Consider the following 576,716-nt stretch of genomic DNA (forward strand, 5'->3'; position numbering starts at 1 on the left):
AACTGTGGAATTTGTAATTTTGTATACTTTGTGTTAAAGTGAAACCTTCAAATCCCTCTGACCCAAAGCCCCATTCCCACCCCCAACTCCCCACTTCCCAGCCCCCACCCCCCTGCATTAAGGACAGGAAGCTGCAGAGCAGCTCTGGTGAGGCAAGAAGGACGCAGGGAAAGATGAAACAGTACGTGGATGCCCTGGGTCTTTGCTTGGTTGATCCAAATCCCCGGACGCTAACAAACGTTCCAGCCAATGAGAGCGTTCCTACAGTCCATTTCTGCCGGCAAGGGGCGGGACTCCCTCCTGCCTTTCGGTTGGACCCAGAGTGGGCGTGGCTCACGCGCCTGCCTGTTTACTGCCTGGCGCGCCCACCCGGCTCTGTGTTGCCCAGACAACCGTGGCTGGGTCGCCGCAAGCTCGGTTGGAGACGTTCGCTGCACTGAGGACCCTGTACCTGTCGGGAGATCGTTCGCAGTGACTCATTTCCCCAGGAATACATCGGAACAGTAGGGAGAGTAAGGTTCTGTGGCCTTTTCACCCGAATTCCTTGGTGGGCGCTCGGGTGCCTGACGGGCTGCGTCGCCCTGCGACCCCCTCTCGGGCCTCAGCGCGCGCCCCGCGGCCGGATCCAGGTGGGGAAGGGACTTCGCATATCCTCAGAAAACCACCGGGCGAACCACGAGCCCTCGAACTGCAGGTTCCGCTTCCCCCGTGGGCTGTTCAGTTTGCATCAGTGCCTTTATTTGCTGCCATTTATAATTACCTTAACGGGGCGGGGGTCTTTGAAGGAGATCCGCGCAGCGGGGTGTTGCGAGGCTGCGGCCAGGGAACAGCCCGAGCCGAGGGAACAGGCCCTCTGTGTTCTTTGCAGAGCCATGGACAGCAAGAAGATTCCCCTGCAGGTAGGTCTCAAGAGGCGCTTGCTTCCAGCACTTGGTTGAGGTTGAGGACCGAGGAGTACTGTGTGGAGCGGGAAGGGCTGTATAAAAGTGGTGTTCTGTTAGCCAGCTGTACGTGATAGACAGTGTACCCTTCTGATTTAAAGGGAAAAACCTTACCTCGCATCCCTAGTGATGACAAATATTTTGTGCACTTTAATATAAATAAACATAAAATTAGGTATAAACTCTTTATGCTTATAGGATTTATGCAACTATAAAACCCAAACATGAATAAAAAAGAAAAAAAACAGGAAAAGATGAATCAGTATAATCTGGTGTGACGTATGTTTTGTTGAAATGTAATTGCAGTTTGCTGTGAGAATATCCGTTCCTTTGCCTTTGGGCATGGGTCTGTAACTGTGCTCCCTGGGGACTGTGCTTCCACAGCTGCTCTTTTCAGTCATCTGCTTATTCAACAAATGTTTTGATATTTTATGTGCAGCAGATTCGTTCCATAGAGTGCCTTACTTCAGTTCAACCTGGAACAAGTGAATCCATAAGCCAGTGTCTGCTCTTTTTTTTCAAAGCCCTTAACAATATGTAGTGGTTGCTTTTAAAGCAATGATTAATATAGGGAGGGGGATGAGAGAATGGGTAAAATAGGTGTAGGGGATAAAGAGGTACAAACTTCAAATTATAAAATAAATTAGTCACAGGAATGGAAGTACAATGTAGAGAATATAACCAATAATATTGTAATATCTTGGTATGGTAACGGGGTAACTACACTTACCACAGTGTTCAGTAATGTATATAATGATTGAATCACTATGTTGTACATCTGAAACGTAATATGGGCCCATGTAGAAGGAAATTTTAAAATGTCTCATAGTCCGTTTGGCCCATCAGGCACCTCCTGGAGAGCAGAGTGGCAGTGGTCTTGATATGCCTGATTTATCTTTCATTGTCCTCTGTGACACCAGCACTTTAGTTGGGAATTTCAAAAGTCTGTGATTACAAACAGTAGAAAATAATGCCATTCTAAAAATGGTGGGTACTGGAGGGGTAAGGGAGGGAAGGGCTTGACTGAAGTCGGAGTACCTGCTGTTGTTCTTGACTCTTCTCTCAGCCAGCTCTGGGCCTTTGGATAAATCACATAACCTCTCTGGCCATGGCTTGCCATCTGTAGAAAGAGGATTTTGGATGAATTATCCCTAAGGACCTTCCAACATTGATGTTCTAAGTATCCTAGAGTCATGAAATTTTTCATATGCCTATATTCTGTCTGTAAATTCGAAGCAGCTGGTCCTACCACTTGTTGCTGTATGAACAATTTCCTCAACCTCTCTGAGCCTCCATATCCTTTATGTAAATAGGAGGGATAATGCATAACCTGCAGAGTTGTGACGAGACTCCTTTAGACATTTCTAGGCTGATCTGGATGCTGTCTGGGTTGGCTGTAAGATTTGTGCCCCATGTGATTATCTTTATGTGTAGCTATGCCCTATATCCTCTTTGGGGGTAATAACATTTTCCAGCAATTTTTTAAAAGTATGTATTTCAGCAATTAAAAAAAATGCATGTTTCTCCATAGCTCTGAGTTCCATGCAGTACCCAAGTAAGAGTTCCCCTTAGCTGCAGGAGGAAGGGTTGCGGTGCGCACTGAGGCAGCCGTAAGCATTGCCTCTCTACCAGGTCTGCACCTTGGAAGCAGTGCTCCAGAGTCGGCCAACCTGCAAACCCTGATCCCTCTCTGGGTAAGATGATTTAGGCTTCCTTCTGTGACTGGAACAGAATTGCAGGATAGCAAGAGATAGTCTGGTCAAAAGGTGCCACACATTCCCCGTTTATTCCCTACCAAATGTAGGTCTTAGTGAAGTCCAAGTATTTCCCATACCGATCTGCTCGCGCCCTGCTCCTGGGAGTGAGATTCTAAACCTCTCCAGAGTCCTGGCCCCACTGCTGGTGTGGTTCACTTCATGACAGAGGCGCAGCTTAGAGAGTTACCACTGATGGACAGCTGAGCCTCTGGAAGTGACTGTTAAGAGGGAGACGGGGTGCTCTTCTGAACCTTCTGTCACTTTCCTTAGGACAATAGTTGTGGGCCCCGGATGATATCAGTCCAACTCTCATTTCATTTAAGGCACCAAGAAGAAGACTTTTTGTTTCTTCTTCTTTTTTTTTTTCTCCATAAAAACAATAAAGTACAGGAGCATGATTTCTTTAAAAAGATCTTTAATAGAGGATTTGCAGATGTAATAAGTTTCCAGCCTTTTAAAGGAACAAAGACCTTAGCATCCCTGTATTAAGAATGAATGTGGGGCAGGGCGTGTGGCGCATGGGAGGGACGGGGGCTGGCCCGGGCGAGCGCGAGGGCCCGAGCGGGGCGGCCCGCCGGCCGGGCTGCGCGGCCCGCTGTCGCGTGCTCGGGTGCCGTGGCCGCCTCCACCTCGGAGGAGCGCTTGGGCTGGCCGGGAGGGCCCCGGGAGACCGCTAAAAATGTGTACTTCAGCAAAGAGCGACACTACGTTGGACGCATAGTGGGTTCCAGTTCATTCTCTCCTCCAACAGTTTTGGGTTTCACTTAACATCTGGAAGGCATTTTTTACCATCTGTGAAAACTTCCCTATAATTCATTTTTCCTCACTCCAGTATTAAGAATTATACCAAATTGAAAAAATATGAATGAATATCCTAAAAAAAGAAAAAGGAAGACTTTACACCCTTCTCGTTATTCAGATTCCTCTGGAATAAGCAGAATTGCAGATGGATTCAGTGGAATTTTTTCTGACCATTGTTACAGTGTTTGTTCTATGAGACAACCAGATTTAAAGTATTTTGACAACAAAGATGATGATTCTGATACAGAAACATCAAATGACTTGCCAAAATTTACGGATGGAATCAAGGCCCGAAACAGAAATCAGAACTACCTGGTTCCCAGTCCTGTGCTTAGAATCCTAGAGCACTCTGCATTTTCTACAGAAAAATCTGCTGATATTGAAATTTGTGATGAAGAGTGTGATTCACTTGAATCAGTCAACCAGCAAACTCAGGAGGAGAGTCCTATAGAAGTCCACACTGCTGAAGATGTTCCAATTGCTGTAGAAGTGCATGTCATTTCTGAAGATTATGATATAGAGACAGAAAACAATTCTTCTGAGAGTCTCCAAGACCAAATTGATGAGAATCCACCAGCTAAACTTTGCAAAATTCTTGACAAGAACCAAGCTTTGAATGTGACTGCCCAGCAGAAATGGCCTTTACTGAGAGCTAATAGCAGTGGCCTCTATAAATGTGAACTCTGTGAGTTCAACAGCAAGTATTTTTCTGATTTAAAGCAGCATATGATCCTGAAGCATAAGCGAACTGATTCAAATGTGTGTCGAGTATGCAAGGAAACTTTCTCTACCAACATGCTTCTAATCGAACATGCCAAATTGCATGAAGAGGATCCCTACATTTGTAAATACTGCGATTATAAGACAGTAATTTTTGAGAATCTCAGCCAGCACATTGCAGACACTCATTTTAGTGATCACCTTTGTTGGTGTGAACAGTGTGATGTACAGTTCTCCTCAAGCAGTGAACTCTACCTACATTTCTAGGAACACAGCTGTGATGAACAGTACTTGTGTCAGTTCTGTGAACATGAAACAAATGATCCAGAAGACTTGCATAGCCATGTGGTAAATGAACATGCATGTAAATTAATAGAATTAAGTGATAAGTATAACAATGGAGAACATGGACAGTACAGTCTCTTAAGCAAAATTACGTTTGACAAGTGTAAAAATTTCTTTGTATGTCAAGTATGTGGTTTTCGGAGTAGACTTCATACAAATGTTAACAGGCATGTTGCTATTGAACATACTAAGATTTTTCCTCATGTTTGTGATGACTGTTGCAAAGGTTTTTCAAGTATGCTAGAATATTGCAAACATTTAAATTCACATTTATCTGAAGGGATTTACTTATGCCAGTACTGTGAATATTCAACAGGACAGATTGAAGATCTTAAAATTCATCTAGATTTCAAACATTCAGCTGACTTACCTCATAAATGCAATGACTGCTTGATGAGGTTTGGAAATGAAAGGGAATTAATAAGTCATCTTCCAGTCCATGAGACAACTTGATTATTCTCTTTAAATGACATAATGTAAAGTAATAAATTTAACTTTTTTTGGGAAAAAAAAAAAAAGAATGAATGTACTTGTTATGGTCTTTTAATTTATGTATTTTCAAAGTAGCTCCTCACAAAAATGTATTAATTACAAAGTGAAAGGGAATAAATTCACAGTGCAGAAGCCTGACAGACCACCTTAATTAAGTGATCAAAGTGAACCTCATCAGTCATGGGCAGATTGAAATTGTGTGTCACCTGGTAAGATGCAATGAGAAAGCTCTTCCACTTACCTGACACTCTAACCAGTTCCAACCAGTCCCAGCCAATCCAAAGATGTACAGCCTGCATCAAACTAGGAGAAAACGTCAGTCACACTCAATCTGAGGGACGGTCTACAAAATATCCCTCCTGTAGTTTCAGAAGTGTCAAGGCCATGAAAATCAAAGAAAGATGGAAAGAACTGTTTTAGACCAAGAGAGACTGAAGAGCCTTGGCAAATAAATCCAGCACATGATCCTGAATAGATCCTTTGCTATTCAGGACATTATTGAGATGATTGGTAAAACCAGGATGGGGTCTGTGGATTAAATAGTAATAATATATCAATGTTTATTTCCTGATTTTAATAGTTGTATTGTGGTTATGTAGTATAATGGGATGTTAGGTTGATAATTTATTTTCAAATAATTCAAGCAAAAGTTCTTTATACTGTACTTGCACATTTTCTGTAAATTTGAAATTATTTCAAATGAAAACATTATGTAAAAATATACACTAATAATAAGGTACTGTGTATGACAGTATGCATTTCTTTTTGAATTCCATTTCTAATATAAACCAGAATTCTTTGTAGATAAGATAAAAATGTGAATAAATGACAATAAATTACTTCTGACATGGATGTTTGGATATATTTAACAAAAGATGTGCAAAAGATATACACTGAAAACTACAAAACATTGAGGAAGCTTTAATAAATGATGACAAATATATTCATGGACTGGAAGACTCAGTGTTGTTAAGATTTCAAAAATTTCCCCCAAATTGAACCATATATTCAATGCAATCCCAGTTAAGATCTCTGCAGAATTTTTGCAGAAATGGACAAGCCTGTTCTAAAATATATTTGGAAATGCAAAGAACCTTGAATAGTTGAACAGTATTGAAAAAAGGACAAATATGGAAGCCCCATACTGCCTGATTCCAAGACTTATTATAAAGCCATAGTAATCAAAATAGTGTGGTACTGGCATAAGAAGAGACCAATAGGTCAATAAAACAGAAGAGTCCAAGAGGAGCCCAGACTTATGCAAAGGTGCTGAAGCAGTTTGATGGGGAAATAAATCTTTTCAATAAATGTTACAGAACAACAGTACTTCTACATGGAAAAAAATTAACCCCAGCTCCCCCTTCACAATATAGACAAAAATTAATTACAGATGAGATTGGCTTGCAGACTTAAATGTGAAAGCTTAAATTATAAAGCTTCCAGAAGAAAATAGGAAATACCTTGTGACTTTGAGGAAACATTGCTTAGAAGAACATAGAAAGCACTAACCATGAAGCTAAAATTCAATAAATTACACTTCATCAATATTAAAAACTTCTGTCCCATAAAAGACATTGTTAAGGAAATGAATAGGCAAACTACAGACATGACACATATTTATAGTACATATATCTGACAAAGATTTTGTACTTCCCCTCAATATTATGTATATATACATATATATATATCTACTGCACATCTAATAATAAAAGGCCAACAATCTAATGAAAATGGACAGATCAATGGGTATTTCTCAAAGAAGATAACCCAAATGACTGATAAGCATTTTATTAATAATGCTAAACACCATCAGTCATCAAGGAAATGAAATTAAAGCCACAATGAGATACCATTACATCACCATTAGTGTGGCTAAAATTCAGAAGACTGACATCACCAAAGTTTGGTGATAATATGGAGCAACTGAATCTCTTTGCTGATGGAATTTTAACATGGTACAGCCACTTTAGGAGAAGCACTAGCAGGGTCTTATTAAACTAAACATACATTTATCCTATGTCCCACCAATTCCACTTCTAGGTATTTACTTACCAAGGACAAATGGAAACACAAGCACACAAAGATTTAACAAGAATGTTCATAAGTCTTTATTCAGCATACTCCCAAACTGGAAGTAACCCAAACATCTATCAAGCAAATTATGATATAGTCCTACCGTGGAATATGCTCAAGAATAAAAATGAACAAAGTATTGACACATGAAAACACAGATGAATCCCAAACATGTGCTGAGTGAAAGAAGCCAGCACAAAGTAACACGTGCTGTATTATTCCCTTTATATGATGTTTTAGAAGACAGGACAAATCTGTTGTGTTGGAAAGCAGATGAGTGTTTCCTGGGGTGAGTGAGCCCTGGTGAGTGGCTGGCAGGAGATCCAGAGGGACTTCCGGGGTGGTGGAAATGGCCTGCATTGTGATACGGGTTCGGGCACCTGGGTGTATGCGTTTGCCAAAACTCACTGAAAGGTAACACTTTAGTTTTGTGTGTTTCGCAGTATGTAAATTATATCTTAAAACATAGAAAGACAAAAAACAGATGAATTCTTCTCTGTATTCATAAATATGGATAAATGTCAAAACTCAACATTGAGTGAAAAAAATGCAGAAGGATATCTATAGGATGATACTATTTATGTACATTTTATGAATACAAGACAATTTTATATGTCGTTTTCAGATGAGTAACAAGTAAAAATTATTTTTTAAAAAATGACAGATTTTTGTATGATGGTAGTTATTCCTGGGGATAGAGGCAGGAAGAGAGAAAGAGAAAAGAAAATTGGGCAAAGAGGTCAGGTTGACCTTTGTAACTGTTTCATTGAGGTGCTTGGAGGGAGGGAGAGATCTGGAGCCAATCATGACCTTGAGGCCCCTCGGCGCCCTCAGTTACACAGCATTTGTTTCTCTTTGCTGGTAGGTCAGCATCAGCACCCAAGAACTGTGGGAGGAGATGCTCAGTGCTAAAGGACTCACTGGTAACTGAAGATCATTTTTTACAGCCAGCCTTTTCAAAATTGCTAAATGACACATTGGTGCAATGAGCACTGTTTTCCTCTAACCTTGAGTTTCATAGATAAAGAACCAGGTAATTTCAGTGTGTGTGTGTGTGTGTGTACACATATATATACAAACACACATATATATATGTGACTTGAACATCTGTTAGTAAGCTCAGCCCAGGAAACCAGGGAGTGTTTTTAAAACAGGGTTCCCTGTTTAAGTTGATTGTCACACTGAAGGGTTGTTTGGTGTTAAGAAGCCCAAGCCTCTTCTAATTACCTGAGGCACAGAGGGGAATGTACTGGAAGGAATATGGCATCTTTTGGAGCTCAGGGGCTGGGAGGAGAGCCAGGCATCCCAGGGACTGGAACCAGGGACCGCACAGTCCTCAGGACACAGCACAGCCGCTGTCCCTGGGCCTCATAGTCCCTAGCCACCTCATATCGGTTTTCTATTGCCATTCAACAATTTACTCCAGAACTCAGTGGTTTAAAACAGCATTTACTATTCCCCTGTTTCCGTGGGTGCAGAATGCAGGTGTCCCTTAGCTGGATGTCCTGGCTCAGGGGCTCACACAGGTTGCAGTTAAGGAATCAGAAGGAAATGTCAGAGCTCAGCTGGCGTCAGATTTGTTTCCAAGCTCTGTCATGTGCTTTGGCATAACTTAGAAGGTCACTTCCAAGTTCATTCATATGGCTATTGGCAGGACTCTGGTCCTTGCTGGCCAGAAAAACCAATTTCTTGCCGTCAGTCTCTCTATAGGCTACTCACAACATGGTGATTTTCCTCCCGAGAACAGGGCTGAGAGACAGACATACAGACAGGGGGAGGGACAGAGAGGGAGAGAAATGAAAGCCATAGCCTTTTTGTAACCTCATCCAAAAGTGACATCCCATCACTCTTGCCCTGTTCTGTTTCTTAGAAGCCAGTCGCTAGGTCCAGCCTGCATGCCAGGGCAGGGGGTCACAAAGGCCTAAGGCCCCGGGGGCAGGGATCATTGGCGGTGTCTTAGAGGCTGCCTATCATACCCCACTCCCCAGGACTGCTTTCCCTTCTTCATTTACTCTGGATCTCTCTGGCTCTGTTTCTGTGTCTGCTCAGGCCTCCTCTCTGTAAACAGACCTGCTCAGTCAGCTTTCTGCTCTTTTCTTTCTCCATTGCTACCTTCCCACAATGACTTCAGCTTTCAAACCCCTCCACCTTCCCTCTCTCATGACTCAATTCGTCTTTCCAGCCCTTTCACCCACTGAACATGTCCTCAGCCCCAACCTGCTTCCTGAACATGTCACGTGTTGTCCCAGTTTTTCACTGTCATCCCTGTCATTCCTACTGCCTGGGAAAACTCACAGCCCTTCTCATTCTCGGGCTCAGCTCTAAAGCCATGCCTTGCATGCAGTCTTCCCTGAAGCTCTGTGTGCTCGCTTCCCCCAAGGAATCTTTAGGGCTTGGGGGTAGGACTCAGTGTCACACCCCAGAGCACACCCAGCTTGGGTGACCCCTGTGTGGGGTGCGCTCTTGTGGCTTTCCCCAGACTCTGAACACAGGGCACTGTCTTCATGCACATCTGCAGCCAACTTGTCCAGGCCTGGGCCCTACTGGGTGCTAAATAAATGCTGGTTGCACTGATCCAGTAGTGTGGGTGTGAGTCTTGCCACACTCTACTACTGCTTGGGGAATTACGAAGCTTTTCTGATGGTGCCAAGTCTTAAATATTTTGTCCACGTGTTGTGTTTGTGCAACTAAAACATGGCTCCAGGGCAGAGCTACAACTTCTCTGTCTTTAACAGCAGTAGAAGACTACTGCCTTGTCATTTGGGGGTAATTTGCCACGTTCCAGTTACCATAGGTGAACAAAGCTCACATCTTGTTGAGGATGGACTCACCAAGTCCGCTGTAAGCGGTGCCAGGGAGTTTGTTCACTGCAGGCAGCAGGGGCTTGTCTGCCCCTTCTCACTCCTCCCTCTTCCTAGAGCCTGCAGGAATTTGCTTCCAAAGTCAACCACTCTCTTGAAAGTCTTGCCTTGTGCTGGCTCACATCCACCTACCTTCAAACATGTAAAAAAAAAAAATTCAGGTGTATGCATTGTACATACCCTTCCCTCTAGGTGTCTACTCTGTTTGCTTCCTGACCTTCAGAGTCAAACTCTCCCTATGGTTTCTCTCTGGTACCCACTCTGCATGGCCTTGTGAAGTGTGCCTGTGTCCCCACCACTCCGTGGAGAGCCAGGGGTGCAAGAGGAGTGGAAGCCATTACAAAGGATTAGGCTGAACTAGCCGTAGAAATCCTGCTTAAGAGATTGGTTGCTAATTGGGCCCCATTTTTTTCCCACTGGGGCTCTGACCTGCCCTCTTCGGTGGGCCTGGAGACAGGGTTCTCTAAGTCCTCAAGGACTCTCTTCTGGCCTGACCCAGTGCCCTTCTTCTCCATTACTGGGTGTACTGAATCTCCAAACCCCTCAACTGTGAAGCTGTTGCTCTCAAGGAAGCCCAGAGCTTGGCACCCCCCGCCCGTATGCCAAGGAGGCCCGAATCCCGCCTTCCTGCCCCTGTTGGTATCTGGCTGCCTTTGGGCCCCATGCCTGAGGTTGACCAGTTGGTACTGGAAACCCTGTGTGACTAGAATCTAGTCCACTTTTCTCCCTCCCCACAAGTGATCTCTCCCTGCCTCCACCCAGTTCTTTCTGCCTGCCGAGCTCAGCGATGGAGGCCTTTCCACACCCACGTCCCCGCGTCGTCCCCTTCCTTTCCAGGGTCTCATGGATTCTTCTGTTCCTTCCCTCCCATCCCACTGTCACCCCGTCTGGCTTCCTCATCTCTCCCCATACCCAGCTTGTCTCTGATGCTCTCTCTGCAGAACCACGCTGCTTGGCTGAACTAATCAGTACTCCTGGATTGTGCTTCCTGCCACTTTCCTGCAGCCAGCTGAAAGAGCGTGGGCTCTTGCTTCAGATGCGCCTGGATTCAAAACTTGGTTCTACTGCTTGAGAATTTTAAGTGTTTTACTTTGGGTTGGTTACTTCACCTCTTTGTGCTTCATTTTCCTCATCTCTGTGGTAAGGTAATGATTCCCATCCTGTTTTTTTTTTTTTTTGAGAGAAAAGCAAAGTGCAGATGCCCTCTTGCAGCTCAATAAATAACAGCTCCCTTGCCTTTCTAAAATTTTCTGTGAATCCCCACTGCCTAGCAAATCAGGGGGGAATGCCTCAAACCCACATTCCATGCTCCTCCATGTTGCCCGCCACCACTTGCTGTAGCCCAACCGCAGGCAGGACTGGTCCCGGCCCACCCAGCGGCCCCCAATCCCCACCTGTGCCTGGTCACCACTGCTTCCCACCACAGCCTCCCTGTCTGCCCAGCTGAGCCTGGCATTTTCTACAACACCCAGTGCAAGTAGCCCTTCCACCGGGAGGCGTTCCTTCTCTGATGAGTACAGTACCAAGTTAACACAGTGCTTCCAGGATCTATGCTAATTTTAGTAGTAATTTATATTTTGCTTTATTAATAGTTTTCACATCATGTGAAAATTGTGAAATGTGAATCTTCAAAAAGTAAAAGCACAAATTGCATGCTGTTAAAATTGGCAGGCTTGGTAGTTCATAAACAGTGTCTACACTATCTCCCTGTGACCGGGCCAGAAATGCCCACCTGTGTGGATGAGGCTTGAGCCTTGTGAGTGCTGATGTCTTTGGGAAGACATCCTCTTCTAAAATGTGGCCCCTGGTACATCACAATCTGGCACTGGCCGTGTCAGGCTGGGTGGGCCCTGCGTGTATCCGGTGCACGTGTTGGTATAGCTTGCTCAGCTTTCCTGCAGGCCTGTGGGCCCATGCAACAGGGCCTCATGCCCAGTCCTGGTACACTCCATAGACTGGGACCAAAGAAGAAAAACATACCCAAGTTTCCATCTAGGTCTCTAGAACAATGCTGATTTTATAAAATCAATAAAACTTTCCTTTACCCAAAGCAAGTGGTTTTTAATTCATCAGCAGAAAAAGTCAAAGCTGTGTTTATTATCAAAGTAGCTAAGACTTGCTTGTATGTTGACAGGTCACCTACAGCGACCTCTTCTTTTTGGAATAGGTAGTTTCAGTCTAATTGAAATATTTATTGAGGGCCCCCCTCTGTGCTAGGTCTGACCCTGAATGTAGCTTGGAAACTCTTTAAGGTAAAGGATCCATGTTAAGAAAATGATTTTCCACCATACTTACTTCATTACATTTAGAATTCAGAACATTCAAAAGTACGAGGGCAAGCTGTGTTTCCATGCCTGCTCATACTGATGGGATGGATAATAAAGCCCTTTAACTGTTAAATCCCCCTGCAAACGGATGTCCACTGGGGAGGGGTCAGAATATGCAGGAGCATGTCTGCCTGTCATGATGTGTGCTGTGCCCACTGACCGTTCCTGCTTCTTGGTTCCACACAGTTGTCGACGTCTATCAGGGCTGGTGTGGCCCCTGTAAGCCCGTGGTGAGCCTTTTCCAGAAGATGAGGATGGAGGCTGGCCTGGACCTTCTGCATTTTGCATTGGTAAGATCCTCCCTTAGCAGAGTATCACATAACATTGTAAAATAATTAAAAATTTGAAGACAGGAACAGGAAGTGTGAGCTGCCTTTCTCAGAGTATTGAAAAGGTGTCAGCCATGGGTGTTTTGTTGCTGATAAGGCATGATGCTAATTTATGGTTTCTCTAGAGATGGAGCTTCCTACCCCTGCCCACACCTCCCTCCTTGACAGTCTCTCGCAGCTCCGGCAGCCTCCAGGGCTGCGCACAGGGAAGGAATACATGTCCCTCTAACCAGAGGCTCCTTCCTGGCTTACAGACCCTGGGAACTTGGAGTTTCACTTTCAGGGCACAGGGTAGCAAGATTTCTTCTGCTCCATAATGGGGATCTTCTAACAAACATTTACTTGGATTAATGGATGGAAATGGGGAACTTCCAGAGAAGTGTGCAAGAGACGCTCAGTATTTTCTGCATGGATTTGGGGTTCATAGACTGAACGCAGGAGAAAATATACCTTCCTGCTGGCTAATCTCTCAAGGACTTCGCACGTCCTCAGATGGGAGTCAGTTTTGGCATTTCTGGAGAGAGCATGGAGGAAACCCCGGGATGGGGAGTCATCATGTCTGTTAAGGGTGTGTCAGCCACTGCAGGCCAAGTCTGGGGACCCCTTGCTCCTGGGACTGCCAGCTAGGGCAGCAGGTGGGTGGTAGACAGCGAGGCTCCCTTGACCTGGAGCAGTAGCTGGGTGGGGAGCAGAAGAAACCATTGTTTCCTCCCTATTTTATTCTTCAAAGAAGTATACGTTGTCAACAACTTTCACCAGTATGTTGACAGGACAGCTGTTCTGATTCTGATGAAAAGACATTAAAAGGAGTAACGAGAGCAAGTGGGCTTCACCTGGGGAGGACAGTCAGGGTGTGGGGGGGGGCACGTGTATGAGTGTGTGTGTGTATGTTTAGGGTGTGTGCTGTGTGTGTGGTGTATATGTGAGTATGTATCGGGTGTGTATGTATTGGGTGTGGTGTGTGTGTATATTATGTGATGTGGTGTGTGCGCATATGGGGTATGTGCTGGGGACCATCCCGTGTAGCTCTCCTGCCATCAGGCCCCTGCGTCCGCTGCGCCCAGGGTCCTGCTGACAGTCTGTTCTCTTTAGGCAGAAGCAGATTGTCTGGATGTCCTGGAAAAATACCGAGGAAGGTGTGAGCCAACCTTTCTGTTTTATGCAGTAAGTACATCTTCAGAATCAGAACTAATCAATGGTTGCAAATCACTGTGGTTCATGTAGAGGCACCTCACTGACATCAGTTCTCCCTGGCAGTCACCGAGAGGCTGCACTGACCCAAACCAGTGAGGTGTTTTCTCTGTGACCATATCAGTTATTTTGGTTGAGGACACATGTCCTCGAGCATGGTAACGCAGGCCCCTGCCTGGGCTGGTGGCCATAGGCTGTGCTCACAGGCAGTGGGGCGGGTGCCACAGTGCCGCCGGCCATGGGGCTTGTGCCCTCCTGTGTGGCCGGATGTGGGAAAGTCTGGAAGTTACTCAGACGGGCGCTCTGCGGGCTCAGGAACACCCTTGACTGCATGTGCACTCTCAGAGAAGAGCTTCAAGATTTCTATCCTCTGCTCCACAGAGGGGAGCTCTCAGTCAGCCTCAACAGCCCTCTGAGGTAGACAGGCTCTGCGTTCACCTTTACTCAACTTAAGACGTGAAGATATGTTTACAGGAAGTCGGAAATGCAAGGGACTTACTGAGGGGAGCCAAGTGGGTCAGTGTTTTGCAAATATAATTAGATGTCTCTGGGTGTGACAGCCAGCTGTGGCCCCACACCTCTTAGGGCCACAGCCACACCTGGCTTCCTAGGTGTGGGTCCCCCGCAGGGCCCTGAAGGCAGTTTGATCCTGAACCCGCTGCCTGGTCACACAGTCAGGGAGACAGCGGGCCGCCCACCCAGGTCTCCTGGCAGCCTGGCTGGGTTGTTGGATTTGGAAACCTTTGGGCTCCTGCCATCAGCACCACAAGGAGGACAGATTTGAGGCTTATGGTAAAATGTTACTCGAGCCTTGACTTCTAGTAGGGAGACCAAAGCTATGTGATGAAACATGTATGGGAAGACATGGGGAGGAGCCGGGATAGACATCCCATGGCCAGGGTTTGGGGGTGTCGGAGTGTCATTACAGAACTGGGATCACCACCACAGCAAGTGGTGGGCCTGCCTGAGCCCATAGTGATTAAAGCATCAATCATAACCGGCTGTGTGGGACCGTGTGCAAAGCCGGCAGGCTCTGGCACAGTCTCTCCCCCTCTGGTGGTTCACAGAGCGGTGGGTTGGGAATGCAGGAGGACCCACTCCATGGGGCCTTGTGTGAGTAACGTGCATGGAGACCGCTGAAAAAGTTAAGCAGGAAACCCAGCGTCACCTGAGAGACCATGCCTGCCGACGGGGTGAAGTGTCCCGAGCACCCAGAGCTGGGACTTGAGCCATGCCCTGCATGCCAGGTGTCATGGTCTTAGCCTGCTGTCACTGTTTCTCTGATGGGACCACCCCTCTCCCCACTTGACTCCCCATTCATCAGGGGTGGCAACTATGTCTTTTCATGTTCAGTGTCTATATTCTTTACTGCTGTCTTGGCTCTTGGCATACTGAATGTTCAGTAGGTATTTGTTGAATGAATGAGCCATATAGAGGCCACACTTAGTCACTCACAACCTTGTGTGCCCTGTTCCACCCCTAAGTTTTGAAAGAAGTGGATGGAGGCTATGGGCCTGGGGTTGAGGGTCAGCGACCTTGGGCACACTCTTAAACAAAGCTCTGGGACACTCTCGCCATCTCTTGATAAATAGTTGGGGAGAGGAGCTCCTGTGGTCTGAGCAGCACATGTCTTCTGTATCCCAGGGAGGAGAACTAGTGGCATTGGTTAGAGGAGCAAATGCCCTGTTGCTGCAGGAAACCATCCTAGACCAGCTGGAGGCAGAAAAGAAGGTGTTGGCTGAAGGCCAAGAATGGAAAGTGGTAAGGGGAGTCACTTCTCCAGGCCCCAAACCCTCAGCCCGGCTCCAGGCAACGTCAGCAGTTCCCTCCCATCCCCCCGCTAGTTCTCCTGGAGCGCTCGGGGGAAAGCTTCATTGAATGACCACCCCGGGGTCCCCCAGGGCTCAGGGGGCAGCCCAAAGCCCAGGGACTTGCATGCATTTTGAAACCTTCTTCTAAAAAAGTCCTCTCTTCATCCAGAACTCTCTAACTTCTTTTATCCATTTCTCTTTCATCCCCCACTTCAACTCTTAACAGGGGTTTCTGGAATCCTGACAATGAATTCAGAAATGAAAATAAAGTTATGGAATTGAGGAGTCAGCCTTGGGGTGAAACTCTCCTGGTGACCTACCCTCACCTCCCATTCCTGAAAGTTTTCCTTGGGATCCAAGAGAATTCATTAATTTAGAAATTAATCTCTGTCATTAGTGTGAGAAATGGGATCAGCATAATTTGTGATTTCCATACAATAATTCCATGGTAACACTTTTTCTTGAGTAACTGGCTGCCATTGAAAATCGACACACCTTGGGTAAAGAGAGGTTATTTCTTGGCACTTTGAGCATCTGCCAGATGAGTGTGAACATTGTTCAATTCTAGTTTTCATATTCAATCCCAAATGGCAAAGCCCTGATTTTATAGAATGGGTTAAAATCAAATCATGTTTTTCCCCCCCAAAATTGGCAATTTTCCCCCAAGCAAGAAAATCATAAATCCTTGTGCCCCCTGCAGGGGAAAATGAAGTCTACTACTTCCCTGCATTATGTAGCCAATCATATAAAATTTACTTGCATTTCAGTTCTTCTTTTGTTTTCTTGCCAACTATTTCATCTTTGTTTTTCCTTAGTTTCTACTTGATGCTTGTGAAAACAGGCAGAATCTAAACCTTAAGATAGCACAGACTCCCTTGTCCTTGAAAGCTTCCCCTACATCATCCAGCAACTAAACAGGATTTTGTAAAGTTTCCAAGATCGAGCATCTTGACCCCCTTTCTTGGCTCTGCAATTTGGATCTTTAGTTTTGTGGCTCCTGTAGATTTCTGAAGGTCTATGTGGTAATTTGAATTAGCGCTAACTATTTTCTGTTGGTGGCCCATTCGTGCTAGATTAGAGATGAGGCTCTGTCTGGGGAAGATGGGTGCTGTTCCCATGGAAAGGATGATGGTGAAGATGAGGACGTGGGTGAGTACAGAACCAAGCAAGGCCAAAAGGCAAAGCCAACTTGGATTTATGAGTTTTGTTTTTTTTAATACGAGTCATCAGTTCATTAAGCAATCTGAACTCTGGTAAGATTGACCATAAAATGTTGGCTTCCAATCATCTGGCTTTGAATTCACTGTCAGATCCCCCTTCTGCCCTTTTATGGCACCTTTCAGTTTTCTGATCATGTTCAAATATAACAAGTGTGACAGTTTCATGCCGATTACCCGGCATCAGGAAAAGCTCCACTTAATAAAATGGAGGATAGTAACACTAATAATTTCAAGTAATGATGCTAGTGTTTCCTAGTCCGTATTTGAGCCACAGAACTCAAGTTTCTTTTCTTCACCTTTTTTCTGAGTCAACTGTACTGAACACTGTCCCTCCCCACAGCCCGGTACCCTCTTCCCTTATTCCCCAATTTTCAGCTCATGGACTTCACACTCCTGCCTTCCGGAGCCCTTAACTTCCAGCTGCTCTTCCCACAGTCGGATCAGTTAGAAAGGCTGCTTCTGGGAAGGCGGCTGTCCACACTAACAGACTCCAGGGGGAGCCACGATTAGGCTCTGCAAATGAGTTGCAAAGAGAAGGAAGATCTTTATTACTGCGTGAGGCAGAAAGTCTGTTTACTTGTGTGTGGATCATCAAAACTGTTTGAGTTAATTCTAACAAGGAAAGAGGCAGTTTGGGAGTGCAAGAAAACTTCAAATGTGAAAAGAAAATCAGCAATTTGGCTTCTGCCAGAGACACTTGCTGCATGCTTCTTGGATTATTTTCTTTCTCTGCCCTCCACTGTTACGTCCTCCCAAAACAAGTCTCAGAAAACAGTGCAAAAGCCTGCCCTTCCCCTTCCCCTTCCTTTCCTGGCCAGCCAAGCTTCCCGAGCTTCATCCACACTCCTTGGCTGCTCCTCCCCTTCTGTCCGGGTCTACCTGCTGCAGCCTGGCCTCTGTGCCAGCAGCAACCTGAACTGGCGCTCATCTGCCGGCAGGGGTGTGGGGGCGTGTAAATTTGTTCAGTAAGACTTTCAGGACTTCACTTTCCTTATCTTTAAAGTAGAGGGGTTATATAATTTCTAATATTCTGTAAAATCTTACCAAGGTAACAAAGAAAAATATATAATAGGTGTGGTATGACTTGCTACTGTCCACAGAATTTTTTGAAGTTTCCTAATTTGAGGGTACTCTGCAATGACACATCAAAAAATGCTAAAAAGCTTGGGCAGAAATAGTAAGAGGGACTTTGCATCCATGACAAAAAGTATAGAAAACATGTCATTTTTCTAGTTTTTTTTTTTTTATGGAAAGGAACATATTAGTGAAAATAGAAAATGAGCTTTTCAGTAGTGTGGTAATGCAATGATTTTTTAAAAAGTGAAATTGGACAAAATAAAAAATGAAAGGAAAGGAAATTATTGGGAATAAGCCTTCCAACAAAATAAAGCTGAATTATAAAATCTATTATTTTTCAGATAATAACATTCAACTAAGCAATAATTATTCCAGGTAAAATGAAAGTTGCCAGTATAGTGATGATTTTTTAAATGAAATTACTCTTATTCTGAAACTAAATATTTGAGATTTCTCTGAAGACAACAATAACTCACTACTTTATGCAATAATTCTGGAAAGCTTTACTTGGAATTAATATTTATAAAATATATTTTAAAATTTCCCTTTCTTATTTTTCTAACTTTCCTTATTTATTTCTTTGTTATATGCATTTACCATGTTCATTTTTTGGTCTATTTGTTTTCTTTTCTGACAAGCCATCTTGCTTTTGAAAACATAAATCTTATAATCGAGTATTTAGGTAACAGGCAATGTCATGGAGCCAGGAAAAAACGTCATTTTGGGAAAAGAAAGTTACTACATTTAGCTTCCCAGAAAGGAAGGGTAGAGCCAGATAGAAGTTAGATGGTTAAAAGTGTTATAAAGAAAACTTTCTGGAACTGTTAAGGGGAGCTTGCAATTAGAACTACCACCATCTGCAGGGAGACCTCCTTGTCAGCATCCCTCCCCATGAGGCTGCTGCCTCACAAACTGTACCCGTGTCATTAACCCTTGACCAGGTAAAATGTTGCTGCTGCCTCTTCATGCTACTGCTGATCCTCCATCCTCATTGCCGTGAATGGAAAAAAAAGTTTGATGTTTTTCCTGTGCTGTCTAGAAGATTTTAAAGCTACTTTTAATCAATGAAATGATTGCAGACTCATCCTCATACTGTTCTTTCTCTCCAAATTATGCAAACACCGCTTTTGAGGAAATAACAGTTCAGTTGTCCATAAGCAACTGGAGTTCTTCTCTTTGAGTGCTGGTCTTAGACAAAACATTTCCTGAAATACTGCAAGAGTTTAAGTGTAGTACCAGTTATAAAGAGCACAACTGCTTGCTCTCTAAATGAGTGTCAGATACGACATGTTCTGGAAATGACACAGATTTCACTACATCCTTTCCACGTGAACAGTGGCCACTCACGGTTTACCAAGTAACTCTGAAAGCTTTGGCCACCTCAGATGACCTTGCACACTAGGCAGCATTGTTTGGGGATAGTTGTAAATAAATGTGCTTTGCATGTATATCCAGAGAAAAGGAGTTCTCACCACTTCAGCAAACTGGCTTCAGTTTGGCACAGGAAGGAACAGCAGTGGTCTAAAACACAATGGGAACAAAGGTACTTTGGCTTGATCCTGTCCTTTCTTGCTAACTTCTTGTAATTATAGTCTGATACTGCTTCTAGGTTCCTTTGGCTTAAAGTTTGGGATTTTCTTCAATCCCTACTAGAATAAAAGTCTGCTTATATTTTTTCCCAACACTAACAAGGATTAGATCAAATACCTAATCATCTTTAATTCAGTAATGATTTGGCAAGGGGAGAAATTGAGCACATGGGCTTGTACGCTTCTGAACTAACAGAGTGTGGGTGGAGTCTCTTTGGCCTCTCCCAGCTTATGTATTCACTGTGAGTTTCTTCTCAATAGATTCTGAAATTGAAATTGATGGTGGACTCTCTTGGTTCAGTAAATCACCTACCTGAGGATGCTTGGTGAGAGATGTGGAGCCTGGAGAAATCTTCCATCAGAAAACTTTGTCTTTGCTCATTTCCAGTTAAACTTGTGGTACCACTTTGGGAGAACATTGTGGAGGCGGTAAGATTCCATTTCCTCTTCTGAGGTGCCTCTTGGATTTCATTTTGTCCCTTCCTTTGGAATTAGACAGCAGTTGTGCCGAGACTTTGACCCAAACACACATTCTCCAGATGCTGAGCATTTTACTTGGACTGGGAGCAGGTATATGTTTGCCCAGAATCTGTTGTTGAGATGATGGTCTGTACTTGAAACTGGAGATTAATGTCAGAGTCCTTCCCGCAGTCTGCAGGACCAGTGGGGGAATAAAAGGGAAATGTGTGGGGACTCCCCTTTCCCGGTAGCTAAAGGTAAGCCTTTCTGAGTGAAATTCAACTGGCATTTGGATAATATATTAAGAATTATTATTTAGCTTCTGTGATCATATTATTTTACTATATTATTAATTTGTATACTTTGAAATATTCCTCATTATATACACATATATTCATAATTTTAGTTTAAAAATCTATAAAATTAGTTTAGCATTAAAGTTATTTTTTATGTAATGAAGGATATCAAAATTATGAAAATATTAATAAGTATACTACTTTTTGTAACTTTATGTCAAAGCATATCTATGTTTGGCATAGAATTTTCAGTTTTGTATTTTGGTAACCTTTGGCTCACTATTGTAGCTTTTACAGGTGCAGGGTGATCCTGAAATACAAAAACTAAATTGAGAAATAAGCTTTCATTGGTTAATGCACAATTTGTACTTATGTGCCATCTCACTGAGAAAATCAGATGAGATGTTCCATTTCTGACATACGATATGGCATTAAAACTAACTGGCTAAGGGAAACATAGTCCCATACAACAGGGGAAATTTCAATGTATGCCTATGGAATCAAAATATCTGTTTGTTTCCTGGGATACGTTACTTCCTGAGAAGTATAGAAGGATTATAGCTACAGTGAGCCAACATTTGGAAGATATAGGTATTCATCTCCAGGACTTACTCATCACAGGATATCCTCCCTGTTGACCAATGAGTCACAGTTACAGAACTTGACATTCTCTCTTGTCAATATGATTTCAAAATAACCTTATGTTTGTCAAAATATTTCAAAATGTGGGAGTTCAGGTTACACAAGACCAGATGGAAGGTAGACTCTATGAACGTTTAAGGTGATAACCTTTTCATTTACACCTAAGCCCGGAATAAGAGATAAGTACATTATTAGTCTAGGTAAGAATTTATAAATATATGATATGTACATATAGCTTATCATTTAGTAGATTGTAACCCAAAAATTAAATTGTAACTTCTTGGAGTATCATGGAAAGAATTATGGAATTAACCTTGGCCAAACTAGGTTTAACTCAGAGCTATAACAGTTATTATATTCTTTGGGAAAAGTATTTATTTTTATTATTATTTGATTGAACTATAGCTGACAGAAAATATATTAGTTTCAAGTATACAATATAGTGATTCAATAGTTATATACCTTATTAAATCCTCAACCAAAGTGTCCATCAATAGATGAATGGTTAAACATGTGGTAAATATACACAATAGAATATTTTTCAGCTATAAAAAAGAAAGAAATCCTGCCATGTGTGACAACACAGATGGACCTCAAGGGTATTATGTTAAGTGAAATAAGCCAGGTGGTGAAAGACAAATACCAAATAATTTCACTTATATGTGGAGTCTAAAAACAAAAGAAAATTATTTTTATGATCTTATATCCTGCTTCTGTAAAATGAAGACAATTGTGTCTATTTCCCCTAATTATAATTCATTCTGGTGGAGCCATTATTCTAATAGCTATTAATATAAGCCAGCTATTAAGAGAATAAGTAAAGCAATTTTATTTTCCAGGAAATGATAAAGCTGGTAATAAGTACAAGAAGGTTATCAGTTAATAAATGAAAATTGTAAAGGCATCTATATGTAGTGAGGCGAGACTATATTTTTTGTGAACTTTTATGTCAATTTGGGCTCATAGATAGTCAGACACACTAAGGTTAGCTTGTGATAGTGTATTTTTTATCAGCTTGAATGTAAATAAGATTTGATTTTAAGTGTATTCACTGGCTTTCTGTAGGAGGAAATGCTTAATAGAGTGTGATTCCTTCTTACAATATCAACTATGAAAATATATGAGTGTTCTGCAGGACTTGCCATGCACAGAAAATTAGTTTAAGAATGTTCCTTAGCCAACTTACATGACTGTTACTGTTTTTATTGTATTACTTAGAACTTCTGGACTGTGGCATCACTTAAGAATGGGGACTAGTTGCTGCTTTTACAGGGGCTACAATGGCATCTTAACAATATTAAGTATTCTAGTAAATAAACATGGTATATCTCTTCATTTATTTAGGTACTTTCAGATTATTTTCATCAGTATTTAAAAATCTTCCATAGAGTTTCAATATATAGATCCTGAACCCATTGTTAAATTTATACTGAATTATTTAACTGCTATTGTAATGATACTTTTTCAAATTCCAAACTGATTGCTTAATGCTTGAATATGGAAAGCTGACTTTTGTATGTAGACTTTGTAGTCTCTGTTCTTACTAAACTCACTTATTATTCTGAGAAAATGTTTTACATATTTTTTCAGTTTTCTACATAGACAATGATATTATCTGTGAATGGAGACAGTTTCACTTTTTCCTTTAAAATCTGACATCCTTGATTTATTTTTTTTGTCTTACTTCTTTAGCAATGGCTAAAACTTCAAGCACAATGATGGATAGGAATTGTGAGGGAGGGCATCTTCGCCAAGTACCCAATCTTCGAGGGAAAGCATTTGGTCTTTCACCACTAAGTTAGCTGCATAGATTTATAGATGTATTTTATCAGAATAAGGATGTTCCCTTTAATTTCTTAATTAATGAATGTTTTTATCATTAACTGATACTGAATTGTGTCAAGTAAATTTTCTGTACCGATTTAATCACCTGTTTTTTCTTTATCATTCATTAATATAATGAATTATATTGATCTTCCGTGTTGAGCCAGGCTTATAGTTTTGGAGTAAACCTGCTTTGTCAAGATATATTATCTTTTATATTTTGTTGAATTGCATATAATAATATTTTATTTAGAAATCTATGTATGTTTCTGAGAGCTGTTGGTCTCTAGTTTACTAGGTTTTTGTATTATCTTTGGTTTTTGTATTAGGATAATGTTGACTGCATAAGCTGAGTTTGGAAGTGTTTCCTCTTGTTATGGGTTGAACTGTGTCTTCCCCAAATTCATACATTGAAGGTCTAATTTACAGTACTTCAGAATGTGGTCTTATTTGGAGATAAGATTTTTACAGAGGTAATCAAGTTAAAGTGAGGCCAAGTGGGTTGGTGGGGTCCTAAGCTGATATGACAGTTATATCATATTTGGATATGGGATATACACACAGAGGTAAGAGAACGTGAAGATCCACACTGTGTGACTGTGAAGATAGCCATCTACAACCCAATTCATACATTGAAGGTCTAATTTACAGTACTTCAGAATGTGGCCTTATTTGGAGATAAGATTTTTACAGAGGTACTCAAGTTAAAGTGAGGCCAAGTGGGTTGGTGGGAACCTAAGCTGATATGACAGGTATCCTTATAAAAAGGGGATATTTGGATATGGGATATACACACAGAGGTAAGAGAACATGAAGATCCACACTGTGTGACTGTGAAGATAGCCATCTGTTACCCAAAGAGTGAGAGGCCTGGAACAGATTCTTCCCTCAGAGCTCTCACCAGGAACCAATCCTGCCGGTATGATGGTTTCAAATTTCTGTCCTCAGTACTATGCAACAATGAATTTCTGTTGGTTAAGCCACCCAGGTTATGTTACTTTCATGGCAGCCCTGGCAAGTAAATAGGTTTCTCTATTTCCTAGAAGATACTGTATAGCAGTTTTTCCTCTGAAATCAGAAATGAGGCAAGATTGCCTACCATCACTATTTGTATTCAACATTTCACTGGGGGTGCTAGCTAGAAAGTGTAGTAAGTCTAGAATACGAAATAAAAGAAATAAAAATTAAAGAAAAAATAACACTTTTTTCATGATATGATTATTTACATAAAAATTCAAAATAAAAATAATATTGTGATGATGTAATGTAATAATTTAAAGCCAGTAATAAAAATTTATTTTTCTTACATTTTTCTTACAAGGAAAAAAGAGCTACCATTTTGATAGCTGCAAGAAATATAAGGTATTCAGAAATAAATCTAACAAAGAAATCTAGCACAGAACTCTATGGGAAAAGTAACTAAACATTACTGAAAAACATTAAAAAATCCTAAATGAAGAGATATACCATGCTCATGAATTGGAAGACCTAATATAACTCAGTATAATTCAAAAAATTTGTCAGTATAACTCAAAAAATTATAATTTCAATGAAATTGCTGGAATTATTTCAGCAATCATAATGAAATTTAACAGTCTGGTTCCAAATTTAAATGGAAGACAAGAATTAAGCAAGGACAAGATAAAGTTAAGTAGTCAAGAACAATGTTGGGAAATGTCCCTGAGATAGTAAAATAAAATAAAGCTGTATTAATTAAAATAGTGTGGTATTGTTTCAAGGTTAGACATAAAGACTCATGGAAAAAGAATTACGAGTATAGAAGCATTGCCATTCGTATATGAAATTTAAGACAATGTATACATAAGAGATAAGTGACAAAAAATTTAATGAATGATACAGAGCTAATATATTTATATTGAAAAAAATTGGTCCCATGACTTATGCTGTACATGAAACCCAATTCCAGATGAATTAACTTGTATAAGTGAAAGTCATAACTTCTAGAAATAATTATAGCAGAATATTTCTAGGTCATCTAGGTGGATTTCTTAGACAAGACATAAAATGCACAAAGCAATAAAGAAAATATTGAAACTTTTTTAAAAGATAGATAAAATTAAAAAGGTGAGAAAAAGGATAGGGAAGATGGCGGCGTGAGTAGAGCAGCGGAAATCTCCTCCCAAAACCACATATATCTATGAAAATATAACAAAGACAACCCTTCCTAGAATAAAGACCAGAGGACACAGGACAATATCCAGACCACATCCGCACCTGAGAGAACCGAGCGCCTCGCGAAGGGGGTAAGATACAAGCCCCAGCCCCGCGGGAGCCGAGCGCCCCTCCCCCCAGCTCCCGGCGGGAGAAGAGCAGGCAGAGCGGGAGGGAGACGGAGCCCAGGGCTGCCGAACACCCAGCCCCCGCCATCCGGGCCAGAGTGCAGGGCCCTCGATACTGGGAAAACAGGGCAGCAAGAACAGTGAGCAGGCACTGGAGGCTGGGCGACAGAGGGCATAAGAAAAGCGCACGACCATTTTTTTTTTTTTGCTTTTTTGCTGCTTTGTTTTGGCGAGCGCTTTTTGGAAGTCTTAAAGGGACAGGGACCCCAATACTAGGGAAACAGGGCAGAAAGACCGGTGAGCAGAGGCCTGAGGCTGGCACCGGAGAATAAAGAAAAACGAACGACCACCTTTTTTTTTTTTTAATTAAAAAAAATTTTTTTTTTTTTTAATTAAAAAAATTTTTCTTCTTCTTTTTTTTTGTGGTCGTTGTTTTGTTTTGGCGGGTGCTTTTTGGAAGTCTTAAAGGGGCAGGGCGGGACACTTAATCCACAGGTAGGGAATCCGGGATCTCTGGGCACCCTAACCCCTGGGCTGCAGGGAGCAGGGAGGCCCCTTACGGAGATAAATAGCCTCCCAGCCGCTCCTGCTCCAACGCGACTCCACCATTTTGGAGTAGCTGCCCGAGCCAGGCCACGCCCACAGCAACAGCGGAGATTAACTCCACAGCAGCCGGGCAGGAAGCAGAAGCCCTGTCTGCGCGCAGCTGCGCAGCACAAGCCACTAGAGGCCGCTGTTCTCCCAGGAGAGGAGGGCCACAAACCAACAAGAAAGGAAGTCCTTCCAGCCGTCACTCGTCCCAGTTCTGCAGACTATTCCTATCACCATGAAAAGGCAAAGCTACAGGCAGACAAAGATCACAGAGACAACACCAGAGAAGGAGACAGACCTAACCAGTCTTCCTGACAAAGAATTCAAAATAAGAATCATAAACATGCCGACAGAGATGCAGAGAAATACGCAAGAAAAATGGGATGAAGTCCGGAAAGAGATCACAGATGCCAGAAAGGAGATCGCAGAAATGAAACAAACTCTGGAAGGGTTTATAAGCAGAATGGATAGAATGCAAGAGGCCATTGATGGAATTGAAATCAGAGAACAGGAACGCATAGAAGCTGACATAGAGAGAGACAAAAGGATCTCCAGGAATGAAACAATATTAAGAGAACTGTGTGACTAATCTAAAAGGAACAATATCCGTATTATAGGGGTCCCAGAAGAAGAAGAGAGAGGAAAAGAGATGGAAAGTATCTTAGAAGAAATAATTGCTGAAAACTTCCCCACACTGGGGGAGGAAGTAATCAAACAGACCACGGAAATACACAGAACCCCCAACAGAAAGGATCCAAGAAGGGCAACACCAAGACACATAATAATTAAAATGGCAAAGATCAAGGACAAGGAAAGAGTGTTAAAGACAGCTAGAGAGAAAAAGGTCACCTATAAAGGGAAACCCATCAGGCTAACGTCAGATTTCTCAACAGAAACCCTACAGGCCAGAAGAGAATGGCATGATATATTTAATACAATGAAACAGAAGGGCCTTGAACCAAGGATACTGTATCCAGCACGACTATCATTCAAATATGACGGTGGGATTAAACAATTCCCAGACAAACAAAAGCTGAGGGAATTTGCTTTCCACAAACCACCTCTACAGAACATCTTACAGGGACTGCTCTAGATGGGAGCACTCCTAGAAGGAGCACAGCACAAAACACCCAACATATGAAGAAACGAGGAGGAGGAACAAGAAGGGAGAGAAGAAAAGAATCTCCAGACAGTGTATATAACAGCTCAATAAGCGAGCTAAGTTAGGCAGTAAGATACTAAAGAGGCTAACCTTGAACCTTTGGTAACCACGAATTTAAAGCCTGCAATGGCAATAAGTACATATCTTTCAATAGTCACCCTAAATGTTAATGGGTTGAATGCACCAATCAAAAGACACAGAGTAACAGAATGGATAAAAAAGCAAGACCCATCTATATGCTGCTTACAAGAAACTCACCTCAAACCCAAAGACATGTACAGACTAAAAGTCAAGGGATGGAAAAACATATTTCAAGCAAATAACAGTGAGAAGAAAGCAGGGGTTGCAGTACTAATATCAGACAAAATAGACTTCAAAACAAAGAAAGTAACAAGAGATAAAGAAGGACACTACATAATGATAAAGGGCTCAGTCAAACAAGAGGATATAACCATTCTAAATATATATGCACCCAACACAGGAGCACCAGCATATGTGAAACAAATACTAACAGAACTAAAGGGGGATATAGACTGCAATGCATTCATTCTAGGAGACTTCAACACACCACTCACCCCAAAGGACAGATCCACTGGGCAGAAAATAAGTAAGGACACGGAAGCACTGAACAACACAGTAGAGCAGATGGACCTAATAGACATCTATAGAACTCTACATCCAAAAGCAGCGGGATATACATTCTTCTCAAGTGCACATGGAACATTCTCCAGAATAGACCACATACTAGGCCACAAAAAGAGCCTCAGAAAATTCCAAAAGATTGAAATCCTACCAACCAACTTTTCAGACCACAAAGGCATAAAACTAGAAATAAACTGTACAAAGAAAGCAAAGAGGCTCACAAACACATGGAGGCTTAACAACACGCTCCTAAATAATCAATGGATCAATGACCAAATCAAAATGGAGATCCAGCAATATATGGAAACAAATGACAACAACAACACTAAGCCCCAACTTCTGTGGGACACAGCAAAAGCAGTCTTAAGAGGAAAGTATATAGCAATCCAAGCATATTTAAAAAAGGAAGAAAAGTCCCAAATGAATGGTCTAATGTCACAATTACCGAAATTGGAAAAAGAAAAACAAATGAGGCCTAAGGTCAGCAGAAGGAGGGACATAATAAAGATCAGAGAAGAAATAAATAAAATTGAGAAGAATAAAACAATAGCAAAAATCAATGAAATCAAGAGCTGGTTCTTCGAAAAAAAAAACAAAATAGATAAGCCTCTAGCCAGACTTATTAAGAGGAAAAGAGAGTCAACATAAATCAACAGTATCAGAAATGAGAAAGGAAAAATCACGACGCACCCCAAAGAAATACAAAGAATTATTAGAGAATACTATGAAAACCTATATGCTAACAAGCTGGGAAACCTAGGAGAAATGGACAACTTCCTAGAAAAATACAACCTTCCAAGACTGACCCAGAAAGAAACAGAAAATCTAAACAGACCAATTACCAGCAACGAAATTGAAGTGGTAATCAAAAAACTACCAAAGAACAAAACCCCCGGGCCAGATGGATTTACCTCGGAATTTTATCAGACATACAGGGAAGACATAGTACCCATTCTCCTTAAAGTTTTCCAAAAAATAGAGAAGGAGGGGATACTCCCAAACTCATTCTATGAAGCTAACATCACCCTAATACCAAAACCAGGCAAAGACCCCACCAAAAAAGAAAACTACAGACCAATATCCCTGATGAACATAGACGCAAAAATACTCAACAAAATATTAGCAAACCGAATTCAAAAATACATCAAAAGGATCGTACACCATGACCAAGTGGGATTCATCCCAGGGATGCAAGGATGGTACAACATTCGAAAGTCCATCAACATCATCCACCACATCAACAAAAAGAAAGACAAAAACCACATGATCATCTCCATAGATGCTGAAAAAGCATTTGACAAAGTTCAACATCCATTCATGTTAAAAACTCTCAGCAAAATGGGAATAGAGGGCAAGTACCTCAACATAATAAAGGCCATCTATGATAAACCCACAGCCAACATTATATTGAACAGCGAGAAGCTGAAAGCATTTCCTCTGAGATCGGGAACTAGACAGGGATGGCCACTCTCTCCACTGTTATTTAACATAGTACTGGAGGTCCTAGCCATGGCAATCAGACAAAACAAAAAAATACAAGGAATCCAGATTGGTAAAGAAGTTAAACTGTCACTATTTGCAGATGACATGATACTGTACATAAAAAACCCTAAAGACTCCACCCCAAAACTACTAGAACTGATATCGGAATACAGCAAAGTTGCAGGATACAAAATCAACACACAGAAATGTGTGGCTCTCCTATATACTAACAATGAACCAACAGAAAGAGAAATCAGGAAATCAACTCCATTCACAATTGCATCAAAAAAAATAAAATACCTAGGAATAAACCTAACCAAAGAAGTGAAAGACTTATTCTCTGAAAACTACAAGTCACTCTTAAGAGAAATTAAAGGGGACACTAACAGATGGAAACTCATCCCATGCTCGTGGCTAGGAAGAATTAATATTGTCAAAATGGTCATCCTGCCCAAAGCAATATACGGATTTGATGCAATCCCTATGAAACTACCAGCAACATTCTTCAATGAACTGGAACAAATAATTCAAAAATTCATATGGAACCACCAAAGACCCTGAATAGCCAAAGCAATCCTGAGAAAGAAGAATAAAGTAGGGGGGATCTCACTCCCCAACTTCAAGCTCTACTATAAAGCCATAGTAATCAAGACAATTTGGTACTGGCACAAGAACAGAACCACAGACCAATGGAACAGACTAGACAATCCAGACATTAACCCAGACATATATGGTCAATTAATATTTGATAAAGGAGCCATGGACATACAATGGCGAAATGACAGTCTCTTCAACAGGTGGTGCTGGCAAAACTGGACAGCTACATGTAGGAGAATGAAACTGGACCATTGTCTAACCCCATATACAAAAGTAAACTCAAAATGGATCAAAGACCTGAATGTAAGTCATGAAACCAATAAACTCTTGGAAGAAAACATAGGCAAAAACCTCTTAGAAATAAACATGAGTGACCTCTTCTTGAACATATCTCCCCGGGCAAGGAAAACAACAGCAAAAATGAACAAGTGGAAATCTATTAAGCTGAAAAGCTTCTGTACAGCAAAAGACACCATCAATAGAACAAAAAGGAACCCTACAGTATGGGAGAATATATTGGAAAATGACAGATCCGATAAAGGCTTGATGTCCAGAATATATGAAGAGCTCACACGCCTCAACAAACAAAAAACAAATAACCCAATTAAAAAATGGGCAGAGGAACTGAACAGACAGTTCTCCAAAAAAGAAATACAGATGGCCAACAGACACATGAAAAGATGCTCCACATCGCTAATTATCAGAGAAATGCAAATTAAAACTACAATGAGGTATCACCTCACACCAGTAAGGATGGCTGCCGTCCAAAAGACAAACAACAACAAATGTTGGCGAGGCTGTGGAGAAAGGGGAACCCTCCTACACTGCTGGTGGGAATGTAAACTTGTTCAACCATTGTGGAAAGCAGTATGGAGGTTCATCAAAATGCTCAAAACAGACATACCATTTGATCCAGGAATTGCACTCCTAGGAATTTACCCTAAGAATGCAGCAATCAAGTTTGAGAAAGACCAATGCACCCCTATGTTTATCGCAGCACTATTTACAATAGCCAAGAATTGGAAGCAACCTAAATGTCCATCAATAGATGAATGGATACAGAAGATGTGGTACATATACACAATGGAATACTACTCAGCCATAAGAAAAGGGCAAATCCTACCATTTGCAGCAAAATGGATGGAGCTGGAGGGTATTATGCTCAGTGAAACAAGCCAAGCAGAGAAAGAGAAATACCAAGTGATTTCACTCATCTGTGGAATATAAGAACAAAGGAAAAACTGAAGGAACAAAACAGCAGCAGAAATACAGAACTCAAGAATGGACTAACAGGTACCAAAGGGAAAGGGACTGGGGAGGATGGGTGGGTAGGGAGGGATAAGGGGGGGAAGAAGAAGGGGAGTATTAAGATTAGCATGCATGGGGGGGTGGGAGAAAGGGGAGGGCTGTACAACACAGAGAAGGCAAGTAGTGATTCTACAACATTTTGCTATGCTGATGGACAGTGACTGTAAAGGGGTTTATAGGGGGGACCTGGTATAGGGGAGAGCCTAGTAAACATAATATTCATAATATCATAATTCTCCCAAGTGGTAAAGATACCTCAAGACAAATGCTGGGCATAGAAGCCACAGGGCATAAATATGCAAAGAAGTAAAAAGCTAACCTTTTCAAACAACAAGGCTTCTCTCTCACTTACCAACTTTACATTTCCCTGTATGGCCCCGGAAGATGACTGGTTAGCCAGAGACGGGTAAGATTCCTCAAGGGAGGAACAACCTAAGACAGGCACAGTCGCAGGGGGGGCATCAGGTGAGAAATTGGGGATCAACAGAGGTGAGGCTTAGAACCTCACCCCCCCGTTCTGAGAAAAATCTTCTGCATCCGTGGATGTTTTATTGCCCTTGTCTAGCTTGGATTAACACATAGTCTACAGGCACACACCTGATCATCTACATTTGCTCTCTTACAACACTAAACTATGTTTTCTACCTTTATCTTGCATCTACCTACCACTTCAGCATTTTATTAAAAATAATAATAATAAAGAGAGAAATGTGGTATCCACATATAAATCAAGTATAAAAATCAAATGAGTATTCATATTTGAACTGACTGTTTATAGTTCATAATGCATGAGCAAAACCGAAAGTTTCTGTGATGACTGCCCTTGTAATGTTCACCATGTAACTTATTCACTATGTAAGAATTTGTTCGTTATGCTTCAGAAGATTGGAGACTGACGAAAATTAGGCTTGGGGTGGATTAATGATTGTGCATTAAGCATTGACTCACCTATACAGAATTTTATTGTTGTTAACAACCATTTGATCAATAAATATGAGAGATGCCCTCACAAAAAAAAAAAAAAAAAGTACACACTTCCAATTGTAAAATAAATAAGTAACCGGGATGTAATGTATAGCATAAGGAATATAGTCAGAATATGGTAACAACTTGGTATGGTGATAGCTGGTACCTAGAATTATCATGTATATAAATGTCGAATCACTGTGTTGTACACCTGAAACTAATGTAATGTAATACTGTGTGTCAACTACCCTTCAATAAAAAAATAATTATCTACAAAAAAAAAGATAGGGGAGTAAGAATCCACAGAACCGGTTGGTAACACCTTCTTTGCAATTTTGCTATTGATGATGTGACTCTTACACTTCATTTTGGAGTGTGGGGTAATTGGCCCCTCAGCTGAAATTGAGTCAGAAAGAGTCCTCTTTTAACATCACGTTAGAAATACTAAAATATTATGTCTTTCCATTGCTATTAGGATTAAATGCTAACTCCTTAATATCTTCTATGGAGCACTGCATGATGTGGTCCTTGCCTACCTCTTCCAGCCTGTCTCATGCCACTCTTTCCTGGGCTTAGCCACACTGGTTTTGCAGGTCCTCAGATTCTCTAAGCTCTTTCCCACCTCAGAACCATCTTACATGCCTAGAATGTTCTTTCTCCTACCATTCTTTGTCTTCTCATTTTTCAGGTCTCAGTTTAAATATCTCATCATGAAAGACTTTTCTGAAATAACTCCCCACCCCCACTCCATTATTCTCACTCATACATACTATTTTATTACAGCATTTATCACAAGTTATTTAATTGTGTGTTTACTAATTTGTAGCTGTATGTCCAGAGACTGCTTAACAATTTACCAAAGTATTTCCATTTTCCTCCTGAGAATACAATACAAACTACATTCCCCAGTCTCTCTTGCAATTACATGCTGCCATGTGACTAAGTTCTGCCCAGTGGAATGTAGGCAGAAAAAGACTACTTCCAGACATAAAGCCTTCCACGTTTGACTCAATTACAGTTATAAACCTCATTTAGGAAACCCTGGTGTACAGGGTTCTGCCACTTATTGATTGTGTAAGTTTGAAAGAATTGCTTAATATCCCTGTGCCTCAGTTTCCTCATCTGTAAAATGGAAGACTAATATCTACATCATTGAATGATGAGGTTTAAATAAATGAGTACATGAAAGTGCTTAGACTAGAACAATGCCTAGTACCTGATAAGTGTTTGATAAATGCTATTATGGAATAATGGTAATAATATCAGTAAATATACAGCATAACAGACATACAGTTTGCAAAATTTAAATTAATGTGGTAGAGGAAACAGACATTTTTCACATTATAAGGGAATTTTAAAAGTTTTAGGATTAACAAAGCAGGTCTTGACTATGTGAGCTATAACAGAGAAATTTAGAATTAAAGTATTAGAAACTCCTGCCAATTAAAGATCAATCAAAAATGAAAGTAAAGGAATTCTGAAGATATAATAAAGCCATTCAGATTTGATTAACAGTGAACATCAGTTTATACACAATTTTTCAGGAATACATCTACAGTGTAAGTCAAAGCACATCTGTATTCTCAACAGCAAATGCCACTCTCATCAGCAAGGACAGACGGGAACTACTTCCTCCTGCCCTTGTCCCTTCTAGACCACATAACCACCATATTTCCTCTCTGCTAACAACTTCCATCTGGAGGCAGCACCATGGCTCTAGCCCACGCTTATATTAGCACAAGGCCAATTTTTTGGCCCCCAAAAAAGTTTCCACAAATGGAGGTGCCTGATTAGCTAAGATATGGATTAAGCAATCAAGGCTGCACTGAAAATAAAGCCAAAAATGAAAGAAAATCACTGGATAATTTTGACAAAACTTGCTTTTAAATCAGTTGTTTGAACATTTACCCAGTTTCCTTTCCTATATTGTCATTAGAAAACGTTTTTCTTTTATTATTTATCATCCACGTTACTGTTCTGTTCTATTGCTTCATAGTAAAACCATCAGGGTGAAGGTTTTGCTACAATCACCCTTGACCAACCTGACATGTCAAGCGTGTAATCATCTTGTTCCCATGCAGCAACCTCTCATCTTTTCTTAGCTGGTATTTTGAAGCATACCAAAGAAAAGAAATGACCCTGGGTGTCTCAACATACCTTAAGTCTTGGCCCTCATCTCCCAAATCAACCACTTAAAAAAAAAAACTTCCTATAAAGATAGCTGTAAGGATTTAAAGGAGAATTTTAAATGAATCAAGTTAAATATGGCGTTAAAAGTATCACGGTAATAGGCCTACTGCATATTCCTATTATAATTCTTTTCAGATGGAAATGAAAAGATACGAAGTTGGATATTATTTAGAACATTTTGTATTATACACGGACTCACTTTTCACAACAGATCTTCCCTATTTAGAAGAACTTTAGTAAAACAGTGTTAAACCTTTAAAAAATTATCTTAATCAATTCTACTGAAACTAGAATATTCCTTCTTTGAAAGATTATATGAATAAAAATTATGCTTTCCAACTGGGGAATTATATTTGATTGCATTAGTTATGATAGTGACAGTAATAGTCTATGGGCTATTTATTTGAAATATATTACCTATAGCAGATTTAATCTGGAAAGTCCTTGAGTTTAAGCATTCAAAGTACGTGGATGGGCACTTTTTTTTGTTGTTCAAGATTAAGATCTTTTGTGCTATTTTAAGAGTCTCCTTGGTTAAAGATTTTGAATGCATAAAAAAATCTATATCCCTCAGATGTTTGCTAACCAAGAAGGTCAGTTTAAGGTTACAAGAGGCATTTCTCCAAACTCAGCAGACTGAGAACATAAATATACTTAAGTAATACAGGAAATAGCATTAAATATAAGTAACCTGGACACACATCATTATCATAGTGCAAAATTCAAGATGTCCCCAGTGCACTTCACATTTCCATCACTGGCATCAGTTAAAGTGCATTGAATATGTATAGTTCCAGAACATAGTGTAAATATATTTCTTTGTAACAAGAGAATATTTTCTGTATCAGTCTTAATCTGTTTTTTCTCCTGAAATCTGTAAATTTGCCTGAAATACTACCATCCTCTCTATCATGGAGATTTATAATTTGGAGTCCTTTTTTTTTTACACTTCTCCCTATCCCACCACCATAGGCAATAGGTTGCCAGGGCTTATTGATCCTAGTTTTACAATAACCTCTCTTGAGTCTCCTCTAATGCCCCTCTAGTATCCTCAGAGCCTCATAACCTATTGTCTGCCCTGCTGTAAGAGCTAGCCTTCTATCCGGCTCCTGTATTAGCCTCTCCCTAGCCCGTTATATCTTAAATACTCCTGTCAGATCAATGTTCCTATGAACAATCTTGATTTTTCATTCTTTGTTCAAATGCTTCACAATCTACAAAATAAAGTCCAGAATACCCAGCCTAGCATCTAAAACCAGGTTCTGGCCACAATCTATGTTTCAGACATGGTTTTCCTCTACTCCTTTTCATGGCTGCTTTTTCCTTTGTTCTAGTGCAGATTCTTCTCCTCCCTAACTTCATGCTTTCCTGCTCGCTGCCTTGGCTCCTGTCAGAAATGATCTTTCCTTTCTTCTCTGCATTTGTAGATTCTACACTTCCTTTAAGGCTCGAGGTCTAGCTCAATGCCACATCCTCCATGAAGCCTTCTCTTAATGTCTCATCTGGAAGTAACTGCTTCCTCCTCTGAAGTACTCTGATAGTTACGTAAATGTATTTTTCTCAACTTTCTTCTGCTTTATTTTCCCTACCCTCGACTCCCTGAGAAGATCCAACTCTTACTGCTTTTATGTCTTCTAATTAAATAGCTGCATACTAGTCAACTAAATAAATAATAAAGAAATATGTACGTTATATTCAATTTAAGGCATTTACACAGATAGTTTTATGTAAGACATGATCTAATGCATAGAAAAACACTGGACCTGACACTGTAGATAAACACCAGCAAAAAAAGAAGAAAGAACATGAAAAGAAATACATATTTTTAACTACATAACAACATAAAATAACCTTTTCTAAGAAATATCACTTCAAAGTATTCTGATATATTTTATTGCAAAACTTGTGAGTAGTTTTTAATAAACAAACATGCCTGATACCTTCATTTCTATGTTCTTTATTATTAAAACTATCTGCTGATCATTTGAAATTCCATCAATTCTGCTATAAGCTGCTAATAGGAAGACCCAGGCTGATAAAGGCTGTCTTCATCTTCCAAGGAATCTTGACATGGGCATCCAGCCATCCGATGGGGGAGGAATGAAAGGATCACATGCAGGCTTTTCCAGACCAGGCCTGGAAGTTGTACACATTTTATTGGCTGGAACTCAGTTTTGCAGCAACACTTAATTGTAAGGGAGACTGGAAAATATAATCTAACTATATACTCTGGAGGGAAAGAAAACAGGTTTGGTGATGACCTAGCACTCCATGCCATGGTCCACACATTTGGTCATCAAATATCCATTTCATCCTTCTTCCCTAGTGCTATACTCTCTCCATTCCATTTTCCAACCCCTTCTAGAGATATGGACTTTGTAGATACCTTATTTGCCTTCTGAATTATCGTAGGCAACTCTTGTACTCAATGTCTGGTTGTAGATTTCCATTTCCTGCTCCTAATGATAGTTTGCTTGTTGTCTACTGCCTGCTTGCCTAATTTTAGATTTTGACAATAGCACCCTACCTCTGTGACAATTTCTTCAATTAAGGCAACACTAGCTTATTGTGGCAAACATACATCCAAAGGTCACATTACAATTCAATGTAATTGTTCCTGGGGGGGAATAGAGGAGTAAGGGAGTAACACTTTGCCACATAGTTAACCTAGAGACCCAGGCTTATAAAGCCTCTGTCATCTCAATGTGTAACTTTAAAAGTTTCCTAGACATCAAATTCCAACCAGCAGATATGGGAAGAGAGGGAAGAACATGCATGGGAGCTTTTTATGGTCCAGGCCTGGAATTGGTGCCATCATTTCAGTTCACATTTCATTGGGCAATGGAATTTAAGTAAAATTGGGTTGTACATCATCCAGGAAGTGTTCCTGAAAGGAAGAGAATACCTTTCTTCCTTCTGGGCTCACCTCTCTTCTTTCCATCTTCTCGCTGGCTGGAACTGAGAAATGGTGCGTGGAGCTCAAGTGGTCATTTTAGGCTGTAGGGTGAAAACGACATGTTAAGGATGATGGAGTAACAGAGTTTAGGTACCTGATGATTGTGGAGCTCCATACCAGCACTGGACTGTTTACCCCCTGACTTTATTTAATTAGGAGAGAAATGAGCTTCTGTCACATTTCATACAATTCAATCAGCAAAAAACAAAAAAGAAAGAAAAAACAATCCAGTTAATTCTGTCACATTTAAGCCACTGTTGTTTGAGTTTTATTTGCAGCTGAATCCTAACTTTAACTTACATAATTATTCTCTAATTGTTTCATATGGTTATTTTTTTCTTTTGCCCACTCCTTTCGGTTGGAGACTTATAAGAGGGTGCTATAAGAACTGTCAAATCTCTGACACAAGATGTTTTAGCACATGTCTAACACCTTTATCATTTTATCTGAGAGGTAAAACACTTAAGATGGTCCATAAATTCAGATCATTTCAAGAAACGTGTATTGAATACACACTAATACCAGGTACTGGGCTGGACATAAGACATACAAAGATGATTAGCAAGCCATCCCTGCCTTTGAGGAACTTTATTATAGGTATTGGGGTAGATTCTAAGATCTGCTGCCTCAGCGTCCATTCCATCAAGTTGGAAAGCTAAAAATTACGTCCTTCAGAATCCCTTGCCATTCAAATTCTACGTGCAAATAAGGTCTGCCAAAAAGATGCACTTACGAAAATAGCAGGTGAAATTGAATTGAGGGTCATCTTTCTGGTGCTGTGACCACTTCAAGTAAGGTGTGATGACATGTTCCTGGCACCCAGCCTCTTCATGTGGGAGAAAGCATTTTCAAATCATGTATTGGATAAGGAGTTAATATCCAAAATATATAAAGAATTCATACAACTCAAGTAGCAAAAAACAGAAAAGAAAGAAAGAAAAAACAATCCAGTTAAAAAATGAGCAGAGGAACTGAATCAACATTTAATCAAAGAAGACATACAAATGGCCAACAGGTACATGAAAAGGGATACTCAACACCACTGATCATCAGAGAAATGCAAATCAAAACCACAAAGAGATATTACCTCACACCTATAAGAATGGCTATTATCAAAAAGCTTAAGAAGTAACAAGTGTGGGGAGGATGTGGAGAAAAGGGAACCCTTGTGGGCACTATTGGTAGGATTGTAAATTGGTGCAGCCACTATAGAAAACAGTATGGAGATTCCTTTAAAAATTAAAAACAGAACTTTTACATGATCCAGCAATCCTACTTCTGGGTGTATATCCAATGGAAAAAGTCACCATTTTAAAGAGATATCTGTGCCCCCATATTCATTGCAACATTATCTACAATAGCTAACTCATGGAAACAACCTAAGTGTCCACTGACAGATGGATGGATAAATAAAATGTGACACATATGCAATGAAATATTATTCAGCCACAAAGAGGCATCCTGACATTTGCAACAACATGGATGGATCTTGAGGGCATTATGCTAAGCAAACTAAGAGAAAGACAAATACTGTGTGATCTCACTTATATGTGGATTCTTCAAAAACCAAACTCATAGATACAGAACAGATTGGTGGTTGCCAGAGGCAGGGAGTAGGGGGTGGTACAATGGGTGAAGGGGGATCAAAAGGTACAAACTACCTGTTATAAGATAATTAAGTTCTGGGGATGTAATGTACAGCATGGTGATTATAGTAAAAAAATACATAGTATATATTGGAAAATTGCTAAGAAAGTAGATCTCTTAGCAATTATAACTTCTCATCACAAGAAAAAAATTGTAACTGAGGTGATTAATGTTAACTAAATTTATTATGGTCATCATTTTGTCATATATACCTATGTATATATGACATATATATATATCTATATATATATGATTCATATATACATATGTATCAAATCATATTTTACATTAGTCCAAAGGTACAGCTTAGACTCATACAATGTCATATGTCATTTGTACCTCAATTAAAACTGGGGAAAAAATGTTTACTGTAGGAGTGGGCAGTAATTCTCCATGTGCTGACTCAGTGATCTGGGTTCTTCAGTCTGTAGCTACTACATCTTAACCCAAGGTTCCCTCCATGACTTGCAACAGGGAAGAAAAAGTTTAGAGAATTGCTCAAAGGGTTTTCATTATCTCATCTTGGCAAGGACTTCTCACATTTTAGGAGCTAGAGCTAGTCACATGGCCCCACATGACTATAAGAGGATCAGGAAATAGAAACCCCCATATGCCCAGGAAATAAAGGAGGACCAGGTATTAGTGAACACTAGGAATAGTTGCCACAAATGATGTGACCTTTAATTCAGTAGTCTGTTGACTCCACCCCTCCTATAACGGGTTTCAGAAGCACTGAATTGCTTGAGTGATATCCCTTAGTTTTTTTAAATATCTAGAGTGGTTTTGGCTCCTAAAGTGAACCCTGCTTAAATCAGGTGTGCGCCTGGTAGCTTCTTGTCTCTTTACCTCCATCCACTCTCTGCTCTTCTGTGTCCCAGGAGGCCATCCTCTGTGAACTGCATCATCACATCCCTCTGCCCTCTGGCTTTGGTTTTAGATCATGGGAGGGACCAGCAGAAAGTGACTTGACAGCAGAAAGCAGGAGGTGAAAGAGGTCAGGATATTTATCCCCCCTCTTCTGCACTCCCCACTAGACTGTGGGTCCTGACCCTGCCCTCAGTTCTTTAAGGAGTCCTTTCATAAACTTTCTTTATTTAAACACTTGGAGTATGATGTCTAATTTTTGCCTGGACCTTGACTCATACAAGGTGTTTAATAATCAAACCGTGGGTCTAAAAACGAGTACTAGCCTCTCTCCCTTCCTCCAGCTTTACTGTACTTGGAGAGCTTTATAAAATGCAAATCAGAATATGTCATTCCTGTTTTAAAACTTCATTGGCTCTCTACAGCCCCTTCACCACACCCCAGTCTAAGCTGCAGCCAGACTGAACTACTCTCAGTTCCTCTTGCAACATGGCCTCTCTTCCTCGGAGACTTTGCACACGCACCACCTTCTTGCTGGAAACCGCTTCCCACCCCCACTCTCATCATTCAGACATCAGCTCAAGAGTCATTTACCTAGAGAGCCTTCCATCTTAAGCCTTTTTATCCTCGTTAGATGTTATTATATGCTACCACAGCAGCCTCTACTCACCATGCTATACAGACAGAACTCAACGTTACATAGTACTGCAACTGCCTGCTTACTTAATCTGTGTCATCCAATACACAGTAATATAGAACAGGGACTGCATTTTAGATCCCTAGAACCTATTAACGTGCGTGGCACAAATTAGGCTCTCAATAAATCTTGGATAGTACCTAAATGTCATTGAAAAAGCTTGAACTCTCCTCCTGTAGCAACTGCCCTCTCTTCATTCACTGACAAAAGTCAGAAAAAAATAACTTTTAGTCACCCACTCCTCATTACTACCTTCCATTCACTTCCCAGGTGATTTTAATCTAATGTTGCCACCACCTTCTATGGTGATTTCTCTTGCCAAGATTACCAATGACCTCCTGGATTTTCAATTTAATAGCTTCTTTTCAGTCCAAATCCTCCAGAACTGTTCTGCAGCACTTTCTAGAAACTCCCTCCTCTGCACTCCACGGATCATGAAGATCTCTCTCTCACTGTCTCTCTCTAATTGATCCATGTTAACTTTGCACATCCATGTTAACTTCCATTATTGATAAGCCTGTGTGTCCTATCCACTTGTATCTCTAGTCTCCAGCATAGTGCCTGGCACACTGTAGTCTTCAACTCATTATCTCTTCCATTCCAAACCCGCTCTCCTCCTGATTCCAAAGTTCAGTCAATGGAATTAACATCCATCTAGTCGTACAAGTTACAAACCTTAAAATCCCCCTAGCTCTTCCCACTGCCTCTCCTGCCTGGTCCTGCTGGGGAACCAGCTTTATTATCGTATTATTCGGCCATAAAAAGGCATCCTGCCATTTGCAACAACTACCAACCCCCCAACCCAAATTCCTAAGATCTGCCTCTAAGTCTTTATTTCCAGGTCTTCCACCTGGAACACCTCCCTCCCACTTTGTCTCAAATCCTATTCATTCTCTGAAATTCAGAATACTGGTTAACTAATTAATTGCTTCCTCTTTTGAGTTCTAGACAAACTGCTTTTTCATTCTGAACAAACACACCTTGATGCTAGGGTTTTTTGTTTTTGTTTTTTTAATGTGATTTACTTATGTCTCCATCACTAGGTTGTAAAATTCTTGAGGTTTCTTTTGTTTTTAACATTGTAATGATTGAAAAATACTTTTATAGGACTGCACGAATAAATGAGTGACCTGGGAAGGAGAACCTCTTCAATTACACCCTCTCAGAGATTACTGCGAGGGAATCTGTGTTAAAAGGACAGTAACTCGGTTTGAAACATAAACATTATATAACCAAGTAAGCAACATACATTGTAACAACAAAGACAGCCTATAGAAAGCAGGTAATTGATATGCATCTGTGGAGACTATGTTTAGGCTTTTCAGTGCTCAGTATGGACAGCCAACTTTTATAAAGGAAGGTTTTATTTTATCTTCTGTACTCTTTTATTCTGGGTGACAGAAACTAAAGTATAAACAAGAGAAAATGCCTGTAGCAGTACAGAGCCTGGGCATTTGGTAGGCCCTCAACACATGTTAATCCCTTTCCTTTTTCCTACTTTGTCCTCATTTTACTTTAGAAGGCTCATGAATTTACAGTACCCAAGGGAAATTTTAGTTTTAGGATTTCAATTTGATGAAAACGTTTTGGCGATTCTGATTCTCCCTATTATTAACCCATGACTCTCAAACCCAAGGGAAAAAAAATATCACTGGAGGGGGAGGGAAGGAGGGCGCGGAGCAAAACCTGAAAGAAAAGCCGAGAGGAAGCTGTATAAGGAAGCTCCCTTTTGGTTAGGTTTGTCTTTCTTTAACCCGAGAGAAGCGTGACGCGCTTACTGCCGTCGCGGGGCAGTTTCCCGGCGAAGCGCCCGCCGGTCCGAATTTCCTCGCCCGCCCTCCCGCTTCAGCCCCGCGGCGCGCTGCCGGCTGCCGCCGCTGGGGGCGCCTCGGGCTCCGTGGCGCTGAGGCAGCGATCGCTCTGCAAGCTTCACCTCGCCGGCTCTCGGACGGGCGGCGGCGGCGGCGGCGGCTGCGAGCTGAGCACCGAAAGGGCGCCAGCCACCCAGGTGAGCTGCAGCACGACCGCTCCCCGCGGACGGGCGGGGTCCGCGCCGCCGCGCTCCGGCCCGGGCTGCTGCGAGAGGCGGCGGCGGCCCCGGCCGGTCTGCGGCGCCCCCCGACCGCGCCCCCGCGCGCAGCTCGCGGCCCCGGCCGTGGAGTCGAGCGGGCCCAGGGTTCTGGCGAACTGAGGCGGCGGCGCCGGCCTGTGCGCCCCTTGGGACCGCCCCCGCACCCCGCTCGCCGGCGTCTGGCTCTCACGTTGATGAAGAAGAAGTTTAAGGTGGACTTTGAGCTCGAGGAACTCTCCTCGGTGACCTTCGTCAACGGGGTCCTCTTCTGCAAGATGCGGCTGCTGGACGGCGGCAGCTTCACCGCCGAGTTCCCCAGGTAACGCGCCCTCCGCGCCGCCAACTCCTCCGAGCCGCTGCGCTCGAGTCCGCCCCGCGGGGGCTTGTTTGGTGGGCTGCATCTCTTTCTTGGCCCATTTGCTCCAGCAGCGTGGCCAGCCTCATGAGCTGCTCTTTAGAGAATCAGTCTGAAACCAGGCAGGAATTTGTTGATCTGCAGAAAGTGCTTCGCAAATGGGTCCACGTCGGCTGGGATGGGCTTCCTTGCTCTCCTAATTCTAAATGGTTCCTGGTATCTGCGCTTCCCTCCTAATTTCTCTAGGCATGGAAGCAATGGCCAGAAGGGAAAGGATGCTTCTGGTTTCTCTTAAGACGTTTCGATTTGTTTGTGAAATGCAAAGTGGAACTTGAGTTGTTGTTAAAACAAAAGCAAAAATAACCCAAACTGCTCGAGTACCGAGAGTGCCCGCTCTGAACTGAAGCCTGTGCTAGCCTAACTCCTCCCTTGTTGGTTCCTCGGGGAGTGGAGAGCCCAGGATGCAGCCGGGGTCGGCCTGGTCATGTGTTCCTTGGCCCACGGGACAGCAGTCTGTGCCTCGTCTGAGAGCTGCATCTCCAGTTACGCGCTCTCCCTCGCTGAATTGCCAATCTTAAAGAGGCCGCTAGTGGCTCTCCGCGTGGAGGACTTAGAACTAGAAAGAGAGCCCAAACCATGCCCTCATTTTGAAGTGAGCCTCTGGACACTCTCAGGGAGGGAGAGTCCTTGGCAGATTATAGATTGAAGGCAGGAGTGGTAGCGTTCCTTGAGCCATCTCAGGGCTATTTTAGGTTAACAGATTTACCCTAAGGTAAGTGTTCCATAAGAAAATGGAAAATTTACAGATTTTTTTAAATGAACCTTTAAATTCCTGAGATCAGTAGAAAAGGTTAATAGTTGATACTTATTTTCCTAAATTTACCGTACATAGACTTTACTTTGACCCTAAAAATATTCATTCTGCTTTCCTTTTACCTGTCATCCCTATTAATAATGTAAAGGAAATAATGTCAATGGGTTGTGAACTTGGGGCCATAAAATTGTCTGTGGTGGCAATATTGAAGTCTATGAAATCCAGAAACATAAATGTCAAATAGGCCAAAGGATGTATGAAACACTGTTAATTCTCAGCATTAAAAAACAGTCAGCCAAGGATGGTTTTTAAAATTAAACTGAGATGACAAATTTATGGTTATTCAGCTAATTAACTGTACTATAATCATTTTTAACACACCACTAAGAGAACAGTGTAACTTAGAATGGTGCAATCAATATTGTACCGCCGCTTAAGATGCTGAAAATCCAAAGTCAATTCTTGAATATCCTGTAGGTTCAAGTGAGAGTCTTAACCCTGAGTCTTACCGTGTTTTGCTGCAGGGTCCCACCCCCTTATCTGACAGACCAGCTCTTCTGGGCCAGTGGTGACACCTGGTGGTCAGGGTACTTCCTACTACGTCCTTTCTCCCTCAGATTATTGATTTGGTTTTGCTACTCACTGGTCAGTTATTCCAGTGTTGGAGGCAGTCATTTATTCTGCAAATATATATAGGCTGGGCCCTTTAAATATATTATCTTATAAATTCTCACAGCAGTCTGTGAGGTAGGGATTCCCATTTTGTGGATGAGTAAACTGAGATTCAGAAATCATAACTTTCCCAAGGTCCCCACATCTGAAGAGTGAAATGCCATGATCCTGATATAGGTCTTATTTCAAACAGATTGATGTCAGATAAAGTGGGGGAAATTGTGTGCTCTGTTGAAAAGGGAGCTTCCTAACGGTTTTAACAAGAAGTGTGTATAATCTGATTTGTTATTTGTGAGAGTTGGAAAGGAAAACTCAGAGTATCTGGGGTTAAACTTACCCCTTTCTCTTCCAACTAAAATTTGAATTCAATTAAAGCCAGTAAAGTTAAGAATAGTGCTCTGTATGACCAAACAACTGAAAAAGAAAAGCAGATCTCTATAGTTAGGAGGGAAATTATTCATAAGAAGAAGCTTATGACTTTTTAGGTAGAGGTAGCTTGTAGAAAGCTAAGTGCAAAGGTTTGGAATGAGGCAGATCAGAACCTAAATCCCAGCTCTCCCCTGGTAAACTTGGGTGGGTTCTTAGTCTCTCAAAGCTTCCAGCTATAAAATAGAAATCATCACTGGCATATGGGGTTGTTGTGAGGTTTTGGTAAGATGATGAACCTAAAACAACTACCGCAGTGCTGTGGCACCAATTGACATTTAAAGAAAAGACAAAGAGCTTGTTTCCTTTAGTTGTTAATACTTAATTCCTTTGACAGCTATGAGAGTGTTGAAAAAGATACCTCATTCTACAAGAAAAAAAGGAAAACCCAAAATATCTAAAGGATGTGAATTATTTAAAAATTGCAAAACTTCTAATTCTTGGATGTCAGTCTAGGCAGTACATCTCTAATTAAATGCTAAATATTAATTTTTTCAAAAGCCACTTTATGTGCCTCTTATAAATCAAATGTAGTTACTACTGTAACATTCCCCCCATAAAAATGAACTACATAGAAAAGGGTAAACATAACAGGCCTTAGACTACTTTCCTTAGAAAGGCCTGCTTACATGCTTTTGCTGGCATCTGGAAACTTGAATGGTCAGTAGTTCTCTACACTGATAATAAAACTTAAGAGTGGCTCAGCTGTGCCTAGACTACCAACAGTGTTGTTTATGTTGACTACTTTCTGAGAGTCTAGAATTTTGGTTTATGCTAGGCAGAGGGTGCCTACATGACCAGCCCTTTAAAAAAAAACCTCCCAGGTACTGCATATCTAATGAGCTTCCTTGATAGAAAGCATGTGTTATCACAATTTGATGCTAGAGAAATTGTGTTCTGGGAGACTCCACTGGTTCTCTGGAATTTTCCCCATGCACCTTTTCCCTGGCTGATACGCCTTTGTATCCTTTCACTGTAATAAATCCTATACATGAGTACAGCTAGGTGCTGAGTCCTCTGAGTCCTCCTAAAAAAATCACTGAACCTGGGGGTGGCCTTGGGGATCCCTAATGCATGAGCCTACATAAGATAATAATTCATTTTGTTAGAGAAAAGCCTTAGAGGTATAAGCAAATTATAAATATATTGGGCTTTGTACAAAAACTAAAGATGTAGATCATTCATTGTTTACTAAATATTAATTGAACATTTACCATATTTCTAGCTCTCTCTCAAGGACTATGAGAAGCACAACAAATATAAAGGCCCATAAGGGAATTACCTCCTCTTAGTACAATTAGATCATTAGATGTGTAATCACGTGAGTAGGAGACAGTACAATTTAGTGCCTAATCAATGGGGCAGACAATATGTGAGTGTTGTTGAAATTCTGAAGGTAGAGAGTTTATTTACAGCTGTAATGGTTACTGAAAACTCTATTAGCTTTTCAGTTGAGCATGCTGGAAGGATGCATTTTCATTGACAAGGAAGTAAGGGTGGGTGGACAGTTTGAGTAAGTCATGAATAGGAGTTGGTGATCAATTGGCCTGATTGCAAAGAGAGTTCACATTGGACAGAAGTGGAAGATAAAGACTGAATGCCATTAAAAAGAGTTTGCTTTTCACTGCCCATAGAATGAAAATTAATTTAAGATTCTTGCACTAAGTTGTAATGTGACTAAAGTGGAATTTAAGCTGGCAGGCAGGCTGATGCTCTTTGGATTCAAATGGGAGTAGATTAGAAATGGGGAGAGAAATTAGGACTCTACTAAAATAACCCAGGCAGGAGCTAATAAGAACTTGAACTTGGAGATTTCTCATGTAAGTGACTGATGAAATGGTAATGCTATGACAGATGCCTTGCTCATATGACAGTGAAGTCAAGATGAATTGTTTTATTTTGTCCTGTTACAGGGAATATAATATGTCATGGGCAGAGGGTATGAGGACGTAAACTGTATGTTTAACATACTACACTGAGACAAAATGTGAGTGTAACAGTGAGTCTGATAAGCAGGTGGAGATGTATTTATTATGGATTTCTTATATTTTGGTCTATTGAAAATAAGCCTGCTTACTGAACTTTTCATCTAGAATTTCCTTGCATCATTGTGCCTTTTTAAATGTTACTAGTGAAAATTAATTTTAAAAGGATCCAGTTTCTCCTGGGAAGATGTGTCCATTAAAGAGGTTAGAAAAAAATAAAAAGACTAAAAGGTAATCTCTGTATAGTAATATTTGTAATAAATATTAAAATGGTCAGATTTTATATACCATAGTTAATAAAACATTCAGAAAATACATTGTACCATTATAGTAATCATATAAAACTGAAGCCAAATTATTGCCTAATAAAGTGTTTTGAAGACCTTTCCAAAAGACATTACTTAAATCTTCAGAGCACTCTTCCCTTGTGAAATCATTTAAATCACTTTTGAGGTTTATTAAGACTGTCAGAGCAGATTTAACACCTGGTCTGCTTTAATAAAGTAATAGTAAGAAAAAATTTTTCCTGTATTTTTGAGGATTCCCAAGTTTGTCTCATTTTGTTCATTCTTTTTTGTGCTCATAGCTAAATACTTTTCTAAGTTACACATGAGCTTATGATAAAAAAACATGTGAATTAAGGGAGTGTCCAGGAAGTTAATGAGCACATCTGTGTATTGGATCTTTTACTTTGTAAACAAGCTAAAGGGATTTCTTGTCTTTGGCCAGAGTATGTCTTCATGTTTTGAAGATTTTAGTTCACTGCGCACTGTGCACTTCTTTTTAGGAATTCTTTTCCATAACTCAAAAGTAATAAGATTAACATGGAAAACATAGAAAGTAGAAAAGAAAAAGAACAAAAAAAGCATAAAAATGAAACAACTGGAGGTAAACACTATTATTAATATTTAAAATATTGTACTTATCTGTTTTTTTCACAAACCATTATTCAATTGTAAAACTATTTTTAATTGATGTCTGCCATTCCATTGCATGTTATTTCCATGATTTATTGAACCAAGCCCCTTTCAAGGTAGTCCTCTTTGCTTTCTTTTTAAAATACTTTTATAAGCACACTACAGTGGTCATCATTATAGCCAAATTTTGTGTGCATCCATTATTATTTAGGATTAACACTAGAAATGGAATTATTGAATGAAAAGGCATATGTATTTTTAAAGCTTAAATAGCAAATACAAAAAATAACCAATATTAGAAAATGTTGTTTGACCACATGGCACAGAATTTTTTTTGAGGTATAAGTAACATACAATATTGTATTAGTTTCAGGTGTACAACATAATGATTTAGCATTTGTATATGTTGCAAAATGGTCACTACAGTAAGTCTGATTACCATCTGTCACCTTACAAATAACAATGTTAGGACTATATTCCCCATGCTGTACATTATATCCCCATGAGATTTATTTTATGACTGGGAACTTGTACTTCTTAATCCCCTTCACCCATTTGCTGACCTCTCCAGATCCCCTCCCCTCTGGCAACCACCAGTCTGTTCTCTCTATCTGTGGGCCCAGATTTTGTTTTATTTTGTTTGTTTTATTTTTTAGGTTCCACATATAAGTGAGATCATGTGATATTTGTCATTCTGGGATTCATTTCACTTAGCATAAGGCCCTCAAGGGCAATCATTATATTGCAAATAGCAAGATAAAATTCTTTTTCATAGCTGAGTAGTATTCCATTGTATTTCAGAAGGAACTGATACATCTGTGGCTGTAGATTGGTGTGTCCTTGGGAAGAGGGGAGTTCAGGATCTTCCTACACTGCCATTTTGGACCCCTCTTCTCCTTATGGCACAGAATTCCTTATGCCCTGACCAGAAATGGGGTCCTCTACTCACATTATTATTATAGCTATCATAATGGTAGCTGATATTTATTGAGCACTTTCCCCATGGACCAGGAATTTTTCTAAACTTTTTAAACCTCAAAATAATCCTTGGAGAAAGGTACTGTTACTGCAACTGTTACTACTGTCATTCCCGAGGAGAGAGAAAAAAATGGTACTGAAACAGCTCAAAGTGGCAGAACTGTGGAGGCAGTCTGGCTCCACAGTACGTTCTTGATAACTAAACTCTGCTATGTCTCAAATTTTATGTTGCATGTTCTCTCGTTTTTATGTTTTAACAAAATAGTAGAAAATATATATGTAGTATGACTTTTTCTGAATAACAGGCTGTAGCCCCACGCCAAAGTGGGTTTCAGCTCTGGATTCACTGAGACTGAATAATGACAATGGAATGTTAGGGGTAAAAAGAGACTCATTCCAAGCTTTATTCTCATGGTGGTAGGTCAAGTGTTGGAACCCCATCTGCACCCAGTAGTCTGCAGGTAAACAAGTCTCTGTCTCTGCCTCCGGCTCAGCCTCTGCCCCAAGCGCTGCCTCCACTCCAGGCTCTGTCTCCACTTCTCCCAGCCTCTTCTCTCTTCTCTCCTGCTCTCTTGCTCTCTTGTTCTCCTCTCCAGGCTCTGCTCTCCTCTGCCTTAGCACCTGGCAGAGCTCTTTTTATAGTAACAATGGCAATAATGGCTTATCGCCAATGGGTATGCAAGCATATGCCTATGCAGTAGGAATGGACATGATGGTGTGCATTGTCAAGAATCATAGGATCGTGCACCAAATACAGCGAACTTTAGAGCATGTATATGTAAAAAAGTGAATGGAAAGAAGAAATTAGGAACAAGATTAAAATGATTTTAAAAACCAACAAATAATGAACATAGGGAAAGACCATCCAATAGACATAATTAGATTTCTCGTAGAAGAAAAACCAATGGACAATTACTAAAAAACTATAAAAACAGGTCCCTGAAGTTTAAAAAAATAATTTGAAACTAAGTATTGATAAGGTTAATAACATAGCTGGGGAAAAAATCAGACCAGAATAACCACCACTGACATACAATATGCTAAAAATCATTAGACTTTAAAGAAAGAAAAATCTCTTGTACATTAAGGAAAAAAGACAAATAACTTACAGGAAGAAGAAAACTCAAATATGTTCAGATATTTTACAGCAGTTTTTAGGCCAAAAGAATACACACACACACACACACAAAATATATACATGTATATATTGATATGTATGTTGCAGTTGCAGTGATTTTTATGCAGTTAACATCATTTATGAGTTATGTTGGTAGCATTGTATCCCCTGATGTGATAACTTGAGAAGGGCATTTCACCTCTATTGACTTCCTTCCAAAAGCCCATAATCCAGACTGATTATGAGAAAACATACTATAAATCCAAATTGATACAAAATACATAACCAGTACTCCTCAAAACTGTCAAGGTCTTGAAAAACAAAGATTGAGGAACTATCACAGACCAGAGGAGACTGAATAGACATGACAAACACAATATGACATCCTGGATTAGATCCTGGAATAGAAAAAGGACATTATTGGGGAAAAAAAGTGAAATTTGAATAAAATCTGGGGTTTGGTTAAGTAATAATCTAATATTGGTTTCTTAGTTTTAATAAATGTATTATGGATACATAAAACGTTAACAGAGGAAAATGGCTGAGATAGAATAGGATTTCTCTCTACTATCTTTGTAACTTTCTGAAAATCTAAAATTATTTCAAATAAAAAGTTTATTATTTAAAATGGAAAGTAGGGAGAGCACACACAAGAGTTTAAAAATTATTTTCAGTAACCACTTAAGATTTTAAAAGTCTTTGGCTCAATCCACTTAGCATTTCACACTTGTCTGTCTGTATTCCTCAAAAAGTTCAACTTTTAATGAATTTCATTAATACTCTGCTAAAATATACTGATGTAAATAAAGTTCAGTTTATTGTACAATCCACTTTTGAAACCAACATGAACTCTTTGAAGGAGTTTTTAATGGGCTCGTCTGTTATGCTTATTCATGGATTTCAGTAAATTTTATGTGCACAAATGATGCCAGAGTTCACATTGCCACTAGTAATAATGCCTAAACTGTAGAAGATGGGACACGATTTTATGTATTTTCTAGTTATCCTGTTTTTATTAACTTCTAGCTTAATTCCACTGTAATCAGAGAATATTGTCTACATGGTTCCTATCATTTTAAATTTGTAAGAATTCCTTTATGACCAAGAATACTTTTTAATGTTTCATGTTTTGATTGTTCTGGGTTCAGTATACATAAACTAAATCATTTTCAATAATTATGTTGTTGAAATCTCTACTTATTAATTTTTGTCTGTTTTTCTATCAGTTACTGGAAAAAAAAATGAGTTAAAAACTTCCCCTGTGGATCCTGAACTTCAGAAAGTCCCTAAATCTCCCCATGAGATTTGGAAATTTAGATAATAAACCAAAAAAAATCTATGGACAACATAATATGTGGCAAAATTTGAGCCAGAATATAAAGTATCCACACAAACCTCCAAGCACTAATGGTGGGAACAACCCACCAACACAGCTCCAGGGCCTGTGCAACATCAGTGTGTGTGTGGGAGGAAACATACGGAAGCAATGGGGCATTTGATAGTCTAGGAACTTACCAACAGACATTCCCTAGAAATCTTAGTAACAAATTTGGAAAGCAGTTGAAACTGCCAGGGACTTCCATATCTTATTAGTAGGTGAGTATAAGCTGTCCGCAAGCAGATCTGAAGGGGTTGGCGTAGTCTGCGTCCTGCTACCCCTCAACACTAACCAATTAAAGCCTCTTCCAAGACAGGGCTCCCTACTGAAAAAACCTGCTGGAGAATCCAAATTGAGCAGGATGGGGGAAAGGAGGATGCAGATTACATGGTTAGAGCAAAATGGGATATTTCACAAAACAACAGAAGAGGGAGCTCGAGAGCCATAAATAGGCTAAGAATTACATCATTGCACATAGGCAGTGGGTAGATGAGGATCCTGGCCATGGAACTTCCTCCCCAATGAAGGGACAGAGCAGCTCCGTCACCCCAAAACATTTCCTCTTGTTTCCCCGAGCCCCTGACACCTACTCATCTGTCTTCTATCTCTGGGAGTTTACCTTTCTTAGGATTTCATATAAGTGGAGTCATGTAGTAAGTAGCCATTAAATCCTTTTCTATTTTAAACTTTTTCCACTTTTCAGGCTGTATTTCCCCTATGAAATTATATTCTTTGTTCTCCCTTGTGTCCATTCTGGTCTAGTCTTCATTTTTGAAATGATGTTTTGTTTTGTGTTTGCTGAATTACTGTCCAGGTGTTACTAATTTTTTAGGTTTTATAATTCTGGTTTATGTTGCTCTTTCACATTGCAGATCATTGTTTTAATAACTTGGGTAATTTTTAATTGTCAGGATGAGCTTTCCTTTGCTTTTTCTTATGTTTATTCTTACATTTTTTCTGAGTGATATTTAACTCCATTTGTTTTCTGATGCTCATTTTTACATGAAATGAGGTGCTTTAACTTACATAGAGCATTGTAAAATTATTGGTGTTCAATGCCTTTTCAACTGTGAGTATAAAATAAAGCCATATTAGTAATTCAGTTGTCCTGATACCTTTTATACTTATGTGAAGTTATATTTACACAATCAGATCCTTACTGTATATTTGGAGATAGTTGATAACAGTTGAGGCTACAACCGTGTATGTGTTTTATTGATAGTAAAATTAAGAAAGGGAGTGTTACTTATTATATTTTCTTGTCCTTACATTCTTACCTGTAAAATCTTTTATACCAGAATCATTTAGATTATAAATTATACAAATGTTACCATACTAAATTTCATTTCTCTCAAGCAATATTTGTAATCTATAGGAATGTTTAGAATAGATTAGAGGATGGATCGTTTTAAACAATACCTCCCTGCTAGCTAATTTTAGATAGAATCTACTCATGTTTTAAATGACAAGTCATATTTATAAAAATATTTATACACAGTCGTATAGGAATGAGTTTAGGGATATTCACATACATAGTTTCATTTAGCTTTTATTTACACATTTAAAGCATATATTATGGTATAATTTTGAGTATCTTTCAAGAATTGACAAACTCATTTCTTTTTGTAGGTAAAAAGGATTCACTACATCTGAGAACATGCCTCCCTTTCACTTGACTTAGACCAAGAGGAGAAAAGTTGCTCTCAATCTATTAAGAAAGAAAGTTGTAGTCCCTGGCTTTATAAACTTGTAATTACTGTTAATTAGCCTGTCTTATGAACTGATATTGCACTTCATTTAGTATAAATGAGTGAATTTATATGCCCAGGTTGGTTCAGTGTACTTTCTAAGGAATATACTATAAAATAATATCTTAACTCCAAAATAACACATGGTTCTTTCCAAAACAAACCAACTTTCTGGAATGATCTATTTTTAATTGAAGGATCATGGTGATCTTCTTTCTATTTTTACAGGGAATTGACATTGGAGGTAGTTTAACAATTCAGGATGAATTCACAGAAGATGAAAAGGAGTCCGGACAGTGGTGGCAGCAGCTTTCCGCTGGAGGCGTCGCGGGCGCCGTCTCGTGAACCAGTACCGCCCCTTTGGACCGCCTCAAAGTCATGATGCAGGTGAACTTCATGATCTTGTGTCTAAGTTTGCCCTAAACATTTTTGAGCAATAGGAAATAAGATGCTTTGAAAAAAATTTTTTTAACTTCTCAGAATGGTCTTTCATACTTTTAAAAAAGTCTCTACTTTATTGGTATTACCCTAAATTCAGTCCATGTAAGTATTTCAGTGTTTTACCAAATCTTAAATTGTTGGTATATGTGTGTGATGAACTTTGAATCTTTGGTGGTCTGTGTTTAATTAGAAAAATGTTTAATTCAAATGTTTAATTAGAAAAAAGTCTTTCTAAATGGGCAACTCACCAACTATAATAGTGTTTGGAGTTAAAACTAGGAGAAGCCAATGATGAGAAGGGCCTAGACAAGAGGTGGAGTAGAGATTACGATAGACAAAATGTTCTGTCTTTGAGCCGCCTCACAAATTGAGGGAGAGAAAAGAAAGTAATTTTCTAAGGCTGAACTTCAGCTGTAGATGTATAGAAAAGAAAGGGCCAGTCCACATAGTTCAAGAAGTTAAGTGTAGGTGTCTGGAAATGTTCAAAACCTAAACATCAAGTAGTTGAGACTCATTCTCTCAAATTTGCAATAAATTTGCAGTTTGGAATAAACCACTGTAGTAGACAGAATAATGGCTTCCCCAACCACGTCCATATCCTAATCCTTGGAAGTTTGAATGTTTATATTACTTGGGAAAAGAGAATTAAAGTTGAGGGTGGAATTAAGGTTCCTAATCAGTTTACCTAAAATAGGGAAATTATTCTGGAATACCTGGAGGGTTTCAGTACAATCACAAGGGTCCCTAAAAGATGAAAGAGAAAGCCAGAAGAATCACTGTCCGAGTGGTTAATATGAGAAAGACTAGAGCAGCCACTGTTGGCTTTGATGATGGAAAGGAGTCACAAGCCAAACGAAGGCCCTTTATAGAAACTGGAAAAGGCAAGAAAACATTCTCCCTTAGAGCCTCCAATGAGGAATGCAGCCATGCCAACACTTTGCTTTTAGCCCAGTGAGACCCATTTCAGACTTCTGACCTATAGAAATCTAAAATAAAAAAAAAACATGGTGCCTTTCCTGAGTCAAAGGTCTTAATGCAAAACGAGTATGAGCCTCTAGATCTCCAAAGAGCAGTCTAAGGTCCCAGGTGGGTAGGGAGCTGGGTGCCAGCCACGAGAAACACAGAGATTCTGTCCCACTTTCCAGCTGGACCTTGGTGTGTGTCTGGGACGATCTTCTCTTACTCTGGCAATGACACATGTCCCTCAGGTCATTGACATTAAGTGTAAGGGAAGAAGAGATCAGCTGTATGGAACAAATAATTAGGAAACTTGACCCCAGGCTCTCCTAGACCATTTCTGCTGCAGCTTTTGTCACATATCTGTCTGGAATGAGCCCTCTCCTGTTCTCTCTCCACTCCATGTAGAACGGCTTTTAATTTCTTACCTCAGACCTTACCTACCTCTTCCACGTTGTCTTTTTTGAACCCTCACAGGAAGGATTGACAACCTGTTCTTTTTAGGTCCCCTCCAAAAGTGGTAGACTTCTCACATAGTATCAGTAGCAAGCTGCTGCTGCTCGTACATGGCAGACACAAATCTCATTTTCTCAATGATGTGTGCAAGAGATGTCAAGCTCTTTATCTTCAGTCAAAATTTCTCATTTTAAATAAATCCATCTCTGTGTTTTGTTATGCACAGTTCCAGAATTTCTACTTTTTAAACAATTCTGTTATGTGTATGTCTTTGTATTGCTGAGCTAGTCATAGAAATGTCTAAAACTGATTCTGATATTATCTGGATTCCTATTGGATCTGTTTTTATTGTCTGTCTTCCCTTTGGATTTTTATCATGGGGTGTTAGCTCCTTGTGTGTCTGGGAATACTTTTAATTTCTCTTTGAGTGTCTGACACTGTACTTGAAAAATTAGAAAAAAAATGGAGACTTCCTCTTCACTTTCATTCTGATAAATTACTGAATAGCCTTAATCCTTTTATAAGGATTGAGAGTAAATTGAATGTGATTCTCAGTACTTTTAACAGTCAATTTCATTATAGGTCAAATTTATTCATACAGTTTAACCCCTCGGAGTTCCAAACCAAACACTGAGGGTGTCCAGCAGGACTGCACCTTCTTTACAAAATATGGACTTTAAGTTTTGTCTCTGTACACCCATGAGTAATGCAGAAAGATCTGCTCAGCTTCCCAATCTCTCAAAATGAGCTCAAACAGAATGAGTAGACACCTTTAGAGAAAAAACAGCAAATTCCAGAGTTTACTACTGGTTTTCTTCTTTGCCTGGACATTAGCTCTACAATTCGTCAACAATATGTTGACTCTGTGATGCCTTCAGGTGGATTTTACAACTATTATGGGGAGGGTGTGTGGGGCGAGTGAGCGGGCTAAAGAGACACAAAAATCTTATAATATAAGCTGGTCACAGGAATGGAAGTGCAGCATATAGTCGATGGTTCTGTAACATCTTTCTATGTTGATAGATAGTAACTACACTAGTTGGAGGTTTAATAATGTGTGTAACAGGCAAATAACTGTATTGTATAGTTTAAACCAGCATAGTCTTGTGTATCAACTACAGTTCAATTAGAAAATACAATTAAAAATAAATAAATAAAAATAAAAAATAAATGAAAAAAAGTGTATTCCTTTTCTAATTGCCACACAAACGTTGGTTTTATTACTTGGTTTGCTATTCGTGGAAGTAGAAGGCCCACTTAATTCATTAACGCATCAAAGTTATAGGCTCAGAAAAATTATATTCAGCAGGGAGCGAAGCTGAAACCCTCTATTTGGGTAAAGATACCTTCCATTTAGAGGTATAGTATGTGTGGTATTAAATTGAGAATTTTATAAAGCCTACTTGAAACATATACAGATAATCCATTTTAGAAACAAAGTATCTACTAACATGAGAATTTCTAATTTTGTTCAAATAATGGCATTAACTACAGATATTTACTGCAGCCTTTAACATGAAATACTGATTTCTTCAACAGAGGGAGCAAATGACTGCAAATACAAGTCTTCAGTGTACTTTACACTTAAACACCTGTGTACTCTATTCACAATATGACCTTTTTACATAAGAAAATTCTTCAAATATTTGGGCATATTTGAGTCTACTATATAGCTGAGATTCTTGATTCTATTTCATGTATTGAAAATGCAGATGATTTCTTAGTTATATGAATTACCGTTATAGGGTCCCACATTGCACTGGCTCACCTTTTTAATTTTTTTTTTTTTTTTTTTTAAATAATTATTTTTTATTGAAGGGTAGTTGACACGCAGTATTACATTACATGAGTTTCAAGTGTACAACACAGTGGTAGAACATTTATATACATAATTCTAGGTTCCAGCTATCACCCTACCAGGCTGTTACAATATCTTGACTATATTCCTTATGCTATACATTACATCCCGGTTACTAATTTATTTTACCATTGGAAGTCTGTCCTTTTTTTTTTTTTTTTTTTTTTTTTTTGGTGAGGGCATCTCTCATATTTATTGATCAAATGGTTGTTAACGACAATAAAATTCTGTATAGGGGAGTCAATGCTCAATGCACAATCATTAATCCACCCCAAGGCTAATTTTTGTCAGTCTCCAATCTTCTGAGGCATAACAAACAAGTTCTTACATGGAGAACAAATTCTTACATAGTGAATAAGTTCTTACATGGTGAACAGTACAAGGGCAGTCATCACAGAAACTTTCGGTTTTGCTCATGCATTATGAACTCTAAACAGTCAGTTCAAATATGAATACTCATTTGGTTTTTATACTTGGTTTATATGTGGATACCACATTTCTCTCTTTATTATTATTATTTTTAATAAAATGCTGAAGTGGTAGGTAGATACAAGATAAAGGTAGAAAACATAGTTTAGTGTTGTAAGAGAGCACATGTAGATGATCAGGTGTGTGCCCGTAGACTATGTGTTAATCCAAGCTAGACCAGGGCAATAAAACATCCACGTATGCAGAAGATTTCTCTCAGAACGGGGGGGTGAGGTTCTAAGCCTCACCTCTGTTGATCCCCAATTTCTCACCTGATGGCCCCCCTGCGACTGTGCCTGTCTTAGGTTGTTCCTCCCTTGAGGAATCTTACCCGTCTCTGGCTAACCAGTCATCTTCCGGGGCCATACAGGGAGATGTGAAGTTGGTAAGTGAGAGAGAAGCCTTATTGTTTGAAAAAGTTAGCTTTTTACTTCTTTGCATATTTATGCCCTGTGGCTTCTATGCCCAGCATTTGTCTTGAGGTATCTTTACCACTTGGAAGAATTATGATACTCGGTAAATTTGATATGAGGCACGAATTCTATTTAAGGGTTGTAATTAGGAAGGAAGAAGAAAAGCTATAGAAGTAGCAGGCGGAAGAAAACATGGGAAGATTGATTATTACTTTGATATATCTTCTTGTAGAGTAACTTCAGCATGTATAGGTTTTAAGCTACTACTTAAATTGCACACACACATTAACATAATAGGAGTATAGTTACATAACCAAAGCATATCTGTAATTACCAGCCATCTCCAGTGAAACCAAGAAAACCAGTTAGGCACCTTAGGCATTTGTGAAAACTTATCTATGATATGGTGGATATTGTCCAACTGAACTTGAACTGTCTGAGAGAAATCAGACAAATTAAAACAACCCATTCCTGGGGACTGTTCACATGCCATATGTTCTTTTAACAGTAAATAGTTTGTAGTTGTAAGACTTTGGAGCGCTACAATTTGCACTTCTCCAAATTCTTGGTTGAGTTCCAACAGTATAGATCCAGTCAAATTTGTTGTTTTACTGTATGCACAGGCCAGCTTAGATATCTCCTTCCTCATTCCCATGGCAAGTCCAGGAACTGGTGGGATGAGTGCATCTACAGCTGTAGCAGTGCGTGGATCTTTGTTGGGGTTTTTTGATGATCATCTTCTGGCATGAGTCTTCCAGAGAGTGCAGATGTTGGAAGTTCTTTTTCATATCGTATCTTAATTCATTTTCAGGGTAGCCCAATTAGGCTTTGATCCTCTGTATAGACACAAACAGACCCTTTGCCTACACTTTTATATGCCCTTTATACCCTTGTGTAGAACTCGTTGGAGGTTACCACACAGGAACTGCCCCTTTTTTTTTTTTTTTTTTTTTTTGCTATCACTAATCTACACTTACATGACGAATATTATGTTTACTAGGCTCTCCCCTATACCAGGTCTCCCCTATAAACCCCTTTACAGTCACTGTCCATCAGCATAGCAAAATGTTGTAGAATCACTACTTGCCTTCTCTGTGTTGTACAGCCCTCCCTTTTCTCCTACCCCCCCATGCATGTTAATCTTAATACCCCCCTACTTCTCCCCCCCCACTTCTCCCTCCCTACCCACCCACCCTCCCCAGTCCCTTTCCCTTTGGTACCTGTTAGTCCATTCTTGAGTTGTGTGATTCTGGTGCTGTTTTGTTCCTTCAGTTTTTCCTTTGTTCTTATATTCCACAGATGAGTGAAATCATTTGGTATTTCTCTTTCTCCGCTTGGCTTGTTTCACTGAGCATAATACCCTCCAGCTCCATCCATGTTGCTGCAAATGGTTGGATTTGCCCTTTTCTTATGGCTGAGTAGTATTCCATTGTGTATATGTACCACATCTTCTTTATCCATTCATCTATCGATGGACATTTAGGTTGCTTCCAATTCTTGGCTATTGTAAATAGTGCTGCAATAAACATAGGGGTGCATCTGTCTTTCTCAAACTTGATTGCTGCGTTCTTAGGGTAAATTCCTAGGAGTGGAATTCCTGGGTCAAATGGTAAGTCTGTTTTGAGCATTTTGATGTACCTCCATACTGCTTTCCACAATGGTTGAACTAACTTACATTCCCACCAGCAGTGTAGGAGGGTTCCCCTTTCTCCACAGCCTCGCCAACATTTGTTGTTGTTTGTCTTTTGGATGGCAGCCATCCTTACTGGTGTGAGGTGATACCTCATTGTAGTTTTAATTTGCATTTCTCTGATAATTAGCGATGTGGAGCATCTTTTCATGTGTCTGTTGGCCATCTGTATTTCTTTTTTGGAGAACTGTCTGTTCAGTTCCTCTGCCCATTTTTTAATTGGGTTATTTGTTTTTTGTTTGTTGAGGCGTGAGAGCTCCTTATATATTCTGGACGTCAAGCCTTTATCGGATGTGTCATTTTCAAATATATTCTCCCATACTGTAGGGATCCTTCTTGTTCTATTGATGGTGTCTTTTGCTGTACAGAAGCTTTTCAGCTTAATATAGTCCCACTTACTCATTTTTGCTGTTGTTTTCCTTGCCCGGGGAGTTATGTTCAAGAAGAGGTCACTCATGTTTATGTCTAAGAGGTTTTTGCCTATGTTTTCTTCCAAGAGTTTAATGGTTTCATGGCTTACATTCAGGTCTTTGATCCATTTTGAGTTTACTTTTGTATATGGGGTTAGACAATGGTCCAGTTTCATTCTCCTACATGTAGCTGTCCAGTTTTGCCAGCACCACCTGTTGAAGAGACTGTCATTTCGCCATTGTATGTCCATGGCTCCTTTATCAAATATTAATTGACCATATATGTCTGGGTTAATGTCTGGATTCTCTAGTCTGTTCCATTGGTCTGTGGCTCTGCTCTTGTGCCAGTACCAAATTGTCTTGATTACTGTGGCTTTATAGTAGAACTTGAAGTTGGGGAGTGAGATCCCCCCTACTTTATTCTTCTTTCTCAGGATTGCTTTAGCTATTCGGGGTCTTTGGTGTTTCCATATGAATTTTTGAATTATTTGTTCCAGTTCATTGAAGAATGTTGCTGGTAGTTTCATAGGGATTGCATCAAATCTGTATATTGCTTTGGGCAGGATGGCCATTTTGACGATATTAATTCTTCCTAGCCACGAGCATGGGATGAGTTTCCATCTGTTAGTGTCCCCTTTAATTTCTCTTAAGAGTGACTTGTAGTTTTCAGAGTATAAGTCTTTCACTTCTTTGGTTAGGTTTATTCCTAGGTATTTTATTTTTTTTGATGCAATTGTGAATGGAGTTGTTTTCCTGATTTCTCTTTCTGTTGGTTCATTGTTAGTATATAGGAAAGCCACAGATTTCTGTGTGTTGATTTTGTATCCTGCAACTTTGCTGTATTCCGATATCAGTTCTAGTAGTTTTGGGGTGGAGTCTTTAGGGTTTTTTATGTACAGTATCATGTCATCTGCAAATAGTGACAGTTTAACTTCTTCTTTACCAATCTGGATTCCTTGTATTTCTTTATTTTGTCTGATTGCCGTAGCTAGGACCTCCAGTACTATGTTAAATAACAGTGGAGAGAGTGGGCATCCCTGTCTAGTTCCCGATCTCAGCGGAAATGCTTTCAGCTTCTCGCTGTTCAATATAATGTTGGCTGTGGGTTTATCATAGATGGCCTTTATTATGTTGAGGTACTTGCCCTCTATTCCCATTTTGCTGAGAGTTTTTAACATGAATGGATGTTGAACTTTGTCAAATGCTTTTTCAGCATCTATGGAGATGATCATGTGGTTTTTGTCTTTCTTTTTGTTGATGTGGTGGATGATGTTGATGGACTTTCGAATGTTGTACCATCCTTGCATCCCTGGGATGAATCCCACTTGGTCATGGTGTATGATCCTTTTGATGTATTTTTGAATTCGGTTTGCTAATATTTTGTTGAGTATTTTTGCATCTACGTTCATCAGGGATATTGGTCTGTAGTTTTCTTTTTTGGTGGGGTCTTTGCCTGGTTTTGGTATTAGGGTGATGTTGGCTTCATAGAATGAGTTTGGGAGTATCCCCTCCTCCTCTATTTTTTGGAAAACTTTAAAGAGAATGGGTATTATGTCTTCCCTGTATGTCTGATAAAATTCCGAGGTAAATCCATCTGGCCCGGGGGTTTTGTTCTTTGGTAGTTTTTTGATTACCACTTCAATTTCGTTGCTGTTAATTGGTCTGTTTAGATTTTCTGTTTCTTCCTGGGTCAATCTTGGAAGGTTATATTTTTCTAGGAAGTTGTCCATTTCTCCTAGGTTTCCCAGCTTGTTAGCATATAGGTTTTCATAGTATTCTCCAATAATTCTTTGCATTTCCGTGGGGTCCGTCGTGATTTTTCCTTTCTCGTTTCTGATACTGTTGATTTGTGTTGACTCTCTTTTCTTCTTAATAAGTCTGGCTAGAGGCTTATCTATTTTGTTTATTTTCTCGAAGAACCAGCTCTTGGTTTCATTGATTTTTGCTATTGTTTTATTCTTCTCAATTTTATTTATTTCTTCTCTGATCTTTATTATGTCCCTCCTTCTGCTGACCTTAGGCCTCATCTGTTCTTCTTTTTCCAATTTTGATAATTGTGACATTAGACCATTCATTTGGGATTGCTCTTCCTTTTTTAAATATGCTTGGATTGCTATATACTTTCCTCTTAAGACTGCTTTTGCTGTGTCCCACAGAAGTTGGGGCTTAGTGTTGTTGTTGTCATTTGTTTCCATATATTGCTGGATCTCCATTTTGATTTGGTCATTGATCCATTGATTATTTAGGAGCGTGTTGTTAAGCCTCCATGTGTTTGTGAGCCTCTTTGCTTTCTTTGTACAGTTTATTTCTAGTTTTATGCCTTTGTGGTCTGAAAAGTTGGTTGGTAGGATTTCAATCTTTTGGAATTTTCTGAGGCTCTTTTTGTGGCCTAGTATGTGGTCTATTCTGGAGAATGTTCCATGTGCACTTGAGAAGAATGTGTATCCTGTTGCTTTTGGATGTAGAGTTCTGTAGATGTCTATTGGGTCCATCTGCTCTACTGTGTTGTTCAGTGCTTCCGTGTCCTTACTTATTTTCTGCCCGGTGGATCTATCCTTTGGGTTGAGTGGTGTGTTGAAGTCTCCTAGAATGAATGCATTGCAGTCTATTTCCCCCTTTAGTTCTGTTAGTATTTGTTTCACATATGCTGGTGCTCCTGTGTTGGGTGCATATATATTTAGAATGGTTATATCCTCTTGTTCGACTGAGCCCTTTATCATTATATAGTGTCCTTCTTTATCTCTTGTTACTTTCTTTGTTTTGAAGTCTATTTTGTCTGATATTAGTACTGCAACCCTTGCTTTCTTCTCACTGTTTGCCTGAAATATGTTTTTCCATCCCTTGACTTTTAGTCTGTACATGTCTTTGGGTTTGAGGTGAGTTTCTTGTAAGCAGCATATAGATGGGTCTTGCTTTTTTATCCATTCTATTACTCTGTGTCTTTTGATTGGTGCATTCAGCCCATTAACATTTAGGGTGACTATTGAAAGATATGTACTTATTGCCATTGCAGGCTTTAAATTCGTGGTTACCAAAGGTTCAAGGTTAGCCTCTTTCGTATCTTACTGCCTAACTTAGCTCGCTTATTTAGCTGTTATATACACTGTCTGGAGATTCTTTTCTTCTCTCCCTTCTTGTTCCTCCTCCTCCATTCTTCATGCATTGGGTGTTTTGTTCTGTGCTCTTTCTAGGAGTGCTCCCATCTAGAGCAGTCCCTGTAAGATGTCCTGTAGAGGTGGTTTGTGGGAAGCAAATTCCCTCAGCTTTTGTTTGTCTGGGAATTGTTTAATCCCACCATCATATTTGAATGATAGTCCTGCTGGATACAGTATCCTTGGTTCAAGGCCCTTCTGTTTCATTGCGTTAAATATATCATGCCATCCTCTTCTGGCCTGTAGGGTTTCTGTCGAGAAGTCTGATGTTAGCCTGATGGGTTTTCCTTTATAGGTGACCTTTTTCTCTCTAGCTGCCTTTAAAACTCTTTCCTTGTTCTTGATCTTTGCCATTTTAAGTATTATGTGTCTTGGTGTTGTCCTCCTTGGATCCTTTCTGTTGGGGGTTCTGTGTATTTCCGTAGTCTAGTTTTCAGCAATTATTTCTTCCAAGATACTTTCCATCCCTTTTCCTCTCTCTTCTTCTTCTGGTACCCCTATAATACAGATATTGTTCCTTTTGGATTGGTCACACAGTTCTCTTAATATTGTTTCATTCCTGTAGATCCTTTTATCTCTCTCTATGTCAGCTTCTATGCGTTCCTGTTCTCTGGTTTCAATTCCGTCAATGGCCTCTTGCATCCTATCCATTCTGCTTATAAACCCTTCCAGAGTTTGTTTCATTTCTGTAATCTCCTTTTTGGCATCTGTGATCTCCCTCCGAACTTCATCCCATCTCTCTTGCGTATTTCTCTGCATCTCTGTCAGTATGTTTATGATTTTTATTTTGAATTCTTTGTCAGGAAGACTGGTTAGGTCTGTCTCCTTCTCTGGTGTTGTCTCTGTGATCTTTGTCTGCCTGTAGCTTTGCCTTTTCATGGTGATAGGAATAGTCTGCAGAACTGGGACGAGTGACGGCTGGAAGGACTTCCTTTCTTGTTGGTTTGTGGCCCTCCTCTCCTGGGAGAACAGCGGCCTCTAGTGGCTTGTGCTGCGCAGCTGCGCGCAGACAGGGTTTCTGCTTCCTGCCCGGCTGCTATGGAGTTAATCTCCGCTGTTGCTGTGGGCGTGGCCTGGCTCGGCATCTGCTCCAAAGTGGTGGAGTCGGTTGGACGGGGAGCGGCCAGGAGGGTATGTATCTCTGTAAGGGGCCTCTGTGCTCCCTGCAGCCCAGTGGATTAGGGTGCCCAGAGATCCCCGGATTCCCTACCTCTGGATTAAGTATCCCGCCCTGCCCCTTTAAGACTTCCAAAAAGCACCCGCCAAAACAAAACAACGACCACAAAAAAATAAAAATTAAAAAATAAAAAAAATAAAAAAGTTTTTCTTTATTCTCCAGCGCCAGCCTCAGGCATCTGCTCACTGGTCTTGCTGCCCTGTTTCCCTAGTATTGGGGTCCCTATCCCTTTAAGACTTCCAAAAAGTGCTCGCCAAAACAAAACAGCAAAAAAAAAGAAAAAAAAATGGCTGCTCGCTTTTCTTATGTCCTCTGGTGCCAGGCCTCCGGTACCCTCTCATCGTTCTTGCTTCCCTGTTTCCCTAGTATCCAGGGCCCCGCGCATGCACTGTGTCTGCGCTCTCGTCCGGATGGTGGGGGCTGGGTGTTCAGCAGTCCCGGGCTCACTCTCCCTCCTGCTCTGCCTACTCTTCTCCCACCGGGAGCTGGGGGGAGGGGCGCTCGGGTCCCGCCAGGCTGGGGCTTGTATCTTACCCCCTTCGCGAGGCCCTGGGTTCTCGCAGGTGTGGATGTGGTCTGGATGTTGTCCTGTGTCCTCTGGTCTTAATTCTAGGAAGAGTTTTGTCTTTGTTATATTTTCATAGATATATGTGGTTTTGGGAGGAGATTTCCGCTGCTGTACTCACGCCGCCATCTTGGCTCCTCCCCTCCCCTGTCTTTAAGTTCCCACTTGAAACAAGCAGGCTGAATGAGTATCAGCCTTGGTTGGTAAATAACTGAGAGTTTTTCGCTACCATAATCTGAAGTGAGTTGCCAAGCATTTTGCCTCTTTTCAGTGGTGAGTGTACAAGACAGCAACTTCCTGTCACTTTGGAGAGACTATATCCCCATTAGTTCCTGACTTCTGAACACCTAGAAACTTCACTAAAGGGACAAGTCCCTAAATTTCCATGAGGTTTATATGTATTCTTTGTCACACAAGTGACTCCCCAAGACATGTATGGCATTTGCTGTTTCCTGATCACCAGATGTATAAGCTTGCTGACACAGTGTTGTGCTAGTATGATGTCCTGTGCATAGAGAGACAGTGGAGAGCATTGTAGACTGGCTGTGCAGGGATCAGGAGGGTTCCCTGGACTTGGAGAAAGACAGTGATGGTATATGCTTTCCTTGGAACTGGTAGAGAAGGAAAACAGACTCACAGTACTACCTGCTAGTTGCCGGAAGCTGTTGCTAATTCCTCCATTAAAGAGATCATATCTGGGAGAGCAGCTGCCATTGGAGTGGCCACCTGAACAAGTTTAGGAGAATTCCACTGTCTTCTTCAAACATCCATCTATCCTCTACATGGGTCAAATAGCCAATATACCCTTTTACAAAATATAACACAGCTGGGCACTGGTTAAAATGGTAAGGTCAGATTTTAATCGGTAGTATACTGTTGTGATAAGGAAGAGAGCCCAGTATGAACGGAGTGCAACTCTGATTTGTGCAGAGGAGCCTGGATGTTTTAAGGGGAGGATGGAATTACAGAGAGGAGCAAATGGGAGCTCAGTCGAGTAAGGAAGTGGAAAATGGCAAAGGGTTGGTCAGCATGAGTGCATTTAGGCCCGCTGAGTCTGCCAGCTTGCAATCATGGCAATTAGGATTTTATTCTTCCACAGGCTGGGAGGTAGAGAACCTGCTCTTCCTAATGATTACTTTCCAAAGGAGTGGTTTTTAGGTCCTTGAGGAAGACACTCCTGAGTTGTAGGAGATATATATATATATATATATATCTCAAAGGGCTGAGGAAAGATGCATTCTTATAAGCCCTTTTCAGTAAATGTCCTAAGGAATAAACCTTAGGTTTCTCTGAGAAACCTGGCTAATGTTTGGTCAAGGAGAGAATCTTTGTCACCTTAAGACTGAATTTTTCAGATCTTTGATCATGGAACTAATCTTTGTGATCCTCTGGGATGTGCTACTACTTTGGTTTCATTCTTTCAGTAGGCAGGAGCAATTTCAAGTATTTCTTCATGGTCCCGACCTCCGCTATATCTTTGAATTGATGAGACAAGGAGCCAATGTAAGAACACTGTTAGTGGCCATGTATGTCTACTTTGACTATTCACTGAGAGAAACTGGGGAAATAAAATAAATAAACTGGAGACTTTCAGATCCACTGGGCTTGCTTGAACATGCAGTCAGTCTAAACACCATTTCATAGTTGGTATCCTTAAGCCTCCACTTGGCTTGATGGCCATGGTTGCTTTGGACGCCCTGTGAATTAGCAGCATTTTAGAATCAAGGCCTAGTTTTCCCCTTCCAAAGCCTGGGTGTTCCTCTTTCTCTGATACAAAACCATCCTAACCCAAGGTCTTAGTTTCTTGAGGTGCTGGGAGGCAGACTTACAGTACATGTCTGTAACGGTGTTACATGCGCCTTGCTTAGGGCACCCTGACTTTCCTTTAGTCAAGGGGTCTCAGTCTGTGAGGTAATTTAGCTTTGGAAATTGGATGAGAAGCTGTAACAATGTAGATGAAGTTAGACCTCAGTTACTCTACCATTTCAGTGTTTGGGACATCATTATCACTTAGTTGCTGCTGAAGATGTTTGAGACTATGTTTCAACAGTGCTGCTCATTTCAGTGATTACATAAGCCTTGTATTTGATATTTAATCACAGCTACATGGTCAACACTTTAGGATTTTATCATCCCCATCAGAAGGTCCATGTCAATGTCAGAATATTCCTTCTGGACAGCAGATGACCACTATAACAGGTATTCTTACTAAGACAGTAGGGTTTCCCTCACTAATACATTTCTCACAGTCTTGGTAGAGAGAGTATCCTCTGTACTTTGCTGAAATTCACAGGATGGGTGGGGGATTATGGGTTATAATGAATTGAGATTCAATATTATTATTTCCCAAGGCCTTTAGATTTCTTCCTCTGCAATACCAGGGAAATTCAGCATCTAATCTTCCTTAAATGTGTACATGATTGAGGCTGGTTTCTGTTGCTTGTCCTAGAGGAGGCTTAGTAAAATTTGGGAGTTTAGGGTATTCAGAATCTATACAAATGTGTGTAATACAGTAATCAGAATATCATTTACATCTGAAAGTTAGACCAAGCTTTACCTTTCAACTGAGATACCCGGTAGGACTGCGATTCCACCTTGCCTTGCAATTCCACAATTCCAAGATCAAACTTTAGTTCTCTTTACAGAGATGTAAGAGAAGGTGTATAAAGTATCTGCTTTCCTGACTGTGATTTGAGTCAAAAAACTAAAGCCATGAGAATGTACTCTTTCTTTCAGTAACCTTTCAAGTGGAGTCAGTGCTTGGACTCATCATTTGCTCCGTAACATTTTATTGCACAGCTACATGGTCTCTCAAAGCTCTCTTAATGGGGACTATTATAGGTGCTAGATTGAATAAATGCTTTGCCATTACATTTCATGCCTTTATAGGTCCCATTTTGCACTGGCAATGAGAGCATTACTTTCTTTAAATCTAACCAGTCATTCTCATTCCATCACACGTCTTAAATATTCTCCTTTCCATTCTAGACTATACTTTCTATCAATCATTGTTTTATTAGAATATAGACACTACTGTCAGTATCTCAGTAGAATTAGATTAAGAATATGGAATTTGAGATATGCAGTCTTTAGAGCATGGAGGTGAAGGGAAGCCACCAATAATTCCAGCTGTATGCATCACTGAAGTGGTACTTCTCAAGACAACCAGAGGCATGGAAAGCCACTTTTGTTAACGTCCATATGGATGCTTCCAGTGGCCCAGAGAAAACAATAATTTTTCCTTCATTTCTGATCTCTAGATCTTCTAAGAGTGCCTCTCTAGGGCATAATTTAATCTGGCAAGAACTCTGGGAAATGTTATTTCCTTGACTTCTCTTTCAAGAGCAACGTCTGGATGATTCAGTATTGAAAATAGACAATTTTGCTTATTCCTTTTGTATGTGTCTTGTCTTCTTATAATGGAAAAGAGGTTGACTTCACTCTTTAATTGATCACCTAGGATCATAGTCAGTGGGGCCAATTTAAGATTGGAAAATAAGTCTTTTTGATTCTTGGAATCCCAACATTATAAGTTCCTTATGATTTGGTCTACACTCACCTCTTAAGGTCCCTTTTCTTTCTGGCATTCCTCAGTGACTTGACTTTGTAGCTTTACTAAATGGCCGGCATTTCTCTCATTGCAATAGGCGTTTCCCCATGTCTGTTCCTTTGGCTTAGAGTGAGATTCCCCCCTTTGTTTGGCCAAACTCTACTCTTTTTTCAATATTCATATCAGAGGTCACCTACTAGTTGAAGACTTCACCCTCAGTCTCACATGCAGGTGGCTAGTTTATCTCCCTATTGACTTTGCCAAAGTTCTTTGTACATGTCTATGAGACATGCATAGTCATGTTTTAAAACTGCTTATATATCCATTTTTCCTACTCGCTGAGCTTACTTAGAGTAGGGAACTTATTCTGTTTCTTTGCACTAGAAATAGGAAGCATAGAATCTGCCAAGTTGTAATACCTCAATAATTCATTAAATATTTTTTACCTGAAACAACTATTGTGGTAAAGATTCTCAATCTCCTGTTTTCTAACCGTGTCATTCAGAGTCGCCTGTGACAGTCTGATATAGCCCATTGGGAGCACATATGCATACTTCTACATTTATAAACAACATTCGCATTTGATAGTTACAACCTGGTGTCTGTGTTTTCTTTCCCTTTCTCTCTTCTTTTAGGCCCTGTTTGTTGAACAATTGGGTATCAACCATTTCATGAATATTACAATGTTCTTTTTTGAGCTTTCAAGAAGTCCCACCCACATCTGATGAAAATGTCACTGTGATGAAGACAACTTTCAGTGACATTCCTGTCCATATAAATGTGCCAAAATAAAAGTCAAAGACACCAAGAAGGGGCTTATTTTATGTGCATGGTGGAGTTTGGTGTTTGGGGAGTGCTGGTATGCACCCAAGGTCAAAAATTTTAATTTATCACATAGCATACATTTTATTAACATTTCAAGAAGACAGACCTGTTAAACATTATCATAGATAACAGAATATTTTAGCTGTTTGTAATTTATTTCTTTATACTATGTTAGTTTAAAGGAGTTATTTTAAATCTCTCTGAAATGGAATAATCAATACTAAAATCTACAGCAAATCCCAGGTAAGAGGAAAAAGTTTCATGAGCCTAGACATTTATTATTAAATTTGTTAATTGCAGAAATGATGAAATGTAGTGAAAACCAAAACGAAGTTGGATAGTGAATGAGAATAGTGGGGAAATGGTGATGGTGATTCCAGTCTTTCAATAAGCTTAGACATGATAGAAATGAGAAGATGCTACATGGAAAAAAAACACACAGTTGAGGAAGGTCTTTCATTTTCACTTTATATAAAATATATACATTTCAACTTATTTTATGTATTTTCTATATTTATATAAATATATAATATTTTATTATATATAATTTTACTTTATGTACAAATACTTTATATATATTTTATATTTATATATGGGAGGTGTATGACCAGGTTTATAAGCTGAAAGTAAAGATGGTGGTTAATAAAAGTATGTTGGAGAAATGTAGGTAGGGGGAACTGGAGGGTGGGATGCAGTTTGCGGGACCCAGAGCATATGGGGGGGGAACACGACTCAGTACAAAGGGGAAGTACTGGCAACATCCAGAAGGAGGAACATAACTTTCTCTGTGACAAAAGGAAAAGAGGTATTGATGGGTATTGATGTAGATTGTAAATGTAAATTGGGGCAGTAAAGGGTGTGATCCCATCTACCATTTTCTATGAAATCAAGCAGTAAATTCATCAGCTGGCAATAAAGTGATATTTCTAAGAGAAAATTGGGCCATGCCATGCCTACATTAGTTTCCATGAGTCCCTGCTGCCCAAAGCACTTCTTTAAAAGACTTTTCATCGAAGTATTACTGAAGAGTGGGAGTATGCTTGCCAGGGTAAAGGAAGTAAAAACGAATAGGCCTTGAAATAAAATACTATTTGCCTGATGCTTTCTATTTTATTATTCAAAAAACCCCAAAATTTGTGTTCCAATCCAAAATATAAGCATGACTTTTTATAGTAAATGTTAATTAAAAGTTTAAAACTTAGTGTGTATTTGGTATTTTGTTAGTATTCAGCACTCAACTTTGGAAACATTGCAAGACAATATTTACTCTTCGTAGCTCACATAATACAACCTTTACAACAACCTCATACTCTGATATTTACCCTTTAGCACTTCATGATTTCTTTTTTTCCCCCATTAAATTCTACTGTATCTTTTTACAATTTTCTTTTTTGCAAAAGGGAGCACTCACCTAAGCCCACTAGCAAACATCCCCACCCCATACACACATCTAACAAAAATGCCCAGAAAACATATTCCTTCTTGTCTGCCTAGCAAATATGAATATATGAATCAGGTTTCAGCTCTCCCTACTTCCTCTTTACTCTCAACTTCCTCTGGCAGTTTTGATGAAGTCTAATACTATTTCCGTATAGTACTGTCTATACTCCATTAAAGCAACTAATACTTTGTATTACAGCCATTTGTTTATATGCCTGCCCCTCCCTGCCCCCATCTCTAGTAGTGGGTAACTTCCTGAAAGTCAGGGAGTTAATATTTATGTATGTTTTTTCCACACTGAATACCTTCCAAATGAAGAGAGAAAAGATTAATCTTGAAGAGAAGGAAGCTGATTTAAACTACCCAGGGTGAAAATGTGGGGAAGGACAAGGAAGCCGACAATGTGCATGATACAATGATCACTGTGCAGAAGGATATTGGCCTATAGTTGTGATAAATTAGTAGACATGTTTTCCCCAGAACATTTCAGTGAAGAACAAGGTCTAGTTATAGGCTTTCTGCTGAAGGAAACACCCATCAGTTCATTTTTCAGTCTGATTTTATTTCCTTTTGTTTCAGCTTTGTTTAATTACAACTTTCTGTCAAGACTGTTGAAAGATTCAATGCTGTTGTCATTTCAACCAAGTAAGAGCGCTGTGGGCTTGTTTGGGTTTTGACTAGGTGTCTGGTATAGTAAGAGTCTCAGCTATCTCGGTCATTCCTTGGTTATGCCAAGTATGTTTCAAATGATATTGAGGGGATGAGAATAGAGAAAGACATTGAGCTTGACCAAAAAGAGTGAGAGAGAGAAGAGTTGCATATTCAGGTAAAGTAGGGATCAAAAACAGGAAATCAAGAAATTGTTAGAATAAAATTAAACTACTGCATCTTATGGGCCAATGACCTTTGCTGGATTTCTAGCCAACTCTTCATTAGCAGAGTCAGTAAGAAGGAGGACTTCAGAGTCAGAATGAAGTTCAAAGCCTAGTTCTAGAATTAATTGAATGACTTTGTGCTAGTTAAGTATCATGTAAGCTTAGCTTTCTCATGTAAAGTGGGAGTCATGTAATATTTTCTGTTTTGTAGGGCTGTTTTAAGGATTAGGTGATAAAATTCATCTGAAACAATTAGCATATTGTATTTCATGGTATAAACCTTCATTAAAAGCAGCTAGTCACTAAATAACATATAGGAATACAGGCAAAATCTATTCTCTAAAAGCATTCAAGGACAGTAATAAATAGAAAATAAACCAATAGGATGAAAAGACAGAAGAAACAGTGAAACAAAACTTAGTGATTGCCTGCCAACTTGATCATTAGATTAAGTTGGAATAGAATAATTCCGATTTGTATGCTATTTATTGGTTACTAATAAAGTATAATGATTATAGAGAGAATAACATTATGGGAGTTTAACTAGGGGAAAGTATCAACCTGGGTCTTCTTTTTCTTTGTCTTAGGCCTGCTCCAGGTTTTGCATTTACCTGTGTAAATTGACATTTAAAAAAAGTAGAGAAGGAAAAGTTTTCATATCGAACATTATCATAATGATGGATCTTTTGATTCATAATGACCCAAAATATCAGGTTTGCTAAATAAAAATTTTACTTTTGATTTTAGGATCAGAGCATATACATTCACACATTTTTTATAAATTAAATTTTAATTAAACTCACAATTAAATAATTGATTTAAAGAATGTTGCTATTCTACCCACAGCTATAGACTAGCACCTAAATATCACTTTCCAAATAAATTTGAAGATGTGTAATGCAGTAAGGTGGTTATTATGCCAAGATGTTCTTAACAAATACGGTATAGATCCTGAAAGAACTGGTATTTCTGGAGACAGTGCTGGAGGGAATTTGGCTGTAGCAGTGACTCAACAGGTATGTTGCTAATAATTTTCATTTCCAAAAATATCCTACACTTAAATATTTTTTTCAAATTATGTTATTATATGAATATATTAGAAATTAGAGATAAAGATCAATATTAGAGAAGATTTATATACATAATGCTTCTATTCTTGCCTCCTGATAGATTTTTTTAATGAAATGATAAAATCCTTTTTCTATATCATGGGTTTAAACATATTAAATATGGTCAGTGAAGTACCATACTGGTTTTTTTTTTGAAGGAACTACATCATTATTTAAATAAGTTTGCATCACAATTTTGCTCTCTGTGCACCTATACAGATTCTCTAGGTTATAAAGGATGACTAATTGGCTGGTGGTCCTCATTGCTAAAGACCAGAATCGAGTCAGCTGTTGCTGAGTGAGAAACTAGTTGATGGCGTCACAGCTGATTTTGCTATTTTCTTTGAAGGAGAGTTCAAAATACCTTTTACATATATTCTTTTCCAAGGACATCATTCTTCTCCTTTTCTTCCAGGCATTTAGAGAAGAAATTGCACCAATCAACTTAAAAGTTAAAACAGTAAATGATTTATCCAGTCAGCTATCTCCACTTGACCTACATCCATCTCTAAAGATGTCTCGCCAGCTAGATGACCTTAATAGCGATGGAAACTTTTGCAGGTACCTTTTTCCTCTCTATGGTCCAGGTATACACCTTGGTTAGTCTTTAAATCCCACTCTATTCTTCTGCCACACACCATCATTTTCTCTTTCTTTTTTTTTTTTTTTTAAGGGGAGTTCTTCAGATGATAATTTCCCTGAGGGCTGAGTGCAGGTTAGTGTTACTGTACGAGCAGTGGGAGCCAGTAAAATGGCTCCCAGTCCAACAGGGAAAATGCAGACACATTCAGCTAACTAGCTACAGGGCTTTTTTAATTTTTATTTATTTATTTTTAAAGAATCATATTTATTTGTCAAACAAATTACAAGGTATCACGTTGCCTAATACTAGACTCCCCCCTTCACCAAGTCACCCCAGCAAACCCCACTACAGTCACTGTCCATCAGCGCACCAAGCTGCCATAGAATCACCACTTGTCTTCTCTGTGTTGCACAGCCCTCCCTATGCACCCCCCACATTATACATGCTAATCCTAAGGCCCACTTTCTTTTTCACCGGCCTTATCCCTCCCTTCCCAACCATCCTCCCCAGTCCCTTTCCCTTTGGAAACTGTTAGTCCACTCTTGGGTTCTGTGATTCTGCTGCTCTTTTAAACCTTCAGTTTTTCTTCGTTCTTATACTCCACATATGAGTGAAATCATTTGGTACTTGTCTTTCTCTGCCTGGCTTATTTCACTGAGCATAATACCCTCTAGCTCCATCCATGTTGTTGCAAATGGTAGGATTTGTTTTCTTCTTATGGCTGAATAATATTCCATTGTGTATATGTACCACATCTTCTTTATCCATTTATCTACGGATGGACATTTAGGTTGCTTCCGTTTCTTGGCTATTGTAAATAGTGCTGCGATAAACGTAGGGGTGCATCTGTCTTTTTCAAACTGGGCTGCTTCATTCTTAGGGTAAATTCCTAGAAGTGAAATTCCTGGGTCAAATGGTATTTCTATTTTGAGCTTTTTGAGGAACCTCCATACTGCTTTCCACAATGGTTGAAGTAATTTATATTCCCACCAGCAGTGTAGGAGGGTTCCCCTTTTTCCACAACCTCACCAACATTTGTTGTTGTTTGTCTTTAGGATCATGGTGATCCTTACTGGTGTGAGGTGATATCTCATTGTGGTTTTATTTTGCATTTCTCTGATGACTAGTGATGTGGAGCATCTTTTCATGTGTCTGTTGGCCATCTGAATTTCTTCTTTGGAGAACTGTCTGTTCAGCTTCTCTGCCCATTTTTTAATTGGATTATTTGCTTTTTGTTTGTTGAGGTGTGTTAGCTCTTTATATATTTTGGATGTCAACCCTTTATCAGATCTGTCATTTATGAATATATTCTCTCATACTGTAGGGTACCTTTTTGCTCTATTGATGGTGTCCTTTGCTGTACAGAAGCTTTTCAGCTTGATATAGTCCCACTTGTTCATTTTTGCTTTTGTTTCCCTTGCCCAGGGAGATATGTTCATGAAGAAATCGCTCATGTTTATGTCCAAGAGATTTTTGCCTGTGTTTTTTTCTAAGAGTTTTATGGTTTCATGACTTACATTCAGGTCTTTGATCCATTTTGAATTTACTTTTGTGTATAGGGTTAGACAGTGATCCAGTTTCATTCTCTTACATGTAGATGTCCAGTTTTGCCAGCACCATCTGTTAAAGAGACTGTTATTTTATGTCCATGGCTCCTTTATCATGTATTAATTGACCATATATGTTTGGGTTAATGTCTGGAGTCTCTATTTCTGTTCCACTGGTCTGTGGCTCTGTTCTTGTGCCAGTACCAAACTGTCTTGATTACTGTGGCTTTGTAGTAGAGCTTGAAGTTGGGGACCGAGATCCCCCCCCACTTTATTCTTCCTTCTCAGGACTGCTTTGGCTATTTGGGGTCTTTGGTGTTTCCATATGATTTTTGTACTATTTGTTATAGTTTGTTGAAGAATGCAGTTGGTAATTTGATAGGGATTGCATTGAATCTGTATGTTGCTTTGGGCAGGATGGCCACTTTGATGATATTAATTCTTCCTAGCCAAGAGCTTGGGATGAGTTTCCATTTGTTAGTATCCTCTTTAATTTCTCTTAAGAGTGTCTTATAGTTTTCAGGGTATAGGTCTTTCACTTCCTTGGTTAGATTTATTCCTAAGTATTTCATTCTTTTTGATGCAATTGTGAATGGAATTGTTTTCCTGATTTTTCTTTCTTTTAGTTCATTGTTAGTGTATAGGAAAGCCACATATTTCTGTGTATTAATTTTGTATCCTGCAACTTTGCTGTATTCCGATATCAGTTCTAGTAGTTTTGGAGTGGAGTCTTTAGGGTTTTTGATGTACAATATCATGTCATCTTCAAATAGTGACAGTTTAACTACTTCTTTACCAATTTGGATTCCTTGTATTTCTTTGTTTTGTCTAATTGCCATGGCTAGGACCTCCAGTAATATTTGAATAACAGTGGGGAGAGTGGGCATCCCTGTCTTGTACCCAATTTCAGAGGAAAAGCTTTCAGTTTCTCACTGTTCAGTATGATGTTGGCTGTGGGTTTATCATATATGGCCTTTCTTATGCTGAGGAACTTGCCCTCTATACCCATTTTGTTGAGAGTTTTTATCATGAATGGATGTTGAATTTTGTCGAATGCTTTTTCAGCATCTGTGGAGATGATCATGTGGTTTTTGTCCTTTTTGTTGATGTGGTGGATGATGATGATGGATTTTCGAATGTTGTACCATCCTTGCATCCCTGGGATGAATCCCACTTGGTCATGGTGTATGATCCTTTTGATGTATTTTTTAATTTGGTTTGCTAATATTTTGTTGAATATTTTTGCATCTATGTTCATCAGGGATATTGGTCTGTAATTTTCTTTTTTGGTGGGGTCTTTGCCTGGTTTTGGTATTAGGGTGATGTTGGCTTCATAGAATGAGTTTGGGAGTATTCCCTCCTCTTCTATTTTTTGGAAAACTTTAAGGAGAATGGGTATTATATCTTCTCTGTATGTCTGATAAAATTCCAAAGTCTGATAAAAATCCATCTGGCCTGGGGATTTTGTTCTTTGGTAGTTTTTTGATTACCACTTCAATTTCTTTGCTGGTAATTGGTTTGTTTAGATTTTGTGTTTCTTCCTTGGTCAGTCTTGGAAGGTTGTCTTTTTCTAGGAAGTTGTCCATTTCTTCTAGGTTTTCCAGCTTCTTGACATATAGTCTTTCATAGTAGTCTCTAATAATTCTTTGTATTTCTGTTGGGTCTGTCATGATGTTTCCTTTCTCGTTTCTGATTCTGTTGATGTGTGTTGACTCTTTTTTTCTCTTAATAAGTCTGACTAGAGGCTTATCTGTTTTGTTTATTTTCTCAAAGAACCAGCTCTTGGTTTCATTCATTTTTTTCTATTGTTTTATTCTTCTCAATTTTATTTATTTCTTCTCTGATCTTTATTAGTCCCTCCTTCTGCTGACTTTAGGCTTCATTTGTTCTTCTTTTTCCAATTTCCATAATTGTGACATTAGACCATTCATTTGGGATTGTTCTTCCTTCTTTAAATATGCCTGGATTGGTATATACTTTCCTCTTAAGACTGCTTTCGCTACGTCCTTGGGGCTTTGTGTTGTTGATGTCATTTGTTTCCATATATTGCTTGATGTCTATTTTAATTTGGTCATTGATCCATTGATAATTTAGGAGCATGTTGTTAAGCCTCCATGTTTTTGTGGGCCTTTTTGCTTTCTTTGTACAATTTATTTCTAGTTTTATACCTTTGTGGTCTGAAAAGTTGGTTGGTAGAATTTCAATCTTTTTGAATTTACTGAGGCTCTCTTTGTGGCCTGGTATGTGGTCTATTCTGGAGAATGTTCCATGTGCACTTGAGAACAATGTGTATCCTGTTGCTTTTGGATGTAGAGTTCTATAGATGTCTATTAGGTCCATCTCTTCTAGTGTGTTGTTCAGTGCCTCTGTGTCCTTACTTATTTTTTTAATTAATTAATTAATTAATTTTGTTATCATTAATCTACAATTACATGAAGAATATTATATTTACTAGGGTCCCCCCTTCACCAAATCCCACACGAACCCCATTACAGTACTGTCCATCAGCGTAGTAAGATGCTGTAGAATCACTACTTGTCTTCTCTGTGTTGCACAGCCCTCCACATGCCCCCCCCCCGACATTATACATGCTAATCGTAATGTCCCCTTTCTTTTTCCCCACCCTTATCCCTTCCTTCCCTCCCTTTCTCCCCAGTCCCTTTCCCTTTGGTAAACTGTTAGTCCATTCTTAGGTTTTATGATTCTGCTGCTGTTTTGTTCCTTCAGTCTTTCTTTGTTCCTATAGTCTTTGGGTTTGAAGTGAGTCTCTTGTAAGCAGCATGGAGATATTTCTTGCTTTTTTATCCATTCTATTATTCTGTGTCTTTTTATTGGTGCATTCAGTCCATTTACATTTAGGGTGATTATTGAAAGATAGGTACTTATTGCCATTGCAGGCTTTAGATTTGTGGTTGCCAAAGGTTCAAGGTTAGCTTCTTTAGTATCTTTCTGTCTAACTTAACTCACTTACTGAGCTATTTTAAACACTGTCTAGTCATTCTTTATTTTTATCCCTTCTTATTCCTCCTCCTCCATTCTTTACATGTTGGTTGTTTTATTCTGTGCTCTTTTGTGCTTCCTTTAACTGCTTTTGTGGATGGTTGATTTTATTTTTTGTCTTTAGTTAGTATTTTGGTTGGTCTGCTTTCTTTGCTGTGATTTTATTTTCTCTGAAGACATCTATTTAATCTTAGGAGTGCTCCCATCTAGAGCAGTCCCTCTAAAATACCTAGAGGTGGTTTGTGGGAGGCAAGTTCCCTCAACTTTTGCTTGTCTGGGAATTGTTTAATCCCTCCTTCATATTTAAATGATAGTCGTGCTGGATACAGTATTCTTTGTTCAAGGCCCTTCTCTTTCATTGAATTAAATATATCATGCTATTCTCTTCTGGCCTGTAAGGTTTCTGTTGAGAAGTCTGATGATGGCCCGATGGGTTTTCCTTCGTAGGTGACCTTTTTCCTCTCTCTAGCTGCCTTTAAAACCAAACTCTGTCCTTGTCCTTGATCTTTGCCATTTTAATTATTATGTGTCTTGGTGTTGTCCTCCTTGGTTCCTTTCTGTGGGGAGTTCTGTACACTTCCATGGTCTGATTGACTATTTCCTCCCCCAGTTTGGGGAAATTTTCAGCAATTATATTTTCAAATACACTTTCTATCCCTTTTTCTCTCTCTTCTTCTGGTACCCCTATACTGCAGATATTGTTCCTTTTGGATTGGTCACACAGTTCTCTTAATATTGTTTCATTCCTAGGGATCCTTTTATCTCTCTCTGCATCAGCTTCTATGCGTTCCTGTTCTCTGGTTTCTATTCCATCAATGGCCTCTTGCATCTTATCCATTCTGTTTATAAATCCTTCCAGAGATTGTTTCGTTTCTGTAATGTCCTTCCATACATCATCCCTTAGCTCTTGCATATTTCTCTGCAGCTCCATCAGCATGGTTATGAGCTTTATTTTTAATTCTTTTTCAGGAAGATTGGTTAGGTCTATCTGCTTCTCAGGATTTGCCTCTGTGATCTTGGTCTGTATCAATTTCTTCTGCCTTTTCATGCCATAGATACATTTTTGGGGAGCTGGCACGTGTGTTGGGTAAGAGAAAGTCCCTTCTTGTCAGTTTGTGGCCTTCCTCTCCTGGGAGAACAGCGGCCTCTAGCGGCTTGTGCTGGGCAGCTGCGTGCAGACGGGGCTTCTGATCTTGCCCAGCTGCTATGGAGTTTATTTAGCTCCACAGTTGCTGTGGGCGTGGCCTGCCTCAGGCTGCTGCTCCAATATGGCGGAGCTGCGTTGGAGGGGGAACAGGTGGGAGACTGTTTATTGCGGTGAGGGGCCTCCGAGCTGCATTGCGGGGGTTCAGGTACCAGAGTTCCCCGGGATATGCAGCTGCTGGGCTAAGTGTCTCAGGGCTCTTCTGTCCAGCTGTGGGGTCCCTGTCCCTTTAAGACTTTCAAAAAGCACTCGCTTTTCTTTGTCCCAGGGAGCCGGCTGCGGGGACCCACTCACAAGTCTTACTGTCCTGTTTCCCTAGTTTCCAGCACCCATGCACGCACTGTGTCTGCGCTCTGGTGCAGATGGCTAGGGCTGGGTGTTCAGCAGTCCTGGGCTCCCTCTCCTTCCCTGCCTCCGACTCCTCTTCTCCCGCTGGGAGCTGGGGTGAGGGGCACTCAGGTCCCGCCGGGCTGCGGCTTGTATCTTACCCCCTTTGCGAGGTGCTGGTTTCTCGTGGGTGTGGATGTAGTCTGGCTGTTGTCCTGTGTCTTCTGGTCTCTCTTTTAGGACTAGTTGTATTTGTTGTATTTTCAAAAATATATATGGTTTTGGGAGGAGATTTCCGCTGCCCTACTCACGCTGCCATCTTGGTTCTCTCTGTCCTTACTTATTTTCTGTCTGGTGGATCTGTTCTTTGGAGTGAAAGGTGTGTTGAAGTCTCCTGAAATGAATGCATTGTATTCTATTTCCTCCTTTAGTTCTGTTAGCATTTGTTTCACATATGCTGGTGCTCCTGTTTTGGGTGCATATATATTTATAATGGTTATATCCTCTTGTTGGACTGAGCCCTTTATCATTATGTAATGTCCTTCTTTATCTCTTGTTACTTTCTTTGTTTGAATTCTATTTTGTCTGATACCAGTACTGCAACACCTGCTTTTTTCTCCCTGTTGTTTGCAAGAAATATCTTTTTCCGTCCCTTGACTTTTAGTCTGTGCATGTCTTTGGGTTTGAGGTGAGTCTCTTGTAAGCAGCATATAGAAGGGTCTTGTTTTTTTATCCGTTCAGTGACTCTATGTCTCTTGATTGGTGCATTCAGTCCATTTACATTGAGGGTGATTATCAATAGGTATGTACTTATTGCCATTTCAGGCTTTAGATTCATGGTTACCAAAGGTTCAAGGTTACTTTCCTTACTATCTAAGAGTCTAACTTAATTCACTCAGTATGCTGTTACAAACACAATCTAAAGGTTCTTTTCTGTTTCTCCTTCTTTTTCTTCCTCCTCCATTCTTTAAATATTAGGTATCATATTCTGTACTTTTTATCTATCCCTTGTTTGACTTCGGGGATAGTTAATTTAATTTTGCATTTGCTTAGTAATTAGCTGTCCTACTTCCTTTACTGTGGTTTTATTACCTCTGGTGACAGGTATTCAACCTAAGGAAGACTTCCATCTATAGCAGTTCCTCCAAAATAGACTGTAGAGATGGTTTGTGGGAGATAAATTCTCTCAGCTTTTGCTTATCTGGAAATTGTTTAATCCCTCCTTCAAATTTAAATGATAATCTTGCCGGATAAAGTAATCTTGGTTCCAGACCCTTCTGCTTCATGGCATTAAATACATCATGACACTCCCTTCTGGCCTGTAAGGTTTCTGCTGAGAAGTCTGATGTTAGCCTGATGGGCTTTCCTTTGTTTGTGATCTTATTTCTCTCTCTGGCTGATTTTAATAGTCTATCCTTATCCTTGATCTTTGCCAATTTTATTACTATATGTCTTGGTGTTGTCTTCCTTGGGTCCCTTGTGTTGGGAGATCTGTGGATCTCCATGGCCTGAGAGACTATCTCCTTCCCCAGACTGGGGAAGTTTTCAGCAACTACCTCCTCAAAGACACTTTCTATCCCTTTCTCTCTCTTTCTTCTTCTTCTGGTATCCCTATAATGCAAATAGTGTTCCTTTTGGATTGGTCATACAGTTCTCTAAATATTCTTTCATTCTTAGAGATCCTTTTTTCTCTCTGTGTCTCTGCTTCTTTGTATTCCTCTTCTCTAGTTTCTATTTCATTTATCATCTCCTCCACTGTATCCAACCTGCTTTTAATACCCTCCATCATGCTCTTCAGTGATTGGATCTCTGACCTGAATTCATTCCTGAGTTCTTGGATATCTTTCCGTATGTCCATTAGCATGTTGATTATTTTTATTTTGATCTCCCTTTCAGAAGACTCATAAGGTCCATGTCATTTAAGTCTTTCTCCGAAGTTATATTAATTTTACTCTGGACCAGGTTCCTTTGGCGTTTCATATTTGTATATGGCGCCCTCTAGTGTCCAGAAGCTCTATTCTGGAGCTGCTCAGCCCCTGAAGCAATGTCCGGGGTTGCAGGGGTGTGGTATTGGTGCTTGGCGGGAGGAAAGAGCTGTTCCCCGCTTCCCAACTGCTGTGCCTGTCTCCAGTGCCGGAACCAGTGGGCCGAGCACACAGGTATAAGCTTTTGTCTTGGAGCAGCAGGATATGGATTCCTGCTTTCCACAAGCGGCCAGAATCCCAGTCTCCCCAGGAACTCCGCCTGTCCCAGTGTTCCAACTGCGTAATCAGAAGAGTATGGTGAAAGCACCATGGTAGGTTTGTGAACCCAGCGCAGATCTCCGGAGCTAGGTATTCAGCAGTCCCAAGCTTTCCACTCCCTCCCTGCTCCGTTTCTCTTCCTTCCGCCAGTGAGCTGGGGTGGGAGAGGGGCTCAGGTCCTGCGGAGCCACAGCTCTGGTACGTTACCCCGTGCTGAGGTCTGCTCTTTTCTCCAGGTGTGTGCAGTCTGGCGCCATCCTCTTTCCTGTTGCTCTCTCAGGATTAGTTGCGCCAGCTATATTTTCTAATTGTGTCCAGTTTTAGGAGGAAGCCTCTGTGTCTCCTCTCATGCCGCCATCTTTAATCCCTCCATTTTCTCTTTCTTTCACCATACTGTTTTGTTATATTAGGGAATGTATTTGTGAAAACAATCAATGACACCAATCACCATAACTTGAAAACTAGATTATTCCAGTATTCTTTTAGTGGAGTATACTAAACTTGCCTGGAAGTTGGTGTTATCATAATAATCAAATTGTGTATAGAGAAAAATATTAGTGGTTTCATAGATAGTGTTTACTTACAGAAGGAATTATACTTTTCATATCTTAATTATCATACTATTTCTATGACATTTGGCTAAAACTGATACTATTAGCTATCAATTTAAAGTGATACATAAATATAATTACTCTAATAGCTTATGAGTAAAATTGTTTTTGATACCAGTTATCGGATCCAATAAACCAAGCAGTAATGTTTCTGTATGAAAAAAATTCTTATATATATGCAAATGAATAATTTAATAACTAACTCTAATAAATATTGCACATAAATTTATTGTGTAATCAAATAAGCCACGCTGTTGATTTTATTTTTCATTTTTATACACATTTCAAAGTATATAAATTTGGCTCTCGATAGCATTAGGATTACCTTCTCATGATTTCCTGCCAAAGGAAAAATATAAATGTGTGATTTGTTCTAAATATACTACTTTAGAATAAATATCTGCTACTTCCCAGAAATTGAGATCTACATTATCTACTCACCATTGATTGCTATGAGAATAATCTTGATGCAGTACAGAGAACACACCAGAAGATATGTATTTTTGGAGCTTAAGTAATGTCCTGCTGTAATCTTGGACAAGCCACCTAATCTCTTGAAGCATCAATTTCTTCTTAACTGTGTTGCATAATGAGTCCTTCCTTTTCTATAGTTCAGGCTTGTATAATGGTGAATTAATAAATTCTGACTCATAATTATTAACAATATGAGCAAAGTACCTTATAATATTCTGCGAAGTATCAAAAAGTTAGTAAGATATGAGAAATAGGCCAAATTTTTTTTTAAGATTTAAAAAAAAACACAAAAAATAACTCCACACTCAATGTCCTCTTTGCCCTAGAGGCATATGCCAATTAAACAGGAACTCTTCAACCAAAATGAGCTGAGTTGAAGTCAAATTCTAGGGCCCACCAAATACAGGGCTATTCATGAACTACTTGTAACTTTAAGTGAGGTGCTGAAGAGATACACTCTCAGGGTCAGGATGAACTCAAGTAAAACAAATCTCATGTGTTTTTAGAGCCTTGCTTCATGTCAACCGAATGGTCATGGGAAATCTCAGTCCTAGAACTTCAGTTAGGGTGGTATGAGTGTGCTTGACAGAAATTTCCCTGGAGAAATATAGGATCATCATGGACTTTAAATTATTCCTGCAAATAATTTTGAAATTGAGTATCCAGTGCAGAATAAAATATATCCAAGCAAACAAACATAAAACTGTTTAGGAAAGCAAGCTGAATCAACAATCAAAATAGTAAGACTCCACAAAATTCAGATACTACAGTTACCATCCACAGAATGTAAAATAATTATTTTACCTTTTCCATTTATTTCACACCCAAAATTGCAAATTTCATAGAGGAGTAGAGTTCTGTAAAACACATTCTAAAACTAAAAAATTATCAAAATCAAAACCTTCATGAATTGCTTATTTGATTTTATACAGCAGAAGAGATCATTTATAAGCTGAAAAATGGGTCCTATTGACTCATGTGTGACTTTGCAAATGAAGCATGGACAGTCAGAAAGACAGAAAATATAGGAAAAGAAATTCAACAGATATAGTCTGAGAATCCAATAGGCTTTTAAATGTTATACCAGATACAGAAGGGAGAGAATGTGAGAAAGGAATATTTAAAAATATACTAGTAGAGTGGTTTACAGAAATGATGAAAGATACCAAGCTACAGATAAAAGAACCCCACATATAATTTTTGAAAAGTTTAAAAATAATAAATAGCTTGAAAGAAATCTACATGTTAGCATAGCAAAGCAGAAGTGTAGTCAACCAACAAAACAAAATGAAGCAACAGAAATGGAGAAAATCTTAAAGCGATCAGAGAAAATAAGAGTACCTTCACAGAAGTATGTGTCATACTGACAACTTACTTCTCAATAGTGAGACTATACATTCTAAGTCAGTGGAAGGATATTATCAAAATGCAGCTCAAAAGTGTTTGTCAACCTAATTCTATGAACACAAAAATACTATTTAAGAATAAAGAAGAAAGAGAGATATATTCAGATACTCTAATTTTTATTAGAGTTAATAACTAACTCTGGAAGTTGGTGTTATCAGAATAATCAAATTGCCTATAGAGAAAAATATTAGCAGGTTCATAGATAGTGTTTACTTACAGAAGGAATTATACTTTTCATATCTTCAGAATGAAGACAGCTTGTTATTAATGGAACACACTAAAAGATACTTTGACATCAGACAAAATAAAAATGCATGTGAACGTTTAAGATGCAAGAGGAAGCAAAGAGCAAGAATGTGGCAATAGGTGGGTAAATCTTAATAAACTTGGATATTTTGAAATAGGAAGATAAGTGGCATTAAAATGTAAGAAAACAAACCATAAGTTAAGAAGAGAGAAGAGGATAGGTTCTAATTCTCATAAGCTCTTTTTATGTTCTAAGAAGTAAAGACTTAGAATTGGCCTTTGATAAGTTCATTAGTCTTTGAGAACTTAAGAACACATATTGTAATTATTAAGGTAATTAAAGACTAGGAACAGAGTATAACTTATTAACTATTATAGGAAAGAATTAGAATAATTGAAAGATCAACCAATCTGAAGTCAAAAAGGAGGATGCATGAAATAAGGTGGTACAGTGAAACCCATTATTTCAGCAATTACAGTAAATACTAGTGATCTAAATGATCTGCTTGCAGGACCAAGACTGTCAGATTAAAACATAAGCAGAAAATTTTAAAGTAAATGGATGGAAAATGTACATTCTGAAATAATATCTAGAAGAATTGCTAGGTAAAGAAGGTCACATCATTACAAAAAGGGTTTAAGTCACCGGGAAAATAAAACAACTCTAAAACTGTATGGATTTACTAACATGGCCTTAAATATATAAATAAAATATTAATAGAACTACTGGGGAAAACACAAAAGTTCATAGCCACAGGGAGAGATTTAAAACTACCTTTCTGAAACTAAGAGAACAGAAAAAAAATAGAAAGGTATAGAGGACCTGGAATAACAATGCATTTAACTCAAGAGACCTCTAAAGAAGAGGGAAATAAGCAAAAAAAATTTTAATTGACCAAGTGTTGCCCCAAAGAGCAAGTCTCAAAAAAAATCACAGAATTTAAGTCACACATTTGGACTCACCACGATGCAAGAATGTAGGAAGTCAATAAGAAAAAGACAAATAAAATATTCTCCTTTGTGTAGAAATATAAAAAATTCCTTAGAGACCTCTGGTCTTTGTTTAAAAAAATATATACATTTTATATGTTCTCCACACTTAAACAACAATATTTATAGGAAATTGTATTTCCTCAAAAGCATACATTAGGTAAGAAGGAAGGCTGAAATAAGCATCTAACTCAAGAAATCCTCCCAAAAAACTAGATGGCAGATAATAACAATGACAACAGAAACTGTGATATTCAAAAGATATGAATAAAAACCAAAAATTTAATTCTTTGAAAGGACCAGTAAAATTTTAAATCTCTGGAAAGACCAACGAGGATAAATGCAAGTTAGGTACAAGTAACTAAAGTCAGGATTGAGAAAGGGAAAACGTGGAGACCCTCCGACAGGAGAATGAGCTTTGATGAGTTAAGAAAGAACACTGCGATTCTCGAAAAGGATATTTTGAAAAACCTTGAACATAAAACATTTAATAATATTTAAATTGAATAGGTAAATTCCAAGAAACGTAACTTGCAAAACAAACACAGTAAGAAATGAAAATCTGAACCATTTTAAAACTATTAAAAAATTAAATTAGTAATAAATAATAGTCCTGGTAGGAAACTACACAGACAATTTACATCAAACACTCAAGAAGAAACATTCCTCAAAAAGCACAAAAATATGCCAGAGAATTGGAAGTGTACACCCTCCAATTAGTTTCAGAGAAGCATAATCTTTATGACTGATCTGGGAGGAACAGTTTCAGGAAGGAAAACATAGGACAATCACCTTCAGAAAACCAAGATTACCATAATGAATAAATATTAGAAAAATATTATATATACCATGGTAAATATACATATATTTATTACCATTACACTATATATGTTAATATATGTAAGATGTATGCCACACACATAATATATAGTACATATGTGTTGTGTTATATACACTACATATATGTTATATATACTACACATTGATGTTACATATTAACTACATATAAACATATATGTAGTTGTGTGTATATGTGTGTGTATATAAAAATATACATTTATATATACCATGGTATGTATATATACACCATGACCAAGTTGGAAATAATATAAAGAAAACTATTTTATAAAAGTAAGTGAATTTCACCATAGTAAGAGATGAAGGAAGTAAATCATATACCATCTCACTAGATGCAGGAAAAGCATTCAGTAAAAGTCACAATAGCAATTATTGATTAGCTGGTAATAGGTGGAACATCTGTAGCCAGATAAATTATGTCAATTAAGGATGTGTACAAGTGCTATAATTTTAAAGAAATACACAACATTGAATGCCATAAAATGGAGGATGGTGGTTACTGGGAAGATGGGTATGTGATCGATTCAGGGCAAAGGGAGAACTCCTGACTCTTAAGCATATTTATTGTATCTTATATTTCTGTCTTATGAAGTTATAGACTTGATTTTATCTGTATTATATTTAATTATAAAAGACAGGGTTCTTTTTAAAGTATTTACAGGTTCAAAGATTTCAGCTATCTGTAAAGTTGAATTTATTGGTCAAATATAAAACTTTTTTTATTTCTTCTTAATCTAAAATCAGCAACTTGTTAGCAACCCATTTAACAATTACCATACCTCTACTAATGTAAACAGCATTCTTCATGGTGGATACTGAGCTAAATGGAACGTGGTCCTTACTTGAGACAAAACACTGAATTGATTACTTAAGCTCAGAAATTATTTTTACATAAAACAATCTAGTAATGAACTTCTATCTTACTAATTAGCTCTAATTACTAACTGTGCTTAAAGTGCAATAAAATAAACATTGCAGCCATTTGTATTGCTGGTGTGTGTGTATAAAATATTATATTTATACCAAAGGAAAGAATCTCAGAGCACTCTCCTTTCTTCACCTCCATATAGTTTTCAGATGTGGACTTCAATTTGGACATTACACTTCATTCTGAGACATCAGAGTACATATGGCTTCAATAATTACTATCTAGGACCTACACCAAATATTCAGTCTATAACATATATCATGGAGAATGAAGCATAGTGGCTATATGTTATATAATGTTTGATAATTATGGGGAAGTACTGAAGAATGCAGCTCAGGGATAGTATGGTAGCTCTTCACAGCTACCAGAAATCAAGGCTTCTGTACCTTCCTGCTCAGCTTTTTGTCAGGCAGGAGGTATTGGTTGGGGGATGCAGGAATCACAAATTTTCATTTCTGTTTTTATCAAAAACTGGAAATAATCCAACTATTCATTACCTGGTGAATACATAACCAAATTTTGTTGTATCTGTGTGTGGAGAAAATGGAAGTTCATACAGCCAGGATCCTCACCTGACCCTAAACTACTTGATGATGTAACTGGCCTACTGTTAGGCTACTGCTCCCACACCCACAGGCAATGAGCTATTACTGACCGAGTCACTATATAGAGAGCTCCACTCAGTGCTCTGCAGGGAGGCAAAGATGGAGATGGATTACAGACCTGCAGATTGCTGGATGCAGGTGTGATTCCAGGGCTCAACATACTGCCCTGAGAATAAAGCCGGTTATAAGCCTTTTTACTCCAAGAACATTCTGTTGTCATTTCTTGGTCTCACTGAATCCATAGTGAACTTGCCTGGGGCTGAAATACTCAGGCAAAACACTATACAATGGAGTTGAAAATCATTCACACACTACTGAATGATGTGAAGGAATGGCATGACATGTACTTTGATAGAGATACAGCTGTAAATGTACGGCACATGGATCAGGGTTCAGCTTGTTTTGGTTCTCTCTTCAGTGAGACATACATGCTAACTCACATCATAAGCTCCATCGTACTTATAATGTTTCCTAAGCTAAACAGCTTGCATATTGAGGGAATTACAAAGAAAGGTGATGACATCAGCTATTTCTTTTGCCTTGCACCAGCATTCAAAGTCATGGCACTTAGGTTTGCAACATCACATAGCTGAAAATCCTGACTGTGGAAAGAAGTTCCTCAAGAATTTTTGTGCTTCTTGACCTACAGCTATGTGGGCCAGTCCATGAAGGAAGCAGCCAATTTGTGTACTTCCTACTCAATTATTCTCTCCTGCTTCCCCTCACACAACAACTGGTGGCCCTGCCAGGTTGAGGCACTGCATTGTCATACCAACAATTGCCTTGTTTCAAACGGCTTATGTTCTCGTATCATGATTTATGTCAGTGTTGTCCTTGTGTCTTTCTGCAGCAATAAATACTGCTTTAATTAAATCCCTTTGGTCGGTCCATCAACAGCTAATGAAAGTCCATTTGATAAATAGATTACTTGGAGTCAAGCTTTTTTTCCCAGGTGGGCTGAGAAGATTGAAGGGAGTAAATGCAACCACTTTCATAATAGTTTTCTCTCCCTGTGAGATCTTTCACAGTATCCACAATGATATTTCAGTTTTGCCAGCAGATTTCTGAGTTCTTGGAAAGAATGACAGGTAGTAATTGAAAAGCTGAGGTGAATTTGGTGAGAATCACACACTGTCAAATCACAACCATTTTCTAAGAAAGTTGAGAAAAAGCCTTACTTTGGTATCGGAAATATATTTAAATCTTAACACTTAATTGGGTCACAGAAAATACCCTAGATTTTGGTTATTTAAATTCTAAAAGTATTTCCAGGTTTGGAAATAGTCACAGCTGCCAGATTGGAAGTCATACGCATCTCCTGCCCAGGTAAAAGTTTGAATATGAGTGAAACTGAATAGCAGAAAACGTCAAGAATTTGGTTCACCAACAGGCTCTTATGTTAGTATCTTTAAGATTGTTCTGTGTGGTGTTCTGATGTGGCATTATTTTTATTCCCTTTATCTGTTCTCTGGTACACAGATCCATGTAAGGAAAAATGTTCTTAGCCTCGCAAACAACATTCTTTCCTAACATACTTGCCCTACACAGCATGCTTCTCTATATTCAGTATTTGTGCGTAGATAAGGAGGAAGACTTTTACCATCAAGTCACCCATGGAAGCCTGACTTGCTTGACTTACATAGTGTTTATTACCTAAAAGACAGAGTGTGATCCAGGTGGACAGTGGAGAATAAAATGAATAAAAACTTTTTCAGATCCATGTAAAAGCTGCACTCCTTTAATTTATAGAATTTCACTTAAAATGCATGATCACTTTTCTCCATTTTTTAATGGAATAATAAGCCATCATCAGTCAAGGAGAAGAAGTTTTGCTTCTCACTACTCAGTATGGTTTCATTCTACTCCACTTTTTGCAGTGTACAATCTTGGCTTTTTCTATGTTGTTAACCAATTTGTAGGAGCAGTTCATAGGATTCATGCATCAAATTGCTGCACTTCGTATTTCCATCCAGCAGTTTAGGCAGCACCAAGGGGTAAAATTTTTAATGGGAGGTCAGTTAAGTCAGTTCTATCTGCGTATGAATTTTGATTGTGTTCCCTTTCTCATTGTAATGTTAATAATAATAATACATGCAGTGATAAAAAAGTAATTATAACATTGCCATTTTTTGAGACCTCCTAGATGCTAAGAACTGTGCTTGGTTATTTGTATTCCCTAGTAGGTTAATTCAAACAACAACCTATTAAATATGAATTAACATGCTTTTATTATGCATGAAGATATTGTATGAACAATAATCAAAGAACCTTCTGTTTGATCATAAAGCTAGTAATTATGCCAGTTTCAGTGACCTCATCTTTAAAATAGTAAGCACAATATAGACTTACTGTATTTTTTAAAGAATAAATAACTTTATTACATAGGCTGTCATTGAACAGAAGGGGGCTTATTTAGCTTTCTGTTTCTTACACAGAATCGCAGCTTTTTGGTCTCTAGCACATGGTAGGCTTTTGACTACATTGGAATTAAACTGGCCTGAAAGAGATGAATATAAATGCATTCTGCCAGGATCCCAGCTGAAGACTACTCCTCTCAGCACCCATTCTCCATGTTGCTTTTGAATTTCTCTTTTGCTCCTTGGGATTCTGTAAGTGAAACAAACATAGAGATTGGTTTGATATAGTTCAGTAGGGCTTCCAGCTCAGGCAGTGAATGTCATCAAGAAGACAGCCCGCTCAAAACTGTAATATTTTGAAGAGAAATACACACACACACGCGCGCGCGCGCACACACACACACACACACACACACAGAATCCTGAACAAGCTTCCCCTATGGTGTTCTTTTGGAAGGAGAACATAACAGCTGCAGGAGAGTGGCAGAAGTTGATCAGGACTCTTATCCTCTCTCTTATGAAATAAAATTTTAATAATCAGGAGCAAAGGGCACCAAAACAGTTGCCCTTCAGGCAATTGTGCAGACACATGCCGATGTAATAAGGGAACAGAAAAAGGCAGTGATAACAACAATCACCTTTGCCCTGGGGAGGAGCAGCATTTATATCAGAATATTGCCATTAAGAAAATAATCTTTTTTTCAGCTTTACTGAGGCATAATTGGCAAGTGCAATTTTAAGATTTTTAAATATGCAATGTGATGATTTGATGTACATATGCATTATGAAAGGACACCCCCTGGGTTAATTAACTCATCCATCACCTCACTTATTTTATACACCCCTTTTTTGGTGAGAAAATTAAAGTTCCACTCTCAGCAAATTTCAATTATACAAAAGAGTATTGTCAACTATAGTCACAATGTTATACTTTAGGTCCTCAGACCTTATTCATCTTATAACTGAAAGTTTGTACCCTTTTACTAACCTCTTCCTATTTTCCCCAATCTCTGGCAACCACTCTTCTACTCTGTTTCTGTGAGTTTTTTAAAAAACAGATTCCACATATGCAGTGATGCCGTACAGTATCTGTGTGGCTTATTTCACTCGGCATAATACCCTCCAGATTCATTCATGTTATTGCAAATAACAAGATTTACTTCTTTTTCTAAGGCTAAATAATATGCCATATATATGTGTGTGTGTGTGTGTGTGTGTGTGTGTGTGTGTGTGTGTGTGTGTGTATATATAGTTTCCATACTTTGGCCATTGTGAATAATGCTGCAATAAAAATGGGAGTACAGATATCTTCACATTGGTACATTGGTTTTGGCAATATTGTTTTTGGATTTGACACTGAAAGCAAATGAAATAAAAGAAATAATAAACAAGTGGGGTTACATCAAACTGAATAGCTTCTGCACAGCAAAAACCATCAACAAAGGGCAAAATATGGAATGGGAGAAAATATTTGCAAACCACATATCCAATAAGACTTTAATATCCAAAATATACAAGGAACTCATAAAACTTGATAGCCAAACCACAAATAATGCTATTTAAACATGGACAAGGGATCTAAATAGATATTTTCCCAAATAGATATTTTCCCAAAGAAGATATACAGATGGCCAACAGGCATGCGAGAAAGTGCTCAACATCACTAATCGTCAGGGAAATGCAAATCCAAACCACAGTGACGTATCACCTCACACTGTGAGGGTGGCTAGTATCAGGAAGACAAGGAGGAAGAAGTGTTGGTGAGGATGTGGAGAGGGATCCCTTGTACACTGTTGGTGGGAATATAAACTGGTGCAGCCACTATGGAAAACAGTATCTAGTTCCCTCAGTAAAAGCAAAGAAAAGAATTGATGCTGAAATTTAATTTCACATGTCTATTTTTATCTAAGAAAAGTTTGGTTTTTGATAAAATTATAGCCCACGATTTCTATTACTCATATGTATTACTGTGACTTGGTACTAATCTTTAATGTTCTTTAAATTAAAGCATATTTTAAAGAAACTATGCTGAACAAGGCAAAAATAGAATGAAGAGTGAAACAATAGGGAGAAATGTGATAGGTGATCTTCAGACATATTCCTCTGGGCCTTATACTGCCATTTATTCCTGTCCACTGCCTTCTCCCTACTATCAAATAATACAGCAGAGTATATGTTTTTTTTTTTTCTTTAAATGCTGAGTTAATTGCCAGGCAGAGTACACACAACCAGACAAGAAATTCAGTGAGTCATTTCCAGAGGAGAAAAAGCGGAGACTTTTAAGTACTAAAAAGTGAAGGGGTATGGTCCACAATGGCTATGGTAATGAAAAATTGAAAACTAGCCCTTCACGTAGTATTCATGATTCCATATGTCTATATACAATTGGTTTAAAGTAAGTCCGATTGGTCATTAGTCAGGAAAAACTCTTCACTTAGATTCAGTTCAGGGTTAAAATTCATGGTTCTTTAAGTTTTGATTCTCTCCTGGGCACATACAACTGTTTTTGTTTTTGTTTTTTTCTTTATACCATCTACATACAGCTGTTTTTGTTTTTGTTTTTTTCTTTATACCATCTACTTTCTATGCAGGAATTCCCTTGACAACACAGAAAAAGGTTGTTATGCAAATTCTTTTTCTTGCTTTTCTAGAAGTAAAATAGTTACAAAGAAAAAAAATCTTAAAGTCAGCAAATTAGCTTAAGTGTACACTTAGGATATCTTCGTATCTGTTGATTCAGTGGAGTTACTTAACAAAATATCAATCGAGGTTACATATTAACCAAGATAGAGAATTTGAAAGAGCAAGGAATCTTATATAAAGCTGAGAAATGCACTTTAAAAATTGTACCTACAATCTACTTCAGTCCCTTTTAATTACAAGGTCCTTTGTCTTTAGTCTACCAAAAATGGACTTTTCTAAGACTTCACTCAGTTATCCTTGTAACAGTTTTCCATTGTTCACTCCAAAGTATGCCAATCACTACATAGCTCTTAAGATATCAGTTTGCATATAATCAGTTGGTTTTTATTAACACATGATAAAGACATAGAATTAAAAATATATCAAAACTTTTTTTAGTAATCCTTTTGCTTTCCTCTTTCCTAGGGAAAATGAGCTTCTATTATAATTTCTAAAGTGAGAATTAACATACTCTTTTCCAAGTTGATGTTCCACAAATATTTGTCCAGTGACTATGTGAAGATACAACAATGCTGGCAAATTTTGACAGAACTTGCCAGAATGTGAGTTTTCTCTGTTATACAGTACACCCTGGAACTTGAACTCTTATTAGCAACACTAATCCTGGACCCAGGCAACCTGATGTGTTAATGAGGAAACTGGCTAAGATGTTAGATAACAGTTCTGGGTGGAGCTAGCTCAGTCTCTCTTTAGTTTCAGTTATTGAAATAAAGTGTAACACCGTCCTTGCTGAAGAAACAAAATAGTTACAATATGACGAAAAAATCCTTTTTCTTTCTGACATTGGCAATCCTCATAGCATATTATATTTATATACCCCTTCCAGATAATGTAGAGAAACCCTGGAAAATAATGCTGCTTGATATTGTTATGAGAACACCATCACATTTGGTAAGTAGAAATATTTATTAACCAAGAGGCAAGTTTTCTAGGATTCCAATTTTTTGTTTTGTTCTTTTTCAAGTTCTGTGTGCCTTTGACTTATTGTCAAATTCTGCTGACTTCTTTATTGTATCTTTGAATGATCTCAAAAGACCACTAGCAAGATGAACAAGAAGACATTCAATTTGTATTTCTAAAATGATCCATTTTAGTAGCAGTAAAGTAAAAAAAAAAATGTATGATAATTTTTTGGTTACTTTTTGCACTTATGTGCGATTTTAAAATTTCATACAGAACTCTGAAGTCATATGTTTGAGCTACACTGTAGTTAACTATGACATTGAAGCACTAATATTGGAAAGAGTGTACACAATATACATGAAGTAGGTTCATACTGACTAAGAAAGATGACTAATAAAAGTCCCACACATATAGACAAAAGACTTGGTTACCATAGAGAAGAGGGGAGAGGAAGGGTGAAATTGTTGAAGGGGAAAAAGAAGTACAAACTGCAGATTGTAAAATGAGTTAGACATAGGAATGAAATTACAACACAATATAACCAATAATATTGTAATATCTTGGTATAGTAATATCTTGGCATCTAGTAATGTGTATAATTATTGAGTCACTACGTTGTACCTCTGAAACCAATATAATGCTGGGTATCTTTATATACAGTAGCTTTATTCCAATTAAAAAAAAATGAGAGCTGTGGTTAATGGCAATAGAAGAATGCCTCTCTATTATCTCCATTATGACTACTTCATTGGGAAACTGGCCCAGTTTATTTCCTCTAACTCTCTCACTATAAAATTAACCTTTTCCCTCTCTCTCTCTACATATAAATGTTTAAACAGTAATTGGCAAAGATTACTAGGTGGTAGAAATTGGAAGTTGCCAGAGTGCTGACAGAAAGAAATCTTTGACCTCAACATGCACATTTCCAGAAATGGAGAGCTCACTACCTTTTTATGTAGCTCCCTCCATTTTTTCAAAATAGTTTTAAGTAGATTTCCTTTTTTTAAAATAGCCATACATTCATAGAGCTCAAAAATCAAAACAAGATGAAAACTGAGACATTCTGCTCCCTTCCCTTGCCTTCATCCATCCTGTTTCAGCCCAGTCCTCTGCAGAACACCAGTTTTATTAGCTTCCTGTGATTCATCCTGGGGATTCTTTATACGAAATAATACCAATGATAATGAATTCAAGCAATGAAAATATGTATTATCCCTCTCTCATTCTTTCCTAAGAAACAATATAACAAATATTCTACTGTGGTCTTTGCATTTCTCATTTAATGATATACCCTATAATATTTCCATATCTTCACATATAAATCTCCCTCATTCTTTGACATACTGCAAGGGATTCATATATGTGTATAAATCAGAGTTTATTAATCAGACCCATTTAGGTGGAAACTTGTTCTTTTTAGTGTTTGTTATTACAAACAGTAAAATAAAAATACATGAATAATATTTGGAGGCTGGGTTTTGTCTATAATAAATCCCCGAGGTAGAATTGTTGGACCAATTGTAATTGTGCTAATTATTGCAAAATTGCTCTGTAACAATATTCCACTCCTACCAAAAAAGTCATGGGAATATCTGTGTCCTGTCAGCCTCTTAATGAAGTGTGTTGCAGTGTTCTGAATTTGGTTTTCCACTGTAATTGGTAAATTGCATCATACTACAATTTTATTTTTGTGTTTCTCTTATAAAGAGTAAGTTTTAGAATGTTTTCTGTTTGGATTTACATTTCTTTGAACAATTTGAAAAGCTCCTTTGTCCTCATTTTTAATTGGGTTTGCTGTTTTTTATTTCTTTCTGTACTAGAGAGATTAGGCCTTTGTGAAAGGAAGTGCATTCTTCATTTCCAGTTAGTCTTTTGTCTTTAATACAATAAATTGGCACTGATAAAATATTTTTTATTATTCTTCATTTTTTAAAAATTCTAATTTATCAATATTTAAGTTGTATCTTTGGCCACTCAAGAAGTCTAGAAAACTATCACACCCTACCACAAACCCAAATCCTGGAACTTTTTTCTTGTATTTAAAGGTTCACTTGCTTTAAAGGAATGCTCACCTAGTCAGGAAATGTCTGTGATTTATAAACTTTCACCTGTGATAAAAGTCCCAAAAGTTTTTCCAATTAAAAACTTTCGGAATTTAGATAGTAACCAAAATCTAGGTTTTGTGAGACTCTAGTTCATGCTGGTGATTAATTGTTTCCAGTAGAAAATTAAGGCTCTTCTCAAGACCTTAGAAAAAGTGTGGATTTATATGAGTCTCGCCAAATTAATCTCAGCTTCTCAGTAAATGTCTTTGATTTCTTTCAAGAATTTTGGAATCTGCTCACAAATGTGGAATACCAAGTTCTGATATATCTGAAATTATAGACACTAATTCTAATTGAAGAGAGAGGCAACAGGTTTTATGTGTCCCATCTAGAAAAAATAGCCTGGCTGAAAGAAGTACCATTTATTAAATGTATGTCATTGGATGTGGGAGAATAAAAAGGCCACCTAATAACCTACTTATATTGCTGTAGAAAAGCACAAAACCTGCCAAGCCAGAGTAAATGTGCTATAAATCAATTCAGTGCATCACTACAATCATTCAAATGCAGTACAGTTTATTGACATCACATCCTAGTATTTCTCACTAGCAGGACAACCAGTCATATGGAGGAAAGCAAGAGAGATACGGACTGGGGAGGGGACAATTCATCTGCTAACTTCATGATGGGACACTAAAGCTTTATGTCAGGGGGCCCTCAGACTCTAAAAGGCTCAGCAAGCAGAAACTTTCCTTCCTACAATTAGTCTCTTAAGCTGAGTCATACTGCCTCTTCTGTGTGCCAAGTCTGGGATGTTTTCACAAGGCTAGGGAAATATTAGATGTCTTTACGTTTTTAATTGCCAGCTCCATTGCTGTTTTTATAGGTGCACTGGTATTCATGATATGGGCTAGCTTATATGCTCCATACAGAAAAATCATAATAGCACCTATTTCAACCAAGATGTATGTGTCAGAGCTGGCTACATAGTTTGTGGAGTCCAATGCAAAATAAAAATACAAAATCCCTTATCCAAAAGGCAGGAAAAAATTACATTTAAAGATTTTTTACTATAAAGCTTTTTCTTTTAAAAGCATTTTTATTACTTGGGAAATAAAATAGGGGTAATAGTGGTGCATGAATAACAACATGAAGTTACAAAAGTAAATTACAAAAATACATGTTGATGTAATTTTATTTAATGCAATGCATAATAATTTATTGATATAAATGATAGGTGGTGTTTCGTTTGATTGTAACATCTGGCTTTTCTATAAATTTGTTTATTAGGTCATCAAAATCTATACTTTTAGCAACTTAATTTTCAGTTCCTATCATTGAGAGTGAAATCGGTTGGTCTTGGCAAATACAAAATTGCAATTAATTTTTTATTTTGAGAGGGATCATTCTGCCAATGCAACTGTTAGTACAGCTGTGTAAAATATTTTATAGGCTGTGACAACATTGGAATACATTTCAAGATATGTATTTCATTACATCTAGAACTGATGATTCTTGTGCAATAATTTTTCTAAAGAGATTCAACTTTTCATACAAGTGAGTTTCATCTAAATCTGAATTTAATTTTACATGCACATTTATATAATTAAATTTTAAGATTTCTTCTGACATGGAAAACTTGTGGAGGTTGTACAAGAAATTGAAAGTGACTTCATGGTTTGCTTATCTGCAGTTGATCTTTGAATAAAATGTGGGTTAGGGACAAGAAATCCCATGCAGTCAAAAATCTGAATATAGCTTTAACTCTCTAAAAACGTAACTACTAATACCCTATTGATCAGAAGCCTTATCAATAACATAAACAGTCCATTAACATATTCTATTATATTAAATGTATTATATACAATATTCTTAGAATAAAGTAAGCTAGAGAAAAGAAAATGTTTTTTCAAATTATCACAAATCTCCAAAAACTTTCTGATATGTTTCTTAAAAAGCAAAGCTGCATCAGAGGAAGTGCACAGTTCAAACCCATGTTGCTCAAGGGTTAACTATAATTCAAAATGCCTACTTATGAATTCTATTGCTTTCTCTTCAATTAAAAAGAAATTAATTTTAAAGGTGTCTTCCTCATTAATAATTAGTTCATCCGAAGCTTCATATGAAGATAGTAGCCTCTTTGAACAAATACAGGAATCTTCAAATTTATTTCCTATTCCTAAACCTATGGATATTTGCCCTGCAAAGTTGCAGCAGTTTTAAAACCAGAGACTAAATTATTTGAGGAATTCTAATAATTTCTGCTATGCTCTATTGCAGTGTCTGTGTGTACACTTTCATTTTGCAATAATTTGTTGCCACTTTAACTGGTTGAGCATCCACTGTTCCTCTCCCAGAGCTCAGGTAAGAGATTTAATACTTGTGGCATCTGAGGATGAATGGAGCAAGCCAGCTTCCCATGACAATCCTTATGCTGCCCTTGCAAAGCCTGTGTTTCTCCCAGTTCCCAGCCCCAGGCAATTTCTCCAGCCCCACAGTGCCCTGCTCTGCCCCATCTGTGCACTTGCACACACACTGGGTGGCCAGGCCAATCAATCTGAGCACACACTGTCTGCTGTCCACTGTGGCTGTGGGCCTGTGCATTTAAAGTGACGTTCTTTCACTTATTTCTGATATTGGTAAATTGCATCTTCTCTTCTTTTTTCTGAGTAGTCTGAGTTTGATCAATTTTATGGTTTCTTTCCAATAATCAGTCTTTAGTTTTATCTAGCTTCCATTTTATTGATTTTTGTTTTTTTCTTTATTCTTTCCTTCCCCCATACTTTGGGTTTAATTTCCATTTATATTTTGAAGCTCTTAATAGAGGAAGCTTAGATCATATACCTTAGATCTTTTATCTTTTCTAATATATGCATTTAAAGCTATAACTTTCCCTCAAATCAGTGTTTAAGCTGCACTAACCAAATTTTGATGTGCCCTGTTTTCATTTTCATTTGGTTTAAAAAGTTTTCCAATTTCCTCAAGTGATCTCTTCCTTGACCAATGAATTATTTAGGAGTATGCAGTTGAACTTCCAAATATTAGGGTATTTCCCATAAATCATTGATTCTGATTTTATTTTAATTATGTTATGGGCAGAGAACATACTCTGTATGATTTCAATCCATTCTAATTTTTTTTTTCCCCAAATTTGTCATGTGGTACATCTTGGTGAAAGTTGTACACGCAGTTGAAAAGAATGTGTATTCTGCTGTCATTGTATGGAATGTTATCAGTGTATCAATTAGTTCTGCTGGGAAATAGCATTTTTCAAATTTTCTGTATTCTTGTAGTTATTCTGTATATTTGTTCTATCAATTAATGAGACAGGAATGTTGATCGCCAACTAATAATTTTGGATATTTCTATTTCTCCTTTTAGTTTTTTCAGTTCTTGCTTCCTGTATCATGGAATTCTATGACTGTGCATACACATTAAATGTGTCTTCCTGTGTCTTTTTGGAGAACTGACTTTTTGTTATTATGAAATATCTGCATTTATTCCTGTTTATATGCTTTTTTTTCAGAAACTTCTATGAATATATTTCCCTTCCTTAACATCATTGTATCATCTTTTTTACCATCATTTTAATAAAATTTGGAGAAACAAGGAGAGGTTAAAACAGTGTTTATTCTACCATCTTGTCCTATAAACCATTCATTTTGAATTACATATACTTGAAAATGAATATTTTTGTTCCTTGGAGCCCTAATTATTCTAGGCCTTTCATGAAACAGCTGAAGTGTTGTAGTCATGAAGTCTTCTGTCTACTTTGTCTATTGAATTGTTGCTCTATTTTTTATTTTTACGTTTTTAAAAAATATATTCTAGACAATGGTATATTCTTATTTAAATGTACTGCAAGTATCATTATCCACATTGTACCTTGTCTTCAAATCACCTTAAGATATTTTGATTAGTACAAAGTCTGAATCTTAACCAACGTGAATTTATCATTAATTCCTTCATAGTTTCTGAATTTATTTGTTAATATGTTTGTGTATGTTTTAGTAAATTCTTCCTAAGGACTCTTTCCTCTCATTCATCCTTGCAGACTCAGGACATATAAGGATAGCAAATGGCCTGTACTTCTTCATTACCACATTTTTTTGTTTTTCTCCAGGTTAAGCTCATTTAATCTGCCTGAAAGGCCTTCTGCTCAATTAATCATCCAAACACTATTTTCCTTTGAAGTCTCAGGTGAACTGCAAATTAAACACTCTTTTCCTTCCCCAACATCTTTACAATTATCTCATAGATTTTTGTCCTTATTTATAGTTAAGACATTATTTTATAACTTACATCTTTCATTTGGCTCTGATATTTTTGGATGAGGAGTTTTTGAGGATGAGGAGTACTTAGCACAGAATTATATATTCCACAATGACATTCCTATTGTCTGAATGCATAAGCAAGGACTAGTCTTATTAATGGTAATGAATCATATGGTAATATAGCATCTGGATTTCTATATCTTCTGGTGCCATCATGACTGATTTTTCTGGAATGTAATTAATACTCTTTGGGCCATGTTCAATATTAATATGTACTTTTTTGTCCAAAAACATTTTTGGCACTTAGAATGTGTGTTTGTATTGTAGGCCCAGTTTGCTGAAATGCTGGGACTAAACCACTTTGTGGATTCCATGATTTTCTTTTTAAGCTTTCAAGACGTTCCACCAACATCAGATGAAAATGTAAGCATGACAGATACAACATTTAACAACACTCCTGTCCGTATTTATGTGCCAAAACGGAAGCCAGAATCACTAAGAAAGGGACTATTTTATATCCATGGTGGTGGTTGGTGTTTTGGGAGTAATGGTAAGTGCAATATACTGGAAAATTCACCTTACATGATGTAATTGACTATTCTCATTTCATGATCTATAAATTAAATATCATGCTCCTACTTCTGAAATTCATATCATTAAAGCAACGTAAATTAATGGAGTTTTTGAAATCTCAGTGTAAATAAGTTTATTAACACTTGAAATTTAAAAATGTTTATTTAAAAAATTATGGGTTTCTGACCCTACCACTCCCTGAAGAATTTACAGATTTTCTGGCATGAAGATTACGCTCCTTAAGCAAAGTAAAAATCACTTTGTATTTCTAACTTGCCAACAAAATTGCTGAAATTATCTTATTTTTCCCTCAAGAATCAAATAATTCTTTTCCAAATATGCTTTTCTAATGTGTCTAGATAGAGGTGGAAAGACTATGAAATTTCCATTTACTGAACTTAAGTATTAAGGTACAGTCTACTTTCTTTACATTGTCTCCTGCTTGACAGTACAGAACTAAATAATGGGTTGTCTCTTTTCCTTTTTATTTCTTTTCTCAAACAATATTTCTATCCCTTTCCCAGAAAAAAATGCACTTCAGAAAAATACTTCAGTGTAATTAAAAGCAGAAAAGCTGTCCAAGACTCAGATTCTGGAGTACTGGGAGTGTCGGCTACGAGGGAAGGCAGGCCACTTCTCTCTCCTGGATCTGGGTCCTCCGGAGAAGAAGGCAGCCGGAGGAGGTCCCAGCAGTCCTTCTAAGAGGGGCCCCGGTTGCCTAGGCCCAAGGGGGTTCTGATTGCCACTGTTCTAGGTTGGGTGATTTAGAGAGGGCTGGCTTGAAATTATTTTAAAATGGTGAAGGAAGAAGTGACTTAGTCAAGTGACTAAGAATATTCAGAGATACAAGGGAAACCAAGAGAGAAGAAAATATTAAGAAAGAGGGTGGAGGTAGCAGTACCAAGTGGTGGAGTGATCCTGAAATAGTGTTAAAAAAATGCCTCATACATTTGAAGACTCATTGATTGTGTGAGGACAGAAATTATAGAATGGTAGGATGTTCACGCAGCTCTGATGGGTGGAGAGTGATAGGGAGATGGGGAAATTAAAGCAGTGTTTTCAAGAAGCTTCATGGAGGAAAGAAAATGAGGTAATGAGGTAAAAGGAGTCAGACAGAAAGGAAATACAAATATGATAGTATGTACTTTTTATTTCAGTGTGTGAGGGTTGTAAATATGTATACAAGCTGAATTAAAAAAAACAAAACAGTAAATAGCAGTATTTGAAGAACTGGGTTTGATGACTAGGGCTGCAAGGTCCCAGATGCAGTGGTAGGGAGCTAGAGGGATTGCCAACAAGTGGAAGGGGAAGTCTTACCTATGAGAAGGAAGAGAAAGAGGACTTCAGTAGAGAAATTGTATGTTGGCAGTGAGGATGTAAAAAGCAATTGAGAAGGTACTGCTCAGTGACATCTATGAATAAGAGTTGTTGTCAGCTACTGTTGATAAAATGGTGTTTCTGATTTTTTTAAACCACAGTTTGTCTTTCAAATGGGCCCTACTACTCAAAGCTTTTTTGCTCTTCAAACTGTTTTCCTAAAGCTGTCCCTAAATAAGAACCAACCCCAAACATACACACACACATACACACACACACACAGTTTTCCTAGAAAAACATCTATACACACACTTTTCTTGGAGAAACATCTGTGCAGTCTCTAGTCTACTCAAATCCTTTTAAAATTCTTCCCAGATCCCCCAAACAGGTCATAAGGGATCTCACCTGTATCTCAACACTGCTCTCTACTCACCTCAATTAAGGGAGCTATTTTTTGTATTTCTGTTGTTGATCTCTATCTCTGCCCCAGCCCCCATAAAGGTGAGCTCCTTAAAGTCAGAGAACATGTCTCTTCAAATTTGTATTCCCATACTCTAACTACATGGCAATCACATAACAGGATAGCTAAACCAAGACAGTTTGGAATAGACTGTTCAGAAATTTGGTAAATGGAAAGGAAAGCTGATCAAGGGCAAGTAAAAGGATCACTGAGAGGAATAATTCATATTCTACTGAGATCTATGTCCAATGATCAACATGAACCTAAAATTAGCTTTTTTTCTTTATGCAGTAGCTCAAGATAGATGAAAGAAATACAGGGTAATCCCGTTAACCTTTATTCTTAACAGTAGCTTTTTCAATTCTCATTAATATTTCAGTATATTTTTCTTTTATTTCAGCTTTTCCTGCTTGTGACTTTCTCTCAAGATGGACAGCAAACAGGCTTGATGCAGTTGTCGTATCAACCAAGTAAGAGCTTTGTTGGTTTGATTTTAGGCCAGATGCTTCACATACTGATATTCACTCAACCATATTGAGCATTTTATTATGTTAAAAATCAATCTCTATCACTGATGACACTGAGTATGGACAAAGAAACCTAATGTCAGGGGCTATCCAGCCCAGAGTCAGAGAGAAAAGATGTATACATACAGGACAAGGAGGAACAAAGGTCAGAGAGTCAACAAGTTGTTCAAGTGAAATTAACCTATAGTATCAAATCTTGACTACCACCTCTGGATTTTTTTTCCCCATTAGTTAGCAGAGTATTAAGGATGAGGACTTTAGGAGCAGGTCCACTATGGTGGCATAGGAAAATCCTGAATCATCTCCTCCCAAGGACACACCAAATTTACAGCTACATATGGGTCATTTCCCTCTGAAAAAGATCTGAAAGCTAAGTGAACTGTCTTCCATGACAAAGGACAAAAAGACCCCATCAAGACTGGTAGGAGAGACGGAGATACCAGCCTCACAAAAAAACCTGGGTTTGCCTGCCCTCTGTGCTCTCCCGCTGCCTGGCTAAAGCTAGGGGGTGCATGCAAACCAAAGTCAACCAAGAAAGAAGGCAAAACTGAAAAAAAATAAAGGACTTTTATTTGGGGGTCTCAGAATTGCAATTCAGGGAGCAAAATTCTGGAATCACCAAAAAGTGTCCCTTTCACTGGGGAGAGCAAGGAAGGGGCTTTTATGAGAAACAAGTGGGGGTAATTACATGATTTAGATAAAGAAGAGACAAAAAACTGTTAGTTTGGTGCTAACCAGTTGAACCACTTGTGATTACCCTCTGATCAATTGCATTGGTTTTATTAAACGAAACTATTCTTGATTTGTATTAGTTAACTATTCTGTTATCATAAAGTTCACAGCAATAGTTTTATGGCCCGAATGCTAGTTGTTCTGTTGGATTTGATGAGTAACTGCTTGTAAAACAGTTACCAATTCTGGCCAAGTTCAAGAGTTCATTAGTTAAAAAGGAAAATCAAACTTCAAAACAGTCTCTCATATCCAGAAGTTGCATACAATTTCCTATCACATGGGGGACTCTCCTTGATCACCTGGCCCTGGTGGCCACATGCACTGGAGTTCCAGAGCTCCCAGGACTGTAACAATCAGAAAGACACTTCTTGGAAGGCCACTATCCCCAGGGCACTGCACAGACAGCAGAATGAAACACAATCCCAGTCTTCCTGTGAAAAAGGCTTATTTACTTAGTCTGGAGTTTTGGCCTAAGGGATAGGCTTCAGGTTTCTCATACATCTAGAGGCTAAGGAGGTGCTCCCAGGGAATGTAAGCAGAGAGACACCATCCTTGGTCTCACTACAGCTCAAGACTCCACAAAAGGAGCTTATACACTCCTTGTAGCCCCATTTTTGCAACTGTCATCTAGAGTAGACTTCCAGATCTCCTGGTCTGGAGGCCAGCAGGGATTATGACTGCTGCCCCACAGGACTATATATATTTGCATACTTTAAAAGCTGCTGCCTGAGCATCTGGCTTCCAGTTAGCCTGAATCTAAGTGCAAAAATGAGATCGCTTCCTTTATGTCACTAGCAGGTCTGGCACATCCTCAACAATGGGACATATCAAGAATAAGTCAGGTGGCTAGGCAATGACTAAGGTTCAAGAGACACCTGAAAGTAAGAAAAAGCTTGATTAGAAGGAGCCAAAGAAAATGAAAACTCTAATTGGAAAAGATATCTGCACTCTTATGTTCATTGCAGCACTATTTACAATAGCTGAGATATGGAAAAAACTGTCCATCATTGGATGAATGGATAAAGAGGATGTGAGATTATATATATGCAGTGGAATACTACTCAACCATAACAAGAATGAAATCTTGCCATTTGCAACAATGTAGATGGACCTTAAGGGTATTATGCTACATGAAGTAAATCAAGACAGAGAAAGACAAATACTGTTTTATTAGCTTATATTGGAATCTCATAAACAGAACAAAACAAACTCAGACCCATAGATACAGAGAAATGACTGGCAGTTTTTATAGATGAGGGGGTTAGGGGGAAGCAAAAATGGGTGAAGGGGATCAAGAAGTACAAATTTCCAGTTATAAAATAAATAAGTTAGGAGGATGGATTGTATAGGATGGGGGAATATAGTTAGTAATATTGAATTCACTTTGTAAGGTGAAAGATAATAACTAGACTGCACTAGTGACAATTTCACAATGTATACAAATGTTGGATCACTATGTGTTCCAACCTGGAACACCTGAAACAAATATAATATTGCCCATCAGTTATACCTCAACAAACAAGCAAACAAACAAACAAACAAAAAAGGGTGATAGCTTTGGAGCCAGTTGACTGGGATAAAATATAGGCTCTGAAAACTGGTAACTGTGACATTTTAAAAGATATGTAACTTCTAATAAAAAGCTGCACATTTCAGCATTAATATGGGATTAAGTGTTGTAATACATTTACAGTGCTTGGAATGGTGCTTAGCATCTGGTAATCCACTGATGAAAGCAACTATTACCTAAATTAGCTGTAGAAGTTAAGATAGAACACATTTCAAATTACAGTCTAGAGCACAATTGAGGAAGAATAGAAAAAAGCCTGTGAATTTTCTATAGAACACACTGTCTGTGACAACCTTTTTAAACTTATACCGAAGAAAAAGCAGAATTTATGGACTAATAGAGTGATGGTTATATGTCAAATGGGAATATTTTGGTAAGGTTGGAAAAGTAATTTTGGGGATGTGAATAAGTAATAATAACTGATTACTGAAAAAGATGAGCAATGGACACAAAAATCATTCTTAAAAAGTTTTAGCTAGGAAGAGATGGCAGCTAAGCAGTAGTTCCCTAAGATTGAACCATATTTAGCATACAAAATTTTTATTTTGTTTATAAAGATTACAATGTTTAGTCATTGCCAGTCAGATTTCATGATTAGGAAAAATATCTTCCGATTAATAGAAAATACCCAAATATTATGTTGGTAAAAACAAAATTTCACTGTTAATTTTGGATTGGGAGTACCTGCCTTGCTTAGTACATAAGTAAAAAATTTTAAATTAAGGAAACACTGTTTTTCCATTAACAGCCATAACTAGCCCCAAAGTATCATTTCCCAGTTCAATTTGAAGATGTATACACTGCTTTAAAATGGTTTTTAGACCCGAAGGTTCTTAAAAGCTACTGTGTAGATCCTGGGAGAGTTAGTATTTCTGGGGAAAGCGTTGGTGGTAATTTAGCTGCAGCAGTGACTCAGCAGGTAAGACTGATTATTTTCATATGTTATGTTTTCTTTTATCTTTTGTTTAATAATATTTGGTACAGTCATTTAACTTATAAGATACCAATAATTTTTCTTTCACTTATTTAGGGAATATTGAGAAGAATAATTTCATACTTTAATGCTTCTTTTTTTATATAATATGCTCATACAATTTCCTATATACTATACTGGGCTTTTGAATAAAGGGAAGTCAATAAATATAGCAATAACTATAATCAGGAAGTCAGAATATTGTATATAATCAATATATTCAGAATATTGTGTATTGTAATATAGTATAGTATATGTATGTATTTTCCAGGACTAAATATAGCTTATTACTAAGAGAAGGTACCCTGATCCTAGGTTTCAAGTGATTCCTAAGAATACTTTTTTTTATTTGAACAATCAGTAGAAAGTTGATGGTAACCAGGAACACAGCCAAAGAGGGAAATAGGAATTAGGTAATAGAAACACCCAGATTCAGATCTTCTTATTGTTACAAAAATGTTCAAATAGAATATGTTTAACATAAAAAAAATACATTTTAGTACTTGTATGTTTTGGAAGAAGGAACTCTAAAAGTGATATGAGAGATTTAAAAAATAAAGAAATAAAACTTCAAAATTTGAAAACATTAACCATAAAAATTAAATGCTCAATTTAGTTTTTTTTATAATTTTATATTTTTAGAGCAGTTTTAGGCTGAGAGCAAAATTAAGAAAAAGGTAAGAAATTTCCAATATAGCCTCAGTCTCCTTACTTGCAAAGCCTCCCCCATTATTAACATTCCCACCAGATTGGTACATTTGTCACAGTTGACAAACTTACATTGGCACATCCTGATCACCCTAAGTCCACAGTTTACATTAGAGTTCATATTTTGTGTTGCCACAAAACTGTTTGTGAGTATACTGACTGCAATACAACAATACAGCAGATTGGAAAAAGGTCATAAAAATGATTTAATATAATATTGAACAGACAGTTTGAAAGATAGAAAATAAAAAAATATAGACACCAAGTATATGGTGAACAAGACTAAAATGAATATATCCTTCATGTCTGAGAATAAAATGACATTTTTTGACAAAATTCAAGAAAATTCACAAGCATACTGACACTTTGGATTATGGAGAAGATATTTCAAGGAGAAAGACATTAATCCCAGATGGAAGATCAAAGAGGCAGGAAGAAATAAAGAGCAAGAAAAAAAAGTGGTAAATATATTGATAAACCAGAATATGAATATTGGCTATATATAACAATAATAATTACGTCAATGAGCTTTAAAATTAGAAAGAAATATACAAAGTGATAATAGCCAATACATCCAGGAACTAGTAAAAATATTCAAGTATTTTAACAACTTTCTATATTGTCCAAGAAGACAAGGTATAATAATATTAGACATTGATAAATTAATGGATTTTATTGTAGTCCTTAGTGTAACCTATAAAAAAATTCTTAAAAGATAGACAAATTAAAATATATCACAGGAAAATGGAGTAAAACAATATACCAAAATAATGTGAGAGGAAAAAAAATCATAGAACAGGTGAGTCAAATAGAAAGCACAATAATAGATTGTAAATTTAAACCAAATATGTTAAACAATCTTAGAGGCAAAAACTATTACTAGAGTTAATGTACAACATTCTTATTATTAATTCCATTCACCTGAAAGATGAAAAATAACATCAATTTATATACACCTAATAACATAGTCTCAAATACATAAAGCAAACGATAGAAATAAAGGAAAAATCAATAAATTAATAGCAAAAGTGGAAGAATTTTACTAATCTCTTTCAATAATTTTTAGAAAACATAACTAACAAATTTGAAATAATGAAATAAAATAATAGAATCTATATTCTTTTCAAATATACAAAACATTAAAAACAATTCTACATACAGGTATTATAAACCAAGTATCGGTCAATATCAAAGGACCGAAACCATATAGATCCCTGCTTTTCATATTATAATCTGTGGATTAGCAGCATTAGCCTTGTTAGAAATGTAAAATCATGGGTCTTAACCACAGACTTCCGGAATTAACCATATGCATACTATAAGAATTCCACATGATTTGTATGCACAATGAAATTTGAGAAGTCAAATTATTTTGGTTATGTTCTCTGTCCACAGTTTCCATTACATTTTGAATTAACAACAAAATATAACTGGAAAACTGCACATGTTTTGAAATTAACATATTCATTTCTTATTAATCCAAGTGTGAAAGAAATCAATGGAAATTTGAAATATTTTGAACTACATTATAATGAAAATGTTACATATTATGCTCTATGAAATACATATATATCAATATCCAGAGAAAAATATAATCTTAATATACAAAAATAACTGAAGTGAACAAATAACCATCCATTTCTTGACATTAAGAGAAAAACATGGTGTCTGAAAAGTAGAGGTAAAGATGAGAGAGAAAAGAGGGGAAAACATTAAAAAATGAAACTAAATAAACAATAGGATCAACAAAATCAGTAAAATTAATTTCTTGAAAAAGTAATAAAATTGATTTTTCTCTGCTAAGACTAAGAAAAAAGGGAGATAATAATAAAACTATATAAGGAATGAACAAAGGGTTATAAATATCTTGCAGGTATTAAAAACACAAAAATATACTTTGAGACATTTACTGCAATACATTTAAATTTAGACAAAATGGAACGATTCATTGAAAAACATACCAACGCAAGAAGAAATAGAAAATAAGGATTATCTTATTACGATGAAGTAATTTAAATACTTTTAATATATTCACACACATATACACTCCAGGATCAAACAGTTTCAAACACAAATTCTAACAACTATTTAAAAAAAGATCTCTACTCTTAAAAAGAAAATTCCAAAAAGTAGCAAAAGTTGCATTTTGAGAAGCTAACATACCTTGATTTTCAACCTGACAAGGTCAGTTTGAGAAGTCAAAATAGCATTCACATTTATGAACATTGAAGCATAATCCTAAGCTAAGATACTATCAAACAAAACTGAGCAACATTAAAAGGTAATATATCACAATCACCTTCAGTTTATTCTACTGGAGTGTTGTAGATTTAACATTAGAACAACTATTAATACACTCCAAATTTAATTGTTTAAAGGAGAAAATCATGAGTTTTTACAGATAATATTCAATATTGATAAAAATGAAACAAATTATTGAACAAGGAATAGAAGCAAAGTTCTTAAATTTGAAAAAGTATGTAAACAAAAACACAGGAAACATCACATTTAATGGTTAGTTAAAAGCTTTCTCTGTGAAACTGGCTACACACTACCACTACTTCTGTTCAAAACAAAATTGTACCACAAGTTCCTGCCAGGGCTCTCACTGATAACAGCAATACCATTTTTCAGTGGGTTAATTTGTTTGTCTCTTCTGGATTATGCTAGTGCTTCAGATGTATACAAGATAAAGTTGGTAGTGTTTGGGAAAAGACAGCCTTTTCAAAGTCTGAAAATGGTAACTAAATTTATTCAAACATTATATGAAAAAAAAAAAGCGAGGTTATTAGATACATGTTTGCTGACCAGTACATTTTGTCCCAGTAGCAAAAGCACACTGCAGGAAAATTACCTTGGATAAAAACTGTCAAATTCTGTTGTTCCTGGGAGAAAAAAAGAGATAGACTTAGAAAAGACTGAGCAGTGCTCAAAAAATTAAAAATTAATAGTTACACATTATTTAGATTTATCCAAGATCATCTAACATCTCACTATCAGAGCTAAGGAAACAGCAGTCCCTCATATCTCGATGCTTGTTGACATACTAAGATAGTTAAAATATTTCTTAATAATGAGAAAGAGGATCACATCTATGCAATGCCTCCTATTGGAAGTCTGGTTACATTAAGTATGAAATTCACATTACAATAAAAGATCCTCTTTTATATTTTACGAATTGAGTGGTACTTGTTCTTTGATTTGGAAAATTAAAACATTCAACTTATGAACATCTAGTACTAAAAATTATTTAATATTAAGACCTTTATCAAGATGTGTATTATGTTATATTTTTAAGGATTTTACATTTAATAATACATTTTGTATTGTGGTTATTATTTTTTTTTAAGTGAAAATGATTTATTTAAAGCAACATATTCTAATTTTTTTCAGCTCTTAGAAGACCCAGATGTCAAGAGCAAACCCAAGATACAGTCTCTAATATATCCTGCCCTTCAGAATTTTGATACAGATTCACCATCATATTGAGAAAATTCACATTCTCCAATTCTGTCCAAATCAGTAATGGTCAGGCTCTGGAGTGAATATTTTACTATGGATAGGTCACTCGAGAAAGCAATGCTTTCCAACCAACACATTCCTCTGGAATCAAGTCATCTGTTCAAGTTTGTTAACTGGAGTTCCTTGCTCCCTGAGAAGTTCAAGAAAGGACATGTTTATAAGAAACCGACTTACAGTAGTTCAGAGCTCACTAAAAAATATCCAGGGCTCTTAGATGTGAGAGCTTCACCTTTGCTGGCTGATGACAGCAAGTTGCGTGGTTTACCCCTGACCTATGTTATCACCTGCCAATATGATGTCTTAAGAGATGATGGACTTATGTACGTTACTCGACTTGAGAATTCTGGAGTTAGAGTGACCCATAACCATATAGAAGGTGTATTCCATGGAACAATGTCTTTTCTGCATGTTAAAATCGGTTATAGAACAGCAAATCAGTATATTAGTTGGCTACAGGAAAACCTGCAGTAAAAATCTAATCAATATGGAAAACACAAGACCCAGTTAATCCAAGAGCTTTCAGACAATTTTGACAGCTAAACTGTAGAGAAATTTAAACAAACCAATTCTTATTGTCTTATTTTGACAGTTATCTCCATTATCAAATGCTTACCTCAACTAGTATAATTATTATTTGTCAGCATAGAAAAATGTTACAGAATTATTGACTATATTCTCTATGTTGCACTTTCATCCCTGTGTCTAATTTATATCGTGATCGAGATTTTGTGCTTTTTTATCTTCTTACTTTTTTTTTTTTTTAAGTGTGAAGGACCAAATCCTGTGTTACCTAATGGCCATATTAGAAAATCCAAAAACAGTTTAGACATAAAATGCACCTTGATAGTTTTATTCTGAATTTGAGAGCTTTATATGGGAAAGATACAGTTAAGAGGTACAACAGTTATTAGAGGAGACAAGGTATTAATCATAAGATTCCAAATACAAATATTTAAAGTAAATAATATATAAACATATAGCAATAAACAATGGTAGTTAAAGGAATCTTTTCAAAAAGGATTTAAGTATGTCATAAGCACAAAATTAACAAAACAATTTAGTGACAAAATGAACTTCTATTACTCTGCATAAAATAATCAAGTCATTTTACAATTGTAATTTTACTCCTTTGATACATTATTCGTATTACAGTTTGAAGTAAAAGATTTTTTCAATCTGTTTTTCCTCTGTTTACTTGAGATTGATAGTTTCTGTCCTGTTTTCAAAATAATTATTATTTCCTTCTATAGTGTTTGATCTTTTTTTTTATTGTTACACTGAAGTTTTCATTTCACTTGTTTTACTTCTCACTCAGCTTTAGAATTTCCACTTGGTTCTTTTTTATATTTTTCCCTTCTCTCCTCCTTATTTTTGTCTTTTTGATTAAATCCCTGACCTTATTAATAATGGCTGTTTTAAAATAAATATCTGTTAATTCATTCTTGAGTCTATTTCTTTTGATAAAAGTTTGTTGTTATGGGTAACATTTTTAAAACATGTTTAGTAATCATAGTTAGATGCTTAATATTATGAATGTTATAGAGTTAACTATTGGAATTCTGTTGGTTTCCTTTAAAGAGTGTTGAATTTTTGTTTAGCAATAGTCAAGTTACTTAGTGGTCAGTTTGTTTCCATCAGGTTTGGTTTAAGATTTGTTAAATATTTAACTTTTATTAAATATTAAATATTTAAATATAATATTTAAATAAAAAGCTTAACTTTGTTAAGCTGGGTCTAGTGTGGCTTTTCTTCATATGTGACTCCGCTGGGCACTCTCCTAAAAGCCCCAGGTGATCAACAAGGACTCTACTCTGGATGGTTAGGTCTCAAACATCTCAGCCCTGTATGATTTCCTGGAGTTCTACAGTTTCACAGTGCATGGTAGTTCTTTCTCCACCTTGTGGTGTTTCTCCTTGAGGATATGCAGCTCAGAATGCAGCCAACACTCAGAAACCCCATTCAGGTTTGTGGAGATGTTTCTCTGCGAATCTCCTTCCTATCAGGTGTTCTACCCTGTAAACTTGTCAGTGATCGGTGTCCTATACTGTCCGTGGTACAATGTCTGAAGACTTTTCTTTCATATATAGTCCTATTTTCTACTTGTTTATGACAAGATGCCAAACATTATTTTTTGTTTTAAGATTTAAGTACTTCAGCACATTGCTTAGAGCATAGAAAAAAATGCTAAAAATTACTAGCTATTCACAATCATAATTTTAATAGTATTATCACTTCCTGTGTTATAATTGTAGGAAAAAAATAGTAGTGATACAGAACAAAGGGGAATGTAAGATATAGGAAAGCAGAGATAATGTTTATCTTGCTTCATAAATGCTCTCAATAGTTTAAAATATATATTTTTCTCCTTTATACCAAAATACATTATTTGGACCGTATGTTAGATGTTCAGTATTTTCCCAGTAAACTGTCCATAAAATTAAAATACTTGCACCCAGATTTTGCTCAGTAAATGTTTACTTACTGACTGCTCAGTAGTGTGATAAAGCTGTTAAATTTGGTAGAACTTGGAAGTTCTTACATTTTTCCTTGATTCACTGTGTAAATTGCACTTTGTATTTTAACTAAAGACAAACTAAATGACAACTGATTTTGCTAACTCATAACTGATCAGTGGAATCTGTGTTCAGGAATTTAGATAACACTTCATAATGGGGCTTAAGAACATTGGCTATTAAATAGCACAATTTAAATATTTCAGAAAAGTGTATTTATCATGTTGCCAAAGTAAAAAGAATAGTAGAGTGACTTTGTGATGTGGAAATTTCCATTGCTTCTGATCGTGGGAGTCTATTACTTCCATGTACCACTCCTGGATATTATCAAGGTGCTATAGAGAAAATGATGCATTTGACAACACATATGAAATCTGTAATACTGTTGGAAGTTTAGTATTCTACTGACTCTAGATGTAAGTGTGTAACAGTTTGAGCAAGAGAAAAAACTGACCTGGGATTTTTTTTTTAGTATCTTCTGTGTAAGGAATTTCACTCTCAAACTCTGCTGTTTCTAAAACCTCTTATATTTTTGAATAATCAGAAATGTAGAAACTTACAGGTTGAAAATGGAAGATGCATGCAAGTAGTTTACTTTAAGTATTAAATAGCAGCAATACCTGCTGAGAACATCAAATAATTTCAGTATATAAATGCTTCCAGAAAAAAGAATGTTTAAACTATGAAGTATTTGAAAGTAGGAACTTTGGGAATTACAAATTGAGCACACTGTAGTTTGTTTTAGATTTAATGAGGTGATCTGTATTCAGACATGCAAATAATATTGTTTACGAGCTAACCAGTAAATGCCCAAGTAAAAATTTAACAGGCAGGATTTGTTATAGAAGAGTGAGGTGATGTGGTGTCAGGGCAGCTGACTGGCTGCCCACAGGAGCTGGAGCACCCTCAAGTTCTGTGACTTTTCCTCACCTATAAATAAATAAAGCCATGCCTCATTTCCTATTTTCAATTCTCCCTGCAGTTAATTGCTTCCCTGTAGTAATGCAATGTGAAGGACACTTGTAGTGGCGCTATGCATTCTCTACAGGAGCAGAAAAGCATTGGTAGTAAAATTAAAACATGATAGATTGATAGATAACTCTGGGACTGATGGTTAAATATTTCCAATGATTTTTTTATAGGTAATGAGACCTTATACAATGATGGTAAATCGACTACTCAGTTTCTGGCTGCATTGAGGCTTGTTAAGAAATAATGGCATGAGCAACTTAAAGTATCTTTCTTTGGTGCAGTTGTGGGAGGATTGGCACTTCTGAAAAGGATTTTTCAGAAAAATGTCCTTATATTGGGAGAATTTGAGGCTTCTTGGCTTGAAGGCTTTTTCAAAAAGACTACTTTTCTCATCTATGCTCTCTTACTGCATTTGCCACCAACTCTCCTAATCCTTTTTGCTGTTCTGACTCAAAAATCCATTGGTTGGCCTTGGAAACACACTGCTGTTCGAATTTCTAAATTCCTTACTAGCCACACCTGTGTATAGCAGCTCTAACATTAAAAGCAGCATAATGGCTGAGGCATTGTTTCTCAACTTTGAGTTCTCTGAAACTCATTTTTTTATAGGTAATGAGGCCTTATACAATTATAATTACTCAGAGAGGTTTTGTAGAATAAAATGAGCGCTCTGTCAATTGGGAAGGATTTTTCCTCTGTATTATTTGAGAATTAAAATCAGTATCAAAATTGCTCACAGAGCACAGTCAGAATAGAGTTCATGCTCTGAGCAGATCTGTTCATTAAGCTCAAGTTGTCTTTTCCATTGCATGCCACTACAAGAACACTAGACCAAGAATCTGTAAAACTCTGGCACCCACTCAGCCACTGAAGGTACAGGCCAGTATTTTTAAAGTTCTTGGTGTATATTTATTATACTGCTTAGTAGAATCCAGAAACTTCTGAGATTATAAAATCAATTTAAAACATTTTACTCTACTCAATGAACCTATTAAAACTACAGTTTCCTTATACAAAAGCTTCCTCTCTTTAACATCATTATTGCAGACACTGAAAATTTTAATACTGTCAGAATTTTAAAAATTATTATTTAAAAGTAAAACTTAAATTCAGTGATTTATGTTTTAAGAGAAGAAACAGCATTGACATGGCTAAGTTCGATTAGAGCCCCAGAGGACAGCCTAAATGCTACGGTCTGAATGGTTGTTGCCCAAAATTCATATGTTGAAATCCTAATGCCTAATGTGACAGAATTAGGAGGTGGGGGCCTTTGGAAGGTGATACGGTCCTGAGGGCAGAGCCCTCCCGAGGACATTAACACCCTTATGAAAGAGGTCCGAGGAGCTCCCTTGTGCCTCCCACCATGTGAGGATAGGGTGAATGAAGTCTGTAACCTGGAAAGGGCCCTCACCTGACCGTGCCCACACCCTGACCTCTGACTTTCAGCCTCCAAAACTGTAAGAAATATTTTTCTGTTGTTTGAAATCCACCCAGGCTTTGGTATTTTTTAGAGCATTCTAAAAGAACTAAAATGCTGTTAGCATAAATTACTTGTGTGATGAATGTGACACTTATTTTAATATTACTGGGCAAGTTAATTTTGAAAAATTAAGTAAATGTTGAGGATTTGCCTAACACCTGTCAATATTAACATTCAAAATTGAGACCTGTACGTATGCAATTTGTTGGAACTTTTTGTGAACTGTTTTGAGTGTTTGTGCTACTGAACTAAGGCAAAACAAACTTCGGCGTTTTGGCGGGATAAAATGATGGAAGGCGGGCCACTGCACTGAGTCCCCATAGTTCACCCAGCGGCAGGAGAGAAGCAGGTGGGGCACCTGCGCAGCGCTGGAGAAGCCGACTGTGTGTACAGCTGCCCGTGTGTGGGGAAGGTGTGACATCCTTATGACTGGAGTAATCAGCCTCCTAAAGCTGGCTGGGAATGGGCCAAGCATTTATATCTCTCTCCCCTCCTCCAAAGCCTGCGTGACGTTCTACTCCTCTAGCTGCAAGTGCAAATTTAGGCCACTCATACCCATAAAAGTATTAATTACTGGGAGGCCACTGGACTCTCTGTCCCCTTGTCACCTCTCTCCTCTCAGAATTTACACAGGGTTGGTTGCTCTGGGGCAGGCTGTATGACTTGAGCAGGTCTCAACCTCTCCCATCTGAAAAATCTGAATACGAGTGCCACTTGTTGGGCTGTGGTATAGATTAAATGAGCACAGGCATGGAAGGTACACTACCTTGCAAAAAATAAAAGCTGAGTAAATATGGTTATTACTTTCATATCCATAAATACTATGTATCATCATTGGCTATTTGTGTTTTTATTGACTGATGTGAGACTTGGCAATATGGAAAAAATGAGTAACTAATAGTGATCCCAAGCACAACTTGGGGTGCTCAACCCAGGAGTTATATAGACACTGGAATAGAAATGGGCTTGGACAAGGATATGGATATGGGTTAGATGGGATATATATGATAAATACAGTTGAAAATAGCACAATACATAAAGGTTATCTGTAAATTTAGATAGGTGTTATATATTTGTCGCTACTGATTTGTGAGTTAATATTTTTATTAAGATATAATTGACCACATATAACATTGTAGAAGTTTAAGCTGTACAATGTGTTGATGTGATACTGTTATATATTGTAATGTGCTTACCACCATAGCATTAGCTAATACCTCTATCATGTTACATAATTTTCATTTCTTCTCTGTGGTGGGAACAATTAAGATCTAATTTCTTAGCAATTTGGAGTTTGTAATACAGTATTGCTGACCATGCTGTACAACCACTGTGCTCTGAGTTGTTTTCAAAAGTAAGAAATCTGTAATTTTAATGCAATGTAGATTATGATTAATGTAACTATAGATTGTTTTTATTCATCAACTGATATCAACATTTTTGTAAATTGCTTACTGCTGCCATTGTCTCAATCTTCCAGTTATGAAAAACCTATTAATTTTAAGAAAACCTAATAAAAACTAGTCTTATATATATACATAATACATATACACATGTATATATTCAGATATTTACAAAAATATATGTACCAAAATATGTATGCATATTAAATAAAGACATATATAGTATTAACTCCAAGATACTCTAATAACTATATAAAATTTATTATTTATAAACATATTTAATAACATTTTAATAAATACAATTATTTTTTCCCAATTTTATTGAGCACCAATGACATCAGTGTATAAATTTAAGGCATACAGTATTATGGCTTAACTTACATATATTGTGAAATGTTTACCACAATAAGTTCAGCTAACATCTATCATCTCATATAGATACAATAAAAAGAAGAGAGAAAAAAATTCCCCCTAGTGATGAGAACTCTTAGGATTTACTCTCTTAACAGCTGTCTGAAATCTCATACAGCAGTGTTAACTATGATCATCATGTATATTACATCCTTAGTACTTATTTATCTTATAACTGGAAGTTTGTAACTTTTGACCACCTTCCTCCAGTTTCCCCTCCTTCTACCCTCTGCCTCTGGCAACCACAAATCTAATGATGATCTGACCTCTTTTTCTATGAGTTTGGGTTCTGTGTATGTGTGATTTTTGTTTTTGTTTTTAGATTCCACATATAACTGAGATATATTGTATTTGTCTTTCTCTGTCTGAGTTATTTCACATAGCATAATGGCTTCAAAGTCCATCCATGTTGTGGCCAGTGGTAAGATTTCCTCATTTTTTATGGCTGAATAATATTCCTTTTATTACATCTCTTTTTTCAAGTTAATGTTAGTGATTATATTAAAGTCTGACTATTGGTCCACATCATAATGTTGCTGATTTGGAACCAAATTATTCTGAATAAAGCTATATTAAGTTAAATGCTATAGAAAAAAATAGAAAAGATATTTTAATATCTAAATAAAAAATCACAAATTTATTGACTGTTTAAAATATCAGATTATATGATCTGGGTATCAAGATCAAACTCCAGATCCAGTCTTATTATACTACCCTTAAATTTCTTGATGTAGATTCACTATCTTATCAAGAAAATTCACATATTCCAGTTCTGTTCACACCACTCATGGTCAGGTCAAGGAGCAAACATGTCACTACAGATGGAGCACTTGAGAAATCCATGCTTTCCCACCAGCACATACCTCTAGACTCAAGTCACCTGTTCAGTGCGTCTTTCGGATTCATAAGGGCATTATTGCAAAAGTTATTTCTTTTCAATGATGCCTCAACAACTTCTCCCTCTCTACTGTATCACTCCCAATAATGTAAAAATATATTTCTTTTTCACATCTTTAAAAACAAAGCAAACAAAAAACAACACAAGTCTCTTGACATCATTTTCCTCTCCAGCTTACTCCTAAATTTCTCTATTTTCATTTATAACAATGCTCTCGGGAAGTTTCCTGTACTTGCTGCCTCTATTTCCTCTCACTTTATTCTCTCCTATTTACTCCAGTAAGTCCTTTCTTCATGAACCACCAAAATTATCTTGTCAAAGTTAACAGTGACCTTTATGTTGCTAAATTCAAGGGTGGCTTCTCAGGCCTCATCTTACCTGATTAAGTCAGTCACCCTTTCCCTGGAACTTTCTTCACTTGACTCCAGGTCATCAAATGCTCTTGAATCCCCTCCTAACTCTTGGCCACTTGTTCTGTCTTAATTGCTGTGTTTATCTCTGCTCTCTTCTTCCTGGAGTGCTTCCAGTCTCAGGACTTGGACTTTTTCTCTTTTTGCACTCACTTCTCTGGCGATGGTCCTTAGTCTCAAGGTGTAAATGGGCTGCGTGCTGACATCCCAAGTCACCTCTTGACCCGGATTTGCCTCAATTACATGTTACTGTATATCCAGCAGCCTGCTTGCAACACTTGGACGCAAATGTTTGATCTTCTACATGAAATAATTACCACTCACAGATTATGTCCTTTTAGTAAATGGAAACTCCAACATTCCTTCTGTTTGCTTAGGTCAAAAGAACATGAAGGTCAAACTTGATTCCTTTCTTCCTATCATATATCAATGTATTATCAAATCCTTTTGATTGTATCTTCACAATATTTGGAGAATTCAACCATTTCTTAACTCCTCCATCATTAATACCCTGTATGATATGTCATCATTTTTCACTTTCATTATTCTCATAGCATCCTAATTGGTGTCTCTGGCTTTATTTTATTCCCTTAGATACTACTCTTAACATACCAGAAAGGATGATCTTTTTAAAAAGGACAGAACATTTCACTCCTCTGCTCAAAATCCCCAAAGGTTTCTCATCTCAGACAAATTGTAAAATAAGTCATTAGACTGTAAACTAGTTCTTACAATGGCCTACTATGTCTTACATGCGATCTAGGCTGCGATTTATCTCTAAGGCCATATTACACTTGCTTGCTTTCAATGCCCTAACAGTTCTGGCCTCTTTTCTGTTTCTCAAATTCCAATCTCAGGGACTTTGCTATTCCTTTGCTTTCAACAACCCCCCTCAGATATTCACCTTAAATGTTATTTCTCATGGAGGCCTTTTGTCATCACTCTATTTAAAAGTTATATCCCATCCATCCTGTACCTACTACAGACATCTGTCCTGTAGCTACCACCTTATCTGTTTTCTCCTCAAACAAGTCAAGCTTAATCCCACCTGTTTGATTGCTTCATAGAATGTATCACTCTCTGAGATGATCTTGTGCCTTTATTCACTCAGATTAGCATCATTGGTTGTTATTATTTGTACTTCTTGCCATTTATTTACAAGAGAATAATTAACACATAGTTATACCAGCTTCTTCAGATTAGTCGGCAACTAGAAGCAGAGAATGTCAGCTCTATTAACTCATTTACCTTTTCTCATCAATATATGCATTTGCAAATGAGAAAATCAAACATGTAATTCAACTAACAGACAAAATTGTTAACAAAGATACCACTGTTAGAAATTTCCCTAAGTTTTCTCTCACAAATTGGCCACAATAACAAGCAAGTTCTGCAATAGTGACTGGATTGTTACTCTAATATGTCAAAAATTGGGAACAGTGCTGGAAATTGGAATCCTGGTCACCAGTTTTAGTATACTCTGGTATTATGGTCTCCATTCATTTGAAACCAGTGTCCATTAGTTCTCTTACCTATTTCAACAGAGTAAGAAAGGAAATTTTAAAAGCAATGAAGCTTTGTGCAAGGGATTGAATGTGTGTCACATTCTACTTCCTTAGTGCTTATTTCATGTATCCTAACATTTCGGAAGGGGCAGAGAGAATTATTCTATATTGTTAGAGAAAAAATAGAGTAAGCCTGTCTGATAACCATCCACTTCTAATGAAAAGGAAGTATTTCCAGGTTACTTCCAAGGAATTTTCTCAATGGTCTTCTATAACAAAGAGTTAAACATTCTTTGGACATAACAGGATTTTGCCAGTCTTACTCTGCCAGTTTTTATTGTTTCTTTGGAAATTTCCAGACATTTCTTTCTACTCAAGTAGTAGTAGATATCCCTAATCCCAGTTCTAGTTTTCTTTAAAATAATTTCATAGAGCCAGATACTTTATTTGTGTTGAAGGAGCCCATAAGATAGAACGGTAGTTCTCAAGCTTTTGAGAGTATCAGAATCACCCAGAGAGCTTGCAGAAATAATTGGACTCTACCCCAGACTTTCTGGCTCAGTAGGTCTGAACTGAGACCCAAAAGTTTACATTTCTAACAAGTACCTGAGTGGTACTGATGGTCCTGGTGCAATCATCTTGTCAGAGATGATCAATTTCGATGCTTCTTTAAAGGTAGTATGAATTGAAAATCATCTGAGTTTTTTTAAGAAAAATATGATAGGATATTCTGGAATACCATCAACCAGAGCTTTTCTTCTTCCAGAAGCACCTCAAGTGATTCCAAAGAACGTTTGAAAGAAAAACCAATCTGGTGACAGAGAAGGAGAAACAGAAAAGCCACTTCAGTTGATAATTACAAATAAGGATTTTGCTATTCAGTAGAGAGAGAAGAGCCATATTGCCTGGAGATCTCTTTAGTAGATTTGACACTTGCCCTCAATTTTGAAGAACCAACGAATTTGCATTTCTAAAAAGTTCTTTAGTGATGGTGATGTTCCTGGTCCAAGAATCACATCAGTGAATATTGATTTCAATGTATCTTTGAATTCAATGTGAATAAGAATAATCTGAGAGGGTTTAAAGAAGAAGTACGGGGTATCATCATCCAGAATCTTTCCTTCCTCCAGAAGGTCCTCGACTGATTTCAAACAAAGAGCATTTTCATATATAATCAATCTGGTGACAGAGAAAGACAAATATATTAACTACTTGAGTTGTTGACTACCCGTAAGGATTTAGTTGTTCAGTGGAAAGAGGGGAGGAGGCATATTCCAGGGGAAACCTTCAGATTTGACAGCCCTGGATATTGCAGAGCAGGAGGTGCCAGGGAAGAGGGCAGTTTGTGGGAAGGCATTCCAAGCAGAAATAAACAGTACTTTGGAGAGCCGCAGCATTTCATGGTTTGACATCTTCCCTGGAGAGTAGAATGGCAGGGAAGTTTCACTGGAGAAGTGATGTCATGAGGGGCCTGGGCTGCTAAGTGTCACTCTGAAAGGCATGGGGAGCCACGAAAGGTTACTGTCACTGTGGTACATGATATATTCTTCATGATCATGGTGTGGTGGATAGACTGCCGTGGAGCTAGATGGAAACCACTAGATGGAAATCTTCCATAGCCCCTATGATTATACAGTACTGAGGTGCACCTCCTGTGCATTTGTCAGTTTCTTGAAATCAGAGATTGTTCTAAGGGGTATGTTTAAGGCTCTGAAGAAGATGAGGTATGTTCATAAGAAGAATGAGTGTTTCATTTTAGCACTGTTTTCTGTCAGTGATATCTGTTGACTCCATTTGGAGATTGTATCTCTCTCTCAAGTAAATATCTCCAGTAAAGATCTCCCTCACAAGTAAACCTCATTTTAAATACTTGACTCTTCATGAGACAAACATACACACTCCATTTTTTCTCTTGACAACATTATGTCATGCTTCTCTTCCAAGCTGAGACTTCAAATTCTCAAAAAGCCTTGACCTTCCATAAATCCACCCAAGATGGCTCACCCTCTAGGGAGCCCCACTCCCTGCCAATGATATGAACCAGCAAGCCTGGAGCATCTCTTACATCCAAGATCTGGAGAGACATGTTCTGACTAGTGCTAGATGAGCCTGGCATACCAGTATGAGTTTGTTATCCAAAAAGAAACTTAATGTTCTTTTTAATTCTAAACTACTAAAGCTAAAAGTTATATTCTTCTGATGTTGGCAGTCTCCTAAATGATGCTGCTTGATTATTTAATCAAACCACTTCCCTAAAATGTGGCTGATTCTATGCAACAATCATTATTTTCTCAGCTTTTGTCTAGGGTTTTAAAAATTCTCTATCTGTAAAAACTTGAAACCTAGAAAATGTATTTCCTATTTTCCAAGCCCTTCTCCCTAACTTGTGGGAGGTGGGGATCAGTTCAGCACCAGGATGTGTGGGTTGGCCTTTCTACTATTAACAGTTCAAATTTCAGTAACTATCTGCTCTCGCCTTCCCTTTATCCCTAGTTTAAGATGCATGGTGTCTATTTAGAGATCTAACTACGATTTCATAACTTTCAAAATCTTTATTCTATTAATGTAATGTCATATTTAAGCATATGTTTTTTTAAATCTCAAAACACTGGCACTGAGATTAAACTGTAACTATTTCGAGTGTAAGAGGCATTATTCCTGGGCCAGAGTTCAATCACTTGAATATATTTAAATATGTAGATTGTTAGATAACTCCCACTTTTTTTTTATGGTGGCAAAAGTCCTATTTTATTTCTGGAGCAAGGGAGTGTATCCAGTAGTGTGGGCAGAGCTGCCATGATAACCCCCACATTTTCTTTTTTTTGCTATCATTAATGTATAATAACATGAGCAACATTATGGTTACTAGACTCCCCCCATTATCAAGTCCCCCCCACAACCCCATTACAGTCACTGTCCATCAGCGTAGTAAGATGTTATAGAATCACTACTTGTCTTCTCTGTGCTATACTGCCTTCCCCGTGTCCCTCCTTGCCATATTATGTGGGCTAATCGTAATGTCCCTTATTCTCCCTTATCCCTCCCTTCCCACCCACCCTCCCCAGTCCCTTTCCCTTTGATAACTGTTAGTCCATTCTTAGGTTCTGTGAATCTGCTGCTGTTTTGTTCCTTCATTTTTTCCTTTGTTCTTATACTCTACAGATGAGTGAAATCATTTGGTACTTGTCTTTCTCTGCCTGGCTTATTTCACTGAGCATAATACCCTCCAGCTCCATCCATGTTGTTGCAAATGGTAGGATTATTTTTCTTCTTATGGCTGAATAATATTCTATTGTGTATATGTACCATGTCTTCTTTATCCATTCATCTACTGATGGACACTTAGGTTGTTTCCATTTCTTGGCTATTGTAAATAGTGCTGCGATAAACATAGGGGTGCATCTGTCTTTTTCAAACTGGGCTGCTGCATTCTTAAGGTAAATTCCTAGGAGTGGAATTCCTGTGCCAAATGGTATTTCTATTTTAGTTTTTTGAGGAACCTCCATACTGCTTTCCACAATGGTTGAACTAATTTACATTCTCACCAGCAGTGTAGGAAGGTTCCCTTTTCTCCACATCCTCACCAACATTTGTTCTTTTGTCTTTTGGATGGTGGCTATCCTAACTGGTGTGAGGTGATATCTCATTATGGTTTTCACTTGCATTTCTCTGATTATTAGCCATGTAGAGCATTTTTTCATGTGCCTGTTGGCCATCTGAATTTCTTCTTTGGAGAAGTGTTTTTTAATTGGAGTATTTGCTTTGTGTTTGTTGAGGTGGATGAACTCTTTATATATTTTGGATGTCAACCCTTTATTGGATATGTCATTTATGAATATATTCTCCCATACTGTAGGATGCCTTTTTGTTCTATTGATGGTGTCTTTTGCTGTACAGAAGCTTTTCAGCTTGATATAGTCCCACTTGTTTATTTTTGCTTTTGTTTCCCTTGCCCGGGGAGATATATTTATGAAGAAGTCGTTCATGTTTATGTCCAAGAGATTTTTGCCTGTTTTTTTCTAAGAGCTTTATGGTTTCATGACTTAAATTCAGGTCTTTGATCCATTTGAGTTTACTTTTGTGTGTGGGGTTAGACAATAATCTAGTTTCATTCTCTTACATGTACCTGTCCAGTTTTGCCAACACCAGCTGTTGAAGAGGCTGTCATTTCCCCATTTATACAATGGGGAATCCATAGCTCCTTTATCATATATTAATTGACCATATATGTTTAGGTTAATATCTGGCATCTCTGTTCTGTTCCATTGGTCTGTGGGTCTGTTCTTGTGCCAGTACCAAATTGTCTTTATTACTGTGGCTTTGTAGTAGAGCTTGAAGTTGGGAAGTGAGATCCTCCCCACCTTATACTTCCTTCTCAGGATTGCTTTGGCTATTCAGGGTCTTTTGTGGTTGCATATGTATTTTAGAACTATTTGTTCCAATTCTTTGAAGAATGCTGTTGGTATTTTGATAGGGATTTCATTGAATCTGTAGATTTCTTTAGGTAGGTTGGCCATTTGTACAATATTCATTCTTCCTACCCAAGAGCATGGGTTGAATTTCCATTTGTTAGTGTCCTCTTTAATTTCTCTTAAAAGTGTCATAGTTTTCAGGGTATAATTTCCTTTGTTGGGTTTATTCCTAGGTATTTTATTCTTTTTGATGCAATTGTGAATGGAATGGTTTTCCTGATTTCTCTTTCTGCTAGTCCATCATTAGTGTGTAGGAATGTAACAGATTTCTGTGTATTAATTTTGTATCCTGCAACTTTGCTGAACTCAGATATTAGTTCTAGTAGTTTTGGAGTGGAGTCTTCAGGGTTTTTTATGTATAATATCATGTCATCTGCAAATAGTGACAGTTTGACATCTTTCTTACCAATCTGGATGCCATTTATTTATTTGTTTTGTCTGATTGCTGTGGCTAGGACCTCCAGTACTATGTTGCATAAAAGTGGGGAGACTGGGTATTCTTGTCTTGTTCCCGATATTAGAGGAAAAGCTTTCAGCTTCTCGCTGTTCAGTATGATGTTGGCTGTGGGTTTGTCATATATGGCCTTTATTATGTTGAGGTACTTGCCCTCTATACCTATTTTATTGAGAGTTTTTATCGTGAATGGATGTTCAATTTTGTCGAATGCTTTTTCAGCATCTATGGAGATGATCATGTGGTTTTTGTCCTTCTTTTTGTTGATGTGGTGGATGATGTTGATGGATTTTTGAATGTTGTACCATCCTTCCATCCCTGAGATGACTCTCACTTGATCATAGTGTTTGATCCTCTTGATGTATTTTTCAATTCAATTTGCTAATATTTTGTTGAGTATTTTTGCATCGACGTTTATCAGGGATATTGGTCTGTAGTTTTCTTTTTTGGTGGGGTCTTTGCCTGGTTTTGGTATTAGGGTGATGTTAGCTTCATAGAATGAGTTTGGGAGTATCCCCTCCTTCTCTATTTTTTGGAAAACTTTAAGGAGAATGGGTATTATGTCTTCCCTGTATGTCTGATAAAATTCCGAGGTAAATCCATCTGGCCCGAGGGTTTTGTTCTTGGGTAGTTTTTGGATTACCGCTTCAATTTCGTTGCTGGTAATTGGTCTGTTTAGATTTTCTGTTTCTTTCTGGGTCAGTCTTGGGAGGTTGTATTTTTCGAGGAAGTTGTCCGTTTCTCCTAGGTTTCCCAGCTTGTTAGCATATAGGTTTTCATAGTATTCTCTAATAATTCTTTGTATTTCTGTGGGGTCCGTCGTGATTTTTCCTTTCTCGTTTCTGATTCTGTTGATGTGTGTTACTCTTTTTTTCTCTTAATAAGTCTGGCTAGAGGCTTATCTATTTTGTTTATTTTCTCAAAGAACCAGCTCTTGGTTTCATTGATTTTTTCTATTGTTTTATTCTTCTCAATTTTATTTATTTCTTCTCTGATCTTTATTACATCCCTCTGTCTGCTGACCTTAGGCCTCATTTGTTCTTCTTTTTCCAATTTTGATAATTGTGACATTAGACTATTCATTTGGGATTGTTCTTCCTTCTTTAAATATGCCTGGATTGCTATATACTTTCCTCTTAAGACTGCTTTTGCTGCGTCCCAGAGAAGTTGGGGCTTTGTGTTGTTGTTGTCATTTGTTTCCATATATTGCTGGATCTCCATTTTAATTTGGTCGTTGATCCATTGATTATTTAGGAGCATGTTGTTAAGCCTCCGTGTGTTTGTGAGCCTTTTTGCTTTCTTTGTACAATTTTTTTCTAATTTTATACCTTTATGGTCTGAAAAGTTGGTTGGTAGGATTTCAATCTTTTGGAATTTACTGAGGCTCTTTTTGTGGCCTAGTATGTGGTCTATTCTGGAGAATGTTCCATGTGCACTTGAGAAGAATGTGTATCCTGTTGCTTTTGGATGTAGAGTTCTGTAGATGTCTATTAGGTCCGTCTGTTCTAGTGTGTTGTTCAGTGCCTCTGTGTCCTTACTTATTTTCTGTCTGGTGGATCTGTCTTTTGGAGTGAGTGGTGTGTTAAAGTCTCCCAAAATGAATGCATTGTGTTCTATTTCCTCCTTTAATTCTGTTAGTGTTTGTTTCACATATATTGGTGCTCCTTTATTGGGTGCATATATGTTTATAATGGTTATATCCTCTTGTTGGACTGAGCCCTTTATCATTATGTAATGTCCTTCTTTATCTCTTGTTACTTTCTTTATTTTGAAGTCTATTTTGTCTGATACTAGTATTGCAACACCTGCTTTTTTCTCTCTGTTGTTTGCATGAAATATCTTTTTCCATCCCTTAACTTTTAATCTGCGCATGTCTTTGGGTTTGAGGTGAGTCTCTTGTAAGCAGCATGTAGATGAGTCTTGCTTTTTTTCCATTCTATTACTCTGTGTCTTTTGATTGGTGCATTCAGTCCATTAACATTTAGGGTGAATATTGAAAGATATGTACTTATTGCCATTGCAGGCTTTAGATTCGTGGTTACCAAAGGTTCAAGGTTAGCTTGTTTACTACCTTACTGTCTAACTTTACTCGCTTATTGAGCTATTATAAACACAGTCTGATGATTATTTCTCTCCCTTCTTATTCCTCCTCCTCCTCCATTCTTCATATGTTGGGTGTTTTGTTCTGTGCTCTTTTTAGGAGTGCTCCCATCGAGCAGTCCCTCTAAGATACCCTGTAGAGGTGGTTTGTGGGAGGCAAATTCCCTCAACTTTTGCTTGTCTGGGAATTGTTTAATCCCTCCTTCATATTTAAATGATAATCATGCTGGATACAGTATCCTTGGTTCAAGGCCCTTCTGTTTCCTTGCATTAAATATATCATGCCATTCTCTTCTGGCCTGTAAGGTTTCTGTTGAGAAGTCTGATGATAGCCTGATGGGTTTTCCTTCGTAGGTGACCTTTTTTCTCTCTCTGGCTGCCTTTAATACTCTGTCCTTGTCCTTGATCTTTGCCATTTTAATTATTATGTGTCTTGGTGTTTGGGTCCCATCTCTCGAGAGTTCTGTGTGCCTCTGTAGCCTGAGCAACTATTTCCTCCCCTAGTTTGGGGAAGTTCTCAGCAATTATTTCTTCAAAGACACTTTCTATCCCCTTTTCTCTCTCTTCTTCTTCTGGTATCCCTATAATGCGGATATTGTTCCTTTTGGATTGGTCACACAGTTCTCTTAATATTGTTTCATTCCTGGAGATCCTTTTATCTCTCTCTGCATCAGCTTCTATGTGTTCCTGTTCTCTGGTTTCTATTCCATCAATGGCCTTCTGCATCTTATCCATTCTGCTTATAAATCCTTCCAGAGTTTGTTTCACTTCTGTAATCTCTCTCCAGACATCTATAATCTCCCTCCGGACTTCATCCCTTAGCTCTTGCATATTTCTCTGCAGCTCTGTCAGCATGTTTATGATTTTTATTTTGAATTCTTTTTCAGGGAGACTGGTTAGGTCTGTCTCTGCAGCTCCTCTCTCAGGTGTTGTCTGAACTATCTTGGACTGGACTAAATTTTTTTGCCTTTTCATGGTGATAGCAGTGGCTGTAGGCAGGTTGTGGGTATGTCGGTTGGGAGAAGAAAGTCCTTTCCTGCTTGCTGAATGACTTGCCCTTCTCTGCTGCTGGTGTCAGTTACCCGCACTCCTGGAGCAGCCACCGGGTTAGTCCCCTAAGCTGCTGTGGGCGGGGTGTCCGTCAGAGCAGCACAGAGCCCTGCGGGGAGTGGCAGGCATGCCAGGTACGCTCCTCCATGGTAGTGGCGCCCCTGCCAGGCATTTGTGTGCCAGCAGCAGCCTTTGGGTCTGGCCCGGGCAGCTGTGCATTGGGTTGGGATTCTGGTCGGCTGCTGGGAGTCTGCCTGCTCCCTCTGGCTCCACTGCAGGTGCGCGCGTGGCTCTCCCGCGCAGACCTCTCCCGTACTCCTCTGGCTCCACTGCCGCTGGTGTGCTCGAGCTGTACCCGGGCTGTTCGGTTGCTTCCGCTGCAGGCTCACACAAGCCTCTCCTGGTCTCCTCTGGCGCCATTGGCGCATGCAATCTGCTCCCAGTCCCTTCTGGCGCCGCCACCCCCGGCACGCGCTCCCACTCTCCTGCTACTGGGCTGGTATGTCGGGGTCTGCGCCAGTTGGAGGAATGACTGGCAGGCTGCTTAGTGCCGTGAGGGGCTTCAGAGCTGCACTGTCTCCCCAGGGTTTAGGGTGCCTAAGGTTCCCCAGGATTCCCAGCTGCTGGCTAAGTGTGCTGGGACGACTTCGTCCAGCTATGGGGTCCCTGTCTCTTTAAGACTTCCAGACAGCACTCGCTTTTCTTTTGTCTCGGGGGCGCCAGTTGTGGGGACCTGCCCACAGGTTTTGCTTTTCCGTTTCTCTAATATCCAGCACCCTGTGCACCTTGTGTCTGCGCTCTGGGTGCGGATTTCTAGAGCTGGTTGTTTAGCAATCCTGGGCTTTCACTCCCTCCCCGTTCCAACTGCTTTCTTCCCACCGGGTTCTGGGGTGGGGGAGCGTTCGGGTCCTGCCTGGCCGCGGCTTGTATCTTACCCCCTTCGTGTGATGCTGAGTTCTCACAGATGTAGATGTATCCTGGCTGTTGTACTGCATCCACTGGTGTCTCTTTTAGGAATAGTTGTATTTATTGTATTTTCATAAATATATATGTTTTGGGGAGGAGATTTCCTCTGAACTACTCATGCCGCCATCTTCCCGTGATCCTCCATAATGTATAATTTTAACACAGTTTTTTCTATCTCTTAGAAGAAAATAAGAGATAAAATGGGACTTTCAAATGAGTTTTGATTTTTATATGCAATTTTCCAGTATTGTGCAAAGAAACTCTAAAATTGCTCTCATAGGAGAGAGCAAGATAAAATTCAGTAAAAAGAAAATAAATAAAACAAGGTCCATTCAGTTTAAAAAAAACTTTTCACTAGAATAAAACAGCCACAGACTTGAGGATTATTTTCTTTCTTTTGTTCTTTGCCCCCTTGTGTTCTCTAGAAAGCATTTACCAGCACAAGGTAAAATTGCAGTTATGTAGTGGTCTTACTATATATATGTGTGTGTGTGTGTGTGTGTGTGTGTGTGTGTGTGTGTGTATCCAATAAGATCAACTTTTAATATCTCTTTTAAAGTGGCTTAGAAAAATGTCTAAGCTTTCATCAGTTGAGTATACAAAATATATTTTAAACTAGAAATAAATGGTAGAAAAGCTAGAAATAAAATATTTAAAGAATAGATGTTAGAAAAAAATCTAGCATCTTTGAACAAAGGACAATAGTTCTTTTAATTTCTAAACTTCTAAGAGTGAAAGTACTTTATAAACTATATGTTTCAAGAATTTTAATGTTTCTATTTTTATGAACTTTGTAGAAATTGGATCTCTGAAGCAATTTTCAAAAAATGCTATATGAAGCAGTTTGACTGGGGGCTACTTTGTATTCATTCCATGTTCCTTGAATAGATTTTGAAACATTTCTTTATCATTTCTTACAAAATAAACTGGGTTGTTAATTACCTGAGAGAAGAAGTGGCCCATTAATTAGTATGGAATCTTCTTGGCCTTAGAAATGCTCTGGTGGAGATGTGGACTCCATTGCTGATGATCTCATCATACCTATATTTGCCTAAACTTTAAATACTAATGTTTGTAGGTTGTAAAAGGTCCAGTGAGATCTTGTAAAAGATCCAGTGACATATTCTGGTAACTAATAGATCAACACTGATTTTGTCTTATAAGTTCTTAAATTTTAAATATTTAAACAGGTAATTCCTAGACTACAATATCATTAATCAATATATTTGATGTAATTTTTCATTACTTATTTCATCTCTTTCATTTTACATTTTGTATTACACAGAGTTCTTCCATGAATTAGGGGATTTGATTTTGTTTTGTTTTCTTTTCTGTTGGGCAATTGATTTTTAGCTTTCCATGTTTGAATAGGTGAGTGGATTCTTAAAGGAAATGAATAAGAGAAAGAACACAAACATTGTAATAAATCACAATGCCATTTTCCCAAGTGGTGTCCCAGACTTAGATATGAATATGACATTTAAATATAGTACATAGTTTCAAAATTGAAAGCAGTGAAAACCAGGTGGGCACAAACCATGTTACATGTACACACACACATGCATTGTTTCTGCCTGAAACTCATTGGTGACCCTGGAAAAGGTCCCCTCACCTCTCTCGATTTAGCTTTTACACCTATATAATGATAATGTAAGAGCTGTTCCATATTTTTCAAACTGATGTCTACAGATGTATTTTGAAGTGTTGACAAGTCCTCCAGGAGAATTTTTAAGGATTTTGTTTTCATAATTATGATAATTTAGCCATACTTGCAAATTGTGTATTGTGGGTAAAACTGCAATATTTCCAAAATCTCTTGCTGGGTTTTTGGGTCTTTTAGGCTACTGACGAATGTTTATCCAGCACTTGGCACAAATTCTGAAGCCCTTATACTGGTTGGTTTGAAAGAACATCAGGTGGGACTGGGATGAGACATGTGCAGCTGCTTTTACTGCTGCTAAGCAAGCAGTCAGGGCCATACAGGCCTTGAGTGTAATGGACTCATCAAGGCCCTGCGAGCTAAATGTTCATGTAACTGAAGATGGTTATGCGGCCTTTGGCAGTGGCTTGAATGGACATGCCAACCTATTGGATTCTTGTCACAACTATGGAAAGGAGCAGAGATCTGGTACACCTTGACAGAGAAGCAACTCGCTGCTGTGTACCATGCCTTGCTGGCTACAGAGCCCATTACTGAAACAGCTCTGAAGAAGGTAATAATTACCTATCAAATTGCAGGGTGGGTGCAAGACTGGACCCAAAGGCCATGGAGAAGCATGGAGCAACTGGCTACACTGGTCAAATGGGGTACATATTTACAGTAGCATAGTGCCCTACCCACTAGCCCCTTAAGTGGGGAACTCCAGTGCTTATTGGGGCCAGTGACATAAGCCAGTGGAAAGCAGGAAGAACGTGCTTTTTAGCCATTGGTAACCAAGAGTCATTATCAGGAAGGAAAAGCCCCTATACCTGAAGATACTTGGTATACAGACAGCTCCAGTCATGGATGGCTCCTGAAGTGGAGGGCTGTGACTTTCCATCCTAAAACTGAGACAATATGGATGGAGGATGGAGAGGGGAAGAGCAGCCAATGGGCTGAGCTGCAGGCAGTATGGCTCTTGATCACCCAGGAGCCCTTTCATTTAGTTGTCTGCACTGACAGCTGGGCCGTCTATTGGGGCTTGACCCTGTGGCTACTGACATGGTACCATGCCAACTGGATGGTTGGTCACTGGTCCCTCTGGGGACAAGAGTCGTGGCAAGACCTATGGGCAACTGGTCAGACTAAGACAGTTACCATGTATCATGTGACTCTTTGGCATCCCCAGGGAATGATGAAGCAGACACATTGGCCCAGATGTGCTGGCTAGAAGGAAAGCCTGCCTCTGATGTGGCCCATACATCAGCGTTTGTTGCATGTGGGGTAAAAGACAATGTTGGCTGTAGCCTGTTGGTGGGGCTTTGAAGAAGTCAGTAGACTCTGGAAGGAGTGCCTTGTGTGCTCTAAGATGGACTTACACCTCGTCCTGCAGCAACATGAGACAATAGTAAAGGGGCTGATACCCCTTGTCAGGTGGCAGATACACTACAATGGGCCTCTGCCCATATCAGAAGGATATCGGTATGCCATGACTTGTGTGGACATGCAGTGGACACCATTTTTTAAGAAAAGAATACATCATAAGCAAAACAATTTAAGATAAAATACACCAGACTTGAAATTATCTTCTTTTTCTCATGCTAAGAAATCTGGTTTTCAAAAACATAGGGAATGATATATTTACAATATAACATAATTTTCTCACTTGCTTTTTTCCAGTGTACATACAAGTCTCAGAATATCAGTATCAATACTACTACAAATAATATGATTTCTAAAATTGTTTTAAGGTATGTATTTTTTATTTTGCAGTTGTTTTGTCCTTATCATGATGTATCATCTATTACTATATTTGAAAGTCAGTTTTTAATCCCTACTGCAACGTCTAAAGTTCAGTATTACCACTCCCTTCTCAATGAGGCGGCAAAGTACCAGTGGGGTCTAACATACTGCCCAAGGGAAGGATATGGAAGTTCGATTCCACCCAACATGATTCCAAAGGGCTCCATCCTGCTCTCATAATAAGCAACAGGGAAGGGAACTTAACTTCAAGCAAAGAGGGACTCAGCCTGACATATCGGGGAGAGGAGTAAATGGATGCTATTTACAACTACTTGAAAATTTTTCATAAGGAAGAGGAATTAGATTTAGTCTGTCATGGCTTACAGGAAGAACTTGTCCAGTGGTTAGAAGGGAACTGAGTTAATGTTCAGTTGCAGACAGAGTAACTTTCTATCCTTTGTCTGAAAACTGGATGGCTTGCCTTCAGAAGTAATGTGTTCCCCATCACTGGCTATGCCCTGTGTTTTAGACATGCTTAGAGTGTTCATGTCTTAGATGGGCCTGAATGGCCTCTGGGCTCCCTCCTACCTATAATTTTGTGCATCTAGGCTTTCCCTGCCACCTGGCATTACTTTCTTTGGGGATGGCTTGCTCTCTGTTTGCTCTCTTTCTCTCCTGGGAAAACCTGTGCCAGATGTTCATTCCCGCCGGTGGATGAACTGGCTGTCCCCCCAAGCAAATGAGCACACATGGACTTGTGAGGTGGCTCTCCCTCCTGAGCTCACTCACACCACCCCGCGCTGCTTCTCCTTTCAGCAACTTTGTACCATGTTTCTATATGGCATCACCTTTTAGGGAGAGTTATTTGCAGTTATGAGAGTTTAGAACTCTAACCTGAAGCAAACACAAAGATGGTGTGAGATTTTAGGCATGAGTTAATTTCTTGTTTTATTTTCCCAACACCACAGAATTTACAACAGGTTAACATTTAGACAATTTATTATACGTAAATCTAGTTCTGAATAGAGAATTCCTTTTCACAGTTACCTTAATAAGACTTGGTGGTATTTCTTACCATTTTTCCTTATCATCATTCCTTAGCACTCTGTTATGAATAGCCTGTGCTTCATCAAGTTAAAGGTTTAGATGTTACACTTCATTAAAAATAGTAAAAGAAAAATAGAGTTCTCATTCTTTCGTAGTGTGATTCCAGAGGCCAAGGTCCTGATGGCCACTTGAAGATGGTGCATAGTCCCATAGACCCTGGTGGCCAGGACAACCATCATCACGATATTGGTCATGTGAAGGGCTAGTGCTGCTAAGGCTTTCTGTTTTACTCTTTAATATTCATCCTTTGCCCAAAAATAATGTTGAATAATAATCTGCTGACAAAATCTTTCTTCTTGATTTTCTTTGCTACATTAACTTTTCAAGGTCATAACAAATGACTTTCTCAGGACCCCGAATTTCCTGGATTTGTTTACTTGGGCAACTGAACAGGTTATTTCTACACATATTAAAAAGTCTCAGTAATTAAACCTGTCTCAATTGACAGTGCCAAAGATTATGAATGAAATTGATATGGAATATAAACAATGTGAATATATAAACACATTTCTACCATCTGTGCTCCTAGATAAAGCAATGCCTCAGGCAATGCTATTCAAAGTGGAATACAAATGAAATTTGAATTATATGATGTCTTAGCAACAGATTTTCCTTCTCTGGAAATGCTTTAGTCCAATATTAAAATTAGTTTTCATTCTTTAAAAACCAAACAGACTGCCATAGGCAGCAGTGTATAATTCTAGATGGGAATAAGACATTGCCTCACGATTTGTGATTTATCTTGAATAAACACACACACACACACACACACTCACAGATACATGCCCTCGTGAAAAGTCAGTAAGTGCTGTTTTCCTTTTTCTTGGTTTAAGTTTTAAGATATCACACATCTTAATTTCTACATCACTACATAAATCCAAACTGTTTACCTTAAAAGTAAAACAGCCAGTTGTTTAACAGCAAGATGGATTTATTCAGAAATAGCTGAGGATTGCAATTCACAAGATGCAAGCTATGGCAAAGCAAAGGCAAGTCCAGAGACCAAAGGAGAGGAATGTTACTTTATGGATGAGAGGAGGAAGCTGAGAGAGCCTGCTTTGAAGGAAAGTCCATTGCAGGAAAGCAAGCGTTCAGGGTGGGACGCTTTCTCATTGGCTGAGTTATGGTATTTTGTTACAGGCAGAGTTTGTTGCTGGGCAAGGAGAAATTTTTCCTTCCTCTACTAAAGTAGTAAACTAGGCTTCTTCCTGTTAGGAATACAAGGTACTTGCCTTCCTTTTGAGTCTGCAATTGACAGGTGTGTTAGAGCATGAGAGCTCCCCCTGCGGGTCTCCTGGCTCCATTTTTAAATGAGGCTTCCTTTATTTAGTTCCACAAAATTAAATCACCTTTTTTACATCCGTTAAAAATTCTAGCTTTAGGTACCACTCCAAGAGAATAGCTAATAATGGATCACAGACACGGGGTTCAGATTCAACACAGAAAGAGTTAAATAGCAATTTCAAGGAAAGCTGAGGGGCAGAGGAACTTAGTAAAGTTTAGAAATCAAAGGCAAAAGACTTGATTACGACAGGGAGAATTGTCACCTCTGTAAGTATGCCAGCAGTCAGAGAACAGCAAGAGGCCAGACAGCGCCTATGCAAGGTCAGAGGATAGTAACTTCAAATCTTCGTGTGGTCGGGATACATACACACAGAATACAGCCAAGGGGGAGTCATTAAACCTCTCTCAGGCTCATATTCCTCATATTAAATAGGGATAATAACACATCTTTGTGGTTCATTATGAAAATTGGGTGAGTAAATGAGTTTTAAGTGCCAGGCACATCATAGAACCTCATTTCATGGTTGTTTTTTCTTACCAAGATCAAACAGAAGCAAAATGAGTCTAAATTGGGGTAGTAACTTATACTTCAGCAAGTTAGTGTGGAATATTTTACAGTCTCCAGATTATTCACAACTACTTCTGGTCAACTCAAACAACAGAGTTGCTCAGAGTACATTGTATTTTCTAGGAGAAGAATTCCAGCAGTGAGGCCTGGCGGGTCGTGGTGGTTATGAAGGGAATGGATATTCCAAGAGTGAGGCTAGTTTATTCTGCACATTGTTTTTACTAACTGATGGGCTGTTCACAACTCCACAAAGCAATGCTGTTAGTTATAAGGGAGGTGCTAAGTGTAACCGACATGTTCAAAGTCAAGTTAAAGGCAGAGCTGGAATTGAAAGAGTGTGTTACACCATCTCAAGGTGTGTTACACCATCTCCAGCATGAATAACTATAAACTATGATCCATTTTTATAAAATAACAAATCCATAACATTTTGGAATGACTTTACAGTAATAATCACTCAACTCCAAAAACAATATCAATAACAACCAAAGGAAACATGTTTCATTAAAATATGAATTATTACTTTAAAACGTAAAATATGAAAAACTGGAAATTACTTGGCACTTAAAAGAACTAAAAAAACTGAATGTTTTCTAACTGCAAAAGAAGACTCTCTGCAATAAGGCTGCATCTGCACTTTTGTTCATCTCTTGATAAAATTTTAATTCAGATATCAAGATTTCTGAGTTTTAAGGGAAGTCTGAGTCTGAAAGGGGTTAATGGCTTTGCTGGTAAGAAATTCTTTGTCACTTGTAGTTCAGTGACCTTTCCAGAGCAGCTCTAGATACAACTCCTGATATCTACTGACTTGATCAGAGTGAGGCCTTTGCAGCTCTGAGGCAGCCCTGACTTCCACTTATAGATAGAAAATTACAGCTTTGGCTAAGGCCCTGGCTCGGCTCGGCACAGCCCTAGCCTGAGACCTAGACCCAGGCACAGGCCCAGGCAGCCCTGGCCCCGGATCCAGGCCTGGCTCCTGAGCTCCAGTCTCTTCTTTGATCTATTGCATTAGGATTCACATCTATACTAAGGCCAACTGTTTTCAAGAGAAGAATGGAATGGGTGTGGAACAAAGGTGTAATTGAACTACTTATATTTATTTTTTTTTAAGTCCAGTGAAATAAGGCAACCTTGATTTCTGATAAAGTTTGGAGGAAGGTACACTGGTATCTTTTTGTTCTCTATTTTTTTCTACATTCAAAAACTTCATAATTTCATTTTCCTTACAGGTGTTTTAATATTTTACTCAACTTGCCTCCTGACTCTTCATAAGCTGTGGTGGTTTTGTGAGCCTGGCCACCCAGACTATGTAGATGATGTCACTCCAGTGGCACTGATTATTTATTGCACGGTGCTCTGGGGTCAGTGGAGGGAGGAGGGTGGCTGAAAGCTCCCATTCTTAGACACGACACACACCTCCGAGGTCTAGTCCTGGGTCCTGTGAGGCTGTCCCTCACGACCGCAGGGTGAACTTCTGTCTCTTCTGACTTGAGCAAACTACCTTTATATTGTCCTGCATTCTTCCTCTCGGGGTTGCTAATCTCAAAGCTTGGTGGTCTTTGCATTCTAGAAATTTTCTTCCTAAAAATCCTTTATTTATCATAATTTGGGCTGTTGTACTAGTAAGACTTGGTTTTCAATATTCCTGTTTATACCATAAGGATTGTTTCAACCACGTAGGAACTATTGAAAATTTACTTTCAACTCTCTCTATTCCCTTTTCTGCAATCAATGCCCAGATTCTATTAATGGGACATCAGGGCCATTTGGGAAGGCAATGGCAGTTTCAGATATCATCCCTAGTATTTACTTTCCACTTTTCTCCCTCTCTGCCCTCTTCAAATAGTATTTATTTAGTCTACTTAAACGCTTTCTTGGAATTTGTAAATAATTGTCCTTGTTCAGAATCCATTTCTTCAAAACAGCCCATGACTACACAAGACTTTATGAATAATTGAAAGATTTCTCACCTCCCTCTGCTGGAGGTCACTGTGTATTTATGAGAAGGCCTAAGACATTTTTCTCTCTTTTGAGCAAATAGTGAACTGCAGATTGTTTTCATGCCTTTTCTGTAGGGGATGACAAACTACTTTTTGGAGGGGTTCAGTACACACTGGTGTACGTTGAAAGGCAGATGTGTCTACTCCTTTACTTCACTTTTTCTTAGCCTGTGAGATCTGCTGCCATTTGTTCATCAGCCTCTAGCCTGCTTACCCCCGTGGCCATAGCGTTCATATTCCCCTCTGCCTTCCCTCTGCCATATTGAAGGTCACTTCACATCCTGCTTATCCCACCTATAAGATTTGTCTAAATTCCCAGTCAGTTCTGTTGTGCCTCTTCTCAAGGACACAGAACACTTCTGAAAAATGTTCTGTGCTAGTGCAAAATTGTGAGAGACTTGGCACAGGGTATCTGTGGCCATGTCTGATGAAACGTCTCTGATTCTACTCTTCTGTCACTAGACAGTGATGACTTTGGCTGGGAACATGTACTCTGGGAGGATTTATCTTCCAGTCTCGCAGTCCCTCAGGCTCCATAGAAAACTTGTCTCCTCTGATTCAAGGTCCCTGCCAAGTCTACCTGTGGTCTGCATGTGCCCCGGCCAGAGCTTGGATGGGCTAAGGGTAGGGTATAAAGCTCCACTTCAGTCACCCTTGTTTTCCAAAATCCAGCCCCTTCCTCTCAGATACCACTCTTCCCACTCACTTCCTAAACTTCATTCCCTTTTGTGTGGGAAATTACTCTTATGTCAACATGCAATTTTTTTTTGCCTACTTATCATCAAGGTTCCAAAGTCAGAAGTCTCCTGAGGCTTAGCCTTTTGTAGCTCAAAAATCCTTTGTGATCTCAAAAAGCTTGGCTCTTATAAGGCTTGGCTTTCAAAAGATGCCTGGCTCATAGGAATTTTAACATATCTCTTCAGAATTCAATTGATTTCCTCTTTCTCAGCTACATATCTGTACCCAGCTCCAAATGCTGACTCTCCCCTCCTTCATAAAGGATGAAAGCCACTTACATCTAGGTCAGCAACCAGACAGTATAGGAGAAAAAAACAATTTTCTCCAAATTGTATCCCACAACAAGAGGAATAAAGTGAAGATTTGGGTACTTCATAGCTGCTTTAAAAGTATTATTTTCACCCATCCCACACTAAATAAGAGTTCTGCATTATTCCTAAGATCTCCAGTGCTTACAGTAATAGTCAAATGTCCATCTCTTTCCTGTAGAACTTTTTCCCCAGAAAACTGGAATTTTTTTTTTAAACGAGGTGTCCATATATCCTAATCACAATTCCTAAGCTTATAAACAAAGAAATTAAAAGCATCAATCAGGAAGAAAAAAAGCACCAATGCACATTTAAACTCCACAACTAAAAGAAGCATAGTAACTTCAAATCCTAACTCCTAGTTTGTGTGATCCATGGGTTAGCTGACTGCTACAAAGGCCACTGCACATGAAAAGTATGGTCTCAAGACGGGGTCTGCTTCTTCTGTCTGCCAAGATCATGTGTTTGTCAGTTTTTACTGCTCTCATCTACAGTATTCTAAACCATGTGGGTGTAGTTGTCCATTTATTGTAGTGTTACTCACCCCAAACCACCAAAATATCTGCTCATCTTACTGCCCTGGGAATTGTCTTCCCCTTGAAGTCCTAGGCCCCTGGCTCAGGATGGCATATACACTTCATTTTACTTTTCTTGTGTATGTGGGCTTCTGTACATATGAAATTAAATATTTTCTCCTGTTAGTCTGTCTCACTCTAATTCTTAGATCAGAGGGAACAACTTTTGAAGGGTAGAGGAAAATTTTTCCTCCCCATCATAGGTATCCCATTTTCTGAGTTCTTCCTTCCTACTTTTGATGTTTATACCTTGGAGAACTAGACATTGGAGGTATAATCACATGAGAAATCATCCTTTCCACTCTGCCCCACTCACCTTTAATAAATCTGTTCAAGTCATGTGACTAGAGACTCGGCTCCCAGAGAAACTCCTAACTGGGCAATGAGCACGTAACACCATCTCCTGGACCACAGCAGATAAAATTAGGTTTAAATATCTCATCCAATCAGTTTCTCTCTCAAAGGAAATTCTTAGAGTAGAAGACCAAACAAGACAGCTACATGTAGGAGAATGAAACTGGACCATTGTCTAACCCCATATACAAAAGTAAACTCAAAATGGATCAAAGACCTGAATGTAAGTCATGAAACCATTAAACTCTTGGAAGAAAACATAGGCAAAAACCTCTTAGACATAAACATGAGTGACCTCTTCGTGAACATATTTCCCCGGGCAAGGAAAACAACAGCAAAAATGAGTAAGTGGGACTATATTAAGCTGAAAAGCTTCTGTACAGCAAAAGACACCATCAATAGAACAAAAAGGAACCCTACAGTATGGGAGAATATATTTGAAAATGACACATCCGATAAAGGCTTGACGTCCAGAATATATAAAGAGCTCACACGCCTCAACAAAAAAAAACAAATAACCCAATTAAAAAATGGGCAGAGGAACTGAACAGTTCTCCAAAAAAGAAATACAGATGGCCAACAGACACATGAAAAGATGCTCCACATCGCTAATTATCAGAGAAATGCAAATTAAAACTACAATGAGGTATCACCTCACACCAGTAAGGATGGCTGCCATCCAAAAGACAAACAACAACAAATGTTGGCGAGGCTGTGGAGAAAGGGGAACCCTCCTACACTGCTGGTGGGAATGTAAGTTAGTTCAACCATTGTGGAAAGCAGTACGGAGGTACATCAAAATGCTCAAAACAGACTTACCATTTGACCCAGGAATTGCACTCCTAGGAATTTACCCTAAGAATGCAGCAATCAAGTTTGAGAAAGATCAGTGCACCCCTATGTTTATCGCAGCACTATTTACAATAGCCAAGAATTGGAAGCAACCTAAATGTCCATCGATAGATGAATGGATAAAGAAGATGTGGTACATATACACAATGGAATACTACTCAGCCATAAGAAAAGGGCAAATCCAATCATTTGCAGCAACATGGATGGAGCTGGAGGGTATTTTGCTCAGTGAAACAAGCCAAGCGGAGAAAGAGAAATACCAAATGATTTCACTCATCTGTGGAATATAAGAACAAAGGAAAAACTGAAGGAACAAAACAGCACCAGAATCACACAACTCAAGAATGGACTAACAGGTACCAAAGGGAAAGGGACTGGGGAGGGTGGGTGGGTAGGGAGGGAGAAGTGGGGGGCGAGAAGTAGGGGGGTATTAAGATTAGCATGCATGGGGGGGTAGGAGAAAAGGGAGGGCTGTACAACACAGAGAAGGCAAGTAGGGATTCTACAACATTTTGCTATGCTGATGGACAGTGACTGTAAAGGGGTTTATAGGGGGGACCTGGTATAGGGGAGAGCCTAGTAAACATAATATTCGTCATCTAAGTGTAGATTAGTGATACCAAAAAAAAAAAGGGCAGTTCCTGTGTGGTGACCTCCAATGAGTTCTACACAAGAGTATGGAGGGCATATAAAGGTGTAGGCAAAGGGTCTGTTTGTGTTTATACAGAGGATCAAAGCCTAATTGGGCTACCCCGAAAATGAACTAAGATACGATATGAAAAAGAACTTCCAACATCAGCACTCTCTGGAAGACTCATGCCAGAAGATGATCATCAAAAAACCCCAACAAAGATCCACGCACTGCTACAGCTGTAGATGCACTCATCCCACCAGTTCCTGGACTTGCCATGGGAATGAAGAAGGAGATATCTAAGCTGGCCTGTGCATACAGTAAAACAACAAGTTTGACTGGATCTATACTGTTGGAACTCAACCAAGAATTAGGAGAAGTGCAAATTGTAGCACTCCAAAATCTTTCAACTACAGACTATTTACTGTTAAAAGAACATAAGGGATGTGAACATTCCCCAGGAATGGGTTGTTTTAATTTGTCTGATTTCTCTCAGACTGTTCAAGTTCAGTTGGACAATATCCACCATATCATAGATAAGTTTTCACAAATGCCTAAGGTGCCTAACTGGTTTTCTTGGTTTCACTGGAGATGGCTGGTAATTACAGGTATGCTTTGGTTGAGTAACTATACTCCTATTATGTTAATGTGTGTGCGCAATTTAAGTGGTAGCTTAAAACCTATGCATGCTGGGGTTACTCTGCAAGAAGTTATGTCAAGGAGATGGTCAATCTTCCCAGGTTTTCTGCCGCCTGCTACTTCTATAGCTTTTCTTCTTCCTTCCTAATTACAACCCTTAAATAGAATTCGTGCCTCATATCAGATTTGCCGAGTATCATAATTCTTCCAAGTGGTAAGGGTGCCTTGGGACAAATGCTGGGCATAGAAGCTACAGGGCATGGATATGCAAAGAAATAAAAAGCTAACCATTTCAAACAATAGGGCTTCTCTCTCACTTACCAACTTTACATTTCCCTGTATGGCCCCGGAAGATGACTGGTTAGCCAGAGACGGGTAAGATTCCTCAAGGGAGGAACAACCTAAGACAGGCACAGTCGCAGGGGGGGGCATCAGGTGAGAAATTGGGGATCAACAGAGGTGAGGCTTAGAACCTCACCCCCCCGTTCTGAAAGAAATCTTCTGCATACGTGGATGTTTTATTGCCCTTGTCTAGCTTGGATTGACACATAGTCTACAGGCACACACTTGATCATCTACATTTGCTCTCTTACAACACTAAACTATGTTTTCTACCTTTATTTTGTATCTACCTACCACTTCAGCATTTTATTAAAAATGATAATAATGGAGAGAGAAATGTGGTATCCACATATAAATCAAGTACAGAAATTAAATGAGTATTCATATTTGAACTGACTGTTTATAGTTCATAATGCATGAGCAAAACCGAAGGTTTCTGTGGTGACTGCCCTTGTACTGTTCACCATGTAGGAACTTATTCACTATGTAAGAATTTGTTCTCCATGTAAGAGCTTGTTTGTTATGCCTCAGAAGATTGGAGACTGACGAAAATTAGGCTTGGGGTGGATTAATGATTGTGCATTGAGCATTGACTCCCCTGTACAGAATTTTATTGTTGTTAACGACCATTTGATCAATAAATATGAGAGATGCCCTCACAAAAAAAAAAAAAATGTATACACTTCCAATGGTAAAATAATGGGTGACCGGGATGTAATGAATATAGTCAAGATATTGTAACAGCTTGGTATGGTGATAGCTGGTACCTAAAATTGTCATGTATATAAATGTTGAATCACTATGTTGTACACCTGAAACTAATGTAATGTGGTACTGTGTGTCAACTACCCTTCAATAAAAAAATAATTATCTACAAAAAAAAAAGAAGACCAAACAAGGATAATGGTCACATACTTAAAATGTTTGTTGTGTAATCAGTAAAGAAGACAATGTCTACAGGGTACAGCCCAGTAAGAGAGTTCTTAGGAGACCAGTCATATGCCCTGGAACTTCAAATGCACATGTGACCATAATGGCTTAAGCTGTTTCTTATCCAGAAGATTGAGTAGATGAAATGCTTGCTGAGTTAGTCCAGATCAGTGAAGATTAGGAATAAGCAACCCCAGTGTAGTGTTCCTTAGCCCGGCAAGGACATGGGAGTTTCTCATCAGTCAAGGGACATTAGGTTTGACGGATTTCACCAGTCTCCAATCCAGAGGGCCATCATTTAGGTAAGAAGACCCCAGAAGCAAGTTGGAGTTGTGAAGCAGTTACAAAAGTCTACTGGCAAGCACCCCACACCAGACAACTCTAAGTGAGGACACTCATTATAGATCCCGAAGGACTCCTACTTGTGGCCATAAAGGTCACTCTTAGGGGACTTGCCACCCATAGACATCAAAGACCAGGGACTGGAGCAAGATAAGTTATGCAAAAAGATTGCTGCTTCTTTCTTCTAATCTCGTCTCTCCACAGTCTGATTTTGGAGGAATCTGAACCAGAAGAGGGGCATGTGTAGTCATAAAAAAGGCAAGGCTTTGAATTAGAATGTTCAGTGAAATTTTGATTTCGGTTGGCCCACACTTTTTAATATTAAAAAGTGATTGTGGTCATTGTGATACTATGTTCTAATAACAGAATGTGGCTATACCTACCCATGTGATTATTGAGACTCACAGATGGCAGAAGTCACAAAGATATCATTTCCTACGTGTCCCAGCTAATGTTTCCAAATTAAGAAGAGCCTGAAAGCTGAGTTTAAACAATGTGGGCTTCAGTGGCTCCTTAGAATGCATGAATAGAAGAACAATAGGGAAGTTACCTGGTAGGAATGTGTTATACTCTAAGAGAGGGATAGAGCTATTGGAAATGGGTACAGCATAGAACATAATTATGAAACGCTTGACTCTTTAAGGAATATGATTAAAAAGCCATCAGACCATATTAAAGACCTTGTAACCATGACAGAACTGAGTTTTGGAATCCAAATGAGCCTTGAGAAATCTAGAAAGATTAAAACTAGGTATTGAATGTCATATACTAAACAAATTATCTACATCTGACCAGTACACCTTGATGCTGGCATGCCCTGGGCTTTCCAACAGAGACAGTGGTTCTGACTGCTAGATTTAAAGAATGGCTATCATGAAGCTGAAGGAAGTGAGAATTTAGTATTTGTCCAGAGGAAATTCTTTACAGTCTGAAACAATGTATCAGGATTTCTCCAGATACCATCTACCTACTAGTAACTGGTATGGGATGGCATTTGAAGGCGTTGGAATGTTTAGGTAATATGATTGCATTTGGAAAGACTTTGGGGGGGGAAAACTGTATCCTTAGAGAGTTAGACTGTCTCAAGGAGGCAGAGTAGAAAATATTTCCAAGGAAGTATTAGTTCTGCTGAGCCTATGCCTCTGTTAATTATATAGCAGATGCAGTTTCTCATCAGGGGAAAGTCTCTCCTTACCTGCTGGCCTCCTCCCAGTAGATTTAGAGAAGCAAAGATGTTTTGGAAGTTCAGCTGGTACTTAAGGCCATCAATCAAAAATTACACCTGGATCCTGTGTCGCTTACTGATCTGACTTGTGAGCGTTTGGTCAGCACTCCCATCTGTAGTCTTATCCCCTTGGCAGCTGTGGGAGAGGGCTGACCCTGCCACCTCCAGGGAAATTTGGAGCAAATACTCTCAACCCTAGACCAGTGGCTCTTAGCCTTGGCTGATTATGAGAACCACCTGTGAGATTTTTTAAAATGCAGAAATTATGATTTAAGTAATCTGTTTTCCTTATAAAATCTCCCCAGTTGACTTCTATTTTGCCAGGGTTGAGAATCTCTGTCTCAACCAAAATATATCCATTTGAAATGTACTAATCTCAGTAAGTATTATACTTAAGCATTTTGATGTTGGCTCAAGTCCTATATTTGGTATTATATTTTTAAAAATTAATTAACTGCAGAAAGAAAACTCTGGCATTTGCTAGTCGATGGCTAAAAGCTCAATCCCCAATTCATAAACTAGACAGTTTAGCACTGAAGTGGGCTACATGGTTAAATTTAAGGCATACATATTTGGAGGATCTGTTCAAGAGCAGACTGGTAACAACATTCTCACTTCCCAATTCTTTCCCGACAGATGGGATGGGATAATCCTGTGAGGTCAGCAAGCCATAGGGGCATGATTTAATCACTCGTTACTGGTCAGGGTCCAGCCAGAGAAGACAAACAGTCAGGAAGGTTCCACCCTCAGACCACTGACACCCTCAGTTTGGTGTAGAAATTGGATGGGACTCTCAATGCTGGGGTGGCAGAGACATGTTTGATAATCCAGGCCTTCCACCAGAGATGTACCAACAGCAGCTGAGGTTTTGTGTTGCTGTGCCCTGGCTGACCTCAAAGCCAGCAGTGGACGATGGTCTGGAGAGACAGAAGGAAAGACCCAGAGACAGAGATTGAGGCAGAGGTTTATTGGGGAAACTTAAGTACAGGGAGGCCAGGAGTGGCTGACTAGACAAAGTATGTACCACTGGGATCCACATGTATCCAGCTTTTATAGTACAGCAACTAGCCTAGTGACTACCTGGGGCCCCTCCCCTCCCAGCAAGACCACTGTCCCAAGGAGACAAGGCCTCTGGACATTCTTGGTTACCAAGGAGATGCCCCCAGTTGGCCACCCCCCAGGATCAATGACCTTGGCTCACCAAACAACACCTTTTGCTACAACTTTTGCGTGGTGGGAATATACAGGTAGGATGGGAACTCTTGTGTTTCCAAGGTAATGAAGAACTAGGGCATTCAGGGTGTCTGCTACAAACCAGCCACCCAGGAGTACCTCATAGGATTCTACAACTTTAAACCTAATCTCTCCCTGGGTGCAGAGAAAGGACTGACAAACAGACCGTTTGGAAAGACGAGTTACAGATGAGAATGGTGGGAGAAATTCAAGCACTCCTCTCAGGGTAGATCTATGTATTTCCCAAAAATGTGAGAATCCTTTCCTGAGAATGGAGAACTTATCATTAATTAATGGCAATGGTACAGCTTTCTAACCCCAGTGCACAGGCTGTGGAAGCAGTTGATGCTGCTTCAGCTTTGCTGCTCCCTCATGCTGAGAGTGACGCATGATGACGTCAGTGCTCCAGGGAGGAAACGCGCCAGGGACAATCAGAGGGCGAGGTTTGGCTCCGCCACGGCAGGAGATATTTACACAAAATGTGACTGGCCTCCAAGAAAAATGTCACCCAGTAAGTCAGCCTATCTGAGAAATGATCTAGCCATCAAGCCTGGTAATCAGTATGCACTGATTTTCTGTCTTTAGTACCAAAAAGACAAAATCTAGACAACTTTTTTTCCAGCTATGCACCAGTTTATAATTGCTACACACAGGAAATTCCAAACTGCAACCCTCCCTTCTCTCCCCTCGGCCTTGTTTCCTTCCAGCCAAAGAGGGTATTTTTTGGAGTCAGTTAATCTGGGAATTTTTGTTACTGGGTGAAGATCTAGATGTCCCTAACATTTCCAAAGGCATCCATATCCAAGAGATTTAATAGATTTTTATTAGTCATATTAGGAACTCTCCAATGGGAAAAAAAGATAATAGGCTTCCAAGTCAAGACATCCAGTGTCACTAATAATGCTTCCACTAGCTTTAGACTCTGTCCTTTAATGGCCCAGTGAAAACCTGATGCCCATCCATGTCTCTTTGTGTACTGCCTGTCCTGCACTGAAGGAGAAGCTGAAACAGTCTTGTCTATTAGCTCTAATATTGATTCACCATAGCAACGAGATAGAAGAAGTTCAAGATGCCTTGTGCAAAGCCCTGCCATGGAATTTAGTTTTTTGAAAAGGCATAAAATAGTTTATGGGGAGAATGTACCCCCATGGAAGGAAGATCAGTTGGGACTCCACCCTGTATATATGATGGAGCCAGAGACTCAGAGCTGAGGGGGAGGAAGTCATATTTAAAAAACTTTTAATAGCCATCCGCCAACCAGGAACCTTCAGAGAAGAAGCTCCACAACCCCCCACCCCTGCCAGCAAGCTCAGGAAACATACAAAACTCATGACAAAACTTTATCGTCACCCATCTTACTTTGGAAAATTGTCTACTTGGGTTCCCCATTTTCTAACTGTGAGCTCCCAAAAAGTGCATGGATTTCTTAATAATTTGCCTATCAGTATAACTCATTACTGGTTCCTACACAAAGAGGGTGCTCAAAATTTTTGTTAAATGGAAATTCTCCTATTGATGAAGGTATTATCCTCACAGAGCTGGGACTATTTAAAAAATTTTAATTTCAGTATCTCCAATTCTGAGTGAAACATCATCATTATAAATGGTGTGGCTGGGCCTTATACTGGGACTCTTTCTAAAGTCTCTGTTTCTGAAAGGCTGAGAACAAAACAGCAGGGGGCAAGAACTTGAGATTTCCTAAGTGAAGCTAAACTCCCTACGCAGACCCTGCATACGCATTGAACCTAAGTTTCTCACCCATCTTGAAAGTAGAAGAATTGAGGTTCAAGAAGTCAGGGAGTTAGAAGCAGCATGGATTTATATGCAGGAGTTAGAAGAAGCACTAATATTTATATGCAGGAGGAGGAGCTTCAAGGAGTATGAGACTTGTTGCTTAGGAACAGACCTGAATCATCTGACTCATGCCTGAGGCAAACAATCTCCTTCCCGGGAGAGGTTCTGTGATGGCCTGTTGCACTTGCACAGAGGTTTGCAGTAACTATGCCCCCCAAAAGTGCTTACTTCTCAGGAGCAAAAACAGATCCTAACTAGGGTTAGTGGCTTATGGTCTTTATCCATGGGATCCTGACCAAGGGGGTTTCTGTCAAGAACACAATCTGACTAGGAAGAGGCTGAGGGAGATGAATAAATTGTCAGCTGAAGGAGAGGCATTGCCCGGCAATAGAGCTGTAGCTGAAGGGGCTCAGTCAGGGCCAGGTTGGTAACTTGTGGGGCCCAGTGAAAAATGAAAATGCAGGGTCTCTTGCTCAAAAAATTATTGAACTTTTCAAGATGGCAATGACAGAGCATTAAACTAAGTCTCACACCCATGAAACTGGCCCTGGATCCAGGAGCACAATTACACAGCTCCCCAAAGCTCTCAAAGCAGCCTCAAGAGAAACAGGTAAATTTAAACTTCTGCCACAGCTGGAGAAAATCAGTGTCAGATTACAGAGATGTCAAGGAAAGGAGCTACTTCTTGCTCCTTACCTCCCTTCGCTCTCCCTCTTTTCAACCTCCCAGGAGTCAGAGGCAGCCTGGTGAGTGGGAAGGTGTGTAGATCCTTGGCAGGGTAAGGGACCTGAATGTTTGTGACTACCTCACTTCTCCCTACTTCAGGCTTCCAGGGGTAAGCAACAAAATGGAGAAGTTAAACTTTACATGAAGTTTGGAATTTTAAGTATTATACAAGATGGACATTGCAGTTATTGAAATGGAGAGTTTTGTGGGGGGAATAAAAGTAACTTGAAAACCTTTTTTAACATCTGAGAAATTATGGGACCTGCCCAAGATTTTATCCAAGGGGGTGATGAAAAAGAAACAGACACAGCAACAGAGCGGGCTTGCAGGGCAGTGATGGGAAAGAATAAATGTCCTTTATGAATGTCACCCAGAATGTTCTGCTTGTTCACCATAAAGGTTACAACTACTTTTATTTACTCAGACTGCTCTGGGTAAATACACACACACAAACACACACACATGTGCATGCCTACATATGTGTGGTACACTTACCTGAACTTAAGGGATTTTTTTTAAGTGAAGAAATTGAACTTGTGACTGATTGAGCTATTCCTCAGAATTACATTCATTGTAAGTGACAGCAAAATAGAGCTGATAAAAAAAGAAACAAAAAGAATGTGTCTGAAACATTTTTGTTGTTCTACTTACAAGAAACTCGTTAGGAATATGACCTGTGGAGGTGGGGGATAATAACTCTAGATCAAGTTAGAAGTACAAAAAAAAAAAAAAAAGACATTTTGGCAAAGTGTTCAATTTTCAAGTCATAATTAATTTATCTGCAGTACACAGGCAAGAAATGTGCTTTTACTGCCCTCAAGTGGTTTCAGTTTATCACTACAACATCTTAGCCATTTCAAAAGAATGTTTCCATCAAACTCACATATTAGAGGCTATTGCACAAAGGAAATCTGGAATAATCTCTAATTCTCAAATATTTTCTGAATAATGAAATGGGCCAAGTAGCTTTATGTAGTTGTGTTGAAATATGTCCAGAAATCTTTAGAGATTTGCAAAATAGCTGGTTTATCTTCTTTTTAAATTTATCTGTAGCATCTTCATGAGGTCTAAGTCAGCTAGCCAGTAGTTAGGTAGAGAGAAAGCTTCAAGACAATTTCATCTTTCAAGTTAAGCATTGAAAACAATTGCATTTCATGCAAATATTCAAGAAGACAGCTTCAACATCAAAGTGCTGTTTGCCTCCTTCCTTTCTACTTTGCAGGAAGCTCACTGGGCCCTCCCTTTAGGCTTGGTCTTTGCAGAACTGGCTGGTTGGTCCACCATTTTGCTGCAATAGCTCCCTCTTGGTTCTTTCAGATGCTGCCAACCTCTTGAGTCTTAGCCTGGCTCTTACCACCTCTCTGGCTTGGGGGTTGCGTGTAGCTTTTGCTCCCAGAGCATTTATTTCCGACCTTGGCAGAGTTATTCCAGGTCTGCTGGTCAGCAGCATTCTCCTCCATAGCCCGCAAGGAACCATGAAAAACGTTTGGATTCCCGCACACAAGACAGCCTGTGTTGATGCAAAGGATTAATCTTGAGTCTTCTTTTGTTGGAAACTTCCTATTCCTCAAATGTTAGCTGCATCAGAATCTCCTGGAAGACTCATTAAAACACAGAGATGTCTGGGCCTCCCCTCCTCAAGTTTCTGATTCAGTAGGTCTGAGATGGGTTCCAAAGACTTGCATTTTTAACAGGTTTCCAGATGATGCTTATGCGACTTTTTCCAGGACCACCCTTTAAGAACCGCGAGCCTAAAGCAGCACTTCCCCGAATTGTTGCAGCTAAGGAGCAGTGCTCTTCAAGTCCAAGTGTTCATAGGATGTTAGTACTCACAGAAAAATGGATAGATTTGTTGCTTAAAATGATTCACAACTTTGTGCTACACATCTTTTTGAGATTTTCAGAGTAGGAAGCCTTCCTCAAATGCAGATACTGTCTGGTTTCATTGCAATGAGCTGATGTGAAAGTTGAGAACAGAGAATGGGCTATGGGGGGTACAGGGTCTGTGGAGAGCATAGGTAGGTCACCAAGGCCACGTTCATACAAACAGAAGCACAAGAAAGATGGGCTCATGGGCTGGACACAGGACCCCCTAGAGCTTCTGCAGGCCTGAGCTGTGGATGGCGATCGTGGCACCTCACTCCTCACCACAGCTCACGGACCTGGACGCTGGCCCCAGGAGAGCCAGTCGGTAGACTGGCCAGTGAGCTATGACTGGTGCCTTGGCTCCAAGCTACAAGGCGGCCAATCTGGTCTTCTCTCCGGAGAATCTCAACTGAGATGAGAAGACTGAAGTCGCGGTCGGGTAGTGTGGGCCGGCGCTGGGAAGGCCTGGCGATCAGGCCTGGGGCAGCCTGGCTGGCGGCATGCTGGATGGTGAAGACAAAGCCCTGGCAAAGCAGCCAATGGAGCAGGAGGAGGATGCAATATCCAGCGGTCAGGGGTCAAGGTCACAGGGAATGGCAGGAAGGGACAAGAGCGGCCACTCTGTGTTGCCTCTGCTCCAGCTGCCCCCTTCCAGGCCACTCTTTAGCTGTTTCTGAGTTTCTGTTCCTCAGAAGGCTTTGATCTCTGCCCCCATTTCCATGCCTGCCTCCCTCCCTCCCTCCATCCCACTTCTCCCAAGTTCGTGTCCCTTGAAAGTCTCTATCCTTCAGCCAGGTTGAGGGGGAGGTCTGGAACCAGAGCAGTGCCTCTGCCGGAGTCCAGGGGCACAGCCACGAGGCCCGGTGAGGGAACCCTGGGAGCTGTGCGCCTGGGCCGCACGGCCCCTGTGGGCGGCCTCCTGAGCACCTCAAACGGGTGATGGACACCCCATCCTTGGCCTACTGCAGCTTCATCACAGAAGGCCTGTACCTTGGCAATCATTAAACCAGATGCAGTGGTCCGTGGAAAGACCGATGAGATTATTATGAAGGTAAGAGAGCCGACACCTGCCCTACAGACTGTCCTCAGGTCCCTTCTGCTGGAAACGCGGGTGGGGCCATCATGCAGGGTGGCCTCGTGGGGAAAGAAGGCTTCTCTGTTTTCCCCAACATCCCATCCAAGTAAATTAAAAGTTTTACATCTAATCAGTACAGATATGCTATGGTTGAGGGTCTCCACTACTTTCACTGTTATCTCTTGCTTATTATCTTTTGATTTTAACACATTTAAATGTGAATTGGGCGTGAGTTACCCTTTCAGAATTTATATTTACATATATTTTACAGATCCAGGAAGCTGGGTTTGACGTTGTAACAGATGAAGAGAGAACAATGACCGAGGCAGAAATGTGACTTTTCTACCAACACAGAGCTGGACAGGTCAGCTCGCCTGCTTCCACGTGTCCTCCACACTCTCATCTCTTTTCTTCCCACATCATAGACTGACATTAGTTTGGGAGGAAATACACTGTTATGAAGAATAAGAATATGAACAGCAAGTGGGCTGTGAATTTGCTCTCAGAGTAATGATTCCAGGCTGCACTGGGTAAGGCTTCTTTGGGTGCAGGGAAGACATTCTGACTCTAACTTAAGTGATGAAATAAAGACTTCATTGGAAGGACACTCCACAGCTCCCAGAATTGAAGAAAGGGAGTTGAAGGAGGTGAACCAGGATTGGAGAGAACCGACAGTTGCGGGGATCTCAGGAGTAAATGGCAGGAACTGTTACTCTAGATAATGCAGATTAAGCCACTTTCCACTGGCTTCTGCTTATGACTCACCTCCTTGGAGAGACGGTCTAGGGACCTAGCCTGGGTCACAGCCCCACCTCTAGCGGGGTTGGTGGGGGTGGACGGGCATCACACTGGGACCTAGTGAAATGGGGGAGGACAGTCCGAGTACTGCGACTTGAGGAGTCGCACCCAGTCACCCACCCCAGTCACCCAGCAGCCACGTCATTTCCATGTACGTGGTCTCTTAAAGGCCCTACCTAACGTATTATAATCTCATGTTTAACCCCAAGTGACCACCGCTCAGTCTCTTCGTCCTGCCTGTAACATACACCTGGGCTCCGGGGTGCGGCTGCTCCTCACCGCCACCCACCTGGCACCCTCCGTGGTGTTGGCAGGTAGCCAGGCGGCTCGCTGAGTCCTCCCACCCTGTGGGCAGGTGGGCCCTGCCCTGGTTCACGATTTTCACTTCCTGTGCTAGGAGGCATTTGAAAAGCTGGTGCATCACATGTGCAGTGGACCAAGCCGCCTCCTGATCCTCACCAGGACTGAGGGCACCGAGGACGTGGTCACTGCCTGGTGAGCCCTCCTGGGGCCCTGTGACCCTGATGCGGCAAGGAAGGAGCAGCCCGACAGGTGATGCCACCAGCTGTGGCCTTTTCATCTGTCTCATGCCTGCATCAAGGAAGCTGAGCACCCTGCTTGGTCAGCCTAGACTCGGATCTGACACACAAAGTTCTCTGGTGGCCATGCAGCTTCCTCTTCGTCCTCTCTCTGGGGAGACCCTGCGCTCTTTGTTCTGTATTCAAGGAGACCCTGACAGCCTCACCCTCTGATCCCGTTCCCCTCCTCTGAGGCTTCCTTGGTCCTGCTCTCTTCCTCTGCCCTCTTCTGAAGGCTATTGCTGGGTCCTGTCCTCACGGCTCCCTCTGCAGCCAGGGGGCCCACAGTGTGGTCCTGGAACCACTGGTAACAATCACCCAGCAAATACAGATTCCAGGGCCCCTCCAAGGCTTGCCAAGTCAGACTGGGTGGGGAGGGGTGCAGAAATCTGCATAGACTCCACTGCCCCCTTCCCCCCTACTCCTCACCCAGGGTGTCCTGGGGCACCCTAGGCACACCGCACTAGGCTGCCTTGAGCTGCTCCTTGTCCCTGTTAGCCTCACAGTGCCAGTGCCAAATCCACTGTGCCTTGTCTTTGAAGCTAAGAGCGGTCCAGCCAACAAGAGAGAAATCAGCAGGAGACTCAGTAACTACAGTTGTCTCCTGTAGCTGCAGGCGGCCAGGAGCATTCGTATGAGGCAGCCTGGGCTAATGGAAGACAGCCCAGGGTTCAGATCTTAGGTTACTGTGCGCCTGGGCAAGTCCCTTCTCTGAGCCTCCGCTCTCTCATCTGTAAAAGGGGGATGTAGGCACCCATCACTAGAGGCCGCAGGGTGTCAGGGTTAAGAGCACAGACCTCAGAGTCTCTCTTCTTCCCCTTAATACTTTCATGGCCTTGGGCCATGCTGTGATCTGTCTATGCTCAATTTCCTCATCTGAAAAATGGACACTGTGATGTGACCTGCCTCCAATGTCAATGTAATGATTAAATGTGTGTGTGTGTGTGTGTGTGTGTGTGTGTGTGTGTGTGTGTGTGTGTGTGTGAAGGACTCGGAGCAGTGCTTGACAGACAGGCAGTCCCAGCAATGTTAGGATCATTTCACGGGGTCACTGAAGGATTGACTATGCGAACCTTTGTCAAGCTCTTGGCAGTCGCCGAGCCCTGGTAGTATCAACAGAATGGCAGCTCCTGGGCTCACAGTGTGACTCTCACGTACTTAAACTGGGGACCGTGACAGTGCCCCTCCCAGGGTTGTGGTGCAAATGAAACAAGATCTTGTATGTCAAGTGTCTGGCAACGTGCCCAGAACATGGCCATGATGGAATACATGTCAGCTACTATTATCCTTGCTGCTGTTCTTGGCATTTCCAACAGAGAGCGAGCCAGGTCACAGAAGGGCAGGGTGCTGATTGGTAGCTGGTGACCATGTTGCCAGAGAGGAAAACATTTTTTTGTAAAAGAAAACAACTTTTTCTTGTACATTTTGTTGATGTTCTCAGTCTCCGCGCTCAGTATGGCACAAAAATGCCCTTTATTGTGGTCCATGGAAGCTGGGACTGAGACGCCACCCGCCGAGAGCCGGCGCTGCTCTTCCCTGGTTTTAAGTTCTCAGGTGGCGTTTTGCAATTCCCTCTGGGTAAGTCACCAAGGCAGGTTTGGGCATTATTAAATGTACAGTAAGTACTGGAGGGACTGATAATAACTATTGATAATCAAGTCTTCAGTCTAGTAAGGTCCTGTTGGGAAAACGAGGGCCAGAGTATAACTTTAGTAGCAGTCCTGACCTGTTTTGTGTTTTCAAGAGTAACAGCATCACTTTTTAATACCTAGTTACAGTTTTTGCTGCATTCTTACTTTGCAGCCATATTTTCATTGTAAAGTTACTTTGCATTTTCCTGTGGAAACCACTAAGAAATTTAACTTTCTAGATGCCTACTTCAAAGCCAGGCAAAGGCCAGATGTCCCTCCCCCACTTCCTCTGGGCTCAGCTTGCCCCAGACGCAGCTTTGGGTGGGGTTGCTGAGCAGCAGTTACACACAGGGGCCCTTTGCCTGGGATCTGCTGTGACTCTCATATTCCTTGGCCCCCATATTTTGGGAAAAGTGTGCTGGGTCATCTCTGTCTCCAGATGGGTGAGAAACCCAAGGGGTCCCAAGTGCACGTGACTTACCCCATTCACAGGCAGAAGAACTAGGCCTAGCCTGCCCTGCTCCTGCCATGGAGTTCCACATGTGAGCCTGAGGTGAGATGGAAGGGGTCAGGGGCATGAATATCATGGGAAAAGCAAAGGATGAGAGGGTGGGATTCGTGGGAGTAGGCTGCATGCATATCTGAAATGGTAATAACCTATGTGTGCCTCAATTTTGGGTTTTAATGAACATGTTTACCAAAGCGTTTGGTATGTTCATGGTCTCCTCAAGATCTGAATCCCACCACAATGGAATGGGTGTTTTGAGGGCAAGGTAAGACAGGATGGGAACTGAGCCATGCTGGCCCTCATTTAATCCTTGCCACTACCCGTGCCAGCTGAGGGACAAATTGAGTGCAATGGAGTTAAAGGAGTTGAGAAATCATGCGAAGGGTAGCTCTCTGTGGGTCAGAGAGACCCAGGCTTACGTGTCCACGTGCATGTTGTGGTTCTTCAAAGCCAGCCCCCTGCTGAATGGGGGCTGAATGGGGGGACCTACCCTCAGAGAGAGCCCCCATTTCCTTATGTGTCTGTGGCCATGGGATACCTTTTGGGGGTGACTGGAAACCTCCAGTGTCAGGCAGGGCAGGTCTGGGGATGGAGTACACTGGCTGCAGAATACTCATTGGAGCTACTGGCAGTGTGTTGGGAGATCCTGAGTCTGACTTCTGGCCTCTGGACGTAATGAGCCAAGGGGATGATTTCCTCAGGGTCTGAGCCCAGACCACACGTTGGGAGCCAGTGTGCTGGCTCCTGTGGGCCTCACTGAAGCAGCCTAGTTGGGGTTGGGGGTGGGCAGGTGTTCTGCCGCTTGTGGTGTCACACCTCCTCGGTGGTTGTGAGAAGAGCATGCTTTCAACTTACCCAGCACTCTCTCTGCTAAGGGGTAAGGGTCAAGGGCACTGGAGACAGACAATCCTGGGTTTGAATCTTGGCTCCACTATTTACCAGCTGAATAGTCTCAGTAAAGCTACTTTGCTTATTTGGGCCTGTTTCCTCATCTGTGAAATGGAGATAATGTGTCAAGTCCCATAATATCACCTCCATGGTTACAGTTTCCTCCCAGGGCTGCGAAGGTTAAAGGGAAGAAAGGATAAAGCTCTTAGCCTGGGGCTTGACACATATTAAGTGCTCAACAGACGGTTACTCTTCTCCTAATTCTTTCATTCCTAATCACTAACACATACTAGGACCTCTTCATTGTCCCTTCCTCCCTGACCCCTGACCTCACTGTGGTGATGTAGTTAGATTCGTTTTTTCTGTTTCTGTGGCTGGTGGGCGGGGCAGAGGACGGCACAGGTCTGTGGCGGGAGACGTAGAGAACACCCGTCATCCCACAGGCCATGAGGCTGAAGGAGCGCTCGGCCCCCAGAGGCGCTCACCCCAGGATGTGGACCGAGATGGCTGTGCTGCTTTCCAGGAGCACGAGAGTCGGGTGAGGCCACGAGATGAAGTCCCAGAGCGCTCAAACCCGGGCACGTAAGGAAACCTCCAGAAATGGAACTGACTTTTTGAGCACCAATACTTTTTGGCTTAGCTATCTTTCATGAATGATTAATAGTGTATACTTTCCTGCTTTATTACACAGTATATCAAACATATATTAGTTTCTTTTTTTTGCTATCTCTGGAATTTTACAAAATAAATAGAATCACTTATTGTACTTTGTTTGCTGTGATAAGGTCTCAGCTCAGGGGATACGAAGTTGCAGTGTTTCCCCATTCATAAATCTACTTTCTGGATTAATTTGAGAGCTTAATTTGGTAGTCTGAGCTTGAAAACAGTGCATAAGACTGGATATAACACTCCCCAGCATACTGACGTGGAGAGCCGTGGATCGGCTTTCAGTCTTCATGCTATGTACCCAGGCCACCTGGGCTGCTCTGTAACCCGCCCTCTGTGGCTCTCCATGACTTGGGGGATGTTCATAAAGCAATGCTTGGGGGGTTACATTGGGAACCAGGGTTCATCTAATTTTCTTGGAGCACCTTTCTCCTATTTTTTTGGTTTCTGATTCTGGCTAAAGCCTAATTTTGAAACCTGAGAGCTTTTGTGGTGGAGCCAGGCTGCCTCCAGCTTTCACTAAATTGCCCGGTTGAGCTGTCTCTCTAAGGTTGTTGCCTTGAAGAGCACAAGAGGTTTTCAGTAGAAAGTAGCTATTATTTCCCCTGTCAGTGTGAACATGCACAGCTACCCCCTTACCACTTTGCTCTTTATTTGTAAATTCACCAAGCCCAGGCACACTCTTTCTTCTCAGAGTGAGGAAAAGGCTGTGTTCTTCTACAGCCCAAGGCAAAAGTCAGAGATTGACGTCTCATATGCTGGCTTTCTCCAGAGGATTTCCTGCTTATGACTTGAAGTTCTTCAAATGGGCAGTGAGCGCCCAGAAGACTGCTCTTCACGGGCACATTACCCTTCCTGCAGCCTGCACAATAGGGCACTGTGCTGGCATTGGGGACAGAAGGATGAGTCAGGCTGCATGCAAGTGGAGCCTGAGGCCTGGGACACTGGCGGGGGCTGTGTTTCCCATGACTGTATTACCTCTGGATGGAAACATGCATGCTTGTTAATGCTTATCGTCTGTGCAGGCCCCCATGAGAAACAGTGTACCCAGTGGAGCCCTCCCGACGGGATCTGTCCCACTCTCTGGGCCCCCACCACACCATGGGGCTGTGCTCTTCCCTTTGTGTGTGGGCCGAGGATGGGGACTCGAGTGGTCTGTGCCCACCCGAGCTGGCACAAGAGAAGCACGAGAGTCCTACACCTGGTCTTCCATGTGACAGGCGTTGCAGCTCCTTGGGGCTGCACCCAGCTAATAGCTATCTGATCTGCCCAGAAGCCAGGATGCCAAGGATCTTCCATCATTGGACGGATGAGAGATCAGAAATGGAGTGACCAGGGCCTTTGAAATCAGGGCAGAGAGGAAGAGTAGGTGGGGGAACGAAGCCGAGTGGGGCTGATGTGTGTTGGTGTCTGTGATGATCTTTGAGCCTTCCCAGGGAGGAGCAGGGGGGCACTGGGTGATGGCGTCAGAGTGGGAGTGATGGACACACCCTTTCTTCTCTTACACAGTAGGCACTTCTCAGAGCCCAGAAGGTTCATGGCAGAAGGAAGGGGGTGGCAAAAGCTCCTGAGAGTGGCTAAAATGTCAGCCCACTCTGAGGACAGAACTCCTTGGTAGAGACTCTGGGCCTGGCTTCCTACCACAGAGGAACTGTGGGATGAGGCTGCAGGATGGGCACTGCTTGGGGCGGTAAGGCCTCTTAGCTCCTGTGTGTGAGCCTGACCTGGCACAGGGCTGGCCCAGCCCCATGAGGTCAAGGGCAGCTTCTTCCTAAGAACTGGCTCTGCATTAAGAGAGAGGAAAAGTGGCTTGGGAGCATGACTCCTGGCAGAGTTCCCTCAGTTGTCCCTGAAGCTAAGTTGTGGACCAAAGCGTCCCTCTGCTGGAAACTGCACAGGCTGTTCTGCCAGCAATGGGGGAAAATCAGTGCGAAGGGGCAGGAACGGGGCAGCACAGTCCCTGTCCCCGGTGGCAAGGTGCTGGGACCCCTCTGTTGGCTCTCCTTCAGGATCTGGGTCAGTCCGCCTTCCCCAGGCCTCGCCTGCAGGAGGGGAATTCCCTCCCCGGCCAACCACCTCACCATCCTGCCGCCATACTCTGGGTCAGGGTCCTGAGCTGTTTGTAGTGAGGCCAAAAGAAGGGAGGGGCTTCTCTACATTTCAGAGATGGGGAAAGGAAGGCAGCGCACAGTAATTGCAGAGCACCGGGCGTCCTTGCCCTGGGACAGCAGCTGTTGTGCACTGTGAAGCTGGCATTTGCCAAACTCTGGGCCTGAGTCCAGAAGGTGGTGGTAGTGCAGAGGGCATATATCACCAGGAAGATCAGAGGACAGAGGGGATGGACACGGCACTGGGGAGGGGGTCCTGGTGTCCGGAGTGGCCACCTGTAAAGGGACTGCTAGCCTTCGGAGGCCAGGAGGAGAGGAGTCCCCAGACTGCTGCAGGTACCACTGGAAGCCAGTTACCTTAGGGCGTCGGCCTCCACGCGGAAATGCAGTCACTTCCAGCCTCTCATGCACCAAGAATCGCAGGTTTCAAAAGTCAGTACACATTATCTTCTAATGTTTCCTAATGTTCCAGCCATTTGGAAAACAGACTCCTTTTTAGAAGTTGCCATTTTTTTTTGGCTTTTATTAGCATGTGTTAAAATCATATTATCCAAACACTACCAGAAGAACATGTCTTGTTCTGCATAAAGTGCTTAAGGAAAAAAAAATGCAACTTATTAAATTGGACATTCTTTTCTAGTTCATCAATTTGGGGTTACAATCAGGGCACAAAAGGAGAAACAGAATGCAGTAGGAGAGTGAGCAGCTCAGCGCGGGCCTTGGGTGCAGACGCAAGACCACGTCCCCTTCCTCCCCCTTCCTGCTGACCGAACACTGCATCTGCATAAAGCAGCAAACAGCTTTGTTTCAATAAATACATTTTCCTTCATTCAGATCAGAAAAGTTAATTATAGTAAAGCACTTTTTCTTTGACCATCTGTTTATAGCCACAGGCAAGATTTATCCACAGAGTTTATGTGGTGAGCTTTCAGCTTTCTAATGCTACCTGGGTTTAAGATTGTCTCAGCAATTCATTATTGGTTTCTTTATATTTATCTGGTACTTTTAATACCAACTCTATAGTGTTTTGTGTTACAAATGCTAACCAAGGATATTTTCTCAGGACTAGAAGTGTCAATGAGTGGGCCCAAAATAAGGCTTTATTTTCAATAAGTTAAACTTGTCTTTAAACTGGCTTATTCACATTAGCACTCTAATGGCTACATAAAACCCAAGTCCCTGTTGTGACAGTTTTAAATCAGTGGTGTTCTGAAAAAATAACAACTTGGAAATCTCTGTGTTTGAATCTTGGGCGGTCATGTTGAAAACAGGAAAAATTGCATTAAATACATTTAAAAAACATTCATTTGCAATCGAACATATTTAAATCTTCCAAGGAAGGTGCAGGTCGGTGACGGGTGGTTGAGATGTGGGCAGCCCCATCAGGAGTGGCTGGTGCGCTCGGGACCCTGTCAGTGGCGTGCCCTCACAGCAAGCTTCTGGGTCGCAGGCCTCACTTCCAGGGAACAGTGCCTTTGAACTTCTTTTAGCAAAGGAAAAAGGCAGGCTGGCTGTACTTTCAAACAGTTAAGAGCAACCTCTGTTGAGTTCACCTTGAAGTTGACCCAGAAGTTGGAGCAGATGCCAAGCTAAGGGTTGCGGAAGAGCTAAGCAGTACTCGCTGTAAAACAGAAGTCATCTTCAGTCCTCCTGGGGAGTCTCTTTCCTTCTCTCAAATGTCAGTGCTCTGGGCTCCATGCAGGAAAGAGCTTAGCCACATCTCTTACTGAAATTTCCATCTCATTTTATAAAAGCACACTGAATAGCAGTCCTGAGTGACTAGTTTATAGCATTTGCTGAGTAAAGCTGAGAGAAAACCAGCTTTCTAAACTATCCTGTTCTTTGCTTCTTTCTACACATAGGTCTGTAGAACGTTCTTTAGTTTCACAGTGATATATGCTGTTTCAGGAAGCACAAGGTGACTGGACTTTGTCTCCAGGAAGTGATGACCTACTTTAGTTTGAGCACAAGGTCCCATCACTGGTTCTAAATCCTGCCAGATATTGCTACACCACTGATGGGCTTTAGGGCAGCTGGGAGGGTCTTGGTGCTCAGTTCATGCTAAGTGTAACTCACCAGAGTCATGGCTGGGCTTTCACTATCAGTAGTTACATTTTCATTTGATGTTTTAAAAAACCTATGGTGACCTTGTTGCCTCACTCCACTCCACCCTGTCCATCTGACTTGGAAGCCTGAGAGCTTATAATTACGCCGAAAAGAGGCTCTGTACCTGCTGATATTGATGGCAGTAAGATGCTAGCTTACTATTTGCACAGCACCATATATTGTGCCTGTTACTCAGGCCAACTATAGCCAACCTTTTCTTTTTCTTTTTTTTCTTTTTTTCTTTTTTTTTTTATAAAGAAAATCTATGTAAGTTGAGGTTCAGAAATGCATATATTTTTTACTTACAAATATTCATCTGACCAAAATTCAACATAACCTTTATGGAACACTTAACAATTGTTTTGTTCTTAAAATAACATTTCATTCAAACTGTATATAATTCAGTAAAGTTTTTTTTATACAGCAAGCAATGCTTAAACCCTGGAAAATCTGTAGAAAAGAGATTTTCACACAAAATAAGAAAAGAAAATTTTCAGGTATCCCTCACACACACGCACACATTCATTCTCACTCACGTGCACACACTCACACACCTGTGTGCAGATACACATTCATTCTCACTCACAAAGTGGCTGCAGCATAGGCAAAAAATTGTAGGTCCAAAGGAAAATGATTGATTGTTCTAATAAAGAGTCCAGGTAGCTCAGAAAAAAAACAAACAAAACACAATAGTCCTCTGAGGAAATTACTACCTCAAAAAATGTTCTCAAGATGAATTTGAGATCTAAGCCTACCAAATTGCTTTTGCAAAACAGCTCCCTGCAGTCCAAGGTGACTTGTGCAAATAGAAGGAATCAAATGAGGCTAGTTCCTGCACGTCCTTTAACAAGGCTGTGGGAGGCTCACAGGTGCCCAGGGCACCCTGTCACGCCAGGTACTGCTGCAGCGCCATCTTTGCCCTGAAACCACAAGGTACCTGTTAGCCATCATCTCAGAGGTGCAATGAAGGCAAAAAACCCAGGGCTCAAACATGGTAGCTGGAGAAGTCTAAAATGGCTGATGTCCCAAGGGAATGAGGTGGCTCTAGCTTGGCCTCTACCACAAAGGCAGAGAGCTGAGGGCAGCAGGTACTTCAGACCCATGCTGGCTATGTCCCTCTTCCTGTGGGTCCCTTAGAAGGACTGCTCTGGCCCTTACGCCGCTGCAGCCCACTGACATTCTAAGTTTTCCTTTGGTACGGCACACAGCTGCAATGGATCTGGGGCTGTTTTCTTTCTCCCACTGCCATGAAGGATTTATCTAGTGTTGCGGGACATTGGGGAGGACACTTAGGTTTCGAGGAAGCTAAGAGGAAAACAGATCCAGGGAGAAGTGTTTAGGTGCTGTTAGAAGTGTTTGGGGAGTGGGGAGGCAAAGTCTGTATGGTATAAGGCTCTCCATGGTTCAAAGGCCTCAGAATGGAGGAGAGTAGTCATACTTGGCCTCGTTCCTCTGATCATGCCCGGTGACCCTGACAGTGTGGGCTATGGGTTTTCACGGGGACTGGGGGAGAAGGCAGCTGGTTGGAAAGGAACAAGTGCAACGTGGGCAGTGAGTGACTTGACTTGATCTTTGTAAAAGGCCTTCCTTTGTGCTAGGACTGAGGAGGCCTCTCCTCCGCCCATCAGGAACATGGCAAATTCCTAAAGAGGCTGTAATTGTGGGAGTCAGGAAGTCAGGTTTTAGCAATAGTCTCCCATTCTAAGCCATGGAAAGAAAAGGCTAAAATTCTCAGTCTACTATTACCAAAGTAGACTGGGCATGGCATGCAGCAAGCTGGGCTTGGGGGCAGTTCCTCTGGTGCAGTACTGGGTATAATCTACAGTTTTAAAAATGGTATACTATGACATATTCTTGCAATTATCTAAGACTCTATAGAGATGATAATTGCAAATAGCCCAGTCCATCAGAAGAGAAAGCTCATTCAGACTGTCTCCAAGTTACAGGCAGGTTGGGTTCTTTACAGTTATTTTCCTACAGAAACAAGTTTATGAATGATACCACAGGCTACACTTAATGACCATCCACCTCATCTCACAAACCTGAGGCCCACTAAGCCTGGGGTACAGAGGGCTGGTTAGCAGTAGTTCCACATCTGTGAGTGTTTGAAAATCTAACTATCACAAAGCCTTAAAGACAGAAGGAACCTGAGAGATGTCCTCTTCAGGTAACAGCCTTAACTGTGCCATGATGGGAATGTCCTTCAAGGACCTTGACTGCTTTCTGTATTACTCTTTAAAATTACCAATTCAGACTCCTGGATCTTCCTACGGAGTGGCTATGTCTGACTGTATTAGACCTCAGAGACTGTGCCCTTCTTATCTTTCTGTTACCTATTGATACTTATGCAGGCTGTCAGATAGATGGAGGCACCTACGTAGGGTAGCTCAGACCTTGATTCTTTTAAAGGAGTTTAAATTTAAAAACTGCTGGAAACTGAGGTGCAAACAGCCAGATTGGTCTGAGCAATATGGTCCAGGCTTTATGCTGGTGAGACCTCCCTTAGTGGTCCAGGTCACCCCACTGAGGACTTTAAGCCCAACTATTTTCATTCTGAACAAACACGGGAAGAAACCCAGGGAACGATCTGGTTCTCAGCCAGAAGAGATGGTGGACAGAGCCTGCCATTTAAGCCAGCGGCTGTCACTGCTGTTGTGAGGTGGAGGCAGAGGTTACAGTCCTCAAGGGACAGCTCAAATCCAGCCCTTGGCATGGGGCTGGTCTGACTTGCATTTGATGGGACTCTCATCTAAGCAGCGCTTTTGGCTGTAGTTATTCGGGAAGTTGCCTTCTTTAGCCTACTGGATGTCAGGCTTCAGGGAGGCAGGGGCCCAGCCTGCTCTGTGGGCTCCCGAATCTGGCACTGCCATTCCCTCCAGGGGCAATTACCAAGTGGGTAATTACATTTGGCCATGTGAATTACTAAGCAATTCCTACCCTTTCTTAAATGAGCAAGCTGACAGCCGTGATGCATTGTGGTGTGTCCTATGGGTGCTATGAGAGCACAGAAGGAGTCCCTGGTAAAGCCTGGGGGTTAGGGTGGAGAATGGATCAGGCAAGACCCTTTGGAGAAGAGATAATCTGACCTGAGTTTTGAAGGACATATGGTCAGGCATTCTCTTCCCTTGCTTTTGGGACATCTTATGGGCCTGGGTCTCTCTGCCTGCCTCACTGCTTGTTCCTTCTGCAATTGTGCCATTTCTCTAAATGTTGGAGGGCCCAGAGGATGGACCTTAGCCCTCCTACCTTCTCTCCTCTTAACCCCTTAGGTAACTTCATCTGGCTCTGTGGCTGTATATACCACCCCACTTTATATCCTCAGCCCCACTCTCCCGAGTTCCTTGGATATTTAATAGCAGCCAAAAGATGGCACAGCCAAAGAAGAACTCTTGATTCTCCCTACCCCAACCCACTTCTTGTATTCCTCATTGTCTTGGTAAATGGCAACATCCTATCCAGTCACTCAGGCTAAAACTCTAGGCATTGTCCTTTCCTCTCTTCAACATCCTACATCGAATCCATCAGCAAATCCTGCTGGCTCTACTTTACATTAAATCCTGAACTGGACCACTTCTCAATACTTCTACCACTACCACCCCTGTCTCTTATCTATACAACTACAAAAGCCTTTAACTGGTGTCTCTGCTTCCATTCTTGCCCTATTACAGAGGACTCTACACAGCCACCATCTTTAAAAATTCCAATCAGATAATGGCTCTTCTGCTCAAAAATCTCCAATGAAAGTCCCTATGAAGCTCTGAGTAAAATCTAACTATGGCCTCCATGGCTCTTCACTTGCTCCGCACTGATGCCCAGAGTCCACTGCTTATCACTCTCCTCCTTTTTTCTTCAGCCCCACTGGTCTTCCTACTGTTTCTTGATCACACCAAGCTCATGCCTGCCTCAGGGCCTTGAACTCACTGTCACCTCTGCCTGGAATGCTGCTCTTCCAGACAGCTGCCTGGTAGATGCTCTCGTTTTACCAAGGTCTTTGGTCAAACATCACATCCTCAGAGGGGACTTTACTGATTAATGTGTATGAAAAGAAACTTTTACTCTTAATTCCCTCACCTTGCTTATTTTTCTGCATAGCACCTTTCATTACCTGCTGTCATAGTGTATATTCATTTGTTTACTGTCTTTTATACTAGAATGTAAGGTCCATGACAGAAAGGACTTTATCAATTTTATTCACCATTATATCTCCAATACCTTAACAGCGCCCAGTAGAATTAGTATTAAAAAAAAAACAACTGATGATTAAATGGGGATTCAGAGGAGAGGAACTTCGAGAGCAAATCACAGAGAACAGAATGTGTAAACGCATGAAGACGTGATGCTTGTAAGGGGGCAGGTGTAGCACAGGGGTTGGGGGGAGGACAGTGGCTGAGAAAGGCAGAGCCAGACCACGAAGTGCTCTGTGCCATGTTCAAGAGCCTGGAGAGTGAGAGTGAGCCGGCCAGTGAAGGCTGCGTCATAAGAAGTGCACACAGCTAGAAAGTACACTTTTGGCTATTTTGAGGTAGAGGGATTTCTGATTCTGACTCTTGCCTCTCCCAGTAAATGGTGAGCTCTTTGAGGACTGGGACTCCTTAGGGGTTGCTGCTAATCCCCAGCAGCCAGGCCAGGCTGGCACAAGGCAAGTGCTCAGTGAGGTTTTGAGCTAATGAATATTTTTACTATTGTCCTTCCTTTCTGCTTTCTAAAAGGCCTCATGCATTTCTATTCTAATAATCACAGCAATGTAAGGGAATGGCTTCTGGATCCTCTCCAGATGCCACTAAGATGATATGGGTTAATGTTAATTCAGAGTAAGATGAAAATCTTTGATAATTTGGTAATTGTTAGTTTATCTCTTACTCAAATGTCACATAGTTGGCTCACAGAAAACTAAAAAGGGAATCCAAGAATCTAAAAAATTTTAAATTTGGCCATATGAATTACTAAGCAATTCCTACCCTTTCTTAAAAGAATCCAACATATCCCAAAGCAAGGCCCTTTTACTTTGATACTCACTTGTCACAAAGGTTTGAATCTGGTGACTGACTCAGTTTATGTAGAATATCTACGATGCCCATGTCTCGTAATTTATCCTGGCGCTCTTGTGAACCTAAGAGATTAAGTGAACAGGTCACTGGGAACATGATCCAGGCAGCTGGTCTCCTTGATGCGCAATCGACAATCCAGAGCCCTATCTCTGGAGCTTCCCTAGTGCCCTTCACCCCACATCCCCTCCGCCCCTCTCCTCCTCCACTCTCCCCCCGCACAGTTGGTTCCCTCACGCTTGGATTCTCCAACAGCATTCTAGCTGGTCTCTCTGCCTCCTGATCCTTCTTCCTGTAGCCTATCCTGCTGCTGGGTTAATTTCTCCATGGATTACAGGGTCAAGGTCAGACTCTTCAGCCTGATACAAAGCCCTCTGCCATTGGGCCCCATTACTTCATTACTCCTTTCTGGACATACCAAGCCAGGCATTTTGTACACCAACAGGTCTTGTTTTCCCACTTCTATTCTCTTCCACTACCCTCTGGCCTCCCAGCATTTTTTGCTGCCTATTGGTTAGCATGTGGCAGTTCCAATTTCATATTGCTCTGCTCTATCTTCCCACTGTACCAGACCAATTAAGTCAGAAGCTCTGGAATGAGCTCCAGGCATAAGTGTTTTTTTTTTTTTAATTCCCCAGCTGATTCCAGTGCACAGCTAAGGCATCAAATAGCTGTAGGAGAGTAGTGGGTGCTTTGAAGGCAGCTTTGTTTCCCTGGCACCTGGATGGTACCTGGCCTCTAGGCCTGTACATTAAATCCAGTTTCTCCTCCTTCCACTCTGTTCTGGACACAAATGCTGAGTGGAGTAATCCTCCTGGAGTATTTCCTCCGCACTGAAGAGCCAACAGTGACTCACTCATGCACTGACCTCTACACCCAGCAAACGAGAATCTCTAGGGGTAGAATTCAGAAATCTCCATTTAAAAAAGTTCCCCAGGTAATTCTTATGCAGCCAAGCCAGCACCCACTACTCTCCTACAGCTGTTTGATGCCTTAGCTGTGCACTGGAATCAGCTGGGGAATTGAAAAAAAAGACACTTATGCCTGGAGCTCACCCCAGAGCTTCTGACTTAATTGGTCTGGTACAAAAATCTCCAGGTAACTCTAAAATGCAGTCAAGGTGGAGAACCTGTAATCCATAGAGGCCTCCTTACAGATGGGCCACTTTTCCAGTCACAGCATATTTCTCATTTCTCACCAATGCACCTTCTTCTTCATTAAGCTTATCTGCCTCTGGTCCTTACATGTGCTTCCTCTGCACACAATGAAAAGCCAATCCTCCCATCCACTCTCACTTCTCTCTTTTTCAAGTGCATCTTACCATCCTCCTCCTTATCTCTCAGGGGAAGGAACTGTCAATTCTCTAGGTTCTGTGCCACCCCCATCCCCAGTAATCTGGTGCAGGGTTGACCCCAAGGTGTGGGCTCGGTGTTAATTGTTCAGCAGATTTAAGCTTGTCTCATGTATTCTCATACCAAGGTGACTCTGCTGGGTGTGTGGGGCCCAGTGGATGGTGCCTCTGCCCAGGATCTCAGGAGCGCCTGCTGTATTCCCTGTGTGAGATTTTCCTTCCCTTAATTTTCTTCAGAACAAATCTCACCAATCTCTTACCTTCCTCTTCATTCCATATGAGGTTTGATACACAAAACATAGCGGCAAGCTGCAGTTTGACATGTGAATGACCCTATTTGATGCAGAAAAGTAAAACAAAATGGAAGAAATCTCATTTGAGATAATTTTTTGGTAATATACCACAGGCAATTCCAATAACCTCAGACTCAAATGTTTTGAGGCGCTACAAAGTTAGCAGTAATGGATGAATGGGCTGGGCTAAAGACAACAGATCATGGCAGTATGGCAAACTGGGGGGTGAAAAGATGTTCACATGCCAATTTTAGAAACCCTCTGGCTGGCCAAACAAAACACCTCGAAGACCAGAGGTGCAGTTTGCAATTTATCACTCAACCCATGCACACAGAAACACTGGCCTAAGAGAATTCTATGCTTTCACTAAATTGGATAGATGTGCATTTGGTATTTATCTTCTCAGCTATTGATGATCTGATTCAAATCGCTCTCATTTCTATAGGAACATCCCTCAGACTTGACTTAGTCTCTATCATTAAGGAACAATTCTAACACACAATTCTTGCTTCTTTTTCTTAACATACTGAAAGTACAATCAGTTTTGCTTAAGTTGGATCATTTACCAATATAGAGTGCTTTCTCTTAAACGAAAGATGACCCAATAGTAAAACAATCATCTTGATCTTATTGGTTAAAAAAAAAAAAGTCCTTACATACTACGTTTAAATAACTTAATGCATATCTGGGAAAATACCAGTGGCACAATATGCTCAACAGTTTCTTGGAGGCTGAGACAGACTTATCCTGCCATGTAGGATCACATCTCAGCTAGGCAGAGACAAAGAAGTGGGCATGGCTTTCATTAGAATTCTATGACTGGGATTCCTTTTTTCTTCTACCTGCCAAGACTTCTAAAGAGGTGTCCAGGAGAATGAAACTGGACCATTGTCTAACCCCATATACAAAAGTAAACTCAAAATGGATCAAAGACCTGAATGTAAGTCATGAAACCATTAAACTCTTGGAAGAAAACATAGGCAAAAACCTCTTAGACATAAACATGAGTGACCTCTTCTTGAACATATCTCCCCGGGCAAGGAAAACAACAGCAAAAATGAGTAAGTGGGACTATATTAAGCTGAAAAGCTTCTGTACAGCAAAAGACACCATCAATAGAACAAAAAGGATCCCTACAGTATGGGAGAATATATTGGAAAATGACACATCTGATAAAGGCTTGACGTCCAGAATATATAAAGAGCTCACACGCCTCAACAAACAAAAAACAAATAACCCAATTAAAAAATGGGCAGAGGAACTGAATAGACAGTTCTCCAAAAAAGAAATACAGATGGCCAACAGACACATGAAAAGATGCTCCACATCGCTAATTATCAGAGAAATGCAAATTAAAACTACAATGAGGTATCACCTCACACCAGTAAGGATGGCTGCCATCCAAAAGACAAACAACAACAAATGTTGGCGAGGCTGTGGAGAAAGGGGAACCCTCCTACACTGCTGGTGGGAATGTAAGTTAGTTCAACCATTGTGGAAAGCAGTATGGAGGTACATCAAAATGCTCAAAACAGACTTACCATTTGACCCAGGAATTCCACTCCTAGGAATTTACCCTAAGAACGCAGCAATCAAGTTTGAGAAAGACAGATGCACCCCTATGTTTATTGCAGCACTATTTACAATAGCCAAGAATTGGAAGCAACCTAAATGTCCATCAATAGATGAATGGATAAAGAAGATGTGGTACATATACACAATGGAATACTACTCAGCCATAAGAAAAGGGCAAATCCAATCATTTGCAGCAACATGGATGGAGCTGGAGGGTATTATGCTCAGTGAAACAAGCCAAGCGGAGAAAGAGAAATACCAAATGATTTCACTTATCTGTGGAATATAAGAACAAAGGAAAAACTGAAGGAACAAAACAGCAGCAGAATCACAGAACTCAAGAATGGACTAACAGGTACCAAAAGGAAAGGGACTGGGGAGGATGGGTGGGTAGGGAGGGATAAGGGGGGGAGAAGTAGGGGGGTATTAAGATTAACATGCATGGGGGGGTAGGAGAAAAGGGAGGGCTGTACAACACAGAGAAGGCAAGTAGTGATTCTACAACATTTTGCTATGCTGATGGACAGTGACTGTAAAGGAGTTTATAGGGGAGACCTGGTATAGGGGAGAGCCTAGTAAACATAATATTTGTCATGTAAGTGTAGATTAGTGATACCAAAAACAAAACAAAACAAAACAAAAAAAGGGCAGTTCCTGTGTGGTAACCTCCAATGAGTTCTACACAAGGGTATAAAGGGCATATAAAAGTGTAGGCAAAGGGTCTGTTTGCGTTTATACAGAGGATCAAAGCCTAATTGGGCTATCCCGAAAATGAACTAAGATACGATATGAAAGAGAACTTCCAACATCAGTACTCTCTGGAAGACTCATGCCAGAAGATGATCATCAAAAAACCCCAACAAAGATCCACGCACTGCTACAGCTGTAGATGCACTCATCCCACCAGCTCCTGGACTTGCCATGGGAATGAAGGAGATATCTAAGCTGGCCTGTGCATACAGTAAAACAACAAATTTGACTGGATCTATACTGTTGGAACTCAACCAAGAATTAGGAGAAGTGCAAATTGTAGCGCTCCAAAATCTTTCAACTACAGACTATGTACTGTTAAAAGAACATAAGGGATGTGAACATTCCCCAGAAATGGGTTGTTTTAATTTGTCTGATTTCTCTCAGACTGTTCAAGTTCAGTTGGACAATATCCACCATATCATAGATAAGTTTTCACAAATGCCTAAGGTGCCTAACTGGTTTTCTTGGTTTCACTGGAGATGGCTGGTAATTACAGATATGCTTTGGTTATGTAACTATACTCCTATTATGTTAATGTGTGTGCGCAATTTAAGTAGTAGCTTAAAACCTATACATGCTGAAGTTACTCTACAAGAAGATATGTCAAAGAAATAATCAATCTTCCCATGTTTTCTGCCGCCTGCTACTTCTATAGCTTTTCTTCTTCCTTCCTAATTACAACCCTTAAATAGAATTCGTGCCTCATACCAAATTTACCGAGTATCATAACTCCTCCAAGTGGTAAAGATACCTCAAGACAAATGCTGGGCATAGAAGCTGCAGGGCATAAATATGCAAAGAAATAAAAAGCTAACCATTTCAAGCAATAAGACCTCTCTCTCACTTACCAACTTTACATTTCCCTGTATGGCCCCGGAAGATGACTGGTTAGCCAGAGACGGGTAAGATTCCTCAAGGGAGGAACAACCTAAGACAGGCACAGTCGCAGGGGGGGCATCAGGTGAGAAATTGGGGATCAACAGAGGTGAGGCTTAGAACCTCACCCCCCCATTCTGAGAGAAATCTTCTGCATACGTGGATGTTTTCTTGCCCTGGTCTAGCTTGGATTAACACATAGTCTACAGGCACACACCTGATCATCTACATTTGCTCTCTTACAACACTAAACTATGTTTTCTACCTTTATCTTGCATCTACCTACCACTTCAGCATTTTATTAAAAATAATAATAAAGAGAGAAATGTGGTATCCACATATAAATCAAGTATAAAAACCAAATGAGTACTCATATTTGAACTGTTTATAGTTCATAATGCATGAGCAAAACCGAAAGTTTCTGTGATGACTGCCCTTGTACTGTTCACTATGTAACTTATTCATTATGTAAGAATTTGTTCTCCATGTAAGAACTTGTTTGTTATGCCTCAGAAGATTGGAGACTGACGAAAATTAGGCTTGGGGTGGATTAATGATTGTGCATTGAGCATTGACTCCCCTATACAGAATTTTATTGTTGTTAACGACCATTTGATCAATAAATATGAGAGATGCCCTCACAAAAAAAAAAAAAAAAAAGGACAGACTTCCAATGGTAAAATAAATAAGTAACCGGGATGTAATGTATAGCATAAGGAATATAGTCAAGATATTGTAACAGCTTGGTAGGGTGATAGCTGGAACCTAGAATTATGTATATAAATGTTTTATCACTGTGTTGTACACTTGAAACTAATGTAATGTAATACTGTGCGTCAACTACCCTTCAATAAAAAATAATTATCTAAAAAAAAAGAAGAGGTGTCCAGTTTGGGCTCCACTGAGACAAAACTGAACAAAACTTATTACCTGCTCCTAGTCTCAGGCCACCAGTGAATATTTGTTTAATAAATGGACTTTTATACAGTATGATAATAAGTAGTATGTATAGCCCTTCCTCCTTCAGCAGAATGTATCTCATTCATTCACTAAGTATTTTTTGAGGAAACACATTGCTGTGATAGAGAAACCTGGAGGGTGGAGGAGTAGGCACCTAATTTAGGTGGAGTGCACAGAAAAGGAGGCAACATTTAAGCAGAGACTTAAAGAATAGGAAGGTGACAGATGGGCAAAAAGCAAGGGGCTGGGGGAGCCAAGAGGAAGGAAAAGTTCCTGGAAAGGTCCAAGGTAGGAAGGAGCTGCATAGCCTGTGCACATTGAGAAGGAAGAGTGGGAATTGTACTAGTTCAGAGAAGGAGGCATGACTACACTGTGAGGGGGGTAAAGACCCTGGATTTCATTTTAAGTTGACAGGAAGGCCTTGAAGGATTTAGGCAGCGGAGAGACAAGATCTGATCTACATTTCTAGATCACCTGAGCTGCAGGGAGTGGTGTGGAGTGCCAAGGTGTCTAGGAGCCTATCACAGTCCATCAGGTATGAGATGCTGTGATGGGGACTAGGGTGAGAACAGCGGTGATAAAAAGAAGTAAACAGAATCTAAATTGGCTTTGGAGGAAGGGCTAAAGGACCTGCTGATAACTGGATTAATGAGGTAAAAAAGCTGGAGAAATCAAGATTAACTCTCAGGTTTGAGCCATGGGGTAGAGAGCAGAGCCATATACTGAAACAGAAAAACCAGAAGATGTGAAATTGAGGTTCAGGAGAAGATGTTTAACAATTTATTTTTAAACATCAACTTCAGGAGACTTCAGTCAGCCACGTGGAGATGTTGAGTAGGCAGGAGGACATGTGAGTCCAGAGTTCAGTGTGACCCTCTTACCTTGCTCCCCTCCCTCCTACTCCCCATTAAGAAAAGAGCCAGTATTTCTAAAGCTGTAGACACCATCAGGGAAGCTTGCTGTCAAGCTTTTGAAGGCCAGCAATGTTTACTGTGGTTGTGCTTGGTATTGCTTGATACCATGGAAGTATAGATATTGTAACACCTAATCTATTTAGCAAAACTGACTACTGGATCAGAGCCAGGAATGGAAAAAAAAGAAAAAAAAAAAAACCCATAGAGATGACAGTAAGGGCCATGGGAGTGGATGAGAATCCTCGAAACCAGTGGCTCTCAACTCTGGCTGCACGTAAGAACTACCTGGGGTACTTAAAAAAACTCCACAGCGCCTAGGCTACACCCTAGACTTACCGAATCAAATCTCAGGAGGAAAGAGACAAGGTGACCACCTCTGGAAGCTCCCTAGGAGATCCCAACATGCAATAAAGGTGGTGAGTCACCAATCTCAGGAGTAGGCAGGAGAGAACAGAAGAGGGTCAAGGACACATGGTGTCATGGAAGTCAAGAGAAAGGAATGTTTCCGGGAAGAGGAAATGGTCAGCTGAGCTGAAGTCTGCTGTGGGTGAGGTAAGATAAAACTATCCTTTGGATTTGGCATCGTGGAGGTATTTAGTGACCTTAACCAGAACAGTTTCAGTTGAGCAGTGGGGGTGGAGGCCAGATGAAGTGGGTTAAAGAGTGAGCTTAGAAGCGAGGAGGGAGATAGCATGTGCAGATGCTTTTAGGGGTCTGCCTTGGAAGAGCAGCAGGGAAACTGGTACCTCAATGGGTATGTGAAGTCAAAACAAATTTTTAAAAGATTAGTGATACTATGTGGATCTGGTATTGGAAAGATAAAGGAGTTCCTGGTTGAAGCAGTAAAGTTTTCCTTCAACAAATATTTACTGAACACATACTAAAATCCAGGCACTGTGCAAGGTGATGGACATACAAGTGTACACAAAACTGATACCTTGCCCTCACAGAAGCAAACAAACCGTATGACTATAGCTGCGCCCAGTGCTCCGAGGTTATAGACAGGATGCGCTAACAAAGAATAATATGCATGGACAAGAGCACATGAGGAAGGGTCAACTGAGCTAAGATCTGAGAGGTGAGGAGGCATGCCACCAAGGAGTGAGAAGAAAAGTACCCCAGGCAGAGGAGCCAGCAATGTGTGAAGGTCCTAAGGCGGGGAAGGACATTCATGGCCTCTTTAAGGAATAGAAAGAGGCCAGCGTAGTGAACGAAGGGCAGAGGGGAATGAGCTGAGTTAGGGATACAAGATGAGCAGGTCATGCTCAACTCACAGACCATCTCAAGGGGGATAAAGATTCCATTTGAGGTTTAACAGGGAGCCACTGAAGATTTTTCCTTCAACTCTCTTAATAAAACAAAAGGTGAGGTCACCACTAAGAATGATGAGGGACATAAAAGGCGAGGTTTACGAATGAGAAGCTAAGAACCTACTTTTGTGGAGAGTGGAGGCACAAGCTGGCAGGAGAATCACAGGAAGATACCAGGCAGTGCTAAGTGCCCATGTGGGTTTTGGAAATTTGAATTTAAAATGAAATCAGTCAGCCTGGATCTGTGTCTGTGTAACTGTAAACTCTACATGCAGGCAAAGAGAAGCCAAGCGCACCCATGGTTAAGGTTTTGCTAGGAGACCCTGACAGAATGAAAATAGGAGGGATGTTTGATTGCCAGATTTTGGCAATGGGCAGTTTCTGATGATGACAAGATCCAGGTGTGGCCATGATCCAGCAGGTGGCTGAGGTGTCTAGAAGGAAGTAGAAGATTGTGTTTGAAAGCCAACAGGTCAAAGGACACGTGCCAGAGGTGCCAGGAGCTAGAGGGTTCATCCAAATAGAACCAAAGCCTTGAAAGGAAAGTAGAGATTGGGGGTGCTGGGAGGAAGGTAAGAGTCCCAAGTCTTCAGTGAATAAGCAGGGCAGGGAGATGACATGGGAGGGAAGTAGGGTGGTGGGTGGTAACACTGCCAAATGGCACAGGCTTCGAGGACTTCCTTTTCTTCAGGAGGGCAGAGCGTTCTGTGAAGCTGTTATAGAGCAGTCTATTCTTTTTTACATCTCTGTACAATTTGTGCTGAGCTAACAGTGCTACAGTCCCTGCTTCTAATGTGCAGTTAGTGCTGAGCAGTGAAAGTGGACGAAGGCCTACCATGTAATACTTGATTTTCTGCAGGATGTCATCATTGGTCATAATAAGTTCTTTTGCTGTTGTCCCATCAGCTATGTTGGCTAGGATGCACAGTGTCTGGAAAAGAAAAAAGGGCCAGTGTTTAGGAACACCCTGAAGTCCCCAGATTCAAGCTCTCTCAAAAACACAAGCAATTTCCCACCTGAAGCACATGGATTCGCATAGGTTCCTCTCTGAATGCCCCACCTGCTTTCTAATCTCCTGACATCAATGCCAACAGAACTAACCACATCTAAGGAGTCTACTGTAGCTGCAGGAGAACACAAACACTTCAGTGGTTCCTTTCCAGGCATAAGCCATCACTGGGCAAAGGCAGCCAGGTCTTTTAGTTCATGCTATCATATCAAAGGGAAACCTAGTTTATTACTATTTTCTTAAATATTTCATTTCTAAGTTAGGTTTTTATTCCTAACCCACAAGGTTTCTTCAAAGAGGTAGTCTCTTTGGTGGAAGTCTCTTTCATAGCTGTTACAACTCCCCCTCAGCCCCTCTAAATCCTCCTTGCTCCCAAGCTCATGACCTTCTGGGTGACCCCTGACCCCTGTCCAGTAGTCACAGGCAATTAGGACCTCTTGACTTTGTCAAACCCTGTCAGAGGAACACAGAGGGGAGCAAGATGTGTTACTGAGCTTACTTCAGGTTAGCTTGACATGGAGGTTGGAGGGATCCTGTGCCACGTGGCAGATCTTGAGGGCAATCACTACACTGGTGCCAGAGAAGGAGGCTGTTCTAGTCAGCTGTTACACCTCACCGCCAGACCCGCAGGAGGCAAGGATTAAAGTAAAGGTGAAAAAGAAAGGACTGTGGTAGGAATACCAGCGTTTACTGAGTGCCTGTAACGTGCATGCAGTCCACAGGGCATCAGTGTGAGACAGGAGTGAGGGGCACTCCCTAACTCTGAAGCCATCACACAATTATACTGCACTGTGGTGTGACTGAGGTAAAAACAACAGAGAAAGCATGACCCTTGCTCGATGCTGCAAGGGTCAGGGAAAGCTTCTTGGATGAATTACACTGGGTCCTGAAGCACATTAAGGAATCACTCAAAGAAAGTAATGAGATGTGGGGATGGGGTCTAAATTCAAATAATTATCTCTAACTTTAACCTTTCTCTTTGCTAGACTTAAGCCTGAAGGTTAAAGCTAAAGGAGAAGATTGCTTTCCTACAGTGGTCCAAATCCTCAGATATCTTAAAAGCTGTCTTATTTTTTCTAGATTAACTAGATTACAGGGAGTAAGTCCTGAAGTTTGACCCCCCAAAAATTTGCTTCTGGGATACAGGAAACATTGAAAATGCAATTTATAATCCAAGGCTTGAGCAGGCACTGGGGGACTATTTATTCTAGGGCACTTAAATCATGACAATGAGAATTATTCTCCCTGGAGTGTTGGAATACACCCTTGCCTCCTCAGGCTGGAACAGCATGTCAGAGTGGGCTATAGTTCTGCTCAGAAGCCCACACAACCTGTACTGTACATACTCCGATGGAGACAAGAAACCAGATCTTAAAGAGATATTTAATTCTTCGGCCAAGCCAATTTAACATGAGCTAAGGAGCAGAGAAAAAAGCTACACACAAACACATACACATTCATGTGAACAATTGGAAATCAATGATATAGAATAGTGACTGGCAATTTATGGCCTGTGGGCCAAATCCAACCCATTACTTGTTTTGGTAAATAAAGTTTCATTGGAAGACAGACACATCTACTTGCTTATGTATTGTCTATAGCTGCTTTCAGGTTATAACAGCACAGTTGAGTAGTTGCTACAGAGAATGTATAACTTAAAATATCTATCTTGTCCTTTGTAGAAACAGTTTGCAATCCCTGCAATAGAGAATAGGAAAATAATAGGGAAGAAAAGTCAATGAGACCAAAAGCTGCTTCTGTGAGATCAAGAAAATTGATAAACCTCTAGCCAGACTGATCAGGGAAAAATAATTAACAATATAAAGACCAAAAGAGCCAGACACTGTGAAGAATACTACAGATTTTAAGAAGATAATAAGAGAATATTATGAACAACTTTATGTTAATACATTTGAAAATGCAGATGAAATGGACAAATTTTTTGAAAAACACGTAATAACCAAGGCTCACTCAAGAACAAGTAGATAACCTGAACAATCTCATTTTTATAAAAGAAATTGAATTTGTAACTAGGACACCCTTTCACAAAACAAACACCAGGTTCAGGTGGCTTCATGGATACATTCTAAAAAACTTAAGAAAGAAAGAATATTTATTCTTCATGAATTCTTGCAGAAAACTGAAGAGGGAACACTTCTACCTCACTCCCTGAGGCAAGCATTACAGCAATATCAAAACCAGACAGACATCACAAGAAAACTATATGCCAGTAACTGTCATGAATAAGATGTGAAACATTCCTTACCACATTTCAGTAAATTGAATCCAACAACATATGTAAGTGATACATGACATTTTAATATGATAGTCTCTCCATTCATTTAGGTCTTGGATTTCTTTCATTTTCAGGGTTTGCAGTTTTCAGCATACAGATCCTACACGTTTTGTGAGATTTATATATAAATACTTAATTTTTTCTGAGCTACTAGAAATGGTACTGTTTTTAAAATTTCAGTTTTATTTGTTCATGCTAGTATTCAAAAATACAAATGATTTTTTGTCCTGTGACCTTGGTTAACACCCCTTGATTAGTTCTAGCTTTTCTGATGAGTTCATGACATTGTCTACACAGACATGCATGTCATCTGGGAATAGTTTCATTTCTTCCTTTCTAATCTGGATGCCTTTTATTTCTTTTTCTTGCCCATTGTACTTGGTAGCAATTTAGTACAGTACTCAACAGGAGTGAGAATGGATATACTTGTATCTTATTCCCAATCTAAGGACAGTGACAGATATGGTCACTATCTTGACTGTAGTGATTGTTTGATGGTTATATACACATGTCAACTTAACACATATAAATACATGCAATTTATTCTGTGTCAATATACCCCAATAAAAAAGAAAGAAAAGAAAAAAGAATTTATCAGATGTGTTTGAGAAGAATTAAATTTAAATAAAAAAGATCAGTTTAAGCCTCCCCAGGATGCCTACTTCTGGACCACCGCCCAAATCTGCATGAAAGAATACCACTGTGTCCTGCCAGAGCACAGTGCTGGTGGGCTTTTCTTCTGCCCTTATCCAAATCTTGCCTCACCTTTCTAACCTTGCTTCATTTTTCAAATTAGTGGAATTCTGTACTGGTGAGCATTCATTTCTATGCTCTCCAGGTAGGACAGTTTATTTTGCACAACATGTCTTCTTCATTGTTATGTTCCTGCAATGGATCTCATCCAACCTAGTTTCAGTGATGCCTATGAGGTTATAGTTTTTCTTTGTTAAGTGTTTGTTCACCAAAAAACAGCCATTTCTGATTGACTTTTAAGAGAAATCACTTAAAACATCCATCTTAAAACTACTTTGTCAAATGTACCCCTTTGCTCACAGATTCAGCCATAGCTCCTAGGTCCTTACCGCCCTCCCGGTGCTCTCTTCTGAAGCCACTCAGTTACTCTGACTCAGGGACACAGAGGTCGAGGATCATGGGCCCCAGCAGTCAGCGATGACTTTGGGCAAGTTTCTCCATACATGTAAGGGTATAGCTTAGTGAATTTTGAAAGTGAACCACACCCATATAGTCAACACCTATGTCAGAAAGTTGAACATTACCATTACTTTAGATCTTGTGTTAATAATTTAAGTTTGTCTTTCTTTTTATGAAAAATATAATATGTGCTACATTAAAAATCCTGTAATAAATCCCAGGAAATACAGACAAATAATTCCCAAACTATTCCCTGACGAATGCACAGACTATCATAAACTTGCCCTACTGAAACACAACAGAAAGTAGGAGTGTGGGATAGGAATAAAGAACAGGGAAGCATAAGAGTAAAAAAATGAAAAACATCTCCAGCATAAGGCATTATTTTATCAGGGAGTTGCATGAATTTCAGTTCAGAGCATGGTGATGGGGGAGGCTAGAGATAATAAACCCTGGAGAGAGGATTCATTCCAGGATGATCAAAGGTGGCTGTCCCTATCGAGACAGGGACAGTGGGTACAGTGCATGCCATGGAGGGTGAAACTTTAGACTCTGGTCAGGTTTTCTTCTATTCCAGAAGGAAGAATTCTTGAGAGAGTTTAAGGGGTAGTAGAGGACCTTTCACCTCAGTCCTTTAATGTTCTCTACAGCATCTCCCATCTCAGGACCCTATCTTTTGCAGTTTTGATTATTTCAGGAGATTCCTAACTAGGATCTTTCTTGGTACTCACACTCAGAAAACAGTCCTCAAAAACAATAACAATGACAACACATACCTGCTCTTTGACCTCAATGTTATGCTCCCCTTCCAGAATAAGGGTGACGGCTTGCATAATTTGCTTTCCATGAGTACTCATTATTTTATCTATATGCTGAAAAACAATGGGAAATCCACAGTTATCTGGGGAAAGGAAAAGATCATGGGAAAGAAGAAGGCTTCTAAAAGTTAAACAGTACACAACTGCTTCAAAGCAAACACCACAGCATATAGACCTAGATGCCGGAGAACAGTGTTCATCACACCATGAAGATGCATTTGCCTTCAATGTTTTTATTTTAATGACTTGAAGAAGAAGAGAGCATACTTGGCCTTATAGAATATAGAGTTATAGTCACTAGAGATTCTCAAGCCCAAAGATACTAAAGAAAAAGAAAGCTAAAAAATGGATGAGAGATGGGGAGAAGGCCGAGACATGAAAAATATGGTACAGACTCACTGATACTACCTTGGGGCACAAATGTACAAAGAAAGTCAGAAAACAAGTAGGGCACAGGGTGAAGAACCACCCATATCTCTCATCTACCTGACGGTGACTGGCACTGCCACTCAGGGAGCATCAGGGAGCAATGACAGGGGCCCCACAGCGAGGCTCAGCCACCAGCTCTGACCTCTCCCTGCTATTCTCCACACTGACTTCTTCAGAGGTCAATCCAGTAAATGTGGGCGGGGTGGGAGCTGTCTATAGAGTAACACTGAGAAGGATTCTCTAAAGGAAACCAAGTGGAGACCCCAGAGCTAAATGGTTTAGGCAGATGAGGAAACCATTCTGGCCCACAGACCAAGTAAGACTAAAGTAACAAGTCAGGGCAGGCTCCCATTCACCATGGAGGAAGGAGACAGAGACAACATAGGCAGGGAGGGAGCAGAGGGCTGGTGGCTGTATGGGAGCAACTCCCAGAATACCTACGAAGGTGTCAGGTTTAGACACCAACTCCTTGCTTCTTTGGGAAGGGGTAGCACTTGAATCACACTTCCAAGCAGGCATTGATGGGAACAGAGAAGGCAGGCAATGCTGTATGATGCATATGCAGGTCTGGAAACCTGGGCGATTTTACTTACAGGCCGAGTAGAGAGGAGATTTCTAAGAAGTCCCAATGTCTTCATCAGCACATTCAAATCTGAATCTGATAATAACCGGAATAGCTGTTCAGTACTCAAGCTTCGTAAAATATCTGCTTTTATTTTTTGTTCAGCCTGAAATGCCATATTCTGAAAGGATTAAAGAAGTTTCAAGAATCATGTCTACATTTTCTTTATTAAGTGATATTTTAGTAGTAACAGATCATTTTCAAAGTCCAAAGAGAATGTGCAGAAAATCCTTAAGTTTAAGTCACATTATTTTTCTGATTCCTGTTAATCACCTGTAATTCTGTCAAGAAGAAGATAACTGTCACTCCTATATATACTCTGAAAGAGGAATTTGACTATTTTCTGACACAGACACTTGAGTGTCTTAAGATTCTCAAATAAATACAAAACTTTCTTTTGTTTAAAATTCAATTTATTTACACAAAACAGAAAACAACACCCAAACAAAAATCAGTTCACTCTCATTTCTCCCACCTTCCCCCTAGCCTAGCCACCAATCTGTTCGCTGTATCTATGAGCTTGGTTACTTTTGAGAATACCCTTTGGGTTGTGAAGTTGCTTTCTGCACACTTTAATAACAAAATGACTACTAACAATTATACTGTGTCATGCATTTTGAGAACAGCTTAAGTATTCCTTGTTATGGATGAAAATAAGTAGTGGGTTTTGTTAACTTTCCTGGTATGAAACACTTACTGTACTGTAATACTATATGAGGGGTTGATATGGCTGGGCTGTATCATATAGGAAGCTCTCAGGGGGTAGGAGGTATATCCAAGCTAGCAGCAACCCCAGATGTCCAGTAAGCTATTTTGCCCTTTTTCTCCTTTATGGACACATTACAGCTTACCCTATAATAATATGTCTGAAGGAAAAAAAGGCAAATTCCAAATAATTCATAAATCAACTACTGGTAGAAAAATCTCTTTTGTAAACTAGGTACTTATTATGATATGTTGTTATTGCCCTCCAGGAACTTATTTTTAATTAAGGAGCTAAGACATAAGAAAGATCAAGTTACCTAATTAGCAAAGCAGCATTGCAGAGCAAAAAGAGCACTGGGGTAAGGGTCAAAAGACCTTGGCCAAAGATAATTCCAAGGTTTTATATTTTGTGGACAGAGAACATAGCAGCTAGTAACAAGGAGATTGATGCAAATAAATAGTTAATATGGATTTGAAGGTGGGGTGATACATTTAATTTTCAACATTAAAATTGTATATGTCAGAGAGCCCTCAAATGAAGCCCCATGGGCTAAGTACTAGATGGGGAACAGGGGACAGTGATATTCGGATATGTATATTTCAAAGCAACTTCTAGTGGTGGGTGAAATCATGAGAGTAGATGAAGTCCCTGAAACTCAAGTGTGAGGGGGACTGGAAACCAGGAACTGAAACTTCGGGGAATATCCCCCAAGGAGGAGGTTGAAAAGGAGCTAAGTAGAAAGTGAGGTTAAAAAAAATTAATTCCTGGGAAAGACTTTCAAGAAAGAGAAATGCTAAAAGCTGGTGCAAAATTAAAGAGAAAAGTAACAGTGAATCTACTGGATTCAGTGCTTTCTTAGAAGATGATTATTTCTATCCCAAAGTTCATGGGAAAAGACAGCAGACAGAGTGCAGAACAGGGACAAGAGTAAGTATGGGGTTGGAACAGATTCAGGACCCATTTCCAACACTCATTAGCTGGGAGGTCTTGGTCTGTCATTTAGATGCCACATCACAATTATAAGGTGGAGATATACCAATATAACTTAAAATAGGAATTAGAGATAACAAATATAAAACACTTAGCTTAGTGTCTGTTACTTAGTAATTAAATTGTAACTACTATTAAGTATGTTTTTAAAAACCCATGTAGGATTACTCTATTTTCAATTTGAACAAATTTTATTTAATAAATCTTAAGGAAAAAATGGTTCTCTGACTTCATCGTTATATAGTTTTATAATTTAGATCATAAATTATTTACTAGAAACTGTTAAGAAATTATTTATGTACCTATCAGTTGTTACCTTGGGTAAATTACTTAATCACTCTGTATTTTAGTTTACTCATCTGTAAACATGAATACTCCCTAGCTTATTTCACAAAGTTGTTTAATAAAGAGTAAAGGAGAGACAGAAGTGTTTTGGAAAGTAGGAAGAGCTCTGTAGAGATATCAATAGGTTTATGATGAGGAAAATCTGTTCGTCTCAAAATCAGATGTCAAATTTCAACACCTGTCCACTTTTCTTAATAATAAACTGAACTGGAGAACTGAGGCACACGATGGCCATGTGACATGCTTATATGAGAATCTGAAAGCTGAATGCTGTGTCTTCTAGGTCCTAGGTCAATAGAAAAATGGACCAAAATAGCAAGGTTTTTTAAAAAGAAAACTCCAGACATTTCAAATATCAGATTCTTTAATTTTAACTTAAATTAAAATGGGTAACAGCTCCAGTCTCTTTGTAAATGATGGCATACATAAAAGAGTGAAACATACCATTAAAGCCCAAATTCCATTCACTCGTAAAGCAGGATTTTCACTTTGGGTTAATCCACAAAGTAGCTCTACAGCTCCTGATTCTAAAATTGGCTGTGATTGGAAAAGGAAAAAAACACAGTTTTAAAGTCAGGTTTGTGAACTGAAAGTATTTTACCCTGGCACTCTGCCTATGGTTTCTTTCCCACTCTTACCCAGTTCCAAGCAGCTTTCACAACACAGGGAGTGAGGGGGCCATAAAAATCACCTTGAGAAGGGCAAATCCGAAAAAAAGTTCCCCATCATTTCCTTTATCTTTGGAGTTCAAAAGACTCAGAAGATATCTTAATGATCGGGACATTTTCCCCACGCCCTTATGATCCCATTATACAGTTTCCCACTCTCATTCTCACCGCCCTCTGAGTCTGTCACTCCTGGCTTCCATGCATGCACACAGCTCATGTACTGTCTACAAGCTGGGACTATGAAGCAATATGGCTGGTTTAGAATGAAATTTAGAGAAGCCAATGATCTTCCTTCCAAATTGTTTATCTTATTCCAAACATGCTTAAGAATTCATCTTTTATGTAAGGTATAGCATAAGGAATATAGTCAAGATATTGTAACAGCCTGGTAGGGTGATAGCTGGAACCTAGAATTATGTATATAAATGTTCTACCACTGTGTTGTACACTTGAAACTCATGTAATGTAATAGTGTGTGTCAACTACCCTTCAATAAAAAATAATTATTAAAAAAAAAAAAAAAAAAGAATTCATCTTTTAGGACTACTTTCAGGACCAGCTATTAATCATACAAGCAAAATAGTCTTGTACTTGTAAAGTCACACCACATTTTACATCTAAAATAGCATGGTTTAGCCTACCACTTACTTTACTTACAATACTTGGCTGAAAATAGGTTTTGATAATTTGTAAAAAACTCAAACCATATAGGACTGATTTACTCCCACCAACAAATGCTTATGAAGCCATCTTTCAAGTGGATTCTAGAAATATCTTAAACAATTCAGACTTATATACCAAGAAAAAGCACCTTTCACGGTGACATTTCTGAAGAAGAAGAGTTTGCATTTCTTTACTTGTACAAGCTGTGGTTGGTTTTTGTTTTATTTCATTTACTTTTTGTTGTGAAATAAGTTCAAACTTATAAAGTAGCAAGAATCATACAAGGAACTTCCATACATACTTTTCCACAGATACAATTTTTAACATTTTGCCATATTTGCTTTATCATTCTCTCTCTTGTTCTATACATCCATAATCACATCATTTATCTTATTCTGAAATATTTGAAAGTAGAGTGCATACATCATGCCCATTTACCCTTAATATTTCAATGTGTTATTTCATAAGAACAAGGATATTCTCTTAGATAACCATAGTTAACAAATTGAGAGAAGCTAATAGTGAAACAATACTTTTATTGATTTACAGTCCATATTCCAATTCTGTCAACTGACCCAATAATGTTCTTACAGCATCTCCTTCCCTTCCAGTTCAGGATCCAGTTTATTTTTAATACAACAAAACAATTATATGAATCATCCTATGCCTGAGCTCATCTACCTCACTTCCTAGTGAGACCATAAATATTCTGAATTTGGACCAAGGTAGCACAAGTGCTGTTCAGGATGATTAATGGTGTTGAATTGACCACAACCAGATCAGCATCAGGGCGAGATCCCCACCTGAGGGCAGAGCAGAAGAGATGGAAGCTCTGGCATGCTCTCTCACCTTTTTCTCCCTTCAGAGTAACTACCAGTCTCTCCCTTTTACACTGAGATTTCTGTTTGTTGAATAACTAACTTCTGAACTTCCACCTTGTTATTAACACCTTCCTAATTATTGTTCAAAAGCTTGCAGGTGTTGCAATATAAAAAAGAAATACAGCAAAAATGGGTCTAGTAAATGCACAATAAAGGTTAGTGTCTAATACTCATGATTGGGCAGATCTGAGCTATTTTAACATGATAAAACTAATCCTATAATGTACGCATCACCACAGCTCCTCTATCAAAGTTTAATTTTCCCTATTATAAAAATAATACATGCATGATCCAATAATTCATAAAATACATAAAAATAAAGGGAAAATATCCCCATTGATTAATAATCCCTCTCTAAACAGCTACCAGCAGCAATAAAAATAATATTTTCCAATGTTTGCAGTTATTTACTTGAACTGACTTATAATCTTGGTTTACAAAATCGAGTCTTAGTTTTTCTTTAGTAAGTACAGTTTGAAAATAGCCTGCTACTTGCGTTACTATTTCTTACATTTGCAGTTGCAGGCAGTTTAGATTGACTGTAAGCTGTAATAGCCTTTAATAAGCTGCGTATGCCTGGCAGAAAAGGGATAATAGGAAATGATAACCATATTTAAGAATGATTTAATTGTCCCTCCCAAACAATTGAGAAATAGGTTTTCAACCCTAATCCTCAAATTTCAGTGGCAACTACTCTGAAAATTACTTGACTAAGCTCTAGGTGGACCAGACAAGGTCTAGGAAGAGAAAATCAATACTAACCTCTTTGCTTGGAGAAAACTCAAGAAGAAGATTACATAGCATGGAAGATGCTACCACTAGGATTTCATCTGGTGCATTTTGTAAAACCTATGGAATTAAATAAAGGGATACTATTAATGGTCTGGAACCATGGAGGTGAGATCATAAGAAATGAGGACAAAAACAATTTATCTTTCAACCTGATTTTTCATGCTAGAAAGATAGGGAAGATCCACTTGATAGCATGTCAAACTTTACCTCATGCTATGATTATGATTGACTAAGGCCCTCACATCTATTTTGCCAGAGAAGCAACAGCCCCACTGACAGGACAGGGGTTGCTGCATAGAAAAGGAGAGACACAAGTCAGGGAAGGGGTGCTCTATGTGAAAAGTTTGAGAACCTTGGGACTGCTTTGGGGCAAGTCAACTCAATGTACTTCAACATATCAGTCCACTTATGAAACCATGAAATTGCCCTACTACACAGGGGAACTGGTTCTCAGGACTGGATCACACAGCCCCGGTTCCAAACCTCATTCCTCTGCTTACTAGATGTGTGAACTTGAACACATGTGTTAATTTCTCTGAGCCTCTGAAGTAAGGAAAACAACACTTCCTTGATAGGGTTATTTAAGATTAAATATGATACAGTCGATAAGAGAACCAGTATAGCATGAGAGTTAACACAGAGTGCCTGAGTGAAATTTCAGCTCAAACTCTAAATAGATATATAAATTCTATGGCTGTAAAGTGCAGATAACAACAGTGCCTGCTTCATAGTGTTCTTGTGAGAATTAATACATGAAAAGGTTTTAGAACAGTAATGGGCACATAGTAATAGCTATGTAAATATGGGCTTTACGAGTAATTTATTGCCCAATAATTGTTGTTACTGGGCACAGTATCAGGTACACAGGAGGGATTCAATAAACTAACTGCCATGGATTCTCACCAAACTCAGAAGACAACAGAGCAGGATGACAAATGTCACCATTAGCCATTATCAGAACCTGTTCTTTCTAGAGTCTAAGGATAGTCACAAATGCCACCACTCAAATGCAATACCCACTTCAAGTAAATCTTTTTATTTTGAGATCAGATCAGAATCAGGCTTATGATCCCTAAAGGAATCCTAGAAGCTCCAGTTATGCAAAACACAAGTAGATTATCACCAAAAAATCCAGCGTTAAATATATTAATCTGCTTTCTTCAGATAAATCAAGTCTAAAGTTCCCAAGAATAAGCAAGAATTATAAAACAGAAGCAGTTCTTCTAAAATACTGTACTTTAACTCTCCTGTGAATTGTTAACTAGTTGGTAATATCAAACCTCATATACTATGCATGCTGATCTCTGTGTCTGCCACAACCCCCTCTAAGACCCTGTTTACCATTCCTTCCCCTTCCCTTGCCATGCCCTTCCTACAACCCTCAGGTGCGCAACACCCTGCCCCTGCTTTAAGGTCGTCCCATTCCAGAAACCTCCTTGGAGCCCTTACAGTCAGATGACTCTCTCTCTTCCTCTGAGCACCAGCTGCCATTGTTGGTGACCTCTCTCAGGACGTTTATAACTGTCCACTATTCAAACTCTTTGTGCAATCATGTCAATCTCCTTTTCTACAGACAAGTTTAAGCCTCTTGAAGGAATAATCTATATATTTATGGTTTAATTCACCATGGCCTGTATCAACCAGAAAGCATTCCACAAAAAAATGGGTGCTCAGTGAATGTGAATTAAAAGAAATCATTCTTTTTCAAACCTAAAAAGTTGCCTTGCTTAATGGGATTCATTTTTTTAAATATTATGTTTTATAGAGATGAATGTGCTTTCCTCAAGTTTTATTTTTCAATCTAGATAACACTTAATGATAAACCAAAACAGAAGAGTCTACAAAATTCTTAAAAGCATTCATTCAGTGCAGTGAAATTCAGAAGTTGAGATCCAACACTGACCAAACAGAATTTCAAAATAAGAAAAATAATCATAAACAAAAATTTTAATTAAAATAAAATGCCTGCTCTTCTGTGGTTTGCTATCCAACAGTTAAAGACATGGAAAAGCAAAAGGGAAACTCAGTAACATGCTAACAGCCTTTGAATGAAGAGAAACTTTAAAGTATCTTTAATAAATCACTGATTTACTTTCAAGCTTTACTACTGTATTTAAAATGCACAACAATGTAGTAATTTGATAGTAGTTATATCCACATATAGCCCAAATGCATAGAATTCTTCAAGATTGCTCACCGAACCTTTGCCCAGGTAAAATTAGTCAGAAAACACATGTTGCTCTATTTTTGACTTGTATGATAGAGGGGTACTGAGCTGACAGCAATCAGAGAAAACGGCTCCAGAGGAAACATTTGGAAGTTATTTCGGGAAACAGGAAGGCACTTAAACAAAAATCTTGAATAGATAGAATCAATAAATCAAAATTAAGCTGCTATGAAAAAGGTGCAGTCTAAAAACAATGAAGAGTGGCTATGGTAAAACCACTTCCCCTAAGAGAGCACTGGTCCTGCTCTTCCACCTGGGGCTCCCACCCAACCCCCCACCACAGTCACCAAGACATCCTTAGGCTTCCTACACACATCATTCATGATGTTCCTGTTCGTGCTGCTCCTCTCTCTGGAAAATCCTCCTGGCCTTCCTTTTGTCCTTGAAGCCCACTTCATATTTTTCCTGCCTGAAGCCTCCCTATTTTTACCACATTGATGCCTCTACTGTGACATGAAGCTTTAAGCTGAGGACAAGAGCTTTTTAATAAAAATTTCTGGTAGCTTTACTGTGCCTGGAGGCTTTTATAATAAGTACTAAAAAAAACAAAACAACCAAAAACTTTTTTTTTTGATGATGTGCAAAGTATATGGTCATGTAAGAAAGGAAAAAAAAAGATGGACCAGAGATCAAGATGACCTGTGACTCTGTAATCCTTCAGGGACATTATTAGCAGCAACCTGATGCACACTCTAAATCTTGATTCAGATTTATTTGACCTAAACCACCTTTTTATTCTTGGTCCTCAAGGAAAGACGTAAGACCAAACATGATGTTTTGGAGTAGAGAAACAGGAGGTAACAGTTGTGTTAAGAAATATCCAGGGGTTGGAAAAGACCTAGAGTAGGTTATATCTGTAAATGACTGATTCCTTTTTATAACTAAAAAATTAAAATCACAAAGACTCTGGACATAAGTCTAAAGTGTAATACTCAACAAGGGGAGGTGTGATGAGTAGCTAAAGTTTTATTTAACAAAAGAAAACCAGCCACATACTTCCCTGTCACACGTTAAGATGCTGACTTCAGAAACAAGACCTTTGGATCTAAAGATGTTTAGAACATCAGCTTTGAGGAGATAAATGTTCAAAATGCTTTACACAGAAATCAGACTTACTCCTAGACCAGGGAGTACTGTTGGCTACCTCAGCTCACTACAGGCCTTAGGAGACCGCTGTTACTTGTTGCTCTCTTCTTACCTTCATTAAAGGTTTCCACACGGCATGATCCTGGAAACTGGTTCGAAGCTGCTGCACAGATCTAGATAAACTGTGCAAACATCTACAAAAAATAATCAAAATTAGCTTCACAAGAAGCTGCAACTTTTACTTTTCAAACATACTGCTTGGTATTTCAGAATTACTAATAAACACTTCAAGTAATCTACAGACATTGCTAATTCAACTACTTCAGGACTTCATGGGATTTTCAGGCTAGCATTTCTGTTAAATAATGTTACACACTGTAGGAATTCACTGGAGAATACTTTTGAGTAACATTTGGATTCTGTGCTTACTCAGTGAAGGTCCGGAGAAGAAATGTTAAACACATGGCAAAGGATTTTTATTCAGACCATTTAAAGCTCATACCTGACGGCAGCTAACCGCACCTTGACACTAGACTCAGACAAGCCAGTCACAATTCGGTCCATCATATTTTCAGTCTCAATGATCTGGAGAAAAAGGTTAATGCTGCATAAATAACAACACAAAGATGACAGACTTCACTGCTTGTAAATGCAAGTATGTTAACATCCATTAGAAGTTTGATGTTATTTCTGACAAAAGTTATTACCTCTGGAACAATCACCTTGTACTGGGGGCAGGCAGTTCATCAGGAAGGTAGGGCTACCCCACCCAGGGCCTGCCATAATCAATGACAGGGGTAAAGTGCAGAGTATGTTTCTTAAATTTTAAAGACACTTAAAACAGTAATTACATGGCATAAATATTGCAGAAGAGTTGCATAAACAGTATTGAGAAAAAGTAAAAAAATATAACTGAGCTAACAGTGGGCAGGTTCCTTCTAGAGTATGTTTCTAGGAAAGTCATGATACACACTCAGCCCTTAGGAAAGGAAATCTTGTGGGTCTCTGACAGAGCCACCCAAAGGCTAGTTTCTTACCAAGCAACTAAAAGTAAGCTAAATATTTAGAAAAGTAACCCTTGCCATCTTTCACTGTAGTACTAAGTACCACAACATGTAATCACTACAAATTAAAACAAGACAGACTACCATTTTCCTTCATTAAGCCATGCATAGATACAAAATAAATCATGTGTAGAAGAAATTTAAGTTTAACTTGTGTGGTCCAATGGAAAAACAGCATATTAGAAATAATGTTAATACAATCACAACACAAATATTAACAAAAACAACTCCTACTTGTTGAGTACTTCTATGTGCCAGGCATTGTGCTAATAATAAGCATGTTACATTATCTGATTTAACACTTCTGCAGGCATTATTGTAATTATTCCTATCGGCATATCAGGACACTGAGGATTCTAGACAATACAGAGCTTGCCTAGGATCACAGCTGAGACTGGAACCCAGGCACCCAACTCCAGAGCCTGTGCTTAGCCATGCTTGTAATTTGGCCCTGGTTAGAGAACTAGTCCCATGCTCATCACGTAGTTCCCACCATGGGCAACACAGTAATGGGAGTCATCACTCTTGCTTGGGAGATTAACTGGCTGGCAGAACATCGGGAAGATCACCTAGGGAGCTTTAGAAGGAAGCCAGGCCAATTAAATTAGACTGAGGGGAGGGGGCAGGCACCTGTCTTTTTTACGCTCCCCAGGCAGAGTACAGTGTGCAGCCAAGGTTGAGGATCACTGACCTAGACTACAATGAGGGGTTAGAAGGCTGACCTCAGAGAAGGAAGGGGTGGGAAATACCAGGATGTTCAAGCCAAACGAGGAGAAGAAAACAGACTTGAAATTAAGTGAAGGGGAGAAGAATATCAGTTATTAAGAACAAGGAACCACACTTCAGTTCATGGGTAGAAATGATAATTTTTATATAGTGATTTGCAGGTTCCAAAGAGGCAGAAGAAAACTTACACATCGATCTACTCCTCACCCCAGACCAAAGCTAGTCTAACCCCTACTTCATTCTCCCTCACCCTAGATACTCTACTTAGTAGACAAATTTTACTTTCTCACTGTCCTCCACCACTCATTCCTGTTTCAGATTCCAAACTGTTGATATTACAGTAAAAAATCACCAAACCTGGCTGCCCAGTCTCTCCATAGGTCATTCTACCTCAGTGGGCCCCTCACTGCTGGTCCACCAGCCTCACACTCCCCTGAACGAGTTTCGCGCATTCCTTAGGATGTTTATTCTACTTCCTACCTCCCTCATGCCCTCAGTCACTCTGCGAGTACTTCATTTTTTGCAGAGACATAGCTTTCTTTTTGTGACAAGATGCCTCAACCACCTTCTTCTCTTTAACACGTCTCCATACTTCTTTCCTTCACTCTTGTTATGTTGAAGTTGGGTACTTCAAGCTCAAAGCCCCTCCATCTTGATCTAGAAACTACCTCCCACCCCTCTTTGTTACATCTTCACTCTGCCCCACTCCACTGGATCCTTTCCCACAGCCAGATCCATGGCCTGCTTCCCACCTCTATTTAAAAGACCAGAAGTACCCAAACTTGAACCTCTTTAAGATCTAGTCCTTTCACTCCTTCCCGTCCTTAAATAGACGTGTGTCTCCAGGCTCTGATGCTCATTTCTCTACATATATGACAATATTGTGACTTCAAAACCAGCTTGATATGGGTAGTTCCCTAGTCTAAAATTCTGTCCTAGACTTCTTCCCATTGTTATTTCTAACTGCCCGCTAAACACAGATGAGTTTGACAATATTTGCTTGAACTTCTAAGTCATTATTTCCCATATCAAGTTTGTCTTCCCTCCCTAAACCTGCTCTTTCACTTTGTGTCTGTTTCTCTCTCTGCTAATGGCATCATTTTGCCAGTCATCCAAACACCACACTTGTGCTAATTTTGACCCCATCTCTTTCTGAATACCCAGTTAAGTAACTGTGTACTCTACCTTATATTCATTTCATCATCCTTCTCACTCCAGTAAACTAGCTAGGACCTTACTACTACTCCCTTGGGGCAATATTAATGTGTTTTCCAAGGTATCTAGATCTTCTGTGCTACAGCAACTGTCCAAGACTGGTTGGTTGTCAGGTTACTACAATCAAGTACTAGTCACTGTTCCTGAACAAAGGCGAAATCAGAATCTTTAGCATGGAAGGGAACTAAAACCTGGGACAAATGTCTCAGGCACTGGATGGCTAGAAGCTAAAGCCTGTATTGAGTATAATTACATTATCAGAGAATAAAATGGTGGTGGCAGGAGTGGGGCTAGGAACAAATGATTACTCTCCAAGAAATACTATTTAGCTCCATATGCTTAGGAAACCTGGGCATGGGCAAGACTTGAAAGAGGCTTCCTGGCCACATCCAACCAAAGATGTAAATCTGCCAAGGGACAGGGCAGATATGGCAATCATACAGGCATGTAGATTTGCTTTGTAATATTGTACAACTCACTTGACCTCCCTGGGACTTCAGTAAAAGAAGGAGAGATGGCAACGATTATTTCACCTCCAACCTTTTGGAATTAGCAGGAAAATAAAAATTGTGTTTGGGCAAAGTTATCATGTTGTTCAGAAGCAACATGGGAAGCAAAATGCAGGTCTAGTTAGACAGGGGGTCAAAATCAGGGAGCAAGCAAGCAAGGGCAAATGGGGCACATCTGCTACTTACAGGCCCACGTGTATTTACTCAGCAAGTATCCTGAGCATCCACTGAGTGGTAGGCATGTTTTTAATGAAGAAACAATGACAAGGAAGAGAGAGCCCTTGTTCCCAGCAAGCTGACAGTGTAGAATAAGCAAGCGCATGAACTATTAATGAGTGAGTGCTACAGCGCTTGGGTCTGTCAGCAAGAGCACTTTAGGAATGACAGAGGCCATGGGGTTTCAGGCAGGTGAAGCTAACTTAGTACCTACAAATGGTTGGTATCTACAAATGTGAGTTTTATTATTGGTTGGGAAATGGCCATTAACGACCTCACCACAGAACATCTGGGCTCAGGCCAGAGGAAAGTGGGAACTTCATTTGTGGCCACGCACCATCACATAAGAGCAGAGCTTTGTGCTTTCTTTTCATTTTTCTCGGGGGGTGGTGGCTGACACTTTGGGGATGGAGGATAGATATAAAGTGGCTGGTAAACCTTTCCCTTGAGTTAGGATATAAAACAGCAGGACGATCTGAAGCTATCTTTCCTTCAGGCACAAGGTGACACTCCTTAGGTCATAGACTATCAGAATGTCTGCAAGGGAGGCCTGGGTTTACAACTGAATTGTATGGAGGGACTTCACTCAGAACTCTGCTAGGGTTCCAGAAAGCACACTACTCGAGTGTCTCGTCCACCCTCTCCATCAAAGTTTCAGTTTGGGAACAAGAAGGGGGAAAATAATGTAGTGTCAGAATGCGAACCTAGGATTCCAATCTAAAAGGTGTCCCGAGAGGCCATGTGTGTGATGAGCAACATGATCAAACTGTGGCTTTGTGGCCTGCAGGGTACTGAGAGCATGTGGGCAGGGATAAAAGGAGCACTGCAGGGAACACCCTGACCAAAATTAGGGTAAAATGGGATTACATGGCAGGGAAAGGCTTGGAGCTGAATCCCAAGAAAACATTTTCAGGTCAGCTGGGAAAGAGCTGGCAGTGGCTGCTGCCACAGCCCTCTAACCCATGTGAATGAAGGTCAAACAGAGCACCACACAGCTTTTCAGACCTGGGTTGGAAAGCCCAGCATAGTAAAACATGTTCTCCTGGTACCTTTCAGTGACCCTAGTACTACCATGTTGCAAAGCTGGTACTGATGGAGAGCCAAGCCCCAGCCCTGGCAGAGGCTGTTAGGTCTTCCCAGGGTGTAAGAGTAATGCCAGTGGAGCTTGAAGTTGGTCTGCCTCCCGGGTCTTGTTTGAGAGTCCTCAGCCATAGCTCAGGAAATGTGCCCTGTGGCTTCACTTGCTGAATCTGCTTAAGAAAAAAGAAAAAATAAAGAGAGTGACAGTGCCCTCTATTACACAGACACTGTGCCTGGCCAGGAGTACTGGTGGTAGATTGAACCCTCAGAGTGGAAGAGCCATCTCTTTTTCTAGGGGCCTGGGTTATAAATTTAACTACAGAATTAAATCACATAAAAAAAAATACTGCATCCTACTGTCCAAGTTTTAGGTCAGTGGACCAGGTGTTCTGCACCTCTCTTTTGGGGTTTTTAGTCTTCATGACTATGTGTTTTTGCTTAGCATTTTGTCTTGGACACTGCAATTCTTGCAGGGGTAGATGAGGACCTACTGGAACAGGATCACTTGGACTGTCACTTGGACAGTAGGTCCCTGTGGCCTGTGGGAGAGAAGGGCATTCAGCCTAGAGGTCATGGGAAAAATGCAGAACCCAAATAATTCTATGATAGAGGTTCATGGCACACATGGGAATGTTAACATGAAGATGGCCATGGCTTATAATGTATATATATATCTGAGCCCTCCATGAGCTCTAGCAGATCCACAACTTGGTTGTGGCCGAGTCATATACCATCCTTTCCTCAAAGTATATGAAGAACTGGAAGAGTCAGAGATTTAAAAAAAGAAAGAAAGACCCAACTATTCTCCTAGTATGACCCAGGATGAAGCATTTTCCAGGTACTAGAAACTTCAGATTGGACTTTGAACTGTGATCAAACCAGGTCAAGAAGAGGATGTGGAAAATGAAATCAGGCAGATTTTAGTGATGTCATCAGACTTCTCAGATAATTCAAAGTGGCTGAACTTGGGAGTCAAGGGAGTTGGATGGTAAAGTGGGCATTTTTTTAACATCAGTTATTTACGTTAATGTGCATAATGGCCAGGCAAATAGAATTTAATTCCAAATGGGCTTTTGTGAAAGGTTCCCAGAAAGAATTCTAACAAGGATAACAAGACAGAACTGGCTAATAAGTGTGCACTTGGAAGACAACTTTGTCAGATGAGGCAGCCATCTAAGGACCTAAGCAGATTAGGTATCAAATCCAGAAAGTCTAGTTAAAACAGCAGGGACTAAGCAACCAAGAAGGGTGTAGCACAAGGATGTCAGGAGGAATGAGCAGGACTGGCAAGGAGAAAAGATACGCAGTAGAGACTGAACCTGTTGGGTGTGGATGGCAATGATTTAGTCTCAGAAGTGTCAGTGTAGATGAGTCCCGGGGCACACATTAATGTCTTTCCTCCCAGGCACCACTTATTTAAGGTCCAGCCTTTCATCTAACCTTTTTTCTTTTAAGGAGATGAGTCCCATTAACTCAAGGTCTGATATCAGTGTAGTCAAGAGACTGATTTTGGAAATGGGGTGGATGCTGTGGAGGAAGGAGAGGGGTTATGAGGTAGCAAGGTAGACACTAGAGTGAGATAAGCATGTACAACCACCTTATCTGGAGGACTGAGTAAAATCAGTAAGAGCCTGGGGGAGGAATCCATTCCTAAAAATGGAAAACCAAACTTTTCCTGAGTTTTAGGAAGTGACCATACTGCTTTTGCCACAGAATAAAGTTAAGGACATGGTGCCATGCACATCATGGAAATGATAGAGCCCTTAATATTTAAAATTCCTGAGTACATCTTTATGCCATGTCTCCTTTGTTAAAACCAAACCAAACCAAACCCAACAGCACACAGTCTTCTACAAATCAGGCCAGGGCAGCTGCTTGCTCCTCCACAGGTTCCAGTAGGAAAGCAATTCCCGCACTTCATCCTTCTGCATGGCATTTATGGCAAGGGACATAACTATCTGAGAGAACTGACGCTGTTAATTTTTTAATTGGATAATGTTAAAATCAGAAGGGGTTTTAGAAATAAAGCCACCCAACTTCTTTAGTTGATCAGTGAGGTCTCTGAAGTTCAGAAAGATTAAGTCACTGGTCAAGGCCTGGTCATTGATCTAGGCAAATGAGGACAGAGCTGGGCCTCCTGCTTTTCTTACTTCCAGCATGAGATCCTTTCTACTTGCTGTTCTTAGGATGAGATTTTCATTTAGCCTTAGTAACCAAACTGAGATCTGACTTTGAAGACTGGGAAAGAAGAGAACTTAAGAAGCTATCAGTGCTGTGGGAACTATAGACTATATACTGGCATCCTAGGCCAATAAACAGTATACAAGGCAAGAGCGGTCATCATTAATAGTCTGAACTGAAAAAGGGGAAAAAAGGTACGATTCACAGGGCTTCCAGGAGAGAAAATTACTACTCAACAAGTCAGCTTGGGTAGGGGATAAAAATGCCCAAGTTCAGAGAGAACATAGGCCTGTGAAGAAAAAGTAAGCCAAGAGAAGACTGTGAAGGAGCACAGGAGGGAGTTCCACTGACTTTTCAATTCAATTCCCTTATGATCTGATCTCCATTCCAGAATCAGGACCTAGATTCAGCAGATACTAACTAAATGGAGCTCATATTCTTCTGTTCTGAGGCCATAAGCCCCCTCTGTTCTTAGTGAGAACTGCAGGCTTTCTCACCTACAGCCTATTCTATGAAGTACCTTTGCCATTGCTCCACTGTAAGATTTTCTGACATTTTCCTCTAGCAAATATTTTTAAAATAAAGGGTAGTTTTTACCAAAGGTTATTTTTTCTAAAAGACATGCAGCCTCTCTTAAGACAGATCACTGATCAACACATTATATTTTGGACTGTCAAAAACATTTTACAAAGCATTTCTTCCTTTCTCTCAGTTTTCCATGGCTATCTGCTCTTACATTCATACCAAATTTCTCTAACTCTATGATTTTGGGAGGCAGGAGGAGGGGAGAAATCGTGTACTTCCTCTCAACAGAGAACAGAAGGACAAAACATCACAGGAGCTGATCTGCAGGGCTTCCTTTTTGTCCTTTCTCTTAAAGCACCGAATTGCGCGTTGATGTCTAACCTCTGGCCTAAGCCTGGGAGCAGTATCATTTCATTTGAGGAGTTAATGACAAAGCATTCCATCCATAAACTTCTATGTTTCAAAGTTCTAAACTTTTCTACATTTTGGAAAAAAGTGAGAGCTCTCCTGGCCTAATTTGTCCTTCCCCTAAAACCAAAAATTTAAACACACTATGTCAGAAATACTTATAATGTCTAAAAATAGGCCAATACTTCCTCTATCAAAACATTTTTCTCTAATATAAGTTCAGTTTTTAAAGTTCAACCATTAGCTTAATGGCAGAATAGAACCTAAATAGTGGCTGAGTTACACCCTTTTATTTTAGCACATAAATAAAACAATTATAATTATTCAAACAACAGAACTAGACACTTCTCCTCCATCTGTTTCCCAGGGATCTGAATGATGCATCATCCCAAGAAATGTGCAACACCCTGGTCCTGCTCAGCCCCTATTCCTCTATATACATAGCTGTGCATGCAACAGTCTTAATTATCTTATAGGTTGTCTGGCTGACTCATAATGTCCAGATGCAAATTTACTCAATAAATACGTGCACAACATCTACTATATGCCAGGTAGTTTCTATGGAGCTTACATACTTGTTATGAATATTACAGCTTCATAAGGTATTAACTATTAAAAGAAAATCCAAGGATTTCAAAATTTTGCCTCAAGCTTGGATCTATTCCATAAGGAAGCTGTCTACAAAATTAAATGATGAAATATTAACTCTAAGGCATCATTAACTCTAGATGCTGCCTTTCTGTAACATTAATTTACAACATAATCTAGACTGCACCCTTAGAAAGACATGTCCGATTGATGCAGAAGGAACAGTGATATGAAAATCCCTCATTCTGAAGGTCAAAACTTTAGAAACAACTGATTTTACTCTTTTGGAAGAAGAAAGTGAGAATGCTTTCAAATAAACTTCTTTGTAGGAGATGGACTCTTCCAGACTCATTCATAAAAGACTATTTCAATTGCAGCCATACCTTAATCATATTTGGGTGCACTGACTATGGCAAAACTGGCTTTCAATGTAGATGAGACATGTTATACATACTTGAAGCCATGGAATGATGACTAAAGAGCTATTTAATGTCTCATCTCCTAACTACTTTAAATTCTGAGGACCCACAAGGTACACACCAGTCTTCTGCTTCATTCCTGGAAAGATAGGAGTTGTATCATAAATGCCAGATGAATAAGTGTCCATAATTAAAGCATCTCTTTACTCACTTTGTACTATATGAAAGAAATATTTTCTGAATCTGATGCTTTGCAACCAGCTAATACGAAAAGTTCTCTTAATTCATAGTATTTTCTTTTTCAACTTTCTCGGACTATCACATATTCTCTTGTGAAATTTCTTGCTACTTCATGCCATTATTTGGTCTAGTAATGGTATTTAACTTTGAATGAGTAAAGTAGTGTTAATAGTTAACAGCACAGCTTTGGAGTCAAAGAGATTGGTATAGGACGTAGATGCTATCACTTATTAGCTGGGTACCTTGGTCAAATTACTAGTTTCTTGATCTGCAACATCTGTCTCGCAAGGTTGTATGAGGTTTAAGGGAGATAACATGCTAATATTTAGCACGGTGCCCAGCACACAGTAAATGCTCAATAAATGGTAGTAGTTATGTTAAATTTGGTTTCCCAGATTCTCTCTCGATATAAGTATCTGAATCACATGATTTTTGCATGCTCCCACACCATCTAACACAATGCTTTATATGCAGCAAAATGAATAGATATTTGCTAGTAAGTGAACTGAATTTTTTTCTCTTTGGCATGGTGAAAAATCTTATTCAGGCAAATTTACTAACCAATACATAGAATCTAATAATTTCCTACCATAATCCAAAGCCATAGTTTTACTATCCAATTTTGGGGTTGGTCATATGCCAAAATCATTCAAACAAGGGAATCAGCATGTAGGACAGTACCCAGTGACAATGTCGTATCATCGCCCCTTGATGATGTCTCTCTTTCAGAAAGTTAGACAACTGACCTCTCCCTTCCCTGGCTTTGGTAAGGCCCCATCTCTTTCTACAGTCTAGCACAAAGAGGCATACAGGAAGTGTAGTTTTCACCAAACTGATTTACGATTGTTTCTATTTAGCTATACAGTATTAGCGCAGGGGAGGCAAACTTTTCTGTAAAGGGCCAGACAGTAAGTATTTTAGGCTTTGTGGGCCATATGGTTGTTCTGCCACTTAACCTGCTGCTGTAGTGCAAAATTGCCATAGGCAACATATAAACAAATCAACATGACTGTATTTCAATAAAACTTTAGGGACATTTTATCAATGATATCTCAATAAAACTGAACAAAAATTAAAAGAAAAAACTTCACAGACACAAATTTGAATTTAATTTACTTTTCACATGTCAGTAAATATTATTTCATTTTTTCCCCCAACCATGTAAAAATGTAAAAACCATTCTTAGCTCACAGGCTACAGAATTATTACATGGGTAGTAAGTACCCACAGGATACAGTTTGCTGACCCCTATACTAATCATTTTAATCATAGGAAAGAGGCTAGCAATGGTCCTGCTTCTTCATCACCAACTCAATTTTCTCAAGATTTACTACTTCACAAATATTATGTCATTCCAAACATTTCATTCATTTCCAGATAGAACATTCTTGAAAATCTAACTAAGTCACTGATTTTAGCTCTACAGATTTAATACACATATTTCAGCCCATTTTTTTGGTTTATAAGACATCTGTCTTACTTAATTATAAACAACGAATAACCAGCCTATACTTTATACTTCAGAAAAAGAACAAGAATTGTAATTCAATGGTTTTGCAAGTACAATACCACAAATAATAGTATAACACTCAATTTTATGTTTCCACCTAATGAAATTCTGAAATAAAAATTTGCTACATGCTTTTATAAATACCTCTATCATGTATATAGCATTATCATTCCCAGGTTTACTTCTTGCAGTATGCTGAAGACCAAGGGTCTCAACACTGTGGGCAAGGGGCAAAACCTGGCCCCTTCATGGTTACTTCCTCAAGAATACTTACCATCATGAATGAAGGTTGTAGAATTCACTTAAAATTCTTTGGTAGATTAGCTTTAAGAAGATAACTAACAATTTAGCCACAGATTAAGTCAAGGAATTCTGAATGAATCTGTTGTTATTCAGGAGTAGAGTCAAGTCCTGAAGGGTGCTACTTCTGTGGGACCGTTGAAAACCTTCAAAATATTCAAGCTGTTTGTTTCGACATGCAGGCTAAGGCTTAGAAATAATTCCTTGCATCTGCCTGGTTTTGTGGCAGAGACAAATACAAAATTTTTGATACTGTACCTTTTAAATGACTATTTAGAATCACTCAACTTTACAAAATATTTAAGAATTTAAATTCATGGTATGATTATACTGTTACCCAGAAGATGAACTACAAGTAAAATCAAGCTATAACAAATGATAAAAATGTTCAAAACAAAATGCCCAGCAAGTTTTTAAGACAGTTGAAAGATATGAAGAAAACTGACCTAAATTTATAAATGTACTTTAAAAATCTTATAACTTTAAAATATAGAACTTACACTTGCTCATGATTTGAATATAAATATTAGGGATATGGTTTCACATGAATAATGACCCTTTGGAGAAATGACGCCTTTGGCAATGATGGACAGTAATACTAAGATAACCAAAGTTAGATAGAATTTGGTCTCCTTACTTTTCTAAGACATCAATTACCTACAATTTTAACCAATTATTGATTTATATTGTATATTCTACTTAACTCCAAGAAAAATGAAATTATATTTGATGCTTCAGAGGGCATGCTATAACAAGTTTTAAAAACTAGTATTTTAAAAATATCTTAAAATATAATTATAAAAGAAGACATTAATGAGATAAATTAAAGAAAGCCTATGCTTCTGAAGTATATTTTCTTACTAGAGTGACTATCTAACAGTTTAAGAAATTTATAGCATAAAATCACTGTCTTCACTGCAAGCCTTTTTAATTTATGCCTCAATGTTGTTCAGCTTTTCTCCTAATACACTTCAATATATTTAATCTTCCAAAGAAGTAATTTAAGATATTCTAATAAATGCTTCTGTTTATTGAGCACCTACAGGCACCAAGATAAATATTTTAAATATATTGTATCTCATCCTCACAATGACCCTGCAGATATAACTTCCTTTTCTAGGAAAAAGAAGTTAGACAGACAAATTCTCATTCTTCTTTGTTTTCCTTATCTTTTCTTATTTTGCTCTGCCTATTCTTCTCAAAGAAAAAATACAAAAAACTGTGCAGTTTAAAAAGAAATATATCCCACTCTTGGCTACCTTCCTCACATATGTCATGTAAAACCACTATGATTAGATGATTCCCCCAACCCCTCCACCAAGCAACAAAAACTTAAGATTTCATATATTCTTCTAGAAAATATAAAATAAAAGCACTTAGAAAACATTAAAAATGTCAAAAAAATATTAAATTATTAATTTACAAATAGATTCAAGGATAGCTCCATTGATAGCACCATGCCTATTTTAATTGGTTACAAGTAATTCTATGAGCCCCTCAGCAAGTTCTTACTGGCCATTCCTTAATTTGCCATTCCTTAATTATAAATGCTGTTTTAAGGCTGTGTTTTATTGCTCTTTATCTCACCTTACTGTTTTTCCTCCTCCCTCCAGGACAGGACAATGTGTACACAAGATAGACAGTTCAATCAATCAGTGTAGAATTAAATTAAATTACCGACCTTAAAAATCTGATAATCATTAATTAGGAAGATAATATTTTACACAGGTGTATAACACTTTACAGAACATGTTGATTCCTGATATTCAAGCTAATTTCTATAAGCTAAAACATACTTTTCCCCTAGAAAAAACTGTTCCAGATTCACACTTGTGAATGCTATATATGTCTATCCACACATTTAGAAAGGACAAAAAACTAAGAAATAATGCTAAAAATTACTTCAAAATAAAAGAAGTAGCATACCATAAAGCATGTTCTCTTTTATCTATATCAAAGTTAGTAGAAAACAAGGCCTTGGGATTGTCTGTCTTGAAAAATGGGAATTTCTTGCAGTTTCTCCATGCTAAGTATAATGAAACCCCTTTGCCTATACGATCAGATGTAGATTTGCCCCATTTAAAATCCCCTCTCATCACATTCCCACAGAATTGTTAGTAAAGTTATGACAGTACTTAATGCAAAGAAGCCCGTACATAATTTGATTAAGAGTCCATAATAATGCAAGCTTGCATTATTCATTCATCTGTTATTCATCCATCCATCTGGCCATTCATTTGTTTTTTACATTCATTCATATTTCAAATATTTATTAAATGCCAACTCTGTGCTCAGAGTGATGTAGATGCTGGGAATACACAGACGAACAAAACGAAGAATCCCTGCCCTCATGGAGCTTACATTCTAGTTCCTCAAAAGGGATTTCCAGCTAAAACATAAGCACCCAAAATCCAAGAGGAAAGCTTTCTGAAGGGTTGTGTTAGTCAGATGCCTCAAAGGAGCAAAGGCTAAATAAGCACTACATTTAACATTTGTGTTGTGTTTTATTTTTATAAAAAATAAAAATAATGTTAAATTTATGAATTTGAGTTTTAATTTATATTTACTGTCTCTAATTTCCTCAATTTACACTTCATATTTCCAATGAATTCTACTAGTTCCTTAAAGAGAATAAAAAAGGGACAATCCTCTTAAATTTCCAATCTGACTGATGATCAATAAATACCAACCAAGTGATGGTCTTCATAGAGCAGCTCTTTGTTATAAAAAATTCAGCTTCACAATTACAGGACTGTTTGCCACTGCAGCCTCTGAATGACTTAGCTACTGACTGGGGTTTTGACTGGGGATGTCAGTACTTGAAATAATATGTGAAGTATTTCAACTTTTTTTTTTTTTTTTTTTACTGTCTCATTAGGTGAACTTACTCTTCTTAGTCAGCATTAATATATGTTGAAGGCTATCATTAGAAACCGGGCTTCTCTGAGGCAGAGATTACAGGTGATTTTTACGTGGCACTGCTGTCAATGCAGTTACTGTGAACGTGCTCTGGACCCTTCTCCACTGAGCCCTCAATTCCTGTGTCTGCCTTTGCTTTCTCTAACCAAATACTTGTATTATTCTAAGTTTAACAAGGTCATGCCACATTTGTTGTTAGGTCAGTGGTTCTAATCTTTTTTGGACTTCTTCTCCTCTTCATGTCACAGCCAGTGGTAATATTTTCCACTCTTACCTGCAAAACTCTTTCTACCCTCCTTTCACTCTGACAGGAAATCAGGAAATTTCTAAGTACACCACAGAGTGATAAAGGATGCAAAGCTAGGAATTAGGGTATCAACTTTGCTTTGCACAGAAGGATACAAAAAGATCCAGCTATATTAAAGAAAATATCACTGTGTATGATTTATGCATTTTCATTTTTATATTTATTCAATAAATATTTATTGAGTGCTTATTAGGTTCCAGGGACTGTTATATAGTTGGTTTCTTTTAATGGGAATGTATCAACACTGCTTCAAAGCAGGAGGGGTAACCTTTGACCTACAGGTCATATTCAGTCTTCAGCTTAATTTTGTCTGGCCCAGAGAGAAGGTACCAAGAAATGAAATCATAGCAGGCCTTTAGGAGTCTTTACAAGTGGTAAGTTAAAGAAAGTCTTAATTCTACTTAGAGAGAAGGCCTGTTTCCTTCTCCTTTACTGCTGTGTATTCCTCTCATTGTCTCTACCTCTTTGTTCTAAATTTCTCTTCTTCATTCTGCCTCATTTCCTTATCTGGCTATAACAGGGCAATGGAATATGTTATTTTCTGTATTGGCTGAATTACATTCCCATTTTCAGTTAAAAAGCAGGCCAACTGAACATTTCCTATTTCTACCCTTAAACAAAAAGCCTTTTTGTTGCTTTTGTTTGGAGGGGGAATAGGCCTACAGTCCTTGAAATTCCTGTCACAGATTCTCCACTCCTTAACTCAGTAAATTGAAATTCTACCTTGGTAAGCAGAAATATAGCATTCAAAAATAAAACAATAATAAACATTGTACTTCAAAAATCTACACAAAGGATTACAATCAAACTTCATGAAGCATAAATGTTAAAGGTAAATGAAAATCTATCCAATTATTTCAATAAAAAAATGGAATAGAAATAAATGCATTCAAAGGAAAATTATCATTTATCATTTTTTATACACTGAAAATAGATTCTTCACTCCTATGAACTGTTTTCATGTAAATTTTATCACAAAATTACTTTATATTTTCCATTTTACAATCTCTCTTCAGTAGTTGCTATGAATTGTAAATTATTCAAATGCTAAATTTCCCAGAAAGTAAATATCTTCCTAAAACTATATAATCCCCATTACATAAGAGTGTCACAATATCTTTTCTTCACCACACAAGAAAAACTATAATAATTATAACTTATTCTTTATTTGTCATGTTTCTACAGAAATTATCAGGATTTGGCCTTACCAGGAAATTTTACACATTATGGATACAAGTTTTCATAGACTACTAATTATCAGACTATTATGTTGCAAGTATTTCTAGAACATGATATCACAAATTAAGTCATCAGTTCCAAAACAATAGTTTATTAACAAGAAGTACAAAGAAGTACAAATGGACATCCTATTTCTCACCCCCACCCCATTATGGTCCAACTATCTATCTGCCTTTCAGTTCAAGGCATGGCTTTCTTGACCTAAGCAAATGGGTAAAATACTTCTCTTTCCAATGGGCCCTAATAACAATTCAAAAACATATCATTATGTATTTAAGTTATACAGACCATGTCAATTTTTAAAAAATATTTTATCTATATGAGTTGCCATAAAAGCCTCTTCCCTTGTAATATACCATGTACCTAAACTGAAAGAAACACATCAGTATAAACATCCATAAACCATGTTTAGACATAGGGAATATCATTATCACTAGTATGTTTGCCTTGAAGTAACAGTTTACAAACAACAGCTTAGGGGTGTCAAAAGGATTTTCATAGGTATTTACTAAAATACCTCAAGTCAAAACATCTTGTTAACTGAACTAAACTTTCAGAAAACATTCAGGTTAGTTATGTTTTTGCACTGATTTTAAATCATAGCTACTCACATATCTAACACTTCTGCTATTATTCCAGTTTTCTTCAAGCATAGTTCCTTTTCAATTTACTTCAATAAGCCTATGGTTATTCCCTAGTTCTGCCTCTATGAGCCCTAAGTACTTCTCTGAATCATGGTTAATTCCAGATACTTAGTGATTTCTCTCACAGGGCTCCTTAAAATACCAATATAGATCGAAGACTTGGTAAATAGACATGTTCAGTAAATAATGCCCAAGTTGTTGCTCTTTCTGCTATTGCTTATCAAGGCAGAACATGTGGTCTGATGTACTGATGTTCCTAAAAGCTGCATGTAAAATTTACTAGAGAAATATATGTGTGTGTGTGTGTGTGTGTGTGTGTGTGTGTGTGTGTGTGTGTGTATGAGTGTGTGTGTGTATACTGGCGGAGTTCATGAGCATGTTTTAAGGCATAATCAAGCTATGGGAGGGAAAGAAGATATGTTCCAACTCAGTCACAAATCAAATATATATATTTGAGTGGTAAGCTCCAGCCTTTTGTTTTGGGGAGGGAGCCAGATTTCTTCAAGCATAGTTCCTTTACCAGCATACTTAACTCACTACTTAGAACTATCCTTATAAAGAATATGAGTTCAGTGTTGGACTAGGTTTTAGTAACAAAAGTGCTATACCAGTGATACATTTTTTGGGAGCTGAAAAATTCAGATGACCACTCACTAAACATAAAATCATTATTCCACAAAGATTTTATTCACATCAAACTTCCACAGTATAAAAAAAAAAATCAGAACATAACTAAGCCACATATCAAAGAACAATATACAATAGAGATTTGAATTCCCAACGGCATTGGAAAGTATTTCCATAAATAACATTTACAATTCTAGTGTTAGATCTTTCAAAGTGTCTGAAACTTCACAGTGCTAGAACTGATTTTTATCAGAACACATGCAAAAATGTGCAACATAATAATCCATATTAATGACACAGAAAAGCATGCCAGTTATTTGTCATTCCAGCATGGCCATGCCACTCTATGTTCTAAAAACAAACGACCCCCCAAATCCGGGTCCCATTCATTCTTCCATTATGCCTTTAGTCACTCTGCTTTATAAATTCAAACAGTCACTGTTAGTGCTCTTCACCACGACTTTCAGGTTGACGTCACTCCCTGCCTGCTGGCTGTCAGGACTGGGGGACGCCCCTCTCCCAGACTCACCTTCTTCCGGATGTCTTCATCATTTGCTCCAAGAGAGGCATAGAGCTTGAATGCAGCCTGGCGGAGTTCATGAGCATGTTTTAAGTCATGATCAAGCTATGGGAGGGAAAGAAGATATGTTCCAACTCAGTCACAAATCAAATTTTCAATAAAACTAATTGAGCAGAGTTGAAGAAAAAAGTGTTTAACAACTATTAACATATCAGTGCTCTTACTGAATTCCTGGTCATTACTGGATTCTGCTTCAATATGACTGAGACCTTATGTTTGTGTCAGTGTGGCCTGGAATACATGCAGTCTGCTTTTGGCTAAAAGTGAACAACATTACATTTGAAACTGGTATGTAAAAAGCTTTACTCCTAAAAATTCAGAGTTCCTAGATGGCTGCTTTAGCGGCACTGATGCTTGCTTCCACCAGGTCTTTGAAATGCTCTCCTCAAAAACAAGGCACCCTCAAGCCTTTCTAGCCCCAGACTATTGCTGATAACTTGAGCAGTGCTGCAACAATGTCTTTAGGAGGTTTTCCCAAATATTAAGAATGCTAATCTAATTTTGGTATTTAAAAAGTTTTTAGAAAAAAGGGAAGCCTTTGTGAAAACCCTTAATGAACAATATAGCATGATAATCATTACTATCTATTACAGTTATTTAAAACTTATGTTCAGAGGCTTTTTTGGATCAATTTATTAAAATTACCTGCTGACATGGAACAATTAATCCTATCTTTCCACATGCATAACTGGCTTTCTAAGTTATCAGTTCCTCCACACACCTGGTTTATCACCAAGCTACCATAAAAATAAAATAGAACAAGTTCTCAGGACACTTCCAATGACTGAATATGAATCAGTAAATACATAAGGCATGATGTAAATAATTTTACAACTGAGAGATATAACATTCATCCGAACAACTACAGCTTTCTCCAAATGAGTTGCCTCGGAAAGGTTCACCCTTATGCAGTGATGTAGGTGTTGTTCACAGCATTCTGAGACCCTCTTTTGAAACTTCCTAAAACTTGTCACCTGTAACAAAGGCATATTAGCTAGAAAACTCTGATGATACATATTCATCAACTAAGAGTTTTAAGTTAATTGTTACTCATTGTGATGTTTGAAAATGGGGACATTCAACTGAGTAACATCATTTGGAGTAACAAAGAAATAACAAAATATCACAGTAAAAACAGGAAGCTATTTGGAATTCTTAATAGTAGTTCCAAAAATATTTTGATCAAAGCAGGCACTGATGGATCATCAGAGGAACATCCCAATAAACTACACTCATTTTGATGTGTAAGTTCTAAAATACCTGTTCTTAAAGTCTTAATTACTTTCTAGTCATAACATTATTAGAATAATGACTTGGACTAATATACCATAAAAATTACACACTTACAAACATGTAAGAATTTCTCACTATGGGTCTAGTACCTACTTTCATGGTCAGGAACAACTGTAAAACCTATCATCAAAAATAAAGATGACAGAACAAATTAATATTCAAGTTTGGCATTAGGGGATAATTTGTTTAAATTATTATTATTCTAGTTTTACTATAATGGAAATAAAATGGGAAACCCTAACAGAAGAGATAATCTTCTACATATCAGTTAAATGATTTACACATGCATAGACTAGAAGTTCTTGAAACTATGTTTTCCTGCTCTTGTATCCATCAAAGCTATCTATTTGCCTTGCTGGAATGGTCAACTAAGGGTGTTCATGAAGCCACAGGTAGGACTTGCTCATGTATCTTTTTACCAGTGAGACACTGTGTCAGTGTGAGCAAGTGGCCGGAGGGAAACCAGACAAGGGGGCTGGTTCAATATAAGTCATCACCTTTACTGGAAAAACAATACTATGAAGAGCAGGCACTAACTGTAGTAACCCAGAGGGCAGTGTACTAATGTACAGATATCAGTAAAGGTTATTTTAGGCCCTTCCTGAGACAGAGAAAAAATATACCCTTAATAGTTTGTTTTATTTTCAATGTTAAATGCCAAATGAACAGTTGCTTGCCAAATGAAGTGTTTAAGTACTCAGAGGCATGGAGAGGTCAAAAGAACAGTTTTGAAAAATTTATCAGCTGAATCACTGGCATCAAAAATACAGTCACATTCACAAAACAGTACTGGTCACTAGTTAGGAAGCAAAGCTATCTCTACCACGACCTTCTTAAATAAACTTTCTTTAATAGAATATTGACCTACTATACTTAGAGAAATGGATATGACAGACTGAGATATGAGGCTGAGAAGGATATGAGGCTGAGAAGAACAAAGTCCAAAGGAATATCCACCTATTCTAAGGAACTTGTATTTTGAGAGAAAGTTAGCACAATTTGGTTCTCAATGGACTCAAACTATAGGTTAAGAGGGGCTTTAGCTGTCACTAGCAGGTCCAAGGCATAATATGAAACTAAAAAAAGGAAAGAGAAGATGACAAATGTTAGAAAACTTGCAAAAGAGGAAAGACAGTGGAGGGGAATAAAATAAAGCCACTCAGTCCCCTGTACCAAAGACTGTCCTTGACTGAAAGAATGAGAATACAGCAACAGAGATTATTCTGGCAACTTGAATAGGATTAGATAATGTTGATATAATGTCAATACACAGCTTAAAAACCCCACTATTTTGAGGTTTTAGCTGGGAATTAGAGATGCAATTTTCTTCCTGTCTGATATCTGCTTAATATAAGGTTTCTGATGATAAACATGAAACAAATTGTACTCAAAAACTCATAAAGGAACATCATCCATATTATCAAAGATAAGATTCCTTTATTTATAAGGGCTTTTAAGCTGTTGTTATCAGTTGGTTCAAAGTTGTGAGCAATAAGAAAATCCTTTAAAAAATCCCTCTCTTGAGCTGCTGAAAATTAAAAGAGAACATACCCTTTTAATATCAGTGATGGCACTCACTGAGCTGGGATATTTGAAGTAATCAGCAAGCATGGCAATGAGGTGATCCGTTATGCTAGCGATTCTCTGTAGCTCGACATCTGGTTCGATCAGATAGGCAAGTGTCTCAGCTCCTTCCACTCTCTCCTCTAGTAATCTCTCCTTACTGCACATTCGAACCAAACAAGGCAATGTCTGGAAAGTAGTGAAATGAATTATTTACTTTTTGGTAAGGCAAAAGCTTGATGGAGAGCATAAAGTGAGTGAATCAACTCAATCATTTTTATTGGGAGTCATATTTGTGATTAAATGTTTCAGTAAAGACTTTCTGAAAATAGAAGGTATTTTGGAATGTAAAAACAAAATTCAGCACATATTAATCATTTCTGTTGGCATGCTAAACTCTAATCATATGATCAAAGCACATTAACACAAACTCTAATTACACTTTTGTGATTGATAAGACTGAAGCTTTATTGTAGACCCTTATAAAAGAAATTTAAGAATCCCTAATAAGTCATTTCTGTTGCTTTGGTCTATGTATTTATTTACCTAAAAGATATCGAGTAGTTTAATCAGGAACAATTTTGCCTTAGAAAAAGTATGCTATATTTTCTTAGTGAGTAATATGGCTGGGAAGACTTTTACTTTTTGTTTTAGGATTAATACCTACAATTGCAAAAATAAAATACAGCTTTAAAAATCAGTGGTCTGACCAATACTCAAATGCTACTAGTTCTCCCATAACAGGAGTGCAATGCATCAATCACCATTCCTAAGTTTTCCCAAGAACACCCTGTGACAACTGACATCTACTGGTCCCATTTTACTTTTGAGGTTCTTCAAAAATCCTAGCACTGGTCTTGGTAATTCATCTACATTAGGTTTTCTGTAAAAATATCCCATGTATTTACCATTTCTAAAGCTGATGATCCACTTTAAAGGATAATGTAGAAGCAGAAACTGAAATGTTACAGTTTAGGAAGACTTCCTCAACTACTACAGTCAACAACAACGTGCTTTGTTCTTTTCTAAGTTCTTATTACATCTTTACAAGAGTTTAGCACTTTATTGCTTACTACTGATTATCTATCAGGCTAGTTCAGGCTTTATAGTACAACCCTAGGCTTCCCAGAGGAAAGCCTTAATTCTATATTTTCCTTGAACAGCTACTAACATTAATCAATACCATAAATTCATGGATCACTGAATTTAATGCTCACAATTACTACTTGAAGAAGATGCCATTAACTTAATTTACCAATAAATAAGGAAAGGAGGAGTAGAGCAGTTAATAAACCAAGGTCACTTGAATGGACCCTTTGCACTCTGTGCAGTGCTATTTCCTTAGGGGGTCCTCAGACCTCATTAAATTAATTGACTCACTACACCAAAGGCTAAAGCAGACATTAGTCTTCTTAATGCTCTTTTATCCTTGGGTTCATTTGTACACTAGTAATGAGAGATCTCATATCTCTTAAAATTCTATTTATACTTGTTTTGTTCTTTATAGCTAATAAGATGTTTTTATAGCTAATAAGATTGTTCTCCTCACAACAACCTTGTGGAATAGATAAACAGGAATTACTGCCTCCATTTTTCACAACTGGGAATCTGAGACAAGAAAAGGATAAAGGATGTGCCCATGGTTACCAAGCCAGTCAGTGGTGAGTAAAAGCAGAGTTGGCTTGAGCCCAATCCAGGTCTTATGACCTTCAGGGGCAGTCTTGCATCTGGGTTCTTCTGAGTTCTAGTTCCTTTGACATACATAATGATAATGATTGTTTTCATGTGTTATTTACTTATCCTTTCTTATTATACCTTTTGATTGTCTGCAATAAGGGTGATATAGTCTTTATCTGCAGAGCTAGTAAACTGCTTGCCTTCAAAAGTGTGTTGCAAGCTTAAAGAAAATCAATGATTAAAATATATTTTCTATTTCACCTGAGTTTTACATATTTTTTAAATTTCTACATCCTAAATACCGTAAGAATGAAGGTGTGACAAGGAAAGACTTTCAAAGAGCATCTAAAACTAATTTCTTTAAAATGACATGGCAACCCACTAAAAAGAAATGTATGGTATTTTAATATTTTATGCTATGCACACAAACTGTAATAAATATATAAAAAGAAATATGAATACAAATATCTATATTCAACACTTATATGACTGGATAATTTTCACATATTTTTAGAGAGAATTAATTAGCTCACCTTTAATACAATACAGTTATCATCTGTCCGAATCGCTCCAGCTCTACACATGTAAGTTAAACTGGAATAAGATGGCAGAAAATAAGTTTTTACTTATGTTTAAAGCTTTAAAAGAGAAACTACTTGCCTTTAAGATTTTACAGGGGAAAAAAGACAACTATTGTTATTTATCTTATGGTAGAAGACTTTGACATTCCCTTATCTCAATCTGTCAATTTAATAATCAAGAACAGCTAACTGACATATAGAAAGCAAGCCAGATAGTCTTTTAAAATACCTACCAAACTGTTTTTAAAATAAATGGCCTAAAGAGTAGATACACTTTGAAGCTCGGTGCAAGGCACACTGGTGTTCCTTATACTTTTTGTAACACATTTTTGTTTGATATTTTCTTTAATATAAAAGAAAAAAAACAAAGATGAAATACGATGTTAACAAAACACCTAAATTTCATATGAGGTAAAGCTAGAATGTTCTAACTCTAACAGCAGAAGCTGCAACTAACTTGTAGCACTTGCAGCTGTCCTTAACACAGAGCTATACATAACAAACTATTCAGAATTTGCCAGCAGTGGCTTTGAGAATTTGATTCTATTGAAAAACAATTTACCTTCACAGTTATATCTGTCTTTGAATTAGAAAAACAATTTACCTTCACAATTATATCTGGCTTTGAATTAGAATAAAATTACTTTCCATTTCCTAAGCAGATACTAAACACTAAGTACTTCAGAAACTTAATTGATTTCCTTTTGAATTAGATTCCTGTAAGCTGGGGAGAGAAACTAAAACAACCCATGTTCTGGCTGCTGCAGAAAGCTATATATATATAAAAAAAAATTAGTAAAATCTTTTACTTATTATATTGTAGAGGACTGAATTCTTTATAGCTGTTATCCTTATCGTTATCACATTGTTTTTTAGAAACCATTTCTATGAGAGCTTTATCTTACAAAGAGGCAAATGCTGTTTTGAAGACAGAAAAGCAAACCAACAAAAAATATAAATACTATAAGCAAATAAAAAACAATTCATGGCACATGAGTAATTCACTGAAAATTTGTCACTCTTGCCAAAACATTAGAAAGCCACAGCTTCTTAAATACTGAAACTAAACAATTAGTTTAGCACAGAAGTCTACACAACTGGTGCTCAATCTGTTAATGTACTGATAACTACAGAACGGACATGTATTCAATGCTTATATGAACCAGGAATTGTGCTAATAAGAACTTTACATAACTGTCTCATAAGTTGTCATTTCTCCAAGAGACTTTTTTTGTTTTGTTTTTCTGAAGATGAAGAAGCACATTCTCTGAAGTCATGCCTTGGTTATCAACTTCAACTAGTTCTTATTCCATCTTTCTATATCTTTATGTTTCCTTGGCTTAATACTTATATCACATCTGTTGGTTAAATCTGATCTAATCTATATTATTTCAACTGAGAAACAAGGAGAATAAGCTGAGAATGTAATACTTTTCTGTAGATAGGCTTAGGTGTTATATGGGTGTTCCTGTTTTGCATGCTATTAGTAGTAAACTGAGTAAAAAACTCACATCCATTTAAGAAAATGTGAGATAACCCCATAACTTCCAAATTTCAAAAACCCCAAACAAGTTGGGGATTAGAAGTGAGCTACTTTCTTCCCAGATTGTCTTGACTTTTACCATTTTGCTGATGTGAGCTGCATCTCAATAGGCTTATCCCTCTGTAGCATCTTCACAAAAATTTGTGGTAACAATTCACCATCAACCAAAACTAGAAATAAAACAAACAACAAGGATTAAGGAATTTTTTAATCTACAAAGCTCATAAATTAATTCACGTAAGTGCCACTGAAAGTTGCAGCCTACCGTTTACCAGGGTCATCGATACCTGGGGGTTTTCAAAAGCTAAAACTGAGAAGCATTTCAGTGCTTGCATTCGAACCTATAAAAATAAATTAAAAATGCATTTATTTTAATTTTTCAAATATGAGTTTTAATATCTCAGAATCTAAACTCTTCTAAAGAAATCACTATTTAAATTTGCCAAAATACTAAAAGACAGCTTCAAGGGAATAAACCTGTATATCTGAAGAGCACAATAAGTTAAAACTAATTATAAAAAGTTAAAATTAATTTTGAAATAACAGAAAAGAAAAAACAGTGAAATAGCAACTAAAATTGAACTAGATAAATCCCTGATCAAATTTAAAAAGAACAATATACAAAATACAATGTTAGTTAGACAAACGGAGCTTAATAACAATTAATTACCAACTGCCTTTCAAACAGGACATTTCTTCTTCCCAAACTACAAACCAAAGGACTGAAGAGAAGCCCCCCTCAAACCCACCCCCTCCAAAAAATGTACTCTTACAATTGTGTATGGGATGGGGTGGGCAGGGTGGGGAAAGGAACAAAGTTAACAATAAAAGTTTGATAAGGTCTACACTAATTTAACTTTAAAAACACCTATGAATTATGTTACTACCCTTCAAACAAGATTACTAGTCTGGGATGACACCAACAGTCCAAACTCTGGGCCACATAAGGATGCATTTTACAATTTGCAGGAGCTCCTATAAGAGCTGTTATTTTTCATTCTTTCTGTTCTGTTTTCACCAGACGATCTAATCCTCACTTTCAAGCCTGAGTCTATGTATGATGTTCTTAGGTGGAACCTGAAGTTGGCAAGATAAGTAGCTGAGGAATGAAGAAGCTGGGTCCCTCACTTGGGCAATGGTCTGCAGCACTAGTAGACGCCCACAGGTGGAACCTAGGATACATTACTGACACTGACAATGGAGCAAAGCTTGACAGAAGAGTAATGTTATCAAAATCTTTTTCCTTCTACAACCTGTAATTCTTTATAATAAATAAGAGAGCCTAGTGAGGGGAAAAAAAAGAAAGAAATGGAAGAAGAACTGAGAGAAATAATGAAGCTAGAGAATGGAGAAGAACAGAGACAATAAATAGCCACCCCAGGAACCGTTTCCTGATATAAGTGCTGACTGGTTTCAGCCTCCACGTGGCACAGGGCAGAGGAAGCAGCTCTCAGTATTTATCTCCTTCCTCTGCATCTGGCTAGTGTCAGGCTGGCTCCCTTCCCCATTCCTGTTCTTGAGAGCTCTTCACCACATTGAACTTTGGATGTCTGAGGTGGGGAAACATATGTATCAGCAGCCTGCAATACGGCTAGGGACCAAAAGAGCAGATGAGGCATTTAACTACATGCCTGATATTATATATATCACGACACCGCTTATCTACACATAAAAATCTGCAAAGAAAATTTGATTAACAAGTCTGAAGACCCTTGTCTTACCTCAAATTACAAAACAGAATACATTTAAATACGATGTATATGTGTATATATCCTGTGAGTTTGAGTCACTGTGGTTAAAAAAAGGTCTCAAATATGAAAACCAGGGTCCTTCCCTAATACTGCAAGCCACTACTCTATAGACTTTAAGGCATCACTTCATGCAGCTTTGGCAATGACATTACCCAGAAAGAGACTATTAATGATCACAGGTGCAAATCAATAGCAACTCATGCCACAACCATATCCTGAAAAAAAAATGGAAAGGCAAAGGTAGTTTTTTTTAAAAAGAGCATTACATAGGTAAAACAATGCCCCATAACATTTTACTGATAAAATAACTTCTTTGGATCACAGTATTATCAAAGAAACAATAAAATATGTGGGCCTCTTTCTAGAGCAAGTCACTAGAAACCAAAAATAAAGTCTACAAAACTGGCCATAATTTTTAACATCTTACTTTGTAAGATACTGAGGTTAGTAGGTGAGCAATATTCTGAACTGCACCATGGTTAAATAAAATTGTTTGATGATCTGGACCCTGTAAGAAAAGAGAATATAACACCACATTAAGAAGAATAATGATTCATTCTAATGAAACATTTCTTTAAATGTAGAAAACCATATTCAGTACAATGCAGAATTCTCAAGTACCCTTCTCTTGCATAAACTCATTTAAAAAAGGCAGGGTAGACATTGTTTTTAGTCGTGCAAGAGGCTGCTGTACCTTACGGCATCCCAGTTCTGTAGAACTGCTGCCTCCTTACCTCCCCCCAAATACAGAAGAGGGCACGGAAGCTATGCTAGCACAGGCCCTTTGCAATTCTTAAAGAGCACATCGTCACAGCAACAGAACCAGTATGAATTTTGCATTTCATGTGCACACCCTTACCCTATGCTCATAGGAGACAGTGATAGTCATTCTTATAACTTATGAACTAGTTGTATATAGTTCTTATAACTATATATATATAACATTCTTATAACTATAGACTGATGAACTAGTTAGGGAAATGCTAAAACTAATTTAATAGCAAGAGGAACTGGACCAGAGCCTAACTTATCTCAACACATTAGGGATGTTTGAGTAATGCATGGTAGAAAACACAACTAAGAAGTGAAGAATGTGCTTTGGTTTCTGTTTCTATCTCATTTCTCTTCTTAAAATTGTCACTTCTTACAGTAGGAAGGTGAAGAAATAGGAAAATTCAGGTATTTTATTTTTCATCAACTCTGTTTTCTACTAATCAATTTACTGAAGCTTTTCAAAGTAGCAGAAGTTAAAGGTTAATTCAAGGCTTTGGATTTTATCCACCCAAAAAATGGGAAGTTCATTAAAGCCAGGACAAGGATATTTCATATTTATCATTATTCAGAAGAGAAAAATGTAGTACTAAAAGACAGGCTACTTGTGTGGGTTCGCTGGACGAAACCAGTTACTAGTCTAGAAAGAGAACTCTCAAACCCAATCTCTCCAACTCATTAGCCAACTAACAACTGTCCTGCAGATGCTCATTCTTTTTTTGAGCAAAATATCTATCATTTGAAGTGGGCAAATTAGCATTCATACTTCTGAATAAAAAATAAAATAGTAAAAATAAAAGCCACATTCTATTTTATAGGTAACAACCCCTATATACTATTCTATTTTATATACTATTAAACACTATGAAAGGGTCCCTAAAAAGACAAACACGGCAATCTCTTACTTTCCATACATTTTCTAACTTCTAATTTCTTATTTTTAATCACTGTGTAATATTTCACAGTTTACTCAGACAAACTGCTATTACAAATTTTAGGCAGTTTCTAATGTTTCACTATTAGAAATAATGTTCCGTTGAACATTATTAAACTTGCATCCTAGTGCAGATCCTTAAAGTTAAGGATAAATTCCCAAAGTACAACTGCTTGATATATTAACTGCTACATATCCATCCAGAATAATGTAAACTTGCTTCTTTAACAACTGAAAACACTGACATTTTCAGGGCCCAGGCTTGAAGTGTGCTGTATTCCTACCTCATCTGTGCATCTGCAATTATAATGACAGGAACTACTTAATTGGGTACTTTCTACATGCTGGACTCTGCACTAAATGCTTTACTTGAATTGTCTCATATGAAAAACAGGAGTCTCTGGCTCATTCATTATAAAGACAGTGATGGATACTAATGGGGGAGCTAAGGAAAAGAAGGGTCTCCTAAGAATATGACCCATTTTTCTTACCACATAACAAGCAGGGAACTAGAATAAACTGATAAGCCTAAATTAGCCTCAGCTGACATATGACATGTCGGCATACTAAGGCTTTTTGCTTTCCTCGTAAGTTTTAACATCCCAATTTAAATGGGCAGTGTTTAGCAGAATAGCTAAGTAGGCTGGGTACTGCCTCTGTCCCTTGAACCTCATTGTTCTTCCATCTCTGTATTGGGCCAATCTATTCCCCTGTTTTGAGGTGATCTAATACTAAAAGATGATTTTATATTCCTTAATACATTTTATATATATATAAACATATACCTAAGTATATTCTTTCCCCCATTTTAACACAAATGGTAGAACACCACATATAAAAAAGCCCCTATGTTATATATATAAAATATTAATATATATATTTATATAGTACTAAAACTTTTATTTCCTTTATAATATATCTCAGAGATCATTTGTGTCAGTACTTAAAGAGCTTTCTTATTTCTTTTTCGGCTTTACTCTACTGTATGAATGTCCCATGCTTTAGCCCTTAGAGTTAGACATTTAGATTGTTTTCATTCATCACTTAAATGAACATCACTTCAGTGAATATCCATATGCATGAATCTTTTTTTTTCCTAAGAGCTGGATCACTTAAGGAATATCTTCACAGATGAAGTTATGCTTATAAATGATGGTGAAAAGATCAAGCACAATGCAATTCTCTGAACATAATCATTCCCCTCTATTTACAAGTCATGATACTTTTTAATCCCTTAAATTCTTTGCCCCCAAAATCACAGCAAATATTTGTTACAAAGAAGCTCTTCCCCCTCTCTGTGGTCATACATACGATTGTGTAAAAACAACTACAAGGAAGGAATTGGTGTTCCTCTCAGGAACCAACCTGAGAGGAGGAGTTATCATTTGATTATTATTAAGTCTCTCTTTAAGCTCTCCAAATCAACCTGCATGAACCAGCAGTTAGGGAGGCAGCATCCATGGGGAGAAAGTGTATGAACCCGTGATCTTAAATTTCAAAAGACAGGTCTCAGACACCTGAGCAACTACTTAAGAAGTGGCAACAATTTAGAAGTTAGAATTCTCATTAATATTATTACTAGTCTTTTTTTGCTCCTTAATAAATCAGGGAGAGAATGTCAGACATAATTATGATTAGCTTATAACAAACACTTCAGTATCTCTCCACTTTTTCTGTCTCCCCTCCCCAAAGAATGTAAATTTATTTAACATTCATACCAGTATATGCAAATATGTGAATGAGTCTTACAATTCTATTATGAATCTTATTTTGGGCCTGTATATAACCTGAATAACATGAAAATAAAAGGTTTTATAATTAATGACAATACAGAGATCATCAGATCAGTTCAAAGATACACGTTGTTAGTGTATAAGTAGGGAAAACAATATTGTATTTTAGGCTATTATTGGGTTTATAAATGCTATAATATTTCCTGAAGTTCCAGTTCTATCTCAGAACACTTAACTTTGGCCATTTAATTACAGTGGCAAATGCTAATTATCAGGCTAAAAGAAAGCTGATAAAGGTAATTTTCTCAGAAAACATCTTTAGTTCTGTTAGTGGCATGAGGGTGCCTATAAATTTTTGCTCAGCTCAAGTTCCTCTCCAGCAAAAGAACTAGTGATTAAATGATATTCTTTTATCTATGATTTCAGCTAAAACAGCACTGAGATATTTCAGATGAGCAAGCCTAAAAGTTCAGAAGTTTCTGATAGATGGCTAATTCTAAAAGCTACCTGGGTAACTTCAGAAATGGTATTATTCATACTTAATTTCTCATAATAGATTGACATGTAGTAGTTATACTTCCAGGTCTAATTTCCAGTGCCCTTTGGGATTATTGTAGTTATGACTAGTAAATGCTGTGCTCTCGAGCACTCAAGTATTGATACTGAAAGATTTTAATGAGACACACAGTTCTGGAGTATCCTCTACCTATCTGTTAGGGCTGGCTATAAGACACTTCATTGTTGGAAAATTCTAGACCCTGTTAGTTCAGCTCATTTTCAGCAAAGGGATAGCAACAACATTGTCAATTTCTCAAAGCCTTTCCTTGCCCACCTCAAAAGATGAAGGGATTGTTTGACATCTCTGGTCCTCTGAGTTGGCTTACATACTACTCAAGCAATCTGGGAAGAAAAACTTAGAAGATTTTTGACACAAATCTTAAAGTCTAAATGCTTTATATAGAACTAAATAGGCTGTGATAATCAGCTAGAATTTGGGAGGTGGTTTAAATTATAATCTATAGATACTTTTTCTGAACGAAGTGATTTAATTTTCACTTATTTGGGGAACTGTTCTAAAATAGCAAAGATCTGGATCTTCCTAGTTTAGCTTGTAGATATTCTCTTCTTTTTCCCTTCTTTCCTGTAGTTCTCCAAGCTCCTCACTTTGTATTTGTGTTATATATGATAGGTAATGCTGGCCTGAAAAACTTACAGAATCATCAGATGATAAACAAATAATTAGAAGTTAGAAAATGTACAGAAAGAATGAAAGATCTCAAATAATCATCCATGTTTATCAAAAGAGAATAGTCAATATAAAATCCATGATGCAAATAAGCAGCACTTCACAGGACTCTTCAGTTTAGGTTTAGGCCCTTTTAATAACAGAAATGTCTCTAAATAAAGGGCAGAGAAGAATATCTCATTTCTTCTTAGATGATATCACTTAAAACAGTTTCCAACAATGTGGAAACTGAGGGTGTGGAGAAAGAGGATCACACACTGCTGGTAGGAGTATAAAGTGGTACAACCTCTATACAAGACAATACATGGTAAAATTACAAAGGCACACACTCTTTGATTCAGCAACTCTTATAAAAGGTCTTACAGATAAAGTATTTGTTGCAGCATTGTTTTATAGTAATGTAAGACTGGAAACAAGCCAAATGCCCAACAATAGAGGACTGATTAAATAAATTACTGGACATCTATACAGTAAAATACTATATGGCTGTTTTAAAAAAAAAGAATATACTGGTAAGTAACAGTCTTCAAGATATGTTGAGTGAAAAATGCAAGGTGTAGAACAGTATATATGGGATGCTACCATCTGTGTCCAAAACAATGGGGGTGGATATAACAGGTTTGCTTACATTACGTAAAGTTATTGTTGGTAGGGTACATAAAGGTGGCACATGTCCTAGGGGAACACAGATTTTACATAGGAGAGAACATTAATCTGGTTCTTACTTTACAGCAGTGCGAGAAGATCTGACAGATGTACTCCTGGGTGTAGCGGGACCTGCTAAGCAGCGCCATGAGGTGCGGTATTACCGTGGCATCCTGGAGTCAAAGGAAGGAAAGCACAGCAACAAGGGCCTTAGGCACTGTGAGCACATCTAACAGCCTATTTCCATGGGCAGGGACCTACGCAAACCTTTTATCTTAATGACGGTAAATCTAGTCTCTTTAAGGAATATGGCAAAACAAAAGTAACATGGCTATCAAAGCTGTCCAGGCTAAGGACAGGGAGAGGGGCTTTAATATTCAGCCTCAGTAATGGAATACAAGAACAGGAAATTCTCAATTTCTCTCCCATAAACAGCCTACATCCTCACAATAAAACAAAGTCATTTCAATAAGACCTGACAAAAATCTGTTCTGAAACCAAGATGTGAGGTAACTAATAAGCTATATAATAGTAAATAGTTTATAAGAAGGAATTGCTGTATAAAAAATAAAACTTGACATGTCATTTTGATCTCTGAGATGTTATGGTAATTATTGGTAACTAGTAACAATCTCCCATGAGGACTACAGTTAACTAATCTGAATCTTCACAAGACAATTTATATGACAGCAACTTCTGACTTGCAGAGCACCCTGTGCCTCTTGCTGATGAGTAGCAACAAACATGCTGGTACAGGAGAAAAGAGAAGAATCCACTCAGCCTGTTGCAGGGCTCTTCAAGTATCTCCTTTTTTCCTGGAGTGCAGAAGGAATTAAAAGTTGAAAAGGGGTTTTGGCCTGAACCACAGATGGAAAATGAGACAGTGCAAGCCTCCTAGTCAAGGCTGTCCTGAGTGCTAGAACTATGCTTCTCAAGTATGAATGTGCATGCAAATTCCCAGGGGATATTCCTTATGTACAGAGTCTGATTCTGTAGGGCTGGTAGAGGACCGAAGATTCTGCATTCTACTAGCTCCCAAATGAGGCCAGTGCTGCTGGTCTACAGACCACATTTTGACAAAAGACAACAGAGGGCAAGGAAAGAAACCTAAAAGAATACCACTGTTGGGATCAACAAAATTCAGGGTATTCCTTAGAAAGAAAGGAATGCTCACGATATGTAAAAGCTAAGTAGAAAAACAGAAGGCTTCTGATTCCTTGCAAGTAGAATCTTTTCCCCTTGCTTGTTATATAACCCTTTGTGTTTTCACAGGCAGTTTAAAAACAAAATGAAAAACTACTCAGAAGTAAGTCAAGTACTAAATACATAGAAAAAGAAGAGAGAAAATGAGAATAGTAAGTATGTGTCTATTTTACAGAGCATGAGGAGGGGAAAGAGTAGTTGCATTGGCAGAGGACAGGGAAGCAGGTAGCAGCTAAGCTAGAACATGCAATGGTGGCAGAGAAAACAGCCTCTATTAGGCTCCTGAAACCACTTCTACCTCCCTTCCTTCCTCAGTTGCTCACTCATCACTCAGTTTTCCTTTTATAACAGCCCCTACCCCATTTCTTTACACCTACTCCTTTCTTCCAATAATGTTATATATCTGCAGTTTATAGCTGATTTAAGCAGTTACATAATGTGCCTAAAGTTAAACAGGATTTCAAACTAGACATCCTGCCCTCTTCCAACTGGACTGCCCTATCTTCATTGTAGTGCCTGAGTTGCTGTGGCAGCTGGCCTCTATACAACCCAACTCACAAACGTCAGTTAATTACACAGAAATACTGCTCTGTCACCCCAACCAACACTTTTCACAGAGTCTCCATTGTCTCTGAGGCATAAAATTGAGATGTTTCACAATTTAGATGTTCTCACTGTGAAAATCATTTCATGTCCCTGGGCCTTAATTTTTCTCATGTAAAAAAAGTTAAGTTGGCATAGACCAGAGTTTTCCAAATTATGCACCATGATCCATCAGTGGGTCATGAAATCATTTTAGAGTTAGGAGCAAGGAGTTAAACACAGCTGGCTAGGATTAATTTCTGCCCCTATTACTGCACTGGGGGTTAGGGAGAAACTTCTAGGGTAAAGAAGCCAAGTGACTAGTTTAATTTCTTTGTAAGCATGACAATAGTACCTTCAGGAAAACAGACTGAAATTTATTAGGAGAAGAGTCTTCTGCAAAAGACTTGGAAGAAGATATCCCTAATTTAGGACTGCTTTGAGTAAACTCACAATTCTTAAAGAGTAGTCCACGGGCCAGCAGCATCTGAATTACCTGGAAACTTGTTAGAAATGCAAATTCTCATGCTGTACCCCAACCTCACTCAATCAGAAACTCTGGAGTAGGGTCCAACAATTTGTGTTTTATAACCCTCCAGGTAATTCTGCTACATGCTCAAATTTGAGAACTACTGTAGTAAACAATCTACAGATTTATGAGGCATGGTCCCCTGAAGAATGCTGCATGAATCCCTGAGGTATAAAATTGAGATGTTTCATAACTGAGAGTCTCTCTGCTGTGTGAGGTGACCCACAAACCTTATGCAATTATGTACATAATTATATACATATATATACCTTATGTAAAGGTGACCCTTCACAGACTTTATGAATCATTACAAGCCAAAAGAGCCTCTGTCTGATGTGCGAAGGATGGACTATGGAGCCTCATGACATCTTCCTTCTCATATATGCTTTGCCTATGCCCCTTGATTGTTTACATTCTTGAAATATTTGCAAAATCTGATTCTGGATATGATCTCTGATTCATGTGCCCAATCTGACGTTCTGATTCTTTGTGTTAGCTCAGAGAATCACAATGAACAAAATGAACAATTTTTATTTTTAATGAAAAATGACAGACTAGAAACTGAAGGGCATCACATTTATGGAATTGTTTTGTAAAGATTGTTTCATGTTCTCTCACACTCACACAAACACACACACAAATTCACACATATGCACAGTGTGGTCATGGAAAATATACCTCTTACTGTGGACTGTGTGGATAAGAGGGTTTGAAAAATATTGGCCTTGGTAATTTTCATTAAGAAAGGCCCATGTAATCAACAGATAAAAACACCCCCTAATAGGGTGAGGACTTGATAACATGGGAGAAAGCTGAACCACTGAGTTGTGTATGTGAAAACATTCTAAGATTGTATATCAATGATACTTTAATAAAAAAAAAGAAAAAAAGAAAAGCAATTATAGGCTATTCTGTTATTAAAACAACAACCCCTAATAACCGCTGAGATTTTTGGAAATCACTGAACAACTTCTAAGATTTTTGGATTCTCTCTCACATACTCTCTGATTCTAGCCTGGCAAATAAGCCTCTAGCATGCTGGTTCTGGTTCACCTCTCCAGTTAAAACTAACATTGATGCCTTTCTCACATTAGAATATTCTGCTCACCATCCTGCATATTCTCTCACACAAATCTTCCATAGAATGATCTCCTCTCCACTTCTCTAAATGTTATCCATTATTCCAGATGCAGGTCAAATTCTAGCTTCTCTAATACAGCCTGTTCTTCCGGATTTAACTTAGAGTGAGTGTATTAAATATACCATCTTACTATGTACATATTATAAAATGGGTCTTACTTAACAAAAAAAGGTTTATAAACTTGAGGTCTGAGATGATCTTTCACTTCTTTACAAAGCCTAGAATGTTTGATATTTTAACAGTACTTATTGAGAATTTTCTATAACATAACAGTTATGAATTTTGAGATACTAAGTAAATTAGAAGTATGTTGTTAGGGAAATGTAACTAATGATTCAAAAACATTTAAAACTCACTGTATACAGTAGCTCCTCTGGAGTGACTGGACTGGTGAAAATGGTGCGCAGGCACCGGAGGCAAGCTTCAATGAACTTCAGGTCTGGGGACAGTAGTCCTATTGATAGAAAATAAATTTGAGACTCATCCTTTCAACCACATTTAAAACACTGCAAACTAATTCTAATTTTTACTTGTACAAAAATGGCTTCCTTACATACCTTGAAGTAAGGCAGGGATAATATGGCAATCTAATAGAGACTTGACGTTGTTTTCCGTACCCATAGCAAGACTTCCCAATACCACTGCACATTCAGTTTTCAGTTCTGTGCCTGAGGTTTCTTGCTGAAGCAAGTACAACAATCTAAAAAGAAGGAACTTGATAAACAGAAGAGACTAAAAAACCTAAACAGAAGTAAATTAGCTTAAAAAAATATGACAATACATCCCACATACTAAAAATATGGTTGGTGAGACGATAGAGGGCTAGGAAATGATCATTTTGTTTACATCAGCTGTTAATTTAATAAAGGAATATTGGAGAGAAAAATCTAGAAGAGATTTTCTTCACTTTGAAAAAAAGAACTATCATGTAATCTCAAGAGTTTATCACAAGTGTAAATCTGAAAGCTGCCCACAAGTGGTCTCTGAGGCAACAGAAGGACCACAGTCCAGGTTATCTGTCACTTTAGGATCTGAAGACTCCCAATGCCAAGACCTGCCAGATCTTAAATTCTGACTTTTTTCTAGAATATCCAGAGCTGTAGTTCAAAGATCAAAAAGGAAAAAAGACCTAACCTATAGGGAATATTTAGAGTACTTATGCAGCTTTTCTAGTAAGGGAAGTGCTCTTCTTTCTCTAATTCCCCCATGTGGGGAATCAGAAGATCCTCCCATTTCCACTCCCACCCAGCCTGCTAAACAACCACTCTCCAAATTCTAATCATCACCACTTACGACTGCCACCCTTATACTCTAAGGTAGAATTTTCTTGCCTCTAAAGCGTGTTTATATATACCAACCACTGACCCCCTAAGAAAGGCTGTTGAGAGCTTTATGGTTATCAAAGTATATACTTAAGTTTGGTTATGATAAAAATAAAACCATTAATCATGTATCAAAAGTTAGAAAAGAAGAAAGAAGAGAAAAACCACATTAAAAAATCTGAATGAAAAATTTACAGCAATTGCACATAAAACTTAGTTCTGAGTAGCAGAGACAAAAAGGAAGTTAACACAACTGTCACAGTCTGCCAAAAGGAAGCTTATTAGGTCATCAGGAGAAATCAAAGTTTCTATGTTGACTTAAAATAACAAATTCTAAAAATTAGAAATTTAAAAAAGCAGGATTAAAAACTAAGCAGTTTTTTTTTTAATTCAAAAAAAGTTTTGAGAATCCTGAGAAATTATTAACCAATTGTAGAAAAACAGCCAGGGCTCGTTCTCTGAGGAGACAGACAACCAGCCTGATTCTTCCCTATTTAACCAACACATCCTTTTACTGCAGTCTATGATTTTCCTCAATTTCCAAGAAGTATTAGTACATTCATTTCATATTCCATTCTTTGGTACTTTAGTTCTCTTTTTTTAAAGAGATGCTTCATATTCTCCAAAGTATTTATGTAAAAAATTAAGAAGCCTTTCAAAAATAGAATAGGCAAAGAAAAAAGCTGATCTTTTAGTTAATGGTTAAGTATGAGAAATACATTAGAAATTTAGCATAAATGGTAGAAAAGGGGATGATAGCAAACATACCTTGGAACAGCTCCTAAAACAATGAGGTTGGCTTTCTGCTTGTTGTTCCCAATTACAGCATTTTTCATGTCTCTGAATTCAAGGGAAGAGAGAAGGGTAAGGGATGTTGAGACATCACAGAAAAAGCAAAGATCAACTCAGTTCATTTTATTATGCAACATCTTGGTACAGAAATTAGTGGCCAAGTCAAAGTTTTGACACTTTTTCACTTGGCGTGCCAGAGAATGGATGGAGAGGGGTGCTTCATGAACCTGGGGGCTGTAGAACAGGAGAGCAGAAGAGTGGGGGAAGTGGGAGATATTCTCAGTACTGGCAAAAAGACTTCCAATAGGGAAAGTTGGGTTCTTTAAAAAATGCCAGCAATCCTTTGAATATAAAGAAATATAGGCCACTTTCTCAGTCACAACCCTGGGAGTGGGGAGTAAAAGCAACCAGCCCACAGAACATATATGATGCTGTTTCAGAGACCATAACTGTTCACTTTCTTCCTTTTTCTGACTTCTTTAGAAGCCAATATGGTTCCATTTTATCTTTTATTGTCTTATTAGCTGTACCTTTTTGAGTTTTATTTTGTTGATTTTTGGTAGCTGCTTTTACAATTTACAATATGCATCTTTTAACTTATCACAGTCAATCTTCAAGGGAGGTTACCCTATTCATGTGTACTGTATAAGCCTGGCAAACATATGCTTCCATTTTCCCATCTGTTCTTTGTGCTGTTAACTATCATACATTGTCCTTTTAAATTAATTGAAACAACATAATATTCTGTTCCTATTTTTATTTAAGCAGTCAATTATCTTTTAAGGAGATTAAAAAAATAAGAAAAAAAATTTTCTATTTCTCATATATTCACCAGTAATTTTTGTTCTAGCTATACTTGGATCTTTACTTCACCAAGAGTAAAACTTTATTCCACAACAAGAGTACCTATATCAATGACCAATTGGTTCACGAACACATGGTTGGTCCTAAAGAACAGGACGTAAGAAATAAATAGCCCAAAATAAACCTAGTACTACTAATAAAATGTTTAATAAGAAACACTCACCCTAATTAGTTAGAACTTCTATCTTAATATAGAACACTATGTGATTCTATATAGCAGTGATTCTCAAACTAGAGAAAAGAACATTATAACTTCTTGGGGCATTTCAGAAGTTTGAGATGTCTGGAAAATTCTCACCATAGTTTTATAAATATAAAACATTGTTTTGCACAGTTTTAAAGAAAAAGTCTATTTTTCAGTATTGTACTTGCTCTGTAAATAAAGGTGGGATTATACTTTTTATTAAGTTGTTTCATTTTGGAAAATTAGATCACTAGTATAGTGGCAGTCACGGTATTTGAGTTATACATAACATGCAACTACATTTGTCCACATTTTGAGCTCTTGCATTCATACTATTTCATTAAGTTTTCTAACACAGTCATACCTAAACATTTAAATATTGAAACATTATAAGTTATCTTCCTTTTTTATCTCTCCTTTATATTATAAGCAGGGAAGGCATTATATTATTTTTGGAGTTATATATACATGTGGAGGTTATATTATGATGGATTCAATTTCAGAGTAGTACATTACAAAATATTTGTTAGGGGAAGTCTGGTCTAATAGCCATTAAGACCATTGCTATAGAGCCTCAAAGTTCTTAGCTCACTCATTTCTTTCATATCCCAAAATAAGTTGGTAAAATAAGTTTTTACCACTGTGATGTAGTGATCGGCTGAAAGCTGATTCTCCACACAAGTTTTTGAGTAGCATTTTCACAAGTCTTGAGCCAAACACTGTACCTGCCTAGTATTCTTACCTTAGTTCAGTGTCTGAGGTAGGATTGTTTTCCAGGGCCTGATCTCCCTATCTCTGTAAACTATCCCTCAGATCTTCCATACGGTTTAAAGGGGATGAATAGGAGTGTTCGTTTATGCATAGAGACTAAGCTGAATGAAGCTCATCAAAATTTTAACCAAGTTCTGACACATGATTATAAAATTATGTGATATCAAAGCCTCATTTAGCAAAGCATAGTTGGTGAGAGACTGTATGTCTAGGCTCCTGCCTCCTTATGGATGCCTGCTGTTTTCTTACAGACTTACTTCCCAATTATCAGCTCATAGACCTAGCAGTTTGTCATTTACTTGCATCTTCTTCCTTTCTATTAATGTGTTTTGCCTATACACATGCAGCATATTAATCTCTCCAGCAGCTATCTACTGAGTCTACTTTGTGCCAGGTACCGTTCTGGATGCTTTCTTAATTCTGGAACTCCCGATCCTAAACATTTTCCCAGATTTCTCCCCATTCTTCCTAAATTAGGAATTTAAGGTAGGAATGAGGTGTCCCCACATTACCTTATAAACACATTCCAAATATCTGAAACCATGCCAAAGTAAATGTTTTTATAGACAAAAGCAAACAAAACACTTCCAAAACCAATTTTCCAATTCTCTTAATGGCTTGCAAAAAGAATATGAAAGAGGCAGCTGGTAGTTACAGAGTAAATGCAGACTAAAGAGAACACAATAAAATGGACTGTCTAAAGAAAACAATTTTATCTATACTAGATAAAAAGGTAGAGATGTTAGTGCCCAGCAAATAAGTTCTATCCAGCTGTTACTAGAAAGGGATACTAGGAGATAATTTCTATGAATGAGTTAAAACCAAAAAGGATAATGATCATCACAGATACCCATTTTTAGTAGATCTAAGTACAGTGTAGGATTCAATTTCAAAACCAGCCACATGAAGCTTCCAGATTTCAGAGTGTAACTATTCTCTCTCTCACCTCCTTATCCCCTCTCTCATACCTTTCCCTGGCTACGTTTACTCACCTTTCAGGCCTGAGCTTAGATGTTAAGGTCACTTCCATCAGGAAGCATGCCATAAAAACTCCTAGGTCTGGGTTAGATGTCTCTTCTAGCTGCCCTCTCTCATAGCATACTCATTACTTTGTTAAGATAGAAGTCTGTCTTCTCTTGAAAGGCAAGAAAGTCAGTCTGACCTGGAAATATCATAGACATCACTAACAATGGACCACAAAACATACCATGCAGAAATCCCTATTTTTGTAAATTGCAAATTCACAACTATCATCCAAGATGGGAGCACAGCAAAACTATGCAAGATTTATATATTGCTTTGAAGTTTACAAAGCATCCCATATCCATTATTTTACTTAATCTTCAGCAAAATCTTGAGTAATATTAACCCCACTTTACAGATGAGGAAGCTAAGATACAGGTTTGGAGCTTTTCTCAGAGCCCCACATTAACTGACAGAGCCAGTCTCAACTGTCTTTTATACCAAGTGTTTTTCCATTACCTCTAGCCTATCAGGCATTCACAACAAACTGATGAAAAAGACAAAATAATTAAGTAAATGCATTTCTGTTTCTTCCACCTGTGTTTCAATTGTACATGTTTATACAAAATGAAAGCATTTCTAATTCTTAGTCAAAGTCATCCCAGTAGATCAAAGGAATGTAATCTCTTGTCTACCAAGTTTTAATGTTGGGGTGGGGGAAATGTTCTATTTGTATAGTACTGAAATTCAACAATTGTTTTAAGCTCAGCACTGTGGTAGACTCTATGAAGGACACAAAAACATCACATAAAGAGATGCCTGATCTGAAGAGTTTATGATCTTGGGGAGACAAAAATAACACTAACAATGTTAGGCAGGGTTTTGAGGCAATGATAGGAACTAAGACGAACCTCAGAAAATGGCCAGGATTTGGGTAAGTGGATGTTGGAGAAAGCAAAAGGAAAAGCCACTCACAGAGGATCGTATTAAAATGAATATGGCATATTTCTGGGGCAGTACCAGAAGCCTGGATTGAAGAAGGTTCCCTGTAAGATGGGAACATTAAGCACAGAAGATAAAGTTAGAAAAGGAATAGGGAGAAGAGACCAACTAAAAGGGGGATGGATTAAGGAGAATCATGTTTGTTTGCTTTTTATGAGAGAAAGGACATGAAGGAATCAGTGACTAAGGAAGATAAACTGAATGTGGAATGGACTGGAATGCAAATAATGCTAGAGTTAAAGAGGTAATAAATGCTATGATAAATATTATCATAGCATTCACTAATCAAATGGTACTGGACTATACCTTTAGTTATCTGACTCTGCCATTAGATTTTTGGATCCTCCAAGACAATGACTGCATTATTCATCCTTATATACTCCCTCACACTTGGCAGGCACTCAATAAATGTTTTTGAAGGAATTACTCAATCCATCCAGGTTATATGAAACTGACTAGGATAACAGCCATAAGAATCACTCATACGGAGGACATTTTGAGGAAGCAGTTGACAAGATGGTATGATAGGTACAAGAAATATGATATGTTACATGTCTTGAGTGACTACTTTAAGTCTGGGTGCCTGAGTACAGAGAACACTAGGAAGGTTGAAGAATATACATCCCTTAGCAAGACAAAGATCTATGTTGACTTCAGACGCACTGAATTACTTGTGAGGTGAGATAAGTATATAGGTAGAAAAGCTAAAAAGTAAGCCTTAGGTCTAAGGATATCTCACTCTTTGAGGATGAGAGAAGAGAAGCCAATATTAAGATATTACCAAAAAAATGCATTTGTACATTTTCAGCTAAAATCTAGCTAGAATCTTAAATTTTCCTATTAATAAGTAGACTCAAGAGGCACCCACTTTTACATGGAGGCTAACCTTTCTACCTCTTTTATTTGCTCTGGAAGATATTAATTTTAATTTTCAGTGTGGTTGAGAAAAAGGGCTCAAATATTTTAAAAAAACATGTACAGTGCTTACCACGGCATATGTCTAAATTTGAGTGTTATGATGGTTATTGAAACCAAGGGAGAAAGTAAACACTCCACTCTGACATTAAAACAGTGGAAAGAGTAAAAAAAGAACAGGGATCTAGACCTGCTGGAGAATCAAAGTTTCAGTTTAAGCTTATTTATTTCTAAATAATCAAAACAGTATAAATTTTAACTGAAGAGCTAGTATAAACTAGAAGTACAAAATTATCTCTAAAACAATTAAAGACTGGAGCCACAAGCGAAATTTAGGTCAACTACATCACTGTCATTTTGAACCAGTATTACTTTTCAATTACCTGAAGAAACTCTTGTTTGGAATACTGTACATTCATTCTTGGTCTAACTGGTATGAACTAACCAAAAAGTACACTGAACACTGAAAATTATGAGTATAAAATTTGACCTACTTCTGAAAACTCCCTGTTCATAAGACATCCATAAAATAAGGAGAAAATACACATTTATGGATAGCTAGAATAAGGCAACCTGGTAAACTTACAAAATTATATGGACTTGAAATTACAAACATATAATTATAAATATTATGGCGCTCTTTTTAGAGAACATAACACCCAGACATCCAAGTATAATAGGCTTTCTATTACCCAGCATGGTTAGGGAATGATATATATTCATTTTCCAATTAAAGTTACCATTGCCATATGTGAACCGACAATTTAAAAAGAATTAGACAATGACGATCTATTAGTCAAACTAAAGTTATTTTTAATGTAAGGTTTTGATCCAAGAGGCACTTGAGAAATTTATAGTAAACTTCATTCCAGTCAACTTAAGCATTTATTGTGTACCTACTACATGAATAAATTGAACAGAACTGAGAATTGGCAATAATTTAGTTGTTTTTCATAAATAATTACTCTGTGGTGTAGATTTTTGGAATGAATGCAGTGTCAGATACAGTCCCAATTTGTATAAATACTAGCTCAGAAATGAGGAGTTACTGTATTTAACTCTTCATTTATCAATATAAGATTGCAAATCACCTTACATTCTCCAAAAACAGAGTGCAATGTAATAAATGCACTAATTAATATATGCCAAAATATTTAATAGCATATTAATACATTTAAAAAATATACGTAATCATTTCAAAGAACACCAAAATGCGTTAGAACATTATGGAATAATATGGCAGCATAGTTAAGTGTTAAGTGGTTTATAAATATGAAAAGATATATATGTGTGTGCATATAGATGTATGTATACATGTATATGCACACAGTTATTCTTGATGTTCAAAGTTAAGACCACATACACATACAAACAGCTTATCTATCTTGTATGGAAAACTATGTCAATCTGATCTAGTAATTTCTGCAGAATCTTACCATTTTTTTAACTAGGCCAAATTGTTTCAGAATATATAGTTTTAAAGAAGTAAGACTTAGAATCATTCCACTTCATTTGTTATTAAGGTCATCTTTGTTTATGTTTACCTACAACACTTTCAAAGTAACTGACAGGATTTAAAAAAAATTATTCTAAAACTCCTTTATTTTAAAATTTCTCAAAAATCAAAGGCTTCATTTTACAGGAACTCAGATCATTAGTTTATGCAAGAAAATGGAACCTGTCTATATTCTACTGAAACTAGAGCTACATAATTTCTGGAATCAGAAAATTAAGTAATCATTACCAAAATAACCTATTTTATCAGTATATTAAAATATTTCATAAGACATTTTTTATACTGCATACTTACCATACCACAATTCTATGGTATCTACACTTGCCTTTACTAGAGTTCACTGGAGAGACTCAGCCTAGTTTTCTATTTCTATTTAACTTTTAAATTACACAGCCAACCACATTTACTTAGATCATCTTTTGCTTTCAATATAGGGAATATCAACATAGGGCCACATAGGAATATCTGCTCTTTCCATAAAGGATCACTAATGTAAAAACAAGACCAGGTGCTCTTATTTAGATATGTTAAAAAAGCACAGTGTTTAAGCAGCTTGACTCACCATCTACAAAAATCTTCAAATGGTTATTCTTTAACTATGAGATTTAACATGGCTGAGCTAATACCATAGTAACGCAGTGAAAAAATATCCTGCAATTGTTTTTTTTTAAGTCATACACAGATGTCTACACTAGAGGAAGCTCAAAATTTGCAATGCAGTATAGTTTCTCTGATACACTTATTCTCTGTTGTAGTTGCAAAGGCTATAGTTTATGACCAATACAGTTGATCTCCCTGTTCTCTCTGCTTATATCCTATTCCATAACTAATAATCTTCTGTAGTTGTGCATTTGAAACTCTGCTCTTTTAGGACAGGATTCTGTATTTAAACCTTTGATACAACAGGACTATTCAAATGTATGCTAAATATTACACTACTAACAAAATAGTTATGCCCAGATAACATCTCATTCTTAAACAATTAAAATTATGAAGTCCTGATGATTAACATTATTTCTCAACAAGGGCATACTCAATGACTAGGTAAAATGGTTCTTTATGATGTGGGTTATCTATGAAGAAGTTCTCTGTATTGGTAGGGCTATGACTCTAACTCAGCTGACTGGATTAGTTGCAGACCATGATGAAATGTCACAATACACCTTTAATTTCCTTGATATTGTTTTACCTGCTAGTATTTTATGTCTTATATGTTCACAATCCTTACTGAGAAAAGTTAATATGGATTGAAAAATTATGAAGTTCTGGTTGCCTTATAGCTAAAGATAGTTGTCAGTTCTTCAATGTCTTTCCAAATGGGTATTTTGAATTCAAAACTGATTACTTCAGCCTCTGTTTTTTCCTTCCCTAAAATTAGTAGGCTACCTTTGGTTGTTTACACTCTGTAGCCATCTTCCTTCTACCTACCTATTTTGGTCTAGCAAGTGTGACTCAGTGGTGGCTGTGTAATGTGCATAAAAAGGAAATAATTGGTCAACTTCTTCCCAAATAACATGTTGGTTCTCCTTTCCTCTATTAATATTGTATTACTCTAGTACTAGACAAGTTACTTAAAAATAAATAAAATGTTAAAAATACAATGAACTTATTCTCTTAACTATGTACAATTAATTTTCAGACAGTGGCAAAGTTCAGGGAAGAATTAAATCAGAAAGAATAAATATGTCTCTCTGGGGACAAGTATGCTTTATTAAATCACATTACACATATGCCTATAAGTTCAGCTCTACTCTGACATAAATTGATAAGATTTTGGGTGATCCATCCCTTTCGAACTATAAACAGATTTTCATATTATAAGTTAGCAATCACATTTACTAGAATGTGTTATCACTTGCACTCTTTGGTCTGAATCGAGAATTTGAGCCCCCCTCTTCCTCTTCAGTTGAATTGTTTTATCTGTTTGATGCTTTTTGAGTTGTCCTTTCTCTTTTTGAAGAGAATAGTCTTATTTTTGAAGCTGTTTTAAATTAGGACCAGTAACAACTAACAAATTAAGTGCTAATTTGTGGGTATCCACAGCATACTAGGCACTGAATTTTATTTCTGACTTAAATCTTGCAACTTGGCAAGATGGGCAGTATTAACTCTCCCTTGATAGATGATGTAGTTGACCCTTAAGGAGATTATGTAACTTACTTGCCCAAGCACACAGCTATGAAAGGACTCCCCTAGGAAATGGAAGAACCAGGATCAACCTATCTCATACTCTTTTCATTGCACCATCCTGCCACAAAAATCTTTCTTATCTGTCTTAGCTGACAGTTAATTTTTTATTTGTGTTAGCTGATAATTTTTAAAGAGGCACCAAGGCTATCAAACTACACCTTAGTTGGTTTATTATAGTACACTCTTGCCAGTGTTTTTTTTTTAATGCCTTACTTAATATTTTATCAACTTTCAAGAAGAAACAGTGTTCTTTGGTAAATGAGGAATTTCTAAGAGTGATGAGTAACAGTCAAATATTAGCACGCATATCAGATACAACTCAAGATATGTCTTTTATGCAGAATCCTTGATTGACAAATTTAGCTTTTGTCCTAAACAACCACAGTAACAGTAATAATAAAAATAATGATAACATTATCTTCTGTCATTCATTGAACACTCAATGATTCTGACATTTTCAACTAAACTATTGGGGAATCTTAAGTGATCTCTAGGATTACTAATATACAAAGCTGGTTGTTTATGGGGACTGTTTGCCTGTCTAAGGAGGAGTGTTAAATTAAACCTATTCCCTCAACTAAATTGTGTGTGCAGCTACAACCCAAATTCATTTATTTAACAGATGGATTTAATACCACATTTCTTGGTAAAACCAAACTAGTCTAGAAGGCAGCTGATCAGATTATTAAAAAGTCTCCTAGTTAAGGGGATAAAGGCAAAGTTAACATAATGAGAAAGCAATAATTTTCATTTCCTGTTTCTGTAAACTGAGAAGATGTGAAGGTAAGGTGTGTTTCCCTTATCTCCTCACCCTCCTTCCCAGCTCAATTTGAATAGTCAAGCAACCTTATCTTTCTCTTACCTCTACTTTACAAATCTACACCCCCATGACATCTATTTTATAACACCTTTATTGGGGAAGGCAGGTGGTGGAGATTAAATAACCACTACAGTCAGCAGAAACCTCTATAAATGAACCATGCTAACCTTGCCGGAGTTGACCAAGAGTTAAACTGAAGGTACTCTTCAGCTGAGAGTACTAAGGGGAAGAGAAGAAAGGGACTTCTTTGTGCCATCACTGCTACCCCAAATGTATCTCATCCTGACCCTTTTCTTTGTCCTCCTTCCCCTGGACACAGGTCAGGCCTAGGAGCCCTTCCTGTTTCCCATCCCTATGAGGACTCTAAGGCTAGACTTTCTTTCTTAGAACTAATGTGTTAGGAGCATGATAATCTGCTCTTAGGAAAGAGAATTCATCTTTCAATCACCTGTAATCTTACCACACTTGTCCCACTTAACTTTTTTTCTTTTTTATTCATTTTGTTATCATTAATCTACAATTACATGAAGAACATTATGTTTACTAGACTCCCTCCTTCAACAAGTCCCCCCAATAAACCCCATTACAGTCACTGTCCATCAGCGTAGTAAGATGCTATAGAATCACTACTTGTCTTCTCTGTGTTGCACATTCCTCCCCATGCCCCCAACACATTATACATGCCAATCATTAAGGCCCCCTTTCTTTTTCCCCGCCCTTATCCCTCCCTTCCCACCCATCCTCCCCAGTCCCTTTCCCTTTGGTAACTGTTAGTCTATTCTTGGGTTCTGTGATTCTGCTGCTGTTTTGTTCCTCCAGTTTTTCTGTGTTCTTATACTCCACATATGAGTGAAATCATTTGGTACTTACCTTTCTCCACCTGGCTTATTTCACTGAGCATAATACCCTCTAGCTCCATCCATGTTGTTGCAAATGGTAGGATTTGTTTTCTTCATATGGCTGAATAATATTCCATTGTGTATATGTACCACATCTTCTTTATCCATTCATCTACTGATGGACACTTAGGTTGCTTCCATTTCTTGGCTATTGTAAATAGTGCTGTGATAAACAGGGGTGCATCTGTCTTTTTCAAACTGGGCTGCTGCATTCTTAGGGTAAATTCCTAGGAGTGGAATTCCTGGGTCAAATGGTATTTCTATTTTGAGCTTTTTGAGGAACCTCCATACTGCTTTCCACAATGGTTGAACTAATTTACATTCCCACCAGCAGTGTAGGAGGGTTCCCCTTTCTCCACAACCTCACCAACATTTGTTGTTGTTTGTCTTTTGGATGGTGGCGATCCTTACTGGTGTAAGGTGATATCTCACTGTGGTTTTAATTTGCATTTCTCTGATGACTAGCGATGTGGAGCATCTTTTCATGTGTCTGTTGGCCATTTGAATTTCTTCTTTGGAGAACTGTCTGTTAATCTCCTCTGCCCATTTTTTAATTGGATTATTTGCATTTTGTTTGTTGAGGTGCGTGAGCTTTTTATATATTTTGGATGTCAATCCTTTATCGGATCTGTCATTTATGAATATATTCTCCCATACTGTAGGGTTCCTTTTCGTTCTATTGATGGTGTTCTTTGCTGTACAGAAGCTTTTCAGCTTGATATAGTCCCACTTGTTCATTTTTGCTTTTGTTTCCCTTGCTAGGGGAGATATGTCCATGAAGAAGTTGCTCATGTTTATGTCCATGAGATTTTTGCCTATGTTTTTTTCTAAGAGCTTTATGGTTTCATGACTTACATTCAGGTCTTTGTAGTTTTCAGGGTATAGGTCTTTCACTTCCTTGGTTAGGTTTATTCCTAGGCATTTTATTCTTTTCCATGCTATTGTGAATGGAATTGTTTTCCTGATTTCTCTTTCTATTAGTTCATTGTTAGTGTATAGGAAAGCCACAGATTTCTGTGTGTTAATTTTGTATCCTGCAACTTTGCCTTATTCCGATATCAGTTCTAGTGGTTTTGGAGTGGAGTATTTAGGGTTTTTTATGTACAATTTCATGTCATCTGCCAATAGTCACAGTTTGACTTCTTCCTTATCAATCTGGATGCCTTGTATTTCTTTATTTTGTCTGATTGCTGTGGCTAGGACCTCCAGTACTATGTTGAATAACAGTGGGGAGAGTGGACATCCCTGTTTTGTTCCTGATCTCAGAGGAAAAGCTTTCAGCTTCTCATTTTTCAGTATGATGTTGGCTGTGGGTTTATCATATATGGCCTTTATTATGTTGAGGTACTTGCCCTCTATACCCATTTTTTTGAGAGTTTTTATCATGAATGGATGTTGAATTTTGTCAAATGCTTTTTCAGCATCTATGGAGATGATCATGTGGGTTTTGTCCTTTTTTATTTATGTGGTGGATGATGTTGATGGATTTTCAAATGTACCATCCTTGCATCCCTGGGATGAATTCCTCTTGATCATGGTGTATGATCCTTTTGATGTATTTTTGAATTCGGTTTGCTAATATTTTGTTGAGTATTTTTGCATCTACGTTCATCAGGGATATTGGTCTTTAATTTTCTATTTTGGTGGGGTCTTTGCCTGGTTTTGGTATTAGAGTGATGTTGGCTTCATAGAATGAGTTTGGGAGTATTCCCTCCTCTTCTATTTTTTGGAAAACTTTAAGGAGAATGGGTATTATGTCTTCTCTGTATGTCTGATAAAATTCCGAGGTAAATTCATCTGGCCTGGGGGTTTTGTTCTTGGGTAGTTTTTTGATTACCGCTTCAATTTCGTTGCTGGTAATTGGTCTGTTTAGATTTTCTGTTTCTTCCATGGTCAGTCTTGTAAGGTTGTATTTTTCTAGGAAGTTGTCCATTTCTTCTAGGTTTCCCAGCTTTTTAGCATATAGGTTTTCATAGTAATCTCTAATAATTCTTGGTATTTCTGTGGGGTCCGTCGTGATGTTTCCTTTCTCATTTCTGATTCTGTTGATATGTGTTGATTCTCTTTTTCTCTTAATAAGTCTGGCTAGAGGCTTATCTATTTTGTATGTTTTCTCAAAGAACCAGCTCTTGGTTTCATTGATTTTTGCTATTGTTTTATTCTTCTCAATTTCATTTATTTCTTCTCTGATCTTTATTATGTCCCTCCTTCTGCTGACTTTAGGCCTCATTTGTTCTTCTTTTTCCAATTTCGATAATTGTGATACATTTGGGTTTGTTCTTCCTTCTTTAAATATGCCTGGATTGCTATTTACTTTCTTCTTAAGTCTGCTTTCGCTGTGTGCCACAGAAGCTGGGGCTTTGTGCTGTTGTCATTTGTTTCCATATATTGCTTGATCTCTATTTTAATTTGATCATTGATCCATTGATTGTTTAGGAATATGCTGTTAAGTGTCCATGTGTTTGTGGGCCTTTTTGCTTTCTTTGTACAATTTAGTTCTAGTTTTTTACCTTTGTAGTCGGAAAAGTTGGTTGGTAGGATTTCAATCTTTTTGAATTTACTGAGGCTCTTTTTGTGGCCCAGTATGTGGTCTATTCTGGAGAATGTTCCATGTGCACTTGTGAGGAATGTGTATCCTGTTGCTTTTGGGTGTAGAATTCTATAGATGTCTATTAGGTTTATCTGTTCTAATATATTGTTTAGTGCCTCTGTGTCCTTACTTATTTTCTCTCTGGTGCATCTATCCTTTGGAGTGAATGGTGTGTTGAAGTCTCCTAAAATGAATGCATTGCATTCTAATTCCTCCTTCAATTCTGTTAGTATTTTTTTCACATATGCTGGTACTCCTGTGTTGGGTGCATATATATTTAGAATGGTTATATCCTCTTGTTGGACTGAGCCCTTTATCATTATGTAATGCCCTTCTTTATCTCTTGTTACTTTCTTTGTTTTGAAGTCTATTTTATCTGATACTAGTACTGCAACACCTGCTTTTTTCTCCCTGTTGTTTGCATGAAATATGTTTTTCCATCCCTTGACTTTTAGTCTGTGCATGTCTTTGGGTTTGAGGTGAGTTTCTTGTAAGCAGCATATAGATGGGTCTTGTTTTTTTTATCCATTCAGTAACTCTATGTCTTTTGATTGGTGCATTCAGTCCATTTACATTTAGGGTGATTATCCATAGGTATGTATTTATTGCCACTGCAGGCTTTAGATTCGTGGTTACCAAATGTTCAAGGTTAATTTCCTTACTAAGAGTCTAACTTAACTCACTTAGTATGCTGTTACAAACACAATCTAAACGTTCTTTTCTGTTTCTTCTCCTTTTTTCTTCCTCCTCCACTCTTTATATATTAGGTCTCATATTCTGCACTTTTTGTCTATCCATTGATTGACTTTGGGGTTATTTATTTTAATTTTGCATTTGCTTAGTAATTAGCTGTTCTACTTTCTTTACTGTGGTTTTATTACCTCTGGTGACAGCTATTCACCCTTAGGAACACTTCCATCTATAGCAGTCCCTCGAAAATAGACTGTAGAGATGTTTTGTGGGAGGTAAATTCTCTCAGCTTTTGCTTATTTGGAAATTGTTTAATCCCTCCTTCAAATTTAAATGATAGTCTTGCCAGCCAGATAAAGTAATCTTGGTTCCAGGCCCTTCTGCTTCATGGCATTAAATATATCATGCCCCTCCCTTCTGGCCTGTAAGGTTTTTGCTGGGAAGTGTGATGTTAGCCTGATGGGCTTCCTTTGTGTGTGATCTTATTTCTGTCTCTGGCTGCTTTTAACAGTCTGTCCTTATACTTGATCTTTTCCATTTTCATTACTATGTGTCTTCGTGTTGTCTTCCTTGGGTCCCTTGTGTTGGGAGATCTGTGGATCTCCATGGCCTGAGAGACTATCTCCTTCCCGAGATTGGGGAAGTTTTCAGCAACTACCTCCTCAAAGACACTTTCTATCCCTTTCTCTCTCTTTCTTCTTCTTCTGGTATCCCTATAATGTGAATATTGTTCTGTTTGGATTGGTCACACAGTTCTCTCAATATACTTTCATTCTTAGAGATCCTTTTTTCTCTCTGTGCCTCAGCTTCTTTGTATTCCTCTTCTCTAGTTTCTATTTCATTTATTGTCTCCTCCACCGTATCCAACCTGCTTTTAATACCCTCCATCGTGCTCTTCAATGATTGGATCTCCAACCTGAGTTCATTTCTGAGTTCTTGGATGTCTTTCCGTACCTCCATTAGCATGTTGATGATTTTTATTTTGAACTCCCTTTCAGGAAGAGTCACGAGGTCCATATCATTTAAATCTTTCTTGGGAGTTGTATTAATAATTTTATTCTGGACCAGGTTTCTTTGGTATTTCATATTCGTATATGGCGCCCTCTAGTGTCCAGAAACTCTATTCTGGAGCTGCTCAGCCCCTGTAGCAATGTCAGGGGTCACAGGGGAGCGGTATTGGTGCCTGGGGGTAGGAAAGAGCTGTTCCCTGCTTCCCGGCTGCTGTGCCTGTCTCCACTGCCTGAATCAGTGGGCCGAGCACACAGATATAAGCTTTTGTCCCAGAGCAGCCAGATATGGATCCCTGCTTTCCACAGTGGCGGGAATCCCAGTCTCCCCAGGAACTCTGCCTGTCCCAGCTTTCCAACCCCGTTATCAGAAGAGTATGATGAAAGCACCATGAAATGTAGGTTTGTGTTCTCAGCCCAGATCTCTGGAGCTAGGTATTCAGCAGTCCCAGGCCTCCACTCCCTCCCCTCTCCGTTTCTCTTCCTCCCGCCAGTGAGCTGGGGTGGGGGAAGAGCTCGGGTCCCTCGGAGCCACAGCTCTGGTATGTTACCCCATTCGGTGAGGTCTACTCTTTTCTCCAGGTGTGTGCAGTCTGGTGCCGTCCTCTTTCCTGTTGCTCTCTCAGGATTAGTTGCACCAACTATATTTTCTAATTGTATCCAGTTTTAGGAGGAAGCCTCTGTCTCTCCTCTCACGCTGCCATCTTTTTTTTCCCACTTAACTTTTTAATGTATAATCACTTCAGGTACATTGCTTAAAAATGTTTCTTCTCATTAAACATGAGGGAATTTGGAGAAAAGAAGCATATGTAGGTTATCAAGAGTTTATTTAAATTTTCTAAGGACTGCTTTCTAAATTCTGACACTTAAAACATCACTAGAAGACTCAAACCCTAGAGACAGTAATGAGTTAACCCAAAACAAAACAAACCTATTGACCTATTCTCCCACCCCTTTCCAATTCTAAAAGATCATTGATCTTATTCTCTTGCTTTTGCTGGGTATTAAAGTCTTAAAAGCATTCTCCAAAAGAAACATTAAAAAAATGTAAAACAAGTATTCTATAAAAAATTAAGCTAACCATGGCAGTTAATCATTCAACAGACAATTTTTTACAGTATATTATTAAAGTCATGAATGTCAAGAGGGGGGTCTTTCTAAAACAGAAGAAAAATGTTCTAACCCTACATTTACAGAGTTATATTTGGCAAATTCAAACACGGAAACAAACAAGACTTTTTGATAGACTCTTAAATACATACTACTTACATGACACCTTGTAGAACTTTCTGGGGATCAGGGTCAAATAGCCTGTCAACATAGTGGCGACTGCTAGCTGTTACTTCCTAGAAAGTGGGGGAAAAATTATGACATCTGAAGCCATGCAAATAACAAATTCACAGCATCACCCACAACACCAAATACCTATACAACCTAACTTAAGGTAGATGCATTAGAATTTCTATGAAATACTATACTAAATCATTCTGAGAAAAGCTTGTGACAAGATAAATAATAAGATGGGGAAGAAAGAAGATACCCAGTTTCCACTAAAAACATAACTTGACAGTGCGACCTTTGTGGTGAGCCTTGCAAGCTTTGCCAACAAACTGGACATAAGTGCTAAGAAGCAAGCTTTTCTTAACTGTTGGATGTCACCTACATATGAATGATAGGAATGTCCCTTATATTTAGTATCCAATAATGGAAGAGAAAAATCTGGCTTCCAGAAGGAAAAAGGTAAGGAGTTCACAAACCCTCTACAACGTGTAGCATAGGTACAAGAGGAAGACCCTTATGATGCAGAGGAACTACACTTCTAGGAAGCAGACATATGTAAAAAATAAAAACTATAAGAGTTGCCATGCTTTCTGTGACGGAAAAAGTTAAGAATTAGAATGACTTACCAGGCTCAACAGACTTATCTAGTTGAAACAGGCTAATGCTAAGTAGCAGGAGGAGTTAGCATAAAGGGCAAGGGGAGACACTTACCTCCTTTATTTGTATTGTGGGGTTTGCTCTGTTATTTCTTGTAGTACTTATTTTTGGAGTTAATGTTGGTTTTTTGTATTTAATTTTAAATACAACATTATTTAAAAGAAGAAACATATATATTTAAGAAACAGAGAAAACGAGTTCTTATCCTTTCTGTTTCTTTCTGTTGCCTGATGGAATATGTTCATGTACTGCCCCCTGTTAGCAATAAATCATTACAGAGAGGAAGGAATACTTTTCTAGTTTACCCAGAACCCCTGCTCAGAAAAGGGGTAATTGCCAAAATACAATGTCAGCTTAAGCTTCTGAGTCACCAAAACAATCTCTGGACAAAAACTACATAAACTCTAATTTCCTGACAATACAGTTAATCCAAAATCAAACCTTATTTTCATATTATGAGTTTACTATCAAAACATCCTCATATGTAATACAAATACCTAGTTCTTTTAGTATATACTCCATTTATAAAAACAGACGGGGCAGTAAAAAAGCAAACCTTATGAAAATTCTTTTGTCCAACAAAGTACCATTAAAGTACCTGCCAACAGAGTCTGGTTTCCTCAAAATACAGAATCACAGAATTAGAAGGACTCTTAATAGTTATCTATCTCAACCCCTTGGTTAACAAATGAGGGATGATCTTTACCCAGATGTCAGATTGCCAAAGGTTAAGTAGAGATGCAAACATCTGTACAAGTATATCAAGAAAGCTATATCAAGAGCAAAATCCAGGGTAAAACTGAAAACAGCATTCTACAGTCCAGACAGGTGGGTTGTTACTCCATTTGAGCACATGTGCTGTCCTGGCTTTCCAATGCGTTAACTTCTTCTGAGTACCTCAGAACCTTAGCCTCCCTCCTATCTAGGGATTAAACTTTGATTTTATTGTTCCCCTCCACATGTTCTCCCACAGCTCTACATCTCTTGCCTCTCACTGTGGTTAAAATAAAAGGTACTTGGGTTTAAGAACTCCACCTTAATCAACACAAACTTTACCCATTAATAGCAACTCTCTTTACTGCTCTGTGCCTGGTTAATTCAATTTAACAAGTATTGAGTACCTATTACATGCAAGGCACTGAATAAGTCATTAAAGATAATTTTTTCTTTAATTTAGTAAGGCATGGTCCCCGTCCTCAAGAATTAATATTGTATTGTAATTGAGCTTACATCTTTATATTCCCTACTAGTATACAAAACAGAAGTATACACACATAAAGGCGACACTGAGGAGGGAAGTTAATGAACAGGGAGAATCAGTGAAGGCTTCTTAGAGGAGATGGTTTTGGAAAATGAGTAAGAACCAACAAGAATGGACAAGGAAAGAAAGAATCAGCATTACAGCCACAGCCACAGGACATGTGAAGCCAACATATGTACACCAAGAACAAGTATACCAGCTGCTGGCACTGAACAAGAAGGGAAGGTAGAGGGGCAACCACAAAATGTAAGACACAAATGGCTAACTAATAGGTGACCCATAATTACAGAATTCATATCGCCTTTTGGTCAAAGTTCTATGCTAGGTGCCAAAGTGAACACAAAAGGATATTATGGCAGAAATTTGCATTAAGGAGCTTCAATTTATAAGAGGGTCAGTCATGTAAACAAAAAAGGAACCTCTGAGCTGCCTAGGTAGTAGCAAGCTGAGGAAATATAATCACTTATTCAATCTTATTTCACTCTGTGCTTTTGCCTAACATTCATTTATTTGTTTGTGTAGGCCAATTCTCATATTCCATTGCTTGCTATAGTAGATAAGGTCACCTCTCCCCTCTCAGCCCTCTTTCCTCTTTCAATAGGCAGCCAGAAACTTAAGAATTTGAGACAAAAAGCAATCGGTTAGTAGATATTAAATAGGTTGGTCAGGGAGAACTTCTCTAAGGTGACATTTGAGCAAAGACTTGAAGAAGGTAAAGGAGTAAGTCATACAGCTTTCTAGGGACAAAGCCTTTTAGGCAAAGAAAACAGCAAATACAAAAAAGGCTCGGAAATGGGAAGTGTCTGCTGTGATCAAAGAACAGGAGGCCACTGTAGTTGCAGCAGAATGAGCAAAGGAGAAAGCAGTAGCAGATGAGGTCAGAGAAGAGGAGCCAGATAGTAAAGAGGTATGTTATCCAATAGGATAGACACTAGCCTAATATGGCTATTGAGAATTTGAAACATGGCTACGGACTGAATTTTTAGTTTTTTAAACTTAATGACTCTTTAAATTTAAAAACCATTATGGACTCAGTTATTAAAAAACTTTTAAGAATGTTCAGAATTACTAGGGTATGTAGATCAGCTTTCAAGTGCAAATTTTATGAAACCTACATACCAATCAAGTATTTCCAAGCAAAATTTGGCATCCAAATTGTGTAAAATACCCATCAAATTTTGAAGACTTGATATAAAAGATAAAATAATTCCATTAATAATTTCTTACACTGTTTACATGTTGAAATAATATTTTGATATATTGGTTTAGATATACTAAAATCAATTTCACCTATTTTCTTTTTACTTTAACAGCATTGTTGCTAGAAAATTTAAAATTACAAATGGGGCTTACATTATTTTTCTACTGGTGCTGGTACAGAACTCTGATGGTCATTGTAAGGATTCTGATTTTTATGGTGTAAATTGGGAAGCCATTTAGGGAGTTTAGGAAAAGAGAGACATGAACTGGCTTGTTTTTAAAGGATCCATCAGTCTGGTTCAATTTTAGGAACAAATATGTAAAGGGGGTAGAGGACGAAAGTGGGGATACTAGGTATGAGGCTACTTCAGTAATCAGGAATGCTGATTATTATTTCAGCAAGATGATGGTAGCCTGAACTAGGACAAGAGTTTTGCAGGTAGTAAGATTCACTCAGACTCCAGATATGTTGAAGTTGAAATGACCATGAAATTAGTTATGCTGTCAAAATCGATGTGGGATATGGAAAAAGAAAGAAGTCAAGGATCACACTCAAAGTTTTGCCTGAATATCTAGAGAGATTGGGTTGCTGGTTAATGAGATGAAGAAAATTGTGTGAAATGCAGGTTTGAAGATTTTATTACCCATTCAAGTTAGAATGTCAAGTAGGCAGTTGGACATATAAGTCTAGAGTTTAGGAGAGGATTGTGGGCTGGAGATACAAATCAGGGAGTTGTCAGCATATAAATGGAATGAGTTCACCAAGGGAGTGACTGTGGCTAAAATAAGGTCTGAAGATTGAACTCTGGAGTGACTGAACAAGCAGCTAATGAAGATGGGAAGAAATCCAAGTAGCTAAATGAGACAATGTTTGAAGGAAGGAATAATCAAATACGCCAAATACTAATGAAGTGTAGCATAAGATGATGAGGAATACCTGACCCCTAGATTTAGGAACATGGAGGTCATCACTGATACTGATAGCAGTATGGGCAAAGTAGTGGAGCCAAAGCCCAGTTGGAAAGGTTTTAAGAGAGAATGGGAAAAGAGGAATTAGAGAAAGTAAATAAAGGAGTTTCATTTCTTTCAAAGAGTTTCACTGTACAGGGGAGTGAAAAAAATATAGTAATAGCTAGAGGGAAAAGTCGAGTCAGGAGAGGTTTTTTTTTTAAAGATGGAATAAATTAAAGCATGCTTATTCATTGATGAAAACTTTTTTTAATAGAGAAGAAAACATGCTGCATTGGGGCATGGGAGAACTTCTGGAACAATGTTCATGAATAACTGAGGGGGAATTGAGTTACTGACCAAGTAGGGCACAGGAAGCACAATACCAGGAGGCAATTAATTAGGTGGATATGTTGGTGATGGCCTGTGCACATTTTCTCTGATTATTTCTATTTTTTGAGAGTAAAAATGGCAGGAATACATGGGGAGTTGGGTGGTTTGAAGAAAGAGGAGAAGGAATGAGACACTGACTGAATGGGCCAGGGAAATGCAGCAGGACTGCCAGGCAGCACTAACCCTTTTGAGGTTCATGATTATGAATTTAAAGTGAGACCAATCAGTACAGCTGTGTTTTTCTCCAGCTACAGTAAAATGTACTGAAATAGGCATGAACAAGAGAGTTGGATTTAACCAGAGTTGGAATTTTAACAGATAAAAATGGCAAAGCTCGAGGAAGGGGTCAGCTGAGTTGAGGTATACACAATTTGTGGTTATAATGATGGACCTATTGAAGGCCACTGAAAAGTGGTAGGATTAACAGACTGTAGGAAATGGAAGGATTGAAGGATTGTTGGCAATGGTAAAAGGAGCAGTTTGGGTTGACAGAAGGTAGTGGCCAGGACATCTGAAATAGAGATTAGGGAGAGATTTTAGTTATTGGTAGGGTCATGGTCTAGGAAATGGCCTTGGGAACAAGTATCTCAAGGTAGGACAGAGGATATTATCATTGGGGAAGTCTGGAGTTTTAGAAAAACTGTCTACATAGATAATGAAGTTTCCATAAATTATCACAGAAGTAGTGCTAGAAAAAGTGACCAAGAGCTAGGACCTAAAATCTTCGAAGAAATGAGGGAAATCAATCAGGGGCTCTATAAGCTGAGTACAACAAGGGAGAGTGTGAAGTTTGGAACCAGAGTGTTTAGGAGAAAGGGAAAGAGAGGGGTCTGAAAAGAGCAATGAGGAGCAAGTCTCCATCTCCACCTGTAGTAGGTGAAACAGGCTGAGGAAATGAGGGAAATGGGAGGGAAAAGGAGCAGCAGCTGAGAAACCCCAAGAGCAACCCCAAGGGCAAAAGCGTCATCAGGTGAAAAGCCCACTTGCAGTCTAAACAGAAAGCAGCACACATTCAGAGAAGAGGCTGAGGATAAGGTAAATCCAGTCAAAGCAGCAGGAAAAAGGCAAGGGATATGGATAGAAAAGTGAAGTGACAGAAATACATGGGCATGAGGAATGACCCTGGAGTCCCAAGCTTCTTGCAGTAGTTAATATTAACAGAGATAAAAAGCTTAATCCTGACAACTTCAAGGGCAAGAGGAGGAAAGAGCCTGTGATACTGAGGGAGGTAGGGATGGAGACAATTTGGGGCCCTTTTTCTTTCTTGCTAACATAGTGAGGATGATGGGGAGGGACAATCTGATCTGGGCATTTCTTATTTTCTCCAGAAATATGAGAAGAACTGAGGTTCCATCTTCTCTGCTGCCCATGGAGGCAAGAAGGTTAGGAGGTTTTCTGATGATCTGCTCCTTCATGATGTGGTTTCACTGTCACTTCAAAAATACCAATATCCTTTAAAATTCCTTTCTGTAGCTTCCAGTAGCTATATACATAGTGGTTCCTCCATCCTCCCAACTGATAGAGTGAATGTGCCGAGCAGCTAGGTCAGCATACAGTCTGTGCCCAAGGAAGAGAGCAAAACTGGGGTCAGACCATGACTTCGGCTTTTGACACAGGGCTTCAAACAAATGATCCAACCAGCCCTCAAAACCTGGTTCTAAAAATAATTCGTTTTATACATTCAAAGCTGCAATTAAGCCACTGCAAATGCATTTATTAAAAACCTGTTATATTTTATGTTTAATAGCACCCTCCTCAAAATTATGTTGTGTGAAAATGTACACTCAATCCCTTCAACAGAAAGCTTGTAGATACCGCATTTGGGATTACCACAGAGTTGATTCTAAGAAGAGCTGAATCTGTGTGTACAAATGGGTACTGACTATTAAAAAAAGAGAAGCTTGAAGCAAATTTCTTCTTTCAGGAAAACAAAAACAGAAACAGGTAATGAATTGCATTTCATTATGGAAGTATTATGTGGAAGCAATTTCCCTTTTATTAGGGTGACCATCTGTGATAGGCAGCCTCTAAAATGCCCCCAGTGATCCCTACCTCCTAGTAAAGCCCAGTGCAATGTCTCCCCCTGAGTGAAGACTGGGTGTAGTTACTTGATTCTAGCAAACAGAATGCAGTGGAGGCAATGGAATGTCAGTTTGGAGTTCTTTCTCTAAGTCTCTGTCACTGTCAAATGCCAGAGGCCATGCTGTGAATTCCCCTATGAAGAGGCCCACATGGCATGGAACTGAGGGAGGCCACTGGCCAAGAGTCAGCAAGGAACTGAGTCCCTCAGTCCAAGAGCCCAAATCCTGCCAATAACCATGTGAGTGAGCTTGGAAACAGATTATCCTGGTTTGGATGATAAATATGAAGGTTTGTTAGTTAGGTATTGTATTTTTATGCAATGGATTACCCCCAAAATTAGCCACTTAAAACAATGTCTTTTTATTTTGTTTTTCTTTTTAATGATTTATTTATTTTTGAAATAGTAACTGTTATAAATAAATGAACACATGAATGAATGCATGGCTGCATGGGAAGAAAGGGGGACATAGCCCTCTAATATCCTAATACATTTCTTATGCAAATTTTACAAGATTTTGGATTGTCTTCATAAGAGTAGAGAGGGATGAATAGCAACTAGTGTCTACTGCTCTTTCCCTGAAAAGGAAACCTCAGAAAAGTAGTCACAATTTCGCTGCTGTATTATATGGATTTGAAATATCCACTTAACTTCCCCTGAGCTTCAGAAAACAATGTTTACTGACTCAGTTTCTATAGGTTAGGAATTCAGGTATGGCTTAGCTGGTGCCTCTGCCCCAAAGTTTCTTGTGAGGCTGCAGTCAGGATGTCAGGAGGAGCCATGCTGAGGCCTGAGAATGTGGGCAGTTGGAGTGCTCCACCACTTCCTGGCTGGGGCAGGCAAGCAAATGGTTATGCAATTCTTCTACTCCCTAGGTAAAGTCTGTGAGTGCAGGTGTCTGCAATCCCTTGTCTGGGGGCTGGCAAGCACAAGTGGTCATGGGATTCTCCTTCCTACTCCCTGCCTAAAGCTGGAGTATGTGCACAGATAATGCACTTTCTCACTGCACTGCTGACGTCCACAGGTATCTGCAGACAGGACATTTTCCCACTGTCTTTCTAAAGCCTATGAGCGTGTGCCACCCACTGTACTTTCCAACTGCCCTGCTAAAGCCAGCTGGCACACAAAATACTCACAGGGGATATCAATTGATCACTTGGCCCTAGTGGAAAAGAGATCTGGTGTTTCCAGAGCTCCACAGGACTGTAACAATCACAGGACAGTTTTTGACAGGCCACCACCTCCAGGGCATGCATGATAGCAGACTGAACAATCCTAGTCTTCCTGTGAAAAAGGCCTATTTACACTAGAGCTTCAGTCTGAGAGACAGTCTTCAGATTTACCACACATCTGAGCCTAAGGTAGCGCACCCAAAGAGACACCATCCTTGCATACCTCCTTTGCCTTACTACTGGTGAGAAGTGAGTTAAAAAGCTGCTGTCTGAGGGTCTGGCTTCCAATCAGCCTGAAACTAGGTGCTAAATGATTCCTCCCTTTGGATCGCTGATAGGTTTTGACATACCCTCAGTAATAGTAGTGGCATATCAAAAATAAATCAGGTGGTTTAGACCATCACAAAAGTTCAAGAGATAATCAAGAGCTGTGGCAAGGTTGAATGGGAAGACCCATCACCTACACAAGGCCACTCCTTCAAGAATGAATCACAGCTGTTTCACCTAATACATACAAAGAAACAGAGTCAAACAAAAGGAGTAAACAGGGAACATATATGAAAGACAAAAACAAGACAATGCCTCAGTAAAAGACCTTAATAATATAGACATAACTAATCTACCTGATAAAGAATTCAAAGAAATGGTCATAGTTAATGGTTACTGAACTCAGGAGAAGAATGGATGAACAAAGTGAGAACTTTAACAAAAGATAAAAAACTTAAGAAAGTACCAAACAGAAGTTACAGAGCTGAAAAATACAATAACTGAACTGAAAAAATACACTACAGGGGTTTAATAGCCTTCTGGATGAAGTAGAAGTACATAAGCGAGCTAGAAGATAAAGCAATAGAACTCACCCAGGGAGAATAGCAAAAAGAAAAAAAAGAATTTAAAAAAGTGGCGATAACTTAAGGGACACTCGGACAACAAGGAGAATGGCATTCACATTATAGGAGCCCCAGAAGAAGAAGAAAGAATGATGCAGAAAACTTATTTGAAGAATAATGTCTAGAAACTTCCCTAACCTGGTAAGGAAAAAGACATCCAGATCCAGGAATCCCAGAGAGTTCCAAATAAAATGAATCCAAAGAGAGCAGCACCAAGACACATTATAATTAAAATGTAAAAAATTAAAGATAGAATGTTAAAAGCAGCAAGAGAAAAAATTATTACATAAAAAGGAAACTCCATTAGGCTATCAGATTTCTCAGCAGAAACTTTAAAAGCCAAAGGGAGTGGCATGTCAAATTCAAAGGGCTGGAAGAAAAAACCCTTAATCAGGAATATTCTACCCAGCAAAGTTATCATTCTGATTTGAAGGAGAGAGTTTTCCAGACAAGCAAAAGCTAAAGGACTTCACCATTACTAAACCATTCTTAAAGAAATATTAAAGGGAGTTCTTTAAGCTGAAAAGAAATGGAACTATTGGAAAAAAAAAAAAGTAAAAATCTCACTGAAAAAGGTAAATATATAGGAGATATAGTGGATTAATCATTTATGAAACAACTTAGAAGGTTTTAAAAAATAAAAGTAGTAAAATTAAAACTACAATAATTAGTTAAGAGAGAGATACATAAAATAAAAAGATGAAAAAAGTGACATCAAAAACATAAAATGCAGTTGGGGTAGTAAAATTTAGAATATTGGAATGTGTTCCAATTTAAGTTGCTACCATCTTAAAATAGACCATTATATACATAGGTTGAGATATATGAACCTCACAGTAACTACAAAGCAAAAACCAAAATCAACATAAAAGAAAATGAGAAAGGAATCTAAGTGTAACACTAAAGTCATCAAACCACAATGGAAGAGAAAGAAAGAAAAGAACAGGGAAGAGCTATAAAAAGAGCCAGAAACATTTTAAAAAATGGTAATAAGTAAAAATCTATTAATAATTACTCTGAATGTAAATGGATTAAATCCTCCAATCAAAAAACAGGCTGGCTAAATGGATTAAAAAAACAGGACACATCTATATACTGCCAACAAGAGACTCACTTCAGAAATAGGCACACACAGAATGAAAGTAAAGAGAGAAAAAATATTCCATGCAAATGGAAATGAAAGGAAAGCTGGTGTAACTATACTCATATCAGAAAATAAGACTTGAAAATAAGGACCATAAGAAAAGACAAAGAGCACTACATAATGATAAAGCAGAGGCAGGGGGATCAACCCAGCAAGAAGATGTAACATTTATAAATATATATGCACCCAAAATAGGGGCACCAAAATATATAAATCAAACATTAACAAATTTAAAGGGAGAAACTGACAGCAATACAGCAATACTAGAGGATTTTTAACACCCCATTTACATCAATCAATAGATCATCCAGACATAAAATACGGAAACACCAACCTTAAATGACACATCAGACCAGATGGACTTAATAGATAAATACAGAACACTCCATTGCAAAGGAGGAGAATATGCATTCTTTCCAAGTGAATGTGGAACAGTCTTCAGGACAGATTATGTTAGCTATAACAGGTCTTAATAAATTCAACAAGATTGAAATCATATCAAGGGTCTTTTCTGACCACAATGGTATGAAACTAGAAATCAACTACAAAAAGAAAACTGGAAAAACTTCAAATATATAGAGATTAAACAACATGTTTACTGGACAACTACTGGATTACTGAAAAAAAATCAAAGATAAATCCAAAGATAACTAGACACAGATGAAAACTGAAATACGGCATACCCAAATCTATGGGACAAGGCAAAAGCAATTCTATCAGGGAAGTTCATAGCAATACAGGCCTACTTCAAGAAACAAAGAGATATCTCAAATAAACCATTTTAGTTTACACATAAAGGAACTAGTAAAAGAACAAACAAAGCTCAACATTAGTAAAAGGAAGGAAACAACAAAGTTCAGAGTGGAAATAAAAAAATGAAATAGAGACTAAAACAACATTAGGAAAGATCAATGAAAATAAGAGCTGGTTCTCTGAAAAGATAAACAAAATTGAAAAACATTTACTCACCAAGAAAAAAATGGGGAGAAGGGTGCTCAAATAAAATCAGAAATGAAAGAACAGTTATAACTGATACCATAGAAATACAAAAGCATAAGAGACTACTATGAACAGTTACACACCAACAAATCGGACAACCTAGAAGAAATGGATAAATACCTCAGAATTAATAAGCTTCCAAGACTGAATCATGAAGAAACAGAAAATATGAATAAAACATTTATTACTAAGGAGATTGACCAAGTAATCAAAAATCTCCCAACAAACAAAAGTCCAGGATAAGACAGCTTCACTGGTGAATTCTGCCAAACATTTGAAGAAGATTTAATATCTATCCTTCCTAAACTCTTCAGAAAAACTGAAGAGGAGGGAAGCCTCCAAACTCATTTTATGAGGCCAGTATTATCCTGATGCCAAAACCAGACAAGGACACCACACAAAAAAAAGAAAATTACAGGCCAATAGCCCTGATGAACACAGATGAAAAAGTCCTCATCAAAATATTAGCAAATCAAATGTAAAAATAAATTTAAAAGATCATACATCATGATCAAGTGGGATTTATTCCAGTGATGCAAGGATGGTTCAACATTAGCATATAAGGGATACGTCCACATTAACAAAAGGATAAAAATCATATGATGATCTCAATAGATGCAGAAAAAGCAACTGACAAAATCAACATCCATTTATGATAAAAACTTTCAACAAAGTGGGTACAGAGGAAGCAAACCCCAATATAATAAAGGCCATATATGACAAGCCCACAATTAACATCATATTCAACAGAAAGTTGAAAGCTTTTCCTGTAATATCATAAAGAAGACAAGGATGCCCATTCTCCCCATTTTTATTCAAGTCCTAGCCACAGCAATTAGGCAAGAAAAACAAATAAAGGCATAGAAATTGAAAAGGAAGATGCAAAACTGTCACTATTTTTAAATAACATGACAGGTATACTTAGAAAATCCTAGACTCCACCAAAAAAATTGTTAGAAATGAATTCAGTAAAGTTGCAGTATACAAAGTTAATATACAAAAACCTGTTGCATATCTACACACTAATGAGCTACCAGAAAGAGAACTCAAGAAAACAATTCTATTTACAATTGCATCAGAAAGAATACCTAGAAATAAATTTAACCAAGGAGGTTCAGGCCTTGTACACTGAAAACTCTAAGACATTGATGAAAGAAAAAGAAAACACAAACAAATGAAAAAAATATTCCATGCTCATAGACTGGAAGAATTAATATTGTTAAAATGTCCATAATACCCAAAGCAATTTACACATTCAATGCAATCCCTATCAAAATATGATGACATTTTTCACAAAACTACAAATGATTCTAAAACTTGTATGGAACCACACAAGACCCCAAGTAGCCAAAACAATCTTGAGAAGGAACAAAGCTGGAGGCATCATACTCCCTAATTTCAAACTATACTACAAAGCCACAGTAATCAAAATAGTCTGGTATTGGCATAAAAACAGACAAAGAGATCAATGGAACAGAATAGAAAGCTCAGAAATGAACACACACATATATGGCCAATTAATTTACAACAAAAGGGACAAGAATATACAATGAGGAAAGGACAGTCTCAAATAAATGGTGTTGGGAAAACTGGACAGCTACAAGCAAAAATGATACTGGACCACTATCCTTTACCATATACAAATATCAACTAGAATGGGTTAAAGACTTGAATGTATACCCTGAAGCCATAAAACTCCTAGAAGAAAACATAGGTGGTAAACTCCTTGACATCAGTCTTAGCTTTGTTTTTTCTTTTTAAATCTGACTCCAAAGAGAAACAAAAGCAAAGCTAAAGAAATGGTACTACATCAAACAAAAAAATCTGCACAGTAGAGGAAACCAACTGCAAAATGAAAAGGCAACCTACTGAATGGGAGAAGACATCTGCAAATGATATATCCAATAAAAGGTTAACATCTAAAATATATTTTAAAATCTCAAACAACTCAAAAATGAAAGAAACAAAACCCCCAAACAATCCAGATAAAATGGGCAGAGGATCTGGATAGACATTTTTCCAAAGAAGACATACAGATGGCCAACAAGCACATAAAAAGATGCACATCATTAAACTGGACAGCTACATGTAAGAGAATGAAACTGGATTATTGTCTAACCACATACAAAAAAGTAAACTCGAAATGGATCAAAGACCTGAATGTAAGTCATGAAACCATAAAATTCTTAGAAAAAAACACGGGCAAAAATCTCTTGGACATAAATATGAGCAACTTCTTCATGAGCATATCTCCCCAGGCAAGGGAAACAAAAGCAAAAATGAACAAGTGGAACTATATCAAACTAAAAAGCTTCTGTACAGCAAAGGACACCATCAGTAGAACAAAAAGACACCCTACAGTATGGGAGAATATATTCATAAATGACATATCCGATAAGGGGTTGACATACAAAGAGCTCACGCACCTCAACAAACAAAAAGCAAATAATCCAATTAAAAAATGAGCAGAGGATCTGAACAGACACTTCTCCAAAGAAGAAATTCAGATGGCCAACAGGCACGTGAAAAGATGCTCCACATCGCTAATCATCAAAGAAATGCAAATTAAAACCACAATGAGATATCACCTCACACCAGTTAGGATGGCCGCCATCCAAAACACAAACAACAACAAATGTTGGCGAGGATGTGGAGAAAGGGGAACCTTCCTACACTGCTGGTGGGAATGTAAAATAGTTCAGCCATTGTGGAAAGCAGTATGGAGGTTCCTCAAAAAACTAAAAATAGAAATACCATTTGACCCAGGAATTCCACTCCTAGGAATTTACCCTAAGAATGCAGCAGCCCAGTTTGAAAAAAGACATATGTACCCCTATGTTTATTGCAGCACTATTTACAATAGCCAAGAAATGGAAACAACCTCAGTGTCCATCAGTAGATGAATGGATAAAGATGTGGTACATATACACAATGGAATTTTATTCAGCCATAAGAAGAAAACTAATCCTACCATTTGCATGGTATGGAGCTAGAGGGTTTTATGCTCAGTGAAATAAGCCAGGCGGAGAAAGACAAGTACCAAATGATTTCACTCATCTGTGGAGTATAAGAACAAAGCAAAAACTGAAGGAAAAAACAGCAGCAGACTCACAGAACCCAAGAATGGACTAACAGTTACCAAAGGGAAAGGGACTGGGGAAGATGTGTGGGAAGGGAGGGATAAGGGGGATAAAGGGGTATTACGATTAGCATACATAATGTGGTGGGGAGGGGGAATACGGGGAAGGCAGTATAACAGAGAAGACAAGTAGTGATTCTGAAGCGTCTTACTATGCTGATAGACAGCGACCATAATGGGGTATGTGGTGGGGACTTGATAATAGGGAGAGTCTAGAAACCATAATATTGGTCATATAATTGTACATTAATAATAGCAAAAAAAAAGATGCACATCATTAATCATCAGGGAAATACAAAGCAAAACCACAATGAGATTTCACCTTACACTTGTCAGAATGGTTAGTATCAAAGAAAAAAGAAATAACGAGTGTTGGCAAGGATGTGGAGAAATGGGAAACCTTGTTAGGGGAATGTAAATTGGTGCAGTCATTATGGAAAATCCTGTGTGAAGGTTCCTTAAAAAACTAAAAATAGACCTACTATATGACCCAGCAATTCCAGTATTGGGTATCCACCTGAAGAAAAGGAAAACATTAATTCAAAAAGATATATGCACCCCAGTGTTCACTGCAGCTTTATTTACAACAAAATATGGAAACTTAAGTGTACACTGATGGATGAGAGGATAGAAGATATAAATACAATGGAATACTATTTAGCCATTAAAAATGAAATTTCGCCATTTGCCACAACATGGATGGACCTCGAGGACATCACGATAAATGAAATAAGTCAGACAGAAGAAGACAAATACTACATGATTTCACTTACATGTGGAATCTAAAAAACAAAACAAAGAAAATCAAACCAAACCCAGACTCACAGAGATCAGACTGATGGTTGCCAGAGGAAAGGAGGATGGTGGGTGGGGGCAAAATGGGTGAAGGGAATTAACAGGCAAAAACTTCCAGTTAAAAATAAGTAAGTCAGCCAGAGACGGGTAAGATTCCTCAAGGGAGGAACAACCTAAGACAGGCACAGTCGCAGGGTGAGAAATTGGGGATCAACAGAGGTGAGGCTTAGAACCTCACCCCCCCGCTCTGAGAGAAATCTTCTGCATACGTGGATGTTTTATTGCCCTGGTCTAGCTTGGATTAACACATAGTCTACAGGCATACACCTGATCATCTACATGTGCTCTCTTACAACACTAAACTATGTTTTCTACCTTTATCTTGTATCTACCTACCACTTCAGCATTTTATTAAAAATAATAATAATAAAGAGAGAAATGTGGTATCCACATATAAATCAAGTATAAAAACCAAATGAGTATTCATATTTGAACTGACTGTTTATAGTTCATAATGCATGAGCAAAACCGAAAGTTTCTGTGATGACTGCCCTTGTACTGTTCACTATGTAACTTATTCATTATGTAAGAATTTGTTCTACATGTAAGAACTTGTTTGTTATGCCTCAGAAGATTGGAGACTGACAAAAATTAGGCTTGGGGTGGAATAATGATTGTGCATTGAGAATTGACTCCCCTATACAGAATTTTATTGTCGTTAACAACCATTTGATCAATAAATATGAGAGATGCCCTCACAAAAAAAAAAAAAAAAAAAAAAAAAAAAGGACAGACTTCCAATGGTAAAATAAATTAGTAACCGGGATGTAATGTAGAGCATAAGGAATATAGTCAAGATATTGTAACAGCCTGGTAGGGTGATAGCTGGAACCTAGAATTATGTATATAAATGTTCTACCACTGTGTTGTACACTTGAAACTCATGTAATGTAATACTGTGTGTCAACTACCCTTCAATAAAAAATAATTATTAAAAAAAAAAAAAAAAAAAAAATAAGTAAGTCATGGGGATGTAATATAATGTACAGGTATTATACAGCAAGAGGAATACAGTCAATACCATTGTATTAACTTTGTAAGGTGACAGGTGGTAACTCGACTTGTGATCATCTGCAATACACAGAATTGTTAGATCACAATGTTGTATACCTGAAACTAATATAATATTGTATGTCAATTATACCTCAAATATGAAAAATAAATAAATAAAACTGCTTTTTGAAAAAAATTATTCAGGAAGGGGTCTGAATGTCCAATCACTAAGTCCTAGACTTGCCGTAAATGGGATTTAACTAAAAAATTAGGACAAGTATTCAAATAAGTTTTGAAACTTAAAGTGAAATGAGTTTATTAGACAATGAAGAGCAACAGTTCAAGTGTTAGGAAAATATCAACCATTTTATTTCATTAAAGTCTTGTTCTTTGTATATTTCATTAAACACAATGTTCTTAATTTCTAACACAGTCAGGCATTGTAAGTGTAACCTTAAAAGTAGACAGAAGATAAAAAGAAAGTTGAAGATACAATTAACTGAAGTACTGAGGTTAGGGATGGAATGGGAGGTGATGTGTAAGCAGTAAGGATGATTAATCTGAAAGACTAGTATTTTGCCTGGTGAAAAAGGAGGGAAAAAAAGATAAGGACTTTAGGTGGAGGGCACATGTGCAAAAGAGAGTCCTGAAGCAATGAGGTTGTGTTTAGAAATGTAATTTAATATTATTATCATAGAAAGAACAAATGACTTGGCATTTGAAGATGGATTTGAGTCCTAGTTCCACCACTACTAGCTTTGTGACTTAGAGCAAAAATAAAAATTTCAGATTATTTCTTCAGTTATAAAGTGTGATTTAGCACACAGCTCAGTGTCTGGACCAAGGCTCCTCTTGCTTATTCAGATTCATATTCATGGTTAAAAAGCCGAGTTATTCAAAGATACCTTTCCTCACCTGATAGCAGCTTTCTTTCAGTTGAGCAAGCTAAGTACTTAAAAAGAAATAAGCATTTGCATGCTGAATTAAAAAATCTAAACTTCCATTATTTGAGATTTTTAAAAACCACCAAAAATATATAAAATTACAATTTGCGCAGTTTTTATCACTATCTTCCATTGTAACTGTAGATATCACCATGGACTCAGAATATAAAATCACAGTTAAGAATATCAAGTTCCAGGAATAATCAATTTATGGTGTTCTCTCTCCTATAAGCAACCCACAAAGAAAAGGCAGACAGATAACAAATATTTTAAAAATACCTGACACTTGTTTACTATGTTATAGTTTATAAGACTTTTTCATATCAATTTTTTCATTTAATTCAGGTGCTCTTTAGAAATTAAAATATTATAATTCTCAATGGGGAATTCTGACTCTCAAGAGATGAATGTTTAAACTAATGATTGCCAATCAAATTAATATATCAATGGTTCCACAAACTACTAGAACTTCAAGATAGAATTGTTCATAATGTTCATCATTCATTAATGTCAGAGAAAATCTTGGTTTTGGAGAGAGACAAAAGAAACACAAAGGAAAAAATATCGGACATTAGGATTCAGTTTAAAACCTATTTCAGGCTGAAATTCAACATGAGAATATTTTTAATTTACCAGGTATTATGCCAGATGCTGGTTATAGAGAGATAAGATAAAGTCCCTTGCCCTCAAGGCGTTTACAGCACAGAAAGGGAACAGAAATGTAAGCAAGTAAGTTACAAGTGTAACCTGTAATACAAGATAAGTGTAACCATAAAAATGGAAACAAGATAAAAAGAAAGTTGAAGATACAATTAACTGAAGTACTGAAGTTAGGGATGGAATGGGAGGTGATGTGCAAGCAGTAAGGATGATTAATCTGAAAGACTAGTATTTTGCTTGGTGAAAAAGGGAGGGAAAAAAAGACAAGGACTTTAGGTGGAGTGCACAACATGCAACATGTGCAAAAGAGAGTCCTGAAGCAATGTGGTGTGTTTAGAAAGGCAATTTAGTATTATTATGATATAAAATGCACTTGAAAATAAAAAACAAAGCTCAACTTGTAGTGTTTAATTCAGTCAACAAATATTTACAGAGCTATGCAGGTACAGTCCCAGGCAATGAATTAAAAAAACCCTGCCCCATCCCCCAAACTCCTATAGAAAGCAATAAGCATAACAAATGATACAGAATATTAGAGGGCTATACATGATACAGGAGAAAATGTTTAATAGCACTTTTCACTGTCCTTATAAGCTGGGGGAGGGAGAAGTGGAGGAAAGAAAGAGGGCGGTTCAACAAGACACACAAACCACTCAGAAAGCCCCATGCCCTCAGCAGTTCTGAACAGGGAGAACACTGCTCTCTAAGATCCTCTGTAAGTCATTGCTTTTGGCTGTCAAGATGACAATAGGTGATACTGATATCTAATGGGCAAGGATTAAGGAGGCCTAGGTGTTCTTCAAGGCCTGGGACATTAGGCCCATATCCCAAAGACTTTCCAGTGTGCAGTCATGTAGGAAAAAAAAAAATCTGAACCTAGATTCTAACTCCATTTTACACATAAAAACAAAATATATTTTGTATCACTTTACTATACAATTAATTTTTCAAGACTGCAATTCCCATATGAATAAAGAAAAGGCTGTAGTTTGTCTCATTAGAAACTATACCAAAAGTAATTCAGTTTTAAAAAGTCACATCAAAAACCGTACCACTTATTGTATTTAAGTAACCATCACATAATACATACATCAGTCTGCAGTGCAGCAGCCACATTCAAAGCCAAACTACAAATATTTGCAAATATATCACTACTTTATTAATTTCTAATACAGTAGTACCTGATATATCCCTCATCTAAGTGATATGAATTTGTTTCCTATTCTTTCTCCCTTAATACAGCTAAGGCATTACACCAACTCTTAAAATAAAAATTCCACGTTAAGCATAGTTATCTATTAATTTCACTTCAGGAGAGCCAAGGAGGCACCACAAAATACATTTTAAGAAGAGGGTGTAGACATTTGCGGAGTATAACAATGAAGCAAAACTGAAGGAACAAACAGCAGCATACTCACAGACTCCAAGAAGGGACTAGCGGTTACCAAAGGGGAGGGAGGGCAGTTAGGGAGGAAGGCAGAAGGGGATTGAGGGGTATCAGGATTGGTGCACAGGGTGTGTGTGGGGTCATGGGGAAGATAGTGTAGCTCAGAGAAGGCAAATACTGAATCTGTGGCATCTTGCTACACTGATGGGCAGTGACTGCAATGGGGTATGGGCGGGGACTTGATAATATGGGTGAATGTAGTAACCACATTGTTTTTTCATGTGAAACCTTCATAAGAGTGTATATCAATAATACCTTAATAAAAAAAAAAGAGGGTATGGAGTCTGATAAGAGTTGGGAACCACTAAATGAAACAGCTCCAGTCAACTGAGAGCTCCCCTTCCCCAATCCCCAAACAATTTAAAATCAAAATTTGATTATCTGATACCGCCAAAATTCTCAGTAAAAAAAAAAAAAAAAAAAAAATGCTTCCTTTTGTCACTTTGACAATTTTCTGAAATGCCAAACAAGTGTACTGTTTGGATTAGCCACAAACTCAGTTATTTATATTTTAAAGCCAGGGACACTTGGTATGTTTGTATTTGTCCCTAAAGAGATTAGGGTTGCCACCATCCAGAATATCAGAAACCAACACTGTGAAATCAGTATTTTACTAAACTTTGCCTTAGTTTCAAATCATATGTCTCCCCCTTTTGTTCTGGCTGTGTACTGGTAAGATAGCTTAAGTCACAAAATCCTAAACACAGCCTTACTGTTGCATGAATAGCTCTGGTGATACATCGTATTTCTCTGCCAGAGTTCATTTCACTATTAAACAAACTAACTGCTAGACAATTATTTCCTAATTTTAAGAGGAAAAAAACTTGCCTCCCCCTGGAACAATATAAAAAAGGATAATATAAACAATGACTGACCTTCCTTGTAGATAGTTATTAACCCTTCTGCCTCATAAGAAAAATTAGAAGAAAATGTCCAAGTACTATTTAAAACCTAGGATTTTGGTGGAGTTTTTGTTGCTGTTTTCTTTACTTTCTGTATTCTGGTAAACTGGTCCCATTGAGCCTCAAACAGATTCTCATTCAATTCTTTCAGATCTATCACATAGTATTTTTGCAACTATCTTTACCCTTAAATTTGTTTTTTTTAAATCATGGGATTCATTCTTCGTATTTCTGGAGACTCATAGCATCCTCCCTTCCTGGGTTAACCTAAGCCCTGCTTTTCTGCAGCCTCTAGGCAACTTTGGAAAGTTTATAAAATGGCACTTCAGGTTGGCTTCCATCAGTGTAGATAACATACTTACGATAACTGAAAGTCCCAGAATGTAATCTGCATTAATTTCACAGTTTCATGAAAATACTTAAATACATAATTTTTAACTTAATCTACTCAGATAAGAGGTAGTCCTGACCCCTTAATAAATAAGACCGAAAATTATATTTTATATTTTAAAACAAATAGTAAATAAATAAGTATTCATAAAGTTTGAAACAAAATTCTAAAATGTAAAGCTGCGCACACATTTTTGAAAATTAGGTGTTCATAAATCTGACTCTGACACTTTATGTAATAGCATATGACAGTGGGCAATCAGCCTCTCCAGTTCTGTTTTCCCCAATTAAAAAATGACAAGGATGAACTAAAGATTATCTGCAGGTTTCTTTCAGGCAGATTTCATAATTTTACATTCAAACAAAGAGGGAATTTTTTTGTTTTTTCTTTTTCATACTAGAAAAACCAAAGCACAGTTAGATTAAAAGGGATATGAAGAATAGCCTTTACATGTCCAATAGTGAGTTTTTAATATACTAAAATATTATTATAACCCTTAATACCAACTGCTATAAATGTGCTATGGTGGTCACAAGAACTGGACTTAGCATTCATGTTTCCTTCTAATCAAGTACTATAATGTTCATCTTTTTAAAATATCGTACAAAGCAAACAGCGTTTTGGGTCTAGATGGACTTTATTTTCTTCTCACTATTGAATTCTAATCACTTACTCTTCAGTGTAGACAGTAATGTCTGAAGACCGAGGACCAAGAAGAGATCCCTCTGGACAGACTAAATGAATAAAGTAAAGATTTCTGGTGCAAAACAGTATCATCTATAAGTCTAAGGGAGCAAGAACCATCTCTGGAACATAGGAGTGACAAATGCAGGAAGGAGTTTTACAAATTTTGAGATATTCCCTGGGTTGGCTATGGTTCATTTAGATGCCTCCCAAGATAGCCCAGGAAATCCCCAGGATGCATTCAAATGCCCACTTCTCAATCCTAACATAACATAGTGAGGCTACTCAGATATGTGTAGTACTGTCCTGGGCCATAAGAATAGTTTAAATTATTATTCAAGACTGAAATCATGTAATGACTTATAGATCCGGGTACCATCTTTCATGGTACACCTAGAAGTGGTATTGTCCAGACAGGCTAGCTGCCTCCTGATAAAAGAAGACCTATTTGCTTCAGATTCTGAGGCAGTAGACACCCATGCCTTGGAGCTATCCATGGTGCTTCACTCAGACTCAACCCACCACTTTGAGCAATTTGTGTATTAGCTTTCCTTTTATTACCTCTCAGAATCTGTCTGACTTGTCACCCACATTGTGGCCTGTGACAATCATGCCAGTATCACAGGCCACTTGCACCCTCCAAGTACTCCACTTTGCCTGTGCCCAAACTAACAAGCGCCTTATGTTGTCCTAGCATGGATCTCCAGCTAACCTATCTTTGTCCCCCAGGCCTGCTACACCATCTGTCACACAAAGCCCTTTCTGTAGATACATCTTGTAGAAGATCACTGACATACTCTGGGCAAAAGATTATGGTTCTTCAGAGCCAAGTCACCCACATGATACCTTACATGAGTTTTAAACCTTATTGTTACAATTTTTGCCATTTATACTGGCAATTTATATGATTTTTAAATTTTGCTACATATGTTTCTGTGACTGACTTTGGGATAAGTAAAAAATAGGAACTGTTAACTCCAAGATTAATTTGTGGGTTTCAGGGACTCCACGAACCCCTTGAAATCATGTGATTCTTTTGGCAGATACATGTTTTTTTGGGAAAAAGTGTGTTGAGATTCTTATCCTTAAAAAGTTAAGACCACTGATCAAGATGCTGGTAACTCCCAAATAATGATCACTCCAGATTTAAGCACTAGACTTTTATATCTGTGGTGTAATAAATATATTTGGTGTTTATCATAGTTCCTGGCAGGGCTCCTAAAACTCTTGGAATTTCCTGGTTATTCCTAAGGAGTTCCTTTTGATCACACTTGTGCTGTTAAGTGAGTAGGCAGGGGCTCCTAGATAGCCTCAGAACGAGACTGGTTCCCAGGAAGACCAATTGATTAGAAGACTGGAACTTTCAGGCCCCGCCTTACCCCACCCCCACAACCTCTGGAAAGGGGAAGAGCTGGGGGCTGGAGAATGAAGCTCTATAAAAACTCTTGAATAAAATTTGATGAGCTTCTAGGTTGGTGAATGCATCCCTGTGCCAGGAGGATGGTACACCCCAGTCCCTCAGGGATAGTTGTTCCTGTATTCAGAAGCATTCTGCATCTTCCCTGGTGTATCTCTTCATATGACTGTTCTTCTGTATCCTTTACATATCCTTTAAAATAAACTGATAAACATAAGTAAATGTTTTCCTGAGCTTTGTAAAGCCATTCTAACAAATGATCAAACCTCTGGTAACCTCTGGCTGGTCAGAGGCACAGGAGAGCAAACTGGACTTGCCACTGGTGTCGGAAGTGGGCAATCTTGCAGGATTGAGCCCTTCACCTGTGGGATCTAACACTGTCTCCAGGTAGATAGTGTCAGAATCGAGTTAAATTATAAGATGCCAAGCTGGGGTCCACAGAGAATTGGAGAATTGTTTGGTGGTGTGGAAAACCCTTGAGAATATTGGACAACTGCCTATTAGACACCTCTAAACTGATGTCCAGAAAACATTTCAAACTCAAAATGCCCAAAATGAAACTCATTTTCTTTCTTACTTCCCTACCATGTTCCTCTCCTAATCCTCACCACCTCAGTACAGGCTTCACAACCTCTTAGTTGTAAAGATAAAAATCCAGTGACTGCAATGGGGTGTGCGTGGGGGGCTTGATAATGTGGGTGAATGTAGTAGCCACAATGTTGCTCATATGAAACCTTTGTAAGATTGTATATCAATGATACACAATTATTGATAAAATAAAATAAATAAAGAATGCTGTCAATCATGCTTGCTCATGATCACGACTCTTTTCTTTTCCTCATTCCCGTCATCCTAGCAGTTACCACTTACAACTTTTTGAAAGCCTAATAAATTCTTAAAACATTCCTGAAGCAAAAAAATAATATATTCTATAATCATTTTCAGGTGGTAAAGCCCTCCAAATATTTAATGATTCTACAGGTTAGGAACTCTTCCCACTGCACCACGACTTTTCATTTTTAATAGAAAGTGTAACACTTTCTCATCATTCCCCCTCCTCAAATAACTGTACTAGGAATATATAAGAGAATGTAGGTAAGTCTTTATTCTTCTGATTTTATGTAATGAAGTCAAAATAGTTTTCCTTTATCAAACTGACAAGTGGGGGCTGTTTCTGCAAAACAACTCTTATTTGAAATCCCCTTCATTCCTGTCTAAAGGGGTCAAAGCACCACTGCTCAGAGAAGATAGCTGTTCTCCAATTTCCAGAAGATAATATGAATTTTGCTTTGTTAATAACTCCCTATCTTTACCCAGAAGCCAATGTGACAGATGGTACTGCAAAACAATTTCCAAATCAGAAATCAAAAATAAAGTAAAAAATCACTGAAATTCCTGGCCCCTGGCACTATTTTGAAATTCTTATTGAGAATGGGAGGAGACAGGAAGGCTAGATCTCCAAATGAAATTGGAAGACCCTACAGGAAGGTGTTTCTACTTCTCAGTAGAGCTTAAAAGACTTCTTGAGTACTCGTTGTCTTAATTCATGCAGCAATCTTTCCTAAAAGAGACCGAAAAATATCAGGGAGCATACAATGAGCATCTCTCCCATTCTCTACACATTGCCAGTGAAGATAAAGAAGTTCATACAGATTACTTTATTTTAGAGCCACTTCCTGACATACCGTCCTTATTGGTCCTTTGTAGAGTGAACTAATGGCAAACTTTAAGATGTGCTAACCAGATTTTACTTTCCATTTATTACTAAAAACCAAAGAGGACAAATACATCCTTGGAGGGTAGGTGGGCTTAATTTTTTTCTAACTACTGTCAGTTGTCCATGTAAGAGAGCAAATCAATATGCAGCTTAAGGCCAACAAATGCTGATAATCATCAAGAACAGAACAAAATTCAGGAGTATCCAGAGTGGGAATACCCTAGACAGTTCTAACAGCTGCTTGTCAAAAAAGCATAAAGGGACTGGGAAAAGACTGTAAAGAAGGCAATTAAAATTAATAAATGCCTTAGCTGTCCAGACCAGCCTACAGTGTGATTCAAAGGCAGTTTATTACCTTGCCTCTCTCAAATCATTACCAAGTGACCAAAAAAAAAAATGCAATCATTCTCTTAACAGGGTCTTTTACAAAGCATAAATTTTCATTTTGATTAAGCCCAATTTTCAATTTTTTTCAAAAATAGGTCATGTTTTTGGTGTTCTCTAAGATTTCTTCACTGAGATTCAGCAGATTTGATTTTATTTCACAGAAGTTTTACTTTATATTTTACAATTAAATCAATGATCCATTTTGAATTAATTTCTGTGTAAGGCTGAGGCTGAGATAAGAGTTCATTTTTTCACCCTATGGTTAAGAGGATGAAAAGCTACAGACTGGGAGCAAAGCACCTATCTGACAAAGGACTCATATCTAGAATATATAAAGAGCTTTCAAAACTCAACAGTCAAAAAACAAACAGTCCAGTTAGAAAGTGGGCAGAAGGACACAAAGAAATATTTCACTGAAATATTTCATTAATATTTCACTAAAATATGGATGGCAAATAAGTAATGAAAATATTTCTGACATTAATCATTACAAAATGCAAATGAAGATGGTGTTGGGCCATCACTACACATCTATTAAAACAGCTAAAATAAAAAAATAATGACAATACCAAATGCTGATGAGGGTGCAGAGAAAGTGGTTCTCTCATATATTACTGGTGGTAATGTAAAATGGTACAGCCACTCTGGGAAAGTTTGTCAGTTTATTTAGAACTAAACATACCTTAATCATACAACCTAGCACCTGCACCCCAGGGTATTTATCTCAACAACACTAAAGTTTGCCCACACAAAAACCTGTATATGATCATTCCTAGTAGGTTACAATAGCCAAATACCAGAAACAACCAAAATGTCTACAAGGGGAATGGTTAAACAAACTCTAGCATATACATACCATGCAATACTACTTAGCAGTAAAACAGAACAAACTATTGATACACACAACAATTAGGATGGATCTCAAGGGCATTATGTTGACTGACAAAAGCCAATCTCAAAAGGTCTTATACTGTTTGACTCCATTTATCTAACATTATAGTAAATGACAAAATTACATGGATGGAGATTAATGGTATCCAGGGGTTAAAGACAGTAAGGGAGGGGGAGTAAGTAGGTGTGACTACAAAGAGGTAGCAGTAGGGAGATCTTTGTGGTGATAGGCTACTTTTGATAGCCTTGACTGTGGTGGTGGTGGTACCACATACATACATGTGATAAAATGATAACAGAATTACACACATAGTTACACCAATAATTAATTTCCTGATTCGATATTGTCCTATATAGTTATATAAAATGTAACCAAAGGGAGAAACTGGGTAAAGTGTACACAGGGATCTATTATCTTTGCAACTTCCCATGAATCTAAAATTATTTCAAATAAAAAATTTTCAAAAATGCAGTCAATGTAAAATCATCCAGAAGTTTAGGAAACATGGAAGAATTGATAAATGTGTTGAAAAGGATGCTGCTCTAATGCCAAAGGCAAACCAAAGAGGGATACGGGTCTTCATGGTACACCCTAGAAAGCTGAAGAGTTTTTCCAACTCTCCAAAATAGATAATTCAAACATTTAATGAGCATCTCATATATGCAAGACATTGTGCTATAAACAGTAGTGGGATTAAGAAGAACAAAAGTTCTCTGAATTAATTTACACTCCAAGAAGATAAAACAGAATAATTATTAAAGGCCACAGGGCCTCTGTGAAGGCAGTTACCTTTGCCTGGAATGCTCTTCTGTTTTACTAGTTAATTCTTACTTAGCCTTGAACTCTCAGTTCTTTGTCACTTCTTCAGGGTATCCCTCTCTAGCTCTCTTAATTGCCCTCCATATTAGATCTGGTTCCCATATTAAATGATCATATAGTACCCTATATTTTTCATTCATAAATGAAAGGTCTGTGCAGTTCACCACTGTATTCCTAAACCCAATGCCATGCCTGGCAAATGACAGAAGTTCAAAATATATTATATGAATAAATCCATTCAAAGCTATAACTCTTATGTACAAACCAGCAGGCAGACAATAAGGGCTACTGGGATATGGGAGAAACCAAGATCACTTCAGCTTGAGAAAGCCAGCTCATATGGAGCAGAAGTTTCATGAGAGAGGAAAAGTATCTTATATGCAGAGCTGAATATGAACGTCAACATTTTGGCAACAGGAATACACTAACGAATTGAAAGGCAAGCAGCAGGTACATGTTCTACAGGAAAATTAATGTGGGGAATGACTTGAACTGAGAGGGTAAGACACTAAAGGCAATAAAAATGATTGTGAGGACACTGTAGTAATGCAGGCACAAAATGATAAGGTCCTGAATGAGCGGGGTGGCCACAGAACAGACAGATGTGAGCAACACTAAGAATGAAGACTTAAGGACTGATTAGATACAGTGACATGAAACAGGGAAGAGTCAAAGATAATTCAAGAGGTTTAACAGTGATCAGGGAAAGATAGTACCATTACTAGAAGTCAGGACTAAGTTCTTCTCTTAGGAGAAGGAATGTGCTTTGTTGGAAGTGATGGGCAACATCTACATGAAAGAAGATGTGACACAAGATGGAAAAAAAGTCAAGGCTGGCAACATAGATATGTGAGTTGATCAGTTAGAATTGTATGAGTTAATTAGATCTCTCGGAGGTAAAAAAGGTATAAAGGGCCTTGAATGGAATTCCTTTGAAACCATTTGACTTGCCGCTTACTTGAATTATGTTTATCAAGCTAAAGAGTGTGAGCTCCCTGAGGGCATATCTGATCTCAACCTTGCATACCCTAAGTACACATTACAAGGTGGTGTACATAATTGGTGCACAATAATAGCCTAGTAAAGGAATCGATTACTTTCTAGATAATTTCTGATTAATATTTCCTGTTCCACCTGTACTTTGTATTTCAAAAAGCGATGCTCTAGGTAGTGCTTTGAAAGGTACAGGCTTCACTTGAAATTAGTATAATCACTGAGTTTAAACAGTTTAAACCATTTAGTCAAAGCTCTGATTTGTTAAGGCTCCAAGATGGAGACCAGACTTTGGGACTGTGAACATCTTTTAAAAAATTAAGCAGCCTATGTGGTGGGGACTTGAGAATGGGGGAAATATCATAACAACAATGTTGCTCATGTGACTGTATATTAATGATACAAATAAATAAATAAATAACCCCCCAACAAGATTGTGAGTAAAGCAAATTCCCTCTATAAGGAGGAGATACTCTTTAGGAAGTCTTTCAATAACATTGAATGGGAAATATTATTTACTGAGAGGATGAAACAAATGAAAATTTTCAATTGTATGTCTATACAAGTTGACAATATACAAAAAGTAAAGAAGCTTCAGATGAAACAAAGAATAAACAAGGTAATTAAAAGGAATTGAGAACAGTTGAGATGCATACTCTTTAAAAAAAGCATAATGAGGTAAGTCCAATATTGGCCTCTCCCACAAAATATTCCTGGGTATTACAGTCAGGGGTGGGGTGGAGTAATGAGCTAATCTGATCCAATACTTAAGTGAACAGTACTTCCCCAGCTGCAGTTTAAAAATAAGAAAAAGAACTAACATGGCTTAGGGGAAAAATTTGTTGACAGGCCCCTAAAATTAAATGATCAAGGTTGCAATACATTACAATGCTCGAAACTTTACTCAGAAAATGTCCTCAGTGCTCCCAGATAGGTGTGTGTGTTTGTGGGAGAAGTCAGGCAAGCGCAAAGAAACCAACTGGGGTCACAGACTCAACCTGACAAGTCGTGTCTAATCCAACTACCCTCTCAATATCCGACTGGCTTCCACAAGTCAAAAAGATGGTCAACCAGTCTCTGCCTGCCGGTTTCCAACAAACAGCAAATGGACCACTCTGGTAAACTGACCTTTCTCAGAGTTGGACAGCTCTAATTTGTTGCAAAACCCTCGAAGTTATCTCCCAGTAACTTTCACCCCTGGTCCTGGTTCTCTCAAGAGCAACACAGTGAAAGGTGAAAGTCATAACTTGGATTTCAGCTGAAAAACAAATTAACTAACTAACTAGTTATCGTTTCCTGGTATGTCAGTACGTTCCCTTCTTTCAAAAATAGGAAAATTTGATCTTTTCCCCCCCACCAACGTTTGACTCCTCTTAAAAGAAAAAGGAATGCCTGGCACAGGTTCCTTTAGACTCTGAGCTACGACGTCCAGAACAGAGCTGAAAAAAGGGGCTTAATACTAGGAGACGTTGCAGCCGATAAGAAATGACCGTTGCCAAGGAGCAAACGGCTCTAACGTGTGGCCCCGTGTTGGCCCGCGACAGAAGCCACAGAGACCTGGCCTGGAGGCTCTGAGGCTGAGCGGCCAAGGAGCCTGCACCTCTTCCTGCCACAGCCGCGGGGGGCTGGGTGGACGCTCCTCCCCGGGCCAGTGGCCAGCCCGGCGCCTCACAGGGGAGAGCGCGCGGCCCCGGAGAAGCGGCATCACTGAGAGGAAGGTTCGGTGAAGCGCCCGGCAGAGCCTAAGCCGAGCCGCCGGGCCGGCCGCCGGCACGCCCAACCAACCTGGCTCGCGGGACGTCGTCTTGAGAACCGGCCCCGGTGGGAGCTCCCGGAGTGGGAGCATCTCCGGCTCGACCGGGGTCCCGTCTATCCCGCCCGCCCCCCTCTCTCAGTCCCGGGTCCAAAGCAGAGCCGGTGGCCTCCCCAAGGGGTGGTGCCCAGGAGGCACGCCGCGTCGGGGGCGGATGCCGCGGGCCGGACCGAGCTCCCGGGCGGGCGGGCGGGTCGCTCACCGAGAGGACGCTCATGCGGATTGGGGTCTCCAAGAGGCACGCCATCTTGAGCCTTCCCACCCGGCTGCGGCCGGCGCCGCGCGGGGGCGAGCACTTTCGACAGCGAACGATTGGGCCAACGACAGGCGCCTCTGCGGAAAGTCAGGCACGTAGAGGAGAACGGACCACGCTCTAGAGAACGCTGAAGTATGGCCAGGGCCCGCAGGAGCAAGGCCGAAGGGAAACCGCGCGAGGAGCCTCCTTACGAATCGTCCTCTCAGAAACAGCAGCTACTGTCAGCCTGCGGTTGGAGGTGGGAGCGGGCAGCAGTTCCCGCATGCGCACAGACGACCTGCCGGCCCCACCTGCCTCCCTGTCGTAGGAGCGGCCCTTACAACGGCGGCTCTGAGCTTACTCTCTTTACCCCCAGCCTTTCCCGTTTCTCTTCGAGGGCGTCCTCCAGGACTGGACTGAACTGTTTCAGAAAGGTGAGGTTTCGCCTCAGAGCTGCGAGCACCTTCTGCTGCCAATCTCTGGAGTCCTCCGGCTCTGCAACAGAGGACAACCACTACGGTCAGCCTGGACGTCCGAAACCTCCACTCCCAAAGCGCCGCCTGCACCCACCTGGTCCACATTCAGCCAGTGGTCCCGGTCTTCAGCCTGAGAGCCCAGGACTGCAGACCCCACCTGAGTGTCCGTCCCTGGGTCAGATGCTGCGGTGTTCCTGCTCCCGGGTACCACTGCCTCAGGCCCCCAGCCCACCTCCGGGATTCTCATCCTGTGCCGTCTGGACCTCTGAGATCCGGGCTCAGACCCACCCCAAGTTACCTGGGGGCTTTCAGGCTTTCTGACTTGCACTTGAGTCCTGCCCCAGATTCTAGGCCCTGCCTACCGCTGGCTGCAGCCTAATCCCGGCCCCACCCGATGTCTGCATCCCACTGCCGTGCCAGGTTCCAACCCGTCCAGAGGCGGAGGCTCAAGGGTGGAGTCTTCCTCTGGCGCTGTAAGCTTCGCAAATTGATTCATTGCCATTTGTGAGCTCGGGTATTCATACTTCGAAAGACGAGTATATAGAGACACATATGTAATTTGAAGTTCACTTTAACGTTCATCATTTCAATACTTATTTGCTCTAAACTTAGCGTCGTTATGATCTCCATTTTACAGATGGAGAAACTGGTGTCAGAACAGGTCTTCTGCTGCTAGTAAGAGTGGTTCACGATTCAGTGCTCAAGTGTGACCTGCTTCAGCATTATTTGCCCCAACCATTAAATCTGGTGTACTGTTAAGAATAGATACTCTAGAGCCAGAACGACTGGGTTTAATCCAAGCTTCACTTACCAGCTGCATTACCTGTGGCAAGTTAAACTCCTTACACTTCTGTTTTTTTTCCTGTAAAATAAGGGTTTATGAGGATGGAGAATGTAAACCTCTTAGAACATGCCTGGAACGTGGAGAGTGTTCTATGGCCTCAATGTCTTCAGCAGTAAAGGAGGAATGATGAGAGCTTAAGAAAAAAGGAACTTTAAAAAAGAAATTAATGAACTAATGATGTTGATGTAACTGCTTTGAGAATGTTATGGTTGGTTGTTGTGGGGATTAAACGTTAGTGTATACAAAGTGCACTGCATAGGGGCTGGAAAACAGTAAATACAAACAGTAAAAGTTACCTATTATTTGTGCCTGGCACGAAGCCTGTGCTCAGTGGATATCTGTTGGGAGAAAAATGCATTCACTTAAAGTTTGCCTCATTTCTTGTCCAGTGATGAAGGCCCTTCGTAAAAATAAGGGTGATATCTAGGGAGTTCTTACTATATAACAGAGATATTAAGTGTTGTCTCTGTGCTAATTTAACCATTCGGCAACCTCTGTTACAAGAAAGAAATGGAAGCACAGAAAGGTTACACAGTCTGTATGTGAAAGTACAGGGATGCGATCCCAGGCATGGCCTTGGGTATCTGGCTTCACAGTGTATTAGGCCCAAATGGCAGATGAAATAAAACTAGTACAAACTAAGAAATGAATTTTGAGAACAAATAAGATTTTCAACAAAACAACTTTGAAAAGCCTTTTAAATCAGGTACCTCTTCTAACATGGAAGTTTGGTTGGCAACACTTTTCACTTCATCCCAAAGGAATTTTTTTAGCTTGTCTATTTCCCCATATAGATTGACCAGCTCTTTTTCTTTCCATTCATTAAACAGCTTCTCAGCTTGTATTTCTCTCTGACGAGTGCTCTCTGCTTCCTGCAAAGTAAAGCAAGAATAATAGAATCATTAATTCCATATTATGTCAAATATGTACTGAGAAACTGCCAGGGACCCTTCCCCATGCAAGGCATTTAGATCCCCTAAAGAGCATCTGTCCCCATTGTTTGGACTTGTAGTGGGACAAGTCTTATATGAACTTAAAGTCCCATGAGGATCATGTCGTTTCTGTCTTTATATTTCTCACAATGCCTGGCATAGTTGGTGCACAATACGTGCATGATGAGGGAATGAATAGTGAATGAATAAATTAAAGAATGAGTGAGGATATTTATGTATCTTCATTCTACAAATAGGTGCTGAGTACCTCCTTTGGGCTGGATTCTGGAGCTTTATCCAGTCTTTGTGCTCAGAAAGCTAATTAACTGTATCATGTAAGAAGTTAAAATTCAGGTGCAAATGCCCTCAGAGGGTGTGAAGAACACAGGAACTGCACTGCCCTGCTCTACTTTTGGCCATACGGGTCTGGCAAAACAATGGACGTTTCCTTTCCAGACTGCCTAAAATCATTTGCTCCTTCCAGGAAGCCGCCGTCCTTGCTCCAACCCTGGCGCTGGAAGCCAGCAGGAACTCAGGCCCAGTGGGATGTACGTGCATCACGGGCTGTGGGCTTGGCCCAGGATGGAGTCTCCCTGACTGTGCTTCTCCCTGCCCACCTGGAGTTGCCACTGCCTCTCAGCATTCCTCCTTGCCTCCAGCTCCCCTTGGGTCCACTTCAGCTCGGCCCGCAGCTCTTCTAACTCCTTCTCCACTGGCTGTTTTACTACCATATCTATGCAAAGAGAGAGTGACCACTTTAACAAAGTCAGTGAAGTGTAGCTCCTCACCTCAATCTGTATCTGATCCTACACACATGAAACCCACCAGCCTCACCTCAGAACCCTAAGAATCCTATTCTATGGTTCCCTGTATTGGCAGAAGGTCTGAAAACTTTGATGTCTTTCAACTTCCCTGAAACCATGGAACAAAAATGAGAAACTTTGTCAGAAGACAATATAGTTCTTGGCTGGCTTTAGCATGAAAGGCATGAGGCATTGGCTCACCTGTATTTCCATTTTCTCCTTCAGGGCCTGGAGCGCCTGGGCCTGCCTGAGTTGCTCCTCAGATTTCTCATCCTGCTGTGACTTGAGGTTGGAATTTATCACACTGTGGGACTGCAGTGCCTGCAATTTCTGAAAAGGCCAGGGTGTAGTTTTATTTAAGTGAAGATCGAATCTTGATGTCTTGAGCAATGTCAGGAGGGCACAGCTTAGCCCAACCACAACCCCCCAGCCTGTCCTCCTTAGGTATCTGCACACCTGCAGATACACAAGTCCGCACGCCCCTCCACTAGGGTTCTCCTGAGTGCTCAGCCCTTGTTCAGGAGAAGCCAGTTCCCGTGTAAGAACAGAATTCAAGAATATAGTTTCAACTGCATGGACTTCTGCTATACTCAAATCCCAGAACTGGCCTGACAGCTGCCCCATTTCTTCCTCAGTCTCAAAAAGGCTGAAAAGAATCAGGCTGTCAGAGGACGGTCCCAGGCAACTGTACTTGAACATTTGTCACTTTTTAAAGTACATGTAGTGATTATTAGATAGAGGGCATTGTTACTAAAACTCTAAGATTTTCTTTGAAAATAGACACGGCTTTTCTTAGGTTGTACTTTTTTGAAACAAACAATTTTTACTTGCAGTAGAAATTAATTTGGGTTGATAAAGTGATAGCAGGGGTATTGGAAGCCAGCTGCCTGAGAATAGAAAAGTCATGAGCATTAATGTAGCAAAAGGCGCCTTAAGAACATATTTTCCTCTCCTTACAGCACTTCGCATTAAGGAAATAGGAAGATGCACAAAGATTTCTATACAGGAATGTTATTGTGTGATTTGTAATAGGTCACTATACATTTTTAAGTAAGCCTTATAATTTATGGAATAATTCAGTTGTGAAGTTATGATAGCTACATCGTGGGATACTATTCAGCCATTAAAAATCATGTTTTCAAAGTGGACTTAATAACATTGGAAAATGTGATGTAATCTTAACTGAAAATAAGCAATACTCAAAACCCCACACTATACAATTATATTTATATCTATATCTATACATACATACAGAAAAACAATGACAGGGAATGAACCAAAATATTAACTGTAAGTGATGATGTCCATGATTTTTATTTTCTCTTTTCTACCTTCCTGTACTTAAGCTTTCTCTATCAAAGGCCTACCTTTTTTTCAATTTTTATACTGTGGTAAAATACATAGAATATAAAATTTACCATCTGAGCCACTTTTTTTTTTGGTATCATTAATCTACAATTACATGAACATTATGTTTACTAGACTCCCCCCATCACCAAGTCCCCCCCCACAAACCCCATTACACAGTCACTGTCCATCAGCTTAGTAAGATGCCGTAGAATCACTACTTGTCTTCTCTGTGTTGCATAGCCCTCCCTGTTCCCCACCCTCCACATTATACATGCTAATAGTAATGCCCCCTTTCTTTCCTCTCCCCTTATCCCCCGCTTCCCACCCATCCTCCCCAGTTCCTTTCCCTTTGGTAACTGTTAGTCCATTCTTGGGTTCTGTGTTTCTGCTGCTGTTTTGTTCCTTCAGTTTTTTCTTTGTTCTTATACTCCACAGATGAGTGAAATCATTTGGTACTTGTCTTTCTCTGCTTGGCTTATTTCACTGAGCAAAATACCCTCTAGCTCCATCCATGTTGTTGCAAATGGTAGGATTTGTTTTCTTCTTATTGAGCCACTTTTAAATATACAGTTCAGTGGCATTAATACCTTGATAATGCTGTGCACCCATCACCACCATCCATCTCCATAACTCTCTGCATCTTATAAAACAGAAACTCCGCCCATAAAACAAGGACTCCCCATTCCCCCTATGCCCAGCCCCTGGGAACCACCATTCTACTTTCTGTGCCCAAGAATTTGATTACTCTAGGCATCCCATGTAAGGGAAATCATGTATTTGCCTTTTTGTGGCTGACTTATTTCACTTAGCATAATATCCTCAAAGTTCACTTATGTTGTAGCATATTGCAGAATTTCCTTCCTCTTTAAGGCTGGACAATATTCACTTGTATGTTTTTACTTCATTTTATTTATCCATTCATCTGTCAATGGACATTTGGGTTGCTTCCACATCTTAGGTACTGTGCATAACACTGCTATGAACATGAGTGTATAAATATCTCTTCAAAGTCAGGTGTTTTTTATTTTTTATTTTTTTAATTTTGGTAAAACCTTCAATTGGCATCCTTCTGATGTCTCAGATTCTTTGAGTACTTCCTTGCTTTCTGGAACAAGATGATCCAGGCTCATTTTGTACTTTCTCTGCCCTGGAATTAACTGCTTCAATAAGCAGACTTACTTTCTTTCAGAGGAGAATGGGATTTAGAAACCAAGGTCTGGCACCTGCTCAGTCTTACCCCCAGATTATGCTCTTTTTAAGCATGTTTCCAGAGTTATCTTTTTTTTTTTTATCTTGCGCAGTGTTGGGTGCCTCTGTCTATGCACTGTCTTAGCTCTGATAGAATCAGGGGATTTCTTTCCCACCACACAGTTTGAAAGCTCCTGCCTATTCAGTGATTGGCCCTTCACATTTGCAAAAATAATTATCTTCATTGTTCACTCAATCCGTTTTCTCCAACAATCTTCCCATTTTTTTTTCCATTCAGAATGGGAAGGTGGTGATGTTTTCTATTTAGTTTGATTCTCCCAGGATTTAAGAATATCAATGAGAATTTTCAAGTTTATTGACTGGTGATGCCTTTGGAAAAGGGGTGTGAGTTGGGAATAGAGTTTGGAGCTAAACCACAATGCCATTCTTCATCCTTATTTATAATGTATTTCCTTCTTTGGCCACTACTTTTTGAATGTTATGGCATTAAAGTTTCATTTTGTGTCAATCACAAAAGACAAAAATTCTAATTGGCTGATATTAAAATTTTGTTGTAAAATATACATGGAAATCACAAGATTCCATTACACACTGAACAAAATGTTTAAAATTCAACCACATAATACAGTGCTGTTGGGCATATAGAATAAATAGAGTGGTCTTATATTACTTAGGAGAGTTTAAACTAGCACAACCAATTTGGAAACTGATACAATCTATTCAATCTAAACATATATCTACTCTGTTATTCAGAGAGTCCATTCCTGGGCATAGTCCAAGGGAAGTAAGTGCTATGTTTACCAAAAGATTTTACAAGAACGTCCTTTATTCATTACAGGCCCACGTTAGAAACAATCCTAACAGCCTTCCTCAGGAAAGCAGATAAGCTATGCTATGTTCACACAGTGGAATACTACACAGCAATGAGATAGAGCATACTATGGCTATGTCCATCCATAGTATAGATTCAAGGATGAATCTCACAAACATTAAATTAGGTGAAATAAGCCAGATACAAAGAGTATATAATATATAATGACATGAATATGAAGTTTAAAAACAAGGAAAGCTGACCTGTAGTGATAGAGGTTAGAATAGTGCTTGTGTCTTGGAAGAAGGGGCTCCGGAGGAAGCACAAGGGAGTCTTTTGGAATGCTGGAAGTATTTTATATCTTGGTATGTGTGGTGGTTATATGAGGGATTACATAGGTAAAAATGCATCAAAATGTGCAGATAAGATTTCACTTGATCATGTTTAAATTTTTTTTATGAGCTCAATTTAAATTTTTTACATGGAGGGTACAAAGGATCCAGAGAAAGACAATTCTTATAGTTTAAAATCATACAGAAAAAGTTAAATTTAGCAACACTGTAAAAAGCATTACAGGAGATCCAATACAGAAAGAAGATAAAACATTAAAAATTGGAAATATTAGATTTCTTTTTCTACCCTCTTGATCAATTTAAAGATCATGAAAATGATACCATCCTTGTACTTTTGAAAGAAACTAGATAGACCACTCTGAGTACAATGTCTTTCAATGGATTTATGGTTTGTGACAATCTTTCCAATGTCTTATTGCCATTGTTCTGTTTACATCTTCTGTTTCATTTTGAGTTTTTTTGGTGTTTGCCCCTAAAGTATTGTTTCTTTTATGTAGTTAAAAAAAAACCAGCAGAAATAGATTATCATTCTCTGTATTATCTTGATTAGATTACATAAATTTGTCAGAGGTGTTTTATTCACTTGCTTGTTTCTGTCCTGGCTACTCATTCTTCAGTTGTCAGTTTCGTCCTTTTCCTTCCTGAACGTTTTCGAGACATTCATCTGCTTTCACTGAGGTTGCAGTCTACTTATGCAAACAACCATTTGGAAGGAAAATGAAGAGTCCCTGGCATCGTTAAAAAAAGTAACTGATAATTTTAGAAACTCTTCAGGCGGATAATTTAAAAATCCTCACTGAGTTTTAATATTATATTTTAAAATTGTATTTTGGGTGTATTTTAAGAAAAACTTTTGATTTCTGATTCACTTCCAGGCAATTCTTTTTGCATTGAGAGGTTCGTCCTGGGGAATTAGCCAATCTCACTTGCTCAATTTGTGTAGCTTGGTTTAATTTTATCAAACTGAACTCCTATTTCTGGGGATTTAAAACAAATTACTTTAGTTTTGATCTTTATCATCTGTCAGACTGCTTAGATTCGGAAAAGCCTGAATCCATTTGAAAGTTCTCCGGCATCCTACTGTTCGTTTGGTTCTTCCCGATCCTTCTCTCGCGATATTTGGAAACCGGAAGCGATTTATATTGCCGCAGACTCAACCAGCCTGTGGCTGCGTTACTGTTGGCGGGAGCAGGGCGAAGTGTCAGGTCCTCGCTGCTCGGCCCGGGCCGGCGCTGGTCCAGCGAGCTGCGGGCAGCTCCCCGCCGCGGGCGGCAGGATGCGGGTGGCTGTGGCCGGCTGCTGCCACGGCGAGCTAGACAGGATCTATGAGACGCTGGCGCTGGCCGAGCGGCGCGGCCCGGGGCCGATAGACCTTTTGCTGTGCTGCGGCGACTTCCAGGCGGTGCGCAACGAGGCCGACCTGCGCTGCATGGCCGTGCCGCCCAAGTACCGCCACATGCAGACCTTCTACAGGTGAGGGGCGCTGATCGGGTCTCGGACCCGGCAGTGCGAGCGTGACTGGCCAGCAGTGGGGAGGGAACCTTGACGGAGGTGACTAGCTGGCTCTTAGTTCCCGTCTTTGTTCACGCTGAGTCTCTAGGAACTGACACTTAGGAAATGTCACTTGTCTTCTTTCCAGTCCCCTCTTACCTGTTTAGGGAGGGATCGCAGGCTGAGGGCAGGATCTGGAGGAAGAAGCTGACGGGTTAAGGACTCTGGCACTAGTTCGTGTAATGATCCAGTTTTTGTTGGATGCCTGCTGTGAGCTAGTCTCTGTTTTAGATTCTGGGGTAATAGCAGTGAAATGACAAAGTCCTTGACCTCACTGAACGTACACTGGCTTGAAACCGCGGTGGCAGCCCTAAATTCTCAAGGGAAAGATGGCAGTTCGTTTCGAAAGCGCTTTTTAACTTTTATGATGAGCTCAGCTTTTCCTTTGAGACCTTATTTTGCTTTTCTGCAATGCCTAATGGTATAGGAATGCCTAGTTGCTTTTCTCTGTGCTTAATTTCTGTTATGCCAACCGACAGCTTTATTCTCATGTTCTAGGTATTATTCCGGAGAGAAGAAGGCCCCAGTTCTCACAGTCTTCATTGGGGGAAACCATGAAGCGTCAAATCATTTGCAAGAGTTACCCTATGGTGGCTGGGTGGCACCAAACATTTATTATTTAGGTATGTGTTCTTGGGTTATTTCTTGGTTTGAAGGGATCTAAGAGCCTGTTAGGATATATAGACCAGCTGGGCAGCATCTGGAGATATATGTTTTGGGAATGTCTCTTAATTTAAATAGTTAATCATGAAAATTTAATTAAAATGATTTAAGTAGGTAATCATGAAAATATGCCCATGCTTCATCTAGTGTTTTAAGCAATGGTTAATATAACTGCAAAGACCTTGTACACTATTTGCAATCCTTGTATTTTTCTTTTCTACTCTTTTTATTTAAAAAAAAAAACTTAAACTTTTTATAATGGAATTTGTTAAACACTCAAAAATAGAGAACAGTATAATGAATCTCTGTACCTGTTAGCCAGCTTCAACAACTATTATCATTTTGCCAATCTTATTTCAACCTACTCCCCCCTAAAGTTTTTTATGTGAGGAGGAGACTGGAGTATTTTGAAGTAAGTCCTGCCCCTCAGATGACTTCACCTGTAAGTACTTAAGTAAATATTTTTAAATGATAAGAATTTGTGAAACTATCACAGCTACAGTACCATTATTATACCTAACTAAAGTAATACTACTGCCTTATTTATTGTCTCATGTTCATGTTCAGATTTCCCTGATGATCTCTCACAAAGATGTCTGTTTTACAGTTGATTTGTTCAAGCTGGATCTAAACAAGGTCCACACATTTCATTTGTCATGATTCTCAAGCCTCTTTGACTGTAACTGCCCTTTTTCTCTCTGTCCTTACCCCCATGCCATTTATTTGTTGAAGAAAGTGGGAAATTTGTCTTGTAGAATTTCCTGCGTTCTTCATTTAGCCAACTGGAATTCTGTGCTTTTTTAAACATGTTCCTTTTATTATCCTCTGCATTGCTTATAATCTGCATTTCGATTTATAGATCTGATTAGGTTCAGTGTTAATCCTTTTAAACTATACAGTCTTGTCTGTAACTGTTCACAGATGTTTGTAATGATGATGCAGTAACTTGAGAAATTTAATTGCTGTATTTCATTACTGATTGATCATCTTTTAACAACTACAGTATGGTGAAAAGGTGAAACTGTCTCAAGATGATCAATCAGAAATGAAAGAGAAACTACACTTCTTTATACCTTACACCTGTTAACTTCCAGATTTGTAACACAAATCAATCATAGGAGTTTTCCCCTATTCCTCTCCCCACCATATTCCATTAGATAGCAAATTATGTCTGTTTCCCTCTTAACACATCCTATCTCATTTGTTCCTTTCTTTATGCTTAGTCTCTTGCCTGATGTACTTCTAGGCCTCCCCTCCCTGGTCTTCCTTATGTATTATTGACACATTACTATGTGAAAGAGTAACCTCATCATGATACTTAATTTCAAGTTATTTTAGGACTATGTGAGATTCTAGGCCTCTAAATTGTTCAGTTAGTAAAGCGGTTACTTTTGCCTATAATAATTTTATTTAACTGTGATTTTTCAGGTTTGGCAGGTGTAGTAAAATACCGAGGCATAAGGATTGGTGGTATCTCTGGTATCTTTAAATCTCACGACTATCGAAAAGGTATTGTTCTGAGAATGGTTTTTAAACAATTGGAACTTTCATGCCCCAGAATAACTTAAGCATCAAGTATAGTTTGACTTTTTCACTGGATTCTTCCATGAACTGACCAATTTATTCTTAAATTATGTTATAAATATTTTGTACATGTAAAAATATAGAGAACATATTACTTGTGCACCTACCATCTAATTTTATCAAGTCTTAGTACTTTCTCATTTTTAGTTTTGATATTTAAGAAATAAAGCAATACAGATACAATTGAAGCTCATTGTTTATCTGTCCTCAATCCCACCATCTCCTTTTATCTCTCCCTTTCCTCACTGTTTTGCTTGGAAGTAGTCACTGTTCTGAATTTGATGTTTATCATTAGCTTGATTATATTATATCATTACTATATTTGTAACAGCTTTAAACCATGTAGTATACAGTGTGTTTTAAACTTCATATAAATGTATCATTTTACTTGTATCTTTCTGCAACTTCTTTGTTTAATGTCTTTGAAAATCCATGTTGATACATGTAACTATTCATTTTAACTTGTGAATCATACTCCATTGTATAAATATACCACACTGTCTTTATTCGTTCCACTGTATCTGAATGAATTATACCTTGATATTAAAGTTAAAGGAGTAGCTTGGATTCACATTGGTTTCAAAGTTTCATGAAGTAAGTTGGCAGCTAAAACATATCCTCACTGTTAAATCACAAGTCTGTTCACTGTTGCTCTGCTCCCTGTGAGTCCAAATTGGTGGCATGGGCATACAAACGTAGGCCATCTCCTACATGGCAGTTGTGGATGCAGATTTGAACTAGTCTTTGGAGGACAATTGGTAATATCTGTGGAAATGATAAAAGTAGTCTGATCCAGGAGTTGAATCTACAGATATATTCTGCAAGTGCAAAATGATGTATGCAAGTTTATTTATTTTAGTCTTGTTTGTAACAGTAAAAGGTAGGAACTAGTTAAATATATCGTTATAATTGTACAATATAATGCTATAAAGCCATTAAAAGAGAGAAAAAGAAGCAATTCTATGTGTAACTGGTAAGTAAAGAACTCCACAATAAGTGAAAAGCCAAGGTATAGAATATATATGAAGCACATTGCCATTTGTGTAAAAAAGGGGAGGATCAAGAAATATGTATATTATACACATAGGTGATATCCCTGGAGTAGAAGGCTAAACCTGATTAATGCTGGTTTCCTGTAGGTAGGGTACTGATGGCAGGAGACAGGAATAGGAGGGGCCCCTCCACTTGCTTTAGCAACTTTATTAATGTCTGTATACCACTTTAAGTATACAGTTAAGTGATTTTAGTACATTTATAGAGTCATGCAACTTTTACTGCCATTCAGATTTAGAGAATTTCTCTATCACCCTTTAAAGTTTTGTGCCTATTTGCCGATAATTCCCTGCTACCACTGTAGCCCGAAGCACCCACTGATCTGTTCTCTCAGGGGAACATTTTCTACGCTATACCTTTTTGATGGCATTTAAAAAATTTAAACTACATGAATAAACAGTTTATCCCCAAATAAAACAGAATTAAAAAAATCATAAGCCCCTCCCATTATTTTATGTTTATACTTTATGATCACATATTAGTAAAAACAACAGCATAGTAAGATGAGTGTTTTTATACAATTTTTAAGAACTGAAAGCATTGATGACAAGCATCAGTTTTGAAGAAGTGTGTTTATGTGTCTGTATTTGTGGTATTTAAGGGAGTTGTATATAACTTACTTCTCTTCTTCAATGTAAGGTCATTTTGAGTGCCCCCCTTATGATCCAGATACAATAAGGAGTATCTATCATGTGAGAAATATTGAAGTTTATAAATTAAAACAGGTATGTAAAATAGAACATTTCAGCAGGTCTGAAAAAAATGTTAAAGCAACTCTGTACCAATATGTGTTCTGATCATTTTGGTGTACTATTACCAAGAAAAGCTTAATTCAGTATTTCTAAAATTTGCATCTTGAGTTGCTTTGAGGTGAGATTTTGTTAATTTTAATGGTCATAAATTTATTTTCGTAATAATAAAACATTTAAGGCATGATTTCATATATTATTACTTAAGGTAAGGCTAAAGAATATATGTGGGAATAGAGTCATACTTTAAAGGAAATGTTAAAATAGTTTAATAATGGTATTAAATAGAAAATAAATAATAATAATAAAGATGCCAGAGGATGTGGGAAATGGTAATGGTGCTGTAGAAACACTGGATTAACAGGAGAGTAGGTGAAACTCAGTTTTGTGTGAGAACCTTTTAAATGCCTGCCACTGATTTAGCGTTTACACACATGGTATTTCATATAATCGCCACTCAAATTCTGTGAGTTAGGTAGGTGTTACTCTAACTTCACATTAAGAATGGGAGGTGAAGGTAGATGAGCAGGTGAATAGCCTGATCAGGGCTTCCCCAGTGGGAGAGCAGCACAGCCTGCCTGGCTGAACTCAGGCCTTCCCACATACAGCCTCTACTGGAGCGTAAGGATGCTTACGGGCTTTCCTCCAATGCCCTTTTCAGCAGTTTACCTTGAATGCTCATTCCCTTTCACCCATTTAACTCCTACCAGTCCTTGAAGACCCAGCTTAGAGACCACTTCCTAACCAGTGTTCTAGTTGAAAAGTCATCACCCTTCTCTGAATTTTCATTGCACTTACTGCCCAGCTAGTGTTTCAGTGTTTAGTCATATGTCTTGTATTTGTACTGTCTTGGACAAACATATTATTTTAATTTACTTTTCCATGTATTTGCTGCTGATTATTTGACGATGCTGGGATGAGTAGAGTATGAAGTATATTTTGTGTCCTTCCCCCGAAGACACTGGCCACCTTAAACACTTATGTAATTATGCAGCAAGCAGAGTTTTTTTGGTGTATACTATGTGAATCCATTAGGAAAAAAATGGAATATATCTTCGGGTTTATTATACTCTTTACATTAGTGGTGTTATGAAATCTGTATCTTTGGATCTTAAAACAGGAGTTTCTTTGCCAAGAGGGAAAAGGACAGTGGTATTGTTTTTTAGAAACCCAGTGCTAAAGACCATAGTTGATTGGCAGTCTAATCAAAATGTGTGTATGTTGACCTGCCTTGCCTCTGAAAATAAGAGAGAGAGAAAAAGCTGTTTCTCTTTGCCTCGATGTGTGAGTAGCTTAAAATTTCTGTGACTTCCTTAAATCAAGTGACCTTAGAATGAATTGCACAGAAATCTAGATCTCTAAGTGGGTAAATGGTTGTGTGGTGCTGGAGAGAAGAGAGGGGATTGCTTTCAGTTAATCTGTTTTTAAGAATGTTCTTTCTTTTCTTTTACTGTTAAAGCTGAAGCAGCCTATGGATATATTTTTATCTCATGATTGGCCAAGAAGTATATATCATTATGGGAATAAGAAGCAACTTCTTAAGATGAAATCTTTTTTTCGACAAGAAGTGGAAAATAACACATTAGGAAGTCCTGCTGCCTCAGAGCTTTTAGAACACTTAAAACCTACTTACTGGTTTTCCGCACACCTTCATGTGAAGTTTGCAGCTTTAATGCAGCATCAGGTAGCAAACAAAATACATATTTCATTTAACACTTATTGAACATCTATGGACTAGGCGTCACAGGCACAGTTGTAAAGTTACCTCTAAAAAAATCAAAGATAATTTCTCTTTTGTGAGTAACTCAGTGTCCATAAGGGAAAGAAACAAGCGAGTAATTATAAAATAGTGTAATAAATTTGTGATAAAAAGTGCTAGGATACAATGGGAGCACCTCAGCACCTACGGACATGATGAGATGGGGACGTGGACAGAGGTGAAGGCACAGAGAAGGTTTTCCAAGGGGTTTGATGGTGCCAGGAAGAAGTAGGTGGTAAGGTGATCTAGGTAGAGGGGCCAGTGTGTGCAGAGGCGAGCGGCCTGATAGCGTGGTACATGTGGGAACTTCAGCTGGTCCTGCGGCTGAGACACTGGGAGAGATGAGGCTGGAACAAGATCCTAGCTGCCTGTGGGTGTGCTCTGGACTGTGGGTTTTAACCAGGAGGTAATGGGAAAAGTTGGGAGTGGTGAAATCAGATTTTCATTTTAGAAAGATGAGTTTGGCAGCAGTTTTACATATGGATTGGACTAATGTAAAATGGGAGGCAGAGGAAGCTATTATATAAGCAAAAGATAAGGTTCCAACGTAAGGTAAAGAGGGAACACACAATGAAGCAGATTGAGAGATTTTGGAAGCAGAATTATCAGGGTTTGGTGACGGGGAGGAAGGAGTCTAGCATGACTCCCAGAGTTTTCCTTGGGGAACTGCATGGATGATGGTGCTGGATGGAAGGTAGAGAATAAATACGTACTTATAATTAGGCTTCTGTGCCAATAAGCAGTTCTTCCTTTTCACCTCCAGTTCTGACTGAACTCTGACTGTCCTATAGAGTATTTCATAGGAAAAACGTTTAGAAAATGCTAGGTCAACAAAGTTAGAGATTTCTTCTCAGAGCCTTGTACAGAAGTTCTGAGAGTCCTCAGTGTGTTAGTGGGCACTGCCTTTCTCCAGGCATGGGGTGTGGTGTGCAGGGCTTCTTAGCTTCCTTGACCACACATTTTCCTGTGGTGGAGGCACACTTTAGTCATGTTCCTCACCACAGTTTGGAAGGTTCTGACTGGGAATGTTTCTCCATAGGCCCTTTCTGTTGCAGACCTCTTCTCACTCCCAGTTTCACTGGGAAAAGGAGGGGTGGGTACTCCTTTCATTTTCCTTTGGGCTGCCGCCAAAGCGATTTTCCTCTTTTAACACCTCAGTCATCTGTTCATACCAGTCCTTTTCCACGTCTGTGTTACATGTACTCTACTCTCTTAGGGCTTGTTTCGCTCCTCTTCCCCTGCTATCTTCTGTCAACTTCAGAGACTTGTCAGTGTCATTTTTTTACTACTTCCAATATGACCTACACAGTGATCCTCCCCCACCCATGTTTCTTCCTGCCAGTTCACTTTTTTTTGAAAAGAGACTTTATGTATACTTATTCACTTTTTTTTTTCAGAACATGAAAAAAATCCTTTAGTAATGAAATACAGAAAACATAGTTTATGTCTTCTTATCACCTTCTTCACATACTCCAGAAGTCTCTACTGTACTTTTGTGAACTTTTCCAAAATCCCCTTGCTGCTATTTCTTTAATTTTTTTTTGGTATCATTAATATAAAATTACATGAGCAACACTGTAGTTACTAGATTCCCCTCATTATCAAGTTCCCACCACATACCCCATTACAGTCACTGTCCATCAGCATAGTAAGATGCTATAGAGTCACTACTCTTCTCTGTGCTATACTGCCTTCCCCATGACCCACCCCACCCATGTTATGTGTGCTAATTGTAATGCCCCTTATTCGCCTTCTCCCTCCCTTCCCACCCATCCTCCCCAGTCCCTTTCCCTTTTGTAACTGTTAGTCCATTCTAGGGTTCTGTGAGTCTGCTGCTGTTTTGTTCCTTCAGTTTTTGCTTTGTTTTTATACTCCACAGATGAGTGAAATCATTTGGTACTTGTCTTTCTCTGCCTGGCTTATTTCACTGAGCATAATACCCTCCAGCTCCATTCATGTTGTTGCAAATGGTAGGATTTGTTTTCTTTTTATGGCTGAATAATATTCCACTGTATATATGTACCACATCTTCTTTATCCATTCATCTACTGATGGACACTTAGGTTGTTTCCATTTCTTGGCTATTGTAAATAGTGCTGCGATAAACATAGGGGTGCATATGTCTTTTTGAAACTGGGCTGCTTCATTCTTAGGGTAAAATCCTAGGAGTGGAATTCCTGGGTCAAATGGTATTTCTATTTTTATTTTTTTGAGGAACCTCCATACTGCTTTCTACAATGGTTGAACTAGTTTACATTCCCACCCACAGTGTAGGAGGGTTCTTTTCTCTGCATCCTTGCCAGCATTTGTTGTTCATAGTGTTTCCTATGTTGGCCATCCTAACTGGCATGAAATGATGTCTCATTGTGGTTTTAATTTGCATTTCCCCGATAATTGGTGATGTGGAGCATCTTTTCATGTGCTGGTTGGCCGTCTGAATTTCTTCTTTGGAGAAGTGTCTTCATATCCTCTGCCCATTTTTTAATAGGGTTATGTGCTTTTGGGTGTTGAGGTGTGTGAGTTCTTTATATATTTTGGATGTTAACCCCTTGTCTGATACGTCACTTACAAATATATTCTCCTATACTGTCGGATGCCTTTTTGTTCTGCTGATGTCCTTTGGTGTACATGATGTAGTCCCATTTGTTCATTTTTACTTTTGTTTCCCTTGACTGAGGAGATGTGTTCAGGAAAAAGTTGCTCCTGTTTATATTCAAGAGATTTTTGCATATGTTTTCTTCTAAGAATTTAATGGCTTCATGTCTTACATTCAGGTCTTTGATCCATTTAGAGTTTACTTTTGTGTATGGGGTTACACAATAATCCAGTTTCATTCTCTTGCATGTAGCTGTCCAGTTTTGCCAACACCAGTTGTTGAAGAGGCTCTCATTTCCCCATTGTATATCCACGGTTCCTTTATCGTATATTAATTGACCATATATGCTTGTGTTTAAATGTGGGCTCTGTAATCTGTTCCATTGGTCTACGGATCTGTTCTTGTGCCAGTACCAAATTGTCTTGATTACTATGGCTTTGTAGTAGAGCTTGAAGTCAGGGAGCATAATCCCCCCCCCCACTTTATTCTTCCTTCTCATGATTGCTTTGGCTTTTCAGGGTGTTTTGTGGTTCCATATGAATTTTAGAACTCTTTGCTCTAGTTTGCTGAAGAAAGCTGTTGGTATTTTGATAGGAATTGCATTGAATCTGTAGATTGCTTTAGGCGGGATCACCGTTTTGACAATATTAATTGTTCCTATTCATGAGCACGGGGTGGGTTTCTATTTATTGGTATCTTCTCTAATTTCTCTCATGAGTGTCTTGTAGTTTTCTCTTTTTGCCCGTTCACTTTTTAAAAAATAACTTTATTGGAATATAATGTACACATCATAAAATTCACCAGTTTAAATGTACAATTCAGTGGTTTTTAGTAAATTTCCAGAGTTGTGGAATCATTTTAGCACATTTCCATCACCCCAAAACAGCCTTTGTGCCTGTTTGCTATCAATCCTTGTTCCCACCCTCAGCCCCCAGCCAATCACTAATCTGTTCTGTTTTTCTGTGGTTTGCCTGATCATTTCATATAAATGGAATCATAAAATATATAGTCTCTGGCATCTGGTTTCTTCTTTCTTTCATGTTGTACTATGTATCGGTATTTCATTCAATTTTTTTCTTGAATAACATTTCATAATTTTGTTAAATGTATGTATCACATCTTCTTTTGGTGTTGTAGCTAAAAAATCTTTGACCCCAGGTTATGAAGATTTTCTCCTATAATATCTGGTAAAAATTGCATAGTTTTAGCTCTGCTAATTTACTTTTGAGTTCTGTTACCTTTAATTTTTGTGTTATGTACTTTGATTTATGTGTGTATATGCTTTGATTTGTCAACTTCGTCATCTCCATCATTAGTTTCTGCTTTGACTTTTGTAAGGAAATCGAAGCCCAGAGAATTTAGGTGTTTTGCCCATCATTGCACAGTGGGTTTAGAATAAACTTGTTTAGGGAAAGTGACAGTTCCTTTGACACAAAACTCAGGGGTATGTGTAATAAAGATTATTTCCATCCTGTTCAACGTATGAATTACTTGTGATGTTTTACATTCTTTCTTAAATCGTGGTTCATGTTGTCTAGGCCAAGGATAAAGGACAGACAGCCAAAGCAACCAAATTCTTAGCCTTGGACAAATGCTTACCACACAGAGACTTTCTTCAGGTAAAAAGAAAATTAAATAACTTTGCAAGAGTCTTATTCCTCCAGTGATTAAAAAAGAACATCAATTTTCCTTTCAGAATTTATTTGTGCTCTTTGTAATTTACGTATTAGAATTCTTTGGGAATATTTAAGTTACATTAATGTTTTTAGGTTACTAAATTCCTATACAATTTTATTGTTATATTGGAATTCTTTTTTTTTTTATTTTACTTTTTTACTTTTTAAAAGTATCGTTGATATACAACCTTATGAAGGTTTCACATGAGCAAGGTTGTGGTTTCAACATTCACCCATATTATCAAGTCCTCACCTCCCCCACCCCCATTGCAGTCACTGTCTAGCAGCATTGTAGGAGGCTATAGAGACATTACTTGTCTTCTCTGTGCTATACTGAAATTCTTAGAATATTAAAAATAGATACGTATTTCTTAAACATTACTTATTTCTTCCTATAGGTAATAGAAATAGAACATGACCCCAGAGCTCCTGATTACTTGGAGTATGATATTGAGTGGCTTACTATTCTCAGGGCTACTAACAGTCTTGTTAATGTGACAGGGCGCCTATGGAATATGCCTGAAAATAATGGCCTGCATGCAAGGTAGGTTTGACCTTGTTTAGGATTTGCCCTCTCCGTTGCATGCACAATTTCTGTCCCCTCCACTTTTTTTTCTTTTTTAAAATCAAGGGACTTATTGTTACATGAGTGTCAGAACAATTCCAGGTTTACTGACTGGTATGGAAATAAAAGTTTTCTATCTAAGGAATACAAGAAAATGGACTATTGGGTACCATCCCAAATAAGCATGTAAGTGAAAGAGTGTACATGCTTGTGTGGTTGGTATTTGGTTCACACATTAAAATAATTTATAACTGTATTTGATTTAGGGTGTGAATTAAGGACAGCTTTTTCTGAGAATTGTTTTTATTTCAAAATGGCTCTTTGCTCAATTAACTATAATTTTTTTAATGGAATTTTGATATATGGTTTATATTTTTATCCTTGTACTTGAAGTTCATAGTTAGATTTCATTATTTATTGTCTGAGGCTGATAAAATATAAAAATCTGTTGTTTTGGACTTTTATAGGTGGGATTATAGTGCAACTGAAGAAACAATGAACGAAGTATTGGAACAATTAAATCATGACCTCAGAGTTCCATGTAACTTTAGTATAACAGCTGCTTGTTATGACCCTGGCAAGCCACAAACACAAATGCAGTTGGTTCATAGGATCAGTCCTCAGACTTCTGAATTTTGTGCCCAGCTTGGCATCACTGACCTTAATGTCAGGCTTCAGAAGGCCAAGGAAGAACAACACTTGTGTGGCGACTCTGAGGAGCAGGAAGATGTGGAGAGTAACGACTCTGTGGAAGACCCTAGTGAATATAACACAGACACATCTGCCCTGTCCTCCGTTAATCCAGATGAAATAATGTTAGATGAAGAAGAGGAAGGGGAAGATAGCACTGTAAGTGCATATAGTGACGTGAATACACCATCGGTAGAACCTTCTTCTGATCAAGCTTCTGACTTTTCTGCAAGTTTCTCTGATGTCAGGATCTTGCCCGGTTCCATGATTGTATCTTCTGATGATACACCGGGTTCCCCAGCTGGCAAAGAGGGGAAACCTGGTGAGGCTGGGGAGTCGAGGGATGGAAAGGACTTACCTGAGGTGCCGTTGAAGAGGTTGAGTGATGAACATGAACCACAGCAAAGAAAGAGAATTAAGAGGAGGAATCAAGCCATCTATGCTGCAGTGGATGATGGTGATGCAGCATAAGGCCATTTACTCGTCTAAATGTTTAATGTAGATACATGATTTTTGAGACCATATTTTTAGAGTTGGATTTTTGACTCAAGATTTAACTTTGTAATAATGAAATTATGTAAGAGAATTTTAGCAAGATATCAACATTGTCTTTAGGCCTTTGTATGATAAGTATTAAAATTTCATATGTTTACGGATTGAGTGCCCTTATTTTGGAAGACATACATTATCCACTTTCATTATTTTCAGCACTTACTGAACACCTAATTTGTACCAGGTACTCTTTTATAAGATGGCACTATAAAGATGAGTAAGACAGGGATTTTTGCCTTCAAGGAGTCACTACCATTATAAATACTTTGGTGTGTAAAATATGGCATATTTATATTTTGTTTTATAAAGTTAAGTCATTTTTGTCTACATAACTATGTATGCTTCCTTTTCATTTGTTATAAATATTTTCCTTAGCTCTTAATGTCTGTCTATTGAAATTGAAGGTGGTAGATAAAAATTTCAGGAAATAAATTACTTTGAATACTAAACATTGGTAAACAAAAAATCTTAGACTTCATTGCTGAAATTAATATAACCCTGTTGACATGTTATATTTCAGCTTTAGCTTTAATTTTAATGTAACTGTGCAGGTCATTTCTGTCACAGTTCAGTTTAGAATTAATTACGCTCAGGGATCAAGGTGCTCAAATGCTGCCCTCATGCTGCATAATGGATTGCTAGCATTAAAATAGTTTTAAAGATCCATGTGGAAAAACTGCACCTCTGTCTCTGTTTAAAATGCCTCGAACACCTGAGGAGATGGTCACCCAACGCTTTGGATCCGGAGTCATGGAATGCAGAGACTCTTCCAGGATCTCATCATCCCACAGCAGCCAAATTCAGGAGCCACGATGCAGCAGTTGGCTTCCATCTTGTCAGCATTTGACTTGGAAAAGTCTAGGACTTCACTGCCTTCCGCTTGTTGTTTACTTTCTTTTTGTGTCGAATGTTGAATTCACTTATTTTAATTCTCTTTATTCACATAAAATACTAAAAGCTACAGATTTCCTGCATCACTGATTTAATTGAATCCCATAAATTCTGACTGTGTTTTCCCAAAAATTCTTAATAAAATAAAAGCAGAAAGTACTTAGACGTAAAATGAATTATAATAGAATTAATAAATGGTAGTTAAAAAAAAAGTCCTCTAGTTTACCCAATCAAGAAAGAAAGTAAGCACAAATGCTACAAACTAAATACAAGGGAGAAATAGCCTTTGAAGCAGGATACTCAATTGAACAAATAAGCCTAGGATTGCTCTGTATAACCTGGTGCAAATAAATTTTCCAAATGGGTGATTAATCTAGGAAAACACAATTTACCGAAATTCATACTGGTAGAGATGAAAAGTGAAAAAATTTTCCTTAGAAGTAATGAAGAAAGTTAGCAAAGGATTACTCTCACAAAAAAAAAACACCTGTCCCAGATGGTTTCAGGGGGAAGCTACCAAACATTTTTAAGGCCAGATAACCCCTAGTGTTGCATAAACTGTTCCAAAATATATATCCAGAAAGTTTACAGTTTCTTTTTATGGAGAAGTATAACATTTACACAAACTAGATCTGGTAAAGATTGCATAATAAAACCGCAAACCAATCTCACATACGAATATTGGCACAAAAGTCCTAAACAAAATACTAGCAAACAATCTATAACACATTTTAAGAAGATATAGCATGAGGGAAACAAAGCTGGTTCAATATCAGTGGCCTGTGTAATTCACATAGAGATCTAAGGACAAACGATTAAGAGGCCTTTAACAAAATTAACCACCAATGTCCAATTTTTTAAAGTAAAATGTAGCATCTTGTTTAAGAGGAAAACACTAAAAGCATTCCCATCAAAGGAAAATCAGTGCAAGGTGAAGGAACAAGACTAGCATATCCACTACTTCCATGATGTTTCAACACTGAAAAGAGCAATGTTTACAACATTTAACATTGGAAAGAGCAAAAAAATCAGAAGAAAACAAATGAGGGGAATTAGAACTGCAAAGGGATCATGTTAAATTTATATATCATATATATACATATATGTATGAATAAATCAGAGAAATGTGAAGAACGGAACCATATAAGCATATAAGATAAAAATATGGGTAAATTTCCTTAAAATCTGGAATTGAGAAAGGCCTTTGTAACTATTTGCAAATCAAGATACAGTAAAACACTGAAACATTTTGATTATATACAAAAACTGATAACTTTGTGGCAAACAAAACACAATGTTAAAAGATAAAAGACAAATGGGAAGAATATATTTGCAACTCATATTACATAGGGCTTATCTTTACGTAATATAAAGAACTCTTTATATAGACCCAGTAATTCTATTTCTAGGAATAGGTCTAAAGATACATCTCCACAAATGGAAGAAAGCCAAAGCACAAAAATATTCACTGGAGCATTACTTGTGATAACAAACTACTGGAAACTATGTAAACTTTCACCAGGAGAAGACTAGTTGAATAAAACACCCCATGGAATAATACACACCTGTTAAAAAAGGACACAAAAACTTGTACATGAATGTTCATAGCAGCATTATTCATGATAGTCAAAAAGTAGAAACCTTAATGTCCATCAACTGATGAATGGATAAAAAAATATATCCGCACAATAGACTTACTCAGTAGTAAGAAGGAATGAAGTACTGATACATGCTATGACATGGATGAAATCTGAAACATTTTGCCAGAAGCCAGACACAAGAAAAACCACATGTATGATTCCCATTTACATGAAATGTCCATAAAAACAAAAAGTAGATTCTTGGTTTCTCAGGGCTGGGGGAAGGGAGTGGAGGGTAATGAGTGACTGCTAATGGGTACAGGGTTTCTTTTGGGGGGTGACAAAAATGTTCTAAAATTAGATAATGGCGAAGGTTATACAACTCTGAATATGCTGTAAATACAAAAATCATTATTGAATTGTATCATTTAAAAGAATGGGACAGTCACATGAACTGATATGGAGTGACTTTCTGGTTATAGTGAGAAAAAAATGAGGTGAAAAGCAGTGTATATTTTCTGTGTAAGAAGAGTTTGCTTCTTTGTCTTGATTTTTTTTCTTCTAGTTTTGAATTTGTAAAACATTTACATGCTTCAGAACTATGTAAAAAAAGTCATAACTATATAAAAAGGTACCCTCAGATGTCTTGCTCCCATTAGAACCCTTTCATCCTGTTCTTCCCTCTCCAATGCCTGTCATTAATTTCTAGTTTATACTAGTGTCTGAAATGGTTGTATCACAGGTGAACATTTAAAGTGGTGGGAGCCCAACACTTTTAAGTTGTGGAGGCCATTGATGTCTGGCTTATAAGCATCAATTCCTCTTTAATAATAGCACCACAGATTTCTTTGGGAATCACCTCTATTGCACTGGGGTTCTGCCCTCACCTAAGGGCAGTCATGGCACTTGTTATACCAATGAGATGCTCCTTTGAAATATGGAGGTTGAGCAGAGAGAGAAAAAGATGAAAATGGTTGGCGCTCATGAGTTGCAGGGGCAGTATCCTGCAAAATTGCCCAGGAGTTTTCACTGTCTATTCTGCGACCTCAGACCTTCTGTTTCCTTAGCCCAGTGTTTCAGCCTTTTCACCTTCTGACTAGGAATCCTCGATTCCCTGTCTCCTATCTCCTTCCAGTAATTCTACTCGTTTAATTTAGTTAGTGTGAGTTTTGGTGCTTGCAACCAGAATACCCATGTAATTGGGATAGGGGAGGAAAAAGCAACATGAGCAAAGTAGGGCCCTCATCTCTTATGATTGTCTTTAATTCTTCCTTATCAGCCTAGGCCTCTCATTTATTCATTCAAGAAATATTTATCTCAAAATATGTCCCAGGCACTTTATCAGACATACAATGGTGAGAAAAACCAGGTCTAATTCCAGTCTTCATGGAGCCTATAATACAGTCAAGGAAATTAATATTAATAAATTAATCACATGAATGATTATGAAATTCTAACTGTATCAATGTGACAAGTGAGAGGAACATATTACTATAACAGCAAATCAAAGGGACATTTGACTTGTAGGTATCATTTAATAATTCTTACTGGAGGTCTTGGACAAAGCTATAAAATAAGAAAAGGGATGCAAAGGTCGGAAAGGAGCCATCATTATATGCAGACCATCTATATTTGGATCACTTATTTAGAAGGGAAAAAGACAAAAAGATTTATACAAACAAAAAGACCAACAAAAGTTTGCCAGATACAAAGAGAACTTTAAAAGTTTCCAAAATAGCAGTATCAGCAAGAAAAAATGATAAAGAACAACATAGCAACAAGAAAAGTGAAAACATTACTGGAAATTAATTTGTCAAAAATGCACAAGACTTCAATAAAGAAAAATTTCAAAATGTATTAAAGGAAATAATTTAATATTTCAATAAATGAGGAAATAGTCCAGGGTTCTGGATGTGATAGCTTAATATTGTAAAGGTGTCAGTTCTTGTCAAATCAACAATTACTAACTACCTCAAAACCCCTGGGGAAAGTTATCAGCTCCAGCCTAGTAATTTAACAAATCTGTAAAGTTAAATTTTAATATAAGTTGCAGTAATGAAATTACAAAGAAGGTTCAAAATCAATTCCTAAGGTATATAACAATATAGTAAAAAGAAAGAACATTGTGAAATATTAATATGACCACTATCTTTATTTTTAATATATAAGATGTAGAGAGGAAAGGCTAGGGGAGAATTCAAAGGATTCCAAAGCATGTCAGCTGCATTCCCTTGCCCATGTTGGGCTTCTCTAATGTATCGACTTAACTGAATCTAAGGCAGGAAGTTCCTGGTGATTTCCTGAGTTCTTCTTGAGGACTTGTATCAAACTTCTGAACTCTCATCTCATCAGAAGTCTGTGCTCATCAGTCATTGTTGGGATACTCAGTCATTTTTCTTTAAATTTTACCTTTTGGGAATTGCTTATATATTCACATAGTACAGAATCCTAATAGTACGAGGTACATATAAGGAAAAATCTCTGTCCTGTCTCCCAGCCACTCAGCTATGCTCCCTAGAGTCAACCACCATCACCAATTGAATTTTTCTCCTCTTTTATGAGAGTGGTGATTCACATACTCTTTTCTTCACCATATTTTTCTCACCTAAAATACATATCTTGGCGATCATTCTATGTTTGTATATAAAATTCCTCGTTTTTTTATGGTTGCATGTTATCTTGTTTTGTGGGTGTATCTTAATTTATTAAACCAGTCCCATATGATAGAGATTGGGTTGTTTCTACTCCTTTAAAAATAAAACAATGAAAATGAAAATATATGTTACTTTGCCCATGTGCAACTAGAGATCCATGATAAATTCCTGGTAATGGAATTGCTGGACACAGGGTGTATTGGTTTATAATTTTGATAAGTATAGCTTAACTGTCCTTTGCTGAGGTTGTACAAATTCACGCTGCCACCACTGATGTGTGGGAGTGATTGTGTGAGGGACCTTTCCCAACACTTTATGTTTTGAAATTTTATAGGCATTTGCTCATCTGAGAGAAGAAAAACAGTATCTCAATATCTTTTAATTATCTTATATGTAAGGTTGAATGTCTTCACATATTTAAATCTATTTGTATTTCTTTTCTTGTGGACTGCCTGGTCACAGCTTTTACTAATTTTCTACTGAGTTAAAGCTGAATTGCTTACCAATTCATAAAAGTTTTATGTAATAGGCAATTTATAACCTTGCTGTTTGATTGTCTCTGATTCACCATGAAGGAGCCTGTAATCACTGGGTCTTTAGGCCTTTTGATAAAATGAAATAGCAAAATCAAATGAAACAGAATCATAACACTCCACAAGACAAATGTGTAATTGCTGAATTATTATAAGGGGAACACCCCTGTAACTAACACCCAGGTCACTCATGTGGCCACCAGAACTTTGCCATTTACCCCAGATATGCCTCCACGCACAGCATTCTGATCTCAGCACCCTCCCTCCTTCCCTCAAAAAGTATCACTTATCCTGTCTTTTGTAATAGTTACTTTCTTGTGTCTATAGTTTTTCACCTGTGGGCAATCCTAGACACTACAGTTTAATCTTGTCCATTCGAAAAATTGCTATGTGTTTAAATGGTCTTTTAATGGAAGATTAGAATTCCCCTCCATTTTACTTCACGTTTTTACAGATAAAGATCGTGGGACGTTTGATGTGTAGTTTTCCACAGCCTAGTTTTTGCTTTTGGTGCAGTTCAACACATTCCTCTATTCTCTGTATTTCCTTGCAAATTGGTGGCTGGAGCCAAATGCTGCCACAGATTTAGGCAAAAATGCTTTGAAAAGACCATAGGTGGTGCTGTGTTCCTTCATCAGGACACACACGATGTGTGTTTTTTTCCTTTTTGGGACATTAGCAACCCTTGATGCCCAATATCTAGACCCATTAATTTATTGGGAGTTGCAAAATAGTAATATTCTAATTTAGAAATTTATTTTTCATTGATTAGTTGGAATACTTTAATATACATTTGCAAGTTGGAGTACTTTTATAGCAATACTATTTTTATAGCCAATAGCCAGCAGTGAAATTCTACATAGGAAATACAGGAAAAATATTTGATTCTTTCTCTTACAAGTTTTCAGATAGTGAATTGAATCCCTATCACAATCCAAAACTGGCCAATCAGTTTTGAAAAAATATGTATCATTATGGACCTGTGTATTTAAACATACTTGAAGAGTTTCAATGAGTTGCACTCTTGCCTTTTAAAGCTAAGAGTGTCCATTTTTGTTCAGTACAAACCCCTTCAGGGTGGTTCCGGAATCATTTTGACATGACCCTAGTAGCTTCCTTGTTATCTAGTATGAAAATATAGTCCAGACTCATTTTTGTAGTTTTGGCTGCTTAGGCATGAAATGAACCATTTCCCCTCACAAGCCTTTGTTTCTCTTGGTGAGACATGGTATTTTAAGACCACAATGTGGGTACAAAGTTTGCTAATACTACAGGATTGGTCATTGTTTCCAGTCCTCTTCAATGGAAGAGCTAGGAAAAATGCATGTGCATACACACACACACACGCATGCACGACAAAAGTACCTCAGAGTTCATACTGATATTTCCAATTCAAATTCAGGACTACAGGATATTTTGCTTAATAACCTCTTCTATATTACTTCATTATCTATCTCTTACATGGAAATCCTGATTTCAAGGTACAAGGGTAGAACAGAATTAGAATCTCTTATAATCAGTCCTTTACTATAATCTATAAAATACACATACAAATTCAGAATAATGCAATTACTGAGAATAGTAATCTTTTCATATGTGCTCTCTATTTTCTCCCCATTTTGGTTTTTGACTGTTGATATGGTTAATTTTAAGTTTCTCCTCTTACTATTTTTTTCCCTATTTCTCCCATCTGTTTTTTGTCCCCCTTTCCTGGCTTCTTTTGGATTAATTCAATATTTTTTATTATTTGATTTTATCTCCTTTGTTGGCTATCAGCTGTAAGTTTTGTTGTGTTATTTTAGTGGATACTTTAGACTAATACGTATCTTTAAGTTAGGACAGTTTACTTCAAGTGATATCATACCACTTCACATAAAGTGTCAGAACCTCACCATAGGATATGTCCATTGCATCCCTCCCAGCCTTTATGCTATTTTGTTACATATTTTACTTTTATGTATGTTATAAATGCTACATTATTTTGATTTGTATTTAAACAGTAAGTTATATTTTAAAGGGACTGGAATAAATCCCTATAGTTAACAATTTTTGGTTTTCTTCATTCCCTTGTACAGGTATGTATTTCCTGCTATAATTTTTCTTTTACCTCAAGGACTTCATTTAATATTTCTTATGGTGCAGATCCTCTAATGAGTAACTCTTTCAGCTTTTGTATAGCTAAAAAAATGATTTTGACTTCAATTTTGAAAGACCATTTTCACTGGGGATAGAATTCTAGTTTGACAGTTGTGGTTATTGAGTGCTTTCAAAAATTGCTTCACTGTCATTTCCTTTATATTGTTTCTGACAAGAAATCTGCTATCATCCTTCTCTCTGTTCCTCTAAGTAATGTGAGTTTTTTTTCTTTTCTCTGACAATTTTAAATATTTTCTCTATACTGTGAGAGCAATTTGATTATGATGTGCCTTGGCGTGCTTTTCTTCATGTTTCTTGTGTTTGGGGCTACTCTTGGATTTATGGCTTTATACTTTCCATCAAACTTGAAAACACTTTGGCTTCTATTTGTTCAACTGTTTTCTCTATCTCCACTCTCTGTCCTCTTCTCTGGGGACTCCAGTCACAAGGATATTAGCTTAAGTTGTCCCACAGTTCACTGATCTTCTGTTCATTTTTAAAGATTCTTTTTTCTCTCTGTATTTCATGTTAGATAGTGTCTATTGTTGTGTCTTCAACATTTCTATTACTATATCAAAAAATTATTCTCTTCTGCAATGTCCAATCCCTGCAATATATTTTTCATCTCTGACATTGTAGTTTTCATCTCTATAAGGTCAACTGAGGTTTTTAAATCCTTCCATGTCTCTTAACTTTTTTGAACATATGTAGTATGTATAATAACTGTTTTAATATATTTTTTGCTAATTCTAATCTGTCAATTCTGGGTTAGTTTCAACTGATTGAGTTTTCTTTTCATTCTTTTCATTTCTTTCATTTCAAATACAATTGTTGGTTGTATTTTCTTGCTTTTTTGCATGCCTGTCAATTTTTGATAGGATGTGAGTCATTGTGAATTTTACTTTGTTGAGTGCCAGATATTTTTGTTTTTTCTATAAAAATTCTTGAGCTTTTCCTGGAAGTCAGTTGAGTTACCCAATTGTTTCAGGTCTTGCTTTTAAGATTTGTTAGACTGTATCAGAGATGTGTTAGTTTAAGGCTGATTTCTTTCCCAGTACTGAGACAAGAGCCTTCTGAGTTCTCTACCAAATATCTTATGAATTATGAGGCTTTCAGTCTTAGTGGTGGTAACAGGCACCATTTTTGGCCCTGTGATACCAGGTATGCTTATCTAGTCCCTTCTGGTGGTTCTTTCCCTCTCAAAGCTGCTCTGATTCCCACTCCACTGGATTCCCAAAGATGACCCTCTGTAGTTCTCCAAAGTGTTTGCTTTGTGAAGCTCTCTCCTCTCCAGTACTTTGCTTACCTTAATCTTCCTGGACTCTCAGTTCTGTCTTTTCTATTTTTCCTTTTTTTAAAATTAAGGTATCACTGATACACAATCTTAGGAAGGTTTCTCAGGAGGAACACTGTGGTTTCAACATTCACCGATATTATCAAGTCCCCCCCAACTCCATTGCAGTCACTGTCCATCAGCATGTAAGATTCAGCTCTGTCCTTTTAATGGAAAGAGTCTGTGGTTCTGCCTGGGCTCCCATACCCTGCATTGTGGCCTAAAATTCTCTTGTCACAGAAACTGGGGCGATCATGGGACTTAAGCTTATTTGTTTGCCATCGCTCAAGGATCACTGTCCTTCACTGTGCTCAGTGTCTTGAAAACCATTGTTTCATGTATTTTGTTTATTTTTTTGTCTCAGGTGAGAGGACAAACCTGTTTCCTTTATTCTGCCTCTCTGGAATTGAATTCCTTTCCTGTACAATTTTGATTCCATTCTTTTCAGTATCGCCTCAGTGTGGGGCCTTGTGTTGGAGAGGAGGTCTGTTCGTTCTGTTTCAGAGCTCACAGAGGCTCAGACTATTCCAGCCCCTTCAGCTTTTACCACAGGCACCTTGCCTTCACCCACTACTTTACTGGACAAACCCCTTCCCTCTCTGTTACAGTGCTGTCCATTTTCCAGTAAACATATTTTGCATACTTTGAGTTCCTCCTGCTCTCAGGCTTATTGCTTCTCTGCACTTTCTTGACACAGAAGCTGGGAACGTGGAGTTTAGGGTCTCCTGGGCATCTGTTGTCATCCACTTGTTTTTGATACTCTGTCACTTAGCTTTGTTGTAAATGTTGCCTGTGGGATTTTGGTTTTATAACATAATTGTTCTGCCTATTTTTATAGGGGGATCTGGAGATATTCAGAAATCATGCCACTGCTGTTGTTATTTTCTAGAATCCTGCTGAAATCTCTCAAGAGAAATTTATGTTCTTATCACCCGATACACTTTCGTACTTTCATTTCCACTAACAATTTGTCATTTTTCCTCCTAAATAATTAAGTTCTTTTTCAAATTCTCTCCTCCAAAAAGCTGTGGCTACTGTTTTCTTTTTTTTCCTTCTCCTCCTCCTCTTCCTTTCCCCTCTTCATTTCTTCCAAGAATATGTTCCATCCTGTCACAACTTTTTACCTGGTTCTTAACTCTTCATTTCTATCAATTTATTTGAGTGGCATGTTTTTCACCATCACTTCTCCAGCTATTTTGTCCTGCCAGTGCAACTGCTCCAAAGGCATGTGGGGAAATCAGAAAATAAATGCCTACCACAGATTTAGACATACTAAAAAAGCCAATGGAATTTTAAAAAGTATAGACATAGGAGCAGGACAGTGACGAGTGGCACAAAAGAGAAAACTCAGAGACAGATACACATGTTTATGGGGAAATACATATGGAAACTTGTATGTATTTATTGCATCAAGATAAGAATATCTCTTACATAGAAGACACCAAAGACAGATTAATCCAGATGACATATTGGGAAAGAATTTGGGAAAAATCACAATGTTTAAAACCAACCTGAGATTAATATCTCAATTCTATAAGGAATTTGTAGATTTATAAGAAAAAGGTAGAGAACACAATAGAAAAACAAGCAATGTGCATGAAAAAGCAATTTACAGAAGAGGAAAACAAACAGCTAACTTATAGGTGAAGAGATGCTCAAAATCATTGAGCAGTGCAAGTGGAAAGCAACAGGGAAACACCTCACAGGAACGTCCGTGTACTTCTGACAGTCTAGCAATTGGTCACCAGTCCAGAACTGGCATGACGGGTACATGAATGGAATAGCTATGGTGGCAAAAAGAGAGGACATGTTTTGGTCCATGTCCCGAGACCGATCTAGCTACTGCTGCCTCTGATTGTTGAACTTGTCAGCACAGAGACCAGCACTGTGCCCCTAGTAGGGCACTCTTTCTTGAGGAGCCCAGTGACTGCTTGGTGCCCAGTTGGTCGACCACATCAGGCCCTGTCCATTGGAAAAGCCACTGGTTCATCCCCATGGAATGAATAGTCCAGGTATGAGTTTGCTTTTCCTGCCTGCAAAGCCTCAGCCACAACAGTCTAGGGTTATGGGATGCTTGATCCACAGGCATAGAATCTCATATAGCAGAGCATTTGACCCTGGGACTCACTGCACAGTGAGTGGAGGTATGGGAGCAGGCCCTTGAGCATGGAACCTGCTGGCTGTGTCACGTACCACCCCATCCAGAGGCAGCTTTCTGGAGCAGCCTTCTCAAGGAGCAGCTGGCATGCTAGCTTAGAGAAGACTCGGAAAGAATAGGGGTGCCATGCTTCAGGATACAGTATATTTATATCAATTCAGAGAGCTGTACGTGGTGCTCTGTTCCCAAATAGGAAGAATTCAGGGGTCCAGGAATCAAGGTTTGCAAATAGCTGTGGCCCAACTGACCACCACTCCTACTGCCTAATTGGAGAATTTTGTGCTTCTGTTCCTGCAACTCTGAGCTCTTCAGTGTTGGAGGTTCTGATCCCAAATAGAGCAGATTCTTGCCAAGTGATACTGTAAGGTCTCACTGAATTGCAAACTGCTGCAGGGCATGTTGGATTTCTTTTGCCCAAGAACCAGCAAGTAAAGGGTCCAGTTTGTCTGGTGGAGGTAAGTGACTCTGATCAGAAGCAAGAGGTCAGGCTGCTTTTACAATAGCAGCAGGGAGGAATGTGGGTGGAACCTCGGAGATGCACTGGGGGCCTCCTGGGCCTCCCCTGCCCTGACAACTGTGAGCAGACAAGGGCAGAGGCTGTGGACTGGGAAAGGGATGACTCTGGAGGGTTCAGGCACTTCAGGGTGATGAGCTGCACAATCCATTAGCTGCCAACACCGGATGAGATGACCTCTGAGGATGAGGGGCGGTCAGAATGGATAAGGGAGGAGGGAGTGGATGAATTGCAGCCCTGAGATCAACTACAGTGACGGGAACTGTACTTCATCTGCCTAATGTCCTTCTTCTTAGTTTCCCCTCAGGAAAAGGCCCGTGGGAACCATGGAGGCACTGCTCCCCATACCTTGCAGACAAGCAGATCTGTAGCTCACGAGGTGCATGGCGGCAGCTGTGTAACTGTGCCTCATGAACCCCCAACCAGAGGAGCACAACAGACCGAAGGCCCTCCATGAAATACACCGAGGCCATGCCCCTCACAGGCTTCTCCCAGCATTGACTGCATGGCGAGAATGCTGAGGTGGGTCCCTCCGGGGGACCCAGGACCCCCAGAGGCTGGCTGGTTTGAGGACTCGCTGAGGTCCCAACCCTTCCTTAGACGGGGCAACGCAGGCGCAGGACTCTTCCACCCAGGCTTCTCTCTGACTTGCCCTGGGAGTTGACAGCTGTCCCAGCCTTACACAGCTCCCCTCCTCTTTTCTCTCACACAGGCATTTCCCCTAATAAAATCCTTGCACAGTTAATCTTGTCTGGTGTCTGCTTCTCAGAGGAGCGGAACTAACATAACTGTATGTGAGCGGTGTACAGAGACAGAAGAGCTAAGAATGACGCCCTGACTGGGGACCTGGGTACTGGGAGCACGGTGATTGTCAGGCATGGAGATCAGGAGACCGGACACCTCTGTTAGGGAGAAAAGACACAAGAGGACAGACCGAGGGCAGTGGAAGGACCAAGGTGGGCAGGCATTGGCCCCAGGCCAGGATGGCAGTTCAGCCTGTACAGGTTCCTGTTGCTGATGAAGTCGTCTTTGGGTGGGTGGTCAGCGAAGGCCTGGTCCCAATTCTCCACATCTTAAGAGGAGCTCCAACCACCCCCATGGCTCAGAGGTAGATATACCCGGAGATCAGAGACACGTAGCCTACCATAGGGCTTCTGTCTTCGTCATCTCAGGCTCCTATAACAAAATACTGCAGATTGCGGGCTTGATAAACAGACAGTTGTTGCTCACAGTTCTGGAGGCTGGAAGTCCAAGGTTAAAGCGCAGAGTGGGCTTCTAGGTTACTTTATTATAATAATACAGTATATGATATACATGACATACAACATATGTGCTAATCAAGTTTTTAATGTTTTCAGTAAGGCTTCTGATCAACAGCAGGCTATTAGTAGTTAAGGTTTGGGGACTCAAATATTATACATGGATTTTCTACTACGTGGGGGTTGGCACCCCTAGCCCCCATGTTGTTCAAGGGTCAACTGTATTTGTTTACTGTCTATCTCTTCCCAGGAGGGACTTTTGTCTTTGATAAGTGCTTAACAGCTGTGACAAAGCTTGGCACATTGTAAGTAAGCCTTCACCTAATATTATTAGAATAATTAGTAAATGGAGGCATGCATGCATGTATGCATTTTAAGATTCTTTTACCAATTTCCCAAAGAGCACATGTATTGATCTATTCTAGTTTCCTAGGTTTTTTTTTTTTTTCCATCAGTTTCTGGCACTTTTAAGACTTAAAGAGAATTCTTTCTTCACAGCCGTATTTGTGGCTAATGTATATACCCTGCTGAAAATGACTCACCAGGTTCATCATGAAACCCCTTCTGGGTTTCTTCTTTACCTTTCCACTGCTTTTAATTTTTCTTTTTTAACAGTTCATGACATCTTTAAAAGCTGCTAACATCTTCCTGTTGATACTGATTGCAGTAACTTTTTTAGGTAATGGCAACTTTTTGGGTGGAGGTACGTTTGGTAAATTTGCAAAATTGGGCTTTGGGCAAATAGATTTTTGAGAAGCTAGCTTGCTTCCTCCTGCTGATCTACATTTATTCTACCTGGGCCTGGCCACCTGCTGTGACACCCCACCCTCTTTTCCTGATGCTGGGGGCTGATTGCACCAGCTCCTGCAGATCAATGCCAGTGCAGAGAGACACTGGCTCCACGTCAGCTCAGATGCATGCTGCCTGGCCATCATATGGAAGTATGGTGGCATCTATACGGACAATGATTTCATTTCCATAAGGCCCATCCCTGAGGGGCACTTCTTGGCTGCACAGTCTTCTTGGTACTCTAGTAACAAGGTGTTTGGATTCCTGTCCCACCACCCTTTCCTGTGGGAGTGCATGGAAAACTTTGTTGAACACTACAATTCAGACATTTGGGTTAACTAGGGTCGCAATTTGATGATGAGGATGTTGAGACTGTGGTGCAAACTCAGAGACTTCCAGGAGGTGAACAACCTCAGGTGTCAGAACTTGTCCTTCCTACATCCCCACAGATTTTACCCCATCTTCTACTGGCAATGGAGGTGCTACTATGGAGTCTGGGACCCAAAACTGAGCTTCAACAACTCCTATGCCCTGCACCTGTGGAACTACATGAATCATGACAAGAAGGTCGTGGGTCAGAGGGAGTAACACAATGGTGGAAAATATCTACCATAAGCACTTTCCCAGGACTTACAGATATCTGATTCAATGCAGAGAGGGGCTGGTGACTGGGAAGCCAGGGCCAGGTAACAAACAGAGCCAATCCTGGGGTGTTGCTAACATGGTGTGGAACTAGACCTTTCTGGAGTGCCATGCTTTCACTTCAGCTCCACTTCTCCAGGGGTGTGGAGCTTGCTCACCTGTCTATCAGTTAGGATTAACTTTCTCTGTCTATAACAGAAAAATCTCAAAGACCATTGGTATATAAAATACAAACATTTATTTCTCTCTCATGTACACAAAATCTGAAGGCAGACAATTCAGGGTGCGTATGGTGACTGCAGTCATCAGGGACCTAGGATTCTTGCATTTCTCTGCGTATCATTAGTGTCCACGTCCCATGGTCCATATGGATGTTTGATCAGCCCATCATGTCTGCATTTCAAGCAAAAGGATGACAGAAGGAGAAAGGGTGTTCCTTTATTTTATGAAGCCCTCCAGCAAGTACCATATAACACTTCTCCTTACATCTCACTGGCCAGACTGTAGCTGCAAGAGAGTCTAGAAAATTTAAGGAGGAAAAGAAAATGGGATAGGCAACTAACAGTTTTTTGCTCACGTTAAATTTATTTCTGTAAGATTAATTCCAGGGTCTTTTATAGAATGGACTGGAAAAGAAAGAGAATTTATATCTAATCCTGACTTTGATATTCATTAATGAATTCAGTCAATAAATATAAAATGAGCCCCTTCTGGGTGCTGAACACTAACTCAGGTACTGAAGAAACAGCTGGATCAAGCAGACAAGTTCCTGGCTTAATCATTTTGGGCTGCAATAACAAAGTGCCACAGACTGGGTGGCTTATTAACAACAGAAATTTCTATCTCACAGTTCCAGAGGCTGGAAATCCAAGGTCATCTTTGGGTCTTAGTGAAGATCCTCTTTCAGGTGGCAGATGGCACTCTTCTTGTTGAATTCTTATATGGCAAAAGGGCAACGGAACTCTCTGGCATCCCATTTACAGGGGAATTAACCCCATTCATGAGAGCTCCACCCTCATGACCTAGTTACCTCCCCAAGGTCCTGCTGACTAATTTCATCACATCGGGGGTTAGGATTTCCACATATGAATTTTGGGGGGACTTAAATATTCAGTCCATAGTAGGTTCCTAGTTCTTACATCCTAATGACTGTCCATATCCCCCTGGCATAGTCTCCTCCCCTCTCCAGGGTGTCTGCTATTCCTCACTCTACCTGCCCTGGCTCATAAAAGCAAACTGCAAGTTCAAAATTTAAAACTGCTACCCCTTGTATGGTCACATAAGAATTCACCTCCTCTTTCCAGAGGGTATGATAATTAATATTTTTTCCACAAATACTCATCAGACAAGATTTTCCAGAACTATCCTTTTGGTAGTTGGTTTATGGGAAAAATAGTTATAGTTTCTCCAAATATAAAATTATGATCCTTTTTCAAAGAACATCCATCCATCTCCTTTCATTCTGATATTTCTCCCTTTGAGAATCACTGCTCTGACAATCTTATAAAATACTCACAAGTCACGTGTTCTTCTCCACTTTATTAATTCCCAGATACTTGCTCTGGATTCTTAGATATCTGACACCTTTAATCCCAAAGTAAGACTTTGAAACCTGCTGGTATTCCCCAGGGCTGCCTTCTGAGTTGTGTCTCCAGAGGCCCTGCTAGTTTACAGCTTTCCTGATTGTCTCCACAGGTGAGAATTCTTAGGGTGGGCCCTCTCAGGGAGGAGTAGGGTCACATACATTGAAAAGCAATCCTCTCACCAGCTTATGTGGAGTTTTTCCACCTGGCTGGGATGCCAGGGCCCCATTCCTCACTTTCACTCTGCTGTTGACTTCCTTAATGAGTTTTTCTCTCAGACTCTGAAATTTAAGAAACCTCCTAGCCTTCTCCTGCTGGGCTCTCAGGATGGGCCCCAGTTGCCTGAGAACCTGAGTAGGGATTCCCTTTGTACCCTGGAAAGGACAGAAGTTCCCCTTTGGAGACAGGGGCTCCCGTTCTTCTCCTTCCCCTAAGCCTCTCCAACCTGCTGCCAGCCTGGAGTCACTGATCAGGGCCAGGAGCTTTCTGGGAGAGGATGAGATGAGTGTCAGAGGAGAGTAAGTAGTGACTTCACACACTGCTACATGTGAGGTGGGTTAGGGTTTGGAAGCCCCATCAAAGCATGCATAGCAAGATGACACAAATTTGCATTAACATCACAGTATATGGGGCTTAGACGGGACATGCTTTTCTACCATCCAACTAAATCTGAGGATGGGAGACCATGGCTTGCTCCTTTTTATACCTCAGGCACTGTCATTTTGCCAGACATATTGTCTTCCATGCTAAAAAGGTTTGAAAAAATAAACTGCAAAAAACAAAAGTCAGATACCTTTCCAAGACCTACTGGAAATTGTTCTAGCTTTTGACAACCAAGCAGAATCCATGACAATTAATTCAAGGTTAGAAATGTTTTAACTAAGTCTGAATATAGGGCCAAAGTTAGATTGAGAAGGAGTTCAAAATAGATTAGTGAACAGACTAAATGAAGCCTTAGTATCTATTTTTTTTTCTAATTGTACTTTATACAAAGAGTATTTTGATGGGGTTCTGGAAAAAGATGGTGGAGTAGGAAGGCAATGCAGAAACCTCCTCCCAAAACACATAAAAGAAGAAAATACAGCAAATACAACTAAGCCAGAAAACAATCTAAACACTGCAGAACAGACCACCTACACATGAGGAAGAAGAGAAGACCACACAGAAAAGAGTAAAGAGGCAGAGCCAAGATCAAGAGCAAGACTCAAGCCCGCATCACAAACCCAGCTTAGAGGTGGGAGAAAGAGAAATGGAGCAGGGAGGGGTTAGGAGCCCAGGAGCACTGCACACCTGGCCGTGGAGATCTGCCCCGTGATCACGAGCCCACACTACATTGGGTTTTGGTGATTGGCAGGGATGGATACCAGGGACAGGGGGAATACTTGGAGGCTGAGACTCCAGCCAGTGTGGAGGACAGGCATGCTCCATCAGTCCTGAGACCCAAAGCAAAGGTAGCAGTTTGAAAGACTTGACCAGTGGGAGGGGTACCAGAGGGGAGAGGGTTGGCTGGAACTCTCTCCTCAGAAAAAAGGCAGGTGGAGGATACTCCCCCAGCCCTTCCTCAGCCCAACAAATCGGGGACTCTTGGAAACCCCAGATGCTCCATTCTCCTTTGCTGGCAACTCAGCCCCAAGGCTCCTCCCTGCACATGCTGCCAGGAGCCAACCCACTCAGTAGCAGTGTCAGAATTTGCTGTATGGCAGGCAGAGAGAGACTCCCCCAGTTTCCTTGGCTCTGTTTCAGCCCAACTGGGGAGGTGCCTGCAAGACCCAGCCCCAAGAGCTCCCTGCAGGTGTCCAAACCCTGTGCTGCGCATCCAGCCCAGGCAGAGCTGCACATCAGCCCACCCACCCCACTTATCCCTGTAGCCCTGCCATTGCTGCAGGCCAGGCAGAGGGTGGCCCCGCCCAGAGCAAGCTCAACAGAGACTCCTAAGCTGATCACAAAAGTGGCAGCTGAAGCAAAATGCCAGCACAGAAAGACACTCCACCCACAGCACGTCAACAGCTGGGGCCCCCACAAAATAGGACTAGGCACCAGAGAGTAAAGAATCTTGAGCTTCTGGGCACCATAAAGCTCTTGCCGTCTTCATAAAGCTATTATTCGATACATCAGGAAGCATAGCAGAGCCATCTAATACAAAGGAAGAAACACACAAACCCTGACAAAATGAGTAGGCAGAGGAATATAATCCAAACAAAACTACAGAACAGAAGCCCAGAAGGAGGGCTAAATGAAACAGAGATCATCAATCTTCTTGATGAAGATTTCAAAATAAAAGTCATAAACATACTCATGGATTTACAGAAAAATATTCAAGATCTCAGGGAGGACCTCAACAAAGAGGAGACCTGAAAAAGAGACACTCAGAGCTGAAGAACATAGTGTCTGAAATGAAAAATACAAAACTAGAGAACAGGAAAACAAAGATACTGAGAAACAGAGAAAAAAGGACGTCTAGGAATAAAAGAGTGATAACACAGCTGTGTGACCAATCCAAATGAAACAATATTTGCATAATAAGGATATCAGGAGAAGAGAAAGACAAAGGGATAGAAAGTCTCTTTAAGGAAATATTTGTTGAAAACTTCCCCAATCTCGGGGAGGAAACAGACACTCAGGTCATGGAAGCACAGAGATCCCCTAACAAAAGGAACAAAAGGAGACAACACCAAGACATATAATAATTAAAATGGCAAAGATCAAGGATAAGGAGAGAGTGTTGAAAGGAGCCAACAAAAGACAAAAAGATTACTTATTAAGGAAATCCCATCAGGCTATCAGCAGACTTCTCATCAGAAACTGTACAGGCCAGAAGTCAATGATATATTTAATGTAATGAAATAGAAGAACCTCCAAACAAGAATCCTCTACCTGGCAAGATTATCATTTAAATCTGAAGCAGGTATTAAACAATTTCCAGACAGACAAAAGTAGAAGAAATTCACCATCACTAAGCCAGCCTTGCAAGATATGTTAAAAGGACTGCTATAGATGGAAATGTCCCTAAGGCTAAATAGCTTTCACCAGTGAAAATAAACCCACAGTGAAGGTAGTAGACCAACAAGTTATTAAGCAAGTATGGAATTAAAACAAAAACAAAATCAATTATACAAAAAAATCAGTCAAGGGATACACAAAAAAATGCAGATTATGACATCTAATATGAAAAAATGGAGGAGGAAGAAGGGGGAAAGTACCTTTATATTGTGTTTCAAATAGAGTAATCAGCAATTTAAGATAGACTACTATATAGTAAGTAAGCCTTCCTTGAACCTTTGGTAACCACAAAACAAAAGCCTACAGTAAACACACACACACACACACACACACACACACACACACACACAAATAAAAAAGTAAATGAATAAATGAGAAATCCAATTACAACATTAAAGAAAACCATCAATAACAAGAGAAGAATGTAAGAAAGGAAAAAACGAACAAGGAGGGGTGAGAAAAAACATCCAGAAAACAATTAATAAAATGGCAATAAGTACATATTGATCAATAATCACCTTAAATGTAAATGGACAGAATGAACCAATAAAAAGACATAGAATGGCAGGATGGATAAAGAAACAAGACCTAGGAGAGGAGGTCTCCGGTGTGGGGCACTTTCAGGCTGGGACGTTGGGACTTGTTGCTCTGTGGGAGGGAACAAGGTGGTGCCTGGCAGGAGGGACTGTGGGGACACGGCACGCAGGGCAGAGGAGGGGGCATGCAAACAGCCCCTGGAGAAGTTGAGTCCAAACTTAGATTAGACTTAAAAATAGTAGAGATTCAAGATGGTGATGTGAGAGGTGAGACAGAGAACTCCTCCTAGAGCTTCTGGGCACTAGAGGGTACCACATAGAAATACGAAATGTCAAAAGAACCTGGTTCAGACCAAAATCTCACAAACCACAGAAAAGGGCCAAATGAAACTGAACTCACCAATCTTCCTGAAAGAGAGTTCAAAATAAAAATCATAAACATGCTTATGGAGGTACAGAAAAATATTCAAGAACTCAGGAATGAATTTAAGATGGAGAATCGGCCATTAAGAAATTCCATATCTGAAATGAAACATACAATGGAGGGATTTAAGCAGATTATATGTAGTAGAAGATATGGTAAATGGAATAGAAATTAGAGAAGAGGAATAAAAAGAAGCTGAGGCACAGAGAGAAAAAAAACCTATTAAGAATGAAAGAATATTGAGAGAACTGTGTGACCAATCCAAACGGAACAATATTTGCATTATACAGGTACCAGAGAAAAAGGGACAGAAAGTGTCACTGAGGAGGTAATTGCTGAAAAGTTCCCCAATCTGGAGAAGGAGATAGTCTCTCAAGCCATGGAGGTGCACAGATCTCCCAACACAAGGGACCCAAGGAAGACAACATCAAGACATATAATAATTAAAATGGCAAAGATCAAGGATAAAGACAGACTTTTAAAAGCAGTTAGAGAGAAAAAGATCATGTACAAAGGAAAACCCATCAGTCTGTCATCAGATTACTCAACAAAAACCTTACAGGCCAGAAAGGAGGGCATGATATATTTAACACAATGAAGCAGAAGGGCCTCGAACCAAGACTACTCTATCCGGCAAGGTTATCATTTAAATTTGAAGGAGGGATTAAACAATTTTCAGATAAGCAAAATCTAAGAGAACTGACCTCCCACAAACCACTTCTACAGTGCATTTTGGAGGGACTGCTATAGATGGAAGTATTCCTAAGGCTAAACAGATGTCACCCAAGGGATAGACAAAGAGTGCAGAATATGATTCATAACATACAAAGAATGGAGGAGGAAGAAAAAGACAATGGAGGGAAAAAAAAGAACCTTTAGGTTGTGTTTGTAATAGCATACGAAGTGAGTTAAATCAGACTGCTAGATAGTAATGGAATTACCCTTGACCCCTTGGTAATCACAAATCTAAAGCCTGCAATGGCAATAAGTACATACCTATCAAAAATCACCCTAAATGTGAATGGTCTGAATGCACCGATCAAAAGACACAGTCACTGAATGGACAAAAAAACAAGACCCATCTACATGCTGCCTACAAGAGACTCACTTCAAACCCAAAGACATACACAGACTAAATGTGAAGGGATGGAAAAAGATATTTCATGCAACAAATAGGGAGAAAAAAGCAGGAGTTGCAGTACTTGTATCAGACAAAATGGAATTCAAAACAAAGAATGTAACAAGAGACAAAGAAGGACATTACATGATGATAAAGGAGTCAGTTCAACAAGACGATATAACCATTATAAATATATATGCACCCAACACATGAGAATCCACATATGTGAAACAAATGCTAACAGAATTGAAAGGGGAAATAGAATGCAACGCATTCATTTTAGGAGACTTCAACACACCACTCGCTCCAAAGGACAGATCAACCAGACAGAAAATAAGTAAAGAGACAGAGGCACTGAGCAATGTATTAGAACCAATGGACCTAACAGACATCTACAGAACACTCCATCCAAAAGCAGCAGGATACACATTCTTCTCAAGTGCATGTGGAACATTTTCAAGAATAGATCATATGCTAGGCCACAAAAAGAACCTCAGTAAATTCAAAAAGATTGAAATTGTACCAACCAGCTTCTCAGATCACAAAGGTATGAAACTAGAAAAAAATTACACAAAGAAAATGAAAAAGCTCAGAAACACATGGAAGCTTAATAACATGCTCCTAAATAATCAATGTATCAATGACCAAATAAAAACAGAGATCAAGCAACACAAGGAGACAAATGACAATAATAATTCAACAGCATAATATCTGTGGGATGCAGCAAAGGCTGTGCTAATAGGGAAATATATTGCAATACAGGCCTACCTCAGGAAAGAAGAACAATCACATATGAACAGTCTAAACTCACAATTAATAAAACTAGAAAAGGAAGAACAAATGAGGCCCAAAGTTAGTAGAGGGAGGGACATAATAAAGATTAAAGCAGAAATAAATAAAATTGAGAAAAATAAAACAATAGAAGGAATCAATGAAAGCAGCAGCTGGTTTTTCAAGAAAATAAACAAAATAGATGAACCCCTAGCCAGACTTATCATGAGAGTCTACACACATAAACAGAATCATCCTCTTTAAAGTTTTCCAAAAAGTAGAAGAGGAGGGAATAGTTCCAAAATCATTCCATGAGGCCAGCATCACTCTAATACCAAAACAAGTCAAAGACACCACAAAAAAATAAAACTACAGACAAATATCTCTGATGAACATAGATGCAAAAATACTCAACAAAATATTAGCAAACCGGATTCAAAAATACATCAAAAAGATCATCCATCATGATCAAGTGGGATTCATCCTAGGGATGCAAGGATGGTACAACATTCGAAAATCCATCAACATCATCCATCACATCAACAAAAAGGACAAAAACCACATGATCATCTCCATAGATGCTAAAAAAGCATTCAACAAAATTCAACATCCATTCATGATAAAAGCTCTCAATAAAATGGGTATAAGAGGGCAAGTATCTCAACATAATAAAGGCCATATATGAAAAACTCACAGCCAACATCATACTTAACAATGAGAAGCTGAAAGCTTTACCTTTAAGATTGGGAACAAGACAAGGATGCCCACTCTCACCACTTTATTCAACATAGTTCTGGAGGTCCTAGCCATGGCAATCAGACAACACAAAGAAATAAAAAGCATCCAGATTGGCAAGGAAGAAGTCAAACTGTCCCTGTTTGCAGATGACATGATATTGTACATAAAAAACCCTAAAGAATCCTCTCCAAAACTACTAGATCTAATATGTGAATTCAGCAAAGTTGAGGGATACAAAATTAATACACAGAAATCTGCAGCATTCCTATACACTAATGATGAACTAGCAGAAAGAGAAATCAGGAAAACAATTTCATCAAAAAGAATAAAATACCTAGGAATAAACCTAACCAAGGATGTGAAAGACTTATACTCTGAAAACTACAAGACACTCATGAGAGAAATTAAAGAAACCAATAAATGGAAACATCCTCTGCTCATGGATAGGAAGAATTAATATTGTCAAAATGGCCATCCTGCCTAAAGCAATCTACAGATTCAGTGCAATCCCTATCAAAATACCAACAGCATTCTTCAATGAACTAGAGCAAATAGTTCTAAAATTCACATAGAACCACAAAAGACCCCAAACAGCCAAAGAAATCCTGAGAAGGAAGAATAAAGCAGGGGGAATTAAGCTCCCTGGCTTCAAGCTCTACTACAAAGCCACAGTAATCAAGACAATTTGGAATTGGCACAAGAACAGACCCACAGACCAATGGAACAGACTACAGAGCCCAGATATAAACCAAAGCAATTAATATATGATAAAGGAGCCATGGATATACAATGGGGAAATGACAGCCTCTTCAACAGCTGGTGTTGGCAAAACTGGACAGCTACATGGAAGAGAATGAAACTGGATTATTGTCTAACCATATACACAAAAGTAAACTCCGAATGGATCAAAGACCTGAATATAAGTCATGAAACCATAGAAGTCTTATAGAAAAAACACAGGCAAAAATCTCCTGAATATAAACATGAGCAACTTCTTCATGAATGTACCTCCCCGGGCAAGGGAAACAAAGGAAAAAAGAAGAAGTGGGACTATATCAAACTGAAAAGTTTCTGTACAACAAAGGACACCATCAGTAGAACAAAAAGACATCCTACCATATGCAAGACTGTATTTGTAAATGAGATATCTGATAAGGGGTTGACATCCAAATTATACAAAGAGTACACACACCTCAACAAACAAAAAGCAAATAATCCAATTAAAAAATGGGCAGAGTAGCTGAATAGACACTTCCCCAAAGAAGAAATTCAGATGGCCAACAGGCACATGAAAAGATGCTCCACATCCCTAATCATCAGACAAATGCAAATTAAAACCACAATGAGATATCACCTCACACCAGTTAGGATGGCCAATATCCAAAAGACAAACAACAAATGTTGGTGAGGATGTGGAGAAAGGGGAACTCTCCAACACTGCTGATGGGAATGTAAATTAGTTCAACCTTTGTGGAAAGCAATATGGAGGTTCCTCAAAAAACTAAAAACAGAAATACTATTTGACCCAGGAATTCCACTGCCTGGAATTTACCCTAAGAATGCAGCAGCCCAGTTTGAAAAAAGACATATGTACCCCTATGTTTATTGCAGCACTATTTACAATAGCCAAGAAATGGAAACAACGTAAGTGTCCATCAGTAGATGAATGGATAAAGAAGATGTGGTACCTATACACAATGGAATATTAGTCAGCCATAAGAAGAAAACAAATCCTACCATTTGCAACAACATGGATGGAGCTAGAGGGTATTATGCTCAGTGAAATAAGCCAGGCGGAGAAAGACAAGTACCAAATGATTTTCACTCATATGTGGAGTATAAGAACAAAGAAAAAACTGAAGGAGTAAAACAGCAGCAGACTCACAGAATCCAAGAATGGACTAACAGTTACCAAAGGGAAAGGGACTGGGGAGGATGGGTGAGAAGGGAGGGATAAGGGGGAAAAAAAGAAAGAGGGCATTATGATTAGCATTTATAATGTAGGGGGGGGAGCATGGGGAGGGCTGTGCAACACAGAGAAGTAGTGATTCTACAGGATTTTACTATACTGATGGACAGTGACTGTAATGGGGTTTGTGGGGGGGGCTTGGTTATGGGGGGAGTCTAGTAAACATAATGTTCCTCATGTAATTGTAAATTAATGATACCAAAATAAAAAAAAAAATATATATATATATATATATATAACTCTTTAAACTCATGGCCATGAAAATACATGAAGTCAATTTAATAAATGGTTCTGAATCCATTAAACTGTTGTTGCAGCCCAAGTCTAAATATATAGATAATGATAAATATGTATATAGATGTAGTTATCATTTACTCTTTGATTGCAGTCTGCCATTAATAGACATGCTGAGTAGTGCCCTGCGCTGTAGTTGCTTCAAATAATTATCTGACTCTTCATCTCTCTTGCAGTGATGCTGAAAAATTAAGGAATTTGTTCTTAAGGCCACTGCATGGACAGCCCTGATTCAAGCAAGAGGGCATTGCAATTGAATGCTAGAGGTAATGAGTGGCAGAGACCAAATCACTATTCAGCTGTCCAGCTCTCATCTCTTTCCCCCCAGTATATTTCAAATATGTCTCAGTCAGGGTCAACAGGGGATTCATGTGCAGAAAAATAAATGAGAAAGCCAAATGGTAATAGTCTAGGCCCTCAGTTCCCCTGGGCTTCAAAACATGGCTCATCCTCCTCTCAGAACTCACCTCTGTCACACACTGACACTATTAAAAGGTCATAAACATACGCAGGAGTTACTTTTAAAATCTCATTATCAAAGGATTTTGCACTTTAGGAATGTCAATCAATTTGTCTAGTAACTAGATAGAAATGTGGGGGAGGGTGCGGGTTGTGGTACATAAACTAAACTAGGCATCTTCTTTAAGTTACTTCTCATTTATTTTTGACACTTCGAAACCCCCACATCACTCTCTTTCAAAGCAATATGGTCCCTCTGAGGCTGAGTTATTTGGTAATTTAAGTATCTTAGCCAATTTTTATGAGTGGAACTTAACCCCTTGACATTGTCAGTACTATAGAGTGGTCCTGCCGAGTAACATAAAGGACTTGTCATAACTCTGGCTCAAATTAGTAGAGCTGTCTAATTAAATCCACCAACAGTTATGGGTTCCAAAAGCCTGAGAGCAAAGTACATGTGCCTCTAATGCTAGTTTTCTATGACTATGCAAAAGCCTCACATGAGATCTCACTATTATTTCAATGAAAATTTTAATTTCTTAATTTTTTTAGGTGACTGTAAGAGCAAGAAAATCATACTTTCAAATATTTGCCTTTATCACCTAAAACTGCAAGCAAACATTCTCGTTACTATCTTTTTCTATGCAAATTTATGGTTTAAAAAGAAATCTTTCTGTTTCTAGGTGATTGCAAACATTTCACTATAAAAATGTTCTGGTTTAAGCAAAATGAATCAAAATGAGGGTTTAGCCAAGAATTTTCAATCCTTCATCAAAAGTTGCACTGTCAAGATTGAAAGAAAGCACTACTAATCTAATTTTCCGTTCTTAGTTCTCGGGCTTTTCTCTCTGAAGTCTGAATGTTTATGTCAGTTTGAGCACTCCTGCAATTAAATGCCTGGGAGGGAGGGTACGATGCATCCATTACAAGTGATGGAATGCCAGCCATGACTTTGATTCAAGAGGAGAGCTTGGAGGGAGGAAAGCCTATGTAGTTTTTGTAAGTAAGAAAAGACAACAACAAAAAAAGTGTAAAGCAATTTTTTGTAACTACACTGATATGTGTATCAGATGGAAAAATGAGAAATGTCTGTTCACATTGGAGCACAGATATATTTGATATTGGCAGTTATTTGTATTATTTTTAATTTCATAAAGTTTCAGATAACAAAGTGTGTTACTTAAAACCAAATTATATATGTGATTTCTCATGGTGCTGAGTTGTTCAAAGGTAGCAACCAAGAAGATAGTGTTAGTCTTTTCTAATTAACAAAAATTTAACAAATCTGGTTGGCAAAGCTTCTCCAATTATCCTACCTGCACTAGGCTTTCCAGCCTGGCCATTTGCTCTAGGTTATAAGATGTCTAAATTAGATTTCTGTCCATAATTTCCTTATCCTCAACAAAGATAGTCAAGCTCATTGTCAGAAATAAACCATGTGGTAGAAATAATTTTAAAAGATTGCTGGGGTAAACATGACTGAGAAGGAACTAGAAAATTTTTCAAGCATTTCTGGGGCATGTACCTATCAACATCAAAAGATGACCCCATCCAAATTTTTAAAAATACCCCTTACTTAATGGTCCTGAAGAATTCTATGGGGAGTCTTGACTAAATCTTTTTATTATTTCCCTCAAAAACGTAGTTCATTTCGTTACTTAGGCTGAATAGCCTGGTATGTGCTAAGTTCCTTTTATAAACTTGTCAGTATTCAATTCGTGTACAGGCAAATAGATGTGATTTCTAGATTTTATCCCCATGCAACTGCAGAATGTGCTATACTTGTGTCCAACACAAAATAAAAACATTGTTGAGAAAGTTATATGTAATTTTTCTTTAGTGGAAGAAACCTCAAGCTGATTTTTAATGAATAGATTGAATTTTTTCCCCCTATACTCAATTTAGCATGAAATCTTATATAGAGTTCTTACTTTTTATTCCCTCCATTCCTCCCTTGCTTGCTTTTTCCCTTCTTCCTCCTATAAATGTTTATTGAGCACTGCTATTCCCAAGTATTCTCCTAAATGCTAGAGATTCAAAAGTTAATAAAAACAGAATAAGCAAATTCAAAAATGAATTCAAAAGTCAGTAAAAAGTAAGAAAATCCCTACCTTGATGGAACTTAAATCCTTGTTGGGGAAACAAACAAAAAACAAGATAAATGGGTAAAATAGGTCCAAAAAAATGAGGAGAAATCAAAAGATAAACAGGAAGCATTACATGAGAAACGAAATTTTAAATTGAATGGCCAAGGAAATCCTGAGTAGATAACTGTGTAAGAACCACAGCATGGGAGTAAAGAGATACATCTGAGAAAAGAGCATACAGGCTGGGGCAACAGCAAGTGTGAAGAGGCCCAAAACATGAGCACACCAGGCTTTCTTCACACAGAGTGAGGGGGTCAGATGGCTGGAACAGAAGGAAAAGGTGGAGGTATAAGAGATAAAGTCAGAGAAATGTCGGTCTTCTAGATCACTGGAGAGACTGCATCTTTCCTTCTGAGGGAGAGAGGAACTACTGGAGGATTTTGATGAGAGAAGTGACATGGTGTGATTTACAAATTAAGGTCAGTCTGGTTGCTTGTTGAAGAAAGAATGAGGGGACAAGGGCAGAAGAAGTAAGGAGTCCAGCAGGGAGGCAGTTACAAAAATCCAGGCAGGAGACAAGGTTTGGATGAGGAAGGAGGCAATGAGGGTGGGTAGAGTGTTTGGACTCTGTGTGAAATCTGAAGATAGAAGTAACAGTATTTGATGCTGGATTGCCCCTTGCAGAGCTTCTTGCAGTACTTCTGCTTTCTGCTAGGTTCTTTTCACCTCACCAAGCTGCTCTATTAAGAAGGACTCAAAAAAAGAAACCTTACATCAGTTCTCTTCCCTCATTTTTCCATTTTGTCCACATCTAGTTTATAGGAAACTCTGTATCCCTTGTTCCAACAAAGTTTTCAAATGCATGAGCAATGCATCTGAAAGCAATTCAAATGTAAGAGAGTTTTCCTCTCAGTTCTGCTAAAAATAGCAACTTTGCCCTCCTTATTGTATTACCATCCCCAACTCCCTGCCCCAGTGCTTACAACATGTCTAGACAAGAAGAGAGAGACACAACAGACTTCCCTCATTCAGAAAACTGACTATACAATATATAATCAGTCTGACAAAATCAAATGTTGCCTTTCTACAAAAATATTTGGCCACTGGCCTATCTTTAGTGTAATTTGAACTATTTTCTAATAGTTATTTCTTATCCTAATGAACACATTGTTAGTTTTCTGGATTGGCTATCTGTAGTTGACAGTTTGTGACATAGTTCAGTCATTTGAAGTATTACTTGAGGCCATGAACCAAAGCAGAACTCATTTTGTCTATCTGAAATAAAATCCATACACCTGACCTAATTTGAAGCAAACCCCCACCAACCAGAAAAGGAAAGTGGATAAAGGATTTATACTTTGATCTATATATTTTTCTCCTATAATTAACTTTTTATAATAGCTATCTACCACTGACCTACAACTTAAATGATTGTAGAATCATGGTTCCAAAAAGTACTTAGAAAATATTAATACCAAAAGAAATACTGGCATATAAAAGGTCAGAGAGTAGTCAGGACACCTGGAAAAACTTAGCTATCTCAACTTTAGCCCACTTTTCTTATTACAGTGTTTCATGATTAATATGTAAAACATACACACACTAATGTTTACTCGGGAAATTGCTCAGAAGATAAAACAGAATTTTGCAACAATAATTAGATGTAGGAGAAAAGACTTCAACAATAATTAAATATGCTCAATTCTAGAAACCAAAAAATGACTGATAATCCAAATATAAAAAGCAAATGAATGATAAATCATGTTTGAACTAGAGATGAATAGTTGTGGGTCATGAAAAAGAAATCGTTTATACTGGAAATCAACAAAGACAAACAGATTGAAGGAGAGGGAAATTTTAAAACCCCATCTCCGAAAATTTAAATAAGTGAAGGAAGAAAAAAATCTGAAAGAGTTGAGAAAAAGAGATATTAGACTGTCCTAGCTCCCTTTTTATATAATTAAAATACATGAATAACTACTATACAATTCATTTTGGTTTTTCTAAACCTTGCTGTTTCTCCAATATTGCATTGCTTTTCTTATTCTCTATTGCCCTATGGTACAACTTAGGTATAAGTGGATCTTATGTGCATGCTCCAGTACTGGCAAAAGGAGCCTATGCGGAGGTATTATTCTACAGTCCACTGTGAGAAGAAGAAAATTTAACAAGTGGGAGATGGGTTGTGAAAATCATAGGAAACAGGATTGAACTGCAGAAAGCATAGGCTGGAAGTTAAAAGATCTGCATCCGTGTCCTGATCTGCATCCATGTCCCAATCTGCTGATTACTACCTGTGTGACTTAGCCTAATTATAGCATCTCTGTTCCCCAGTTTAGCTATTAATAGATTAGGAGAGTGGCATAGATAGAATTTACAGCCCCCTATGACTTTATCTTTCCATGATTTTACTCACTGTAACTTGAGTTAGGCATGCCATATTAGCTTAGCCCATGAAAAACATTCATTTCAACCTTTCTCAATATGAGTTTTAAGTACATACATACATATATATGAATACTTAATACTTTTCCCCATTTCTTAAATTTGCAAAACTTAATGTATTAGACACTTTATTAAAAATAGCCTATTGTAACATGATAATCCGAGAAAACCTTATCTTTCCATTTCTAATTCTCCTTTTTCCTCACCATTATCTGCTTATCTTCCTCTGCCTTGACAGTTTAACTTCTGTGTCAGGTACTTGACCATTTTGCTCCCTCCTCCATTTCCTTTACATACATTATTTTCAAAGTTCTGTCATTATTTTAAAGGTTTGCCTTGCCTGAAGGTTTCAGCCCTGGGCAAGTTCACTATAGATTCACTGAGACTGAGAAATGACAATGGAATGTTCTTGGGGTACAAAGGTTTATACCCAGCTTTATTCTCCTGGCAATAGGGCGAGCACTCGAATCATGTCTGCATCCAACAGCCTGCAGGTCTGTAGTCCTTCTCTGTCTCTGCCTCAGTGCCCCTCTGCCCCTGCAGCAATCACAGTCTCTGTCCCAGGAGTTGCCACTCTCCAGCCTTTGCTCTCCTGCAGCTGAGCAGCAGCCCAGAGCACTGGGGGGAGCTCTTTATATAGAATCAGTAACAATGTATTGCCCACACTTGTGCAGTGAGCAAGCCAACCAGGGTCAGGTGAGAATCCTGGTCACAGGAACTTTCATTTTCTCTACACAGTTCTTTAATGTCTACTTAAGTTCAAAATAATGTTGAAAAAACCCATTAAGTATCAGAAATTCATTGCTTATTTCCCAACTTATAAAATGGCACGGAATTAGCTCTACTTCATCAGGCAGTTTGAAGGCTAAATGTGTAGGCATGAAAAGGAACACAGAACACTCAATAGACACTAGTTTTTCTTATCCTTTAAACAGACAGAAATCCAACTCCAAAATATGGGCTTAGTACCATACCACTGAATTCCTAGAAATTTGGGTAAGAGAGCTCACAGTATTAATGTTCTCAAAGACGATCCCACAGCCTATTAAGGTACAATTCTCTTAACTTTTCATACTATTATAGTTTCCATGATAAATTTTCACTTGACTTTACTCATATAAGGAAGGACCTAAAGTAAAGAGAAACATCTTTTTTGTTTCTGTCCTAATTACTAAAGGTTTCTTCATTACCAACCTGGTCTTTAATAACAAATGAAGACAAGTTTTCAGCTTGTTTGAGCTAATTACCAAGTATTCCTTTATGTGGTTCTTGCCCAGAGGAAAGCAATAATCAGGACACAGAACATTAGTTTTTCCTTGGCAGCCACTGCCAGCCATGCCAGCTACTAACTGACAAGCCTGAGTTGGAGGGGAAAGAGTTTTTACCTCACTAGTTGAGCTCTGCCTCAGGACTTCTTAAAAGCAAGTTCCCACTGTGATTTCTTACAGCAAGTCTGAGATTTAACCAAAATGCTAAAGACTGTCACTTACAGAAGCTATAAAAAAGTCAGCATGCTGGGAATATTCCATTTCATTGCCTGTGAAAGTGACAGTGTTCTGAGTCGCCTACAGTTTACCAATGTTGATAATTAACATTTCAGCTATGGTTAATTAAAAAAAATTGACCAGAAAATGAAAAACTGATTAGCATGATACCAATTGTTTGCCAACCTGCTCATATGGAAAGAAAATTTGGTTGAATCTTTTTGAAATAATGAAAACATTCTAAACCTCCAAAATTGCTCTAGAAGCAACATATGCAAATGAAGGTGTAAGAGTCCACTATGATAATTTGCATTTTATACACTTTCACACAGATGTCCGAAAGGACTCAAAAACATAAATTAAATTTCATGGATCTCCTCTAAGGACACATTATTGTTTATGAAAGCAGAGTGGGAAATCAAGACTTAAATAGGGAGAAAAAAAATTAGGCTGATGGGGAGCATGAGAACTAAAACTCAGTTTCAAGCTCTGATCACTAACCCACATAAATATCTCATCCAATGTTAAAGAGAAAAGAGAAAAAAACAAATTAAATTCATTTGTATGTTCTTTTATCAAATGCAAGCCTACATTCCAAAGCTTGTCATGCTAAAAATTCACAATTTGTAAAACAAAATCAAGCAGAAAAAGAAAACAACTTCTAACAAGTGGGATAACCTTTCTTTAACCTATTTCTCCTGAGTTTTCTTCCAACTGGTATCACTTGAGCCATCATAATCATAAAGCACTAAGCTACGATGATACAATACATACTCTTGAGACTTTGCCATCCATTTATACAGTATGGCGCTCAAATCTGGAAAGTAAAAAACACTTCCATATCAGACTGAGACTAAATGTGAAGTTTGTGCAATTAGTGTTATCATTGTTCAAAAGAGGGAGAGATCCTGTGGCTGACAGCATTTCAGAGAGGGTTTTGTGAAGAGAGAGATAATTAAACTGGCCCCTGAAGAACATGACAAAGTTCCTGTTGAGTAAAACCTAGGGTAGGTGGAAATGAACACTGCATGCTCATAAGACAATAAAAAGAGCAACCCCATAGGTTTGTAAAATCTGCTAAGTAGTTTGGTGCCTGATTATGCCAATAACTTGAATTTTATATTATAAAATATATTTTCCTAATTACCTAATTCTCAAAGAAGTGCAAAACAAATTCCTGCTTTTACCATCCTTTTTTTTCAAATCAAGTAGTCTAAAGTGTCAAATTCTTCCCTTGAATTTTGTATGCAGAACACAGTACTTCAAATCAACTGTTTCACCACCTGTTTGTGGGTTTTATAATAGGTCATGTCATTTCTCAAGTCATACCTCATTCAAGAAAGCCAGGAGAACTCACTGAATCCTAGGTATCCTAAGACATTAAATCCAAAAATATACAAGGACATGTCCATAATGTATATTTTCCTCAGGTTCTAGCCCCAATGAGGCCACAGAACCAGAGACAGCCCTTCAAAGTGAGGTGATTTCACACGTCAATCACTACCTGTATGACCTCATGTAAGGCACTTAACATTTTTAAGCCTCAGTGTCATCCCCTGTAAAATGGGGACACAACAGTCTCTCATTTTTAAGGTTGTTCATTCACTCATTTAAAAAAAATATTTATTGAGCACCTACTCTTTGTTCAAGACTCTCCTAGATGCTGGGGATACCACAGTGAATGAAAAAGCCAATAAGGATGTTTGGGACACTTGTAAACAACAATACTTATAATACATTTGGCAAAATATGTGGAAAATAATGAAAAATCAATAAATGTTAGCTATTAAAATTGTTTTGAATAGTCTGCCACTCACCTTACAAATCTGAGCAAGTCTGTTTACTGTCCTGAACCTGAGTTCTTATTTTTAAAACAATAAAATTAGAACATAGGAATCCTAAAACCCTTTCTAGCTTCCATATGCTGACTCCACAGCTAATAAGCTCTCCTGAGTCTTTTGAGAGATACCAGAAAACAAAAAGGGGTTTTAAGAAAAAGAGGGAAAAAAATCCCTGATTCACAGAAACACACGTTATAAAAGTCAATGCTATAGTTTTCTGTACCTATTTCCTTTTATTTTTTCCCTCCTTTTATTATTTCTCTCCATTATGGCAATCACCAGTTTGTTCTCCTTGTTTGAATCTTTTTTTTCCAGATTCCACATATAAGTGAAATCATATGGTATTTGTTTTTCTCTGTCTTATTTCACTTAGAAAATACCTTAGGTCCATCCATGTTGTAACAAATAGCAAGATTTCACTCTTTTTATGGCTGAGAAATATTTTATTGCATATAATATGTACATCTTCTTTATCCATTCGCCTATGATGTACACTTAGGTTCCTTCCAAATCTTGGTTATTGTAAATAATGCTGCAATAAACACAGGAGTCCATCTATATTTTTGAATTAGTGATTTTGTTGTTGTTGTTGTTGTTTTTCAGTAAATAGCCAGTAAGTGGAATTACTGGATCTCATTGCATTTCTGTTTGTAATTTTCTGAGGAATCTCCATTCTGTTTTCGATACCTGCATGAACTTACATTCCTACCAACAGTTTAGGAGAGGGTTCCCTTTCCTCCATATCCTCACCAACACTTCTTATTCCTTGGTTTTTGATACTAGCCATTATGACAAGTATGAAGAATTATCTCCTTATAGTTTTGATTTGCATTTCCCTGATGATTAGTGATGCTGAACATCTTTACATGTGTCTGTTGGCCAACTGTATGTCTTCTTTGGAAAAATGTTCTCCCTGGAAAAATATCAGGTTCTCTGCCCATTATTGGATTATTTGGGGTTTTCTGGTATTGAGTTGTATGAGTTTTTTTTTATATTCTGGATATTAATCCTTTGTTGGGTCTATCATTTGCAAATATATTCTCCCATTCACTGGGTTGCCTATGTGCTGATGGTTTCTTTTGCTGTGCAGAGCTGTTGAATTTTATGTAGTCTCACTTGTTTATTTTTGCTTTTGTTTTCCTTGCTTGGAAGACATATTCAGAAAAAATTAGTAATACTAATGCTCAAGAGTTTTCTGCCTATGTTTTCTTTAAGGATTTTTGTGGCTATGGGTCTTACATCTCTTCAGAGTTTATTTTTGTGTGCAGTGAAAGACAGTGGTCCAATGACATTCTTCTACATGTAGTTGTCCAGTACTTGCAACACCATTTATTAAAGAGACTGTCATATCCCCATTGTATACTCTCATTCTCCTCTGTCATATATTAATTAACCATATAAGTGTGGGTTTATTTCTGGACTCTAAAGTCTGTTCCACTGATCTATGAGTCTATTTTTGGTCCAGTACCGTACAGTTTTGATTATTATAGCTTTGTCATATAGTTTGAAATCCAGGATTATGATGCCTTCAGCTTTGTCCTTTCTCAAGATTGCTTTGGCTATTCAGGGTCTTTTGTGGTTCTATACAAATTTTAGAATTATTTCCTCTAGTTCTGTGAAAAACACGATTGTTATTCTAAGAGAGATCACACTGACTCTGTAGATTGCTTTGCCATTTTAACAATATTAATTCTTCCTATCCATAACATGGAATATCTTTGCATTTATTTATGTCACTGTTAAGATCTTTCATCAGTGTATTGTAGTTTCTAGTGTATGGGTCTTTTACCTCCTTTGCTAAATTTATCCCTTGGCATTTTGTTCTTTTTGATGCAATTGTAAATGCGATTGCTATTTCTGTACATATTTAAAACAAGTAGCATTCTACTATTAGAATATCCACAAATACTGAGAGTGATAGTGCAAGCAATACTATTACATTTGGTAGGGACTTTTTTGGTTGAGATTTTTTGTTTATGTTTAAAAAATTGGGTGGACAAAGTAAAATTTCTTCAAAGTATCTGTGTAACACATAACCAGACTGTGGGACAGACAGTTGATCCAATTACAGGACCAATCAAAATAGCTGCCAATTTATATATATATAACAAACATTGTCAAATGAATAGTAATGCTGAATTGCCACTTTTGTGGTCTTGCATGGAGACTATCTTCATTTGAAGTCTCAAACACAACTGGACTTTTACCAGAGTGTTCTTTACCTCTGCAGTGGAAGTTTAGCGAGATATGCAGAAAATCTGTTTCAAGTCAACTAGTTCATCGATTTGTCAGTTCGTGAAAATTTGTCACTCAGCATTAGACCCTCAACCTGTAACATGGACATTCATTTATGATGCAAAAAAATGAAGAATCAAGAGGACTTCATGCATGACTCACCTTACTTTTACAATGTGAAGTACGTGTGATAACAAAATAGTAGTAATAATAGCAGGAGCTACCTTTTTCTGAGGGAATATTAAGCTGGGAAATTTACTTATGATTTCATTTAACCCTACAATAACCCAGTGAGCTAGGTATTATGCTTTCTATATTTCAGATGAGGAAATGACTCAGTTCCCAAGGTCACACAGTTAGAAAGCAGTGAATGTAGCCTGAAAACTGTCACTACTTTTTGTTAGTGATGGGTGCCAGATAAGTAGGCTTGAAACTCTTTAGGTACAAAAGCAATTCAAGAGAATATAAGTAAGTCATCCCTGAACTTCTTAGCACAGAGACCTTCATTTTCTGCATTTACATCTCAAAAGACTACATGATCAAGAAATCATTTGCTGTTGCTAGATAAGTGCTTCTTCAAGAAAGAAATTCAGAGCCCACTAAAGAAAAGGAAAAAAAGAAAAAGAAAGAAAATGTACCAGCTCTAATTTTCTCTCTACATTAGACAGCCACAAAGCACACTTCAAGTTCTGGCATTAAAAGCAGACTGCCCAGCATTACTGCAGTCTTCAAGAGCTTGCATCTTAAATGGAACAGTTGCCTCTGACAAGTCAAGATACTTCATAAATTTGTAAAAAGGGAAGGCCTTGCTTTATTTGTGTCCCTATTGTTAATAATTATTAGTAATGTTCTGATACCTGCTGGAATGTACATACTTCTTTTTTTCTGTTTCCCTCACTAGAATTTACCTCTCTTGAAGCAGAGTTTTTAACTTCTTTATTCAGTAACCTCAGTGACTAGAAGAAGGTGGGCATAACAGGTATTCACTATGTATTTGTTAATAAATGAATAAATTAATTAATATGACTGAAAGTGAGTTGAAGAAAAATGCCATCCAGTTTTTTTTTTTTAGGGTGTCTTGAAACTATCATACAACTCAGAAGCTGAATTCCTCTGAACCAGTCATTCCTGTTTATCTGAAAAGTTTATATTTTCAAAATAATATCTAGGACAAGCATAATACTGTTTCACATATTTCATTCATTATAAAATCAGAGGAACAAGGAGTCTGAAAGGATGACTAATATCTAGACTACATCAAGGAAAAAGCTCCTCCAATTCTAAGGATTCCCACTTCAAAGCCTTCCCTTTATAGATTCTTATATAATATATGCTCTACCTGTTATCAAAAACAAGTGGTAACAGCTTAGCACCCAAACAGCTTAAACAATCTCTCAGAAGATTTCTTATTTTTCAGCTCATCCTGTTGCTTTATCCTGAGAACCGTTCTCAGAGCTAATAGAACTCCCTTAAACTACTCCCTAAAGACAGCTACCAAAATGATTTATGTGGAAACCTGCTTATTTGTCAAGGTGCTAAGCTTTACTGGCTAAAGAAACTTAGTCCTTTTCGCATTTGAGGCCTTACTCTAAGGGAAGCTATTTTCCTCTCCACCCCACTCCCATTTCTGCTTCACCCTCATTAATAACTTACAGCTGTTAGAAGTATTAGGAAAGAACTCTCAGCCCTTTATGTACCTCTTTCTCTCCCCCTGCCCATTCTAGGGGTGGGTAGTGACTATGTAAATAAAAGTAATGCTAGCTACTGTACCAAGGAAACCTTTGACTTTCAATGACTTAGCACAACAGAAATTACTATTTCACTCACATAACAGTTCAATGCGATTGGTCCTGGCTGGAATGCAATTCTCCCTCATGATTTAAGGACCTAGACTTCTTCCATGCATGGTTCTACTATTTGTTAGAGTCTTGGAAACCTCTGCATCCAAGCAGCCAATGAGAAAAGGAAGGAGCTGGTGAAGAAAGCACAACATAATCCAGAACTGACATACATCCTTTCCTCTAATATCCCATTAGCAAAAAGAGAGTCATATGACCACATCTGGAGGCCAGGGGCGGCAGGAACACATACCTGGCAGGATATACCTTTCCAGTGAAAACTCCACAATAAGAAAAAGGTACGATTTAAAAAAAATATTTCGCAGATGATGTGGCCCTCTGCCATAGTGACCTATAGACACTGCCTTCCACTGGGGAGGGTAGATTGTTGGGTTACAATCTCTTTGCAGGTGCCACGTCTGTCTTCCTCTTTGAGCTTTGTTCTGAACTACCGACCTCTGGTTTTCTTCTTGTGGTAAGCCCTCCAGGTCAGACTCTTACCTGCAGAGGAGGTCTACAGTCCAGCTGCCCTATCTATGGCTGGGTGAATTAACTCAATTCACAGGGAAGGTGGAATAGGAGGCCCATTTTGGCCTCAAATCAGTCCAAGCTCATTCTATCATCCAGCTTTACCAATGATACACCTGATATTTTTCTAAGTTTCTATTTGACAGATAGATAGACAGACAGACAGATTGCAAACTGGATCAAATTAGTAAGAGAAAAGAGGAAATAGCCCCACAAGGGCCCCATAATAATGATGGGGGATACTCAAATTTACCTTAAGAAATTTTCCTAAAATAATGGCTCGTGTTTGAGCTGGCTGAACTGTATTAAAGAAATTAACTACACACTAAAACTTGTGAACATTTGAGAAAACAAAAATATTAAATCTTAAAGCTTCCAAGTGATCTGAATTCTTGAAATTTAAGTATTTCCCAAGATAAACCTAAAGACTCAAACAGAACAGAAATGTTTAATTGGCAAATACCTTGGTGCCAGCCATTGTTAATCTCCTTGCTGGGTTTTTTGATGGGCTGCTTTCCAAACTTCAAGGATCTGCCTCTCCAGAGTGCATCAGCCCCATACCTATGTGTGGAACCTGCACTCAACTTCTTATGTCATGCTCCAGTATCAAAGTCAGTACTGGGTGGTCTTTCAAAGTGTACTGGGTGGGGGTTCAGGGAGAAAAAGGCAAAGCTCTCTAAAGAAGCATTTGGGTGGCCTGCCACTGAAAACAGAAACAGACTGCAGAGAAAACAGGAAACCAGTATTTCCTGGTAATCCATTTATGCCCAGCCACAGTGTCCGTACACTAAGGCTAACCCCTAGCGGCCCTGGGAGTCGGCCTCAGCTCCCAGGCGGGCTGGCACACAAGCTGCTTTGAAGTGCTATGGAAGAGCTGGCTTGCTCCTACTCAAATATGAATGAAACATTATGTGTGAATTAGAGAAAAATATTTTAAGGCATGTGAGGCCTCTTTTCTCTCCTGGCTATTGTAGAGTCAATGTTCCATTCATGGAAACAGAATCATAAGTAAAACTTTAATGCGATTTTTAACTTCTCTGTCAATATGGAGCTGTTTTTGACATTAACAGTTAGCAGCTATTTTCTCATCTTTTTTCTGCAATAACAATGTTTAAAACCAATTAAAGATGTGAATACAATCCCACTCTATTTTCCTTATGGCAGGAGATTCTTCAATTATAACAGAGATGTCTATACAAATAAGGTTAAATAGAATGTAGTCAGTAACATCAAAGTATGGGTTTATCAAGAACATTAATTAGAAAGATGTACTGATAAGGTGGTTATCTGAACAGTAGTACACTAATGAAGATTAAAATAAAAAGAGGGATACTGTATATTGTCTATATCCCAAACTAACTTTTGTTAAAAATTGTAGATTTTTAATAAAGAATCCAAACAATTCAACAACTGACTAGTTAATTGATTTCATCAAGCTTTCGCATTCAAAGAATGTAGTAGGTTACTGTATGAAAACTTAATACATAATGGAGACCCCTAAATCCCTAAATTTTTCAATAGTGATAATATTTTATATCATCACTTAATGAAGACTCATTTTTGGTTTATAAATGCCTGTGTAATATAGTCAAGTGAAAGAAAGGTCAGGTAAGGCTTGTCTTGATTTTCTAGAACTATTACAGCCTAGTGCTGAGAAAAAAAATAAACATACTCTGGACCACATATTCTAAGTTTAAAAACCATCTCTCTGTTGCAGTCATACACCTCTGGTCAGGGCTTATACAAGAATATTGTTACAACCACCATGTCCCATGCCTCTGGTCCCTTGAAAAACAAGAAAGTGGTGAACTTTGAGGAGCAACAACTCTTCCTTCCTAAACCTTCTCAATGACTGACATGGGGGAGGTAAGATGACTTTAGACTTGGGGTCCCATATCCCATTCCTACAAAACTGGAAGCTAAACCATCTGCCTTACCATCAAAACCTCTGAAAAGAGCAACTGTCTTTGGTTTAAAAGTTACACAGCACCTCAACTGGTACAGTCCCTGTAACTGCTGGTGTTTGGAGGCAGGTGCAGGAGGGAGATGCTATTACTGAGAGAAGTGCTCAGCATCTGGGAATGCGTGAGACGTCAGCCTATCTCCCAGCCTTGCTGTCTGGTAAGATTAAATGAATGTCCTGTGAATCATGTGAAAAGTGGCTGAACCTCAACAGCCTGCCAGTAACTAGGCCAAGAGGACTGACCGCTGGACATGAAGATCCCATCAGCAGGAGCCTTAGAGATGAACAGCCAACTCATGTACAAGGAAGGGAGCTCAAAAGGCTCAAGTCAGCCCCTTCTGTCCTACTCCAGAGGTGATCCAAGGAGAACCCTTCAAAGGGCCTTTGAAAGAATCCACAATGAACCCCAATAAGAGCAGCCATTCGTGTTGGTCACACAGAACCAGAGAACTGTCAGCCGCTGTTTGACAATATCTAACAACCAAAGTAAGAGAGGGCAACCACCTCGGCCAGAGTACCTACGAGGGAGCAGCATCTGCCATTCTCTCGCTGCTACCCACCCTGCCTTCAGAGGAGTAAGTGAGGAAGGCTCAGTGTGAGGGAGCAGAAAATACCTTTCCTCTCAGAATAAGCCACTGGAGCCTCTGGTCTAACCCTCCTGGAGTGGGTGAGGGAATGGAGAAGCCCTGAGATTAAGTTAAGATGAAAACATTAAACTGAATAGTACAAATACCACTGTAAAGGCTAATTCCAATATATAAAGAGCTCTTAAGGTGGGAAAAAAGAAAAATATAAAAATTGAGAAACATAGGCCCTTAAGCACTTGAAAAGACACTCATAAAAGTATAATTGAATTTGATTTCTCATCCATCAGACTGACAAAATATACGAGCAAAACAATACATTCATGAACAAGGGTGTATAGGAAAAGGGGCACTCTAACACATTCCTGGCTCGCTTGCAGAACAGTACCATTTTCTATAGATTAAAATTTGGCAATATCTAAAATGTCTACCTATGCATTTGCCCCCGACTCAGTTCACACTTCTAGGAAATTACCCTGCACCTCCACAAATATTAAACAACTTATGCACTGCCATAATTTGTAATAGCAAAATATTGGAAGCAACCCAAATATACATCCATAGGAGACCAGTTAAATGGACTATATTTCACCTGCACAATCAAATACTGCTCAGCCATAAAAAGTAATGGGGAGACAGAGATGGGACAAAATGAAGGAAGAATGACTCTGAGGGCAGGATCTGGGATGCAGAGGCCAGAGAAAGTGGAGTTAAAGCCACAGACTAAGCAGGCAGGTGGACCCTGTGGGCCCAGAGGACAGGGCATCAAGCCACACAGGATTATTCTCAGGCTCTGAAACCTAACAGAATTTGCCCTGCTGGGTTGTAAACTTGCTGTAGACTATGAAAGTTAAAGTCCTTTATTCCTTCCAGTTTCTCCCTTTCAGAGTAAGACTATCTATCCTAAGCTTGTCCCATCCTTGCACTCTGAAAACAGATAACTAGTTTTCTAGTTTCACAGGACCATAGTCGGAGAGGAATTTGCCCGACAGATTGATTGGCTTAAACAACAAATATTTATTTCCCACAGTCTGGAGGCTGAGAAGTCCAGGGTCAAGGTACCAGCAGATCTGGTGTCTGGTGAGGGCCCTCTTCTGGGCTGCACACTGCCAGCTTCTCATTTTATCCTAATGTGGCAGAAGGGATGATGGAGCTCTAAGGGGTTCCTGTTGTAAGGGCACTAATCCCATTCATGAGCATTCACTCTTATGATCTCATTATTTCCCCAATTCCCCCAACTCCCAATACCATCACACTGGGGGTTAGGATTTCAACACATGAACTTTGGGTGGACACAAATATTCAGTTCACTACAATGGACCATACCCAGAGTCTCACCCACACCTGATTTAGAGTATTTAAACGATGAGATTTAGAAGTTTTTTAGTTGATTATGTATAGATGAGATTTTAGAGTTGATGCTAGAATGGATGAGACATTTGGGGATAGAAGAAGTGAATGTATTTTTCAAATTATAAGGACATGAATTTTGGTGGACCAGAGTACACTACTGTGGGTTGAATGTTGTCACCCGAAAAGTTATGTCCACCTGGAGCCTCAGAATGAAAACTTCTTTGGGAATAGGGTTGTGGAAAATATAATTGGTTAATTTATGATGAGGTGTAATAGATCAGGGCAGGCTCCAAATCCAACACAACTGTTTTCCTTATAAGAAGGCAGACACACCAGAAAGCCATGTGAGGACAATAAAAGTGATTGGCATGATGCCAAGGCAAGGAAGGCTATCCAAAAGCTAGGAAGCTGCAAAAAATGTTTTTCCTCTGGATCCTTCAAAGTGAGCAAGGCCTTTCTGATTCCTTGATTTCTGGCTTCTAGCCTGCAGAACTAGGGAAAAATACATTTTTTAGTGTTAGAACAAAGGATGAGGAATAGCTGTATGAAAAAGTACAGTCCTATCTTCAAGTCAAAAATAGCAAGATGGAAAATAATATATATAGTAATTCTACCACTGATATTAAAAAAAGGAAATTACACACACATGGAAGATAAATCATAAATTAAAAAAAAATGATTACATGTAGAAAATCAGTAAAAATGAGATGGAAGGTACAGGGTTGGAGTGAGTGTGTATGGAAATATTTTTGGTATTACTTTGATATTTGAACCATGTAAATATTTTAAATAGTCAATAAATAGAATTACATCAAAAGAATAAAAATGTCCCAAAATTGACTATAAATAGAAATAGGCAAATCTAATTTTTATCAAATTTATAACTGAACAATGCAAAACATAAATTCATATAATTTTGGGCACAGTATCTGACTTTATATCCCCCCAAAAAATGGCCAATTTAGAAAACTTAAAAATGGACTGGGTATTAAACAATATTATAGAATTATTTTTAACCTGTATTTCCATTAAAATTTTCCCAATTTCCATAACACTTCCAAAAACTGTAATAACAAATCATTTTCTTAGCATGATAATGGAATGTGGTACACTTATTCTTAACAGACGTGTTTTATATATTTTTTGGAAAACAATGCCACGATGCCTACAAGTTATTTTTAAATAGTCAAAAATATATATATATAAACATAGAAAGAGGGAATTATGCACATTTATATGATTAATATGTGTACATGATGAATAAAGATAAAAGATGCATAGTAATAACTCTATTCTTTATACTTTCTATGAGTTTGATAGAGAGTTAGGTAAAAACAGGCTAATCTTTATAACCTGGAATGAGACTATTTAACAAAACAAAGTTACCAAAAAATTCTGGAATCAGGCAGAGATTCATATGGGGGGAAAAAAGATTCTATCAACTGGGCAGTTAGTGGAAAAATAAAACTAATCATATTTGTACCCTCAAAGAGGGAAACTGTTCACTGTATTCATTACCTGTGGAATAACAACCCTTTAAGGGCCTCTTGGCATCAATTTAAAATTTTTACTGAATCATTCCTGTGTTCCTGGGACTAAAGGGTATGTAAGAGCAAAGGCAAAGTCTGGGAATTCTCAAATTAGGCCATATAAAAACAATACCATTTCCCTGTCATATTTATTTCAAACGCACCCAAATTGTTAACTAAGTTTCCTAAACTTTTAAGACATAGGGTATCTGTAGTTCCTTGTAAAAGATGACATTCTTGATGTGGAATCCTTCATTTAGCTATTATACCTTGCCAGGCACCATTAAATAAATGGGAAAAGGTAAAAAATACTACCTAGAAAAATTTATTTCATAAAACTGATTGTCATCAGCTAGAAAAGAAGGTAGAATTTAGAGTTCAAACCAAATAATGAGGATATTCAAACCAATGAGTGGAACTTTGAGGCATTCCACAATACTGGTAAAAAAGGAGAACTACTAAAGAGAATATAATACTGCATGCCTGCATAAATAGAAAAAAATTATTCTTGAGACTTCAAGTAATTGTTGGAAGATTTTAGAATGTTAAAGTAAAACAAACTTCTTAGATGTAAAAACAGAATTTGTAATTTGTACTTTTAGAGCATACACAGAGCATATAGAGCATATATATATCATAGGAATTCTATAAATTATTAATAAGTATCCTGAGACAAGGAGGTGACAATTCTAGTTGATCTCAAGTAGGATAACAATCCTGAGTCACAGTAATACAGAAATGATCAGCAGAAACTAAATAATCCAATTAGCCAAAAAGTCACCCTAGACCAGAACAGATGAAATTCTCGAATTCTGCAAGCTAAGGATTTTCATAAATCCTGAGAAGTGACAGTGAGATATATTTTCTGACCCGACTTTGTTAATATCTAAATCTCTCTATATCTACATAGCTAGCTAGTTAGCTATGTTTTGTTTTAAATAGGCTTCATGTAACAGTATAGTAACATAAATAGGTATCTCATTTCATCACATTTGTTTAATCATTTTAGAACACATATTAGCAATTTCCACTTCAAGATCAATTTATTGTGCTAAGCATCCTGGAAGAGACAACTACCCACCCACATCATTATGTTCCTATTCTGCCTCCACCCTGTCCAATGCCCCTGCCCCAACCTAGTGACTGCTCCATACCCCAGGTGGACAGTTTGTCCACACTGAGAGAATACAAATGAGTTTTCGGTATCTAAATACTGAACCCATATCTACATCCAGTTAAAATACAGTTAATAGGGGCCAGATTTCCCAAACTACCTAAAACACTAGAAGTATGGAAAAAATATTCTTAAAAAAGTTTTCAAGACATTGGATATCAGGCAATGAAAGAATGATCCCAGACCGATGGGAAACAAATGAGGTGAGCCCTACACTCACTCCTTCATACTGCCTGTTGAGTTTCTAGGCTGCAGCACAGCGGGGAGGAACCCAGGCAGAGCACCCTCAAGCTCACCAAGCTGAGCCCACTTAGAACTGGTTCTCTAGGAAAGGCAAGGCAGCTGGAGTTTGCAATGCAAAGTACTGAAGAGGAGAAACAAAGATGGATCTGCAAAAGTCTGTAGCTTAGTACCTCTCAACACAGGGGAGCTTCTTGGATTTATGAGTTTGGGATTTGATAGTACCTAGCAACAGTTAATTAAGCCAGAGGAACTACCAAAGCTAGAGAAACACCTGAAAGAATTAACAGGAGTAATACCATGATTCACAAACCCATCAGCCAGAGTTGAAAACCTCATCATTCATGGGGCATCAAAGTTCACCGAGAACTCAGAATGGCTTTGCCTTAGTAGTGGGGAATATGAACCCCAGCCAACAGATTATCTGGTCTTGCCCAGCCAAGTTTAAAACCAAGGCCTAGAAAGATCAAACTGTTTTTAAGTAACTAAAATATCTTCTAGTAAAAAGCTCAGCAATATTCACAGGACTAAAAAATTATCCAGCCAACAAACAAGGTAAAATTCACAATGAATAGCTGACATGTAATTAAAAATTTCTATTCAATGGAGTAGAAAATTATGACGCATAATGAGGAGAAAAGTCAGTCAACTGAAACTGATACAGAAATAATACAAGTAACAGTATTAGTCCCCAAGACTAAAAAGTTAATATATGTGTATTTCATGTGTTTAAGTAACTCGAGAAAAGACTAAGAATGTTAAGTATAGATATGGAAGATTTTATATATCCCCAATTTAAATTCTAGAAATAAAAACTAAAATATTAGAGATGAAACTACTGAGGATAGGATTAAGGGCATATTATACATAGTGGAATACAATATTAATGAATTTAAACACCTAACAATGCAAACTCTTAAATAAGAACAAAGAACACAAAGAAAAAAACTGGGGTATAAGTTGCATGAGCTGGGAGTCAGATTAGTGGCCTAATATTTGTGTAATTAGTTCCCAAAAGGAGGAGAGGATATCTATTTGAAGAAAAAGTAGGTAAATTTTCCAAATTTATTTAAAACTACAAACTCACAAATCCAAGAAACTCTACAAACCTCAAGCAAAAGAAACATGAAGTAAACTACACCACAATAAATTATAATCAAATTAAAGCCAGTGATAAAAAAACAAAATAACTTAAGAACAATCAGAGAGAAAAAAACACAGCATGTATAGAGAAACAAAGATTTGAATGAGAGGAGACTTAAACGATCAGAAATAATCCAAACCAGAAGACAGGAAAGTGACATCTTAAAAGTACTAGAGAAAAAGGTAAACTGTCAACCTAGATTGGATGCACAGGAAAATAACTTTCAACAAAGATACAATAAAGACTTTTTCAGACACATTAAAGCTATTAGAATTTATTACCAGCAGATCCATGCTATAAAAAATGTTAACAGAAATCCTTCCATAAGAAGGAAATACCAAAATACCAAAACGAAATGTATATCCACACAAAAGAATGAAGAGCACAAGAAATGGCCTAACTACATGGATAATATATTTTTTCAATTTTAGTCTCTTGAAATATAACTGTAGTTACAAAATAACACTATGCTGTTTTATTATACATGTAAAAATAAAATGTGTAACAGGAACCGTGCAAAGACTGGGAAGGGAAAAATGCAATTATACTAAGTAAGTACCTTACACTGTGCATGAAGTGGTATGCTAGAACCTTATACTATGCATGAAGTGGTACACTATCAACTGGAGGCTGACTGGTAAATTTAAGATGAGTAGTATAAAACCTAAAGCAATGTCTAACATGTAAGCTAATAAAGGTCAGAGAGATGAATGAAATCGTAAGGAATAGTAAACCGATCCAAAAGAAAACCAGAAAAAAAAGGTAAAGTTAAAAAACAGAAAATGCGAGAAGTGGAAAACAAATAGCAAGGGTGTAAATTTAAGCCAAACCGTATCAATAAATGCATTAAATATTAACAGCTTATTCTATAACGCAGGTGGGCTTCATTCCATCAGTTGAAGGCCTGAATAGAACAAAAAGACCGTCCCTTTCCAAGAAAACGAGAATTCTTCCTTCCTAACCACCTTTGAACTGTGACATGGGATTTCTCCTGCCTCCAGAGTGGCATGAAACACAGGCTCTGGGTACACACTCCACTCTGAAGATCTTGGACCTTGCCAGCCTCCATAATCACGTGAGTCAATTTCTTATAATAAATATATGTATCAGAAATATTTGTTACCAATACTATATATTTTTTTAAATACACAGCATACATATGTTATTTATTGGCCCTGTTTCTCTGGAGAACCCCTGAAGAACCCTGACTTAATTATGTGTTAGCAGTACTCAGAATACAGTAGTTTAGTTACATTGACAACAAAGTAGTAGATTACTGCAGTGTAAAATGTAAAATATTTCATTTTGTAACAATAAAGTGGGTCAGTCTGTTTAAGAGGCATAATAATCTTAAATATTGATGCTTCTCATACAGAGTTTCCGTATATACAAAAAATAATTGATCGAAATGCAAAGAGAAATAAATTCACACTTGAAGTCTAGATTCAACACCTTTCTATCAATAATAACAGAATAAGCAGCGCTCACCCATACCCTCGGGGCTGGCTGCTCCTCCCCGCGGCACTGAGGTAGCTGGAATTAGTCCCAGGAGACCATCGCGCCAGCAACTCAGTCTTCTCCCTGAAGAACTGCCTCAGGGCCCTGTTACCGCTTTCCAACCCGGGCCGCCTGCCGGAACCCTGCGATAGGGGAGCCCTCCGCCCGACAGGCTCTCGCGACCACCGCGGCCGACGCCCGCCAGGCCCGGCCCAGGCCTGGCTGGGGCGAGGGGCGTGTGTAGTTTCCCAGGAAGTCAAACAAGGCGATCTCTGTGGCTTCTGGTGTGTGGAGCAGAGGGAGCGGCGGTTGGGGCCCAGGGACAGAGTCTGGCTAGGATGCGCTGGGCGCCCGTGCGGCCCACAAGGCGGAGGGGTCAGGTCAGAGGTGGTGACCCCCCGACCACTTCCGGGAGGAAGCTGGTTCTCGCGGGATCTCTGGAAGTCCTCTAGGGCCCTGAGGAGTAAGGAAAGTAACACGCAAGACTTGAAATTAAACCATCTATCAACTTGACCTTAACTTTTGTAGAACAACTCCAAATAACAGTAGCATTTTTTTCCCCCAAGAAAAACAGAACGTATGCCTAGATACACCATACACTGGTCCATAAAATGAGTCTCAATAAATCTTTAAGGGTGGTTTTTTGACCAAAATGAAAAATTAGAAATAAATAACAGATGTATCTGTAAACTCCTAAATATTTGGAAACTGAATATGCACTTCAAAATATCACATGGGCCAAAGAATAAATGTAACAGGGAATAAGAAAGAATTTCAACTGAATGAAAAGACATCAAAATTTGTAGAACACAATTTATGCAGTGATTAGAAGAAAACTTATAGCATGAGATACCTACATTAGAAGAGAAAAAGGGTTCCAGCTCAATTACCTCATACACCTGTGAATAAAGTGAAGGTTCCTGTGGCCAGGATTCTCACCTGGCCCTGGTCAGCTAGCTCACTGCACACGTGTGGGCAATACATCGTTCTTGACATATAAAGAGCCCTGCCCTGTGCTCTGGGTGACACGATGGCATGGCTGCAAGCCTGCAGGGGAGCAGAGATGAGACTGGAGTGGTGGCAGGGCCAAGGAAAAAGACTGAGATGGCTGCCCAAGTGGAGAGGTCCAGAGGCAGAGACCAGCTTAGCTGCATGCAGACTCGCTCTGAGTGGACAGGATTCTAGTAAATGACTGGCCACTGTGGGGATAAAGTTGGGTATAACCCTTTCACCCCATGAACGTTCTACTGTCATTTCTTTGGTCTCATTGAATCCACAGTGAACTTGCCCGGGGCTGAAACCCACTGGCAAGACAACACCTTAAACTAAAAAAAGAAAAGAGCATAAGCCTGAAATAGGCAGAAGAGAGGAAACAACAAAGGTCAGAGTGGAAATCAATGAAAAACAAAAACAATAGAGTAAGTTATAAAGCCAAATCTGATTCTTTGAGAAAATAAAATTGATTAGGCAATAACCAAACTTAAAAGGAAAAATAAAGTTACCAGTATCAGGAATTAGAGCAGTTACGTCATTATAGATGCTACAAATATTAAAAAGGTAATAAGGAACATTATAAGCTACTTTATGCCAATATGTTTGACAACATATGAAATGGACAGATTTCCTGAAAGACAAAATAACGTTGCTTACTTACAAAGAAATAGTGGAATAGACAAAATCTATTAAAGAAATTGAATTTGATTTGTAATTTGAAATCCCATTAATAGCAAACTTAATTCACAGATGACATGATTGTCTATGTAGAAAATCTGATTCAATCTTCAAAAAAATGACTAGAACAATAAATGAGTTCAGACAGTTCCAGCACACAAGATCAGTATATAAAAAGAAATTTTATTTCTATATACTACTAGTGACCATTTAGAACTTTTAATTAGTATTTACAGTAACATCAAGAAATATGAATTATTTATGGCCATATCTAGCTAAATGTACAGGAATATTACCTGAACACAATGATGACAAATAAAAGAAGACCTAAGTGAAGGATATACATGTTCATGGATTAGAAGACAATATGGTTAAAATGTCAGTCCTTCAAAAATATCTTGATAGACAGATTCAATGTGATTTTAATTAAACTTTCAACAGACTTTTCTCTAGAAATTGATTACCTAAACCTAAAATTCATACGGAAATGAAAAGGATATGTATAGTCAAATCATGTTTGGGAAAGAAAAAAGTGAAGGACTTCCTTTACCTTATTTCTAAACTTATGATAAAGCTACAGTAAATATCAATACTGCAAACGAGCGCAGTATTGACGTCAAGTTAGACAAGTAGATCAATGGAATATATTAAGATAGAGTCCAGCAATAGATTCACACATATATAGTCAATTGATTTTTAAGAAAGGAGCAAAGGTAAAACAATGGGGAAAAAAAGTAGTCTTTTCAAAATATTGGGCTGGAAAAATTGGATATTCATATGCAAAAACAAAACAAACAAAACATTCAATCCATTCTCACACTACATGAAAATATTAATGTAAAATGATTCACATACCTAACAGTAAAACAAATTTATAAAAGTTCTAGAAGAAATCATAGAAGAAAATGTTTGTGATCCTGTGTTAGAAACTAAGAGTTCTTAGATAATCCAACATAAGTATGATCCACAAAAAAAATGATAAATTAGAGTTCATTAAAATTAAGAACTTTAATTTTTGAAAGACACTGTTAAGAGAAAGAAGAAATAAGCCATATAATAGAATAAAACATTTGCAAATCATGAATCTCATAAGGAATATATGTCTAAATTATATAAAGAAATTGCCAGACTCAAGTATTATTTGGCTATAAAAAAGGAATGAAGACTATTACATGTAGCAACTTGGATGAACATTGAAAACATTATGCTAATTGAAAGAAACCAGGCAAAAAAAAATGTCAAATATCATATGATTCCATTATAGGAAGTGTCTGGAATATGTAAGCTCATAGAAAAAGGTAAGTTAGTGGTGCCAAAAAATGGGGGGACAGGGAAATTGATAATGACTTTTAAGAGATACAGAATTTCTATATGGTGTGATGGAAATGTTCTGGAATAGATCATGGGAATAGTTGTTCAACATTGTGAATATACTAAAAAGTAATGAATTATACACTTTAAAATGGTGAATTTTATGTTATGTGATTTATATCTTAATATTAAAAGTTGTTTAAAAACTCAATAATAAGAAAACAAGCAACCCAACTTAAAAAAATAGACAAAAGCTTTGAACAGATCCTTTCCAAAGAAGATATATGCATGGCAAATAAGCATAGGGACAGTTGCTCAACATAACTAGTAACTGGGGATGTAAATTAAAACCTTAAAACCATAATGAGATATTACTACATATGCCTGTTAGAGTGGCTTAAATAAAAAAACTTGACCTTACCAAATGTTAATTATAACAACTAGAATGCTCATACCCAGCACGTGGGAATGTTAAATGCTGCAACTGTTATGGAAACAAGTTTGGCAGTTTCTTAAAAAGTTAAACACACATCTACCATATGCCCTAGTCATTCCATTATTAGTTATTTACCCATGTCAAATAGATCATATGTATAGCAATAAAAAGTCTTGTGCATGAATGGTCATAATAGCATTGTTTTTAATTATCCAACACTGGAAAAAACCCAAATATCTCAAGTGTCCAACTGCCCAAATGTGAACAAATAAGAAATGTAGTATACTTATAAAATAGAATATTACTCAGCAATTAAAAAGGCATAAACTACTGATACACATAGTAATATGGGTATTTCTCAAAATAGTTATACACAATGAAAGAAAGTAAGCAAGAGAAAAAATATTATATGATTCCACTCATATAAAATTATAGTAAATGCAAACTCATCTGTGATGAGAGCAGATCAAGGGTTGTTTGGGGACAGGGACCAGGAGAGGTGAGGTTTGGAAGCAAAGAGCACAGAGGGTTATGAGAAAACTTTTAAGGTTAATGCATGTGTTCATCATCTTGATTGTGATGGTGGTTTAATTGGTGTACAAATATATCAAGTTTTATGAAATCGAATTCCTTAAATATGTGCAGTTCATTGCATGTCAACAGACCTCACTAAACTGTAAAAACAAATAAATTTTTTAGTAGATTGATTTAGTCTCTGGAGTTATAATATCATGGATGCTTTGGGACCAGAGTTGGTGTCATTTCAATCAAGTACCATGAACAAACTTTCCAAATCTAAGATTATAATTTTGAAAGTCAGCTGCAGCAAAGAAAAGGAAAGCAATGTGCATAAAAATGAAAGACAACTCAGCCACAAAATTAAATAGAATGTAAGAAAAGATGTTGAGTGATATTGGTTTAAGTGTGGCCCAGCTAACCTTGATTTCCTGAGATTCTCTTCTTCAAATTGAGCTTCTTTGGGTGGATTCTTTCCCTTGAAACCGAACTATCCATGACTGGGAGTCATTTTGTATTTTTTATTAAACCATTTGTGTTTTCAAGCTTAGAGCAAAATAACAAAGTTTTCTTGATATTGCTATAAGTAGGTAACTGGAGTGGTAAATAATGTAGATTATTTTGGCAAAGTGTTTATTGACCAATGCTTTCATCTGAATTTCCTGAGAAAGAGAACCTGAGAACAGGATTAAAATAGAAGTGATTTATTTAGGACATGACCCTAGGAAAAGGACCCTTGGTAGGGAGCAGGGAACTGAGACAGGAAAGGGAAGGTAGCCAATAAAGGACGTGGTATCAAGCCAGTCACCTCTGTGACAATGGGCCTTAATACCACTAGGGAACTCTCAGTTTTAGTACTGAACATGCACCTCAGAATTAGCCCAATTCAAGGACGAGGGTACTAGGGAATTTATAGACCAACTCCCATTGGTAACTGGTTGAGAAATACTTGGGAGTATTGAACATAATTTTCTCTGGCACCCCTTCAGCTATGACCATGGATAGAATGGTCTCTGGCTTCAAAAGAGAACCCTCTTGCAATTGGAAAGAGAGCTGGAGGGCTCTGCAGTGATAAGGCCCAAGGTGACAGAGTAAAAGTACAAAAGTCCTCTGCTAGCCCAAGGAGGGCAAACCAATCAAAACACTACTGCTTGCGGAAGTTTGCTTGAAGAAGATGTGTTCCCGTCTTGCGCAGATGCATATTAACCCTTCCCTAGTTTTCTCCACTGAACTAATCTGGATCTTTTCTGCCCATAGGATAAGATCCAAAGTTTGTGATAGGACACAGCAGGTCCCTCAGTAGATACCCCTTACCTACCTCACCAGTTATCCCCTACATGGTTCTGCCATATGTAACACATTGAACTATTTGCAGTTCCTCAGATATACCACAATTTTGCATCACAATATGACTTTAAATATGCTGCTCCCAGCAAATGGAAGTACTTTTCTTCTATGGTGACCTCTTATGTTTCAATATACAACAAAAGTATTGCCTTCTCTATGCAAATTTTGCCTGGTTACTCCAAGTGTCTGCCTCCTCTGTGTGTCTGTGCATGTTTCTGAGATAGCACTTTTATTGTATTATGATTATGGGTTCATTGCGCTGTTACACTAAATTGTGAATGCCCTAGGGGGCAGAGAGATTATTGAATTAATCTTCTTAGCTCCAGTGGTTGGCATAACACTGTGCATATTGCAAATATCCAATAACTTTTATTGAATTGTTTATGATTCCATTGATTGGAAATAACATCAATAAATTAGCTGAATAAAAGACAATACATTTAAGGAGTAGAATATTTTGCCACTTTTAAATAGAATCAACTAGTGTAATGAATACTGGTATGCAAAGATAACCAATGTTTATATATAAACTATATAACAAATGTTTAAATATAATGTTAATTGAAAATAGCAATTCAGAGAATGCTTTAAATGTTCTGTGACCCAAATTTTGTAATATTTGGAAAAAAATATATATTATATGCATATTATATGAATAATAAAAATATTCTGAGAACCATATATGCTAAACTGCTAAAAATGGTACTGTCTGGAAGGTAGACTTATGAAACACATATTATGTTTACAACTCTATTGTTTTAATTTTCATTACAATGAAAAGGTAATTCAATTTATAAGAAGAAAATAGCAATAAGAATAAATATATGGAAAATTAGGCTTCATCAAAATGTTTACAAACAATAATGTAAGAGTTCAATTCCTTTTAAATCAGATGATCTTAGAAACTTAAGTTCTATTTACTCAAGTATCCCTGCAGATGGGGAAGAGGAAAGGTGGTGGTAAAAAGCATAGTGAAAGACCTATGAATGTCACTGGAAAGCATTTTATATATTTTAAGTTGAGACAGAGAAGATTTGGGTGGGGAACATAAACAATCTTCAAATTCTTGAAGGACTATCTTACGGAACGTATATTAAATATGTCCTGTTTTGTCCTTGGGAATCTACTAAGGTCAGTGTGTGAAACTTGTAGAGAGAGAAATTTAGATTTGGCATAAATAGGTATCTTTTCTATAGTCATAATCCTACAAAGATAGAAAGAATCAGCCCCATGGTTTCCTATTTTCACAACTCCTGAAGTTATTCAAATACAATCTGGAAAAACACAATTTAGAGGACTTGTACACAGTCTGCTTATGAGGGGGTTTAAAAAAACCTCTCGGCTCTCTTCCAGCAGGAGGTTATGATATTGAGAGATCAGAAGTTTCCAAAAGAGTTTAAAATTATTAGGACATAAAAGCATTTCTATAAAAAGGGATTCTTTTTATTAAATTTGTTTCAGATTACACAGCAAAAAACAAAATGAAAAGGAAGTCTAGAGACATAGTTCTGTTCCAAACGTTCCAATAAATTCATTCATTCATGAATTAAAAATGAAAGAGTGTCTGCTATGTGTCAAGAACTTGCAAAGAAAAAAAGGCATAGTCCAAGGACTTTTTCTGAAGAGGAAAAAAACTTAACTATTACAATAAAATGCAGCACGTGAATCAATAAAGATACAAACTCTGTTCAGTGGTGACACAAAGGAGAGGAAAAGCCTTGTCAAGGTGTCCCAAGAGGTGTATGTGGAGGTATGCAGAGGCATACAAGCATGTGAAAAAGCATGTAGATTTGAGAATTGTACTAGTTTAATATTGCTACAGCTTAGAATCCAGGTGGTAGAAAATGAAAGTGAACAAGTCAAAGTCAGAGTGAAGAGCATTTTGAGTACCATTCTAAGAAATAGGGCTTTTATTTGAAGACAACTGGGAGCCATAGAAAGGATTTAATCAAGGAAATAATATCAGGTTTGCACTTTAGAAATAATTACCTGTCAATTAACTGAAGGAAGAGATGGTGGAAATTTAGGTAAGAAAAGTCAATTAAGAGTACATAACTGGCTTTCCCAGGAGCAGTCAAGGGAATGAAGACAAAAGAAAAAGAAAGGAGAACCAGTAAGAAGATACAATAGAAAGGAATTGGATGCGGTGTTGATGAAAGTATGATTTACAATGATTCGACTTATGATTTTGACTTTATGATAGTACAAAAGCAATATGCATTCAGTAAAAAATGCACATCAATTTTATTTAAAATTTTTTCCCAGGCTAGTAATACATAGTATGATACTGTCTTGTGATGTTGGGCATCAACAGTGAGCCACAGCTCCCAGTCAGTCATGTGACAGTGGGGGTAAACAACCAATACACTTACAATCATTCTGTTTTTCTTTCAGTACAGTATTCAATAAATTACATGATATTGAACATCTTTATTATAAAATAGGCTCTGTTTAGATGATTTTGCTCAGCTGTAGACTAATGTAAGTCTTGAGTTCATTTAAGGTAGGCTAGTGTAAGCTATAATGTCCAGTAAGCTATGTGTATTAAATACATTTTTGACTTACAATATTTTCAATTTGTGATGCATTTCTTGGGACATAACCCATTGTAAGTCAAAGAAGATCCATAGTAAAATTAAGTTAGACCACAATAAGTATAAGTTTTACAACTGCTTAGATTATCCAAGATAAGGAAGGCAGAAAGAAAAGTTCATTCTCAGAAAAATAATAAATGTAAAACTACAAATAGTAACACAAAAGCTTCCACTGGAGTTATTAAGAGAACTGAAAGAGAGATCCTCAACACACTGGGAGAGAAGGTTCTAATTAAAGACCTGAGCTGGAGACACATATCTGCGAGTCTTCAGAATACAGGTGTAGAAAAATCCATTGCTATGGATGATATTGCCAGGAATAAAGGGATATAAAAAGAAGAAGAGGAAGGACTGAAATCTATAGGCCTCATACCTTTAGGAAAAAGCAGCAAAACCAAGGTAATGGCTAATGTGTCAGACACGGTGACAGACCCTGCAACTGAATGCAACCTGCAATGCTAGATAAATCATAAAAATCATCTTTTTAAGAACTTCAATGAGAAAGAAAGTAAAGACTCATCAAGAGCTAAAACAAAGTAAAAGTGAAAATGTAAATTGTACATCGAAGACAGAAGCTATTTTCACTCCCAGGATATTTGACTGATGCAGATGATTTGGTTTTTATATCCACTCAAGGCTCAAGAGAAAAAGACAAAACCTAGGACCAACCCCATTTGGGCATTCTAATAGACACACCCATATAAAGATGAGTTCTCCAAAGTATTCAATCCTCTGAATAAGCGTAGCATACAACCTTACATGTTTTGTTAAAAAAAATACTTTAGCTTCTCCTGACAAAAGCAGGGCAGAAGGAAACTTGCCATCTTAAACTTTGATGCTAGGTGGAGAGAGAAGAAACAACAATTCCCTTAAGAATTCATAAACACAGGCTAGAGCTTACTCATAATACCTAAGTGTTCTAGAAACCCTCATGCTGAGAATCTAGTTTCAAATGGCTTCCAATCCTACAGGATCAGGAGAAGCAAGCAAAATCCTCTCTGGTGGAATCCACTCGTCTAGGCCATAAAGAAATTTAATTGATAAATTCCATGGAACATGATTACTAACAGAAGGGAAAAAGTATAGAAGGAAAATATACACTTATATGAAAGCGAGGAGAAAGAAAAGACAGCAGAATCAGATCTACAATACTTTACATATCAGAATTACAAAGTACAGAATACAAAATAAGTACAATGAAAAATGGTTGAACAAGTAACATAGAAGTTTTGAAATATGATAAAAAGAGTAAAAGTCTAAGAGAAATACCAGCCATATTTATGAAAAATAGTCAAATAGGCCTTCTGGAAGTTAAATATATAATAAAGTAAAAAAAAGGAAAACTTTAAATCAAGTTGGTATATTGAATAAATATGTCTAGTATCTCTCTTGCCTGAAACATCGTGATCAGGTCAATAAACCCACAAGGACTGTAAGAACAAGAGAAGAATGTTATTGAGACTTTGGAGAAACTGAAAAAATCTGGAAAATAGCCAGACAAGTGGCAAGGGATAGAGTTGAGAAAGCTGACTCCTAAACTGGAAGTGTGAAAAACAGAGAAGCAATCCATTTCATACTTCAGAATTTCCCAAAGGCTCAAAATATTGGCTCTAACAGTTACCCAAGGAAGTAGGGTGTTGCTGGACATATAAAACAAGGAGGACTTGTTGAGATATGTTAATAGGTTAATTAGATTCCCCAGATTCCCTTCCCTATATCACGTAGGTGCCTTCCTTTATAGGACTGCCTAATCTCTTGGAGTATGAGACACAGTTGAACATAGGGAAGTAAAAAATATGAGAAATTAAATGAATTTAAACATACCACTTGTCAAGAGACACCCTTCTTCCCAAACCCCTTTCCCATTCTCTACTGAAAAACCTGGTTCCCAGAATGGTAGTCATTAGGTCTTCACCCTTAAGAGAAATCTGGAAAAGATAACAACCACAAAGGAAAGACATAAGATTCTGATATCAGCAGTTTTCCAAATGGAAGTCTCAACCACATCACCCTTTAGTCAAGCTTACAGGCAACAGTACTCAGAGGTTTTCTCTATTTTTAACCATGTGCAGACAACCAAAACTTAGCACACATCTTGGGAAAGCCTCTAACACAACTGGTCTAGAGATGAAAGCAAACATACAAGAAGAGGAACCCTGATGAAATATAAAGGATGCATGGAAAAAATTCTTTAATATAGTAATATTCATAAATAAATAGGAAAGTTGATAAGCCATAAAATAAGAATACAGTGCTATAAAAAGGAATACTCAGGAAAGTAAAAAGTTCTCAGGGAACTCAGGAAAACTGTAATAGGAGAAATGAAGAACTCTGTAGAAGTGCTGAAATATAGAATCAAAGAAATGCCCAAAGCAAAGAAAAAAAATATTAGAAAAACCAATCCAGGAGATAAAATTTCCAGATAGTGGGAATTCTAAGAAGAGAGAAGAGAGAAACCTGAGGGAAGATAATTATCAAAGTAACTCCAGAATATGTCCCACAAGCAAACAATATGAGTTTCTACATCAAAAAAACCTTTAATAGCTAAGTCATTATAATCCATTATTTGAAATATAGAGACAAATGCCAAAATAATCAGGTAGAAGAAAAAAAAATAACTGTGTTTGAGAATAGGAAATGAGAAATCACAGGCCCTAAGCTTTGCTATTTTCCATAGTTTGTGAGATCATTTGATTCTTTATGCACATTTAGATAAAAAGAAAAACTAAAAATTTAGAATAATAGAGACATTTAGTGGCAGACTCAACCAAAACAGATGAAAAAAGAACTAATCAAAAAAATTATTCAGAATGTAACACAGAGAGATAAGGAGATAGAAAATATGAGAGGGAAACTAATAGACAAGGAGAACATGTGTGAAGGTCTATCATATACATAATTGGAGGCCTAGAAGACAGAAATAATAAGGAAAAGCAATAATGACTGAGTTTTCTAGAACCAATGGAAGACTCCATGCTTAGCTTTGGGAGTCCCAGAGAAAAGCCAGAGATAAACCACGAGGTGAGGGTGTCACAGAATCTGAAGAAATACACATTTTCTAGGATAAGCCCTGGATCCACAATTCTATTTTTTTCCAAACTGTTAGTATTTTTTAAAGTAAAATGTATAAACATTTGATTAGACTTTTAAAAAGTTGGTTTACCCTATGCAAAATACCTCCATGTTGGTAAATAACACACAGAGGTATAAACACACACCATATATACTGCTTGTAAGATTGAAAACACTGGGGAGAGGAGTGAGCACATCAGACACTGATGACGTGCCAAAGTCCCCAGCTGCTGCCCCCTCCAAACCTGAAAAATGTGCCTTAAGCTAGCCAATCCTCATGCTGCTGTAAATCTAAGCTCTGCCTCCCCCTACCTTCTTTAAAAACTTGCTGCCTGCCCTGCTGAGTGTGACTTCCCCAGCCTGTGATAGCCAGACCGCAGAACCTCGCCCAGGGCATTCAAATAAACTGCCTGGCCCTTTGTTGCCTCTTTTTGCCTGCTTATTTCAGCTAGAATTTATCTTACATTTGGTGCCAAAACCCGAGAAGGAGCATAAGCGCGGGGCCCCAGCCGGCCACCGGGGGCCCTGCCCCCTCCTTCCCTGACCCGGGACTTCAGCCTGCTCTCTGCTGCATGGACTTTTTTCTGGTGAATCCCTCAGTTTCCCCTAGTCTGCTTCCCTTCCTAACTCCGTTTCACTTGGTCCATTAGAAATTATACATACGTCCAGGTGGGGGCATCCAGCCCATCCATTGCAGGTATCTGGGATACCCGCCCCTGGCCCTGTGGTTGGGGAGACATTCCCTCACCCAGACACCCAGGATGTCTCTCCTGACTTAGTGTGCTTGGGACGCTGGGCGCTCCTCTCAGTGGGATTAGTTGGGAAGTGGCGCAGACATGGGGAACCAGCCCTCGAAAGCAGAGGCTCAGACACAGCTGCGGTGTCTAATTTCTAATTTGGCTACTCTGTTTGTCCCAGGAAGTTCTCAAACAGAAGCTAGTCTTTCTTTGCTCTGAGGCTGGGCCTCAGTATCCCTTGGACAATCAATCTCGCTGGCCCCCTGAGGGAAAGTTCAATTTTAGCCTCCTCACCAACTTGATTAATTATTGCCACTGGAGCAGAGAGTAGGGTGAAATCCCATATGTGCAGGCTTTTTGGACTTTGCACTCCTGCCCAGACCTTTATGTTAAGTGTTCAATGACTCAGGTTCTCCTGGCCCGATCTCCAGTTAAAGATTGTCAGCCTCTTACACTGCCCAGTCCTTCCTCCTTTTCAGATCCGCCAGAAGACCTCAGTCGCCCGCCTCCCTCAGCTCGCGATCCCCTTCCCCTCTCTCCACCACTATCTTTAAGTCCTTTGTCTTCACACGTGTCGCCGCCATCTTAAAGTCCTACATTCTCAACCATGCCGTCGTCCTGCTCTCCTCTTCCGGTGGCTGCACCACCCCTACCCCTCTCCTTCTGCCTTCACTGCCCTCTTCCCCCACAGGAACACGCTCCTCGTGCCCTCTGGTTCCAGAAGCCACAGACAGGAAGCTGAGGAGAGGGAAGGCAATTAGATATCAGTGACTCAAGTCTTTATATCGGTTTGTCTGTCTGTGTATATGTTTCTGTGTGGGGAGTTTTGCTGACTGTAGTTGTTGTGTCTCAGTTTGTATGTTTGTGTGTCTAAATGTGTAAATGAAAAATATTTTCCTACCTCCGGATGGTATTAATAAAAATTGATTTAAAAACAAGCGCTTGTGAAAATTGGGCATTCTAAAACTTCCAGAAAATCTGAAAAAAATGTTAAGCATTAATGCTAATTTGGGTTTGGCCGAGGCAGGCATGTCCTTGTAGTTTTCAGCTGCCTAAGTTTACCTAAAGTCATTTAAGTTGATGTTATCTGCTAAATCTTTTAAGAATAAAATGCTTAAAAGCTTAGCTTTATCTAATATTCAGTAAAGGTCTGTAAGTAATCTAGCATAGCTGTTATACTTAAGTGAACTAAATAAGTGTGGCAAGTAAACACCTTTTTAATTGTGTGTTACAGTGTGTTTACCTATCTACAGCCTAGAAATCTTTGTAGTAACCTAAGACCTTAAAATTTTACTAAGTTAAAAAGATATACTTTGTGCTTAGTGAGAGATTGTGTTGTAAAGCTCATAGTTAACAGAAATTATAAAATGTTCATAAATTTGTCAATCCAAAGAATGCTAATGTAACAGTTTACAATAGCCTGCCTCTGCCTCTCAGTGTTCATTAAAAATTGACGTACCTAATAGTTTTAAGTTCTAATTAAAACTACTTAAAGTAATAAGGAAAACATTTCTGCATGCTAAAGAATGTGTCTTGATAAAAGAAAGTAACTTTGTTCTAAAGTACAGCTGTTTATTTAGAGAGAGAGAACTCTAAATATAAAAAGGAAAGTTGTAGAATGCTTGTGGAAAGATTTAATATGGTCATACTATATAAAATTAAAGCAAATGAACCTCAGTATCAAGCACACAGCAAAATTAGAATTTTGTTTTCAGTTAAAAAGACTAGGTTTTCTTAACTGTTGGTCTGCTCTTAATATTGAAAGATTGCAAAAAGTTCTCTAATTGTTTTATCAAAGCAGTTTCTCATGCTTAAAGTCTCAATGAGTTGTCGGAGTATTTAAGAAAATAAGATCTTAATATTAAAAAGACCAAAAGCTAAAGTTTGCTAACAACTGTGTAACCTTCTTTATTTGCCTTTGAGGTATTTTGTTGTCATTCTAGTTAAATAGATAAGTATTGCTTCATGGCAACCCATAATCCTATTTAAGCAAGTGCCAAAGAAACTTCCTTCTGACAACTTCCCAAAATCAAATTCAAAAAGGTACTTTTACCTCTAGTTAACTCTGATATTTTCCAGAGGGCCCCTGGAACATGTCATTGTTGGAACTTTTTCTCATTGGAGAAAATATTTGGCTAATTTAGCTTATTTATCTGATATATAATTACCTGCTTAATTACCTAGAAAGCACTGTCAAAAAGAATGATGCTAAACTTTGTTACTGAATATTTTGTTACAGAAATATCCAAATTTCCTTATGTCAACGGTCTTATAGTAAGTTCTCATCAGATCTTTAACCATTGTCATTTGTAAGGCTTTTGTCATCTATACTCACTGTTTTATTACTTTTAAACTAGTAAAAAACTAGATTTCAGCAGAACAAGTATTAATTACATAAAATTAAGTAAACTAAAGAAAATGATTTTATAGCTTTTTGTTTCAAATGTTGTTGATAAAGTATTTTAAGCTTTTTCTCTTAAGCTGACAACAGTTTAGTAAATAACTGCCTTATAAGCAGAATTGAAACTTTATCTTTCTCTCTACCTGATCCCTCCAGAATTTAAAAACTCTCAGTGACTATTTTTATATTTCATGGCAGTATATTTATTTGCAGAAGATCAATAAGAACCTGCTTTCCTTGTAAAAAAGAAACCAATTAAAAATACAGGTTATATTACCAAAGCTTTGACTAGAATGTCATACCTGAAAGACACGTGTGTAAACTCAAATATGAACAGACAGCTTTAAAGAACTAAAATTAACTTTATAAAGCCAACAGAGCCCCTTAGAAGAACTGGCCTAGTACCTTGCTTACAGAGTTCCCAGCAGCCTTACCAGGTGAGTAAAAAAAGTCACTTCCTATCAAGTGCAAGAACCTCAACGTATCTTAGAAACCTCGAGAAGAGAAGAATTCACCCAAATCTACAAATACTGCAGGCAAAGCCTGAGAGCAAGTCTGGCTTGGCTGTCTAGCCTTGAGAAACCTTTAAAAGTTCAATCTGAAATTCCTTATAAAAAGTTCCAGCAAAGCACATTTAAAAGAGACTATGTAATCAATTGCTCTTCTTGCTGCACTTATGCAAATAATCAAGCCAACTGTTAATTATTTTCTTAATCTAGCTACTTCTAATAAAAATAAAAGTAATTTTAGAGAAAGTATTATTTCAATAATGCAGTCTTATCTATACTAAATCCTAATACTAGTCATTGAGATGTAAACTCAATCCAGAATTTTAGTTTCCCCATGATACCTGGCTATAATTCTCAATTAAACTCTTCATATTTCTAGTTCTCATATTCAGCCATGCATTCTTAATCTCATCAAGTTTATCCTTCCAGAATAAATGCGCAAAAATTCCGAGGCCCTTTCAACTAACCAGTGATAAAAACCTAGCTGCACCTTTACTGCGCCCCTTCTCAGCATGAAGCAGCCAAAGCAGTTATCGCCCCTTTTCCCTAGCAGCAGCTAGAGTCTCTATCTATAGAAGTAAAAAATGAGAAAAGAACCACAAGCTTAGAATGAAGTGAAAGCCTCTGGAAAAAGCAGAGCAGAATATTTGCAGTCAGAGCAATTTAGCTACATACTACAACCCCCCCACCAGACGCCCCTTGTCAGCCAAAAATAGCCAGATCAAATTGTCGCCCATTATAACCCAAAGGCTGAAATGTAAGATTGAAAACACTGGGGAGAGGAGTGAGCACATCAGACACTGATGATGTGCCAAAGTCCCCGGTTGCTGCCCCCTCCCAACCTGAAAAATGTGCCTTAAGCTAGCCAATCCTCGTGCCGCTGTAAATCTAAGCTCTCCCTCCCCCTACCTTCTTTAAAAACTTGCTGCCTGCCCTGCTGAGTGTAACTTCCCCAGCCTGTGATAGCCAGATCACAGAACCTTGCCCAGGGCGTTCAAATAAACTGCCTAGCCCTTTGTTACCTCTCTTCACCTGCTTATTTCAGCTAAAATTTATCTTACACTGCTTAGGAGGCTAACATTACTAGGGAACTCAACCAGAATGATTAAACTAATTTCTGAATTTTCCCTTTAGGCAGTCTCTCCAGGAAATAAATGTTCTCTGAGATACAAAGGAAAAGCAGCTTGAAACATATTTAGGTTATGTCTATATAATGCCACCACAACTAATTAAAGAATGAAAACATCAGGGAATCAGGCCTTTGTTTTGCTTACATGATAAAAAACAGCCTAAATCATTCAACATATTAAATTAGATATTTTGGCACCATGTAGACAAAACCTTGGCTCTCTAATTAGGGAGTTAATTTCCTTAGCAACCTGGTTTCTGTTTGTTTATTACCCAACCATTAGTCATTTCTACTTGGATGACCAGGTATAACTTAGGTAGTATAGGTATCATTCCAAAGTGGTTAGCCCTGCCTCATACTGTCGTGCAATTCTTTCGCCCTCAAAATTTCATGTGATATAAAAAGTTAATGGGCATGGCAGTTGAAATTATTTGACAGGCATAGGCAATGAAGAAACAGATTTTTTTTTAAAAAGGGTTCATTTCTTTGTTAGCTAATTTAAAGCAGTTCTTCAGTCATTGCCACATGTGAATAAAACAGCCTTAATTGACAGCAAATGCTGCTTGTTAAAATGCCCACAAACTGTGGTGAAATGTAAAACATAAGAATACCTGTACTCACAGTGCATTTGGTTGTAGGGTGGGGATGGAAAGCGGAAATAAGACCTGTAAACAAGTGACAGGCTTCCTCAGACGGAGGTTACTAAATAAACACACTAATGCTGTTCCTTGCCAATATGTTAGTTTAGCTTCTTCCTTAAAAAATGCTTTCTAGAGGACAAAGGCTCATAAGTTTCCTTTATTTCACAACATCTGGATCATCAAATCTAGGTGGTGAAATTGCTTCTTCATTGACAGGAGAGTATTATAATAAACTTTGTCTTGTAAACGTTCTTCTGGGCTGACCTCAGTAGTATCTTGAATGAGGCAAATAACTCCTGTGACTTTTTTAGTATAGCATTGTGAGGACCACCTTTCTTTCCAGACATTCTTTTGAAGAGCACCACTTCCTTCTGGTATCTCTTTGTGCATTCCTCGTTCTTCAAATAAATGTTAAAGCGTGAACGGAAGAAGAAACCCACCTTACTTCTTTTTGCCTCAGCCAGGTTTCTCCAGAACAGTTGACTAAATTACACTGAAGCTGAAGTTAAGAAGCCCCCCCACTCTGTCCGGGGAAGGCCAAGTGATATTCCCTGCGGAAATGACAATAGGCATGAATAATGTCCGTTCAGTTTGAAGCTGCAGTTGATGTAAATGGATTGTTAATGAATTTTGCTATTTATCTTTGTTTTGTTTTGGCCTCAGTCAATGAAGATAAGCAGTCAAGATGATGAGCAGTGGATCTTTGCTGATTCTATCAAAAATCAAACTAAAAGGTTCTGCTCATCTTAGATTATATTGGAATTCTAAAGTAAGGATGCTTCCATTAGGACAACCATAATTCAAAGCAGTGCTAGGAAAAGAAGTGGTGTTTAATTGCTTGTCAATAGGCTATTGTTTAGTGTTATTTACCTCAAATCAAACTTGCTCAAAGACAAATGTTCATGCTTTTATTAGCTGTACTCGGTGACATGGCATTCAGATAATATAAGGACTAATAAATCAAAGTGAAGGGATTCTAACCACAGCATCTAATCTTTCTGGGCATCCATGATATACAAACGATTACTTTTTATTAAAATTCTCAATAAATAAAATAATATTGCTTAAAGGCAAGAAAATAAATTGTTTGCCATTAATCTTGAACACACCACCATTTTTACTATTTGTGTTAGGAATGTTAGGTAGAAAGATAGACATGAGCAGACGGGGAAAGGGAAGATAAGATTCAAACAAAAAAGCCACCCAGATAACATTCAAAGAAAAAAATGCCCAAACTGCTCAGGTAGGGGGTCCTATGTGAAGACAGGCCAGTAAATAAACCAACCCCACCTTGTCAGTCAAAGAGGCAACTCCAAGCCAGAATGTAACTTAAAGGCCTCCTGCCTGATGGATCAGAGCCTTGGTCTACCTTGACTCTGGCCTGCTCCTCCCTTGGAGTGTATTCAAATAAATCTTTCGCTCTGCTTTGCTGTTGTGTCTCTGCCTTTCAATTCCTTATTACAGCGTGGACAAGGATGGAGGAGAACAAACTCAACTGGTAACATTTCCATGTAGAAGGCTGGAACTGTCTTTACTCTCATGATTTCCAGTGTTTATACATTGCTCTGGACATGTATATCTATCCATGGGTTTTTTACACAAGTCCTGCCCCATCCCCATTAAAGATTGTATTTAGTTTATTTTTGCATTCTCTTTTAAAACTCAGTGTTACTTCCTAGTGCATGGAGACTCAGTGAATGACTAGATGAATAGGTAGGTGGAAATGTTGGAGGTTTGCCTGTTGGTGTCAGAAAGGCTGGGCAGATCAGCATTTGTGTCTGGATGCTGACCTAGCATCTCACTTTAATTCTTTACTTTCCCTCTTGTTTTGATGCTCCTTCACCTCCTCCTAATTTCTTCAGGCAAATAAGAATTTATAAGCACCTATTCCATGTAAATTAGAGATACATTAATTGTACTCCCAGTTTCTTCCTTCAATAAATTTCCTGCCTGGTATGGAAAATAAGACAATACAAATACATATAAAGTAAAAAGTTATATCCTAAGAATAATGCAAATGAAATTGTTTGGCATTCTCCATCTTTTCAATGACACCATTATTTATCACATTTCTTTAATTCTAAAAACAGCAAATATTTTAAAGGCTTATCAATTTAGGAATAGAATTTTGAGAACAAATATTATTAAAGTGTACACATTTTAAGAAGTACTCAGCAATAGCATACACTTATCTGTTAAATTGTGTGCCACATTGTTCAATATTAGCAACTAAGCCATGACACATTCTAAGTCTAAAGATTGTTCTGATGAATTTTGATCATCAGTGGTTAAGCATAACATCACAGTGATGACCATTGTATATAATCCTAATCTCTTTAGCAATTTTAGGAACAACAGTATAATTTTGAAATTCAATGGATAACTATAGTTTCTTCTCCATTTGTAGTTACTTTGTTTTTTATATGGTGGCTGATTAAATGTATTTTAGTGCCTCAGGACTCAAAAATTGGTTCCAGAAACTTCTAGTTCTGGGAAGTCTATGATCAACTCCAAAACTGTTGGCAATATTATTAGGTAGAAAGACCAACATGAGCAGCCTTGGAAGGGGAAGATGAGGTTCAAGGAAAAAGGTAAGTTAGGGGGTCGCATCTGAAGACAACATAGGCTTTGCAGGAATATAATTTCCTTGCCTATTGGGACCAGGCAAACTGGTCCCAGTCAGATCAGAACACAGGGACAAACAAAACTAAGAACTGCTCGAACCACACCTCATCATAACTTCATTAAAAATAAAATTGCAGCTTTTCTCCCACTGAGCCCCCATGGGCTTTTCTGTGTGCATTTTGGGAAAAGACATGCACACTAAGAGGAGTGGGTGTATAACTAGAAATGTCAATCAAAGAGGCACCTCCCAGCTAGGACATGCTAAATAGACCCTCCCCTAAAAGTCTGGGTCCTTTGTTTATATTTACTTGGGCCCACTCCTCCCTTGTTCAAATAAACTTTCACTCTTTGCTATTGTGTCTCTGCCTTTCAATTCTTTGTTTTGCCAGGGACAAGAACCAAGAACAAACTTGACCCACAACATATTTGGTGACAAGACTCAGATGCTACTCCTGGTAAGCCATATGTGCCTCATCCCCTGGAGGTACTACTTATCTAACATCTGGGGGCCCTTCCTCTCCTTCTCTGTTTCTCATGGACAAAAACAGACACAACCTTCAGGCATGGGTCAAGCATTAAGTATCATTAGGGTGCTCGCTGCAAGAAGAATCCTATGACAAGATAAGTCAGTCACAGATGGGGAAGATTGCATTAGGCATCTCCAACTGCAAGACAAAGTCTGTGCAACAGAGGGACACAATAAAAAACACCCACTTCCAACCCTGTGGAAAATCCCAAAACAGTATTTATTATGACCATATAGAAGACTAACTTTTCTGTGTTCTTGAATTTCTCCTGCTTGTTGCATTTCTCTTATTCCTCACTTTCTGTGTTATCTGTAGGCTAGCCACAAAAAGAGCCTCAGTACATTCAAAAAGATTGAAATTCTACCAACCAACTTCTCAGATCAGAAAGGTTTAAAACAACAAATAAATTGTACAAAGAAAACAAAAAGCCTCACAAACACATGAAGGCTTAACATGCTCCTAAATAATCAATAGATCAATGACCAAATTAAGACAGCAATATATGGAGACAAATGATAACAACAGCACAAAGCCCTAATGTCTGTGGGACACAGTGAAGGCAGTTCTAAGAGGAAAGTATATAGCAATCCAGGCCTAATTAAAGAAGGAAGGAAAATCCCAAATGAATAGGCTAAAGTCACAATTATAGAAACTGGAAAAAGAAGAACAAATGAGGCCCAAAGTCAGCAGAAGGAGGGACATAATAAAGATCAGAGAAGAAATAAATAAAATTGAGAAGAATAAAACAATAGAAAGAATCAATGAAACCAAGAGGTGGTTCTTTGAGAAAATAAACAAAATAGATAAAACCTAAGCCAGACTTATTAAGAGAAAAAGAGAATCTACACCCATAAACAGAATCAGAAATGAGAAAGGAAAAATCATGATGGACACCACAGAAATACAAAAAATTGTTAGAGAATACTATGAAAATTGATATACCAATAAACTAGGTAACCTAGAAGAAATGGACAACTTTCTAGAAAAATATAACCTTCCAAAACTGACCAAAGAAGAAACAGAAAATCTAAACAGACCAATTGCTAACAACAAAATTGAATCAGTAATAAAAAAATTACCCAAAAACAAAACAGCCAGGCAAGATGGAGTCACTGCTGAATTTTATCAGACATTTAGAAAAGACATAATACCCATTCTCCTTAAAGTTTTCCAAAAAATAGAAGAGGGAATACTGCCAAACTCATTCTATGAAGACAGCATCACTCTAATACCAAAACCAGGCAAAGACCCCACCAAAAAAGAAAATTACAGGCCAATATCCCTGATGAATGTAGATGCAAAAGTACTCAACAAAATATTAGCAAACCAAATTCAAAAATACATAAAAAGAATCATACACCATGACTAAGTGGGATTCATCCCAGGGATGCAAGGATGGTACAACATTAAAAAATCCATCAACATCATCCACCACATCAACAAAAAGAAAGACAAAAACCACATGATTATCTCCATAGATGCTGAAAAAGCATTCGACAGAATTCAACATCTATTCATGATAAAAACTCTCAACAAAATGGGCATAGAGGGCAAGTACTTCAATATAATAAAGGCCATATATGATAAACCAACAGCTAACATCATACTGAACAGCGAGAGGCTGAAAGATTTTCCTCTGAGATCAGGAAGAAGACAGGGATGCCCACTCTCTCCACTGTTATTCAACATAGTACTGGAGGTCCTAGCCACGGCAATCAGACAACACAAAGAAATAAAAGGCATCCAGATTGGCAAGGAAGAAGTTAAACTGTCCCTGTTTGCAGATGACATGATATTGTACATAAAAAACCTAAAGAATCCATCCAAAATTACTAGATCTAATATCTGAATTCAACAAAGTTGCAGGATACAAAATTAATACACAGAAATCTGTGGCATTCCTATACACTAACAATGAACTAGCAGAAAGAGAAATCAGGAAAACAATTCCAATCACAATTGCATCAAAAAGAATAAAATACCTAGGAATAAACCTAACCAAGGAAGTGAAAGACCTATACCCTGAAAACTATAAAACACTCATGAGAGAAATTAAAGAAGATACCAATAAATGGAAATACATTCCATGCTCTTGGCTAGGAAGAATTAATATTGTCAAGAATTAATATCCTGCCTAAAGCAATCTATAGAGTCAATGCAATCCCTATCAAAATACCAACAGTATTCTTCAATGAACTAGAGCAAATACTTATAAAATTCATATGGAACCACAGAGACCCCGTATAGCCAAAGCAATCCTCTGATGGAAGAATAAAGTGGGGGAAATTATGCTCCTTGACTTCAAGCTCTACTACAAAGCCACAGTAATCAAGACAATTTGGTACTGGCACAAGAACAGAGTCACAGACCAATGGAACAGACTAGAGAGTCCAGATATAAACCCAAGCATATATGGTCAATTAATATACAATAAAGGAACCATGGATATACAATGGAGAAATGACAGCCTCTTCAACAGCTGGTGTTGGCAAAACTCGACAGCTACATGTAAGAGAATGAAACTGGATTACTGTCTAACCCCATACACAAAAGTAAACTCAAAATGGATCAAAGACCTGAATGTAAGTCATGAAACCATAAAACTCTTAGAAAAAAACATAGGCAAAAATCTCTTGGACATAAACATGAGCAACTTCTTCATGAACATATCTCCCTGGGCAGGGGAAACAAAAGCACAAATGCATAAGTGGGACTATATCAAGCTGAAAAGCTTCTGTACAGCAAAGGACATCATCAATGGAAGAAAAAGACATCCTACAGTAAGGGAGAATATATTCATAAATGACATATCTGACAAGTGGTTGACATCCAAGTTATATAAAGAGCTCACACACCTCAAGAAACAAAATGCAAATAAGCCAATTAAAAAATGGACAGAGGAGCTGAACAGACACTTCTCCAAAGAAGAAATTCAGATGGCCAACAGATACATGATAAGATTCTCCAAATCCCTAATCATCAGAGAAATGCAAATTTAAACCACAATGAGATATCACCTCACCAGTTAGGATGTCCACCATCCAAAAGACAAACAACAACAAATGTTGACGAGGATGTGGAGAAAGGGGAACCCTCCTACACTGCTGGTGGGAATGTACATTAGTTCAACCACTGTGGAAAGCAGTATGAAGGTTCCTCAAAAAACTAAAAATAGAAACACCATTTGAAACAGGAATTCCACTTCTAGGAATTTACCCTAAGAATGCAGCAGCCCAGTTTGAAAAAGACAGATGCACCCCTATGTTTATCGCAGCACTATTTACAACAGCCAAGAAATGGAAGCAACCTAATTGTCCATCATTAGATGAATGGATAAAGAAGAAGTGGTACCTATATACAATGGAACATTATTCAGCCATAAGAAGAAAAGAAATCCTATGATTTGCAACAACATGGATGGAACTAGAGGATATTATGCTCAGTGAAATAAGCCAGGTGGAGAAAGACAAGTATCAAATGATTTCACTCATCTGTGGAGTATAAGAACAAAGAAAAACTGAAGGAATAAAACAGCAGCAGGCTCATAGAACCCTGAATGGAATAACGGTTATCAAAGGGAAAGAGACTGGGGAGGATGGGTGGGAAGGGAGGGATAAGGGGGAAAAAGGGGCATCACAATTAGCTAGTATAATGTAGCGGGGGGAGGTACGGGGAAGGCAGTATAACTCAGAGAAGACAAGAATGATTCTATAGCATCTTAGTACGCTGATGGACATTGACTGCAATGGGGTATGTCGTGGTGACATGACAATAGGGGGAGTCTAGTAACCATAATGTTGTTCATGCAATTGTACATTAATGATAGTAAAATAAAAAAATAAAATGAAATAAAAAGTTAGTATAATTTTATAATCATGTATCTTATCTAAAAGATAAACTCTTTGTTATAAACTTTGAAAGTTAAAACCTGTCAGTTTTACCCATATATTACTTGTTAAGAAATACAGTTTATTTTTCCAACGACAGATCTCAGCTGACTCTCCTTGGTTGTGACAAGTCAGAAAATGCACATTTTTTTCTCAAATTTGTATAGTAGAGAAGATGACTTAAATTCCCCTCCAAGGGAGCTGATTAAATCTGGCTCCTTGCCTAATTCCTGCCACGTGAGTCATGAGCATGGGTAGGAAGTGATAAGTCACCAGTGAAAGTTTGAAGTGGACATTGGCTATCAGATTTGGGATGGGTAGTTCCATAAAGTAAATTAAGATTACATTCAACTTCACAGCTGAATGTGAGTGAGAATAGAAGGAGTGGGGAGAATAGCCCTGAACTTGAGAGACAAAAGGACATTCCTCGGTAAGCAAGAAATAAATGGCTTCTTGCATCCCAGAGGCTGCTTCTGCTCTAGAAAAATAGAACTGTTTTATTTGTTAAACAAATGTCAAAATGTGCAGTATGCTTTAGGACCATAAGCAAATATATGTGCTATCATATTCTTAACAAAACCCACTGCAGCTCTTTTTAAAGCATGGTCTTTATACACCCACATTATGTACTTAGTCAGGGTGGAACAGCCCAGGGTAGCCCTCTCTAGAGAACACATGTCAAGAGGAATGGACACGCTATATTTAAAATATTCTTACCCAACTTCCTCACCCAGTGCACCTGTGTTGCCTTTGTTGCCTTGTACTGGCCTAGACATTAAACTCCTCCTTTTCACCAATTTCTGGAAAATCAAATCAAATAAAAAATAAAAAATCCAATCACAGCAGACTTTTGTAAGGTTTTGTACATTTATTGAAAGTTTGGGACACTGGAGGAAGCACTGCACAACATTCCACCATCTCTCTAAACTCTTCCTTCCCCTTTTTCCATTTTCTTCACTCTCCTTCCCTTCCCTGTTTAAACTAATTCAGTTTACCCTCTATTAGGACAGGTTAGGATGTGCTGTAGTACAAAGACAGCTCCCAAACCAGTGGCTTCTTTATTCAAACATTTACCCATGAATGAGACCTTCATTGATGTGCCTTGACAGTACCCATGGTGATCATCTGAACCTAAGCTTTGTTTTTATAACTTTTGCATAATGGATAGTTAATCAGATACTGAAAATAATATGCCAATGTTATATATCATATTATAGTTCCCAGAAGGGGCAATTAACTTTATTATGGTCTAATGGTACTAAATTCTTATTTTTCAGAATCATGTGGGAAACTAAAAATTCAGATGCCTGGGCCCCATTCACAGATATTTTGATTCAGTAGATTTGATGTGGGGTCTAGGACTCTACATTTTTAACAAGCTCTCCAGGTACTTCTGAAAACAATCCAGGTTTGAAAATTACCCCTCTAGTTCAGGGGTCAGCGAATTACAGCCCTCAAGCCAAACCTACCCTGCCACCTGCTTTTGCAAATAAAGTTTAACGGGAATGCAGACATGCCCAGTCATTTAGCGTGTGTATGACTGTTTTCGTGCTACAATGGCAGAGTCAGGTAATTGAGACAGAGACCATATGGCCCACAGAGAGTCAAATACATACTCTCTGGTCCTTTAGAGAAAGTTTGCAGCCCCTTGCTCTTGTCTGCTTCCTCACTAATTTCCAGAGGCTATCATTACTTGTGACAGAACTAAGTAAGGTGATGTAGATGATCACTACTGAAAACACCAGTACCTACGTTGAATTCTTTAACCTTCATCTTCACATAAGAATGGTTCCTTTTCATATACACAAATTACCAGCCACATTAATTTTTCCTGAGCTATACTGCCCCCCTAGTGGTAGAAGTGTTAAATTGCAGATGTTTAATCAGATTTAGATGTTCGCCATTGTTAATTAATTCCTGAAATCCGATTCATGCTTACAAGACTTTGTAGCAAGAGACTTAAGGAATCAGAGTTCGCTTGGTAGAAATGAGCAGAAGTAAACAGCCTGGGAAAAGGTTGGCAATTTTAATGAGAATTAGAATCTCTTCCTTCTGTAAAGTCCCTTTCTTTTTAAAGACTCCACGAAGTATTTCCAATTAGGTGATTTTTCCCAGGGTGATAAATTTTGTCAGGGACATTTTTGACCCATTTGTGATGCCATGTCTAGCTCTAAAATTGAAGCACAATACTATCAATATGGTCAAACGAACATGTGCACTCACTATCATGAACTGCAATGAAAGGCAAGAAAGCTTAAATAGAATCTGCATGCACACAAACATGCCAAGTTGGTTACAAAGGGGGATTGCACACAGGCAGGCAATAATGAGACAGTGAGTATGAAACCGTTGGTTTTCCCCCTTGACGATTGATTAAAAAATTTAAAAATAGTGATGGCCAGATCTTCACTCCTGGAGATTCCAATCTAATTGGTCTGGGGAGGAGCCTACATAGCAGTATTTACTTTTTTAAGTTCTCTTAAGTAATTGTGATTTGCAACCAAGGTTAAGAATCATTATTCTACCGCAGTGTTTCTCACATTTTAAAGTACATTCAAGTCATTTTCTTAATCTGCACATTGTGATTCAGTGGGTCTGTGACAGCACCTGAGAAACGGGTTCCTAACAAGCTTTAAGGTGATGTGAACGCTGTGGACTGCACTGAGCAGCAAGGGATTGGGCCCACAGAAATAGCCAATGTTTATGCAGTCTCATTGGTTCTGAGATTCCAAAGTGCATAAGCATCATCTGGGAGCTGACTAAACATGCAAATGTGCATGCTCAGACTCAGAAATTAAAATTCAGTGGATCTCAATTTTTAACAGGCATCTCAAGCAGTTATGAGATTCACAGTCTGATGACCAAACACACACTAAGCTATACAAATGAAATTTATTCTACAAATCACAGTATTTTAAAAGGCAGCAGCATTGGTTACCAGTTACCTTAACCAAATGTGGGGAAATTTTTCTCTTATTCCAGTTGTGAGAAGAAGTTATCCCCAAATTCAGTAGCTTGAACCAACCACAATATTGTATGTCATGATTTTGTGAGTCAGGAATTTGGGCAAAGGTCAGGTGATAACTCTCCCTGGGTGTTGACTGAAGTCACCTAGTGGTATCAAGCTAGCAAATAGGCTGGAAGCTAGGCAAATAGGTCCAAGATGGCTTCACTTAATTTGCCCCGGCTAAAAGGACAGCTGTAGGACTGTTCCCCAGAGCCTACACATACCCTCTCCAGTCTGGTGGTCTCAGTTGGTGTAGCAGCTCTTTTTGCACAGTAGTTCAAGGCTCTCAAGTGCTCTGAGACACAGGAAGTAGAAGCTAACATTCTCTCAACGTCTGGGCTCAACAAGGCAGTGTCATCTCTGCCACAGTCTACTGATCCAAGCAGTCACAGAACACAACCACGTTTAAAAGGACCAGTCACGAACAGGCAGGAGTCGTGGGTGTGTGACCCCTTGAAGAACCCCAAGAGTAGCTACATCAACAGTGCCCTCTGCTTGGTTTAATGCTCTGCCGTTGCCATCTTGAAATTCTTTAAAGTTTTTGAACAAATGGCACTACAGTTTCATTTTGCACTGGGCCCTACAAATTATGAAGCTTATCCTCATCATAAACATCACGTTGCAATGGAAGGATTGTTAAAAAATTTGTAGCCTTTTAATCAACCATAAACTGCCTGCCAGAGACCTTACTCCTCACCATATTTCTGTAGTCAAACTTATCCTTTCAAAATGCAGACAAACTGCATAAACATCGGCTATGTGGGTTAAATTCATCGTAAAGAGAGGAAGCAAATTTTAAGCTGTAATTAGACTAAATTCTGTGATGTTTTAGGATTATGAAACAGGCTAAAAACCAACCACACAATTCTACTATCAGTTAGCACCCTATATGTGATCGCCTCTGGGCTCACTCACTCAGGGCATTTAGGCATTAATCAACAGTTACCCAAGGTCAGTATACATGCTGAATTTGTACATATTGTCCTTGAGGAGAGGGATAGCCAGTAATCAACATATAGGGGAAAGCATCCATGACCTCAGCAAACCTGGATTTGTGATTTGGGGCATCTGCAAAACCATTTAAAGGTTTTTAAGGAAAGCAGTGACAATTCATATGCCGTTTGAGAACTGGGGCCACATTTGACATCTCTGGGTCATCATAACATTATGTTTTCAGGACTTCATTAAGGGTTGCTGGCAATGAATCTATGCAACAAATGGTGTAACAATAACAACTACCAAAAAACCAAGACTGACAGAATGTAGACACAATTAATGGAGAACAAGTTCAGGAAACAGTTAAGTACAGTACTTTGCACATAGTAGCTGAGGATCGTTGAATTGAAATTAATGATATGCAAATTCTTGAAATATATGATTATCCAGGTAGTTTCTTAGAGAAAGCAGCTAGACTTTGAAAGAAGTGAGGGTTGATGGAGAACACAGAAAGGAAATAAGAACAAGGTTGATATGAGGAGGAGAAGATAATCAGCCTGACTAGGGTGGAGGAACATGGTACAGAGATATTACTGGATAGATGAGGGGTGGGGAAAGGAAAGATTCATTGAGTCAGAGCACTTGGTCACAGGCTGCAGAATCAGAATTTACTCCACAAGCTGCGGGAAGTTAGTGTAGTTTGTTATTAGTTGAGAGGGAATGGGTGATGGCTTTTTATTTTATTACACAAGTGTAATAATGGAAATCTTCAGCTGAGGCACACTGCGAAGGAGGTATAAGACTAAGGTGCAGGATATTTCAAAGGAGGTGGTCAGAAATCTAACGGATGATCCTTAAACCACTGATCCACATTAAGGTCACAAGACATGGAAATTCAAGAGGACTTCAAAAAGGGAGAGAGTTCTTGGGGTGCTGTGATGGTAGGAATATTTCCTTTTATGTTAGGGACTACCTGAAGAATATATATATCTCCTGGAGTTTGAAGAACACAATGGGCTGGTGTCTGATTTCCTCCTAAAGAAAATCTGAAGGATGAGAGAAAAGATGACTAGCTACTCTGATGGAGGGGGTTAGAATTGGCCTGCATTCCTAGAGTTCTTTGGGGCAAAGGTGTTTCCTATTGCAGTAGATGTTGTGACATCTGAAAGATTTGTTCCTCCAGCCACTGTAAGTGATGTCAGCAGATAGCCTTTAATGGTCAGTCCCTACAGGGACTGTTTTGGTTGAAGAGGAATGATAACTAGCTGGTTTAGGGGGCATAAAGACCCCAATTTAGGACAACTCTGTAGGGCAATCCCAGCTTCAGAACTCCCTGTTGCTTGGCTGAGGCCTCTGCTGAGACTGTAGGAAAGTTCAACTTCTGCTGCCCAGTCTTGTTTTTTCCCCTTCCTGTCCATAGGTTTCAATCTAAGGGCAGTCTCTTAAAAAATATCTTGCATGATTATCTCCATGTCAGAGTTGGCTTCCCAAGAAACCTGACCTGTAACACCTGTGGAGCAGATGTGGGTCACGTGGGCAAGTATCTTGGGTCTGTCCAAAGGGGACCCTGGAGGGATGAAGAAACATCAGCAGAGAGGATGCGTAAAGCATCACTGGATTCCTTACAGCTGAGGGAGTGAGCGGCAGCTGGCTTAGAGCTGCCCCAGCCCAGGTTAAGGGAATTTAAGATGAAAGATTTCCAGTTATGAGGGGGAGAAGGGTCTCTAAAGAACTTACAAAACTGCCTATGAGAAGAAAGGCCAGTTTTAACAGTATACCAAGTCTCAAGAGCACCAACTTACAGCTCACAGCAGTGCCAACCAAATAAAGCCTTTCTTGCTCTGTGTCTCAGGGCTCTGGAGAGATTAGAAGTTAGCAGGCAGAGGGGCAAAAACCCAAGACAGGTTAAGAGAGAAGATGCCAACCCTACCCTTCTCCTAATGTTAAAGTCTGCAACAGTTACCTCCATGTCCCTTCCTATTTATGTCACCTAAACCCCAACCTTCTCCCAAGTACTGTAATATTCTCTTTCCCTTTATTTGGTGAAATGACCCACAGGTCCTCTAATGTGAGGTCCTCAGTGTTCATTATTGTAAAAAGTCAAAAACCTCACCTTGTCTAAGGATAGTCTCTGGTGGTCTCAGGCTTTAAGGCCTGAAAGCTTTTTCTTGGCTGATACTACGTGCTGCTGGTCATTCCAACTACTCCTCTGACAGACACAGGAGAGGCACGTAGCAGGTGCTCAATAAACTTCTCAGCTGTCCCAGTTGCCTTCGTAGAGGAGCACTAGGTGAGGGCGGCGGCAGGACAGAACAGCAGCAGCCGAGGTGTGTTGACTGTGGTCCCAGGCCTATGCTCCCTGAGAGACACGCTCAGGTCAGGGAGCCTCGGGCGGGCTGGGGCGCGGGCAGCGAGCTGAGGGAAGCCGTGCGCGCTCGCCCGTAAGGCTCCCCTGAAGGTTGAGCGCGGCCGCTGCGCGGCTCGCCTCGCCCCGCCCCCTTGCCCACCCCTTGCCCCGCCCCCTACGGCCAGTCACTCCCCGCCCCCACCTGATAACTCCTCTCGGTAGTGAGACAGCCGCCTGCGCCATGGGCACCGCCTCGTCGCTCGTGAGCCCCGCGGGCGGGGAGGTGATCGAGGACACGTACGGGGCGGGCGGCGGCGAGGCCTGCGAGATCCCAGTGGAGGTGAAGCCCAAGGCCCGGCTGCTGCGCAGCTCGTTCCGCCGGGGCGCGGGAGCGGCTGCGACGGGGGCCGGGCCCGGGGTGCTGTCCCGCGGGGCGGGCGGCGGCGGGCTGCTGGGGGCTAGCTTCAAGTCTACCGGCTCGTCGGTGCCCGAGCTGGAGTACGCGGCGGCCGAGTATGATCGCCTGAAGAAGGAGTACGAGATCTTCCGGGTCAGCAAGAACCAGGAGTTGTTGTCCATGGGCCGCCGCGAGGCCAAGCTGGACACGGAGAACAAGCGGCTGCGGGCGGAGCTGCAGGTAACGCCGGGCCTGGGTGCGCGGCTGGGCGGCCTCGACACCCGCGAAGCAAGAGGCCCGGGGCCCACCCACGGCCGCTCAGCCGCTTGGCCGCAGTGCCAGGCTGGTGTCTGGACGCCTGGCCCCGTCCCTCGTCCATCCTCTCTCCAAACCAAGTAGTTTTGAAAGTTGAGTAGAAAATGCTCTGCATTTTAATTTGAGGGGACGTATTCTTTTGAGGTTTAAACTGATTTAACTAACCCCTCCCCTTTTCTATTTCTGGTTCATTCAGGAATAGACACCATGAGCAATTTTACCCTCAGTGTCCTGACGCAGCAAATGCCAGTCTCCATCGGGCCAGGGAAGTAGGCTCACAGCACACATACTCAAAAAAGACTGTAGTGACATCTGCTGAAGCAACTCATAAAACTCTTCCTGGAGTTTTTAACTAACCCCCCACCCCGCCACACACACAACTCTTAAATTTTAGACCGCCGTGGTGCAGCTTATGTCACTGTTTCTTTGTGAAGTTCCATAGCTCTTGAATTTTAATGATCTTGACGTGATTTTTTTCTGGAAGCCTCGATTTTCATCATCTTAACTGCTGTGGTTGAAAACGTTTCCTAGGTGTAGTCATTCTCTTGGATTAATCAAATTCATTTGATTAATTTACTCAAAAACAATTTTTTTTTGAGAGGGCATCTCTCATATTTATTGATCAGATGGTTGTTAACAACAATAAAATTCTGTATAGAGGACTCAATGCACTGTCATTAATCAACCCCAAGCCTAATTCTCAACAGTCTCCAATCTTCTGAAGCATAACAAACAAGTTCTTAACATGGTGAACAAGTTCTTACATAGTGAATAAGTTCTTACATGGTGAACAGTGCAAGGGCAGTCATATCACAGAAACTTTTGGTTTTGATCACGCATCATGAACTATAAACAATCAGGTCAAATATGATTATTCATTTGATTTTTATACTTGATTTATATGTGAATCCCACATTTCTCCATTATTATTATTATTGTTATTATTATTTTTTAATAAAATGCTGAAGTGGTAGGTGGATGCAAGATAAAGGTGGAAAACATAATTTAGTGCTCTAAGAAGGCAAATGTAGATGATCAGGTCTGTGCCTATAGACTAAGTATTAATCCGAGCTAGACAAGGGCAACAAAACATCCATGGATGCAGAAGATTTCTCTCAAAACAGGGGTGGTGAGGTTCTAAGCCTCACCTCTGTTGATCCCCAATTTCTCACCTGATGGCCCCCCTGCGACTGTGTCTGTCTTAGGTTGTTCCTCCCTTGAGGAATCTTACCCGTCTCTGGCTAACCAGTCATCTTCCGGGGCCATACAGGGAAATGTAAAGTTGGTAAGTGAGAGAGAAGCAATATTGTCAAAAACAATTATTGTATGCCCTCCCTGTAGTGGATCAGTTTTAACCAGTTAAAATTGGGTATAAAGTGAATGGTTGCTTTTCTATTAGCAAAATTGTGAGACTTTGTGCCATCAGTTTTCGGCCCTTCTGAAAGTTGTAGTTCTTGTACTTTCTTCTTGTTTACTGTGGAAGAGACTTCTAGACAGCCCGAGTGTTCCTGAGTTCATCCCAGTAAGGACTGAATAAATAAATACCTCAGACAGATCTTTCTGAAAGGGAGAAGGCTTCTTCTGTCTAGTGTAGACATTCTAGTTAAACCTCCCTCAGTCCCCCATTAGCTGTTGTATAATTAGCACTGTTATCTGGGAAAACAAACTAATCACTAATCTATCTGGTGTTTTATCAGTTTTCCTACTGGGCAGTGTTAAATACACTTGCATGGATAATATGGACTTACACATTTCATGCATTCAAGCCACCGTCCAATGGAAACGACTGTAAGATGGAGGTAGAAAAGAAGGCTGGACCAACCAGGGCAGAGTGTTGTAAGGGTGACAGTGCCACAGTCCCAGGTTCCTCCTGTGACAGATCCTGATTCCTTATGTAACCCTTTTGGTTACTTTCTCACATATCTAGGCATTTAAAACAACTCTTCCATATTTATTTAATTCGTTCAGTCAGATATTTACTGGAGGCCTGCAGTATATCAGGCACCATGAGCTCGGGAGATAGCAAGATGGGTAAGACATAGACCAAGGAGAACAGGGTCTCATAGAATTAATTGCCCTTCAAATTAAGCCTTGCAAATTATACTCTTGTGTCCTTACAATTTGGGAAAACTGAGGTGCAGGGAAGCTTCAAAAACTGTTGCAGAATTAAGGAAAAGTGCTGATTACCACTGAAAGCTTAATGTTGAAGTGTCTTCATTTATTATAGTTCAAACATGTTTGCATTTTTCACTATGTGTTTGAATAAAATGGCATTATGCAAATCTTGATAAAATAGTAAGCAGATTGTTAAAATTCTAAGATGTGTAATGTGTATATAAGATAATGTAAAATATGAGAGGAATACTATTTTTGTTAGAAATAACAAGGTTAAATTATTCCAGGCACTTCAAAAAACTTACCAGAAGATACTTCGGGAAAAGGAAAGTGCTTTAGAAGCAAAATACCAAGCAATGGAGAGAGCAGCTACATTTGAACATGACAGAGATAAAGTCAAAAGGCAGTTCAAGGTAAATTCGATACATTTTACTCCCAAAGTGATATAGAATAAAAATAGTATGTTTGAAAAGTTCATGTAGTGCTGTGGTGAATAAATAGAAGTAAGTCATATAGAAATCCTGAAAGTTAAAAAAACTAGAGCAGAGAACCTGTTACATTTTTGAGTTGGAACTGGTAAACTTGATATAGTTTCAAAGAAAAGATGTAAAACACTTTAATAGGGATTTTGAAGGAAAAAAAAAGAAAAGTGCTTCTATATGGGAGAAGGCATTTGGAAATGTTTGGGGATGTTTTGTATGGGAGGGCATTACTGGCATTTAGTGGGAGGAGGACAGATTTTCTAAACATCATGCGGTGTACAAGGTAACCCCAACATTGCAGACGTGAATCCTGCCAGAGTTCCAGAAGGTTCCAGTTACAAAATAGTGAGGTGAAGGTACTCAGATTATTTACCCTATAAAAGAGTAGATGAAGGACCAAATGAATATTGGTTTTATGAATGAAAGATTTTGCCCTTAAAGGTTGAGGACACAATTTTTTGATTATGGAAAAGTTTTCAAAATTAAAGTTCTTCTTTTAAAGATTTTTAGGGAGACCAAGGAAAATGAAATTCAGGATTTATTGAGGGCCAAGCGAGAGCTGGAGAGCAAACTTCAGAGGCTACGGGCTCAGGGGATCCAAGTGTTTGATCCTGGGGAGTCTGATTCGGATGACAACTGTACAGATATTACTGGTAAATTTGTTTCCTATATATAATATTTTGAGCTTTCTGTATAGGTGTGATTATATTGTTGAGCCAACTTTGAATCCTTTTGCTTATAAGTGATCACTGTTGCAAATACAGTTGCACTTTTTATTTTTCAGCTGTTATGTCAGTTTTTTTCCATGAAGTCCATGACCTTGCAAGGGACTGAAACTCCTTCTGTCTTGTTGCTCTGCCAACCTTAACTCATAGCTTTTCTCTCTGTTCTGATAGCTCCTCCAGGTCCCCCATCACCTCTACATTTTAGCCAGGGGAAGACGGAAGGAAATATGTTCCTTTCCTTGGAAGCACATTCTGAAAGATATACCTATTATGTCCACTCAAATCCCATTGGCCAGAAACACACCTAGGAAGATTGGAAAGTGTAAAATCGTAGTAGGAAAGCCATATAACCACCTAAAGTTTGGGGTTCTGTTATTAAAGGAAGAAGGAGAAAATGGATATTGCACCATAGTTAGTAGTCTCTGCCACATTATTTTTCTACCTAATGATGTAGTCTTTGCAACTATCAGTTAGAATATCTGCACAGAATTTCATTGAGTGGTTTCCAGTGCAATTTTGTGAAGTACCAAAAAAGTTTTATTTTATAATTAAACATAAAATATGTTTTTTCTAGAAATCAGAAAAACCTGGAATCATGGAGTGTCCACTGTGTTCTAAGAAAATGTTAATAAAATATGACTAATAGTGAAAAGAGGAAAAGATTCTATTTTAAATGCGGTAGAAAAATGCAATAACTCTCCCAGTTATAAAAAATGTAATTATATTTGTACAAACTAATATATTTCGGAGTGAAATGTGGCAACTAACAATTCCCTCTTAATTTACAGTTTCATACCATTGGAGTATGGCCAGCATCCCAGGACTTTTATTACTTTTTAAAAATTGACTATATTCCCCATGCTGTATCTCTTATTCCTATCACTAATTTAATTTATAATTGGAAGTTTGTACTTCTTTATCCCCTTCATCCATTTTGCCTGTCACCCAACCCCAACCCCTATGGATGTAATTTTTCTTATAACTTTTAAGGGGAAAAAATGAAGTGATTCTTACAGAGTAACTAACAGGATGCTTTTATTAGTGTTAATGGTTATGTCAATATTGACATGTAAACTGTTATAGAGTTTCAAAACTATTTGAATTGTCTTGGCCATTTAACAAAAATAAGTTAGTATTTCCTACTAGGTCTTTCCTTGTACTTTGATTTAAACATGAAGAAGGAATGCCCAAGGGAATGTCACTCATTTAAAATTCAAAGACCTGCAAATAATAATCTCAGTTTTGCCAGAGATATAACCCAAATATCAGTTTACTTAATCAAGAATACCATGTAGATATTCTGGCAATTAAAATTTACAAAAAAACATGTTCATAAATATCTATTCATTCAGACATTAATTGTGTTGCTCTGAGAGGTTAAATAAGATGTATTCCTTACATCCTTAGCTTATATCCTAATAAATTACAAATATTAATTACTGATGTGCTAGTGATAGTCTTCCTTTGAAATTCTTTCCTTCATATTTTACATTGATACCTAAACCATACCATTAGAAATGTTTTTTAGAATTTTTGTGTGGGTGTGCTTATAACTTCTCTGTTACTATAATTCCTTTTGTTTTTGTATTCTTCATTTCTTTTAATGTTTTTCTTTTTAATTCTCTTTGAATTTGAGATGATAATGAGAATTTTCTCCACCTTCCAACTTGCCTGAAGTCATGTCAAAGAACTTTCAAAATCATTAAAGTTTGAATATTTGTTGTATTTATAATTGTAGCTTTTTTAAAAATTAGAGATCCTGTTTGGTTCATGTCGTAAGTATTCAAACATATAGTAATTTGGTTTTCACAAGATAAAATGTCTTGCCTTACAGCTGCCGGAACCCCGTGTGAATATTGGACTGGTGGAGCCTTGGGAAGCGAGCCTTCCATAGGGAGTATGATCCAGCTTCAGCAGTCCTTCAGAGGCCCTGAGCTCGCCCACAGTTCTATAGATGTAGAAGGACCCTTTGCAAATGTCAACAGAGGTAACACATGCCATTTGCCAGTTACCTTGGCTAGTGGTAGGAACTATTTCATGTACTATAACCTTGGGCTGGGAGAACTGCCTTCTCTAGAACATGAGATTTGTATTCTGGGTGTCTTCCACTGTCAAACCATCATGTCCTAGTGCTGTCAAGGACCAGAGCTGATGGAGTTACATCATTCACATCAGGATCAGTTGGTGCTCCCCGGCCAAACTGGCCAACCAAGTCTGACTGACTGAGCTTCTGGTCTGAATTCTTAGGTGTTTTAGTGGATCAGAGAGAGTAGTTTTTGGTCTTTTCCCTCTGCGTCTTTGATGATGGATGATGAAGGTTAGAGCATGCAATGGAGTAGAATACAAAACTGCAGTTATATAAGATAGTATTCTTAGTCAAAAGAATATTTTCATTATTTTTATATAATTTGGTGTCCAGAAAAGATCTTAACATCTGTTTGTAATTTCAATAGCAGTACAGATCTGAGATGTTAATAAGTAGCTCTACTCTTTTTTCTAAAAAATATAAAATTATCTATTAGTAAAATGAAAATCATTTTTTTAATTACACCTTTTGAAGTAGCCAGTAAGTCTTAAGAAGTTCATTCTCATTAGGTAGCATATGGTTACTTTTCATTTTATGCCATTCTTGAACTTTCTTTTTGACTAAATATAGCTCAAGACCAATAAGTAGGTAAAACCATAGGCCAGTTTTGAAATGTAGGCTCTCCTCAAGTAGCAAACTAATTGAACAGCTCATGTAACATAGGTGCATGACATTTGCCTGGAACCACTTGTATCCCTGCAAAAACCACTGGCAACATTGATTTCTTTAAGTCCAGGGATAGAATTTGAAGTTAGGGAACTGATTTCTTCTAATATGTTATTCTAGAAGCTATGTCAGAATTAACAAGTGAGATCAGATTCCATTCTGTGATGTCTGTGTTTTTTCAGGCTTTTAAAAATATGGTCTTGTCAAATATCTTCTGGTAATTTTTTTCATGAACTTACAAGAAATTCTATTTTCAGATGACTGGGATATTGCCGTAGCTAGTTTATTACAAGTTCCTCCCTTGTTTTCACATTCTCTGTGGAGTAACACTGTCAGATGTTACCTCATTTATACAGATGAAACCCAGCCTGAAATGGATCTTTTCCTCAAGGTGAGGACATTTACAAATTCTATATTCACTGATTTAAAATGCAAGTTCATGTGTGCCCTATTTTTGATGCCACTACCTACTAGATTATATGCCTTAAAGAATAGGAATAATTTTGGGCCTAAAAGAAAATCGTGCTCAGTATTAGCAGTGTATTCAAAATAAGGCCTTGGAACTTTATGCTTTTGAATGCTTCATTAGATTTTCCACAGTATTTAAGACCACCATTGATAGTGCCTGCTTTAGTTAACATCTGCCAGTTCTACCTTTGAATAACACAATTTAATCCTTCTTATGATTTTTAAGTTTTCAAGGCAACTGCTGCAGTTAATCTAAGGCAGGGGCTGGCAAATTACATACAGCCCATGGGCCAAATCTGGCCTGGAGCCTGCTTTCTATGACCCAGAACTAAGATTGGTTTTACATTTTTTATTGGTCAGAAAAAAACAAAATTGAATTAATACGTTGTGACATGAAAATCGTATGAAATTCAGATTTTAGTGTTTATAAATAAAGTTTTATTTGAACACAGTCACGCTCATTCATTTATATATTGCCTCTGGCTGCTTCACACTGCAACAGCAGAATAGATTGTGACAGACTGAATGGGCCACAGAACCTCCTCCAAAAAACCCAAGTTGTTTGGGTATTACTAATTTGTAAAAATATTTACCATCTGGCCTTTTACAGGAAAGGTTTGCCCACTGCTGTTGAAACTGAATTTTAAATAAATCTATATATTACATACTCTACCTGCTGTATAACATCTACCAAATGGTTGATTAATGAATTCATTTAGCTTTCCTTTTTGATATTCAATTTTGGTAAAAAGATAAAATATTTTCAAAACCAAAGTTTCCATTCACTAACTGAGCATAATTTATTCCCAAATAGCTGTTGAAGGAATTACTGATTTAATGCATAATCATTACTTAGTAACTTAATTTGTTATAGACCAATGTATTTTTTTTTTTTTTTGTAGATAATTATTTTTTATTGAAGGGTAGTAGACACACAGTATTACATTACATTAGTTTCAGGTGTACAACATAGTGATTCAACATTTATATACATGACAATTCTAGGTACCAGCTATCACCATACCAAGCGGTTACAATATCTTGACTATATTCATTGCATCCCGGTTACTTATTGTTTTACCATTGGAAGTGTGTACTTTTTTTTGTTTGTTTGTGAGGGCATCTCTCATATTTATTGATCAAATGGTTGTTAACAACAATAAAATTCTTTATAGGGGAGTTAATGCTCAATGCACAATCATTAATCCACCCCAAGCCTAATTTTCGTCAGTCTCCAATCTTCTGAGGCATAACAAACAAGTTCTTACATGGAGAACAAATTCTTACATAGTGAATAAGTTCTTACATGGTGAACAGTACAAGGGCAGCCATCACAGAAACCTTCGGTTTTGCTCATGCATTATGAACTATAAACAGTCAGTTCAAATATGAATACTCATTTGATTTTTATACTTGATTTATATGTGGATACCACATTTCTCTCTTTATTATTATTTTTAATAAAATGCTGAAGTGGTAGGTAGATAGAAGATAAAGGTAGAAAACATAGTTTAGTGTTGTAAGAGAGCAAATGTAGATATCAGGTGTGTGCCTGTAGACTATGTGTTAATCCAAGCTAGACAAGGGCAGTAAAACATCCACGTATGCAGAAGATTTCTCTCAGAATGGGGGGGTGAGGTTCTAAGCCTCACCTCTGTTGATCCCCAATTTCTCACCTGATGACCCCCCCTGCGACTGTGCCTGTCTTAGGTTGTTCCTCCCTTGAGGAATCTTACCCGTCTCTGGCTAACCAGTCATCTTCCGGGGACATACAGTGAAATGTAAAGTTGGTAAGTGAGAGAGAAGCCTTATTGTTTGAAATGGTTAGCTTTTTATTTCTTTGCATATTTATGCCCCGTAGCTTCTATGCCCAGCATTTGTCTTGAGGTATCTTTACCACTTGGAGGAGTTATGATACTCGGTAAATTTGATATGAGGCACGAATTCTATTTAAGGGTTGTAATTAGGAAGGAAGAAGAAAAGCTATAGAAGTAGCAGGCGGAAGAAAACATGGGAAGATTGATTATTTCTTTGACATATCTTCTTGTAGAGTAACTTCAGCATGTATAGGTTTTAAGCTACTACTTAAATTGCGCACACACATTAACATAATAGGAGTATAGTTACATAACCAAAGCATACCTGTAATTACCAGCCATCTCCAGTGAAACCAAGAAAACCAGTTAGGCACCTTAGGGATTTGTGAAAACTTACCTATGATATGGTGGATATTGTCCAACTGAACTTGAACAGTCTGAGAGAAATCAGACAAATTAAAACAACCCATTCCTGGGGAATGTTCACTTCCCTTATGTTCTTTTAACAGTAAATAGTCTGTAGTTGTAAGAGTTTGGAGCGCTACAATTTGCACTTCTCCTAATTCTTGATTGAGTTCCAACAGTATAGATCCAGTCAAATTTGTTGTTTTACTGTATGCACAGGCCAGCTTAGATATCTCCTTCCTCATTCCCATGGCAAGTCCAGGAACTGGTGGGATGAGTGCATCTACAGCTGTAGCAGTGCGTGGATCTTTGTTGGGGTTTTTTGATGATCATCTTCTGGCATGAGTCTTCCAGAGAGTGCTGATGTTGGAAGTTCTTTTTCATATCGTATCTTAGTTCATTTTCGGGGTAGCCCAATTAGGCTTTGATCTTCTGTATAAACACAAACAGACCCTTTGCCTACACTTTTATATGCCCTTTATACCCTTGTGTAGAACTCATTGGAGGTTACCACACAGGAACTGCCCTTTTTTTTTTTTTTTGGTATCACTAATCTACACTTACATGACGAATATTATGTTACTAGGCTCTCCCCTATACCAGGTCCCCCCTATAAACCCCTTTACAGTCACTGTCCATCAGCAAAGCAAAATGTTGTAGAATCACTACTTGCCTTCTCTGTGTTGTACAGCCCTCCCTTTTCTCCTAACCCCCCATGCATGCTAATCTTAATACCCCCCTACTTCTCCCCCCACTTATCCCTCCCTACCCACCCATCCTCCCCAGTCCCTTTCCCTTTGGTACCTGTTAGTCCATTCTTGAGTTCTGTGATTCTGCTGCTGTTTTGTTCCTTCAGTTTTTCCTTTGTTCTTATATTCCACAGATAAGTGAAATCATTTGGTGTTTCTCTTTCTCCGCTTGGCTTGTTTCATGAGCATAATACCCTCCAGCTCCATCCATGTTGCTGCAAATGGTAGGATTTGCCCTTTTCTTATGGCTGAGTAGTATTCCATTGTGTATATGTACCACATCTTCTTTATCCATTCATCTATCGATGGACATTTAGGTTGCTTCCAATTCTTGGCTATTGTAAATAGTGCTGCGATAAACATAGGGGTGCACTGATCTTTCTCATACTTGATTGCTGCATTCTTAGGGTAAATTCCTAGGAGTGCAATTCCTGGGTCAAATGGTAGGTCTGTTTTGAGCATTTTGATGTACCTCCATACTGCTTTCCACAATGGTTGAACTAACTTACATTCCCACCAGCAGTGTAGGAGGGTTCCCCTTTCTCCACAGCCTCGCCAACATTTGTTGTTGTTTGTCTTTTGGATGGCAGCCATCCTTACTGGTGTGAGGTGATACCTCATTGTAGTTTTAATTTGCATTTCTCTGATAATTAGTGATGTGGAGCATCTTTTCATGTGTCTGTTGGCCATCTGTATTTCTTTTTTGGAGAACTGTCTGTTCAGTTCCTCTGCCCATTTTTTAATTGGGTTATTTGTTTTTTGTTTGTTGAGGCGTGTGAGCTCTTTATATATTCTGGACGTCAAGCCTTTATCGGATGTGTCATTTTCAAATATATTCTCCCATACTGTAGGGTTCCTTTTTGTTCTATTGATGGTGTCTTTTGCTGTACAGAAGCTTTTCAGCTTAATATAGTCCCACTTGTTCATTTTTGCTGTTGTTTTCCTTGCCCGGGGAGATATGTTCAAGAAGAGGTCACTCATGTTTATGTCTAAGAGGTTTGTGCCTATGTTTTCTTCCAAGAGTTTAATGGTTTCATGACTTACATTCAGGTCTTTGATCCATTTTGAGTTTACTTTTGTATATGGGGTTAGACAATGGTCCAGTTTCATTCTCCTACATGTAGCTGTCCAGTTTTGCCAGCACCATCTGTTGAAGAGACTATCATTTCGCCATTGTATGTCCATGGCTCCTTTATCAAATATTAATTGACCATATATGTCTGGGTTAATGTCTGGATTCTCTAGTCTGTTCCATTGGTCTGTGACTCTGTTCTTGTGCCAGTACCAAATTGTCTTGATTACTATGGCTTTATAGTAGAGCTTGAAGTTGGGGAGTGAGATCCCCCCTACTTTATTCTTCTTTCTCAGGATTGCTTTGGGTATTCGGGGTCTTTGGTGTTTCCGTATGAATTTTTGAATTATTTGTTCCAGTTCATTGAAGAATGTTGCTGGTAGTTTCATAGGGATTCCATCAAATCTGTATATTGCTTTGGGCAGGATGGCCATTTTGACGATATTAATTCTTCCTAGCCACGAGCATGGGATGAGTTTCCATCTGTTACTGTCCCCTTTAATTTCTCTTAAGAGTGACTTGTAGTTTTCAGAGTATAAGTCTTTCACTTCTTTGGTTAGGTTTATTCGTAGGTATTTTATTTTTTTTGATGCAATTGTGAATGGAGTTGTTTTCCTGATTTCTCTTTCTGTTGGTTCATTGTTAGTATATAGGAAAGCCACAGATTTCTGTGTGTTGATTTTGTATCCTGCAACTTTGCTGTATTCCGATATCAGTTCTAGTAGTTTTGGGGTGGAGTCTTTAGGGTTTTTTATGTACAGTATCATGTCATCTGCAAATAGTGACAGTTTAACTTCTTCTTTACCAATCTGGATTCCTTGTATTTCTTTATTTTGTCTGATTGCCGTAGCTAGGACCTCCAGTACTATGTTAAATAACAGTGGAGAGAGTGGGCATCCCTGTCTAGTTCCCGATCTCAGCGGAAATGCTTTCAGCTTCTCGCTGTTCAATATAATGTTGGCTGTGGGTTTATCATAGATGGCCTTTATTATGTTGAGGTACTTGCCCTCTATTCCCATTTTGCTGAGAGTTTTTATCATGAATGGATGTTGAACTTTGTCAAATGCTTTTTCAGCATCTATGGAGATGATCATGTGGTTTTTGTCTTTCTTTTTGTTGATGTGGTGGATGATGTTGATGGACTTTCGAATGTTGTACCATCCTTGCATCCCTGGGATGAATCCCACTTGCTCATGGTGTATGATCCTTTTGATGTATTTTTGAATTCGGTTTGCTAATATTTTGTTGAGTATTTTTGCATCTACGTTCATCAGGGATATTGGTCTGTAGTTTTCTTTTTTGGTGGGGTCTTTGCCTGGTTTTGGTATTAGGGTGATGTTAGCTTCATAGAATGAGTTTGGGAGTATCCCCTCCTCCTCTATTTTTTGGAAAACTCTAAGGAGAATGGGTATTATGTCTTCCCTGTATGTCTGATAAAATTCCTGGGTAAATCCATCTGGCCCGGGGGTTTTGTTCTTTGGTAGTTTTTTGATTACCGCTTCAATTTCATTGCTGGTAATTAGTCTGTTTAGATTTTCTGTTTCTTTCTGGGTCAATCGTGGAAAGTTGTATTTTTCTAGGAAGTTGTCCATTTCTCCTAGGTTTCCCAGCTTGTTAGCATATAGGTTTTCATAGTATTCTCCAATAATTCTTTGTATTTCTGTGGGGTCCGTCGTGATTTTTCCTTTCTCATTTCTGATACTGTTGATTTGTGTTGACTCTCTTTTCTTCTTAATAAGTCTGGCTAGAGGCTTATCTATTTTGTTTATTTTCTCGAAGAACCAGCTCTTGGTTTCATTGATTTTTGCTATTGTTTTATTCTTCTCAATTTTATTTATTCTCTGACCTTTATTATGTCCCTCCTTCTGCTGACCTTAGGCCTCATTTGTTCTTCTTTTTCCAATTTCGATAATTGTGACAATAGACCATTCATTTGGGATTGTTCTTCCTTTTTTAAATATGCTTGGATTGCTATATACTTTCCTCTTAAGACTGCTTTTGCTGCGTCCCACAGAAGTTGGGGCTTAGTGTTGTTGTTGTCATTTGTTTCCATATATTGCTGGATCTCCATTTTGATTTGGTCATTGATCCATTGATTATTTAGGAGCGTGTTGTTAATCCTCCATGTGTTTGTGAGCCTCTTTGCTTTCTTTGTACAGTTTATTTCTAGTTTTATGCCTTTGTGGTCTGAAAAGTTGGTTGGTAGGATTTCAATCTTTTGGAATTTGCTGAGGCTCCTTTTGTGGCCTAGTATGTAGTCTATTCTGGAGAATGTTCCATGTGCACTTGAGAAGAATGTCTATCCTGTTGCTTTTGGATGTAGAGTTCTATAGATGTCTATTAGGTCCATCTGCTCTACTGTGTTGTTCAGTGCTTCCGTGTCCTTACTTATTTTCTGCCTGGTAGATCTATCCTTTGGGGTGAGTGGTGTGTTGAAGTCTCCTAGAATGAATGCATTGCAGTCTATTTCCCCCTTTAGTTCTGTTAGTATTTGTTTCACATATGCTGGTGCTCCTGTGTTGGGTGCATATATATTTAGAATGGTTATATCCTCTTGTTCGACTGAGCCCTTTATCATTATGTAGTGTCCTTCTTTATCTCTTGTTACTTTCTTTGTTTTGAAGTCTATTTTGTCTGATATTAGTACTGCAACCCCTGCTTTCTTCTTGCTGTTGTTTGCTTGAAATTTTTTTTTCCATCCCTTGACTTTTAGTCTGTACATGTCTTTGTGTTTGAGGTGAGTTTCTTGTAAGCAGCATATAGATGGGTCTTGCTTTTTTATCCATTCTGTTACTCTGTGTCTTTTGATTGGTGCATTCAACCCATTAACATTTAGGGTGACTATTGAAAGATATGTACTTATTGCCATTGCAGGCTTTAAATTCGTGGTTACCAAAGGTTCAAGGTTAGCCTCTTTCGTATCTTACTGCCTAACTTAGCTCGCTTATTGAGCTGTTATATACACTGTCTGGAGATTCTTTTCTTCTCTCCCTTCTTGTTCCTCCTCCTCGATTCTTCATATGTTGGGTGTTTTGTGCTGTGCTCTTTCTAGGAGTGCTCCCATCTAGAGCAGTCCCTGTAAGATGTTCTGTAGAGGTGGTTTGTGGAAAGCAAATTCCCTCAGCTTTTGTTTGTCTGGGAATTGTTTAATCCCACCCTCATATTTGAATGATAGTCGTGCTGGATACAGTATCCTTGGTTCAAGGCCCTTCTGTTTCATTGTATTAAATATATCATGCCATTCTCTTCTGGCCTGTAGGGTTTCTGTTGAGAAATCTGACGTTAGCCTGATGGGTTTCCCTTTATAGGTGACCTTTTTCTCTCTAGCTGCCTTTAACACTCTTTCCTTGTCCTTGATCTTTGCCATTTTAATTATTATGTGTCTTGGTGTTGCCCTTCTTGGATCCTTTCTGTTGGGGGTTCTGTGTATTTCCGTGGTCTGTTCGATTACTTCCTCCCCCAGTGTGGGGAAGTTTTCAGCAATTATTTCTTCCAAGATACTTTCCATCTCTTTTCCTCTCTCTTCTTCTTCTGGAACCCCTATAATATGGATATTGTTCCTTTTGGATTGGTCACACAGTTCTCTTAATATTGTTTCATTCCTGAAGATCCTTTTTTCTCTCTCTATGTCAGCTTCTGTGCGTTCCTGTTCTCTGGTTTCAGTTCCATCAATGGCCTCTTGCATCCTATCCATTCTGCTTATAAACCCTTCCAGAGTTTGTTTCATTTCTGCAATCTCCTTTCTGGCATCTGTGATCTCCCTCCGGACTTCATCCCATTTCTCTTGGATATTTCTCTGCATCTCTGTCAGCATGTTTATCATTCTTATTTTGAATTCTTTGTCAGGAAGACTGGTTAGGTCTGTCTCCTTCTCTGGTGTTGTGTCTGTGATCTTTGTCTGCCTGTAGCTTTGTCTTTTCATGGTGATAGGAATAGTTTGCAGAGCTGGGACGAGTGATGGCTGGAAGAACTTCCCTTCTTGTTGGTTTGTGGCCCTCCTCTCCTGGGAGAACAGCGACCTCTAGTGGCTTGTGCTGGGAAACTGCGCGCAGATAGGGTTTCTGCTTCCTGCCCGGCTGCTAGGGAGTTTATCACCGCTGTTGCTGTGGGCGTGGCCTGGCTCAGGCAGCAGCTCCAAAGTGGTGGAGTCGCGTTGGAGGGGGAGCGGCCTGGAGGCTATTTATCTCCGTAAGGGGCCTCCCTGCTCCCTGCAGCCCAGGGGTTAGGGTGCCCAGAGATCCCCAGATTCCCTACCTCTGGATTAAGTGTCCCGCCCTGCCCCTTTAAGACTTCCAAAAAGCACCCGCCAAAACAAAACAACGACCACAAAAAAAATAAAATAAAATAAAAAAATTTAAATAAAAAAAAAAGGTGGTCCCTCGTTTTTCTTTATTCTCCGGCGCCGGCCTCAGGCATCTGCTCACCAGTCTTGCTGCCGTGTTTCCCTAGTATTGGGGTCCCTATCCCTTTAAGACTTCCAAAAAGCGCTCGCCAAAACAAAACAGCAAAAAAAAAAAAAAAAAGTGGTCGCTCGCTTTTCTTATGTCCTCCGGTGCCCGGCCTCCGGTGCCCGCTCACTGTTCTTGCTGCCCTGGTTTCCTAGTATCCAGGGCCCTGCACTCTGGCCCAGATGGCTGGGGCTGGGTGTTCGGCAGTCCTGGGCTCCGTCTCCCTCCCGCTCTGCCTGCTCTTCTCCCGCCGGGAGCTGGGGGGAGGGGCGCTCGGCTTCCGCCAGGCCGGGGCTTGTATCTTACCCCCTTCGGGAAGCGCTGGGTTCTCTCAGGTGCGGATGTGGTCTGGATATTGTCCTGTGTCCTCTGGTCTTTATCCTAGGAAGGGTTGTCTTTGTTATATTTTCATAGATATATGTGGTTTTGGGAGGAGATTTCCGCTGCTCTACTCACGCCGCCATCTTCCGCCCATCTCCCAATGTATTTTTAATTTATATCTATTATCTTAACTGTTCTGTGTCATGGTGGACACTTGCTTCTGAGCGAGGAAACCACCAAGTGCTTGAGCTATTATTATTTTTGTTTTATAGAGAAACTTGCCTTTTCTCTTAAATATTTTCTTTAAAATATGAGTATATACACTTTAAAAAATTTTAAATCATGAAATATCCAATATAACCTGTTATAAAGCATGCTTTTTTATTTTAAATATTATGAACCTGATGAAATCTTCAGCTAAATAAGTTGTGCTTTTATTGTGTTTTAATTTCTTTTTAGATCTATTCACCTAAACTTAAAAGAATGTGTGAGACAATGGGATATTTTTTCCATGCTATATATTTTCCAATAGATACTGAAAATCAATACCTTACTGTAAGAAAATGGGAAATTGAGAAGAGTTCGTTAGTTATTTTATTCGTTCATTTAAGTTTACCAAGGTAAGTAAAAATTCTGTCACTTATTACAGGAGTTGTAAATAGAATTGAGATTGCCAAATGAACTTTAAGATAAGTTCTAATTTCATTCTCTTAAAATAAAATAAATCCATAAAGTTAAATAAATTCCATGACTTCATACTTAAATAAAATAGGTCTAAGTTTCATACTGTTAGACTTGTTTAATAGGTCTTAAGATTAACATAATTTATGTAAAGATCATTTTAATCAATGGTCAGCAATTATGGATAGCCTTTGGTTCAAATCCAGTCAGCCACCTATTTTTATAAATGAAGTTCTATTGGAACACAGTTATATTCATTCTTTCATGTATTTTTTACAGATGCTTTCAGCAACAATAGCAGAGTTGAGTAGTTACTACAGAGACTCTGTGGCTTGCAAAGTCTAAAATAAAATAAAATTTTATGAGCCAGCTCTTTACAGAACAAGTTGGCAACTCCTGATTTCAATAATCAACATTAACCTTCATTGTTTTCTTGCTTTGAATACAAATTAAGAGGTACTCTAACACTTATAGAGGTATTAAATCAAATCTCTAATTCTCTGAGAAGCTTACTGCTTAAATCCAGTAATATGATCAATTTTCTTATAATATGAATATAACCACACCAAGGAACTTAATCTAAAAATAGATTTTCTTCATAACCAACTAGATACAGAGATAGAAGACAAAATAAGTTTAATTAGAGGTTGTTTTCTTTCTGCATATGCTGTCTGATTGGATTTAACCCTTCCAAAGCACTTTTTCTTTTTATGGAGGACCAGCTCTGACTTGAACTGTGTACAGATGTAGAGCCCTAACCTACTTAATTCACTACAGACCCTGCATTATAATTGAGCTGAAGATTCTGCCCAGAAAATAGTTGTTTGATCCTTAAAACTCTGCCCAGAGGCCAGGTGACTGTGGAACCACCAGGGCAATGAGCCTTGATCCAGAACAGGTTTAAGGATCCTGTCTTGCCTGATGGTTTCAGCCCTGGACAAGTTCACTATGGATTTAGTGAGACCAGAGAAAGGACAATGGAATGTTCTTGGGGTAAAAGGGTTTATATCTGGCTTTGTTCTCCTGGCTATAGGTCAAGTATGCCTGCATTCAGCAGTCTTCAGGACCATTATCCACCTCCAGCTCTATCTCTGCCCAGAGCACTAGGCAGAGCTTTTATACAGTAACTAAAGTCAGTAACAGCTTTTATTGCCTAGGGTGTGGAAGCAGTATCCTAGCAGCAGGCCAGTTACATCATTGAGTAGTTTAGGGTCTGGTGAAGACCCTGGCCATAGGAACTTCCATTTTCCCCACAGATTCCTTCAACTTGATTCCCTTTAGTTGGATCTCTTTTCCTCCCCTCCCCATTTTCTTTTTCTGTTTGCTTTTAGGTTTATTAAGGACATATCCTTTTTTTATTATTTAATAGCTTGATAGTGTTTTATCTTAGGTGATAATATGTGTCATCTTTTGCTTTTCTCTGATTTAAATCTTAACACCATCTTGTTTTTTCTTTACCTCATATCCGTATTTTGTTAATAAGATACTGTATGTTTTTTTTATACTTTTTTGCTTTCATTCATCTACAGTTACATGAGCAACATTACTGGACTCCCACCATTACCAAATCCCCATCACATACCCCATTACAGTCACTATCCATCAGCGTAGTAAGATGCTATAGAATCAGTACTTGTTTTCTCTGTGTTGTACAGCCCTCCCCGTTCCCCTCCTCCTATATTATGTCTGCTAATCGTAATGTCTCTTTTCCCCCCTTATCCCTCCTTTCCCACCCATCCTCCCCAGTCTCTTTCCCTTTGGTAACTGTTAGTCCACTTTTGGGTTCTGTGTTTCTGCTGTTGTTTTGTTCCTTCAGTTTTTGTTTTGTTCTTATACTCCACAGATGAATGAAATTATTAGGTACTTGTCTTTCTCTGCCTGCCTTATTTCACTGAGCATATCCTCTAGCTCCATCCATGTTGTTGCAAATGGTAGGATTTATTTTCTTCTTATGGCTGAATAATATTCTATTGTGTATATGTACCACATCTTCTTTATCCATTCATCTGATGGACACTTAGGTTGCTTCCATTTCTTGGCTATTGTAAATAGTGCTGTGATAAACATAGGGGTGCATATGGCTTTTTCAAACTGGGCTGCTACATTCTTAGGGTAAATTCCTAGGAGTGGAATTCCTGTGTCAAATGGTATTTCTATTTTGAGTTTCTTGAGGAACCTCCATACTACTTTCCACGAAGGTTGAACTAGTTTACATTCCCACCAGCAGTGTAGGAGGGTTCCCCTTTCTCCACAACCTTGCCAACATTTGTTGTTGTTTGTCTTTTGGATGGTGGCCATCCTTACTGGTGTGAGGTGGTATCTCATTGTGGTTTTGATTTGCATTTCTCTGATGATTTAGGGATGTGGAGCCTCTTTTCATGTGTCTGTTGGCCATCTGAATTTCTTCTTTGGAGAAGTGTCTGTTCAGATCCTCTGCCCATTTTTTAATTGGGTTATTTGCTTTTTGTTTGTTGAGGTGTGTAAGCTCTTTATATATTTTGGATGTCAACCCATTATTGGATATGTCATTTATGAATATATTCTCCCACACTGTAGGATGTCTTTTTGTTCTATTGATGGTATCTTTTGCTGTACAGAAGCTTTTCAGCTTAATATAGTCCCACTTGTGTACTTTTGCTTTTGTTTCCCTTGCCCAGAGAGATATGTTCATGAAGAAGTTGCTCATGTTTATGTCCAAGAGATTTTTGCCTATGTTTTTTCTAAGAGTTTTATGGTTTCATGATTTACATTCAGGTCTTTGATCCATTTTGAGTTTACTTTTGTGTATGGGGTTAAACAGTAATCCAGTTTCATTCTCTTACATGTAGCTGTCGAGTTTTGCCAACACCAGCTGTTGAAGAGGCTATCATTTCCCCATTGTATATCCATGGCTCCTTTATTGTATATTAATTGCCCATATATGTTTGGGTTAATATCTGGACTCTCTATTCTGTTCCACTGGTCTGTGGCTCTGTTCTTGTGCCAGTAGCAAATTGTCTTGATTACTGTGGCTTTGTAGTAGAGCTTGAAGTTGGGAAGCAAGATTCCCTCTGCTTTATTCTTCCTTCTCAGGATTTCTTTGGCTATTTGGGGTCTTTGGTATTTCCATATGAATTTTTGAACTATTTGTTCCAGTTTGTTGAAGAATGTTGCTGGTAATTTGATAGGGATTGCATCAAATCTGTATATTGCTTTGGGCAGGATGGCCATTTTGACGATATTAATTCTTCCTAGCCACGAGCATGGGATGAGTTTACATTTGCTGGTGTCCCCTTTAATTTCTCTTAAGAGTGACTTGTAGTTTTCAGTGTATAGGTCTTTCACTTCCTTGGTTAGGTTTATTCCTAGGTATTTTATTCTTTTTGATGCAATTGTGAATGGAGTTGTTTTCCTGATTTCTCTTTCTATTGGTTCATTGTTAGTGTAAAGAAAGCTGCAGATTTCTGCGTGTTAATTTTGTATCCTGCAACTTTGCTGTATTCTGATATCAGTTCTATTAGTTTTGGAGTGTAGTCTTTAGGGTTTTTTATGTACAATATCATGCCATCTGCAAATAGAGACAGTACAACATTTATTTTTAACTTTCTCACTTTAAAGTCCTCTTAATCTTTTATCTCTCATATTTTCATATTTTATTACTTTTTGTCAGAATTCAGTTCATCTCTTTTAACTAAGGTTTTATTGATTTTATATTTTTGAAACTTTCTTCTTAATAAGTGTCTTGCCAATGGGTTTCAGCTCCAGGCAAGTTCACTATGGATTCAGTGAGACCAAGGAATGATAATGGTACATATTTGGGGTAAAAGGGTTTATTACCCAGCTTGTTCTCCTGGTGATAGGTCAAGCACTACAATTACATCTGCATCCAACAGTCTGTAGGTCTGTAATCCTCCTTTGTCTCTGACTCCACCCAGAGCACTGGGAAGACCTCTTCATATAGTGACTGTTTCAATAATAGCTTATTCCCTACTGGTGTGGAAGCATTAGCTTAGCAGTAGGCCAATTACATCATCAAGTAGTTTAAGGTCAGGTGAGGATCCTGGCCATAGGAACTTCAATTTTCCCCACAATAAGAATTTTAATTTCTAAAATTTAATCTTAATCTCTACTTGCCTTTATTTTGCTCTAATTTTTGTATTCCATTTGCTGATTATTTTATTTCCTTGCTTGTTTCTTTCCTGGCTGTCAAGAAGCATGGCAGTAGGGGTGGGATTCATACCACAAACAGGGGCAGTTAGAGCCCTATTTTTCTCAGGTTGCTCCTTCATCTTTCCTGATGGCTTCCCCATTCTCCCCAGAAGATTAATCTAGAAACATGTCCCCTGAGCAGTACCTAGTACCTCCATCTAATTGTGGTTTGCCATCAGGGTTTTTCACAAAAGCTTCTTCACAGTCTTCCAATAAGAGGCTAGATTAGAAATCAGTGTTTCTTGTCACTGCACTGTGACAGCAAATCCCAAAAAATCTTGCCAATGGGTTTCAGCCCTGGGCAAGTTTGCTATAGATTCAGTGTGACCAAAAATATTGACAGAAAAACATTCTTGGGGTGAAAGGGTTATGCCCAAGTTTATTTCCAGGTGGCAGGTCAGTCACTAGAATCCCATTCACTCAGAGTGAGTCTGCAGGCAGCAAGCCGGTCTCTGCCTCTGGGCCCCTCTGTACTCACAGCCATCCTCTGGGCCCCTCTGTCTGTACAGCTGTCCTCTGGGCCCCTCTGTCTGCACAGCCATCCTCTGGGCCTCTATCCTTGGCACTGCCATCACTCCAGCCTCTGCTCTGCTCTCCTGCAGCCTTGCAGCCCTGCCACCATGTCATGCCCAGAGTTCTGGGAAGAGCTTTTTGTATAGTGTCAACAGCCATGTATTGCCTACAGGTGTGCAGTGAGATGGTCAACCATGGCCAGATGAGAATCCTGGCCACAGGAACTCTCATTTTATCCACAACCATCCTCTGAGCCTCTCTGCCTGCATAGCCACCCTCTAGGCTCTGTCCTCAGCGCTGCCACCACTCAAGTGTCTGCTCTGCTCTCCTACAGCCTTGAAGCTGTGCCATGGTGTTGCACAGAGCACTGGGTGGAGCTCTTTATACAGAGTTAATAGCAACGTATTTCCCATACATCTGTAGTGAGCTAGCCAACCAGGCCAGGTGAGAATCCTGGCCACAGGAACTTTCATTTTATCCACACCATATATTTCATTTGAGCTGCATATGTCATTTTGTAAGTAGAGGATTTGAAATAGGAACATGTGCCTTAACAGAAAGCCCACTGTTTGGTATTCAGGTGGGTCACTGACTTTTCTCCCAAAGCAATAATGAATGAACCATTAAAATTCCAAAATTCTATAGAACATAGTTAGAATGGTAGAAACTTCCATGGTTTGGAGTGATTGGATTAGCACAAAAATATCTAATAAAACATTGTTTTTTTCTGTTTTGTATTAGAGCTGGTATTTTAGTTTATTATACAGATTCTGAATCATGTAATTGCTTTTACCTGCATACACAGACACTAATTTGACTCTCTAGGCAAACTTTCATTTAATGCTTTTTAGAAGAATTGGTTGCACTTTTTCTTGTAGTATAGAAGATGCTAGTAGATCAAATCTAAGATTTTCCTAGGATTTAAATAGGAAGGGTATAAATTGTTTTTATGGTACTCTGTATGTTGGGAAAATGGATGTTCCTATGGCCAGAATATTCACCTTACTCTAAACTACTTGATGATGTAATTGGCCTACTGCTAGGCTTACTGCTTCCACACTCATAGGTAGTAGGCTATTATTGACTGAGTCACTATATGAAGAACTCTACCCAGTGCTCTGGGTGGAGGCAGAGCTGGAGGTGGATTACAGACCTGCAGACTGCTACGTAGAGACGTGATTCTAGTTGCTTGATCTACTGCCAGGAGTATAAACCCAGGTATAAAAACCCCAAGAACGTTCCATTGTCATTTCTCGGTCTTACTGAATCTATAGTGAACTTGCCTGGGGCCAAAACCCTAAAGCAAGGCACTGTAGCAAAGTTAGACTTTCTTTTTTTCACCCTTTACCTCATTCAAGATTTTTACTAGCCACTAACCTGCCCCGTCTGCCTCTGGCTCTTTCATGTAATGTATCTTAGGTATATGGATTCAGGTCATTTATTAGATGAGAAAGGCCAAAGGACTAGAGAAGGGAACCATCTTGATGCCTCAGGGCTGATAATATTTGTGCTTTAACTTGGAATTATATATTTGTGAGTGGAATTGGATTTTCCATTTATTTTCAAAGTCTCCTGAGTCTGGTCCATCCTGAGCCATGTTTACAGTATTTTTGAGAGGTTCTTTTTCTGCTAGACTTAAAAATTAAAGTTATGTATGCATTGTTTAATTTAGTGCACAATTTATTATACCTATTCTCATCATCTGCTAATGAACACATTACATTTTAACACTGAGCTGGAACAGAGTTACAAAACCTCCGTTTTTGGAGAGCTGCACTTGTTCTGCTCTGACCTTCTCTGGCCACTTGGCATTGCTGGGAGCCCCACGACTGACATGTAGGTTGGTTTGCTGCCACAGTGCAGTGACAAAAAACACTGATTTCCAATCTAGCTTCTTATCAGAAGACTGTGAAGAAGCTTTTCTGAAAAACCCTGATGGCAAACCACGATTAATTTATCATCGTTTGGAGGATGGAAAAGTCAGTTCTGACTCTGTCCAGCAACTGATTGATCAAATTTCTAACCTGAGCAAGACCAACAAAGCCAAGGTACAGTTTGTAAGTTTGATTTTTTTTTTATTAATGTATCATTGTTATACACTCTTATGGAGGTTTCACATGAAAAACAATGTGGTTACTACTTCCCTCCCATACCCCATTGAAGTCACTGTCCATCAGTGTAGTAAGATGCCACAGAGTCACTACTTGTCTTCTCTGTGCTATACTGCCTTCCCTGTGCCCCGCCTCCCTCCCCTGTGCCCCATCCTCCCGCACTCTTTCCCTTTGGTAACTACTCATCCTTTCTTGGGGTCTGTGAGTTTGCTGCTGTTTTGTTCTTTCAGTTTTGCTTTGTTGTTATACTCCACAAATGAGGGAAATCATTTGGTATTGTCTTTCTCCACCTGGCTTATTTCACTGAGCATAATACCCTCTAGCTCCATCCGTGTTGTTGCAAATGGTAGGATTTGTTTCTTTCTTATGGCTGAATAATATTCCGTTGTGTATATGCACCACATCTTTTTTATCCATTCATCTACTGATGGACATTCAGGTTGCTTCCATTTCTTGGCTATTATAACTAGTGCTGCCATAAACATAGGGGTGCATATGTCTTTTTGAATCTAGTTGTTTTCTTTGGGTAAATTTCTAGGAGTGGAATTCCTGGGTCAAATGGTGTTTCTAGTTTTAGTTTTTTTGAGGAAACTCCATATTGCTTTCCACAATGGTTGAACTAAATTACATTCCCACCAGTAGTGTAGAAGGGTTCCCCTTTCTCTGCATCCTCACCAGCATTTGTTTTTCCTTATTTTTTGGGTATTGGCCATCCTAACTGGTGATATCTCATTGTGGTGTGTCTGGCAGCAGGTGAGTTGATGGTCTTTTGCCACCATCTTGGACTGCCCAGCTCCATTTTTAAGTTGGATTTCTTTTTGGTTACTATTGAGTTTTTTGGTTTTTTTTTCATATTTAAGAATATTTTTTTCTTTTTTTTTTTATTAAGGTATCATTGATATACACTCTTATGAAGATTTCACAAGAAAAACAATGTGGTTATTATTTCATCCTTATTATCGAGTCCCCGCCCCATACCCCATTGCAGTCACTGTCCATCAGTGTAGTAAGATGCCATGGAGTCCCTATTTGTCTTCTCTGAGCCACACTGTCTTCCCTGTGACCCCACACACACTATGTGCACCAGTCATGATACCCCTCAATCCCCTTCTCCCTCCCTCCTCACCCGTCCTCCCCTTTGGCAAACCACTAGTCCCTTTTTGGAGTCTATGAGTCTGGTGCTCTTTGGTTCCTTCAGTTTGGCTTCGTTGTTATACTCCACAAATGAGGGAAATCATTTGGTATTTTTCTTTCTCTGCCTGATGTACTTCACTGAGCATAATACCCTCTAGCTCCATCCTGTGAGGATGATTTTAAGAACGTGTGTGGCCAAGGGAGGTGCTAGAGCAAAGGCCTGGAGGTAGGAGTAAGCCTGGTGTTTGTGGAGAGGACAGAAGCCAGCATGGCTGAGCAGAGTGAGTGAGGAGAGGGTGGTAGGAGAGGTTAGTGGCGGCCGACCCTGAAGAACCTTGGAGACCATTTTAAAGACCTTGGTTTCATTACTTGGAGCGAGATGGAGGAGCCATCAGGGGACTGTCAGCAGCAGGAGAGATACTGTTGGGACAAGGACCTTCGTAGGCTGCTGTGTGGAGAACTGGCTGGTTTGGAGGGCAGTGGGGAGAGCAGAGTGCAAGAGCTGTTGCAGTCATCCAGGTGAGAGATGCTGGTGGCTGCGACGAGCGTGGTGGGAGAAGAGGCGATGAGAAACTGGATTCGGGATAAATTTCGACAGCAGAGCCAATACATTTCCTAACAGAGTAATTATTGACTATGTGAGAAAGAGAAGAATATATAGCAGTATGAAGCTAAAAAGAATATAATCTGTGAGTGGACAAATCCAATTATTTTGCGTTTTTTTTTTTCCCCAAGCATAGAATCCTTCTGTTTACCTATTGAGTAGGGATCAGTGTAAGGAAGAATCTTTTCATAGCAACCTTTCCTAAGAGCATTAGGAAAAGCAAAACACAGATGATGAGTGTGGAGAGAGATTTGATCATCTTAGATGCATGGCAAGATAATTTTTAAAACAGAGATTACAGGCTTTGCCTTACTGCACACTGAGATAACTTGGAAATGTTTATAGTTAATGTTAAGAATATAGTTATTGTTAGGAATACAGAATAATGTTAAGAATATAGTTAATGTTAACAACTCTAGGATTTTGACACAGTTTTTATTTCTATGCTCAGCCAGAAAATAAGATCAAATGTGAATACAAGTATTTTTCTTTACATCATGTAATATTGAAAAGATAGCTTGAGACAGCGTAAGATTAAACAGAAGAGCCTAAGACAAAAAAGTGTATTTTGATTATAATCTCCAAAACTATTTCATTCTTTGCTCTAGGATTTAATTATCTTAGTATCAGATTAATGGACTAGTATTAGCCTAGTCCACTAAGTCCCACAAGAGAAGATATTGACCCATCTTTCTGATCTTTATTCTACTTATATATACATAAATATCACATTAAAAAATTAATACACTAGAAGGATGAATTTATTTTATAAAAATAGGGCTAAAATAAGATCTATCATAATTATAAATGTAAATGTAGGGTAAACTTTCATGCTGATTCACTTGATATGCTTTGTAAAACTATTACCTTAGTCTAATTTTATCAAATATCAATCATTTCTTTTTCTTGGTGGTACACATATTCATTACAGATAAGGCATTCTTCTCAAAACAAACCCAAAAGACATAGCAAAATAGCATTTTGCATTTTTTTGTAGATTTATAGCTTTACTAATATAAAATTTGATTTTGATATATTTTAAAGATCATATATATTGAGTGGTATAAGTACCTAAGACAAAGTTTGGACACAAAAGCAAAAAAATATATACTTTTTGTTTTATTGTAACATTGTTCACACTAAATACCTTGTGTGACCTTGGACAGGTTACTTCGCTTGCCTCAGTTTCCTCGTCTGTAAAATGGAGTTAACAGTAGTATCTCCTTCTTGGATTGTTGTGAGGATAAGTGAGTTAATATATGTAAAATAGTTAGAACCATTCTTGATACATAGACACTATAAAAGCATCCACCACCAGCCACCTCCTCTTGTTATTGTTTCTTCATGTTGTTAAACTCTTTTTTTCCCCCAGATCATTGAGCACTCAGGAGATCCCACAGAGGGAGTATGTAAAACTTACATCTATGTAGAAAAGATTATTAAACAGGTAAATATGCATTCCTTATAAGATGGATCTAAATATTTTAAGACTTATTTTCCATAAAATTGGGTTTTCGAAAGAAAACCACGTGTTTGTTTTGAAAACAATACCCAGGGAGAGCACCGTTGTTTCTGGTGGTCATCTATCCTGTGGTATTATCATAGTAGTATTAGTACCAGGTATCTCTATCTCTCATCTTTCTCACAAAGCTGTTTGATGCTTAATACCTGTAAAGTATAAAATGGATTCCGTAAGTGCTGGGTAAAAAGTTTAAGCAAGGGAAAATGGTCATCCTATTCAAAAGAGAGTCTCCTCAAATTCTATGTGCACCTTGAATGTTTGTAAATTAGAAAAATCCTCAAAATTTTCTACTGTGTTATCCCTAACAGCATAGAGGGGTGAGAACACACCTCTACGTGTCTGAGGTCAATGATCATGTCTTGGGCTGAATATTCCTATGACATCTCAAGTATTATCTTGAGAATTTGTGTGAGTTATATATTCTGCTTGATATTATACCTGTTTATTTTTAATATAAACATCATTTAAAATTAATCAGAAATGTTAACAAGTAAAGGGGCACAATAGGAAGATGTCTCTTCTTTGGCCCAAGGTTGCCCATACCTGCTGACACCTCTCCCAGGGTCCCTAGGACCCTATTTGAGAAGTAAGGGATTCACTTTTTCTAATTAACTTGCATTATCAGAGATAATTTGTTATCTGAGAAAAAGAATGAGCTCCAAAACATAATATGACTTCAAGCAACACATTTGTGTTTAGTGTTCTTTAGTAAAGATTGACATTATCAATTTTGGTCTTCTCAACAATCTTACAAATTTCAGGACCAAGATAAAATAAATTGAGCAGAATAAATGGCAGCAAGTGACATATTTACCATCTTTACTGCTCAAAGGAAAACATATTTTCAGTGATATAATATAGAGACTAGATATTACAGCAGAGAGATTTGATATCAAGAAACCCCATCTTAGTAATGGGATTCTAACAAAAATATAAAGCATCATATTTCTTAGACATTAACATAATCTTTAAAATTATTCACCAGCTAGACATAACCAAAGATATTGTGTAACATTTCTCAGAAAGCAGATTCTTTCGGAGTCAAATACCCTTCTAAATTTATTTTTAATCAAAGAGAAAGTTCTTTATTTTTATAGTTTTGAATTTATCTTGTAGTTACTATACAAAGGCCACAGGTTGGACTGGTCCTCCTCGGTAGGCAAAACCCCCTGTAGGCCTTGTGTGGTGACATTACAAGGTCTTTCCATTCTTCATTCATTTCGGGTGTTTGCTCTTGGTCTTCAGGACGTCCTGGGCTTTGAGAACACAGACGTGGAGACAAAGGATTTGGGCAATGCAGATTCTATTCCAGAAGAAGATGATTTGGGTGATGTTCTGTGGGACATACGTGATGAACAAGAGCAAATGGAAGCTTTTCAACAGGCTTCAAATTCAGCCCATGAGTTGGGCTTCGAGAAAGTAAGCATTTGGAGTATTGTTCCAACAAAGATGAGTCACTACCGAAAGGCTGTGTTATGACTGTTTTCAACTAAATATAGTCAAGAGTAATGATTGTGTTTGTGTTTGCCCTCATTGCTTGACTATCCATGTGGAGACATGTCTTAGGTCTGTCTCATATGAAAGATATGTGAGATTCAGATATACTTACGATCATCAAATATTTTTAGTTACAAATTAGGATTTATCAACCACATGTTCTTCATGCTACCATCAGCAATTCACCAAACCACGATTAGGATAGCTAAGAAACTTGATTAAAACAGTAAGACTGTCTTCTTCCAATTCTTGGAAGAATCAAAACATCAAATATTCAGAAAATGAAGCATAGTAGTTCATGCAGTAGGCTCATCAGCATCCTTAAATATCTAAACAAATTAACAGAATTTGAAGTGCACAAAAAAAAAAGTCAATGTCCATGTTCAAAAACCACTCGATAATATTTAGAAATTAATGTAAGAACTAATATTTTGAAAAATATCACCATAGCTGTCACTAACAGCTGTATTTTTATAGAAATTTTATAATTGACAATGTTTATGTTGTCATCCCACCATTTCCTAACTTGATTTTGATCAAATTATTTAGTCCTAAACTTTGACTCTCTTGTGTGTAAAATGAGACTAACAACTAGTATCTACCTCACAGAGTTGTTGAAAGGACTAAACTAGCTAATGCACATGAAACACTTGACACAGTACCTGGGACATTAAATGCTACATTGTTGTTATTTTATAAAGGAGGAACCTGAGGTTCACATTGTGTGCCTAAGAGCTCACAGGGAATAGATTGCACATCTGGGATCTGAACCTAGGTCTTTGGACTGCAAATCCTTTTTTCTATGACAGGAGGCCTTAACTTGGGAACCATGGGTCTATAAATGGGGTTTATGTGAGACCATGAACTGAACTGTTAGGATTTACAAGGTCATAAATTAAAAAGCCCTTTGCTTCTTGAAAAGCATCATTGCCATCAGAATTATTTGTGTTCCTGGGGAATATATTCTTTATTTAGATATGACAAAGTCATTGATTGAAAAATTATACCAAGTAGTTATTTATTGTAGTTGTTGGGAATGTCTGCTGCCCTAAAGCTAGCCACTAACTACTTACTACATACTCCTTTAATTCCTTATCACTTAGATGACTGGTACACTGACTGAGCATCTCAACTTGAAGATAACTTTGGAAACTCCCAAATAAATACTTAGATATTTCCATTTTCTGAGTGTGTGCTTTAAAGCTTTGAACCAGTTTTTAGTGTCTGGGGAAAGCCTGAGAGATATGGCTTCTTGGACTTTGCCTAGAGCTCACTCAGTTTCAGAAAATCTCAGGTGGCCTGGCCTAGCCTGATTCTCTGCAGCAGGTTGGGAGACTCCAAGGCCTCAGATGAAACCTGCTTTTGTTTGGACCTTTTCTCAGAAATCCCTGGGAACTGGATGGCATCTAGGTGTCCTTTGATGGAGAGATTGAGGATGCTTGCCAGCAGACAGAGAAATACAGTCGCCTTGCTACATATTCTGCAAAACATCTGAACATTGCAAAACCTCATGAGGATCTTAAGTGTTGCCCCTCATCCATTAATTTACTGCAGTACTATGTGTAGAAGAAATGGGGGCCCATTCTTAGTTTACTGCTTTGAGCTTATTTAACCACCCATAAAAATAAGCAATTTTGAGGGTGCTGTTGACTAAAAATAGATTTCATTTTCTCATGCAGCTGTTCTCCAGTGATTTCAAACGATACTCCTAAGTTGACTTTAGTATTCTTCAAAACATGCACTTCCTTACATTTAAATTCATTTCTGTTTTTAGTATTACCAACGCCTTAATGACCTAGTGACAGCACCAGCACCGATTCCACCCCTTCTTGTATCTGGAGGACCAGGTTCTGGGAAGTCCCTTCTTTTATCAAAGTGGTACGATGCAGTGCACTTAAATTGTTATTGTTGTCTCATCAACTTGAGTTACTGAATTCATTCAACAAAATGTAATATTGCATGGCTGTCTTCCTGCATGGCCTATACTAAATATTAAAAAAACAAAAAGGAGTAAAATAATATTCATGCCCTGAAGTATATACAATGTGGATGTTAGAAGGTACAGAATGAGAAAGGAATAGGAAAGGTGAGCAGTTGTGATTTGTACATTAATTGTGCAGGTCAGAACTAAGGGAGCTGTCAGTGTGGAATGGAATTAGGTGAATCATAGGGGGAATGTGCCCTTTATTTTCAGTTACTGGCTTCATCTCAGAAGTTTCTTTGGGATTTTAAATATTTGAACCATGACAAAGGTAGACCATTTAGAATGAAATAAATTGTAAAGAACATCAAAATAAAGGATAACCTTTACTATGAATGCAAACTAGTTTTTCAAATTATGGACTAAGGTTTATATAAGCTAATAAATTTTTTGTTTCAGTTCATTTTATTTACAAAAAGTAGTAAGAATATTTTATTTCACAATTATTACTTACATTTTCATTATTATTTACATTGAGGAGTTAGCGTATGTTTCCTTTTTATTGCCCTTTTATTTAAAGTTGTTTGGAAAGTCATATTTTTGTACTTAACAAACAAACTTCTTTTTTCCCCTAATAATGTATTTTTAATTAAAGGTTAATGCTCATTTTACTAATACCTTAACTTCAGATGTACACTCTTTTGGTTTACATTACTTATCATCAATTTGTAATTAAATCTATAATTTTTTAAGACATTTAAAAGGCTCTAATAGTGGAGTAAAAATGGAGATTTACCATGTTTATTCTGAAGTGACTGACCATGTGCTTAGAGTTAGCATTTGATGCTTACTGCATTATGGATTATTTTTGTTGGCAATAAAGCAGCTTCATCAGTCTTATAAAAAGTCTTTTTCTTTCAGGATTCAATTACAGCAGAAGAATTCTCCTAACACACTAATTCTTTCTCATTTTGTGGGGAGGTCCATGTCAACCAGCTCAGAGTCTTCCTTGATTATTAAAAGACTAACTCTAAAGGTAGAGTATGCCATCATTTGGAACCATCAGAACTTTTGTGTAGATTCAGTAATTGTTAGGGCTACATACCTGATGATAAACCAATTTTCAGTATTACCCATTTGTTTTGGTTTTGTATAGGTAAAAACAATACTCTGTTCAATGGGGTCCTCTTGGTGGCTCAATTTTGGTTTAAAGAGTAGGACAGAAATATTTCCCACCAGCTGTGATAAAGTGCAACTGCTTATTTGTGTATGGTTTCATCTTGCAGTTGATGCAGCACTCGTGGTCAGTATCTGCTATGACGCTGGATCCTGCTAAGCTTCTGGAAGAGTTTCCACATTGGCTGGAAAAACTATCTGCCCGTCATCAAGGCAGCATCATCATCATTATTGATTCTATAGATCAAGTTCAGGTACTATTTCACTTTGTAACCTACTGATACTCTCAGAGAGAAACAAAAATATCAGTGGTGGCTATGTAGGCAGTAAAGTTACATGTTTGTAAGGAGAAAATGTTACAGTGTTTCTTTTATTTCTGCTTAATTTCTGGGGAGGATGCATGTGGATAAGAAAATATGCTCTATGCCAGTAGACACAAGTTGTTACTGAGAAAGACCAGCTGAGTTAACCAATAAGCAAAGATTGTTCATTTTGACATTTTTAGGGCCTTGACATTTCCTTCAGTGTCCAAAATTCATAGCAGGCAATAATAATACCTTACCACTTGTTCTTTTGCTGTTTTGAGATGAATCGTCCAAAAAATAAGATTGTATCCTTAATAATAATGAGAAACTTCCTGAGAATTTCATTTTACTTGGGGAGCTTTTATTGTGTTGTTTTGAAATATTCTGAATTAATAGATTTAATTTTGCTTTTGTATTTTTAAGCAAGTTGACAAACACATGCAATGGCTGATTGATCCACTGCCCGTGAATGTGAGAGTCATTGTTTCTGTGAACGTGGAAACATGCCCCCCAGCATGGAGGTACGGTGCTCACTTTAACTCTTTCAGATTTAAAATATGACATGTGTTAAGTACAAACAAGGAAAGGTTTTTGATATGGGTTTGTGTTTTTCATGTAAGTGGCAGTGAGGATGGGGAGAAGTGAATGAATTCAAGGTAAAGATATGATGCACAGGATTTGGTGTAAGGTGAGATCTGGGATGTGAAGGAGAAGACTAGGACTTGAGACATTTTCTGACTTGAGAAATTAAATAAATTGTGGTTCCATGAACTGAAATAGAGAACACAAAGGACAGGCAGGTTTGTTGAGAAAAAGTCGTGAGTTATGTTTTTGGACATGGTTAGTTTGAGTTGCCAGTTGCAACTCCAAATAGCGATGTCTAGCAGGCAGTTAAATTTACAGGTGACAAAAATAGGGAGAGCGCTGGGCTAGGAATGATAGACCAGACACCTGTTACCCTGAAACTTGAGCTCACTTGAACAGTCTTTGATAAAGGGATGCAGTGGTTGAATTCTATAGGGCAGTGTTTCTCCCCTTGTTTTTGTCCCCCTAAGGAGCCTTTGTAGACATTGTCTTTTTAATTACCTCCCCCAAGAAATGTTAATGTCATCCATATATATACTGTATATCAGTTTATGTATAGAAACAGATATATGTGTATTTTTAAGCTTTACACATGAGCAGAGTCAATTATTTCCTTTCCACCCTGAAATAAGTTTCACTACCCTGTTGAGAATGCATGTTGTAAAGTGATTAAATTCCAATTGGATTTTAAGTAACTTGTAGGCAAGGACTGTATCTTCTTAAGTTCTTCATAGCTACTAATACCTATGTCTAGTGTTACCAATAGTTTAGAACATAGAGATAGAAATGTTTTCATACTTTTCTAATGAATATGTTATTTATTTTATAAGTCTTTGTGATTAATTGCTGAAAGTAATGCTATACATGTTAGAATAAATGAAACAGTATTACTTAAGATTACCAGATTTGTTTTGCTTATTTTATAAAGGCAATATAAAAAACTTAATTCTTATGGATTTTGATTTGTGTTTCGGTAGAATACAGCTTTTTTGTATTATTAGAAGAGAATTTCATTTTTCTTCTCTTTAAATGAAAGGTTGTGGCCTACACTTCATCTTGATCCTTTAAATCCAAAAGATGCAAAATCTATTATAATTGCAGAATGCCACTCTGTAGACATTAAATTGAGCAAAGAGCAGGTAAATATTTTTAATTTGCTGCTTTTACTTTCTATCAGCTTTCCTATGAAATACCTTATATGAGACTTAAAATTAAATACAGGAACTCTATTATAAGGAAAAGTGGAGTTTAGTAACTACTTTGTTAAATTCATTTTTCTCTTAAACTAATAATAGATATAGGAAAGCAATAAAAAGATTTTAGTCTTAAGGTTTACTTGAATATATTATATTAAGCAGATATTTTAAAAGCAAAAAAGCTCATACATACCAACTACCTCTGTGGCCCACCTCCACATGGCAGTGATGCCCTGGTGAGACTGTGGGAGCTGAAGCATTTCCTCAGGGATGTTTGTTGATGGCTTGATAGTAAAGACCTCTTAATTCCAGGGTGGTTTTATATTTCTCTTTTGTTTTTTGGTAAACTGGTGCAGGAGAAGCAGCTAGAACGACATTGTTGTTCTGCTACAACCTGCAATGCCCTTTATGTCACCCTTTTCGGCAAAGTGATTGCACAGTAAGTGGTGGTTATTTTACGTGATTGTCTGCATGTTTTTTGTTTGTTGCAGACTGCTACCTCACCACGTGAAACTGAGAACTGATCATTATGACACTTTCTTGAGCCACTCAGATTCTGTGTATTCTAACAGCGATACTAACATCTTATGAGAATGTGACATAACTACTGAAGATTAACAGCCCATGAATTAGCAGACCTTGTCAGATACATTTGTCTAATTCTTATCACACTACCTCTTCCCTGCTGGGGGTTGCAAAAGAAGGCCATTGGCATGCTCATTTGGGGCCCATTGGGTGCTCGCTGTCACCTGCTTGAGGTCCCGAGCTTTGGGAAAGTGAGGAGACAATTAAGGCATAAAAATGTTATTTCAGGCTCCTTGCTTATCAGTAGGTAGGTTGTAGGGAGGAATTTTTAATTGTCTCCATTCTCAAATCCTGATGAGCCTTTCATCTAAAATAGACTTGTTTTAGATACCTCTGGGTAATTTGCCTTTAGATAAGCACTAGAGAGTTTAACTACTTTTATTTCTCCTTCAGTATAGCCTCCCTTACTCTGTCTTTTCACAACTAGAGATAAAACAGATTCATACCTTTTTGGTATTCATCACGATAGATAGTGATCCTAGCACAACTCATATTTAGAAACTGAGTTTAGTGCTTTTGTCTCTTAATTTTTCGTTCTCATCTTAAGCACCAAGTTTGAAATGAAAAACCCTTCTAAAACTGAATTGCCTGGGTTATTTCCACTCTCCCCGGAGTTCCCGGAGTTGTGCCAATGCAGTTGGCCTCCGAACATCAGTAGCTTACAGTTCAGGAGTGTGAGTTACTGTCCTTACATTATGTAACATTTACTGAAATTAGCTATTTTAAGAGGGACTATGGACTATTTTATTGTAGTTGTTCTCTTTTCTATATACCTTTATTTAAAAAAGAATTTTTTATTTAAAAAAGAATTCTTTATTTAAAAAAGAAAATACTGGTAAACATTTTGTGATACTTTAATAAAACAAACCCCCTTTTTTACTGACTTACTTTAGCTTGATGTTTCCCAAATTCTGGCTCTAAACAAATTTAATCTGCATGGGTAATTAACTAACAATAAATATTTATAATTATTTTCCTGCTTCTTATATATAAGTGGCATGCTTCTAGGTGATAAGAACTATGTCTTACTCCTTTTTATGTTCCATAATGCGTAGTAATTGCTTGACATGTAGGTTAAGTCCCAGCATATGTTTACTGAATTGAATTAAACGATATGCTAAAATAAACTTGATGACTCTAGAAGTCCCATTGAGCTACCATTTTCCTGTGTCATATATTTTATTGAATTCCTGTTATTATCAGTTTCAGTATAAAAAATAGAGACCACATTTTTATGAACTATGAATTTTTCACAGATATTGACAGTCTGTAAGAAATTAATTCTGTTCTCAATTCTAACAGTGCTGGAAGAGCAGGCAATTTAGATAAAATCCTCCATCACTGTTTCCAGTGTCAAGATATGATTTCATTATATAGACTTGTTCTGCAGTCTATCCAGGAGTCCATGGCACATGAGATGGATAAAGAACTAATGAAACAGGTAGAGTGTAATAAACTTTTAAAACTTAGAAAAGTTTGCATTTCTGTGTGAATTGAAACAAACAATAATTCTTTTTAAATTTGTTCTCAACTGTGTTTCAAGTATAATACAGGAATACTCACTGGCATGGTGTGCTTATGGCCAGAAATGATATCTCTGGGAATTTGCATTTTCCCGATTATCACTGAGATTCTCACTGATACCATGTTCATTGGCTATTCTGGTTCCCTCTTACATGAATTTCTGGTTCAAGTCCTTCACTCGTATTTTAAATTGAATTGTCCTTTCTTATTGATCTGTAGAGTTCTTAAATGTTCTACATACTGAATACAAATCCTTTGTTACAGAGTTTGCAAATAAATGCCTTTTCCCTCTCTTTTTGTTCCTTGTCTTTTAACTTTTTGGTATCATTTTTTATACAAAGTTTTATTTTGATGAAGTAAGGTTTATCAACAGTTTTTTTTAATGGCTTATGCCTGTTGTATCTTATTTTAAAACTTCTTTATCATAAAAGTGTTCTCATATATATTTTTTTCCTTTCAAAATGTTTTATAGTTTTGTTCTTTGCTTATAAGTCTTTAACTCATGACAGTTTATTTTTGTTTATTGTGTGAGGAAAGAATATACTTTTTAATCTTATGTGGTTAGCCAATTGTTCATTTTACTGAATAGTAAATACACTTTTATTTTCTACTGATTCAGAACACCACCTGTCAAATATCAAGCTCACATATGAACATGAGCCTTTTTCTAAGCTCTTCTGTTGCAATTTTGCCTATTCCTTGCCCATACCACATTATCTTAACTATTAGAATTTTAAGCTTTGATACTTGGTTGGGCAAACACCCTTTTCTTACTATTATTCACAAATATCTTGGCTAATTTCCTATATGTGTTTTTAGAATTGGCTCAGCAAGTGCCATCAACATTCATTTTGGAATTTTAATTGAAATTGCATTAAATTTAGAGATTAAGTTGGGGAAAACTATCATATAAGGTTTCTCCATGGAAAACTAGCTCTCCATTTATTAGTCATCTTCTCTCATGCTTTTTTAGTAATGTTTTGTCTTCTTCCCCACAAAGGTCCTTAGATTTGTTTCTAAGCACTCTTGTTAAAGTAACATTTTTAAAAGTTGTTTGCTGACATATTCAGTTTTGATTTTTGAAAATTTATATCTGACAATCTTGCTGAACTCTTACTGGTTGAACCTGGATCCATTTTTATTTTAATTTCTCAGTTTGGGGGCTGTTCCTGGGGTTTTGACTTCTCATTCTGCCTCCAAGCCCACATACTTCCTTGTCTTCTGTCCGCATCTGTGGGCTGATACTCTCTCCTCATGCACCCCTTCGCTGAGAGGACAGCCCTTGGGAGGTCCTGGTGCTGGTAAGCTTTCTAGATCCAAGTCCTCACCTCACAGTATTAAAGGCTCGTCTTCCATCCCTGCTGCGGGTGTGAAAATCCAAGCCCCTAAGTCAGTGGCACTGGTACCTGTCCTCTGTCCCCACTCCCCCAGGCATGGCTCCAGCACTTAGCCCTCTGATTTTCAGTTTCCTTCATTTTTGGCACCCTGGGGATTCCCATTCTTTTTTGCAGGCTCAACTGTGCTTTTAGAAATGCTTTGTTATATGTTATCTGATATTAACAGGCATTATGGTAGGAGGGCCATTTTTTTCCCACCATCTTTCCAGAATGGGAATTCTGTCATTAGTTTTAATAATACATTTCCTGTAGTTTAATTTTCACTAATTTTTTTTCTGTTTGTGTGTTATCTTTGGCATGCTAGATTTTTATATATATATACTATCCTATTTTTGATCCGTGCCTTTTGGAAAGTGTGTTTTAGTCTGGGAAATCTGTTTCTTGCTTTATTAATTCATTTGAACTCTAGGTTTATATAAGAAGTTAATAAGCTTAAGAGAACTGTGAAAATTTTAATAGCTTTTATTAACTCTTAGTAATTAAGAGTTAAAGAGTTTCACAGTAAAGTAAGATTAACAACAATAATAAAATAGAACAATTATAAGAATGTACTAATGAGCTATGTGTATGTGGATTCTAACTCAAAATATCTTTGCTGTATACTTTATGATCATTGTTAATTCATTTCTCTACCTAGATTCTCTGCCTCATAAACGTTAGTCACAACGGTGTGAGTGAGTCAGAATTGATGGAACTGTATCCTGAGTTGTCCTGGGCTGTCTTGACCTCTCTTAATCACAGTTTACACAAAATGTGTTTGTTGACTTACGGCTGTGGCTTGCTCAGGTTTCAACATCAACTGGTAAATGTTATTTTAATAAGGTTTTTAAATTTATAAATGTCAATATATCATTGTATACTGTATTATCTTATATTAGACCATAATATTTTAAATGTTTCATTATGAGACAAAATTGAAATCTGAAGTTTGGCATTATGATTTTTTTTTTTGCAATGATTTTAGGTTAAAATTAGGATGATAATATTTTTATGAAGAACCTTTATGTTATGACTATTACAGTATTCCCCCTCTTATCTGCTGGGGATACGTTACAAGACCCCCAGTGGATGCCTGAAACCACAGACAATACTGAACTATATATATATATATATATATATATATACACACACACACACACACACTATGTTTTTTCTTTTAAGTGTATACCTATGATAAAGTTTCATTTACAAATTAAGCAAAGTAAGAGATTAACAACAATAATAAAATAGAACAATTATAATAATATACTAATGAGTTATGTGGATTCTATCTCAAAATATCTTTGCTGTACTCACCCTTCGTTTTGTGATGATGTAAGATGATAAAATGCCTACGTGATGAGATGAAGTGAGGTGAGTGACGCAGGCTCTGTGGCATAGTGTTAGGCCTGGACTGGCCGCCTGAGGATGCCTCAGGACGATCATCCACGTCCAGACTGACATTGACTGTGGGGAACTGAATCCACAGAAAGTGAAATCACAGATAAAAGGAACTGCTATACTTTAAGAGATTGTTTCTTTCTAAAAGAAAAAAAATATTTTTCAAGTTTGTTTCATTGAATTATCTATATTACATATGTCTTAAGAGCTTGGACTTTATAAGTTAGTCTGCTCCAGATCACAATCTGTTCTTCACAGCTTAATAGCTATGTAACCTTGAGCAAGTTTTCTAAGCCTTGGGTAGAGTTTTCCCGCTTACCACAGGGCAGTGAAGAGAATTAATTGAGATGGTCCTTGATTCTTGTGAGGTCCTATACATATGGTATCTGGCACATGGTAATAAATGTTTAAGAAATATTGACTAATACAGTTCTTATCATCTGCAATGCCATGGTTGATTTATATGTGTATATAAATGCAAAGAAGTCTTAATTTGCATTGCTGTATTATATTTGTGGGTGTGAAATGTTTGGAATTTCACAGGTTTATCTTTCTTCTCTAGTATATATCTCTCACATATAATAAATCCTTTTTAGTACTTTTTCCAACCCACATTTCTGATATTTTTAATGTATTAACTAAAAGTTTGAATTGTATTTTGAATTCTTATAAGAATTTTTATTCTCATATAGTTTATCACATAAATATATCCTGAATTTTAAAATACTCTTATGCCTTTTCTTTATACAACTATAAAATTGAAATGATTGTAAATTTCTTTTTACAAATTCATTGTTAGATGTACAGTGGCTTACAGAAAATAAGACTGCAATATTTTTTTTTCTCCACAGGCTTGGGAAACAGTGAGACTAGAGTACATGGAAGGTCCCACCACTATTTCTTCATATAGGCAAAAGCTAATCAACTATTTCACAAAGCAGCTAAGGTATTATAAATGTCTGTATTTTTCCTGTAACTTCTGCAACACACTCTGCCTCTGTGTTCTTCTCTTTTTTTAGCTTATAATTTAATGTCTATATATTTATTACCAGAAGGATTAAATTCTCTCCCTATTCTGTTAATGTCAAAAGTACAAAAGATAATTATGTAAGTAAGTCTTTTTTAATATTTTGCAAAAGATTTAAACTTAACTGAAATCAGTAGAGGATCATTTCATTATTTTATTACAGTTAAATAGCTTAAAAATAGATATGTGTTTCTGTATATCTGTGTGTATATATTTGGGTCCACTCGGGGTTTTTTCAAGTAGTTCAGTTTTAGCAAAATATCTTTAGAGTTTGGTCAGTGGTCCTCTTATGACTTTGTTTATTTTCATAGTTAAAATTTGTAAAGTTTCTGATTTTGACCATCTCAATATTAGATTATACCTAGAGACAGAGATACTATGTCAAATACATTTTTCTTCCTTCCACATTTGTCTGAAGCCTTTTGACACCATCTCACTGTAGGAAGATATCACTGAATGTCATCCCTTCTCTTCCCATAGTCAGGACCAGGTAACTTGGAGAAGTGCAGATGAACTCCCGTGGCTTTTTCAGCAGCAGGGAAGTAAACAGAAGTTGCATGATTGCCTCCTTAATCTCTTTGTGTCTCAAAACCTTTATAAAAGGTAAGCAATTTATTTGTTGAACACTTTTCCCCAGAAAAGTAGACTTAAAACAGTTGTTCAAGAAAAATAGACTTAAAACAGTTGTTCAAGGTAACAAAAAGGAAAATAACATTTGAGGTTTAGCTTAAATATAAGACCTGAAACCATAAAACCCCTGGAAGAAAATTCATAGGTGGTAAACTGCTTGATACCGGTCTCAGTGATGATTTTTTGGGTCTAACACTAAAAGCAAAGGCAACAAAAGCAAAAATAAGCAAGTGGGACTACATCAAACTGAAAAGTACTGCACAGCAAAAGAAACCATCAACAAAGTGAAAAGGCAATGTAGAGAATGGGAGAAAATATTTGCAAATCATAAATCTAATAAGGGATTAATCCAAAATATATAAAGAACTCATAGAACTCATTAGGAAAGAAAATGCAATCCGATTAAAAAATGGGCAGAGGATCTGAATAGAAATTTTTCCAAATACATACAGATGGCCAACAAGTACATGAAAGATGCTCAACTTCACTCATCATCAGGGTAATGCTCATCAAAACCACAATGAATTATCACCTCACACGTGTTAGAATGGCTGTTATGAAAAAGACAAGAGAAACAAATGCTAGCAAGGACGTGGAGACAAGGGAACACTTGTGCCCTGTTGGTAGGAATGTAAATTAGTGCAGCCACTATGGACAAGAGTATGGAGGTTCCTCAAAAAATTACAAATAGAACCACCATATGATCCAGTAATCACACTTCTGGGAATTATCCAAAGAAAATGAAAACGATAACTCAAAAAGACATATGCACCCACACCTTCACTGCAAGATTATTTACAAAAGCCAAGACATGGATACAACTTAACTGTCCATTGACAAATGGATAAAGGAGATGTGGTATAGATATATACAATAGACTACTTCTTGGCCATAAGGAAGAATGAACTCTTGCCATTTGTGACAACATGGATGGACATTGAGGGCATTATGGTAAGTGAAATAACTCAGACAGAGAAAGAGAAATACTGTATGATCTCACATGTGGAATCTAAAAAAAAAAAGCTTATAGATAGATTGGTTGCTAGAAGCTCATTGAGGCTCAGGGGAGTGGGCAAAATAGGTGAAGGGAGTCAAAAGGTAGAAACTTCCAGTTATAAAATAAGTCATGGTGATATAATGTACAGCATGGCAACTATAATTAATAATACTCTATTGCATATTTGCAAGTTGCTAAAAGAGTAGATCTTAAAAGTTCTCATCACAAGAAAAAATTCTATAATCAGGTATGGTGATGGGTATTAACTAGACTTATTGTGGTGACCATTTTGCAATACAATAGCCCTCCTATATAATGTATACACACACACACATACACGCACTCACATATATATATATGCTATTTTTTCCTATACATACATACATACCTATTATAAAGTTTAATTATAAATCATAATTTAGCACTTATAAATTAAGCACAGAAAGAGATTAACAATAACTAATAATAAAATAGAACAATTATAACAATATACTGTAATAAAAGTAGGTGAATGACATTGGCATTGTGACTTGGCATTAAGCTATTGTTGACCTTCTGACAATAGGTCAGAAAGAGGATGGTCTACTTCTACACCACAGTTGACCTTGGGTAATTAAAACCATGGAAAGTGAAACCACGGATAAGGGAGGGTCCATTGTATATACAGATCAAATCATTATGCTATACACCTGAACCTAATATACTGTTGGATGCCAATTATACCTTTAATTAATTAGTTAACTGCCCAGAAAAGACAAGGCTGTAATAAAAATGGGAGTTAAAGAAGAAAGCTACAGGCAAAGAGGGATATCTGAGTGGGCTCAGAAAGATAGATGAAACTGGATTTAGCTGTAGAATTTAGATAACAAATGGAGAGAAGGCTGTGTGAGGTCTCCTAGTCACAATGTGGTATTTATTAAATACTACATGCTGAGCCAGGTTAATAAGCACATTACAATAGTTTAACAAATATTTACTTTATCCCCAAGTGCTAGGGATAAAACAAGGCACAATTTAAAATAATAAATTTAAAAAATAATAAAAATTGGTCCAGTTTGTGGTACCTGAAATGTAAAATGCTGTGGGAGACATTTTAAGACAATTTGCAAATTGCCAGAAAATCTTTTTCCAAGAGGTAAGTTAAGAGACATGAAATCAAAGCTGGTACGATCTTGACAAAGCTTTATATCTTAATCATGCATTTAAGCAGGCTTAAATCCAAACCACCAGAGGTGTGCATGATGTCTGCCATTCAAGCCTTCAGATATCTCAAAGTGTAGCCTTCAAACTAGACACTGGGATCTACACAGAAAATGTCCAGTGTTAAATTTAAAGAAAGGATTATCCTCTCTCATAAATGTATTGTTTGTCTCTTCTGCTATGTGTGAATTTGCCAGCAGCACAACCACATACTTTTTTATAAGCCAAGCCCCTGACCTCTAAGCCTCATAAGGGGTTTTTGTTTGTCACCTAGAAACTGGTAACATCTCACAGCATAGCTGCATAATTTATTTTGCTCCTAAGTGGACTCTCAAATGTCTTTATTGTGCCACATAAATTATTTCTGCTCTCCATCCCAATTTTTCATGATTCCTTTGAAATCAGATTCATTCTTTAGTTTACCAGCTCTCCCATTCTACTTAGTATCATTTACAGATGAATTAGCTTACTTTTATTAGTCAATTGCTTGATGAAAATGCAAAGTAGATATTCTGGCGGTTTGCCTGTGTTTCATCAGTTTCTTCTGTTCTCAGTCCCATCATTTAAAATAAATTTTGGATGAACTCAGCAGTTGACTGCGTATCATGAAATGTCTACAGAGGACTCTGATAAATTTCCACTGGGAAGTAGCCATAATAATATTAATAACAGCCAGCACTATGGTATACCTGCTATGTGTCATAATCTCCTTGTAGTAACACCTGAGGCAGGTAGTGTCTGTTTCCCCCTTTCTGCGATCGGGATGATGAAGTGTTAAGAAGCCAGACAACCTGCTGACAATCACATAGCGAGGAAGCAGTGGGCTCTGATGACAGTCTGAGTCTAAGTCTTAACTGATTACACTGTGCCTACCTACTGATAAATTGTCAATAGCTTCACAGGAATCCTGGCATTTTCACACAATAGTCAGCTTTAAAGCTGGTTTTTCATTAAATTCCTGTTACTTGTTTCAACAGAGGACACTTTGCTGAGTTGCTGAGTTACTGGCAGTTTGTCGGCAAAGACAAAAGCTCGATGGCGGCAGAATACTTCGATTCTTTGAAGCAGCAGGAGAAAAGCTGTGAAGGTGAAGAGAGCATGATTTGCTTAGCTGACCTTTATGAAACCCTGGGACGATTTCTCAAGGATCTAGGCCTGCTCAGTCAGGTAACTTCAACAGGGAGTTAGAGACGGAGTGGGTTTTCCTTGTTTCCTCTCCTCTCCTTCCTAGGAGTGAATGCCACTTTCATTTCCTGTGCTGATCAGATGGCAGATCTTACAGCATTTTCACTCACCTTAATTGGCCTTTAATCTTGTTTTACCCCAGGCTGTGGTGCCTTTGCAGAGGTCTCTAGAAATTCGAGAAACGGCTTTGGATCCAGATCACCCAAGAGTAGCTCGGTCCCTCCACCAATTAGCAAGTGTGTATGTGCAGTGGAAGAAGTTTGGCAATGCAGAACAGCTGTATAAACAGGCCTTGGAAATCTCCGAAAATGCCTATGGTGCAGACCACCCACACACTGTTCGTGAACTTGAGGCACTTGCAACTTTGTTCCAGAAACAAAATAAGTAAGATTTGCATCAGTAATATTCTGGTTTTATGACGGGGAGTTAACAGTTCTTAATGTCCTTATGGGGTAGCTTTTGTTTTGTGGCTGTGTAGTTTTCCTTCTTCTGTATTCTTATGAATCCACCATGTTCAAATGTAATTTTCATAGGGTTAGTCTTCATGGGGTATACAGAAAATTTGATCTACAAGTTTTATCTCTGTTTGAAGATAGATGGAGAAGAGAACATGGAATTTGGAGTCATACATATAGTTGGGTTTGAGTCTGGGCTCCTTCACTGACTAGCTTTGTAATATTGAGTGTGTTACTAATATAGGCGGTGGCAAACCATTGCCCACAGGCCAAGTTCAGATGGCCCTTTGTTTTGTAAATAAGGTTATATTGGAACACAGCCCCATTTGTATTTATTATGTAGCTATTGACAGAAAATGTTTACCAATCCCTGGTATAATAAAAAGTCTCTTATATTTATTAGGCAGCCTAACTAAATGGCATCTTTTCCTCTAACAGAAATCACTTCTTTTGCTCCATCATAAATGATACATTCTGGAATTTTTTTCTTTTAACTTCTGTATGTATTGTTTCATACAAATTTTATGTGAATTTCACATTTATATTTGACCAAAAAATGACCCTGTATAGAAGAAGATGGTATATAGCAAACTAAAATTTATTTCATTTAGTTAGGTTGACATTTAGAAATTCAAAGTGAGCTAATTTGGTTAAATACCTGTTAAATGTCAACTACTTGGAGTAGGTTTGTTTTGTGATATTTTGTTTTATGAAGGTTTCCATTAAAGATTTTAAATTCCAAATAAGTAACAGTTCTAGAAGTTTTGCTGTATTTAAAATCCAGAAAAAGCTTTATACAAGGTTAGGAGTGCTTTTATTTCACTGAAGAGTGAGACTTCGGACATATGTTTCTTTCATTTGATTTATTTTAATTTTTTTTTTTTAAAGATTTGAACAAGCAGAACATTTTAGGAAAAAATCCTTTAAAATTCGTCAGAAAGCTACAAGGAGAAAAGGCAACTTGGTAATAAGAGATTTCTTTTGAGTTGTTTCAAACCATAAAGGAAAAGAGCATCTCTGAATATCATAATATAGATTCATAAACCTCACATTTAAGACCTGGAGATGTTAAAGTGACATCTAGGAAAGTACTAATTAACATTTTCTTATTTATAATACGTTTAAATATTAGGTATTACTGAAAAGTATAATTAGTAGACTTTTAAAGTGAACTATATATTGTAGTAATCATTTCATAATACATATGTATTTCAAATCATCATGTTGTACACCTTAAACTTACACAATGTTCTATGCCAATTATATCTCAATAAAGCTGAGAAGTTTAAAAAAATTTTTTTTGAAGTGGAACTGTAAAGTTCACTTGAAGATTCAACTCCAGAAGGTGAACTTAAAAGCTACTTCAGTTCTCTTCTGTAAAGGATTGGAAAGGGAATAAAAGAAATTTAGTTAACATTTTATGTTAGATTCAAATGTGAAGAAATTCTTATTCTTGAGGATTAAAAAAGTGTTCACTTTCTAAGCTGCTAATAAAATCTACAGTATGTTTGTTAACTTACAATAATATATGCAATTTAAAAAATATTTTTGACATGTTCTGAAATATGTTTGACATACCATTGCATAAATTTGTGTCCAACATGTTTACTTGGTACATTTATATATGATTGCCACTGTGGTGATAGCACCTCGATCATATCATGTAATCATTTCTTTTTCGTGCTGAGAATAATTAAGATATAGTCTCATAGCAGATTTGGTGATTATTGTATAGTATTGTCTGTATTCACTGTATTGAACATTTGATCTCCAGGACTTACTTGTCTACTGGTTGTAGGTACTATGTGCAGTCATAAGTACCTTCTATTTAAGTGTTTAGCAATGGGGTTGGTAAATATCTGCAAGTTACAAGTTAATTCTGTTTCCTGATCTCTTTGAAGGACTTTGAGGTTCAGTTCACTTTGCTAAAATATCTCATAATCATTTTCATAAAATAATTTTTAATGAATGTTAGAATGTGATACCATGTGGAAGTATATGTATTTTCATTAACTGTTAGATTCAGTGTAATATTTAAAATAATTGTAATCTACTTTAAAGGGAACAAAAGGAGAAAGGATTTTTTGGAACCCCAGTATATTGTTTCAGATTCAAAGACTACACTTAATGATTGTTGTGAATGTTTTGCATTTGCTCTAGTATGGATTTGCCCTTTTACGTAGACGGGCCCTACAGTTAGAAGAGCTCACATTAAGTAAGGACACGCCTGACAGTGCTCGGACCCTCAATGAACTGGGTGTTCTCTACTATCTTCAGAATAACCTGGAGTGAGTACTATGATGTTAATAATGAAAACAAGTATCTCTTTTGTCTCTTAAATGCAAAGCTGTTTTCCATTTCTGTCAAGTTGGAAAAAATTGATAGAAACCATGCCAGATTTCATGTATGCCATGGGCATACCCTCATTTAACAAAGACATGGCATTTTCTCTGCTGTTTCTTGTCACATTGTTTCTTTAGAAACTAAACAGTTATTCTGTAGCTTCCCTAGTATGTCCTGTATGTTTTTGAAAAGTGAACTTGTATAGATACTGTACATGAGACTTCATAGAAGACACTTGGGACTAAGGGAAAATAAAAAATGTGAATAGCTGCTAGTTTTATTATTCACTTTATTTGGACTTAAAAGACTCAAAGTGGCATTAATATTTATACTTTCAGAAAAAGAAGTGTTTTTGTATTCTTTGGATGTCAGAAAACTAACAAATTTAACAGTTTGGGTATCAGAAAAATGTGACAAATATACAGCCCACTTCACACTTCTTTTTTTTTTTTTTTTTTTTATTATTGAAGGGTAGTTGACAACAGTATTGCATTACATTAGTTTCAGGTGTACAACACAGTGATTCAACATTTATATACATGATAATTCTAGGTACCAGCTATCACCATACCAGGTTGTTACAATATTTTGACTATATTCCTTATGCTATACATTACATCCCGGTTACTTATTTATTTTACAATTGGAAGTGTGTTTATATATATATATATATGTATATATATATTTTGTGAGGGCTTCTCTCATATTTATTGATCAAATAGTTGTTAACCACAATAAATTTCTGTATAGGGGGGTCAATACTCAATGCACAATCATTAATCCACCCCAAGCCTAATTTTTGTCAGTCTCCAATCTTCTGATGCATAACGAACAAATTCTTACATGGAGCACAAATTCTTACATAGTGAATAAGTTACATGGTGAACAGTGCAAGGGCAGTCATCACAGAAACTTTCGGTTTTGTTCATGCATTATGAACTATACACAGTCAGTTCAGATATGAATACTCATTTGATTTTTAAACTTGATTTACATGTGGATACCACATTTCTCTATTATTATTATTTTTAATAAAATGCTGAAGTAGGTAGATACGAGATAAAGGTAGAAAACAGAGTTTAGTGTTGTAAGAGAGCAAATGTAGATGATCAGGTGTGTGCCTGTAGACTATGTGTTAATCCGAGCTAGACGGGGGCAATAAACATCCACGTATGCAGAAGATTTTTCTCAGAACGGGGGGGTGAGGTTCTAAGCCTCACCTCTGTTGATCCCCAATTTCTCACCTGATGCCCCCCCTGCGACTGTGCCTGTCTTAGGTTGTTCCTCCCTTGAGGAATCTTACCCGTCTCTGGCTAACCAGTCATCTTCTGGGGCCATACAGGGAAATGTAAAGTTGGTAAGTGAGAGAGAAGCCTTGTTGTTTGAAAAGGTTAGCTTTTTACTTCTTTGCATATTTATGCCCTGTGGCTTCTATGCCCAGCATTTGTCTTGAGGTATCTTTACCACTTGGGAGAATTATGGTATTATGAATATTATGTTTACTAGGCTCTCCCCTATACCAGGTCCCCCCTATAAACCCCTTTACAGTCACTGTCCATCAGCATAGCAAAATGTTGTAGAATCACTACTTGCCTTCTCTGTGTTGTACAGCCCTCCCCTTTCTCCCACCCCCCCATGCATGCTAATCTTAATACTCCCCTTCTTCTTCCCCCCCTTATCCCTCCCTACCCACCCATCCTCCCCAGTCCCTTTCCCTTTGGTACCTGTTAGTCCATTCTTGAGTTCTGTGATTCTATTGCTGTTTTGTTCCTTCAGTTTTTCCTTTGTTCTTATATTCCACAGATGAGTGAAATCATTTGGTATTTCTCTTTCTCCACCTGGCTTGTTTCACTGAGCATAATACCCTCCAGCTCCATCCATGTTGCTGCAAATGGTTGGATTTGCCCTTTTCTTATGGCTGAGTAGTATTCCATTGTGTATATGTACCACATCTTCTTTATCCATTCATCTATTGATGGACATTTAGGTTGCTTCCAATTCTTGGCTATTGTAAATAGTGCTGCGATAAACATAGGGGTACACTGGTCTTTCTCATACTTGATTGCTGCATTCTTAGGGTAAATTCCTAGGAGTGCAATTCCTGGGTCAAATGGTAGGTCTGTTTTGAGCATTTTCATGTACCTCCATACTGCTTTCCACAATGGTTGAACAAGTTTACATTCCCACCAGCAGTGTAGGAGGGTTCCCCTTTCTCCACAGCCTCGCCAACATTTGTTGTTGTTTGTCTTTTGGATGGCAGCCATCCTTACTGGTGTGAGGTGATACCTCATTGTAGTTTTAATTTGCATTTCTCTGATAATTAGCGATGTGGAGCATCTTTTCATGTGTCTGTTGGCCATCTGTATTTCTTTTTTGGAGAACCGTCTGTTCAGTTCCTTTGCCCATTTTTTAATTGGGTTATTTGTTTTTTGTTTGTTGAGGCATGTGAGCTCTTTATATATTCTGGACGTCAAGCCTTTATCGGATGTGTCATTTTCAAATATATTCTCCCATACTGTAGGGTTCCTTTTTGTTCTATTGATGGTGTCTTTTGCTGTACAGAAGCTTTTCAGCTTAATATAGTCCCACTTGTTCATTTTTGCTGTTGTTTTCCTTGCCCGGGGAGATATGTTCAAGAAGAGGTCACTCATGTTTATGTCTAAGAGGTTCGTGCCTATGTTTTCTTCCAAGAGTTTAATGGTTTCGTGACTTACATTCAGGTCTTTGATCCATTTTGAGTTTACTTTTGTATATGGGGTTAGACAATGGTCCAGTTTCATTCTCCTACATGTAGCTGTCCAGTTTTGCCAGCACCATCTGTTGAAGAGACTATCATTTTGCCATTGTATGTCCATGGCTCCTTTATCAAATATTAATTGGCCATATATGTCTGGGTTAATGTCTGGATTGTCTAGTCTGTTCCATTGGTCTGTGGCTCTGTTCTTGTGCCAGTACCAAATTGTCTTGATAACTATGGCTTTATAATAGAGCTTGAAGTTGGGGAGTGAGATCCCCCCTACTTTATTCTTCTTTCTCAGGATTGCTTTGGCTATTCGGGGTCTTTGGTGGTTCCATATGAATTTTTGAATTATTTGTTCCAGTTCATTGAAGAATGTTGCTGGTAGTTTCATAGGGATTGCATCAAATCTGTATATTGCTTTGGGCAGGATGGCCATTTTGACGATATTAATTCTTCCTAGCCATGAGCATGGGATGCGTTTCCATCTGTTAGTGTCCCCTTTAATTTCTTTTAAGAGTGACTTGTAGTTTTCAGAGAATAAGTCTTTCACTTCTTTGGTTAGGTTTATTCCTAGGTATTTTATTTTTTTTGATGCAATTGTGAATGGAGTTGTTTTCCTGATTTCTCTTTCTGTTGGTTCATTGTTGGTATATAGGAAAGCCACAGATTTCTGTGTGTTGATTTTGTATCCTGCAACTTTGCTGTATTCCGATATCAGTTCTAGTAGTTCTGGGGTTGAGTCTTTAGGGTTTTTTATGTACAGTATCATGTCATCTGCAAATAGTGACAGTTTGACTTCTTCTTTGCCAATCTGGATTCCTTGTATTTTTTTGTTTTGTCTGATTGCCGTGGCTAGGACCTCCAGTACTATGTTAAATAACAGTGGGGAGAGTGGGCATCCCTGTCTAGTTCCCGATCTCAGCGGAAATGCTTTCAGCTTCTCGCTATTCAATATAATGTTGGCTGTGGGTTTTTCATAGATGGCCTTTATTATGTTGAGGTACTTGCCCTCTATTCCCATTTTGCTGAGAGTTTTTAACATGAATGGATGTTGAACTTTGTCAAATGCTTTTTCAGCATCTATGGAGATGATCATGTGGTTTTTGTCTTTCTTTTTGTTGATGTGGTGGATGATATTGATGGACTTTCGAATGTTGTGTCATCCTTGCATCCCTGGGATGAATCCCACTTGGTCATGGTGTACGATGGTTTTGATGTATTTTTGAATTCGGTTTGCTAAAATTTTGTTGAGTATTTTTTACGTCTACGTTCATCAGGGATATTGGTCTGTAGTTTTCTTTTTTGGTGGTGTCTTTGCCTGGTTTTGGTATTAGGGTGATGTTTGCTTCATAGAATGAGTTTGGGAGTATCCCCTCCTCTTCTATTTCTTGGAAAATTTAAGGAGAATGGGTATTATGTCTTCCCTGTATGTCTGATAAAATTCCTGGGTAAATCCATCTGGCCCGGGGGTTTTGTTCTTTGGTAGTTTTTTGATTACCGCTTCAATTTCGTTGCTGGTAATTGGTCTGTTTAGATTTTCTGTTTCTTTTTGGGTCAGTCTTGGAAGGTTGTATTTTTCTAGGAAGTTGTCCATTTCTCCTAGGTTTCCCAGCTTGTTAGCATATAGGTTTTCATAGTAGTCTCTAATAATTCTTTGTATTTCTGTGGGGTCCGTCGTGATTTTTCCTTTCTCATTTCTGATACTGTTGATTTGTGTTGACTCTCTTTTCCTCTTAATAAGTCTGGCTAGAGGCTTATCTATTTTGTTTATTTTCTCGAAGAACCAGCTCTTGGTTTCATTGATTTTTGCTATTGTTTTATTCTTCTCAATTTTATTTATTTCTTCTCTGATCTTTATTATGTCCCTCCTTCTGCTGACCTTAGGCCTCATTTGTTCTTCTTTTTACAATTTCGATAGTTGTGACATTAGACCGTTCATTTGGGATTGCTCTTCCTTTTTTAAATATGCTTGGATTGCTATATACTTTCCTCTTAAGACTGCTTTTGCTGTGTCCCACAGAAGTTGGGGCTTAGTGTTGTTGTTGTCATTTGTTTCCATATATTGCTGGATCTCCATTTTGATTTGGTCATTGATCCATTGATTATTTAGGAGCGTGTTGTTTAGCCTCCATGTGTTTGTGAGCCTTTTTGCTTTCTTTGAACAGTTTATTTCTAGTTTAATGCCTTTGTGGTCTGAAAAGTTGGTTGGTAGGGTTTCAATCTTTTGGAATTTACTGAGGCTCTTTTTGTGTCCTAGTATGTGGTCTATTCTGGAGAATGTTCCATGTGCACTTGAGAAGAATGTGTATCCTGTTGCTTTTGAATGTAGAGTTCTGTAGATGTCTATTAGGTCCATCTGTTCTAATGTGTTGTTCAGTGCCTCTGTGTCCTTACTTATTTTCTGTCTGGTGGATCTGTCCTTTGGAGTGAGTGGTGTGTTGAAATCTCCTAGAATGAATGCATTGCATTCTATTTCCTCCTTTAGTTCTATTAATATTTGTTTCAGGTATGTTGGTGCTCCTGTATTGGGTGCATATATATTTATAATGGTTATATCCTCTTGATGGACTGAGCCCTTTATCATTATGTAATGTCCTTCTTTGTCTTTTGTTACTTTCTTTATTTTGAAGTCTGTTTTGTCTCATACCAGAATTGCAACACCTGCTTTCTTCTCTCTGTTGTTTGCTTGAAATATCTTTTTCCATCCCTTGACTTTAAGTCTGTGCGCGTCTTTGGGTTTGAGGTGAGTCTCTTGTAAGCAGCATATGGATGGATCTTGCTTTTTTATCCATTCTATTACTCTGTGTCTTTTGATTGGTGCATTCAGTCCATTTACATTTAGGGTGATTATTGAAAGGTATGAATTTATTGCCATTGCAGGCTTTAAGTTTGTGGTTACCAAAGGTTTAGGGTTAGCTTCTTTACTATCTTACTGTCTAACTTAACTCACTTGTTGAGCTATTATAAACACAGTCTGATGATTCTTTATTTCTCTCCCTTCTTATTCCTCCTCCTCCCTTCTTCATATGTTGGGTGTTTTGTTGTGTGCTCTTTTTAGGAGTGCTCCCATCTAGAGCAGTCCCTGTAGGATGCCCTGTAGAGGTGGTTTGTGGGAGGCAAATTCCCTCAACTTTTGCTTGTCTGGGAATTGTTTAATCCCTCCTTCATATTTAAATGATATTCGTGCTGGATACAGTAGTCTTGGTTCGAGGCCCTTCTGTTTCATTGCATTAAGTATATCATGCCATTCTCTTCTGGCCTGTAGGGTTTCTGTTGAGAAGTCTGATGATAGCCTGATGGGTTTTCCTTTGTAGGTAACCTTTTTTTTCTCTCTGGCTGCCTGTAATACTTTGTCCTTGTCTTTGATCTTTGCCATTTTAATTATTATGTGTCTTGGTGTTGCCCTCCTTGGATCCCTTGTCATGGGAGTTCTGTGTACCTCTGTGGTCTGAGAGGCCATTTCTTCCCCTAGTTTGGGGAAATTTTCAGCAATTATTTCTTCAAAGACATTTTCTATCCCCTCTTCTCTCTCTACTTCTTCTGGAATACCTATGATACTTATATTGTTCCTTTTCGTTTGATCACTCAGCTCTCTTAAAATTCTTTCATTCCTGGAGATCCTTTTATCTCTCTCTGCATCAGCTTCTCTGCGTTCCTGTTCTCTGTTTTCTAGTCCATTAATGGTCTCTTGCATCTCGTCCATTCTGTTTTGAAGTCCTTCCAGAGCTTGTTTTATTTCTGAATTCTCTTTCCTTAGTTCTTGCATATTTCTCTGCAAGTCCATCAGCATGGTTATGACTTTTGTTTTGAATTCTTTTTCAGGAAGACTGGCTAAATCTATCTCCCCAGATTCCTTCTCAGGGTAAGATGTAGCAGATGCCGAAGCTGTCTGGGTTAGTCTTGTCTGGATCATATTTTTTTGCCTTTTCATGTTGACAGGTGCTATTGACTGTCAGCTGGGAGGGCCAAAATTTTCACTTGCTACTGGCCTTTCTTTACTGGGACAACTGCGACCCCTAGTGGCTTGTGTTGGGTAATTGCGTGTAGACTGGGTCTTTGTGTCTTGCCCGGCCGGAAGGGAGAAATTTCCCTTTCTGTGGGCGGAATTTGTCTCAGGCTGCTTCTCTGCTTTCGCAGCGCCCGGTGGGGTGATGAATGGGGGGGCTGCTTGACTGTTTGCCTCCGTGAGGGGTCTCAGAGCTGTTGCCCAGGGGGTTAGTGCACCCGGTTTTCCCTGTAATTTCCAGCTGCTGTACTGTGACCTGGGTTGTTTCCGTCAAGCTGTTAAGTCCCTGTCCCTTTAAGACTTTCAAAAAGCCCCCGCTTTTCTTTGTCACAGGGGCATCAGCTTCGGCACCCGCTCAGAGGTCTTACTCCCTGTTCCCCCAGTATCCAGGGCCCCCTGGGCATGCACTGTGTCTGCGCTCTGGCCCGGATGGCTGGGGCTGGGTGTTCGGCAGTCCTGGGCTCCGTCTCCCTCCCGCTCTGCCTACTCTTCTCCCGCCGGGAGCTGGGGGGAGGGGCGCTCGGGTCCCGCAGGGCCGGGGCTTGTATCTTACCCCTTTCACCAGTCGCTGGGTTCTCGCTGGTGTAGCTGCAGTCTGGCCACTGTCCTGCGTCTTCTGGTCTCTCTTTTAGGGCTAGTTGTGTTTGTTGTATTTTCAAAAGTATATATGTTTTTGGGAGGAGATTCCCACTGTCCTACTCACGCCGCCATGTTGGCTCCCCACACTTCTTAAACTAAAAATTATTTAGTACTAACAACAAAGGAAGAAAGAGTGAATACCAAAATCTTTTGAATTAGGTCTAAAAATTTTAAAGGGATAAAAAGTTTGGTTTGGGAAATATTTATGGGTTTGTCTTTTAGGAGAAGTGAAGTGGAGAACTAAGATAATCATCTAGATTAGGCCCTCACACTATCAGGAAACACACTATCAGGAAAGCATTTTTAATTTCTAGAAGAAGGAAGAAAGGTTATTAAGGGGTGAGAAAGAGAATTTTGAGCTGAATCCTTCATTTTAACAACTATCTTGGATTTGAAGAATGAAAGTGCTTCAGTTCTCCAACTATGTAGGGCTGGGAATTCTGACTTCCAGAGAAGAGTTTAAATCATTTAACGGTTTTCTTTGTAGAACAGCTGACCAGTTTCTGAAGCGTTCCTTAGAAATGAGGGAGCGAGTTCTAGGACCAGATCACCCTGATTGTGCCCAGTCTTTGAACAATCTGGCGGCTCTGTGCAATGAAAAGAAACAGTATGATAAAGCTGAAGAGCTTTATGAAAGAGCTTTAGACATTCGGAGACGAGCATTAGCTCCTGATCACCCATCTTTGGCTTACACAGTGAAGCATCTTGCAATCTTGTATAAAAAAATGGTAAGTAATCCTTGGCATGCTTACTTATGTTTTATAATAGACCAATTAAGCCATAATTACTATCAACAAAATAATTTGTCTTCTGATGGACAGATTATTTTCTATGAGCTTTCAAATCATACTAATTTTGTAACAAATAGTTGAGTGCAATATTTAAATATTATTTTAGACTTAACTAAATTAAGGCACTGGTTTGGTTTTAAAATACATTCCAAATACAAATGCATTCATCAGCATTCTAATGAAAACTTATCTGTATATTACATTTCAGGAGTTCTAAAATTCAACCAGTATTAAGTGTGTTAAGCAGCCAAAAACGTAACAAATCACCCAATTGCCAGCGCTAAAGTCTTTGTAGTTGAGCATTTTAATTGTTTTTCTTTGCCTACAATTACATATAACCATTCTTTGCCATAGGGTTCTAGCCTGAGTGATGTTTGGCATTTTTATAGCTGTTCTTCAAAAAAAATGCCAGAGAAGTTTGCTTTCATTTCATTTAGTAGTTACAGAGCCGTGCAGACTGACTTTAGCCTTTGTGGGACCCTTGCTTGTCATCCTGGCACTTAAGTTGATGTTTTAGTTAGAAGGGTTAGAAGGATGCATTGTTGATATTTCTGCCCAACTTTCAAGTAAAAAGAAGTAACTGAAAAATCTGGAAGGGATTTGGTGGGAAATGAGTTTTTATTTTGATGCCATCTCTAAATTACATAAATTACATAGCAAACATACTTTAACTGGCATGTTTCTACTTCACCAGAAACTGAGTAATAAATTTGTGATTTTAAAGGGCTTTCTGAGTTATCAAAGAAAATGTTTGTATATTCAACATAGCTTTACTGACTTATTAGATTTGTTATTTGTAAGCTTAAACATTAAACTGGGAGGAAACACTTCTGAATTTTTTCCTTCAAAATTACTTTTATACAAAATTTTAGTCATGAAAAAAGCTCTCATCAGATCGTACTTATTGCTTTAATATTTTTGTTAGACTTCACTTTTGTTTTTTAGGGGAAACTTGACAAAGCTGTACCTTTATATGAACTGGCTGTTGAAATTCGGCAAAAATCCTTTGGCCCAAAGCATCCTAGTGTAGCTACTGCCTTGGTGAACTTGGCTGTTCTCTATAGCCAAATGGTAAGTTCCCATACTTACTCTTTATAAATGTTTTTTTTTTTTTTTTTAGGAGAGCAAGCAAGGCAGAAGTTTTTATTTAGAGAGAAAGCAAGAGGGCAGAGCTCCTGGCTCAGGCCAGGAGGAGACAAGAGAGTACCGATAAATGAATGGTTTTAAGAAATGAATTAGATGTGGCACAGTAAAAATAATTGAAGGAAAATTAAGATTCTCTACTAATGCTTCCTATGGTACTTGATAAATTACTAACATTACCTTTGTAAGGTAGGCCCTCCTTAGTGTAAAACTTAGTTCATTGCATAAGCTTAGTTTTTTAATAATCTGGAGACTCCCTACATCTCCGTATCTAATGCTGTCATTAAGCTGTGGCATTTGACTGTGATGGGTGAGGAACAGGTGTGGTATCCACTGGGCAATGAAGAAATACATTTTTGCTTGTATTGGGTTAAGATCAGTGGTTACCAAGCCAGGTCTAAAAACTTAAGATTTCTATTACACTGCTTCTCCCATTATGATTATTCATAAATCAGTCTGTTTATCCATGTCTCATAGGAGGATATAAACATTTTTAAGGGCTTACCCAAACAGGTCAACTTAGTCTAAAATACTTTAACAGTAATTTCAGAAACCCAGTGTATTCAAGTCAGCACTTTTTTTTTTTAATAAGAAAAAATATGTTGAAGCCTTGCCATTATATGAAAGAGCATTAAAGATTTATGAGGACAGCCTGGGTCGGATGCATCCTCGAGTTGGAGAAACATTAAAAAATTTAGCTGTGCTTAGGTAAGAATTTTCTCACTTTACTGATAAAGCCAAACTCTGTTTTAGAGCAGCTGTAATTTCACTCATCATAGAACAAAGAATTGTTTGTTGCTGAATGTTTTTTCTTGCAGGGAGAGGAATTGTTTTTGTTGATTTACAAAAAAAAAAAACTAGTATCCAGAAGCAAAATGAAGGCTGCATGATGTATTTTGTAGAGGAGTGTGTCAGGTAAATAGTGAAGGATGGTTTACATTTGCAACTACCTGGCTCTGGGCGTAATATGGGCAATTTGCTGTCCTCAGAGCTAATTTACATTAAGGACATGTTGCCTTATGCTTTGTGTATCTCAGTATGCAAAGAATACCTTACTTCCCTTAGCAGTTTCACTGCATCTGTTATTATAACATGGTCTTAATGATTTCTGTGTGAGACACTGAAATGTTCCTTAGCAGTCAGTATATATAGAAAGGAGAGGAGTTGGGGTACTCTATTTTACTGGTCTGAATGCACTAGAAAAAGCAAAATGAAAAAATAAGCAATTATTCACAACTTGAGTTTTTTGTATCGTCTTAAGATCACTGCAAATTGTTAAGTGGTTATATTTTCATCTTAAGAATTTTTTTTCTCTCAAAGCTATGAAGAAGGGGATTTTGAAAAAGCTGCTGAACTATACAAAAGGGCAATGGAAATAAAAGAAGCAGAAACATCACTTTTGGGTGGAAAAGCTCCTTCCCGACAGTCATCAGATGGAGGAGACACATTTAGCTTAAAAACAACCCATTTTCCTAGTGTTTTCCTTCATCAGGGACAAAGGTAATAGCGGCAATTACGATTCACTGCAACTGCGTCTTATGGTAATTAAGAAAAATTTGGAACATTAGAATCTTAAACTTATTTTGAAAATGTTTTTAAGAAAAATTTATTTTTACTTTATGTGACTTAACCGATATATTTATGAAATTTTATTGGACCACATTGAAGTCTGGCTCATGATTGTGTCTGTTTTAGTTGCTTTAAAGAATTAACTTTCCTATTGTATGGAACCCAAGGATATACACACACATTAGAATCCTAAGACAACATGAAGAGTTGGTCACAAAGAGTGCATTGGTCTGTTCAACAAAAGCTACAGAGCGGAAAGAGTTCAAGAATTGATTCTTTTAATCTCTCAAGAGCTCCTTTAGACTCACCATTCCTTTTCTTGCTTTAGCCTGGCCCAATTCTCTACCTCAAAGAAAAGTTTCAAGGAATAAAGGGATAATGTTTATGAAAGGCTTCAATTATTCTTGTGTAAAATGAACTAGTAACAGGAATCTCTGCTACAGTTTTTTTAAGTTTTCCTTTTCTTGGAGCAGATCGGGCCAAGCCCTCTGCTTTCCATGCTCTCTACACTGTACATTATTTTACTGTGTATGTAGCTACATCATGTCTGAAGTCACTAATGCAGTAACAAGTCAAGCTTTCCAGTGTACTTTAGCTTTTCCCAAAATAGGAACATGACATTCTCCTCCACCTTCTCTCTTAAATGGCCTAAATCTGTCTCTTCATTTATTTCAAACTCAAATGGTCTGCCATTTGATACTAAAAATTAAATATTTTTATAGGTCTCATACTTATTGCCATTTTTTGTACCATTTATGTATTTATGTGTAATAAAATCTTCAATTTTAATGCCCAAGATTCTGACATGTGGATAAAGTGAAGGTTCCTATGGCCAGGATTCTCACCTGGCCCTGGTCGGCTTGCTCACTATACACGTGTGGGCAATTAATTGACACTATATAATAAAGAGCTCCGCCCAGTGCTCTGGGCTACATGGCTACACGGCTGCAGGAGAGCAGATATATAGGCCACAGATTAATTTCTTTTCCGTAGTGCAGAAATACAATTACTACGTCCTCAAAGTACTTTTATCTGTCTGTTCATGAAGAAAGCTTCCTTTTATTTGCCATTGTCTTGTTTTGAATATATAATTCACAAGTTTACAAACTTTTCCAATGACTACATTTCAGCTTATATTTCATTAGGAACTATTTTAGAGGATATTTTTATTTTGTAAGTTAAAGATTTAAAATTCATTGTTGGCCAACCTAATAGTGTACAGTTTTCTTGTACAGAGCAATTCCAAACATGAGTAGATGCCTGCCAGCTCTAATCATTACTTTGTGTCTCTTGTCCTTTTCCCTGTATCTGAGAACTACAAACTACTTTTTGCCCATGGCCTCAGGCAAGAGGCCACAAGGATTACTGGAAATAAAAGGGGTACAGAATCAAATTGGTCCTTTCTTCCCAACCCTCCCAAAAGGCCAAAACATTTCAATGGCTAAATTTTCAATATGATCTATAACTGCCTAAAATAATCCCTTTAAGTTTTCTTAATGGAATAACACATGAGTTTTAGGAGAGTTACTTAGTTGATTTTAGTTGAAGGCTGGAAGCAAAAGGAACAGTCAAGGTACTTTGAACAAGTACAATAATTCCGTGGAAAGTACACATCAATTAATGTTGCCCTAAGTTATTTTCAGTTCTGAAATGATTTCATTTGAAAGGAATAGGCTTAAACACAGGAAATAAAGTACAGGCTAGTCTGTTATCTACATATTCTTCATCTTGGCCATGAGGTCTTCCAAGCTTTCACCAGAATCTTCCACTGTTACCTCAGGTACAGAGTCCTTTTCCTATCAGTGAATGAGGGAAACACAGTAAAAAAAAAATAACCATATAAAATTCTTGATGCTTTGGAACATATAATCAGTAAGCTTTAACCTCATTCAAAAGTTTACAAAGTAAATTTTACTTAATAAATATGCCTTCTGATTTTTAGAAGAGACAAAGTATTTTACTTCCCCCACTAGTCTTTTGGTTTAAAAGGCAGTAATTTATTCTTGAGATCTCTACTGAGTGGTATTTTTACATGATATTGTGTCTATAACTATCAAATACAAAAATATCTTAATTTAATCAAAATCTATTTCCATTGATCCATTAATAAGTGAAAAAAACTATTTTTTGTCTATGTTCAAACAGTTTATAAACATGGTATGTTTTTCCATATTAATACTGAATACCTCTCTTTTGTGTATCTTAATGCCTGTAGTGTAAAATACCTAAAATAGAAAATACTGCCTTGGCAATATAAAATAGGATTAAGATGAAAGAAGATTCTTGCATGATATTTACTGATGGTAAGTCAGATTTTAGATGTACCTTTTTGGGAATTGTATATGCCACTGTAATTCCTTCAGGTAAGTCAGGAACTGGACCTGAAGAATTTTTCAGTTCCTCTTCTGAAACCTCAGATACCAACTCAATACCTGTAAAATTAAGTTTGATCTTATAAAAGTTTTAAAGAACTTAATACGCAATCGTTATTTAACATTTGTATACTCTTATATTCCCTCCCACAAATGATTTCGTTTAAGTGCTGCCATTTCAATTAATGAAAAAATTCCTACCCCACTCATTGTCTTCATGTATTATCATTTCCTCTTCATGAACAACCTCCTGTTTGGGCAGTGCTGCTACCCTTTTCTGTAGAAATCAAACAGTATCAAGGTTTCTTACTCATTTCTCAGTTCTCTGAAGCATTAATGAAGAATTCAGACAAGATTTTTATCTTACCAAAAGCAACAAAGGACTCTGAACAGCTTTTTCATTTTTGAAGTATGGTGAATAAATTAAAAATTTTAAATCCAAAATCCATTTCTCGTATTCCAAATATAATTGTTCCTTTTTAAAAAAATTATTATCCTATATATCTCTCAAACATTCTAACAGATTGATATATACCTTATATTCGTCCTGTTGCTTCCTGCAATTTCTATCATCACACTGAGGATTTGGCTTCATGGACATAGTAGGAAAGAAATCCTGCATTGCATTGTATCCAAGGTAAAAACTAACAGTGCCAAAATTTAACAGAAACCTAGAAAAACAAAGTAGACTCAAATTTAAAAAGTAAAACCATAAATGTATTAGAACAAAGTAACTGAATTAAAAAAAAATAGTTTTGAAGTAGGTAATGATTTCTGTAACAAGCAATCCAGGAAACAAATTTTTTATCTTGTTTACAGAGCATGGCTTATAGTAGATGTTTGTTAAATGAATACAAGAAAGAAGAGATTACTTCATTTCATCAACATAGAACACACTATTATTTTTTGAACCCCTAATAAAGATAAAATGTGTCAAACTATGACACGTGAACAACTTTAAGAAGCATACTGATTTTAGGTTAAAATGTGGGACGAGTATACCTTAAAAATCTTAGATACGGTACTTAATCTAACTACTTTAATATTTTTAAGATTTTATATATGACTTACTATAAAGTTTATAATCTTAAATGTACAACTCAATAAAATTTTACAGAAGTCTTTACCCATAAAATCACTAATAGGTCAAAATATAGAGCATTTCCACTATGTCATTAAGCTCCCCAGTCAAATCTGATTCCTTTTAGAAGCTTATATAGAAAAGGAAAAATCACATATGAAGGACAAACAAAGGAGAAATATACAAATGCATGTTGTTAATATAAAATAAAGACAAAACTGAGCAAAGGATATAAGGAATTCACAGAAAAATGTAAGTGCTCAACCCTTTCCACAAATCTCTGAAAACTGGAATGACATCCACTTTCACTATCATATTTACAAAGAGTAAAGAATTAGATGATACCCAACATTACCAAGGTGTGGGTGAACCAGATACTCTTACACTGTGACGGAAATGTTCAACTCTTTTGAAGGAGAAATTTAGTAATGTCGAAATAAACATTACATAAACTCAAATTCCACTTCTAAAATTTCACACTACAAAAATCTAGTGTACAAAAACATTTGCAAGATTTTGTTTGCAGCATTATTACATAGCAAAAAAATCTATTAAGTAGCTTAAAAGTCCATAAATAGAGGGCTGGTTAAATATGACACATCCTTAAGAGAATACTTTGCAGCCATGATTTTGTTTCCCTTTTTCACACTATAAAATGTTTTGTTTAGATAGGGCCTACTGAAGTTTATGCAATCTATCTACTCTTATATGAAATAGCCCTAGACGGTTGCCTTGAGAGTGTTTAGGTATGCTTTTTATAATTTCACAGTTCTGGTATCAGATATCTCCCTGTATCATGTTGCAGTTTGTTTTATCATATTGGAAGGTTAAGAAACATAACTTAAGCTTATTAAAGTTGAAAGTGAGGAAAAAATGGTCTGAATTAGGGAACACTTAAAGGGGTTCTGCTTTCAGTAAAGGGTGAGTTGGTTCTAAAACCCTTAGACATTAATTTTAGCTGCAAAGAAGGCTTTGTTGTTTTTAGCTATAGTTTAAATGGTGTAACTGCTGGATATACGTTTTTGGATAGCAAAGAGATAACCCTCAATGTTTAATCACAGATTATTTTATTTATAGTTAAATCAAGATAATGGAAGAAAGTGTATTTATGCCTAAATCACCAACATTTGGTCAAATCTGCAGAGATTTAAATTATTTGGTTAATGCTTCATAAATAAATACACCAGTACCACAGTACCACTTAACATGAGCTATTCCAAATGCAGGGAGTGTGTGTGTATATAAATTAATATATATGTAATATTAATTTGTTTAAATTAAACATGTTAAGACATTTATATATAGATAAAAAGTACATATATAAAAAAATATATGCATTTCTAAAGCTAAATTAAAAAAAACTATATTAAATAATTAGCTAGTAATTCCAGTATTTTAAATACTTCCTGAAATACTTTTGTTTCTATCAAAAGCAAACAAGATGATTCAGAATAACTATCCCTCACTCACTTTAACACATTTTGGACCAGGATTCCAGCAACCACACCCATAGTGGTAGGAAGACTGGCTGCACAAACACCTTCTCTTTTCAGACTCTTTTCATCAATATTTGCAGCAACTACAAGTGGGGGAGCACACTGCATGAAAACAAAAGAAAATATATTTCAAAGTAAAGAGGAAAAAGTGTTAAGATGTTCAAAATAATATTCCATCATGTTCAAAGTTTGTTTTTTCTTTGAACTGTAATACATTTTCAATGCCCCAGGAACTCTAGTACTTAAGAGTGAAAAGTAACTCAAAATGAGACCCAAAATGAGTCATGCATACCGCAAAACAAGCAGATTCTCCAGGAATTATGAGCTGTATGTGCCCGGAAACTGCATTTTCACTGACCCCAGATTCCATCCATGTTTGTCCAAGTTCATTACAAGCCTTAGTAGAAATAGGTGGAAACATAAAAGAGCAAAAAAGTAATTTATCTAAGTTCTTTTCATGAAAATTGAGGTAAAGTAAATAGATTACCAAGGGCTTTTAAAAATTAGTTTTCAGAATAAAAGAGGAAAGTTGTAAATAATGGAACTCCTTGGCAACTACCACTGTATATAAACTGACAACATTCAAGTAAGCAGTCAATAAATATTAATTAAAATGAGCCATAGTTTATTAAATTTATTAATATAAAACTTCATTTTTCTAGAACAATTTCAGCAAGAAAAAAGATGCAAAATATCATTTGAAAAGTTGGAACACAAATATTCAAAAAAACCAATTTTATTTTTGAGAAACCATGTTTGTAGGCAATTTATACATATATATTTACTTAAAAATAAAGTAACATAAAACCAACGCCAACCAAAAGAAAGACATTATATACAGTCGATTACTTTAAAAATTGTACATCCAAAGTTGTCTATTTTGTGGTTTCCTCTATTTGGCACATGAGAGAGAGATACTGAAATATAAGATACAACAGCAAGGCTAGATAAGTCCCCCAGTGACCAGAATATATTTCAAAGTAGGCTAAAAGAACATTTGAAATAAAACACACTATAAAAGGGTTTAAATGCAGAACTTTTTTTAGAAGAGGGAATATATACTGATAGACAATACAGGAAAATAGATAAAAAAGAGTATAACACCTTACAGAATAGAAATACTCACTGTATTTATTGTCATCCGAGCTTCAAAATTGTCCACACAGCTAAGAACTAGGTCAACAGGCTTTCCCTCTTCTAATCCACCATTACTAGGCAAAGCAAATAAATTTTATTTGAAAAAATCAGAACACAAAACACATTCTAATAAGACTATTTGTTCGGTCACATACTTATTCTTTCGGTAAATGCTTGAATATAATTATGACATAGCAAGTATTTAATACTGAAGACCAGTATATATAGAGTATTGAGTAAGTATTATGAATATAATATCAATGATACCACAGTACTTCTTGTACAAGGCATACATTGGTACAAGAAATAGAAAGTCTGTTCACAAAAATTACCATTTCCCTATCAGCTTTCACTACAAATGTAAAAGTAAAAGCTAACTGAATACAATTCAGTATTTCAGTAGTGTTACAATGTCTCTGCAGAAAACCACTTTCATATAGAAATGCAATTTAGAACACAGAACTTATAATTGAGGATCTCTTGTTATATCATAACAGAATTTTGTTTTTTGCTTGTTTTTTATTTTGTTGTTACTATTTTGGGGGGATAATATATGCTTTTTACTGAGCTCCTAATATAGAAAAATCACACAAAAAATTAACTATTTTAAGAACAAAAATATGTATCAATCTACCAATTAACTGAACTAATCATCAGTACATTTTCTAATATTTGTTTAACTGAGCTGGACCATTGTCATACATACACATAAATAAAATTTTACCTTATTCTATCCATGAAATGTTGAAAGTTTTCTACTGTGGTTATATTGTAGTTGTGTACTTCAAAAAGAACATCAGGATTAATGCTCCTAAGAGGAAAAAGGAATGATTATAAAAACAACTGCTAGGAATAGTAAGGGAAAGCAGGAAAAAGAACGGAAATAGCTTAAGATCATTTAAAAGAACTTAGAAAAATGGAACTCAAGCTATGCAAAGAAAACGCAAAGTTGTCCTCTACCTCTTTGGTCCCATTTCGAGGACTGGGTTCAAACATACTGCTTGTCAGAATGTTTACAAAAATGTTCCCACAATCTATGTGCTGGGAATTAAGCCTTTATTACCTCAGTTAGCCACAGCTTGGTGTGGATAAACTGAAGGTTCCTGTGGCCAGGATTCTCACCTGGCCCTGGTTGGCTAGCTCACTACACACGTGTGGACAATAGTTGTTATTGACTCTAATGAGTTCTGCCCTGTGCTTTAGGCAACATGGCTGCACAAGAGCAGAGGCTGGAATGGTGGCAGTGCAGAAGACTGAGACCGCTGTGGGGAGTGGCTCAGAGGCAGAGATAAAGGAGGATTATAGACCTGCAGTGCTCGACCTATGGCACGGAGAACAAGCCGGGTAATAAACCCTTTCATCTCAAGAACGTTCCATTGTCATTCCCTGGTCTCACCGAATCCTTAGTGAACTTGTCGGGGGCTGAAACCCATGACACTCGGCCTGACAAAAGAGTTTCTTTATTCCTTACTCAACTCAGTGCAAGTATGTGTTGGGTTACAAACTAGCTAGAGTAAGAGTTGGCAAACTAGGGCCCTCAGGCCAAATCTGACCTGCCATCTGTTCTGGTAAAGTCTGCAAGCTAAGAATGGTTCTTACATTTTTAAATGGTTGCAGGAAAGCAAAACAATCAAAAGAACAATATTTCATGACCTGTGCAAATTATATGAAATGTGAATTTCAGAGCCCATAAATAAAAGCTGTATTAGAGCACAGCTATGCTCATTCATTTTTGTAATGCCTACAGCTGTTATCACACTACAACTGGGAAGGTGAGCAGTTTTGACAGGGACCATATGGCCCTCAAAACCTAAAGTACTTACTGTCTAGCCCTATTCAGAAAAAGGTTGCCACTGAGATCCAAGACATCAGAGAAATCTTTGTGTAAGTGAAGCATGCATTTTTATAAACAAAAACTCAGGTCCATATATATAAGAGGTTAACTCATACCAAATGCACAAAGTTAGATTTCACTAAAGACAGTCTTTAATTGCTGTTTCATTTACCTCAAAGTATGTTCTGCTGCTTGAACTTTACTTAATCCTGCTTGATGAGGTTGGAAGAAAAGTCTATTCATATTGGCCAGTTCTACCTTGTCATAGTCAAAGAGGAGCAACTAAAATAAAAAATAGTATTCTGATAAAAAACTACCAAAAAACAAACTAATACAAAATAAGTAGATTTTGCTTTTGATGGGTTTAACAGTTCGACAGCAATATGAGCTGACCCTAAAATACTAGTACCATATACTAACTCATTTACTGCCCATATGAAAAGTAAGTACATTAGGTACTCTACTCTCCTGCTCCTGGAAATGAGACAACTAGGGCAGCTGCCCAAAAGCCACCCAGCTAATAGGCAGTGAAAATGGGATTCAAATTCGGGCATTCTCAATCCAGCATCTGTACCTTAACAACAATGGTACTGCCTGTCTGAATGATTCACTGAGAAAGTAATGTTCATTCCATTTCATTCCAATTTTTAAAAAGTGTGCCAAAATCCCAGTTCATTCAAGTTTTTTGCCAGAAGCCAAAACTCATAAATGAAATACTTAAATAAGATCAAAACAAGTGCCATAATTTAAACTAATTAGCATAACATGACTCCTTTTGTGAATATGACACTATATATACCCATGGCATGGCTAAACATCATTCCAAATAGATTTCTAACCCATCAGTTAATTGCAGTTCCTTTCTGTATATTTAGATATGACAGCATTTGTCCCCCACCCTCCCTCCTTTCCACACACACACACACCTTTAAAATGGCCAAAAGATCCCATTTCTTATCAGTACAAACAAGTTGCTCCCAAGGATTTCTAAGGTCCCATCCTTGATCTAAAATTCTGTCACTTTGTAATACTATTCTCAGAATCCTAAATTTAACAATAAAACCAAAAAAAGGGGAAATGGCCAGGGCAAGGCCAGCAGCCAGGCAGAGGTGGAGGCAGGGACCCTACACAAATGAGATTTTCATCTTAAAAAACAAAACCCAGGCCATACACACAACCTAGATATATTTTCTAGAAAAGATTTCACTTATGCCTTCTATGATAGTGTTCTAACCCTATCTGGAGTCCCCAAAATATGGTTTATTTAAGCTAATTCAACAGTATTTATTAGGTCAGGCCAAATACTAAATTTGATCTTTTGGTCTCACATCTGGTTTAGAAGTTGCAGGAAATCCTAAATTTGGGGTAGGGTCTGGCAACCTGTGTTTTAACAAGCAGTCCGAGTGATTGTGATGCACACTCAAACCTGACAGCCAGGAACCTCCATGATCTCTACTATCCTGGGTCAATCATGGCACTTAGGTCAGCTAAAAGCAACTATTGGCTGGCTTCTGTAAACCTCTTGAAAGACTCTAAAATGTTAATATTTTTAGTATCTGGTGTGTCCTGTTCTATATTGATAAATAAATGTCAACTTTGAAACCACTTTCTTTTAAAAATTTGGGGCATGGGGTGGACCAATTGTGAGGAAAATGGAAGTTCCTATGGCCAGGATCTTCCCTGATCCTAAACTACTTGATGATATAATTGGCCTACTACTAGGCTACTGCTTCCATACCCATAGGCAATAGCTATCACTGACTCACTATATAAAGAACTCTGCCCAGTGCTCTAGGCAGAGGCAGAGATGAGGATCACAGACCTGCAGACTGCTAGATGCAGACATGATTCTAGTGCTGGACCTACCGTTGGGAAAACAAGCTGGGTAATAAACCTTTTACCCCAAGAACATTCCATTGTCATTCCTTGGTCTTGCTGAATCCATAGTGAACTTGCCCGGGGCTGAAACCCTCAGACAAGACACCAGTATATTAAAAAGCATTGGCAAACTTTGTGGGGAAAATGCCTACTTTATCAAAATGACAAAGGGTATATAGTTGTGAAAAGCTTATGTATTCAACGACTGTATATCTAACATCATGGACACTGGCTTTATAAATCTAAGATTGGCAGACTGATTTCTAGTATAAGGCTATTTCTTCCTATCCATAAGGTAGGTCAATTTTAGAAAAAAAGTAAAAAATGGGTGGGTTAAAAAATATGGAGCATTCCCTAGTTCAATTTTAAGAATAAGAAAGGTACATGCTTTCTTGTCTCTTTTTATAAAGCACGTGTTTAAAAAATATTTGTTAGATGTTTCAGTGTTTCATTCATATACTTTATCAATTTAACAGCCTTCTTTCCTAGGCTTCTATATCTAAAACACGTAAGTCCAAATTGTTTATTATACCCCAAACAAAAAAGTTTCTGAATACAATTAGGTAGTCCTTGTTTATTCAGCAGTAGTATCAGCTTCTGTTTGGGTGGGATATGTCAACTCCCTCAGGTAGAAAGAATAAATACACAACAAATCAATAAACCATTAGTAATGAGGAAGAAAAATCCTAACTTGTACCTGATTTACTCCAGAAGTGAATGGGTTCCCTATATGATAAGCAGAGAGAAATGTTTTTACCTTACCAATGCCACATCTTGTCAGCATTTCAGCAGTCACACTACCAACTCCACCAACACCTACTATTGCTACAGCAAAGGTACGGATTTTCTGTGAAATGCAAAATGATATGTGTTGGTTAATAACTCTATCATAAACATCACCATAAACTATTTTCATTTACTGAAATCATCTTCAGAAACTTGGGAAGGTTTATCATACCTCATAGTCGCTTACAATTCCCATCCGTTTCAGTGCCATCAGTCGGCTTAAACAAAGAAAAAACTGTTTTAAAACTCGCAATCTTTTAATTAATAATGATACAAGTAACCATATATCATCAGAAAAACACTAAAACTCAATCATTACTAGTCTTTTAAGAGGAGAAATCTTTCAGCTGGCTTTCCCCAGATGAAACTACATCACCTAGGAAGCTTTAAAAACACTGACACGGAATACCCTCCCAGGTGTAGCCTATGCAACAAGAATTTTTTTAAAGATGAAATGCCATTTATTGAAATATCTGCATGCAGGAAAAAAATAAGGATGGTATCCACCAGCCAGAAGCTGAGGAGTTCCACCTCTGCTCTTTATGTATCTCTTTTACGAATTATCTCAACAAGATATTTTTTTAAAAGCTCTTCAGATACTCTGAAGTAAAACCAAGATTGAGATCTATTGATTTAAGTATTAAGTATCTAGATGAGTAAAAGTGAAATTTCAACATTTTTCCATGCTTACTTAATATATGTAAATATTCTATGTTTAACACTAAGATTTACTGTGTAATATCAGTATAATTTCATGGCTGGAATTCCAATCACTTGCCTCTGCCCATAATGGATGATGTCTACTTTCAGTAAGAACCTATTACATGTTAAGGACACTGTGAGGTACTTTACCTCGTTACTAATCTGTTCTATCTTCAGTGTTTTAGATTTTTTTTAAACATATACAGTTTAAACCTATATACATATACAGTTCCTCAACACGGGTTTGAACTGCACAGGTCCACTTATACATGGATTTTTTTCATATATTGGAAAATTTTTTTGAGATTTGCAACAGTTTGGAAAGTCATTTTCTTTTCTCTGGCTCTGTTATAAGAATATAATATATAACACATATAACATACAAAATATGTGTTACTTGACTATGTTGCTAGCGAGGCTTTCAGTCAACAGGCAATTATTAGTCAAAAGTCACATGTGGATTTGACTACAGGAGTTGGGGGTCAGTGTCCCTAACCCCCAGGTTGTTTCAAGAGTCAACTATACATACAATTCCCATTCATTTACACTCTACAGTCAAATAGTTCTACCAGGCTTGCTAGGAAATTCAGCGGTTTTCTGGCCTCCACCCCCATTTTCCTGTTCTTCCTCACTTCCAACTCTATGACCAACATACCTCTAAATAATGTGCTAACATTTTTATATCTTGATTTCCAGGTTTAGGTGTTCTCTGAAGATGATTTCATTCTAACCATTGATCCCCAAAGCACACAAATGCTTCTCGTCCCACCAGCCTTTTACTATTGTTGTAGGGTCAGTTTGCTTAGATGTTAAGACTGTTCACAACTGGGCAATGCAGTATATTAGAATGTCCTCTTTCCTGTACAATCCCCACCCTTGACATTAAAAATTGCTTCTCTTTATGCTAAATTCCCTATGTACTTTAACATATTCAAACCCGGTTGAACACAGTCACATGTATGAGATACTCTATCAACTTTACCTTCTAAAAGATGTATCTACTAGAATCTTCTGACATGCACCCATCTGCAGACTTACTGCACACATCGCTCCCATTCTGGGATCTCCCATCATCATTATATCACAAACTCTTTTCATTTCATTTTTTTATCCTTTATTAATCCTCTGCTTCCTGTATCCTACAGTTCAGTGGTTCTAAAGTGTGATCCATGGATCAGTACGTCACATGAAAATATGCTAGAACTGCCATTTCTTGAACCCCTCACCCTAAATTACCAAATGACTCAAACTTTGCAAGTGGGGCCTAATAATCATTGTTTTTCAAGCTCTTGGAGTAATTCTGATGCACATGAAAATTTGCAAGCATCTGCTATGAGAATTTCTTAAGTTATTCTCTTGTTATGGTTCAAAGAACATCTCCCAGTAGCTTTGCAAAGAGTACACACAAGGAAGGTAAATTTTGAGAACTTGTGTGTCTGAAATTATCAAAATTCTATTCTTTATCCAAAAAACTCAAAATTTTATTCTCTAAGAAAATTAAAGGGAATTGCAGAATGATACACACACACACAAAATCTTACTTGATAGTTTAACATGGTATAGAAGTCTATGTTGAAAATAATTTTCCTTCAAAATTTCTAAGGTATTGCTCTAGCTATGTTGGATTGTTAAAAAATTTTTGGATTGTTAGCCCTTCACATTTGGCAACAGAGTTAAAAAATACATGCACTCTGTCAATTATATCTCAATAGAACTGAAAGAAAAAAGGATTAAGACAACTTGGTAAACTATTAGATCTGATGAATGAGGGAAAAGCAAGAAATCTGGCATTATTTCATTTGATTTGGATTAATATGAACTCTTCTGTAATTATGGAAGAATTTTTTATTACAAATAATATACAATTAATAACTTTGTGCCTAAATACTGGTCAGCATTTTAGGCTGTTAAAAAGAAAAAAATGTACCCAAAGACTTCCACTGATGCTTTATAATGCCATAAACAAACAAAACCTTTTTTTAAAATCCAACTCTCCTGCTCTTTAAAGAGTAAGAACATCTCTCCTGTTTCACCTATTTTAAAACTATCCAGTTTTTAACAACACTACTTAATGACCTAATTATTTTTACTGGGGAGACAGTTTCATGTGAACTTGAAGTAAGATAAACTTAATCCAAGTACAGACCTTATTACCTACCACTAGTTGCCTGACTTGAAGGCAAGCCACAGCAGTTGTCTGTCAATTTTTCAACTATAAAATAATAGTAGCAATCTCCTAGGGTTGTGGTGAGCAGGAAAAGTGACAACATAGGTCGAGTGTTTGGCAGGTAGTGAAGCTCTGTCACTCTAGGCCCTGAGCAATAGTCTTGTACAAAGCTTAGCGTGCACCAGCGCTATTCTAAGATCTTCACTTATACTGACGTTTTCGATTCTCAAAACTCTGAGATAGATACTACTATTATCCCCATTTTACAAGTGAGAAAGTGAGGCAAATAGGTTCAGAACTCGCCCAATGTTACTCAGCTACGAAAAGTTGGGATTTGAATACAATTAGTCTGGCTCTCTAGAGTCCTTATCCTTAACTACTATGCTACACTCGGCTTGGAATTAACAAACCTTAGGAAACGAAAAAAGGAGAGGAGCAGACAGGACTGGTCTGACGTCATCTTCTGATAGTTACTACTATTAGTTTTAGGCAGAGCGAAGGTAGACCAATAGAGGCAGGGCGGGTACGACACTGTTGGCGTGTCAGCAGGTACGGGAGCTGCGCCATATGGCAGATATACTTTTTTTTTCTAAAGAACATCTTTGGCCCAATACTAAGACTTGGCCTTGCCCATTTGGGAACAGGACCCCCAGAAAATGAAAAGGGAGACGGGAGGCCTTGTGACCTGGACAGGTAGGGAACGCCTCACTCCGGACCGCAGGGAGACCGTGACCTCGCCGCCTCCTACCCGCGACGCAGGTCACCTGTAGGGGTTGGAGTCCACCACCTCCGGGCTCATCTTCTCAATACGGGCCCGGCCGCCGCCTCCGCCGCCGTCCCACAGCGCCCGCCGACTTCTCTCCCGGGCCAGTTCCCGCTCCAGCTCCTCTATCCGCAGCTGCAGCCGTTCCACAGACTCGGCCATGGCTGGGAGCCCGGCCGCCAATGCTCCCAGCCCCGGCCTTCGCCGTCGCCGCCGCCCCACGCTGCTAGGCCGACTGGATCTGCAAAGGATATGGCTGCCTTCCTAGCTCAGAACCCTGGGCAAGCGGTCCCAGCGCCTCACGGACAGACACGTCTCCGCCACTCCCGCGGACCTCCCAAGGTACCGCTTCCGGTGCTTTGCAGTTAACGTTCCCCCTCAGAAAAATCTCGCCCCTTTTGACTCCCTTCTTCCCCGGCTCCAAAGAGACCAGGCCGCAACAGGGCGGGGGGTCATATGTCCAGAGCCTGCGGCCAGCGATGTTGCCATTCCAAACCGGCGGCTGGCAGAAACGCAAGGATCTTTTATTCTTGGGCTCGAGGTCCCGACGGGCCCTTTTCTGAACCGGACCCAATAGCTCTTTCGGCAGCCAGTGCTTTAACTTTGGAGGTGAAAGAGGCCCCCGCGTTCTTACTTGCCCGTAGTGACTAAAGTGGCTGTGCTTTCTTTAAAACGGAGTCATCCAAATCTGAAGCCAACTGAAATTTTAAATCCGAACCCACACGAAGCCTTTCTGCCATTTCTCGACTGGAGCCTAAAATGCCAGCCGCTGTTGCTCAGCAACGGCGCCCAGGAAGTGTGTGATTGGCTGGCGTCGCTTGGCGGTCTCGGTCGGGACACGTCAGTACAGTGCCTCCAAACTACTGAGTGGAGCTCCCGCAGCACAGGTGTCCGAGCCTGGGACGTGTGTGGTTTCTGCGTTTGTGCTGCTTGCAGCAGCAGAGACAATCATCAAGGCTGGTGCCTCCTATGAACGCCAGATGGTCGAAGTGCAACCCCAGCACAAGTTCGACAGAGGTCCCTGGAGGCCTACCGAAAACAGAACTTGCCTGGCTTTGGAGCAGAGCGCGAGGCGAAGCTGACCGTTGCCCAGTATAGGTATCCAGCAAAATACAAATCTGTACGTTGTGCTTTTCTTCTATTGGTCTTGGGTGGGTTGCCTGTTGCCCCCATCCCGGTTTCTTTTCCTGCAGTGACGCACTCTGCCTGCAGGAGCTGCCATCAAGGATCCTCTGAATTCTGTTCTGGGTTATTTCTCATTCAAGGGCAAGGAAGCACAATTACGTTCACGGTTCCAACTATGAGAAGGAATCCTTGCTAAAGGGTGAAGTTATGTGTCTCTAGGATTCACTGGGGCAATTTAAGTTTGGAAGCTCTGTGGGATATAAAGGGGCCTTCTTTCAACTTTTGTTCTTTAGCCCTTAGCTCTTTTTTTTCCCCTTTATATCAGATGTAATTCTGTTATAACTGTCTATATTCTCGGAGGCTGTTAGTGGCACCAGCTGGGGGATCCCAATTCTAATGCTTGCTTTTCCACCTAGCAAATCGCAGCACCACTTTGGCCTTTAGTTCTTTAAGTGAAGGAATGGAACTGGATGACTTGGCTGAGAGTAATGTTCTCCGTCGTGAATCTGGCTCTAATCTGATGTTTCATAGTAAAATGAGTTTTAAAATAAACTTTATTCTAAATATACTGTTTTGATAAACAGAGCTGTAGAAACAGTCCCATTAGGAAATTAGATCTGACCCTTACTGGATGGGAATTTAAATATGTTGTATAAACTCTGTAAGAACTCATTTCCTGACTCGTAATAAATACCTGTACCGTCTGAGTAACCTGATAATTGAATGAAGTAGTATACGTGAAAGAGCTTAAACATTGTAACAAGACCGTATACCAATAGTTTACCACTGGTATTTATATTTCTTGGCTATTGAGTTCAGTGGAAATAAAAATGTGTTAAAAAAGATGGATCAGAGAGTTTGGGCATTGAATTTAAAGGCACCATGTCCCAATAGATATTGGGAGATGAAGGAAAAGGTGGAATAAAAAATAACTGACGTTTCTAGCCTTGATACCTTGTGTTGTAAACAAACTAACACAAAGATCAAAGTTCAAATTTCAACTGTTGAGTTAGTTTGTTGTGGGAATCTGGACAAGCTATTTAACCTGTTTGAGCATTGAGTCCTCTTGTGGCAAAATGAAGATAGTAACATTTATCTGCTAGAGTTGTTGGAGATCATCTAACTGAAAGATATTTAATTCTGAATTAAGTTGAATGTTAAATAAGCCGAAATTCTGCTTGATAATTTGTTTGATAATTAGTTGTGGCATAAATAGTATATAGGTACAGAACTGTGCTGCAGAGAATAAACATTTATTTTTATTTCATAAAAAATTTACAGAAATTGAAGACATGGTAGGCCTAAAAGGAAGTTTCAAAAATTCTAATGTGTCAATATTAAAATACATTTTCAGAATACAGTATAAATGCCAAAAATTTAGAGATCAACTGAAGAAAGCTAACAAATAAATGTTTAGTAACTGATTCACAAATTAGAGTCAATAATCTACACATAATACTTTATCAAAGTTCAATATGCAAAAGTCAATTGCATTTCTTTAATGGACAATTTATCTTTAGCAACAGTTAAAATGTAGTTTTCAAAAAGATACAATTAATAAGAGCAGCAAAAATTAAATTGTCTAACTACTAATCTAACAAAATATGTAGAGACTTTGTAGAGAAAATTATGAAGCTTCACTAGGACCTTAAAAAGAAATAAATTGGGAGATACCACGTCCACAAATAGGAAAACTCAATATTGTAAATTTTTTTCCTCCACTGACCTATAGATTCATTGCAATGGCAATAAAATCTTAATTTTTTCCTCTAATTTGAAAAATTACTCCTAAATTTTATGTGCAATCTTACTACACTGATGGACAGTGACTGCAGTGGGGTATGGGGGGGGACTTGATGGTGGGGGCAAATGTAGTAACCACATTGTTTTTCTTGTGAAACCTTCATAAGAGTGTACATCAATGATGCCTTAGTAAAAACAAACAAACAAACAAATAAATTTGTGTGCAAGAGCAGAGAGCTAAAAATAGCAAAAATACTACAAACAGGCAAAGTGGTGAATTTGAATTAAGATGGCATGATCATATGCAGAGCTAGACCAATAAATACAGATAGAACATTGATATATGACAGTGCTGGCACTGAGAATCAATGTGTGGGATAGGGGGAGGAATTTGCAATAAATTGTACAGAGATAAATGTTGCTGTATGAAAAAACTGAAATTAGACCCTTTCTTTACCTTACTCAGTTCTAGGTATATTATAGACTTGAATGTTAAAAGCTAAGTTATAAACATTTGGAAAACATACAGGAGATGAACTTTATGACTTCTCAGTAGGCAAGAAAATCTTTTTTTTTTAGGGATCTATTCTTTATTTTTTTATTTTGTGAATTTTCAGACACTGGTGGCATCATCTTTGTTTAAAGGAAGCTTGAAATAAATGTCAGTGACTCAATACAACTTTTTTTTTTTAATGACCCAAAGTCTTTATTTATTTTCACTACTTGTCTTCTCAGTGCTGTACTGCCTTCCCCATGCCCCACCCCTACATTAGGTGTAGTAATCATAATGCCCCTTTTTCCCCTTATCCGTCCCTTCCCACCCATTCTCCCCAGCCCCTTTCCCTTTGGTAACTGTTAGTCCATTCTTGGGTTCTGTGATTCTGCTGCTGTTTTGTTCCCTCAGTTTTGCTTTGTTCTTATATTCCACAGATGAGTGAAATCATTTGATACTTGTCTTTCTCTGCCTGGCTTATTTCACTGAGCATAATACCCTCTAGCTCCATCCATGTTGTTGCAAATGGTAGGACTTGTTTTCTTTACTTATGACTGAATAATATTCCATTGTGTATATGTACCACATCTTCTTTATCCATTCATCTACTGATGGACACTTAGGTTGTTTCCATTTCTTGGCTATTGTAAATAGTGCTGTGATAAACATAGGGGTGCATATGTCTTTTTCAAACTGGGGTGCTGCATTCTTAGGGTAAATTCCTAGGAGTGGAATTCCTGGGTCAAGTGGTATTTCTATTTTGAGTTTTTTGAGGAACTTCCATACTACTTTCCACAAAGGTTGAACTAATTTACGTTATCACCAGCAGTGTAGGAGGGTTCCCCATTCTCCACATCCTCGCCAACACTTGTTGTTGTTTATCTTTTGGATGGTGGCCATCCTTACTGTTGTGAGGTGATATCTCATTGTGGTTTTGATTTGCATTTCTCTGATGATTAGCAATGTGGAGCATCTTTTCATGTGTCTGTTGGCCATCTGAATTTATTCTTTGCAGAAGTGTCAGTTCAGATCCTCTGCCCATTAAAAAAAAGAAATTTATTAAGGTATAATTGATATACACTCTTATGAAGGTTTCACATGAAAAAACAATGTGGTTACTACATTTACCCATATTATCAAGTCCCCACCCACACCCCAATGCAGTCACTGTCCATCAGTGCAGCAAGTTGCCAGACATCCACTATGTCCCTTCTGTGTGATACACTGTTCTCCCTGTGATCCCCCACACCATGTTTACTAAACATAATACCCCTCAGTCCCCTTCTCCCTCCCTCCCCACCCACCCTTCCACACCCCTCCCTTTCGGTAACCACTAGTTCATTCTTGGAGTCTCTGGGTCTGCTGCCATTTTGTTCCTTCAGTTTTGCTTCATTGTTATACTCCACAAATGAGGGAAATCATTTGGCATTTGTCTTTCTCCCCCTGGCTTATTTCACTGAGCATAATGTCCTCCAGCTCCATCCATGTTGTTGCAAATGGTAGGATTTGTTTCTTTCTTATGGCTGAATAGTATTCCATTGTGTATATGTACCACATCTTCTTTATCCGTTCATCTACAGATGGACACTTAGGTTGCTTCCATATCTTGGCTATTATAAAAAGCGCTGTGATGAACATGGCAGTGCATATGTCTTTTTGAATCTGAGAAGTTGTATTCTTTGGGTATATTCCAAGAAGTGGGATTTTGGGGTCAAATGGTATTTCTATTTTTAGTTTTCGAGGAACCTCCATATTGCTTTCCACAATGGTTGAACTAGCTTACATTCCCACCAGCAGTGCAGGAGGGTTCCCCTTTCTCCACAACCTCGCCAACATTTGTTGTTCTTAGTCTTTTCGATGCTGGCCATCCTTACTGGTGTGAGGTGATATCTCATTGTGGTTTTAATTTGCATTTCCCTGATGATTAGTGATGTGGAGCGTCTTTTCATGTGTCTGTTGGCCATCTGAATTTCTTCTTTGGAAAACCGTCTCTTCATATCCTCTGCGCCTTTGTTAATTGGGTTATTTGCTTTTTGGGTGTTGATGTGTGTAAGTTCTTTATATATTTTGGATGTTAACCTCTTGTCACATATGTCATTTACAAATATATTCTCCCATACTGTAGGATGACTTTTTGTTTTGTTGATGATGTCCTTTGCCATACAAAAACTTTTAAGTATGATGTAGTCCCATGAGTTCATTTTTGCTTTTGTTTCCCTTTCTCGAGGAGAAGGGTTCAGGAAGAAGTTGCTCATGCTTATATTCAGGAGATGTTTGTCTATGTTGTCTTCTAAGAGTTTTATGGTTTCATGACTTACATTGAAGTCTTTAATCCATTTAAAGTTTACTTTTGTGTATGGCGTTAAACAATAATCCAGTTTCATTCTCTTGCATGTAGCTGACAAGTCTTCCAACACCAGTTGTTGAAGAGGCTGTCATTTCCCCATTGTATATCCATGGGTCCTTTATCATATATTAATTGACCATATATGGTTGGGTTTATATCTCTAGTCTGTTCCATTGGTCTATGGGTCTGTTCTTGTGCCAGTACCAAATTGTTTTGATTACTGTGGCTTTATAGTAGAGCTTGAAGTTGGAGAGCATAATTCCCCCTGCTTTATTCTTCCTTCTCAGGATTGCTTTGGCTATTTGAGGTCTTTTGTGGTTCCATATGAATTTAGGATGATTTTCTCTAGTTCGTTAAAGAATGCTGTTGGTATTTTGATAGGAATTGCATTGAATCTATAGATTGCTTTAGGCAGGATAGCCATTTTGACAATATTGATTCTTCCTATCCATGAGCATGGACTGTGTTTCCATTTATTGGTATCTTCTTTAATTTCTCTCATGAGTGTCTTGTAGTTTTCAGAGTATAGGTCTTTCACTTTCTTGGTTAGGTTTATGCCTAAGTATTTTATTCTTTTTGATGCAATTGTGAATGGAATTGTTTTCCTGATTTTTCTTTCTGCTAGTTCATTGTGTATAGGAATGCCACAGATTTCTGAATTCAGATATTAGATCTAGTAGTTTTGGAGTGGATTCTTTAGGGTTTTTATGTACAATATCATGTCATCTACAAACAGGGACAGTTTAACTTCTTCCTTGCCAATCTGGATGCCTTTTATTTCTTTGTGTTGTCTGATTGCCGTTTCTAGGACCTCCAGTACTATGTTGAATAGAAGTGGGCAGAGTGGGCATCCTTGTCTTGTTCCCGATCTTAAAGGAAAAGCTTTTAGCTTCTCACTGTTCAGTATGATGTTGGCTGTGGGTTTATCATATATGGCCTTTATTATGTTGAGGTACTTGCCCTCTGTACCCATTTTGTTGAGGGTTTTTATGATGAATGGATGTTGAATTTTGTCAAATGCTTTTTCAGCATCTATGGAGATGATCATGTGGTTTTTGTCCTTCTTTTTGTTGATGTGGTGGATGATGTTGATGGATTTTTGAATTTTGTACCATCCTTGCATCCCTGGCATAAATCCCACTTGATCATGATGGATGATCTTTTTGATGTATTTTTGAATTCGGTTTGCTAATATTTTGTTGAGTATTTTTGCATCTATGTTCTTCAGGAATATTGGTCTGTAATTTTCTTTTTTTGTGGTGTCTTTGCCTGGTTTTGGTGTTAGAGTGATGCTGCCTCATAGAATGAGTTTTGAAGTATTCCCTCCTCTTCTATTTTTTGGAAAACTTTAAGGAGAATGGATATTAGGTCTTCACTAAATGTTTGATAAAAGTCAGCAGTGAAGCCATCTGGACCAGGAGTTTTGTTCTTAGGTAGGTTTTTGATTACCAGTTCGATTTCATTGCTGGTAATTGGTCTATTCGGATTTTCTGTTTCTTTCTTGGTCAGCTTTGGAAGGTTGTATTTTTCTAGAAAGTTGTTCACTTCTTCTAGGTTATCCAGTTTGTTAGCATATAATTTTTCATAGTATTCTCTAATAATTTTTTGTATTTCTGTGGTGTCCGTAGTGATTTTTCCTTTCTCATTTGTGATTGTGTTTATGTGTGTAGACTCTCTTTTTTTCTTGATAAGTCTGTTCTGCCCATTTTTTTATTGGGTTATTTGCTTTTAGTTTGTTGAGGTGGATGAGCTCTTTGCGTATTTTGGATGTCAACCCCTTATTGGATATGCTATTTATGAATATATTCTCCCATACTGTAGGATGCCTTTTTGTTCTACTGTATCCTATAACTTTGCTGTACAGAAGCTTTTTAGTTTGATATACTCCCACTTGTTCATTTTTGCTTTCATTTCCCTTGCCCATGGAGATATGTTCATGAAGTTGCTCATGTTTATATTCAAGAGAGTTTTGCCTATATTTTCTTCTAAGAGTTTCATGATTTCATGACTTTAATTCAGGTTTTTGATCCATTTTAAGTTTACTTTTGTGTATGGAGTTAGACAATAATCCAGTTTCATTCTCTTACATGTAGCTGACCAGTTTTGCCAACACCAGCTGTTGAAGAAGCTGTCATTTCCCCATTGTATGTCCATGGCTCCTTTATTGTATCATATATTAACTGACCATATATGTTTGGGTTAATATCTGGACTCTCTATTCTGTTCCACTGGTCTATGAGTCTGTTCTTGTGCCAGTACCAAATTGTCTTGATTACTGTGGCTTTGTAGTAGAGCTTGAAGTTGGGGAGTGAGATCCCCCCTGCTTTATTCTTCCTTCTCAGGATTGCTTTGGCTATTTGGGGTCCTTTGTGGCTCCATATGAATTTTAGAACTATTTGTTCCAGTTCGTTGAAGAATGCTGTTGGTATTGTGATAAGGATTGCATTGAATCTATAGATTGCTTTAGGCAGGATGGCCATTTTAACAATGTTAATTCTTCCTACCAAAGAGCATGGGATGAATTTCTGTTTATTAGTATCCTCTTTAATTTCTCTTAAGAGTGTCTTGTAGTTTTCAGGGTATAGGTCTTTCAGTTCCTTGGTTAGGTTTATTCCTAGGTATTTTATTCTTTTTGATGCAATTGTGAATGGAATTGTTTTCCTGATTTCTCTTTCTGCTTATTCATTGTTAGTGTATAGGAATGCAACAGATTTCTGTGTATTAATTTTGAATCCTGCAACTTTGCTGAAGTCAAATATTAGATCAAGTAGTTTTGGAGTGGATTCTTCAGGGTTTTTTATATGCAATATCATGTCATCTGCAAACAGAGACAGTTTGACTTATTCCTTGCCAATCTGGATGCCTTTTACTTCTTTGTGTTGTCTGATTGCTGTGGCTAGGACCTTCAGTACTATGTTGAATAAAAGTGGGGGGAGTGGGCATCCTTGTCTTGTTCCCGATCTTAAAGGAAAAGTTTTTAGCTTCTCACTCTTAAGTATGATGTTGGGTGTAGGTTTGTCATAAATGGCCTTTATTATGTTGAGGTACTTGCCATCTATACCCATTTTGTTGAGAGTTTTTATGACGAATGGATGTTGAATTTTGTTAAATGCTTCTTCAGCATCTAAGGAAATGATCATGTCCTTTTTTGTTGATGTGGTGGGTGATGTTGATGGATTTTTTAATGTTGTACCATCGTTGCATCCCTGAGATGCATCCCACTTGATCATGGTGTATGATCCTCTTGATGTATTTTTGATTTCGGTTTGCTAATGTTTTGTTCAGTATTTTTGCATCTATGTTCATCAGGGATATTGCTCTGTAGTTTTCTTTTTTTGTTGTGTCTTTGCGTGGTTTTGGTATTAGAGTGATGCTGGCTTCATAGAATGAGTTTTCAAGTATTACCTCCTCCTCTATTTTTTGGAAAACTTTAAGGAGAATGGGTATTATGTCTTCTCTGTATGTCTGATAAAATTCAGCAGTGAATTCAACTGGTCCGGCAGTTTTGTTCTTGGCTAGGTTTTTGATTACTGATAAATATCGTTGCTGGTAAGTGGTCTGTTTAGATTTTCTGTTTCTTCCTGGGTCAGCCTTGGAAGTTTGTATTTTTCTAGAAAGTTGTCCATTTCTTCAAGGTCATCCAGTTTGTTAGCGTATCGATTTTCATAGTATTCTCTCATAATTCTTTGTATTTCTGTGGTGTCCATCATGATTTTTCCTTTCTCATTTGTGATTGTTTTTATGTGTGTAGATTCTCTTTTTCTCTTAATAAGTCTGGCTAGGGTTTATCTATTTTGTTTATTTTCTCAAAGAACCAGCTTTTGGTTTCATTGTTTTTTTTTTCTATTGTTTTATTCTTTTCAATTTTGTTTTTTCTTCTCTGATCTTTATTATGTCCCTCCTTCTGCTGACTTTGGGCCTCACTTATTCTTTTTCCAGTTTCAATAATTGTGAATTTAGACTATTCATTTGGGATTGTTCTTCCTTCTTTAAATAGGCCTGGATTGGTATATACTTCTCTCTTAGAACTGCCTTTGTTGCATACCACAGAAGTTGGGACATTGTGCTGTTGTTGTCATTTGTCTCTATACATTGCTTGATCTCAGTTGTAATTTGGTCATTGATCCATTGATTATTTAGGAGCATGTTGTTAAGTGTCTATGTGTTTGTGAGCCTTTTTGTTTTCTTTGTGCAGTTTATTTCTAATTTTGCACCCTTGTGATTTGAGAAGTTGGTACAATTTCAATCTTTTTGAATTTACTGAGGCTCTTTTTGTAGCCTAGTATGTGGTCTATTCTGGAAAATGTTCTGTGTGTACTTGAGAAGAATGTGTATCCTGCTTCTTTTGGGTGTAGAGTTCTATAGATGTCTGTTAGGTCCATCTGTTCTAATGTGCTGTTCAGTGCCTCTGTGTCCTTACTTATTTTCTGTCTTGTGGATCTGTCCCTTGGAGTGAGTGGAGTGTTGAAGTCTCCTAGAATGAATGTATTACATTCTATTTCTCCTTTTAATTCTGTTAGTATTTGGTTCACATATGTAAGTGCTCCTGTGTTGGCTGCAAAGATATTTATAATGGTTATATCATCTTGTTGGATTGACCCCTTTATCATTACATAATGTCCTTGTCTCTTGTGACTTTCTTTGTTTTGAAATCTATTTTGTCTGATAAAAGTACTGCAACACCTGCTTTTTTCTCCTTATTAGTTGCATGAAATATCTTTTCCCATTCCTTCACTTTCATTCTCTGTATGTCTTTGGGTTTTAAGTGAGTCTCTTGTAGGCAGCATATAGTTGGGTCTTGTTTTTTTATCCATTCAGTGACTCTATGTCTTTTGTTTGGTTCATTCAGACCATATACATTTAGGGTGATTATCCATAGGTGTGTACTTATTGCCATTGCAGGCTTTAGATTCGTGGTTACCAAAAGTTCAAGTGTAACTTCCTTTACCTAACTTAACTCAATTAGTATGCTCTTACAAACACTATCTAAAGGTTCTTTTTTTCCCCCTACTTTTCTTTCTCCTCCATTCTTTATATATTAGGTGTATATTCTGTACTCCTTGTCAATCCCTTTTTATTATCTCTGGTGACAGCTATTTAACCTTAGAAATACTTCCATCTATAGCAGTCCCTCAAAAATATACTGTAGAGATGGTTTTTGGTGGCTAAACTCTCTCAGCTTTTCCTTATCTGGAAATTGTTTAATCGCTCCTTCAAATTTAAATGATAATCTTGCCAGATAAAGTATTCTGGGTTTGAGGCCCTTCTGTTTCATTGCATTTGCTTTGAACCAGGTTCCTTTGAAATTTCATAATTTGTCTGTGGTGCCCTCTAGTGCCCAGAAGCTCTACTCACTGGAGATGTTCAGCCCCTGGAGCAATGTCGGGGGTCGCAGCAGAGTGGTGTTGGTGCTTCAGGGGAGGAAAGAGCTATTTCCTACTTCCCCCACTGCTATGCCTGTCTCCACTGCCAGAACCAGTGGGCTGACCGCACAAGTGTAAGCCTCTATGCTTTGTGTCTGTAGCTGCCATAGGCGGGGCTTCCCTCTGGCTGGCCTAAGTCCAGGGCAGGGGTTGCTGGTTTGTGAGCCTGAGCCAGGTGCAGGCTAGCGGGAGAGGGGGGTGGGGGGACACAGCAGGCTGCATATCATGGTGGGGGGCCCCGGAGCTGCATAGCCAGCCAGGGGGATGGAGCACCTGAAGGTCGTTTAAGCTCCCAACCTGCTGGTCAGAGTGCACCTGGACAATTTTGTCTACCTGTCCTTTCTCCTGAGCAGTAAGCTCTTTGCAATCCTTGCCCCTTTTAGCAGCCCTCTCTCTTTTAGGAAGTCTCTCAGACTGCCCACCCAGATCAGCCAGATATGATCCCTGTTTTCCACAAGCAGCTGGAATCTTTGTCTCTCCAGGTATTATTTAGCTTTCCAACCTCACTAAATCACCAGAGCACCATGCAATGTAGGTTCATGCTCCCACAGCAGATCTGTAGGGCTATGTGTTTAGCAGTCCCAGGCCTCCACTCCCTCCCTGTTCTGTTTCTCTTCCTCCCCGCTGTGATGGAGGTTGGGGGAAGGGCTTGGGCCCCGCCAGTCACAGCTTTGGTACGTTACCCTGTTCCATGAGGTCTGCTCTGTTCTCCAGGTGTATGCAATCTGGTGCAGCCTTCTTTCCTGCTGCTCTTTCAGGATTAGTTGTATTAAATTATATTTTCGTATTATATGTGGTTTCAGGAGGAGGTCTCTGTCTTACCTCTCACGCCACCATCTTTAATCCTGTCTCAATACCAAGAAAATCTTTAAAAGGACAAAAGCACACACCAAAAAGGAAAAAACTGGTAAATTTTCAGTGAAAGACTCCTTAAAGAAAGTGATATTACAAAAGAATATATTTGCACAGTATATAATGGATAAAAAATTAATATGTAGAACATATAAAGAACTATAATAGCCCAACAGAAAAATGGGTAAGAGATTTGAAGATGCTCAACTTCAATACACTGTAGTAACTGGGGAAATGCAAATTAAAATGAGATATTATTTCACATCACCATATTGACTTTACAAAAAAAGGCAATGTGAAGCATTGGTCAAGATATGCAGCAGTAGGGACTCATAGACACTATTGGTGGGAGTATAAATACTAGTACAGCCACCTTTGAAAATGATTTAGCATGATCTTATGAAGGTGGTTAGGGCATCAGGAGGTAATCTACAAAAATGTTCATTGCACTATTTGTAATAGCAAAAATCCACGAAACAACAATGTTCATCAATAGTGGAATGGATGAATGAATTGCAGTATATCTGTATGATGGAATACTGTACAGCAGCAAAAATAATTGAGCTGCAACTATACACAACAACACAGAATATTTTAAATAGACAAATAAGCAGTATATTGTTTAAGGAGATAAACTTCAAGGGAATGATGACGTTAAAAATCAGGACAGTAGTTACTCTGAGGGGTGGGGCACCCAGAGGGCTTCAGAGAGATAGTCTTTCTTAAACTGGGTAGTAAGAACATGGGTGTAGTATTACTGTTCTTTATGCTTTTCAGATTCTGTAAACATTCTTTTTTATCTGTGTTAAATTTTTTCTTAGAATTTGTAAAAATGAAATCATATTAGAAATACAAAATATTTAGAATTAATAAATGAAAGCATTGTATATAGCTTGATACAACAAAACCTGTGATTTGCAGCTAAGTGCCTAATATGTGCCTGGCACTGCTTCAACCACCAGGGATATAACAAACAAAAAAATCTTGCCTTCTTGGCCCTGCCATTCATTCTATTTGGAGAGGACAGACAATAGAATTACTTTCTAAATTTTACAATGTAGGAGAAGGTGATATGTATTATGGAGAGAAATAAAGGAAAATAGAAATGTTTAGGGGAAGGAAACAGGAACACCTTACTGAAAAGGTGACATTTAGCAAAGACTTGAAGAAGATGAGGATGTGAGCCAAGCAGCTATCTGGGAGAAGAATTTTCCAGGCAGAGGGAACAACAAGAGCAAAGGCTCTGAAGGGGGAGTGTGCTCAGTGTGTAGGGGGAATAAAAGTCATTTGGAGTAGTGTGAGGAAGGGCACCAGGGGCCCTGTTGGTCATTATAAGGACTTTGGTCTCTACTTCGAGTTGAGATGGGGGGAGAGGGGGTTTTTACGTGAAGGAGGAATATGATTTGTCTTTTTAAACAGAACTCTTTGCCTGTTTTGTTTGAATAAAGAGGGCAAAAGCAAAAAGACCAGTTTGGAGTGTATTGTAGTGATCCAGCAGAGAGAGATTGGTGTGGACTGGTACAGTAATGTAGAATAGGTCTGAAGTGGTCATATTCTGGATTTATTTTGGAGGATTTACTGACTGATCAGATGTGGGATATGAAAGAAAAAGAAGAGAAGAAACAAATAGTGTTCCATTTTTGTCTTGGTAACTGTGAGGAAGTTGGGGTTCCTATGGCCAGGATCATCACTGAACTTAAACCACCTGATGATGTAACGGGGCTGTTGGCTAGGCTACTGCTTCCACACCTTTAGGCAGTAAGCTATTATTGCGCTATATAGAGAGCTCGGCCCAGTGCTCTGGGTGGAGGCAGAGACGCTAGTGGTCAACCTACCACCAGGAGAACAAGCCAGGTAATAAACCCTTTCACTCCAAAGAATGTTTGCTGTCATTTTCTTTGGTCACATTGAATCCATAGTGAACTTGCCTGGGGCTGAAACCCATTGGCAAGACAGTAACTGGAAAAACGGAGTATTGTGAAATGAAATAGAGTTGATTATAAAGAAGCAGATTTAAGGGAGAATATTCAAGATGCCTTGTAGACATCTAAACGGGTGTGTATGGTAAACATTTGGATGTAAGAGTCTGGAGATCAGGACAGAGGTCTGGACTAAACATATACATTTGGGAGTCATTCACATAGAGAAGGTATTAAAGCCGTAGCAATGTAGAACTTATCTAGAAAATCTACATAAAGAAAGAGAAGTCTGGGGACTTAGTCCCAAGCACCCCAATGTTAAGAAGTTGAAGAATTAAGGGGGAGCCTGCACACAAGTCTCAGAAGGAGAGGCCAGAGAGGTGGGGGAAAACCATGGTTTGATATCACAGCAGTATTAGTGACCTTGAAAAAGTAGTTAGAAAGATAGGAAGTAAAGCTTGATTGAAATGGATCTAAAAGAAAATAGGAGAGGGACTGAAGCAGGGACTGTAATCAACTCTTGAGTTTGTCTAAGACGGGGAATAAATGTTTTAAGTAAAGAGGGAAATGGGATCAAGAGAAGTCTTTAAAAGAAAAAATAGCAGCACTGATGGCAGTGATCCAGAATGGAAAGAAAAATTTGTGCAGGAGAGAGGGCTGGAATAAAGTCCTTGTGTAGACAAGAGTAAGCTGGGATCTAGTCAGAAGAGAAGGTATTGTCCTTAGGAATGTGATCATTCTTGTACAAACTGCAGTGTGGATAGAGTTATATGGGTACAGATGTTTATTTACAGTAGATAAGGTAGTATAAACTTGTGGAAGTTCTCATCTAATTGCTATTTTCTCAGTGACATTGGAAAGTAGGTAATCAGCTGAGAGTGAAGATGGGAGAGATGGTGTTAGAGATTTGAACAGAGAGGAGAAATTGTGAAATAGTTGACCGAGAGCATGGGAGAATGAACAGGCTAAGGAAATGCATTATGATGTCAGGTAGGATCCACTTTAAGGTTTATGGTCATGAATTTGAAGCAACAATAGTTCTTCTAGTAGATATTATTGATACTTTGTCCAGATTCTCTTGGATCCTTTTTTACTGTTTCCATATATTTGGTTTGGTGGCTTTTGCTTCCAAAGACAGCACCTGTGGCTCTTTTTTAGCCTGCCCTTGGTCTACCAGAGCCTCCTTTGTCCTTACTCACTGACTGTTGGATTGAAGAGTATAAAATTCCCATTTTCCTTGCTTCAGAGGTAAGACAACTCTCAGGTGTAAGAGTCCTCTCTCCACGGTGAGATCTGTCTGGAGCTGTGCTCTAAAGGACCCCGTCTCATCATATTCTTGACTGACTTTCTCCCCTTCCTGACCTGCTTCTCCCAGTTCCCTATTGGCTTCTGAAGCGTTTCCTTAGTAGGTCACTTGCACACAAATTGAACTTTCAGGATTTGCTTCTAGGGAACCCAACCTAAAACAATTATCATGTCTGTGTGTGTCTCTCTCCCACTACATTCAGTTATGTGAATATAGGCAGAGTTGGATTCAGCCAGGATGGGGGAAGCCAGGCAGATAATATGAAGTGAGAGAGGGTAAGTGTATTGCAGATGTATTCAAGGGAGTGGTTATGCAACTGACCATCAGATTTAAGCTAATTAAGGAAGGACATGGTTGGGGGAGGGAGGAGCTGAAAGGCTGTGAAAAGATGGTATGATCAATGGACAGTAGTTCCCAGGATTGAAGGATTGTTCGAATTGAGGTACTAGTGGGAGTGAGTGGAAAGATAGATTATGGTCAGAGATAGAAATGCTTAAAATGTAGGATTATGCAGTGCTTGAGTTAGTGATATTGATAAGGTGTAAGGTATGTCCCTTAGAATGAGTGGCTTAGGTAATATAAAGGAAAATATCACCAGAGGAGAAGAATGAAAGAAACTGACAGCCCTGAGTGTTAGCATGAACATCTCTGTGGATTTTGATTAATAGTTAGGATAGGAGTAATATTAATAAGAGTAATAGTGAATCGAGCTAAATTCTTAGGCAGTGAGGTGGAGTATTCTAGGAGTTCGTAGGTGACTGCAACAAGCAGGGTAGAGGGCGGTGGAGTCTCATGACATAAGACTCAGAGCTAAGGGAGATGGGTTTACACGGAGGGAGAGCAAAGAGTCTAGAAGCGACAATGAGCCTCAAGGACACAGATTCTATCTCCAGACCCACTGGATGAGTGATGTGGGGAAAACATCTACCACCAAAGAGACCTGTAGAGGAAACAGGGTCTGTTGGTAGCCATACCCACCACACCCAAAGATGGCGCCCAGCTTGAGAAAAAGTTGTAGGCAAAACAAAGACTACTTCTGGATAATCCCGCCACTTCCTGGCCGCATACCACATGCTAATTAGACCTTCACCTACTAGCCAATTGGCGTATCGTAACAGCTATGCTAATGAAGCATCACAGACAGCGCGCAATCAGCTTGGAGCATTAGAACTATATAGCTAGCCCAGTCTTTCCCTTTGGGTCCTTCCCCTGATGATTGTATCACAAAAGAGCTGAAGATTAAAGCTTTCTGCAGAAGAATCCTGCTGTTGTTGCGTGCTGTTCTTGCCGGCGAGGACGAGGCGCGCGACAAGGGTCCTCTTGGGACATTGAGGTTTTGGCTAGAGCAAGGAGGTGAAGAGCCCTTGCAGAGAAGAGATTGAAGCCATATTTGATGATGCTATGGAAAAACAATGAATTCCAGGGCACAGTGGAAAATTGTCAGGATTTGTGGGTAGGGCATGGAGTGGAGGAGCAAGACAAAATAGGAACTATGCAGGACCCTATGGGAATTAGGATGCAGCAGACAAGTTGGGACATGGAAATCTGGGACTTGTCTTCTGTTAATGACTTAAACAGAGATAAAGAGCATAACAAGACCATTCTTAGTGGTATCAAGACAGCAGTGCTATATAAATGAGGGGAAATAGGAAAGGGCAGGTGTGTGGGACTGGGGAGGGGCAGTCTTAAACTCAATGCAGTGGGCTCACTTTTTTCTTTTTTTCTCCAAATGATCCCAGTATAAAGTAGCTCTGTTCTCTGACATGAATAGCACTTTCCATTTATTTATCATATGGATAAAGTGAAATTGTATTATTCACATTCCCTGTATACAGTAAAGTATGTCTAGTAATAAATAGCAGCTCAAATATAATTTTTTAAAACTGTCACAAAACTGACTTCCTACAAATTAGGCTTCCTCAAACCTCATGACTGTGTGGACTGTCTGTGTTTGTTTTTGTCTGCTTAGCCTATTTCTGCAGTCATGGTTCCAGGAGAGGCATCTGTAGATGGGTGAGCCACCACTCCCAAGGAGACCTCAGCAAAGCACTTAGCATGTTGCCTGCTCTCTGGGGCACTATGATAGTAATGGAGTTTTGGACCCTCTCCGGTTCTGTCTGCTGATGTCAAATTCTTCCTTCTCAGTAATCGATTCTGAGCTTTGAAGATTCATTTGCACTTTTCAAACTACATTTGAAGACTCCATTACATTTGGCAAGAATCTTCTGTTTGACTTCATCTTCGATTCTGCTTTGACATGTCTCCTGTGGCCTATTGTTGAATACGTAGGATAAGAGCAAATTCTTAGGAGATAATTTGCCTTTCTGATTCTTATATCCAGCTTTGCACTGTTGAGTTTCTGGAACCATATCACTGGTCTAAAACATATCAGTGTTTTCCATGCTCAAACACCATGACATTTGTTTCTGAATCTTCTCGTCTCTTGATCTTTTATCTGCAGTGTACATTTGAGATGCTATTGGCATCAGTATCAAAAGTTACTCCAGTTTGTTGGAAATCCAAAGGATGCAGAAGGTATGCTGTGAATTCAAACTTGCCACACTGGTTAACCTTTGTCATTGCTTACTTACCAGGTGAAGGTCTCAGTCTGCTTGGTATGATCAGAGTAGTCATGACTTGATCATAATAGTAATGACTCCTCCATTGGGTTCAATACCAAAGAAAAAGGAGTGCTATCAAAGAGCAGCAAATTCTCAATATTTTCAAAATACATCTGCAGATAGGAACAAGATGGTTACCTATATAGCTGTAAACATAAATGACACCCTTATCAGGAATGGTGCTTTTTAAAAATTTCTTGCTGTTGAAAAAAATCTTGTAGGAATTTCTAAATTTCTGAAGCTTGGAGATGTAGATAGACCACCCACAAGGACAATGTCATGGGTCTGGGACTTGTCTAGCATAACGTGACAAGAGGGGTAAGAAAACTTGTTCTCCTTCTCTATGGACAAATTAACTTTCTAGCTCCGTTACTCTGGCAATGTGGTAAAGGTGGCATGTCAGCTACATTTCTAGGCAACATTTAGTATCTAGTAGGATACTTGCTTTGGGCTTCCCTAAGTGTAGTGAGCTCTTGCAACTGGTCCTGACCCTGACTGGTGCCCTGGAAGCTGTGCCCAGCAGACTGCTACTAGAGGTAATGGTTTCTGTGGAGATGAAGTTTCTAGTCCAGGGTGGTACCTACTCACCCATTGTCCCATTCCTTCATACCTGAGCTGTGACCAACAGGATGCTGGAGGCATAGAGTAGATCCTAGACTGCTGCATAGATTACTCTGAGGACTTCTCTGTAGAAACAGTGCTGCCTTGCTGGCACACTGTATTTCCTGTCTTCATATACTTCTATATGATGGTGAGCTATTAGGGCCTTGTTAGATTGTCTAGTCAGTCTTCTCCAACCAAGTGCATTTTAGTAACTGCACACTTAAATGCAAAAATTCTATCTTTGTTAAGTAAGGTTAGACAAATCAAGAGTGGCATCTCTTTGGTTATAGATCAACATATTTCTTTCAGCACCAGATGTCTGTCGAAGGCCTGAACAGGAATTATAACCATTGACTCGTGGGTGATTCTTGTGATATTGATAACATCAGTGGTTCCAGGTCCCAGTAGCTTGTACTGTGTTCACAGTGTTGATGATGCTCTTCCCAAGCTGGGCTTCTGCTTTTTTTTTTTGGTCTTTGTTAGAACCATGGTAGGTACTTATTCAGAATAGAAGCTTTTAGTTTAGTGGTTTTGTTTTATTTGATTTGAAATAAAATCCATGTTACATAAATTCTAATTTTTAACTATTTTAAAGTATACAATTTAGTGAGTTTTAATATATTCACAATGTTATGCAACCATCACCACTATCTAATTACAGACTATTTCATCCCGCCAAAGAGAAACCCTTGCTTCTCAATTGGCCTTTGCCTCCATACCTTAGTAGCCACAAGTCTATTTTCTGTAACTATTAATATACATATTCTGGGTATTTTATAGAAGTAGAATTATATAATATGTGGCCTTCTGTGACTGGCTTTTTTCATTTAGCATCCATGTTTTTCAAAGACCATCCATGTTGTAGCATGTATCAGACTTCATTCTTTTTGTGGGTGATTAATAGTCCACTGTGTGGCTGTGCCATTCATTTCTTGGTAGACATTTGGGTGTTCCCACTTTTTGGCTGTTGTGAGTAGTGCTGCTGTGAACATTAATGTACAGGATTTTGTGTAAACATGTTTTCAGTTCTCTTGGATAAATAGGTAGGAATGGAATTGCTGAGTCATATGGTCTTCAATGAGAATCTTTTAGTTTTTCCTTTATATTTCATCTGTGTCATTTACCATCTTGAAAGGCCACTGCTTTATATATGACTGCATCATAAAAAATGCATCCAGTCAGCTTTTGACATTTAAGAAATGTTTTTATAAGGTACATTGCAACTTGACTCTGACTCATCACAGATACATTATCTCATGTCAAGAAAGACAAGTTGAGGTTGTCCCATTTTCTAGCCATTGGCAATGATCTCTACTTTCCTATGCTAAAAGGCACCCACACAGGATTAGATGGTGCCAACATCAGTGCTCTTTGATGTTCTCACTGGGGAAGATGGGTCTGGACTGGAGCTGCTCCTACATTCAGTCCAGACTGCTCGTGTTCTTTGCAGATGGCGGTTAGAGGCCTAGGGAGAAACTTCAAAGACTTTTTTTTCACTTTCCCTTATTATCCATTACCTCAGGTATTGATCCTTCTCTTTATTTAGTTAAGACTTCTCTTTCATGTTGTTGGATTCTTCAAAAATTGGGTAACTCTAAACTGTCCATATTGTAAATTATGGTGTAGAGTGAATAGTTTTGGTAGCTGGGGTGTATTTCCTTAGTCCATAAGAGATTTTCTGTTCCTGGCAGAGAAAGTCAGTGCCTTGGTGTCTGTGAGTTACCTGGGGCATCTTTGTCCTTCCCTGACCTACACGTCCAATCTGTGACCGAGCTTAGGAGAATTCCCCCCTTGTAGGGAGCTGTATTGGCTGCTATCCTTGGTGACACATCTGAGGGTGATCTCTCCAATAGCAAATGAGGGGACACCAGCTGACCCAGCATCCTTTAATCAATTTTCTGATCACCTAAAATCTCTTCTCGTAGACATTGTTTACTTAAATGTAGACATTGTTGAGAATATATTTGTAAATAACATATCCGACAAGGGGTTAACATCCAAAATATATAAAGAACTTACACACCTCAGCACCCAAAAAGCAAATAACCCGATTAACAAATGGGCAGAGGATATGAAGAGACGGTTCTCCAAAGAAGAAATTCAGGTGGCCAACAGGCACATGAAAAGATGCTCCACATCACTAATCATCAGGGAAATGCAAATTAAAACCACAATGAGATATCACCTCACACCAGTAAGGATGGCCAGCATCGAAAAGACCTAAGAACAACAAATGTTGGCGAGGTTGTGGAGAAAGGGGAACCCTCCTGCACTGCTGGTGGGAATGTAAGCTAGTTCAACCATTGTGGAAAGCAATATGGAGGTTCCTCGAAAACTAAAAATAGAAATACCATTTGACCCCAGAATCCCACTTCTTGGAATATATCCAAAGAATACAACTTCTCAGATTCAAAAAGACATATGCACCACTATGTTCATCGCAGCACTTTTTATAATAGCCAAGATATGGAAGCAACCTAAGTGTCCATCAGTAGATGAATGGATAAAGAAGATGTGGTACATATACACAATGGAATACTATTTAGCCATAAGAAAGAAACAAATCCTACCATTTGCAACAACATGGATGGAGCTGGAGGACATTATGCTCAGTGAAATAAGCCAGGGGGAGAAAGACAAATGCCAAATGATTTCCCTCATTTGTGGAGTATAACAATGAGGCAAAACTGAAGGAACAAAATGGCAGCAGACTCATAGACTCCAAGAATGAACTAGTGGTTACCGAATGGGACGGGTGTGGGAGGGTGAGTGGGGAGGGAGGGAGAAGGGGACTGAGGGGTATTATGTTTAGTACACCTGGTGTGGGGGATCACGGGGAGAAGAGTGTATTACAGAGAAGGCACATAGTGGATCCTGACAACTTGCTGCACTGATGGACAGTGACTGCATTGGGGTATGGGCGGGGACTTGATAGTGTGGGTGGATGTGGTAACCACATTGTTTTTTCATGTGAAACCTTCATAAAACTGTATATCAATCATACCTTAATAAAAATTTAACAACAACAGCAAAAAAATGAAGGACAGTAGCCTGTTGAAGCCACCCAGGTGGAGGAGGAGGCAGCCTTCAACTGCTGCCATGCTAGTTGTTGTCTCAAAGTTTGCTGGCCTCCTCCTTGCTTCCTTGGCACTGGCCCTGTAGGCATATAAAGTTTACTGACAGTTCTTTATTGATTTATTAAAGGTAGATTCATCAAGAAAAAAAATGTAGACGTTGTTCTCAGGGTACTTCTGAAAAACATGGTTTGCAGGCAAGGAGTGAGGTCCTCTCTTCTACCCGTGTAACCTACTGATTCTCCAGTTGCCTCTGTGTTGCTCTCTGCTTATAGCCTCTTAAAACTTGTTCTGAGCTGCTGGGAGCACCTCTCTTGATTTTCCAGCATTGAGATGGATTATTTTCATTTTGTGTTTCTTCTGATATTTCAGTGGGATTTGGGGAAGAATGAAAATATATGTTTATAATTGATTGTTTTTTTTTAATCTAGATCAAGACAGTCCTATCCAACCTTTTATCTCCAGAAGGGCTTTCAAGCATATGTACTAAAAAAACCCACCTGGTTCACTTCTTCCTAAAGCCTGTAAGGTATGGTACAGAAATGCAGCAATAAATTATTTGTTGATAGACAATGCTTTTAATACACACAAAAAATTTTAATTGCTTTTAAAAGTCATCTTGGACTATTAAATAGTAGAAAATGCATTTTATTTCTTAGGTTGAAATTTCCCTTGAATTGTATTCCTTTCTGTTTTACAAAAGAGTTGGGGTTGAAATCTAGCACTATCTTAGGCTATTAATCTTGAGCAACATGCAATTCTCCTGTGGATTTTATTCTTTTCTGTACAGTTGGCTAGGAATGCAGTCATGTGGTGAATATTTTTAGTGCCACTCATTTATAGTGTTTGGACATTATTAAAAGCCTATTATTATAACTTATACAATGTCTACTCACTGAATTATTTTAATAGATTTGCTATGACAATCCCTTGATCTTTTGGTGATAAAAAGGAATATTTGAATATTTTATAATAGTCTCTGAATATTTGACTTAGTGAGAATTAGAAAAGATTTTTGCTAAAAAATGAGTCTCAGTTTTCAGAAAACAGATATTATCTATGGATTTTTAGAGAAGAGAAGAGAGAGGACAGAAATCAAAGTCCTGGAGAACACTAAGAGCACTGTGCATTTTTAGGGTATTATTATTATTATCATGTATAACAGATACTGCTCAGGCCTGGCTGACTAGAGAGGGGCCATTGAGGGATGGGCTTAATATCACAATAATATAAAACACCAAGTTCTGACTTTCTTGGTCCCATATCACATTCCCAGAAACATGAATAACTTGGATGCTTGAGATCAAAACTTGGGTAACTTTTATTAAGCCTCAACATGGTGTGGCTGAAGAATCCCCGCCTGTACCCAGAGACTCATGTCCCTATAAACAGACAGTTCTATTTGTCTCCCCTCTTGATAATATACCACCAGGAGACTTCAGAACATAATATGATGCTCTCAGCCCAAGGATCTGGAGCATGGGTTTCATTTCAACTCCCCTCATTTTTCCCAAGTTTGCATTGAAAAAAGCAATGTTCCCACACTGCCATCCCCTTTATAACTCCCTTACCCTTTTGTCCTCACCCCCACCCACCCCCACCCCCATTTCTCAGCACCAGGATGGTTATTTTCTTTCTACAGTTGTTGGTACTTCTGGCTTTTCTCACCTTGGTCACAGGTTTAGTCACTCCCCTGCTGTAGTTATTTGGAGCAGCTGCTGCTTTATCCCTGCTATCAAAGTAAGCATGGTTTCTTCTCTTGAGAAGTGATCTGCCACCACTGCCTGAGTCTGGGGCAAGGACAGTCTGCATGCAGATGAGTTGACATCACAGCTCTGCTTACACTGTGTCCTTGGGTCCTGAGTGATAGATCTGAGGTCATCCTGGTTAAAGAGACCCTTTTCTTTTCATCCTTATTTGGGCTCCTCCTTCAGTACCAGCTTGCCTCTCATTGCCTCCTTTCCCAATAGTTATCCTATGCTCCACAGCAGCCCTGAGTACCGGTAAGGATCCCCCTACCCCTGCCTTGGAAACAAGTACCTACTTTGACCTCCAGAAGGAGTGGGTACTTTTCCCTTCTCCCAGCACCCACTGGCCTCCCCAGCACCCTGTAACTGCTTATGCCTAGAGTGTTAAGATAGAGACTTGCCTGAGTCCCTGGAGACATGAGAAAGAGAAGGAATGAGCAAGAGTGAGCCAGTGAGCAGGAAGTTGCTGAGAACAAAGACATGTTTTATGATGAGGTCTGTGAAATATTGTGATCAGGGAATGTTGCCTTCATATTACCAGAGCCAGGAGTAAGCCCCATACATGTACTTTTCCTTTTAATCTAATTACTAACGTTTTAGTGCTGGCCTAATTTATAACTGTAATGATTGAACTAAGACTATGTTTAAGGAAAATAGTAAGGAAATTTTTATCCTCTGGATTATTTGTTGCTATTGTTTTAAAATTGATTTCTAGCCTTAATGTTAGCTCACAAGTAGTTACTAAATTTGTGTCCTGATTTTTAATAATCCATCCTTCTATTTTGATTGATAATTTGAAGTCCAGAAAGCTTTGTTTTCAATTGGATTCCCTGTTCCCAAGCCTTTATTCTACTGCAGCAGTGCTTCGGTCATTGGAACATTCTTAAAATTTCCTCTAGGTGTCAGTAAATAGCTATATGTAATGGCAATAACCAGATGGTCTAGATGGTACAGGGGAAAGAAAAACTATTACAAATACAAAATCTATTAAGAACAACAATAAATTCAAATTGTTCAAAAATTTCTTTTTATAAAATGTAACGAGTGTATTTTTTGTCCCTTAAGTTCATCTTGGGACACCCTTACATTTTTCTTTTGGCATATATACTCAAATTAAACATGTTTCATAAATGAATGTTTTTCTAGCATATTCTACAAAGAATTGGTTTGGGTTGCAAAACTGTTATCCTGATTTTTTTTATAGACAATAGGGGATGATGACACAGCAAATAATTGGTATGAAAAAGATTTACTTTGTTTTAAATTATCTGTTGTAATTGCTTCCATAGGGTTGAGTCTTTCGTGATTTCACAATTCCTGGAGGTGGCCCAGCAGAACGCTCAGCCCTGTGTGTGTTCATGATGGAAACCTTGGCTCGGTTACCTTCCTCGAGTGTGGAGTCTTTGCAGATGGAAGGATTCAGCAGCGGGGCTGCGCACTGCAGAAGACAGGTAATACACCACATAAAGAGCTCCTTTTCTCAAGTTCTTAGAAGTAATAAACATTAGTCAAAATGAAAACCTATTATTTTATCCTTTTCTGAAACTTGACTATAACTTAATATCAGCCTTCTGATAGACTTGTTTTGAACACAAAATAATTTTATATTTTTAGATTAGATTTTGTTAAGCAAAAGCTTCTGTAACAGCATATAAATGAATGCAAATTTAAAGGTGTTTCAGCCTCTTCATTTAATTTACCAATATATTTTCTATACAATCTTCCCTTTTTAAGTTAGGTTAACATTTCTTAAGCATGACTATGTGTTTAATACACTCTGAGTACTGTGTTAAATATCAAGAAAATTGAAGTAACTTCTTCTTTAAAGGAACTTAGGGTCATTTTTGAGACTATACCACATGAATCTCATTTATACAAAACATGAAAATGCTATAAGAGAGTATATAATCTAGTAGTAAATTGTACCGAGCAGCTACTCATCATGAGAGATATTCCATTGAGAGGATAAGTATCAGAATGTCCTATTACTGGGTGGAGAAAGCTTCCTGGGAGAGATACGTCTTATACTGTATGTTTAAGAAAGGATAAAATCTAGAGCAATAGGGGAAAGATGAGCATTTCAAATCAAAGGAACAGCAAAACCAGATATGTACGGGACTGTTCTCTTTGTATGTCTTTTTGAGGGGTTTGAGGGGAGAGAAGAGGGAACTAAGGTTTAGAGAATACTCACTATATGCCAGGTCCCATGCTAGGTGAGTTGCAGACGTACTCTTTTTTTTTTAAATTTTGGTATCATTAGGTATTAAAATGGTATTAAAATGAAAAGTAAAAATCTCCCTTCTTCTAGCCCCCATATTCCCCTTTTCAGGTATTACTTGTTTCTTGTGACTGTTCCAGTAATTTTCTATGCCTTTTTATTTGTGTGTATACATGTGTGTTTCTGTGCATTCTTTTTTTCTTCTTCCACAAAATAGTTGCTAAGTAAAGACTAGAACGCATATCTTTTGAATCCTGAGCCAGGATTTTTTTCTTCCTAATAAAAATATGGGTAGGTAAGTAAAATGGAACTCAGTGGAAGAGACTTAAATGTTTAGTTTTTAGGCCTATGTATCACAGCCATTTGTCTTGAGCATTTATGAAATATAAAGCCAAATTTGATATAATTGAATTTTGTTTTAATTTTAGGATTGCTAGATATTACACTCCACTTCCAGCTCTATAATGTTTTTTTTTATATCATTAGGGGTCAACCTGGACAAAGCAATATCAAGCTGCAGCTCATGAGGACATCCCTGCCATGAACCAGCTGTCTGATTGGCTAATGAAAAACTTGCCAGATAACGACAATGAAGAAAATTTGATTCATGGAGGTTTCAAACTAGTTAACATAGTTTTCCACCTTAAAGAAGTACTGTAAGCCATGTTTATAATAAATTGAGTAGGTCTGATTTGGAACACAAATACTAAGTAGATGTTTCCCCCCAGAGTGCTAAAAGAGCCCAGCCCATTCCCACTCTTCCTCTACATTCAGGATTATCTTCACCACTCAAAACTTTTAGAAATGCATCCAGGAGATTTTCTGGCATAGGTAGCTGCCTGCCTCTAAGGCTACATCTGATCTTGAGTGATGTTTGATTTACTGCTTAAGAACGATTTGGGAATTTACATGCATGTCTTTTTTCTTCAAAGAAGTTTTTCATCCAGTAAAAATATTTAGTTTATCCATGTTCTTACTCTTTCTTCTGGTTCATTTCACTTCTTTGTCCCATCATGAAGAATTTTTAATTTGATTATTATAGGCTCAGAGAGGACAGAATTCCAGGAGCTTCTTTTGAGGCTTCGAAAAAGTTGTATGAAAGTAATGTAACCTTGCTTAGTGTAATCTTTATAAAGAATAAAAACAAGTGAAGATAAAAGATGGTAGAGTAGGAAGGCAAGGTGGAAGCATTCTCCCACACACACACCAATGAAGCAACTATAGCAAATATAGCTAACCCTGAGGGTGGTGTGAAGACTGCAGAACAGACCACCAACACCTGGTAAAGAAGAAGATCACTCAGGAAAGGGCAAAGTGGTAGAGCCATGATCAGTTGGGACCTCAGCTCTTACCCATCCCAACACAGAGGCAGGAGGAAGAATAATGGAGTGGGAAGGGGATAGGCACCCAGGAACTCTACACACCCATCCTGGAAGATCTGCTGTGGGAACACAAGTCCACATTGCATTGGGTTTTAGTGATTAGCAGGGCTGGACACCAGGGACAGTTGGAACACTCTGGGAGGCTGAAACTCCAGCTGCTTATGGAGGACAGGCATGGTCCACCAGTCCTGCTGAGACCCAACACAGAGATGACAGTTTGAAAGATTTGCATGCAGTGGGAGGGGTGCCAGGGGGCAAGGGTTGGATGGAGTTCTCTCCACAGGAGAAAGGACAGGTGGATGACACTTCCCCAGCCCACCCTGAGCCCAACAGGTTGGGTACTCACAGGAGACCAATGCTCCATGCCCCTCACTGGCGGCTCAAGCCAGAGGCACTTTCCTACACACCTGCACACCTGACTACCTGTTCAACTCAGCAACATCAGTCTTTGCTGCCTGGCAGAAAAAAGGAGGCTTTCCCTGTCTCAGCCCAGCTGGGGAGGGAAACCTCCCAGTGCCTGTAAGAACCAGCTCCAAGAGCTCCTTCCACCTTATGGGTGGCCCAACCAATACTGCACCATGCCACTCCACTGCTACCTGGCCATGCACCCTACTGCTGTGCCCATGTACCTGCCAGCCACCCAGTTAACCCAGTAGCCTAGCCATCGCTGCAGGGCAGGCAGAGTTCAAGCTGATCCCAGCAGAAGCAACAATGATCCCAGCAGAAGCAACACTGTTCTGCTCACAAAGGGCTGCTGAGACAAACTGCCATCCAAGATGGACTGAAATAGACCACTGCCAGCAGACAGAAAGGCAGCCCCACCCATAGCCCACCAACAGCAACTGGGGCTCCACTCCAAAGGAAAAACAGGCACTAGAGAGTAAAGAGTCTTGAACTGGACACCAAAGGACACCTTCCTCATAAAGCCATTACCCTCTAGACCAGGAGGCATAGCAGGTCTATCTAATACAAAGGAAGAAACATAGAAACCCTGACAAAATAAGTAAGCAGAGGAATATATTCCAAACAAAACAACAGGCTAAAATACCAGAAAGAGGGCTAAATGAAAGATCACAAATCTTCTTGATAAATATTTCAAAATAACAGTCACAAATATGCTCACTGATCTGCAGAAAAGTATTGATGATCTCAGAGGCCATCAACAAAGAGAAGAGTTGAACAAGAACCACTTCGAGCTGAAGAATACAGTAACAAATGAAATATACAATGGAGGGAATGAATAATAGATTGCTTCAAGTAGAGGTGACAATGAGATAAAAATTAGAAAATAGGAAAACAAGCTGAGGAACAGAGAGAAACGAAAACTAGGAATGAAAGGATGAAAAAAGAGCTATGTGACAACTCCAAATGAAACAATATTCAAATAAGAGAGGTACAAGCAAAAAGAGAGACAAAGGGGTAGAAAGTTTCTTTGAAGAAATGTTGAAACCTTCCCCCATCTGAGGAAGTAAATAGACACCCAGGTCCTGGAGCACAGAGAGCTCCTAACAAAATGAACCCCAGAAAGACAACAGCAAGACATAGAATAATTAAAATGACAAAGATTAAGGATAAGAAGTATTGAAAGCAGCCAGAGAGAGAAAAGATTACTTAAAAGGGAAACCCCATCAGGCTATCAGCAGACTTCTCAATAGAAACTTTACAGGCCAGAAGGGAGTAGCATGAAATATTTAGTGTACTGAAACAGAAAGACCTTCAATTAAGAATCCTCTGCCCAGCAAGATTATCATTTAAGTTTGAAGCAGATATCACGGGGACTTGATAATGGGGGGAATCTAGTAACCACAATGTTGCTCATGTGATTGTATATTAATGATGCAAAAAAAAATTTTGAAGCAAATATTAAACAATTCCCAGATAAACAAAGGCTCAGGAAATTTATAACCACTAAACAGACGTTACAGGATATATTAAAGGTACTGCTATAGATGGAAATGTTCTTAAGGTTAAAAAGTTTTCACCAGTGAAAATAAGCCAAAAGTAAAGGTAGTAGACCTATTAATTACCAAGCAAGTATGAAATTAAAGCAAAATAAAACAAATATAGTAAAACCAATTATGCATGAAATCAGTCAGGGGACACACAAAAAATGTAGATTATGACATCTAACACATAAAGTGTGGAGGAGGAAGAAAAAGAAATACTTTTAGATTGTGTTTGAAACAAAGCAATCATCAACTTAATATAGGCTGATATATTTAGGAAATTACCCATGGTACCTTATGGTAACCACTAACCTAAAGTCTATAATAGATACACAAAAAACTAAAAAAGAGAAATACAGTCACAACACTAAAGAAAACCATCAACTAACAAGAGAGTAAGAAAGGAACATAGAGGAACTACAAAAACAACCAGAAAACAATAAAATGGCAATAAGTACATACCCATCAATAACTACCTTAAATGTGAATGGACTGAATGTGCCAATCAAAAGACATAGAGTGGCAGAAAGGATAAAGAAACAAGACCCATCTATATGCTGCCTGCAAGAGACTCATTTCACACCCAAAGACATACACAGACTAAAAGTGAAGGGATGGAAAGATATTCCATTCAAATAATAGGGAGAAAAAAGCAGGAGTAGCAGTGCCTATGTCAGACAAAATAGATTTCAAAACAAAGAAAGTAACAAGAGACAAGGATATTACATAATGATAAAGGGATCTGTCCAATAAGGGGATATAACTATTATAAATATCTATGTATCCAATATAGGAGCACCTAAATATGTAAAATTCTAACAGAATTAAAGGGAGAAATAGCAGTTCAATCATATTAGGGGACATTAACACCCCACTTACATCAGTGGACAGATCACCCAGAAAGAAAAGAAATAAGGAAACAGAGGCATTGAACACACATTAGATCAGATGGTCTTAACAAATATATACAGAACATTCTGCCCAAAAGAAGCAGGATATACATTTTTCTCAAGTGCATATGGAATGTCTCCAGAATAGATCACATATTAGGATATAAAAAATTAAAAAATACTGAAATTCTAAAAAACAAAACAAAGAAGCCTACAAATACATGGAGGCTAAACAACATGCTTCTCAATAATCAGTGAACAAATCAAGCAATACATGAGACAATGAAAACAAAAATACAATAGCCCAAAATTTGTGGGATGCCACAAAAGCAGTTCTAAGAGGGACATACATAGCCATATAGGCCTACCTCAAGAAACAAGAACAATCCCAAATAAACACTCTAAATTCACAAAGTAACTAGAAAAATAACAAATGAAACCCAAAGTTAGTACAAGGAGGGACATAATAAAGATCAGAGCAGAAATAAATAAAATAGAGAACAAAACAATAGGAAAAAAATCAATGAAATCAAGAGGTGGTTTTTTGAGAAAATAAACAAAATAGACAAACCCCTAGCTATACTTCTCAAGAAAAAAGAGAGTGCACAAATAAATAGAATCAGAAACAAAAAAGGAATAGTCACAATGAGCACCACAGAAATAGAACAGATTATTAGAGAATTCTTGAAAAAAAATACATGCCAATAAATTGGACAACCTAGAAGAAATGGACAAATTCCTCGAAAAATACAACCTCCCAAGACTGACCCAGGGAGAAACAGATAACCTGAACAGACTTACCAGTAATGAAATTGAGTTGGCAATCAAAAAATCCCCCCCAAAAAAGTGCAGGACCAGATGGGTTCACAGATGAACTCTACCAAACTTTACCCATCCTTCTTAAAGTATTCCAAAAAGTAGAAGGGGAGGGAATACTTCCAAACTCATTCTATGAGTCCAGTATTCCTCTAATACTAAAAGCAGACAAAGACACTACAAAAAAAAAAAGAGAAAATTATAGACCTATATTGCTGATGAACATAGGTGCAAAAATCCTCAATAAAATATTAGCAAATGGAATTAAAAAACACATCAAAAGGATCATCCATCATGACCAAGTGGGATTTATTCCAGGGATGCATGGATGGTACAATATTTGTAAATCAAAGTGATACACCACATTAACAAAAAGGATTAAAACCACATTATCATCTCAATAGATGCTGAATAAGCATTTGATGAAATTGAACACCCATTCACGATAAAAAAAACTCTCAGTAAAATGACTATAGAGTGAATGTACATCAACATAATAAAAGCCGTATATGACAGACCCACAGCTAACATCCTACTCTGGCAAAAAGCTGAAGGCTTTTCCCCTAAGATCAAGAATAAGACAAGGATGTCCATTCTCACCACTTTTATTCAACATAGTACTGGAAGTTCTAGCCACAGCAGTCAGACAAGATAAAGAGATAAAAGGCATCCAGGTTAGTAAGGAAGAACTTAAACTTTTATCTTTAACCTTCTTAGCAGCTTTACAAGTGATTAATCTGCCACCTTTACCATATATTTACCTTTTCCAGAGATTTTTTAGAGTGATAGGTTTTCTTGTTATTAAATAGTGCCATTTCTTTTCACCTTAAAGAAGTCCCTTTAACATTTCTTGTAAGGAAGTTTATTGGTGGTGAGCTCCTTTAGTTTTAGATTGTCTGGAAAGCTCTTTATTGCTCTTCAATTCTGAATGATAAACTTGCCAAGTATTCTTGGTCAGAAGTTTCTTGCTTTCAACACTTTGAATATATCAAAGCACTCCCTTTTGTTTGCAAAGTTGCTGCTGAAAAAACTGCTGATAGTTTTTTCCCTTATATGTAACAAGTTACTTTTATCTTGCTGCTTTAAAAATTCTCTCTTCATCATTATCTTTTGACATTTTTATTATAATGTGTCTTGTTGTGTATCTCTTTGGTTTTATCTTGTTTGGAAGTCTCTGAGTTTCTTAGATCTGCATGTTTGTTTCCCTCAGGGAAGTTTTTAGCCATTATTTCTTAAAATAAGTTTTCTGCCCCTTTCTCTCCTTCTGGGATCCCTATAATGTGAAAGTTGTTCTACTTGATGTTATCTCATAGGCCCCTTAAACTATCTTCACTTTTTAAAATTCATGTTCCTTTTTGTTGATCTGTTTGTGTGAAGTCTACTGTGCCATCTTCCAGGTCACTGATCCTTTCTAATGCTTCATCTAGGCTGCTGTGGAATCCCTCTGTATTTTTCAGTTCAGCTATTGTATTCTTCAGCTCTGTGACTTCAGTTTGATACTTTCTTATATTTTCTATCTTTGTGGAAGTTCTCTCTATATTCATCCATTCTTCTCCTGGAACCAGTGAGCATATTTGTGATTATTACTTTGAACTCTATCAACTTAATTACTTATCTCCATTTCATTAAGATTTTTTTCTGCGCTTTTATCTAGTTTTTCCTTTGAACATATTCCTCTGTTTCCTCATTTTCTTGACTCTCTGTTTCTGTGGGTTAGGCAAACAGCTTAGGCATAAGTCCCATTGGTTTTCAAAGCCAGAGATCTTTTGGGTCTTTATCTCTCTGGTGCAAATCCCAAGGATTGAGTGCCTGAAGCAGGGCTCATACCCTTTGTACCTCAGGGATATGCTACATATTTGTGAGATCCATTCCACTTCTGGGATGGGGTTTTGGGTGGGACCACATCACTGCCTCTCCTACCAGTTAATGTGACCTTTTTACTCTTTTTTGTGGAGGAACTTTTTAGTTAGTTTTCAGGTCTTTTTCAGAGAGAACTGTTATAAATGTACCTGTAGATTTGGTGTGTCCATGGGAGGAGGTGAGTTCAAGGTCTTTGTATACCACCATTTGAACTACTCCCTTTAACTTTTCATTTTTAAGTAATCATAGATGTACAAGAAGTTGTAAAAGTAGTACAGAGGGGTCCAGTGTACCCATAATTCAGATTCCTGAAATGGATCTCACATAATAGTTTATTATGAAAGCCAGGAAATTGACATTATATGCCTTTTAAATTGAAAAAAAAAACCCCAATTTTAGGAAAACTAAAATTAAGAAATTTATATGGAGCAAGTAGTAGGTGCTCAACTTATTTCAATTCTCTTCTTCCTTTCTATTCTTTTCCCCTCTTCTGTTTTTCTATTTTACTTTTCTAAGACTGTTTATCAATATTAAATAAATATTAATGTAAAAGTAAGTCTTTCATAACATGTACTAAAAAACTGATTGTAGGGGATGGAATTATTCGGAGACACTTAAGTTGTATTTTTCTGTAATGTTTAAAGATTTGAGGCTTATTCATTTTTTTCCCAAACAACAGCATCTTTTATTTTAATCATCAAAAAACACACCAATTATGCTGGCAAAACTGGACAGCTACATGTAAGAGAATGAAACAGGATCACTGTCTAACCCCATATACAAAAGTAAATTCGAAATGGATCAAAGACCTGAATGTAAGTCATGAAACCATAAAACTCTTAGAAAAAAACACAGGCAAAAATCTCATGGACATAAACATGAGTGACTTCTTCATGAACATATCTCCCCAGGCAAGAGAAATAAAAGCAAAAATGAACAAGTGGGACTATATCAAGCTAAAAAGCTTCTGTACAGCAAAGGACACCATCAATAGAACAAAAAGGTATCCTACAGTATGGGAGAATATATTCATAAATGACAGATCAGATAAAGGGCTGACATCCAAAAAATATAAAGAGCTCACACACCTCAACAAACAAAAAGCAAATAGTCCAATTAAAAAATGGGCAGAGGAGCTGAAAAGGCAGTTCTGTAAAGAAGAAATTCAGATGGCCAACAGACACATGAAAAGATGCTCCACATCGCTTGTCATCAGAGAAATGCAAATTAAAACCACAATGAGATATCACCTCACACCAGTAAGGATCGCCACTATCCAAAACACAAACAACAACAAATGTTGGAGAGGTTGTGGAGAAAGGGGAACCCTTCTACACTGCTGGTGGGAATGTAAATTAGTTCAACCATTGTGGAAAGCAGTATGGAGGTTCCTCAAAATGCTCAAAATAGAAATATCATTTGACCCAGGAATTCCACTTCTAGGAATTTACCCTAAGAATGCGGCACCCCAGTTTGAAAAAGACAGATGCACCCCTATGTTTATTGCTGCACTATTTACAATAGCCAAGATACAGAAGCAACCTAAATATCCATCAGTAGATGAAGGATAAAGAAGATGTGGTACATATACACAATGGAATATTACTCATCTATAAGAAGAAAACATATCCTACCATTTGCAACAACATGGATGGAGCTAGAGGTTATTATGCTCAGTGAAATAAGCCAGGTGGAGAAAGACAAGTACCAAATGATTTCACTCATATGTGGAGTATAAGAACAAAGGAAAATTGAAGGAACAAAACAGCAGCAGAATCACAGAACCCAAGAATGGACTAATAGTTACCAAAGGGAAAGGGACTGGGGAGGATGGGTGGGAAGGGAGGGACAAGGGTGGGGAAAAAGAAAGAGGGCATTACGATTAGCATGTATAATGTGGGGGGGAGGGCATGGGGAGGGCTGTGCAACACAGAGAAGACAAGTAGTGATTTTACAGCATCTTACTAAGCTGTACTCACATGTGCAGTATAAGATATATATATATATATCCTGCCAGGTGTTTTTTATGAATGAATAACCCAACCTGAACAAATTCATTCTTGATGCTCAGAAATTGCCTTGCTTTTGTTTTTTATTGTTATTTATTATTATGTATATTATATATATAATACACATAATATAAATTCACCATTTGTGGAATTAATTACATTTATAATGTGCAACCATCATCACTATTTTCAAAATATCTATTTTTTAAAATATATTTTCTGTATCCCAAATGGAAATGATCTAACTACTAGCAATAACTCCCCATTTTCCCTTCCTCCAGCCCCTGGAAACCTCTAGTCTATATGCTTTCTCTATGAATTTTCCTAGTCTAGATATTGCTTGAGAGTGGAATCATGAAATATTTGTCCTTTTGTGTCTGGCTTATTTTACTTAGCATATGTTTTCAAGGTCCATCCATGTTGTTGCAAGTATCAGGAACTTCATTCTTTTTTATGGCTGCATAACACTCCATTGTGTGTGTGTGTGTGTGTATGTGTGTGAGTGTGTGTGTGTATCATATTTTGCTTATCCATTCATCTGTTGATGGACAATGGCTACTTCCACCTTTTGGCTATTGTGAACAATGCTGCTGTGAACATGGGTGCACAATGATCTTTTCCTGCTTTTGATTCCTTTGGGTACATACCTAGGAGTGGAATTGCTGGATCCTTTAGTAATTCTACATTTAGCTTTTTGAGAAACTGCCAAACTGTTTTCACAGAAAACCTGCAAGATTTTTAAAACCAAGATTAAAGACAAACTTGAGAGGAAGGCTCTTGTTATGCCCGGGGAGTGCCTGAGGGATTACAGGGAGGGGTAAACTGGAGGCCGCATTAGCACAGAGTATGTCGCTCCAGCCCCTGGCGCTCTCTCTGGGCACTCTCATTAAAGGGGTCACACCTGAGTGGCCCCTAGATTCAGAGCTGGATTGACTATGGAGCTAATGAAGCTGAGCTCAGAGCCCTTTACTTGCATTGACTCCTTCCAATTCCCTGGGAAGGCCCCCTACCTACAATATGGTCTTTTTAAGAATTTCTATTTGCAAGAGAAGAAATTTTATCCAAAATCAGTTAAGACCACTGCCTGTTTCCACTTCGACTTCCATTCTACATACTCCCCTTCTGTTGGGTGGCATCAGAATGCCCTGGGCATTTTGGAAATGTGGCTGAAGGGAAGCTGAGTCAGGGATACATTTAATGTTGGTTTAGAGGGCTGTATTTATGCAGACTGTGGTTTCTTTGGGGCATAGCTAAATTACTACTAGTCATCCCAATATGGGGATACTCCTATCACCCACTATAGAATCTCACCAACATGATGACACACAGGAGAATCAGAAGGGTCCTACACTACCCGGCAGGATCATGAAATGGTTTGAAATTTACAGAGTCATAAACAAACCTGTAATAAATTCTCCCAAACATCAAATGTATAAAATTGCAAGTAGAAAATTTGCTTTTCATCAACACTGAACCAAAACAGAAGGCCTCTCCTGTCAAGATACATACTTGGCAATGTAGCACATACAGTTATAAGTGTGCCATACATTTTGTTCTTTTTTAATGAAAATTTCACAAAAATGATGGAAATTCCTGAAGTTGTGGGGAGGGAATATATTTAGCAGGTCATATTTGAAAGACACTTTACAGAAACAACAATCCTAGAAATGTAATGGTAGAGTAATGGTTGAGAAGATGAATCGAACTTTCCTAACCTATCAATAATAAAAACCACAACCTAGATGCATCATGTTGGCCTCCCGTGACTCACATTCATGCAAACTCAGACTCTTTTCTATGCTTCTCTGGCATGTCAGGGTCCTTGTTAGAAAAATGTCGGCCTGTCCCACATAACCTTTAATAACCGTCATTCCTCTGTGCAGCCCTCATTCTGCATTTCACCAGCCTGGCTCTCCTACTTCTGTGACTCTTTATCCCAGAGCAGGTTCCCACCTCCCATTTGAGTTCCTGCTGCTTGCTTTTATTTAGTAGCTTCCCATGGTGGGCTAAATATTGGCCCCCAAAAATACCTAGGCTCTAATCCTTGGAACTGTGGGTGTTCCTTCTATACAAAACAAGGATTTTACAGGCAGGATTAAATTAAGGATTGTGAGATGGGAGATTACTCTGGATTATCCCAGTGGGCCCTAAATATTCTTATAAGAGGGAGCAGAGGGGGATGTAGCACAGACAGAAGAGGCAGTAATATGACCGCAGAGACTAGAGTGGTGCTGCCATGAGCCACAGAATAATGCCAGCAGCCCCAGAAGATGGAAAAGTCTCTCTCCAAGAACCTCTGGAGGGAGCATGGCCCTGCTGACACCTTGGTTTTGATGTGAAACTGATTTTGTACTTCTGACCTCCAAAACTGTGGGAGAAGAAATGTGTTGTTTGAAGTCACCTGGTAGTTTTATGGTACGTTTTTGTAGTAGCTACAGGAAATGAACACACCACTGAACCTACAGTCTATGCTAAGGAATCAAATGTTCCCCATTCAGGTAATCGCTGGGTGCAATATTTTGGTCACAAGAGCCCTTTCCATGAGACCTTCCACCTACTTCCTCTTGCCCCCTTTCCCGTGTTCTCCCATTCTCAGGGGACTGGAAGCCCACCTGTGAAAGCTCCCTCTGGCCAGCCCGGCGGCCGTGACAACCTAGAGACAGTTCGGTCCAGCGGAGCCCTAGTGGGAGATACGGCCGTTTCGTGCATTGCTCCGCTCCCGCTGCATCCCTTTCCTGAGGAGTCTCTTCTATCGGGGCTGTGAACTTCCCTGATCGCTTACCCAACCAGCTAAACAAACAAACAAAAAAATGCTTCAAACCCGCCTCCTTTAAGAATCTTAGCTTCCAAGGGAAGAACAGTATCTGCAAGTGTCTTGTTTTCCCACCTTGTCTTTCCCCCTCTGGAGAATGTTGATTATTTATTCTGGAAGTTGCTGGAAGAAAAGACTCCTGGCTTTTGAGTCTCCAAATAGCTAATGACTACGTGTAGGGTTAGGGGGAGCTGAAGACAGCTGAGACATGCCTCCCACCCTCAGGCTGCTTAGAGACTCCACCAGGGTGAGAGGGAAGCAACACGAGACAAAGGTTAATATTTACAGTAAAAGTCAGAACGTGCAAAATGCCATGACACAGTGTGACGGGAGTGCAAAGCAGGGACGATCACATGGGGAGCCAGGAAAGCTTCCCTGAGTAGGGTCCACTTGGACCTGGAGGGGTGAATTTCCCTGAGGAGAGCCAGACTGGTTAAGCGGAGGCACTAACACAGGAAAGCTCAGGCTCCAGGGAAACAACACTGGGAGGGAAATGGGGGATGTAGTTTAGTGCAGGTGTCAGCAAACATTTTCTATAAAAGACCAAATAATGGATATTTTAGGCTTTGCAGGCAACATGCTTTCCATCATGATCACTCAGCTCCATCATTGTAACATAAATGCAGCCATTAACAATATGTCAATGAATAGATATACCTGTGTTCTGGCTGTGGGCCAGAACAACAGGCTAAGAAAACTATAGGCCCTGAGAAGCCATCAGAGGTCTGTGAGCAGGAGGATGGCATTGTAACATTACCAAAGCTGTGTATTTGGAAAGGAATCTGGCCCTTAGCGTAGTACTAGAATTGGAGGAAGTGGAGTTCAGTGTGGAAAACACAGCTGGGAGGCTGTTACAGTGTTTTGGGTTAAGAGGACAGAATTAGGGTACTGAGTGAGAGTAGAAATGAGAAGGATAGATTTATAGGGCATGGCAACTGAGTGGCTGCTGAGAGAAATGGAGAGAGCTAAAATTGTTTGTATTTTGGGTGTCTTTTAAGAAATCTTTTGATTTCTGATTCAGGCAATTCTTTTTGCCTTGAGAGGTTTCGTCCTAGGGAATTAGCCAATCTCACTTGCTCAAGTTGTGTAGCTTGGTTTAATTTTATCAAACTGAACTCCTATTTCTGGGAATTTAAAACAAATTACTCTGGTTTTGATTTTTATCATCTGTCAGACTGCTAAGATTCGGAAAAGCCTGAATCCATTTGAAAGTTCTCCGGCATCCTACTGTTCGTTTGGTTCTTCCCGATCCTTCTCTCGCGATATTTGGAAACCGGAAGCGATTTATATTGCCGCAGACTCAACCAGCCTATGGCTGCGTTACTGTTGGCGGGAGCAGGGCGAAGTGTCAGGTCCTCGCTGCTCGGCCCGGGCCGGCGCTGGTCCAGCGAGCTGCGGGCAGCTCCCCGCCGCGGGCGGCAGGATGCGGGTGGCTGTGGCCGGCTGCTGCCACGGCGAGCTAGACAGGATCTATGAGACGCTGGCGCTGGCCGAGCGGCGCGGCCCGGGGCCGATAGACCTTTTGCTGTGCTGCGGCGACTTCCAGGCGGTGCGCAACGAGGCCGACCTGCGCTGCATGGCCGTGCCGCCCAAGTACCGCCACATGCAGACCTTCTACAGGTGAGGGGCGCTGATCGGGTCTCGGACCCGGCAGTGCGAGCGTGACTGGCCAGCAGTGGGGAGGGAACCTTGACGGGGGTGACTAGCTGGCTCCTAGTTCCCGTCTTTGTTCACGCTGCGTCTCTAGGAACTGACGCTTTGGAAATGTCACTTGTCTTCTTTCCAGTCCCCTCTTACCTGTTTAGGGAGGGATCGCAGGCTGAGGGAAGGATCTGGAGGAAGAAGCTGACGGGTTAAGGACTCTGGCACTAGTTCGTGTAATGATCCAGTTTTTGTTGGATGCCTGCTGTGAGCTAGTCTCTGTTTTAGATTCTGGGGTAATAGCAGTGAAATGACAAAGTCCTTGACCTCACTGAACGTACACTGGCTTGAAACCGCGGTGGCAGCCCTAAATTCTCAAGGGAAAGATGGCAGTTCGTTTCGAAAGCGCTTTTTAACTTTTATGATGAGCTCAGCTTTTCCTTTGAGACCTTATTTTGCTTTTCTGCAATGCCTAACGGTATAGGAATGCCTAGTTGCTTTTCTCTGTGCTTAATTTCTGTTATGCCAACCGACAGCTTTATTCTCGTGTTCTAGGTATTATTCAGGAGAGAAGAAGGCCCCAGTTCTCACAGTTTTCATTGGGGGAAACCATGAAGCATCAAATCATTTGCAAGAGTTACCCTATGGTGGCTGGGTGGCACCAAACATTTATTATTTAGGTATGTGTTCTTGGGTTATTTCTTGGTTTGATGGGATGTAAGAGCCTGTTAGGATATATATACCAGCTGAGCAGCATGTGGAGATATATGATGTTTTGGGGATGTCTCTTAATTTAAATAGTTAATCATGAAAATTTAATTAAAGTAATTTAAGTCAGTAATCATGAAAATATGCCCATGCTTCATCTAGTGTTTTAAGCAATGGTTAATATAACTTCAAAGACCTTGTACACTATTTGCAATCCTTGTATTTTTCTTTTCTACTCTTTTTATTAAAAAAAACTTAAACTTTTATAATGGAATTTGTTAAACACTCAAAAATAGAGAACAGTAAAATGAATCTCTCTACCTGTTAGCCAGCTTCAACAACTATTATCATTTTGCCAACCTTATTTCATCCTACTCCCCCCTAAAGTTTTTTATGTGAGGAGGAGCCTGAAGTATTTTAAAGTAAGTCCTGGCCATCAGATGATTTCACCTGTAAGTACTTAAGTAAATTTTTTTTTTTTCCTGGATAATTATTTTTTATTGAAGGATAGTTGACACACAGTGTTACATTAGTTTCAGGTGTACAACACAGTGATTCAACATTTATATACATGATAATTCTAGGTACCAGCTATCACCATACCAAGTTGTTACAATATTTTGACTATATTCCTTATGCTATATACATTACATCCCGGTTACTTATTTATTTTACAATTGGAAGTGTGTTTATATATATTCTTTGTGAGGGCATCTCTCATATTTATTGATCAAATGGTTGTTAACAACAATAAAATTCTGTATAGGGGGGTCAATACTCAATGCACAATCATTAATCCACCCCAAGCCTAATTTTCGTCAGTCTCCAATCTTCTGATGCATAACGAACAAGTTCTTATATGGAGTACAAATTCTTACATAATGAATAAGTTACATAGAGAACAGTACAAGGGCAGTCATCACAGAAACTTTCGGTTTTGCTCATGCATTATGAACTATAAACAGTCAGTTCAAATATGAATATTCATTTGATTTTTATACTTGATTTATATGTGGATACTACATTTCTCTCTTTATTATTATTATTTTTAATAAAATGCTGAAGTGGTAGGTAGATACGAGATAAAGGTAGAAAACATAGTTTACTGTTGTAAGAGAGCAAATGTAGATGATCAGGTGTGTGCCTGTAGACTATGTGTTAATCCGAGCTAGACAAGGGCAATAAAACATCCATGTATGCAGAAGATTTCTCTCAGAACAGGAGGAAGTAAATATTTTTAAATGAAAAGAATTTGTGAAACTATCACAGCTACAGTACCATTATTATACCTAACTAAAGTGATACTACTTCCTTATGTATTTGTCCCATGTTCATGTTCAGATTTCCCTGATGGTCTCTCACAAAGATGTGTTTTACAGTTGATTTGTTCAAGTTGGATCTAAACAAGGTCCATACATTTCATTTGTCATGATTCTCAAGTCTCTTAGACTGTAACTGCCCTTTTTCTCTCTATCCTTACCCCCATGCCACTTACTTGTTGAAGAAAGTGGGAAATTTGTCTTGTAGAATTTCCTGCATTCTTGATTTAGCCAATTGAAATTCTGTGCTTTGTTTAACATGTTTGTTTTATTATCCTCTGCATTGCTTATAATCTGCATTTAGATTTATAGATCTGATTAGATTCAGGTTCAGTGTTAATTCCTTTAAACTATACAGTCTTGTCTGTAACTGTTCATGGGTGTTTGTAATGATGATGCTGGAACTTCAGAAATTTAATTTCTTTATTTCATTACTGAGTGATCATCTTTTGACAACTACAGTATGGTGAAAAGGTGAAATTGTCTGAAGATGATCAATCAGAAATAGAGAAACTATACTTCTTTATACCTTACACCTATTAAGTTCCAGATTTGTAACACAAATCAATCATAGGAGTTTTCCCCTATTCCTCTCCCCACCATATTCCACTAGACACCAAATGATGTCTGTTTCCCTCTTAATACACACTATCTCATTTGTTCCTTTCTTTATGTTTAGTCTCTTGCCTGATGTACTTCTAGGCCTCCCCTCCCTGGTCTTACTTATGTATTATTGTGTGAAGGAGTAACCTTATCATGATACTTAATTTTCAAGTTATTTTAGGACTATATGAGATCCTAGGCCTCTAAATTGTTCAGTTAGTAAAGCGGTTACATTTGCCTATAATAATTTTATTTAACTGTGATTTTCAGGTTTGGCAGGTGTAGTAAAATACCAAGGTATAAGGATTGCTGGTATCTTTGGTATCTTTAAATCTCATGACTATCAAAAAGGTTTTGTTCTGAGAATGGTTTTTAAACAGTTGTAACTTGCATGCCCCAAAATAACTTAAGCATCAAGTATAGTTTGACTTTTTCACTGGATTCTTCCATGAACTGACCAATTTATTCTTAAATTATGTTATAAATATTTTATACATGTAAAAATATAGAGAACACTGGAACATATTACTTGTGCATCTACCATCTAATTTTATCAAGTGTTAGTACTTTCCCATTTTTAGTTTTGCTTTTTTAAGAAATAAAGCAATACAGATGCAATTGAAGCTCATTGTTTATCTGTCCTCAATCCCACCATCTCCTTTTATCTCTCCCTTTCCTCACTGTTTTGCTTGGAAGTAGTCACTGTTCTGAATTTGATGTTTATCATTCACTTGATTATTTTTTATCATTACTATATTTGTAACAGCTTTAAACCATGTAGTATACAGTGTGTTTTAAACTTCATATAAATATCATTTTACTTGTGTCTTTCTGCAACTTCTTTGTTTAATGTCTTTGAAAATCCATGTTGATCCATGTAACTAATTATTCATTTTAACCTGTGAATCATACTCCATTGTATAAGTATACCACACTGTCTTTATTCGTTCCGCTATATCTGAATGAATTGTACCTTGATATTAAAGTTAAAGGAGTAGCTTGGATTCACATTGGTTTCCAAGTTTCATGAAGTAAATTGGCAGCTAAAACATATCCTCACTGTTAAATCACAAGTCTGTTCCCTGCTGCCCTGCTCCCTGTGAGTCCAAACTGGTGGCATGGGCATACAAACGTAGGCCATCTCCTACATGGCAGCTGTGGATGCAGATTCGAACCAGTCTTTGGAGGACAATTGGTAATATCTGGAAATGATAAAAATAGTCTGATCCAGGAGTTCTGCTTGAATTAGAATTGAATTGAATCTACAGATATATTCTGCAAATGCAAAATGATGTATACAAGTTTATTTTAGTCTTGTTTGTAACAGTAAAAGGTAGGAACTAGTTAAATGTATCATGCTATAACTGTACAATATAATGCTATAAAGCCATTAAAAAAGAGTCATCTGTTCATACCAGTCCTTTTCCACGTCTGTGTTATGTGCACTCTTCTGTCTTAGGGCTTGGTTCGCTCCTTTTCCCCTGTTATCTTCTGTCAGCTTCAGAGATTTGTACCTCTGAACTGATGGGATGTTGGTTCCCCTTTCTTGCTCCTCCGCTTCCTCTGACTTACCAGTGCTCTGTTAGCCCCTTCTCAGCACCAGAGATCGCTGTCCCTGAGAACTGCCCCACTGCCCAGCTCAGCCTGTGACCTCGGTGCCTTCAGCCCCTCTCAGTCCCGTCCCACTGTGTTGAGACCTGGTCCTCAGCAGGACATCTTGAAGCCCGGTTCCTGATCCTTTATCCTCCATGTGCCTTACTATTTTCAGTGTCAATTTTTTACTACTTCCAATATGACCTGCACAGTGATACTCTCCCACCCATGTTTCTTCCTGCTAGTTCACTTTTTGTTTGGAAAAGAGACTTTATGTATACTTTACTCACTTTTTTTTTTAGAACATGAAAAAAATCCTTTAGAAATACAGAAAACATAGTTTACTCTATGTCTTCTTATCACCTTCTTTACATATTCCAGAAGCCTCTAGTGTACTTTTGTGGCTTTTTCCAAAATCCCCTTGCTACCCTTTAATTTTTTTTTTTTTGGTATCATTAATATAAAATTAAATGAGCAACATTGTGGTTACTAGATTCCCCCCATTATCAAATCCCCACCACAGACTCCATTACAGTCACTGTCCATCAGTGTAGTAAGATGCTATAGAGTCACTACTTATCTTCTCTGTGCTGTACTGCCTTCCCCACACACCCCCACTACATTATGTGTACTAATCATAATGCCCCTTTTTTCCCTTATCCCTCCCTTCCCACCCATCCTCCCCAATCCCTTTCCCTTTGGTAACTGTTAGTCCATTCTTGGGTTCTGTGAGTCTGCTGCTGTTTTGTTCCTTCAGTTTTTACTTTGTTCTTATGCTCCACAGATGAGTGAGATCATTTGATACTTGTCTTTCTCTGCCTGGCTTATTTCACTGAGCATAATACCCTCTAGCTCCATCCATGTTGTTGCAAATGGTAGGATTTGTTTTCTTCTTATGGCTGAATAATATTCCATTGTGTATATGGACCACATCTTCTTTATCCATTCATCTGATGGACACTTAGGTTGCTTCCATTTATTGGCTATTGTAAATAGTGCTGCAATAAACATAGGGTTGCATATGTCTTTTTGAGACTGGAAAACTGCATTCTTAGGGTAAATTCCGAGGAGTGGAGTTCCTGGATCAAATGGTATTTCGATTTTGAGTTTTTTGAAGAACCTCCGTACTGCTTTCCACCATGGTTGAACTAATTTACATTCCCACCAGCAGTGTAGGAGGGTTCCCCTTTCTCTGCATTCTTGCCAACATTTGTTGTTCTTTTCTATGTTGGCCATCCTAACTAGTGTGAGGTGATATCTCATTGTGGTTTTAAGTTGCATTTCCCTGTTAATTAGCAATGTGGAGCATCTTTTCATGTGCCTGTTGGCCATCTGCATTTCTTCTTTGGGGAAGTATCTGTTCATATCTTGTGCCCATTTTTTAATAGGCTTATTTGCTTTTTGTTTGTTGAGGTGTATGGGTTCTTTATATATTTTCGATGTTAACCCCTTGTCAGCTATGTCATTTACAAATATATTCTCCCATACTGCAGGATGCCTTTTTGTTCTGCTGATAGTGTCCTTTGTTGTACAGAAGCTTTTTAGCATGATGTAGTCCCATTTGTTCGTGTTTGATTTTGCTTCCCTTGCCCGAGGAGATGTGTTTGGAAAAAAGTTGCTCATGTTTATATTCAAGAGATTTTTGCCTATGTTTTCATCTAAGAGTTTTATGGTTTCATGTCTTACATTCAGATCTTTGATCCATTTTGAGTTTACTTTTCAGTATGAGGTTAGACAATAATCCAGTTTCATTCTCTTGCATGTAGCTGTCCAGTTTTGCCAACACCAGCTGTTGAAGAGGCTGTCATTTCCCCATGGTATATCCATGGCTCCTTTATCATATATTAATTGACGTTTATGCTTTGGTTTATATCAGGGCTCTCTAGTCTGTTCCATTGGTCTATTGGTCTGTTCTTGTGCCGGTACCAAATTGTCTTGATTACTGTGGCTTTGTGGTAGAGCTTGTAGTCAGGGAGTGTAATCATTTCAGGATTGCTTTGGGTATTTGGGGTCTTTTGTGGTTCCATATGAATTTTAGGATGGTTTTCTCTAGTTCATTGAAGAATGTTGTTGGTATTTTGATAGGGATTGCATTGAATCTGTAGATTGCTTTAGGCAGGATGGCCATTTTGACAATATTAATTCTTCCTATCCATGAGCACAGGATGTGTTTCCATTTATTGGTATCTTCTTTAGTTTCTCTCATGAGTATCTTATAGTTTTCAGGGTTTAGGTCTTTCACTTCCTTGGTTAGGTTTATTCCTAGGTAGTTTATTCTTTTTGATGCAATTGTGAATGGAATTGTTTTCCTGATTTTTCTTTCTGCTCGTTCATTGTTAGTGTATAGGAATGCCACAGATTTCTGTGTATTAATTTTGTATCCCACAACTTTGCTGAATTCAGATATTAGATCTAGTAGTTTTAGAGTGGATTCTTTAGGTTTTTTTATGTATCATATCATGTCATCTGCACACAGGGACAGTTTAACTTCTTCCTTGCCAATCTGGATGCCTTTTATTTCTTTGTGTTGTCTGCCATGGCTAGGACCTCCAGAACTATGTTGAATAAAAGTGGGGAGAGTGGGCATCCTTATCCTTCTCCCTACCTTAAAGGAAAAGCTTTCAGCTTCTCGCTGTTAAGTATGATGTTGGCTGTGGATCTGTCATATATGGACTTTATTATGTTGAGGTACTTCCCTTCTATACCCATTTTGTAGACCTGCCAGTTCACTTTTAAAAAAAACTTTATTGGAATATAATGTATATGTTATAAAATTCACCAGTTTAAATGTGTAATTCAATGATTTTTAGTGAATTTCTAGAGTCGTACAACCATCCCATAAACATTTTAGAATATTTCCATTACCCCAAAGCAGCCTTTGTGCCTGTTTGCTATGAATCCTCGTTCCCACCCTCAGGCCCCAGGCAACCACTGCTTGGTTCTGTTTTTCTATAGATTTGCCTGATCATTTCTTATAAATGGAACCATAAAATATATAATCTCTGGCATCTGGTTTCTTCTTTCATTCATGTTGTAGTATGTTTCAGTATTTCATTCAATTTTTTGTTGAATAATATTTCATAATTTTGTTGAATGTATGTATCACATCTTTTGGTGTTGTAGCTAAAAAATCTTTGCCTGACCCAAGGTTATGAAGATTTTCTCCTAAGATTTCTTGTAAAAATTGTGTAGTTTTAGCTCTGCTAATTTACTTTTGAGTTCTTCTGTTATCTTTAATTTTTGTGTTATGTACTTTGATTTATGTGTGTATATGCTTTCATTTATCGACCTCGTCATCTCCATCATCAATCAGTTTCTGCTTTGACTTTTGTAAGGAAATTGAAGCCCACAGAATTTAGGTGTTCTACTCATCATTGCACAAGTGGGTTTAGAATAAACTTGTTTTGGGAAAGTGACAATTGTTCCGTTGACAGAAAACTCAGGGGTATGTGTAATAAAGATTATTTCCATCCTGTTCAGCGTATGAATTACTTGTGATGTTCTAATGTTCTTTCTTAAATTGTGGTTCATATTGTCTAGGCCAAGGATAAAGGACAGACAGCCAAAGCAACCAAATTCTTAGCCTTGGACAAATGCTTACCACACAGAGACTCTCTTCAGGTAAAAAGAAAATTAAATAACTTTGCAAGTCTTCCATTGATTGAAAAAGAACATTAATTTTCCTTTCAGAATTTATTTGCGCTGTTCGTAATTTATGTATTAGAATTCTTTGAGAATATTTAAGTTACATTAATATTTTTAGGCTACTAAATTCCTATACAATTTTATTGTTATATTGAAATTCTTTTTTTTTTTAATTTTACTTTTTTCTTTTTTTATTTAAGTATCATTGATATACAACCTTATGAAGGTTTCACATGAGCAAGGTTGTGGTTTCAACATTCACCCATATTATCAAGTCCTCACCTCCCCCACCCCCATTGCAGTCACTGTCTATGAGCATTGTAGGAGGCTATAAAGACATTACTTGTCTTCTCTGTGCTATACTGAAATTCTTAGAATATGAAAAATAGATATGTATTTCTTAAAAATTACTTATTTCTTCCTATAGGTAATAGAAATAGAACATGACCCCAGTGCTCCTGATTACTTGGAGTATGATATTAAGTGGCTTACTATTCTCAGGGCTACTAACAGTCTTGTTAATGTGACAGGGCGCCTATGGAATATGCCTGAAAATAATGGCCTGCATGCAAGGTAGGTTTGACCTTGTTTAGGATTTGCCCTCTCCGTTGCATGCACAATTTCTGTCCCCTCCACTTTTTTCTTTTTGAGTCAAGGGACTTATTGTTACATGAGTGTCAGAACAGTTCAAGGTTTACTGACTGGTATGGAAGTAAAAGTTTTCCATCTAAGGGATAGAATAAAATGGCCTATTGGGTACCAACCCAAATAAGCATATAAGTGAAAAAGTGTACATAAAACTATAATATGGTGGGGATTTGGTTCACACATTAAAATAATTTATATTTATTTTTGGGTGTGAATTAAGGACAGCTTTTCTTGAAAATTGTTTTTATTTCAAAATGGCTCTTTGTTCAATTAAGTGTAATTTACTAAATGGAGTTTTGATATATGGTTTATAGTTTTATCCTTGTACTTGAAGTCCATAGTTAGATTTCATCATTTATTGTCTGAGGCTGATAAAATGTAAAACTCTGTTGTTTTGGACTTTTATAGATGGGATTATAGTACAGCTGAAGAGGCAATGAACGAAGTATTGGAAAAATTAAATCATGACCTCAGAGTTCCATGTAACTTTAGTATAACAGCGGCTTGTTATGATCCTGGAAGGCCACAAATACAAATGCAGTTGGTTCATAGGATCAGTCCTCAGAAAACTGAATTTTGTGCCCAGCTTGGCATCACTGACCTTAATGTCAGGCTTCAGAAGGCCAAGGAAGAACAGCACTTGTGTGGCGACTCTGAGGAGCAGAAGACGTGGAGAGTAATGACTCTGTGGAAGACCCTAGTGAATATAACACAGACACATCTGCCCTGTCCTCCGTTAATCCAGATGAAATAATGTTAGATGAAGAAGAGGAAGGGGAAGATAGCACTGTAAGTGCATATAGTGACGTGAATACGCCATCGGCAGAATCTTCTTCTGATCAAGCTTCTGACTTTTCTGCAAGTTTCTGTGATGTCAGGATCTTGCCCGGTTCCATGATTGTATCTTCTGATGATACACCGGGTTCCCCAGTTGGCAAAGAGGGGAGACCTGGTGAGGCTGGGGAGTCGAGGGATGGAAAGGACTTACCTCAGGTGCTGTTGAAGAGGTTGAGTGATGAACATGAACCAGAGCAAAGAAAGAGAATTAAGAGGAGGAATCAAGCCATCTATGCCACAGTGATGGTGTGATGCAGCATAAGGCTGTTTACTCGTCTAAGTGTTTAATGTAGATACATGATTTTTGAGACCATATTTTTAGAGTTGGATTTTTGACTCAAGATTTAACTTTGTAATAATGAAGTTATATAAGAGAATTTTAGCAAGATATCAACATTGTCTTTAGGCCTTTGTCTTTGTATGTTTCAGATAAGTATTAAAATTTCATATGTTAGAGATTGAATGCCCTTATTTTGGAAGACATACATTATCCACTTTCATTATTTTCAGCACTTACTGAACACCTAATTTGTACCAGGTTCTCTTTTATAAGATGGCACTATAAAGATGAGTAAGACAGGGATTTTTGCCTTCAAGGAGTCACTACCATTATAAATACTTTGGTGTGTAAAATATGGCCTATTTATATTTTGTTTTATAAAGGTAGGTCATTATTGTATATATAATTATGTATGCTTCCTTTTCATTTGTTATAAATATTTTCCTTAGCTCTTAATGTCTATCAATTGAAATTGAAGGTGGTAGATAAAACTTCAGGAAATAAATTACTTTGAATACTAAACATTGGTAAACATAAAATCTTACACTTCATTGCTGAAATTAATATAACCCTGTTGACATTTTAGCTTTAGCTTTAATTTTAATGTAACTGTACAGGTCATTTCTGTCACAGTTCAGTTTAGAATTAATTACTCTCAGGGTCAAGGTGCTCTCATGCTGCCCTCATGCTGCATAATGGATTGCTAGTATTAAAGTACTTTTAAAGATCCATGTGGAAAAACTGCACCTCTGTCTCTCTTTAAAATGCCTTGAACACCTGAGGAGATGGTCACCCCACGCTTTGGATCCGGAGTCATGGAATGCAGAGACTCTTCCAGGATCTCATCATCCCACAGCAGCCAAATCCAGGAGCCAAGCGAGGAGAACGATGCAGCAGTTGGCTTCCATCTTGTCAGCATTTGACTTGGAAAAGTCTAGGACTTCACTGCCTTCTGCTTGTTGTTTACTTTCTTTTTGCATTGAGTATTGACTTCACTTATTTTAATTCTCTTTATTTACATAAAAAATTTAAAAGCTACAGATTTCCCTCTATCACTGATTTAATTGAATCCCATAAATTCTGACAGTGTTTTCCCAAAAATTCTTAATAAAATAAAAGGAGAAAGTACTTAGATGTAAAATGAATTATAATAGAGTTAATAAATGGTAGTTAAAGTCCTCTGGTTTACCCAATCAAGAAAAACTAAGCACAAATGCCACAAACTAACTACAAGGGAGAAATAGCCATTGAAGCAGGATATTCAATCAAACAAATAAGCCTAGGATTAGTCTGTATAGCCTGGTGCAAATAAATTTTCCAAATGGGCGATTAATCTCCTAGGAAAATACAATTTGCTGAAATTCATAATGGTTGAGATGAAAAGTGAGAAAAATTTCCATAGAAGTAATGAAGAAAGTTATCAAAGGATTATTCTCAAAAAAAAAAAGAAACCTGGCCCAGATGGTTTCAGTTGGAAACCATCAAACTTTCTTGAGGCCAGGTAATCCCTAGTGTTGCATAAACTTTCAAAATATGTATCCAGAAAGTTCAGTTTCTTTTTATGGAGAAGTATAACATTTACACAAACTAAATCTGATAAAGATTGCATAATAAAACCACAAACCAATCACACATGAATATTGGCACAAAAGTCCTAAACAAAACAGTAGCAAACAATCTATAACACATTTTTAAGAAGATGCAGCCTGAGAGATATAAAGCTGTATCAATATTAATAGTCTGTGTAATTCTTACAGAAATCTAAGGACAAACATGATTAAGAGGCCTTTAACAAAATTAAACACCCATTTCTAATTTTTAAAGTAAAACCTAGCATCTTTTTAAGAGGAAAACACTATAAGCATTCCCATCAGAGGAAAGTCAGTGCAAGGTGCAGGAACAAAACTAGCATATCCACTACTTCCGTTGTTTTAACATTGAAAAGAGCAATGTTTCCAACATTTAACATTGGAAAGAGCAAAATAATCAGAAGGAAACAATGAAGGGAATTAGAACTGCAAAGGGATCATGTTAAATATGCACATATATGTATGAATAACTCCAAATAGATCAGAGGTATAAATGAAAAATGATATAAGCACCAGATAAAAACAGGTAAATTTCCTTAAAATCTGGAATTGAAGAAGGCCTTTGTAACTGTATCTGCAAATCAAGATACAGTAAAAGAAAACACTGATACATTTTGATTATATACAAAAATAGATAACTTTGTGGCAAACAAAATACAATGTTATAAGGTAAATGACAAATGAGAAGAATATATTTGCAACTCATATCACATAGGGCTCATCTTTGCATAATATAAAGAACTCTGTATATAGACCCAGTAATTCTACTTCTAGGAATAGGTCTAAAGACACATCTCCACAAATAAAAGCACAAAAGTATTCATTGGAGCAGTACTTGTAATAACAAACTATTGGAAACTATGTAAACTTTCACTAGGTGAAGACTGGTTGACTAAAATACCTCATGGAATAATACACACCTGTTGGACATAAAAACTTGTACTTGAATTTTTGAATGTTCATAGCAGCATTATTCATGATAGCCAAAAAGTAGAAATAACCTAAATGTCCATCAACTGATGAATGGATAAATAAAATGTATATCCACACAATGGACTATTATTCAGCAATAAAAAAGGAATGAAGTACTGATACATGCTATGACATGGATGAAATTTGAAACATTATGCCAGAAGCCAGATAGAAGAAAAACCACATGTATGATTCCCATTTACATGAAACGTCCATAAAAACAAAAGTAGATTATTGATTTCTCAGGGTTGGGGGAAGGGAGTGTGGGGGGTAATGATGAATAACTGCTAATGGGTACAGGGTTACTTTTGGTGGTTGACGAGAATGTTCTAAAATTAGATAATGGCGAAGGTTATACAACTCTGTGAATATGCTGTAAATACAAAAGTTGTTATTGTATCATTTAAAAGAATGGGAGCGTTCCATTAACTGATAAGGAGTGACTTTGTGGTTAAAGTAAGAAAAAAAAAAATGAGGTGAAAAGGCTGGCCAGGATCCTCACCTGACCCTAAACTACTTGATGATGTAACTGACCTACTGCTGGGCTACTGCTTCCATGCCGTAGGCAATGAGCTGTTACTGACTGAGTCACTATATAAAGAGCTCTGCCCAGTGCGCTGGATGGAGGCAGAGATGGAGGAGGATTACCGACCTGCAGACTGTTGGATACAGACGTAATTCTAGTTCTCGACCTATCGGGGGTAGAACAGCTAGGTAGTAAACCTAACTGGACCCCAAGACCACTAACATTCCTCGGTCTCACTGAATCCATAGTGAGTTTGCCTGGGGCTGAAACCCTCAGGCAAGACAGCAAGACATGAAGCTTTTACACAGTTTAGACAAAGAAACATAAATCTGTAAGGAACTGAGACAAAGAAAACGTAGGTTTGGGGGATTCAATTAGCAAGGAATTCAAAAAGCATTTTGGATGGGGTAGTAAATTGGTAAAACATGGCAAAGTTTGTTTATAGGCGTCTTTGGCCTGAAGTTCCTGACTCTGACAATAAGGACGTCTCTTAACCTCCAGGAGCAGGGAGGACCTCTTTCCCGGCGGATTTATTTCCTGCTTTCAAGGCGAGGACAGAGGGCAGACAGAAAATCCTGCCTGCAGCTGCTGTTTCTCCAGTGGTTTCAATTCAAAGTAATCAATATGCCAAAACGGCACAATTTGGGGCAGCCTGCCCTTGGTCTCCTCATATAAGGCAGCTATTACATTACCATCCCTACGTAACAGATGGGAAACTGAGGCTCAGAGATTACATACCTTGTTCAAGAACACAGAACTAGTAAGTAAATTTGTAGGGAATTGAATCCAGGGCTGTTCCAAATTCTGTACATGAGCCACTGTATCTTATTTCTAAATCTCAAGGAACTTAATTCCTTCTATCAATAGAGGGTTTTCCAAAGGACTGCCTTTTGTCAGATTCTGTGTTACCTGAGGAAGAAGTCACACTGAAGCCATGGGAATATCATGCTACACATCCCTTTATTTGTCTTATACAGAATTCTATTACCACTGAGCCACGTGGATTTCCCATGGAGTTTCTGCCAAGGTGACATTATCTCTGCTTCCTCTTGGCAGTTGGTTTTGGTGAGTGGTTGATTATTTTTAAAGCATTTCTGATCATGGACTTAAACCCTAGTGTTAAAGTTTCTCCAGGTTTTCAAACGTTATGTTTCAGAATACCGTGAGTGTCACCTCCCCTGACTGGTTAGGACCAGGTGGGAGATGGGTCCTGAAAGCCCACGGTGAGGGCGATGGCCATCTCTCCGTGGATGCAGGGAGCATCTCCAAGCACCTGACTGTGAGGGGCCAGGCCCTCCGAGAAGAGAACAGGTTTAATCCCAGGAGGAGTTCCTGCCGACTGGAGCTAAAATCTGGGCCTGGGGAGCAGTGGTCAGAGCAAGGCACACACACTCCCAGCTTCACACCCACCTGGCAGGTTCAGAACTCATGAGTCCTGGGAAGCTAAGCAGAAAAGCCAGGGGAAACTAAATGACTTTCAAAATGCTTCAAAACCACTTGCTCTCTGAGATTAGCTCAAGACACAGCTTATACAGACGCTGGGAGATGTCCGGCATGGAAATGTGGAAAGAGATGACAGAAGCTGGGTTTCTTGTTTCCAGGCAGTACTTTCTCCAAGAAGGCTTTTCCTAGGATTTATTCATCCCTATACACTTTGGCATGATAAAACAGCTTCATGTAGCCAGCTGAGATGAGCCATCAGGCCAGAATCAGAGTGGTAGATGTGGTCCACACTAAACTGCCTTCAGTGAACTGTGCATTGTCATTATGCCATTAGGTTGCATTGACTGGGCTTATAAGAACCAGCACTTCCCTCCCACCCCAACTCTGTAGCTGTTTTTATTGAAGAGTACATTAATATATTTAAGGACACAGTCCACTTTCTATGCCATATAATTCTTTCATAAGGATCCATAGTAAGTCAGCCAATACATATCTCTTGAGTGCTTGCGTGCCAGATCCTATGCCAGTATTGGGAATACTAGTATATTGGAAATAGTGGACAAGAAACAAAGAACAAATTAGAATGAAGCTTACAAGAGAAGGAAGATAAATATTTTTCTTAGTTCTCCATGTCAGGCAAAGCTGTTGCTCTCCTGAGCAACTTCCCTGCTTTACTCTGACTACTAGGAAGCTAAGAGCCAATTGTTTTTGACTCACCTCTAGCAATTGAACAGGACCTCATGGAATGAATTGTTACTGAGGCCATACCTCTGGCTTCATGTTATTTTCTCTTTGTTTTCTTGTATTTATCATTGTGGGCCACCTCATATCCCTACTATCTTCTTTTTAAAAATAGGGTTGCTGTAATTAGATAATATAAAGGCCCAGCAGGTCCTTCGGACCAGAAGTCAGAAGATTCTGATGTGGTTTCTGGAAGTCCAACTGACTTAAAAGGTGTACTAGCTAGTGACAGAAGTCCTGGCTGTGTGGCTGATGGCATGAAGGGTTACAAGTAAGCAGTCCAGCCAGTGGTGGTGATTAATAAGGCCAGGGAAAGGTGTGTGTGAGCCAGGAGGTCATCAATGCTGATGTGCAGGCTGGGCAGGAGTTCCTTAGGACTACTGGCTGACTAGATGTGAGAATTTAAAGGTGGGAATTCAAAAGAGAAGGCCCTGCTCATGGAGAAGGGCAGATGAAGAATAAGATACAAAGACAAAGCATGAATGAAACCAAGTCTGTGATTAGGCAGGAGGCACCAGGTCAACTAGGAATTTTTGGTTTTAAGTACCAGAAACTGATTGTGACACACTTAGTGGGGAGGAGGGAAGAATTTGTGGCTGCATTTGCAGAACCTAACAGAATCTAAAGAAAAAGCAAACAATAGGCTTAAAAGGGGCAGAGTCACTTCTGAGAGGATAATTAGACATCTCTCTAGGGCTCTGCTGTTGTGATGAGAAGGCAGCAACTATTTCTGTCTTTTAATCTCTCTGATGAAGATTCAGATTGCCTGGCACAAAGAAGGAGCTCACTACAGATAGATTAAATGAATGAATGGAAATTTCATGGAGAGAACGTCTAATTTGCTGAGCTTGGGTCACATATATGCCCCTTGGGAGGATGGGAAGGTTAACTCTGGCTCTAGGTCCCACCAAAGTCACATCCAGTGGAGTGGGGTGCTTCAGACACTGTTCCTAAAGGAATGGAGAATGGATGGGGGCCATGCAGAACCCAAGAGGATGCCCACTATGGACAGCGGAGAAATGGTTGATGGACTAGAGAAGGTGGTTTCTCTAGTCATGGCAGGGGACCATCTGGTCCAGTCAGCTCATTTCTGTCTGCCAATGTCTGGAATGTGTGAGAGCCAAGAAGTAGACAGCTGAGCTAGGTCTCAAAGGTAAAGTTGCAGAAAAGTTGAGCATGTCCAGGCAGTCTTGAGAGGAGGGTGGTGCTCAAACAAGGACACCACCAGGGCAGGACATTTGGTAAAGTGAAGTAAACCTGAGCTCATTTCTCCCATAATATCCCTTTTTGTGCTTCTTAACAAATTGCTTTTTAACCCCCTCAGGTATTGTAAAGCAGGCACACCCCAATCAGTGGGCACCTCAATCTCTTTTGCAAGGCTCCAGCCCCACCAGCCCTCTTGATGTTTTTTAAACACATTGACCTCAGCCCCCACTCTGGGCTTCTGCACTTGCTGTACATCAGCATGCAATGCTTGGCCTTCAGTGTTCACCTGGCTGCCCCCTCCTCTTTACAAGGGGCACCTCCCTCCCCCACCAATTTAAAGAAGCCGCTTCTAATCACTCTCCGCAGCATTGATCTGTTTTGTTTCTTCCACAGCACTGACAATTCTTCAAAACAATCTTACCTGCTTAAATGAGCTTCCACTGAATGTCCCCCACTCTAGAAGGTAAATTCCACGAGTGTGGGGATGCCTGTCTGCTTCACTGCTGTATCCTGCTGAGTTAGCATCTGGCACCTTGTAGGTGCTTAATAAATATTTAAGTCATCCTTATATTCCTGGGATAAACCCAACCTGGCTATAGTGTGTTGTCTTTATTCCCACATTTGACTAGATTTATTTTGCTGACATTTTTAGAAGTTTTATGTATATATTAATTGGTTAAAAAGATCTGTTTTCCTCTTTGAAACCCCCCTCTAGTTATTATCACCTTAGAGTGACTTGGGGAAGTACTCCCTCTTTTCTCTGTTCTCAGGAAGTTTTATATGGCAGAAATTACCCAGCAGAACCTTCCTTGAGAGCCTTCTGGGCCCATTGTTTTCTTACGGGAAGGTTTGAAATGACTGTTTCATTTCCTTATTAGTCATAAGACTATTTAGGCTATTTCTTTTTTTGACAGTTACGGCAAGTTTTTCTATCTTTCTTTTTCTTGGAACTTGACCATTTCATTTGTTTTAAAACTAAATTAAGTACAGTGGTTTACCTTAGGGGGTTCTTGGGCTCTGCAGTGGATTTGTGATCATTATGTAACTTAAAATCGTATGAAATAGGAAAGGGCCACCCTGGGACTAATTATGACAGCATGTTTTAAATCAAGGATTATGATTAATTCAAGTTCATGTATTCAAATTCCCTGGAAAATGCCTATAATCTATCTTGGTGCTCAGGGGGAGATAGTCGCTGAATGTAAATCTTGCAGGCCCCCAGTAACACAGACAGGCTTGGATAGGAAGCATCCGGGTGACCCAGCCTTATATCTTTTCCTAATTCAGACTATGGAGGAAGGTCCTGGAAGACCTCTCTGCCATATCCCACAGGCTGGGCATCCAGCATCAGGTGAAGGCGGCTGCAAGTTTCCAACAGTACTTCTCCACATCACAGGCAGCAGAGAAGAGAGATTGAGGCTCGTCCTGGAAAAGACTGATTTGCAACAAACTAAAGAGTGAGCTGAAATTAAGGACAACCCTGTGGCATGACTGGCTTCTCTGCCAGTGAAATTATTATGTGACTTATTATGCATCCGGGTCATTATCCATTATGCTAAAAGGATAAGTGGATTAAAATGAAAGGAATTTCTGAACAAAGGGAGGAAGGAAGATATTATCAAGTCTTTGGATGTCACTAATTATAATGAAGTTTGGAATTAATCATGACACCAGTGCAAATGGTAAAATATTTGCAAGCAAGGAGAGGGTGGAGATTGTGGAACTTGTATATTTATGCCAGTTGAGCACTAGCTGTGGGGGTGTCTGGAAAATGGATTTACTATTTTGCTAACTAGTAAAAAGTGTTACAGAATTACGACAAAAATGTTTCTATGCAAACTTAAAAAAAAGGGCTGTTACATCAAATAACTGCAAGTCTGAGTAATCACAATGCCAGAGACCAAATTAAAATAACTAGAAATTATTTTTTGGAATCATGCTGAATACTAAGACTGAGATTTTCTTTCCTCCTCTCTCTTCCATCAGTCTTTAATGTGCCAAAATAACTGGTTTTTGTGGGGAAAGGGTAGAGGGAATTAGGGACAAGGACAGGGGAGGGTCCTACATGGAGAGATGGAAAGACTCAATTAAACTCTACCACCTTCTTCTGTAAATAGGGATTTAAAACTTCAGTCTATTAGTCTATCCTGGCCCCCTCTGACTGCTGCTTGAGAAACCTGCATAAAATTCAAGTTCTACTCCTCCTCCCGCCATTCGTAAAAAACCTGTCCTAGAAACGCCTCATCCTTATATGTTTACAGACCACAGGGGAAAAAAAAGCTGAACTCTACCCGTGGCCTTATGGATTCTTCTGGAAGACAGGGCTAAGTGAAGTTGTCTAAACGGTTTTCTACGCTGAAAACCCATATAAGTTCAGGTCACTTTCCAAAAGTCCTTGCATTCAGAAAGATCTGTAAATCTCTCTTAAGAATAATGGCGCGAACAGCAATATTTTAAATTTAAAAGGATCCTTTGACTGAGAGAGGCTGCCCAAAATAGCACAAATGTTAAGTTTGCAGTAACTTTGTCAAACTTCTGAAAACTCCATCGGTACAGGAAGCGACAAAACGCCTCCACAATAGCCGCGCTTAATTTACCCTCCGTGGCTCATGAGTTTCCGGACTGAAGGCAATTGGTGTAGATTTAGACACGGCCTCAACTGCTTTAGTCAGCTGGGCATCTAACACGCAGTCACCATTGAATTACAGGAGGCTATTATAATTGGCCCAGTATAAGACTGAAATTGAGGCTGTAGCTAGGTTCTCTCTGGGGAGGGGAGGAGAGGGAGAAAGAGAGAGAGAGAGAGAGAGAGGGAGGGAGAGAGACAGAGAAAGAAAACGGCAGAGGGAGGGAAAGAGAGTGAGAGCGCTTTTCTCATCTTAAAAAAAAGTACTTAAACCAACTCTAAAGAACTAAAAAAAATATATGACTTTCTACTTCCAACAATGGTATTGCTTTTAGGGTCAGATCATTTGAGCTCGTTTCTAAAACCAAGAAGCGAGACAAGTATTTTGCGGTAAATTAGAACAGAGTCATCGCCCCACCCCCCAAACCCCCACCACCCCAGTTTTCCTGGACATGTGTTAGCGGACGCTTCTTAGCTAGCGGAGATGGGGACGCATGTGAGGGAGGCGAAGTAAAACCCAAGCGGCCAGGTCCACAGTGGAGTAAAGGGCTAGAAGACGCCCTCGCGCCCGGACCCCCACCGCACACTCCTCGGGAAAACTGAAGCGTCTTATCTGACCCCGGGGTCAGAAAGATTTATTACTTCCTCGGTGAGTGAGAAGCCTCAGGCCATCTGGAGCGGGCGAGCCTGGAGTCGGAAGCCTGCGAGCGGCGCTTGGCGTCCTCGGTGGGCTCACCGGGCGCGGGTGCGTCCTCGGTTCCCGGAGGTGCCAACCCCGGGGGAAAAGTGGCGTGGGCGGCCGCCGGGAGATTTCTGCCCAAACTTTATCACCAACTATTTTCGAGAGCGATATATGCGGCTGAGCCTGGCAGCGGCACGCAGAATCCAAGTTTCTCAGCTCGGGGCGCCCGAACGCTCAGCAGCCGGCATCCGCGTCCCGGCGCTTTGCGCACGCATTGCTAAGGCCTTGGCCGCGCGGAGGGAAGCCCAAGCGGCACGGCCGTAAAACAGCGGCGCATCTCCAACCTCCGTGGCGGTGGCAGTGGCGGCCCCGGGAGCCGGGCTCCGACAGGGGGGCGGGCGCGGGACGCGCGGAGGAGGAGGGCAGCGCGGCGAAGGGGAGGAGCCGCAGCGACAGACGGCGGCGCGCACCAACCCGGCGCCGGCTAGCAGGAGCGGCGCAGAGGCTGGTCTGAGCGCGTTGCAGCCGCTCGGCGTAGGGGGAGTCGGGTAGCAGCATCTTCCCGGGCGCTGCTTTCGTGCGGTGTCGTCGTCGGCGGCGGGGGCTTCCTCTGCCCCGATACCTCTTTCGCCAAAAGCGGCTGGTGCCGGGGGCGGAGCGGGCAGGAGCGCTGCGGACCTGGGCTCTTTTGGCGAGAGCTGTGTGTAGGATCTTTCCAAGCCACTCGGAGGCTGCGGAGCGGTGGGGGCTGCTGGCAGTGCCCGCCCGGGCATCCTCCCGGTGATGGGAGAAGCAGCTGCTGCCGCCGCCGCTGCAGGGTCGCGCTGCGCCCCATCCATCGCCGCCGGAGAGATGGGAAGCTTCGGGGAGCGGAGGCCGAGAGCGAGAGAGGCGGAGCCGCTTTGCCAGGAGCTGGGTCCTGTATAAGCCCCCACACCCCTCCCCCAGCCGGCTTCGCCCACCGGAGCGAGAAAGGAAGCTGCGGTCCCGAGGGCGCGGAGGAGATACCGCTGGAGCCGGGCGCGCTGGGCTCAGCCGAGTGAGGAGCAGGGTTCCAGGCCCGGTGAAAGTTTCCCTTCCCGAGCTGCAGGGCGCCTGCTGCCCGGAAACTGCCCAGGGCTTAGGCTGCCGAGTCCCGCGGCCCCTTCTGAGGCGCTGGGACTGCAGCGGAAGACAGCGCGCGAGAAACCGAGGAAGGGGTGACAGCAGCAGGGACCGCGGGGCAGTGATCCCGGGCCGCTCCGGGGCGCGCCGGCAGCTCCAGGTGAGTTGGGAGCCAGGCAGGCCCGAGGATGAGCGTTACGTAGGCGGAGGAGGCGGCTCGGGAGGAGGATTGGGGAGCATCCGGCTTACTCGGCTTCCCCTCGCAGGTCCTTGGAGCCGCTGCCATGGGAGAGCCAGCCCTGGGCGCCGGGGACCTGCCGCCGCTGCTGCCGCGCCCGCCTCGGAGCCGCGGCCCCAGTCCCCGCGCCATAAGCCGGCCCGCTGAGTCCCCTTCCCGGGCTACAGGGCCGCCTCCGCCGCGCCGCCGGCCCGGGCTGTGCCTGTGATGAGCCGCAGCCCGCCGCGAACCCTGCCCCCGGGCGCGCACCCCCGGTTGCTCCTGGCAGCTCCTGCCGCGCCGCCGCGCCCCTTGCTCCTGCCGTGGCCCCGGCGCCCGGGTCGCCGCTGGCCCGCGTCCCCGTTCGGAATGAAGGTGTTCCGCAGGAAGGCGCTGGTACTGTGCGCGGGCTATGCGCTGCTGCTGGTGCTCACCATGCTCAACCTCCTGGACTACAAGTGGCACAAGGAGCCGCTGCAGCAGTGCAGCCCCGACGGGCAGCTGGGTGCCGCGGCGGGGGCGGCTGGGGGCGGCTGGGGGCGCCCGGGGCCTTTTCCGGCCGGGCCGCCCCGCTCACACACCCGCTTGGACCCCCGCGTCGCGTACCGCCCTCCTGCCGCTGCCGTCGGGGCCGCTTCGGCGGGGGCGGCTGGGGCCGCTGCCCCTCCCAGCAATGGAACTAGGGGCACCGGGGGCGGCGGGGACAAGCGGCAGTTGGTGTATGTATTCACCACGTGGCGCTCAGGCTCGTCCTTCTTCGGTGAGCTCTTCAACCAGAACCCCGAGGTGTTCTTCCTCTACGAGCCTGTGTGGCACGTGTGGCAAAAACTGTATCCAGGGGACGCGGTTTCCCTGCAAGGGGCGGCGCGGGACATGCTGAGCGCTCTCTACCGCTGCGACCTCTCGGTTTTCCAGCTGTACAGCCCCGCGGGCAGCGGGGGGCGCAACCTCACCACACTGGGCATTTTCGGCGCAGCCACCAACAAGGTAGTATGCTCTTCGCCGCTCTGTCCCGCCTATCGCAAAGAGGTCGTGGGGCTGGTGGACGATCGCGTGTGCAAGAAGTGCCCACCACAGCGCCTGGCGCGCTTTGAGGAGGAGTGCCGCAAGTACCGCACGCTGGTCATCAAGGGTGTGCGTGTCTTCGACGTGGCCGTGCTGGCGCCACTGCTCCGCGACCCTGCTCTGGACCTCAAGGTCATACACCTGGTGCGTGATCCTCGTGCTGTGGCCAGTTCGCGCATCCGTTCGCGCCACGGTCTCATCCGTGAGAGCCTGCAGGTAGTGCGCAGCCGGGACCCTCGAGCCCACCGCATGCCCTTCCTGGAAGCCGCTGGCCACAAGATGGGCGCCAAGAAGGAGAGTGTGGGTGGCCCTGCAGACTACCACGCGCTTGGCGCCATGGAGGTCATCTGCAACAGCATGGCCAAGACGCTGCAGACAGCCTTGCAGCCTCCTGACTGGCTGCAAGGCCATTACCTAGTGGTGCGGTACGAAGATCTGGTGGGGGACCCCGTCAAGACCCTACGGAGGGTGTACGACTTTGTGGGGCTGCTGGTGAGCCCCGAAATGGAACAGTTTGCCCTCAACATGACCAGCGGCTCAGGCTCCTCCTCCAAGCCTTTTGTGGTGTCCGCGCGCAATGCCACGCAGGCCGCCAACGCCTGGCGGACCGCCCTCACCTTCCAGCAGATCAAACAAGTGGAGGAGTTTTGCTACCAGCCCATGGCAGTGCTGGGCTATGAGCGGGTCAATAGCCCGGAGGAGGTCAAAGATCTGAGCAAGACCCTGCTCCGGAAGCCCCGGCTCTAAGAGGGGTTCCTGGGAGACCTGACCCCAGGCAGAGACACCCACAGGAGGATTGTGGTGTATTTAAACAAAAACAACCCAGACCCAAACTGAGGAAGTTCACATATTCTATTATAGATTATAATATAAATAACCATACAGTCACTGGCTGTCAATGTTTTGAGTCTTTGAATTTCAAGAAATAGCCGCAGTACACACATCTCAGAAAAGGCGAGACCTGAAAGTTCTTACCAGATGCCCTTCCTCTTCTCTTCGTGCATTTCCTCCCTTCCCTTTTCTCCCATTTCTTACCCTCTCCCCATTCTGGTTTCCATTTCGAAGTGGGATGTTGATTCAATCAAGATCCAGTAACTCAAATCTTGTTTACAAACTTTTCGTGGTGTCTGTGAACATGTGAAAGAGTAATTTGGATGTGGGGGGTGGGGTGGAGAAAGGGGAAGTGGTCCAGGATCAAAAAGCCCCACTGGGCATGATGAATCAAGGAGGCATTCTTTCAAAGTAGACTTGTGTACAAAGCAAAGGTTACATGTGAGTATTAATAAAGAAGATAATAAATAATATTCTTTTTTTATATTTGCCTCCATTACTTTGGATTTACGTGTGCTACTTGTTCTGTGTAGCTTCAGATGGAATCTGTTTCCCCTCCCCACATCCCCTTTCCCCAGTCTGTTTTCCTGGAAAACAGCTAAGATGGGTGGGGGCAGCTTTTGACTCCTGGATAAAAACCTGGGACTTGTTTCCTCACACGTAAATCACAGCCTGTCAGGTGCCCAGAAATGGGAACAAATCTTCCAATTCTGAAAGCAAAAACCCAAGCAGGGCAGTGGAAGACAAAGCGTACGCTACTTTCCTGTTCCTCTTGGAGCACAGAGAGGAAGAAGCAGCCCCTTGAGGATGTGAAGGCATTCAGTTTTGATTACTGTTGAGACTGGGAAACCTTGAAGCAGAGACATGTTTTGGTCCTGAGGTTGGTTCAGAAAAAGGGTTTTAAAAAATGAAAAGTATGTAGCAAAAATTCTGATCATTAGAACATAAACCTCAAAAATTAGTGTGACCATAATTTTGGCAATGGTAGCAACTTCTTTGGTTAGAAAAGTGACAGAAGTATATGTGTCTGGAGTGTTTTTCTGCCTCTGACATAGTTCACAGAGGCATATTAAAGGAAGTTCTATCTGAGAACCGTGAGGGCACTCACAGGCATCTCCTCTTCTTCCTCATATCCCATCCAGATTAGTGTGAAAGAGAGTGAATTTATCAGTTTACTTGGCATCCCATGGGACGGTTGCCTTTGTCATGTTTCCTAAAAGTAAAATTGCAAAGAAACTATAACGTGTTGCAGGCAGTATAAGGCTTCAGCCAAGAGTTTCTATTAGATATGAAAATGAATTGTGAAGAAGAGGAAATGAAAATGTATTATGAGTTTGTGTGTTGAACTTTGAGATTTGGTGTTTTCCAGGTAGAAAAACTGTTGCGATTTTCCTGCACTGGTAATAGTATTGTTGCTGTCTTGAGCCCATTTGAACTGAAGCATTCTGCAGAATGTCATATGATTAGAGGTTATGAAACCTAAATAGGAACGAGAGAGTGTGTAGTTATGTATTACATTAAATATGGTGCAAGTTCAATATCATCATGGCTTTATTTTACTATAATTTATTGTGAGATCTCTGTGGCCAACCTGTATAGGTTAAATGCTGAGGATTTTATTTTAAGAAAATATGAAAAATAATATGTACATGGGAAATATTTTAACACAAAATGATTCGTAAGTATAATTTTCATTGCAATGTGAAATCTAACTACACTCCATAATTCCAAGGTGAAACACAGTTTAAAAATGTTAAGAAAAAGATGAATTTAGCAGTGGTTTTTGTAATATATTTTAGAATGGATTATTTCTTAATTGACTAGTTTATAGTATTGCATTTATTAAGCCAGATTGCAGTGATTAACACACTGATTATGCTTTCTGTGATATTTTCATGGGTGCTCCTATGCTGTTATCTTCAGCAGCAGTAGAATATTTCTAATAGCTTTAATTTAAGAATATTTAAAAATTAAATGAGCAAAATAAATATTAATGACTGTAGATGAAACAGGTTTTACAGGAAATTAAGACGGCATCATTAAAAAGCAACCATTCTGAATAAAATAACCATTGAAAAACAAATTTCACATGGCATTAGAATCAGCTCTTATCACTTAATCACAGTAAAATTCATGCTTAGTTTTTGAGTGAAGGATTTTTAAGCCATTGAATTTGTTCTCTCAGTATAGCTAAGGACTGATTGCACTGAAGTGGAATTACGATGTTTTTGGATCTTGTATTGAAAAAAATATTAGATGCTGCGTTACAGCCTTTGCAGCCTGCAGAATATTTGTGGCCTCTGCTCAGATGAAATTTTAAGCTAAGCACCCGCAGTTCTCCCTGTGCTGTTTGAATGAGGTTTCTGTCCGTAATTCCCTTGTTTTGTAGCAGCTGCATTCCCTCAACTCAGGTACTCCAGGGCTCTGTAATTTGAAAAGGTGAATCGTTGCTCCTGGAGATGTGTACCTAGCTGCATTCTAGGAAAGCCAGACTTGTGTAGTTTCTACTAAGGGCTGAGGTAGTCATATCAGTGACATTCAGCTTCCACAGGTTTGCGGAGAGAGGCATTCTTTGGTGTTAATAGGCTTCTGTCAGTTGGTGGTGCAAGCCGACCTGTGCCACAACACATTTCCCAACTTGGCGATATGTCCCTCAGCAAGCGGAAATACTCTTCAGAGCAGGTTATCAGAGTGATTTTTATTCTCAAATTCTGCTCAGCTGATAGCACGCCTGACTTAGTTACCTCTTTCACTTTGGAATGCCTTTGTTAATTAGAAAGCTCTGTTTATAAGATGAAGCCTGCCCAGTGCCTGTAGTCAACAAATATGGGTTGGAACAAGGCAGCGGCTCAGGCTGGGTGCTTGAGTTTCAGGGAACTCAGAGGCACTCAAAGGCCTCATTCAGCCCTACCCGTGGGTACCTTGCTGGCAGGGACTCGGGCAAATCGTGTACCCTTTAGTGTCCACCACAGAGTGAGACTTGATAAGTATTTATTAAATAAGTGAATGAAATATGTAACCATCAATTTTGAAAGTGCTCAGAAGGGAAAGAGTAGAATGTGTTACCTGTTTGGAGTAAGTGCTGGCTATTCACCGAAGTTTGCTGAAGGAAGCGGGCCGGGGCTCTGTTTAGATGTGGAGAGTGGGCAATAGGAAGGAATAGCCTCGCCATTTCCAGGTGTGCGTGCACAGACCACTGATGAATTCAAACAGAAATTCTGAATTTCTGAATGCAGAGAGGTTAAAGTTTCCCAATCGGGAATTCGAATTTCATTCTTTGTTTTCCCAATTGCATTAACAAGATAACGGCAGGGATCAGAGCAACCTGCAGAGCCAATGCTGCCCCCGTGCCTATGGGAGGCTCTGACGGTCATTACTGCAGAAGCCCTGTGATGTTGACGGTTTTGAGTGCTATGAATGCAGTTCAGAGGACTGTGAGGTGGGTTTCGCCCTGGCTTGGAAATAGCTACTTTCAGGAAGTTTGTCCTATTGTGGATGCTGAATGAGACAATGGCTGCCTGTCCCCGTGCATCTCCTGCCCAGATAAGGCGGTTCTGTCCAGAATTTCTGTGGCACACAGCACAGTTATGGCTGGATTATGCTGTTGGTTTGAAATCAAGGTGAATCTGAGTGAGGCCATTAAATTAATATTCCTTGGGTCTGAGCAGTGAAATAAAGATCATGTTTGAAACCCTGTTTCTAGAGATGACTTCAGAAAGACCAGGAGGGAAATAAAAAGGCTGGTTTTATCTGTAGTTGTGAATAAGGACGAGGTGTCACTTTACCACCTTCCTCCCCCAATTTTCTTCCCTCCCTGCACACTGAACATGTGCACAATGGCACATACAATTGACTTTCTGCATTGTCTTGAGATCTGGCAAAGAAAATGCCTTAATACCAGCTAACAGGTATGCGGGGAGGCACACTTTTGATCTCAGGCCTCTGGCGAGTGAGTGGCCAAATATTTTATTGGAACCTATGACATTTCTGTGCTAGGATCCAGGGTGGACTGGTAGAAAAATGACAATTTCAATTTGAGGAGTGGCTTGAGGTATGTGACCAAAAGGTCCGAGGTAAATGCACAGTTTACAGACTCCTTTTGTCACTCCAAAGGACAAGGAGAGCGGACCCTTTCAAATCTGCCACAGCTAAGCACATAATTTTTACATATAATTTCTCTCCTTTCTGGGCATCCCAGTTGCTACTTTTTCAGTTCAGGTTCGAGCCACTGAGCTGCACAGGTACAGGCTCTGGTACAAGTGTTTAATAATTGAAATTACAGGGCTTGACTTTTATTACATCTGATACAATTCTGCATACCCTTAATCGAATTATACTCAAGAAATCATTAAATTCTGAATAACACATTAAGTTTATAGAATGGGAAGCCTTATGAACGAGTGTTTGGGATGGTATTGTTTATAAGCTTGAAGGAACCTTGAAGGAGCAGAAGCCTGTCTGCACACTGGCAGGATGATGAAGGATGACAAAGGATGGCCATGGCCAAAGCTTAACTTTTGGGTGAACCAGTTATTTGTAATCAGATGTCAGAAGTGTTTTTGGACTGCTTGAACTTCCAGGTTTGTGACAGTCACCCTGCCAAGTGAATGACAGTGAAAATGATTACTGTAACTGAAAGCTATACTCAGAACTATTTGGTAATGGCTCCCATCCCAGGAGTGTAGACAGGGCTTGATAGAAATTCACCTTGAAGCAGTTTGTCCTCTGGACAGGGCCAGTTGTGTAATTTGTGGGGCTCAGGGTAAAATGAAAATGTGGAACCCCTTGTTGAAAAATGAAGCATTCCATTTCAGCAACAGCAGAGAGCTAAGCCAAGCAGGGGGCCCTTCTGAGCATGGGGCCCACAGACTGCACAGGTTGTAGGCCATGAAGGCAGTCCTTGGCCTCATGCAGAGATGGGAATGCCTCATGGGAGAGCAAATAAATGGTGGCCTGAACATTCCTTGAAAATAGGTGCCAAGGTCTCAGTTATTGTGTGTAACTACAATTAAAGCAAAGACATTCTAGTGAGACAAGCTCACTCTGTGTGATGGAATTCTAAGGAGGTGAGTGCACAGGGGAGAAATAATCCTTGGTAACTGCAGCAAGTGATTGACAGTGCCCTCTGAACCAACGGCTGGGCTTGAGAACTCTCTGGACTGAGTGTTCTCAGGACTGTTCAGGACTGAGATGCCTGCATGGTTGCAGGAATCCTCTCAAGTACAGGTCAGACATCTTCTAGGAGGATGGAGAGCATGACCTCCTTGCCCTCAGCGTGAGGATGCTGGCAGGTTCTGCTAATGATAATGTTCCCTTCCTTCTGGAACTACTGTGGGACTCTATTTACTTCATGTATAATAGAGGGAAAATCTATGTATGGAAAAGCCAAAGGTTAAGACACAATAAACTCAAGGAATAAAGGTGCAAGCTGGTATGCCTGCTCGTTGTGCTGAGTATAGTCAGCTAAATTTATTTTTATTATAGTGTGATATGTCCCATTTTCCTCTGGGTGTCAGTTCTCTACCATCTCTATGCCTCTCCTGCCTCCTGTTTCTTCTTTACTTTGTGAATTCCTAACCATTATTGAAGATCCTGAATCTCTCTGAGGCTTCCAAGAGGCATAACTGTCTTTCTGTCCCCTGTTCCCCTTATGGACCCATGCATAAATCTGAGGGTGCAAGTCTCTGCAGACTGGGATTCTGTTATAGCTTACTTTCTTTCCTAGCCTAGATCCTTTAGAAGGGAAGGGACTGGATACTATTTGTGTGTGTGTGTGTGTGTGTGTGTGTGTGTGTGTGTGCGCATGCATGTTTCTCCTCAACTCTGAAGCAGTGTCTCATAGGTTATAAATAAGTGAGCACTAAATATAAGATGTAGCCCAAGAAGCCAGGGTAGAAGGGACTGAGGGGTCAACACGTTGTGAAAGAAGCTATAGAGTTAACACACTACATTCCACAATGTCCTGAACTTTCTATGTACTGCAGACAGAGCTGAAAAAGGGAGCAAATTGAAATGGACGAAAAAGAGTGTCTAATAATGCGTGCCCGAAGGCTTCACATGTGATCCATCCATATTAATGTTTGAAACAGAAATAATAAATCAGAGCCCAACAAAGAAAGGTAACAACAAGTGGATTACAAATAGAAATGATACAATTTTTAGAGGACCCAGAAGGAAAATGTATTCCTGTAATGTAGGCTGAGGCTATGTATTTGTTTTGACATGAGGAGCTCATGGCCAGTATGATCCTCTTTTATCTTTTCCGGGAACTGGAAAATTTCAAGAAACAACATGGAGGTCTAAATGTTATATTTCCATTTTCAGATGTCCCAGTTATTCCAGCAAACTTTACTCTAGGACTGAACTAGCTCCTGGGAGAAATTAAAATATCTGATGTTCTCAAATTGGTGCTCAGTATCTTCAGATGAAAAAGTATTATGTGATTTTGTTTTGAAAAGAATAGAAGTGGCCCACATTTAATGGCATTCACAGTTACAGTTTTCAGCCCTGTTATTTAACCAGCCCTACTTGCTGGTGGGGCCAGTATCCTTCCCAGGAAGTGAGTTCCAAGGGCACTGTATTCACATTACACCTTTGCTGCACAAAGGGTTTTCATTTATATTTTCACCCTTCTCAAGTGAGTTCTCCATGTGCTGTGCTCTTGATAACTTTGTGTCACTGCTTTGATTTCACTTTTAAATGCCTGGGTAGCAGTGATGATGGTGGTAATAATAATGCCACATTCACCCTTTGTAGGGCTTTTGTTATGTGCCATTTCCTATGCAGAGCACTTTATATGTATGATTCTATTTGATTCTCATAACAATCCTATAGAATAAGTATTATTATTGTCCCCACTTTCCAGAAGGGATATAGGTTTAGATGGGTTATTTTCCTAAGGTCACACAGCTTGTGAGTGACAAAGCCTCTTTCTTTTTGCTTGATGCATCAGAGATCACACCGTTTCTATTTAAGGGATACCAACAGAAGAGCACATCTTTTTGTCCCAGCCAAATGCTTTCTGAGCAATACATCCTGAGAGCTTGGGGCATTATGACTTCAGCCAGGGAACAGGCGCTAGTGTCTTTAGAGATGCGTTTTTGTGCGGCAGAAAGAAAGAGGTGATTGTTGGTTTAAGTGCTATTGGTCAAAATTCCTCTTAGAATGACCTGTGTTTAGCAAAACATGGAATAGGCTGTTTCACTGGTGGGGACAAGTTCTGTGTGACACCTGAACAGGAAATTTGGGAGCTTGGAGAAAAGAGAGTTTGAAAGGAGAGAGGAAGAAGTAAAGGGAGGAATAACAGGAAACAAGCAACATGATAGGATGCTGATGCCCAAGGAGGGGACACTACAGTGGTGCTCCCCAGAAGAGAAGAGAATGGCCAGTGACAGGGAGCCTGACATTCAGCTCAGAGCTGTTAGTCCTTCTGAGTGGTGCTGTAACAGCCTTGTGACCCGAAGTCTCCAGGAAAGGCTGCTACCTGCCCGGCCCAGAGTGGGTGGAGCTTGGCAGGCTGAAGGGAACTGCGTGGTACCAACCAGGATGGAAGGGGGCAACAGAACCACAGCAGGTGAGGCACAGAGAGGCGACTGCAAATTCAGTAGAAGCAGGAATTCAAGGAGGTAGAGCTGAGCAGTGTGAGTGTTGGCTGACCTGTGGGGGCCCCTGGAGGTATTTGGGAGAGAGGAGAGCCCTTCCCAGCTATGAACGGGGCTTTTAGGCAATCTTATTTAAACGTTAAAGGACAGTGTGGCCTGAGCACAGCTCTAGGAGTAGGGGGATGTCCAGGAGGCTGATATGTATGGCTTGTAAATAGAAGGCTACACAGGTAGGAAGTCAGTGGACAGGTGGAGGTGTAGCAAAATTAGGAAAGGTTGGCATGTTATAAAAGCTGATGGGATGGAGTCAGCTTGGTCATTTACAAGTGTGGAAACTGAGTTGCCAAGAGACTGCAAGATGTACTCTGTGTTCCTAGTGAGAAGAAGAGCACAAACTAGAGACCAGAGCTCCTGGCTCCCAACTGGGGGCTCTCTGACATATTCTCACCAGAACACCTTCTATTTCCTTGGTTCCCACCAGTTTTTTGGCCACTGCAGTACTTCTCAGTGTCTCTGCAGAATGTCTGGGACTCAGAGAAAGAGTACCCTTTGGGGTTCTGGCCAAGCTTTAGTAGGAGATGAGGTTGAAATCAGGAGACAGCTGGGTTTCTGGGTGGTCTGAAAGTGTCATTCTATTCACATCAGTCAAGGTTCTTTGATTGCAAAACTGACTCAACTACGTTGAGCAGAATGGGAAATTTCAGTGGAAATGATGCGGGGGAGCCCACGGCCTTGAGGAACGCCTGAGGAGCAAGGCCGGACACTCTGCTCCCCTCCCTTCCCTCTCTTTTCCTCCCCTCCTTCCTTCCATTTTTCTTTCTCCCCTCTCTCCCTCCCTTTCTCTCTCCCTCCATTCTCCCCTCCCACTCTTTTCTTTCTTTATCTTGTTTGACACAGTTAGAATTCAGAAGCGTCTGCCATTGGGACAGGTGTCCGTTCCTTGGCCCCTGAGTGGGGCGCCCTGACTGACAGTCCCTCCAAGCAGCACACAATGTGGGGAAGGACTTTCCCACAGGAAATGCAGGATGCAATCTTCCTAAGTAGGGGATGGAGGCCAGGTGGCCATAAACCAATAAATGTCTTCTGTATTCATTGGCACACTTTATTGTTATTCTGCTGTTATCTTGAACAATTGGGGGCCATTTTCTCTAGAGTCACCACACACAAGGTTCTTCACTCTGCATTGCTGTGTTGAAATGGGAGCAGAGATGTGACTCATTAATTAATTGGACTGCTATGCTGGTTTGGATGTAAAGAAGAACCTGCACTTTTTTATTCTTAAGTAATGTGGATAAATGAGACTCCAGATGCACTTCATGGAGTGAAATTCATGTAGACACTGTATCGTGTGATGCATTTTCCTTCAGGTTTTAATAATAAGGCCACCTTACACTTCCATAAAGCTTTGTAGCTTGTGTTTGGCAGATACTGCTCGTTTCCTACCCACTATCCATTCTCCCCTTCTTTCTTACTCACAGAACCTTAATTTCTTTCAAGGAGGCAATATGTTTAGGTAAAAATATTTCTGGGTCTCTTTTGTAGATAGAAATGATCATGTGACAGCCAATGAGATGTGAATGGAAGTCTGCTGGGATTCCTGGTAGGCGTTACATTTATGATACAGACAGCTTCTTGCCTGTTTTGTCCTCTTCTTCCCTCCCTATATCCTCCCTCTCCTTTCCTCCCATCCTCTCCCTCCCCTCCTCTGCCCTTCTCTTCCCTTCCCTCCCTTCCTCCATTTCTGTCTTTCTGCAGACTGAGTCTAGAAGTGGGGTCTCTATCGCGTGACCAAGAAGCAGCCATGAAGTTTTATAAATGCAGCTTGCAGAGAGACAGAAGCTGGGGATGCCGATGATATCATGAAGCCACCACACCAGCCATGGACCACCAGCTTTCAGAATATTTCAGAATACCTGTGATGTGGGGATAAATACCTAAATGTTAAATTGTCGCTGCCATTTTTTTGTTACAGCCACATGCAATCCTACTGAATACACTCAATATTCTAATATTTTACTAGATTGCTTGAAACTCGCCACCTGTGGGCAAAAGTAGGATTATGGTCCACTTTTACAGGAGAAGAAACTGATAGAGAGGCCATGTGGGCTGCTCAAGGTCTTAAAAGTACAGTAACGGTCATATTCGGTGTCCAAATTAGTGGTTCTCAATTAGGTGTGGGACTGTTCCTACAAACTGGTTGAGGGGATGATTTGGGACTGTGTGTGTGTGCGTGTGTGTGTGTGTGTGTGTGTGTGTGTGTGTGTGTTGCCATGACTTGGGGGTGGTACTGGCATTTAGTGGGCTATGAGCAGTAATGCTGAATGATCTGCCATATACAGAACAGTCCCATGGTATGAAGATTTGTCCTGCTCCAAGTACCAATAGAGCCTCTGTTGAGAAATATGGAGCTAAATTAAGCCAAAGAGAATTATGTACTTACTTAGAATTGAGAATAGGCTGGCTCATAATGATACTCAATAAATGTTAGGTGATAATGATATCACCATCATCATCATCATTATCATTGCTATTTTGGGCACTTGTAGCTATAATGAATTTAATGGCCACACGTTTGTCTAGCTCCATTCTGCTGTTTTAGGTGAGGTGTGTAGAAGATGGCTAACTGGATGATGAGTAATGGGTAGGGAAGAAGTCGGAGGGATACTGGATCTGTGCTCTCAATGAGATCCAATATTTGAGATTTTATATATATAGTTATGGCAGGATGGAATGTAGAAGGCATGGTGAAGAATTCTTAAAACCTACCTTTTTAAGATGGTACAGTCTTTACTGGTCAAGAGCTAAGGTAGTTGTGTAGGGTTGGAGGTGAAGATGTCAAGGACCTGAAAGGTTGGATGTCAGTTGGGTCTCCAGCATGAATACTGGAGTCATGGCTGATGGCGGCAGGGGCCACGGTGGAGAGGAAGATCTGGATGCTCAGATCTTCAGTTGCCCCTGGTTTCTGAAGATGACACTGTCTTCTCTTAAAACTTGTTTGGTCTCTTCATGTCCTAATGCACGAGTTAGCTCATTACCACATCTGTATGTTCATGCCTGTGGAAGCTTCTATTCCAGCTCACACAATGTCTCCTTTCTGTGGGCACAAATTAGCACTCAGCTGCACAGTGTTTTGTACTGGCATCAAAATATTTGATGGATGTCTTTCTAGATTACATTCCAATGAACTCTAATCTCCTCAAGAGCAATTGAACCATACTTTCCACTTCTTATCTCCCGCACAGAAAGTAGTGGAGGGGGGGAGGTGTTGTGCTGAAGCCCTCAGAAGCCAAACAGTGGTCCTTTCCAGACCAGGAGCTGTGTGTGCTTTGCTGCGTGGCTGGTCTCACACACACACACACACACGCATGCTTTCGTGCCTCCTGCACATTCTTCTATCACCCTCTGTTGTGGTGACTCTCAGCTCTCGGCTGCCTAGCATCCAACTCCTGATTTCTTTGGGGAATCCACGACTCCTGCTCTCTTGGTAAATGTGGTTCTCCTGTGCCTGACTCCACCCCAAACTCTAGGGTTTGCCATCCTGGAAGTCTGACTTCCTAAGACACAGTGATTGGTTAAGGACTGAGCACATGACCCAACTAGAACCAATGAGATACTTAAAATTTTTGCTGATACTTCTGGGATAGGCAGGCACACTCATTAGGAGGAGAAGACGAATGTACTGGCATCCTCCATGCTGCCTCCAGGAGAAGGAAGCCAAACCACAGAAAGCAGAGCAAAAAGATGGAGAGAGAAACTAGGACCTGATGGAGAAAGGGAAACTAGGTACTAGTGACATCATTGTAGCCTGCTTCACAAGAGACCTGAAATGGGTCCTACCTGGGCTTTGCAATTACAGGCGCCAGTTACATTCCTTTTTTGCTTGAACCACCCTTGATGGGCCTTTTCTTCCTTGTAATACAATGAATCCCAAAGAATGCTGAATTTACCCAGTGTGTTGTGAGCTATCCTTGTACACCACAGGTTCCCTCTCAGTCATGGTCCTTGTCTTATCTTTGTGCTTCCAGTAGAAGGCACAGTGCCTGGCCCCTGGAGCACCTACAAACCATGTTTATTTCATTGTGAATACAATGGTCTTGAGCTCACTTTGCAACATTGCTGTTGGAAGTGGGGTGCTCAGACCAGCAACATCAGCTCCTCCCCATCCTGCCAGATTGGACCCTGCATTTTAGTAAGATGTCCAGGTGATCTATGTGCACATGAAAGTCTGGGAAGGACTGCCCTCCAGACCTAATGGCAACTTCATTTTGTAAACATCTAGCCTGCAGTGGTTGTGCACATTGAGCACCACCTCAGTTCAGCAATTCTGGCTGAATTTCAGGCCTCTTTCAGTGGGCACTTTGCCCACGGGATTCAATACATGTAGAGATAAAGATGCTTGGAAAGCCCAGAGTGGCATCCATAGCTGCTCTAGTCCTATGGTGTGAGGAAATGACAGGCCTTCATAACTTCCCAGGGATGCTGGATCCTCCCTGGCACCACGTCCTGGCAGCTTGCCAAGGGACCGAGCATTTGTTTACTTATGAATATGTTAACAACCCTCTAGATTCTTCTTGGTTTGGGGAGCCTGGAGAAGGTTAATTGAAACCTGAATTCTGTCACAGTCTAGGGAATACTACACATTAAAATGAATTCTGGGCTTCCATCCTGCAGCATTTTCACTGTGTAGCTGACTAAAGCATTTGATTTTTTGTCTTTTTGAGCATGCATTATTAGGAGGGCTAACAGCAAACAAGCAATGAATAAATAACAGGAGAAAATGATGAACACTCTCATTTCTTAGCTTGTTTTCAGGTAATAAGAAAGTTTGACTTGCCAGATCCCTTAAAAGTTATATGTTAGCTATAAAGGACAATATAGATCTTGCTTTCTTTTTTTCTGATTTCTGCTCATCCTATTTTAGTGAGAATATATTCCTTCCATAAGTCTTTAACACCCAACCATAACACATGAATTCTGAATGAATTTATAAGGACAGAGTCTCATATATGCATGTTTTTATACATAGGTTCACATGATGTAAATGACGTGTGTAGCTTTTGAATAACAGGGTAGGAGGAATTAGTCATTTCTTTTCTGTAACTTAAGAATATGTCTGAAAATGGCTGTTAGGACTCTTTAGGCTGAGGATGGGAGAGGAACGCACTCAGATCCTTCCTGGGTGCGGTCTGCTTCCCTGGCAGCAGGAGTGATGGCTGCCTCAGCATCACCCCTTTGGGGATGCGGCCCTGGCACTGCCATGGGTGGCTGTTCTTTCGGGCATCGCAAACCACCAGAAATAATTTTAGAGCTTGGCTGCCACTTCTTCCAGCCTGCAGTCTACAGTTGGGGGTCAGTTCTGTGGTTGCAGAAATGTTGTGATGCCTGATGATAATATCAGAGGAGGTCCACAAGTTCCTAATTGCTTATAGGTTGTGACCTCATAACTCAGATGAAAATACCCACGTATGGTATCTTGCATTTCAATATCCGACGTGCTACTCCTCCCTTGTTTCTCTGTGTCAGGTTAAGTGCCTTCATTTCCACAATTTTTGGCAGCCGACCTGGTTTATGACTTCAATACAGGTAGAGAGCAAAGCCACAGACTAAATAAGACCCACTGTGGGACACACTCCACTTGGGCAGCCTAGACACACTCCTGGGCAGGTGTTTTGTACAACTGGCCACACTGGCTTTCACTGGTGAAGGCTGAGGACAACCCTCAGAGTGTGGGTAACAATCCAGAGCATGGTAACGGATAGTTATCTATACTGTATAGCCATCTGTCTATTTAGGTGCACACATGTGTATTTGTGTGTATTTTTAAGGGTGCCATTTCATGGGCAAATAGCATTTCTACATATTGGAGCTGAGCAAGGTGGAGTGAAACACCTCACCTCGGGCTTCAGTGTGCCTAACAGCCAGCTGGTGCCGATAATGCCTCCTTCCTTCCAGAGAGGTACCTGCCCTTTCAGATGTGCCAAGCTAGTCGCTGGCTCACCTTTCAAAAGCAACCTTATGTTGGCAATGCATGGGTAGAAAAGATTCTCCTACCTTTGACTTTCTGAGGATGATCACAGTTGCCCAGCACAGCTGAGTGTACTGTGCAGCCACTGTGCTGTGCATGTATTTACTCCTCACAGCGACCCTCTAAGGCAGCCCCACATATCCCAGTTCGCAGACAGGGCTTGAAGAGGTGGAGTGAACTTCCCGAGGTCCCACAGCCAAGAACTGGCAGCAGCAGCCTCGGCCTGGAGCCCAAGCTCTTACTATTCTGTGTTTTTTCCCAGCTAAAGAGTTTGGAGTTGTTTTTCAATCCAGATTGACAAGGCTACCTTCTGTCAAGTTAAAGACCTAGAATGGACCTGACTGTTTGCCAAGAGGAGGAAAACACCACACAGCCCCTTCCTCACATGTGGGTGATTACTGAGGCATTTTTCTTTTTCATTTTTCCAGGTTTTTATTTTTTTGAAGAAAACTTCAAGTTATCTAACCTAGAGAGCCAATCAGGATCTATTTTCCGATTTGACTCCACATCATGTATCATCCATAGTCTGAATCAAATGAACAGTCTTCATGGAAATGTCCTGTCTGGGAGCTTGAGGGAGGGAGGCAACTACTTCTGTTTCGGTGTCATTGAGAATTAGCTGACATGGAAAGATTCAAGAGGACTTTGTTTACATGTTTTTTTCACAAAAGTGCGAGCGGGGATCCACTCTTGATAAAAATGCACATTTAAAACTTAGTCACATATGGATACTGGTTTTTTAGAGATTGGGTCCTCAAGGTGTTTTGAAGATATCCTGTGATATTCAGAGTAGGTTAAAAAAAAAATCCCCAAACCTGTCATCTTCCACGGTATTATGCACTGTGTGTGTGTGCATGACAGCTATTACTGTTTCACTCCATAACTCTGTTCAGGGACAAAGGAGATGGTAGAGCACAGATTCAGTTATCCAGAAATTACACAGGAATCCCTCTGGTCTGTGAACACCAGTAAGAGGCAAGAAGTCCGGAAGTTATTGATTAAAAGTGATGCTATCAACTGGTGACATCACAGACTAGCATGAGCCAAGCACCCAGAATGATCTATGGGCTTATTAACTTACTCATGAAAGGGTTCTAGGGTTCCCCTTAACTGTTCCTGCATATCTAGAGGGAACACTGTATCTTGGGCTTCTTTTTCCAGGGGGTGGTCTCTGATGAGAAGACACTGTCATTTACCAGCTGGGAGCTTTCCCTGTTGTGTTGCTGACTTCATAGGTGGCAAGAAAATTCAGTGAGATGAAACTCCTGGTATAGTCCAACATTTAGAATGCTTGATGGTCTAATATCGAAAGAACTCTCCTTCCTCAAACAAACAAAAGCAAACCCTCAGTCCACAAAATTCTGTTGAAAACTCTGATTTGAGACTGAGGGGAACCGCCTTATGTGAGAGAAAGGAGGGTGGGAAAGGAATTCGAAGCCCTGTTGATGTGAGAGTTAGGGTTAGATTTAAAGCTAGGTTTCCATTAGTAGGACACCTTTAGCAGGTGGTAACTTTCCCTTATTCTTCCATCCGAGCTTGATATTTTTCTCTCTTCCCCTTTGTTAAAACTCGGACAAGAAAAACAGCCTAAAACCATACCCTTCACTCCTCTTCCTCAAACAAAAACAGAAACAGACCCTGAATTCACAAACATATATTTAAGACTGATTTAGAACTCACAGAGATGGTATGAAGCAAGGAAATTTAGTGTGTTGGTTTGAAATCCCTTTCTCCTTGGCTTGTATAGTTTTGTCTGTGGCTCATAGGGCACTGAAGGAATTAGTCTGGAAAAAAAAATCAAAGGCTTTTAACATTATAGAGCCTTTCATGTTCACAAGCCATCTGTGCTGTGACCCAGCCAGCAGAGTCCTGAGGTTGTTGCGTTAACTCTCCTTGCCTGGGAAGCGAGCTTGTGCAATCCTTAGTCCGGAGACAGCCCCCAGTCCAGCTGACTTCACTGCAGGAGTTGTTGGAGATGGACCTCTGTTGCCCTCCAGCTCAGTCAGATGTAAACATAAGTGAGGAGCAGGACAAGCATTCTAGGGTCCTGTGGGGCCCACGGCATCTGGATTCCTTTCTCTCTTAAGCCATGGGTCTGATTTCACTGGTACCTTCTTTACAACCTGACTGTGTTCCGGGGTGGGATGGTCATATTTACTCCAAGAATCTTCTTTCACTGGGCAAAGGAACACTAGCTTGGAAATTCAAATATAGATTCTCAAAACTGAATACTATATACATAATAATTCAGCAGAAATTTAGAGAGTTGTAATGTGCATGGAACGCAGGCATACTTCACCCTCTTGGAGTGTGTGCTGGAGTAAGAGAGACAGACTAGGGAATGACTCGGATGCAGTGTGACAAGTACCACTGTAGGACGCGTTCAGGGAGGGAGGAGAGCGTGCCTGGAGGAGCAGGAGGAACTAATAATCCCTGCTTGCAGGGTGGGGGGTGCATGCTCAAGAAGGCTTTGAAGAGGAAGTAATGTCTCTCCAGGGTTCTGGAAGGTGAAGCAGGACTTCTCTAAAGGGTGGGGTTGAGGCCAGGTTAGGGTGCCTGGCAGAGGGAGCAGTGTGTTGAGGGTCTGGGGAAGTGTGGTAGGGCTGGTGTGTAGAACGTGTGTGTGTGGTGAACTTGGGGAGATTGGCAGGATGGCTGGCGACTTCCCAATTGCATTATCTTCTTCATCTGTAGTAACAGAACCACCAAATTTTATTGAAACTCATGGCTGCCAAGAATAAAGATGACATTTCCCAGCTTCCTCTGCAATTGGGTGTGGTCCATGTTCAAGTTCTGGCCTATGAGAAGGATACAGAAGTGACGTGCATATCCTCTCAGCTGTGCCCTTAAAGAGTGTGCCCTTCCTCCATGCCCTTCCTGCTTCCTGTGGGCTGGAATGTGGGTGAGGTCATGAGCCTTCTGGGGAAGGCCCTACCTCCAGAGAGATCTGGGTCCTGATACGGGCGGCCTTCTACAGTCCGGGACTGCTCACACTCAGGTGGTTATGTGAAAGAAAAAGAAATGTCTGTCTTATTTAAGTTAGTGTTTATTTGGGTCTTTGATAGCAGCTACATTTATGTTCATAATGATTCAAGAGGTAAGCTGGGGCCAGATGTTTCCGCCCTCCATTTGAAGAGCCTTCTTATTGAGGGCCTGCTCTGTGGAGCCCTGCAGTGGGGGCCAGGCTGGACAGAGTGCCCACCTCCATGGAACTGGAGGCTAGTGGGGGTAGTATGAGGCTTCTTAAGCAAAAGAATAATAACAGTGATGATGAAGGAGATGATGATGACAGCAGGCAGCATTTATCAAGAGCTATCTGTGTGTCAGACACAGCACAGAGTTCTTTTCATGTTATTTCATGTTGTCTCCAGAGTAGCTCTGTGACTTACCTGCTTTTATGGCCCTGTTTTATAGATGAAGAATGAAGAGGTTAGGTAACTTGTGAAAGCCCCATTAAAAAGTTTTTCTTTATTGTGAGAGCAGGTGGAAGCAGGGTGGGGTCTGAAGCATCTGTGGGTATAAATAGGTAAATGTGGACAAAGGTATGGGTCAACATCAATGGGTTAGTGAAGGGTGGTGGCTTTGTCTAAACCCTCACCCTTTCAGGTCACTGCTGCTCCTGTTGGTGACAGATTTCTTAGCTCTCTGACAGACCACAGTCTTATTTCTACAAAGATGGTTCTAATAACACCCTGCCTCCTACTTACCAACTCCAGTCACAACCCCAACCAGAACCGTTATAAATACTTTCTTTATATTTTATGCTTCATTTTGAAATAGTTTTAGACTTACAAAATGTTTTAAGACGCATATGAAGAATTTCCATATCCCCTTCACACAGATTCCCCAAATGTTAACATCTCACATAACCACAGTAATATTATAAAAATTAGAAAATTAGTGTTGATGCCATACTGTTTAATCTAGAGACCTAATTTGCATTTCTCCAGGTGTCCATCTAATGCCCTCTTTCTGGCCCAGAATCCAGTCCAGGAGAACGTGCTGCATTCAGTTGTTATGTCTCCTTAGTTTCCTTAAATCAGTGACAGCTTGCTCCCCAGGCTTTGTCTCTCATCCTTGACATTTTTGAAAAGCACTGGTCAGTTATTTCATGGGCTGTCCCTTAATTAGGGCATGTCCCAGGTTTCACGATGATTAAATTCAGGTTACGCATTTTTGACAAGAACGCCAGAGAAATGATGTTTTGTCCTTCTTCTACAATATATCGGGAGGCATGTAAAATTGATCTGTTCAGTAACTGGTGATACAAACTTTGATAACTTGGTTAAGAGGGTGTCTGACTGGCTTTTACATTGGGAAGTTACAATGTTCCCTTTTGTAGTTAATATACATTTTGTGGGGAAATACTTGTATCTTGTTTCTCATACTTGTGCTCATTAATTTTAGCACCCATTGATAATTCTTGCTCAGAACAATTATTACTGTGGTATTTCTCAAATGCTAATTCTCTATTTCCATCATTCCTTTGACATGTATTAACTAAGATTCTACTGCAAGAAAGAGATTTCCCTTCTAATTTATTTGTTTACTCATTTATTTATATAGGTATGGATTAATGGATTTTATGGACAATTGTCTATTACAATTGTTATTTATTTTATTGCTGTAATTGTCCCAGATTTGGTCAATGGAGTCCTGTATCACTTCGACGCATCTCTCCAATTTTTTGAGCATTTCTTACTTTTTGGCACCATTAGATGGTCTAGGCTTATTTTTTACTTTTCCTTCTCTTCCTGGAAGCAGCTATTTCTCTAAGGAGCTGTGATTCCTTTCATTGGAGAATGGTACTTTTAGAAATTGAGCTCTAGGTGCTAGATTTTGTCATAAACCAGAACAACTGTAAGCCTCAATGCAAGGAGGCTTGCTCGGGTGTTGCCATTTTTCATTCTTTCCTGCTCAGACACTACTTTATTATTAACTTGTTTTTATAGCCTGTGAGGTGTCAGGGTATAAGCTATTGTTCTAACAGTTGCAGAAACATCAGTGTATATGTATTTATTTTTATTTACTATGTTTCAACAAGTATTTGTTGAATATTTACTGTTCTAACAATTCATCTTTTTACCCATGAGCACCCAAATTTATTGCTACTAAAGCCCAAAAGAGAACAGCCTATGAAGAGTCTAGCTCTGATTATATACTTGTATGCTTTGGTGTGAATAGACTATATCAGTTTAATTACTTATCCACTGGGCAACTCAGCCTGTTTGGTCACTTTAGTGGAGTAAAACAGCTTATCTAGTTGTTTGGCACTGTTATATCCTAATTAAATAACTACAGCTTTCATTTTTTTCAGCAGTTGTACCATTGTATGGATACAATTTTAATTAGAAATTCAATTTCCCGGTTTGTAATGCATTTGCCAAGATGGTTGAATCCTATCAAATCTCAGCGTAGCTGGGACACCCATTCCCCTCAAGAATATTGCAGAGTTATATGCATAGTCAACAGGTAATTTATGAACTCCAAGGCCAAATCTCCCAGTGCAAAAGCTAATCTCTTCTGTTTTGGTGAAGGATGTCTCTATTTCATTTTCTATGGATTCCTCATCAAATTCACTCTACAGATCAAACAGGAGTTCAGTGAAGAAACCTTTGGAACACAATTCAATCATGTTGACTTAGCCAGCAATTTCCCACATGGGTAATGAGGTTAGTGCAATCATATAAATCAAAACACCTAATTCTTCTTATCTAGAAAGTTGAAGACTTTGCTACATTGTATCTGCTGCATTTCGAGGCCAGATAAAAAGGAAAATGCAAGATTTCAAGAAAGTTTTTATGTTCTTCTAAAGAAAATGCTTTCTTTTTGGTTGCTCTTGCCCAGAGCCATTTCCCTACAAGAGGAGCTGCTCCTGATGTGATCAGACCCTGGTTCTTATTTATAAAGGTAGTTGCTGTTCAAGGGATACATGTGAATGGCAATGACACTGTCCTTCAAAGAGAAGGACATTTCTAACAGGCTTGGGAAGGACATCCAGACATCTCTATTACTTCCTGTGTGCCCAAGGAACTATTTCAACAGGAGAGTGCTTCTTATGAGTATGTTCTTCCCTAATAATTGTATGCCAAAAAATAAGATCCGTTACAGTCTCCCATTGTAGCCTCTCAAGGCAAAATATGACCAGTCTGAAGTCACTTGAGAGCATCATTTCTTCATCCAGAACTCCCCTTCCTAGCACACAGGGACCCATCTTCCTGTTCATTCTAGCTGCTCCAGCTGATGGTCCTCCATCCAACTCCTCTTCCTGGATTACCCTCAAGGGCAGATATTGTTGCCTTCACGAGAATCGTGGGGTAGAGGAAAGCTTGTGATGTACCCAGGTCGACTGATTTGACAACAGAGTATGTTATTTCTCAGTACTTGTTAAAAACCTAACTAACCTGGTATTTGTCAAATACCTTCTCAGCTTCCCACCCCAACACACTCTATTTGGATTCTTGCTGTGTTGCTGCTACTGGTGATTGTCCTAGAGGGCTCAGAGGGGGGTCTCTAAGTCAGTTCTTGCACCTACAAAACAGCACTTACATTTTCCTACTTTCTTGGGATTCTGTGCCTTTATGATCCCTTAGCTCTGCATCTACTTCTTCAATAATGTAGTCATTTTCTGGAAGAGAAACATGCCCATATTCTACCCTGGAGATGCAGGCCATCTGTTCAAGAAACACTGCAGTGAGGAGATCTAATATGACATGGACCTTCTTTGATGGTAAGAGGAAGGGCACGTGGCACAAACGCACCCCAGGGCCCTTGCACCTGCATTAGCTTCCACCGGGAATGTTATTTCCTGAGCTCTTTGCATGACTCTTCCCTTCATGCAATTCAGGCCTCTGCCTGAGGATAAAAATACCCTCTGCACAGAGGCCTTCCTGAGCACACAGGGCACTCTCTTTCCTGTTCCCCGGTTTTATTTTCTTTTTAGCACATATCATTGTCTGACATTATTTTGTTCGTTGATTTGTGTACTTGACACCTAGAATGGGAGCCCCCTTGGGAGCAGGGCCCTTGTCTATTTTGGTCATGAATGGACCCCAAGGCTTTAGAACAGGAATGGCAAAATCTGTCTTACAGCAGGTGGGTGACACCTGGGTCAATTTGTATATAGAGCTATCAACTTTGCCCAGAAGAGAGAAGTCCATGTGCCTCCCTCAGTAGTATGTTGTGGTCTCAGGTATGCCACCAAATTATGAATCCACTCCCCCTATACTTGTCTGTCTCTTGGAAATCATTCTTATGATCACACTCTTTGTAGAGATTAGAAAAGATGGATTTTGGTGACAAGTGAAGAGTCGTTTGCCTCTTACTTACAAGCCTTCTTCCCTAGCTGAACATTACATAAATTAAGCATTTGCAGTGTCCAGACCACTAAGCTGTCAACCATGTGTGGAGTGTATTCACACTCTAAGTCATTTCATAATTCAGGGTTACAGATAGGATCTGCTTTGCTATGACATTCTGGGTCTGGTTGCTGGCCCCCTTGGTTGGGGCCTAGGGGGCTCTGTGCCACCCAGGAAGCCTGTGCAAAGCAGGACTGAGGCCTAGCTGACATCTCTCTTGTAGATTGTCTCTCACCACCCCAATTAATCCCACAAAAGGGCAGTGTTTATGCAAAACCACATGGCAAGAGGCCTTTTGCTCCTAATTTAAACTATTAAAATGCCATTAAGAATTGCACAGCACATTTCAGCACTGTGTTCCTTCATTATTTCTCATTGAAGAACAGCCATGTGGAAAGGAATGCATTTTGTTTCTTTGCAAAATGGAGCTTGTTTTTTTAGAATGGTTTATGGTGCCCATTGGTGGAACTTATAGCCCCAAATCAACCCCCCTACCCAGAGATGGAGTTAGCAGATATGATTTCTGTCAACAAAAATGAACACCATCGACACAAACATATGAAGGCATTTATTTTAAACATTTGGCTGAATAAATCCTCTTGACCACCGCTCTGGAGAAAACCTTCATTTCAACCATGGAATGTTTTGGAGCCCGAGATATTTCTATCTTGTGTGCTTGTCCTTTTCAATAAAGCATCAGTACAGACTGCACAATGGCAAATACCTCATCGGAGGTCCCATCTGCTGCTCAGATGCAAAGCTGGGTATCCAAAGACCAGTTCATATGCCATGGGAAACTTTTCATGACTATATGGTCTAACCCACAGGGCTTGTTATTTTTGAAAATTTGGCCCAATTTACACTTTTTTGGAGATTAAAACACACAGTTTGATCTCAGCTTTGACTTTTAAAATTGCTACAAGTTAATCTTTGGCTAAAAGCATGGAGAGCAAGAAAATTATATTTTGTGCAAGAAGCAGGTTATATGTACAGAGGGTGACCGCTGTTAAGGTAATGTGTCTCTCAGACAACGTTTGGTTGCTAGAAGTGGTATAAACAAAGAAAAACAGTACTTTCGTGCATTTTTATTGGAAAAGTGTACTTAGATTCTGGATGACTGCTTTGCAAACAAGCTGTTCCAGGGTATTTCCCTCCGCCCCGCTTTTCTCTGAGTGAGTGATGGTGCTCCCCAGCAAACCACCTGCAGGCTGCTGTGGTGGCGGGTGGGCAGGGCCAGGCTCTCCCAAGAGTCACCAGGGGCCAGTGTGCTTCTGTCTGAAGCCAGGGTTCCTTCAGGCAACATCTTGCTGACCTTGAAGGGAGAGCTGTTTTTGCCTCCTCTGCCCCCTTAACGTCTCATAATCAGGCTGATGTGGCTCTTCCAGGCCCCTCTACTTCCAGCTGGAAGAAAGAGAAATAACAGCTGAGCTTGTTCAGTGCCAGCCCTCTGCCCAAGGCTTGGCATCCAGTAGCTTATCCAGCCCTGATGCCCACCCTGAACAGTGTACTAAGTAACCCCACTTTACTAGTGGGAGAAACTGAAGTTAGTCCCTAGTGTGGCAGAAATGGGAGTTAGGCCCAGGTCGGTCAGACTCCAGAGCCTCCATGGCAGACTCCATTCCATCATGACCCGAAAGGTCCTTGAATACCACCACTTGCTTGAATGAGGAAATGAGTAGAAATTCTAGAAATCTGTAAGCCCTGATGTCTGGGGGAACATGTTCTATAGAGAGAGCCTGATGGTGTTTTCTCCCTAGGGTCAAGAACCACCAAGGCCTCATAAAATGAAATCTCATAAATTATGACTGGAGTAAATCAACAGCTTTTTAACACACATAGGTACGGTGTCCACCATGTCAAAACCTGAGTGTGGATGGGCATGTTCCAATGCCATGACCAATGCCCTCCTTCTCCAGTGCTCTCTGCCTCCTTCTCCTTGGCCTCTACCTCTTGTGCTGCACCATGAAGCTCCTCTTAAAAATGGAGGAAAAGCACAAGGTTTAGTGTCATTAGATGAGGATTCAGGCCTGAGTTCCATGGATGACAAAACAAATGACCTCAGGCAATTTATTCACTCTGAGTCTTCATTCATTTCCTCCTCTGTGAAGTGGACATAACTACAACCTCAGCATCCTTTCCAGTGAAGGGTCAGTCTTCATCCTTTGAGGTAGGTCTGATCTTTGCACAGAGCTAATAATCCCTGCAGAAAGGAGCCGTGAGTGAGGTGGGTTCCGCCTGGGAGGGGCTGGGAGAGGAGATGGGACCGCCCAGCTGCCCTGCTCCTTTGCTCGTGTGACTGGTGAGCTGGCTGTGGCAATTTCAGAAGTGGTTTCCTCTTGGCATGGTGGTTGAAAGGAGTGTAGCTCATTCTTTCACTGGGATGCAAAAGTTCTGTTTGTTAAACTCTCTGATGGATCATACGATGCCTTATGGTTCTTTATTTGCTTTGAGTCTATGGTTGAAGGTTTACTGCTTTGTAAATTTTCCTTTGTGGACCTCAGGCCTGAGTAAGTACTCAATTCTTTCACTAAATTGTGAAGCCTGGTAAATGCGAATGCCAATAATTTACTTATTCATTATGACACAAACTTAGACAATTAACTGAAACTCTTGAAGTCTCTGTTTCTCAACTCAAGAAATGGGAAAATGTCACCTTTTTTACATGAGTGTTGAAAGGATTAGAAATAATGTAGGAAAAGCTTCTGGCACACAGCTGGCATGAAGTAGCTGCTTAATAAATGACACCTGTCATCACTGAAACTCATTAAGCAGAAAATGGTAACAATTTTCACAATTGGTTTCAAAATATATGTTACCTCCAACAAACTATGATTCTCCCGAGCGTTTAAGGACCTTAATACAGTTTTTAATACACATTACCAGTGTGTATTTTGTGCCTATTAATGAAGTTTTAATGGCCATCTGGGGTCACTTGTTAGAGTAGACATTTAGTTTAACAAGCCGGAGAAAGGGGCCAGTGCATCACCAAGGAAGGCTCCTCTCTGGCCAGCCCCTAAGCCCTCCTTAGTTCCCAGCTCCACAGCCAAGGACACCTCGCTTCTCAGGAGGCTCAGTCAGTCAAGGACTGCCAGGCACTGCTCTGGGCACAGGAGAGAATATTGGCAGAGCACTTGCCCTCCTGTGGCTATTACGCATGTCAGCAACTTGTGTATAACAGAAGCTCTGTGAAGGAAAATGGAGGAGAGCAAGGAAACATCACATGTGTCAGAGAAGCTGGCCAGAAGGGGCCTCTCTGAGGAAGTAACATTTGTCATGACATCTGATGAAGGCAGGGTGATCTCAGAGCCTATACTGTGGGTTGGAGGTAGAGAAAAGACTAACTTTTGAGAAGGTTTCAGATCTGTGACGTGGTCCTGTGGTCAGGAGCTCCCTGAGTTGCAATGTTCCATAGCCCCTCGAGCACCGACAGTGACCTGTCAGCAAGGTCATCTATGCAGAATGGCAGTGCACTCAAGAAGGAACCCTCTGGAGGGAGCTGCAATGCCAGGTGGCAGGCAGCCTGTGCCGTCCCCATCAGAGGCTCACGGTCGTTTGGAGGCAGGGACCAAGGCAGCAAGGGCCCAGTGCGGGATTAAGACTGAGAGGACTCTGATCCCACATCCCCCAGCTTCCAGTGGTTGCAGCCTGAGTGCACGCCCAGTGTGGTGGCACCCCAAAGGCTGGGAGTCTCTCTTTGGCGAGTGCCTGGCTGGGAGTTGGGACTGTGGCTGCTTTAACAGATGCCAGAGCAGCTTCCTTTCTCTTAGCTACCCCCCAACTCACCCTCCTCTCTCACTTTCCTGTCTGCCCCTGACTTCTACCTGGAAATGCCCAGGGGTTGGCAGCACTTGCAAGGTGGGGATTCAGGAATTCTGATGATATTATTCAAAGATCCATGCAATCCATGACCTCCTCTCTTCAGTTTAACAGCAACAGCCATAAAGGCAGACTTTCATTAAGCAGCTTAGGAGCTTTTAATGGAATTGGAAATTGGGTAATTATGAGAACAAATAATTACAAATGGAAGATTCTATGCAGCTGAGGAGAAAACGAATCAAATGCATGTTCCACACAGATAGATAATCCAACTCTGTTCAGACACATTTTATGGATGTCAAAAATTGAGATACTAACCCACAAACAAACTTATCAGCATTATACCACTTGTACATAAATATAAAATGCCAGTGTTCTTCACACAGCCATCTGAACTCAGCCCATTACAACCTGCACTGAACAACAGACTCACTAATTGTCTGGGCTGGTGCTCGTGGTTGTGCATGGTACAATAAGTCTAGCTGTCACAGTGGCCCTGCTGGTCACCTATCCAATGTACATCTTCCATTTTAGTAGAATGGTGGTTTTTCTTAGGGCTTGGCAGTAAGTGTAGCTAAAAATGCACACCTCTCAGACTCCCTTGCAGCTAGGAGTGGTCATGTGACACCATTCCAGCCATTGAGTTCTACTTCTAAGGGATGTTTGGAAAAGCATTTGCTTTCTGGGTCCAGATTCTGCTCCTTTCTGTTTCTTTCTCTTCTTCCTGCCTGGATGCAGATGTAATGACTGAAGGTGCTCCAGGTAGTCTGGAACCACAAGGCAATGGAGCATGAGGACAGGGGCCTAAAATCAAAGGTTTGTGGAGCAGAAAGAGGAAAAGAGCCTGGAATTTTGATGCCAGTACTGGGTTTTTGAGCTATTGCTAGATTGCTGACCCCCAGACTATTTGTGCATAGGATCGATAAATCCTTATCTAGTTAAGCCCCGATAGTCAGGTTTTCTGTTATTTGGAGCTGCATACATTTGTGATACAAATAGCTTCTAAAGCAATGGGCTAGCACACATAAATAAATTTCCCTGTTTTGAAATGGGCACTAGATTTTATGTGAAAACAGAGAGCATATGAAACAGATAATGAAAATAATATATCGTCTAGCTCTCTGTAGGAGAATTGGCCTTTCTAGTTACTGCTTTGTCTTAAGTTATGGTATCTGGCCTCTTATGCTTTTTTGTTCCTTAAAAAAATTTAAATTGAAGCAATCCTTTGTGAGCAGACTGACAGGCCAGTTGCGTTTCCAGATTTGGTGAGGCGGCCTTCTGCTCCTATTTAGCCTGACTTCTTCTCCTGGCTCTTTTCTTCCTGGTTGCATCCCCTGGCAGTTCTTGAATCTGTTTGCCATGCAAATACTGTTCCCTCTGCAGTTATGACTTAAGAAGCAGGCCTTGCCCTTCATTTTGAGCAAGAGTGGCTTGACCTAAAGCTGTGAGAATGACCAGAGAGAGACCAGCCATAGTCTTACTTCTTTCCTTGGCCCATTAGAAAAAAATTCAACACCCCATGCATTTTGGTAATTGCATTTCTCCTGGAAACCCCCTTGTTTTAGCTGCTGTCTGCTGGGTGAGGAAGAGGAATGCAGTTTGAGGCAAAGTGCTCCTGGTGTGCAGCTTCAGCCTGGAGTCTGGTGCTCGGCTCCCCAGCCCTCAGCGTGGCCCAGAGTAAGGAAGTGCTGGAAGCAGCATGTGCATGTTCCTCCAGCCCTCAGCAAGCAGGGACTCCGATGTCTGCCAAGACGTGACCAGGCCTTCAGACTCCTCTCTGCTTGTGTCTGCATCTGCCCAGAGCTTCCCCAAGGAAACAAAGTCCTTTGGCAAAGTGATGAGGGCCACACGGAGGGCCCGGGGTGAAGCTGGCAGGTGAGCATTGCATGTATGAACTGCTCTTACGCGTGGGAAATGATCACCCTCCGCATCCTTCTTGTTTCAATTAACACATACTTGCGCCCTAAATCAAGAAGTGACAATACCTGCACATGCCAACAGGGGTAAAGACATTCAAACAAATGGGCCACCATGGAGACTGTGTGCCGTCCCGCGTGCTCTGGCGCCTGCTGCCCGCCCCAGGTGTGCTTCTCCTCTGACTCCCTCTGGTGCCAAAGAGATTCCCCGCCCACCCCAAGTCTCTGATTTCATTTTCCCTACCCCTTTGTCTTTGTGCTATTTATGGGACAGGGATGAGGATTGTGTGGCTGAGGTATTTTTCAGCATATGCTTCATAAGTTTTATGAACCTCAGTTGAATTTGCTTTTTTGTCTCCCTGGTCTAGGCAGAATAACTCCTCCTGGAATATAACCTATCAGCCTGCAGAAGGCAGTGAGCACAGCCCCCAGCCCTCGCACAAGCCAGCTGGCCTAGCTTCCCATCATCTGCTTCATCTCCCCAGGTGACAGGGCACCTGAAACGGCCTGTGCAACAGGGTGTCAGTCACCTCCTCTGCCCCTCAGCTCAGTAAGTACTCACCTCATGGGTGCTGCTATGGGTCACTGACATGCGTCACTCCTGGCCTTCTCAGCAGCAGAGCATCCTTCTCACTGGAGACAGATCTCTCCTTGCAGGAGTCTTGGAGAACGGCGGGGCTCAGAGTCCCAAGGAGAAGGATGGGTGCTCTTTCTTCCTCACCCGTTGTTTGCTTGGCAAATAGAATACTTCCACCAGGATTTGGAATTTTCAGGGGGTGAAGCAAGGAAGCAGAGTCCATTGGAGGTAAGTCGGGCGGTCAGAGCTGGATAGCATTGGCCCCGCTGGGGGTGACAACGCCCTGCCTGGATGGGAACTTGTCTGTGTTTCTGGGATGCCCGGCTCCCCTCTTCTGTCTGTTTTCTAAGCCTAAATCTTCAGTCTTCCAACCGATTTAGAGAGTGCCCCTCCTTTCAGTACCTTCCTTCTGCTACAAACTACAACACTACCTAGCACACAAAGGGAAAATTAAATCACCCACTTCCCCTCACCCTCAACCACTACAGCAAAATCAGGAGAAACTGGCTCGGCACTCCATTTCAATCATCATTTTTACCTGAAATGGACCGCAGCTCATTTCCTGTACGAGAGGACTGTTGATACTTACCCAGCCCTATCATGATCTGAGTTAAGGTCAGGTTTGTTTACTTTACCTCATTTTAGGGAGAAATTTGGAGGAGGGGAGCAGTCACTGATGTTTTTACCACACAAGCAGTACGTGAATGCATGCTCCTCATAGAAGCGACACAATTCAGCCATAGCCAGAGGAAAGCCCGACAGCCTCTCAACCCCATGCCCCCTGAGCTCTCGCTTCCTACCCCACATGGCAAGCTATGCGGCCACTGCTTGGCATTTGTCTGGCCCATACAGGTTTAAAACACACAACTGGGACATACTGTGGGTCTTATTTTGTGACTTGTTTTTTCAGTTAATGATTTGTCTGGGAGATCTTCCCATGGAGGTTCAATATATCCTTTTAACAAGTGTCTAACATTCAATTTCATACTATATTTAACCTCTCCCATTTAGGAGTTTCTAATTTTTCACTAGCAGAAAAAATGTTCCAAAGAACAACCTTGTGTATTTATCTTTGCGTTCATATGTAAATGTTTTCCTAGAATAGATTGTTCTAGGACTAAGTTTTTTTCTAGGATGGAATTTCTGGATCAAATACAATACACATTTACAGTTTTGATAGGTGCCATCCTTTGCCAATTTGCAGTCCGTCTAATGGAACAGCCCTGAGCCCAATCCTCCAGCCCTTTCAATGATTTTATAGGCACTTCATTTTCTCCTTCCATTTAAAATTAAATTAAAAGTAAAATTAAATTAAAATGGCTAAAGTGGTTTTGATTTCCTGCAACAGGACCCCTGCCTGATATACCACACTACGATTACATGACTCCTTTGCTTAAAACACATCCGTAGCTAGCAAATACAGTCCAAACTAGAATACTACATGCTTGCCTTGAGCCCTGCATTTACTCATGGACAGGCAACAGCTTTTCTTGCCTCTGACCTCAGGAACAACACAGCATTCCTTTCAGGCTTTCCAGAATTCTGCTCCATTCCCTAGTTAGTCAATATGATTTTGCTCTTTCCTTACATTCATCTTGTACTTGGGACGAGTGGATCTCCCATTGGTCTGCTTTTACCTGTAAGGTGGAAATACTTGGCACCCACTCAGATGTATTTCTGTCTTCAGGCCTTTGCTTCTTCCCTATGGGGGAATTGCCCCCAGCCCATCCTGTCCTTATCTGTGCACAGCATGATCAGGAGGGCTCCATCAGGTCCCATCACTCTTGAAGATTGCCTGGTGGGGACTAGTTCACATGTCTCCCATCTCTCCTTTCATGTGGGTCGTGTTCTGGCACACACCGTCCATTCTCCAGTTGGACTCAGCATTTGATTATATCAGATTGTAGAGCTGTTCTTTGGTAATTATTTCACACGTGTGTATTTTGTTTCTATCTAGATTATAAGGGCCCCAATGTAAAAGGTACCCCATCTTGTTTTCCTTTTGTATTCTAAAATGTTTAAAGTAAGAGAAAAGAAGGGGTCCTCTGGATAAAGTGCTTTCTTAAGCATGATCTCCTTTGATATTCACAATAACCCTGGGAAGGTACTTTTACATGTCAGCGATAATGAAACAACTGTCCCTGACAAATCCCCCGAATTCAAATTCAGATCCGCCTCAGCACAGCACCACAGTGCTTCCTGAACTGCCTGACCAGAGGCCCCCTGGGCCTTCATATTCCTGGGGAGGAGAAATGGTGAACTCCTACTATGAGTGACTTGTTCATGAAAAATGTAATCGTGCCTTCTTTAATTAGAAAGATGATGTGTCAGGACTCTGGGAGTATTTACTCTGTGTGTTTGCAGTTTCTTTCGGATATTTAAAAAAACTTCTTATTTTGAGATAATTTTAGATGTATAGAGAAGTTACCAAAATAGCAACAAGGAGTTCCTGTATACCCTTTACCAAGCTTCCCCTCATTTAAAAATCTTCCATAAATATAGTATAATTATGAAAATGAAGAAATGGATATTGGCATAATACTGCTAACTTGACTACAGACCATATTAGAATTTTTCCTTTTTTTTTTTTACTAAGTCTTTTTCTGTTGCAGAATCCATTTCAGACACCACGGTGCACCCGTCTGATCGATGGCAGTTCCTCAGTCTCTGCTTGCTTTTCATGACTTCTATCATTTTGAAGAACACTGGTCAGGTGTTTTGTAGGATGTCCCTGAGTATTTTCTCATGATTAGTGATGGCTTTTTGGGAAGAAGACCCCAGAGATGATGTGCGCTTCTCAGTGGATCATGTCAGGGGTACATGATACCAAAATGATGGCACTAGTGATGTTGGCCTTGATTGCTTGGCTCAGGGGGTTTCTCCAACAGAAAAATGACCATTTTTGACTTTGAAATTAAAAAATATTTATTTGAGAGAGAGAATTTGAGATTATGAAAAACTTCTGGTTCTCCTTAAAGTTTCACTCACCAATTTTTGTGTCTTTCAGTGGAATGTGCCTCCAACAGGTGTTAACTGTGGTGTTCTAATAGTGATTTCCTATTTTCCTCATTCCTTCTACAATTATTAATTGGAATTCCTCTGTGAGTAAGTGGTGTTCCTTCTCTCCTATCTATGTGTGTATGTATTTGTTAATCCAATCATTTATTTATGTCACTGTGGACTCAGGGGTATTTATTTTGTGTTTTGGGGTATAATCCAATACTATGTCTTTTTATGTTGTTGCTCAAACTGTTTCCGCTCTAGCCACTGGGAGCTCTTTCAGGTTAGCTCCTGTGCCTTTTAACATGCCCTTTTCTTCTTTCTTTTTAAAAATCACTTCTTTACTTTCTGCCACTGTTCATCTTGTATTTTTTCTGCTCCAGTCCTGGAATCAACCAGGGCTCCAAGGAGCCCTGGTTCAAAATAAATACCCCTGAGTCCACAGTGACATAAGTAAATGATGGGATGAACAAATACTCAGAAACCAAGATCAGGGCACTGGGTGTGCTCATTGCTGCCGAGTTATCACTATTTCTAGGCTCTCTTCAGGAGACAGACTGAGCTAGGCTGCACACATGTGTATGCTCACATAGGCAAACATGTATATCCACATTTCTCTTCCTATAGATCTAAACCAACTGTGAGCTTTGATAAACCAGGACTAGAATCAAAGAACAATAAAACAATGAAGAGTTACTGTTTAATGGCTACAGAGTTTTAGTTTGGGATGACAGAAAATTCCTGGACATGGGGAGTGGTGATGGTTGCACAGCAATATGAAGGTACTTAATGTCACTGAACTGTATGCTTAAAAAGGGTCAAAATGGTAAATTTTTATGTTATTTATATTTCACCACAATAAAAAAATAGCCATAAATTCACACTGCTCCCTTCCATTCCCACCGAACACCTCAGGGCTTATACTAGCTTCTGCTTTGCCTTATATATAATTTCTTTCTCTAACAGTAAGAAGCTTGGTTCTCATTATCTGCAGTATATTTTCTTATATGTTCAACATGGACATACATATAAAGTAATTTCAGAATTGCTAACCCAGTACCCCTGTGAGAAATGAATTTACCAGCTAGAGTACAGTGATTATGTACATTCAGTTTACCTTTAGCTTTATAGCACCCAGTCAATATGCAATTTCCCAAAGTTCTTCAGCTCCTTCCTTCCTTTCTCTCTTCAATGTGGTTCTGTCATCATTTGTAGTACTCTTGGACTCATTTGTCCCAAGTCCCTACTTGATGGCCATTGAGATAATGCATGTGAAGTGCCTAAGCACTACCTGGCATGGAGCAGGGTCTTAAGAAATATGAGCTGAACCTGAATTTGTGGGCAATGATTGGTGGTGTCCATCAGCTTCATTACACCAGCCCTGCGAAATGACAAAAGGGCTTTGATCAGGTTTCAAGTGGCATTCTTGTCTGTGACTCAGAACTAAGTCTGAACTAACTCAAAACTAAACTGCAAACAACCCACAAAAAATGAAGTTGGAAGCTCTGCCCTCATTAGCATCATGCTTCAGACAGGTGAGCTCCTTCTCACGCTATAGTAAATCTATGGGCTTAAATGATGAGGAAGTGTAAAAAGCGTGAATTGTGCAAGGTGCAGAGAATTTCAGGGGTGTAAACTATGTAGAAACCCAAAAAATGAGAGCCTGCTTTTTCATCTTCTTGTTTGTCCAAACAAACAGCCCTCATTTATCCTCATTTGCTCTTTTCTATCAGGCGGACGGACACCTGTTGATCTCTGCAGTGGATTCTGGTGCTGAGAGTCCCGTGTCAAGATGCCTTTCTTTGGCCAGCTTGAGCTTATTAGGATCTTTTGGTTGTAAGTGACAGAAATCAACCCTAGTTAATTTAAGCCAGAAAAGAATGTGCTGAAAGTTACGAGGCAGCTCACAGAATTGAAGAGAAATTTGCTGGACTCTGTTTCAGATAAGAGAGACCTACCACTGACTGAGCTTTGCTATAGGGTGGTAAACTGCAAATAGCAGATGCCCAGTATTTTCTGTGATGCACCCATCTTCCTTCTATCTCTTGTGAAGTCTAAGTTACTTTATCCATAAAAACATAAAGCAATAGACTCTCTTTCCCCATGTTTCCTACATGTACTCACTTTATACCTGGAATAGCCATCTCCTCCCTGCCAGGGCAGGTGCGAGTTACATATGGTTGGCTTTGCTGTTATCCAAGTGGTGCTCTTGCCCATCCTTCAGGGCAGTGTGAAGTCCGGGTCAGGGTGGGCCACTTGGATATCTACCCAGCTTCCTTTGAAAAAGCCCTTCACAGTGCAGTTTGTGTGCTGGTTTGAAGCCGTGAGATTTCTCTGATGTCACATTTAATGAAATCCTCAGAAAACATCCAAACAGAAATTAGGTTGTGTGTGAAAGTCAATCTAATACAATATCAAGTTTAAAAGCATGGGATGTTTGGAACTAGACAGACAGGAGTTCAAATTCTGATGTGGCCACTTAACAATTGTGTGTTCTTTGATGTTATATGGCTTCTATAGGGCTCAATCTCCTCATCTGTAAAATGTGGAGAGGGTCTAGCAGCTAAAGTCACAAGCAATGAGATCAGACACTTGGTCTGATTCCCTGGACCACACTCAGTAGCTATACGACCATGGGAAAGTTGTTTAGTATCTTTAAATTCCTTCCTTATCTGTAAGATAGGATAATGGTAGTGCCTTGCCTCAAGGCTTGGTCTGAGAACTGAGTTAATATACATAAGTTGCCAGTGTTATGATTATCACAGAATTTTCTTGAGGATTAAATTCCTGCATATGAGGTGCTTGGCATGGGGCCTGACCCACTATGGTAAACCTTTAGTAAATGGTGATCATTGGCATTACATGGCTTAAGGGCTGTTTGTGAATTGTCTTTGCTTCCTTTTATTTGTGTGAGTAATTGAGCTCCTGTGTACATAAGATATTTTAAGCAAATTGCCTTCTATCTGGTGAGAGACTCTGTCGCTCTTATTTTCTTCAGAGAATTCCAGAAGATTACAAAGACCTGAGGAGATTTTTGGGAAAATGTTTAATAAATGTACTTAATTCAACAATCTAACTTCCTCTTGTGTTACTGAAATGGTAAGACTTGTCCTTAACTGCAGGGTTCTATTTGTAGAGCTCTAAAGGTGGAACTGAAAATGTATTCCAATAATGCAGATGAAGAAAACAACAGAAAATCCTGTTTTAAAAAGCCCGAATTCTTTTTCCCCAGCCCCCCAGAAATTTGCTGAATTCTCCTCTGAACTTGGCTTCAGGGGAGACACAAATGCTTGTGTCCAGCGGCCCACAGATCCCACAGAAGAGTTCTGTATCAGGAGTGTCTCTGGCTCTGTGACCTAGATTTCATATCTTTATCATGAGCTCTCCCATTTCACTCTTAATTCCTTTGGAACTCTAGGACACTGCCCTTCTGTCCTCATGATTTATCACCTCTGTGTTTCTCCAGAGGTTGTTTTACCTCTTTCCTGGAGACTTCAGTCTCTATCACAGCCCCTGGGATTTTTTGCAGTGTCCTTGGGATGGAAATGGCTCCATCACCTCTTCTTTGGGTCCGGCTGTTTTGAAGAATTAATTCAACTTCTTAGCAACTATGTCACCTGCTAGGTGGGCCCCAGGCCCGTGGCTTCTCTGACTCTCAGACAGCCCTGCCCTTCGCGGTGTGGCTTCTTAGTTCCATTTCCTGGTGCTCCAAGCTTCCAGGGTGGGCCTCTGTGGCCTGAAGCTCAGCTCAAAAACCTTGTATCTTCTGGTGAGATTGGCCTTCTTAATTCCTCAGAATGACTTCTTTGGGACTCCTCAGAAACCTCCTTGTGTGGCAGTCCCCCATGGTTCAGTCTGCAGGCTAGTCTGTAATTCTTCCCCATCTAGTAGCACATGTTTCATATTTAGGACAAGGCTGTGGTTTTTTTGGGATTTAACTATTTTGAAGGAGATTTAACTATTACCTTCGAACTTTTCATTGTTCATTTCCTTAAGTTCCAAGTTCTACATAAGAGAACTCTGCCATTAAAATTCTGCAAATTTTGCAAAATAAGCCCAGTGTTAAACCGCTACTCTGAATCTCTCCAAATAGCAAAGTATCTCTTTTGGTTTTAGGAAATGGGGTGCTATGGAGGAAAGTCATTGTATGCATCAAAATATTAATGACTTTAATTTTTTTCATAATTTTTTTGGGTAGTTTAAAATGTTCTTGAGATTAATTCTTTTCGGGTTCAAAAGCCCACCATTTTTCTGGTAATCTATAGCATCATGGTCAGCCAGACAACTGGAGACATAAACTGACCTAGAGACTTGGGAATTAGGGCAATGAGGAGCCTGCCCTGTTGCCTTTGATATGAGAGCAGCAACACTATTGGGTAAACTGAGGTGGGATCTGGTGACATGACATGAACGTCAAAGTGCCTTAACAAGGTATAAGGGGCACAGGGCTCCTCTGTTCAAATAAATACTTACTTTTCCACTCAAAGTACTTATTGAGCACTTAATGTATATCCAGAATCATGCTTGACGACATAGAAGCCATAATCAAATTTAAGACCTGGCTTCTGCTAACTTGAAGGCATTATTGTTGGAAAGAACAGGTTTTGTGAATTGACGTAGGTGTCAATTAGAAAATGATGACCATAATTATAGCTACCATCATCACTGTAACTACACTTGTAGTCTGTGCACCAATTGGAGTTTAACAAAGTGAGGGAAAGGAACATTAGGATTGTTGGGGAAATATTCCTGGGGGAAGTGGGCCTTGAAGGAAGGAGGCTGTGTCTACTGATGTCTAAAAGCATTGTCTTTATAAACAGGCAGACCTGGGTGTGAATGACATGCTTCCTTTCAGAGGGTGTGGTGACACTGGGTAGCACATCTCATCTTTCTGTGCTTCAGGTTCCTAATCAGTAAAGGAGGGAAAATATAGGGCTGGGAAGATTAAATGTGATAACATGGTAATTGATGGAGGTACCAAGTTATTTCAATGGGAAAAAAGAAAGGCTTTTCAACAAGTGGTGCTGGAACAACTGGATATCCCTATGGGAGGGAAATGGGCCTTGGGCCCTATGTCAGTCCACAAGCAAAAGTGAATCTGAGGTGGATTAGAGACATAATGTATAAAATCAGAGCCATAAATCTTCTAAAAGAAATATTAGAACATTTTAGTCCCATTGTAGTAGGCAAAGACTTAACTTGTGGAAAGCATTAACTGAAAGACAAAACTGATAAATTAGACCGCATCAAAATTAAAAATATCTGATCATCAAAAGACACTGTTAGGAAAATAAAAAGGCAAGACACAGACTGGGAGAAAACATTTATAATCTTCATATCAGACAAAGAATTTGCAACCAGAAAATACCAAAACCTTTTACAATTCAACAGTAAGAAGACTAACAACCCAATATAAACTCAGGCAAAAGATTTGAACAGAGAACTCACAAAAGAGGGTGTATGAATGGACAATAAGTATATGCAAAGATACTTGATATCTATTCATCAGCAAAAGGCAAATTAAAACCAGAATGAGGCAACACTAGATACCCATTCAAATGACTAAAATGAAAACAAGTACTAATATCAAATTGTAGAACAACTGGGACGTTTTCCTCCTGCATCTCTGGGAGGGGTTTAAATGGTACAGCCACTAAGGAGAAATGTTGGCTATGTTTTTACAAAATTAAACAAACATCTATCCAACGAATCAGCAATTAAATTTATAGATACCTATCCAAGAGGTATGGAAACCTATGTCCCCAAAAAGATTTGTGCAACAGTGTGCAGAGCAGTCTCGTCATTATAATGAGAAACTACTAATAACCAATACATCTATCAACAGGTGGAAAGATATGCAGATTATGTTATCTCTATATAATTGAATACTACTTAGCAATAAAAAAGAAGACATTATTGGTACATAACAACATGGAAGAACTCCATTTTGCTGAGTGAAAGAATCAGACACAATGAGAACATACAGCATGGTTCCATTCATGCTAGATTCTAGGACAGACAAGGTGAATCTATAGTAATAGAAATCAAACTGGTTGTCTTTGAGGGAGGGAGCTGACAGGAAAGTGGCCCAAAGGAACACTGTGGGGTGATGGACATGATCTTTATCTTTACTGGATTGGTGGTCACACGAGTATAGATAATTGTCAAAACTCACTGAGCTGAACACTTTAGATCTGTGCATTTTACTCTATGTAAATTATTCCTAGATGAAAAAGGGTGGCATAGTAACAAATATGGTGCATGATAACGTCTCAGGAACGGTGGCTATGGGTACTTACAGATATGGATGACAAGATCAGGGGTTTTGGTTTGACTTCCTGCCCTAATAAGTCAGTGACCCTGTCAGCTTCTCTTTTGCCTGGTGGGGCCCCGCAGGACTCACAGCAGATGCGATGTTCTTACTGCTATGGTACACCTGAATTTGTAACTCACACATACTGTCTTTTCCTTCATCCTCTCCCTCCAGCTCTCTTACACACACAATCATGGACCGACCTTCCTTCCTTCCACCTATCATCATTGCAAAGCCAGTGTAATGTGGTTTCTAAAAATACATGTCAGCTACTGGATAAAATGGTGTAGGAAATAAATGAAAACCCAAAGCCACGAAGAAGTAGATAACATTTGGTCCTGAACCCTTGCTAGAGGAAGGCTCCAGATTTGGCTAGGAGCTTCCCAGCTGCAGCAACAAAGAGAAACATGACTAGTGACTCAGCAGCCCACAGAGCAGATTCACTTTTCTCAGAGCAGCATCTTGAGCAGTTATTCCGAGCCCCAGGTTTCCAGTTTGTTTGCCTGAGCGGTGGATTAGTGGTGAGGAGAGAAGAACTAGAGATTGTTTTGCTCCTGGCTCAGATTTCCGGGCGGGAGACGCTGAGAGCAGAGCGCCCTGTGGAAGGGCGTGGCTGGCGCTGTTGGGCAGCGGAGGTGGCGTTATTTGTATTCCAAGCCTGTTGCTGCCCTTTGTGTGACCAGCCTGCCCCACTGCACAGTTCACCCTCATGCTGTTTTTCTGTGATTTCAGTTTTGATGTTGACACTTTTTCTTAAATTATAATCTGGCAAGACAAGTGTGTTGCTGACTGGCCCATTCCAGTAGAAGTCCCTTTCATTCATCTTGGCTGCTTTTCTTTGATTACGGAAAATTTATGTTTTCCCTTCCCCTTCTCTGAGCAGACTTTAAGATCTCCTCTTAGGGTTTCAGCTGGAGCTATCAAATGCAGGACGTGGCATTTTTTCGATGTAGAGCCCTCTCCCATTGACCCTTTTAAGAATGAACTTCCTAAGTGCGGGCAGTCACTGGTCTGGCAACGGATTACAGATCCTCCCTTCTCTTATCTTGAAGAGTTACTTCCCCTAAGAATCTGCCATTGGTAGCTGGAAATGAGATTCTCAGACAACTCACTGGAATTAAATTTTGCCTTCCAAAAAGGGGGAGCTGGTTCTAGTGTCAAGTACACTGGACTAAGTATTGGGGCATAGATTCCAGGTTAACTTCTGGGGCTGATGCACTGTGGGATCTTAGCTAAGTACCGTGATCTTCCCGGGCCTGCTTTCCTCACAGGGCAGTGCAAGGAAATAATTTCAGAAGGTTGTTGTGAAGGTTGTGAAGATCAAACAAAATATACCACTTGAGAGTGCTTTGAAAATCTGAGTATTTTAAAATCTAAGTCTGTAAGGAAGAGGAAATAGATTCTAACCGGGATTGAATCTGCAGGTTGTACTCAGTGCCTTGGTAGGGGTACAAAGAATTAGGAAACATATTTCCTGTCCTGAAGAATTTTAGACTGAAGATGCACATAAAATGCAAAATATTTACTCTTGAAACCCATCTGAAGTCTTTGTCTTTCTTTTTTTTGGTCTGAAGATTTAGAGGCTAGACTTGTTTCTTTAATATTTTTTCTCTAAATGCTTCATTTCTTCCTCCTGATATTAATATCTATGCTTTACAAATGTCTCTCTTATCTCCCTTGAGAGGTATATTTCAGAAAGTAACTTTTATAACTAATCATCTTTCCCTTTTTGCTTTGGCGACTAGCAACCTCGGACCTACATTTGTTGTTTAGTCTAAGTAACCATGATATCCAAGGTGCTTGAAGCATTTCCTCTTCTTCTTTTTCCTGCTTGATGTCTGATTTTTCTGTTGCATTTGAACAGCCTTATTGAATATATATCTGTGGTTGCTAGTTGTCGTAAATATCTTTTGGAAGTAAAAGTAATTTATATAAATTTTGGAGGATAAATAGTGCCAACACTGTTCTATGGGGAAAACCCTCTAAGTTCTAATTCAGCATCTCTCCGCCCATCTCGGTAGTTGAAAAGAGGACCGTCTTGAATTCTAAAGCAGCTGCAGCAGCCAAAGGCTCCCACTGAAGGGAGCAGGTGTCAGGTAGGAGGCACCAGCTACTGGAGACTTCTCTAGATTTGTAGGAAAAGACAAGCATTGGCATGGTTCTTTCTCAGCAACTCAGAGTGATCTGCTCAAGCAGATATTTTTGGTCTTCCTTTAGATATATGTGTAGTCAATGCTTGGCATGCAGATCAGTTCTCAAACCTTAACATGCTTGTGGACAACCTGGGGATCTAGTTAAAGTGCAGATTCTGATTCATTATTTGTGGGATGGGGCCTGAGAATCTGAATTTTTAAGAAGCTCTTAGGTGATGACAATGCTGCTGGTCTGTGGACCATATGCTTCAAGTAGCGAGGACTTAAAAGTCATTTAATCCAGTAATGTCAGATGGATGAATCTGACTTGTTCATGAGTCCTATTTTCTAATTTCAGAGCTGACTTTATTTCTAGACCTGTCTTCTCTTGAGAATCCTAATTCTTCATAGTGCCTAATTTCTAGCTATCAGCTGAGCACTTTTCACTAGAATTTATTATCTCTTCCACCTCTTGATGAATTTTCTCCTTTCCTTCCTTCCTGATCCACATCACACTTTGAACTCCATTCCTAAAGCCGGTGGGTATGTTGTGACCTGTCGTGTCACTGGGTAAGAGTCCAGTCTCCAGTCTTAGAGGTAGACTGGCTTGTACTTTTCCATAAAACTGGGGACCTTTCCATAGACCTTCAGGACCTTGTGACTAATGGGTCCTTCTTAGATGTTTGTTGATTGATTCATTGGCCTGTGTTTCTAAATGTTTTTCATAACTGAGAAGAGACTACTTAACTTATAAAAGTTGGCCACCCTTTATCAACCTCTTGCAGTTCACAGAAGCAGAGGCTAATGTATGCTGTAGTGATTTAATAAATCACTGTGAAGATAAGCGTCCTAGTCTGCAAGAGATCAAGGGATGAGAAGGGCACTGGTGTCCAAGCACTGTGCATTTGGGTCAGACTTTCAAGCAGTTCCTATAATGCTGGTTCACTATATGTTAGGCCACAGAGACCACAGGTATTCACAACGCAGCAGCTGGAAAATGTTGCAAAGCATGTGGTAGGGGCTGTGTGTGAAGCCATCAATATTGCAACTATGCTACCATGCTCTCTTGCCATGGCCCTCTTCTACTCTTTTCATTCTCCATCACTTTTCTCCCTGCCTCAGCCAGGGAGATGAACCAGGCCACAAGGTGCAATTAACCAGGATTTCTTACCTCCTCACGTAGTATGTGATTTATCAATACAAAGTAATAATTAACACAGACATCTTACAACTCATATATCTGCATAAAAGAAACTCTCTCTATTGAGTTCTTCATCTTGGAAGAAGATTATAGTTGCTCCAGTAAAGGAAGGGTTCTATTTATGTGGCAAAACATCAGTTGTGAGGTGTGTCAAAACAAACTTGTTATTATTTATATTTAAGGCATCCAAGTTTGTTAATAATATATTTAAAGAAAGAAATTAGAGTAGATTCATAAGTTATGTGTAATAATTTCATTCTCATTGACTTGCATTTGATCTGATATCATGAGTGAGTGGGAAACAAAGGTTTTTCACAGTTCATGTATGGTAACTCGCATATACATCAGATGTTGAATGGCACTTCTGCTGTCTTGAAAAATTCAGCTGAAGCCCAAATCCAGTAATGATTGGATAGTAAGTTCCCATCCCAGGGAGTTGCTGCTAGACATGGCCCTGCAATGCCTACTAACTTCTGGCCAAACCACCTTCAGCCTGTGTGAAAAGAAGACTGGAAATTCAAAGGTGATCATCAAGGAAGTGAATCGCAAGCCCTGCTGGAGGCGGCTTTGGCTCTTCCTTCCACGCCTGGGGCGGGGCTCCCCCAGGGCACCAGTGCTGGATCACAAAGTGCCAGTCAGACGGCACGGATGTCTGCTTTGCACCATCTCTCTTTCCCCAGCTCCTGCTTTGGAAGATACATGGCTGGGGACGGACTAGGCATGAAGTGTGGTGGAAGTCCAGACCACTGTCCACCCCCATGCAGGTCAGGGCTCAGCTGGGGAGAGCAGGCTCAGGTTGTTCAGGGAGAGGAAGCTGAGCATTGAATTGCAGGGGATTGATATTTTGATTGAGACTGGACTGGACTTGAGAATGAGTCTAGGTTACCAAAATGAGGCTTGTTCTTAGAAGTGGGAATGACTAGAAATTTATGGGTCCTGTCAAGTGTGGTCAAGGCATAGAGAAGGAAGATCTGATGGCAGATCTGAAGGCAGTGGCTGGAGGAAAACAAAGCTGTTTCCTGTTTGACCCCTGCTTGACTCAGACCGTTAAATGAGCTGGTTTTCCACGTAAACCCAGGTGCACTCAAGGGAGTATGTTCTTTCACTGGTGGTCACCTGTCCCGGGTGTCTGAGGGGAAAAGGGTAGGGAACCTCTGGGCTTGACCTTCGTTATATCATAGCCTCAGGAAATACCATCTGGTGCTCTTGGAGTGGTCTAGGGAATAGTTAGAGGCCTTTCCCAAGATATGTCCCTTGGAGATATTCTCTCATTTGAACGTATTTCTTTGGGTTAGCAAGCACTCTTTTTGCCTTGAGGAAGCTTTTAATTGAAATGTAAGTATTTCCAGCACCCGAGGGAATATCAGTCAATGACTGGAGGATTGACTTCTGGGATCAAGTCCCCATCCCTGATTAGAAACCTTCAGCTCCTCCCCAGAGGCCAAGTAAGTAAGTCTGAACACTTGGCCTGGCACACTGCCCTCCAGGAACTGGGTCCAGGCTGCTTTTTTGGACTGGTCTCCTAATTTCCCCCATCCTATCCCATAAGTCAAGATTCAGGCTCTTTCCAAATCTATGCATCTTTGTGAGCATGCTACTCAATTTCCCTCCCTGTTTCCATCATGCTCTTCTCCCCGTCACTGCCTTTGGACGGTCTACTCGCTGGGTTGGGGTTAGGATGCCATGTCTTACATAAAGTCTTTCTTGAACCTCCCAATTGATTTCTCTCACTTTCAGTGATCCTTGATACAGAAACCAGCCCCTACTTGGATAAAATGACATTGCACATCAGGACAAACACCGGGACTTCTCTCAACAGCAGGTCATCAGCCTTTTCTTTGATGGTTCTTATGTTCCCTTCATTCTACACTGAGTCTAATGAGATCTCTCTCCTGAGGGTCATGCTGGTCCCCTTCCCCTACTGACCACAGGGCAATTCTCAGAGGTATTCTGTGAATTGTTTTTGTTGAGGAACTGGCTGACATGTATTCTCTTCCTTCTTTCACTGCAGATCTTCATAAACAAGACTTTGAATTAAAGATTCCCGTGTCTGTAGACTTAATGTTAACATCGTCTGGTGGCATTGTCTACACACAGTTCTAGAACACAGTACTGCCTGCCAGCCTTAGAGTTTTCAATCTGCTCCCCTGATAGATCATATACTTCTTGGCAGCTGTCTCATTGCATAACACATTCTATCTGCTCCATGTAGAGTACATTGTACCTTGTAGGTGCTTAATAAATGTTTGGTGAGTGACAACCTATGAGGTCTACAACAGGCAAAAACTCCAAAGAGAAACTCAACGAGAGTGAATGGAGGGCAGTTGAAAGAGATGCAGAGCTCAGGGCTCTGTGGACCAGCTTCCATCATGCTACTGTTTTGCCTGAGATTGGCGTGGAAGCAGGCTGTGACATCCCTGCCCACATGAGGTTACAGACGCCCGCCTGTAGGGAACTGCACCTCCTCCTCCTTGCTCTACCACTTTACACAAAGCTCAGGCGTGCACAGGAGCCTGTGAGTGTGTGTGCGTGTGAGTCAGATGAGAACAGGCAGCTCAAATGTGGGTTGGAGAATGAGGGAACTTGCAGTTTTGGCCACTTACTCCAGTGTGTGAAGAAGAGGGTTTGAATTTTCAATGGATTCATCCAGGTCTAAACACCAGGCCTGTGATAATCTTCTTTGGCTGGTTGTCAAAATGTAACATAAATGTTACACCCAGATCAAGAGAGTGCAAGAGACACACCAGTGTTCCCAGGGTTTAATTCTCCCTTCTCCTTGGAACCTTCCATTTTGTGCAGTCCATGTACATTACTCCTTTAAGTAAGATCCTGCTTCTTGTCTCATGAAGCAGTGGAACACTTAGGAGGAGCTCAGTAATTATTGTTTTACTGTCTAATTAGACCCACTATGGAGTAGACACTTTAGGTCCTGGTTTTTAGGGGTGGAGGAAAGTGACTTGAGAGATCCAGCTCCAAAGACCAAATGTGTAAATATTAACTGAGATTGCCTCCCTCTAGCCCTCAGGGGACTTGAAGCAGCTCAACAAACTTTTTAAGAAATAAACCGCAAGTAGCTGAAAAACACAAAAGTTCAAATCACATCCGGTGTAACCCTGTGAGAGAATTTCTGCAGCAGAAGGAAGTCTGTTATTCTTGACTTGAACTTTAGAATTCTGTGTTTATGTAGGGATTGCAAATATGCTTCTGTATCTCACTGACAAAGTTATATTTCTATCTATAAATCATATCTGAAATCAGAGGATCCTGCTGACTGACAGCAGAGAAAGTATTTCCCCAGTGACAATAGACAATATATGTTTAGGTATATATATTTAAATCAAAGTGATTGGTTAATGTTATGGAAACTTCATCTTAGTTTTAAGTGGTGTTTTTCTTACTTTTATGTGCATTATTTTTAAAACAGCACAGACATAGCCTTTTAACCCTCTATACCTCTGACATTATTCATACTGAGTGTTTCAACCCGCCAACTTGGAAAGTTGTAACTCAGTTCACATCATTAGTGTTTCTGCTGTCTAAGCAGAAAAAACTGGGATGCAGCTTAGCAAAGGGCCAAGGAAAACATAAAATATGAGGGGTAATAGGTCTGTTTCTCAAATAGTTTTCCTGTGCAGTGAGCATCCTAATGGCTTATTTCAATTAATAAATTTCTCATATCTCAGCATGAGAAACTGAAGAATATTTCACTAGGATAACCTTTATTTTCTGAGATGTGTTAACTTTGGAGTCACTGGTCTTTTCTCAGCTTTTGCTCTGCCAGGCTTCCCTCCTAGGCCCTCACAGCTTGGTTCTGGCTCCAGACCTGGCTTTTCTAACTCCCTGATAAACATTTAAGAAGAGTCCAGTTGATATTTCTAACTTAACCAGCTAAAAGTGATGTCATGCTCTATCCCCAAGCAATATTTACATTAACACCACTGACATCCTCCACACACCTGAGTATACTTTGCCTTATTTTCCTGTCTCCTACAATCAGTGGTGGTCAGGTCCTGCTGATTCTGACTCTGAAATGCCTAGAGCATACTCTCTCAGGTTTCCGTTTCTATTCCCACCGTCCTAGTCTGGTCATACCCACTCTGGCTTGCCTGGGCATGGCAACAAATAATGTCTAACTGGTCTCATGGGTTAAAAAAAGCACCCTTCATATTGCTCCCAAGGTGCTCTTCCCACAAAATGATTCTGGTGATGCCCCTCTTGTGCTAAACACACGTGTTGGGCCCCTACTGCCTACTGAATTGCTTTCCAACCTAAGTTTTCTGCCTCATTTTCTGCAAATCCTTGCCATCTCGCCACAGTGAGCCCCCAGAGACAGCTTACTATTGCTCAGTGAGGTACTCACTTTCACCCCGCAAGCCTCCAGCAAGACAGCATGCAAATGTCCTACAACTTCCCCTACCCCTCATCCTCACCTGCCCCAAGCATTGCTCTTCCTTTGGGGTTTAAGAAAATAATCCAGATGTTTACATTTCTGGCTCTCTTGCACATCAAACTAGAGAGCAGGGGCTCTGTCATTTTTATCTTTTTTTCTTTTATTAAGATTAAACTTCATGATGAATATATACTAGGTGCCCAGTGAATTCTACTTGTTCAGTGGATGAATAAATGAACTGTTGCCTCTTCTGTGACTTTATCTGATCCCCTCAAACAAAACTATTTTCTCCTTCATGTAACTGTAATATTTTCTATACATCTCCAAGTTTTTTCTCTTTGCACTTGGTTTTCAGCAATTTTCCATGATGTATGTTGGTATGTTTTCTTTGTATTTATCCTGCTTGGGGCTGGAGAGACCTCTCGGATCTGTGATTTGTTGTCTTTTGTCAGCCTTGAAAATTCTTGGTACTTATTTCTTCAAATACTGCTCTGCCTCTTTCTTTACCTCCTCTAACATATGTTAGATTTTTTCTGCTGGGTCTCATACTTCCAGTATTTTCCATCCTTTTCCTCTGTATTTCATTCTGGACAATTTCTATTGTTCTATCTTCCAGATGACTAGTTCCTTTACAAGCTATCTCTAACCTTCTATTAAATCTATTTATTGAGTTCTCAATTTCTGATATGAATTTTAGAATTTATATTTGATTTTTCTCAGTAGATTCCAAATCTCTATCTTACCATCTAGCTTCATCAATCTATAAATCACAGTTTTAATGTATTCAGATAACTCATTGGGTCCCTGGAGGGTCGGTTTCTATTGTCTCTTTCTCCCCTTGGTCATTCTCTCTGGGATGTCTGGTAACATTTTATTCCACACATGTGTATAAAAAAATCACAGAGGTTATAGATGACCCTTTCTTCAAGAGAGAATTTAAAAAATGTTCCAGCACCATGACACAGCTGATAGTTCTGCTCAGCTTTTTATAGCTTCAGAAGCCACTATCTGCCTCTTTTATTGCTGCTTCTCAGGAATCAGTAAATGCCTCCAGGGGAAATGCCACTCAGATGGCTGGGCTTACCTCTCTCTGCTTCCCTCCTCTCTTGGATCTTGGCCTTTAAGTCCTGGCTGTTCTGCTGGCACTGAACTCCAATTTTTGTCTCTGCATCTCTGTGAGATGATGAAAGCTCTGCTCAGCTGTTTGACCTCTTAGCACTTGCTTTCTGCTAGACTTTTCAGCCCTTCCACATATGCCATGTATGAATCAGCAAGTGCCCTGGGGAGAGAAATGGTAGGGAAAGTTGGGCTCACTTCAGTGAGTTTCTCTTCTCTCTGGGCTCCTGGCCATGCAAATCCTGACTTCTTTGAGAGTTTCCAACATCTTCAAATATATTTGTTTCTTCCTCACACCTGTCGTTTGTTCAGTAGGATGATTGCTCTGCTATGAGGTGGACTTGAGACTCTGTATTGTGTTATTATAGCACTTTCTTCTACTCTAAATTTCTAGGTGTGTTTCTTTCTCCCTTTATGAGTTGAGAGCAGGGACAGTATTTCTATTCCATTTATCTCTTGGAAAATGAAAATTTTTCAATTCATTCATTAAATCTTCAAACAATGTTTTGTGAGCACCTACTCTGGGCTAAGTGTTGAGGATGAATCAGTGATGAATACAGACAAGCTCCCAGCTATCACGGAACTTATGTCCTAGTAGGGGAGAAGGTGCACAAACAATGAAATAAACAGTGAAAATATCAAATAGTAAAAGAAGTTATATTCAGGATTAAATTAGAATGCTGGGGTAGAAGGTGGGTGGCTACTTGAAGCCCTCTCTAAGTGAGTAGCCATTAACTTGAGATCTAAATGACAAGAAAAAGTTAGCCAGGAAGAGATCTGGAGAATTCTGGTTAGAGGTCAGAGCAAGGGCAAGGGGCCCAAGGTGTTTGCTAAGGTGGATTAAGTTTGTGAGATTCTAAATTAAAAATGTCAACGTAAGCTTTTTTAAAAAAAAGAGAACATTACACATTTTGAAATATTTCTAGTTTTTTGCTAAATAATTGTCTCTGGGTTGTAAGATTGTGCTACATATGAGATACTTAACTCATGTAGGAATCACAAATATTACTTCTGGCTCCTGAAACAATTAAGATATCTGCAAGAGGCATAGCTCACCGCCGGACAGTCCCTCGCTCGCCAGAGTGGCAGAGCTGAGTGGAAGCAATAACTGATTTTTTTTCTTACTTTTGAGGCTATATGTATTTGCAAATATGCTACTTTTTGTTTAATGATCACATAAATAATTGTGAATTACATGGAATTATTACTTTTACTAGGGCTTTAGTAAAGCTAAGATCAGTCAGGATCTTAGCAAAAACAAAATTCTATTCTCATGTTTCAAGAGACTGCAAAAAAAAAGGCTGCCTTCAAGGCTGTGGACAGGGTATGGAAACAGGCAGGGATGGTGAGGTACCCCAGAGATCGGCAACGGTGGAGCCATTACAGCTCCAGACCTGAAGGGACAAAGGGCATCGCAAAGTGCATTTCTTCACTCCAATGCCAGCTGAAGTCAGGGAGGGACTAAGCCACTGCCAGAAAACATGGCCCCAACAGGGAGGGAGCTGGAAAGAAATGCTACATCTTTTCCTTCCTCCTGTGGTGTCTGTCGGCCAAACCCAGCTAAGGGGCTGCTGCCAGCAGAGCGTGGTTGATGCAGACCCCAGAGTTGGTCCTCGGGCTCAGAGCTGCGCACACAAGGGCTAGGCATGGGCCCAGCGAGAGGAGACAGGGCAACCACTGGGTGCACATGAGCACTTTGGAAACAGCAGGACAATGTGTCTGGAGAGAGCCAGTAGGCTTGCTTGGGACTAGTGATACAAAATGTCATTCCCAAACCACGGATTGAGAACCCGAAGGATTTCTTGTCATGTCTGATAAGGACAGAAAATTATTTTGAAAGAAATTGAAATTAGCTTGAGAGAATATAAGGATATGGGGACTGAGTTCTCAGGAGAGTTTCGAAAGATTGTTTTAAGGCAGAGTCTTGTATCTGTGCTCCTGGGCGGAAGAGAGCATGACCAGGAGACTGGGGACAAAGGTGCAGGTCAGAGAGGGGTCTGGGAGGAAGGGCCCACGGTGGGACGTGGATGTCTCTGGGTATAATCATCAATACCCCAAGAAACTTCTTTACATCTAGTCATATGCTAAAATCTCTTTGCTCGTGAAAGGCTCATGACATTGATATTAGAATGGTTTTAATGATCAGAAATAGTTTTAGATGCAGAAATAGTTACCTTTTCATTCAGCAATTTCAAATAGCAAAAATCTTTAAAAGTTATTGCCCAGCATACTAATAAACACTTTTGCCTACCCTCCTGCACAAAATATCAGTGTCCCCAGGCCCGGAGACGTGGTGGACTTAGGCTAAGTCACATTTAGTCCATGTCTGATATTTTCTCTAAAATATCCCAAACTGCACAATGTCTCATTTTTACACCTGCTTATTGTATATAACTTTTCAGTAAATATTTTTTGGTTAATGTCTAACTTAAATTTCCATTGTTTCCTTTTCATGTGGAAAATAGTACAGTGCTTAGATGGGGAAGTGCATGGGGATATATCTTATTGGTTCAAAGGGTATGTGCACCACTTTCTTCCTGAGAGCTTGAAATGATTTATGGCCCATATTACTTTTCAAAAGCTTGGTTAGTTTTTGAGTTCCAAGTATTTGATAAATTTTTAACTCATTAAATCTCAAGCAGCTCTGTGTAAGGTAATATCATCACCATCACTGTATATACCGGAAGCTGAGGACTGTGATGCAGAGGGCGAAGTACCTCACATGAGGCTACGCACGTTTGGAGAACATGATGTACAACATCCATCTATTTGAGATTCACAACACACATATTAAAGATACTGAAAAATCCTTCCATAGAGATACCGACTTAAACTTTTTTCATGTTGAATGTACCAAGTTAAACAGAGCAAAGAATTATTATTATTTTTTCACAAAATACTGATTAACTTCCTGGAGCTCCAGTGGTGTCCAGCTTTGAGCTGGGCCTTTAGAATCAAAGCACTGGCTCTGAGATTTCTAGAATGTAAACAGAAAGCAGAGAGGCATTGAGAACAAAGACTGGGAAGTGAAACAATGATGCAGACTGTTTATTTTTTGCCTACACTGCCTAAATTCACCTTTTATGGTCTACAATGATCTGCTATACGGATATTTCCCGTCATTGAACACCATATTCTGCTGGATTCCTTTCTGACCTTAGGCAGCTCTAGATGCCCGTTAGGGAAGCCCAGTGGTGAACCACACTTGCCCTGCTGTGTGTGCTGTGCTTGTGTCCTCAAATAGCCTTGCTTGGTCTGACATTTCAGAATGATTTCTGAATGCTCAGAAAGGGCAGATTCTAAATCCAGATCTGGTGAGAAATGCTGTTAGGTATCTGAGAACAGTCATGGAGTTCACACATGCATTTGAAAAGGAGATCTTGCTGAAACACAGAAATATGAGATGAGGGAGAGAGGGAGAGAGAATGGGAGGGGGGGACAGAAGGAAGGGAAATTGGTGTAGGGACCTGTTATTTATTGATAGCTCTGTAGTCCCTGTAATCACTCTGTAGTCTGATTTTTCTACCTCTGGCCTGGGATTCCCAACCCCATCCTGAGAATGGTTAAGACCATTGTATTCTCTCTTGTTGGCCATGACACACACATTCTCTCTCCTGACACCAGTCAAGTTCAGGTTTATGGTAATTTTGGATGACTGGTTCTGACTGTGGTGTCAGCCTCTGGCCTTGTCCTGCCTTCCTACACCTTCCGGGGGTGTCACTGCCTCCCCATCTTTTTGTGGGCCTTTTTGAAGCCCCAAGAGCAGCACAGAGAACGACCTCACTCTCTCGCAGTTGTCATGGCTCCTTGTGGTTCTGCCTCTGCCAGGCTCCCAAGGCCCAGGATAGTCAGGAACTGCTGTGGTGTGGACCGTCGCTGCTGCACTTCAATTTCCCCTTAGACCTGGGCCTGTTCTGGCTGAGAGGAAACTGCTCTCTGGAAGTAAACTTGTGACCTGTGCAAAATGAATTCACTTTTCCATGGCACTGGACGACCATTTAGTAAATTATTTTCATTTCACAGAATATCATCCTGGTGTCCTGGAGGATGGAATGGGTGTCACATGTATGAGCTATTTTCTGCCTGAGAAGAAGTGTGTTCACTCTAAGGGCCCTGGCAGGTTGATGAGCCTGCGTCTGCTAGGTGGGCCGAGGGTCTGATGGGACAGGGCACATATAGGGAATGTATTTTGCCCTTGAAGCTTCTGGAAGTTGTTCAGGAGGGTTTTCTGGGGATTCTAAAATTGTATTCTTGACCACAGTTCACTATAGTAACATTGATTAATGATAACAACAAAAATAGGTGCAATAATTCTTTATTTAGCTCCTATTGAATTCTGGCATAGTGGAAGGTACAGCAAGAAGATGATGGCTACTTGTGAACCAGGGAGTGGGCCTTCCTCGGACACTGAGTCTGCTGGTGCCTTGATCTTGGACTCCCCAGCCTCCAGAACTATGAGAAATAGATGGTTTATGAGCCACTCAGTCTGCGGTATTTTTGTTAGTGCAGCATGAACAGACTCAGACATGCGGTCAAGCTCAGTAATGGGAGCTCCTAATGCCCTGGGAGATGTCAAGCAGGTGGCCTAGGGCGAGGTGATCCAGCCTTATGTCCCTGCAAGAGACTCATCACCCTTTGGGCTTCCCTGAATGAATCACAGAGGCGTGCCCTAAGTCTTCACTCTCCCATCCGGGGGTAGATAAGAAGAATACCACTTTTACTCCCTGTCTCCCGTAACTTTATAAACTTGGGCAGGGAAGCAAATTGCCCCACAGGACAGCTCTGAGGGAGACCCGCCATTCCCTAGAACCACACTACTTTGAGACACAGAATGGACAGCAGGTTCTTATTTCTTCCCGACCAACCTCACATGGGTCATGAATATCATTGCCTTAATCCTTAATCCCCATCAGATAATCCCCCGTGCGTGTTCCCTGATCCCCACACTGCTCTGTACACCCTGAAACCGACCCTCTTCCCATGCCCCTTCCTCTGTCCTCACCTTTCCACTTTGCCCTTTGCAGCTGGTCTGTCATGAGCAGACATGCGTTTTCACCCCTGTCTCTGAAGGTTCCCGTTACCTTCTCATGCTAACTAGAGCAGGGCTCTTCCCTTAACATTGCTTGATCCACAGTCCTCTCAAGGGGAGACTTTTGATTCATACCTCACAGACCTGAAAGTCTGGAAGAGGGTGAATCTCTCCCTTCCTTCCCTTTGCTGCTTAATTAATCACTGCTCTTGCTCCCAACTTCAAAGATCTCAGCCCCTTTGAAGCACATCAGATGTTGCCACCTGCTGCCCCACCTGGTTGCTGTCATTCACTGACCTCAGTCCTTGGTGCCTCCAGGACCTGCTTTGCTGTCTTTATCCCTGCTGCCAATGGTAATGACAATGGCAGCATTTTCCAAGTCTTCTCTCTTTGCCTGGAACTCTTCTAGGCATTTTAAAGAATTATTTTACTTAATTCCTATAATACCATGAGATAGGTGCTATCATTAGGTTCTATTATCCTGATGTTATAGATGAAGCTATAGTAAACCTTGGTGCAGAGAGTAATACACTTTGTCTGACATCACACACGGTCAGTCAGTGTCGGGTCCGGGCTAGGAATGCAGTCTGGCTCCAGAGCAGGTGCCCTGAAACACCGTATCAAGCTGCTTCCCTGTGGATGTACCTGGCAACCCTGACATCTCTCAGATGACGCACCTGACATCCTGCTCTCTGATCCGCGATCTCCTTGGTTCCTCTGCTCTATCACAGCACCTGTAGCCTCACCCGTGGCCTTTTCCCCGGTTCTAACAGTACTACCTCAAAACATTTATTTCAAGTTGTCCACTCTTTGCTGTCACCTCCTGTGGCTCTAGCCCTCTGGTAGTACCCCCGCTTCAGAAATTCCTCAGCCTAGGAAAGCCTCAACTCCAACCGCTCCACCAACCTGGTGGTGCTTTACTTACACCTCCCCTGTCCTCCAAATCCTCATTTCCTTAAGGTGGAAATGGCAACAAGAGCGGGAAGCACTTCCTGGCTGGTTGTGTAACGCTGTGTGACTACTCACCCCAAAGCTTAGTGGTTTCAATACAGAAAACATTTAATTCTCTCCCAATTCTCTGGCCAGAAATTTGAGGAGGGCTTGGCTGGATGGTTCTTCTGCTCCATGTGGCGGCAGCAGGGAGTGTCCCAGGGTGGCGGGGGTGGTCAGATGGTGACGGAGACTGGAGCATCCGAGGTGGTTTCACCTGCCTGGGGCCTTGGTGGTGGTGGCTGGGATCTCACTCTCTCCCTCTTTCTCCGTTCATACAGGGCTGCCTCCAGGGATCTTATCTTGGGCCTCTTTACATGGCAGCTGGATCTCAAGAGTGATTATTGTAATTAGCAAAGCTAGACGCTGCAGAATTTATACAGCTTCACTTGTGCATTCTATCAGTCAAAACAGAATATATGGTGAGCCCAGATCCGAAGGGAGGGAAAACAGACTCCACCGCCTGGTGGGTGAGTAGCAAGATCACACTGCAATAGAGTGTGTGGAATGGGGAGTATTGCTGCAGCCATCTCTGCAAACAATTTAATCATGAGGTGGCCCTACAATTTCTCCTTTGCAAGCACTTGTGCCTCCTTTATCTTTTCTCCCTTCCTCCTGCTTGGCAACGTTCCTGACCTGGTCAAACTCAGATATCAATCAACTCCATGCCTGCACTTGAGTAGCTGAATGTTTCTGGAGAAAAATCATGAAATTTTCTAACTGCTCTCACTTTTATATTATTACCATGAATCTCAAATACTCTCTGAAGCCTGCTAGACAATGTGAGCAGTTCTTGAATGTTCACCTTCCCAGTCTTCAGCAGGAATGTTTCACTCCTCTTCTCCTTTCTTAAATCCCCAACAGCTTTCTATCCCTCTAGCCCACAGTGGGGTGAACTACACCTCATAAGGTATAGATGCAATCAGATAAGAGGTACCTTATTTTCCCACCGTCATATCAATCAATTTACGTAATCTATACTCACACACTTTGCCTTCCATTCTGTAGAAATAGAGACAGAATCCCTGGTCCCATCTAAGGCACATCGCTTCCACTTGTGCCTGGCATCCTCCATCCTTTCTCACCTCATCAAAGACTTCATTCCTGTGCCTGGCCCTCCTCTCCCAACACCATCAGTCTGTCCTGCTGGCTGGGGGTCTTCTTGTTTCTATTGACACTCTCTTCTTGGTGATCACATCTAGTCTCATGGTCTTAAATGCAATCCATCCTCTGATAACTCCTAACTTCTGTCTCTAGCTAGGGCTTTTCTCCTGAACTCCAGACTTGTATGTCCTGATGCCTCCTTCCTATCTCATGGGCATTTAAAAATCACTATAGCTGCAACAGAACAACAGATTTTAGCCCCCTACTCTTTCCCTGAACTGCTGTTCCTCAAGTTCCCACTTGAGCAAAGAGTGTCACCATCCACTCAGTTTCTCTTGACAAAAATATAGCAGTCCTAGATTTTTTTACTCCACATGTCTGCACACCCATCCACATCCATTCCATCTATCCATCCATCCATCCATCCATCCATCCATCCTTTCATCTTAAAATCTTTCCACTCTACATCCAAATTTCTGAATTTGACTGTTTACCATCTCCACTGCTATCATCCTGGTCAAAGCCACATCAGTGCCTCCAACTGTCTGCTTTGCTTTACCTTCCCTGGATACAACTTACTTTATTACTAACTGGGTAAAGACATGGCAGTGTGGTCCACACCACAGTGTAGGGCATCAGACTGCCTGGTTCAAATCACAAATTAGTTAAAGAGAGAGTCAACTTATTAAAGTGAATATCAGACCATATCACTCTCCTACTTAAAATCCTTTAATGACTTTGCATTACAATTGAGGAAAATCAAAGTGTTAAACATGGCCTAAAAGGCCCCATTAGATCTGTCCCCTGCAAACTTTCTGAACTCAGCTCCTATTGTCTCCCCTTTACTGACTCCATTCCAGCCAACTGGCCTTTCTAGCCTGAGAACATGCCAAGCTCCTTCTGGTCTCAGGCCTTTGAATGTGATGCGTCTCCAAACATTTGCATGGCTGATCTCATCCACATCTCAGTTCAAATGATCTCCTTCCAGAGGCCTTCTTTGATTATCAAGGATAAAGGAGATTTCACATGCCCCCTTGTAGACACTCTATGTCCCATTTCTCCATTTTCTTCATAGCAATCACTATCTAAAATTTGTTTTTCATCAAATTGTTTCCATGTTTACTGATAGTCTTCCACACCAGCTTTTTTACAGCAAGACTTTATCTAGCCTGACACAAAGTATGTACCCTATAAATATTTATTGACTGACTGGACCAATGCTTTTTGATTTATCAAATAATATAAGTAATTCAAATGCATGAGAAAATTTTCGAATAGCATCAAGGGATAAAATGAAAGTAGAATTATCCTCCACCTGTGCTTAGGACCTTCCCCTCTGGGTCCTCCTCCCAGAAGTAAGTTGGTTTTGGAAGTTGTAGAATTTAGCACATTAGCATCATTCCTCATCTTCCATTTTAAAAATGAAATTATTGTTTAAAATGTCTTCTTTTGATTTTCTTTACCACCATAAGTAGTACACTCATACCATTATTTCTCGTATCCCCATTATGTAGGAAGAAAAAATGTATACCACAGATACTTCCTTCCCTCCGGCCCATCCCCTCTCAGCTTCTGTCATTACTTTTACATGATTAAGGTTTATTACATTTATATTCTGATCTGTAACTATAATTAAGTCTATGCTTTGAGGATAGGTTGGTTTTTTAAAATCAAATACCATTAAATGGCAATTGGAAATTATGATTATGTAAATATTATTCAGTGGAGAACCAAGTAGTTTGATTAGACTTGTAGAGAAGGAAAAATAATCCTAAATCAATCACCAAACCCATGGTACTTGAAGATTGGACCTTCAAGGTCAAATGAATTTTCTGTTTTCCACTTCCTGATCCTTTACTTGCTAAAATCATGCTGCAGTTTAGTTTGCTGTGCTTTGACATATAATGTTTTTGACAGCTTTATCTTTTCCAAAGTCTCTAATTGCCTTTTTTTTCTTTTTTGATATGAAAACTACACTAATAAAAATAAATCTTTTTAAAGAGGCTACCAAAGAACAGGCAATAAATATGTGGCATGCATTGTTCATTTCATACCCACATTCACCCTATGAAATAAAACTTATGTTTATGTCCATTTTTAAACAAGAAAACTGAGCCAAAGAAAATTTAAGTAACTTCCCAAGGTCACTTACATAGTTTGAAACTTGCACTAAGCCATCTGATTTGGGAGACTGAGATTTTAATCATGTTGTGATTTCTTTACTCAATTAGTAAGCATCTCAAGCTTCTTAATAACAATTTTATTGAAGTAAATCTATTTTTAATTGAAGACCTTTGTGGAGAGATTTCTGACTTCTTGTTCATTTGAATTTTCAGGTTTAGTACTGCTGCATAACTATCATCTTGACATTTTTTGCAGTTGGTGTTATATTGCAGTTGGTATTATATTGCTTTTCTGGTTTGGTTCACATGTCTTCCTTTTTTCTTTGATTTCATGTAATTTCTGGTGTCATGCAAAGTAAGTTTTTCAGAAAGGGTAACTGAAAAGTAATATTTCTGAGTCCTTGAATTTTAAAAGCCTTTGCATCATTTTGCTCCCACACTTGATTGATAGTTGGTCTAGCTATAAAATTTTGGTTGAAAATAATCTATCAGAACTGTGCTCACATTACTCTACTATCTTCCAGCATCCAGTAGAGTTGTTGACAAGTCTTATGCTGGTTCTTTTGTGGATTCTTTTCCGCCTGTGGAAGTTTTATGTTCTTTCCTTTATCGTTAATGTTTCAAAATTTCTTAAGAGTAAGTTTAGGAATAATAGGAATAAGCCTTTTTGTTCAGTATTTGGTACATCTAAGACTTGTGCTTGTTTCTGCTCTAGGAAATTTTTTTCTGTGATTTCCTTCCTTCTATTTCTTTTCTTTTCTTCTGTAACTCCTGTTGGATTAGTGTTGGAACTCCTAGACTGAAGATAGATCTACCACTCTGCTTATGTTTTTCTCATTTATTAAAAAAAGTTTCTCCTTTACTTTCTTCTTTAATCTTTCTTTAGTCTTAAATTGATGATATTTCTTTGACTTTGTCTTCTAGCCCTTCTGTTGATTTTTCATTTGACAGTTATGTGTTTAGTTTCCAAAAGGTTGTAGTTCTCTACACCATGCCCAAGTATCCTGTTTTGATGAATGAAGTCTCTTTTCGAATCCATACATGCATCGTTGAGAATCAGTTGCTCTGGCTACCTTACAGATTCTTTCATGATTTTGATTTCCTCAGATGTTTGCTGAGCCTTGGCTACTTGTTCCTAGTTATAATAAAAGGATTCAAATTTCTAATATGAACCACTAGGGGTGGTTTCATCTGGGGCTGGACAGATCAGTTTCTATAACAGATCTCACCATCCTTCCCTTCTGAAAAAACGTCTCTGAGCTGTTTGTATACTGGGGGCAGTTCACACTGCTTGCTACCCATATACAACTCTGTATGTTTACCTAAGTGAAACCAGAATAAAGTATCATGGGAAGGCTTTATGGAAAAAGGCATTATAAAAAGTGAGCGTGAGATTTGATGGGTAGATGTGAAGAGGGGAGTCTGTCTTATAGGTGGTGGTTCTGCCCTGGGTTAGTATTCAGTGTGGCTGATGGTGTACAAGGGAACCTTAGAGGCTTTCTTTTTTGTTACAACTTTATTTTTTAGAGCAGTTTAAGGTTCACAGTGAAATTCAGGGGAAGGTACAGAGGTTTCCCATAGTCCCTCTCCCTTCACAGATGCAGAGCCTCCCCCATTATCCACATCTCTGACCAGAGTGGTACATTTGCTACAACTGATGAACCTATATTGACACGTGATAAGCACGCAGAGCACATAGTTAACACTGTGGTTCATTCTATAGGTTTGGGCAAATGCATAATGACATGAACCCACCATCACAATATCATGCAAAATAGCTTCACTGCCATAAAACATTCCACCTTCTGATCACTTCCTCTTTCCCTGTGAGCTCCTGGCAAACACTGGTCTTTTTATTGTCTCTGTAGTTTTGCCTTTTCCAGAGCGTCATATAGTTGGAAACATACAGTATGTAGCCTTTTCAGACTGGTTTCTTTCACTTGGTAATATGCATATAAGGTTCCTCTATGTCTTTTAATGGCTTGAATAATTTTTTTTTTTTAGTACTGAATAATATTCCTTGTCTGGATGTACCACAGCTTATTTATGCACTCACCTACTGAAGGACATTTTGACTGCTTCCAATCTAGAGGGCTTTTAATAGTAGTTTTTTCTCCTCCTTTTAAAACCCAGCGGTCAGAACCTCTTCTCCAGCCCCTGGATGCCTTATGAAGTCACTGCCCAGCCATAACATTTAGCAGTTCAGCAGACCTCCAGCACTCAGAATAGGTAACAACTGTTAAATCTATGTTGTCTGGAGTCTGGAGAAGGGCCTGGGCATGCTTCCCTTGCACCAGCTCTGGCCTCTTCCTAACTTGGTGTTCTGTGTTTATCTTACTAACATGTGTTTTTTCTCTTGGGAATATAAGAGCAATGTGAAAATTTGAAAAATCCAGAAGAGTTAAAATATTAAATATCATTCAGTGTTCTACCACTCAGAAAAAAAGTTAACATTTCAGTGTGTATCTTCCCAATTTTTTGAGAAAAAATAAGTAGCATACTGTATACAGTTTATATTTGACATTTAAAAAATGTAGAACTCATGTCTTTAAATAGTCTTCACATGATCCTTGATGGTTCCTTGATTTTTTCACATGGCTACACTACAGATTATTTAATTATTCTCTACTTCTGATGTTTAGGATATTTCTAAAATTTTTCTATTATGAGTAATGCTATGAGAAACAACCTCATTCACAAAGCAACACCACTCCCCGCACTTTTTTTGCACATCTCTTAGTTCCTTGAATTCATTTGGAGAATGGCAGATAACGGCAAAATGTTTGGACATATTTTAAAGCTTTTGATACACACTGCCAAACTGTCCACCTGCTGAAGTTGTATGAATGGGTACCCTTTTTGTTAGTGTGTAAGAATTCCCTTTTGACTGAACTAGCATCTAAACTTGATCATTATCTTAAGAAGAGGAAGACTGGGAAAAATTTTTTCCTATCAGTATGAGGGGAGGAAATATTTTCCAATGTGTTTTCTTTTGCATTTTTAAAATTCTTAGTGAGATTAAATACCTATCCCATTTACATTTCTTCTTGTGTGATTTTTCCTGTTCGGATCTTTTGCCCATTTTTCTGTTAGTGTGCTTCTCTTTCATTAATTTATATGGAAGACTTTTATAGATTAAGAGTTCTTCATACACATACACACACACACATAGATACATAATCAGGAAATTTATGTAAATCTTGTTTATTAAATTTTGCTGTTGTTGTAGCTCCAGAGCAGGGGTGAGATGTGAGTCCTCAATGGGAGGGGGTGGGCCTCACGTTAGAAACATGGAGCCATGGGCACTGTTTCCTTTTGCAAAGCTCTGGGGAAGCAAAACAAAAGAAACAAAGCTGCTTTGAAGGTCCCTGCCAAACTCTTAAGAGCAACAGGATTAGGAGGAAAATGAGGCTTCTAGAAGCATGACCAAACATTTAATACCCCCTTGAAACCTACAAAACTAAAATATGATCATCTTCATCTCAACATTAAAAAGAAAACATGAAGGACAGTGGCTTTGCTTGATCTCTTTAACTGGATTATAAAGCTTACATGGAAATTCTTTTGCAACAAAGTGGCCAAAGCTTTATGGCCAAGAGAGAATAACTCAGAGCAGAGTGTTAGGTCCACCCAACACCTTTCGTACCTCAAAAAATGGGGCTTAATTTCTATATCATAAGTGATTTTAATCTGCACAATTTTTCCTACCCCTTTTGAAACAATTGAATTTTCAGAGCAATGGGAGCCAGAACTCACTCTGGTGAGGCCATTCCTAGCTCTGATCTGGATGAATATTTTTGAAAGCTCTTTTTTCCATTGTCACAAAAAATGACCTGGTGCTGCATAAGCTAGCACTGGAAGAAGAGCTTAATATATTGGCAGATAAAAACACAGCACACACTGAAAGAATGTATTATGGACATAAGCCAGAAAAATGTTTTCAATTTTTTTTGGTGTTAAGATACAGCGTAAGAAACTAGTCAATTTCTGGAAAGTCACTTGAAGCAATTTGCATATAGAATGTTTATTGCAGGATAGCAGATGTGACTTTGAATAAATGGAGCCAGTTCTTGTGAATGTTGCTTCCCATCTCTGCTCAGGCTCCCGACATCTGGAAGTTGTGGCCATGCTGCATTAAGAAAAATAAGTCAAGGGATTGAGAGACAGTGTTAAGTCTTCCCTGAAAAGTTTATGTAATTTTAACTTCATCTGCAGCTAATTGATGTAGTACTATTGAGGTTTTTGTGAACTGAGTCCTCTTAAGCAGCTCTTTCACATCAAGAGAAATAAATGGTTTTCTCCTAGCCCCAGAAATGTTTTACTTTTTCTTTTTTTTTTTTTTAAGACGGTGTTAACATAAACTCACCCTGTTTGTACACATTGAGGTGCTTTCCCATTTCAGTATGGAAGAGAGCTTACAGCAAAGCCTCCTTTGCAGCCGAATTCTGGGGAAGTGTGTAATTACACCAAGGGAGAGGGGCTTCATGTGGATGTAAGAGTTATGAAAATGCTATGAATAGCGACATGGCTGAAAGAGAGGATCGTATGGCAAATTATAAAATCAAACAGACAATCTTCTCTGACTTCATTCCAGATGTAAGAAAGCAAATGTGAGGCAACCACCCTGCTCACAGAGCGATCCTTCCTCCCAGGGGCCGTGGGAAACGGAAGGAGGGGCGGGCCGAGTGCCCTCGGTTGCCAGTCATTGCTGAGTTCTCATTCTGGAGACCGTGGGCGAGTTCCACTTTCTCTTCCCGTCGCCTCTGGGGTCAGGTCCTGGGGCTGATCATGCCCCCGAGCCCTGCTCGCCCGCCTCCTTCCAGCCAGCCACCCTCCACGGGCATCCAAGTTTTCTCAAGAGAAATCGTCTCTCAGGTTGGTCTTCCATGACCTGCCAAGTAATTAAGATCTCCCAGTTACACGTGCCCAGGGCACCCTGCGGGGTCCCTTCCTGGCTCCCACCGCCATCATCAAGTGGCCACTGACCTGTGTGCTTACCGGAGTCCCTCACCCGGCGATCCGTCCCATTCAGGGCTCACTGCCGCTCCCCGGCACCTGGGGGAGCCCCAGGCCTGGCACAGGGAAGGTGCCCCGTAAATCCTGGGTGACAGATGAGTGAACTCCGAGATTTTCCGAGGAAGACTTGTCTTCATTCCCTGCCTTGTCCAGGCCCAATTCTCCAGCAGCTCGGTTTCCATCTGCCTCCTGTTCCTTTCTCATTCCCCTCTATCCCCTCTTCCCCCTGTTCATGTGTAACAGCTTTATTGCTTCCCTTGTTTTTTCTCCCATGTTGCTCTAGAAGGAAACAGATGGGTAGAGGATTTCAGATGAATACTGAATACCACATCCTTGCTGATGAGATCATTTCAGAATTTTCTAAAATTGTTCTTCATGGTTACAAGGCCAGCAAGAAAATATCCCTGGGTTTTTGGGACTTAGGAGTCTACTGTCGGTTTAAATCATTATTAAAGAGACAAAGGCTCACCAGAATAAAGCTGCTGGGAAGTTTTCTTTAGCAGCAGAGTATATTTAATAAATAGTGCTCACCTGGAGGTGTGCTGGGCCTTCTTTTGTGTGTGTGTGTAATTACTTGTCACTGTATCTAAATGTCATATCTGGAGGAGCTTATCTTCCTTCAGACTTTTACAATAGCCTCCACTTTGGGACTGCCAACAGGAGATTACTTGGCCCTGGGAAGGGTATTTTTAATGGCACAGTATTAATAGCCTGACATTTTTTTCTCCTCCCTTTAAAAAAATGTGGGCAAATGTGTCAGAAGGATGGTATCATGCCCTGAGCATATGAAAGGTGCTCCAGGTCTATTGCCTACTTGCCACGGTTGATTATCTCTCCCTTACTCCTCATCAGTTGGGTACTGAGCCATCTCTAGCATCGAGATTACAAGCTGAGTTGGAGTCAAAGAGCAAACAAACATGGCCATGGTACCTGGTAGCGAACTACCCTCTCTTTCCAGGGATGGCCACAGTGACTTGACTCCAGGTCGGCCCTCTCCCTGTCCCGCCTTCGTCTCGGCCTTAGAAAGGCTGTCCTGGTACAAGGCTGCAGCGAGTCTCACCACCCCAGTGCAGGCAAGGAGGCCTGCCAGGAATCTAGCAACCTGACAACAGAAGCATCCTCATGCTGTTTAGATTTTCAAATAATGAAATGATAGGTAGGACATTTTGTATTTAAATGGTCTCTGAGAACTTTAATGTCTGTCGTGAATAGAGAAAAGGAGTCAAAGGATCTGCTCCTCTGGGAATGGCTGGCTCCAGTTTTCAGGTGGCTAAGCAAGAGAAGAGTGTGGGGTCCATGCACGTGATAGCAGTAATGGCAAGGAGGCTCACAGAAAGAACTTCCACCCAGTGTGAAAAACCAAGCAAAAGGAACTGCAAACCAGCCCATTTTTTCTCATTAAACCTTACAGCTCCTAGGGAGCACAGCATGTGTTCATCTTATATTTTGGAAAGTACCAGCCTTCCTGATTGCTAAATTATAGATGAAATCAATGGGTAGGTGGTCTAACTCTCAGCTGTACTGCCGAATAGAGAATCAGCTATAGAAAACGTTTGTAAGACATGGTTAGTTTTCTAAGAGTGTGATTATTCTGTGCTTGTTTTCTGAAAGTGTTCATTTCTGATCTACAGGGATACGGCTGTCTACTCTCTTTTTTTGCTAACAAAAAATTGCCATACATTGTTTGATACACCTTCCATTGAGAGGTAGGGCGTTTGTAATCCCCCCGTGAGAATGAGTGGGTTTACGACTGATTCAACCAACAGAGTATTATGGAGGTCACGCAGTGTGACTTCCTGGGCTAAATCATATAAGGTGATGGAGCCTCCTTGTTCACTGGTACATTCGCACGGGTGGCCCAGGGAGGCCGCGCAGGTAGTCCGACTACCGTGAGGTGGCCTTGCCCTCCAGAAACCCCAGCCCCGCTGCGAGGCTGTGGGCAGGTGCTCCACCCGGCTGCTTACCTGTCCCTGCAGAGCGCAGTCCTTGAGTGTGTCATTCCCAAAGCACCAGACATGTGAGAAGAGGCCTCCAGATAATCATTCCGCTCCCCCCAGCCGTTATAACTGTCCCATCTGAAGCCCTTGACATTGTGAACTGATACCAGCCATCCTTTCTGTGCCCTTTCCAAATTATCTATGAGAATAATTTAACCGTTGTTTTATGCCACTGAGTTTAAGAAAATGTCTTCAGTAACAGCAATAACCGGACCGCTGACAGAGCCCGGCTGTCCACCCTTCTCTGCACATTATGTTCGGGAGGAGAGGCTGCAGCTGTTTCTCAACCCTGGAGGGTGAATATCTATTTCCTAAGGTAATCACAGCCATTTCATTTCTCTAACTACATTTAGATGGGGTATAGCCAGGAGATTTGATTCCGGCCGCTAAGATGAGAAGGAGAGATTTGCTGGGGCTGCTTTCAGGAAATCCCCCCTATGCTCAGGAGGATGTGAGGACAGCGTGGTTCTCAGCACCGCCTGTGGGCGCTGGTGTCTGCGTGTGCTGCCTGCGCCCGTGGCGCCCATCCTAGGACCATCGGGAGCCGACAGCGCTTGAGGATGAGCCACAAGCTGACGGTGACAGGTCCACGAGAAGGACAGAGAAGTTCCTCTTTGGTGAAGCGCACCACGGACGGTGCTCCTTCACTCCCTCCACCCGTGCACAGCTTGTTATGTAACGTCATCGCCTCATTGCTGAAGCCTGTTTGTGTTGGGACTTCCAAGAGCTTTGGTGGAAGCTTCCTAACTGGACTTTGGTATTTCAGAGCACAGGTTTTGGTCCTAAAGTCCTAGGTTTTAATCTTGGTTCTGCCACTTACTGACTGAAACTGAGCTGTTCTGTCTTTATTTCTTCTTACGTAAAATTAGGATAAGAAGGTTTTGGTGATTGAATTCTTGCAAAGATAAAATTATTCACTCAATACATACTTACTCAGGGCTTGCCCTGTTCTCTGCACTGGGGAAACAGCTTTGAGTGAGAGAGAAGGGCTTCCAGCAGTACCTGGTTTTGTGTGAGGGAGGCAGATAATTAATGAGTAAGTGACCAAGATAACCTCAGGTAGTGACAAGTGCTATAAAGATGCAGTTAGAGGAGGTATGTAAAATGCTTAACACTGGGCCTGGCACAGTGCAGGCAATCGGTAGTGGTGTCTGTTACTTTTATTATTAAAGCTAATGGCATTCAAATCACCATTGGGAAAAGTGAGTGAGCATGAGTGAACTGTGATTTTGCTCTGAGGACTGTAGAAAGATGGATGGTCATTCCCGCTACTCCATCCACTGGGATTAGGTAGTTGAGGTCTGCTCTGCAAGGCACCTGTCTGATTTTTTCCCTTTAGGGCCTTAGGGTTGGCTTCTTCCTTGACTCTGCCCCTTGCCAAGTGATCTGAGGAGAGGCTTGCAGTTGCTGTTGAGGGCACTGCATGCAAGGGGCATGTGAACCCATGGGCAGCCAGGCATCTGTGGTGTGGCAGGCAGAGGTGGCCATGTGCAGGCACATACCCAGCTTCTGTGCTGTGCTCTGGCTCAGGTCGCAACCTTGCAAAGTGGGTGAATGGGAAAAAAGGGCTCCTGGCGTCTGTATGCTGAGGTCAGTCACGGAAAGATGTGAAGGCTTGGCTTGTGAAGATGCTTGTTCAGCTTTGCAAAAGCAGCAGCTCTCATTCTAAGTAGTCCAAATACCTAGAAATTGGAGAATCATAACAAAAACAATTCAGTGTGGATTTTTGTAGGGCGGCATCGACCAGGTATTTGTAAAGTATCTTTAATTGCAGTGGTGTCCAAGAGAGCTCAGTGTATGAAACGTCCAGACTCCGAGCTCGCAGTGGCAGAGAGAACTTTCCTACAGTGGCCAGGGTTCTCTAAACCCTGTCAGTGAGAAAGCCCGGACACTTTTATGTACTGTTTGATTTCTCTGTTGAGATATCCAACTACTGTTTCCTTGTTTACTTTCCCTAATATTCATAGCTTTTCAATGAAAAATAGTGCTTTAATGCAGTTTTCATACTCCCCCCTCCAGCTGAGAGCCTCAGTTGAGGTGTCTTTGCCTGTGTTTGGTGGCCCAGTTTACGCGGTGAGCTGCTGTGACCTGGTTATTCCAAAGGACACCCTCTTCTCACATTGCAGCTCTTTGAGCCACAGTGGAATTCAATCTGGCTGGCTTGCTGGGAAGCCCTTCAAACCAGTGAGGTCTTTGGGCTGCTGCTGTCAAGCCCAGAGACAAAAAACAAGTCATGTCTGCTGGGCCCTGGCTGTGGGGCGCCTGTGAACTGTGTCATGAGTGATGGGCTACGACCACTCAGCTGTGCAGTCTCAGCTCCAAAAATGCACATGCAGACATTTGTGTGTGTGTGTGTGTGTGTGTGTGTGTGTGTGTGTGTGTGTGCTCTTTATCTGCTCACTGAGGCATTTCCCTGGAGCTCAGGATGGAGCATTTTTTTTAAGGGGATTGTCAGTTCCAAGTGATTCTTGCAGTTTTGCAAAGGAAATGTGCTGAATCCCCATGGGTGGCCAAATGCTGTGGCCAGAGCTGGTATGGGGTGGTGTGTCTGATAGAGGAGGCCATGAAAAGTTCACTCCTGAGGCATTTGTGAAGGTGTGAGGTGGTCTTACTGAGAAGGGTTGTAGGTAAGTAGTTGCCTTACCTTACCTGTCATCCACCTTTTTCATCTCCTTCTTCTGGTTTTAGAGAAAGTATCTGTGCTCTTAAATCAGACAGATCTAGTTTTGGAAGCTAAACTTGTCGTTTAGATGCTGTTTGACCTTGGGGAAGTTATTTAACCTGCTTTTTTTTTTTGTCTATGGAAATGAAAATAATGCTTGACTCACAGGTTGTTGGAGAATTAGATGAACTCACTGCAAAGTGCAGTGCTCAATAAAGGTCTCATTTTAGATGTCCTCTTTGAAAATACAAGTGTCACATTATGGATTCCTATAGTACAATAAGTGCTTATCAAATGAACACTTGCTCATCACTTAATGATAATTAGAGCAAGGATTGACAGGAATTAAGTAGAGAAGGTCTCAAAGGGGAGAGAATCTCATAGGAAATGGGTGATCACACGGAAGATACTGATTTTTTTCCCTTCGCAGTTTTCCCTGGGATCAGGCCTTTCAAGAGACACTACTATATATATAGATGGATTTTGTTATCAGTTCTAATGTACATGCTTTTCTCACAGTTTAGTATCTCTGAAGTTTGAACTCAGTTGACAATTTATGGCATTTATAATTACAACTTTTTTATGGTATGTGAAATTACCTGTAATGAATGGCATCTTAACTTTGATGAATATATTAATACTTTTTAGAAACAACAACAGTTTTGGGAATTTAGGGCCTTCATTGGGCTCTCTTGGAACTACACTGTTCAAAACAGTGGGCTTTGAACCTGCATGTGGGTTTTGAGCCCTTGAAATGCAGCTGGTCCAAATTGGGTTCTGCTGGTACAAAATACCAGATTCTGAAGACTTAGTACAGAAAAAAATAATGCCAAAATATTTCCATAATACTCTTTTTTATTGATTCCATGTTGAAATGATCATGTTTAGGATATATTGGGTTAAGTAAACTACATTATTAAAATTGATTTCATCTGTTTCTTTTTACTTTTTTCAAGTTGGCGCCTACAAACATCCACATACAGCTGGTGTTACATTTCTCCTGGGCAGTGTGCTGTCTTAGAACACAGATTTCAGAGATTGTCTGTTGTGATTCCCCTGTAGAAACTGGATGGACTTCAATGCAAAATTTGGTTCAGATGTTGAGACTAATTATGCCACATATCAAGAGGGTATGGAAAGGTTTATTGTTCACACAATGAGGATTTCTGGGGAGAACAGAGTAAATTCCAGACAGGTCCCAAAAAGGTTTGAACTTGGAGGGAAGGAGACTGGCTAGAGGTCTTTATGGTGGTTAGGGGATGAGATGGGTGAGGGTTCCTTTGAATGACTTGAAACTCCCCTGAGGGAACATCTGGGCTTCTTTTCAGCTTTCCCAGACAGGGGGGTGGAGGGGAAGGTGGAAGGGGGAGGTTAAAAGGATCAGTTCCAAATGCTGATGGTGAATAAGACAGACTTCTTATTACATTATCTAATCCTGTGCCTTCATTTTACCAATGAGGGTGCAGACACAGAAAGGGGAGGTGACTTGCCCAAGGTCACACAGCCAGCTAATGGTTGTGCTGGCACAGGAATCCAGGCCCCTGGAGACCAGGGATGTTGTCTCTCTTCCACAGTGCCTTATGGAAAGCTACCTTGGAGGACAAGAAAATTCTTTCTCCAGGGACTGGTTCCATGTCTGTGGATCTTTTGGGAAGGAGGAAATCCTAAAGGATGGTGGTGAGCACGGCATGAGCCACCAGGGACTTTCTCACCAGGGCAGCCCCAGGCCGACTTGGCTGAAGTTTGCTGAGAAGCTGGCTCAGGAAAATGACTTGAAAAGTAAATGCTAACTCAACATAAAATGAAAAGGAAATCAAGGGTCTCAAAAAAAACCGTCAAACACAAATAAATCCATGGGAACAGAGTGGGCATTGTGCACTCACTTCTTTGGACATTAAAGTAGCTTTGAACTGAGCCAGGAAGCTCTCGCACCTACATTTTGCTTAAGGATTAAAAACTTCCAAGAGAGGTTATTAGTCCAGAGGCAGAGGTCTCCCATTGCAGGTGCAGAGCTTAAATGCTTTACAAAGAAAAGAAAACAAACTCTTTGGGGTTTGTTTTAATACTTCCAGGAGAGTCGTTTTGAGTGTAGAGCACACAGTTTGGCAGCTCGAGTACTTAAAAACACACTTGGGAAGGGATTGATTTTAAAATCTGAATCTTTGCCTGGTTCTTGACTTCTTTGAAGTGTCAGCAGTTCAGTATTTTCTGTTCATTGTTATCACACACAAATAAATCTGAATTTCTTTTGATTTTCCTGATTTTCTTCCATTCTGGAAGTAGACCAGCCTTCTTGGCTGGAAAGACTTTAGATAAAGTCTCAAATAGTTACCAATTTCAGCTGACACTTGCTGGGACCCTGAAACATGCTCTATCCTCTGCCTTTCAGGAAGAGTGTGGGATGGAAAGAGTTGACTGAGATGCAGATAAAGAGCTCCTCCTATATCATGGCTACCATGGTGCAAGAAAATGTTATACATATTTGCATGTAGAGCCGCTCCACACTTGTGTGGCAATTGGGACATGATGGATATAAATAGGTAAAAGCTGTGGACAATACCCAGTTACTGATATTTAGCTTTTGAGTGTCTTTTGTTTGTTGTCTTTTGAAAATGGGGGATTTTGTGGTTAAAATAATACAACAAATATCAAGTTTGCATTCTGTGCCAAACCTGGAGTAAGGCAATGTCACATTTGTGATATTGATTCTTGATTCTATTATTTACTATCTGGAGGGCTTTCTTGCAACACTTACTACTATTTATCTTTCCTTTGCTGCTCAATTAATTAACTTTTTGGACTTAATGAAACAATTGGAATTTCTTTAATCATTAAATAATTAATTTCCCTCCAAATATTCACACACTAATTAACACAAGTAACATGTCACAATTTAAGAGTTTGAGAAGACAAATTCCCCCCCAAACTTAGAAATACATTTGATTAAAGTCTTTTGAATAGTTAATTTTTACAAATCTAATGTATCAGATTCTCTTAAATGCTCTAAATACCCTAAGAAAGATATCAGATTATCACAATGATTGTGATCTTATTCTTACACTATTGATTTCAATGTTTTATTGTTTCTATCCATGGGCATATCCTCATTCTCATTCTTACTCTTACACCTTCCCAGGGCAGCAGTAATTTTACTGGTCCAACTTAGATGGCAGATTCTGGAATGTAGCAGCAGATTCTTGGTCTGAACATGGGACCTGCTTTTCAAGTTCAAGAGAATTTAAATCTGAGCCTTGGTCAAAGGCTCTGCTGGGTCCACTTTTTAATTTGTTTCTTTTGCTAGTCATGAGATTTGAGGATTTTGAGGCTTAAAGCTTTTGATGTTTTCTTGTCTTTCTCCTTGTTCTGCCATTATTGTTTATTGGCCAGGTCTGTAGGTATTACTGGCAACATAGTTATGCTTTCCTAGTATTTCATCATTATTATTTCTGTGCATGTATGGTTATTATTAATACGTGCAAGTAGAGGATTAGGTTTGTGTAGGGAATTCTTTTCTTTGTGCTATACAGTGAAGGTTGTGATGCGTCTTCCAGCTCCTTCCCTGAGGACGGAGGCACTCATTTCCCAGTGGGTAGGCATGTTGCCTGCTGATGGCTCATATCAGAGTCTTCCATCAGGAACTGTCCTTGGACAAAGGTTCATATGGTGATAAAAATGCCTGACCCCGTGCTCAATATGGGTTGTCTCTGTAGAGCCATTCCAGCTTTAGAGCAATGAGGGACTGGCTTGGAGTTTTTGTTGCCACTGCATCACAGCTCTGCTTCCCCTCTGCCCCGTCCTGCTCCCCTCATCTGCTTTCAGTAGTTGTTTCTAACATGACAACCCAATAAACCTCCATCTCAGAGTTTGTGTCCAGGGAGCCTGCCTAGGTAGGTTGGTGCCAGGCATACTCTTAGCAAGCAGAATCCAAAATAGGATTTTAGACCCTGGGGATGATGAACGAGGACCCCATCACTGGTGGCAGCCCCCGGTCTGTGGGGTGGAGCCGCTGCTCAAGTGTCACTGTGGTAAACTGAGATGGGATACTGGTCCAAGGGATTTCACTGGTAGGCACAACATGTCAGCATTTGAAAGGTCCAGGGAGAGCAAATATTTTTAGGATTGTGGAATTAGATGGTGGTTGGTTGGGGATATCAAGGTGCTGAGAAAAGAAAAGGCTGAAGGTAATTGATCACCAACTTAAGGTGAAGTGTGAAAAGCAGAAGTCCCCCTTGGTAGCATATAAAAATACTTTCATTTCCTGCATGCTGCCAAAGGACAGAAAATGCTCAGCATCAAGTCTAGGACTTAATTATAAGGGTGATGGGGTTGAATCATAAGAGGCTGAGTTTTCAAACTTGGCAAATCTTCTACTCCAAGGAGACTTGGGATGGGGCCATCTTGGTCAATGTAATTGAAAATGTTAATCTCTGATGTCCTCTGAACTCTCTGAGCCTATAGGAATGGCCATAGTTTTCACTATTAAAGGCTAGTTTACTCCTTTTAAAGACAACACAGAGGTCCCTTTTTGAAAAACAACACATTACCCATCCTGACCACTTCTGGGATCCATCTCCATCTGTTATCTAGACCAAAAGTTGAGTTATGTCACAACATAACCTGTGCTGGGCCTGCTAATGGAGGCAAAGGTGCAGAAATACCAGGCCAATATGTGGCTGGAGCTGGAAGAGTGTGAATGAGACACTGGATCAGGTGGGGGAGAGGGTGAAGGCACATACAGGGCTGGCTAAGGAGAGTTTATTGATATGGGAACACTCTTACAGTGTACGTGATTTAAAACCTTGGCCAGACCTTGGTGGATGTTGCTAAAATGCCACTAACATCTTGCTCTTAGAAGGTTGGAGAAAGTGATGATCTACCCTAAGCAAAGTAGAAATGCCTGAACTGTGTGGCAGATGTTAAAAGGAGTCAAGGGCTTAGAGAAGTGAGCATGCTAGAGAGACTATACTATGTAAGGATAAAAATGTACCAACTAATTATGTTCCATGGAAAAGCCAGAAGGACCATGCATTTAATGAAGAATAAGGCATGATCTGGTGGGAAGGATACCAGCATCATGAGAAATCCAGTGGTGGCTGTGTTCGAAGGCCACGGCTGCCAGAAGGCAATGCTGCTACAGCACTTAGCTCCGTGATAGCAATGGGGCTGATGGGATCCAGGTATTGGTACTTAGGTATCAGAAACGTGGAGGGCGTGATTATCATAATTAGTGTCAAGATCAAAGTGGCAGCCGGAAGCCCTGACCTGGTGTGAGCTGGAGCAATGGTTAAGAAGATGCATGTCCCTGCATGTGAGGTAGACGGGCAGCCAAGAAAAGATTGCTCAATCCATACAATCAAAAGATATCAGGAATAGATTAGCAGGAGGTTGAGGGAGCTACTCCAATAAAAATTCATGATGTCCGTTGTCAGTTTCTAGACATGAGCCAGGTTTTGGATTTGGAATCTGTTGCCTGAAGAAGCAGCAGAGTCTCCAGGAGGAAGAAGCCTGCAACACCATGGCAGGTGAATATGATAATAATTCCTCTGGGTAATAATTCCCCAAAAGTCCTCCAATGGTTTCCTCAGTTATCTTGTATCCTACATAAACGGGACTATCCAAACATTTCAGACTGTTGGCAGCAGAGTCTGAGTTGACATTAATACCTGGGGTCTGTCCCTCTTAGATAGTCTTGGCCCAATGCCCAGAGAATACTGGGTCCCTGAACTCACCCAGAGGTCAATTTCCTGGACAGACATGCTTGGTAGTTTGCAGACCTGCCATATTTATTCCTTGGCTTCCAAGCTAGGAGATACTGTAGTGGCAAAAGCCAGGTGGGAGCCTTTGGAGCTGCTCTCCTCCTAATGGCTAAATAGGCATTTACCTTGGTAGCCCTCAATAAACCATGACTCCAATGTCCACACCTTTGTGGGGGCCCTGCCAATACTGACTCTGAGCCCGGGAAATAGAGATAAGCAGCTACAATGCCTACAAAGGCTTGACAAGAGTCTGCATAGAAGGGCTTGTCTTGAGCTGTTGGGCCTTGGGAGCCAGCTGCCATGTGCAGAACTCCAGGTAGCCACCTGAAGAGATGATGTGGAAAGAGAAGTCCTGGCCTGCCAGCCATCTCTGCTAAGGAGCCAGCCATGTGAGTGAAGCTCTCTCGGACATTCCAGCCTCGGCTGCCATCCACCTGTATCCGCAGGAGAGATTCCAAGCAAGACAAACAGAAGCATGATCTGGTCAAGCCCCGGTTAACCCACAGAATCAGGCTAAATAACAAAACAGTTGCTATTTTAAGCCACCACATTTTGTGGTACATTTTTATTCAGCAACAAATAAACAACTGTAAATTAAAACCAACATAGCATCCTAGGAGGAAATGGTGGGGATTAAAGTAATTGATGAGAACTCAAACCCTCTCAAAGGGCAGAACTTTGAGTGGTGCTTCCGGTCATATACTTCTATGGGAGGAGAGGTGGTTCAAGGAAGGAATGTGAATGGACTCTTAGGCAATGGTGAATGGTTCGACCAGTTGGTCAGAGACCTGGCAGGAGAAAGATTGGAAGGCTGGGAACAAGGACATCTGGGGAGGAGGCACATGGATGCACTTATGTGGGTGGCCACAAAATGTGCACTGTGGATACTGGACAACATTTATTTTCTGTGCCAACCAGCTCATCTCCATGTTGCACGTTGGAAGCATCACTCTTAAGTTTCACTTCTCCCTCATTTCCTGGGCTTGTTTTTGTCCTGGCTTACACCTTCCTAGGAGCAGGTAGGCTATTATATACCTAAGGATGAAATGACTTTCCTAATAGTTGAGTCTGAGTGTGGTGAGAAAACCCTAAGCCTCCCTTCTGTGGACTGGGGTAATGTTCGGGTGATTACACAATAACTAATGACCTTTTCTGATTGATTAGTTTGAAAGCTAAGGTTTGCACATATTGTTGACAAGAACTGCTGCAACCATTATAATTCTTCCTTAACTGTGTAATTTGAATCCTTAATTCAGTAAACATATCCAGAGATGGCCAGGATCACACTGCAATTTATATTATTGGTGGTAGAATGTCTTATCTTCTTTTATTAAGAGACTCAAGTAGGAACTTGGTTTTGTCTTTAACTCGATTGGGAACTTGGCAGTCTTCCCAGCTCACAATAACATGATTTCTTAGAGCAGCGCACCTTTACTCCTGGGGATACAGGGCTGGCAGTCAGGTTTGTACTCCTGCCTCTGCCTTTCTGGCTGTAGCTGATTGGACCGAGGGTAGTCACCTGACCCGAGCTGACCCGACCAGATGTTTTCTCCTAGGAACTTGGAATTAAGAATACGACCCAGCCAGTTTGGGCTGGTCTCTTGAAAAGAGAGGGCAGAGATACGGGACATGCTCACCTTCTTCTGACATGTGCACAGAGAAGCATCGAGGGCTGGTCATCAGAGGGAAAGAGAAGCAGACTTCTAGAGAGCTTCCCTCATTTTGGTTTCCACCCTTCCCTGCTCCCACCTTCCTTTTGCCTCCTCAGATACTCTCTATCTTTACGGACTGCACCGCCTCCACCTTCAAGCCAACTTCAGTTGCTTTCTGTCATTTGCAACCAAAGACACAAGGAGCAGGAGCCCTTTTGCCTGAACACACTTCTGGTGCCTCTGTGTTGCTCTGCACCTTTTCCTTCCTTCCTTCTTCCCTCCTTCCCTCTTTTCTTTACTATCTCCCACCTCCCTCCTCCCCCCTTTCTCTTTTCCTTTTACGTTTTCCCCTAAGACTGCATTTGATTGTGCATTCAGATTACAGAGAATCCCCATTCTAACCAAAGTTTTTTTCTTGCCAGGACTCCCACAGGTACAAACCGCCAGCTTTGAAGGGTAAATTAAGCTTAAGGATTTACCTCCCAGAATGGAGCTCACAATCCAGGAGCTGAAGGAAATAAGCAGGGTCACTGTTCTTTCCTGAAGGCAGCCCCCTCTCGGTTAAGTATGGATGTCTAGTTCTGTTTGCACTACTGTCAACAGTTCCTTTCGCTGAGATGGATTAACAAGCACCCAGAAGACAAGAGAAAACAAGAGGGCGTTGTGGCCTTTTATGGGGGCTTCCTTATCTTTCTTCAAGATTCTTTAATACAGAGGAAGAACGACTCGGCAGTTCCTCCACCTGTCAGTCAAGGAGAGCTAAAATGCAATGTGTTTTTAATATATTTGCTGAATCTCCACTCAAATTCAAATACCCTTGATTGTTGTGGTAACAGGAAAACACCAAAAACCTGGAAATAGTGCAATTTTCAGAAATAGGAAAGTGGTTGTATAAACTATGATATAGCCACACTTTAGAAAGTTGAGCACTTATTAAAAAGAATGATTTAGAACAACATGTATTATAGTAAGAGCTCTCTTGGGCCAAAGACTGCTAGCTACCTCCACCCCCCAAGGAAGCCTACCCCTTTCCATGATTTTTCGCTGGGCACACAGCTGCCAGGGGAAAAGACATTTCCCAACAAGGTGTAGCCATATGACCAGGTCCTGGTTAAAGAGACATGAGATGGAGTGAGATGAGCAACTTCTGTGTAGTGTTCTGAGAAGGGGGCTAGGGTGTGTCCTTTCCTCCCTTTTTCTGTCTTACTTCCTGAGAAGCGGCTGTGATGGCAAACTGAGGCCGTGTGGATGAGGGGCACTGCTGGGGGAGGATGGGCAACAGGATAGAAAGGGCTTGGATGCGCGGCTCACCGTGCGGAGCCGAGCTCCAGAAGTCCCAGGAGCATCTACCCAGCAATGGTTCAGACAGAAGGGAACTTCTGTCTTATTAATTTAGATTCCTGTTTCCTGACGCAGATTTATAGCCCCGATACCTTATCCAGTAGAAATACTTACCTAAGTAGGAAAAGAAATTCAGTTCATAGCCTATCATTAAGAAATACCTGTGAAAGAAAGAATTTACCTCGTATATAAGCACATGTGCTTATAAATTTTTAAATGATCATGAGGAAGTATGGGAAATTATATGGTGAAGCTTCTAACTTTGATTTCCTAAGAGGTGGGGTGGGGAGAAAGTGTTCACACTTTTAAGATCTTTTCTAAATGTATTAAAACAATTAAAAAAACTTTTCCTCATTTACAGAAAAATCTTATTTCCAGTCTTCCTGAAAAAGGAGTAGCTAATGTGAAGGAACTTTATTTGACCTATGCAGCTGAAGGCTTTTGGGGCAGAAGCTCAGAAACGCAGCCTGCTCTTCCGCCATCGAAGAGCATCACATCTGCCTGAGCGATTTATGTCTGTGGGTCATTCTGAGAAACTCGTGTCTAGTTAGAGGTCTTGCTGGCTCTTTTATGTGGTTAGGTAAATGTTACTGGGCGATACTGATTATTTTGTGTTAAAAAAAAGAGGAGCTGTTGTTTTTTATACACAACAAACAAATAATTGCCTTTTGGTTTGTTTCTACTGTGAAGCAATTGTGGGAAGGGGTGGTCAGAATGGGTGTGGGAAATAAGAAGCTGTGGGAAGACATCTCCCTAGTGACTTCTGCCCAGATGAGCACAGGCCAAAGCTCAGAGTGAGACAGGTGTCAGCCCTGAATTTGCTGCCCACAGTGAATACAGCATCACACACAGCGTGCAGAAAGGTTCACACATTTGTTGATAAGCCCCCAGTTGGAAATGCAAATTTAGAATCACACGCTTCAGAGTCAGTAACTAGCAGCAAAAGCTTTCAAATGCCTTTTCTAAGCATTTGCTCAGAAAAAATATATGTACATATTTTGTAAAGCACCATCCCATCCCATTTCTCTAAGAATGAATGCCACAGGGCTTTAGTTTGACAAAGGTTAAAACTGCACTGTTGAGCATAGGAACTAACAACAATTTTCCACTTGACCAAGGAAAAGGAAACCCATTGGTTTTCCATCCCTTGGTAACATGAAAAAAAAAAAGCCAGTGAGAAGGGAAGGGTGTGGCACACACACATCTGGGAAGGCATCTTTTCCACAACCAAACTGAAGGCTATCGATAAAGTACAAAATCATTCTAAGCAGTAGCCTCAATTTGACATAGGTGGACATTGTCTGGCATAGTAGAAAGAACACAGATTTTGGAATCAGGTAGGTGTGGATTCAAATCCTTGATTTTCCCACTTAATCAGTGTAATCAGTTAAATAAAACTTTTTGGTATCACTTTGGCTAAGGCTTCAAGATCATGATATGAATTCACATTACAGAGTGAGGTATGAGAACTCCAGGAAGAAGTGGAAGGGGGTATTCAAAACTAGTTTGGGGTCTTTTACACCCTCAACCATCAGGGAGATAAAAGGATGAGTAGAGAATGGATTTTCTTTTTACTTTTTTTCAAAAATTGAAGTATAGCTAATATACTATATTCTGTTGGTTTCAGGTGTACAACATAGTGATTCAATAATTGTATACATTACTAAGTACTCACCACAGTAAGTGTAGTTACTGTATGTCACCTTACAGAGATATTTCAATATTATTGGCTATATTCCCCATATTCCCTATGTACTTTCATCCCCATGACTAATTTATATTATAACTTGAAGTTTGTGTTGCTTTCTCTCCACCTATTTTGCCCAAACCCACAACCCACCCTATGGTAACCACTGTCTCTTCTCTATGCTTATGAGTCTATTAGCAGATTTTTGTCTGGAAAGGTGGGACATTTTTCTTTTATCTCAAGCCTAGGGAGATGGTCTTTAGAAGGCCACCAGTGAGTCTGACAACTGTCCCAGGGGCTGATGGCTGAGTTACGCCTGAGACATCAGAATGGTGACAACAGTGCTTGGCTTCACTGACAGTGAAAAGATGTTGCTGCCAAGGGGACGACCTTCAAGGCCAAGGTGAGGAGGCAAAGAATACATGTTTCCCTTTGACCAGATGTCACCCATGGGAATGAGCAGCTGAGGAGGGTTGTCATAGATACCAACTAAGAAGACAGCCTGGGAGGGCAGGGCAAAGCCAGCGGACAGGCTCTTGGGTGCTGCTGGGCCCAGTTTCATGGGAGAAACCAGCACTGGGGGTTCTCTGAACAATGCACAAATGTGATCATCAGCACAGTGTCGGTTGTATACAGCCGCCAATCCAAGGGAGCACGGTGGTAAGTGCACCGCCAGTAGCAGGTGGGGTGCAGTTGCTGAAGAACACTCACAGGTCACCAAATGTCAGTGCTTACAAACCTACAGTTTATTATTGGGAAAGGGTAAAATATAGCATCAGCATTAAAACAAGTAATACATCTCAACCAAAAGCTGCTTATAGCATGGGGTCAGGAGAGACCAAGCTCCAGCTTTCTTCTGTGTAAGGACCAGTGGCAGTATGTACTTGCTCCCAGAACCAGGACCACTGCTGTGTGCACAGGATACAGGGAGCCTAGAGTAGAGTGTTGCCCAGGGTTTCTTATACCTTGCTGGTCATGTAGGCATAATCTTGCTATGCAACCAGCACCCATGGCAGAGACTTTTGGGGATCTTGCCAAGACTAGGTGCAAATCATCAACCTCACCATTATCAATAAGATGATGACAAGCGAGTACAAGCACCCCAAAACTCCTCAGACACGTGGCTATAAGTGAGTATTAGCCATGCCTTGACCAGGAGTTAGTGCCATGCTGGTATAATTCTTATGTGAGTAAAACAGCTCAGGATTACTCCAGACTTGCTGGAATTAACCTTCAAAGCACACCAACGCCTGACAGAATCTCTATACTAAGAATGTTCTGCCCTGTAAGCCTAGAAGAGGTGGAAGCACCTAGATGATAGAACACAATGGAAGCGCAACGTGAAGGAGGAAAGGAGTGACCCCATCTATTTCTTTATCAAGCCATGTCTCACCTGGGGAAGAGGAAAAGAGATTTAATTCTAAATGGAACTGAGTTTTGTGACTATTACTTAGGACTAGATATTTTAATTATTGAACTGAGACTGTTTTCATGACTACAAGTAGCTGGAAAACTTTTTAATTAGTGATGATTAACCATAAAACCATGAGACTTGTCTAAAATTTAATGAGCAGGGGAAAAATTATCCTCATAGAATGGGTTTGCATAGGTAGGAGGAGAAAATGATCAAGCCTTTTGTTGATTATATCTCATGAGTTTGGTCCTTATATTGCTTATATGAGACTAACAAAGGTAAACTTGGACAAGTGCTAATAATTAAAGACATTAAAACAATAAAGTAAAACTCTCCCTTTCCCTCAAACCTAACTAGAAACAAGCACTAAAAATCTCTTTGCTTTCTTAATAAAGCAGATGTTTGCATACATCCTTCACTTTTATGATGAAGGAAGAGGGATTAAGATACCAGTCTCATGAGTTTAAGAGTTGGTTTGCAGGATTAAGAAATATCTTGAACAGGTGGAAGATTGCAGGGTTGACACGTGAGACACTCTGTTCTAGGGCAGGAAGGCATGAAGGTGTGTCGTCTCCTTTCCCAGCCCCCCTTGCGATTTGCTTGGGGCTGTTGACTCGTTCTGGTCACCCAAAGAGGCCAGAAATGGCATAAGCCACTTACTGACTCAGCTCTAAAAGCCACGTGGATGCTCCAGATTTCTCTTTCTCTGCTATTGTGATGTTTAAAGGTCGTGTTTTCTAGATGGAGACAAGACAGAGGAGGAAGTTCTGAACCAGTATAGGGCTTTGTGGGAGCAAGTTCAGCCATGGAAATATTGGGGTCAAACTGTAGATTAAATCATCCTGGTTAATATTTGGGAAAGAGGACTAGGAACTAAGGAGCAGGAACATGAAGCAGTTTTTACAAAGGTCTAAAGGTGGAATCAGTATTCTTTCAGATCAATATTTGTTGAAGAAAATGGGGAATAGAGAGAAGAAATGACATCAAATAACTCTCCCCTATGGTTGCATCAAAAAAACTTTTAAAAAAGAATAATGTACATATAGAAATATACAGAAATCATACAACTTTCACAAACTGAAGTGTCCATGAACTGACACATGAATTTTAAAAAACCCAAAAACTCAAGAGTATTGCCAGGATCCCAGAACTTTCTTCATGAAATTCATAACTTTTCAGTTACAAGTGCAGAGAGGGAGCGTCTAGCAGCCTGACTTCGAGGCCTCTGGCTGCACTTGCCCTCTGCTTGACTGTGATTAAAACATAACCACTCCCCTGGCCCACTTAAGTTTCTATGTTGCCTACAAACTCTGGGCTTCTTTAAATTTCTCAACATTTTCCAGTTTTCATAACTAGCAGAAAAAGATATGTTGAGACAATGAAGAATTGAATGAAACAATTATCAAAGTGCTTTAAATTTTTCACGGACTTCATTTAAATTAATTTTAATTTTATTTTGTTTGAGTAAATAATATGCATTTTTGTATGTCCCTAAAAATTTATAAAATTAATTACGTATGTTACCAAAAAAGACATCTTATTATGTTTTTTTACATGGCAAATTGTATCATCATAATCCAATACAATTAACAACAAATACTAGAAAGTAACCAAGATACCATTACATGGAGAATAAGAATGAATAGAAAACACTCGATGTAATAAAAAATCAAAACTGAATTTATGATTTATTTAAGAGTAATCAAAATAATGCTTTATACTAAAACCTGATAGTCACTTCAAAAGCTATTCTCATAGCAAAATTCATAGCCTTACATATCTTCATTATCACAGAAGGACTAAAAACAAA

The 576,716-nt window shown here is 39.2% G+C and overlaps 12 protein-coding genes, 3 long non-coding RNA genes and 1 pseudogene across 28 annotated transcripts; 12 read left to right on the top strand and 4 right to left on the bottom strand.

Moving 5' to 3' along the window:
* The first annotated feature begins 291 nt into the window (after window positions 1-291).
* On the top strand, window positions 292-153,421 carry NME9 (NME/NM23 family member 9). Its single transcript, XM_057488382.1, is given in 10 exon segments — window positions 292-503; window positions 7,995-8,052; window positions 12,504-12,607; window positions 13,739-13,810; window positions 16,722-16,797; window positions 150,190-150,272; window positions 150,568-150,660; window positions 151,492-151,646; window positions 153,114-153,250; window positions 153,417-153,421. Coding segments are annotated over 9 exon segments (750 nt in total). The 5' UTR covers window positions 292-503; window positions 7,995-8,027.
* Window positions 3,226-5,068, top strand: LOC118922006 (zinc finger protein 639). Its single transcript, XM_036904275.2, is given in 1 exon segment — window positions 3,226-5,068. A coding segment is annotated over 1 exon segment (1,458 nt). The 5' UTR covers window positions 3,226-3,559; the 3' UTR covers window positions 5,018-5,068.
* LOC130679590 (uncharacterized) lies at window positions 39,709-53,049 on the top strand. Its single transcript, XM_057488835.1, has 3 exons — window positions 39,709-39,762; window positions 41,895-42,547; window positions 52,847-53,049. Exons 1-3 carry the CDS (start codon window positions 39,709-39,711, stop codon window positions 52,869-52,871), a joined length of 732 nt encoding a protein of 243 aa, XP_057344818.1. The 3' UTR covers window positions 52,872-53,049.
* On the top strand, window positions 70,396-80,947 carry LOC118922008 (arylacetamide deacetylase-like). Its single transcript, XM_036904277.2, has 3 exons — window positions 70,396-71,911; window positions 72,420-72,565; window positions 80,797-80,947. Exons 1-3 carry the CDS (start codon window positions 71,786-71,788, stop codon window positions 80,828-80,830), a joined length of 306 nt encoding a protein of 101 aa, XP_036760172.2. The 5' UTR covers window positions 70,396-71,785; the 3' UTR covers window positions 80,831-80,947.
* Window positions 92,795-111,352, top strand: LOC118922007 (arylacetamide deacetylase-like). The gene is given in 5 exon segments (XM_057498878.1): window positions 92,795-92,978; window positions 99,637-99,859; window positions 102,060-102,140; window positions 105,247-105,407; window positions 109,563-111,352. Coding segments are annotated over 5 exon segments (1,203 nt in total). The 5' UTR covers window positions 92,795-92,840; the 3' UTR covers window positions 110,163-111,352.
* A 5,288-nt stretch (window positions 153,422-158,709) lies between the features above and the next one.
* Window positions 158,710-269,468, bottom strand: ARMC8 (armadillo repeat containing 8). 5 transcript variants are annotated; one of them, XM_036904279.2, is made up of 23 exons: window positions 269,238-269,385; window positions 268,635-269,162; window positions 239,624-239,700; window positions 223,920-223,991; window positions 222,387-222,529; window positions 222,186-222,283; window positions 218,455-218,547; window positions 213,473-213,553; window positions 211,560-211,635; window positions 211,374-211,464; window positions 209,704-209,764; window positions 207,482-207,682; window positions 204,587-204,682; window positions 187,843-187,925; window positions 187,453-187,534; window positions 183,998-184,084; window positions 181,468-181,560; window positions 178,954-179,103; window positions 177,890-177,985; window positions 173,492-173,587; window positions 166,236-166,308; window positions 164,596-164,689; window positions 158,710-159,094 (listed from the first exon to the last, which is right to left on the bottom strand). In XM_036904279.2, the coding sequence occupies exons 2-23, from the start codon at window positions 268,677-268,679 to the stop codon at window positions 159,001-159,003; spliced, it is 2,082 nt and encodes a 693-aa protein (XP_036760174.1). In that variant the 5' UTR covers window positions 268,680-269,162; window positions 269,238-269,385; the 3' UTR covers window positions 158,710-159,000. The 5 variants fall into 5 exon arrangements, 4 of the variants coding, with proteins under 4 accessions (XP_036760174.1, XP_057354831.1, XP_057354832.1 ...); XR_008996557.1 differs by lacking the exon at window positions 268,635-269,162 and adding an exon at window positions 160,335-160,499 and having other exon boundaries at window positions 158,959-159,094; window positions 269,238-269,468; XM_057498848.1 differs by lacking the exon at window positions 268,635-269,162 and having other exon boundaries at window positions 269,238-269,468.
* Window positions 269,466-272,378, top strand: LOC130683019 (uncharacterized). Its single transcript, XR_008996571.1, has 2 exons — window positions 269,466-269,616; window positions 271,948-272,378. It is a non-coding gene; the product is annotated as an uncharacterized LOC130683019 (long non-coding RNA).
* On the bottom strand, window positions 269,935-271,853 carry LOC118922013 (cilium assembly protein DZIP1L-like). The gene is made up of 2 exons (XM_036904284.2): window positions 271,537-271,853; window positions 269,935-270,859 (listed from the first exon to the last, which is right to left on the bottom strand). Exons 1-2 carry the CDS (start codon window positions 271,648-271,650, stop codon window positions 270,659-270,661), a joined length of 315 nt encoding a protein of 104 aa, XP_036760179.2. The 5' UTR covers window positions 271,651-271,853; the 3' UTR covers window positions 269,935-270,658.
* A 4,188-nt stretch (window positions 272,379-276,566) lies between the features above and the next one.
* Window positions 276,567-289,848, top strand: DBR1 (debranching RNA lariats 1). Its single transcript, XM_057498866.1, has 8 exons — window positions 276,567-276,918; window positions 277,495-277,619; window positions 279,088-279,168; window positions 280,936-281,021; window positions 282,505-282,729; window positions 286,939-287,019; window positions 287,475-287,620; window positions 288,109-289,848. Exons 1-8 carry the CDS (start codon window positions 276,722-276,724, stop codon window positions 288,800-288,802), a joined length of 1,635 nt encoding a protein of 544 aa, XP_057354849.1. The 5' UTR covers window positions 276,567-276,721; the 3' UTR covers window positions 288,803-289,848.
* Window positions 289,849-302,623: 12,775 nt separating this feature from the next.
* LOC118921867 (alpha-1,4-N-acetylglucosaminyltransferase-like) lies at window positions 302,624-303,478 on the top strand (annotated as a pseudogene).
* Window positions 303,479-366,087: 62,609 nt separating this feature from the next.
* On the top strand, window positions 366,088-430,472 carry LOC118922014 (nephrocystin-3). Of its 8 annotated transcripts, none has more exons than XM_057498823.1 (28): window positions 366,089-366,538; window positions 369,016-369,141; window positions 369,713-369,863; window positions 371,770-371,922; window positions 372,945-373,078; window positions 382,427-382,587; window positions 389,241-389,406; window positions 392,571-392,645; window positions 393,966-394,139; window positions 395,992-396,095; window positions 397,060-397,174; window positions 397,425-397,568; window positions 398,043-398,140; window positions 399,241-399,343; window positions 399,757-399,839; window positions 401,288-401,426; window positions 403,544-403,708; window positions 405,138-405,232; window positions 405,794-405,916; window positions 409,118-409,307; window positions 409,468-409,709; window positions 410,669-410,744; window positions 411,941-412,068; window positions 419,996-420,236; window positions 421,245-421,370; window positions 422,035-422,150; window positions 422,763-422,942; window positions 430,301-430,472. In XM_057498823.1, exons 1-28 carry the CDS (start codon window positions 366,143-366,145, stop codon window positions 430,443-430,445), a joined length of 4,149 nt encoding a protein of 1,382 aa, XP_057354806.1. In that variant the 5' UTR covers window positions 366,089-366,142; the 3' UTR covers window positions 430,446-430,472. The 8 variants fall into 8 exon arrangements, with proteins under 8 accessions (XP_036760187.1, XP_057354806.1, XP_057354810.1 ...); XM_057498827.1 differs by having other exon boundaries at window positions 389,241-389,397; XM_057498832.1 differs by lacking the exon at window positions 392,571-392,645 and having other exon boundaries at window positions 389,241-389,397.
* Window positions 402,623-405,215, bottom strand: LOC130683020 (uncharacterized). Its single transcript, XR_008996572.1, has 2 exons — window positions 404,203-405,215; window positions 402,623-402,870 (listed from the first exon to the last, which is right to left on the bottom strand). It is a non-coding gene; the product is annotated as an uncharacterized LOC130683020 (long non-coding RNA).
* Window positions 424,525-437,417, bottom strand: LOC118922015 (ubiquitin-like modifier-activating enzyme 5). Of its 3 annotated transcripts, none has more exons than XM_057498873.1 (12): window positions 437,229-437,417; window positions 433,768-433,813; window positions 433,567-433,656; window positions 431,104-431,213; window positions 429,822-429,908; window positions 429,087-429,171; window positions 428,253-428,357; window positions 427,935-428,062; window positions 425,919-426,054; window positions 425,585-425,660; window positions 425,337-425,443; window positions 424,525-424,807 (listed from the first exon to the last, which is right to left on the bottom strand). In XM_057498873.1, the coding sequence occupies exons 1-12, from the start codon at window positions 437,387-437,389 to the stop codon at window positions 424,724-424,726; spliced, it is 1,215 nt and encodes a 404-aa protein (XP_057354856.1). In that variant the 5' UTR covers window positions 437,390-437,417; the 3' UTR covers window positions 424,525-424,723. The 3 variants fall into 3 exon arrangements, with proteins under 3 accessions (XP_057354856.1, XP_057354857.1, XP_036760191.1); XM_057498874.1 differs by having other exon boundaries at window positions 437,213-437,396; XM_036904296.2 differs by lacking the exon at window positions 437,229-437,417 and having other exon boundaries at window positions 433,572-433,656.
* A 792-nt stretch (window positions 437,418-438,209) lies between these two features.
* On the top strand, window positions 438,210-463,667 carry LOC130683018 (uncharacterized). The gene is made up of 4 exons (XR_008996569.1): window positions 438,210-438,347; window positions 459,165-459,262; window positions 461,771-461,932; window positions 463,186-463,667. It is a non-coding gene; the product is annotated as an uncharacterized LOC130683018 (long non-coding RNA).
* An 11,175-nt stretch (window positions 463,668-474,842) lies between these two features.
* On the top strand, window positions 474,843-486,813 carry LOC118921868 (lariat debranching enzyme-like). Its single transcript, XM_057488390.1, is given in 7 exon segments — window positions 474,843-476,034; window positions 476,611-476,735; window positions 478,956-479,068; window positions 483,819-483,899; window positions 484,351-484,496; window positions 484,980-485,233; window positions 485,236-486,813. Coding segments are annotated over 7 exon segments (1,341 nt in total). The 5' UTR covers window positions 474,843-475,837; the 3' UTR covers window positions 485,661-486,813.
* A 10,203-nt stretch (window positions 486,814-497,016) lies between these two features.
* CHST2 (carbohydrate sulfotransferase 2) lies at window positions 497,017-500,778 on the top strand. Its single transcript, XM_036904298.2, has one exon. It carries the CDS (start codon window positions 497,023-497,025, stop codon window positions 498,604-498,606), a length of 1,584 nt encoding a protein of 527 aa, XP_036760193.1. The 5' UTR covers window positions 497,017-497,022; the 3' UTR covers window positions 498,607-500,778.
* The last annotated feature ends 75,938 nt before the right edge of the window (window positions 500,779-576,716 follow it).

This window comes from Manis pentadactyla, chromosome 1, assembly GCF_030020395.1.
Source record: "Manis pentadactyla isolate mManPen7 chromosome 1, mManPen7.hap1, whole genome shotgun sequence".
Lineage (NCBI taxonomy): Eukaryota > Metazoa > Chordata > Mammalia > Pholidota > Manidae > Manis > Manis pentadactyla.

Bases quoted from the DNA above. Each gene is read 5' to 3' on its own strand.
- LOC130679590 (XM_057488835.1), top strand. From the start codon at position 39,709: ATGTCTAATTTTTGCCTGGACCTTGACTCATACAAGGTGTTTAATAAT. The intron at 39,763-41,894 runs GTGGGTCTAAAA...CCTTTTGGTTAG, and splicing joins AGGTGTTTAATAATCAAACC to GTTTGTCTTTCTTTAACCCG. The intron at 42,548-52,846 runs GTAACGCGCCCT...CTATTTTTACAG, and splicing joins TTCACCGCCGAGTTCCCCAG to GGAATTGACATTGGAGGTAG.
- LOC118922008 (XM_036904277.2), top strand. From the start codon at position 71,786: ATGTGTAATGCAGTAAGGTGGTTATTATGCCAAGATGTTCTTAACAAA. The intron at 71,912-72,419 runs GTATGTTGCTAA...CTTTTCTTCCAG, and splicing joins CTGTAGCAGTGACTCAACAG to GCATTTAGAGAAGAAATTGC. The intron at 72,566-80,796 runs GTACCTTTTTCC...GCCTGTCTCCAG, and splicing joins AGCGATGGAAACTTTTGCAG to TGCCGGAACCAGTGGGCCGA.
- ARMC8 (XM_057498848.1), bottom strand. From the start codon at position 269,390: ATGAGAATCCCGGAGGTGGGCTGGGGGCCTGAGGCAGTGGTACCCGGG. The intron at 218,548-222,185 runs GTGAGTTTTAAA...CTTTGACTCCAG, and splicing joins CAGAGGAGCTACTGTATACA to GATGCCACGGTAATACCGCA. The intron at 177,986-178,953 runs GTAAGTAAAATC...ATTGTTTTTCAG, and splicing joins ATCTCCTCTCTACTCGGCCT to CATATAGATAAAATAATGAG.
- LOC118922013 (XM_036904284.2), bottom strand. From the start codon at position 271,650: ATGGTAGTAAAACAGCCAGTGGAGAAGGAGTTAGAAGAGCTGCGGGCC. The intron at 270,860-271,536 runs GTGGGCAGGGAG...TTTACTTTGCAG, and splicing joins AGAGGCAGTGGCAACTCCAG to GAAGCAGAGAGCACTCGTCA.
- DBR1 (XM_057498866.1), top strand. From the start codon at position 276,722: ATGCGGGTGGCTGTGGCCGGCTGCTGCCACGGCGAGCTAGACAGGATC. The intron at 281,022-282,504 runs GTATGTAAAATA...TTACTGTTAAAG, and splicing joins AAGTTTATAAATTAAAACAG to CTGAAGCAGCCTATGGATAT. The intron at 287,020-287,474 runs GTAAAAAGAAAA...TTCTTCCTATAG, and splicing joins CACACAGAGACTTTCTTCAG to GTAATAGAAATAGAACATGA.
- LOC118922014 (XM_057498823.1), top strand. From the start codon at position 366,143: ATGGGCACCGCCTCGTCGCTCGTGAGCCCCGCGGGCGGGGAGGTGATC. The intron at 382,588-389,240 runs GTAAGTAAAAAT...TTTCCAATCTAG, and splicing joins GTTCATTTAAGTTTACCAAG to CTTCTTATCAGAAGACTGTG. The intron at 420,237-421,244 runs GTAAGTAATCCT...TTTGTTTTTTAG, and splicing joins CAATCTTGTATAAAAAAATG to GGGAAACTTGACAAAGCTGT.
- LOC118922015 (XM_057498873.1), bottom strand. From the start codon at position 437,389: ATGGCCGAGTCTGTGGAACGGCTGCAGCTGCGGATAGAGGAGCTGGAG. The intron at 431,214-433,566 runs GTAAAAACATTT...TTTTTATTTTAG, and splicing joins CAAGATGTGGCATTGGTAAG to TTGCTCCTCTTTGACTATGA. The intron at 429,172-429,821 runs GTAAAATTTTAT...TGCTTTGCCTAG, and splicing joins CATTTCATGGATAGAATAAG to TAATGGTGGATTAGAAGAGG.
- CHST2 (XM_036904298.2), top strand. From the start codon at position 497,023: ATGAGCCGCAGCCCGCCGCGAACCCTGCCCCCGGGCGCGCACCCCCGG.